Genomic DNA, 565,216 nt, shown 5'->3' on the forward strand with positions numbered 1-565,216 from the left:
TTTTGGTGGAACACGTGAGAATTGCCATTTCATTGAAGTACACATGCCTGTTGCTTTAAGCTTTATTTTCAAATATATAAATTTACTATTGTAAAATCACAGTAAACCTCCAATATGCTCTTCTACAAATGAAACATAGGATTGGGTAGTATTGCCCTAAAAATTCTTATTATTCATGGAAGCGAAATATTTGCAACATTGGGAGATTCATATCTTGTTTTACCATCAGAGGCCAAGTGGCTATTTTATGAGTTGCAGTGGAATTATCATGATTTAAGAAAGATATATGCAAATATTCCTGCCTACTCTCCTCAGATGGAACAGAGTATATTTCTTCTTTTAAATTTGCATTACTTCTCCATTCAAAATATTTCAGAGATATTGTCAGTTCAAAATACCATCTAATGATTTGTTCCCCTCTGTAATATTCTATGTGCTGCTGGTGGTAGATGCTCCTTTGCTTGAATGTTTTAAATGGAGGCTGGATAGATATTTCTTAGGAATGCTATAGTATGGCTTATTGCACTGGGCAAGTGCTTGAAGAGCTTCCAAAGTCCTTTCCAACCCTTTTGCATTCTGTGATTCTGTGACAGAGGATGGTTAAAAGTACAGAGATAGCCAGGAACTGCAGAGATGGTATCGGAAATGCTAATGCTCACAGTGATAAGAGGTTTGTGATGAATTCTAAGAATATTATACGTTCAAATTTAATGGAAGAGAAAGCAATTATTAGTTGCTCAGTGAAGATGACAAAATGTTAAAAGATAATGAAAGTTGGAAGGGCTTATCTCCTATTTTGGCTCAATCTTTTTCATTGATAGGGCGTGTGTTCCATATGTAATCATAAAAACACACAAAGGGGTAAGACTAAGGTGACCAGACGTCCCGCTTTTGGCGGGACAGTCCCGCTTTTGAGCAATTTGTCCCACGTCCCGCGGCGTTTTAAAAAAGTCCCGATTTTTCATTCTGCTCCTGACTCCCGGCTGCCTCCTGAATCCCCGCTGATGGCTAGAGGGAAAAAAAAGTCTTTAAACTCTTGCCGCGGGGCTTCAAAGGGCCGACCTACAGCTGATCAGTGTTTAAAAAAAATGAATAGACCCATGTCTGCAAAAATAGAAAAAACAGCCCCTGTTAACAGCTTCCGCTAGGTTAATTAGCTGCAAAAAGCTGCAAAAAGTTCCTGGAGCAGATTTTTCCCCCCCTAGCTATACTGAAAACAAAGGCGAAAGCGAAACTAAACCTGCAAGGTGACAAAATGAGGCAGAGAGAGATTTCTTTCTTTTTCTTTTTCTTTTTCCTCACCAAAAAAGGTAGGTACAAAACTGCAAACAATGGGAAATTTTGGGCAAAAGAGGAGAGTTCAAGATTTTAAAACACAAAAGAAAAAAAGCTCTATTTAACTAGGGAATTGTAATAATTGAGATACTATTAATAATTGTATATTGTGTTGAAAGCAGAAATGGTTAAGTTGTGGTTTGGAGAAATATATGGGGGAAATTATTTGGTTTATTATTATTGGTAAATATAATTAATTGATTTGTAAGAAATTGGATTGCATGGAAATAATTGGAATATTCATGTTCATATTGATTAATATACAAAAAAGATAGTTATATAACTAATTGATTTATATTAAAATGTTGAATTTGTATTAAACAACTGTATTACATAATTACATAATTAACCAATGTGAGGATGGATATAAAAATAGATGACAATGGGAAGGGGTATAATATAGAATAGAAGGGAAAAATTGAATTTGATTAAGATTAGAGATGAGGATGAAGGGTAATATTGTTTTTTTAAAAAAATAGATGAGGAATAAATATGGCAAAAAGGAAATATAGAAATTGTAAATTTAATTGAAATGACTAAACGCTGTTTAAATTTGTGAACCAGCCAAATATTCTGTTCAAAGAAAATACATTGTATGTTTGTATGTGTGTTTCTAATTATTGCTATTTATTCATATTTGTTCTCTTTTATTCTTTAAAGTTTAACAATTCATTCTTTATCTTAATATCTTTATATTTGCTTGGGGTTGGCTTTCTTCCCTTTCATCTTTTTTATTGTACAGCAATCTTTCTCCTCAAACCTACCACCACTCTCTTTTCTTTCCTTCTTACTTTCTCTTCCCCCCACCCTCTTTTTCTCCTCCCTACTTCCTCTTCCTTTCTCCTTCTCCTCCTCTCTTCCTCCCTCTCTTACCCTCACTCCTACTCTAATTTCCATTCCTTCATCCCTCTCTATTGCTGTATCCTTTAATGCATATGGACTACTCAGAGGGCTGAAAAAGTTATTTTTGACTGGTCCTCACACTTTTGACCAGTCCTTGAACTTATGACTGTCCTCACATTTTACATTTTTGCCCTATCTTGTCACCATGTTGAAGAGAAGCAGTTGTGAAATGAGTGACATGGTTGTTAAGAATGCTGCATGGGCATAAATGTGAGGATGGTCATAAGTGTGAGGACCAGTCAAAAGTGCGAGGACTTGTCAGAAATGACTTTTTTCAGCCCTCTGGTTAATCCTTTTGTGCATATGGACTACTCAGAGGGCTGAAAAAGTTATTTTAACTGGTCCTCACACTTTTGACCAGTCCTCGAACTTACGACTGTCCTCACATTTTACATTTTTGCCCTATCTTATCACCATGGTGAAGAGAAGCAGTTGTGAAATGAGTGACATTGTTGTTAAGAATACTGCACGGGCATAAATGTGAGGATGGTCATAAGTGTGAGGACCAGTCAAAAGTGTGAGGACCTGTCAGAAATGACTTTTCAGCCCTCTGAGTAGTCCCTATACACATAGCCATGGCCACCCGGTCACATGACCAGCCTAGCCACGCCCACCCAGTCACATGGCCTCCAAGCCACACCCACACAATAAGTCACGCCCACAATGGTGTCCTTCTTACCAATGTTAAAATCTGTTCACCTTACCCTATACACATAGCCATGGCCACCCGGTCACATGACCAGATAGCCATGCCCACAAAATGAGCCACGCCCACAATGTCCCTCTTTACCAATGTTAAAATCTGGTCACCTTAGGTAAGACTAAAACTTGTGATTTGTAGAGTCAATGAATGCCTGCTGTATTTGCTTTGAATATGTGCCTTTCCATGCATAAGGCTGGCAATGATTCAATCTTGGGGATATATTTTGAAATTATAATGTGGGATTTCCAATAGTCTTTTGTGCACTGAATTTAATTTCAGCTATTGACTCAGCTACATATCTAGAGAAAATGTACCAAAAACAGATTTGTTACATTCCCAATGTGACTCTGGAGTGAGCAGGAACTGGGTAGTTCATTACTGTAACTCTTCTGCAAGAGTTTTACAGAGTAAAAGATGCTGTGATATGGAAATGTTTTTAGATTTTTTAAAAAACCATACACCTGAATTTAGACAGAAGGAAGTATATCTGATATTCCAAAGCACATGGGAGTAAATTAGAAAAGCAATTTCTACCTCATTGTTTATGTATCATGATAGTAAAACAAAGCCAGCCTAAAACTTTAATAATTTCTTAATGAAATAGTTTGCATATAGATAAGTAATTGAATAGATCTTTAGAAGGATAAAGAATACGCAATCTTGCCTAAACTCTCATTATATCATTCCTTAATTTTCTCATTGCAGTTTCTATTGTGCTTTGAATTTTTCCCAGAAAAATAAAGGATCAGTACAAGCATAGAAAAATATTAAAGAAAAGAAGAAAGGATAGCTGCACTGTGACTATACTTGAGGACACATTTATCAAAAGAAAAAAATCTTATCCTTGGAACAAATATTTTAGTTGCCATAGCATAATAAGCAGATATTTATGAAGGATTGGAATTATACAGAGATCTGAGCCAATTTCATTAAGATGCTGATGAAAGTTTTTCTGCTTACGTCCAGTTACAGTACCTTGGAGCATTCATCCTTTTCAACCTGGGGTGCTAAGTGTATCCATATTAAAGTAATAATGATCAGTATAACTGAGATGTTAATGACATTCATTTTTGTTTACTGCAGATCTGGTTGTAATTATTCATGCCTTTGCAATCTGCATATTAGACTAAATGTGTTATGCAAAATAATCCCTGAGATAGGCCTTAGAATCAAAAGGAGGGGTTAAAACAGAGAAAGGAAGCCTGAAAGAAATCAGGTGGACTCTCACCAATTCTCCTTTTTTGGATCCATCACTCACTACTGACTCCAGCCCCACCACAACTACTACATAGTCAAGAGTTTTCCCCTCAGCAAATCTCAGGACTTTTTGAGAAAAAGATCAGAAACCTTTAGAGGAATCTTCTGCAACTTGTTGTCTCAAACTACCACAATCTCTGTCCAGCAAATTACAATTGCATAAGTAATTATGGAATTTTCTGAAGTCACCCCAAATTATTGCATCAAAATGATCAATTTACTTCAGTGATGATGTAATGAAGAAACTCCTTATGTACAAATGACCTTACAGAAACCACTACAGCAGTGGTTAATCTGAAGAGTTGCCAATTCCCAAATAGTTTTTGATAATCTGTGTAATTTTGTTTTTATTTTGAGCACTCAATTGGAAAACTATTAAACTTATACAAAGTGTATTCACCTACAATAAGGAAACCTGTATACTGGATCACCAAGAAAGATACAAATAGCTCACATGCTAGCAGCTATTGTGTTAAATCCTTATTTATAGAACAAGAAATGAATCCACCATCTCAAGTATTATGACACGGTACATTATCTGAGTAAATGTTGACATTAATGACAATTAAAGTGATGCTTAATTAGTCAACAACAGTGACTAGAAACCATGAGGCGCTCACAGAGTGATAAATATGATTAACTAGGAAAAGTGAAGGAGGAGGAAATGAGAAAATATTGCCCAGGATTGAAATCAATATTATATTAATTAAAACACAATTAATTTAAATAGCTTGCTCAACAAGGTACTATTGGCAAATTTTGCTAATGCTAATCTCTGCAACTATAAAGATCAGCTGTTTTTCAGTTTTCCACTGATGTGTTATTGTTTTTTGTTGTTATAATTTCACATAACAACACAACTTGTATGAAATCTCCATGTATTCTCATACAGAGTAACCTCTGTAGTTGGACTGGGGCAGGGGTGGGTTTTAACCAGCTTTACTACCGGTTCTCTTTGTGCACGCGCTTCATGCGCAATCGCCTCTTCAGAGAAGAGCTGGAGAAGTACTGGGGCCTGAAGGAGAAACTTGAAAGGATATGGAAAATAAAGGTCAAAGTGATCCCAGTGGTGGTATGTGGTATGCAGCAGGGGTGAAATCCAGCAGGTTCTGACAGGTTCTGGAGAATCGGAAATTTTGAGTAGTTCGGAGAACTGGTAAATACCACCTCTGGCTGGCCCCAGAGTGGGGTGGGAATGGAGATTTTGCAATATCCTTCCCCCAGGAGTGGGGAGGGAATGGAGATTTTGTAGTATCCTTCCCCTGCCACACCCACCAAGCCACGCCCACCAAGCCACACCATGCCCACCAAGCCATGCCCACAGAACCAGTAATAAAAAAAATTGGATTTCACCCCTGGTATGCAGTAAAGAAATCATGGTAGATGCAAGATATAAATTTCCACTATGTGCCAATGATCTATTCCAATTAATAAATTAGTCAGAAAATTGCACTCCTTATTTCATTTCACTAATTCATAGGCTTAGTGCCCCATCTGATTACTCTATAAACTGGAGCAAATCCACTGGGTCTAAAGTAGGGATTTTTATAAGTACAGTGGATCAGATTTCAGGCAATATTCTGATTCTTTTGTTTAATTCAATCTAATAATTCCTAAAAAGCTGCTCAAAGGATAAATCTCCATATTTTTACACAAATGAATGTTGACAAATGCTTCACCATTTTTTTGAGCATTTAATGATGAAAATGAATTTACCAATCAGAAGTTGAATTGTATTTTTTTACAAGTTTTCACTGTTTTCTTCATATTCTTCCTTGCCCATGACAAAGACAGACTGAAGTTGTCCTTACCTCTATTAATATTAAAATAGTATTTTCCTCTTTATTCTGATAAAGATTTTCACTGTTTAAACTACAGTTAGCTGTTGGGAAAAGTTAAGATTATGCTACACTTTCAGTTTTATCACTGGACTCTTCATGCCAGAGTAGCTGTTTAGAAATTGGAATGTTAATTCATATTGTCTGGACTTGTCCTACAAGTACCACAGTAAATACATAGTATATAAATACTATGGTAATGAAATCCATAGGATAGTTATTATGGCTTTAATTGATCATGGTTAATTGAAGATGTATAAATTATGCTTAGTTATATCTCCAACATTTGGAATCTATTAAGACATCAGGAACTGAGGATTTTCCATTCATTGGGAATGACTAAAATATTTATTATTATACAACATGGGAAGAATGTATTAACACTTGAATGGCTGCAGAATAGAACAAAATACAATAGAAACTATTGATTTAATCATCTGACCATATCAAAAGTATAAAAGTGATACAAGTATACAAGTAAATATAAAGAAAACAGTACATATTCATAACCTCACGGTTAGATTATTGCAATGCACTCTACATGGGGCTACCCTTGAAAAGTGTTCAGAGACTACAGTTGGTCCAGAATGCAGCTGCACGAGCTGTCGTGGGTGCACCTAGATACACCCACATTACACCAATTCTCCGCGAGCTGCACTGGCTCCCTATTGGTCTCTGGTCACAATTCAAGGTGTTGGTTATTACCTTTAAAGCCCTACATGGCTCAGGGCCAGGTTATCTTCGACCCCGCCTTCTGCCGCATAGCTCCCAGCAACTGGTAAGATCCCACAGAGTTGGTCTCCTCCGGGTCCCGTCAGCTAAATAATGCTGGCTGGTGGGCCTGCGGGGGAAGGCCTTCTCTGTGGCTGCCCCAGCTCTCTGGAACCAGTTACCTCCTGAGGTCCGGACCATCCCCACTCTATTGGCCTTCCGAAAAGCGGTGAAGACCTGGTGTTGATCTCGCTCTTGTGATCTGGTGAGATCTGGCCATGAATGGCGTGAATGAGTTTTTAATGTTTTTAATGTTTTTAATTTTTAAATGTTTTTTTATAATGATTTTTAAAAATGTATTGTGAGCCGCCCTGAGTCTTCGGAGAGGGGCGGCATATAAATTGAATTAATTAAATTAAATTAAATTAATAATTTGTCACTCTTACAGTTAATCCTAATTTGATCTATATAGTCTGCCCTCTTCAAAATGGCCTTTGATAAAAGAGTACTGTCTTACTAGTGATGTGCAGGTTCATTCCCTGCAAAAAGTATGATAATTTCTCCTGGGTGCCCCACATATTTTTTTTTAGGTTTTAAATAAGAAAGGTAAACAGACCTTTTTGCAAAATACAATCTGCAATCAAGGAGGCTATGTGCAATGTGTTCAACAGCTAGTGTATCACAATTATGCAATCTTTCTTCAAATGGAACCCCATGAAACCTCCTATATCTCACCATAGAATCTTTAGCTGTTCAAAACAAGCTCTAGAAAAAGCTCTTCTAAAGAGTTGAGCCATGTAAGTTGTTAAATACTTTTTTTTTTTTTTACTAGGAAGCCTATTTGTGTCCAACCAGCCATTTCCTCTTAAGCAGACACATTAATGATCCTTTGTTGTTTGAAACATCTGTTGGCCTTCAGGTCTGACTGAATTGGATGGAAAAATCCACATTATGAGATGACATTTGAAAGTTGGGCAGCCCAAGCATGAGGAGCATGTTATGCAAGTGCTCTATAGAACAAAACCTGGGTAATCTATCAAGATCCATAAATAAGGTCTTCAGCCAATTAACTTCTTTAATAACTATATGGCTTGGTATATGGAATATTTATTCACACATCCCAATATGCATTTCAACAAAGTGGACTATATCTGTTCCAATAAAGGCGCATCCACAATTCTGCATGATATATATAATCACTATTTGGCTGTTATTTACACTTTGATTGGAATTAGAGAACTTTGGTAGCTATGGTTGGTCAGTTGTCTTATGGTGTTAACATAGGCTGTAGCCCTTTAAAAACTTCTCTTGAAATATGGGAGCCAGGAATCTGTTTCTGCAGAAATAATTTCTAAGTATAGATAGATCTTAACCTGATCAATATGTTCCTTATCCAGGCTGAAATATACCTAGTCCACCTCTTCCCAAAACTACCTTGGCCTTGATCTTATTACACAACATATTGTGTCAAATTCAATTTGTATGCCGTCCTGAGTCTTCAGAGAGGGGCGACATACAAATTGAATTAATAAATAAATAAATAATAAATACATCTGTACAGCAGTCTTCTCACCCCTACCTGGGCGTATGACATCAATTCTGCAGAATTGTATTGCATCATTTGGCAGAAAGCAGAATGTTTCCATGTTCATTTTTATGTCTATCTGTCTGTCTATCTGTCTGTCTGTCTAATCTATCTATCTTGAAAGGACTTTTGCATATCATTAATGCAAACAAAATGAGAGCTAGTATACATCCTTGTCTGACTCCCATTTGCTACTGTGAATTGCTGATATAATTGATATATATATCTCAATAGAGGACTTTTTTCAACAAAAGGCCAAAGAACATTTAAGCAATTTGGTCAATTAGTTTGGATTGCTCAGCCTCTTTGTTTTGTTTGTTTGTTTGTTTGTTTGTTTGTTTGTTTGTTTTGATAAATGTGCCATATTATTTTATTAATTCTATTTATGTAGGTAATCTTTCTTCTTTATTTTAATTAGTCTGACATAATACAAACTTTTTAAAAAAAAGTTTTAAAAAAAATATGACTTAATCTGGGATGCATGCACTGTACACTACCTATCATTGAACAACGGTTTATTCTACAGGAGATAGTAAGTTATTGTTGGATGATTTGTTTAGAACAATTGTTTGAGCAATTACAGAAAGGTCCAACATTTGATTTTGAACAATGATTACTAGATATCTCTAAACAGCTATTAACAAGGCATAAAAGTAATCACAGATTACAATTTTTATTTCTAAGATCCACTACTTGGAGACTGAGAGACCATCTACTGCTCATGTAACTGCTGCTAGCAAATTAGCCTTCATGAAATTTTATTCACTCATTCTTGAGTTAGCAGAACATTATATTGGCATGAAATCTGCTGCTTCCATTGCTGGTCCTTTCTCCACTTCCCAGCCATTATCTGCTTGGATGGTATGAGAATAAAGAAGAAAATACTATTTTAATATTAATAGAGATAAGGACAACTTCAGTCTGTCTTTGTCATGGGCGAGGAAGAAGATGAAGAAAAGAAACATGTTGCCAGAATTTCCACAGTTACCAATTTATTTATTTATTTATTTTTTGAGATATCTGGTTTAAAGAGTAGTTACTTCAAGCAGATACCCATACAAATTCCCGGGCACAAGAATTACGAAAATTGCAAGGATTCTTTATCATATTGAAGAACCCCATAATACTATTATTACCTCTGATGACTTTTTCGTAATGATATTCAGTACTGTTGCTTCTTGGGCTATTTCTGCTTTGCCTGTCTGCTGGCTTTGCTCTGCTGCAGGTAATGCCTTAGGCAGCAAATCTGCCAAAGAAATAAATATACTGTAAGTGTGTGTCAGAGAGAGTGAGTAAAAAGGAAAATCCTCTCCAAAGTTAGTTAGACACCCCCCCCCAAAAAAATAGGGGTTGCTGTTTTAGTATTTCCAACAGTAGATAAGCTAATTCACATGCTGAGACAGAATTGAAATTTCCATAGAACTCTGCTGAACTTTACCATTAACTCTGCTTATGATCTCTTTTCCCCCCAAATAGAAGAAATTTATATAAAGAACAAAGTTATACTTTTTGGTGTGAAAAATATATGGGGGGGGTCAGAAAATTAGGCCCAGTATCATCCCTGTCACTAAATTTCCCTTTTTTATAATTTTTATTGAAAGTTTTGATGACAATAATAATAACTAATACAAACTAAAATAGAACCAAAAAAAAAGAATGAACAGGGGAGGAAAGAAAAAGCTAAAATGCAGAAATAAAAAGTAGAAGAAAAATAGAAAGAAGACAAGATATAAATATATATAATGTGACTTCCAAACTTAACAGCAGTTATAAGTACAATTACATTTTAACCTTTCTCATTACAGCATGACTCTCTTTTTTTCTATATTATACCTCGTCAAATCTTCAGAACCATAATTCATAAGATCATTTTTTTTCTCTTATATACAAAGCCCATGAGGAATTTTCAATCACCAGTAATATAAATATTCTTTTCTTTAATCAAACAGGTCAATTTAGCTATTTCAGCAAATTCTATCATCTTCCTCAACAATTCCTCCATTGTATATTGTGAAATATTTCCATCTTTCTGCAAACAAATAATCTTCTCCACCAGGATAAAATTCTGGTTTCAATTGAACGTTAATCTTTAAAATCTTCTGAATCACTTTATATATTTGAGTCCAAAATTTTCTAGCACTTTACACATTCACCAAGCATGATAAAATGACCCTACTTGTTGTTTACATTTCCAACATAAATTTGAAACACCAAATTCTGACTAATTTTTCGGGTGACATATACCAACAGTACATTATTTACTAAACATGCTCCTTAAGATTAGAACGTAATGTAAATTTCAATGATCTGTCACTAAATTTCCCAAACTGTTTAAACAGAGTAATATTACTGCAGCATGGCACATAAATATTTTACATCAAAGTTACTGAAAAGGAGAAAAGTTACTGAAAAGTTCAGAGAACTTTTGAAAGATAATATCCTGCAATGTTACAACCCTGAGAGAGACTTTTTTGTAATCAAGAATGGATGGAAATATATAGTAATAAATAAACTAAAGCTACTGTCTCCTTTCAATATTAGCTGCTATTTTCAAATTCTCGTAACACCTTTCCTATATGCATTTTTTAATGTAATAAACTATTATTAAAAAAATAATATATTTTCTTGTCTAGCCCTTCAAGGTCCAAAACAATTACAGCTTAATTTATATTTCTTTCAGGGACAAGTACACTTTTTATGTGTCCATGCACTGCTTTCTCATTCATTATAAAGGATATACAGTATCTTACAAAACATAACATGAAGCTTCAGACCCCACACGTGTAAGGTTCAAGCTGACTGTTTTATTTTTCTTTGCCTATTACTCAGGAATCTGCCCAGACTTGCTTTCCCATGAGAACTATTACCGGTAGATAAGGGTCTAAAGCATTCAGAGAAGGTCAGATCTAACCCTCTTGTGTTTACATAGAGAGTATAGGGTAATTCCATGCTTGAGCCCACCCCCACCCCCCAAAAATCAGGATGGTTGCTCTCCAACACAATCAATGGAAAAAGTTCCTCTTTTTGCTGAGCAGATTTCCTGATCTGCTCAGCAAATCTGGAGTAAAACAGTTTTTGTCAGAGTGTCATTAATGACAAACTGCAAACAGCATTGACCTGCATAAAAGTGCTATAAACTACTTTTTTTTCTTTCATAAATAAAATAAGGTTCTTCGTGTCTAACACAATACCACTGAAAAAGAAAAACAAGAAATCCAAGAAGAAACTAGCATGGTTGCACAAAGACCTTTCTGATAAACTGAAAGACAAAAAGAAGAAGTACAAAAAATGGAAAGAGGGACACATAACTAAGGCAGACTATCAGCAGATAAAGAAGTCAGGGAAGCAAAGGTTCAGAATAAATAAAGATTTGCAACAAAAGTCAAAGATTTTTTTTAAAAAGTCTTTAACATATAAATAACAAGAAAAAAGTCAAGGAAACAGTTGGTCCACTAAAGAGTGAAGATGCAGTAGAGAGGAAGTAGAGCTGCTTAATTCATACTTTGCATCAGTCTTCACGCAAAAAGAAACTATGGCCCAACCTACCAAAAAGAACTGTAAAAAACAGATTAGAAATAAAAATTAAAATAAGCAAGAAAATGATATGAGAACACCTGTCTGACTTCAATGAATAAAAATCACTGGGACCTGGTGGATTACATCCCAGAGTTCTGAAGGAGCTGGCAGATGTTATCTCAGAATCATTGTAGCACATCTTTAAAAAATCTTGGAGCACTGGGTAACTACCAGAGGATTGGAAAAGAGCTGATGTGGTTCCCATCTTCAAAAAAAAAAGGGGGGAGGGGGGTGAAACAGACCCAGGAAACTATAGACTAATCAGCCTAACATCAATACATGGGAAGATACTGGGGAGAAGGGGAATAAAAAACCAAACATCTAGAAACAAATAAATTTATAACTGCTGGTAGTAGCCAGCACATATTTGTTAAAAACAGATTATGCCAAACCAATCTTATTTCTTTCTTTGACAAAGTCACTAAATTAGTAGACCAGCAAAATGCTGTGGATATAGTATATTTAGACTTCAGCAAGGCATTTGACAAAGTAGACCACAACCTACTTCTTCTCAAGCTAGAAAAATGTGGGATAAACAGCATCACCACCAGATGGATTTGTACCTGATTGACAAACCATATTCAACGAGTAGTCCTTAACTATACTACATCTACATGGAGCTAAGTAAGCAGTGGGATACCATAAGGTTCCATCGTAGGCCCAGTACTCTTCAATATCTTCAGAAACGACTTAGATGAGGGAATAGAAGAGGAACTCATCAAATTTGTAGATAACACTAAGCTGGCAGGAATAGCCAACACCCTAGAAGATAAGCTCTATCCAAAAAATGGGCCCTATCCAACAAAATGAGATTTAATATGGAGAAAAGCAAGGTTTTGCACCTGTGCAGGAAAAACCAAAGGTATAAGCAGTGGTGGGTTGCTACCAGTTTGCCCCAGATTGAGTGAACCGGTAGCGGGGGTGGCGGGAGGCTCCGCCCACCCTCCTGGATGCTTCTACCCATGCATTGCACGTGCACGAGTGCGTCATGCCCACGAAGCAAAACGATAGCGACAGGTTTTGAAACCCGCCCCTGGGTACAAGTATAGATTAAGCGAAACCTGGCTCAAAAACAATAACTGTGAGAGGGACCTAGTGGAATCCTAGTGGACAATCACTTAAATATGAACTAGCAGGGTGCAGCAGTAGCCAAAAAAGCTAATACAATCCTGGATTATAAACAGAGGCATAGAATCAAAATCACATGAAGTATTAGTACCGCTTTAAAAAGCTTTAGTAAGGCCACATCTGGAATATTGCATCCAGTTTTGTTCACCACATTACAAAAAAGATGTTGAGACTTTGGAAAAAGTGCAAAGAAGAGCAACAAAGATGATTAAAGGCCTAAAGACTAAAACATATGAAGAACGATTGCAGGATTTGGGTTTGGCTAGTCTAGAGAAAAGAAGGACTAGTGGGGACATGATAGCAGTATTTCCTAACTTACCAGCAATTTATGCAAACCTATATAGAAGAATCAGCATCTTATATACTCATGCCAATTGATAAAAAATATCTATAATTCAGATTTAAGTGTTCATCTCCTAGACCTGGCCAGTTCCTTCATTTGTCCAGGTTTCATTCACCTTAGTGATTTTCAAGACTGTACATTGGTTATAATTTCCCTGAAACCGTACCCATTTTTACACAAGATCAATATAAGGGAAAACATTGAAAAGATAGATGCCAAAGCTTTATTATTGCTCTAAGGAAGAGCAGATACACTTGAAAGTGTTTTTCCATTAGATACCAACTATTAAATCATTTTAGTCATTTTATTCATCACAAAAGAGAATACAAATGTAGGGAGAGTGTTTCTGGATGAGACCAAAGGTCTATCTTAACATCCTGCTTTTTAAGCCAGATAGATGACTTTTCATTTAATGTGAAAACCTAGAGTGCTTTTATATAGTTGTTTGGATGACTTAGCTAAGAGACACCTGGTTATGATAAAACTGAAGTTGCTGAAACTTTCAAATGCAAAAACATGGATAGCAAGGTAAATATTTAGTGCTTACGTTGGACATTTTCTGATGGAGGGAGTTCTGAAATGGGATCTGAGCCAAGCGTAGCTGGTACATAAGCTTTGTTAGAAGGCTTCTGGGAGAAAAGCATGGCATGTGAAATGCGCCGTCTAGTCCGGCGCGCAATTTCACGTTCATTATGCATCAGTTGTTCATCTTTTAAAATAGCAAGAACTTGCTTAGCCTTCTCCCTTACATGGAAACCTGTTGAAAACGAAATATTGACAAATTTGTAAAGCTTACTAATGCCTTCTATGGTTACTATATTTGTTAGGACTTTATGGATTTGGAAAATGCCGAAATGCCAGTAATGTAAAGAAATTTATACCTAGGGCAATTATCTTGTTTTTCAAATCATAATCACATCATATACATGCCTCTAATAAAAACTGGGGGGGTTTTTTCTAACAAGCATTTGTTAAACTACCCCAAGGATTATATGATTCCTTAGCTAAAGTAGTGTTATGAGAAACTGCCATTTTTAGAAATAGGGGATGTCATGCAAATAGAGATTGAAATGTTATTCTCTGATATTGTAAGACATATGCTAATGTCTTAAAGATGCTTTCTCAAAAGGCAACTGGACTTTCTTAGTTTTATTTTTCCTTGAAGACTTTTGAAGAAGCTTCATTGGGTCTGGCAAGACGATGTGTGGGGAAGGGGGTGGGGAATGGAAGGGTTCATTCTGACAGGATTGGGAGGTGGAAGGAACATATTTCTTTGCAATCAACTGGTCATTAGCACGCTCTCTGAGAGCCACTGAGGCCACTTGAAGATTTATCTGTACCCACAAGGTCACCTCAGTAAGAGGGCAAATAGGTGTGGAATCTTCTTGGAACTGCCAAAAGGATTGTGTTGTAGACAGGAGATAGGTAGTGTCTTATCCTTTCTATCTATTGCATGGTATCCTAAACATTGTACATGATATTACATGGTATCATAAACACTGTAAAATGCACATGCATCAATTAGTGGATATTCTTCTACTATAGTTTGTAATCCAACCTAAAGCAGAATATCATAGACTTACATAATTAAAATTTGGTAATAAGAAATGAAACTTTTTTATTGAAATAGTTATTAAGTAAGTATCCTGATATAATTATTTATAGATCAGTTCTAATAATCAGAAACTAAAGAGCAACTGCATCTTGCAAGACAATGCAATAATTTATTTAAAAGGCACTGTGCCATTTATGTCAACAGGAAATAAAACAATAATACAGTGCATGGTTTTAGTGTTATAAATAAACAAAGGAGTTGTTCTTTTGTTTTACAATATGGATTTTTTTTCTCTTGTAAATCACATAAATAAAAATAACTGACATATGTAAATCATTAAAATTAAATTACTAAAAACTAAAATTAAGAATACCATGTTTGTTATACGATACAGAGATCTGACTGGTTTTGCTGTTAATTAAGAATTAATAGAGTCTTTCTTTTAATTTTGCATGGTGCCTAATTAGTCTACATGGCTTGTTGCCTGCCAAAAATAACCTTATAAATCCAATCAATGCCATATATGCAGTTTGTAAAGTGATGATGACACCAGCAAAAAACCAGTCTTCACTATCTATAATCTCTTGAATGATGTATGAGATTCGAGGATGCCAGTAGTGAGGAGAAAGATAGGATATTGCACACAAAGACAGATCAGTGGGAAGAGAAAAGAGAAGGATCATAGCATGACAATTATACAGTACTTTTGCACACATTTGAAAAGCCTAGTCATGATTGGTTTCACTTCTCCAAAGAGCTTTTGCTTTTGCATCAAAAATATTTCATCCTTAACTTCATTATTAATGCTTTCAGTGAACTGTCTTGTCTTACTAACTAGCACCAAATGATTTGACCTTCCTGCTATCCTGCTGTATATTCTCAACCATTTTCCCCAACACTATAATTCAAAGACATAATTTTTTCCTCATTTAACCTTTCTGACTGTCTGGGCGAGAGCAGTGCCTTAACAGTACATACTTTTGTTAGCAGTTTATCTACACTTTTAATATTTTGCCTAGATTTATCTTAGATTTTATCTTAGTTAAAACTTTAAATCTTTCTTTCATATTGTAGTCAACATCTGTGTGGAGTTTTAAGTCCAGAAATATAAAATGTGTAATTCCTTCCACTACTTTACCAGTTGGTATTTAGCTGACACAAGCAGTTGACCTAATCTTAGGTTTTCGTTCTTACTATTAGGCATCAGACTTACTTTTGCACTCTCATCTTTTACCTTCAAGGAATACCACTAGATGGTAACAAAAAGATAGAGAACACACTATCTTTTTACTGCCATCTATTGGTTCTCCAGGGGTTTGCAGTTCATATCTGGTATCCCTACCCAATACTAATGACAAACACATCCATTTAATTTTAATGGATATATCCAAGTACTTTTAATCTTACCTTGATCTTTTCCTGCTTCATCTAGATGATGAAAATCTTTTAATATCTGAATGTTAAAGAAACCCTCTTGACAATGTTGTATGACTTTCTTTGATCCATTCTTGAGGAGATAGTCCAAGAGTGTAAGAGATTTGTACACGTGCCTCCAGTTCTTCCCATGGTCATTCATCCTATGCCAGATCATGTTCATAATCTCACAAAGGGAAATTGTGTTGTATGTCAGGTCACTTATCTCTAACATTAGAGAACTAGAAGGGCCCCAAGGGTCATTAGAAGTTGCTTCTCTGACTTTTATCTCAGCTTCAGAATAATTTTTCACAAGGTTTTTTACATGCCTTCTGAGTGCCATGAATGTAGCAAATTGTTGTTTGTGTTATTAAGCAGATGGGAAGCATTAAAGGATTTTTTCTATGATTGCTTTTTCTCTTTCCATTTTCCACTGCAGTAACCACTAGAATTCTGTAGGTAAAATAGCAGAAAATTTATGTCACCAATCAGAACTATACCATACAACAGGAGTCCCCAACCCCAAGCCACAGACATGTACTGGTCTATGGCCTGTTGGGAATCGGGTCGCACAAACAGCGGGTGAGCACGTGAAGCACATGAGAACTAGGTTGCGCAGTGGGCACACAAAACCATTCCCTCCCACCCCCGCCGCCCCCTTGCTGGTGCTGGTCCCTGGAGCCAGAAAAGTTGAGGACTGCTGCCATACAAAATTTTCAAAGAGATTTAATATGAAATACTTATCTTTTTTTTCAACCATTAATCAGAAGTCCAATACAACAGCTATAATTAAGACTGTTCAATTGATGGAAAATAAAAACTGAACGAGTGCATGGTACTGGTTTTTATTCTTTGTTTTAATTATTAAGTCCCCAGGTTAGATATGAGCTAAAAAAATGGAATGTATAATTATGTTTAATCTTAAATTCATGATATGAATCAACATTATACATCTGGTTTGTTTCATAATCCTACAGGTAAAAGGTTATGGAAATGCGCTCAAATGGTGCAAGATACTTCTTCCTCTCTTATTCACAAGTCCCTTATATGCCCAAATCAGGTAAAATATGGATTAGCATTAACCAGTAGTAGTTGTAAAAGGAACAAACCTATGGCATATTCTCAATGGTTTAGTAGATCAGAAATTATGTCTCTGTGTGTATACACACAAACATAGACACAAAAGAGTATCTAAAATTCTAGTGCCTGCTGGGTGACTTATTCATATGCACATTTACTGGTTAAAAAGCAGTATTTAATGCCCCACTAAATAATTACAATTTGAAAAATGCAGTTAGGAACAAAATATTAGAGTATGAATCGAGGAGTTATAATTCTCAAGCAAAGCAATTGAGAAATGCTGAAAATTTTTGGGCCTCTGCAGTAATATTAAATATTCTGAGGGGCTCTAAAGTAAAGAAGAAAAAGAAAGAAGAAAAAGTAGAGCCCATTTGCCTGACGGCCTCTGCAGGACTATGAAAATATTTAATCTACACTGATTAGCTTAATAATTGGAATTCACAGCTAGTGCCAGCAACCAGGAGAGCATTTTTGTGCTACAATGATGCCTTTAAGGACATCGCAGACTCTAAACAGCTTAAATCATTGTGAAATATCTGGTCACATCTTTATGAAAATTTCACTACTTCTTCCTTCCTTCTCTTCATTAATTAGCATCAAGATGTGTAAATCTCTAAAGAGTTCCTAAATCTCTATAGAATATTGCTATAATCATATATCAAATTGATTTCAAGCTCTATCAAGTATCATTCTTGGTCAGAGACAAAATTTATAATCAGATTTTACACACCCAAATGTCAAATATTACAATTCATAATAAAAATGTTCATTTTCTACATCACATATCATAATATTGTTGCCCTGACAGTTAAAGTACTGTTTAAGAATGGTTTATGATCAAAATCTAGAGGTATTTGAAGCAAGAAATCAAAATATTCCTTTTTATATTTTGATCCTTTTTAATCAAAGAATGTATAAAACAGTTCAAAAATATGTAAAATCAACATTGCCAAAGGTAAATCCCCAGCTCCATGAAGCAAGAGAGTCTATGGATTAGCACTATTTTATCATTTGCCAATTCTTCCTTTTATCTGTACTTCACCTACAGTCTGTTTTGCTTTGTATTACTCACATAGAGAAAAATTATTTGATAATGTACTTCAACAAATCTATTAAAACTTTCATCAAAAAATTTGCAATTGCTTTAATGTGCATCAATTTCTCACTGCCGAGAGAATCTCACTTTGGCACTGGTTACATTACACAGCAGCAAATATTGATCAGGGATCTTTCCACAAATTGCATATAACGATTGTGATATAAATAGAAACTTGACCCTTTTGCTTTTTCTATGTGTGTCTGTTTTTGGTCAATCTCAATCCCAACTTGTTTTGATTTTCAACAGAGTGCTTTGATTTCCTTTTATGGAATTGATGCCAAATCTGCTACACCAATCACTATGTAGTATAATACTGTAGAGCTGGATTTCAATCAATTCAAAATTCAAATGATGTAATAAAATCAATTAAAAATAAAACAGCAGCATACTGTATATGATAGTTACAATCTCTAACAGCTGTAGCATCCCATTAAAACATACTTGCCAGAACTTTAGAGACTTAATGCTCCACCAAAAAAAGTTAAAAGATGTACCCAATCTTGGAGGTAAATTAGAAATTATTTGAATTTTAGGTACTCTCAGAGGCACTCTACTAAGATATCAAAATGTCTTAAAATAAGAGATAGCATCTTTTATCCCAGCCTCCCTTCCAAATCTATATACACTTTATGTATTAAGTAATAGTTTTACTAATACAAAACTATTGTACAGTGCTGTTATTATTTATCCATGACATAAGATGAATATTTTTTACATCACAAAAGGAAAATATAAAGCTACATACCCAATATAATTTCAAATAGAGGTCCATAAGGGGAGATTACATCTTGTCTCCAAACTACTAATCACAGTCCTATACAAAGTTTTCTATTCTATTAATCTTATCCTATTGTACCTGAGAAAACAATTCAGCTGTGACAGTTAAGCCATTTACATCTGTTTTTTAAACTGCCGTCAATCATTTGCAGAACCCACCTACGTCACCAATCAGAATGTTCCTACTATAGCCCCACCCCTTTCCTTGTTTCAAAGAGGTTTCCACCTGGACAATTATTGTTCTTAGGCCTATCATTTATCTAAGCCATCTCTACTGGTTACCAACTGTAGCTTTTTTAAAAAAAAACAGTTACTGTTTCTAAATAACTGTTTATTTTTCCTTATGCAAAAAAAAAAGGCCCCTTGCATCTGTGACCTAGATTGTATAATTTGTTAACCATGATTTATCTTTATTTCATATAATGAAACTCATTTATGATTTCTAGAATGCAAATCTAAATGAAATTTGTGGCTCACTTTGTAGAGGAATCAATAAAACGTATTTGTATATGTAACTCTTACTAACAGAAGTTTAACTGTGGTGTTGCTTTTAGATGGGAGACAGATTTGGCAAAGAACGCATAGTACTAGATAGAGATTTGGATTTAATAATTTTGGAAATTAAACCTGTTCTGTTTATCTATCATAGCAGTGATAAGTAGTCAATCTTGCACTGGATTCAATTTCCTTTCTATAAAATATAAATATTCATGTGTTGGCTGGGGACATCTGCTTTCTACTTTGCAGCACAGTATGTACAGGCAAACCTTGGATATTCATTTAAGTCAATAAATAATGTTTTAATTAATCATGTATTTGTGTGCTGTTGAGATCTTCTACTGTATGGAATTCACAGTTTTGTTTATTTGTCTATTCAAGTTTCTATGCCAAAAAAATCAGAAAAATTTGAGTGGCTTACAGTGTCTTCACATAAGCATTAAAGTGAAAATCATTCAAACTGTGAGCAACAGCAAACACTCGTAACATGTTTTTTCTCTAAAGCAGCAATGGCATCAACACTTTGGGAAAAATTAAACATTTCATCTCTTCCTCAAACGTCGTCTGGAAGAGACAAATCTTCAATGGCTTTCAAAAATTTAACCAAGAAGAAGCAGTCCTTACCTCTCAGAGGATTCTATCACTATAAAGGATCCTTTGCATACTTTTTCTTTCTGTTTTCATCAAATGGGCAGGTTCCACTTTAGCAACACATCTCTGAGATCCCCAAGCCAAACATTATGTAGGGTTTTAAAAGTAATAGTCAACATCTCGAATGACACCCAGCATCCAAAGCAGCTCCTATTGTAGAACTGTCACATGGACAAATCTCATAGCAAGCATCCATAACTACCTGGGATACTTCTGAATCAGCTGCAGTTCCAAGTGGTCTTCAAGGGCAATCTCATGTTAGCTGAAGAAGCTTCTTGGATGAGAAGCAAAACATCTTCAAAGAAAAAAAAATAGAAAGTCCAGTTGCCGCTTTAAAAAAAAAACACCTTTGGGAAAATTTAGGAGGAGTTAGGAGCACTAGAGAGCTGTAGGAGAGCATAAAGATTAGTATATAGCAGATTAAAACTATCACAGTACAAAGCATCTAGAAGGATGAGGTAGATGTTCATTAAGACTAGTTTATGGGCCGTTCATCATCTGATGTATTTTAAGTGTTGCTGCATAGAACCTGGCAACATTATATACTTCCTTGGCAAGGGAATATCTTGATCAAGGCAGGACCTCAATTGCATCTCTTATTCAGCCCAGAGTGATGATGTATAACTGGATATCATTAGCATATTGATATCTAGGAGGCTGCAATATCAACCCTGTGGTGAGATTGACTTGGGTGGGGATGAAGCTGTGCAGCGTAGAAGCTAATACATCACTCCCAGCTTGTCTTGTGAGATCAATCTCTCGTCATCACTTTGCATTTGCATTTCTGTAACATTTTCTCTCTAAAATTATACCCTCCTAATTTCCTAGATGTAAATATAAATAATTTCCCCATTATGTAAACCCATGTTTAAATAAATTCATTTTCAAAAGTGGACAGACAAAAAAGAACTTTATTTCCTCCATAACCACTTTAAGTTCAGTCTGACTAAATTTTTGCTACTCAGCACTATTTGGAACATCCCACACTAAATTGCCCAGGAGCTCAACCTTTTCTCCCTCATCAAACCAACTGGAGCTCCCCACACTGCAAAGCAATGCTTCCAACCTTTGCAGATAGCCCAGAAGAATACTATGGTCATTTGCCAAATTCATGACTCCACCAGACGAACTTTCTCAAAATTCAGAACTGGCTCTGTTTTTTTTATTACCTCAGTCTTCCTTTATCATTTCCTAGCCCTTGAGCACCCTTAAGTTCTTTTTGAATGTCTGCTACGGCTTAATTATGTTGGTGAAAAAATATAGGCAACTTTAACTAGGGAGCAGGATATCAATCATTGCAATAACTTCTTAGTTAGTTTCACAATATCCGTTAGAGGCTCGGTTTTGCCATAAGAGGGAAGAAGCAGTATAAAGCCATGGAACTAATGAAATATTTTAGAGTTTCACTATCTATCGTCATTATTTCCCAACTTTATATTTGTTGCTTGCATAAAGCAGTGTGCATGGAATTGTTGCCTCACTCTACCTCTCAGCTGAAATGAGCTTTTCTTCTCTCTCATCCTCTGCTCCATTTGCAGAAAGCTCTCTGCTACAAGCTTCAAGCAAGGTTAGAGCTATTCTTCCAACTAACAGAGAGTTTTAAATAGCAACAGGAGGAATGGTGTGTGATAGGAAGTTGACTTTTTCCTATTACAACTTGACCTGCATTTACTTTTGCAAAAGACATACAATGCATATCAAAACATATACTAGCAGAAGGGTAATAACAATGTATTCATTTTATAATGTCTGTTACTTAGGCAGATAGCACTGCTGTCATAGTTTGGAGGGGTAGGACATTAAATCCAATTTTCTGAGCTTCTTATTGCTTAGCTAGAGAGATCAGTTGCCTATTCTCAGAGCTTTGAGGCCAGCGCTGAAGATGCTGAAATGGTTTATGAATTGTCAGGTAAAAATGCAGTGAAATTCTGAGATCTTGCAATCCCAGAGCATCTTTTGAACTGTCACAGAGTCCTTGTACAAAAGTGGCTACATACATGAATGTAATTAATATCTCTAATTTTAATCAGGTAAATAGCAGCTTTGAGAAGAGTGGAAAAAAGGATTAGGATTACAGAAAGGATTAATCTCTTCTCCATTTACAGTATCCATTCACATAGTTGTTATTAGTTCCACGAAGACCCATTGCCAGTCAGAAATAGAAAAATACAAATGCATACAATAGCATTAAAGAAGCAATACAACCTCAACATAAATAAGCATTGATAAAGCCTGTAAATTATTTCATAAAGAGAATTTAAAAACAACAACAACCATGTCACTTGGAAGTTTTCTTCTTTGCCTCTCATCTATTCCAATCTATCAAGAGTGCCCTTTTTCTAAAGAATAAATAATAGTCTAGGTTAGTTGCCTTCAAGTCCTGCTTATGCACTTTCTAGAAATATAACACTGCTCAAGATTACATAGATACTTGATCTTTTTCATGACCAGCTTCTTCCTTTTAAAATCACTAAGAGAACCTTAGTTCTCTAAGAGAAGGCAGACTGGAGAGCAGACAGGCATTGCTTCCCTTTCAGCATGTATTACCCACAAATTCTTTAACACTGTTTTCCCAAGACAAAACTGTAGAACCGCACTGGAACAAACCAAACTTCTACCTAATCCAGCAATTCTTTTCCAAGCTGATCAACCGTATGTCTACAAATACAACCATCTTATCCTGCTTAGGTTTTGTTTTAGCAGTTAATAGTCAATTCTTAACTATTTGCAAAAATAAATAAATAAAAGGGACTTTATTGCAAACAGTTAATAGCTGAATATCAATTGCTAAAAAGTATTTTAATTTGGATAGAATTGGAACTCTGTGTGTGTGTGTGTGTGTGTGTGTGTGTGTATACACACACACATACATTACAAACTATTCTAAAAATACAAGTTCCAAGTATATTAGTAAAGAAAAAGCAGACATTCTGCGAGCTCTGGAACTTAAAATTTTAAAATATTTTTTTTTTATTTTACTAAGCTTTCGTAAGCCATCTGCTGACATTGTCAGAGTATTAAACTACCATTAAAGAGACCTCTGCATTTATATGCCATTAATCAATTTGGCCATAGCCTGGAAGGGCCTATTATGCGTGCAATGGGTAAATTGATTAATGGCATATAAAGGCAGAGATTTCTGTAATGGTAGTTTAATACTCTGAAGATGTCAGCAGATGGCTGACGAAAGCTTAGTAAAAAAATTTTTTAACTTTTTTTAATTATTTTAAAATTTTAAGTTCCGGAGCTCGTAGAATGTCTGTTTCTTTCTTTACACACATACATATGTATACACATATACACATATGTACATGCATACACACACACACAACATATATAATTTCCTCATACATATGTTGTGATTCTGTGTGATTTAAATGCCCTAATTGGCCATAATAATGAAGCACTGATAATCAAATTCCTTTGCTTATTTGCCAAATTTTGGGCAAGTGGATTGTATAAAAAACAGTCAAAAGATCAAAACTTCAACTATGCAGGCTCTTGTTTAGCTATTCTTTATAATATATTACATTTAATAATCTTAAATGGTACAACAGTCCATGATCATTCTAGTAAATTCACATTTACTTGTGAGTAGAAAGCAACTGTGATAGATTATTGTTTAATACAGGTAGTCCTTAAATTACCTGTATTGGGGAATTGGGAGTGGAATTTCTGTTGCTAAGTGATGTGGTTGTAAAGCATGACTACATCCTTAGCAATGGAAATCTCTGCAATCCCAGCAAGTAAAATAGCTGTTGCCAGATAGAGGAGTGAAGGAGTACATGAGCATGCAAGTTGGGAAGGGTATGCAAGGATGCAAGTGGTGCACATGAGGAGCCACACAGGTCAGGGAGAGTGTGCAAGGAAGGGGCATGATGTGGGTCAGGGAGGATGTACAGGGGTGTATAAGAGTTACCACATGGATTGTGTACAGGGATGTGTGAGATGTGCATTTTTCTTGTCAGAAGCTACATGACTGCGAGATGTTGTGAATGTAATTGTCAGCTGGTTACCAGCCACCCAAATTGCTGTCCGATGGCTGGTGGGTATGCAAAAATTCATTGGCTGAATGAATATTTAACCAAGGACTACCTGTACTAGTAACTTTCAAATATCAAATAGTTATCTTTGGGGAAATGTCTTTCCTGTTGGCAATTCTAAGTACCTCTATAAAAAAAATTTTTTTTTTAATAAGAATGGTTTTCTGGTTGTTTTTTATTGGTGCTTGGTTTTTTCCTTTGTTTTTGTTTCTTTTTTTCTTCAGTTTTTTTTTTCTCTATTTCCTATTTTCTCTGTTTTCTCTATTTCCCTCTAGTCATATTCCCTGTCAACTTTGGAATAAAACAATAATGAAAATGCAAATACTAAAATAAAAGTGTCAGAATCATAAAAACAATCAAAATAGCAAGATGAAAACCTCATCTAAAAAGTTTCAGGAAACTGAAAAAAAATATTTTGCTACAAAGCAGATACCACTTAAATCTCTCTGAAGAAAACATTTTACACTTCAGGCTCAAATTACTTTTGGAGAATCAGAGGCAGGATCCAATTGCCTTGACTGCTAACTGGCAATATACTGTTCCCTTTCTTCTTGGGAATAAGGAGCAGTCCTACTATTTAAATAGGATAGCTGAGATTATTTTGAAATCTTTCTGTCTAAAGGTCTTAATCATACTCATGTCAAAAGCACCGAGATGCTTCTGGATTGAAAGGATTAGCTGGTGATATCACCATTGCCCAGGTGGTGCTCACTTGGGGGCTCCTTTCATGTCCCTGGCAGGAGCTGGAGCGAAGGATAAGAGCTCACCCCACCCCACAGCAGCACTGGAGTTTTGAACACAGACTTGCTAACCTCCATCCCAGCATCCTAACCATGTGAGCTACCATGCTCCTTAAGGTCTTAATTTTATTGTGCATCATTGCCTAAGAGGAAATTCTATATAGGAAACCACAGAACATAATGCAATTCTGGGCATAAAGAAATTTCTCAATCACACAAGCCTGCAAAATGACGTATTATTTGAAAAAGAAAGAAAGAAAACCACAAGTTTTAACTAAGCCTCTACTGAACATTTCAGTTTTCAATGTCTTGTGGTTTGCATCTTAATTGTATGACAGGCGGAAGTTTAAGTTGGAGGGGAATATCAGTGATAAAAGCCTCATGAATGATTCTCAAAGTTCAGTTAGTCAAGAGCAAGAAATTTTCTCATGTGTTATGGAACACAACTCCACCATAATTTGACATCTTGAATCCTGTGCATGTGGGATCTAATAAACAGAAACAAATCATAGATTTTACTTGCCTAGATTCTCCTAAAGGTATGTGATCAATATTTGTGTAAAGTCTTTAAAAATAGAAGTAATAGGATTTAAATGAAATACTGCAGTATGGAGAGTCTCTGTTGTTTAGTCAGACAGCCAGTCCTTCTTTCACAATAAGGTTCTGGAAAATATTATTTCAAGATAGAACTGCAGCTCAATTTTTTGGTGATTCTGTCATGCTTGGGTCACCCTTAACTGCCACTGCTATTTCTCTTCTTCCTTTTACTCATCCTCAGCTTTCATAGAGTTTAAAGAAAAGGAGCAATTTTGATTATATAGACTGGGGAATTCTGGGAATTGAAGTCCACAAGTCTTAAAGTTGCCAACATTGGACATTCCCGATCTAGACATTGACTAATGAGGTTACTCTTAACATTGCTAACTCTTATCCAACTCTCTGAAGCTATTTATGAGGTTTATTTGATGTTCAAACTTTATGTCAATGCACTCCATGAGATTTACAATCTCTTAAAAAATACTGTTAGGACAAACCCTAGAAATTCTTGCTGAATTTTTTTCTAATTCTAAAAAGTCAAAGAAGGAAATGCTTTGGTACCATTCTGATTTATGCATTGGTAGTCTCATTATCATGATTCATTAGTTTTAATGAATTCAAGAACATATCATACTTTTATCCTCCTCTACTTTGTTACACATTAGCGGTGAGAACAATTAATACTGTTTCTTTCTGATATATATTTGAAAATAAGTAATATAACACATTCACAGAATAAATAAATAATTGCTCTAAATTCAAACTGCTAGACAGCATTTTGTATTTTGTACTTATACTATATGTTCTGGTATGCTTGAAAATCAACTGTGCATTCCAGGATTGCATTTTACAAGCCAAGAGATAAACCAGACATATTATTGCATAGGTTTTCTTCCTCTTCTGTGGTTCATTTGAAAAATCAAGACATAATTTCTTTCTGCTACTAGTTTTAATGGCTGATCTTTCTCATTATTTCTGCCATGGAAGCACCCAGGTCCTCTCTTAGAAAGAGAATTTTTGGTTCTGCCTCCATTTATATGATATGTGACAATATTATGCATCTTTATATAATCTGAAATAAAGCATCTTTGGGATAATCTAAAATAAAAACAATAGAATAAATGGTTTATATTAAATGGAACAAAGTCATAGAAAACTGACATCTTAGAAGCATGAGAATAGAAACTTACTTAGGCAATTCAAAATTTAAAGTTCGGCACAAAATCATTGAAAGCAGTGATTTGCAGCACACGTATGTTTGAACCAAGTATCTCTTTCTAAAACAATAGTCATGCCTTTTGCAAGGATTCTCCAGGTGAACAAATTTAGGGGCAGTTTGCAAAGCAACCTTGCAAGCTTTATAAATGGCATGACTTCAAGAAAGGTGATACATCATTCACAAGATAAATTAAGTTAGAATGATGAAGTAAACTCATTCAGATCAAGAATAAGCATATGGGACTATGTTTCCTGCTGGGACTCAAAGACCTAGGTTGCCCAGTTTGATCTGTAACATCATGTTCATGAAGGGGGAAATGAGGTTAAGTAGTTGGTGCTTCAAATTCATTATGGAAACATATTCCTGAGTGGCTTCAGATAATTTGCTTAGAATATATGTGCTTTGGGGAATTAGCCCATACTAAGTCTCCAACATGTTTACTATACATACATTCTAGTGTTTAATTAAAAGCTATTTGTTGCATTCAGGTAGGCTATTTAATTTGTTTTTATGAGGAAAAATCTGTAAGCATGTATTTGCTGAATTACTTCTTCCTCTTCCCCCACCCCATCCCCTTTCTTCTTTAGATGGGAACTTAATGTTTTTCACTAATCCAGTCTATAATACTGAATATTTTCACTGGAAATTTTCTTAGGGACAGCTATTATTGGCCAAGAAATTGTCAATCCAATCCTGTGGATCAGTAGGCTATGCCTTGAGCTAGGGACAACACACTTTGTCAACATTTTGTCTTCGTACAGTACTAAAATGTACTTTACTTTGATATAGATTTATTTTTATTGCTTCATTGTTGTTGGCAATTACTCTGAAATCTATTTTACATCCTGCTTTGAAGTAAACTTAAATTTATGCAAAATACAGCAGGCAAGATGATCATATTGCTTGGCTCAACCTGGCTGAAAAACAGTAACTGTGAGAGGGAGCCAAAAAAGCTAATACAATCCTTGGTTGTATAAACAGAGGCATATAAACAAAATCAAGTGAAGTAATAATACTGCTTTCTAAAACTTTAGTAAGGTCATACCTGGAATACTGAATCCAGTTTTGGTCACCACATTACAAAAAAGATGTTGAGACTTTGGAAAAAGTGCAGAGAAGAGCAACTGAAATGATTAAAGGCCTGGAGACTAAAACATATGAAGAACGGTTGCAGGATTTGGGTATGGCTAGTCTAGAGAAAAGAAGGATTATGGGTGACATGATAGCAATATTACAGTATTTGAGGGGCTGCCACAAAAAAAAGGGGGGTCAATTTATTTTCCAAAGCACCAGAGGGCAGAACAAGAAACAATGAATGGAAACTAACCAAGGAGAGATGCAACCTGGAATTAAGGAGAAACTTCCAAAAAGTGAGAACAATTAACTAGGGGAACAACTTGCCTTCAGAAGTTGTGGGTGCTTCATTGCTGAAGGTTTTTAAGAAGAAACTGGATAGCCACATGTCTGAAATGGTATAGGGTTTCCCTGCTTGAACAGGGGACTGGACTAGAAGACCTCCAAGGTCTCTTCCAGATTCTATTCTGTTCTGTTCTGTTCTGTTCTGTTCTGTTCTGTTCTGTTCTATTCCTTTTGTTCCCTTAACAACTTGGTCCCTTTCCCTGAGGGAGATTTTCCTGGCTTTAGCCACCCTGCTTACATGCCTTCACCACTTTTAGGTATGGTGGTTTTGGCCAAGTCTCACACATTCCTTCCTCTGGCATCGCATTAAACAGGAGATGCCACAAAATGGGGCTCACTCATCACCTGCTCAGAGCATTACATGTTTTTCTATGTATTCTTGCCAATAGGTTTGCTGTCTAGTTGGCTTGGAGGTACAATATTTTAGGAAAACAAATCTAACACAGTGAAAGACTGAGGAGATTAATACAAAGGCAAATATTTTAAACAGAAATTTTTGAACAACTTTCCTTCCCTGGGATACCAAATCAGGTAACCAAGATGTGAGCCAAGATCTCTGGAGAAAGGCTGCATATAAATTGAACTAATAATAATAAATAAATAAATCAGTTCCATCCCTCCAGATCTTGGGAGATGTGAAATGCTAGAGTCTTAAGCTTGGCTCATTTTGCTTCAATGTAATTCTCATTTTGGTTAGGTTAAAACAGCAAAGACCTTTAAAGGATTCACAACCCTGACCTGCCCTTATTAGTAGATGATCAACAGCCACATAATTTTGGCTATTTTGACTGCAGTCCTGATGTCTGTCATTTCCTCTGTCAGAGTGGTGATGAGGGACGATGTGAGGTTGACACTTTTAGGTAGGATTCACACCACTTTTCTTAGATCCATGTAAGCTCTTTGGGCCAGGGCAAAGCCTCCTACTAAGAAAAGGGTTAGAGTCATGACTTCTGTTTTGGAGAAGAATGCCACGTCACTCTCACAACCAGAAGATAGTTCCAGTTTAAATCATATTGATGGACTCACATGCGTGGGGGGGCAGGGCAAATGGAGAAGTCAAGCACCCAATGACACAAGCCCACCCACCCACCCTCGCCCAAACTGTAGGCTGGGACATGAGTATGACACTCCTTCCCACATAATAAAATGAAGCCTTTAGGCAAAAATAAATGGATGGAGGCATAGGAAACATTGTAAACCTTTTCACAAGTAAAAACAGGAGAATTTGAGGGCATTGGGTGTTTATAATTCCCAGATTTGTCTGAAATGGTATATGGTCTCCCGCTTCAGCAGGGGGGTTGACTAGAAGACCTCCAAAGTCTGTTCCAGCTCTATTCTGATTGAATTAAAGGAGATTGAAAATTATTTCTAAATATAAATGAAGTACTGTAATACTTCACATTCATACCACCCACATTTATGACGTGTGTTTTAGTCAATCAGAGGCAGTGTAAAAATGGTTCCCAGGGTTGCTCAAACTCCTCAGCTAAAACAAAGCATGTGTGCTCATATTAAAATAAGAGTTACTGTTTAGAAGATCTGTATTTTTACCTGTGACGTGTCCTCTAAAAAAATACCAATCCCAGATCTCCTTGTTCTTAAATAAAAAAGTAGGTGAAAGAGGCAAAGCACAAGAATAATCAGAGAATCAGATGCTAGTAACAGAAAGTAGTACTGCTGATAAAATGTATAAGGCCAAAAATATGAGACCACAGTTTGTGTTGCGAAACTCTAACACAGTGTTTCTCAATCTTGGAAGCTTGAAGATGGGTGGACTTCAATTTCCAGAATCCCCCAGCCAGCGCTGCTGGCTGGGGGATTCTGGGAGTTGAAGTCCACCCATCTTCAAGCTACCAAGGTTGAGAAACACTGCTCTAACAGATCTTTCTGAAAATTTTTCTTTTGAAGTATTGCCTGTGAACCAAATCTACAAATCTAATTTTCAAAAAGAGTAATGAACGTCTCCACTTAACATTTCTTACCTTACTGTAAAACACATTTACACTATTTTATCTCAGCATTTCATCAAGATAGGATTTCTCTCTTTTTTTCCACTCCAAATAATTTACCATAAAATCTGTGTGCATTAGAGAATACAGCAAGCCAGACATGTTTTTCTGTTAAATTTTTCTTTGTTAGGGAAGATCTCTCTCTCTCTCTCTCTCTCTCTCTCTCTCTCTCTCTCTCTCTCTCTCTGTGTGTGTGTGTGTGTGTGTGTGTGTGTGTGTGTGTGTGTGTTTGTATGTTATAAACCAGCAGCTAATAATTTGTAGTGCTTGGTTAGCCTTCGGATTGTTTACATAAATGTACTAATAAGAAAAGAAGTTTCAGACAATTAGTATTCTCCAAAAACTTCTAAAAGAGAACAAGAATAGTTATAAAATCTATCAATTTTATATTTTGAATGGAACCTAGTAACAAAAAAAAATCAATTATAATTGATAACATTATTCAAATCTTTAACAGTTTAAGTAGTTCTGCAGTGTTGCCAATTATCCAGGTGATGGGATCTAGGGGCATTCTCAGGAAGGTACAGAAAATTGAGATAGCATTTGTAAAAGTTGATGGCCTGCCCCCTTTTTAGGTGAGTTGCACATAAGTAGGCCTTTTATTGGATCATCTTAGATGCCCTTTGTAGGCTATCTTCCGACTGGATATATTCAAGAAGAGTTCAGGCAACCATCTGGCTCAGATGTTTTAATTTGAACTTGTGCACTGAGTAGAATGTTAGGCTTGATGGCCTAAATGGCCACTCCCAATTCTGTGATTCTATGATTCTGGAATGTATAAAACTAGATATACAAAGCTTTTAAATGAATTGATTTGCTAATAAAATAGGTAAAGATGCTCTGGCTTGTTTAAATTAGAATTAAAAAGGAAAACAAAATATTGAAAAAACCTCACTTTTAGTAGCACCAAAAATAAAAGCAGTTGCTATTATCTTTGAGGCCATGGCAGAAATTTGTAATAGCTTAATTTCATAGATTTAGAGAATATAATTTTAGAATTAATATATATAATGCATATAATGTATATATGATATATATATTCAGTGCATGATTCATGATTCATGCATTGTAATACAATGAGTTCAGTTATATATGTAGGAGTGAGTTCCTGTTACAAGTTTATATTGGGAAACTCCAAAATGATGCTTGGAGATCTTCTAGGATAGTTTCTATCTTGTGGCTATCATGTGAAATAGGATACTCTAATTAAAACAGCTGTGGTTCAATTTCTTTTGTAGAAAATCATCATTAACAAAACAGAGTCTTTGAAAAATTGTAACCCTGCAGTACTTTTAAATATTTGTAGAGGTGATTGATGATTGTGGTAGCAATTCAGTCATTTTTGAAAGTGTAATTGAAATCAGATTAGAAGGGTGTTATGAGAACTATTTAAAGACAGCAATAGAAATTGTTAATCTCGCAGGATTGTTGAAAAAAGTGCCTTCCTCTGGTACGAAAATCACAGAGCAGCTGTTCTAAAACTAAGAGAACAGATTAGGAGGCAGCCCAAATCCCATTGCTGAGAAAATATAACAGTCTCTGGATCTCAAACACATGTTGTTTGCAAATAGCCTTTAACATTTTATAAAATGCTGTCTTTTCTACACAGTGCAGGATAAAATTAGAATGGGTATCTTTTCTTGCAGTGCCAGCTGTTTTTTCTTCCATGCTTCTTTCTTGACTACTAATAGAAAATTAGTTTGAATGTCAGCTTCCCATAAAATAAATGTGTGTCCTATCTTTTAATCTGTACAAATTATTTGCATGATAAAGGACTATTCTGTTCATATACAATCTAAATAATCTCCCACAAGCCCCAGGGAATATTGTAAGTGCAGAGTACAATATGAATAACACAATCTTTATTACAAATCGTTTCTTGTTTGGGGGGTTATCTATAGTAATTGTTTAGATTACTTGCTCGAAAAATAACAGTGGAAGTCCACATCAGATGCAGGGCCGGATTTAGATGAAAAGAGGCCCTAGGCTATTCCACTTATGAGGCCCTTTCACCTATAGTGAAAGTGTAATTTTAATTTTGCTAACAATTTGAATGTAAGCCCCTCTTGATCTTGAGGCCCCCTCTTGATCTTGAGGCCCTAGGCTGAAGCCTAGTTAGCCTATAGGAAAATCCGGCCCTGATCAGATGTCATACAACTCGGAAAGTTTGTCCTTTATTAGTTATTTTAAAAATGCAGAAGGAGACAGACTGAAACTATTTACTAGTTTCTACCCTCTAATATACTAGGAAGAGAATTAGGAACTTTCCACATCCTTAAGAGAAGATTTAGGAATATCTCCTCCATAAACCAAGATTACAGTGGTTTTTGTGATCTCTTGGATGCGACGTTTCTCAAGAGTTGACAAGCAGGAGAAAGCATAACAATAGAGTGTAGGGTTTTCTCCTTTCCCCATCTGCCAGAATCTTACACACTGCTGATATAATTAATTTTTCTTGGTCTGTACATACAGTAGGCAAATGGGGACAACCTTGTCCATGGAGCAGGGTCAATTTCTGACAGATTGTTAATCTCCTGGGTTAAATCATTTGTCAAAACCATCAGCATTCATAGCAGATGTGTTTTTTTGCCAGCTGGTGATGTTGAGAATGGGGGAAGCAATCAAACTAAAATGATCCACAAATCTCTTTTCTCAGCACACTCTGAATAGGGAATGAGGATTCTGTCCTCCAGAACATTGGCTATTGGGATTGGCAGTGAGAACAGCAAGATCTATACTGTTTAATTTTCTGCTCACAACAAATAGATGGAGAGCACCTTAACTGAGCTGTGGAGCAAATCCCTGTGTCAATTTATATTTTTAATACTAAACTGATTGTAACCAATTCTACACTCTGCAACTGACTAATTAAGTTCAAGATTATTTAAACTGCTCAGCCATATTTGTGAGATAAGGTTGCTGATGAAATAAATAAAAAGACTTTTATACTTTTTCCAATTTTCCAATATTTCAGCTTGCTAACAGGATGAGACAAAACTGACAGCTTGCTGGCACCATGTCCCCATATCTCTGCTTCCCTAGAGTGCTGGATTTGGAGTGGGGTGACCTATGTTGAGTCTATATGTTCTTCTCATTTAATTGTAATCTTGAGTATCCTTAAAAATCTTATTATCTTTAAAAAAAAAAAACATTCAAAGAAATTCCCATGGAAAGCTTTCTTTACCATTCATTCCAAAATATTACTTTAAGTTTATCTGGAACCTTAGTCTGTAACTTTCTAAAATCAAAGTTGTAATCACCCTTTTGCTCTTTATTATAAAGATTTTTTTTTAAAAAAAAGTTCTTAAACTTAAAACTTTCTTTTACTAAGGATTGAACTGAAAATTTATCCAATGGTGGCAAATTTGTCAATCCAGAAAAGCAGTTAATCAGCAATATCTGAAAGTGAGTTGAAAGGGAAGCATGCAAACTCAGTGTCCTGAGTTTGAAAGTCCTGATCACAGTTTGAGCAAGATGACTATTCCCTTATCTCCCTGAGCTCTAAATGCTATCTCGGCCTCAAAAGGAGCAGCTGCTGGAGCATTAGTGGGCAATCTCAAATCCTCTCCTTGTTTCTACTTACTGGCTCTTCAGTCTGCTATGGTTGTCAGCTCCACTTTTCACAGAGCCGTATTCAGTCAGCCATTTTCTTCCTCCAGAGCAGATTCTTTGCATTTACTACACTTATAATGATGTGTGTATATTTTTACATATGTGGCGTTTATACAATCAGAAATAGATTTTTTCAAAAAGTTTTTCTAAAACAATTTACTAATTAAATTAAAAAGTAAAGTCAACTTCCCAACTATCCCTGTTTATTTACAAGATTGGTTGTAGACATTTTAAGACCTTGGCAAATTCATATTGTTTGGCTTATTTTCCAACTTTGTTAGGAAGCTCAAAAAGGCGCCTCTTTCTTTCTTTTTTTTTTCTTCAAGTTTTTGAACTTATGATTTTCAACCCCCGGACATTTCTTTTTCTTTTCTCAGACATTTTTATGCTGTTTACACTATGAAATTATATTTAACCCACAAGCAGGTGTGCTGCCTCACAGAGTGCACGCAACACTCTGACTGCTTTTTTGCTTTTTTATTATGCTTTTCAGAAATCTTTTTCATTTTTCTGCCCAATAAAATTTGTACCCCTAAACTGGTGCCTACTCAGATTTCGTACAGAGCTGGTCCCGTTTCTTTTTATATTTACAGCATTCAGCATTAATCAAGAATTATTTTTCTCATAGTTGTTAGAACACATATGAAGTCCATATAATAGTCATATAGTATATATAAAGTAATCCTTAAAGTCATTTGTTTAGCAACCATTCAAAGTTACAGTGGCATTGAAAGAACTGACTTACAACCAGTCCTTGCACTTAGAACTCTCACAGTATCCCTGCAGTTGTGTGATTAAAATTTAGGTGCTTAGCAGCCATTGTGTATTTACAATGGTTGCAGCGGCCTGGAGTTATTTGATCACTATTTGTTACCTTCCTGCCCTGCTTCCAACAAGCAAAATCAATGTGAGTAGCCAGATTTGCTTAAAGACTGTGTGATTCACTTAACAACTGCAGTGATTTGCTTAACAACTGTGGCAAAAATAGTTGTAAAGTCAGGCATGACTGACTTAGCAACCACATTGCTTTGAACACATTGCATGAAATAAAAAATATCTGAGAGAATAAAAATACCCAGATGTAGATATAAAAATATTATATATCACAACATTCTATGTTCAAGGGAAACTGCGACAGGCTGAAGCAGCCTAAGGCAAATCTAAATTTAACACAAAAATGGCATTGAAGCTTTTCAGAACTACTGTGTCTTTAATTAAAAGTTTGTTGCCTGAATGTCCTGTCTCTTGTATCTTTTTTCTTCCACATATCAATTAATTATCTATAAACTGCCCTTCAAGGATCTCTTTTCATTGATCCTTAATTTTGTATTAGAGTTGACTGAAAAAGTATGAAATATATTTTGTAATACAGTTCAATCTTAATCAGCTTTAGAGTGTTATATAGGATAATTTAATTTATCTAGTTTTCAAAGACAAAAAATTAGTTGATAAGTGAATATAAGTCATTGGATACAAGATGGGTGGCAAATAAATTTCATAAATAAACAAACAAATAATTCATCCAGATAACATTTATGTTTGATTTTTATGACAGTGTTAAATATGTACTTTACAAGAGAATCTTATGAATGCATGTTCGGGGAAGTGTCCCATAGAGCTTACTACTGGTTTACTACATTTGTCTATAATCCTGTGTACCCTTGCTTCATATTGTACTGAAAGTAATTCTAATCAGCAAAATTGAATTTACTTTTGAACAAGCATGCATAAAATTTATGGTGTAATTTCTCATTATTACCAAATGAGAATGAGATTACCAATACATCTTGGAAGTTTCTTCATGTTTGGCTGAATTGTGATCAGTATTTACAAAGATAACTAGAACAGGTTTTTGTCATCATATTTCTGGCACCATACGTTCAGATAATGTGCAGTCCAGGATTTATACTAAGTCTCTACATAGGCAACTATAAATATACAGTAGATAAAAACAATTATATAGATAAGATCTATGGTGGCGCAGTGGTTAGAATGCAGTATTGCTGGCGAACTCTGTCCTCAGCCAGGAGTTCAATCCTGACTGGCTCAAGATTGATTCAGCCTTCCATCCTTCTGGGGTCGGCAAAATGAGGACTTAGATTGTTGGGGGCAAAATGCTGACATTAGTAAACCATTCAAAGTTATTTAAAGCATTATGGAGTGGTATATAAGGCTAAGTGCTATTGCTATTGCTGTAGACTGGAATTCCTTTTGCTAAATACGTTTTGATAAATGCTTGATTACATGTACTGATTTCAAAAAGAATGGAGTAGAAGCATCCTTTCTAAAATTCTCATTTCAGTTTCTAAAAAGAGAACATGACTATAGTTTATGGCAATTCATGCAAATGAATTGGCATCCATACTGTGTGTTCATTTATTTACACTATAGAACCTGTTCTGCAGTGTAATATTTTCCAACATGACTATCATCATGAATTGAAATTCATGCAGATCTATGAATAAAAATGGTTATAGAATATATAAAATAGAGAATACAATTTTACTTTGTTAGGTTTCATTCATAGAACTATAAGTTAAAAATCAAATGCTACATAAAAGACGAAATACATGGTACAAAATAGCAATAGATCAAAAGCAATGGAAGCAATACCACTATATTAAATGCACTAAACTTTCCAAGTCAGAACTTTCTCATTTCCCAAATTCTGTTAAATCCTGGTAATTTTAAATAATTCAACTAAGCCTGATGAGTTTTTATTTAAGAACAATTCCTGACTCCTTAAATAATTCACAATGTTAACAGAATGGAGCTAGCTGCCTTATTAGTGCATTTGCTGGCCACTATCCCATTAGGGTAAAGTTAGCCAAGAGGAGCACAGTGGTTCACTTGATTAGGATGCTGGGATGGATGTTAGCAATCCCACATTTGAGACCTGAATGCAGCCTGAGGCCGAGTGAGCTCTCCTTCACTCCAGCTTCTGCCACGGACATGAAAGGAGCCCTCAACTGGGTGTTCCCCAGGCAATGGTGATGTTACCAGCTAATCCTTTCAACCTGGAATGCCTTGGTGCTTCTGACATGAATGCAGCAGCAGTTAACCAAGATTAGCAAAAAAGAAAGGTTGAGTGAGAAATGATGGTTATAGCAAAAGAAGAGACTTCCTGACAATTTTTCTTTATATATTTATTTTGAGTCTTACTGCTGATGGCAGGGAATGAATTATCACAATGGCAGGTATAGATAAGTTAGGTAGAGTTGTGCTGGCTGTTGGGGAGGCAGATGCAGTCCATGCAAAAATGGCTATGGAGAATAGTGCTCTGGCTCTGCTTAAAGCAGCCAATAGAACCTTGGCAGTTCCAAATCGCTGACTGTCTCATCAGCTAGTTGATGAAGCCGACTAAATGGTTTCCATGGTGAGAATTATGTCAGGAGAAAAGGGAAACTGCTACTATCAAATCAACCAACTTCATATATCTTCTTCTTACTTTTAACAATCTTGATATTTAATACCTTCAAATAATGTTGTAGGACTTGATTTTATTTCTTTTCTTTGTCCCTTCTCACAAAATCTTTCAAAACTTTACAAGTTTCTTTTGTAAATCCAATGTAGGAAAGTTATCCAGGTCACTCTTTTGGTTTATTATTTGTATATCCGTTTTAATTACCAAGACATCAATTTCATTTGTATACCCAGTATAGCATCTTATTCTATATCATTCTTGTGGTCTATCATTTTAAATCCACTTTCAAATAAATCTCAGTGTTATTCTTCTTCCATAACATCTTTTATGTGCAGTTAAAGTTAATTTCTGGGTCCAGGGTTCACAAATATTCCTCAGTACATCCAATTTTAAATATTTTGCTCCATTCTGTATGAGTAAGTCAAGTTTAAGTGTTCGTCTTGTTTATTTGTAGTCTTTAGTTTGTTCTGGTTACCTCTAATGTCCAACCTTCGAAGTCCCATTCTTTAATTTTTTAAAGAATTCAAAACAGCAGCATTTTTCCACAGAAAGCATTTTTATAATTAATTTTAAAATCTTATTTCAAATCCATCTGGATCCCTAGGCTGTTTGTAACTTTCTAAAATCAATGCCTAATGCCCTTTTGCTGTTTATTCCAAAACAAGATTTTTTGAAGTCTTTAAACTTATATTTAAAACTTATTTTGCTACTTATTGAAGGAAGCTCACCAGGTGCTATAAAACTAGTTCCAAAGTTTCCTAACAGCTAAAACCTAAAAAGCAATTAACAAGAAATTTGCGGAAGTGATTAGGAAATGAGGCTCAGCAGACCTTATATCCATATAGGCTGTTAATTTGACTAAAATCCTTCAATTCCCTGTTGCTCAACTCAGGAACTGAAGGGTACAAGTGGGCAATCTCAGTATCTTTCCTTTTTTCTGGATAGACTTTACCAAACAGAATTCAGTCTCTGGCCATCAATCTCGATTGCAATGCCATCCCTGCTCCTTCAAGGACATCTAGTTTGCTAAGAATCCTCACCAGAACTTTCTGAAAGACAGCGTTTAACATTTGTGTGCTCTTTTCTATCCAGGTGTTCTTTCCAGAATAACCAGTAGAAAGGAGCTCTGGAAAACATTTCCCAAAGAGAACTAACAATACATGCTTCTTTCCATGCAGAATGTGCAGGCATCCCTCATCTTTCTGCTGTACTTCTTTTTGTCCCTTATAAAATTATATTGTATTTGAAAACAGTAAATGTTCGTCTGTAGTTACTGGTTAAGTTTGAGAACAATTGTCATGATAAGCTTTATATAACCAGTTATCTAACTATCAAGTATAAATTAAGTATCAAATATAGCAGTGGTGGGTTGCCCCTGGTTCGGACCCGTTCTATAGAACTGGTAGTAAAACCAGTGGGAGGCTCCACCCACCGACCCCCGACATTATCAGGAAGCTTCTGCGCAAAAGCGCATGTGCACGGCCCCGTTGCGAACCAGTAGTATAGGCAAATAAAACTCAACCCTGAAATATAAGAAGAAAAATTAATAAGAGAGAGAGAGAGAGAGAGAGAGAGAGAGAGAGAGAGAGAGAGAGAGAGAGAATAAATTCCAAGTTAAAATAATGATAATTACAAGATAGTGTTGCAAAATTTTCAGACTGAGGACTAAGGTGTTGAAATTGAATTTGGTAATCGCAAACCAATTTATATTAGAAAAATGAATCAGGCATACATTTGCTGAGTTCCAAACTTTCTCTTAAAATTGACAAAGAGATCTTAATCCTTATTACAGATAGTTCACTGTTTTATTTGCATTGAGCAAGTTATTTCTTGGGTGAAGGAGGGTGGGTACAGCTGGCCATTTCATCTGTGATTTTTGTCTCAACATTATTAATTTGATGATTCAGGATGTCCTATATAGTATTGTATAAACATTAAGCTTTATAACAGTTATCACACAAATGTATGGATTGTTTGTTTTATCTATTGTGTACAAAAAGTCCCTCTTTATCTTTATAATATTTATTTGTTTTTCATTGGTAAAAAAATAAAAGGCAGAGTCCTAATAGTCTTTGTCAGAACTTGGAAAGTTAAGAAGGGTTGGATTCAGTTGGTATTTAAATGGGAGATGTCCAAAATTAACTCCTCCTTGGAGGACATTTTCCCTTGAACTAAGTTTCTTGGCCAGGTTATTAATCTCCAAGCCTTATTAATTTCTCTATAAAATGAGTATTGGGAATGATAAATTGCAGAATCAAAAGAAAATTTAGAGCTCAGACTTCAACTCCACCTTTCAACAACCTTCTTTTCCAACCTTTTATTTTGTGAAACAGTTTCTCAAAATTCCAAATCTACCTGTTTGGAACTACCAGTAGTTCACACCCACTGAATAGTAATAATATACAATAGAGTTTCTTCCTATAGTGTTAAATATGTGAATAGTAAGTTGGGTTTAGAAATAAATGTAGCAGAATTATTTCAGTCAACCTGAAACTGTAAAATGACTCATTCATACACTTTGCACAAAGCTCCAAGTATTGTTAGATGCACTCTTAACAAATAGGTCAGAAGATTTTGTGGCTCCCTGCTGTAGATCCTCAGCAGATAAAATTCTCACAAAAGTGGTCGATTTGTGGTTATTTCTGTAGCATGTGCTTGAGTTACACAATAAAGCTACAACTAGCTGAGCTGGTAGATGACAACCAGACAACCCTTGTCTTCCTGTATGGTCAGGCAATTGCAAACCATTCCATAAATGCTAACCCAAAAAATCTATTGCCCCAAGGTCTTTGCTTTTTCTTCTAGTCCTATGCAGTAGATTTTAAACTATGTTATAGTTTTAAGTTAATTTTAAGTTAACATTATTAAGTCTGTGCAGAGATGTACACTGAAACTAAAACTCATTTTAAAATCTAAGCATATTTTTAATGGAATAAATAAACTAGACACTTGAAAAATAGAACCAAGAACCAAGGGAACAATAAGCCTGAAACAATGACAAAGTAGGGAGAGAATCTGCAATCAACTTCTGTTCTTCAAAATATATGTATGTTAGTAGTAAAGTAAAAAGGGGGGGATAGAGATTAGAGTTCATTCCAAGAGACAACCAAAAACACTTCCAATCCCCTTTCTATATACATCATCAAACAATATTAACTGAAAATATTCTCTGTCCTCTATCAAAACTTTAATGTCATTGTTCAACGTTATTTGAATATTTTTGTATATAAAGGAACCCAACAGTGCCCATATGGTCTGTGTGTGAGTTTTAGCAAACTACATTTTGGACCACACAGAGCTTCCAGTTCATCTTCTAAGACAACCCCAAGTATGGTGCATTACAAGAATCTATATATAAAATGATAAGTGCATGAGTCATTTTGCCATGGTGCCCCAGCTCCAAGATCCACAACTGACACATTAGCCAGAACAGATAAAGGCCCTCTGGCCACAGCCTCTATCTGTGGCTGTAGGAAGAGCAGAAAGTTCAGGAGGATCCCCAGATAGTGGAGCCTTTTCTTAAGTTGTTATGTGACCCCATCCAGAGTCCATATTACAACTGGCCTAAGGCCAGATTGATCACCAACAACAGGAACTGTAATTTTTAGAGATTTAATCTCTAAACTATCAGAGCCAATCTGATCTTGTTTTGATCCATTCAGATCTTCACAGTCCCAAGGCGCCCATTATGTTTGTCTGTTATCTAATTTCAAGGAGAGGGGGAAGGGGAGAAGAAAACTATGCCATAATGACATTAATTAAAGTTGCATGCCTATTAAATTAGCATTCATGTAATAGATAGCAAGTTATGCATTGTGATGTTAGAATCAAGCTCATCGTAGATTAAGCATCTTAAGGTGCTTCATAAACATTCCCATGAAGTGACTCAAATAGATTATCATTATCATTATCATTATCATTAAAACCAACAGAAACAGAAATGGGATTTAGGAAAAATCCTTTTCTGGTGCTTAAAAGACCTCCTGGAATACTATCAAAAGGATAGTGTGCATCCCCAAAATTAATGTATGATTGAATGAGTCTCATTAGAATTTTAGATCAATTGAGTTTTTCTCCCTCTCTCTCTCTTACTAAGGAAATCAACCACCCATGTAGTACATTTTAATGGTATTCTACTGGCAATTTTCTCACTTGCTTAGGTTAGTAGAAGCTAATCAGGGAAAATCATATAAACCATCACAGTCACTATTGAAATACATAGACTTTCACGTTGGTAATAGATATATTCTTTTTTAATGTGTATTACTCTTATTTATGTAAATTTCCTCCTTTCTTTGTCCTGCAAAAATGGTAGTACCAGATTACTCGCTCTTGCTAATGATTCCTCTCCTTTACCGCCTGTCTGCTATAAAAAAAAAAATGGAACTTCAAACACTGAGAGAATATTTGTTTCATTCATACATCATACCTAGCCATAATGTGATGGCTCACTTTGACTTAATATATTGTGTAAATTCAAATATAATAGTTTATTCTACAAACCGGTTAAAATGAGCCATAACTTAATATGATGAGTAAACCATTTTTGATTTTATGTGCGGTGGAAAACTGTATTTAATTCTATAAACAACTAACTCTCAATCATTAGCATAGGGAAACCTAACCAATAAAGCCAAGGCTTTTCTGTAATATAATTTTATTAATAGTGATTATTAAAGCAGTTAGGCAATCCTTGTCAGAGTTCATGGAAGGTTACCTAGTGGGGCTGCTGGGGCTGAGGGAGGTACACCTGCAAGCTCTCATGACAAAAGCAGCATTGCAATATCATGCCACAAGCTGCATCCTTTTGGATTTGTGTGGGATATTATGACGGACATAGAAATGCAGCGGGAGCTTACATTATGATATCATAATTTTGCTTTCCTCATTCCAACCACCTTTGCCTCTTTGAAAATACCGCCGGTCTTGTCCAGAAGCAAAAAAATATTGGAATAAAATTAAAACATGGTTGGAAGAGATGATACAGTTACGTATTGAATTTAAACCAGAGCTGTTCCTATTGGATATTCTTCCAGAAAAGACTAGTAAGGAAAATACTTATTTGATTATACATGTAATAACAGCTGCAAGGATTGTTTATGCTCAAAATTGGAAAGCAGAGAAAATACCTTTGGAAGATGAGGTGATTAAAAAAAATTATGGACTGTGCAGAAATGAATAGATTGACTTTAAGGATTAAAGATAGGGAAAAGATAGATTATTATAGAATATGGAACTGTTTCTATTATTGGCTGGAAAAGAGATATAAAAGATAAAAGCTTTATGGTTATATTTAAAAATTTGATAGGCAGAATTTTGTTTTAGTAAGGAGATATTAAAATGGTTTGTATAAAGATCAAGATAGAAGAAAGTTCCTTTTTTGGAAGAAGAAGAAGAATGACCGAAGATAACACCGAGATGTCACAGGGAGGGGGCGACAGATGTACTAAATGTTTGTTTGTTTTTATAAAAAATAATAAAATAATAAATAATAAAAGCTGCCTGTAATTACTGCAAGTTCAAATCTCACCAGGCTCAAGGTTGACTCAGCCTTCCATCCTTCCGAGGTAGGTAAAATGAGGACCCGGATTGTGGGGGCAATAAGCTGACTTTGTATAAAAAAGAACATCGCTTGGGGGGGGGCGAAAGCCCTACTAAGCAGGTATATACAAAAGTATGAAGGCTATCGCTTAACGCATTGTAAGCTGTCCTGAGTCTCCGGAGAAGGGCGGCATATAAATTGAACCAATAAATAAATTGAACCAATAAAAAAGTTATATATATATATATAAAAAAATCCTCCGGTTGAGGGTTAAAGCAGAACTACTCCTATTTCTGGGATCCCTGCCTTGTCTATTCTAATCCCTTATCCCAGTGCTTGCTGTCATTCATTTTTTTCTTTTCCCCAATCCCCCTGTAAATTTTCCTTTCCTCACCACTTTTTCTGTCTCAGTGCTTATTCTTCTCCCACCACAGTTAAACATTTTTTAAAAAAAATATTTCCAGAGGAATTTTAAGCATGATCAAAGCTGTAGTCACATCCAGCATCTTCCTGTCACCAAGATGCCTCATTTACCAGAGGATATTCTGGGGAAATAATTATGTGACGTGTGACTGAAGTTTAAACCCAGACTATACAGACAGTCTCTTCTGATTTTATTTTAAAAGTGTCAGCATAGTAACTGGATTGGTGAACCACAAGACCACAGAGTTCCAGACTTGCAAGATATGTGCTCAGCCTAATAGGACCACAGAGAACTTGGTCAGCACCTAACAATATACTGTTATTCAGAATATAAAACAAATTATTCTAGAATTTATTCTTGAAATGTTTCAAATTTAAACGATTCTTTTTCAAGTTAGCAAAACTCATTTTGAATTCAAACCAAATATCTTTAAAAGTCAGAGCATTTCAATGCAATGGTCAGAAAACTCTTGTTTCAAGCTCAAAACATTTCATATTTAAACAATGTTTTGCAACCCTTAATAGAGAATGCAAGAAGATTCTCATGCCTGCTCTTAGATTGTATTTAAAATAAAATTGCAAAACAATAAATACTAAAAGCATTTGTTTTTGTCTTAAACATCAAATCTGAAGCAACACATATGTTAATTCCTGGTCAATCATCTTCTTCACATTTTTTAGCCAAGACTTTTTCACTGTTGCCATAGATAACCAGGATTTTCTGACATTTTCTTATTCATAATAACCATTATTCAGGGACAGAAGTAAGTGTTTGTATGTGGTTTGCAAGATACAAAAAATCTCCCTTTCTCTTCCCTAAAATCTATGAAACTGAGTTTGTTATTATTAAAAATTAAAGAAGAGGATTTAATTGGGGGTTACAATGCTGTAGCATTATATCCAGTGGTGAAATCCAATTTTTTTTACTACCAGTTCTGTGGGCGTGGCTTGGTGGGTGTGGTGTGGCTTGGTGGGTATGGCTTGGTGGGCGTGGCAGGGGAAGGATACTGCAAAACCTCCATTCCCTCCCCACTCCAGAGGAAGGATATTGCAAAATCTCCATTCCCACCCCACTCTAGGGCCAGCCAGAGGTGGTATTTGCCAGTTCTCCGAACTGCTCAAAATTTCCGCTACCGATTCTCCAGAACCTGTCAGAACCTGCTGGATTTCATCCCTGATTATATCTAATGTTGTAGCTAAATATACTTCTGCAGTACAATGACTGATACTAATAAATTCATTATATGAATCTGAGCGATATATAGATTTAAGGAAATAACCTGATCAGAGGAACTCAGCAGATCTTGACAAAGATATATTGGTAAGGTTCTGTAAAGAAAGGTACACCTGCCCTATGTTGATGCTTCTCTGCAGAAATAACACCCTATTAATGACTTGCCATTACATATATCTTAAACTACCTGTCTTTTGTCAGACACAAGGAAAAGGATGAATTGCTCTATGTGTAACACATCTGAGACAGAAATAGATGGAAGATTAAGAAAACTGGACAGCTCCCATTCATAACTCTCTCCTTCTTGTGAAGTTATAGTCTCATCCACTGGTTGATTAATTGATGTTCACTACAAAACATGACAACTGAAACTCTCCTCTATGCCAAGGTTACACCTTCTTGTGCACCGTCTCTTCAGTTTTTGACAGCACTGCTTTCTTGAGCCAAACTAATTAAGAAAAGGTTGAACCAGTTTAGGTGTGAAAAAACAACCCAGAGCCAAACCCCAATTAACCTCAAATGCTAACTAAATTGGAGATGAACAAAAGTTCCAAACTTGTTACTCTTCAAATCCACCTACATTTTTATGATTATTTTATACTTCATGACAGAAAACTGAAGGTGTGTAAAGCAACACATGCAAAGTGCTTCTCTCCAGATATTCAGTTTACCAAGAAATCAAGATCCTGGAAACTGCTCTCAAAGAACTGGTGCTATAAAGATATTCTCAGCCCAGTTTTATAGCTATAGATTAACATTTGTCAAAAGAAACTCTAGGTAGTAATGCCATTATTTTCAAATTGGCTTCTCCTAGAATTCCCCACTAGCAGAGCCAAAGGGAATTCTGAAGTTGCAATCCCAAAACAGCTGCTAGATGTAAGAATATGAAAGGCTGACTAACCAAATATAAAGGAATTGTAATTTCAGAGGATGTATCAATGTATCACTGCATAATTTGTATTGCCATTGACTCTGTTATAATTTTGATGGAGATACAAGTCTGTATTATGTAATACAGTCATAAAAATGAAAGTGCTTGGAAATATATTATATTATAAAAAGTAAAAGGTTTGCATCCAGTCTATTAGTTTAATTTACATAATTTGTTGAAGCGAGTTTCACTAAACTGATCAACATCCCATAAGGAGACCTTCATTATTATTTTTTTCCATACTAACTCTCTCTCTCTAATAAATTAAATTGCAGCAAGTTATTATTAAATGTAAAACTGTACATTCAATCAGGGACTGGCACTTTTTAATCATATTAAAGTATATTTATTATTACAACAGTAGTTCAGGGATTAACTAAATAGGATAGCGACAGAACCTTCATCAAAATGGAGACTGATGTCGAATTATTCCATTCCCCTGGTTTTTTTGCCCCTAATTCCTGGACAAAAATGCCCTGCAGGGAAAAAAAATTGATTCAGGAGAGTTGATTTAGGGGGTAAAGTAGCAAAAATGTACCTAATTTGCCACAACATGGGTATGTGATTAACTTGAATAAAAACTTGTTTTATTTTGAAAATAGTGATTATGGATAGTGTTCTCAACCTCAAGTTTGTATTTTTGTTACCCTACCAGCAGTATATATTGTATTTTTTATTAGCTTTCAAATTTATTAGCCTTATAATGGTGTTTTAAATCTATTATACCTGTTTCTTGTATGTAATATGCTATTTTACTGGGTTTCTATATTTCTATAGGTTAGAAGGGGGGGCAAAATTACTGTATTTTATTCAGAATTTAAAATTTTCTATAAGTAGAATCAAAGTCAGGATAAAAAACCAAACTAAAAGTGGGATCAGTTGGGCATCTTTTTGTATATGCAGCAATTCTAATTCTTTCATTATGAGAAAAAGAAAGTGTTAGACTTATTTATAGCTCATTTTTTGCAGTCATGAGCAATTTCCATAGTAGGCAAAGGCCATCCATTCCCCATCTCTCTCTTCCCTCATCAAAACTTACTCATCATCTTTTCCAACTTTTTCTGGGCCTCTCTCCCAGAATCAGATATCATTCCAAGCTCATATCCTGCTTCTAAGTTTCTATCCCTGTCTTAGACTATTTGCAAACTAAAAATACAGTTGTCTAAATCTTGTAAATTTGGAATCAAAATTGCAAGCAGTACTTTATGCAGGGCCGGATTTTCCTATAGGCTAACTAGGCTTCAGCCTAGGGCCTCAAGATCCAGAGGGGCCTACACAGTGGTGGGATTCTGGGGGTTCTAGGTGGCTCGGCCGAACCCTTTGTTAAATTGCTGGCTCCCCCGCCCCTCCGCACCACTATTTATTGCCAATAAATAGTGGTGGGCGAGGGGCGGGGGAGCCAGCAATTTAACAAAGGGTTCGGTGTTTTTTTTGTAATTTTATTGGCCCCCGGAGCTCCAGCATAGGCTAATTGGCCTCCCGGCTCTCAGCTGATCTGTCTCCGCTGTTTTGCTTCCTTCCAAAGAGTGCTGATTTTTTTTCCCCCTAGCTATACTGAGAAACGAAAGTGAAACTGCTTTGCTGTTGCTGCAAGGTTGGAAAATTAGGCAGGCAGAATTCTTTTCTTTTTCCTCACCAAAAAAGGTACGTGCAAACAATGGGAAATTTAGGGGAAAAGAGAAGAGTTCAGGATTTTAAAACACAAAAGAAAAAAAAGCTGTATTTAACTAGGGAATTGTAATAATTGAGATACTATTAATTGTATATTTCTGAAAGCAGAAATGGTTAAGTTGTGGTTTGGAGGAATATATGGGGGAAATTATTTGGTTTATTATTATTGGTAAATATAATTAATGGATTTGTAAGAAATTGGATTGCATGGAAATAATTGGAATATTCATGTTCATATTGATTAATATACAAAAAAGGTAGTTATATAACTAATTGATTTATATTAAAATGTTGAATTTATATTAAATAACTAATATTACATAATTAACCAATGTGAGGATGGATATAAAAATAGATGACAATGGGAAGGGGTATAATATAGAATAGAAGGGAAAAATTGAATTTGATTAAGATTAGAGATGAGGATGAGGGTAATATTGGTTTTTTACAAAAATAGATGAGGAATAAATATGGCAAAAAGGAAATATAGAAATTGTAAATTTAATTGAAATGACTAAACACTGTTTAAATTTGTGAACCGGCCAAATACTCTGTTCAAAGAAAATACATTGTATGTTTGTATGTGTGTTTCTAATTATTGTTATTTATTCATATTTGTTCTCTTTTATTCTTTAAAGTTTAACAATTCATTCTTTATCTTAATATCTTTATATTTGTTTGGGGTTGGCTTTCTTCCCTTTCATCTTTTTTATTGTATAGCAATCTTTCTCCTCAAACCTACCACCTCTCTTTTCTTTCCTTCTTACTTTCTCTTCCTCCCCCCTCTTCTTCTCCTCCCTACTTCCTCTTCCTTTCTCCTTCTCCTCCTCTCTTCCTCCCTCTCTCTCCTACTCTAATTTCCCTTCCCTTCCTTCATCCCTCTCTATTGCTGTATCCTTTTATGCATATGGACTACTCAGAGGGCTGAAAAAGTTATTTCTGACTGGTCCTTGCACTTTTGACCAGTCCTCGAACTTACGACTGTCCTCACATTTTACGTTTTTGCCCTATCTTGTCACCATGGTGAAGAAAAGCAGTTGTGAAATGAGTGACATGGTTGTTAAGAAAGCTGCACGGGCATAAATGTGAGGATGGTCATAAGTGTGAGGACCGGTCAAAAGTGCGAGGCCCAGTCAGAAATGACTTTTTTCAGCCCTCTGGGTAGTCCATTTTGTGCATATGGACTACTCAGAGAGCTGAAAAAGTTATTTCTGACTGGTCCTCGCACTTTTGACCAGTCCTCGAACTTACGACTGTCCTCACATTTTACATTTTTGCCCTTATCTTGTCACCATGGTGAAGAGAAGCAGTTGTGAAATGAGTGACATGGTTGTTAAGAAAGCTGCACGGGCATAAATGTGAGGATGGTCATAAGTGTGAGGACCGGTCAAAAGTGCGAGGCCCAGTCAGAAATGACTTTTTTCAGCCCTCTGAAAAAAGTCTATGCACATAGCCACGCCCACCCGGTCACATGACGAGCTACCCACGCCTACACAGTCACGTGACCAGCTAGCCACGCCCACCCAGTCACATGATTGCCAAGCCACACCCCCAACTAAGCCACGCCCACAGAACCTGTTGTTAAAAAATTGAATCCCACCACTGGTGAAAGGGCCTCATAAGTGGAATAGCCTAGGGCCTCTTTCAATCTAAATCCGGCCCTGACTTTATGCCTCTATTTAGCTTTTGCATTTCAGAATCTTTTCTTTGGGGGGAAGGCCACAGGGAAGAGGAATCCTGGGATGTTTCTGGAGTATCTTAACCATCCAGGGGTAGCAAACTGCCAGCCCACGGGCCAGATGCATCATGCACAGGGCACGCTGACCCCGGTTTCACAAAGGCAAAAAAGTCACGATATGTCATGTGACATCACGTGATGTGATCGAATTTGACACTTGTGTCTTAACGTATCTGGGATATAATGTTTGCTTTTCTTATAGTCTTTACTAAGTCTTCTCCTCCACAGAAAGAAAACAGACTGGTTACCAGTCTTCTCCTCAACCTTGAGATAATTTATATGTGTACAGTACTGTTTCTTAAGAGACACTTTATCAGAAAATCTCAGAGCATCAGGTTAAATTGGAAATATGGGGGGAAAGCATCCAGGAAGAAAACAATTGGCAATGCATATTATTATCAAGAACTACTCGGAAATCACCTTGAGGCAAGCTTGAATTGAAAGAGACTTTTTCTCTTTTAACTTAAGCAGCTGGTGAATTGTAAAAACATCTGTTAGACTCTCATATGGGCATGGCAAAAATGATGTGGTAAGGGCTAGAATAGGAACAGAAAATTCAAAAATATTTATTTCTGAACAATTATAAGATTATCCTTGCTGCTCTTCTTGTTGGACAATGAAGAAAAACCATTACCCATACTTGAATCACAACTGATTGATCAAAATAGATTTTTCTGCATAGATGGAAGACTAATATTGCAAAGACTTAGCATGGATAAATCACGAGGGGAAGGGACTACTATGCAAACAAAGTGATTTGGAAAATGCCACATAAGAATTACTATGTTTTCTTGTTGGAATGTTTATGAAAGGACATGTTCCTGGGAGAGGGCCCATATTGGTGCCATTGTCATATTAGCCCCGGAAGCTTCCACACTGCCACCTTCTCGTGTGTGTGAAAGTAGAAGGGGGGGATTTAGTAGAGGGAATGTATTTAAACAAAATAGCATTCTTCCTTTCGGTCAAGGTCAGGACAATCCTGCATCTGGAAAAGGAGTGGTTGGAGTGATGTCTCGAGATGGGATGGATGGTGATTGGAACATGTGATGCAGGGGTGAAATGCTCCCTGTTCGGACCGGATCGCGCGATCCGGTAGCGATGGAGGCTGGTGGTTTGGAGAACCGGTAGCAAAAATCCCTGCCCCACCCCCCCCACCCCCATGTCCAGCTGAGCCGCACAATCATCAGAGGCTTTTTTTTTTTACTTTTAAAAGCATTTTTTCTACAACCTCTTCGGCCAAAAAATGCTTTTAAAAGTTAAAAAAAAAAAGCCTCTGATAATCGTGCAGCTCAGCTGGGATCGTCAAAAGCTTTTAAAAGACAAAAACTCTTTTTTTCTTTTAAATGCCTCTGACGATCCAAGCTGAGTTGCCTGATCGGTAGACACTTTTTTAAAAACCTCTGCTGATCAGGCAACTCAACTGGGATCATCAGAGCCTTTTGAAAGCTTTTTTTTACAACCTCTTCGCTGAAGAGGTTGTAGAAAAAATGGTTTTAAAAGTAAAAAAAAAATTGGCCACGCCCACCCAGTCACATTACCCCCCCCACCAAACCACGCCCACCGAACCGGTAGTAACAAATTTTAGATTTCACCACTGATGTGATGGACTCAGGGCCGGATTTAGATGAAAAGAGGCCGTAGGCTATTCCATTTATGAGGCCCTTTCACCTATAGTGAAAGTGTAATTTTAATTTTGCTAACAATTTGAATGTAGGGAATGTAGGCCCCTCTTGATCTTGAGGCCCTAGGCTGAAGCCTAGTTAGCCTATAGGAAAATCCGGCCCTGGATGGACTGATGAGTGAGGGATGGTTTTGGAGGTTTTGATTACTGAGGGAAAACCCGGAACTCTCAGATTCAGGTTTTCCCAGATGTGCCAGTATACCTACTCTAATAAATGGAACTTTGAGAAAATGCTTGCCTCTGAGTTTTTAATTAGAGTTGGGTTTTTCTGGAACGCTGACAGCCATGAGAAAATCATTGTCTGGAAAGGCACTTAGGTTAGGAGGAGGACTGATAGGTGCAGTGTGGTATAATGTAACTATAGATGTATCAAAAAGAATTTCTTAAGCGTATCCATTAGTATACCTATACTTCACAAAAATATCTGCATATAATCTAATATTAAAATCTTTACTTTTGCTGTTTTGTATGTAATTTACTCTTGTAAATTATGCTAGTTGTGAAAAATAATAGCAGTTTTTGTACAAAGCTAAACGTAGTATACAATCAATCAGTTATATTTTTGCAGCCCTTCAAAGATGATAGAATTATATCAGCCAACAAAAGGCATAATTTCATTCACAGTTTGAAAGAGGCTTTAATATCCAGAAAGATAAAAAGCTTCTGAAAAATGTAAAATAAATGTAAGGGGGCAATCAGTCTCTAAAAACATCAGGGAATACTGCCACAAATTTAAAGAAGAATGAACCATTATCAGAAAAGCTTTCATGGTGAGCCCAGTGATGACTGGGAAATATAAGAAAATACTTACAAATTGCTTATACTTTATATGATAAAAATATAGGGTGTATCTCAAAAGTAAAGTTCCTAACCAAAAATATTCAACCATGTTCATAAAGGGAAAATTTAATAACAATGTGTCAATCAAACAGTGTCAATCAATCAAATCAAAGATATAAAGAGAGAAATGAATGAGATTTTAAAATTTGACACAGGATGCTTCTATTACTTATACAACCAATCCTTGGCAGCAGGAAAAAAAAGTTAATCCATCATCCGATTCCATCCAATTGTTGAGGATGGTTTGTTTCACAGACTCCAACTGAGGTTGTAAATATTGAAACCAACCTTTTCTAAGCAAAGCTCGCCATTTAATGTTTACCCAAAGCTATTCCTTTTAACAAATCTAATTTCAAGTTTCATATTTTTCAACTTGGAGCATTTAACATTTTAAAAATGTCATTGCTACAGAGATATTTACACAAGAATCTGCCTTCTTTTCAGTCAACCATCTACCTCAGTATTGTTGACATTGACATTGAGATGAAGGAGGTGTTTTCCTCCTTCACACTGCATATCCTAGGTAGTCTGGCAATGCCAAGGATTAAGCTTGAAACTTTCTGTAAATAAAAAAGATAACATAAAAATGTTTAAGATCCAGGGTATACATAGATCCAGGATATACATGGGCAATCTGCAGTTGCTGTACGTACCGTATGGAGACACTCTACTCTCTTTTTGGAATGCTTAGTCCCCTCCAATTATGTTAAGTTCCCTAAGCCACAGTTCATACTGTATAACCACTCAGATATCATAGCACATGGAAGATGGCAGGCTGAAGACAGCTCCATGGAAAAGCGGAATCAATGTTTGCAGTATTAACAAAGTAGGTGATGAGTAGAGTTTTCTATGTTTCTCTCTGGAGAAAAGAGAGAGACATGAGATGGCCCAAGCTGCTTTTTCCTTGTGGTTCCTTTTCCTCATGAAGAGAACATAAAAAGTGATCTCTGGTGAGGCAAGGAGAATCAGGAGATGGGAGAATTTGTCACGTTTGCACCAATTGCAGATGGAGCCTTTTAAAGGGCACTAAGTTCACTGCTAACTACTTCAGGAAATTGCCTATAAACTGCTTCAAAGAAGTTAGACACCTGCAAAGTGACAAGGCTGGAAGTTAACGGGTGAGTGTCTTCAATACTCAATATAAGAATATGAAGGTTTATTTTTATAACTCTTAAGAATTTAAAATAAACAGCAAAAAGCAAGACAAGGTTTTGTCTGCAGAAGATTTTAAAGGATTAAAAAAACTTCAGAGTTTTGGATTCTGAATATTAAGACTTTGAAACTATTTTTAAAGTGAATGTATGTTTATGGGGAAGAATTTTTTTTTTTAAATTGTAGACACGATGACAAATAACTTAAAATGGGATTCAGAGATAAGTTTGACAATCAAATACATCAATTATTAATCTAACAACTTGTTTTTAGAAAAACAAAATGTAAAAACCCTTAAAAATAATAGCAGCCCAATGACATGGTAGCACCTGAGCCCAAACACAAAACAGAAAAACCACCATCTTTGCTATTTTTTTAGAAGCTAACAACCACCCTAGGTTTTGTAGAATTTATAAATCAATTTTAATAATATTTCTACAAGAGACATGGGATATTGAATCCTTACAATTTAGAGATGTCCCATCTCATTCATTACTAACCCATCCATATCTTAAAGGAGGCTGTTTCTGCATCCTACTACCTGATTCCTTGCACATCCAAATAATATCTGTCTTCAGAAGTGACCAACTATTAATAGCAATCTCTAGCCTAATTAATTCCATTAAATTTATTCTGGTAAATGTTTATTTCTACTGCAAAACTAATAGCCCAATTAATGATTCTTGGGGCTATTTTGAAACCTGGCTTAGTGAGCTAATTGTGCAGCATCCTGATTTTCTTCACTATTGGTTGGTGGTTTTAATATCAGAACTGGAAGAAATGATAAAGCTTTATTACAACAGTTTTAATTCCTCATATTCTTCCCTTCCCTGGAGAGCCTTCACAGAAGCCATAAGATACTGGCATTAACATGAGGAGGGTGGAAACTGTATTTACTGACAGTAAAATCTGATGTAAAGCCATTAAAAGGCTATTTACCTGGTAACTCTGAAGAACAGTTCACCTTCTGGGGCTCTCGATGAGTATCTAACCTGAATTATATATTATTATCGAAAAGCAAGCTATTGTTGTGCAAGGATTTCAGAGTGATATTTGGGGTCACCACCTCCTAATATTGGGCCTCATTGCCCTGGCTGATATCAAGCAGAACGGACAACAGGATCCTCCTAAGCCCTTACCTGCTGTTATATCAGATCAAAATGGACAAGCAATCTGTTGCACTCCAGTCCTTTAATGTCCAGCAAACTGTCCTCTATTGACTTCAGGTAGCTATAAAGAAACAGCATCTGTCTTTCACAGTCTTACTATGGTCACCCAAAATTATATCCAACCTACGGCATCATAGTCTATGCATCTATGCATCAACCACTTGGAAAATCTAAACCATGATTTGATAAAGAATATGTTTTAGTTAAAAGCCAGGAATGCAGGCATATAAAAGGACATGTTCAGCTAATAATTCCTATTCCTATGACATCTTTTATAAGAATAAAAGGAAATATAAGAAACTATTAAAGTAAAGGGGGAAAAAAGAACAAAATGCCCAGGAATACTGAACAGAGATTTAGCAGAATGTCACAAACAAAAATCATTTGGGCTTCTAAAATCAAAACCTAAAATTAACACAAAGCCAGAAAATGATATTAATTCAATCCACCTTGAGATCTGGGTACAGACTTTTCCGAAGTACATTTTTACCTATACAGGATTGTATCTCAACATTTTGGATGTAGAGAACTCTATTCTACAGTGTGGTCGTCAGTAACCCATATGGAAATATAAAAAGTATTAAAGCTCCTGGTTCAGAATTAATTCCTCCAGATTTCTTAAAATTAAATCCATCATGATAGGTTTCAGTGTTAACCCCATTTTCTACTGCTATAAAAAAAATGGTAGTTCCCCAAACCTGGCTTACTTTCATCACTCTCCCAATATATAAGAAAAGAGACAGACCTTTTGTTCCAGCCAACTGTCATCCAATTAGTATTCTCTCTGTAATTAGTAAACTTTTTGATAGATTTCCATGCCACAAATTATAGGATTGGCTGTTTTCTGATAACATTATGGTGCCAGAACAGGAAGGATTTGGAGATGGACATTCAATAGTACTGTAAATCAATGCCTAATATTGCATCATTTGGCAGAAAAATACTATAAATTTCCAAACATAGCTCATTTTGCTACCTTTATTAACTTAAAGGCAGTTTTTTATTCTATTCCTTGGAGGAAACTAGCTAACTAATCAATTAATCCTCATCTTCTTAATTTGATTATTCAGCTATATTGCAATATCAGTTTACCTATAGTTTACACCAGGGGTGTCAAACTCAAGGCCCACGGGCCACATCCAGCCCGCAAGGTGCTTAGATCTGGCCCACAGGGCTGACCTGAAAACATCAAATGACTGGCCCGCAATGCCTCTGCCAGCAAAAATGGAGCTAGGGAGGCAGAGGGTTGCAGGAAGCAATCGCAGCTGGAAATGGAGCTTGGGAGCCCATTTTCACTGGTAGAGCGCTTGGGCCGCCACAGGAGCCCCCAACATGAACAAGGTCGAGCTGGCCGTGCCCACCCTGCCCACGCCCACCCCAGCCCCCCAAAGTCCAACACAACCCTGATGTGGCCCTCAATAAAATCGAGTTTGACACCCCTGATTTACACAGTAAACTGTGTAGATAACTTACACAGGTTAAAGGCATTAATTTTGATGATCTGACAAAGCCTATCCTCACTCATGAAGGGGTTAAGCACACATGTATATTATTCCCTTATGTTTTAACATGTATATGAACACAAAATTATCTTGTAGCTTTTGCCACTCCAGACTTCCATTCTCTACCCTTCACCTATCTTCCAATCCCAGTTTTGTATGTATCAATCTATCCTGAGTGATACTGCCTGAATAGCCTCTTCTTCCCCATCTGACTCATTATATAATCTGATAGGAGAATTAGTAAAGCCTCCAAACACTTGAAAAACAAAGCAGTTCAACGTCAAACATATTATAATATCCCGTGGAGGATATAGCTAAACTACACTAGGTAATTAAACTTAATAAGTCTGGGTCGCTCACAACAATCAAAGAAATTACAATGAAATAAAGAAAAGATGGCAAGTGCTGTGAAGTGTGGGGCCTCGTGCTTCTTCGCTAAAGCCCTGGGTGAAGAGTCAGGTCTTCACAGCTCTTTTAAACGGTAGCAGAACGGAGCCCATCTGGATTTTGAGGGAGCCTCTTTGCACAGTTCAGAACACAAGTTTCCTTTTCTTAGTGTCAGGTTTCCTTTTCTTTTTAGATTTGATAATTAAGTAGGCTGGCAGTAGCTCTACCACAATACACAGCTCAGATCTTGAGAAAATTGTATAGCAGGATTACCTTTGTTTCTTGGCTAGTAAACTTGGAATTAAGAGACTATATAGGCATTCAGAATGATGCAAAGATTAATTCTGCATAGGTTAAGTTCCTTTTCCTACTAGAAGCACTTTTGTGATATCTATATTAAGCATCAGTTTGTTTTCCTTCATCCAATACATTACTGACATCAATTATTGTCTTAGTACTGAACAGTTTCATTAGACCAACACTTGTGGATTTTAGTCACAAATGGAAAGCAATTATCTAGATCTGAAGTTTAGCTTCTAAAAAAGAAATGGTTGGCTAAAAGATACTGATTGCTATTGTGGATGACTAGCTGCCCAGAATATTTTCTCACCAGGATTGCAACTAACCTGTTCTTTGATATGTGGACTTTTATCTGCAATTCTATAATATAATATCTATTCTATTCTAACCATACATGCAGGTTATGATTAAAATAATGTAGATATTGCATTACATTAATCAATGAAAAATGTGGCTAATCATCAATTTGAAAATATAAAATAAAACACTAATCAAGTTGACTATTTCTCCTCGTCTCTACTTCAAAAAATAATTTTATATGGACTGCAATGCTTTTCTACAGAATGCTTACAAATATTTCGAAGATGAAAAGTAAGACAAATGTAAGAATAAAGAAGAGTAAGATCCAGTTTAGTGTAGAGGTTTAAGGTGCCGTCCTAGAAAACCGGAGTTCTACTTTGGGCAGGAAAACCAGTTCAATAATTTTGGGCCAGCGACTCATTCTCAAACCAACCCACCTCACAGGAATGTTATGGGGAAAATGGAGGAAGGATATTTATGTATGTTTGCCAACTTGAGTTACTTATAAAGTAATAAAGGCAGAATTTTTTAAAATCTAATAAATAAATACATAAATAAAATTGCATAATTTGCATCAGAAGTCACCAGAGTTACATTCAGACTTTCTGGATAGAAGTTAGAAAGTGGACTTAAGCTAAGGCCAACTACAGATAGTCCTTGACTTATGGCCACAGTTGAACCCAAACTTTCCATTGCTAAGCAAGACAATTAAGTGAATTTTGCCCCATTTTATGACCTTTCTTGCCACAGTTGTTAAGTGAATCACTGCAATTGTTAAGTTAGTCACATAGTTGCTAAGTAAATCTGGCTTCCCCATTGACTTTGCTTAATAGAAGGTCATAAAAGATTATCACATGACCCGGGGACACTGCACTGTAAAGTGCAATCAGACTTACAAACTGCTGTTATTGTAGCCTATCACATTTAAAAATATAGCCCTAATCGTTCTGTGAAATCAGTTTCCTGATCTTGTCTATCTCATGGGGCTGCCACTCATACATTAATCAGATACATCATCGGATATAAATTGGAGAAGTTGATGTAATCGATCAACATTTTACCAAAATCAGTGTGTTAAGCATCTAAGTTGCTACATTCCTCCCAAAAGTGAAGTAGTATATTTCCCAGTTGGAGCATACTGAAAACCTGTACTGTAAACTATTCCTGCATGATTACTGCAAGACCCAATAGAGTTGATTATTTGGATAGCATGGTTATTATTAATATTTTTAAAAAAGAACAAGAGCAAGCTGTAAAAGTAGCCTAATGATATTATATAAAGCAATCAATTAATAAAAAGGATAAAGATATTTTGACAAATAATGAAATGCATTAACAAATAAAGGCTTCTTTTGTCGATTTTTGTGAACTACATTTTCATTGTGTATTTCTTATCTGTTCAAGCTATAGCTTTGCTTTTCATTCTTTAAACTGAGCCACTTCCTGTGTTGTATTTGGGAGCCTCAGTAGGGAGGTGCAGCAGATAAATGTACTTGAAGTTGGCTCTGATCATCCTTTCAGATCTTATCACAGTCATGCTAGCAGGAAATGGTAAGAGTGGCTTATATCTATTTCAGTAATAGAACAAGATTCGCTCAGCCAGTACTACGGTATGATATATGTTGATTGTCTGCATGTTTGATCCATTATTACAAGTTAAAGGGGTAATTGGTAATAAAGCACATATAAATTAATATTGCTGCCTCTTTCTCAGTAGATATATGTGCATAAAACACATTTTATTATGACAATGTAGTGCAAAATGTAAACAAAATTGATGAAGCCAATATCAATATAAATTCTAGTTTTCATATGTATGCAAATTGATACATTTTATACTTAATTATCTTTCTTAAAAACAATTTTGGTAGAAATTTTATTTCTTCTTTTCATAATTTGGTCAGAGCTGCCTTTTTTCTAACTTTCTAACAGTATTCTTCGCTGTGGAAATTGCTGAATGCTATATTTAAATGGATTTAAAGGTTCAGCATTACAGATAGTCCTCGAATTATAACCACCATTGAGCCCCAAATGCCTGTTATTAAGAGAGATGTTTGCTATATGAATTTTGCCCCATTTTACTACCTTTCTTGTAAATGTACCACTGCAGTCATTAGTAATATCTTTGTTAAGTAAATTTGGCTCCCCCATTGACTTTGCTTGTCAGAAGGTCACAAAAGATGATCACATAATCCCAGGACCATCATTAATATCAGTCAGTTGCCAAGTGTCTGAATTTTGATCGTGTGACCATGGGGACAATGCTAGGGTCATAAATGTGAAAAACGGTCATGTCACTTTTTTCAGTGTTGTTGTAACTTTGAACAGTCACTAAATGAACTGTTGTAAGTCAAAGACTACCTGTACTGCAGTGCAGTGTCCATGACAATTCCATGAACATGATTCACCATCATTCAGCACTCTGATGGATGATAGTTGGACATTGTGCATTGCGCGTAGAAGGGAATAATATTAGGATGGATGACAGAATGAAATTGTTCAACCTTGGGTTGATCTGCAGCCAAGACACTGATTAGATTGGTGATAATACTTTTCAGGGAATCTGGAAAAGTACTCTTAATGTTAATGTGCTTAGCTTTTGTTTCTATGATTGTTATACTATTGAATCTGCTGTTAATTACACTTAAGAACGTGCTATGTTAACTGATGCTGGTTGCAGCAAAGCCATCACTTCAGTGAAACCAGATGACTGGAATGTTTCTATGGCTGATGCAATAAATAAGGGGTCCCCAACCTCTGGGTCGGGGCCCACTACCAGGCCTTGAGCTGTTTGGAACTGGGCCACAGAAGTGACGATTGAGCACGCACATGTATCCCCTCTTGCCTGAGCAGCAGGCAAGCCCCTGTTCACATGCTCCATTTGTGCAAGCAGCAGGCGCACATGCCCTCCACTTGTGCAAATGGAGCTGCACCCATGTGCCCTTGCCCTCTCTCACACAGAACCATCCCCTCTTCCCCCCTCCCTCCCTCTGGCCCGTAAAGCTGGAGAGGTTGGGGAACTCTTCCATAAATGGCAAGTTCAACCAAAGATTCCTGAATAGTAGATTAATAAGAAAAGTTATCATTGATCAGACTACAAAGAAATTATAAATAACATTATGTATCTTCTATTTCACTATAACAGGAGATAACATGGAAGCCATTGCAAAATTTGACTTTAATGCATCAGGAGAGGATGAGCTAAGTTTCCAAGCACAAGATGTTCTGAAGGTATGTATCAATCAACACTTCTTCAAAGACATTTCCAGAGCATCACCTTTTTTATTCTCCAAATCCTCAAAAGCAGTTTGAAACTAACTAATAATTATCTTCACTACCAGTGAACTCAAAGTGCTGAAACACTATCATTGTGCACTCCAGATGACTACTAAGATAGCACAAAGAGTGGCATTCAGCTGTCCCTCACCCGTGTTAATAATTAAGTATTAATTGCCTGGTAATTTCCCCAAAACAGTGAGCACAGGCAACAAGGGAAGCCGCAATTCCATTAAGTGACTATCCCTTGGCTACCTTTAAAAAAAAAATCAGCAACAACAACAGCTTGATGCTGAATTCTGTAGGGAAGAGGAAGAAGTTGGTTTGAAATGAAAAGTCAAGCAGCAGGTTTCTGCCAGCAGAGAAGCCGTATGCCCAAAATACTAAACAGCTTCAGCATTTCCAGTGGGAAAGGAGTTTCTGAATACATTGCAATTGAACCAGAAATAAATTGGCTCAGCTGCCAAACAAAGATGGCCTAGGTTACATAGATGCAAAACTGATTTTTGGAGCATTGCAAAAACTACATATGGAAGTGTCTCCTATGAAGAGATAATATATTTGTACCAGTGGTGAAATCCAAATTTTTTTACTACCGGTTCTGTGGGCATGGCTTGGTGGGCATGGTTTGGTGGGCATGTCAGGGGAAGGACACTGCAAAATCCCCATTCCCTCCCCACTCCTGGGGGAAGGATATTGCAAAATCTCTATTCCAACCCCACTCTGGGGCCAGCTCCGAACTACTCAAAATTTCCACTACCGGTTCTTCAGAACCCATCAGAACCTTCTGGATTTCACTTCTAATTTGTACTATTAATAATTAGTAACACAAGCCATAAACTAGAACTCATTCTAAAAACATTATCTCTAGCCAAAAGATTGATGAATACATTTTCCAATAAACTTTTTCCTTCTTTAGTACAAGTTTTTAGTTTGTATTTCAAAGATGAGTTAAAGAATAAAATAACTGGATTTAGCACAAGATATTACTCAATTGCAAATTGAAAGAAATGCAAAGCATTTTATTTCCAGGGGAAAACATTGATATATGAAAAAGGAGGTTCCCTAAATATGAAATATTTTATAAGAATTCATAAGAAATTAGTATGATCATAAATGTGAAACACCTTTTTTACACAGTTTAGGGCAGGTTTTTTCACACTAGGTTCCACAAGACTTTGAGACACTGAAGACTAAAACCCCAAAGTTTATTCACAGCAAATTTTCAGGACTTCAGATGTTTTTTAAACAAAACTAACATTGCCTGAAAAACATTAAATTAAAAAATACTATTTTACAGAGTGCAGAATTGCTTTCAAAAGGCAAAATATAGATATTAACAAAGCAGGAAGGATGAGGCGCGCTGAAAGGAAGAAACCTAAATCTCTACATGAACCTCTTCTCAAAAAGATATTATCTGAAAACTGTCCTCTTTACCTCAGAGCATTTATTTATTTATTTCTCTGGAAATGTAATTCCAATTATACAAGTATTCATATGTTTTAGTATTGCTCATATTTCACAGTTTGTCTACAGGAAGAAGAAAAAAATGTAATCAATTAGATGTAAAGAAATTTTGAGATCAGCAGCTTGTTATGCATTTTGCTGGGACAACACTACTTTTTGGTAATCTGACTTCAGATAAAATTATTAACATTTATAGAAATATTAATTTATGGTTAAATTAGCAGCATTTTTTTCATATTTCTCTGAGATAGAAGTCATTATTATTTTGCTATCTTAACAGACTTCCCACATTTAACCTGTGTATGACACGTAAAATGATATCTAATTAGGAAAGGACATACATTCAGTGAGTTTGAAGAGATAATGCTAAACACAGTTACTACAATTCAGCACAGATATTGGCTTGCTTAAGCATATGTGCTGTCAAAATCCATGAGTAATGAAACGGTGTGTGGACTCACCTCATGAATTTAGAGTTGTCCCTCGTGCAATATAAACATTTATTCTCAATTACACATGAATACATGTCATATGTAAGTTTGCATGTGCATTGTTCTATATACTTTTTCTTCTGTCCTCTACTTAAACTAGAGGATTACTATTATGGTCAACCTTCATTCAATTATTATTATCTTAATATTTATTGATAACACACCTATTACTATTGGTGTTATCTTTCTTGTGTCACAGTTGTTCTAGCTCTATTTCCAGGTCTTTGTATTTTGTGATTTACTCTGGTTCTTTCTCTTTTATTCTGCTGTCTCCAGGTACTGCCATGCACTATCCAGGCGTTTTGTTTTTCTTATCAACAATTGTTAAGTCTGGGATGTTATGTGGCAAGTGTCTATTTGTTTGAATTCTAAAGTCCCAGAGTAATTTAGTTTTTTCATTTTCTATTACTTAGTTTATTTTGTAGCCATCAGTTCTTGCTTGCAGGCAAATGGTATTTCTTGCAGATAGTTCAATGTACCATTGTTGCTACTTTGTCATACCATTGCTTGTACTTAGTCCATGTGATCTTCTTGCAGCAGCTAAGCTTTATTACTATTATGATTCACTGCACAGTCAGCCACATGTGGATTTAGAGTGGATTTGGTATTTCTAACCACCTATCAAGTCCTTTCCAAGGACATGGAATAGACAGATGTTGTTGTTGTTGTTTTAATTTACTTACTAATTTTCTATGTCTCCTGAATTGATGCAGCCAACTCTACTATAAATTCATTACATTGCTTCATAAACATATTTTCAAAATCTCCTTTCACTGTTTTCTAAAATCATTTTAGCAATTCCACAGTCTCAATCCAGGCTGCCATAATCTTCCCAAACTATTTTATTTATTTTTTACTTTATTTCTAAACCACCCACACTTCCATTTGGTTTCCCTGTTTCTTTTTATTTTTGATTATGAAAGGGTTATATCCTCACACAAGCCAAGGAAGAATTATAAATTATATAAATTATAAATTGCAAAATTTACGGGATGAATACACTTCTCGCTATTATTTGCAGCCATTTAGAGAGATAGATTCTTAAGGGACAGCAGAGTCATTTAATTGATCCACTATCTCTCTGTAAGATTGAACATCTTTAAGAGGTGCAATATAGTATCTTAGAAGCCACTGTTATGATGGACACCTATCATGGGCACATTGAAGGAAAAGAGACACTTTGGCTGAAATTCCACCTTTAATATTTTTATAAATAACTCTATGTTGCAAATATAACTAATACTCTTTCCTCCTCCTGTGGAAATGATGGCTCAGTGGTTAAAGATGTTCAGTGGTTAAAGATCCTAAGCTTGTTTGAGACCCAAGCATGGCACAATGTGTGAGCTCCTGTTACCCCAGCTCCTAGCAGTTTGAACCTAGCAGTTCAAAAACATACAAATCTTCGGTGGGAAAGTAAAATAAGTGTTCCATGCTCTTCAGCATATAGTCATGCTGGTCACATGGCCATGGAAATGTCTTCAGACAACGCTGGCTCCCTAAGAACTGGAGAAGAGCACTAGCCCCTAGAGCAGTGAGCAGAATTCGTCTCAGGAATTCTGGGAATTGAAGTCCACAGGTTGTAAAAGGGCCACATTTGCCCACCCCTGCCCTAGAGTTAGATATGACTGGATAGGAGAAAAATTTACCTTTACTTTTACCTTCCTCCTCCTGTTTTTCTTCACAACACCCCCGTGAGATGGGTTAGGCTGAGAAGAGAATGACTGGCTTCTAGCCTGATACCTTAATCACAAGACCAAACCGGCTCTCAAATAAATTTTATATGATATGAGTTATTCTTGATAAACTAATTAACCAAAGCACCAAAGTAGGGGAAGAAATCCAAACCCTCAATACAACTTCTAATTTTTGTTGTTGTTGTTATGCTCACATAGTTGTTTAGGTCCACCCGCCTCCTCCTCCTCTTCTTCTTCTTTTTTGATTTTGATTTTTTATTTTTTGAGGTGCTGAAGCACACTCTGGAACTGAAATTCTGTGCAATTAGAGCTTTTTTTTTCTTAAAGGAAAGTGTTTGCATATATATACACATGTCCATGCCTAATAAGTGAAAGTCAGGTGCTATCAATTTCTCTTAACAGTTGGCTTGGCACACCTGCTATGCTAGTTCATTTCTACTGAGGTAAGAGAACAGAGTTATTTTCAAGAAAAAATGACTGCAGCTTGTTTCAGATCTCTGGAGGAAAACTGATAAGAGTTGATAGCAGGAAGCATAGCAAAGGAGTTAAGGAGGCATAAAATCTTCAAAATGTAGGCTAGCAGAAGGCACACATATACCTTCAAGTAATTATAGTTTTCGTTCTGATTTACAGATCTTAAGCTCTCAGGAAAATTGGTATAGAGCTGAGTTGAAGAATTATGAGGGATATGTCCCAAAGAATTATATTGATTTTCAGGTTCCCGGGTAAGTATACAATTTCTACATTTATGTTCATGTTCTACATGTCATTGACTTCTGTGTACCCATTTAAGAAATAATTTAACAAATGGGTAAAAAAAAAAGGAAGTGAAACATTTCTGGAAAAAAGTTCCTTTTTCCATTTTTAGCTAACTTCCTTTTCCAGAAATATTCAGAACTCTGAATATTTTCCTAGTGACTTTTCAGCAACTTTCACACACATACAAAAAAACATATAAACAAATATTCAGAAAACTAGAAGAGATGAATATTATCCTGCCATACCAAATTACACAATCCTATTTGCCAAAGTAAGCCCAAAAATTTAAACCATTCCAAGCGGATGCTTCAATATCCACTTGGAATATTTTAAGGGTAGCCAAAAAAAGTTGCACATATAATATATAAAACTTGGAATTCCTTCTAAAATACTTATAATTTCTGAATTAATTCCTGATTCATTCAAAATAGTTGTAGTATTTGTAAGTTTATACATAGCAAAAAATTAAAGCAAGTGGATGAATTTCAGTAGAATGTTAATTAATGTTGGGAAACTAAATGAAGAAATTTTGAGACATATAAACTCTAAAAAAAAGGAAATGGGTAATCTGTTGCAAGAAATTACAGCAAAAATGACTATATACAAAAAAGTGCACTTCACTTTTTATATGAAACTGAGATTTGAGTTTGTCAGGAGTAATATAAATTAAATAATATAAAAATAGATTAATTGAGAAGTGTGTGTGGAAAAACAAAAAGAATGCATGGCTATCAAATGAATGAGTACACAAAAGTCAGTGCCCGGTAGAAAAGAAGTATGTTGAAGTGTCTTCATCACAGAGAAAATAAATAAGGATTAAATAGCAAGACAAATACTTGCTATATGGAAACCTTAAATTAATTGAGAGGAAAGGAAAGGGAAGTTTGAAAAAAAAGAAGCAAACTCAAGTTGATGAATCCTCAAAAAGAAAGCAGCTTTGTATTTCTCATGGTTTTTCTGTCCTCCGCATTACATTACTAATCCAGAAAGGAAATAGCACACGGAGCCAGTCATTATAGCATGAAACCATGGGTTTTGTGGGTGTTTTTCCCCCCTCTTCTTGTGAACCAAGCAACAGTGGCTTGTTAACTATTCTAGTGTAGGAAGTTAGCACCCACCCCTCTCCTAGAAGAATCAAATATTATAGAAAATATTAAAAAGGCTCAAGCAGTCATATCTCCCTGTTAATTCCATGGGGGAGAGGCATCCCCCTCAGGCAAGAGATACAGAAAAGAGATCTCCAAAACCCAAGTCCTGACTGTGACTCACAAATGGTGCTGTCCAGTTGCCCAGTAAAGCAGGATATGTTGCACTGGTGGTGTCATGAGTAGGAATCTCAGGGCTCATTATGTGTAATTTTTAAAATAACCTGGATTGCATACTGACTAACCTCAATTTGGACTCACAATTCCTGGATGCACTAAAGTAAGAGCTAAGGCAGGTTCAGTAACCAACCCTTGGAAATGGGCAGCCTGTAGTTATTTAAAGGAAAACCATGGCTGTGAAGAATTTTTGGACTTGTGCTTGCTTGAAACCTGACTGGAAGCTCACAGAAAGTGATATCTGACTTCTGAAAATAATTGGCATTAAAAAAAATTGGATACTATAAATTTCTTTCCAGAACTTTTGCCCTGGCTGCTAGACCTTCATGGTTGAAAGCTCTCCTTTTGGGAGCCACTGAAGGAAACCTTTTCTGCTGTCCTTATCAATTTACACCAGAAAAATTAAAAGCACCCATCTAATCAATTTTTAATCTTTTGCCAATAACCTATGTGTCCCACCCACATATTTAGACAAAAAGGGGGAATTGTAGGAAGTTAGCACCTACCCCTCTCCTAGAAGAATGAAATATTCTAGGAAATATTAAAAAGGCAGAATATTATACCTCCCTGGATGAGAAAAGGAGAAACATGCCCTTGGAAAGCAGCCCCCCCCCTTTTGCTAATAGCCCCAGAAAGACTGGTGCCAACCTGCCTACAAGACAAAAGACCTTCACCCTCAAGCCATGATAGGATTAGCCTTCACTCAAGAGCCAAACCAGGACAAAGCCATTAAGCCATAATAGGAATTGCCCAAAGCCCCTTCATTATATCATCACCCAGCAAGATTCAACCAGCCCTGGGACTCAAGACAACCTATAAAGTTGGGTTGCCTGCATGGCCCCATGGGAGTCTGACAACCAATCAGAGTACATTTCTTACACAGGAACAGGAAGCTCCAAGGTGGGGCCCAAGAGAGGGTATAAATCTCTCTCCCTTTCTCACCCATGTGCTCATTTTGCCCAGGACCTCTAACTATGTGGTTCTGCCCACCATTAAACCATCTTTCCAAATAGCCTCCATGTTTCCAGTGTCTTTCTCCCCACTTGGAACTGAACCCAGATGGACATTTGTTCCAACACTTGTTTTTTTAAAAAAGGTGTTCTATCAATTGGGATGTGGAAGTAGCAGAAACAAGGATGGTTTGCAGTAACAGTGAATAGTGTTGGTATAAATTAGATTTAAGTACAAATGTTTCTTTCCTCTTATGCACTGCTTTTAAAATTTTTGCTTATGGCTTTATAGTCATTTCTGTGTTTTGCATAAAGTTCTTATTCTTTCAAAAATTTGTATGATAGATTTATGACTGCATGTGTGGGTGTGCGAGTGTATCTATATCTATAGATATAGACAATATAGATAATCAAATGTTTTTTTTTTAATTTCATAGGTACAAATGAACATGGACACCATATGTATACTCTTTTCTTTTGACCTTCTACTCTGCAGGCACTCTGGGATTCCTGTCAAAACAAAACAAAATAAAACAAAATAAAATCTACTTCATTTTAAATTAAGTTGATCAGTTTTTCCTCTTAGAAGTGCCTGTCCTTTAGTTTATCGCATTAGGATGATTTATCAATATGAGCCTTGTCAACTGTTATTATTTATTTAGTTCTTTTCATATAGACTTAATTTTCTTCTAATAACGATATATATTCAGAGGGATGGGTATGGCACATTTCCTTTTTTGCATTCTGAATGGCAAAAACACTTTGAATTTTGACAGGAGCTCCCATTATTTTGTGCTGGATTGGTAGAAACAAATTAGAAAGGGATGATAATGATGGTGGTGGTGGTGGCTGATGATTGTGTTGTTTCAGAATGAATTTTAAGGCATTCTTATCCTTGTATATTTTAAAAATCTGGCTTAATCTCTCTCTCAGATTGATTTTCCATTATAGTTACTTATGATGTGTTGCTTTTGACAGCTGGTTCCAAGAGAAAGTATCCCGCCACATGGCTGAGACGATGCTCAGGGATAAAGGAGTTGGTGCTTTCATAGTCCGAGCTAGTCAGAACTCCCCAGGAGATTTCTCTATCTCTGTCAGGTAAGTTTCCTCCTCTCTTTCTCCCATATGGGAAACATGGACATTGGGAAGCAGAGGACTTTATTTTATAGTTATCTTAAAACAAGTGTTATGTTCCATGTGTGCAAAAGCCATTTGTTAATTTCAAGGTATGCTCAGTATCATCATAATGCCTCCGGATGACCTGCAACAGTTGTTTTTTCAATCTAGCTTTTAAAATATATTAATCTTCCAGTTTGGAAAAGGCTGTTTACAAAATTTACTAATAAAATCCAATACATTTTAATTGAGTAGTAAGTATGCGTTACTTATTGAGAAGTAAATCACTCAATGGAGTTTCCCTTAAGTAAAGATATATAGGATTTTACCAAAAATACCAAAAGCAGATACAAAACAGTCCTAAATCAGAAAAACAGTTCAAAACAAACAGGTGGGAAGCTGTTACAAATATTTTAAAACTAAATCTTTCCATGAATTTACCTGCATTAATCTATTGCAGACAATGTAATATAGATTCTATTCAATTTGTTATATTAAATATATATAGTGATTTAACTTTTATTCCTTTATTGCAAGAAACATCCTGTATTGGCAGGATACTCTCTCATTTGCCAGAGGCAGAATGCAATTTTTAGGTGGAGATTAAACACAGACTAGGAAAATGAACATTACATTGCATGTAAAATAATTTACAAGAACCAGTTTGGTGTAGTGGTTAAGGCAACCAGACTAGAAACTGGGAGACTCTGAATTCTAGTGCTGCCTTAGGCATGAAACCATTTTTTTCCAGGAGAATATGGGTGACAGTGGAAAGCCACTTCTGATAAACATTGCCAAGAAAACTGTAAGGACTAGTCCAGGTGGCCTCCAGGAGTTAAAAACTGACTTGAAGGCACAAACCCAGTAGTAATAGTAATAAAAATTCACTAAGACCATTCACAAAGCATGAGTAATTGTATCACAAACATTCTAGGTTGGTACCTGTAGAGGAATAAAAAGCTATTATCTAAACTCACACTTTCGAAAATGCCAGAAAGTAGTTTTTCACTGTCAAAATGACTGAGTAAATAATTTATCAGTGGCAATACTGTAATGTTATTAATTCAGATTTATACATGATCACAGTGCTTACTTCTGGGGCTATCACATCAGGACTACAAAAATCCAAACAACCACCAGATGACTGTGAAAATGTCTTTGTTCCCATTTAGTGAGTGTCCAGATTTTTGCAGTCCAAATTTAGTAGCCTTATTATTTCAAATAGATAGAGCTTGATAAAGTAGATTTACCCCTGTCTTTGTGAAACCAGTGGGGTGGAAATTACCTATACGTATTTCAGACTGGAACAGCTGAAAGGCCCAACAAGGAAAATTTGAGAGAATGGAGATTCTTTACATCAAGCAAATACTGCCCAATAATTCCATATTTAAGTAGGTGCTTGACTGAATTATGTTTATGGATGGTTTGAAGCTGCGGAACTTTATTATTTTTACAAATATCTCAAGGTAGAGAACATATCGAACACACCTTCCTCCTATTTTCTCCACAACATGAGTTGGGCTGAGAGAGTGTGTGACAGGCCCAAAGCCACCCAGCTGACTTTCATGGCTGAGGCAGGTCTTAAAATCACTGTCTCCCACTTTCTGGCCTGGTGCCTTAACCACTAGACTGGCTGATGCCCTGCTATGTTATGCAAGTGTCAGTCAAAAAATATATATAAAGGAACAACAAAAAGGAAGAAGCTATCATCATGGTTTCATAAACTTATGAGATGGAACTTCCAGGATTTCAGACAGAACATTTTTTTCATGAACTAAGTTTTAAAGTCTTTCAAATGTTCCCAAACATGATCAATAATACTGTGAAGCAATTATTTTTCCTTCCATAAAGGACTTTTCTTATATAAAGATAAAATGCACAGAAACAAGGGCATGCTTCCAAGTCTAAAAAGATGATGTGCATTCTATAATGTTATTTATTTCTACTTAATATGATGTTTGAACCTACCCATTCAACCTGTATGAAGCTCAAGCTACTATAACTTTTTAAAATCATAGTTAAAAAACAAAAGCATCTTAGCATCATTACAAAGTCAAATAATTAAATTCTCATGTGGAAGCAGAGGGCTACTGTAACCCAGCTGCAAAAATCAATATGACCACAAAATGGCAACAGAAATTATCATTTTTTCAGAGTCTAATTCTTTTCTGCCATCTAGTGGTCGTCTAGATTTCTGTTGTCCAAATCTTACCCAAATAACTTGCTATAAATTTGTATAAGATTTAATTAAGGAAATGGAATGAATGGTCAAATAATTTTAGGCAACATTTTTGGAAGTGGTTTATCATGGCTGCTTCTTAGGGCTGAGAGTGTGACCTGAGGCCATTCAGCTGCCTTTGTACCTAAGGCACACTAGAATTCAGATCGCCCCAGTCATCGTACAGAGTTTTACTTACTACAGAAAAATGAAGAATAAATGAAGTTCCCACAAAAATAATGAGTATTTCCCTCAAATATAAACAAAAATGAACAAAAATGGTGCATCTGGTAGACTCCCAACTTTCTTTTTTTTAATTATTATTTTTATAACACAATATAACAGTACAAGACATACAACATTTATAAACGCACTCTCTTTTCAGCTATTGCATGGTGATCTTCTTTGTTATTCACAATTTCCCCTTCTTTCTCTTTATATTATTCTGCTTTACTACTTCTCCCCGACATTTTAATTACTATATATATACAATATATTTCTCTCATTCATATCTATTTCCTATTTTTTATACTTTAACCTCTCCTTTCTGTCTTTTTTAACATTCCTATTTTTCCCCCTAATTTTCTTCTTCATTTTCCTTCCCTCCAACCACTTATACCACTTGTGCCAAGTCCTATTGTATTCTGTATCCTCTTTTTCTTTAAGTTCTTTTGTCAGTTTATCCATCTTGGCACATTCCAATATTTTTTTTATTAACTCATCTTCAGATAGTACATTTTCTTTCTTCCAATTCTGGACTCCCAACTTTCATTCCCCACATACTTTCATAGTGGACTAGACTGAACAATCAGATCTTGACTGCTGTCCTAAAGCTTAAGAAGACAGGAGCAGACTGGATCTTCAAGGGAAACAATTCCAAAGAATGGGGGCAGCACTCTAGAATGACTATTTTCAAGACCATGTCAGATAATGATTGGATAAACAACATCCAAACTGTCAGTCTGAGGGAGATAGGTGGTTAAGAAGTGTGGGATATAAATAAATAAAAATTACCTGAGTGGGGAACACAACTTCATTCAAAGTCAAAAATTGTATTTCCTTGGGATTGTTAGGTCTATAAATCCAAAGTTACTCCTTCTTGGAAGGATTCAGTAAAAATGTGTTCTGCTCTGTCTAAACCAATTCAATGCACCTGGCATGAGGGCAAGATGTATAGCTGGGTATCATCACTCATGCTAAATAGCAATAGCACTTAGACTTATATACCACTTCAGTCAAGGGTGGGTTCTACTTACCTCCACTACCGGTTAGCAACAGGAGCACGGTGTACGCTTTTGCGCATGCGCAGAAGCTTCTGTATATGTGCAGATTGTTCATGATGACATCTGGGCAGGTGGGCAGAGCCTCCCGCCACCGTTACTACCAGTTCGCAAGAACCTGACCGAACCGGGAGCAACCCACCACTGACTTCAGTGCTTTACAGCCCTCTTTAAGCGGTTTTAGAGAATCCGCATATTGTCCCCAACAACCTGGGTCCTCATTTTACCCACCTTGGAAAGATGGAAGGCTGAGTCAACCTTGAGCCTAATGAGATTCGAACTGTCGAACTGCTGGCAGCCAGCAGCCAGCAGAAATAGCCTGTAGTACTGCATTCTAACCACTGCGCTACCACAGCTCTAATGGATGATTTCCCCAAGTGGTTTCATATAGATGATAAAGAGGAATGGAGAGAGTAGAGAGCCATGAGGTGCTGAACAAAATAGAGTCTTCTGAGCAGATCTTTCCTCTCTACCCGACATCAATTGAGGAGTTGACTATCACCTTTAAGATCCTAACTAGCTTAGATCTCAGTTACCTGAGAAAATGTCTTTTTTGTATATAACCTCATCTCTCATTAATCCATCTCCGGAATCAGACCCACCAGCTCCTCTAGTGGTGACTTGAGATTGGACCTTCCCAGTCATCATCCCCAGATTGTGGAATATTCGGTGTGAAGATATTAGGCTTCTACAGACCTTTCTTTTCTACTAGGCTTTCAATAATTTAATCATCAATAACTTTAATACATTTAATGAATTTAAAACGTTAAAACATAAACCATCTGGACCCATTTATGAAGAATGATATAGAATAATAATTATATGTATTTTTATATGTATTTTCACAAATAATTCAAATAATGTTTTTCATCTAAAGCATGCCAATTTGTAAAAGTTAATACAGAGTACAAATAGAATAATGCAACTTTAAAATTAGATTGGATTGCCAAATGTTTTGTATTCTCCCTTGGTATTCAGGCATGAAGAGGATGTCCAGCATTTTAAAGTGATGAAGGACACAAACAGCAATTATTTTCTATGGAGTGAAAAGTTTCAGTCACTAAACAAACTTGTGGAGTATTACAAGAATGTCTCCATCTCCAAAAACAAACAGATTTTTCTGAGAGAAGAAACCAAGAAAGGATCACAAGTAAATCTTAGAGAGGTCAGTTTTTATGATAGAGTAGAAGGAAAAAAATGTAATTCAGTAAGGTTTGTAAGCCAGTAAGGTGACTTTTGCCATGAAATTAGCCACCCCATCAACTTTTTCCATTGTTGTTTCTAGTGGTTCTTCCTCTTTTCCTCAATTTTTTATAGAAGCCTTAACACAGGGCTCCCCAGTGGCATTAAATTAAATGACACTTGGACTGTGGCATTCAGTTTTGGACACCACAATACAAAAAAAGATGATGAGACTCTAGAAAGAATTCAGAGAAGAGCAACAAAGATGTTTAGGGGACTGGAGGCTAAAACATATGATGAGCAGTTCTGTCTAGTCTAACAAAGAGAAAAACTAGGCCAGGTATGATACCAATCTTCCAGTACTTGAAGAACTGTCACAGTGAAGAGGGGGTCAGCCTATTCTCCAAAGCACCTGAGGATAGGACAAGAAGTAACAGATGGAAGCTTAAAAAGAGAAATCCAACCTAGAATTAAAGAGAAATTTCCTGAGAGTGAGAACAATTAATCAGTGGAACAGCTTGCCTCCAGAAGTTGTGGGTGCTCCATCATTGGAGGTTTTTAAGAAGAGATTGGACAGTCATTTGTCCAGAACAGTATATGATCTCCTGTTCAAGCAGAGGGTTGGACTAGAAGATCTCCAGGATCCCTTCCAACTCTGGTATTCTGTATACTTATGTGAAGCAATGGATTGTAGGAGGTTCCAAAAATGATGCATTAATACCAATTACAGGAACCATGTGGTTACAGCTATTTGAAAAAAAGGCAAATGATATGTCAGGTTATTTTGTTAACTATTTGAGTGAAACAAACAACAAATTCAGACTCCCTTTGGCAGCAGAATACAGAAACATTCAGTGGCAATAATAAGCAAAACAAAATATCACAAAATCCAAAAGGGAAAATGCTGTTTCATAGACCTATGTGTTGTTATGACCTCTTTGGTCAGCCAGCATTGACTGGGACCTATGACAACCTAGAAATAGAGATCTAAAGAAAACCCACACAGAGAGGCCAATACCTGCTGTGACTCCCACCAATCATATCAGGACATTTCCTCACAGGGCAGAAAACATCCCCACTCCAGGGAGACCCAAAAGAAGGAAAACAGGCACCTAAGGACAGCTCTTAAAACCTGTGGGTATCCAAATTGGGTCTTTATTAAATCAGTGTCTGGATTCAATATAAAATGGCAGACAGAGCTGGTACTCAGAGTCAAAAGAATAATCTGGTCATTCTTTACACAGCTAGTGTATCAGAGATGCTAAAATAGATATTTGGAAAACATCACATAGCAGTGTTTTTCAAGCCTACCAACACATTGAGACAGAAGCTTATCCACCCTAAAGAGTGAACACGAAAACATAAGAAGAGTAATGATATGTATACAATCCAGCACAGTGAGTTCTACATTGGAGAAACCAAGCAGCCTTTACCCAAGAGGATGGCCTGGAACAGGAGAAGCAACACCACAAGATCAGAATCAAAACGGTACACCTTCATTTAGAAGACAAAGGATACTCTTTTGAGGACAATAATGTTCACATTTTGGATAGGGAAGATAGTTGGTTTGAGAGAGAATTGGAGAAATCTTCTTATGCCAAAGTGGAAAATCTTTCCCTCGACAGAGGTGGAGGCCTCAGATACAACCTGTCCCCCATTTTTTATGCTGCACTTTCATCAGTTCCAGGAAGATTAAGACATCTTCGCAGGCTCACCAGATTCACCACACTTAATGACCCACCTAGGGTAAAGGATTTAGGAGTTGGTACATTTACATCCCAATGACTCTTTGCCTATTCACCTATTGAGCCTATCCATATTAGGTGAAAAATGAAATCTCCCTGAAAGACATATATAGGGCCACCCCCAACCAATTTGCTCAGGCTGAAGAAGCTACTTAAATGAGCAGTGAATTGTTTTGAACCAATAAGAAAAGAAATCCAGTTGTCATAACTCAACTTCCAGATTTCCTACTTGCTATTCTTTCCCTCTAAGAAAAAGGGCCTTGACCAGAGGTGGGTTTCAGCAGGTTCTGACCAGTTCTGGAGAACCGGTAGCGGAAATTTTGAGTAGTTCGGAGAATCGGTAGTAAAAATTCTGACTGGCCCCACCCCCATCTATTCTCTGCCTCCCAAGTCCCACCTGATCAGGAGGAAATGTGGATTTTGCAGTAACCTTCCGCTGGATTGGGGATGGAATGGAGATTTTACGATATCCTTCCCCTGGAGTGGGATGGGAATGGAGATTTTACGGTATCCTTCCCCTGCCACGCCCACCAAGCCATGCCACGCCCACCAAGCCACACCCACAGAACCGATAGTAAAAAATGTTGAACCCACCACTGGCCTTGACCATCCAAATTGCATTGCTGGCAATAACGGGGAAATGAAACAATCCTATAATGCAAACTCCTTGTCTTGTAGTATAAAGGCATGTGACTAGAGGTTTTAAGCCTTCCTTTCCCATTTTGGGAGACAGATCATTTTGATAAGAGATGAACTAAACCAGAACTACATTATTTATAAACAATAAGAATCCTTTTTAATTTTAAAAATAAAAAATGCAAACTTTCATTGTTTAACAAGTTGGATCTGGTTTGATGAAATCAACTGTCAGTGTAATGCACTATGTTGATCACAAGATGTCATTCTTCTGTTCTCTGTTTTCTTTTTTTTAATGATGATAATTAATCTCCAAGTTAGACAGAAGTTTGTTTGGATTTGGCATTTTTTCCTAGGATCTGGTTTAGGCATTTGATGTTGTTAAAGCTATTGTCACAAGATGTAAGATGTTCCAAATAAGGCTGACTTTTGCAATTGATTGATGATGATTTTGTCAATGCCAACAGTGTTCAAGTCTTGTCTAGATGTTTTGGGATTTTACTATTGGCATTAACTTTGCTTAATTTTGCCACAGTTGTTTTATATCTATTTGCAGGTCTTTGTATTTTGTGATTTTCTCCCGTTCTTTCTCTTCTATTCTGCTGTTTCCAGGTATTGCCATGTCCACTATCTAGACGTCTTGTCTTTCTTATCAACAATGTTAAAACTGTGATGTTATTTTCTGTTTGAAGTCTAAAGTCCCAGAGCATCTTAACTTCTTCATTTTATATTACTTTGTCTATTTTGTAGTCCCACTAGTTCTTGCTTTCAACCAAACGTTATTTGACACAAGATGGGCAGCAAATAAATTTAATAATAGCACTTAATACTAGCAATAGCACTTAGACTTATATGGCAATTCAACCGTGCTTTAAAGCCCTCTCTAAGTGGTTTACAGAGTCAGTATATTGCTCCCAACAATCTGGGTCCCATTTTACCAACCTCAGAAGGATGGAAGACTGAGTCAACCTTGAGCCGCTGAGAATCAAACTGCCAAACTGCTGGCAGCTGGCAGTCAGCAGAAGTATCCTGAAGTAATGCATTCGAACCACCGTGCTACCACAGCTCTATAAATAATAAATAAATATTTCTTGCAGATATTCCAATGCACAATTGTTGCTATGTCGTCATGCCATCGTTTGTAGTCATTCTGTGTGATCTTGCAACAGCAGACTAGACTTCTTCGGTTTCTTTGAAGATACAGTATTTGCTATCTTTTGCTATCTACTCGAGTCTGGCTTTGTTCTTAAGGCTTGGTCTTGTGCAGCCCCCCTGAATTAGCCCCACTGTCTCTTTCTTCAACTTTCCTGCTCTTAGCCATTGCCAGCTTGTTGCTATCTGCTTTGCATGTGAGTTTTATTTGTGTGTTCCCCCTGTAATACTTTGTCTTTATTATTTGTTCACAACAATGTGAAGTCACAGCTGCCAATTCTTTAGCTGGTGTTGGCCGTCATCTGTACTGAGTCGTTTCCAAGAACTTAGAATGTCATAATAATGTATCACTGTTGTATATGTGCAGATCCAAGCAGTGTAACCTTCTGCAATTGACAGATGAAAATTTTGAAAATGCACAGACTCTATAAGTGTCATCCAAGATTTTTTCGGTGTGCAAGTATGTCAGTAACTGCTGGAATTGCCATGGCCAGTTTATACCATAATCTTTCAGTTTCAATTTCCAGATCTTGAAAAAATATTTTGTGATCTTCTCCAATTGTTTATTTTCCATTCTACTATCTCTTGGAAATTGCTACATCAATTATCCATATTTTCATCTTTCCACCAATTAAATCTGGGGGGGGGGAGAACCCGCAATATTTTAACCTACTCGTTGTCAATTACTTTTTCCACTCTGTGTTCCCATCAATAATTCATTACTGGCACATGATAATTTTTACAGATATTCCAGTGAAACATTCTGTCAACTGTGTTATGTAGCTGTTTATAATCAGTTTGTGCAATCTTCTTGCACAAGCTGAGTTTATGATCTGTTTCTTCTTTGCACACTCTGCACACACTGCACTTTGAATTATTTTCCATTCTGACCTTGATTGCATTGGTACAAATAGCTTGCTCTTGAGCAGTTAAAATCAAGGTTTCAATTTCAGAACATCTATATAAAAGAAAAGCGAGATTTTATTAGCATTTTTTGGTAGCCAAGATTCGTTTTCTTCAAAATCAATAAAAATGGAATCATACCAATGACAAAGAAGGGTGATAATAAATCACTCTGGAAGAGTGTTGATAAACCCATACTTTTTGTTTCCAATAATTCTGTCTTCCACTGCTTCATTATTTTTCCATAAACATCCTTAATGTTTGTACAGATGCCAGTTTCCAAACATTTGATGATTCAACTATGTGAAATGAATCAAATGCCATTTTATAGTCAATACAGAGCAAAAGCCAGTTAAACTGGGTTGGGTTTTTTTTGTTTTTGCCTTTTGTAATTCTCCAATATCATTTTATTAATCAGAAGTTGATCATTTGTACCTCTGCTTTTTCTTTTATTTCTTTTATGTTCCGCCTGAAGTATGTTATTTTCTCCTAAATAATATTGGATGTTGTCTGTTATTATCCCTATGAGTAATTTAAACATTGTAGGCAAGCATGTTATTGACCTATCATTTCCCTTTTGCCGAGTCTTTTTGAATCAAATAAGTTTTGCCAGATAAGTTATTAACCACTTGTTGATGTTTCCTTTATGCAAGGCTTCATTAAGCTATTTAGCTATAATTGAATGTAAGCTACTCAGATGTTTGGGTCAAAAGCAATGCAATTAATCATTTCCAGGATATATCCAGTTTTTAATCAGTTTCACTTAATGTTTAACCATTTCTGCTATTATTGTTAGGTTTTCCATTTGAATTTTACTAAATTTATCTTCACATTTTTTCTCCATCCAGCATTTTTATTATAGTCTTTTTGAGTTTCACGTGGATTTTGGATTGTTTCCTTTTTCTTTGGTTTTCCACTTTCAGAATTTCTTTTGCCATTTATACTTCAGTAGAATCATCTCTGGTTTAATTAAATAGCTGATTTTGCTTAAATTGAATGATCCATGCCTCATCGCATTCAATTTTTCCCTGCTATTGCTGTTATTTGTTGCTTTTGCTTTCCAAAGCTTCTTCAATTTTTCTGATGCTAAGTCAATATTTTATATTAGGCTTGTCTTAATCATTACATTCTTCAATTTTAGTTCTTTTGTGTTCTTTAAATTACTCACATCTGATCTTAATTTCTGTATCTTGGACTCCAGTCTGATCTTCCACTTTGAGATTGAACATGATTTTGGTTTTGGTGTTCTAATTCTGATACCCAGTTCTTCTATAACCACCACAGTTGTACAGCTGGCAAGCTGGTTGGTCTGTTCAATATATGTTTTTTTAATCCTTGCATGCACTTAATTCATATCCTTTATTACTGCTGTCAGTTCTTTTGGGGACACGATTTTCAATGCTGGCAATCTTTGTCTTTCTGCTAGTAATTCTGCATGTGCCATAATTTTCTCTTTTAACTCTTCTCAAGGTATCCATTCAGTTTAGAATAACAGAGTTGGAAAGGGATCTTGGAGGTCAGTGCTGGCCTGTATGGATTGTGTGGTTATTAATTCTCTTAGTTATTGTTTCTGTAGTTCATATAATTTTTTTTTCTTTATATTAGCAATTATTTTTATCTGAGTTTCTTCTGCTGTTGCACTATTTTTGAAGGGAATTCCATTTTCACCATTTTTCTGAATCTCTTCCAGTTCTGCATCCCAGAATATTTTATTCCTGGTGATGAATCACCTTTGATCTGTTTATTAATGTTCAGTGATATTTGAGTCTGGACAAATGTGACTCTTGCTGACCAAGGTGATGACTGATCCAGTATAAGATTCTTTTCTGTTTTCTTGCCATATTAAATGGGCTGATGGATACATTTAGTCTGATTCTTCCATTAAGACTTGTCTGGCATGAATGACCCTTCTAGTAGAATACTGTCAACGTAGCTCTCAATCTTATGACAGCATCACAAGCCCCTCTCTTATTATTGTATTAAAAGAAGAAAATACTAAGATCTTCTGGAACATATCCGATGTATCCTTCCAGGCTGTTATAAAGCATATACTTACTGGATAGAGATGTAAGAATAATGGATTTTTGCCTATACTGCTAACAGTTTAAAATTTAAAGTACATTCAGCCTAAAATATTTACTGATTTCTTAGGAGACAGCCTGGACCCCAAAATAATATTTTCTGCTTCTTTTCCTGAACCTCCCAAACTTTTGGGGGTAATTCCAACCAGAATGGTCGAAGAGATGTTTGTATTTAAACATTTATTTGCAATCATAGGTTTTAGCAAAAATTGAGATGTTGGACACATACAGAGAGAAAGATCTTTCCCAGCTAGGCATAATAATATTTTGCTCCATTTATCTGAAATTCTGCTTCTAATTTTTAAAGAACATCACATGTTCTCTATTACAGTGAGATACTGGGAGAATCTTACCACAGCTGAGCCCAAAATTTATGTTGTTATTGAGAAATTTGTTAAGCAAGTTTTGCCCCCTTTTACAACTTTTCTTGCCACATTTGTTAAGTGAATCACTGCAGTTGTTAAATTAGAAACATGATTATTAATTGAATCTGGTTTTCCCATTGGATTTGCTTGTCAGAAGTTCAGTTCTCAAAAGAGGATCACATGACTCTGGGACACTGCAACTGTCATATATTTGACTCAGTTGTCAAGCATCTGAATGTAAATCACATGACCATGGGCATGCTACAATGGCCATAAGTGTGAAAAATGATTATAAGTCACTTTTTTTCAGTGTGGTTGTAACTTAGAATGGTCACTAAACGAACTGTTGTAAGTCGAGGACTACCTGTAAATGCATATTTATTCAGACTTAGACTCTTGCATTTAGACTGGCTGGGCGGCTGCAGTATTATAATTCAGGCTGACTATTTAAGCCATGATTGGGGCAGAAAAAGTATGTTATGAGAGCTTATATCAAATAGTATCAGATTCAAGTCCATGAAATATTCTTTGAATTTATGTTCAACTACTGTTAGATATGTTTGTCAGAAATACAAACCAACTATTTATACTATTTGAACAGTTTGAAAGAGAGCCTGGGGCTGGTTGTAGGACAGATGCAGGAGTATAATCTAAACTGTCTAGATTATTTGTATGTATTCTTTCCATACAACAGAATGTCTTAAAATAGCTACAGAACGAAGGTGTAAGACAAAGATTAATTGCTCTAGCAGGTCTGTCAAACTGAAGCCCGCAGCCCGGATAAGTCACACACAGGCTACCTCCACCCCAGCTCCACAAAGGCAAAAAACATCACGATACGTCATGATTTGGCCCGTGATGCAATCGAGTTTAATATCCATGCTCTAGAGCTATAGTAAGCAGATTGCGTCAAATCACCATTTCATGCTGATAATTTCTGGTCCAATCCTTCGTACCTCTTGTTAGAAAACTCAGGCAGTTGATGATGGGAAACACATGTGTCTGAGCACTGGAAAACCATTGTCACAGTAAACAATACCAGCCAGATACACAGCTTGACTTCATATATGGGAAGGCAACTTTCTGTGTTCCTGGGGAGTTGCTTTGCCATTCCATTCCACTAGTAAGTAGTTGAAGATCTCAAGTCATTCTCAGGAAGAAGTTTCAGGGACTATACAGATTGACAAAACACAACTTCGATTCTCTGGGTGGAACAAAACTGAATTTTAAAAAAAAATTGTAGGTTAATGTTAGTTCCTTTAATTAGACTGCTTCAAAGGAAAGATGGGATAGATAAAATGAATAAATGAGTGCAATTATTTATTTGTGTTGAGTATGAAAGATTAAAAAAAAAAAACCCCAGGGAAACCAATGTGATGTAGCAGGATTATGCAAGATGGGAACTTTCAGCAAAATAAAAGGGAAGGAAGTCACATATACTATATGACAGAAGAGAGTAAAGGAACATAGTGATTCATAAATACATTAAAAGAATAATGGAATGCTGCAATTGACCTTTAGAAAAAAGGGTTTCTGCTCTTTATCTTAACATACAAAGTATACTTCCACCTGTAAAAAAAATCATAGTGGAAGACATCATTTGTATTTATTCATAAAGCAATCCACCTAAATATACAAAGAAAGATTTGAGGTTTGCAACAAAAGCGTGTGTTTCAGCATACTGATACCTAAAGCATAAAAGGAAAACGAAAATAGGTTATTTTGGAAAGATTCCAGATTATTATTTTAGCTCATGCTAGAAAGACTGGTTCCAGTCATTCAATGAAGTAAATAAGTTTACCCAGGACACAACTCTTTTTTTAAAAAGAAAAAGAAAAAAAAAGAAAGTCCTAGGAGAGAATCCAATATAAATTAGAATGCATATTCTGAATTCTGCTTTAATGCTTTGTTCTCTTTCTTAGTACCTTTTTATTACAAAGAAAAGAAATTATTCAGTGTTTTAGACATAAAATCTCTGTGGTTTTGAATTATTTACCAGCATTATAAAAATCCCTTTTTTAGTAATTAGCCATGAACTTATATTCATATAAATGGATGCCAACAGGTTTAAGCACCAAAGTGAAATCAGGCATAAAACATGACTGAAAGGCTTATAAAGCTAAAGAAATCCAAATGAACAAAAAGTTGGGATCTTCAATTCCATTATTTGCAGAATGGCATAAAGTGTACCCTGTTTCCCCCAAAATAAGACATCCCCTGATAATAAGCCCAATTGGGCTTTTAAGCTCATGGCAATAAGGCCAAGCGCTTATTTCAGAGTTCAAAAAAAATATAAGACAGGGTCTTATTTTCGGGAAAACACGGTAGGAATTTGTAGAGCTCAGTTTGTAAGATTAACAGAGATGTCTAAACATAAAGTGCATGAGCTTAGAAAAAAACAGCTTCTGGGATTGTGCTGGAAAGAGCATGATTTAAAAGAAAATAACGCAACCATTACACAATGTGTTTTGAGACATGTTTCCCTTTTATATGGACATTGCAGCAAGTTGCTACATGAAATAATAAGTAGTTCCTTTTTAATTAAAAAAGCAATTCATAAATATATGTGCTATGAATACACAAATATTTGATTTTAAAGATAAAAGAGTTATGCAACTCTGTAAGCAGATACTTTTTTGTAATATATGCAGTTCAGTTGGAACTGAAGATTTTTATTGCTGCTTTGGTAAACCTCACTGCTTGCTGTCAATTTCAGATGATAGTAATGTAGGGTTACCATATTTGAGTAGCAAAACTCCAGATGGCCTCTAGATGGAAATAAAAATAAACAACCTTTCTGTTGCCAAAACTAATGATCATTTCAATTCTTGCAACCCAGATAAAAAAGTTTTAACAAATGGATTCACAATATTTCACAATACAGCTGTCAAGTGTGGGAAATCACACAGGCAGTTCAAGTTAATATATAGGTTTATTGCAAGCTTAAGCTTTTTACAAGAATCTAAACTACTAACAGTCAAAGCAAATTGGGGGTAGATAAGAGTCAACAGAATTCAAGCTGGGCTGGGTTTAGATCTCTTGTGGGTGCAAAAGGACTCAAGACTGATGATCCATTTGACCCCTCCTCCTTCCATGGGCTCAGCCTGGTCATTTCCTAAAACAGCTTTCCAAATTATTTTAGGGCAGGCTTCAAATGACATGAGTATATTCTGTGTGATGTAATATGTAATATGAATAAAGATTCTAGTCAATTAGTATTTAAGTAACTTTTCATCTTTATGTAAAGCAGAGGTTTAAAAAATGATCCCTCTGTGTGTGTCTGTGTGTGATCCTTGCAAATGAAAATATTATATATAAATATTATATAAATATATTTATTATATTTATTTAAAAGGGCACAAGCTGGTAATTTGAGCACAAAGAAGAATCCAGGAAGGTTTTCTTTTTTTTAGCAAAGTAAAAACAATGTTCTTAAATGAAACAAGAAAGCTACCAATAGTTAAAGAGCAATTCATCAAGCCATAATGTAGAACAGGAAATGGGGTAGAAGAATAACATAAAGAAAGGAGGGGAAAAGATCAGCAGGTAAAGTAGTAGAAGGGAAATCCTTTATGATTTGTCAAATGCTATCCTCCAGACAGGGATATATTCAGTTGCAAGTACTACCATCCAATATTTGCTATAAATATTGAATTTTCTTCAAAGAATCTTATTTATCTTCAGCTTCCTTTTATACTCTGAAGCCAAATTTGCCCATGATTTCCAGATGTTATTTTAATTCCAGCTTTAGCATTCTAGAATTAGTGTGACTATTTATTTAAATACTTGTGGGCAAGGTTCTCATGTCATCACAGAATTAATTTCTATTCCCTTAGCATGTGTAGTTAGAGTATAGACATGGATCACTGTCATTTTGATTTTCTTGCCTTTGACTCAGACTGAGATCTTGCTATCATTTTTTATTGTAACCTAAACAAATATCAATAATAATGACAGCTACTCCAGTGTCACTCTCATTTTTCTTGTTTGCAGTGGATATATTGTTCCTCTGATGAAAAGTGACCCATTCCAGTCCATTTCAATTGACTGATTCCCAGAAAATCAATGTTCAATCTTGACATTTTTACTTGGACACCATCAAGCTGCCTTGATTCATGGTTCTGACATTCCACGTAAAGAATATGTAAGGGTTACATATTTTTGCAGCCTTGAATTTTTCCTTTGGGAAAGTAACATGCTGCAAAGGAGAACACCACTCTCAAATATAATCTTTTATTTCCAAGAATGTTTCTGGATCCCAAAGTCCCAAAAATGTCTTAGAAAGTAAAAAAGTAATGAAGAACTGCAGCTCAGATTTTTGTTTGGAAGGGAAAACACAGAAAGCCTCTTGAAATGCTAGAAATAGCACAGTTACCTCAATGGTTTGCTTACTGATAAATGGGACTAGTCACATTAATACAGCTTTTTAAAAAGCTTTTCGAGTCCACAAAAATTTATGCTATAGCAATCCAGTTTCTTACCTTACTTTTTGTTGCTTTTTGTTGAATCATAGATTCATGTGTTGGTGACTCTGGGAAAACATATCAAAAAAAATATAATTTGAAAAACAAGGGACATTATTTATGGGAAGGACTACTTATGAATAAATATGCAGTGTAACAGGGAAAACTTGTTTCTTTCCAGGAACCATGTGATAAGAACCAATATAAAAAGGAGCAGGAAGCACTCCATCCATCAATAAAAGATGCAAGACCATCAGAGCCCAATAAATATGAGGATCCTTTTGCATCTTGGCATCATAAGCAGGTAATACAATGATCAGTGGTAGGGAAAAAATAGATCTAGTTCTATGTGATATATCAAGAAGGATTTGTTTCTCAGAATTTTTAACAATAATAACAATAAAAATGATTAGCTATCATGAACTTATCTACAGTAGATATGTTTCAATCAGTTTTCAGTTGGGATTTGGCACCGAGATAGCCTTGGTTACCTTTACTGATGACCTCTTGTAGAGCCAGAATAGAGATGATGCATCCATCCTGCTGTTTTTTTTAATCTTTCCGCAGTTTTTAACACCACTAACCATAGTATCCTTATGAACCATCTTGCTGAGCACATTGTAAGCCGCCCTGAGCCTCTGGAGAAGGGCAGCATATAAATCAAATAAATCAAACCATCTGCAAGGACACCATTTTATGATTACTCTCATCCTTCTTTCATGGTTAGCTCCAGTCAGTGTTAGCAAGCAAGAAAAGGTTGTCCCCTAGACCCTATGATGTGAGGTGACCTTAACATTGTCCGTTCTTGTTTAATGTCTGCATGAAGCCATTAGAAGAGGGGTCTGATGTTCAGTATCATCATCCCTATGTTGATGATACCCAGTTATATCTTTTGACTTTAGACTGGCCAAATGAGGCTCTTGACTACTTGGAAACTATACAGGCCTGGTTGGGGAGCTCTGGTGGCACAGTAGACTAAAGCACTGTTATTAACACCAGCTGCCTGCAATTACTGCAAGTTCAAATCTCACCAGGCTCAAGGTTGACTCAGCCTTCCATCCTTTCTAAGGTAGGTAAAATGAGGACCCAGATTGTGTGGGCAATAAGCTGCATTTATTTAAATATACAAAACGTATAAAGGCTATTGCTTAACTCATTGTTAGCTGCCCTAAGTCTCCGGAGAAGGGCAGCATATAAATCAAATAAAAAAAAAAAAACTGAGTGATTCAATCCTACAAAGCCTGAGTAGCTGTGGATTTTAGGGATCCAAGGACTTTCCGTCTATACTCTTGGATGGAGAAGCACTTCCCTGCTCAAGAATGATGCACAATCTGAAGGTCTTTTTGAAATTACAGCTCGAAAAGAAGTGGCAGCTATGGCCAAGGGAGGCTTCCCTCAGCTCCATCTTCTGGATCAGGAGGCCCTTCAGACAGACAGTCATGCCCTAGTCACCTGAAGACTTGACTACTGCAATGTATTTTACAAGAAAACTATTCAGAAGCTTCAGGTGATCCAGAACATAAATGTTTGAGGGTTGATGGGCATGCCTCAGTATGACTATATGACACCTTTGTTCTACAAGCTGTGCTGATGGCTGGTCTGTTTGGCTTCCATTCTGTTGCTGTCCCATAAAAGCCTTGCAGATCTTGTTGTTCTCCCCGGCCTTGCTGTGAAATAGATGGGGCCGCTTGTGTGTGTTTGCTATTTTTGTTTTCTGTTTATATTGTATCCAGATAACCTCATCTGGGGTTTGTACAGGCTTTTTTGTTACTGTTTGTAAACTACCCAGAGTTAGTTGGAGTTGGCAGTGTCCAGTTTGATTTAAATAAATAAAATTAAGTTTAATTAAAGTTTATGATAAATAGAAATGGATTTTTGTGTTTATAAACTATGAGCTCCTTTCAGCTTAGCTAGTTTCTTAGTTCAGAATTATTCTACATGTATTTCTTTGACATTTGGTTCCTGATTTTAAGACTTTAAGTAGATGCCTATTGATCTCTTATGTTCTATAGGAGGATAGACATGATGAACAATGGCCCAAACTGATATACAAACATAATCAGGTTCTCAATCTTTAGGTATTTTATAATTTTTAGGCATAACATTGCCAACGCAGAGCTTTGTTCAAAAATAAAACATTTTTGAACATTTGAACATTTCCTTTTTGAATTTTTTCTATCTTATTTTTGTGATGTTTATAGTAATGATGCATATAAATAAAATTCAGAGTGTCTTGGCTTGTTATCCTGCTGCCATGCTCCTCCTCCAGCTTCTGGATTTTCATATGGGGCATTTTCCTCCTTGCTGAAGCATAAAGAGAACCTTTGGTTTCATCTCCTTCATTTGCCATGGTCTTGGGTTTGGTCGTAGTTTCTCCTCTCTTAGGTGGAACATACTTGGTCATGGCCTCACTTGGGGGTGCAAGTAGTTGGCTGCTCAGTGACCCTTCTACCTCAACAGAAACACTCCACTGGGTGTTCTTTGAAGCTCAACTCTTCCGTACTCACCTTCAGGAGTTCCTTCTTTCTGGTGCTCCACCCGTTCACAGGCTTCAGTTCTGGCTTTGCATTACTGCATTACACTTGACTTTTAATAAAACTATATCTTTCTCAACAGATGGAGCAAAGGATCGTTTCTATTTAGTTTAAACTGTGGCAGGTCTGACATTAAGCCAGAACTGAGAATTGTGTGTCAAAATTCCTAAATTCAACTTTTCCCTTCCTTGACCTCCTCCCATTACTCACCCCCATGTAACCAATCAAGTTCCAGCAGAATATTTTCATGACAGTCAAAGCACAAGTTGGTATGCAGCTGGTATGCCAGGTGACCCTGAAGCAGTATCTTGAAGAGATACAGCACTTACTTTCATTTTCCCCCTTGCCCGCCTCCCTCTCCACAGTTCATAGCATTAACTGTAAGAGAAGACTTGCAAAGCCAGGGGGAGGAGTCAAGAAAGGAATCAATTTATAGTCTCTACGCAGTTACAAGAGAACAAATCCAATCCCCCTTGAATGCTGTTGAACTTTCTCTAGTTTAACCCAGGTGCAAATGTTAGTTTGAAAAAAAATGTGTGCATATACTTGAGCAATAAATCAATAATTTTGAACCTTTTGCATGTGGACTAGGTTCTTTGAGCCTGATATTAACTCATATGACATTTTAAACAATTTGGTTTAAAAAATAAAGTTGGTATCGTTGAGGTTAAATTGTTGTCCTATCCTTGAAATACCTGTCATTCGATATTGTTATTAATAATTCTAACAATAAATAGAATGTAACTAACCCTGTCACTACAATATATAAAAATCACTACGTTTACTGCAATAGCTATTAATATTAATAGGTGTTCATGAAAATTTGAATTCCATGTTGGATCATAGTCATAGCGGTAATGTTATATTTTTTTACTTCATAGAATAGACATGGCAGAAGCTTGGATATTCAAGATCGGCCTAAGGGCCCAAAGGATTGTAAAGAACTAAGTGCAACATCTATGTTCCGGAGACACACTGATCCAGCGCAACAAGTACAGGTACTGTACACTCATCTTTTTTTGAGAGAGAAAATTTAGTTTGACAGGTAATACAGCTCAACTTTTATTTTTTTTAAAAATAGATGAATTTAATTTTTCTATGTATGTCACTGGAAGAGAAAAATGACATTAAGCAAAATGGAAAGCTTAGGGGAAGCTCTCAGGAACTTCCAAAATGGCAAAGAAACAGCAATACTTAATGTGATGGGAGGTATTTAATAATTTCAATATTGAAGTAATTTAAATAATTGATGGGTATGCATTTTAATTATATTATTTTAATTCATTTTAAGTGTAAATAAAGTCAATCTTAGTTATTGTCTTGATCCCACACACTATCTTTTGGTGGAACCCAGTACAGCTCTTAAATAACAAGCACAGCCTTCAACCCAGAAGTAGCTGGGTGCGTGTATCATGACCTTTGGTTTATAACATATTATGGTACCTATGAAAACCAAGAAACCTAAAGACAACTTTGTGGTTTCTGTTAATTAACTTTGTTAATTAGAACAAGTGCTCACATAGAGGTAGCCCTTGACGTACAACAGTTCGTTTAGTGACCATTTGAAGTTACGGCACTGAAAAAAGTGACTTATGACCGTTTTTCACGCTTATGACTGTTGCAGCATCCCCATGGTCATGTGATCAAAATTCGGATGCTTGGCAACTGGTTCATATTTATGATGGTTGCAGTGTTCCAGGGTTATGAGATTACTGGTACCTTTTATGATCTTTTGATAAGCAAAGCCAATGGAGAAGCAAGATTCACTTAAAAACCATGTTACTAACTTAACAACTGCAGTGATTCACTTAACAACTGTGGCAAGAAAGGTTGTAAAATGGGGCAAAACTCACTTAACAAACGTTTCACTTAGCAACAGAAATTTGGTGCTCAATTGTGGTTGATGACTACCTATAGTCATAAGCATCCTGATAACATATCTATCAGTTACTCTCCTTCCCTGTCCAAAAATGATGGAAAACATCATTCTGGCAGCCATGACACTGTGATTGAAGCTCTACCTATTTTTTATGTGTGCTGTGATTTCTTTTACCACAATCTGTGGATCCCTCTGCTGGAATTCTTTGGTAAAGTCTTAGTTTTTATTTTTACAACAAATCTACATATCAGTACATTTTGTATGCTTAAGTGCCAGTCCACCTTGCTAGGAGAAGCCTTGCAACTGACATACTATAAAGCAAAATGCCAATGTTTTATAATCTTTAGAAGGATCAGAGTGTGGGTATGGATAGGCATAAAGCAAGACACATAGAAAGCTAAGAAATTAAATTCTGTACTGTTTATTATTATGACAGTCCAGTGTAAAATATAATTACAATTATTCTAGTGACTAAACATTTATGTACATAGTAACCAAGCATCTATATACTTCCATTAAAACTATACTAATAGAAATTATTGAAACCTCTGCTCTTATACTGTCTTTTCTGAACTGCTGTTTTTTCTTTCTCTACACACTTGTTTAACTACAGCATGGCCCACCTATATTTTCTTAGCCTACTTAGATAGAGTAGACCATAATCCATCCTACTTATGGCATAATCTGTTTTTTTCTCCTTAACCCACTCTTTCCCAGCATCAGAACTATACTGACTTACTCCACCTCAATTTTATCTGCTCTGGATTTTTCTATACTTTTTCCTTCAAAATCTACATGCTAGTGTTCAGGTAATTCTAAAGAGTTTAGACTTTTTTCTTTTTCTGTAACTGCCTGTGTTCTCAAAATTACAAGGGCATCCTGGCACAGTCATCAGAAATTTAAAAAATTAGAAATATGGAACACAAAACAGGCAGCTTGGGTATGAAAATAATCTGAGGTTTTTTTAAGGGAAAACATTGAGGGGGTGGAGAAATGAACAATTTATGAGGTGGATAAGGTACATCTCTACATTACAAGAAGTTAGGTCATTATGATTTGGTGATAGCAAATTTCACTATAAACTCTAAGATTTGTATTTGTGGCTAATGCATTTCTTTCTCTTTATTGCTAGAGGCCAAAATGGGTCCGGGCCTTGTATGATTTTGAGGCGGCAGAGGACGATGAGCTAGGATTCTGTACCGGAGACGTCATAGAAGTTCTCGACAACTCTGATGAACATTGGTGGAAAGGCTGTTTGCATGGAATGTTTGGACTCTTTCCTGCCAACTACGTGCAGCCAATGAAGTAATAAATTGTCACTGTTTCTCATGGGGGATTAATAAGAATGTGCCATTGTATAAATAGAAGATACTCTTAAAATGTCTGCTTAATGTTTGTAGCTCCAAAATCTTAACTATTATTAATTATTATTCAAACATACCACCTCCGTTGCAGTTCACATGTTCAGGAAGCACTGAGCTATGGACAGCTTTGATTTGTTTGAAACATTATAGCAGAAACGTCCTTTTTGGAGCACTGTCTCAACTCTTAAATTCATTCAGTACTTTTAAAATTTTAGAAAGTAGATTAAAATATATAGGTAGTCCTCAATTTACAACCATAACTGAGCCCAAAATTTCTATTGCTAACAAGACCATTGTTAAGTGCATTTTGCCCCATTTTATGACCTTTCTTGCCACAGTCATTAAGTGAATCACTGGAGTTGTTAAGTTAGTAACATGGTTGCTAAGTAAACCTGGTTTCTTCACTGACTTTGCTTGCCAGAAGGTCCCAAAAGGTGATCACACAAGCCTGGCAACCATCATAAATAGAACCAGTTGCCAAGCGACTGAATTTTGATCACGTATCTGTGGGGATGCTGCAACAGTCGTAAATGTGAAAAACAATCATACGTCCCTTTTTTCAGTGCCATTGTAACTTCAAACAGTCACTAAATGAACTGTTGTAAGTAAAAAACTACCTATATTTAATTGTACAAATGTACATGCAGAACTTTAATTTTTTAAAAAAGGAAAACAAAACAAAACAAAATCCAAGAAAATGATTTAAATAGTATTCAATTTGTTGATCTGTACACCTATCATTTGCATTCATTTTTCTGGAGAAATTTGATTCAGCCCAGTTGAGAAAAATACAGTTTTTTTTCTATCTTGGTTTGAGTTTTTTCCGTACTCTGAGTCCCTACTTTTTGTAAGATTATAAATTTCTAGTAAGAAAGCTTGTAAAATTGCTCTGATTGTTCTTCCAAATATTGTAATGTATACATGCTTATTCCACTGAACAAATGCCTGAGAATATTAACATTTTGCCCTGGAACTGGAGCAAATGTTTCATTTTAGAGTAAATTTCTACTTCCTGATACATGGAAAGAACAAGCAACCCGTTGAAGAATTTGAATTGTAGCCACTATGCTAATAGTGCCTCCTACATAACATCACATAGCTCCATAGCTGATTCACAGGGCAAATCCGCAAAGTAAACATGTCTCAGCTTTATACCTGATAGTAATAAATTCCTTCAAAGAGTATTAGAAATTCAATTATAATAAATATTCTATTGTTCATAAACTATTAATCCAAGGTATGTCCTGTCTCCTCCCAAGTGAAATCAAGAAAAATATTTATCAGTAATTATATTTACATAAACTGTTCATGTCATATATTTTTTTACCATCGTACATGTATTATTTTGTTGTAGTTCCTGAACAAGTTCTCCTAGGCTGGTAAGAGATGCTCTAGTGGAAGGTGTGGTTTATAGAAAAACAATATAGAATAAAAAATAAATGTTTTAGCAATCTAGATTCCCAAAATATACCACCCTTGTTCACATTAGCCTTGTTTGGGTATGATGATTTTAAATGGGTAGCATGACAGAACTACATATTCTAATTGTATCATATATCTATGATAGATATCTAAATATATTTACCACTGCTGTAGCAAAATCTAGGTGGAACATTTTCTGGTATTGTTGAAACCTTCCACTACCTCAAAAAGAACTTGGAGTAAACCTTGTAACTCAACTTTACAAAAGCATTTTATACAGTGGTAAGATTCCACCGGTTTGGGCCGGTTTGGGCGAGCTGGTAGTTAAATTGCTGACTGGCCCCTCCCCGCCCCTCCAGTAGGCTGCAGGGAGGCCTACTAGGCCCAAAATGGGGTGCGAGGTGCAGCATGGCCCCCCACAGCCCATTATTGCTCCCAGGAGGCTGCAGGGAGCCCTACTAGGCCCAAAACGGGGCACAGGGGCAGTGCATCCCTTCCGCTGCCCATTTTTGCTCCCCAAGGGGTGCAGGAGGCCGAGTGCTGCCTGTCAAACAACCCTGGCCATGCCCACCTGGCCACGCCCACCCAGCCGGTCATTAGGGCAGAGAACCGGTTGTTAAATTATTTGAATCCCACCACTGATGATATATGGTTACTTTACCGTAATTCTGATGACTGGTTTAACTGACCTTAAAAATAATTCTGTAGAAATAGATAACTAGTAATCTTTTGTGAATGGTAACTGAACGTTCTGAATGACTTATTTCAGCCAAATCATCCTGATTTTTTAAAAAAATCATTTTTAAAAATACAAGTACAATATCATCATGGTAAACAATATTTATCAATGCTGACAAACCACTGCCCATTCCTTTCACCGTCAGAAGAGTCTTTAATGTAAGTAAAAGCTTTTTGAAGTGGCCTCATTTGCATGAAACATAAAAGATTCCATTTACGTTAATAGAAGCAGCAACTGGAAAGAACTGTAAATGTAGATATCAGCTACTATAGGAAGCAGACAAATAGAAGATTCACAATGAATTTAAATGCAAAATATAGAGTCAAAATATTGCATGCATTAAGAAATAATGCCCCAAAATGTTAGAAAGGATAATGTATAAGTTACTGCAAAAGGCAAAAGACAACTTTCCACTCATTAAAACTTCATAAGTAGCCAATTAAAGAAATGTAGAATACCTTGCCTAAGTGTCCCACTATATGATAAGGAACATTAGCTCCAGTTCAGCTTCCTTATAGCTTTTTTGACTGAATAAATATTTCTAATGCATTCTACCTACAGTATGTCTCGTCTTCCCCAAACTATTGCTGAATATCAATAGTCTGTTCTGCAAGTGACTGCAAATCCTCGTACAAAGATGTATTATATCCTACTGCAGTTTACAAATACCTACGGACTGAATGTTAATCCTACCTTAAAGCAGTCTTAGAATATAGAATATATAGAATAACAGAGTTGCAAGAGACTTTGGAGGTCTTCTAGTCCAACCCCCTGCTTAGGCAGGAAACTAGTGCTATCTTCCCCAAACTAGTGGTGTCCTGCTATGTTGGGATTAAGACTTCAAGAATTCCCAACTAAAAAAGCTTTCTGTAATTTTGATTAGGAATTCTGTGACCTGTAAACCCAACATACCTGGGTAACAGTGCTTTATGGCTTTGTTAGGGAGGAAGGCAGGCATTGTTTCAGAAACTTGTCCTTCCCGACCCTTTTATAAAAGGGATGCGGTGGCTCAGTGGCTAAGACGTTGAGCTTGTTGATCGAAAGGTCAGCAGTTCAGCGGTTCGAATCCCTAGTGCTGTGTAACAGGGTGAATTCCCGTTACTTGTCCCAGCTTCTGCCAACCTAGCAGTTCGAAAGCACGTAAAAAATGCAAGTAGAAAAATAGGGACCACCTTTGGTGGGAAGGTAACAGTGTTCTGTGCGCCTTTGGGGTTTAGTCATGCTGGCCACATGACCATGGAGTCGTCTTTGGACAGCGCTGGCTATTTGCCTTTGAAACGGAGATGAACACCGCCCCCTAGAGCCGGGAACGACTTACACATATGTGCGATGGGAACCTTTACCTTTATACCCTTTTATAGAACTTCAGCCCCTAACACAATGCAAATCTTGCATACAGTGCTCCTGAAGGAGGTACTGCCCTCCAGTTTAAGGATCATTCAGCACTGGATACCTACCATTATACATAAATCAAGTTCACTCATTATGTTAACCCATAATTTGTTTAATCATGGCTTACTGAGTACGCCACAAATTATCATCATGTTACCCAATTTGGAAATGAAATAACTGCAAGAAAACAACCAAGCTCAGAGAACACCAAGGATCCCACAGTTCAATTCTGAACTATAGATATTCTCTTCTCTCAGTTTACAAACTGTAATGGCTAAATTAATAGATTACACAAACTAAAACCAAACAAACCACATTATTATTAAGAGTAATACATAGATCGAGGTTTACTGTGCACATGCAGTGATCAGGATAAGTAAAAGTAGAAGAAACTCTGTTAGTCCTCTTTGCTACCCTCTCACAAACTGCAGATTTATGTTATCCCCAACAGAAGACCTTTTCCCTGATTTTGGTTCCAGGCTATGAATACATATATTTGGTCATTTCTTGATAGGCCTTCTCTCCTTATACAGTATACACTAGACCTTAATCAGGGTGCGCTGTTAGGAAATCTCGGGTGGGGGCGGGGGAGACCCTTCTTTACTTCAGTTTTTTCATAATTGTAACTTATTGCTCTTATTTTGAATTGCATCCTTATTTTTAATGTGTGTAAACTTCAGATTGATGCCAATGGATTGTATTTATTTTCTTATTTTATTATCTGTATTTTTTTTACTGTAATCCACCTTGAAAGATAGGTATTTTTAAATAGGATAAATATAATATGTACATATATAAATACTGTTGAGGTAATGTTTAGATATTAAGTTAGTTTGATATATTAAATTATTTAGTGATTCTTTATAACATTTCTAAACTATTCAAATTATAGTTTTATTGTTTTTGCATGGTGTCATTTTTGTTTTTATTGTGATTGGATAAGAAAAAGGGAGGTCAATCTCTAAGACAGGGTTTCCCAACTTTAGTGATTTCCAGTCCCTGCTGAACTTATTCTGTCGTACTCTGAATAAACACAAATTCTAGAGCTGAGCATGTTTTGAAAATGATTAAAAGTTCTTTGGACTTCACACAAGCATGGCTCTTCACTATTCATTAAAGAAGCCCAACTTTCTTAGGTGTTTGTTTGAACCTGGAAAAAATGCTGCCTTTTAAGCAAACACATTGACTTTTAGAAGATTCTTTAAAGCAGCAGATTTGAAGGGGGTGCACACTTATGCAACCACATTATTATAAGTTTTTTATTTTTATTTCCCCCCCCCCAAAAAAAGGTCTGTTTGTTTTTCAATTGAATTGCACAGTTTATATGTTATATTAAAGGTGAAAAAAAATCTGTAGTAGTTTATCTTCGTCTGATATTTTTTTTTACATCTTTTTACAACTGGCATTTAACATGGGTGTATTTATATCCACTGTATTTAAATTCATTCTACTGGTTCCATATCAAGGAGGTTCATGATTTCAAAGAAATTCGTGATATTCTCCTTCTAAATGAGTTCTGAAGACTTTAATGTAGCCTTGTCATATAACCATTAATATCCTGAAAGATGCTCAGCCTCTTCTCAGTAGCACGTTGAATGCCATCAGGCTTGAGGTAATCTGGTACTATATTGTCAATTGCTTTATCTCAGCATTTTTCAAACTTGGCTTCAGACAACTGGGAAATTCTGGGAGTTGAAGTCCACGTGTTAAAGTTGCCAGGTTTGAAAGACACTACTTTATCTTATCTATTGACATTTGGGGGGGAGGGGGATAAAATGGAATAATTTGTCATGACTTTCTCCCATGCAATATCAAATGATGCATTTGCAATTGTCATTAAAATGATCATTTGCTTCTAACATCTTCCTATATAACTATTGCCGAATATAGGTGCCTATTTGCTTTAACTGGCAAATGGGATCAGTCTGGGTGAAATCTGCTGGAGTATATACTATTACTATGCACTCCAGGGTTTTCACTCATCCCTCCTAAGAACACTCCATCATGTTGAGCAGCACAGCAGGATTTGGGGGGACGGACTTACTAATCTTTCATAAATTTTTAAAGGCATAGCTTTTCCAGAGGCTGTATGTATTATAATCTCCTCTCTGTTATTGGATTAGATTTTCTTGCCTTTTTCCCCAATGTGCTGTTAGATATAAGTTTGTCATAGTTGTTAATTCTGATATATAACCTGCCTGGAGTTGAATTTGTGACTGAGGTAACACACACATTAATTATATAAATAAGTTGCCTCTTGGAAATTTGTCATACTTTTTCCTCTCAAAAACAGCAACTAGTTCTATAAATGCAGACCATATGTAATCCATACATATAATCCATGTACAGTTGTAGAGTTAAAAGTAAAGATTGATATATGACAGGGTGTGACAAAAATTCAGATATCTGGACTGGAGGGCCTAAAAATTGGCTTTTTTCCAAATTACAAATCAGGGTCTGATTCAAAGTGTGTAATGATTCTGTCTATACTTGTACTGAGTTTAAAAAAAGAAAAAAGAAAAGAAAAAAAGAAGAGAAGAGAAGAGAAATATAGTGATGAAACTATTCAAGACTAGCCTTTTGAACAGCCATGAAACATCTTTTATTCTGCGTTGTCTTTTCTGAGTTAATGCTTTCTGCATATTTTTACCACTGGGTGAAATTCTACTTTGATTTCATAGTATTCATTTAATTGATAGCACAAATTTTAATGTACAGAAGTGGGTGTACAACAAATGTATATTTTACAGTTTCTCATATGTAAAAAGAGGGATAATTATATTTAATTACTTGTCATATAGCAATATTCTAAGAGTAAATTAATAATTTGAAGATATTGCTTGTTATAAAGCTTAAATATACAGTACTGTATATATTGAGATGTGACGATTGTCTTCTTGTTTTTTTAATGAAAAAAATAAAATAGAAGTTAATTTTATGGTGTGGACACATTAGTTTGTGAAGACATGGACTGAGAAAATCTTATCTGTCTTAATATCTTAATGATAGAAGTTTTATATATAACAGCATAAGGAATAATCTGTCTTATCTGATTGATAATCCTATATCATGCAATATCCTGCAAAGTAGATATATGCCTTGAGCATCTCTATTCATAGTTGCTGATATTTTTATTTCCCATAAAATTACACCTTTCCTTCTTTCTACTGAAGTAGCTTAGTGTAGCCATCATAAGATATGCATTTCTTCTATATAGGTTTCGGAAGACCTATAGAAACTTTTGCCTAATTTCAAAAGACAATTTATATATATAGAGAGAGAATATTGAACTCATCACCCAGAATGAGCAGGTCTTTCTCCTTCCCCTTCCAGATATTTCAGTGCTGCCTGAGAGAGGACTTAAAACAGTTCTGTCTTCTCCTTTACTGGAGAGCCCATAAAACTGTTAACGGGGTAGCAACAAAGGAGCCGACCCCAAAAAATACCTTGTTTCCTTGGATATGACCTAACATCTTTTAATTCTGAAAGAAAAAGGTTAAAACAATTTCATGTCTATATACAATCTGACATGCTTGATGCATAATCATTATGTTATATTAGTGCTACATTCTATTGTTTCATAATAAACTGAGTCATTCAGCTACTGGCAGTTCTCAGCCAATTTTGCTGCATGTTCTAATTCACCGATTGCACAGATGTTTATACCTAATTTGCTCTGGAAGCAATTATGCTTGATTCAAAGTCAGATCCAAGCTATGACCTATTTAACTTTCTTAAAAATGACAAACTTAAAACAAATAGAGAGGAAAGAGCAGGGCAAGACACATATTTGACTTGGGCTGAACCTGCATCAGCATTTCTGGATTTGTTTTGGTGAGCAATGGCACATAAAAAAACCCCACTGTAACAATTCACTTAAAATGACAATATCATAGCTTTTTTTTTTTCCATTTAGAGATTTTTAGGCCCTTCATGCTTCACCCACTGGCAAAGGTTAATATTAGGTTTAATAGACAGGCCACAGAATCTGGCCTGTCTTTTTTATTCTTGGCAGAAGACTAAACATGGAGATGGAACTGTGGAGTCACTCCATCTCTGAAGGCAGTTCAGACATGTTTTTCAACCCCAAAACTGGTCTACCTTGAAAAAAAAAGTGTTTGTGGCATATTGTCATAATGGAAAGTCTCTTTAGTTAGTTAACTATTTTGACAAGGCTGAATCAAATCTCATAGCTGGTGTGTCATGAAGTGGCATATTTTTTGAAAATACACAAGAAAATGATTATATTCTCGCAATGGTTATTTATACTTTTGGTTAAAAAAAATCAAGGAGGTTTGTGAGTAAAATTATTTTTGTTGATACTTTCATTGATGCATGGTAAGGATGTTTTAATTTTTTTTAATATCCAAGTTGAAGGGCCATATATAAAAACAATTTAAGACTTTTCTTACTTTTGTTGTATTATATTCATGGTGTGAATTGCTTTGGTTTTAAGTTTTCATTTAGTATGTAAAAATTAACTTTAACTATTTTTTAAAACTCTTGACTTTTAACCAAAGGTGCATCTGAAATTTGCCATGGAAGTATATAATAGAAATGTGGAAAGTTGTAGGAGTTGACAGTGACAAAAATTCTACTACCTATTTAGAATCAGTATATTTCCATACCATTACCATCTAGGATTACCATATTTCACAAACTACAAAGCTTCTGAAGACTGCAATAACATAGTGCAAGGGTAATAATAAGCTTATTAATTTTTATCCTCATAGGTTCATAGAGAGGATGTTTCAGGGCTCTTGCTCTTATGCTAAAAAAGAAACATTTCCTGTATTGCTGGAATCTGAAAACACCGACTCTGTAATAACTTGGTTAACATCATGCTCAGGATTTGGAGTTGAACCAACGCCATGCTCTACAAACAGTGGCTGGGTTCACATAGCTCACTAATCATAAAATGTTTAATTATAGATTGCTGCAATGTGTGCAATGCTAGTTACTGGCCAGTTCACATTATCAACTATGTATATTTATTTGTCTACTTTTAAAATAATAATTGTTGATTATTCACAACAAATAAATATTTAGCAATCACAAACATGGATGGGACGAAACTGCTTTATGATAGAAGCATGGTGGAGGACAGGTTAAACAGGATCATTTATGGAAAGGCAACCATAGAAAGAACCGGGAAGGAGTTTTTATCCCTTCCAGATAGGCCAGGTCAGGAAACAGACTCTACAAGAATGCTGCAACTCTATTCTATTGAGTTAAGCTATAGTAACAGAATCCTGAAAGCCTGAATGTTTTCCCTTCCCTTCTTCGTATACCCTAATAAATCAATGAGGGATTGATTTCTGAGTCTGAGTTTCTTTCTAATGCTTTCTTCATTTCCCAGGCTTAAAGCGTGAGCTGCACTGGTTACCAGTTGTTCTCCGGGTCTGCTTCAAGGTGCTAGTCCTCACCTATAAGGCCCTGCATGACTTAGGTACGGGATATTTGCATGACCTTCTCCTGCCTGCCTCTCACCGTCCTGTTCGTTCACATAGGGCCGCTCTCCTCAGGGTTCCGACGGCGAGCCAATGTCACCTTGCTGTGCCCAGGGGTAGGGCGTTCTCTGTGGGTGCTCCCACCCTCTGGAATGAATTACCTACTGAGCTCCGGACGGCTCCTGATCTCCGTTCCTTCCGTCGGGACTTGAAGACTTGGCTTTTCAAACAAATAGGCTGAGACTGATTCCGGGTTTTATTATTTACTATTAATTAATTATTTGGATTAAATTATGATTTTATTGTACTTGTTTCTTAACTTGTGTTCGCCGCCCTGAGTCCTTCGGGAGAATGGTGGCATATAAATACATGTAATAAATAAAATAAATAAAGCATGGTTTTGTATCATTACATAGTTTCTCCAAAGTCATCTCTGTGCTTCCCTATAGGAGTTCTACTTCCATCAGCCCAACTGCTGATTGGATTTAAATCCAATCAACTTCTTCACAACTTTTTAATGGATATCATCAGGATCCTCTCAAATAAGAGAAATGTTAATTTATGTATGTATGTATGCAAGAAAGTAATATGGATTAATTATCTGTAGTATGAAATATACTTATTTACCTATATCTTATTTTATGGTTGTTTATTATTTTGTTGGGCCCTATCCAACAAAATGAAATTTAATGTGTAGAAAAGCAATGTTTTACACCTAGGCAGAAAAAACCAAAGGTACAAGTACAAATTAGGCAAAACCTGGGTCAAAAACAGTAACTGTGAGAGGGACCTTGGAGTCCTAGTGGACGATCACTTAAACACAAGTGAGTAGTGTGCGGCAGCAGCCAAAAAAGAAGGATATACTTATTCTGACTTATTCTGGACTAGAGCCGAGGTGGTGCAGTGGTTAGAGTGCAGCACTGCAGGCTACTTCAGCTGACTGCTAGCTGCAGTTCAGCAGTTCAAATCTCACCAGCTCAAGGTTGACTCAGCTATCCATCCTTCCAAGGTTGGTAAAATGAGGAACCAGATTGGTGGGGGCAATATGCTGATTCTATAAACCACTTAGAGAGGGCTGTAAAAGCACTATGAAGCAGTATATAAGTCTAAGTGCTATTGCTAATGCTATTGCTACAATGAATTCTCTACTCTTTTTAACCTTCCCTGTTCATTGGCCTGTGCACAAATGTCATTAGCCAACATAGGAACATATTTTCTATGATTAGTGATAAACTGGTATGAAACAGAAAACCATAAAGTTAAAAATCAGTAAATGAAGATTTTGCATACGCATCTAGGATCTGAAATTGCACCTTTTTATTGCTAAAGGCAGTGGTGGGTTCCTCCCGGTTCGATCCCGTTCGGCCGAGCTGGTAGCGGTGACATGACCTCACCGAACCAGTTCTCCCCCCCCCGCCCTCCCACCCACCCATGTACGTACGTTATTCTTACCTTTTATTTGGTCCCACCCCCAATCTATTGCTGCCTCCTGAGTCCCAGCTGATGACTAGAAGGAAAAAAACTGTTTAAACTCTTGCTGCGGGGCTTCAAAGGGCCGTCCTACAGCTGATCAGTGTTAAAAGCAAACAAATGAGTTGGGTGGTAAGTGTGAGGACTGGTCGTAAGTGCGAGGACCTTCCAGAAATGACTGACAGCTAGCCATGCCCACCTAGTCACATGACCTCCAAGCCGCACCCACAAAATAAGCCATGCCCACAGAACTGGTAGTAAAAAAATTTAAAACCCACCCCTGGCTAAAGGACTAGCCTTTCAACATTGGAAAAATAGAGGTATGATCCAATTATTCAGTGCTAATGCTGTTTGTATGGTTATCCCTTATTGAATTTGTTATGTTCATGTTATACTAATTATATGACATCTTTTATTGTTGTTGTATTGCTTTTTTCTCTTATATACTATATACCATTGTTTTATTTTTTTTCTCTTTACTCTGTCTTATTAAATGAATAAAGATTTATTTAAAAGATAAGTATTTGCAAGAGACACTGCTTTGCAAGGAGCAAAAACATTAGGAAATTTATCTAAAACTATACCACAAGACCATCTATTTGGAGACTAAATTATGGGGCAGAAGTTGGCAAAGGACATGCATTAGAGGCAAACAGAGCTACAATTAAACCTTAAATATAAGTTGTCACATCTTTTATATAGCATATGACCTGCAAAGCCCTAAAAAGTGAAGTAATTAGGGCCCAGGAACCAACATGTATGTGGGAGACATTTCATGAAAGAAAAGTCAAAGATAACATGGGTATAAAGGGAAAATTCCAAACTGAAGCATTTGTTCCTTCTAAATCTACCGTAATAACTTCAAAATATACCTGAAAAAAACCAAAAACATAAAACAAGGTTTGCCTCAGAGAGATCTAGCATAATATACAGGCATTAAGAACCCTTTTAATTTCCTATTTTATTCAATGCAACTCGTCAAAGGCAATAGGATGGAATTTAGAGACTGTATTAAAGAATTAAACCAAATAAAAAATGAGGTAGGTGAATAATATCTCTTTTTAAATGACAGACTAAATTGGTTGGCACTTTTTATTAATTAGCATTTTTCCTTTCTTTTCTATTTTTACATTTGAGCCTTCAATACTCATACTTGAGTATTTCCTCCAATGTCATTCTGGATGTGGATTTGTCAACGTAAGTGAAAGCAAAAGAGATAAATGTATATAATTCTGGTTTCATTCCTGTCAGTGCAGGTTTATATTCAGAATACAAGCTGATTTGGGGGAGGGGAGACCATTTTAGCCCACTGCATTATTGAAAAGCCTTTTAGTGTAAAACTTTTAGTTTGACAGCTTTTGTCCTTCTTTCTTCACTTTGTCTTTCTCATGTTGCAGAGGGTAATTTTGATAGCTCTTGGTAGTCTTTTCTTGCCCCCCCCCTTATCTGTATATTAAAGTAAATGCATTTCTTATGCCTAATTTTTAGAGAATGCTTCTCAGACTTTTCTCCTTTTTTTCCTCCCATATAAACTCTTTAAAATAAATTAATTGTTCAAAATGCAGCCTTTTTTTATCAGGGTGAGACTGCCATGTATGCAGCAGTGCAGAGAGGACTTCTAAGGTTAATAATCCTGAGACTCTGAAAAGGAATAACAATGACAATGAGATAAAGCTGCCATCTTTTGGCCCTCTAGCAGGGTTGCACCACAATAACTACAGTACCGGCATTTCAGTCTCTGTGCAACCAAACATGACTGCTTTTTGTAGGGAGGTTAAGAACCACTGATCATTTAATTATTTGGCTCTCTTCCCCTCTTTGTTATTTACATATTTAAATTGTTTATTCGTTTGAATATACATGTGTTTCTTTCCTCCTTCCCTATTCCTGTTATTTCATTCTAGTTCCCGGATATAAATGCATAAAATGCACATAAATGCATAAATCCCAAACAATTGCTCACTTTCAGGGAACTGAGGTCCTGGAGGATCTGCCTAGAAATTCTCCTTGTACCATGTACTTCTATTTATCACAAGAGCCCCGAATTCTGTTTCTACCTATACTGAGTTATTAGCAAGGAACTGTAATGTAGAAAGGAGAGAGACTTACAACAGTTCATTTAGTATCTGTTCAAAGTTACAACGGCAATGAAAAAAGTGACATGACCATTTTTCAGACTTCCCCATGATCATGTGATCAAAATTCAGACTCTTGGAAACTGATTCATATTTATGATGGTTGCAGTGTTCCAGGGTCCTGTGATCACCTTTTGCAACCTTCTGACAAACAAAATCAATGGGGAAGCCAGATTCATTTAACCACGTTACTAATGTAATGCCTGCAGTGATTCACTTAACAACTGTGGCAAGAAAGGTCATAAAATGGGGCAAAACTCACTTAACAAATGTCTCACTTAACAACAGAAACTTTGGGCTCAATTGTGGTTGTATGTCAAGGACTACCTGTACAATCTTTTAATAAGAGAGATAACTGCAAATCCCATTCTCAACCTGCCCTTAGTGCCCTTAGTGGAAATTCTCACAAAAGCATAGAGGAGTTTTACATGTTAAGGGACTAGAGAGCCAAATGAGGTTTCCCTGATCTAAACTTTAACATAAACTTCTGTTATCAATGTTTCAGTAGAAATCTGGAGTCCAGAGTTTTACATTACAGTGCACCACATAGTGTGCATTAATATTCCAAAGTAAGCTACATTCTCAGTGATATAGGTTTCCTCTTCTGAGTTATTAAAATAGACATACTGAGTTTTTTCCACAAGTACCTGCTATCACAAGAATACAGCATCATGTAAAACTGACAAATAAAATAGTAACTTTACCACAAGAGTTTAAAAGGCATCTCAGTCACTTCTGACACTAATGCCAAATGCTAACTCTAGATTCTAGAATTTGTATTTCATTCGTATCAAAATAACTAATTTGTATTTCAGGGTAAGGAAAATTGAAAGGCATAGAAGTGGGACCTTTATAGAGATGCATTTTTGCTGAATTCCTAAGAAAGCCGTACCTAAATCTGCCATTTTCAAATGTATATTTATTGGATGAAAATAGCAGTGCTATTTCCTTAACAGGAAACAATCATGATCGTAGTTAACAAGAAACAACACGATATATCTGCAGAGCAAAGTTTTAAACATTTCTTAGTTATGAAGGCTGCCAGCCTTACAAATTCATGACTTGCACAGATTTTTAGGCAGAGAATGTTTCTTCGTGCAGTAATGAAAAATTCAGAATTTTTTTTTTTTAATTAGAAGGACATGATCTGATGAAGGTGTGGCACGCCTTCTTATGGAACACCGGGAACAAAACATATAAACATTTCACTAACCATATAATAAGAGACTCATTAATTTGTACATGGCAAGAAATCAAAAACAAACATTACTTGAAAGTCCCCGGATGGTTATCCACAATGAAGGCAACAATGCACCCCAACACACTAGCAACACAAAAAATGATAAGATATAAGGAAATATTGGATTCTCAGGGAATACTGAAAACACAGGAAGAATTTAGAAAGCAAGGAATATCAATAGACTGGTGCCCCTATTTACAGATAAAAATAAGATACAGAAAGGATCAAGAGGAAGGAGGAATAGACCCAAAACCGAATCGACTAGATAAACTATTAGAAATCAAGGAAGAAAAATTAATTTCAAAAATTTATAAATACTTATTAGAATTCGGCCTAGCAGAGGAATTGGTTAAAGGACAAATGATAGCATGGGCAAGAAACAATGGATACAACATACAGTTAGAAGAATGGGAAAGGGTATGGGAAACCAATTATATCATGACAAAATCAGTAGTTTATAAGGAGAATTAGTATAAAATGTGGTATAGATGGTATCTGGCCCCTTCGAGATTAGCGAAGATATATCCGAATTTAAACCCAACTTGTTGGAAATGTAAACAGGCACAGGGTACTTTCTTTCATGTCTGGTGGCTTTGCCCAAAAATTAGGAAATACTGGGAAAAAATAAAAATTTGGTTAACAGAAATAACAGAAGAGGAAATAGAGTTTAATCCAGAAATTTTTTTATTAGGCATGATCAAAGAAAATATTAGGAGAGAAAAATATTTAATATTACATATAATTACGGCAGCAAGATTGGCACTAGCGCAACATTGGAAAACGGATCAATTGCCAACGGATTAACTAGTAATCCAGAAAATTTACAATTGTGCGGAAATGGATAAATTAACACTTAAGTTAAAAGACAAGGTAGACTCAAAATACTATATGGTATGGAATAGATGGTATGAGTGGATAAGTCAAAAAAAAGAGAGAGTAAATGTAAAAGTTCGTATGAAAATAAAATTAACAAACAGGCACCGTCAACAAGATAAATGATGTATTAAGTCTATATATATATATATATATATGTTTTCTCAGGTTTTCGCGGGTGTTTGTATGTAGGTCTTTGGTTATTCGGGTCTTCTCCCATGTAAAATTGGAAGTGTCTTGGCGACGTTTCGACGAAGTCTCATTCATCATCTTCAGGCTGGTGTTCTCGGCTTCGTGCTTCCAGGAGCAATGTGAGATCGCAGCTGTCTCTTCCTTTTAACTGCTAGTGGGGGTGTGAGCTGATTGGGTGGGAACTTGGCTGTGTTCTGATTGGGTGGAGGTGTGTTCTGATTGGTTAGGGGCTTGGCTGTGCTCTGATTGGCTGGGGGTGTTTTCTGTTTGGGTGGGGGCTTGGTTGTGCTCAGCTTAGTCTGAGTTGCAGGGGGATTTGAGCTGGTGAGCTGCGTTGTTGTTGTTTGGCTTTGTGTTTGTGGCCGTGCAAACTCTTCATGGTGGGTGTCAGTCTGCTTCATGTATGGATTGGAGGGGTTTAAAGTGGCTAATGATGCAGCTGCGGTCTGGCTTCTGGTCCTTGGTCGTGGCTCATTATCAGTGTGGGTTTGAGTCTGCTTTCTGCGTGGATGTGTGGTGGTGACATCAGGTGTGGCACTCGTGAGTGTGGGTCTGGTGTCATTTGTCGTGTTAGGGACTCGTTTGTCAATGAGGGCGGGTTTCCAAATGGCTGGTAGGCGGGAGGTATCGTCTCATTTGTTCATGCTGTGTGGGCGTTTTTCTATCTCGATGGCTTCTCTGATTATTCTGTTGTTAAAGTGTTCAGTTTTGGCGATAGTTCTGGTCTTTTTAAAGTCAATATCATGTCCTGTGGCTTTAAGGTGTTGGACCAGGGAAGAAGTTGGTTCCTCTTTTCTGACTGAGTTCTTGTGTTCTTCTATGCGTGCACTTATTCGTCTGTTGGTTTGTCCGATGTATGTGGTGGGGCAGGCGGTGCATGGGATTTCATATACTCCTTGATTTTCTAACTCAATTTTGTCTTTGGGGTTCCTTAGGATGGTGGATATTTTTCGGTTTGTGCAGAATGCTGTCTTGATGTTATGTTTGTGGAGGATTTTGCTTATTCTGTCTGTGGTGCCTTTTATGTATGGGAGGAGGGCCTTGCCGTTTTCTTGTTCTCTGTCTTGGATTTTAGTGGGGGTTTCTTTTTGGATTAGGTTGGTGATCTTATTTCTTTGGAATCCATTGGATGTGAGTACGTTAGTGAGGGTGTGTAGTTCGGTTTTTAGATGTTGTTCGTCAGCTAAGCGTTTTGTTCTAGAAATGAGTGTCTTGGCTACAGAGTTGATCTGGGCAGGGTGGTGGTGTGAGAGTGTGTGCAGATAGCGGTTTGTGTGTGTTTTCTTCTGGTAGATAGTATGTCCTAGGGAGCCATTGGATTTTCTGTAGACTAAGACATCCAGGAAGGGAAGTTGGTTGTTCACTTCTGTTTCCATGGTGAACTGTATTTTGGGGTGTAGGCTGTTGTGTGAGGAAGTTGTCCAGTTTTTCTTTCCCATGTGGCCAGATTATGAAGGTGTCGTCCACATATCTGAGCCAGAGTTTGGGTTTGTGATCGGATTTTTCTAGAGCTTGGGTTTCAAAGTATTCCATATAGAGGTTGGCAATGACAGGTGAGAGGGGTGATCCCATGGGTGCTCCTTCTGTTTGTTTGTATTTCTGTCCATTATAGATGAAGTATGTGTTGGATAGGTAGTGGTTGGTCAGATCTAAGATGTGCTTGGGGGGGTTATATTTGTTTTGGATAACTGTCAAGGCTTCTTTGATTGGTACTTGGGTGAAGAGGGATATGACATCAAAGCTCACGAGTAGGTCACTGGGCTGTAAGTTTTGTTGCTTTATGATGTCTATGAACTGGAATGAGTTTTTTACGTACGAGGTGATGGATTCTGCATAGGGCTGTAGTTGTTTGGCGAGAAATTTGGCTAGGTTTTGTATATATATATATATATGTATGTATGTATGTATGTATGTATGTATGTATGTAGGTCTTTGGTTATTCGGGTTTTCTCCCGCGTAAAATTGGAGGTTTCTTGGCAACGTTTCGACGAAGTCTCATCGTCATCTTCAGGCTGGTGTCTTCGGCTTCGTGCTTCTAGGAGCAATATACATTATGTACAATGCACAATGTACAATGCACATTGCTCCTAGATATATATATATATTGTTTGTCTGGTTGGTTTTGTATTGTTTTTTCTATTTTACTGTTTTGTATATAAATGTATTTTGTATGTATTTGATATGATATTTTATCTTTTTATGTTTAATAAAGTTTGTTTTAATAAAAAGAAAAAAGAAAAATTCAGAATGAGGAAACAGGCAGCAAATTTTATGCTGGCTTGTACTAAAAACTGCATCTTTCCTCAATCAAGGGGTCTTTACGTGTGCTGGGCTACAGCTCTCAGAATGCCAACATACACAATGTGGGAATTGCAGATACAGAGATAAATTGATTATATGTTAAAGAGAACTGGACAGGATCTGAAAGAAAGGGAGACATAGACAGTTATTTTTTCCATTTATTTCAGATATTTCAGACAAAATGTTTAACACACTCTGTTTTTAAAAGGCACAAGTAGTTCATTTTTGTTCTTGTGGCAAATGTCCTTATTTCTACAAACTCAGGGGAACAAGGCAGTTGAAACAAGGTAGGCCACAGAACCCTATATCCTGAAGTCATGGCTAAGCCACACACTGGTTCTCTTTATGTTGTAGCTTCTCTACAAAAAAAAGAGGAAATTATCTCCCAGTATTCTTTCTTATTTCTCTGACAACCAGAGCAACTTTCAACCTAAGGAAGACAAAGGAGAAAATGTTGAGGAATGTGTAGTTGACGAACAGTTTAGAAGAGATAAATCAATATTTCTCAAACTTGATAACTTTAAGATGTGTGGGTTTCTACTCCCAGAATTCCCCAGCCAACCATGCTTACGTTGACACTGACATTTAGATATTCAAGCATCCAAATACTTGGAAATCCATGTAAATACTTTTACAAAAAGTATAAATAGGTGCATTTTTAATTATATTCAATTAATTTATATGAATAATTCTACCAACTACTGAATTAATTAGGTGTGAACATATGAAGCAAATCTTTTAGGGCAGGCACATCAAACACACAGCCGGTGGGCCAGATATGACCCGTGCAGGCCACGCCCACCTCAGTCCCATAAGGGCAAAAACAATCCCAATACATCCTGATATGGCCTGCGATGTGATTGGATTTGACACCCCTGTTTTATAGTGGAGGAATAAAGCCAAAACTTATGTGATTTTCAAACAATAAAATAATTAAATTAATATTATTACTCTACTACAAAGATACAATTTTAATTCATCTCCCTTCTGTTCTTTTTTGTTATTAGAGGCTATTCATATAATTCATTCAAACTTTGTTCTAATAGCTATGTCCAATGCAATTTTGGAAGCAAGAAACCCATAACCTTCAAAAGGAGAAAGAGGGCTCTTTCTCAGTCAAGAAAAGGAAGGAAGATTATTAATACAGAAAATAATACTGCTGGTTTATCAACTGTTTTGTGCAATAGTAGAACATAAGAATGATATTTAAAATTTAACATACTTTCAACTAGAGGTAGGTGTTTAGAATATCCCTATCTGTTCTTGAATGGGAGGAAGAATTAAAAATACAAAAGATACAACTGGTCCATAAACCCTGAAATTCATCCAAAAGGGTATCATGGTAACTGTTGTTGGAAGCCACCAAGAGTTCAAGAAGCACTAGGAGAGTTGCACCACCCCATCCCAGTTTTATTGGAGATTTTTGAATAAAAATAATATTGTTGGGATTTAAAATAATAGTTTAATGCAGTAGATTGCCTGTGCCTAAGACCTGCATCCTAAAACCAGGAGGTAGATAGATTGGGAGATAGATTGGGAGATAGATAGATAGATAGAGATAGATTGGGAGATAGATAGATAGATAGATAGATAGATAGATAGATAGATAGATAGAGACAGAGAGAGAGAGAGAGAGAGACAGAGAGAGACAGAGACAGAGACAGAGACAGATGGATTAAGAATTGGAGGAGATGCAAAAATACCCCAAAATCAAATGTGCTGCACAGAGTAGAATAAGAACAAATCTTCAGCATCCTTCAATCAACAATCTTTCAATCACAGTATCATGGGGAAGAAGGGACCTTGGAGGTCTTCTAGCCCAACCTCCCACTCAAGGCAGGAGTGTCCCACCATCCCAGTCAAATGGTTGTCCAATCTATTTTTGAAAACTTGCAGTTATGAAGCACCTACAACTGCAGAAGGCAATCTTCACACAACTAAATAAATGTTCTCTGCCAATTTTACCTTATTGCTTCCCCTTTCTTGGTTTTAGATCTGATTCCTCAAACTCAGCCCTACAACATCTTTTTCTTTCTGCTTCCCTCAAACTCACTCAGAAAAAAGCAACTCTTAACTTCTTTTCTCCTGAAACTCCCAGCAAATGACTGGTTTTTGAGAAAACTGTCTTAAAAGATCACCAGTAAACTAGTCAGAAATAGGATTCCTTTAAGGAATTTCACAAGAAAAACCCAACTTACTGCAGCAATCCAGTTCATGCAAACATGTCAAATAGATGACAGTCACAAATTGGATATGCTTATTTAAACTATGGTAAAGAAGACTTTTATAACAAAGCTTTCTAGAAAATATTAAAATAATTATAAAAATAAAACTAAAATTTTGTTAAATACTTGTAAGGAAGTGAGACTGAGATACTGTCTTTAATAAATTAAATGCATGATTTCCCTCATTTATAGCCTTAATTCAGCATGGTAAATATTAGCAATTGCACTTGAATTACTACTGACACATTATTTCCCTTTTGGAAGAAATAAATATAGCCTTTCTCAAAACCTAGTGAACCAAAAATCGAAACTAGGAGAGGATCTAAATTACACCAAATGCACATTGCATAATGTGTATTGTATAAATTATATACCAGTCTTTCTGACAAACTGTAAATCAGTGCAATAAACTGCACCCATCAAATTCATTTACTGCCTCATTAATATTTTGACTCATAATTCATCTACTTCGGTATCTTTTATTCCTCAAGCCTGTCAGAACAGCAGGTAAACTGCTAACAGCCTGGCATAACCAAACTCTTCCTAAGTTTTTCTTTTCATCTTCATCTTTTCCAAATTATTAATACCTAAAAATGAATGTAACAAACATGTTTAATCTCATACGATACTATCCCATTATAATATTTTATACTGTTGTTAGAAATGCTTTAACTGTAGAAGACAATTTGTTCAACCTTTAGTGAAATGTTTTGCCATTAGAATTACAAATCCCTTGGGTGTGTAGGGATAGCAAGTGAATATTATGTTAACCACAACACTGTTTTATCAGGCAGATGTGGTTTTAGCGTGGGTGCAAGTTGTTTCCTTAGATGCCAAAATGAATCTTACACAGACTTGCTTCACACGTCACAGTAAACTAGTCTATGTTTGGCATAGTTTACTGAACAAGGCACAGATGTCTGAATTCTCAGCGTAGTTTATAAACCAACATCAGTGGCCTCATTAAAGATAACCTTAGAAATCAAGTGGCATGCATTCTGGTTTATAATGACATTATAGAGCCAGACTACAAAATTCAGTCTTGAATGTTTACAACTTTAAAAGACCAAAAGATTTAAATCTATGTATTAGTATTTAAGTGGCATTAGGTGGTGATGAGAAGATGTATTAGGACTTCTGATACAGCTAATGCTCCTCCACCTATTTGGTTTTTTTCAAATTGAAACAATATAAGTCTTTTAATTAAAAAAAAAAAGATTCATTTTAAAATAAATTATGTGTTCCCTTTCTTGTCGGTTTCCGTACTTTTATTAAATAAGCTGCAACGTTTTATAGCACCGTTTTTCAAAGAACTTTTGTGACTGGGGGATTCTGGGAGATGAAGCTCACAGAGTTTCAAGTTGCTGAGGTTGAGCAATACCGATTTAAGAGTAATCTGCCTGCTCAAGTTTGAAGTTTGTTCTCTCTCTCTTCGCATGAAAGAGGAGAACAGCAGTAAGGTGGCAGCCTTTACTGACTTGGCAGATTCGAGAACAAGTTACGTAGGCCGAGTCAGTCTTCACCTTTCAAGGTATGGGGAGGCGGTTTACGAAAGCTCCTCCCGCCCTGCCCGGATCCCGGTACCGTTGGTAGGCTGCAAGTCCACAGTGAGTGAATCGCGCCGACGTGGAGCATGGCGGAGTCTCAGGTTCTTTGCCTGGAGGATACTCACGTGAACGAACGGATCAGTGAACATAATCCGCGATACTACTACAGCGAGGAGCAACGGCGGGCACTGGAGGTCCTCGCGGCCGACGGGGAGAAAGCGTATAAGTCGCAGCTGAAGACAGAGCAGCTGCCTGACTTCCTTTCCAGCAGAGAGTTGGAGGTCTTGCGGGACGGTTGGCGTGCTTACGATGCCCACTTGGAGACTGGCAAAACGGTCACCGGACCTTCAGGAAAACCCCTTTCGCTGTCTTACTGGCCCGAACGCTCCGATACGGAGATCCCTCCGCTGGACATGGGGTGGACTCATAACTATTTCTACCGGGGAGCCACGCGTCTGGCTCTCTACACGCACCCGCGCAAGGAAGACAAGGCGCCCCACGTCAAGCAAGTGGTGCGTGAAACGATCCAGCAAGCGAAGAAGGTGGGTAGTTCGCCTTTGCGCCTTTCAGATCTAAGGGCAGCTCTCCAGCCAGCCAGCCAGCCAGCCAGCCAGGGCCAGCGAAGTCCTCTGCCTTCTGACCTACCTCGACGTAAGAGCTAACTTGCCCCATAATTCCTCCAACTTGAGCGAGGGATCTCTTCCTTTCCTTCACCGACGCGGACGTTACCTCTCGAAAAGGTAGCGTTTGCACCTCGCCAGGAATCGAAATCTTGTTTAATCAGTTTCAGCGTGTTGTGAAACCTGCCGCTGTAATTTATTCGGTAAATTATATACAGTAGCTGCATATGGTGTACGCGGGTCTGTGCAACAAGCATACTGGGACATTTATAGAAAGTTTTATTTAGATTTACAAAATCAAGTTGAGTGAATGTTGTTCCAGGCTCTAAACATTTCATGTCCACTAAAGTCCCTTTTCTAATAAACCAGCACTTTATCTTTTTTCTGCTTAAAGCTACCAAAGGTTCTGTTTATTTTAAAGAAAGATTGCTTAATTTGCCTCTGGAAGGAGCTTAAGGATATATAGCTTATAGAATCTTACGAAAAACCAACTCTACAGAACAGGCCCTAACATGTTCTTTGAAGCGATCTGTGTTTTTTTAATTTTCAACAGCAAATTTTTCATTATTCCATGCAAATTTCTCTGACTCAATATACACAGATCCTAAATTTACCTTTTAAAAAGTCAGGTGAACTATTTTAATTATTACAAAGTGCAGCCATTTTCCTTATGCATTCAACCAAATTGAAATAAATGGTAATGACATTAAGAATTTATGGATTGTGTCAATATTTTTTTAAATTATTAAACCACACTTTCATCTGTTTCTTCTGAAAGCTCATGTTTTATATATTGCCCATAGTAATTTTACAAGATAGAAAAGATACCTTCCAAGAACATTTGAATGGGATTTATCCTTCCAAGGGAGAGTATCTGGTTGATCTTGTCTGGGCTAAGGAAATAATTAGGGTCAGACATTAGTAAATACTTAAGAGACCTCTGGAAGAAGATAAAAGTTCTCCTTGAATCTAGTACTCCAGTACTTTGCCATTATCACTTTTAGGATTTGAGGGCAAGATCTTGGCAATGTTTTAGTTAGAGCAACAAATCAAAAAGTCACAAAATATTAAAACTGCTTTTAAGTTCATTAGGTTGCTTATTAACAAAGCAGTGTTTATGTAAAAACTGTAAAGTCTTTAATAAATAGAGTTTCTAAAGGGATTACTGGTTAGGCAATACCAGGTGTTATAGAAGTAGCAAGGACTGTGTTTGCATATCACATCCACAAACTAGCCTAATGTATTTTGAGAACCTGGCAGTTAATATACACTCAGTAGTTGGGTTGCTGGTTATCAGTTGTCAGGAAAAGCTACTGGAATTTATATTGAATGGAGTAACACTTAGAAATTTAAATACTCATATCTTGAATATATGTTCAGGAAGGCCTGGGAAACCAGTTACCTTTTACAATTCTCACCTTCCTTTACTATTGGCCATGTGAGCTGGAGCTGCTATGAATATAGTCCAGCAACATTTGAAAGATCAAAATATGCCTAATCTTTATTCTAGAGTCAAACACACATCATCACAGCGGAGTGACGTATCTGGACTTTCTCCCTCCCTTTGCTAAACTGGGTATGGGCGTGGCCAGCGCATGATGCATCCAGCCCATGGGCCAGGAGTTTGACAGCCCTGTTCTAGAGGAAAGGGATGTCTTCTTTAAAAGATAATATGACAACTTTAAGAATATTTTGCAGACTAATCCAGCCCTTGCAGGTTTTTCTGTAAGTAGCTGTTCTAGATAATTTGTTCTTCAGAACTATCTAAAATAATATAATACGTAGATTCTGAAATCTTAAGGTGAGGTTTTTTTTAAGAATTCAATTTTAATTCTTTTTCTACTTGAAAACAGCTTCTGGACTTTGTCCTTAAGGTGGAAAAAAAATGAAACTTTGATTTTGGGTTTTACCAATAGATAGGCTTGTTGTTGTAGAAATGGCTAGTTTATATTATTATGTAAAAATAAAAAGTTGAGGTTTGATGCTATTCTACTACACCAAAGAGAGTCAGAGATCATTGCCTTTTTTTCCCCTTTGCCCTACACTTTTCCCTTCCCTCTCCCCTCTTGTTTTTCTACTATTTTCTGTTGTATTTTTGTATTTTAAATTATAAACTAATAAATAAACAAAATATACAAAAAGAATCTAAATAAGAATTTAGTTTTAATTCTTATGAATTCATTTTAAGTCAGCTGATTGGCATTACAGTGGGGCAAAAAAGTATTTAGTCAGCCACCAATTGTGCAAGTTCTCCCACTTAAAAAGATGAGAGAGGCCTGTAATTGTCATCATAGGTAGACCTCAACTATGAGAGACAAATTGAGAAAACAAATCCAGACAATCACATTGTCTGATTTGGAAAGAATTTATTTGCAAATTATGGTGGAAAATAAGTATTTGGTCACCTACAAACAAGCAAGATTTCTGGCTCTCACAGACCTGTAACTTCTTCTTTAAGAGGCTCCTCTGTCCTCCACTCATTACCTGTATTAATGGCACCTGTTTGAACTTGTTATCAGTATAAAAGACCCCTGTCCACAACCTCAAACAGTCACACTCCAAACTCCACTATGGTAAAGACCAAAGAGCTGTCGAAGGACACCAGAAACAAAATTGTAGACCTGCACCAGGCTGGGAAGACTGAATCTGAAATAGGCAAGCAGCTTGGTGTGAAGAAATCAACTGTGGGAGCAAGAATTAGAAAATGGAAGACATACAAGACCACTGATAATCTCCCTCAATCTGGGCCCCACGCAAGATCTCACCCCATGGGCTCAAAATGAGCACAAGAATGGTGAGCAAAAATTCCAGAACCACACGGGGGGACCTATGAATGACCTGCAGAGAGCTGGGACCAATGTAACAAAGGCAACCATCAGTAACACACTATGCCGCCAGGGACTCAGATCCTGCAGTGCCAGACGTGTCCCCCTGCTTAAGCCAGTACATGTCTGGGCCCATCTGAAGTTTGCTAGAGAGCATTTGGATGATCCAGAAGAGGATTGGGAGAATGTCATATGGTCAGATGAAACCAAAGTAGAACTGTTTGGTAGAAACACAACTCGCCGTGTTTGGAGGAGAGAGAATGCTGAGTTGCATCCAAAGAACACCATATCTACTGTGAAGCATGGGGGTGGCAACATCATGCTTTGGGACTGTTTCTCTGCAAAGGGATCAGGACGACTGATCCGTGTACAGGAAAGAATGAATGGGGGTCATGTATTGTGAGATGTTGAGTGCAAACCTCCTTCCATCAGCAAGGGCGTTGAAGATGAAACGTGGCTGGGTCTTTCAGCATGACAATGATCCCAAACACACCACCCGGGCAACGAAGGAGGGGCTTCGTAAGAAGCATTTCAAGGTCCTGGAGTGGCCTAGCCAGTCTCCAGATCTCAACCCCAAAGAAAACCTTTGGAGGGAGTTGAAAGTCCGTGTTGCCCAGCGACAGCCCCAAAACATCACTGCTGTAGAGGAGATCTGCATGGAGGAATGGGCCAACATACCAGCAACAGTGTGTGCCAACCTTGTGAAGACTTACAGAAAACGTTTGACCTCTGTCATTGCCAACAAAGGATATATAACGAAGTATTGAGATGAACTTTTGATATTGACCAAATACTTATTTTCCACCATAATTTGCAAATAAATTCTTTCCAAATCAGACAATGTGACTGTCTGGATTTATTTTCTCATTTTGTCTCTCATAGTTGAGGTCTACCTATGATGACAATTACAGGCCTCTCTCATCTTTTTAAGTAGGAGAACTTGCACAATTGGTGGCTGACTAAATACTTTTTTGGCCCACTGTATATTAACATGTTATAAGGAGATTAGAAGTACTAGCACTATGTCTGAGATTAGTAATGATAACAAATGGCTGTGGGGCTTGGGTCCTCTGGCTTTTACATTGGAAGTTTTCCATCTTTGATTCTGAGGAGATTGTGCTCCCCACTCAGAGCCAGTGTGCAGTTTGTGCACTCACGTTTTCTGCTTGAAAAACAGATGGCAGTGGTAGCCAGAAGGGCCTATGCACAGCTTCATCTTATGCACAAATCCCTGGTTCAGAAGGCTCTGCTTGCTATCACTTTTACTATCACTTTCCAGTTGCATTACTGTAATGTATTTTACATGGGACTGTCCTAGAGGACAGAAGCCATAATTTCTCCAGAATACATTGCCATACGTAGTTATGTTCACACCCTGGTACAATAGCAATACTGTTTTGTGAGCTATACTGGTTCCCAATGGATTCTCAGGTCAATTCAAAGTGGTGACTAACATTTTCACAATCCATTCCTCCACTGATGGAAGTAGGATCTAATGTACCTGATGGCATTTGTCTATCCCACATGCTGTATTAGAATGGGCGTGTTTCAGTTCTCTTCCCTAAGGCAATATCATGTGGCAGGACCCAGAAGGCATGCCTTTTGTTGCTGTACCTGTCTTCTGGAATGATCGCCCTCTCCTCCTCCCTCCCTCCTCTCTCTCTCATCTTGGTCATTTTCCTAAGCATTGGAGTCAAATTGATTTGAGTTTATACTTGGAGGGGCATAAGTAGAAATGAGGGTTCCAACTGCCTATTAAATTTTGTTAATGTTGTAAACTGCATTTGGGGCAGGGTTCTCTATTAAATGTATATTGCCAAGAGTTGCAAGTTGTATAATGATATAAAGTTACTAAATAAATATTACCTACATTTTGAACCTGCTCTTCAAAATGTAGTCAGGATTTAATTAATTCATTAATTAACAATGTATATACTGTAGCTGTCCACCTCACTGAATGTGACTCTGGGAGGTTTACAACTAACAGTTTAAATAATCTCACAACCATTAAAGCAAAAAAGAATAAAAGCAAGATTGCAGAAAAACATTATGCTGCCCCATATTTTGCTGTCCCCACAGTGCACTTTTACTGCACATTCAGAAGAGATCCATGCTAAATTTTGTCTAGATCGTTTTAGCGTGCAACATTAAAAATGTTGTGATAGGTGATTTCCTCAACTAAAATCTCAGATTTGCCAACCATCCACTATATAGGAAGTTTCCTCTAATTACTATGCACAGTATTCTTACTTCATGCAGTATTTTTTTCTTCTTTCCTATCATACCATTCACTGATCAAACTTTTTTTAAAAAATAGTCTCTGGAATTGTGGGTTGTTGATTGAGTGTTTCCTGTTAACTACCAGGTTGCATCAAAGTGTTGTATGTGTTTTTTTTTCTCTTGCTGGCATGTGGTAGTAATTTGGCTTTGTGCAACCAATGTGCAACTGCTAAATAAGTGTTAATGAAGACCTGAAGTTGGAAAAACAATTGCAAGTACCGATATGATCTGTAAACTTTCTATGAACTTTTAGTTTTATGGTTTATGGTTTCATAGATATTGGATTTCATTGTTGTGAAGTGCCCTATAAATGGAATGTTAGAAATATTGTATTTTTTGGAGTATAAGACGCACCTACCTTTTTTGTTTTGTTTTTATAAAAAGCTTTTTTTTTATTTTTTAGACAAACACACATACAAACATACAATGTAGTTTCTTTGAACAGAGTATTTGGCCGGTTCACAAATTTAAACAGTGTTTAGTCATTTCAATTAAATTTACAATTTCTATATTTCCTTTTTGCCATATTTATTCCTCATCTATTTTTTAAAAAAAAAAACAGTATTACCCTTCATCCTCATCTCTAATCTTAATCAAATTCAATTTTTCCCTTCTATTCTATATTATATCCCTTCCCATTGTCATCTATTTTTATATCCATCCTCACATTGGTTAATTATGTAATATTACAGGTGTTTAATACAAATTCAACATTTTAATATAAATCAATTAGTTATATAACTATCTTTTTTGTATATTAATCAATATTAACATGAATATTCCAATTATTTCCATGCAATTCAATTTCTTACAAATCAATTATATTTACCAATAATAAACCAAATAATTTTCCCCATATATTCTTCCAAACCACAACTTAACCATTTCTGCTTTCAACACAATATACAATTAATAGTATCTCAATTATTACAATTCCCTAGTTAAATAGAGCTTTCCCCTTATGTTACTCATTTTCACATCTTAAACTCTAAATAGTTTTGCCCATATAATCCTCCAAATCACAACTTAATCATTTCTACTTTCATCACAATATATAATTAAAGTATTTCAATCGTTACAATTTCCCGAATTAAATTTAAAAATGTTATAGCTGTTATCCAAGCTACAACTTAATCCTTTTTATTTTCACCACCATATACCATTAAAGGTATTTCAATTGTTACAGTTTATACTTATTCATATTTCTAAAAAATAAAATAAAAAAAATAAAAACTTATAATTGTGTAGATTTCAAAAATACAAAGACAAATATTCCAATTATTATTCATTTCATTTTTACAATCATGATTTCCCATTTATTTCTTACTACTATTCATATTTCAATTCTAAATATGTATAACATCTTTCTCATTTCTTTTTCTTTTTCTCCCTTTCCATTTTTATTTTTGCCTTTTTCTTTCTCCTTTTTTTCTTTTGTGTTTTAAAATCTTGAACTCTCCTCCTTTGCCCTAAATTTCCCATTGTTTGCACCTACCTTTTTTAGTGAGGAAAAAAAAAGAAAAAGAAATCTCCGTCTGCCTCTGCCTAATTTTTCTTTGCAGCAAACTGAGCCTGCTTTACTTTCAGTTTCGTTTTCAGTGTAGCTTGATTAGCACAAGGGGGAAAAAAATCTGCTCTAGCACTCTTTGCAGCAAGCAGCAGAGCCCTGCACAAAACAACTGAGAGCAAATCATCTGAGAGTCAGGAGGCCAATCTAATCAACTTGTGCTAATTAGCCTATGCTGAAGCTGAAAGGACCTGTTTTTTCTTGCTGTTTGCTTGCAAGGAGGTAACTGCTGCGAGGCACAGGCCAAAGGGTGGGGGCCAGTGGGTGGGCAGGGCTACATTCGGTGTATAAGACGCACCTAAATTTTCACCCTCTTTTTGGGGGTAAAAAGGTGTGTCTTATAGTCTGAAAAATATGGTACTTTAGGAGACTGGGAAAAGAGAGATTGCTCAATAAGAGACAGCATAACCTACAGGTAGATAGTGGCCAGGGCAAGAGGCTCAGAAGAGACTCTCCCTAGTTTCTTGGGTGATAAAGGAGATGGGACAGGAGAATCTTGCAAATCTGAAAGTCAATTCTCCTGTCCCATCTCCTTTATCACCCAAGAAACTAGGGAGAGTCTCTTCTCCCTAACAGCTTATCACAACCAGATGTGCTATTTCTACTTTAGTATAATGCTATTCTGATATCTGGTTGTGATAAGCTTATAAGTTGCATGCCATTAAGGCCATCCTGTTCAGAACTAAAGATAAAAGTCTCCATGCATGGGGGGATGGGGAGCAAAATCTACAGCCACTTGGTACTGCCAGAATTGACTTAAACCTATTCTTCTCCATGTATACCAGCGGTGGGTTGCCCCTGGTTCGGACCAGTTCTATAGAACTGGTAGTAAAACTGGCAGGACACTCCGCCCGCTGACCCTGACATCATCAGGGTCAGTGGGCGCATGCGGCCCCGTTGCAAACTGGTAGTAAAGGTAAGTAGAACCCACCCCTGATGTATACCCTCACAGTTCCCAGACAGTAGAAAAGAAATTTGGTGGCATCACTTTCCAGTCAGGAGCAGAGATGTATGGTTGGGTTTTATAAGCATGCTGATGATATTTTACCGTGTATCAACCATACCCAGGACTTCATGTACATGTTAATAGGAAGCAGGGAGAGTATTGAGCTTTGAAGAACCCCACATAGCTGGCATCTTTGACTTGATCTCTCTCCCTCCCCCCCCCCCCATCTACCTAGTTTTGAAGAAGGAAGGAGATTCATTGCAACACTGGGCTTTCCATTCTCAATCCCCTAAACTGGTCTAGTAGATTCCACGTCTGATGGTTTTAAAAGCCAGTGAGAAATTAAGGAGGACACTACTCCTATCTCATAATTACCATCAGTCTAATTGCAAAAGGCAATTTGCAATATCATCATTATCATCACCCAGTGAGGCAATACCTTGACATGGTTGTGGGGCTTTTGTGCTCTGAGGAAAATGAGAGCCATGCCAGAGATTCAACCATACTGGACAGGTCTCATCAGAGGAGTCAGATAAAATTACAGAAATCCATCCTGGCTCAATTGTTGCTGGTGTTAAGAAGGACCACGCTAGAAGAAGATATTTTAAACAAGTTCTGGAAAGAACATCATCTAGAATCAGAAATAACAGAACAGAAGCTAGCAGATCAACACTGATTTATAATATGAAATAAAGTATTCACAGAAACAGAATTGGAAGAACTGCAAAGGTCTACCCAGGGCAGAGAAAACAAAGCCTTGCCAGAGACAAACCAGGGAGAGTTGGCAGTAGAGGAATTCAGCAGATGTATGGAATAGTTTTCATTTGGAAACCAGGCAACCTCTCCTCTGCCTCAAAAATAACAAAGCCCTCTAACTAAAGAAATGAAACAAATGAAACAAAAATTAGCTGAACATATAAAACCACAAAAATTTCAGAATAAGGTTGCCTGTGTTGAAACTTGTTCCAAAGAAATAGCTAGCACAAGCATTAAAAGGTGCCAACGCTACAATATCAAATATAAGGACCAGGAAACAAACCAATTAATGTACAGCACAGCTGCAGTTGTAACTGAATACCTGGGATGCAAAATCAACAAAGAAGAAAAAAAGCCGGACAATCCACCACCAAAATGGAAAATAGGATCAGCAAGCTGAGATGAGATGCAAAAAAGCTAGAACAGATGAAAGAAAAGAAGCTGATCAACAAGACCAAAGAATACCTAATCAAGAAATAACACTTGGAAACAAAGAAGATCAAGGAAGCACTGGAAATAATAAGCAGCAGATGACAGCAAAGAAAATCAGCAGATATGATGCTTGAATTGCAAATTATAGGCAGAACCTCCAATTCTAATCAAATCAGAAGCATTTCTACTAATACATCAATGGAGAAATGGCAGTGAATCAGTTAGTACCTGACAAGGAAGAAACGGTAGAGTTCTGAGCACAGATATGGGATAGCCCAAAAAAATACAACAAGGATGCAGCTTGGTTAAAGGAGGTGGATAAGAATAAAAAAGGGCAGCTGTTCTTCAACATGCATATTAATTTCTGGATGAAAAAGTAGGGAAATGCTTATCACATCTTTGGATGACATAAAACTAGATGTGTTATTTTAGAAGAAAGAAAATTTAAAACAATTTTGATAGATTAATAGGCTGAAAATAACAAAATGAAATTTAATAGTTATATAGCTCAGAGGAAAACTAAATAAAATGTACTGATATAATGTGCCATAAAGTGCTTTTTTATAATATATATGAAAATGTGTGTATAAATATACTAGATAGCAAACTATATGAGGAGCAGTATGGCATAGCTCCTAAAATAGCAAATTTAAGCAGCATTAATAGAATCATAATTACTAAATCATAGGAAATAATAATTTTGCATTATTCCACACTTGTCAAGCCCTACAAGAATCAGAAAGATTGAGAAGCTGGAACTTGTGCAGAGAAAGGAAACAAGAACAATTGTGTCACTGGAAACAAAGCCTAAGGATTGAATGAGGTAACCAAGTTCAGTATATTCTGCTTTGAGAAAAGACTAAGAAAAAAAAATCTACACCTAAAAGTGTGGCAGAGAGAAAAACATCAAAATCTGTTTCCCTATTACCTGAGAATGCAAAACACAGACTAATGAACTACAGAACTAATAAACTACAGAAAGGAATTTGGTTGAACAATAAGAGCAGTTTGACAGTGAAGTTAATTACTGAGGAAAATAATGAGAATCTCTTTGTTGAATATATTGAATTAAAGACTGGATAGCCATCTAACAAGGATGCTTTAATTTGGATTCCTGCACCAAACAGAGAATTGACTTGATTATTACAATTGCCTCTTTCTTCTTCATAATGCTAAGATAATGTTTTTACCTAAACATTTTAATATATTTTTAAGAGGTAGCATAACCATAAACAACAGTTTATATTTCAGTAGTTGAGTTCTTAGTTTATATAATGTGTTAATGTGATTATTGTTTAACTTTGTGCTGACTCAGATAATAGGAAACTCACCCAACAGTGCCTGAAGCAAGTCATCATCAGGTGTCTTAATAATAAAATCCTTAGGTTCTTTATTCCGGGATAAGATAGGAAGGGTTATTTTTCCTCAACCCTGCTACTCTGCGCTAGTAATTTTTTAAAATAAACATAGAAATATGCTATAGACATTTAGCACAATCTGTTGCTTTGTTCTGAGACAGTATTATAAAAAGTGATATCCTTATCTTGATATCCAAGGTAGGTCACTTAGAGGTAGAATTATAACCAAGACTCAAAAGTAAGCCAAATGTCTATTATAGGTATATAATGAAAGTAACAGAAAATGAAGAATGTTACATTCTATGCCTAAAACAAAACATTGCCTTTATTATAATCTAATGGCAAGTGTTTGTTAAAATTCTAAGACAAAAAGAGCCAGTTTTGTGGCTCTAGTATTCATGCTTTCTTAGCTCAACCCATATCAAGAGTTTTTATTGTTGTGAGAAAATGGGAGTTTTTTGTATAAATAATGAAGGCAGGATAAAAATAAGTAATAAATAAAAGCTAATCCTACCATTCAACAGGTCAAGGAAGGAGCTTCCGTAGAAAATTGATCTTAGATAACCATCTAACTTAAAAACTTTTATTAAGTTATTTTTTATTTCATATCTGCTTATATTTCACCTCATGCCTCTATTGAGAAATATTTAACAAACATTAAACCTTTTTAAAATGCAGTTGATTTCTTGCAGGACTGGTGACATTGAAAGAGCCACCTATGATATGAGGAAGATTTCCAGATTTCCTATAGTTTTGTCTAGGCCTGTTTCACAAGGGGAGGGAAACCAATATTGTAGTAATGTATTAATCAGTATTCAGCTAGGAGGGGTGTAATATGTGTACATGTGTGGGGAATTTTCTGTCTTTTTTAATGCATTTTTTCAATATGTTTCAATATGCAAATGTTGGGGCGTGGATAGCCTGGCTGTGGGGGCATTGAGGTAAGTCAGTGTTGGGCTCATGGGGCAGCTCCACTCCTCCGCCTCATGGCCGTGGCAACGGCATGTCGCTCAGCCCTCTGCTCCATTGCAGCTGCGACGGGGCTGCTGGAGCTGCTGCTGCGAGGCAAGGCAGGTGTCAGGATGTGGGTGGCCTGGCTCCGGGGGGCCCTGAGGTAAGCCGGTGTGGGGCGTGTGGGGCAGCTCCATCTCCCCACCTCGCAAGCAAGCAGAAGTGGGCCTCCCATACATGGGGGAAAAAAATAAGACACCCCCCTGAAAATAATGCTACTGCTTATTTTGGGGCCCAAAAGAAAATAAGACCGGGTCTTATTTTTGGGGAAACACAGTAGGCCAGTGCTGGGGGCAGGATCTGGGAACTGAACATTTTTATAACGGCTAAGATTGCGAAATGCAATACTAAAGATTGAACCTGCTGAATACAAAACATGTGCTCTATCATTATTAACTAACCTGTACTGTTTTATCTGAGGCCAAATAAGAGCCAAAATGACTATTTTTTTAATATATGAAGTATATTTTAAAAAATTATAATCATTGTTAGATGAAGAAGTACCCTGTTGATATATTGGTGAATGGAAAAAGGGATCTTCCTAAATATAGTTTAAATTGTTCTAAGTAATGGGATGAGGTGGGGTTGGTGTGCACTGTATTGCAAAGAGATTGAAACATATTATTTTGGTGTTCTTTAGATAGTATTTAACACAGAACAATCCATGCAAGCCCCAGGATGACTGAACAAGAATGAACTGGTTTCTACAGGCAGGAAGACTTATGCTATGAAGTGATGGGTTCTTGAATAAGTTAAAGCACTGGTTTCTCATTCACGGAGTGTGGGTATATATGATATGACATGCCTACATCAGTACCTTTTTTCAACATTACTTTTTAAAATAAATGTGTGTTCTCTTCTTGTGCATGTTCAGATAATTGCAATAGTCATGGATCAGTTCACCGACAGGGACATCTTCCGAGATGTAGTAGATGCAGCATACAAACGTCGGATCCCAGTCTATATGATCCTAGATGAAGAGGGCTCCATACTCTTCCTGGAGATGTGCAAATGCATGGACCTAAATGATTTCCATATCAGGGTAAGGGTATATTTACTGTGCAATAATTAATATAATTCATACCTGATTAATACTGCAACATATTGTTCATGTTTATCTAGGACAGATTAAACAACCGTGGCCTTGACAGAGGGTTTGAATCTTCCATAAAATTTTATAGATGCTGTGATTGCCAAATATGATAGTTTAATACAGAGAAATACAACAGACTACAACTTATTTTTAAAATCACAATTCAACCAGATACTATTATGTAGTACCTATTCTTTTTTTAAAATCTCACTTTGACTTTCAAATTCCCTCCTTTTGCTATCTCTCTTTTCCCTTCATTTTTTTCTAAAAGAAAAAGAAAATTGTGATAGTGACAATGATATGATCTATAATATTTCAGTGTGTAACATATTTATAGGCCAACCACAAGGTGAAGACAAATATACAGGGAAAATATCCTAAAATCATAAAAGTTATTTCATATTTCAGGACAAAGCAAATACACTGTTTTATTGATTTGTGGGAATTGACAGCTGATTACAGTTAATGAAAGATTAGCTGTGATTTTAATTGCAAAAATCATTATCAGTTTTTCTGTTAAGTTAAATAAAAAGAAAATTAAATATATATTTAAAATGTCAGAGTGGGTTTTATAAGCATCCAAATGGTTCTTTCACATCAACATTTGATATGATAACTTTCAATTATCAGTTGTATCAACTTTCATGTTAACAGCATTTCATATATAAATCAAGAAAGTTTCTACAGTTAAGTAATATTTAAACAGTTTGCTTTTTTGTCATATTTCATCAGAGAAAAAAAAATTGCCTGTGGAAAAATCCAAAATAACCTTGATGATAGTCAGAAAGTCTTAAGGCATCTTGTCTAAGGAGAGTTTGAAAGAAATTGCAAAAACTTTCTGAAATAATCTGTTTGATCATAAATCAATCGTTCTAAATTTCTGCTTCATCTTGCCCAGTCTCCAATAATTCATAGAATTTTATGCTGAAAAATCCTATAGTTTGTTAAGAGAGGACACGAGTTTAATTTCTGATATATCAAGTTAAAGATTTTATTCAGAAGGGAAAATTTTGGGTAGAAGTGATGAATAACTGTGGGAACAAACCTATTTGAATTCAGGAAGGGGTGGACGTTGTAAACCATCTTGTAGGTGGTTTTGTAATAAAGGACAATGATTAAATTGAATTTTAATCCTGATGTAACATAGAATTGTTAGAATTCATAGGAATTTGAGGATCTCACAATCCAAGGGTAGGATTATAGCTTGTTTGCACAAAGCAACAAAATAACATGATCTACTAGATTTTTAGAATGGGACAGTATGAGAATATATTTTACTAATTCCCAGCATTTTTCCTACAAGTACAGAAAAACATAGTGCCATCTTAGTTTCAGATAATTATGTACCTGCAATATATTTCATCTACTTTTTATCAAATCAACATGAGACTTAGAGAGAAATAAGAACCTTGGTAGCTCTTTTCTTACCTCAACTGCCTTTCTTAGGCAGAGAATTTTAGGGCAAAATACTTAAGGCTTCCTCTGACCTAAAAGAGGAACAAAATATCTTCTTCCAGGAAGATGGGAGGAAGAAAGCTAGGCTTTAAACCCTAGAGCACAGACACATATATTTGACTGCAGCATATAATGTTTATAATATATGTGTTTTATAATAGTCTGCAATAAAGTAACTAATTTTGCTGAGTCATGTCTACGAACCTTCTGTTGAGAAACCAGTTCCTGAGTAAGTGGTCAGGGTTTAAAATAGTGTTTCTCAATCTTGGCAACTCTAAGAAAGGGTTGAGGAATTCTGGGAACTGAAGTCCACACATTTTTAGAATTTAGAATTTCCAGAGCTGAGAAATGCTCCTTTAGAAAGTCAAGATTTTTAGCCCTGCCTAGATCTGGTTGTTACTGCCATCATTATAGGAGGAGAACTTGCTCTAGTAGACCAAGGATATACTGTAACTATAGCTTCTCTTGCAACCCCTAACATCTCTCCAAATTCTCAAATTGCCAGTAAGCAAACCAATATTGATCCAGATGGATTGGTCAGCTCAGACAATGAATCAATTAGCCAAACAACAAGACACAATCTAGCACATGGGTGTCAAACTCACCACGTCACATTGTCTTCACATGACATTTTCCCCATTCACGGAGCTGGGGTGGGCATGGCCTGCATGTGACCCATCTGGCCCGCAGGCCGCCAGTTTGACACCCCTGATCTAGCACAATTGACAATTCTAGGACCAACCCTGACCTAATAATGGAAATCATTATTGGAACAGCGGCAGCCACTGCTGCCCTTCAGTATTGAGAACCTGCCCCTATGTGATTAGATTTAAAGCAAATTTAATACTTTCCTTGTTCAAAATAAACAATACACCTGTCAGATCTCTATAACAAATGACACAGGAAACAAGTGTAATACATTCAAGGACATAAAGGTGTCCGATAAGTAGATTTGTTGTAGAAAAGCTAATGAAGTCAATATACTTCAATATGAGGAATTCTCAAAGTCTCAAAAATAAGCCCTATTTATAAAGAAAGCAAGGGTTACCTTCTGTGCCTCTTTTCTTTCATCTGTAGTATACCTGGCTTGAAGCCACTTTATTGTAAGAAAGCAAGACAAAACCTGTCTTTTGTTCTAGTAATGGAATAGACTGTTTCCTTATGAGAATTAATCCCACAGATCTTAGACCTGGGGTTTTTCCACTGACTAAGCCAATGGAAATCCCAGATAGAGTTTATAATAAACCTAGTGATGCAGAAAATTCCTGAGAATACTGTAGGCAGTAAAGAAAACAAATGGATCATTGAACAAATCATCATAGAGTTATCACTAGAGCCACAAATGACCAGGCTCAAATGATTCTGCTTTAGGCCCATTAATTTAAAAAATATTCAAATTATACACAGTTGTAATTCTCCAGAGAAACTTCTAATGCTGGGAAAGGTGAAAGGAAAGAAAACAAGATGACCAGCAGCAAGGTGGATGGACTCAATTACAGTAGAAATGAATGTACTGAAAAACCAGGTAAAGGAAGATCATAATGGAAAAAGTCTATTTGATTGCTAAGAATTGGCAACAACTTGATGGCACTTAATCAATCAATAATTGATCCCATCCTCTCAGTTTTAATTGAAATTGGTTTTAATTGGGTTATTTTAATTACTGGGCCGAAATTATTTAATTGTTTTTAAATTGTTTTTTAAATTTTATATGTTATGTTTTATCTCGGCTGTGCACCGCCCTGAGTCCCGCAGGAGAAGGGCGGTATAGAAATATAATAAAATAAATAAATAATGAAAGAAGTTATAAAATGAGCAGCCCCACCTTTTGATGTAGAACACACCAAACCCAAATCACTGGATCTCCCTTGGCAAACCCAAAGACTATCTTTGATTACCCAGTCAAAAAAGTGATTGCCATCCATGAAACCCATTGCTTCTGACAGAATAAGCAATACAAGACTATCCTGCTGATTCCCAACTTTTAGTTCAGGATATGGGCTGACTGAAAATGGTGTCAACTTCAAAACGGATCAGGCCTGCCGCAGCCATCTTTCCGTTTCTCAGCTTCCCTCCCATACTGTGTGGCAAGCTGAGAAATGGAAAGATGGCTGCAGCAGGCCTGATCTGTTTCAAAGTTGACAGTAGGATCCCAGTAGAAAGCGAGAAGCACCTGGAAAACATCAAGCACACACACACACATTAATGAAAGCCAGGGTCCTCTCTATCCCTAGGAAGGTTCTTTGGGATTCTGGGGGTACTTCTCATGAAACTTCCTGATCAATCGATCTGCCTTCATTTTTTTAACAAAAATTTTTATTGAAATTTATTATAATACAATACAATACAATACAATCAGACAGTGTTATTTTTCTACACAAGTTAGATTGATTCTCATTTACATTTCATCGTTCCAAATTCCTATATGCATTTTAAAATTTGTATTAACTTTTATCTATTCTTTATTCGGTTATCAATCCACTTGTACCAATCATCCCACACCATATAATATTCTGAGTCTCTCGTTTAATTCTAATGTTAGTTTGTTCATTTCGGCACATTCTAGAACTTTCTGGATAATATGTTCCTCTGGTGGTGTATCCTTTCCTTTCCAATATTGGGCATAAGCTATTCTTGCTACAGTGAGTATATTTATGATTAAATATCTTCTTTTTTCCCCATATTTCGTCTTTAGTATTCCCAGGAGAAATGTTTCAGGTATCAATTCAATTTTTTCGTTGATTGATTCTTGTAGCCAATTTTGAATTTTTCTCCAATACCTCTTCGCTTCGGGACAGGACCACCACATATCAAAGAAGGTACCTTGGTGACATCCACACTTCCAACATTTGGGGTTTACATTTGGATAAATTTTTGCTAATCTCGCAGGTGCTAGGTGCCACCTGTATAACATTTTATATTGATTTTCTTTGTATGTTGCCGCTTTTGTTAATTTATAGTTTCTATTCCAAATCGTCTCCCATTCATCCAAATTTATATTATGTCCAATATTTTTGGCCCACGCTATCATTGGCTCTTTTACTACCTCTTCCGCCCTGTCGAATTCTAATAAATAGTTATATAATCTGGATAGTACTTTTTTTTCTGGGCCTATCAGTAATTTGTCTAATCTATTTGTTTCCACCTCAATGCCAAATTCTTCCTTATCTTTTTTGTACCTAGATTGAATCTGCAAGTATGGCCACCAGTCAATGTGTATTCCCTGCTCACCAGGGATTGATTACTTTGAGGTTTCCTTGGTTATCTAGAAACGCTTTATAGCTAATCATTTTATTGATCTCTAATGTATTTGGGTATATCATGGCTTCCATCGTCGATAACCAGTTCGGGATTTTCATGTATTGTTTTCTTTTAATTTCCTCCCATACTTGTATTAATACTTCTCTTATCCTGTGTCTATGGAAATACGTTTTGGTCTTTTTCTTTTTGTCCCACAAGAAGGCGTGCCACCCTTTTTGTAGGTCGTGCCCTTCCAAAATTAGGATTCTTTTGTTTCTTAGATTAACCTATTCCGTTATCCATACTAGGGTGGCCGCTTTATAATATACTTCCCACGCTGGGAGTCCAAAACCTCCCCTAATTCTGTTGTCTTGTAGCGATCGCAAATTAATTCTTGGTTTTTTCCCGGCCCAAATGAATTTTCTAATAATTTTATTAATTTCTGTGAAAAAATTTTTGTCTAAGATGACAGGTATCGTTTGGAATAGATATAATAATTTGGGCAGGATATTCCTCTTTATCGATGCTATCCTGCCCAGAAGTGATAGTTGCATTTTCCCTCATTTTTCCAAATCCTGTTTTATTTTTTTAACCAGAGGTGCACCTGGAAAACATCAAGCACACACACACACATTAATGAAAGCCAGGGTCCTCTCTATCCCTAGGAAGGTTCTTTGGGATTCTGGGGGTACTTCTCATGAAACTTCCTGATCAATCGATCTGCCTTCATATCCTGTGCTTTTACCCATCTATCTTCTGATGTGGATATCCCTTCCACTGGACTAGATATTGGACTCTTCCCTTCTACAGCCTGGAATCCAAGATCCTCTTTACCTCATAGTGGTTCTCCCTTCTACTATGATTGGACCTGGAGCTATCCTTGCTACTGGCCTCAGTTCTGACCCTACCACTGACTTACCTAAACTGTAGAGGAATACCGGGTGCAATTTTCCCACTTCCCACACAGTACGGGAGGGGGCAGAGGTCTGGAATGTCAGGCTAGTGCCTCGTGGTGCGTGTCCCCCCCCCCACTTCATTGACAGGGACTAGCAAATGAAATATGAGGTGAATTAATTGATCAGAACACTGTTTGAATTAATCCAGATCTACTCAGTGGTGGGCTGCAACCGATTTAACAACCGGTTCTGTGAGCGCGCAGCGTTCAAAATACAGCAATTTGAAGCTCATCTGCTTACCTTCTAAGGCAGCCCCAGTAAGCAGAATAGCAAAGGCGCGGAAATCAGCTGTTTCGTGTGAATCACTTGAGCCAGAAAGAAGGAAATATAGTACAGGATAGGGCAGGGGCAGGTGGGTGGGGGAGCTAATCATCAGAACTACCAGTTCGCCCGAACCGGCAGCAGCCCACCACTGGATCTACTTGTTATATGATAATTTCTGAAAAAAAATAAGTAGGAAAGACACCACAATTGTATTCTATTTAAGAAAAGTTCTGCACAATTTAGACACTGGACATTTTCAATATAAATGCTTGGCTTAATGCATCCTCAATCTTTTCTCAAAGCAGCTACAAAGTTCATTTTTGGGGGGAAGGGGGATATTTTACAAACAGATTCCCCAAATGTGCTAAATTTGGCTTCTTTAGAAACAAGGCAGTCTTGATCCTGAGATGCTCAGAGAGTGGAGCAAACAGAAATTGAGCTGCTCATCAATGCCAGTCAGTCTTATTACTCTACAGATTCAAACTCGCTCTGAAATGTAATCACAGGTCTTAGTAGAGACTGGCATGGGCAATTAAATAAAAACCTTCATCACATGTAGCTATGGTTTGCTACAGAATGATGCATTCTCTCAAACACACTGGGCAGTTTTGGGGCCCCAAAAATGGGCCCTGTAACACCACTGCTCCGCGAGCTGCATTGGTTACCAGTCTGCTTCAAGATGTAATTGAAGTTATTGGTTGTTTACCTTCATGGCATGGGTCCATGTTGCTTGAGGGACCGTCTCACCCCACTGGGATTGGCTTGTCCCACTCACGCCAGCAGGGGAGGCATGCTGCAGATCCGATGATTTCAGCTGTTGCTCCTGCCCTCGGGAACATCTTGCCCTTGTGAGTTTGGCTCAACCCTCCTATCTTTTCGTAAGGGTCTAAAGACGTGGTTTTGGGTACTAGTGGGGGAACAGCACAGTGGAGGTGGTTGATTGAATAATAACAGCACAATGGAGGTGGTTAATAATAATAACTTCCTCTCACTCAGTCCCCACCCTCCCCATGTGTTCTTGGTTTTAATGTCTGATTTTAACTTTTTTATGTTTTAAAAAAGATGGGCAGCCAATAAATTTTATAAATAAATAAATTTAAGCCATGGACAGTTTGAAGATAGCAGCAACTATTTTTGATTTTGTCCAGAAATGAACAGATAGCCACTGCAATGATTTAAGCACAGGCATAATATGCTCTAGTTGATTTTTTTTTCAAAACTAACTTGACTGCTGAGTTTTCTATCAACTAAACAACTCAGCCCATGTAGAATACATTACCACAGTTAAACCTGGAGAGTAGTAGCGTGCACCACAGGTTTAAGATCATTATCTTCCAGAAAAGGATGCCATTGGCATATAAATTATAATTGTTGAAAGATACTTTGGACCTTTTGCCTCAATCTGGGAAATCAAACATAGGAATTTAGGTCTAGAAATACCTGAAATCATAAACCTGCTCTTTATGAGAGGGTGGCATTTATTCAGAACAAGAAAATTTAGTACTTTTCTGCCTAATTGCTCTTCACATCCTTATTTCATCAGGATTCAGTTACAGATTATTCTCTCATCTAGCCATTTACTGAGTGCTGTAGATATTCAGGGAAGCATTACTGTTTCCTGAAGATATCACAGAGAAAAAGACATAGAGGCAGCAGCATATTGATAGCCCTTGGCTTCAAATCTCCTGATCATCTGGTTCTATGTAGATATTGAAAGACACTGCAAACAGAATGGAGCCCTCAGGGACACCATATAATAGCTCCTGTTTTGACGAAGAATACTTTTTGATACTATCTGAAATGTACCTGAGAGACAGGAAGGGAAACACTTAAAAACTGTGACTCCAGTTATCAAACCTATCCAGTGGAATTATTATAGCTGAAAGATGAATCTGAGCTAAGAGTCACATTCCCCCTGTCAGTTCCCAGCCTATCCATTAGACTGGCATGGACATTCTCCCCCTGTGCCCATCCTTAAGTCAGTTTCAAATAGGTAAAATAACTTACTTTCTTCAGTACTCCCTGCAATTGAGAAGCCACTATTCTCAATCATCTTACCAAATCAGAGTTAGTTAGGTACTGGTCAGAATTGCTTTTCTCTGAGGATGTCCAAAGCAGGTTTCTTAAGAAAAAGTCTAATAATTGCCTCCTTTCAATACAGGTAGTCCTCGACTTACAACAGTTAGTTTAATGACTGTCCAAAGTTATAACAGCACTGAAAAAAGTGATTTATGATTGTTTTTCACCTGCGACAATTGCAGCATTCCAATGTTCATGTGATCAAAATTCAGACGTCTGACAACTGACTCATATTTATGACAGTTGCAGTGATTTGGGGTCATGTGATCACTTTTTATGACCTTCTGACAAGCAAAGTCAGCGGAGAAACCAGATTCCCTTGACAACTGTGGCAAGAAAGCAGGATCATAAAATGGGACAAAACTCATTTAGCAACAGAAATTTTGTGCTCAATTATGCTCGTAAGCCGAGGACTAACTGTAACGAGGAACCCTTCTTCTCTTAGACGTTTTATGATCCTGCTCAAAAAGTTCAAACAGGTGTGGTTGTTTTTTACCTCCACACACCTCTCTTGATGCTTAATCTACCTAAGTCAGTACGATGTAATGATCAAGTGATAAGATTGGGAAAACTAATTCTGATAGATGGGTGCCTGGTGAATAGCCCTGTCTACCACAGCAGTCATTTTGTGAGCATACCTACCATATTCTCCCAAAACTCCAAATGTGCCTTCAACTCAAGATATTTGCCTATCTCTAACATAAGATATCATAACCTCCCTTTGTGCACTGTTTAATGTGTCTTTTCTTTTTATCAGAATATTCGTGTACGTTGTGTGACTGGAGTTGGGTTCTACATGCCAGCAGGGAAGATCCAAGGCAATTTGGCCTCTCGTTTCTTAATGGTAGATGGTGAAAAAGTTCTCACTGGATCTTATAGGTATATATGCCTTGCCTTCAGGAAACCAGAGCTTAAAACTAGATTTATGTTTAAACCTTCGAAACTTGGCATCTTCCATTTTTCCCTAAATATTTAGCATTTAAAATCAGACAATTATCTATTTACTGGGGCTCAAAACAATATTTTGTCAGTACTTTCCCACCCTACTCTCCCTTTCTGAATTTTCCACATAGCTTTGGGCTGCAACTCTTATTTTTATCATTGGTATTCTGGCTGATGCTGATCGGAGTTCAAATCCAATAAAATTGGTAGGATTCCGGATTGTGTACCCTGTGTCCGCAACTTTCCAAGTCCTTCTATCTGAGATCTCTCAAATAGTTTGAGAATGGACTTATAATCTTTTTGTCTGCCTGTTTGTTTTATGATAGAGCTATTGAAGACTAAACAGTAAATTAAGATAATTATATATTGTTCCCATTTTCCAAAGTAGAATTCTTCCAGGAACAGTTTGCACGGTGCTGATCAGTGGTGGGTTGCTACCGGTTCGCCCCAGATTGGGCAAACCGGTAGTGGTGGCGGCGGGAGGCTCTGCCCACCCGCCTGGACACTTCTGCACATGTGCAGAAGTGTTGCATGCATGCACAAGTGCGCCCACGCCCACGAGCAAACCAATAGCGAAGGGTTTTGAAACCCGCCCCTGGTGCAGAAACATATGGGTGTTGCTGTTCTTAAGTCCTGACTGTGGACTTCCCATAGGCTATTAGTGGAAGCAGGGGTGAAATGCTCCCGGTTGGGTCCAGTTCACCCAAATCAGTAGTAAAAAAGGCTACAGGTTCGCCGAACCAGTAATAAAAATGTAAAAAAACAAAAGTTCCAACGATCAGATGAGTGACACGCGATCGTCTGAACTTTTTTTTTTTTTTAACTTTTTAGGCATTTTTTTACTACTGGTTCTCTGGAACCGGTAGTAAAAATGCTTTTAAAAAGTAAAAAAAAAGGCTCTGGCGATCATAGCGTGGCGCACAATCGTCAGAGCCTTTTCTTTTTACTTTTAAAAGCATTTTTTTACAACCTATTCGGCCAAATAGATTGTAAAAAATGCTTTTAAAAGTAAAACAAAATGGCTCTGAAGATCACGCACCACAGCTGACCACACTCCTCCCCTCCACGCGCTGTTCTACTTACCCCATGCCATGGCATGCCTCCTTTTGGTGCATACCTTGTGTTTGGCGCGCAGCGCACATGCACAGCCAACAAACCGGTAGTAAACCGATTCAGATTTCACCATTACTTGGAAGGATGTTATGTTTGCAATATTCTACTGTAATATTTCGGGTGACATTGCTTCTAAAAAACTGAACCCAGTTCAAAAAAACCCCACTGTGTAACAATGCAGGACAACATTAAAAAAACCACAAAATGTTAAAATACCATTTTTTCCTAAATTTGTAGATTTCATTATAAACAATAATAATTAAGCTTTCTTATGAGGAGAAAAGTAAGCAGATATGTTACATTTCTCTATATATGTTAAACTGAGCACAAACTTTTCTACAGAAAATTCTATTATATACAACACATAAAAATCAACTAAAATAATAAAACATATGTACCCCTTCACATAAATGGAAAAGCTAAATAGGTAGCATCTAGAAGAACAGCAATCAATGTTAAACATGCCCCAGTTTAGAAAACATAATTGCAAATTTGCAGCCAAATGTTTATTACAGAAGGCTGAAAAGCATTGATTATCTCAGATTTTTGGATGTTGATATTATTTGATCCCCAAACCAAACTTTAGAGCAGAAAATAAGTTTGTGAATTTAACATCCCTAGATGCTTCACTCACTCTAAAACTACTTGGTTGCACCATCTAGAGACCCTCTACGGAGATTGTCAGTTTAAAAATTTGTTTTAAAATTTGAAAAATCAATAAAAATGTAAACTAAATAAAAGTTGTTAAAGAATTAATAAGTGGTAAAATTTCAAAAGATTTTAATGTTCTCAGTACATTGAAATCTCAAAAAATTTAGCCATGATTTTAAATTTCTAGGTAGCCAAGATCAGCAGGGATGCTGGCTGCCTGAAAAGATTGTCAATCCATGCTGTAAAGCAGTTTCTCAGCCTTGACAACTTTAAGACATGTGGACTTAAATTCCTAGAATTCCACAGCCAGAATGGGGTTGAAGTCCACAGATCTTAAAAGTTGCCAAGATTAAGAAATACTGCTGTAGAGATAAAAACCTTTTATCACACCTAGCATTATACTAAAGCCAATATTGCAAAAGGTTAGGGCAGAGGTCCCCAACCCCTGGGCCACAGCTCATTACTGGGCTGCAGCCTGATCAAAACCAGGCCACAGGAGAGATGGGCAAGCACGCACATGTAAAGCTCCACTTGCGCCAGCAGAGAACACTTGCGCAAGTAGAGCTTTGTGTGTGTGCACAAGTACTCTCTGCTCAAATGCCCTCCGCTTGCGCAAATGGAGCTACGTACGCAAGATCGAGTGCTTGCCGGTAGTGCGAGTGGAGCTTCATACACGAGCACAAGTGTCCGCCGCTCGTGTGCGAAGCTTCATTCGCGCAAGTGGAGAGTGCACATGCCACTCACACAAACAGAGCTGTGTGTGCGCATGCACCTGCCATTCACACACACTCTCCTCTGCACCGGGCTGGCTGCCAAGCTGGAAAGGTTGGGGACCACTGGGTTAGGGCATCACTGGCGATATATACCTTTATTAATCTTACAGCTTAAAGCACAGAAGATGACATACAGTAAAAATCACAAAAATCTAAAATCACTGTTAAATAGCTGTTTAAAAATAACAGAAACTAAAACTCAAGCAGGCATCACAAGAAGATACAAAAATGCAACAAAAATAAATTACTGAAAAATACAGAATAACAGAAATATAAAGACACCATACCTGTGTTCCTGCTATCATATTCAATATCAACTTTCTTCAGTACAGTCCCTTGGAAGGAACAAGGACTTAATAAGTGTCAAAGAAAAAGGGAAGAAGGAAGTAAAGTACACCATAAAGGCATTCTATTTTTGTATTTCCTTCTTATATCGGGGGGAGGGGGGGCTTTTTGGTTCATGGATTATTCCTGGTAGCAAAGTTACATACACTAATTTGAATGCCATACAACTAGTCTTATGAAATATGATTCCCTGTGATTCTTTTGATAAATAAAAAATCAAGTTTTTTCCTAAGTATTTGATTGGGTCAAATCAATTAAAATATGTATTTCTGAATAGCAAGAGGTTAAAGTTTTAGAAAATAGTGATTTCTGATTGCAGTTTTTTTCCCCTGACAGCAAAAGACTGACAGCTTTTTCCTTGTTTTACAGTTTCACATGGACCTCATCCCACATAAACAGAAATATTCTTTTGTGCCTTAGTGGACAGCACGTTGAAATGTTTGACACTGAATTCCGTGAGCTTTATGCCATTTCAGAGGAGGTCAATCTTTACAAGGAGTTGAACATTCCCTGTCCTTTCCGTCATGGTATTGGAAACCTTGGTTTTTCTTCCTCTACTGTAGCCCGGAAAGTTATCAACCCAAAATATGGACTGGTGATAGGTATTCCTCCAGGTGAAATGTTGCGCCGTCAGAGGGACGAGTCACAAGAGAAACTTGAAGGAAGAGAAGAACAAAATGAATCAAATAAACGACTAGATAGTTTTCTTAATGACCTTATAACAGTCAAGCAGGTGCTGCCGGATATAGAACCTCCACTTGAGAACTTGAGCGTAGCAGAACCACAAAAGTTATTTTCCCGATTCCACTTAGACCTGAAATATAAATCCAAATCCAAAGAGTCTGTCTGTGACCGTAGGAAAGATGAATTTGCCGATAGGGAAGTCAATTTCAAACAAAGTAAGAAGTTTGGCAATGGATTTTTCAGAAGGTCCAAGCGACCTCCACCTTTGAATGTTGATGTCAATTCTGCTACTAATGAGACTGCTGAAGACTTGATGGGTGTGAAGATACCAAAGGAATGCAATACCAATTTTCATAGTACTGGAGACAATTCAGGTAAATTTTCCTGGAAAATATTCTCACTTGTTTAGTTTCTCTTAATGAATGCACGTCACACAATCAGGCTTTCATTTTGAAAAGATGTACAATTTCCTTCCTTTCTCCCTCTCTTTTATCCTTTATTTTTCTAAATTTATCTACTGAACAGTAGGAATTAAAAGGGAAGAGAGTGGCTGTATGAAGGTATATTCTGTAAGCCTGGCATTATATGTCTGACCTCATTTAATAACATTGTTTTTAAGTGAGTAGGACAGAAGCTAAATATTAATAACCATCCTTTTGGTTTTAAGAAGGAAATAGATTGTCATCTAGAGCAGGGGTGTCAAACACAAGGCCCGCAGGCTGCATCTGGCCTGCGGGGTGCTTAGATCTGGCCTGTGGGGCCACCCTGGAAAGAGCAAAGGACCAGCCTGTGGTGACCCGAGCGGTCTGCCAGCAAAAACAGAGCTCGGGAGGGCCTTGTGCAGCCCTCCCAAGCTCCGTTTTTTGTGGCAGAGCGCTCAGGCCACCACAGGTGCCCCTGACATGAGTGATGTTGAACTGGCTACGCCTACCCGGCCCCCCAAGGTCAAACACAACCCTGATGCGGCCCTCAATGAAATCGAGTTTGACACCCCTGATCTAGAATTCTGTGAATAAGAATCATATAGTATACAGTATACATCCTTAAACTGCTGTAAAGGACTTCAGTTAGAATTGCTGATGTAGATTTTGGAGTTATTGGCATTCGGGAAGTGCCTTGAGGTACTGCAGCTGAATTTTAAATAGATTCATTTTCTCTTATTTAAGTCTTCTGCTTTCTTACACCCAAAAGTGTGAATAAGATAATTTTGGCTTCTTTATCCATTATTAATGGTAAAAGGTTACATGAGATTAACAAGATAAACAAGATAAATCAGGACAGGTTCACACCTGTGGAGACTGTAACTGTCATCCATGTTATCCTATGATGAATAGACTCAGAAAACAAATCCTCTTTTTGTTGTTCTATTTTGTATAATGGCTTGGGGAAGATAAAAATAATACTGGAAAAAATCCCTTTTGTCTTTTTAGTTTTCCACAATCTAATACAAATGAGATAATTTCCATACTAAGGAATTTGTGCGAGGGATTTGGGAGAAAATAAAAAGCAATGAAGCCACAAATGAGCTACCTATAGTAGCTAGCTAGTAATATATTAGCTTTTGCAAAAATCTTTGAAGTGACCTATGGAACCCCTCACAATATTTAAATTCTAGGGCTACAAAAGAAGCAATATAGCTAATCTCATATCTGTAGCACTCCTTCAGCAAACTATGAGAACGTTCTGCTGCTATATTTTAATTATTAATATTCAGAGACATCTGTCTCCACTATGGAAGGCAATAGTTAAATTATCATGACTAATAGCCATGGATATTTTATCCTTCATTGAATATTTCTTCTTCCTTCTTAACAATTAGATGTTAATTGTTAATTTTACAAGGCTGAACTAAAAATATACATTCACAAGGGCTTGTGACTTCTAGTCCTTTACAGCAGCCACAAAACAATGTATTTTACATAAAAGTTGCCTTAGCCAAAATTTAAATACAAATGTTTGTTTAAGATTCTCAACTCAGTTTAGATATGGTACTGAAGATATGAATGTCTTCAGTCTCATATGAATGAATGTACTTGGTGACATTCTATTTTTTTCATTCTGAAGAGGAATTTTTGCCTATTCAACTTTGTAATAAATGAGAAATTAGATCTGATCACTCTGAAGTGAACATATCTATATAGCCTACTTTGCAAAATATAATTGATGGAAATGTGAAGAACCATTTTCTGATAATAAAAATTACAATGCTATGTATGGGAGGCAGCAGATTCAGATCATTAAAAAAGCAGCCAAGGGGTTAAAGTTCCCTTTACATTTCACAGCTTATTCTTGTATGGAAAATATTATTAAAACTTCAGTGAGTTGCAGAGTTTATGTTTCAGTTGACTGCTGTTAAGGCCCTTTTGGAGATTGACAGTCTATCTTGTTTGACTAGAAATCGTTATAGCACAAACTGCAGGTTTTTAAGTAAATGTGTTTTGTTTAATTGACCAGAGGGCATGTAGCAACCCCTAGTGACAAACTTACAAAATAACAGGGACTATGTCCCTATGTCTGCCAAGCTTTCCTGATAAATTTGTATTTGATATCTATCAGATAAGCTATACTGCTTTCTATTCCATAACATATTCTTATTGTTTTTTATATATATGTAGTCCAATCTTATCTAATTGGTGCTTGGTAAGAAACTTTCAGGAAATACTAGGGCTAAACTAGACTGGGAAGCAGAAAAACATCCTGGAAAAAGTCAGTGCCAAATTATTTCCATATTGTTGCCAGATAAAGTACATGGGTATGGCCACAAAGTAACTAATGGTCAGCTTGAATGAGGAATCCATAAACTGGCATTAGAGTTTTTTTCAATGCTGCTGTCTAGTGGCTAAGTTTGTATAATAGCACTGGTGATTAATAAAATATGTTGATATAAAAGTTAAAGATCAACAGTAGTTGCCCAGAATAGCTGAAAATATTGTAAGAGTCTAACAATTGAATACTAACGTAGAAAGATATTTTTATTCATCTTTGATTACAATACTCAAAGACAGCGGTTTTCTTTTAAAGGTCACATGGTTCTTGACCAGTAATTAAATTGGAATCTTAGATGAAAATATCTTATGCACAGGTGACTTAATTCACCATTGCCAATCTAGTCCCTCCTAGATGTGTTAATTTCAGCTTCTTTAATTTCTTGACCTTTGCAAGGTCAAAGCAGCAAGCAAAAGATTAGTTGGAATAAGGTCCAAGAAAAAGCCTAGAAAATATTGTAGACTAACAATTGAACTAACAATTGAGACTAACACAGCAAGATATTTTTATTCATTTTTATTCACCAAGAGCTGTGGTGGTGCAGTGGTTAGAAAGCTGTACTGCAGGCTACTTCTGCTGACTGCTGGCTGCCAACAGTTTGGCAGTTCAATTCTCACCTACTCAAAGTTGGCTCAGCCTTCCATCCAGATTGTTGGGGGCAACATGCTAACTCTGTGAATCGCTTAGAGAGGGTTGTAAAGCACTATATAAGTCTTAAGTGCTATTGCTAGAAGGTGCAGCAGGTGGTTCAAGATCCAAAGACAGTCAAAGGATTTAAGAATTAGTATCTAACGGCATGCAGTTTGGCTTGGGGTTACTGCTTTACTTATGTTGCTCATTATGGGAGGATGCAGCTCCATTCTTGCAAGGAAATTTGCAGAATACTTTTGCTCTTCTTTGCTTGGTGAGCTCTCGCGCTGGGTGGAAATAGCAGCTCAGACTCCTCAACTTCAGAGACCAATGGCAGCTGTTCCTGTTGATTACCAGACAGTCCCACCTCAGATGCCTGTAGGTCCTAAGGCAGTGGCCCATCTGTTAACTCTAGAGCAGGCTGCTAGCCTGAGCTCACTATGATAGTCCATACTGTCATCAATTGGAAAAAGTTGATCTATCTCGCCTGCTGTTTTTTACAAGAAGTACTATACAGGTACTAAAGTATTTTGTCTACAGGTAGTCCTTGACTTACAATCATTCATTTAATGACTGTTTGAAGTTACAATAGTACCGAAAAGGTGACTTATGACTGTTTTTCACTACTATGATAGCATCCCTATGGTCACATGATCAAAATTCAGATGCTTGGCAATTGGCATGTATTTATGACAGTTGCAGTTCCTAGAGTCATATGATCACCTTCTGCAACCTTCTGACAAGCAACGTCAGTGGGGGAAACCAGATTAACTTAACAATCATGTTACTGAGTTAACAACTCAGGGATTTGCTCTAACAACTGTGATATAAAATGGGGTAAAACTCACTTAACAACTGTCTTGCTTAGCAATGGAAACTTTGGTCTCAATTGTGGTTGTAAGTCGAGGACTGTACTGTTAGTTCAAGATTATGAGGAAAGCTGAAGTTGAAAAGACCTGAATATAATCAGATTGGCAATGTTCTATTGTAACTGATAGATGCTGTGCAAAGCTCTTCAGCTAAGATATTCTCCATTAACAAATCCTTTTAACTGGACATCCCAGGGAAGTGATTTAGCCAGTCTGCTTGTTTAAACATTCATCTATGATCCTTCCCCATCACCGGAGTGCCAATAAGCCAGAAAACTAATTAGCTGGATATACTAGTAGGTAACAATATAAATCACAGATGGGATGCAGAATAATTTAAGATATATTATTTAGAGTGTGAAAATGGCAAAGGAAAAGAGTAAACATGTCTCCTCTCCTCTACTTTTCTTTCTGAAATTAATTTTACAAGATCTTGTTCTTAGCATTTACCTAGTTAGTCCCCAAAGACGACTCTGAAATGTAAAAAAAAAAAAATCTTATTAAAAGAGCTGGCCCAATTTGCTATCTTTAGTGACCAAGAAAATAAAACTCCTCCTTACATGAACAAAAACCTATTGGACTGGCAATTTAATCTTACTTAAGTAGTTATAGCAAACCACCATTCCTATACTGAGAATATAGACTAATTTGAATGTTACATACAGATCTGTTCTCGATTACCTTACAGTATCATGCTACAACTGTAGAGAGGGCCTTCACATAGGTTCACCTGGTGTGACCTTTCCTAGACTGGAAATCTTTTATTGTCACCGTCATCTTGCTTATGGACTACTGCAATGGGCTTTTCATAGGGCTGACCTTGAAGAACACTTGAAAGCTCTAGGTATCTAGAATGTAGCAGCACAAGCAATTGTGTGGACAATTTGATATGGCCATATAACACTTCTGCAAGTTGCACTGGATATCTGGTGCAATTCAAGATGCTAGTTAACACTTATAATGCTCCTTATGACATAGAGCCTGATTATCTGAGTGGCTACCTCACTCACATTTTTGCCTTTCCCATAAAATCTGAGAGGGGCTGTGCATTTCATATCCCATCCATTAAGCTTTGCACTTGATGGGACCCATGAAGCATGCCTTCTCTCAGCACCTGCCCTCTGCATCCCCCATACTGCCCTGACTGGGCTGTTGTTTAAATGACCCGTGCAAGTCTTTAAATAAACCTTGTAAACTTGGCTTTTTCCTCAAGCTCAGGGATAGGTTAGGCTCTGTCCACCCAGATCATATTATGACATTTTTATGGTGCATGTTTGTTCTTCATGTTGTGTTCATATGGTTTGTTTTGGTTGCAGAAATGATGGTTTTGCTTATATAGTTCCCAGAGTCGTTGCTGAGTTAAGCAGCCTTACAAATCTACATTGTAAAGAAATAAACAAATCTGTCTTTAGGCTTTTCAAGGAAGTGCTGCAATGCAGCAGTTGTGGCATTAGTGTCACATGAACAGCTTGCTGAATGTGTGGCTCAGACTTCACCGCCTCTCTTCCTGCTTGCTCAGTTGGGGGCCTTTCCCAGCACTAATGCCTGTGACTGACTTGTAGGGAATAATTAGGCAAAATTGTTGGCAGCAATAAGCAAGCATCACAGTTGCTGGGGCAACAGCTCTAGAGGAAAGGAACAGCCTGGGGGTGATCTTAGGTGGAACTAATGTGGGTGGGCTGCTGCTGTCTTTCCTAGGTTTGTTCAGCTAGCATACCTAGGATGTCCAGCAAGAAACGAAAGGTGTTGAGACGACCTTGTTGAGGGGACATCAGGTTGAAAAAGTTTGGTCTAATGATTTAAAATAACACTTCAGAACCACAGAATTGTACACTCTTATCTATAAAATTCTTATTCATTAAACAGCCTCAAAGATACTTATAGTTCTCATGATATTTTGAAAGTTTTAAAATGTGTATTAATGTACAAATTAGGAATAGCTGCAAGAAAGATGCTCAATAGTGAAAGTTTGTTTCTCTTACAACTAGATCAGGAATACCTGAGCAGAAACAAAAAGTGAGAATCTTGCCTGTATGATTTAGGATAGCAAAATATCAGTGTTTTCTTTTTAAAATATATATATGTCTATTTTTTAAAAAACTTTATTTATATATTTTCTATTTCAGGTAATACAAGTCCAAGTTCTCTCCCAGGGGGGAAAAATAAACAGTCAATCTGTGTGGTCTCATGACTGAAGAAAAACTACTGGAAAATTAGAATTCAAAACGCATCTACTGGAATATACAATAAGTGCATTCTTTCAAACTTTCAGTCTGACATCCTCACAATGCTGCATGTAACCACTGCAGTTTCCAAGACAGAGCTGGTATTGCCAGTTAAAGCACACCTACTGAGTAAAAGTATGTTCTGGAAGATCCTTGCATAATGGTAGCAATGTTAATTTTTTAAAAAAGCATGACAACTGCATTTTGGATTTAACTCTATTGCAATGTAGTTGTTGAAGAGTTGGGTGGCCTTATAAATGTCTAAATAAATAACATGTCAAGGTGCTTTCCTTCTTTTAGTGATGTTTTAGTTTGTCAGGCTTCAGATTTAAAAGAATGTGGTTGCATCATTGCTAACTGTACTGTATTTTATTAACTTTCTGGGATAGAAAATTAAAAATGAAACTAGTTTGAATAAAATATTTTTTAAATGTATAACATTTCTATTTATATTTTCTTAAAATTTTATTAAAACGTCTGTCCTGTTTTTCAATAATATTAACGATGGATAGTCAGCCTTCCCAAGAGTACCATGCTCAAAGTAGCAGAGTAGCAGATGAACCTACATTCATAGGTTTGAGGGCTATTAATCAGGGAGAAATGTAACAATGAAATTACTATACAAATTCCTTTTGTTCTATGTATTAAGCCAACAGGATATAAGAACATAGAATGTAAGAATGGCTATTTAAATGAAGATCAGTACAAGAGATGCCTGCTGAGATGTACAAGACAGCCAAAATTTGACATAGCCTCCATAAATAGAACTGACTGTAATAAGCTGCAAGTAGTATACAATATAAGTATTGGCTATTATAAATAATATTTAATCCTCCTCATCCGTCCTTATTTTTAAATGTATTTATTACATAGCTAAACTTTCCATTTAAATATTCACAAAGATTCCCGCTATTTTATGCCCAATAGATCCAGCATTATATGGACATTGCAACTTCGTACTTTCATACTCTATGAATAGCATGATATATTCCAGACAGGTAGACCAGGGGCTTGTACAACTATATACAGGTATAATACATATATAAGTGGCCCTTAGGAACCAATAGTAATAAATATTACATTGCATTTTCTGCCATATCTCAGTGGTGAATTTTCCTTGAGTGCATCTTCTAACACCTATGCTAATCAAACCACAAGATAGATGGATAGATGATGGATGGATGGAGAGAGTCATTTATTGCTTTCTGCAGTAGTTTGATTTCAACTCATCTTTACTACTCATATGAAGACTTTCTACAACATATTGTAGATATGGGGAGGTATCATAGCTGTTACAGAAGCTACTGTATATGCAAAATATTCCAGTTCTTAAAGGTACTTTTAAAATCATGACCTGGATGATTGAAAATCTCCATAGACATTCCACTTCCTAATATAACTGACTAGAAAGATCTCAGGTTATCTTTTTAAGAAGCTTTTAATTAGAGAACTGTTATTGACAGTTGTGGGCCGAGTATACAAATACTCTGAATAGATATAGTCCCACATATATGAATTTATTATCTACTGTCTCCCTGAGATGTCTCAAGGCATTTATTAATATACTTTTAACACAAATTGTTATAGCAATATACCCTTATCCCTTTTGTATGGAACCTTTCATATAGAAATTCATATAGAAACCTCACCCATTTTTTATATATGCTTTCTTGCAATGTGACATGGGGATCAGCTAAATGGCACCTTATTCTAGTTCTTTCAGATTTGGGAGCCATACTTTATTAAAACATTTTTCACTTGCACTTTGATTCATTGCTACTATGCAAACTTTTGTACTTATGGAAAGTTCCCTCATTTTTTCAATGTATATCTTACACACTTTATGGTATAGTGACTGCCATAATGCTTTATTATTTTGTTGCGGGGGGGGGCGCTTTTCATGTTCTCTTGAATTGTCTTTGAAACCTAATATTTTTTCTGAAACCCTACGTTTTAGTTTCCCATGCCTTACCACCTTACTACATAATGTATCTGATCTTACCAGTAATTTCATGCCTACTATCCCAATCATGCTTCTTTCAGGGTTGAGTGACACCTGGAGACATTGAGCAATGTAGGTTGCTTTTTCTGGACATTAGGCATTAGTAATAATAGCAATAGCACTTAAACTTATATACTCCACAGCACTTTACAGCACTCTGAGCAGTTTATGAATGTCGTCATATTGCCCCCAACAATTTGGACCCTCATTTTACAGACCTAGGAAGGATGGAAAGCTGAGCCAACCTTGGGCTGGTCAGGATCAAACTCCTGGCTGTGGGCAGAGTTAACCTACAATACTGCATTTTAACCGTTGCATCACCATGGCTCCTAGTAGTTGTTGTTTGATAAGGACATCCAAAAAAGGTAGGATTTTATTCTTTTCCCATTGTGCATTTTAATGCTGGCTTGTGTTGATTTCAGTGTTGCAGGACTCTTCTAAATTATCAGCTAAAATTAAAGCAATGTACCTTGGAGGGCTGAGATGTCCAGCTGAATATTTTAAATGTAAAGTCTAAATCCATTTATTAAGTTACTAGACAACTCATGCCCAGTTGGGTCATTGTTTCACAGATATTTCCTTAAACAGTGAAACAGGATGACTACTGGTGGACAAAAAATCAGTACAAGCAGGAGCAACCTCTAACTTCCAACAGGCTTCCCCATTGATTTCCTTGTGGAAAGTGGCAGAGAGCACTGTTATTCTGGATCTTTCCTTGCGATTCTGGAGACATGCAGCCCCTTTATCCTCTGTTTCTTCATTCTCCTTCCTTGTCACATCCTGTACATTGCCATTCTCGTTTCAGAAAAGTTTAATCCTGGTTGGCTTTTCCAATGAATTCTAGGAAGTCGTCAGAGAGGATCACATGACCTCATGAGGGCTAAGATCACCTGATCTCCAGTGGCTGAAGGGGGGGGCAGTCTACATTGTTTCAGAGTAGGAAACAGTTGAAAAGTGAAACAGGATGGATAAGGATTAAGGTATAGTGGCTAATGTATTTGACTGTGTTCTGTCCCGTTCCCACACGCACACACACCAACAGACGTCCAAGAGTTAACCAGCCGACAAAATCCTTTTCCTTATGATAACGGAACTTGGCAGCAACCTAGTGGCTGCCTGCCAAGAGTTTATTACTTACGAAGGGAAGAGATAACTTCTCTCCACTTCTGGTACATCAAAGTAAAATGCTCAATAATTACAGAATAAATCAAGTCCAAATATAATCCAGCAAAGTCTATAGCAAAAGTCCGGCAATGCAGAATGGCGTGGAAGCTTTCAGCTTCGTTTGTCACAAGGCTTGACTGGCCACCACGCTCCCTTTTATACCCTGTGGGGTGTGGTCCAGTGACTCAGCCTAATCTCAGGCACACCTTCTGTTGCACGCGCTTATCTCTGTGACGCTGTCGAGGATCCAGCCAAGACTCATTACTCTCATCACTGTCACCTGTGGCTGCGTGGACGTGCTTGGCCCCGGCCCTATCTCTTGCCTTTCGGCGGACACCGAAGGCATTGCCAAAGAGGAGGGTCCTGGAGAGGGAGGCCTTGCCAACTCCTCTCCTTCACTCTCGGAGTCCTCTCCTGCCAATGACACAGGCTCAGGTAATGGAGCCACAACAGACTGACACCAAAGAGATCCAGTTTCTTTTCTATCTGCGGCCATAGCACTAACTTGGTGGCCAACATATCTCACAGAGTTGCTGTGAAGAAATACAGGCCAATGGAGCACTATGTATGTACCTTGAGGGCCTAACAAAGATGGGATATAGATACAGGTGCATGCTTGTATGTCAGAGAAGAGACATGTAAAACAATAAAAATATCCAGGCCTTCGTGTACCTTAAAGTTGTTCCTTTAAGAGTCACATTAAGAGTCAGTACGTTGGTTCTAGGTGAGGGAAGGAGCAAAGGATTGTGAGAGTGGCAGGGAAACTGTCACAGAACGTTCAAAATGAACATCATGTGACCACAACAGCAGCCCAACCACAGCAGCAGCTTGAAGTAGCTATAACTTTCCCAAATTTCATTTCCTCAGGAGTCATGAGTCCCAGATTTTGGATGCATTCTGTATTCAAAATGCAGAATTCAAAAATCGATTCAAAAATTGTTGCCCTGTGATGCACTATCTTGCCTACTTAATTGTAATGAAGAGAATTTTAGTAGCATATAGAAGATGTAACAGCTGGCCAATTTGTTCTTCAGGCATTGTGAGAGCTATTGTGCTGTTACCTCAGAACATCAGATGACTAGGACTAGGATTGAATAGCATTCAAATCTTCACTCAGATGTCAAGCTCACTTGGTGGCTTTGAGCCAGCCTCTATCTTTCATTTGGATCTATGACTCTATGTGTTGTTATGGCGACAGAAACGCACAAGGGAAATTCACATATTGCCTTAAGCTCCCTGGAAGGAAGGCAGGATTTAAATAAGACAAATAAACTATATAGTGTTGTAAGCTATATGAAAACTATCTGACTAACCGAGATTAACTAAACAGTTTTCTTACGGAGGAAGGTTTATTTCCTCCTTTCACAGTATTATAAAACTTGGATCCCCAGTCTCCTTTACTGGTGATGTTTGCGTAATCTGTTGCTCTCATCTATTTCAAGATAGGCTAAACCACAAATTATTTGAAAATGTAGTAGTTACTATCCTATAGAACAATAGTGACACACAGTGGTTAAAGAAAACCAGCATTTTTCCTTTCCATAAGGAAAAGCAATACAACAAATGCATCAAACTTATCATATTTCAGTGAGATCAATCTTCAAGCTACTGGCAGTATAAAAATTTTAAATTACAAAAAAAACTATTCTCCAAGTATAGGCATATTACAATAGTAATACAAAATAAAAACTATTTTCCCAGTAAGTTTAATTTAACCTGGAAATCAACTTTTACTAAAATGATTTCTTCCAATTATAGGGATCATGACTTCTAGAATTTTCAGCAGCACTGTCAATATGTTAATTGGGAATTGTGGAAAAATGGGTTAAACAATTCTTCACATAGTAGTCCTAATGGAAATCACACCTATTCTGCATATCCATATTTCTTTTAAAAAGTGTCCAATGCATACAATTAATGTAAAATGCAGCTAGGATCTTAGGTTAGCAATATCTCCTATTCTACACAAAATCTCAGACAGTTCAACAAATTATTCTAACTGTATTAAGAAAAATAGGTTCTGTGTTTTGTCAAGGCTCTGATTTATCTTCCGAGTTCCTTCAAATAGGGTCATGTTTATTATTTATCTATTTGCTAACTTGTACTCCGTCTCATTCAATGCACTCCTGGTAGTTTTCATAAGGATCACAAGAAAGCAACCTCTAAAATAATAAAAAAATCAAACTGAATTAAAACAATTTAAATTAACATTAATTTTATTATAGTAAAATATTGTATTTATTTATAATATACAATATATACATTATATTACTATGGTAAATATTAAAAATTACTAAAAGATAATCAGCAAAGGCATGATGATAAAGTACTGTTTTTACCAGGGATTGCTGGACAAACTGTTTTTCAGAACTGGGGAAGCAACAGAGAATTTCTGCCCCTGGATCTGGTCTTTCTCATCTATCAAAGAACGGGGATCCAAAGCATCCTTTCTTAGCTGGTTGCACATAAGACATATTCTGCACAAGAAGACGGTTCAATAGGTAACCTGAATCCAAGCCATAAAAGAGTTTATAGGTCATAGCCAGCACTTTGAATTGCATTTGGAAGCATAGATGCAGCCAATGTAGAACCCACAATACAGGTGTAATGTGATGGTTCTCACCCATAACAAGCTTGCTGCATTCTATACCAATTGAAATTTCAAATCTCCGAGTCACCTTTAAAGATAGCCCCAAAAGAAATGTGTTGTTGTTGTTGCCAAACCTGGAGATAATGACTAATGTTGCCAAAGTCATTGGATAAACTTGCCTCTATTGCTGGACCATGTAATTTAACACCACCTTGTCTTGCTTATTCTGAAGGGACACTATTCACAAGTCATCTCTTATATTAATAAATAACAATCTGAACCTTATTGCCTTCTTTGATAAAGTGATTAAATTAGTGCATCAGAGAAATGCTATGGGCATAGTGTACTTGACTTCAGTAAGACATCTGACATGGCATACGTCTTGGTAAGATAAAAATAATGTGGAATAGACAATATCACCACCAGATGGTTCACAATTGTCTGACCAACTGCATTCAACTTGTAGTCCTGAATGGAACTACATCTACATGGAGAGAAGCACACGGGAGGAGGGTTGGACTAAATCATGGAGTTAAATTATATGATGAACAGTTGAGGGAGCTAGGTATGTCAAGCCTATTGATGAGAAGAATTAGAGAGGACGTGATAACTCTCTTCCAGCACTTGAAGGGATGTCACAGAGAACAGGAAATTGACTTATTCTCCAAAGCACCAGAGAGCAATAAAAGAAGTAATGGGTAGAAGCTTGTTAAAGAGAGATCCAACCTAGAAGTAAGGAGATATTTTCTGACAGTGGGAACAATTAATGGAATAGCTTCAGTGGTGAAATCCGAACCGGTTTGCTACCAGTTCGCTGGCAGCGCATGCGCACTGCACGCCAAACGTGCGCTGTGTGCGCATGCACAATATGCGCCAAAAGGAGGCTTGGGAAGGTAAGTAGAACAGTGGGGGGGGATCATAAACTGTTCAGTGCAGTTTAGCTTTGCTAGAAAGCAGGATTTCTTGCTTTCTAGCAAAGCTAAACCCCGCTGCACAGCTGGTCGTCAAAAATCCCGGTTCACCTGAACCGGTAGCTTTTTTTTACTACCGGTTCGCCCAAATAGGTAGTTTTTATCACTACCGGTTCACCCGAACCGGAGCGAACCGGTAGCATTTAACCCCTGAATAGCTTGCCTCCCAGACTTGTGAGTGCTCCATCACTGGAGGTTTTCAATATTAGACTGGACAACAATTTGACTGAGATGGTATAAGATCTCCTGCCTTGAGCAGAGGGTTGGACTAGAAGACCAAGTTCCCTTTCAGCCCTATGATTCTATGTTCTATATCAGTTAAAATCATGGTTAGAGCAGCTCCTTTTAGGAACAGAATATCTCCATTTTAGGACTGGCAATCATATACTAAATTTTTTACTTCAGCCTATTGCCTTAGAGTCTAGGAATTTTTTGGTTACTTAAGTAAACTAGTATTGTTATTTATTCGACCTGAATTCTCACCTTTCAATTTCTGCACCTATTGTCCTTGCAAATAATTTACCTCTTTTTTATGGTGGAGTTTGAGAAATACAATTTAAACAATGATTGGCTAGAAAAATGGTATATAAATCAAGAAGATCCCATTGCCTGGACTTCAGATCATACAACTTGTGAAGGAAAACAAATATATCACCACCATTTCATTGAGGATTGCTGTTGTAGGCCTTCTTGGTGATATAATGATTAAGGCTCAGGCCTAGGACTTTGAAGATTCAAATTTTGGTTTATCAATCACCTGAGAAGTTCACTGAGTAATCAAGCCGAACACACCTGAACCAAATCAAGAAAGCATGAAGTACAGATTTCAGTAAGCTATCTTTAATGCTAATCTCTGATAAATATAGAATCTTGGAAGCTGTAAAAAGAACTTCCAAGTTCATTGATAGACAGTTCATTTAGGTGGAATCTCTTTGAATGATCTCAAATGCTTCTTTCCACATATATTGCCACCTGGACTGAGTTGCTATTTATGAAATAAGCTGCCAACAGATTTGCCTTATATTACTTTAGTGTTTACTCCCACTTCTGTGCATTCTAAACTTCTCCACAATCTTACTCTCCCAAATCAATCTACTTTATATGTTTGTTCTTAAGGGAAAATATTGCAGGACATCTTCAGCTCCTAAAGGAAAGTTTTAACAAATAAAAGAAATGAAGCAGGAACTGAAGGAAGAAATATAAGAGATGAGCTTACCATGTCTGATTATGGTTTCTGGATGCAATGTCAGACTCTAGTAACGGGAGCTTCAATGACATTTGCTTAATTGCTTGCAAATAGATGAGATTTTAAGCAAATAATATTGTTTTAAATGTTTCACAGTTCAATAATTTAAACGTATCAGCCTCGATTAAGCCATAATAGCAAAATGTAAGAATGTATACATTCAAGCTACAGTAAATAATTAACATTACATTTAAACTGAATGATTGCCATCAATAATGAAAAAATATTTTTGCAAGTAATGAAAATGTTCTTTAACAGACTATGTGAATATTTTGACCTTTAACTACTTGCAAAAATCAAAAAGAGGATTTCAGAAGGAAAAAGCACAATTTCTGAAGGCCTCCGGTAAACTTCACATCTCTTGTTGTCTCTTCTGATGCTTTATAAGCATTATCTTATAGCAATCTTCAAATCTAAATTGCTAATATTTCAAAGTAAAACCAAATGTTATATAAACATAAGATTTATCTATTTTGTTTCATCTTTAAATAAAAGGCAGAAGGATTCTTTTGAGGAGAGGAAAGCTTTTAAGTGTTAGGAAACTATATTCTTAACATTTTGTAATATGTCATGTACATTTTTTGTGCTGGTCCGTGACCATAATAAAGATTAGATATTGAATGAATGCCACGTACACACTTGAAGCTTAACAACAATAAGAAACTTTTAATAATGCTTATCATGCATTATGGAAACCTGTGCTTCATGTTAAATTTGGCCTATTTGGCCAGTGACAAATCAGGAAGTTTAGTTATTAGCTGAAATTGTGCTGATTTCAGTGGGTCTACTACTCTAGACACAACTTTTTGGATCTGAGCTAATGGGCATGAATAAAAACATGCTTTAAAGCTCAATAAAACCCTACCAGATGCATTTACATTGCATATTAAACATTGTTCCTATTTATTTTGTAAGGTTTTTTTTGTGTGTCTGGCTAAACAGCACTTGGGCAACCTTGGCTAACCCAGAAACATTTAAACAAAAAGCAACCTAATGAATGGGAAACTATCAGAAAGCCTAAAATCTATAAACTAGAGTCTGACAAGTTAAAAGCCTTCCTGAAAGAAGGCACTGACAAAAATCACTTCCAGGCTGACACCTATGAGAGTTCTCACATGAAAAATAGACCATAACTGGCAATTACAAAAACAAGGGACACATGGAAAAAAAGAACCACCAACTCAACACTGGGGATTAAGCAATGAAATATTATTGGAAGGGGGTGGATATGCAGTTCTATTTGAACATTGTTTATATATATATATATTCTTTTGGGTATTGGTTTCCTAATTTTTATTTTGCTTAAATTCTTGGATTTCATGTAAAGGTCCTTGAATATATCAGTTCTAGTGCTCTCTCTTTGGGAATAGTCACATCCACCCAAGTCACTAGAAGCAGAGCTCAACTCCAGAGGGATTTTACCTTTATTCTACATAAATGCATCCGCTGGGGGAGCTTATGCAGTGGTGAAATCTTAATTTTTTTAGTAAAAAATTTTTTTTTAATTTTTTTACTACCGGTTCTGTAGGTGTGGCTTGGTGGGCGTGGCGTGGCTTGATGGGCATGGCAGGGGCAGGATATTGCAAAATCTCCATTCCCATCCCACTCTGAGGCCAGCCAGTGGTGGTATTTGCCGGTTCTCTGAACTGCTCAAAATTTCCGCTACCGGTTCTCCAGAACCTGTCAGAACCTGCTGGATTTCACCCCTGAGTTTATGGTTTGGGTTGCTAACTCAGAACACGAAGCACGGGAGACACTAATTGTCCCTTGGCTTTTTTCCAAAGGTAACAAGCCAGCTCTGCTGCAGTTGCGCTCCGTTTGCTCTGCTAACCGGGGCCCCCCTCAACCTCTGCCCTAAAACTTGCCACGACGGCACCAACAGCCGTTCCCGATCTCACGACCTAAATCCAAAAGAGGGGGGTGGGTGGGATGGGGGGGGCGCGCGAGAGGACTCCCGCCAGTCAGGCTTACACCGAAAGCAGCGTCGCCCTGAAGGGCTCCTGCTGTCATAGTCACGCGGAGGCTGCCCGAGGCCACGTGCCGGATCAGCAACAAACGCCCACGTGGTCCCACAGCTGCGCAGAGCACTTGGCACTGCGCTTGCGCGAGGCTGACTGGAAGGCGAAAGTATTGGAAGGCTTTTTTTTTTTTTTTAACAATTTGAGCGAAGAAAACGCGATACGGAATAATTTGCCTGTTGCCTTTTAATGTGGAAACATTACAATTCCCGTTAGGACTCAAGTGATAGCGCTACTGCTTTACTTACGCCTAGAGAACTACGTTTGAACGCAGGAGCATCATGGTGGCATTTCCATTATCTTAACCATTTCATTATGCTAACCGTTTTCAAGTGATTAATGGGTACAAACCACCCGGCTTTGATATTTATGAACGCCACAGGGAATCGACGTTCGAAGCAAAAAGTTCCAAATGCGTAAGCCATAAAAGCACACGGCCTAGGCGCTCTGAATGTCCCTTTTCTGATTTTATAGCGGCTTCCATGAATGCTGTGGATTAGTTGTGGTGACGAAATATAGAACCAATCATTTCGGTTGAGGAATCAAATGGGTGGGACAATATGCAGTTTAACTTGACGGACTGTATTTTTAGCGAATTAGAGAAAAGCCAGGAGAAAAAAAGAAGAAAGGTTCAAGTTTAAAGCAGTATACGTAGTTGGCTTCGCCAATAAGACACCGGATGGTTTACACACCGTCCAATTATCATCACAAGCTTAGAGGGCGGAGTTAAAGTTGATAGACATAAACTTTTAACCATTGTATCGCGGCACAGTTAGGCAGTTAGCCAATGGAAAAGAGGGAGAGGCGGGAGAAAGGGGAAGGTCGTATTAAAGACAGCCAGAAAACGAAACCAATGGACTCGAGCCTTATTGCAGGGCTACCAATAGGCGGCTCGGGAGGCGGGTCTCTATGTGTTTGGGTTCGTGCTTCTCCAGGGAGTGAGACGGCGGCGACGAGGAAAGTTTATTTTTTGGAGGCGGTGTTTCCCTCCTCCCCCTGCCATTTGTTTGGATCTTAAAGATAAGCTGGTAAGGCGGCTATAGCGGCTCCTGCAGAACCGCCGAGGAGGAGGCGGTGGGCTTCGCGGCTGCACCGCGGCGAACGGAGGGGCGACAATCGTGGCTTTTTGTGGGTGAGTGGCGACGCAGGCCTCGGGGATACGGGTCCGTGCTCGGTTTCAGTAGCCCGGGCGTCTTGAGGTAACGCCATGGAGCCTTTCCAGAGCATCCTCGCCATTCCGCCCGGAGCGATTATAAATCCTGAAGGGAAACCCAACGGTTGCCTCGCTTTCATCTCCCCTCCCTTCTACTCGGTCGCCAGTCGTATTTTTCGCTAGGGTCTCTCCCACCCCTTCCCACCCCTAAGAGGGGTGTGTGTGTGTGGATCTGCCTTATTTAGCGTCTGTAAGCCGCAAAAGCTTCCCCGGATCGGAGTTATTTGGCTACTGCGGGTGGGGGGGGAGGGGGGGCTTAGAGGCGTTTCCGCAGCTGCGCCTGCGCACTGACGGTTTATCCGAGGGTATTCGTAGTAGATCGTCGAGTACTTAAAGCAGTGTTTCTCAACCTTGGTAGCTTGAAGATGGGTGGACTTCAACTCCCAGAATCCCCGAGCCAGCGCTGCTGGCTGGGGGATTCTGGGAGTTGAAGTCCAACCATCTTCAAGCTACCAAGGTTGAGAAACACTGACTTAAAGGAACGGTTCCCCTCCCCCGTCAGCGACACCTTTTTTTTTGCGGGCTGAATTGAGTCTCGTCCCCTGAGGAAAAGTTTCCTCCAGAACCCATGAATGCGATTTCCGTAGCATGTTGAATCGCTTCCCCGCTTGGAGGAAAGTCGTCGGCAACCTACCGGCTGCTTTTCGGTCTCATCCGCTTCTGGAGCCCAGCTTTGCACGTATTTGCTCTCGGTGAAGTCCGGGAGTTGCTTCCAAAGCCAACCGGACTATCCTGAACGTTGGTGTAAAGTCTTATTTATAGCAGCGTCGGTTGTAGCAGTTCCCGGTCCTTTAAATACAGCGTGAAAAACGATCCTAAAAGATATAAATAAGTGTCATCGCCTGGCTGGCTTTCTGTTTCCTTCTTCCATCAACGGGACTCTCGCAGCCTCTAGTGTCGCTAGTTTAGAGCATTACCATGTAAATATTTATTTGGTCCGGCTAAGAAATATTGGAACTGAAGGCAGCGTGTTTCTCTCGGTTGTACTAACAAGACACGGAAGAGCTCAAATGAAAGTCATAAAATCATTTAAATATAACATTAGAGTCACGCTGGATCAACATACGTGCATGATGGATGGTAAAAAAAAGAGGTGTAACAAACGTACGATGAGTTCCTTCTCATGGTGTTAAATGTTTGCTGAAGTAAGATTACTACCTGCCATGCAAGAAAAGTGCAGCTTTAGGTGCTCCTTTCCCTTTATGATCCATAGTATGGTGCTGCACCTTATCGATGTAATAATCAACTAGTATGAAGGTGTAATTAGGAAATTAGTGGCTGCATTGACTAGCCTTTAAAAAATTAAGGGGAAGATTCACCTCTGTAGTTGAAGAGTCAGGTTGAGTTTGGAAGAACATTTAATATTAGCACAGTTGCCTGCAAACCAGAATGCAAAACTAGTATTTGCTATGCTAGCAAGGAACAAAGTTGATGTCAACTTTAAGAGATAATAACATCCCTTAATTATTGCTAAATATGGAGTGAAAGATTGTAGAAATAATAACATTAACTAAAATGGATCCTACTCTCCTGTGTTGCTTAGGTAAGAATCTGTTCTGTGCTTGCATTCATGTTATATGTTATAGAATTTGATAATTGTCTTTTAGTCATATAACAATTTGAACCACTATGGCAGAGAATACCTTTTAAACTATTTCTGGAATGCAAAAAAATTGTTTCTTAAAAGATGGAAAGGTTTGGTTAAAATAAGCAACTTATTTATGAATCCAAGTAGAAATTAGGAAAGGTTCCTAAATCTCAAAATACAAATACTCTCCTTTGAAACTGTAGTTATTTCTCTTTATTCGGATCATCTCTGTTCCCCTTGTTTTTAATTGGTTCACATTGCCATTACACAGAATCCCCTTACCGAATTGGAATGTCCCACAGTTTTTCCTATATCAACTTGTTCTGTGCAACACTGCCTATCCAAATCCATTTTTCTTATTCTTTCTGTGTCTGGTTATGTCATGCTGTTTCCTCCTTCTGCATACTTCCCAGCTGTCCCTAGTTGCCCTGATACCATCCCAATTTACCCTTTTTCCCAAGCAGCAACAATAGAGTTTTTCTTTTTGTGGGAGGAAAGTGAGATTTTCACCAAGAATTGCTGATCTCCACAGATACCTGTCATTTTACTTTTTCAGCATCTATATGGCTTTCCTGGATTTTGAGGCATTCTGTGGGATGACAGGTTTCTGCAAAAAACTCTCCGGTTTGAATTGTTCCTAAATTATCTGATGATTAAAAAATAAAATGCTCATAAATATCACAATGGATTTCATGTACAAGGGGAACATTAATTATCCCAGTCATAAATCTTGTCTTATAATGTGTAAATTATAAAATGTTTAGAGTAACCTTCTCTGACTTAGAAAAGCTTATGAGTCTGTAGTATAATATATACAGATATATATTTCATTTTGACTGTAAAGCAAAGAGAAAAATGTGCTATCTAATATTGAATTTATAGTTAAATGCTTTTTTGACTCTTAAACTGATTATATAAAATCTATAGATAATTGAAGCTGCTGTTGATGAGACCATCAGGATTTTAATGCAGGTAAACAATTTAGTTGTTTTATTCAAGTTTGTTTTATAGGAATATGCCAAATTATGAAGTTAATAATTTCTTTTGAAAAATCTTATCAGTTAAATTCCTGTTATACTAATTAAGATACATATACATATTGTTATCCAATATGATTTTGTCAACATCTATAAGTACATGAATTTCCTATGCTATGTTTACATATTCTCAGTTAGGAAAAGCAAATTTTGCAAATGCTTTTGGATAGGTTTTACTTGATAGAAAGCATCTAAGGGAAGTTTTTACTGTGGCATTACTAGGATATAAGGATTTTTCCACAGAATTACTGGCTATGTCTACATATGGTAGCCTCTCGATTTTGCTTAATTCATGCTTGTGTTCCCTTGCTGTGCAAAGGGAGCGTGACAGCATTGGTGACAAAATAGTTGTCTTTTGATTGATTTGCCAGAGATCTCTCATTCTCTATCCTCCATCCCCCACCACCACACACACACATCAAATAGACAGTGGAAATTGTATTGGATTTAAATTAAATTTAAGATTAAATGCATGTGTTTAATGTGAACATTTTACTTGTATTAATAATCCTCCCTTTCATACTAAAAGCCACAATTTGGCAGCAATGTTTAAAGATCCTTAATAGCTGCTTTTGGAAGGCTTTATCTGGCCCTTGGACTGACACTTGTGCAGTAGTAAGCTACTGCAATTATATGATGTGTTTTACATAGATCAGAGATGAAAGTACATAAGATTAAATATCACGTTTGTTAAATCACTGTGTGTACAGCTGTGTTTTAAAAATACTGTTAACTATACAACAATTTATACAACAGGCCTCGGCAAGGTGGACAGCATAGAAATTAATAATAAAAGGTATATCTAACTGAGTGGTCTAAGATGGTTATTTCTGTATTCTGATTTCTGCTGTAATTGCTGAAATGGATCAGCTTTTTCTTTTATTTGTGGTTGATACTTAATTAGTGATTGATTAGATTTTGATTTCATTTAGTTTAGGTTCTGCCCAACTTCAAACAGATTATGAGTAACTCGTAATATTATCAACAATGAAAATGCAACACAAAAGAAGTTGGGGATCTGGTCAAATTCACCCTAACCTGAGATCTGGGAAAACAAGTCTTTAGGGCCTTAGGGAAAGGCAATCAAATGGATTTCAGTGGAGAATCTTGTTTCAAAGCATAAGAACTATGACAGATACAGATACTTCCTAGATGGCAATACTTGATCAAAGGTACTCTGAGCATGCCTTCTTCCACTACTTTTTTTTTTTTTTAGCGTATGGCATGTGTTAACCAGGGATCACCGAGGTGGCTAGCTGCCTCTGTGAAAGGAATTTTTCAGGCGGTGTTATCTCTACCCATGGGATGCCTGAATGCTGGTAGGCAATCGGGGGAGGCTCCTTTCTTGTCCCTACGTGGTTTGTTTGCTCACGGGAATCGAGCCACCGGCCTTAGCAGACTTCAGCAGTGTGCAGGCCCAGCGTCTTACCATGTGAGCCATCGTGGCCCCTCTTCCACTACATGTTAACTAGAGAGAAACTATAGAAATAGACAATCCCTCACATCACCTAGCCATATGATATGTAGGACTTTATAGACCAGCACTTGCACCAGGAAGCATACGGGTAGCCTGTGCAGCTCGCAAAGTGGAGGTGTCTCATGAACATACCCAGACATACATACCCATCAGTGCCTGAGCCACTGTATTCTAGACCAGCTGACGTTCTGAATGGTTTTCAGGGCTGCCTTGAATAGTTCTGATGGCTGGAACAGGAACTTCAATTTGATCCTTCTTAATAATGGCATTTTGCCAACTGCCATTCATAGTTAATATCATGGCTTGCTACTTGGCACCTTTAGATTGTTTTGGTTATTCTTTCTTTTCTACTATGGGATATAACTTAGTTCTCCAACATGTGGAACCTTCTGCTTTTAATAGCCAGTCTATATTTCACCAGACTATTTATTATTATACAAGATAGTCCTCAACCTACGACCAGATGTTTAAAAATTATTCAAAGTTACCACTGACTTGAAAAATGTTAGATGTGACCTGCCTCAAAGTTACGACTGCTGTACCACCCAAGCAGTCACATGATTGCATTTCAGGCACTTGGCAGCTGGCTTGAATTCACAATCGGTTGCAGTGTTCGGCAGTCATGTGGTTGCTTTTTGCACCATTTTTGCAATTTTCTGGAAAAAAATGCCCATTGGATAAGCTGGATTCAAGCATACAGTCACATGATTCACTTAATTACCATCCTGACTCATTTAATAACTATTGTAAAAACAGTTGTAAAATTAAGTCCAATCACATGGCGACTTGACTTGTGACCACAATGCCTTATGACCAAATGTCTGGGTTCAATTACGGTTATAAATCAAGGATTATCTGTATGGCAATTCATACAATAGTAACATAGTGCATAAATGTCTATGCTTATTTTTCCAAATCAAGAATTGTATTACTGTTACCTTTGAGATAAAATGTATAGTATTTGTCAAAATAAAAGTAATATTTAATATGTTGCTTTGTTATTTCTAAGGCTTTTTAGAATTGAAGTGAAATTATTAATGGTGAAGTGTCATTATAATGTAATAATTGTTCCCTTGTTATGAACAATAGAAAAATGCTGGTTTCTTTTTGTTTTTCTTTCTACAGTAATTTGACTTTTGCACTGAATGTAGCCAGGACAGGTGCTAGTGGGCTTCAATAGCCCTAAGAAACTGTCAAGGTAAGTTGGTTAAAATAGAAATACAGTTGCAAGAAAAAGTATGTGAACCCCTTGGGATTACGTGGAGTTTTGCATGAATTGGTCATAAAATGTGCTCTGAACTTCATCTAAGTCACAACAATAGAAAAATACAGTCTGCTTAAAATAATACTACACAAACAGTAGATGTTGTCATGGTTTAATTGAACATAACATGTAAACATTCACAGTGCAGGGAGGAAAAAGTATGTGAGCCCCTAGCCTAATGACTTCTCCAAGAGCTAATTGGAGCCAGGAGTGAGCCAACCTTGACTCCAATCAGTGTGATGATATTGGATGTGTTGCTGACAGCTGTCCTGCCCTTTAAAAAAACACACCTGTTTTGGGTTTACTGGTTTCAAGAAGCACTGTCTGATGTGAACCATGCCTCGTAGAAAAGAGCTCTCAGAAAACCTATGATCAAGAATTGTTGACTTGCATGAAGCTGGAAAGGGTTACAAAAGTATCTCCAAAAGCCTTGATGTTCATGTGTCCACGGTAAGACAGACTGTCTACAAATGGAGACAGTTTAGCACTGTTGCTACTCTCCCTAGGCGTGGTCGTCCTGTAAAAATGACTGCAAGAGCACAGCGCAGAATGAGGTAAAGAAGAATCCTAGAGTGTCAGTTAAAGACCTACAGAAATCTCTGGCACATGCTAACGTTTTTGTTGACACATCTACAATAAGGAAAACATTAAACAAGAATGGAGTACATGGGAGAACACCACAGAGGAAGCCATTGCTGTCCCAAAAAAATATTGCAGCACGTTTGAAGTTTGCAAAAGAGCGCCTGGATGTTCCACAGCACTACTGGCAAAATATACTGTGGACAGATGAAACCAAAATTGAGTTGTTTGGGAAGAATACACAACACTATGTGTGGAGAAAAAAAGGCACAGCACACCAACATCAAAACCTCATCCCCACTATAAAACATGGCGGAGGGAGCATCATGGTTTGGGGCTGCTTTGCTGCCTCAGGGCCTGGACGGATTGTTGTCATTGATGGGAAAATGAATTCCAGAGTTTATCAAGACATTTTGCAGGAAACGTACGACCATCTGTCCGCCAACTGAAGCTCCGCAGAGGATGGGTGATGCAACAGGACAATGACCCAAAGCATACAAGTAATTCAACAAAAAAATGGCTTCAACAGCACAGAATACGCCTTCTGGAATGGCCCAGTCAGAGTCCTGACCTCAACCCGATTGAAATGCTGTGGCATGACCTTAAGAGAGCGATTCACACCAGACATCCCAAGAATATTGCTACACTGAAACAGTTTTGTGAAGAGGAGTGGTCCAAAATTACTCCAGATCGTTGTGCAGGTCTGATCTGCAACACAGGAAACGTTTGGTTGAGGTTATTGCTGCCAAAGGAGGGTCAACCAGTTATTAAGTCCAAAGCTTCACATACTTTTTCCTCCCTGCACTGTGAATGTTTACATGTTATGTTCAATTAAACCATGGCAACATCTAATGTTTGTGTAGTATTATTTTAAGCAGACTGTGTTTTTCTATTGTTGAAAATGAAGTTTAGAGTACATTTTATGACCAATTCATGCAAAACTCCACATAATCCCAAGGGGTTCACATACTTTTTCTTGCAACTGTATATAACTGCATAAAATTGTACATATGGAAAATATGAAGACAACATTGATTTTTGTGGTCATTTCAGATTTGATATTTTATTTTTCCTGAATATATTGATTATAATTTAAAAGAATTCCACAGCAAAATTGTCAGTATAGAAATATTATTCCTTTAAATTTTGGCTATACTGAGTGCATACAAAGGTTTTACTTAAGACAGATCTCCAGATCAGTATCACAATAACACAATCATTCTCCTAGTTATTTTGCTCAACAGCTGAAATGGTGTAGTTAAAGTATGGCACAATATTACATACCTGGCATTAGAGGATCAGGTCCTCCTTTTTCTCAAGTAGTTGTTTTGCAATTTAAATATTTCCATATGTTACAGAATTTAACTCTTTCCAGTTCTAGCCAACACAATAAAAGATAGTGGGGGGGGGGGAACAAAATAGCCATAATGGTGCTTTGGATATAATATTGCTTATAATATGAAGGAAAGGGGAAAAGATGGGATAAGCCTTCTTTATTGTGCTATATTCCATTTTCCTCTGCCTTGTTAAAGTCATTATGGTTGTTCAATTCACCTTACTTGGCCAACTTTTTTTTTAGTAAGAATGCAGGTTTTAAAAAAACAGTGATGATTCATTAAATTTATAGACTGCCTAACTCCCTGGAACTCTGGGCCATTTACAGTTGTAAACATTTAAGAACAAAAATCAATACAAAAAACCTCAAAAATATATTAAGGTATTTATTATATCTGTTCACTAATCCATAGTGGAAGATCTAGATGTACTTCAGAACGAACAAAGTAATTGTGAATAAGCTAGATGTTTGTAGAAAGCCTTGAATGAAGGGACAGGGTGTTTCTTGAATTTTATAATTTAAAATTCTGTACCTTTCAAGTTTCTTGGGCCTGATAACTTCTTTTTTATCTCTAGAAATAGAGTTCAAAGTCCATAATCAGTATGACAAACAATTTAATGTATTTTCCTTCCATTCTTTTTCTTTGGCAGAATTTCATATTTCAGCAGAATTTTGCACATATTCTGTTCCCATGCAAACCGATGAGGGAGAAATTTTGGAAGAAGGCAGTTCCAAGGTCAGTGAAATAGTAGAAAGAGCTTGTGGTAACTTCATTATTTACTGTTCTTATATGAATTTGATTTCCAGATTGCAACTTGTTTCCAAATAATCCGTGCACTGATGCATTTATATAATTGAATCTAACCTAGACTAACCCAGTTACAGAAAGAGTTAGTATCCCATAACATTCTGATTAGATAATTAGTTATTTGTGGGCTGGGTTGTATGCTTGTACATAACTGGCAAATGAACCATCTATCCTCTCTTCCAGTCAATTTTCTCATCTTTAGGTGCCAGCAGTACATGAGTTAAATAGTCATCTGGCTGACAGGTCTTCAGACCTCCCAGTACTACAAAAGAAATGTTACTAAAAAAATCTTGCACTGGCATAGTAAAGACTGGTTTCAGAGGATTACATACATTCCTTATTTTTGCCTGTATTATCCCTCATGTACTGAAGATTGAAAACTGAAACACAGAGGGGGTATGTCTAGAGAAGCTCTGTTGTTGAAAAAAACTTTTCTTAAGACATTGTTCCTTCTGGTGTTTGTGACTGAGACAGTCAACTTTCTGGTAAGCAATATATATCTCAAGGAAGGAATTAGTTTAGATCCAGTAAGTCCTGAGCAGGTAACTCAGTTTTAAATTCACTAGGATTGTTATATCTGTTCTTATCAGATATTTGAAAAGGCAAAAGATTACACAGATCATTGGAAAGGAGGACAAATGGGAGGAAAAGAGGATGCATAAACCTTTTAATGTTGACTGACAAAGGAAAGAAAGGAGCAGATAATTTACAAGGACACAATACATAATTGTTCGACTATTTTTTTTAAAAAAAATTGATTTATATACCGCCCTTCTCCGGAGACTCAGGGCGGCTTACAGTGCGTTAAGCAATAGCCTTCATACTTTTGTATATTTTATACAAAGTCAGCTTATTGCCCCCACAAACTGGGTCCTCAATTTACCTACCTTAGAAAGGATGGAAGGCTGAGTCAACCTTGAGCCTGGCAAGATTCGAACTTACTTTAATTGCAGACAGCTGGTGTTAAATTACAGTGCTATCCAGGCTCTATTGTGATTTTTTAAAAAAAAAAAATAAATTATTTTTAAAATAAGATTTTAAAAGTTGGACAATATTTGACTTTAAGGCTATGTAAAGTTGTCAATGATTCCTCATCACACTGGACCACCGTGGGGCTTCATCCAGATATTCTTCAGTATTCTTCATTGAACAAAGTGATGGAAGAAATATTTATCAATTTTGCAATTTACAGATGAATTTCAAAATGTAATGGCATAGCTCACACTCTAGAAAAAATGTAGTTCAAAATGCTCTTCCTTGCAGGAATAGCTTGAAAATAATGAAATTGTATAAGATAAATTAACATTTGTCATGGGGGGGGGGAACTAATGTATAGATAAAGAATAGGGCATATCTGGCTCAAAGAGTTGTGGGGAAAAGAAATTAGAATTATGGTTGATCACAAGCTGCATTGTGATGTTGCTGTTAAAAAGGCAAATTTAGTTTTAGGACACATTAACAGAAATATATTTTCCAAATACGAAAAGCAATTCTTCCACTCTGTTTTTATTACATATCCGCTTTGAATATTCAAATAGCATAATATGGGGAAAAAATGGGTAAACTGGAATAGAAGCAAAGAAAGGACAATAGGGATGCTCAGAGAACTAGAAACTAAGTCTTGGGAAGAAAGACAAAAGAAATTAGGAATGTTCAATTTTAATAATGAGAGGGATGTACTTATCAAGTATCTTTTATTACACATAACACCTGTCCTGCGCGAGCTGCACTGGCTCCCAGTGGTCTTCCGGGTGCGCTTCAAGATGTTGGTTCTCACCTTTAAAGCGCTCCATGGTATAGGGCCGGGATATCTGCGAGACCGCCTGCTGCTACCGATAACCTCCCACTGGCCAGTACGCTCGCACAGAGAGGGCCTCCTCAGGGTGCCGTCGGCCAAGCAATGTTGGCCGGCGGCCCCCAGGGGGGAGAGCCTTCTCTGTGGGGGCACCCAACTTGTGGAATGAGCTACCTCCTGGAATACGACTGATCCCGGACCTCCGCGCTTTCTGAAAGGCCCTGAAGACTTATTTATTCCAACAAGCTGGCCTAGCTTAAATGGTTTTAATGGGGTTTTTAAATTTTTGATTTTATTGATTCTGTGTTTTAAATTGGGAACTTTTCAATTTTGCAGATCTGGGATTTTAAATTGGAAATGCCGATGATTTAATTTATTTTAGTTTTTTCTTAACTTTTGTACTATATGTGTTTTAAGTTTGGCTGTCCACCGCCCTGAGTCTCCCTGGGGAGAAGGACGATATATAAGTTGAATTAATAAAATAAATAATAATAAAATTTAACATACTATAATAATATAGAATAGTTTTATAGCACTTGAAAGTTAACTAATTTATTACTGAATAATTCGGTACTTTGCAGTTGGAGTCAATGAAAACAAATTCTTTGAGCAAGCAAAGGTGCTCATGTTTTATATATTAGCAATGCCTTAAAACATATGTGCTTTTTCCTAGGATCTCATGGCTAGAGGTAGGTGTTTAGAATATCCCTATCTGTTCTTGAATGGGAGGAAGAATTAAAAATACAAAAGATACAACTGGTCCATAAACCCTGAAATTCATCCAAAAGGGTATTATGGTAACTGTTGTTGGAAGCTACCAAGAGTTCAAGAAGCACTAGGAGAGTTGCACCACCCCATCCCAGTTTTATCAGAGATTTTTGAATAAAAATAATATTGTTGGGATTTAAAATAATAGTTTAATGCAGTAGATTGCCTGTGCCTAAGACCTGCATCCTAAAACCAGCAGTTTGGGGGGAGGGGGGGAGGGAGAGAGAGAGAGAGAGGGAGATGGATTAAGAATTGGAGGAGATACAAAAATACCCAAAAATCAAATGTGCTGCACAGAGTAGAACTAAGAACAAATCTTCAGCATCTTTCAATCAACAATCTTTCAATCACAGTATCATGGGGAGGAAGGGACCTTGGAGGTCTTCTAGCCCAACCTCCTGCTCAAGGCAGGAATGTCCCACCATCCCAGTCAAATGGTTGTCCAATCTATTTTTGAAAACTTCAGTTATGAAGCACCCACAACTGCAGAAGGCAATCTTCACACAACTAAATAAATGTTCTCTGCCAATTTTACCTTATTGCTTCCCCTCTCTTGGTTTTAGATCTGATTCCTCAAACTCAGCCCTACAACATCTTTTCTTTCTGCTTCCCTCAAACTCACTCAGAAAAAAGCAACTTAACTTCTTTTCTCCTGAAACTCCCAGCAAATGACTGGTGTTTGAGAAAACTGTCTTAAAAGATCACCAGTAAACTACTCAGAAATAAGATTCCTTTAAGGAATTTCACAAGAGAAAGCAGCAAAACCCAACTTACTGCAGCAATCCAGTTCATGCAAACATGAAAAGTTGAATTAATAATAATAATAAATCTGAAATTGTGTTACACAGAACATACCTCCACTTACCCACTTACTATCTTTCCAGTAAACTTAAAATTCCTAAAACTAATTATAGGTTGTCCTTGACTTACAACTACAATTGATCCCAAAATTTCTGTTGCTAAGCAAGTTTTGCCCCATTTTACAACCTTTCTTGCCATAATTGTTAAGTTAATCACTGCAGTTGTGTAGTTTGTATCATACTTGTTGAGTAAATGTGGCTTCCCCATTCACTTTGCTTATCAGAAGGTTGCAAAATGTGATCACATGATCCAGGGACACTGCAACCGTCATAAATATGAATCAGTTGCCAAGAATCTGAATATTGATCATGTGGCCATGGATTTTGCAATAGTCATTAAGTTCGAAAAATGTTCATAAACCACTTTTTTCAGAGTCATTGGAACTTCGAACAGCCACTAAATGAACTCTTGTATGTCGAGGACTACCTGATATTCAGTTAATAACTTCTGTGGATTTGTAAGACTGACATAAAAAGTTTAAGCTGCTGTGATAAACAACTTAGAATTATTACCAAATTATTTTGTGTTACTTCTAGAACAGCTTTGATATCACAGTTTATTGCCAATAATTTTTGAGAAGTTGTAGTCTCTAAGACATGCCCTGTTTCCTTGAATTTATGTTCTGATTAAACTTTAAATTTCTAGAGAGTTTTATTCTCTACTATCTGAAATTCACGCATTATGTGATAGTGGTTGTATTAAGCCAAAAAGGATAGACACTGCCACTGTGCAGGAATGCAAACATAACTCTTAGCTTGAAACATCTTAAAATATTCCTTTTTTCCCCCTGGGATAATGAATAACTACTTTAAGATGTTGCAGAAAAGTGCTGTGTTGAGATTCCAAACTTCATTTTAGAGACTGAATAAAAAGGATTGCACTGTTCTTTACGGCATGATTGCCTTGTCCTAAAGTATAGAATGTTATATTTGTGTACTCAATTTTTTGTGGTCAATTGCTAATTTAAAGAATTTTATATTTCAGAACATTAATCCAATTGGGTTGATACTGTCTACTTGCATTAGCACAACATTGAAGTTAGATATTTTCCAATACAGGTAGTCCTCAGTTTATGACCACATTTGATCCCAAAATTTCTGTTGCTAAGCAAGATAGTTGTAAAGTGAATTTATCCCATTTTTTCAGTACCATTATAACTTCAAAAGTCACTAAACAAATGGTTGTAAGTCAAGGACTACCTGTAATGATTTTCTTACTAAAAAGCATTGATCTTTCATAAAGATATTCCTTCCTATCGTCCACCAACTGGAGTAAATTGTATGAGGGACAACCTAGTGTTGGAAATCAGATACTAAAGATCAAGTTTATACCTAAGCCACAGTAGATAGACTTTAAGTTATAACTGTTCATTTCACAATGGTTCAAAGTTATGAAGACCTCAGAAAAGTGACTTATGATCCATCCTCGAAGTTACAACCGCAGCAACACACATACACAATCACAATTTGGGTGCTTGACAGTTGCAGTGTCTTGTGGTCCTATGATCACAATTTGTGACCTTACCAGCTGAAAAGCAAAATCAATTGGGAAAGCTGGATTTGCTTAACAACCTTATGATTCACTTAAGAAGCATGATAAAATGGTTGTAACATAGGGTGCAGTCATGTGATGACTTGATTGCATTGCTTAGCAACCAAAATTCTGGTCCAAATTGTGATTGTAAATGGAGGACTAGCTACACAGTTAATCTCTTAGTAGTGATACAAAATAGTCTTAATGGCAAATTAAAACAGCTTTTGTAGAGTCTAAAAAACTAACCATAGGTATATTTGTCTCAAGGTTTAGAACCTATTTCTTTCTCCTGCCATTTTGTCATAGCAAATTGTTTGCAGCTCTTTTTCAAATTGTCATATAACAGTTTTCTGTTTCGCAAACTCCTTGCTTCTTGAGTTGTCCAGCCATCCCACTAAAGGAGCTGAAAGAAAACATGTACATCAGTACATCAAAATCTTTGCAAGTCTTTGAATATCTAAAAATCAATTTATGTACTGTATTGCTAAGATATAGATTCCTGTAGTGGTTAAAGTGTCAGGCTAGAAACTGGGAGACCCTGAGTTCTAATTACACCTTAGGCACAAAACCAGCTGATGTTGGGCTATTCATTTTCTCTCAGACTCTTGGAAGAAGGCAACAACATACCACTTCAAAAAATGTTGCTAAGAAAGCTGAAGGGAGTTGTCCAGGAAGTTCCCAGAAGTCAACATTGACTAGAAGGTTCAATTCTTCCCCAGCTCCTGATTGGAGAGTTTTACTAGCAACTGTCTGTTAAATAATTGCTATACACTACACTGTATGGCTTGCCGTGCTTTAAAGTTCTTGGCAATTAACTGAATATTATTGTGGAATTAATTTGGTTAACTAAACTCAGGCTTAAGCTATTAAGATGAATGAGGCAAACACTTGGCAGACAGAGTAGTGTTATCTATCCTTTCATAAATCTTGGAACACTTCCACATAGTGAATTTAAAGTGGAATAAAAGTATTTGAAATAAATGTCATTTCTCCCTGACATTATCATTTTTTGTGAGGACTGAATTTTGCAGATCCAAAGCTTATCTGTTCTGTCTTTTGCAATTGGAGAGCCATTTCAGTGCAGTGGTTAAACTGCTGACCTCTAGAAACCAGGAAACCCTGAGTTCTAGGCATGAAAGCCATCTTGATAACTTGGGCCAGCCTCTTCCTCCCAACCCAGCCTATCTCACAGGGCTGTTGTTGGAGGCAAAATGAGAATCAGGTGTATTAGGTATGATTGTTGCCTTATGTTTACCATAGATAGATAGCTGGGGATTAAAAATATAACAGTAATAACAATAACTCTGATGTTGGCGAAGTTACTTATGCAGTTTTCCTTCCACCCTGTACCACTGATGAGAAGAGAATGACCAGAAATGTATCATTTGACATATCTTCTTTCTGATTGTAGGATTGCAGCAGTTTAAAGTATAGAAATACTTTTCAAACTATTTTAGACATTCTTCTGATTTAAATATATATATATATAGATATAGATATATAGATATAGATATATATTGATATATATTTGATATCTTGACCTCCTAGAATTTATTTTCAAACTAGCCAGTTTAGTTTTGGAGCTTAATTTCCTCTTGATATTCTGGAATGATTTTACTTATCTATATCTCTCATCTGTAATGCAAAAATTATTTGTTTCAATTAGCCTGAAAAATAAAAGCAAACTAATTTGCATTGCCTAAATACATATTATAGTGGGAAGAGAAAAAAAAGTTCAAAATCTGTTTTACCAATCAGTTCATTATTTTCTTTAAAAATCTGTACAGAATAACTTGCTTTCTACATACAGCTGTCATCCTTTCTCCAATCTATGAAATGTTGCCCTTCATTGCATATTTTTAATATTTTTGAAATATATTAATGCAGGGGTCCTCAAGCTTTTTAAACAGGGCCAATTCACGGTCCCTCAGACTGTTGGGGGGGCCAGACCAGCTGGGTGGTCATGGCTAGATCATGTGACTAGGTGGGTGCGGCCAATTTAACAGTCCATTAAACTATGTACACAAATTAAACTTTAATTTGTTTTGCTCCTGTGGTTGTTTTATTTGCTTTTGTTTGCATGTTGCTCTTTTGGTTGACTTTTCTTTTTACTAGATCATTTTTTCAGTTTTTTAGGAGTCTAGTGGCCCACTTTAGTATTGTAGCAATTCTTCTCAGCTCTAAGGAGCTGACAATCAAGTTTGTGTGTGTGTGTGTCCTCTCTCTCTCTCTCTTTCTGTCTGCTCTCTCTCTTTATCTTCTGGAGGTGGGGGAGGTGAAAAACAGGCAGTTTTCGCCCATTTTTTGGCCTCCTAGGGCATCTGTGCACCTCATTTTTCACCTCCCCCACCTCCAGCAGTATTCTGCAGGCCAAAAACAGGCAAAAATGGTCCGTTTTCACCCATTTTTTTTTGCCTCCTGGGTTGTCTGTGCACCATATTTTTCACCTCCCCCACCTCCAGCAGCATTCTGCAGGCAAAAATTGTTGGCCTTACCTTTCAGTTCCAGCCTTTAGGGCTCATGAAGGTAAGTCCTGCGTTTGGCTGAAGGGTGAGCAGGGCGATGTGGGTGGGGCAGCTTCGTGGTCCTGCGTGGGCCAGATTAATGGCTTCGGTGGGCCGCATGTGGCCTGCGGGCCGTACTTTGAGGACCTATGTATTAATGGCTTAAAAACAATACCATTTATGTTTGTTGTTGATTTTAGATTACCTTGCTTTAAAAATCTAATACTTGTGCAAAGAACATTGTATTAATTCTGTTTAAGGATTTTCCCCCATTTCCAGTAAAATTGATACAAAAAGTTACCTTCCCTCTTTCCTATAACTCCTACAATGCCTCACATTGGAGTTGACCATTTGTATCTCAGATAAAGAAGGCAGGAAGCTAGTTAATTTTGTCTGAAATCATAGAAAAAAAAAACATCCTCAAAGAAGGCAATAGAATGAATCATGCCAAGAAAAGTGCTTAGATGTATTTATGCAAGTTAACAGGAATCCAACTCAACTGGAGAGAAACCAATAACATTTCCAGTTTGGAAGTCCAGAAAGTGCAAGTTTTATATTTGATCCCAAAACTTTTGATTGCTATAGATCAATGTATGATATAAAAAGTATTTAATAAATAATACTTAGATTCACATTTTATGATACTTAAGGCTATAAAACTTAGAGAAGAATATTGGTTGGACACTGGATACTTGTATACAAATGTTTAAGTTCTGAAGATATAGCTAATTGATAAGAGTTTATTATATTAGCTGAGTACAGTAAAGACTTAAAAGTCATATACAATCAAATTGCAAAGGTGAACTTTTTCATTCTCATAAGATCTTATTAAGGACTAATATATGCAAATATATTTTTATTTCAAAAATAGAACACTAACTTGTTTTGAAATGTAGACATGAGTAGATCATTTCTTAACTTGTGATAGGACAATCTTGGACATTTATACCAAAGAACAACATAAAGAATTTCCTGAAATGGGAGGTGAGAAGATAACTATCAGGCTCATTGAAGCATTTAACTAGCTTTTTAGTATAGGTTTTTTTAATGGCACTGACTAATAAAATTGCAGAGGCTTTATTTTTTGCTTCAGTTCTACTTAAACATATCAAATATGATCATTGTACAGTTTAGCTGGTTTAGTATTTGTGTACTACCGTAGTTCTTTGTGTAAGTATGAGCTTCAGGAATAAAATTATAAATCCTTTAGCACTGGGATGTACATGGGTTTCGAACTTGTTTTTAATACTACATTTCTTACACATCATTGTCAGCATAACAATCCTCCTAAAACAACTTTAAAACATTGATAAACATTTGGGATTTAAAATATAACAAATAGTATTTAAAAGCAAACTAACCTATAGGATACATAACATAGGTCAATTGATATTAATGGCTCTTTGGAGTTGGAAAAGGGAAGCATTTCTGGAATGATCTTCACTGCCTTCCTTCCTCTCCCTTCAGAAAATTGTCTTAAATATGTATATAGTGACTTAGTAGTATACTTTCCTTGCATTTAAGGAGAAAAATATTAAAGATTATGCTCATAAATATTTAGCTTTTAGAGACAGTTGGATGAAATTAAATAATTTGGATTTTGGACCTGTCTAGAATTATACCTTTTTTATTAAAGTATTTGTTAAAATGAAAATACCTCTACATTACTGATTTTGCTCTTTTGTGTCCTGTTTTCTTTCTTTCTCCCTGTTTTCTTTCTTTCTCCCTGAAGCAATTTACTCTGCAGGAGTCAGTCTTCTAATTAAGTTTTTGCCTGTCTGCTCTCTTTCCTTATGCCTCTCCTTCCTTCTCAAATGCTCTTACATATGATAGTCAGGCTGTTCTATTTATATTCAAATATTTAAATGCTGTCTCCCTATTGTAATTTAATTGAATCTTTCCTCTTCTCCTTCCCTTTTAACATTCTTCTTTCTATGTATTGAATATATTATAAACCACAGATGATAAACTGTTGGAATATATTTTGGTATATAATTTATATATAGTGTCTAGCAGTTTTAGCACTTTTATAATACTTGTCATAAATAAGTACCAGACATATTTATCTTTTTCTATGCACTTGCATATATAAGAATTCCTTAAATGTTGGAATTTGCTTTTAAAGTGAATTCAAATAAATTGGGTTTTAATATTTGTAACCTTTTAACAATTTTAACAAGCTGTAAGAGAGGAGTTTAAAATTAGCCATCTTATGTTATACAACCAAATAATGTTTGTCTGCTGGAGATAAGAGCTTATCACTAAGTCCAGTAACAACTTAGACTTCAAAGCATCTCATAGCTCTTTATGAGTCTTGAGAATTCTGTCAATATTTGGAGATGAAGAGGTGAGAGAAGTAGTAGCCCAATTAACTGTGTGAAATTTTTTAAGTAAGTGATAGCTAAGACTGTTTTTAAAGCCATTCATTGTTCAGAAAATGAAGAAGTACTGTAATGTGTATTTGCTTTCTGGTTTCTAGTAATGCTCACACTTAATTACATTTTCTTAAGCAGTCTACAACAGATCTGACTACTCTGACACTTCTTACATGTATTTCTTGATTGTTTTATTTCCATTGGCAAAATTAACTGGGCATTTATTTACATCATTTGACATTCATGAAAATGGATTGATAAAAATTTGTGAATTTTTTTCTATACAGCGAGAGTTCAGGCCAGTTTTGTTCTATACAGCAAGTGTTCATGGGGTTCCATGAATATCTTTTGGACGATCGTATGTCCATGATGCCTACAAATGCTGTATTGTTGATGGGAAGAAGATAGAAATTATTATCATTTTTCCTTTGATGCTGTTCTATCTCTTCAGAAATGTATCAATAAGGACACTACTGCGCTTTATTATGAAACTGTCATAATCCATCTTTAGCATTGCACTTGTGCAATGATTTGTGTCCATATTAGTTTGATTTAGTCAGAAAAGTTCTGTTTCCCTTAAGAACTGCATTTACATTTTGCTAAGATCTAGTTAAATGTGGAGTGGAGTAGATCTTCATTGAGGTCTACAGACAATTCCAGTTTCTTTGAGCAACATCAGCATGGAATGTAAAAATATTTGGGCCTCACTGACAAAATGGTATCAAAAGATATTTCAATTTCTGTTACAAAATTGAGTGTATAAGTATAAGTCCAATGTATAAGTGAGTTGTCCACACTTACCGACCATTTTTTCAGCAACTGTTCAAAGTTATAATAATGCTGAAAATTACATTTATGGTCTGTTTATAATCACTTAAGTTTTCACAATGTCCATTAGTCATGATGGTGGTACTTAGTCAGCCCTGTTGGTGCAGCAGTTAGAATACAGTACTGCAGGCTACCTGCCCACAGCCTGGAGTTCGATCCTGACAGGGCTCAAGATTGTCTTCCTTCCATCCTTCCAAGGTTGGAAAAATAAGTATCCAGATTGTTGGGCAATTTGCTGACATTGTAAATCTTCCAGAGAGTGCTTTAAAGCACTATGGAGTGGTATATCAGTGTAAGTGCTATTACTATTATCTTCATTATAGTCAGTATGTGTTGTCCTGTGCCTGACCTATAGGTTTTTCTTCTTTTTTTAACCCCTTTCAGAGGAGAGAGATTGGAGAGAAAGGAATTACAAGTCAATTGTTTGCTGTTCTATACATTGAAAGCAGCATGATTATACCGGCAGCCAGGGTTTGGAAGCCATGAGTGCGTTATTTCAACAATTTTTCTCTTGAAATCTCTCTGCTCTGGGGGGAAGAGAGGAAACAAGTGATTTCTGTGGGCAATTTCTCTTTTGCCTAACCTTTTCCCTCTGTTGGTATGATCACATTGTTTTCAATATATAAAAGAACAGTTTAGTTTCTTAAAATGTCTTTTTCTCCAATCTCTCCACTTTATTAGGGAGAGGGGAAGAGAAAAAAGTAATTTCTGTCTGCAGTCTCCTCCTTCTGATACCCCTCCCTTTGCAGAGTATTGTGGAATATTAAGAAAACATATTTTCATAGTGGAACATCCATTTGGAAATGACTATAATAAACTGGATAGACTGAATCTCACTCACAAGTATAAGCAGAAAGATCTTTTCTTAGATATTGTCAACTGTTCAAGTAATCCCTAATTGTGGCTAGCAACTCCACCAGTAAGCAAAGCAGCTACTAAGTATAAATGGCCTCAATTTTGCTTTGGGTTGGAAAGAAGACTATTTATTCTCCACTGCTCTTTGGAATACTCAAGTGCCTGCTTGCAAGTAGATCTCAACTTACAACCAGTTGCTAACCAGTTGCTTAGCAACTGTTTAAAGTTCTGAATGCCTCAAAAGGTAATTATGACCCAGTTCCGAAGTTCTGACAGAGGCCCCCCACACTGGCACATGACTGCATTTCAGGCGCTCAGCATCCGGCTCACATTTACAGCCATTTGCAACATCCCACACTTACAAGACTGCAATTTACAATATTCTTGTTAAAAACTGCTATTTACTTCCAGGTTTTTTGACAAAAACACCCCAGAGCAAAACATTGGGTTCATTTAGTGACCATTCCAAAAACAAAAAGTCATTAAAAAATTTTATAATAAGTTTTTATTTTATTTTATAACTTACAAAAATTCCGATTTCAATCAGTGTGTTGTCTGGGTACAGATCATTTTAGGAAATAACATATTTACAACAGTATTCATTACATTAAGTATCAATTATAATAATAACCATAGTCTTTGTTTAACCAATTTAACATACTTATATCACCAATCCTTCCATATATTTCCCTGTTTCTAGCTCCTGTTTTTGTCAGCTAACCATTGATAAAATAAGTCCCAAGTCAAAAAACATTCAGTTTCTTTCTTTTCCTTAATTATAAGTGTTAGTTTATAATCTAAATAAAAAGTCATAAAATTTATGTCGGTCACATAATCTATTTTACAATCAACATGACTTATCACTGTAGTGGGCAGACTCTGTTATGATTGTAAATTGAATCATGTACCTGTACATGTAGGGACATGTAACAACCACATGATTGTAAGGAATATAAATCCTTCCATTACCCAGCATTCAGTTAGAACTGAGGATGCTTCTTGGATGAGAAGCGAAACGTCTTCAAGAAAAAGAAAGAAAGTCCAGTTGCATTTTGAAAAAGCATCTTTGAGACAATCATGACCTGAATGATTGAGAATCTCCATAGATATGTACCTCTACTGTTTTGATACACATTGAAAGCAGTGTAGTCCTGTTGGCAACACAGGGCTGGGAATTGCAGGCACACTGCAAATATCTTACAGTATTCTCTGGAAAACTCTTCTCCAATCTCAGCTTGGGAGGTGGGAGAGAGAACAAAATGCAAGGATTTCAGTAGACAATCTTGCCTTTGCCTGATTATTTCTTTCCTTTGTGGAGCAGAAAGCAATTGCAAGAGAGAAATCTGTTTGCTTTTATACACATCAAAAGCAATATGATTGCATAATATGAATACACTAACTATATATTCACTCCTAATGCATATTAATATCAGAGTAAAAGTTTGGTCGCTTCCTTTACATGATATTCCCTATTCCAAAGAATGTTCTATATAGACAACATTCAGAGTAGTCAATCTTGGATGACAGTGAAGCTTGGTCTACTAGAGTGTGGAACTTGATCACAGTAAACTTCTGTAGTATTTGCAAAGAATTTTTTTTAAAAAAATTTGTGAAGAAAATGATTTTTGTGATTTGTCACTTCTTTCTATAGCCTAACCTATTTCCATTTTTTTTATAAATAGTAGCATCCCATCTTTGTTTTTTTATCTTTTTCTAGAATTCTCCACTTAACTATTGGTTTGCCCATGCTCTTTCTCTGCTGGGTATTGCTAAGGGAGGTTAATAGTTGCTACAACAACAAAAAGAAAACCTCCTTATAATGGAAAAAATAATAATTCTTGTCTTTATCATCTATCAACATAACTAAAACCATGTATGATATTGGTGTAATGACTGTTGGAGTGGATCTTGTTAAACTGAATTAACAGTCTTTGCAATGGGATAACGTATATATACGATAATTGACTGACAAGGAAGAGGGGCACATAGGACAGCATATACTTTGTTTCATCCGTGCTGACCTACAATGCTTGCCTTCGCAGATGGAACATGAGGATTTTGTAATGGAAGGGCATGGCAAGACTCCACCTCCTGGTGAAGAAAACAAACAGTGAGTCATGTTTATTTAAGAAGGGCCTTAATAGAATATGATACAAAGCACTTGTGAGTAAACGTGGATGAACTCTTAACTTCCTTTTTAAGGAATTCATTATTTAGTTATGTTAATGTTAAACTGCTAGTATATCCAATTTTAAACATACTAGGAAGTAAGTATCATTGAACATGGTGGCTTATTTCTGAGTGAGATTTGGAGCAAACCATTAAAAGGTATTTCGATGGATATAGTATGGTGTACAGGTACTGCCAACAGCATTGAAAAGCTGCCACCTTTTTGCAAATAGAATTGCAGTAGTTTACAAACTAAGTTCTCTCTATTAATGTTCTATATTTATCTCAGGTGCATTTGTTATGAAATATGAGTCTTAGCATTTCAGTCCTCAACAAATCCAAGTAAGTACTATTATATGCACCAGGAGCTGTAATTAAACTATAGTGTTACTCTGCAGCAGTATACTATGGTCTAATGAAAGTGCGTAAAGATCATAGTGAATTACTTTTGATAATGCAATTAAATTTAATTGTTATGGGATGTTTTTCTTTTGTCATATTCTGTAATCCAAATGATACTGATTTATTTAAGAGACTCCCAGTACTGCATCTTGAAACAACTGTGTTTTAAGGTAGTTCACAGCAATTCTTCAGTACTTTTATCATCAATATCTAGAAATCGTAAGACTCGACTGAATGATTTTCAGATCACTGTGAGCTGTGTTGACATTCTCTCCTCAGTAGGCTTTTACTTACCTCTCACAATCCAAAATCCACTTTCTTTTATATTCCTTTTCCATCAATTATATTGGTCTCCTAGTTTCCCATAGGATATGGAGTGTTTTGTTAATGAAATATATACTTCTAGGCATCTTTACTACAAACTCTTTTTTTATCAACCCACACTTTTAGCACAGTGTTTCATGTGGACTAACTCACTGAATTAAAAACTGTCGTGTGTTAGTATGTTAAAAATATATTTGGATTACTGATAACATTACTGATGAAAGAATTCTGCTACGTTGTGACAAGATTATTATATAGCATTAACACAAGTATGTAAAGTTATATGTACAACTTTAATAATTGCCTATATGTTTACTTCGATTGCTTTCTATTTGAAACAGAAAAATCATAAAAGTTCTTGCAGTATATCAAATATAAACTTAATTTGTTTGGCTTCTGTAACAAGAATGCAAAGCTTATAAAACCAAGATCTGAAGACCATTATTTGTACTTTAAGAACAAAATTATATTGAAAGAACTGATATATATATATATTATTAATTAATTCAAAATGCATACTTACATTGCAGCCCTCTTACCTCAGGGTAGCAGACTTAAATGAAGTCACGCCCATTTTTTTCTTTGCAACAAACTTGCTAGACAGATGTGGTTAAAAGAGAATAGTAGTCCTAAAGTAATGGTCTGAATGGGGAAGATGAACCTTATTCTTTGATCAAATACTCACATTGTAGACATTACACAAAAATATTTCTCTGTTTTTCAGCCTAAAAGGTCTTCTTTTGCAGCAATGATTCGTTTAAGCATTATAAGATCATCTCTCCTCCAATAATAATATAAATTATACTTTTTCTATACTTCCTACAAATTATTCTAATTACAAACAGAACAGGACAATTTCTGGGTTTTCTTTTTCAATATAATAAGGCTTGTTTTAGAACTTCATTGCTTCAAAGCACATTCTGGAAACATGTATCTTCCAAACAATAATATCTGAAATTCCATCTCTCTTTGTGTTTTACAAAACTTTGTGTAAATATATATGCTACTACTCATACAAGTAATCATTTTTTCCCCAAACATGCTAGTTAAGAAAAGTTGTTTGGATACTAGCACAACCTTTGATTCATGTAATTCCTGGCATATGCAGAAGTTTTTACTGAAGACCATTCTGATTCTCAATATTTATTTTTAGAAAATACTATTTTCTCCTCTTCTCCTTCTTTCAAAATTGCCTTCAGATGAAGTGCAACTCCTGTTAACTGATATATCTATTCATTTTTTAAATGTAACTTACTAGGTTACTATTCCCCTTTCATTGTATACAGCTCAAGGCAGCGTACATAATGTTCCTGTCTATTTTCCTCATAATGACAAACCTATAAAGTGGAAGTGGTTTGCCATTAATTTCCTAAAATAATCTATCATTTAGACTTTCAGATAGTTCACCTCCATATGCTAACCAGATCTGTTTCTGTTTGGGTTTCTAGATCATCTAAAGTCAGTTGAATCCTACCACATGCTGATGCTGGCTTCTGTTAATTAAAAAGCAGTTGGAAGTTTTATTATGATTACATTATGCTTTCCTTGTTTTCTTTTCCTAAATCTACCAAATTCTGCCAATAGATTCCAATTACCTGCTTCAAGAGCAGAGTTTGAGCCCCATAAAATAGACCACCCCATGTGGATCAAGGAGTCAAAATATACCTGTTTGTCTTGTCTGTTTCTCCAGATGAAGGCTGTGTACTGAGTATTTTTTTTTATTGAAAGAAAAATGTGTACACTATCTAGAAACAGGAATGTACTTCTCCTCCATGGCTTGGGAGCAACAGGTATAGCCTTGAGAAAAATGTTTAAGTGATCACTGTAGAAATCAAATTTCGATTACACATAGGAATCATAACCTAGGGCTCCAGTTAAAGTTTTGTAAATCATTTAAGGAAATCAAGATTTTGTCTTAGCTCGTTCTGCTAATTGACTTACATACCTCAATTTGCCAAAGGTCAGACATAGTTCTCAGTCCAAGAAAAATGGCACACCCATGGTTTACTTGAAACAATAATTATGGTCAAATTCAAACATCCTGGTGAAATTGGCTGCATTGAATTGGATGAAGTAATGCAACTTGTCCCTTCTAGATATAGATTGTAAGAGTTACAAATAAGACTAGAGGTCTTCTCAGCTCAAAACTGAAGCATCTGGCAACAATAATATCCCTAGGGATATTTTGTGACTCAGTATAATATAATAAAAAATGAAAAAGGGGAGAAAAACCCAATGCTAGTTTAAAAATAAGAGATTTTATGTTCACCAATTAAAAATTAAATATTCATTCCCTGTAGCTGCTAACCATTTACAATAGTAATATGTGTAGTATATAAATTCCTTGCTGTTTTTCATCAGCTTTTTTGATAGGATGGTGAACTGGATTTTTAGTTCATAATATAGAGAATAGAGAATGAATGAGGATTGAATAACAAACAAATATATAGAGTGGGAAAATGAGATAAGAAAGGGAAAATACAGTAAAGCTACAGTAGGATGGAGTTGATGAGCTCCTTAGAGAGAAATTTAAAGAAGCAAAGACAGTGTATCAAACAGGATGTGGTCATATTAGAAGCCTGGTTAAATAAGTTTGAAGAACAATAGAGTATTGGTGTAAAAACTAGATTGTACATATTTTTCTCTTGTATTTCTTTTGTTTACTATTGTTTTTCTGTTCTTTGTATTATTTTTTCAATTGATGGGATTAGCCTAATGGTATATGTATCTCATGAGGTTTTTTAATATTTTTACTGCGTATGTTAAAAGGATTATACTGATATTTTTAAAGCAAGTTTGATATTACTTCCATATTCAATTGTAGTAGTTTAATCTGACTGCAAAACTGTTGTTTTGTCCTGATTAGCATTATTCAAACATCTATTTTTAGATCGAACAAGCATAAATTGAAATAAATGTTTTATCTGCATTTGTAAGCCTCATTCAAAGCTGCTGTCTTGTGGAAGCAAATGCTGGAAATACAATTTCTTTGGGTTTTGGCTAAGATGAATTATAGCATTTCATTACTGTGTTGCAATTCTAATAGTAAAATATATCTTTTCCTCCTAAAATGCAAGAGCACATGAGAGTAGTTCACAGCACTAAGTCTTCGACGATACATGGTGAAACAGTTTTAATTTTAAAGGTCTGCATACTTTACTGTTTACGCATAAGCAGCTAGCTTGGCCTAGACAGTTATATCTCAAGCCAAAATCCATGGAAACTGGTTCATAGCAAAGCATACTGTTTTCATATGCTGCCCACACCAACCAATAACCATTTATTTGCTTGCTTTCAGCTGCATTAAAACTTCCTTTGTTTTCTTCCCTTTTTGGGGGGCAGGGGAGACCAAAGTGAGTCCATTCTTAAATTTATTTTTCTATAATGGTGTTTAGATTAGATTGCTCAAGCAGAATTGTGCTTACTTTGTTTTATGTAAGATAAAAAGTTATTTTTGAAAGTTTCTCTTGGTTTCTGAAGTTTGCATTTTGTGGAACAAGCATTGTCTGAGAGAGAGGGAGGAGAGAGACATCTATGTAACTTGAGCATCAATATAAGCTACTATAATTGGTAATTGTAGGTGACAATATTCTTCCATTTGCATTCTTCACCTATTGAAGAAATAGATTATGGCGTTTATCACATGAATTTTTACATCTAAAATATGTTTTATAACCTGATCCTTAAGTTATATATTTTTATATTATTCTGACGCATATGCAAGTAAGTATCAAGCTGCAGTAAATTATGTGTTAGAAGCAGATTAAAAATGCTCTTTAAAAAGCATAGTAAAAGGACTCTGGGTCTTTTGAGAATTCCTCTTGCTCTTTAGAAAAAATACAGAAACAAGTTTTCCTTCAAATGTGTGTTCATCATTATTGAGCACTTGCAATATTAGGTGTGATCTACATCAGTATTTTTCACAACTTTACGATGTGTGGATTTCAGTTCTCAAAATTCTCTACCTGTGCACTCACTGGGAAATTGAGTTGTAATCCACACACTTTAAAGTTGATGACCTACACTATGCCTCCAGCTTCTACTCATTTACATTATCACTTTCCCAAACTGTAACTAAACCTTAACAACTAAAGGAAGGAGATACAGGTAGTTTCTCCATAGTGTAGAAATGGGAGGTGCCAGGCTGGGATATTCCTTACTCTAGCTCTATGTCCTGAGCTGAAAACTTCTGAAGATCCGCCTCTCTGGTGACGTCTCTTCAGTTTTTTTCAGCTCAGCCTAGCTCATGGTTGCAATACTCTTGGTGATTAAGTGATGCAGTCATTAAGTGAATCATCACAGGCATTTCTTATTTAAGGGGCACTTGTGATAACTATAAATATAGACACAAGTACTTTGAAAATTAGCTGTAAATGTGAAGTAATTGGGAGGGAGGAAAGGCGTTGGTTAATCTAGCTCAGGCATCCTCAAACTACGGCCCATGGGCTGGATACAGCCCGCCAGCACAATTATCCAGCCCATGCAGTGGTGAGATTCAGCCCCACTCCACCACTCCCACTCACTCCTCGCATGGCTGGATTTTCCTGGCTGACAGGGGCCTGAGAAAGAGGTGCCTCACCTGCTGCGGCTGCCAGAGAGTGTGGGGGACGGCCAGGAACTGCACGGTCCCTGTCTGGCAGCAGGGACTCCGCAGCTGGCCCTCCAAGAAACAGGCATGGTGACGGCAGCACATGCATCAGCTGCAGGCAGGGGCAGGGGCGGGTGAGGCATGTTTTTTTTTTTTTTAATTTGATTTATATGCCGCCCTTCTCCGGAGACTCATGGCGGCTTACAATGCGCTAAACAATGTGATGCGGATCACCTGCTCCATCCCATGTGGCTGGGATAATGCACGTAATCGCCCGACACACCCAGCTGCGGGACTGCATTCCTCTCCCCTGTGCCTCTGCCTTCGGCTACTGCTCCCACTGCAGGCGAAAACAAGGTGAGGAGGGTGTGGAGCGGTGGCTGCCTACTCCCTCCCGTCTCTTTTGGCTTGCAGTTGGAGATCAGGTCACCACTGATCATCTCCTTGGCCCCCTTGCGGGTCTTGCCCTTGGCCTGTGCATGACGCATGTTTCCCTCATGTACCCGACTGCAGCAGTGGGTGCACGAGAGGGGCGCTTTGCCAGCAGGCCCTGCAGGAAATGGGGATAAGAGAGGCATTTCCCCATCTGCTACCAGACCCAACACGCAGCGCCTGGCCGGGTTTCCCTGAAGCATCGTGTGGGGCGGGGTATGAAGCGCCCACCCTAAGGCTGGAGGAAGAGGGCCTTGGAGCCTCAGGCACTGGTTTGGGTAGCGCCCTGCCAACTATCCGCTCGCGTGGAAAGAAGCCTGGCTACTCACGAGCTGCGCCTTTCCGGAATTTGGCTGCAACCCTCCGTCTCCACTCGCTGTCCTCCTTCAAGAGCAGGCAGCTGAGTGGGAGAAGGACAGGCAGCCAAGAGAATCCGAGCGGGAGATTTGGGGGGGGGGAAATCAGCGGCTGTTGCAGCCCCCACTCCCTAGTTCACTCGTGTCTCTCCAGCCCCACTTTGCCAACAGGCGCATGAGCTCAGAACAGAGATGCGCGGGGGGGGGGACTGCAAGGCAGAAGGCTGCCTTCAGTCCAAGGTAGGGACCTCAGGAGGAACTGCATCACTCAGGCAGCGCTCCAAAAGCACTTTTGAGCTCGCGCAGGTCCATTAGGCCAGTGCCATCACCGAGGCAAAGCTGCCAGATAGAAAGGCTGATTAGAAATAAAAACACGCCCATTTCCAGCAGGCAAAAGGCAGCCACCACAAGCGGGGAAAGCTTGATCCCGATCGGTGCTATGGCCGCCGAAGCCCAGCTGGGATTGCATTTCTCCCCCCCCCCCCATCTCTGCTGGGCCTGGGCAGCCAAGGCTCCAATGGGGATCTGGCTTTCCCCACTCACGATGGCCGCAGCCTAATGGACCTGCGCAAGCTGCTGACAGCCTCGGTGGTGCGCAAGGGGAACGTGCCTTTCTGACTGGCCTCTTCACTTCCTTCAGGCTGCGTGGGTCTGCCAAGCAGCAGTGGAGTTGCCATCCAGGAGCTGCCAGGGGTAGAGACCCCAAATGATGTGCCTCCTTCACTGGGGCTGTTCGGCAGGGAGAGCAGAGTCCCGCCCTATCCTGTGAGGCAGCAGCTCCACAGCACTTTTGGGGCGCTGCCTGAGTGACGCAGCTCCTTCAGACGGAGCCCCGAGGCTGCAGTCCCTTCCCTGGACTGAAGGCAGCCTTCTGCCTTGCAGGCCCTGCGCCCTGCCCCGCCACATTTCCCTTCTGAGCTCGTATGCCTGTTGGCAAAGTGGGGCTGGCGAGATGCGAGCGAGCTAGGAAGTGGGCACAGCAGCAGCTGCCGCCTCCCCCCCCACTGGAGAGGGAGGCAGGAAGGGCTGGCCGGCCAGCGGATCAGCGCTGCTGAGCCCCCCGTCTTGGGGGTTTCCTCGCCACATCCACTCCAAGCGATCCCTGCTAAATTAGCAAAATGGACTGCTAAATTGGCCATGCCCACCCAGTCACATGACCACCTGGCCACGCCCACCTAGCCAGTCTGGCCCCCCCAACAGTCTGAGGGACCCTGAAGTGGCCCCCTGTTCAAAAAGTTTGAGGACCCCTGATCTAGCTGCTCAGTAAGTCTTTTTCAAAGTGGGATTTACTGTAGGAAGATAAGAGTATTCCACTGGCTTGGAACATTGAATGTGAAGGGAGCTAAACAGTTAATTTGGTTAAATAAATTATTAGGCTATGCTAGTAATGTTTCATCCTGTTTTATGTATTCAACATGGATTGTGTTTATTTTAGTGCACACTTTATTTTCAAATAGTTATAAGCTATTGTGACTGCCATATACAATATTACAGAAGTGACAGTATTACAGACTATATCTTATTTACTTATTACAGAAATTAAATTCTGTTCACTTAATCAGGAATTAATGTTTCAGTATTTCTGTTAAGGAGTTTGTAATTCTAAATTTGCAAATGTGTACTGCTTTTTCATCTAAATCAGTAGCACAGTATGCTGAAATTGCTTTTCCTTTTAATGGACAGGATGAGTAAGAATATGGATTGCAACAGTAACAAGCTGTAACTTTTCAGCATATAGAGATTTACATTTTGGCATTAAATGACAGGTAAATATTATTGGGCCTTGCCAGACATTTCTTATTTACCTAGATAGCGATAGCCTGTATTTTCCATCCATTTAAATAAAAAATAGAAAAATTTAAGAATAGAAAAAATAGAAAAAGTGTGAGTTGATTATTAATTGTAAGATTAAAATAAAAGGTTTGATTCGAGAGAAAATAATTTCAGCCTACGACTTCGCAACTAACAACATCAAAATTTCAGCCTGTTGCCAATCTGTATTAAAACGTGGCGCTTTGTAGGGTATGTTGCTGAGAAGTAGTAGAAAACGAAGCGTACTAGTTGCACTTTGCACAAAGGAACGAAAGAAAAGTAAACTGCGTTCTCTTTAAGATTATACTTTTCCTACCCTCTTCCTGATTGACAATGTACGCTGGTCACATGATTCGTCTCTATTTGAAGGTCACAAAAAGCTGCTTCTTTACTGGGGGGGGGGCGGCGGCGAAGTGTTCGCGCAATTGCGCGCCTCTGTATGTGCGCGCCGCGGCCGCGCGCGATCGCGATTGTGATCGAGTGAGCGAGTTCAACCCAAAATGGCCGACGGAGCTTGTGCTGGCTTTTGAACGTTTCAATTCGAGAAAATAGAAATATAACAGAATCTTTTTCAGATCTCGTCACTTCCATTTTTACCCCTGTATGCCTCAACTTGCTGGATTTAAGCACTGTTGCACTTTATGAGGTCAGTAGTTTTTTAAATGATTTTTGTGCAGATTAGCGTGACTGCTTCATTTGATTTTGCAGCACGATGTTTGCCTCGCATAAGTGGTTTGATCTTGCTCAAATGCAGTTGCCAGATCTTGGAGAAGATCGCTAAAAGGTATACGTGGCAAATTTTGGAAAGGTTAAATGACTTTTAAAATCCTTTTGAGTATAATTGGCTGAATGTATTTGGCTATATTAGATCTTTCTAAAGAATCTCATCTTTTTCTTTACCTGCAAACATTCGTGTCTTTTGAGGCTTTTAACTCTGGTGCAAAAATTAGCATAAATTAAACGTGCTTATATTCTTTCTTGCTGTTATGATTGGCCAGGGAAGGGGGAGGTGCATATTTTTTATAATGTTTTATATTCACAGAAATAAAATAATGCAGCATTGCAGCTTTTAAGAGGGATTTGAAGTAATTAATGAAACAGCTTGTGGGTTTTTCTGGAAGAAGCTTATGTTTCAGAATCTATCAGCCAAAACGTACCTAAATATCTCTTGTGTCTGTGTGTCTCCACACCCCAAAAACATAATTATTTTACTTCTTTTACATTTTGGATTTCAGTGGGAAGCAGATGCTTGTTCCCTATAAACATGACAGAGTTCAGAGGAAACCGTCTTGTTACTGTAGTTTGTCTCTGCTAGGAAAGGTTAAGTTTAAAAGTATCAGGGTGAAATACTTATGCAATTTAGACTATTTTAAGAAAATATTTTAGACAATGTTATTGCAAATGAAATTTATGTGGGAAGAAAAATGAGGCTTTCCCCCTCCAAACAGGTGTTTTTCTTTAAAAATGAAGCCTCATGTCTATCTCTTATCAAAAGGATCAGAACAGTAGGCACTATAAAATTTACTTTCTATGAAAGAAGCCCTTTCTTTTGCATTGAGAGAATGATGTAATGTATCTCTTTGAGTATAATTGAATAGAACAATATAAATTTTGATTGTCATACATTTCTCCCATTTTTCTGAAGGGCCTTGTATTTAATTTGTATTGTGATACTGTAAGATATAGGTGGGGCCAATTATAATGATTCTACTGCAATTAATTATCAAATACTGCTTGAAATCTCACATTTTATACTAGCTCATGCAATGATATTAAATACCTATTTCTTATGTCACAAAACAAGGATCTTATTAAATTTTGAGCTTATTCCATAATTGCTCGTATGTATGTTGAGTTAGGTTGTATTGTCTTGAGAAAATAAAATCTGGTTTTGAGTATTATGTTGAGAAGTGCTCTACATTATATTGAAAATGGATTTATTCTTTGAGATTAATATATTCTAATGTGCACATGTATGAGCGATTTACTCAAGACAAATAACCTTGGTTTGGTTTTGAGGGTTACCATATTAAGTATGAAATTACAGTTTGTGTGCTGCTAGTACATGTCATACAATTCTTTATCATTAACTCTAGTGATGAAAATGGAATAAACCATCTGAAAAACTATGTATGGAAGCTGAACAAAGATAAAGTACTGTTTGAACTAAACAATTTGTGTCATTTATTTTGGAGAGATGCAAAAAAACTGAAATGAGCACTTCAGAATTTAAAAATGATGTTGTTCTTATATAATGGTAATTTTAAAAAACCATTTTGGTAACCAGGCATTTTGGTTAGTTTAATATTTAAAAATGTCTTACTGCTAAGCAGAATCTTTATACATTTTATAGGTATAATCCAGAATAATTGGTAAAGCAGCTGAGATTGCTACAGAATGGTGTCAAAATACCTGGGACAGTTTGTCTGCGATTGAAAACTACGGCTTCAGTACTGTGAATATCTAGATGTTCAATGAATCTTTTCCAAATTGAAACATGTATTTCTGAGTAAATTTATAGCAAGATCTTTTAAATAGAGTAAGTTGACATTCATAAGACAGAAACAGATATGCATAATATTTAGTTATAATTAAATAAAAACATTCCTAATGAGTGTTGTAAAAAGTGTATAGAATAAAAAGATTGGTGTCTGCTCTAGGGTCCTGATTATCAGTCATTGGGGTCCTCAGAGCTTAAAATAGAAAATAAAAGCAATAGTGCTACTGTAATATTGCTCTACCATAATTAGTTTTCTGTGGCATAGTATCTTTGAACATTGAGGTTCCATTTAATTACTATGGACAAACACAACAATTGTGGCTTCTTTTAAATTTCCTAAAGCCTTCTAACCAAGAGTTTTTCTTGCTTTTTGCTCCCTTTGCCCCAGTTTTCCTTTTAAATTAGAAAAAAAAAGCCACTCAAATTCTTTAGCCTTTCACTCTTTGATCAATTTAGCGATCCTACTCTAGACTTTTTGTATATATAGTTTCAGCTTGCCATATTTGTTCAATAAATCATCTGCTATGCAAAGTGTTACTTCCTAGATTCTAGCATTTATGATGACTTAATACCTGGGTTTGGCAGAATGCCTACAATGGATGTGTGATTTAGTATTTCATTAATGATTGCATTTCATTTATGTTAATTATTGATAACCCTCCATTTCAAACCTACAGTTTTCTCTTTTATAATTCCGTTTTCAACATGGAAAAGTATCCTTGATAGTAATAATTCTTTCTGAACAAGATGTGCTGTAAATCAGCAAAATTATTTAACAACTAGTGTAGACAAACTATCTAGATTCTCTTTTGTTTCATATTGTGGTTTGAGTACATTATTTCTTCTTCATGCATAGAAAATTCAAATTCCAATAAAACTAAGAACCTGTTCATATTTAAAGGGGAATTGAATTTCTACAAAACCCAGAAACATTTCATTCTGGTATGTGAAAGAGCACATCAACAATAGTTCATAAGTAAGAATGCTGGTTATCTGAATCAGTTTCAATCTGGGTACAGGCCTGGTTTTGAGATGAAAACAATAGATTTCGTCCAACCTGTATCAGGGAAAGGACGTGGTAATCTGATCCTTCTACTTCTCCAAATCATCTCAATGCCATTCACTACAATAATCTTTCAAATTGGCTTTGGGTAGCAGGATAGCGCCAATCCTGTCTGATAGCTGAGCCTCAAAAGATAAATGTGGCAAGCTTTCTTTTTATGTCTTTGGATTATGCTTTGAAAAATCCACTTTGTCACTTGCATGGCTCACCATATAGATGATGATGAACCATGCTGAAGAAGGGGTGTGAGGGCGAGATCAGAGATTTGCACTTGTACATGGATTACAAACAGTCATGGATATTTTTCATATAGATTAAAATGATTGACTCTTGTGATGATTTGAACACATCCATGCAGTTTTATTGGCAACAGTGTAGAAATAATTATCCTAGTTACATTTCATCTAGTTACAGCCCTAGTATTCCCTGGGTTTCTCCCACTCAAGCCTAGCCAAGTCCAATTTAAGTAAATTCCATTTCCAAGCATATCTGAATCAGTATTTAATACAGACAAGATAAAAGTACTTTGAGGAAACTTTGCTTAGAGATTTGATGGATACTAGTTGGTATGCTACTGCCCATGAAGAATCAAGCCCAGTTTGTAAGTTCTTCTTTATTCCTTACTATTGAAGTTGAGGTAGTAGCAGTAGCCACAAATGCCTTTTTATTCAATGTTATTTGTGCATCAGTGATAGCTTTATAAAAAAACATGTTTAGCTTTATCTGCTAGAATCCAGTCTTGTCTAGTATAATATGTTTTTGTGTAGAGTTGCTTTTGAAGGTATTTCAGAAATTTCAGAATTGAAATTTCCTTCTGAAATCAAGTAATTTTAAATACAAATTAATGCAATTAAAAGTGCAATTAATCTACCCCAGCAACAGCTAATGTATCAAAATGGTATTTAATTTTACCAGATTCATTTCATAAAAAGGACATATGGAACATTATATATTGTAAATGTGGTTTCATAATACAAACCATTAACTTACTTTTCCAGAATTTTAGAATCTTTGTTGCCTTAGCAAGACCGTACATTACTTCTTAATGTTGCATATCTTGATAGTCTGAGCATTATCAAATTATTGCATGCATTTTGTTAACATTTAAAATCGTATGTACTATACTTTTACATGGGAGGGGGAGTTCCTACAGCATTAGAGAGATCACTGTTAAAGTAGAGCTCATGTTTTTTGGAAATATTTTGCCTTTATCCCAACTAGGCTTCCTCAGCACAATGGTTCCAAAGTAGGCATTCATCATACACATAAAATCTGTGCAGTGTTACTCAATCTCAGCGTTAAGATGTGTGAACTTCAATTTCCAGAATTCTCTAGCCAGCATACCGGCTGGGGAATTCTCAGAATTGAACTTCACACAACGCTGCTGAGGTTGAGTATGTAGAATTTGAATTCTGTGCAAATTGATTGATTGGTTTAATTAAGAGAATTTATAGGCCACCCAACTCACTTTAACTCCATGGTTGGTTGGTGATTGGATGTATCTTGAGAAATACCAATTGATTCACAGGTGGGAATAGAGTTAGTGCTATTCTGATTGGTTCTCTGCTTTATGTATGGCTTGAATCAAGGCTTGACTCAGTCTGTTAATAGTTTTTTTTAATTGAGTGCTTTTGCTTCAAGGAATTCTCTGACTGTTCTGCTATTTCTTTATTTTCCCAGTCAATATATGGTTTATTCTGAGGGAGTGATGGATGTTAGGTACTTCTGGTTTTGGTTCTATCTGGTTTTGGACATCTGATCTTTATCCTCTCCTTTTTTAACTACAATTTTTTCTCTAAATCATTAAGTGAACATGTGACTAAGAGAAAGGAGCCTTGAAAATCACTGGCTACCAAACTCTTTTGGATACAATTCTCTTGTATGACTCAGTGTTGTTTTCACTCCAGCCAGTGCAGTCAGGCATACAAAATTTGGTTATAAATGCACACATTGGAAATGATTTTGATGGTCTCTAAACAAGGTAGCTTCTAAACAAGAAGTAGAAAACTTGAGTATTTTTCTAGTTTACACATGATTCTTTGTAGAGGGTCAGGGAAGCAAGGACTATAGTGATGCCTAGTGGCTGCAGTGATTTTTCAGGTTTAAATTTTGTTTCCCAGTGCATTTAAAACTTTCCATGATTATTTATTGGTATTACTGAATGTCAGTTGTCTGAGGGTGAAAAAGGCTGGGAATACTAGTTTTTCTTTGATTCATCTAAAGGAAAATAAACCAAAGTTAGAAAGATATATGGGAAACTTATTTAACCTTTACCATGAAACAGAAAACTCTTGTTTAAAAGTTTTTTTCTTATGCTTCTAAAGTATAACATTCATATAACATGCACAGAACATCATAATATAGTAAACTTTATTGGAGAAGCAACATCTCTTTATGTCCACTTATATTCATTCGCAATTTTAATAATTGATTTTGTTACCCCTAAGCAAATCCTTCTGCCACTAATTAAATATATTGGCTTGTTTCTTAGGCGCAAATTTTTATATGAGATTCAACCAGGAAATATGCCAGTTTTAAGATTAAGGTAGTCAATAATGAGTGAAAAACTTTGGTTCATATTTCAAGCCTTCTCAGTTCTGCCACTTGTGCATTGGACCTTTGCCTGACTTGGCTAATAAAGAGAGGTGCTGGGCACTACCTATAAAGCTCTGTATAACATAGAGCCTGGATGTATAAGCAGCTAGCTTTCCCCAATAGTTTCTGCTTGTCTTATTTAAACAACTAAAGAGTACTTACTGAGGACCAGATACTATGAAATTTGAACTGAAATCTTAGCCTTCAACTTTTCTGAGGTATATACATCTTCTTAGAAAAGTCTATCAAAATAGAAGTCCTGCCTTTAATTATTACTCATTTGCAGTGCAGCTGATATACTGGAGTTTTCCCCCTTTATTTTAAACATACTGAAAAATACTCTTGTTCTTTTTAGCATTCTTTAGCTATTTTTGTTAGAAAATTTTGTATAGATGACGGGCTTCCTTTTTCTAATGTTCAAGGTTGCTATGGTGCGTTTGTGCTTGTTTAAATAGTCTGTAGAGCTTCTCAGTCATCCAGGTCATAGTTGTCCCAAAGGTGCTTTTTCAGGAGGCAACTGGACTTTCTGGTTTTTTTTTTTTTAATACATTTCCCTTCTCATCCAAGAAGCTTCTTCAGCTCTGACAGGATAGTGGGGAATGGAAGGATTTATATTCCTTACAGACAGCTTGTAATTAGCATCCTTTTAGAGGGTTCTTGAAGCACTTGGGGGTTTATCTGTGTCTTCGGGGTCACCTGAGTGGTGCTCCTAGTTTCTGTGGTCTGCAATTTTTCCTCTGGAAATCCATTCCTACTCCCACACCATTCGAAGGGTGTTCATCCCATATTGCATAGCTAAAAGTCTGTATAGTGTTCAGTTTGCCTAATAGTGTTCTTACACAGCTTCTCTTGTGGGAAATTGGGTTGTTACTTTGATGAAGCACCTGGTTGATGTGGGTGGTTTTATGGTAGATTTCGTTTTTAATTTGCTATCCTTACCTCTGCTGATAAGGATATCCCGGAAAAGAGTAGCATGTTATTGTTTTCTTTCCCTATAGTGAATTTTATTCCTTTGGAGGTGTTGATGGTTCTCTAGTTGGTCCTTTATTATGACAAAAAAGCAACTTCATCAAAAAGTGCCTGACCAACCATTCAACCCTATCTATATAGCACAATCAACACAAGCTGTGTAAGGGTAACACTGCCATAACATCAAAAACATCTCAGAAACCACCAACAGATTATTACAATTATATGGTGTAACTGTAACACAGAAACCAACTAAAACCCTCCAAAACATCCGAAGTAAATCAAAAGACTTGGCAGCTCCAGTAGTAAAAAAAAAAAAAAATTGTCTATCAGGTCAATCCACCATCTACTCACTTAAAAAAAGTTAACAGGTAACCCCAAGTACAGAAGTAGTCTTCAAAGCCCTGTTAACTTGTTATTGTATTTAACATTCAGAATGTCCACAAACAGTTTTTAATCTCATATGAATTTAAACTAATCCATTGTTCTCTAATCAGTGCAGTTAATTAAGCCACCTCTGCCACTTCATTCAATGTTAACATCCGTTCTTCAACAGTTGGCATTCTTTTTTCTTTCCAATACTTGGCATAAACAATCCTTGCAGCAGTCCCTGTATAAAAAAATAAGGTCCCAAACAATCTATCGATTTGTCTATAATACGTAGGAGAAAGGATTCAGGTTTCATTAGTATTTGTATTTTCTGCATTATCATTATGCTTATCCAATATGATACAAGTCAAACACTATTGATACATCATTTTATTTTAAAAAAATCTTTCAAATTGTAATTCAAAATAGTTTTTAAACTATTACTCCATACATTCTCCCATTGATGTAGCAATATATTATAACCAAAGTTTAACATTTCAGAGTTTCTTTTGGTCAGTGATAGATGTTTTCATATTTTAAATTGATAATCTTTTAATAGCATAAAAAACTGAAAACCTGTTTTGAGTCTTTATGGACATTTGATGGGTTATCCTTTATCATGAATCAACACTCTTTTTAACAGCCATCCCTTTCTCCTCTTTCTCACAGGCAAAATGGTGAGACATCTTATCTAAAGTAACTTTCTTTAGTATTTTAAATATTCTGCCATGCACAGATTACAGAATAGCTAGTTAATTGGTAGAAACCCGTAGAAAATTGGTTGCCTGCAATCTAAATGACTGGAATTGCCCAGGTGTTAATTGTCTTGATGATATTTCTTCCACTGAGTTTGGACTTTAAGATATTTGATCTCTTGTATTTACTTCTCACCCTTTTCTTGACTTCATTGTGCTTGATGTTGTTAACTTGAAGGATGCCCAAGTATTTATAGTTAACAACTTCATCCAGACTCTTGATATTATTTCTGTAGGGTATCTTGATTCCTTTAGTTTTCACTTTTTTTGATGATGAGCGTGGCACATTTGTCGTGTCTGAACATCATTGTAATATCTTTTGTATAGATGTATCTATGGACATTGTTGAGCAGAGATTCTATTTCAGATGTTATTTTTTTCATACCACTTCAAATAATCCAAGTAAAAGGTAGAATATCCTAGCAGATGTTTTTGATGTTTGATAGCCATGGACTAGTTATTCAGTATGGTGGAGTCAGTGCAATGACAAATAGTAGTGGTGATAGTGAGTGAAAGATTTCTGTCTTAGTATTAACTTCTCCCAATCTATCCTCATTGACCAGCAACTGGGTCCATTGTACCATTGATCTTTACACAAAGCTTCCGATGTTTCTACTGACTCCTGTTAGTTCCAGACACTTGATTATCCATTCATGTGGCAGGGAGTTGAATGCCTTTTTGTAATCAATCCATGTTGTATTCAAGTTAGTCTTTCTTGTCTTGCAGTATTTTAGAAACATCTTCTCAGTTAGGACTTGATCTGTTGTTCTTCTGTTTGGGCTGTTTACACTTAAGTGGAAAGAGCTTGTTTTCAACTAGATACTTTTGGACTGCATCAGCTACTGCATCAGTTAGCAGTTTGAAAGTTGTTGGTAGGCAGGTAATTGATCTGTAGTTGCTTGGTACTGCCCCTTTTTCTGGATCTTTTATTATCAGGTAGATTTTGCCAAATATTAGCCACTCTTCAGTTTCATTTCCTTGCAGTATGTTGTTAAACTGCTTGGCAATGAGTGGGTGTAGACCCGTCAGATGTTTCAACCAAATAATGTGCAATTCATCTTCACTTGGTGCTGGCAAATTCTTGATCTTCCTTGTTTTTTTCTTCAACATTTCTGCTGCTAGTGGAAGTTTTTTCATTTCAGCTTCTTTTTTCTTCTTATCAACCTCCTTTAACCACATTGCATTCTTGTTGTATTTCTTTGGGTTATCTCATATCTGCGCCTTGAACTGCACTGTTTCTTCTTTGTTGGGTGTTGACTGATTCACTTCAGTCTCTCCATTGATTGATTGGCAGAAATGTTTCTGACGATTAAAATTGGAGATTCTGCCTATAATTTGTAATTCAAGCTTCATATCTGCTGATCTTGGCTATAGCTGTTATTTGCTGTTTTATTATTTCCAGTGCTTGATTGATCTTCCTTGTTTCTAAGTGGTATTTCTTGATTTAGGTATTCTTTGGTCTTCTTGTTCTTCAGCTTCTTTTCTTTAATCTGTTCTAGCTTGCTTGTATCTGATTTTAGCTTACTTATCTTACTTTCCTTTTTTTTTCTTTTTGATTTTGCATCCCAGGTATTCAGTTGTGTTCCAGGGCTGCAGCTGTGCTGTACATTAGTTGGTTACCATATTTTTCAGAGTATAAGACGCACTTTAGTTTTGGGGGAGAAAAATAAGGGGGGGGAATTCTGCCTCTGCCTACCAGCATCCATCGGTATTCATCTGGCTAGCGTCCTGTCAGTGTGTGAGACTGTTTGGAAACTGAAACAGTATTTGCTGTGTGAGCAACAAGCAAGGAGCCTGGGAGTGGCTTAGGTCAATTGTTCTGCTGATAACTGAAACTGAAACTCCTCTACTCTGCTTGTGTTTTGCTTGCTGCTGCAAACTCTGACAGTCCTTGCAGCAAATAGTGAACAGCCAGGTCAGCTTCAGCACATTATTGCAGCCTGATTCAACACAAGCAGCTGATTGGCGGGTGGATCGGCCTTTAGGAATGCCCCCAAGCAGCTGTTCCAGGCTGCAGGGATTGCCATAGACCATCGCCTCCTCCGTGCCTTGCGTTTTTGGCTACATTCAGTGTATAAGACACAGCCAAATTTTCACCCTCTTTGGGGGGGGTGCGTTTTATATGCTGAAAAATACCGTAGTTCTTGCAGTGAGCTTATATTTGATATGGCAGTATTAACATCTTTTAATGCTTGCGCTAGCTGTTTCTTTGGAACAAGCTTCAATGTGGGCAATTTTATTCAGTTTTTGTGCTGTTCTATATGCTCAGTTACACTGTTTCAATTCTTTTACTTTAAATAAAGGGCTTTGTTCTTTCTGAGGCAGAGGAGAGGGTATCTGGTTTCAGAATGAAAACAGTTCAATAGCTGTACTGACCTCCTTTACTGCCAATTCCTTCTGGTTTGCCTCTACAGTCTGATTTACTTCTGGCAAGGATTTGATTTCTTTGCCCTAGATAGACTTTTGTGATTCTTCCAATTCTGCTTCTGTGAATACTTTATTTTATATTATAAATCGGCATTGATCTGCTAGTCTCCTTTCTATTACTTCTGATTCTAGATGTTTTCCAGAACTGGTTCATTTCAAATGTCCTCTTCTTGTTGGACCTGATCTGTAATAACAGATCATTATTTCTTTGTTTTCAGTCTTTGTATATTTGTGACAGATAATTTTCTTCCAGTAGTTCTGCAGCTGCTGGCCCTGGTTGCTCAACCAGCAGTCCTGTGGCCCATTTTTCACCAGCTATCCCAGAACTCCAACCCCTAAGCACAGTCCTTGTTGACCTGAGAGATGACCTGTCCAATATGTTCTGTAAATTACATTTCACCATACTTTTTATAGGAGAAACTCTTCTGAGACTATCCAGTATGGTTGAATCTCTGGTATAGCTCTCATCATCCTCAGAGCATGCATAACCATGTCAAGGCAGTGCTTCACTGGGGGGGGGCGGGGGGGCGGGGGGAGGGATTATGATGATAATGACTAAATGTATTTGCTGCACATCTTGCAACTCTAGTAATGTCCTTACTGAAATTTTTTCTCTCACTCTGATGCTATAATTAAGCTTCTCCATCTCCTTTCAGCAATAATATCAAATTCATTTCTATATATTTTATCTAGTGATATTCATGTATGGAGACATGGCTTTAGTTGTTTGAAGACTGTTAGCTATGAGGAAATCATTGGAATGACTTATTAATTTGATAAGTCAGTCTCCTGCTTTGTTTTCATTTCCTAAGTCATCCAACTATATTTTCCTCTTTCATGTTTCCAACGTTTGTTTTCTTTTTCCAGTCACATTTGGCTTAATGTTTTGTCAATTTCAGATTGAATTTGATCATAACACTTACTAGCCTCCTCTTCTGCTTTCTGTTGATTGATCATCATATTGAGCCGAGGTGGCGCAATGGTTAGAATGTAGTACTGCAGGCTACTTCTGCTGACTGCCCACTGCCAGCAGTTTGGCAGTTCAGTTCTCACCAGCTCAAGATTGATTCAGCTTTCCATCCTTCTAAGGTTGTTAAAATGAGGGCCTAGATAGTTGGGGGCAACATGCTAACTCTGTACATGACTTAGAGAGGGCTGTAAAGCACTGTGGAGCAATATATAATTCTCCATAGTGGTGGAGATAGCATCCAGGAATGGGTTGATCTCATCTGCTTAGCTGATTGGACTGAATCTATCAGAGCTGTTAGGACATGTCTCTGTTGCTAGGGCTCCCCAGCTTTTGACTCCCTCCCTCAGCTAGGACAGATGTGTCAAGAGTTTCTCCCAACTTGACAGGAGCATTCCTGGATCCTTTCTTCACTAAACAAACTTCAAATTTGTGAGTGTTTTACTCATCTGACTCCCGAACATCTGGTTGACTCTCTGGGACCACCACAGCGGCGAAGACTTCGGCTTGAGCCACTGGACAATAGACTTCTTGGCTGTCAGGGTAGCTGGCAGGGGTTTCTCCCACACAGCTAGCCCTGGATTGTATTAACGGATTGCAAGGACCCTTCTAAGGGATAGCATAGCTTCTGCGCTCCCGCCTTAACCACCACATAGTGGAGCTTTTGTGCTCCCAATTTGACAGCCAGGGAGGCTGCTTGGTGGAGCTTTCGTGCTCCCATTATTGATCAAGTTGGGCGGCCATTATAGGAACTTCGTGCTCCAAGGACTACTCTGTGCCATGGCGCCCGCCTCTGAAGCATCTGGAGCTCTTGTAATCGCCCAAACGACGCAAAGAGCGGCAGTGGAGCTTCGCACTCCCATTGAGCCCAGACTAACAGCAAGTTGACTGGAGCAGTAGCTTCCACTCGAACAGCTGCAGAGCGGTTTTACACGGAGCTTTGTGCTTCCATTAAAGGAAGAAAGCTGCTGATCGCTGCTTGAAGGGACTTCAGAGCTCCAATTTGCATAGCCATGCCGCTGAGCCGAGTGGAGCTTCGCTCTCCCATTTAGTCAAATAAGGGCCACTGTCTCACTGGCCAAGAGCTCTCCTATAGACTTAAAGGAGCATTGTGCTCCAGGAGCCCCAGAACTGCCAGAAACCCTAAAAGCCCTTATTCAAAGGGAAGAAAAGGGCACGAAAAAGGGCAGGATTTAAAATGGCGGGTGAGGCGGCAGCTAATAGCAGCGCAGGAACAAAAGCTGCTGAAACAGTAAGACAACTGCCTCGAAAGAAGTGAGGTCTGGACACAGTCCACCCCTTGGAGAAAAGATGGCACACCTTGGAAGTGAGGAGGGCCCTCCGCATCTATGTCAAACAGACTGCTGACCTAAGGAAAACAGAGTCCCTGTTTGTCTCATTCCAGCCGGCCATGTTGGGCAACAGGGTCACCCCTTCCACGGTGGGACGATGGCTTAGGTCGACCATTGCCAAGGCCTATGAACTGCAGGTCTTTCCAAGACCTTCCCGAATTACTGCACATTCCACCCGGAATGTGGCTACAACTGCGGCGTGGGCAACACAGGCATCTATAGAGGAGGTCTGTCATGCAGCAACTTGGTCCTTTCCTTCTCCCTTCATCAAGCACTATAAGTTGGACATCTTCGCCTCGGCGGAGGTGGCATTTGGTCGAAGAGTGCTTCAGCGTGTTCATACGGAGTGGGGGACTTCGGACCCGACTGCAGCCCACCCATAGGACAGTCAGCAGGTATGTCCCATTCCTGGATGCAATCTCCACCACTATGGAGAAGGGGCATTGGTCTTACCTGATACGCTCCTTCTCGTTGGGTGGAGATAGCATCCAGCCCCACCCTGAAGACCATCTGGGACGAAAAGGATCTTTGAGAATGACACATCGAGTCTGTCACTTCATCTTTGCCAAAAGTTGGGGAGCCCTAGCAACAGAGGCGTGTCCTAACAGCTCTGACAGACTCAGTCCAATCAGCTAAGCAGACAAGATCAACCCATTCCTGGATGCTATCTCCACCCAACGAGAAGGAGCGTATCAGGTAAGACCAACGCCCCATCTAAATGCTCTTACTATTGCTATATTAAAGATTGTCCACCAAATTTAATCACTATTATTCATTGATTGCATTGTAGCCAACTACTGTTTCTGCTATAGCTTTCATAACTATAAAAGCAGCATCATTCCTTGCTTGTTTTTCATGTCCTGAATGTGATTGTCTGTCTGAAAACGTCTACTCCCAATCCAATTCTGTTTACTTGTGACCAAGATGTCAATTTTTAATCATTTCATTTCCTTTTTCAGTGGGTTAAGATTTGCCATATTCATACTTCTTAATGTTCCGTGTTCCCTGAGGCTTAGAGTTAGGCTCTTATATTTTGTTTCCTCTCTCTTCCTCCTCTGGCATGTCTGTATGGAAAAGAGAGGAAGCAATCCATTTTTACGTTTAGTTAATTTGTTTTTTTAAAATCTGTTTGCTTTGGATTATTCTTAAAACGTGGGAGATGAATAATGGAGAACACAGTCTTTAAAATGACCTAATTTCTAATCATTTAAGGGTTTTCAGACAATTGAATTTTCTGAATATTCACCTGATAAAACAATTTTTGAAATCAGTTTTATCATCTTGAATAATTTAGTATCCTGCAAACTTCACCAATTCACCCAAAAATCAAGACCATTATTGCTAAATTAAGAGTCTTTGATGAGCAACTTAGTCAAAAGATTAGAATTTGAAAATGTCACCCCCATCCATCAGTTCTACAAATACTAAAAAGGTGTTGAGGCAGGATTTACCTTCGCAGAATTCATGCTGATTTTTTTCAGCAATGTTGTTTCTACGTATCAAGGTTTTTTTTTTTCTTTAATTGCCATTTCTACCATTTGTCTGGAAAGACATTAAGTTGAATGATTAATAACTTGACCTTTCCTGGATTTCTGTTTTAAAAAATGGTATTCACATTTGGTATCTTCCAAACTTTTGATACTGAGCTTGATTTTAGTGACAAATTACTTTTTCTTTCTTTTTTTTTTGCGCTACTAGATCTACAATTTTATGTTTAACTTCTTTCGGAATTCTTGGATGGGTGCCATTAGGCCCAATTATTTATTACAAGTGTAGTTTCCCAAGATGTCTTAAAATATCATATTACCTCAGTTTGCTTTTGTTGTTCAAATTTCCTTAAGAAAATCAATAAGGCTTCAGGTATCTGTTTGTATCTATAGTAAAGATAGATGCAAACAATTACTATAGCCCATTTTCTTTGCAATCTCCATATCATCCTCACTCAAATATACCTTTCATTCAGAAAACCAATCATGGAAGCAGCTTCTCTACGGTATTAAATGAAATATAGGTCTGCCCCTTCACTGGTTGGTTTTCTCATTTAAATATGTTTAGAATTGTTCCTATTCTTCCCTGCCCCCTCTTTTTTGTCATGTATTTATTCTATTTTGTAATTTTTATTTTATACCTTATACTTTCTGCTAGAGTTTATAATACTTTATATTCTCCTTGTTAGTGCAGACTTTGTTTCCTGAAAAAGCTACTTTCTCTTTTAAAACTTCATGGACACTCCTAGAAAGCATATGACTTCTTCCTATCCATTGAAGCACACATATTGAAAGAAATCTAGAGAAAGACATTACTATCCTGTTTCCCCCAAAATAAGACATTCCCTGATAAGCCCAATCGGGCTTTTGAGCTCATGGCAATAAGGCCAAGACTTATTTCAGGATTCAAAAAAAATATAAGACAGGGTCTTATTTTCAGGAAAACATGGTATTTTTTTTTGCCTCCCTATAATTGTTCTAGTCCAAAAATTTAATCAATGAATAAACTAATAAAAAAGAATGTATAATATAGGGGAAAATCCCTCATAAATCTAGCCCTTGTCCTGAAAACAGATGTTCAAAGGATTAAATCTTCTCTATCCATCACCACACTGTTAGATGGGAGAAAGAGCTGTATTAGCATTTTTTTGTGAAGCCATGTACACTGTCAGCCAGTTTAGAACAATAGTAACAGACATTAGTTGATCAATTTTGATCTTCAAAATGCCTGTTACTCTGCACAGAGGTGCAGGCTCTCAGTAATGATTCCACAGCATTTTTTATCCATTTATAGAGCCTTATCAGCCACAAAAGATTTAAGTTTGACCATTAAGCGGACTAAAGTTTTTGAATATGACCAAATATAATTATAGGTTTTTGTTCTTATTTTATAATGTTGTGCAGAAATACTGAAGAAAATTTATTATTGCTTATTTGTCTCATTTAATCCAGAACAGACAAGACCTCTGTATGCCTCTAGAACCCTCTAAAACGTTGGTATTAAATTTTGATGGACCCTGTACTACCTACTCTTATTTCCTTCCCTCTCCTTTTTCCTGTCCTGCCTATCTGTTTTCTTACCTGCCAGCTGTACATCTATCCCCTTAGTACTTCCTGTTCTCATCTCTGCTTTGACCATTAGCCCACACAAAACCTGTTCTCTGTTGCTTGCCTGCTTACTTTTCTCCTCTGTGCAAAGGACAAAGCAGCCACACTACTGCTGATTCAGATAACAGGACAAGACTCATATTGCCCCAGAGGTTAGAAAGGCCAGTGCAATTAGTTAATTAGCAAAACATTAGAATTTGAATTGTTTCTTTTTGTGAAGGGAAGAATTTTTCTGAAAGCAAAATCAGAAATTGGCTGTCAGCTAACCTCCTTAAAATAACTAGTAGATCAATGCACACTTGACAGATGGTCCTTGGTTAATGACAATAATTGGATATGAATTTTTTGCTAAGTAATGCAGTCATAAAGCATGACATTGCATCACTGCATGGCTTAGCAACAGAAATTCTAGTACCTTTTCTTGCTGTTGTTAGGGGTTCACAGGTTATTAAGCAAATCCCAGGTATCTTACAGGTAGGCAATTAAGATGCGCCAGGGCCTGAGGTGGCTGCTGCCAGCAGGGAAGAGTGCATCAGTAGCCACTCTGACAGGACTGGGAGAAGGGTGCGCAGGCAGCCCCAGAGTGTGGTAGAGCTGGTGGTGGCTGCTGCTAGGTGGGGAAGGGTGCAAACGAGATTTCTGATCTCCCCTGACGGTTTCCCCATTGACTTTGCTTGTGGGAAGCTGGCAGCAAAGGTCACAAAAGGTGATCATTTGACTGCAGAAGACTGCAATCATTACAAGTGCAACTGGTTGCCAAGCACCTAGATCACAAATCACATGACCGCAGGCGAGACTGCTGGAACAGCTGGAACTTCAGTGACCAATTGTAAGTACCATTCATTCAATGCCTTTGTAACTTTGGTTGCTGAACGAGTGGTTACTTTGATCAGTGAATGAGTGGTCATTAAACAAAGACTACCTGTTAAATTAATTGAAAGAAATTCTTTGGAATTTTCAACTATTACTATAATAATATACAACAGTAGAAGGAGCAATAAGGTGGTTTGCAGCAATAGATCATCATTTTGTAGAAGTTGAACTTGATGTTCTTGATAAAAGAGAGGAATTATACTTTTAAGTAATCAAATTTTTCAGTGTCTTATTTATAGCTATTTTCTAGATGTTCTGCTTCTCCATTTTTATTATATAAAAGTTAAGGTTGATACAGTTTGTGTATATATACACTTTTTCTGATATACAGCAAATCACATATCACATTTGGAAATGTGGCCATAATATATTTTGAAAACTTTCAGAATTCAAAAAAAGAGGAAAAATATGTTGAAAGAGGTGTGCCTTTAAATCTTTCTCTGGTTTTAAAAGCCAGTTCTCCTATATTAATAACAACAGCATTTTCTTTGAAATGCTAACTTTAATCATATAGACATTTGCATTTATGTTCTGTTGTAAAATCTACATTGAGATAACTATCCTATTAGGGGTTAGCTTTGTCAGTCTTCTGACAAAGGGTTAATCTATTAATTCAGTTTTCATAGACTGTAATTCATGTAATCATTAAAGTTTGCAGCATTCATTCCATAATGGTCACTACCAGCCAGGCAACACTCCTTTAGTCCTAGGTATTTTCTCTAGGCTGAGAAATTCAAAGAACTCCATAGGAATATCACTAGACAACAAAGATTTTGTTTCCTGAACACTTTTAGATGTATCTTACAAATTTTTGGCTACTAACCATGAAAATAACCTGCAATTTAGTCTTGCTTATACCATTTTATAGAAATCTTTCTACACAGCAGCAGTATATATCCTGTATCTGTTGACTGCACACAGGAAAGAAATGTGTGAACACAGAGAACTGTTGTTGAAGTACATCCTGAACAGTGGGGCAAAAAAGTATTTAGTCAGCCACCAATTGTGCAAGTTCTCCCACTTAAAAGATGAGAGAGGCCTGTAACTGACATCATAGGTAGATCTCAACTATGAGAGACAAAATGAGAAAACAAATCCAGACAATCACATTGTCTGATTTGGAAAGAATTTATTTGCAAATTATGGTGGAAAATAAGTATTTGGTCAATATCAAAAGTTCATCTCAATACTTTGTTATATATCCTTCGTTGGCAATGACAGAGGTCAAACGTTTTCTGTAAGACTTTACAAGGTTGGCACACACTGTTGCTGGTATGTTGACCCATTCCTCCATGCAAATCTCCTCTAGAGCAGTGATGTTTTGGGGCTGTCACTGGGCAACACGGACTTTCAACTCCCTCCAAAGGTTTTCTATGGGGTTGAGATCTGGAGACAGCTAGGCCACTCCAGGACCTTGAAATGCTTCTTACGAAGCCACTCCTTCGTTGCCCGGGCGGTGTGTTTGGGATCATTGTCATGCTGAAAGACCCAGCCACGTTTCATCTTCAATGCCCTTGCTGATGGAAGGAGGTTTGCACTCAAAATCTCACAATACATGACCCCATTCATTCTTTCCTGTACACGGATCAGTCGTCCTGGTCCCTTTGCAGAGAAATAGCCCCAAAGCATGATGTTGCCACCCCCATGCTTCACAGTAGGTATGGTGTTCTTTGGATGCAACTCAGCATTATCTCCCCTCCAAACACGACGAGTTGTGTTTCTACCAAACAGTTCTACTTTGGTTTTATCTGCCCATATGACATTCTCCCAATCCTCTTCTGGATCATCCAAATGCTCTCTAGCAAACTTCAGACAGGCCCGGACATGTATTGGCTTAAGCAGGGGGACACGTCTGGCACTGCAGGATCTGAGTCCCTGGCGGCGTAGTGTGTTACTGATGGTAGCCTTTGTTACGTTGGTCCCAGCTCTCTGCAGGTCATTCACTAGGTCCCCCCGTGTGGTTCTGGGATTTTTGCTCACCGTTCTTGTGATCATTTTGATCCCACGGGGTGAGATTTTGCGTGGAGCCCCAGATCGAGGGAGATTATCAGTGGTCTTGTATGTCTTCCATTTTCTAATTATTGCCCCCACAGTTGATTTCTTCACACCAAGCTGCTTGTCTATTGCAGATTCAGTCTTCCCAGCCTGGTGCAGGTCTACAATTTTGTTTCTGGTGTCCTTCGACAGCTCTTTGGTCTTCACCATAGTGGAGTTTGGAGTGTGACTGTTTGAGGTTGTGGACAGGTGTCTTTTATACTGACAGCAAGTTCAAACAGGTGCCATTAATACAGGTAATGAGTGGAGGACAGAGGAGCCTCTTAAAGAAGAAGTTACAGGTCTGTGAAAGCCAGAAATCTTGCTTGTTTGTAGGTGACCAAATACTTATTTTCCACCATAATTTGCAAATAAATTCTTTCCAAATCAGACAATGTGATTGTCTGGATTTGTTTTCTCATTTTGTCTCTCATAGTTGAGGTCTACCTATGATGACAATTACAGGCCTCTCTCATCTTTTTAAGTGGGAGAACTTGCACAATTGGTGGCTGATAAATACTTTTTTGCCCCACTATATCAAATAGAACTTGAAATATCTGTGGAGATCTAAAAGTAGTCGAGGTTCTGGTACTTGGAATGCAGCTTGGATATACCAAGTACTGTTATTACATATGTGAATGGGACAGCCATGCAAGAGAGTCACATTAATAAGAAATGGTCACTTCGAAAAATTTGGTTTTAGAACTGAAAAACGTGGCACATATAACTCTTGTTGACCTGACAAAGATATTTTTGCCTGTGCTTCACATAAACTAGGACTGATGTAAAATTTATGTGATGAACAAGGAAGGTGAAGATTTTCATTATTTGAGATGGATGTTTCCAAGAATAACTAATGCCAAGTTAAGGAAGGCATTTTTGTTGGTCCATCAGAGCAGACACAGCATTCATGACAAGCAGATTAAATATCTGTTAGTGAGGCCAGAAAAAAAGCATCTGGAAAGCATTCAAGGATGTCATTGAATTTTCCTGGCAACTAAAATGTACCAAACTACATTTCAGCTGGTTGACAAACTTCTTAGAGCATTCAAGGCCATGAAGTACAACTTGTCATTAAAGGTTCATTTTCTGCATATACACTTGGACTTCTTTCCCAAAACTCAGTGATGAACATGCTGAAAGGTTTCACAAGAATATTACCAGAGTGGAAAAAATGGTATCAGGGCAACTGGAATCCATCAGTGCTGGCTGACCATCATTGGATACTGCAGTGAGATGCATCAGACACTGATACAAACAAAAATCAGCAGCTAAACACTTTTAGCTTTATTGAACTCTTGCACCATGTTAGAAACATGCAATTAAATACATTATTATAACCATATTTTTCAATATTACTATTGAATTTTGAAATTATATTTGTGTTCTGTTTGAAAGGGGTCTGTTCTGTCATAATGGACTACTGCAATGTGCTAAACATGGGGCTACCTTTAAAGAGTATTCAAGGTGTTACCACTTTTAAGGCTCTTCATGGCATGGATCCAGGCTATCTAAGGAACTGGCTCGCCCCTATGGGACTAGCCCTTAACACCTGTGTTGGCAGAAGGGGCATGCTGCAGACCCCATTGGTAAAGGGATTTTGGTTGGCAAGTCCAGAAAAAAAGTATTTTCTGCCATGGCTTCCACCGTCTGAAGCATTGTGCCTCCTGAAGTGAGATCCACACTCGCCCTTTTGGCCTTCCAGAAGGAGTAAAAGACATGGCTGTGCCAACCGGCTTGGGATCCCAATGGGGGTGTGGCATTTTGGAAGTGGTTAATAGAATAAATAACACACCCCGTCCTCCTTATGTGCACTTTGCGCTCTTCTTTTGCATCCGGGTTAATTTTATTTTAACTGAATTTTAAATTTAAGATCCCTTTTATTATTTTAATGTTTTATATTGCATTTTAATTGAATGATTGTAAGTTGCCTGGAGTATCGTCTGGCGAGATGAGTGGCAGATAAGTTTAATAATAGATAAATGAAAATAAAAAGTTTTTCAGGAAGCAAAACATTTGAAAAAAATATGCAGTGTATTTGGCCCAGTTTATTGAACATGGATCCAAATTGTAAGTTTGATTTAAGTATTATTAACAAAACAACCTACCATATTTCTGATGTTCAGGTTTGGTTGCTGCTGTTTAGGAGTCAAGACAGTATTGACAAATTAGATCTGTGAGAGATCCAAGTTTACATTTAAAGTATTTTAGGGAGAAACCCTAAAATATCTCAGTAAAGATTAAGTAAGCTCAGTGGTTATAGGTGCTGATTGGAAATGGAAGAACAAAAAACTAGATAGAAAACTAAGTAAATGAAATATTATTGGTAACAAATACATATAAAGCTTTGTAGTAATAGAGAGAGAAAAAGGTAAAATAACAATTTTTTGCCTAGATATGCAAAAGTTAAAAAACCATAAAGATTTGAGCTAAATTTACAAACAATGTTGGTACACAATTTTGGTTGGGTTGCTATTAATTATTATCCAATTAAGGTGTGTTTAATAGGCCATGGATAAACAAACTGAATCTAAGTTTCTATTAAAATACAATAAGTTTAGTGTAAGCCGTATATCTCGTGTTAACTTTGAAATATTAAAATGATCTTTAATGCTTATTACCATACTTATTATGAATAAAATTACAATTTTCCAGGGATTGTATTCAGACTACTGTTCAATCTCTATAAAATACCATATCACATTAGTGAGAAATTAGTGTCTCTTTATTTCTGCAGCTGTATTTTTAAAAGTACCTTGTTTCTATCTTCAGAATAGTTGCAAAGATTCAAAAGTGTTTATAGTGTGAAATTTACACATACTACATACATTCCATATTTGGTATAGTGCACTGAGAATGTTTTGCTTTATTCCATTAGCTCAAATAATTTTTTACAGTTTGTAAAGACAAAAGGTTATTTGGTAAAACTATAGCTGTGACTAATTTAAAAATTACACAAATGTTAACTGATTCAGAGAAATGATGAGTCTTCACGGACCTTATTGTGAACTGAGAATAAGTGAAATTCATTGTTGTGAGGAACTTGGGTGGGAACTGAAATATATTTCTATTCAGCTTGCTTTGTTGGAAAGATCTAGGACAGAGACTTATAAGGAAGGATTAAGGAGAATTGAACTCAAGGATTTGAGAATTGAATTCATGACCCCTGCAGAATGAAAAGCTAGATTACAAGTATGGAATGAAGCAAAATACTTTTACATTTAATATTTTAAATAATTGAAGGATATTTTTGAACAGTAGATGAAGAAATTAATTTTAAAAGTGTCTTCCTCTAAAGATAGAACAACTCTACCTGACAAGATTGACATTGATTTGAAAGTGAATTTAAAGAGACAGGCTACAAAACTGACATGGAAAAATATCCTGCACTGGATATAAAAAAACAACAACATCCAGGCAGATGTCTTAATAATTAAAAAAGATATGCAAATAACAAGCCAAGAGAATGATCTGGATAATTTTTCTATATTGGATTTACAAAAGAGGCTTGTTAAAGCTTTGAAGAATTTTGTGAGATGGGACAAAGAAAAATGAAAAATCAAATTCTAGGACATTATTGGAAGAAAGTAAAGATAAAGATTGTTCAATAAAAGGAAGGTACATAAAGTTGGTTTATCTGATCAAGGTTAAAAGATATGTTTTGTTACCTCTAGTAACCCTTAATGGACTTTTTGTTGACATCAGAACTGAAATGTCAAGGCTTTATGAATTTGTTTATAGATAAAAAAATAATTTTCTGCACTTGTTTCTTTTCATTTTTTTTAGTTTGCATTAGTTTTTATTGTAATTGTAATTTTTAATAAATTTATTATTAAAAAAGGAAAGATCTGTGATGGTAGATTTTAAAATACCCTATGAGGAAGATCAGTATAAAGCAATAAGCTGACAAATGTTCATGCATTTCTGTCTCGCTAGTTGCAGCAAGCTTTGTAAATTTTGGCTGTTCCAATATGCTATGACTTCATCAAAGTGGAACCTTCTTCATTTTAAGTAATTTCTCTATAAGTTGTGTTTGTGTGCATTGTCTTTTCAACATGCCAGGGCTATGAAATACTATATTCGTCAAGGATTCAACACTCTATGAATATTGTCTGAAATTTTCCATTATTTCTAGCAGATCTTTAAAGACAGTTTGTCACCTTTGTTAAACCTAGGGAAGAGACTTAAAGACATAATGGCTCTTGATTTTTTTAAAAAAAACATTTCTTTTATCAGCACTTGTTAACTATTGTTAAAGAGGAATAGTTTTAATGCTTCTAAATTGCATTTACAATTAAGTTGTAAAAGAATTGTACTGAAGAATGATAATGTAAATGTGAATATCTACTGGACATGTCTATGGAGATTCTCAATCATCCAGGTCATGGTTGTCCCAAAGATGCTTTTTCAAGAGGCAGTTGGACTTTCTGTTGTTGTTTTTTTTAAGACGTTTCGCTTCTCATCCATTCTTGGAACCAGAAAGTCCAGTTGTCTCTTGAAAAAGCACCTTTGGGACATCCACTGGACATATGGGCATTCATTCAGTGACTGTTTGAAGCTAAAGCAGTGCTGAACAAAGGAACTTACAACCCATGCCCAAAGTTACAACTATTGCCCTGTGGTCATATGATCAAAAGTCAGGCTCACCTGCATGACTAGAGACATTCCAATCCCATTATCTGCCTATCATTCCTCATCTCTGTCATGCACTCTACCACATACCCCTGCTGCCCACCACCACTGCCCCTCATTGACCACATCTAACCTTTGTTGTCTTCTTCCTTCTGCTGGTGGCCTGGGATCCAAGCACTGGGTGAGTGTGCAGTCTTGAGAATAAGGTGAGGGAGGCAGTGCAACGAAGCCTTGTCTGTTGAAGGGAGCTTGCCAGACCTAGCTAGGGAGGAGGCAGTGGCATGGCAAGGTACGGTGCACTCCATCAACGGCCATAGCAGGAGCGTCAGCAGTGGCTGTCTTGGTGAAGGTGAAGGTTTTATGAAAGGCATTGTTTGGGGTGGGCAGAATGTGGGGAAGGGGAGGGGCACAGGCTTCTGGGAGACACTTTGTGCACTTTGCAGCTTGTGTGGCAAGCACTCCTGGAAAACAGGCATAGGGTTGTAAAATCTGCACACCACACAACACCTCCCATGATGGCTCAACCTTCACCTTGGGAACCATTGCCGCCTTGTCTGATGACGGAGGGGGAAGCAGGGATATATGTAGCATTGCGGGCACCCAAAAGGATAAAAATGGGGAAGATAAGCAAGTGGGAGGAGTTGAAGTGAAGACAAATGTGGTAAGATATGAGACACCTGAGGTCCTCGCCTAACAACAGCAGTTTCTTAGCTTATGTAGGGAAGTTCCAGTTCCAATTGTAATCATAAGTCGACCACTGCCCAATTTAAATTGTGTTTAAATTTAAACTTAAAAATGAAAAATGGATATTTATAAACATGTTTAAAAGATAAGTAAAAGAGCCCATCTTTATATCAATTATTTCAAATATACTTTTTTAAAATTGTTTTAATGTGCATTTTCCTTTGTTATACATAATGTTTCCATTTCTGCAACGGCAGTGTACTGTCTGTATCACATCTCTTTTAAATACAGTTTTATACACACCATAATTACAACCATTTTTCTCATAATATGAAAATAATACATACAATGTAATCTTTCCTTCTAATCGCCCGATACAATCTAATCTACACACACTTTTATTGATTGTCCTTAATTATAAATTACTAACTTCTGCTTCTATTCTCTAACCATTTATAAAATAAGTCCCAAGTTAAATAGTACTCTGTTTCATCTTTATCCTTAATTTTCATCGTTAACCTGTCCATTTCAGCACAATCTAATATTTTCCTTATTACATTTTCATCTATAGGTATACTTCCATTTTTCCAATTTTGTGCATGCAGAATTCTCACTGCCGTTATCACATGTAATATTAAATATGTAGTTCTTTTATTATATTTTCCCAGTAATATATCTAGCAAGAACTTTAACTTAATATATTACTTAAAGATGGAGATTAGGAGGCTCCTTTGGATTTCTGCTAGGAAGCAACATTGTATACTTCTTTGGGTTTCCCTTCCTTCTATATACTTTGTTTTTTCTAAAGAAAAAAGTAACTGCCTGAATTTCAGAGGTGGAGCAGAATTCTAGGAAAAGATAGGGAATTTGTAGATAGAGAATAAGTATTGTTGTTACTCTCAGGAGTTTCAGATTCTATACCACTCTCCTGTATAATTCCTTCCTTCTTTCTCTCCTTCTGTTTGAATTAATCATAACATCAACATAGCACAGCACAGCAAGATAAAATAAGTAACAGTAAAAATATTTTTCATGGATGTGTGTGTGTACATGTGTGTACACAGAGGAATCCCCTGAGCTATAGTATAGTACAAAGCTGCAGTTGCCCCAGGAAGCCTCCACCACCCTAACCAGGCCCAGCAGTACAGTGCAAAGCTCAGGAAGCCCCAATCACACAGTGCAAAGTCCCAGCCACACAGTTTCAGGTACCCTCAACTCTGAGATCACTGCCGCCCTGCATTCTACAGCCACAGCTAATCTCTGTCTTCTTGCTCTCACTGCTGACAAGGCATGCCTGCACAGGGCCCTTTGCAAAGCAGCTGCTGGCCAAGTGAAACTGTGTTCTCCAGTTCCAGCAAAGAAACTGCCATGTGTGACCTTTGGAAGAAAGCCTTTTGCAATCAGCAGCTGCCTTGCAAGGGACCAGACTACGCATGCTTGTCAGCAACCAGAGTGAGAAGACAGCAAAGGTTAGCTAGGGTGACTGGGATCTTCGAATGCAGGGAACCAAAAAGGCATAGTTGGAAGGAGATAGGTGGGGGAGAGTTGAATCATCCCTGTAAGTTGTAACTGCAGGTTGACTGTCAAGCATCAAATAGTTGACAATTGATCACATGACCGGAGGGTTTGCAATAGATGTAACTTTGGGGAGTGATCATAAGTCCTTTCATTTAGCACCACCATAACGCAAACAATTGCTGAACAAATGATTGTAAATCAAGGACTACTGTGTCACCCTTTAGTCTCTACAATGTTCAAGGGAGCATCTACTGCTTGAGCAACATATTGCAAAGTCTACATCAGTTTGAATAAGGAAAATTTCTTAAATATAGGATAAACATTCCCTAGCAACCTTTTTTTTTTCTGGTATGCCTCTATAATATTGCCTTCATCTCAATCTCAAGCCATATTGGAGATAGCTTAAACTATCCTTGGGTGTTCCAGGATTAAAATGGTGTTAACTTCCATAAAACAAGAACATTCTTTATCAATTTCATGGTGTGCAGACTCTATTGTGAGTTGCTATTTGTAACAGAACAAAATGATCCTATGCAGTGGGTTCAGTTTTCTTGCATTCTGTTTTAAGAAGAGGGGGAGTTTTCACACTGAGCTCTTCCACTGTACACCCTACCTACTGGACTCTGCAGATTATCAGCCTGTAGTTTCTGGAAGAGTAAGAACAGTAAACCCATACTCAAAGCAAACACACATGGCAGATAATCAATCCTTGGTGTGGAAGATCAGTAAAGGAGGAAAGGGTTTTTTTTCATTACTGGGCAGCTCCAAAGATCATCTGCTGGTTGAGCTTGTGACAGAAGGTTTAGTCTGTACTAAATCAGCATACCCTTGAGAGAAATGTTGCCCAGTAAAATGGGAGAGAACGTTATTCTTCAACCCCACCTCTGTTGGCTGTCTGACGAGAGGGGGTCACAGTGGATTTAGCTTGAAAAGAAGTCTGCCAGGAGCTGATTTTCCAAGAGGCCCACTAAAGTAGTGCTGATATTGGCATACTGTTTCCCACCGTCTAGTCGTATTCAGAAAAGAGGAATGCATGCATCTCACACCTGAAATTAGAACTCAAGTTACTTGCTAATAAACCAGACTAGAGGTAGGATATGAATTGACAGGAAATGTTACGCCTGCCAGCCCAAGGGTGGGTGGGTAGCACTTTAACTGAACCATAGAGAAGTGACAACATGAGGTAAATTTTCTCTGTGGAAATGTATACTTTAAAAAAGAGATTCTCTTTTCTGTGTTATGTCAGACTCTGGGCAGGCCAGTGGTGAAATCTAAAATTGGTTACTACCAGTTCTGTGGGCGTGGCTTGGTGGTGGTGACTGGGTGGGCGTGGCCAATTTTTTTTTTTTTACTTTTAAAACCATTTTTTACATGTAAAACTATGTAAAAAATGCTTTCAAAAAGCTCTGATGATCCCAGCTGAGTTGCCTGATCATCAGAGGGTTTTTAAAAAACCTTCTGCCGATCAGGCAACTCAGCTGGGATAGTCAGAGGCATTTAAAAGAAAAAAAGCTCTGATGATCGTGGGCATGGGGAGCGGGGGCAGGGATTTTTGCTACCGGTTCTCCGAACTGCCCGCCACCATCGCTACCTACTCGCCCGAGCCAGTCTGAACCAGGAGCATTTCACCCCCGGGGCAGGCGTATTTTTGTGGCTTCTCTACCACTGCCTCAGCTGTTGCTATTTTGTTTTACTGGCTTGTTCAGTTGTTTCATATCATTATATATATATTTAAATAGTGTAGAATATAGTAAAATTGAAGCAATATATAAATAATTAAAAATAAATATTTTTAGTGGTACCATTTCAATATTAAAGAGGAGAATCCTGGTGATATTCTGGGACCGAAAGCATGTTAGGAGCATATTTCCTATTGGAGTATATTTGCCTGAAGGTAGTAATATACATTGATGGAGAAACATCTCACAAAAATAAGTACTAATTATGTTTCCAGTTTGAACCTGCCAATTTTAAAAATCAGTTTGAAATTAAGAAAATACAAACTGCATAAGTTATCTTTTCTTCATGCTTCTAATATACATTGAGTGTAGGACAGGATGCTGTAGAAATGAAGGTAATTAAACAATTCTATCAAAGTTTTATCTTAGAACAGCTAACCCTATAATTGATTAAAGCATTTCTATTTACATAATATAGAGTCAATATTGCAGTATATTAGACTCTTTGGGAATAGATCGCACACTTAGGAATAAGTTCTAATTTTAAACTTTGACAGAGAGAAGGAGCAAGAAAAGGAAGAACAGTTAATGGAAGACAAGAAAAGAAAAAAAGAGGATAAGAAAAAGAAGGAATCTACTCAGAAGGTAAGGGTATTTGGCTCTTTGTCATTCAGTATTCATTTTTTATAATCGGCAGTTCACTTAAAATAACTGCCTCTATGCCCTCTACCATGTTCTACTTTGTCCTGCCTTCATTCAGTTTTATGCTCACAATAAAAAGCCTTTGAGTACACAAGATACCTCGTGAATTTTGCATAAAGCCAAGTGATGGTTTGCTATGTATATTTTTCTGCTTGTGTGTTTATCTAAAAACACCTATTAATTATTCTTGTGAGTAGGTAAGTTGAATAGAAAAGGTGAGAATATTGCTTTAAAAAACCCAATCTAGAGAATTGGTTTTGGCCATAGGATATACTTGAAGGGGCAGCCCTTTATATCTGTACATTGTAATATATTTTAATTATTAGTTATGTAATAATTAATAATAAAACATTAGTTATTATTTTTTTACTTTTCTTAACAAAAGGTTGTGAACTAATGCAGGTAGTCCTTGACTTAAAGCAGTTCATTTAGAGACTATTCAAAGTTACGACAGCACTGAAAAGCTACTTAGGATCATTGCAACGTCCCCACAGTCACATGGTCAAAATTCAGATGCTTGACAGCTGACTCATAGTTATGACAGTTGCAGTGTCCCATTCCCAAGGTAATGTGATCCCTTTTGTGACCTTCTGTCTCTGGAAGCCAGAGTCACTTAACAAACACGTTACAAACTTAACTACTGCAGTGATTCACTTAACAACCATGGCAAGAAATATTGTAAAATGGGGCAAAACTCACTGAAGTGTTAGCAGCAGAAATTTTGGGATCAATTGTGGTCATAAGTCGAGGACTACCTGTAATCCATCCTGAAATAACTATAAAAATGATTTATTAGCAGAAATATCCCCTCTTTTTGGTAATATTTCCAGAGCTCCAGAATGGGATTTTTTAAGAGGTAGCCTTATCAGTGTGTGATAACACTGATTTCAAAATATTACTTTAATATGTAATAGTTGTTTCACAGACTGAGAAAGATTCAAGAGTTGCTTTTGTAAACAAACACCTGTAGGCTTCTTTGTTTTTAGTAGAAAGAACCACCTTTTCATTGGCTGATAGCTTTTATAGCTATCAATTACTCTATCTTAGCTACTTTGCATTTATAACAACTACTCATTGCATTCTTCTAATTTTTCAACTGTACCTGCATCAGCATAAAATAGCTCCTACATGCTATCTAACCTGACATCTTCTGAGTCTAACCCGAGTTGTTATTTTCATACATTTTTACTATAACACCTTATGTTATAAACCAGGAGTGTCAAACTCAAGGCCCGCAAGCTGCATCCGGCCACAAGTGCCTAGATTTGGCCCGCGGGGCCGCCCTGGAAACAACAAAGGACCGGCCCACAGTGTCTCTGCCAGCAAAAACTGAGCTTGGGAGGGCCGTGCACAGCAGGCCTGCGCCCCTGCCCCCCCCCCCCCCCGGCTCCATTTCACTGGCAGAGGGCTAGCAAAACAAACTCAAAACAAAACAAATGGAGAAATGTGTCTCCTTTTGTCTTTGAGAATGCAAAAAAGGGACAGGAAAAGAGAAAGGGAAAGAGGAAAGACAAAGAAAAAGATGGAAAGAGAGCAAGGAAGGAAAAAGAAGGAAAGATGGGAAGGAAAAAGAAAGGAGAAGGAAGAGAGAAGGAAAAAGAAGAAAAAGCAGGGAGGAAGGAGATAATGAGAGGGAGGGAGGGTCTGAGGAAAGTCCTGCTGTAGCACTTGGCCACCAGAGGTGGCCCCAACATGAGTGACGTCAAGTTGGCCACGCCCACCCTTGGCGCTCCCCGAGGTACAACACAATGCTGATCCAGCCCTCAATGAAATTGAGTTTGACACCCGTTATAAACAATTGCATAACTATATGCAAAAGCATTTTGAACAGGGAATATGGCCTTCCAAATGCTACTAAGGTAGCTCTCTGCATCCTTTAATACTTGGTAGCTGGACTGTTCAGAACTATAGTTGAATGGTAGCACATTTTCCATCTTTTTGCTTTAAATCATTGTATAGAAGTTGAAAATGATTTAATAATTCGAGTATTTATTTTTTATAGTTTTAGTTTTATCTTAAATTTATGTAGTCCTGGTTCCGAACAGAAAAACTGGATATCAATCAAATCAATTGCACAACCTCTGCCCCCACAGGATGAAAACATACAGCTTAGTTGTGAACAAATGTTGATTTCCTGGCCATTTCTTCAACAGAAACAAGTCAGTAAACTTACAGATAGTCCTTGACTTATGACCACAATTGAGCCCAAAATTTCCCTTGCCAAGTGAGAAATTTGTTAAGTGAGTTTTGCCCCATTTTACGAGTTTTCTCACAACATTTGTTGCATGAATCACTGGGGTTGTTAAGTTAGGAACACAGTTGTTAAGTGAATTTGTCTTCCCCATTGACTTTGCTTGTCAGAAAGTTGCAAAGGGGGATCATGTGACCCCGGGACACTGCTACCATCATAAATACAAGTGTCTGAATTTTGATCACAGGGATGCTGCAAAGGTCATAACTGTGAAAAAGGTCATAAGTCACATTTTTCAATGTCGTCATAACTTTGAACGGTCACCAAATGAACTGTTGTAAGTCAAATACTGCCTGTACAAAATTGAGGGATGGACTCATTGTTTTCTATTGTTTTCTATTAAAAACAAAGTTCCCAAGTCTTTAATTTGTATGATGCATTAAACAAGTCAAACAATCCACTGTAAATTCTCCCTGTACCCACTTATGGGAAGAGTAACATACTAGTTTGTGGTTAAATCATGATATAAATGACACTATTAATGACTCAGTTTCCTGCCTTTTTTTTCCAGTTTACTTTATTGTGCTCTAAATTAAGTAAATTATAGTTACTACTGCTCTCCAACCATGATTGGTAAACATACTATATATCCGTGATGGCGAACCTATGGCACACGTGCCAGAAATGCCAGAATTGGCACACAGACCCTTCTCTGATGGTATGCATGCCGTCGCCCCTGTTCAGCACCGCTGCGCATGTGCGCACACCTCCCGCTAGCCAGCTGGTCTTCATGTCTCTGCTGCGCATGCGTGGGGGGTGTGGCGCATCCATAGGGCCCGTGTGCACATGCGTGGGGGGCAGGGTACATGCGCAGGGCTCGCACACGCATTACATTTTGGGGTTTCAGGTGTGCGTGCTTCAGGCACTCGGTCTGGAAAAGGTTAGCCATCACTGCTATATATCATACTTTTGAGGTTAATGGTAGTTATAATTTTTCAATTGGGATTTCATGGCAAGTTATGGTAATTCAGAAATGAATTAAAGAGCAGTCATCTGAACTGACAGTGTATCCTGACTTTTTTTTTTTTATGGTTTGGGGGAAAAGCAAGCATTAATAGTGTCTGTAAATTGTGGCTTATTGCAGTGAAATCTTTACAACAATTTGTATTAATTTAAAAATCTATGGTAATGGAGTTAGAATTATAATGTTTCTGGTTTAGCAGTTAATTGTTGAAAATTAAGAGACAATCAATTGGCTTGTGGTAAGATATGTACTACACTGGGAGATAGATTGTGATTCAAGATATCATATTGAGGTTAGAGAGAAAGTAGCTAGGGGCATACTGTGCTGGTAAATGTCTAAGTCAGTAGTTCTGATGTAGAACTTGTAGTCTGTGGACTCTGGCGGACCATGATGTCATCATAGGGGGTTCGTGAAGGCTTGAAGAAATATTATGATTTAAATCTTGTTAAGCCTTGGTGGTCCATGTCACAAAAGGTATTTAAAGGAGTGGTCATGCTGAAGAAAAGGTTGAGAACCACTGCTCTAAGTGATTTATATAGCCTGCATATTTAACAATAGCAGTAACTAGATTGCATTTATATCTTCCCCTCCTTTTAAAATGAACAAAGTTTAGGATAAGCGAGATTGGATTTTTATATGGATGGTTTATGAACAGATTTCTCTTTTGGTACTAGTTCTTTAATCCTACATATATATATTTTATCTGCTTCCTGATGAATTGAATAGTTTGGTGAAAAAACAACACCTTCAGGATTTAATCTATATCGCCACACTCCATAGCATAGTTCACTTTTGTGTTTATATGTTTTATATGTGACCTTTTCTTCAGGAGGTCAGATCAGCTTAATTGGGATTGGTATGCATTTTATTACCACAACAACACTCTGTGAGGTGGTTTGAGCTGAGATTGAATGGCCCAAAATAGAATTGAATGTGGGGGTCCCCAGTCCTAGCCCAGCATAATAATAGCTACATCACATTATTAAAAGATGAAAGTTTTTTTAAAAATGCATATATACTACCGGTATCTCTACTGATAGAAATAATGAGTTGCCTGACTGAAATTTTAATATTGGCAGGTACCACTGTATGTTTTAGTATTCCACCTTTAGATAATAATATTTAAAAACTATGATAACTTACGAAAACTGAATGACTTTTGTTTTTATTCTTACTTATAGGTCACAGATCAAAAAACCAAAGGTAAGAAGCTTTAATTTTTCTAAAACTATAGCTTTTCTCTTGCTATTTTAAGAAATCTTACAAAAATTCTTCATATCCCACATTTATTATTTTTATATATATCTCAAAGCAACGAACATACCTAATACAACTTCCGCTTCCTATTTTACCCGCAAAAGCAACTTAGTGAATTAGATTGAAAGAGGGTAACTGGCCCAAAGTCACCCGGCCAGGTTTATCCTTATGATAAAGCCTTTATTCTTATGTAAAGTACTATTGTGTTAACTGAATATAGAACATTTTTTCTACAATATAAAGGAGAAATGTTTTGTTCTTCCAGTCTTTGAAGAGTGCTACTTTATTTTCATTTGTTTTTCCATTCAGCCACGTTCAATTCTTGGAGACCACCTAGAGAAGTCCCTGCAGTTTTCTTGGCAAGCTTTTTCAGAATGGTTTGCTATTGCTTCCTTCCAAATACTGAGACAAAATGACTGGCCCAAGCTCAGCTAGGTAGCTTTGTGTCTAAAGCAAAATTAGGACTTGCAGTCTTCTCAATTTCTGGACCACAGTGCCTAAAAATAATTGTTTTTAATTGAATAATGTAGTTATAACTTAGAAAAAGCAACATTTAATCCTATTTCTTCTCAGGTTTAATAGCTCTTTAATTTATTGAGAATTAAGAATAGTTCTTTAATTTATTGGGAATCATTGCTGAATGGCTTGGAGAAAAATTCTAAATTAACCAAACTGAAAACTAAAATGCTTAGCTGATATAGAGTGAGCATGGCCTACCTTTTAAAACATGAATCCTAGGTCTATGGGAGTCATAGTTCCCATTAATCATAATTCCCACAAATATATTCCCACATGATGTTGGAGTCACTTAAATTAAAAAACTAAAATGTGATAGTCTTATTCAGACAAAACAAGCCCAGAAATAAGACTCTAACCAATGCTGGAAAGAAAATAAATTCTTAAAATTAAGCACAGTTCTATGTTCTAGAACAGTTTTTGATTCTGGATATCTGGACACTTAACCATGATGAAATGCAAATCATTTCACTCTTGATTAAGACATTAACTATGTTTATTTGGTAGGTAGATCTTGAATTTGGTAACACCTGCCTTACTTACAAAATGATTGAACTTCAAAGAGTTTCATGTGGGATTATCTGAAAAATTTCCAGATTGTTCATGGTGTGACAGTTAAGGATTTTACAGAATCAGATAATAGAGGCTGTATAACAAGTCTACACACCCGTGTTAAAATGCCACGTTTTTGAGATGTAAAAAAAAAAATCACTTCAGAATTTTTTCCACCGTCAATATAATATATAAGCTATACAATTTAATTGAAAAATAAGCTAAAATGTTTTAGGGTGGAAATAACAATAGCAAACATATTTGGTTTCATAAGTGTGCACACTCTTAAACTAATACTGTGTTGAAGCACCTTTTGCTTTTATGACAGAATTCTGTCTTTTGGGGTAGGAGTGAATCAGCATCAATAATATTTTATTTGAGAAGTCTTTTTTGATTCATCCATGAGTCAATTTCATAAATATATCATGAAGAACAACCAAATTAGTTATAGAAGCCATCCCTTCAAATATCAAAAGAAGTCCTTTTGTGTTATCTAATATAGACGTTGGCACTTTTTCTTAGTGAAATTCAATTTGTTCTTTGATCGTCTGCTAGGATATTAAACTCAAGAGGTGCTTTTCATAGGAATTTGATGTTTGCTTTCCAACATAATCATTTTAGCTCTCCTGCTTACAATCCATTTTTAACGTTAAACCATTTAGAGCAGAAATAAATGTTTTAAATAATTTATAACATGTAATTTGCATTTATTGTAACTTATTACAGTATAATGATTTATTAAAAATGTAAAGATAGCCTCTAGACAAACTTCATTAACTAAGAGGTGGGTTAGAAACTGTTACCTGCTGAGATGTAATCATACCCAATGTGACTTAAAATGCTTCATACTTATACTGAAAAGAAATATTATCCTGTGTAAAAGCTGTACCTATAAGGTACATCAATTTACCTCTTTAAACTCATTTATCACTTCATTTCTTATTTTACTGAGACTGAAGAGATTCTTTGAGGCTTCTTCATGACTTGTCGAAATAATATGTCATCTCACTATTTATGACCAGATTATTTCTGAACATGTTTTGTACTACCGTGTTTCTCAGAAAATAAGACCGAGTCTTATTTTCTTGTAGACTTGAAAATAAGCACTTGGGCTTATATTTGAGGCGGTCTTACTTTTTTTGAGATGCAGCAGGCCAGACTCAGTGAGCTGGATGCACTCTGGATGCACCATCGCCTCCATTCCGAAACCTCAGCGTTTGGAAGGCTTTTTGCCAAACGGGAGGAAAATGGGGAGGGAATTTTGCTGCCTGTCATCCATTCCTCAAGCTCAGCACAGACTGAGAGAAGGATGGCAAGCAGGAAAATTCCCCTCCCCATTTTCCTTACGTGAGCCTCCCAAAAAAAGGGAAAAAGCAAAGCAGCTGGCCATGGAGCTGCCGGCTTCTGGGAAGTGGCCCAACAAGCAGAAGTGCTGCGCCCAGAAAGAGAAAGGCAAAAGCGGTATTTGCAGTGCCCCAAGGGGCCAGCGGGCTGCAGTTGCAGCCAAACAGTTCCGCCCACGCCGCCACTCATGCTGGCCACGCCCATCCCCCTGGGATTATTTTCGGGATAGGGGTAATATTAGGCCCACCCCCAGAAATTCAGTTTGGGCTTATTATTTTGGTGGGTCATGCTTTCGGAGAGACAGGGTAATAATTCAAGCTGTACAATTCTGTTTTCTCTGAATACTAACCTTCCCATTTTATTAACTTATTACCCTACTTAAGTAGAATACCTTTGAAGATTTTGATAAAAGAATATCAAAGTTATTTCATGTTTATGTATTTTTAAGATTGTGTCAAGATGTGTAAGCTTTTTTTAAAAAAAGTAAGTATTCATGCATTTATTTCTGTCTCTACTTTTTAGTCTGAATTTGTCAAATGTATGTTTTAAACATTTTAAAATCATAAAATGAAAAAGTGTAAGATATTGAACACATAAAAAGGTTTTGTGTATACTTTGCAGAATCCAATCTAATACGAAGACAAAGTTAAAAAATAAGCTATATTTCTAGTTACAAAGTAGTTCTTTCTTACAGTTGTTTACAGTATATTTGCCCCACTTAAATACTATGGTAGAATATAGTCTGGTTTCCCAGGAAGGAGGGCAAAGAGACAGGAGAGCTTGGAAAATTTGATAGGCAATAGGAGGGTTAAAACTGCTACTCCTTATAATATATCTATAGTTATGTAGATGATTGCTTTAGTCTGGCAAGCATCTGTCTCTAGATGAAGAACAATAAATGAAACTATTCAGAAGTAATGCCACATGTCATACTTTGTTCTTGGTCCTGACAAATACTCATAGAATAAACATTTTTTAAATACTTTCTGTAATGAAAAACAATACAAATCAGGACTTCCGGCGGAGACGTCATCGTGAAGGGGGTGAGGAAACGGGGCTGCCGTTTCTGGAACTCCAAAACTCTCTACTAGAAGCTCTTTGAGAGCACTCCCGATCCCGTAGAGATCGGGAAATAAAAGGGGAAGTCTTGAAGCCCCCGGGCGCTGCGCTAGTGTCGGAGGGGATACGGGATGAACCTCTTTAAGCTGGTGGAGAGAAAGTCGGCCTCAGGGTGGATAGGAGCGATGGCAGCCGCCTAGAGTGAAGCCAAGAGTGGATAGCAGTTTCGAGTGGTTGAGCGAAGGAGCCCCAGACGGAATATGGGAACTACACAGAGAAGCGCGGACTGAGGTGGGCGCAAAACTGACGGATTAACTAACAGCGGCGGACTAAAATAGAAGCGCAACAAGACGTAAAGAACAACAGCGTGAGGAAGAAGAAACTCACGGAGTGACTAGGCAATATCGGAGGACTGATAACCCTAGGACTCAGAGACGGTGGTGGAGAAAGAGGGAGCCGGAGAAGGAGATAAATCGTACAACCTAAATAACAGCGAGGGCTAAGAAGAATTTAAAGGGTTTTAGAAGTGCCTCTGGGACTTAAAAACAGAGTGGCGTTAGCAGCAATTGTAGAGAGAAAGACTAAGATTCGGGGGGAAGAATGACACGAATGGACTACAGGAAATAGTTACATTTACAGCCACTGACGAGATCGGAGAAGGTACGTTAAGTACTACTAAGGAAAAAAAAACTTTTCTCTTACTTTTATATTTAATAAATTGCTTTTTTATATGTTAGATAGTCAGTAAGATAATGAAAAACATGGGGGGGAAATTATATTATAACTTTGAAATATATATGTCTGGTGAATTCATAAAATTTGAAAAAGGGGAAGGTGAATGAATTATAACCTAGATTGATTGAAAATACTGTAAAATAAGAAGTGAAAACTTGTAAAATAATAACTAAGTAATGTTAAGTGATTAGTAATTAATGATAGTGTGGTCAAAGTGTGGAAACTCCATAAGGGAAACTAGCGACTGAAAATTATATGTTAGTGTGGGAAAGTTTTACACGAGCATTAAAAATGTCAACAATATCTACCATAAAGAAAACAGAGAAAAAACCAGCTATAAATACAACAACAATGGTGGCATCACCACTACAACAAAAAACATTAGCATGGTAGGAAAAGAAAAGGAGAAAGAAAAACCGGAATTGACACTAAATGTCATGCAAAGCATGTTTTCAGTGATCCAGGAAACACTGTTAAAAACACAAGAAAAAATAGTAGAAAACCATGAAGAAATGAGAACATTCCATGCAGAGATTAAAAATGAAATTGGAGAAGTTTGGGAGGATATTAAAAATATGAATGACAAAATTGGAGATATCCAACAATCAATAACAGAAAACGAACAAAGAATCAGAAAAGCAGAAACAAAAATAGACCAAGTAGAGACAAAAGTAGAGGCAATGGAGCAAAAAGCCTTTCAATTAAATAAGGAACTGTCTGACTCAATAGCAATGCTCGAGATGGAGAAAGCTTCATATTTTCTCCGTTTTCAAAATATAATAGAAGAAAAAGATGAAGACTTGGGAGAAAAAATGGAGGAGATAGTGTCAGAAATAATACAAAAAGACAAACTAGAAATAAAAGGACAATTGGACGAAACATACCGCGTACACACAAACTATATAAGAAGGCACTGCCTGGCGAGAGAAGTACATGTCAGATTCTCAAAACGATCAATTAGAGACGAGGTATATAGGAAATCTAGGGAAGAAATGCTGACATATAAAGGAAAAAAAATCACAGTCGTAAAACAAATACCCCGAAGAATCAGAAACCAACGTCAACAATACCTGTTTCTAACAACCCAACTGAACAGATATAAAATAATGTTTAGATGGTTAACTCCGGAAGGGAACTTGGTCACCTGGGAAGACAAAAAATACAAAACAGACACACCAGAAAAAGTGGGGGAATTTTATAACGTGCACTTTAACCAGGAGGAAGAACAGGAAAGTAAAGAAGAAACAGAAAGTAGAAGCCAGGAAGAAGAGCAAATAGAAGTGGTGCAAGAGAAAGAAGTAAGGAAAAGCCAAGAGAAAGAAAGGGAGGAAAGAGAAGGTGCAAAAACAAAATCACGGATGGAAACAAGACACACCAAAAAACAACTACATTAGGTAATGGAAGAGGCAATGAAACTTTTTTCTGTAAATATAAACGGACTAAACGCACCAAAGAAAAGATCTCAAACATTTACAAAATTACGAAAATTAGGAGCAGATGTGATACGCCTTCAAGAAGTACACATTAAAAAAGGGTACCAAAAAATATTAGAAAATCCAAAATTAGGAAAATTATATACATCCCTGATTCAAAAAAAGAAAAGAGGAGTAGCGATTTACGTAAAAGAAAGAATAGATTCGAAATTATATGCAGACAAGGAAGGCAGAATGGTGATGGTTGAGTTAGTACTAGAAAACAGGAAAATATTATTAGTAGTAATATATGCCCCTAACCAAAGTCAACAGGAATTTTTTAAGGGAATACATAAAAAAATAGTAGAATTAGAATACGAAGATATTTGTCTAATTGGAGATTACAATGCGATAGTAGACGTGAAAAAAGATTATAAAAGTGGCAAAAAGAATAAGAGAAAAAAAGAAATACTCTCAAAAGAATTTTTTCTACCCCATGGAAATAAATTTGAGAGATGTTTGGAGGGAAACACACGAAGATGAAAACCAGTTCACTTTCTGTTCTCACCCTCACCAATCCTTGTCCAGGATTGACATGGCCTGGATGACTGCGAATATTAGAACCGGGGTAAAAAAAATAGAAATAGAAGTAAATCAATGGGCAGATCATAACCCAATTTTGTAAACTGGAAAGGGAAAAAAAGGTTTAGGAGGTGGACAATGAATCAAAGGATATGTAAACAAAAAGAATTCAAACAAATGTTAGAAAAGGAATTAGAACTATTTTTTAAAATAAAAAAGAGGATACTTCTTTACAGAACACTTGAGATACGACAAAAGCATATATAAGGGGCTTGACGCATATATAGGGAAGAAAAACAAAGAGAGGAAACAACAGTTAGATAAACTATATGAAGAATTAAAAAACACAGAACATAAACTACAATAACATCCCTATAACAAAAAAATAAAAGAGGAATGGAAAACAATTAAACATAACTTAAATCTGATAAACCAAAAAGAACTAGCACAGAAAATAAAAATGGCCAAACAGAATTACTTTGAGTTTGTGAACAAAACAGGCAGGTGGCTGGCGTACAGATTGAAAAAAGATAAAGATAAAAGAATGATATACCAACTTAGAGATGAAAAAGGGGAAATTCAATATAGCAGGGAGGCGAAAAAAGAAATTATCCAGACATTTTATGCAAATCTATATAAACAAGAAGAACTAGAGGAAGAAAAGATAAAACAATATATAAAAAGATCGGATATGCCATCATCCGTGGCTTTGGGGTGAGATACCACCAGTACACTGATGACACCCAGCTGTACATCTCCACCCCAGGTCACCCCAACGATGCCCTTGAAGTGATGTCCCAGTGCCTGGAGGCTGTGCAGATCTGGATGGGGAGGAACAGGCTCAAGCTCAACCTTTCCAAGACTGAGTGGCTGTGGCTCCCGGCATCCCGATATAGTCAGTTGACTCCATCACTGACTATTGGGGGCGAGTCGTTGGCCCCCACAGAGAGGGCTCGCAATCTGGGAATCCTCCTGGATATGCAGTTGTCCTTGGAGGAACATCTGACAGCTGTGACCAGGGGGACCTTTTGTCAGGTTTGCCTAATTCGCCAGTTGCGGCCCTTTCTTGATCGGGATTCCCTGTGCACAGTCACTCATGCCCTCGTCACCTCTCGCCTTGACTACTGCAACGCTCTCTATATGGGGCTCCCCTTGAAGAGCACCCGGAGGCTCCAGCTGGTCCAGAACGCAGCAGCGCGGGCGCTCCCATGTAACACCGCTCCTGCGTGAGCTGCACTGGCTCCCGGTGGTCTTCCGGGTGCGCTTCAAGGTGTTGGTTATCACCTTTAAAGTGCTCCATGGCATAGGGCCTAGCTATCTTCGAGACTGCCTGCTGCCACCGACGACCTCCCATCGATCTGTGCGCTCCCACAGAGAGGGCCTCCTCGGGGTGCCATCAGCCAAACAGTGCAGGCTGGTGACCCCCAGGGGGAGGGCCTTCTCTGTGGGGGCACCTACCCTCTGGAATCAATTGCCTCCAGAGATAAGGAGAATCCAAGACCTCAGTGCCTTCTGCCGTGCCCTTAAACCTTCCTTTTCCAGCAAGCCGGGCTGGCCTAATTTTTTAAGTGTTTTTAAGTGTTTTGTTTATCGTTTTTAATTAATGAGGCCAAATTTATATATACTTTTAATTGTATTTTAATATTTGTATTTGATGTTTCACCGCCCTGAGTCCTCAGGGAGAAGGGCAGTATACAAATTCTAAATAAATAAATAAATAAATAAATAATAAATAAATAAATAAATAATAAATAACAGATGAACAAAGAGAAATGCTAAACAGGCCAATAACTAAGATGGAATTGGAGTCTGCACTGAAAAAGCAAAAAAATAACAAAACACCGGGGCCAGATGGGCTACCGGTGGAATTATATAAAACTGTACAGGAAACAATAGGAGAAACTATGTTAGAGGTATATAACGAGGCTCTGGAGAAGACAAAAATCCCGTTAACCTGGACGGAGGCAATAATCACAATCATACCCAAAGTGGACACAGATCATCAATTAATTCAAAATTATAGACCAATATCCTTATTGAACACAGATTATAAAGTATTTGCAATAATTATAGCGGAAAGAATCAAAAAAGTATTGAATAATTATATTCATCTGGACCAAAATGGATTTCTGCCGGGCCGCCAAATTAAGAACAATATGAGAATAATAATAAATGCACTTGAATATTACGAAGCACTTCCGGAGAAACAAGCTTCATTGGTTTTCCTTGATGCCCAAAAAGCATTTGACAACCTAAATTGGAAATTTTTAAAGGGGCAATTAAAGAGTATGCAATTCGGAACAAAATTTGAAAAAAACATAGGAGAAATTTACACAAAACAAATAGCAAGAGTAATTTTGAATGCGACACGACAGACCAATTCGATATAACAAAAGGAGTTAGACAAGGCTGCCCACTGTCTCCATTATTGTACATCTTAACACTGGAGATCTTGTTAAAAAAAATTAGGGAAGACCAAAAAATTAAAGGGTTAAAAATAAGACGAGAAGAATACAAGGTTCAGGCTTTTGCCGATGACCTTGTATTTATAGCAGAGGAACCATTAGAAGTAGCACCAAAATTGTTTAAGAAAATAGAGGAATTTGGAGAGGTGGCTGGACTAAAAATAAATTGAAATTAATTGAAATTAATAGTAAAAAATCTTATGAAGAATCAAGAAAAGGAATTGGAGAATAGTACACAAATTCAAATAACGAAGAAAATAAAATACTTAGGGATCTGGCTGTCACCAAGAAGCTCGTCAATAAAAGAAAACAATTATGACAAATTAATAATACAGATAAAGAAAGATTTGGATAATTGGAGAAACCTACAGATTTCACTAATGGGAGGAATCTCCACTATTAAAATGAACATCTTATCAAAACTATTATATTTATTTCAGGTCTCTCCAATAAAATTAGAGAATTTTTTTTTTTGAAACATTGAATAAGATAATGTCCAAATTCATATGGCAGGGGAAGCAACCACGAATTAAACTTAAGCTACTCCAAGATACAAAAGATAGAGGAGGAACAGCACTCCCGGATTGGGAACTCTATTATCAAGCGGCGGTGTTATGGGTAAAGGATTGGATGGAATTAAAAAACAGCAGGATATTAACTATCGAATGCCACGAACTACAAGCGGGCTGGCACTCCTTTCTATGGGATGAAAGATATAAAACACATATCTATTTTAAAAGACACACAATTAGGAATACAATACTACCAATCTGGCTAAAAATTAAAAAACAACAGTATACAAAAATTCCGATTTGGCTATCACCATCAGAAGCGGTAAGGCACCCAAACTTAACAGAACCTAAAAATATAATTAGATACAAAGACTTAATTGATCATCAAGGGAAACTGAAAACCAAACAACAATTAGAAATAGACCTAAATAGAGAAATCGACTGGTGGACTTTCACACAGATCCAATCTAAACACAAGGAACACATAAAAATATATGAAATTTACAGAGAGAAACAAGAACTAGATAAAATTATATTAGACGCAGAAGAAAAATTAATTAGTAAAATTTATAAATTTCTACTGCGATACAAGATGGAGGAGGAAATAGTGAAGAGTACGATGATCAAATGGATGCAAAATTTTAATCATACAATAGACTTGGAGAAGTGGGAAGAACTATGGCAAATGAATTCAAAATTAACATTAGTGGTGGCATATAAGGAAAACCAGCTGAAGATGTTTTATAGGTGGCATATGTCGCCTACGAGACTGGCAAAAATCCATCCGAAAAACAGTTCATTATGTTGGAAATGTAAAAAATCACAAGGTACCTTTTACCATCTATGGTGGATGTGCCCGGCAACAAAGAAATTTTGGTTTAACATTAAGAAATGGTTGGAACAAATAATAAAGTTACAAATAGAGAAGAAACCAGAAACTTTCCTGCTAGGAATCTTCACAAAAATATATCCTAAAGATATAAAATACCTGATGATACATATCCTAATGGCAGCTCGGATAACGTACGCAAAAAAATGGAAACAGGAAAAAATCCCAACGGACGAAGAGTTAATAGATAAAATTGTGCAGTGCGCTGAAATGGATAGACTAACAAAAGAGATTAAGGAAAAAGAAGAGACAGAGTACTACAGAATATGGGACAAATGGTACCAATGGTATAACGCCACTACTAAAGATACATAGATACAAGAAGGATAGAATAAAGATGTAAATATGTATATAAATAATTTCTTATGGGCAAATAAACATGAACAGGGAAATCCAAAAACAACGGTATAATCCAAATATAAAGATTGCTAAAGGGGGAATCCTAAGGGGGGGGAGAAGGGGGGGTGAAAAACTACTAGGCTCAGAATAAGGGGAATAATCACAACCGTATTAGTTGAAGAACCACTGTGAAATATTGCTTTAAAAGAAAAATTTACTTATATGTTGTATGTTTTGTAAATGTTTTTATATGTGTTTTATATGTGTTTTAATAAAGTTTATAAAAAAATTTGTAAAAAAAACAATTTTTTTTTAAAATTTGATTTATATGCCGCCCTTCTCCGGAGACTCAGGGCGGCTTACAATGCGTTAAGCAATAGCCTTCATACTTTTGTATATTTATACAAAGTCAGCTTATTGGCCCCACAAACTGAGTCCTCAATCTACCCATCTTAGAAAGGATGGAAGGCTGAGTCTACCTTGAGCCTGGGGAGAATTGAACTCGCAGTAATTGCAGGCAGCTGGATGTTAAATGCTGCCTTAGGAGGCATTAGCCTCCTACGCCACTCAGGCTACAAATCGTTTAAGCAATTTTTCTGTTATTTTATTCCCTTATGGTCTAGCAGTTAAAATAATTGCTCATTTGCTTTCATTATTTTTTAAAAGAAATTTGTTCATATTTATAGATTTTGTTTCTTGGTGTGTGGGAATTCTGGATAGATGTTTCAGTGACAGGCTTACTTGGGGAAAGGACATTTAGTCTTTTAATTTTGCATTCTGAGGAAAAAAGTTTCAAATAATTCACAGACACCACTTTAGCATATTAATTCATAAATCATATTTTGCTTATTTAGATTCTGTATCTAATTCTTTATTTTCTAAATTTTCCTTAATCGAGGAATCCCCAATCCCCATACCCAATTAATGGAGTTCCATGTGGATTTGGTTTCCTTGCTTTGCTGCTAAGGCTTTGACACATGGATTTCAGTTTGCGTTCTTGACATTCATATGTGCACACGCACATATTAACATGTAGTCTCCTAACTTTTAACTTACTTACTTTAGCACAAAAACTTACTTATTCATGGATGCTGAATTCTCAAAGTGATATTCCTAAATATTTTTTTTCTTTCAATTTCCCCAATATTGGAATACTGTGAAATAATATTCTAGTACTCAACCAGAAGGTTGAAAGTCTGAGACGGGGAGAGCTCCCATTCTTCCTCTAGCTCCTGCCAATCTAACAATTCCAAAGCATGCAAATGCAACTCGATAAATAGGTAGCACTTTGGTAGGAAGGTAATGGCATTCTGTGCACTTCGGTGTATGTTGGCCACTTGACCACGGAAGCCTTTTTAGACAATGCTCCCTTGGCTAAGAAACTGAGATGAGTACCGCCCTCTAGAGTCAGACATGGCTGGACAGGGGAAACTTTTACTTCCTCCCCCTCTTTTTTTTTTTTTTTGGTGGAGAACACCATCTTGATAACTATAGCTGATTGACTGAAAAGCTTTTAGTGGATTCTTGGCAAACTTCTCTAATTTTGATTTTTTTTTTTTCTTTGTGAATTCATGTCATAGTGATTCCTAATTTTCTTCGTCCTTAAAGTTAGCAATATTTTAATAGCTCTTATTTATTGTGATTTTATGACACTGTTAAACTTGCAAACAATACTGAATACCACCCAATATTTTTCATTATAGTGCCCGAAGCGACAAAAACAAGTTTAAGCCAACCAGTGACCGCCAGCCCAATTGGCAGCTCTCCATCGCCACCTATAAATGGTGGCAATAATGCCAAAAGGGTGGCAGTGCCGAATGGTCAACCGCCAAGCGCTGCCCGCTACATGCCTCGGGAGGTGCCGCCGCGATTTCGTTGCCAGCAGGACCACAAAGTGTTATTGAAACGTGGACAGCCCCCTCCGCCATCTTGTATGCTCCTTGGAAGTGGAGTAGGGCCTACTTCCTCTCCAGCACCTGGAGCAAATCCAAACAACGCACAACCAGTAACAGGAGTGCTACTGCCATGTGACAGTGGGACTGCAACCGGTATGAAACCATTAGCATTCTGCTTAGTATTTTGCTGTCTGCTGTCATATATTTGTGTATTTTGAATTTAGAAATTGATTTTTTATTTACTCATTTATATCCTGAAATCTCTGGCAACCTTTGAAGGAGAATCACAGTCATTGGTAATAAGGCAGATTACAAATCAAATAAATATTGCAATAAATATTTTTTAGAAAGTTTTTACTTTAATTATTCACATAAAACTAGGTAAGTAGTTTTTTTATAAAAACAGATTACATTTTTTTCCAGCATATTTCCTTTGAGGGAAGTGAAAAAAACATTCTAATTTCAAACTATTCTGATTTCAGGTCAGAGATTTGGAATCTTCTGAACCTGAAAATATGAATATTAGTTCATATGAATTCAGAAATAACCTGATACTAGATCAGGTTGTTATCAGAACCAATGAACATATTAAAGTTATCACATGCCCAGAAGTTTGTTTTTAGCAAGAGAAAGAACCATAATGAAATTGAACATTCTATAGTGAAATAAACTTGCATGTTGATACAGCGCAGTCACTAGAATTTGTAATGCTGTCATAGTTTTTAAGTGAAAACACAAGAACATTTTTGTTTCCAGCATGAAACAAAATGTTTCTTTTTCAAGCTGTCTCACAGAGTGCCTGCGGCATTGTATTTAAATTGTTTTGCAACATATGATTGGAAATCAAATAAATAAGATAAATAAATGTGATTGGACATTTTTTTCGTCCAAATCTCTCCTGCCTAGCCAGCACAGCAGTAAGGTCCAGTCTTCACTGCTGATGGCTAGGCCAGATGAGATGATGTGAATATTGAGAAGAAACAAGCACTGAACATATCCAAATGGAATATGAAAGGTTGAAGTTGCATTAGCCTGCCTCCAAAGTTATAGTTGCTTCTTGTTTTTTAATTATTGCTGAGAAGTTAAAATAGGTAAGTTTTATATATGTACCTGCTTCATTTTGCATGTAAGTCTTGTAAAGGAAAGTATATGAATTACTTTGCTTCAGAGTCACATAACTGTATTAACTGTAAATATAAAGACAGTCAGATCCAACATGAGACCTAAAGAACATAATTTTTCTTAAGACTTTCTGCGAGAAACTGCTTTGAATACTTATATATTCCTAGTTGTGCTATCAGTGATAGCATCTAATCACTTTATCTTTTATCAGCCTTTACCATTAATGACCTTTGATTTTTATTTTTATTTTTATTTTTTTAAGCATCAGGATCTTCCCCAATGACTCTTTCTCATGTGTCCAAACTAAATTTTAGCTGCACTATTAGGGCTATTGTGACTTCCAGTTTTACTTCATCTAGCATTGAATTATTTGCTTTTCTTATGGTTCATGGGGCTCAGGTCAATTTTCTTCCAACATTGAAATTCAAAGGCATCAGTTTTCCTTTGTTCAGCCATTCTTATGGTCCCATTTTCATAGCTATATATTACCACTAAGATGTAACTAGTAACATGTGCCTCTATTTTATAGCTTCAGTCATGAATTTTTGAACCTAGGAAAATAATCTACTATATTTATGTGTATTTGTTTAGATTGGCATTGCCTATTGTTTTAACCTTAGTTTCTATTAATATTGAGCAATAGTATACTACTACTGTAATATCTCTTTCACCTTCCACAAGGGATTCCTTAGGTTTTCCTTGATTTCAGCTGTCAAGGTGATGTATTCTGCATATAAATTAACCTTGGCAACTCCTGTCCCAATTTTGAACCATTGAATTGTTCCATATTCTGTTCTAACTGTTGTTTCCTTGGTCATCATACAACAAGTACCTGAGTAACCTGGCATTTCCTTGTTTTGAAAAGGTAGGCCATGCAATAGTTCAAAGGGCAGGCCATAGTCCACATAATCAGTAACTCTAGTATAATCAAGTAAACAAATAATTGCTATCTTTTGAAAGTCAGTGATTTGTGTTATTATTTCTTGCTTTTAAAATTATAAAAACTCCTTCGTCTTTCCCATTATCCATCAGATGTTAGCAATGTAACCTTGGGTACCCGTGCTTCTTCTGGGTCAAATTGTATGTCTGTCAGTTCTTGTTCAATGTATTATTCAGTTTTGGATTTCATGCTTTTACTAGCATGTGAGATACATACAATAAATGTTTCTACATGTAGTAACACTGGAAAGTGATTGTCTTAAACTGGGGAATAACTTCATAACAGCCTGTAAAATGGAATATATTTCCAGTGAAAATTATTTAATTTTATTTAAATTATTTAATTTTCAGTCATTTGACCAGTCCAAAAGATGAATTCCGAAGGGTTATTTTTTTTTTTTTATTTTTTTTTTGGGGGGGGGGGGGCTTTAGAATATAGACTTAAGTCTGTTAGCTGTTTGAGCCAAATAGCCCTGTGTAGTTTGGTTTACTATAAAGGCTTGCAAAGGGGAATGCACTTCTTTAGTTTGGTGACACCACTGATAGCATATGAATATTATAATACCTTAATTTGGTATTAAAATAATAAGTTATTACAGCATGAACATTGGAGAATGTAGTAGGAAGTTTAAATATAAAGCTTTTCAGTTCAGACCATAGTTTTATGACCTGAAATTTCTATCTTGACAGGGTAGGCAGTCACTAATAGCTTGTATGGTGCAATTTATAAAGCAGTCTGTCATAGCTACGTATAGCAAGTTGCTTAAAGGAGCAAAGGCTTCCTGGCATTAAACACAAAGTGGTAGCAACTAATGCATCCAGTACAACTTTGGGTCTACTCCTTTTGGCATCAACATCTTGTACCCAGAGAGTATGAGCTGAAGCCACTGAGTGTTAAATCTTTGGATATCCAGACTTCTTAAAGCATTATAACATCTAGAATGAGTTCTACAAAAGGTTGATTTTACTATATATTGACCATTGAAATGTTAATTTATGTTTTATTAACAGGGTGATGTAGAGGTTCCCAACGGGGTATTTTGAGTGATTGCTGCCACAGAATTAAGAGTACACATCCTACATGCACACTGTTTATTTCCCCACATCAGTTATTTTGATAGTATGCTAAATAGTATGCTAAAAATTATGTTTGGCTATCTGTATTCTTACTGAACAAATGATATAAACATGCTGGATACATCATGCTCTGATTTATATTGATGGATTATATAACAATATTTTTTATATAGTTGTCAGATTTATCTGCTGCCTATCTCGCCATTGGGCTACTCTAGGCAGTTTACAACAGTGGTCCCCAACCTTTCCGGCTTTGCAGTCTGATGGGGGGAGGGAATGGTTCTGTGTGAGCGTTGTGTAAGCCATTAGTACAAATGGAGCTGTGCATGCTGTCCCACCACTTGCGCAGCCCGGGGGTTGGGGACCCCAGCTTACAATAATAAAAATGAAGAAAAATGAAAAGTGTAAACAGAACAGAAGTAAAATAATAAAACAATAAAATAAACAAATGACAAAGCAACACAATGAGAATAATACATCAAAATGGTAACCAGAAAGCTAGGGGGGCTGGAGAGCAGTTAGCAATATAATACAATGATCAAGAACTCGACATTTTTGGTAATCCTTGTATCTAAAAATGTCCTAGAAGAGGATAGTACTTTTATCAATCTCCTGTGTTCTCTTCTGTGCACCAAAACTTTTTTTTTCTCAAAATTTCTCTATTGGTGTTTCATTTTTATAGGTGTGAGATCTGAGTAAATTAACCACAGCTAAACAACCCTGCTTTGCTGCCTTTTTTGCTCATATTGCATTGTCAGGTGTTCATAAGTCAAGTTTATCACAAAAAGATGTTTGTACCTCCAATAATTTCTTTGACAATAGGTCGTTTCTACTTCATATACAGCAGCCCCAAGGAATCCAGAAAGCCATGATGCTGCTGCTCTTGAGTACTCTCTGTGATGATTCTGAAGTCTAATGTGACTGTAAATTTAAAATCCTGTTCAGTATCTTCAACATTTCTAGTATAGAGCTTGAAATCTTAGGATTGTCTGATCAACCACTAGCTGGATACCATGCTTATAAATATGAAAAGTCTTCAAAGCACTTCTGACCAGGTGTGGAGGAGAAGCAGTTCTGAAGTGACACTGGTAACTCACATTGTTAGTTTTATCAGAACTGAAATCAGACTATTTTGCAGTATCAAACCATATCTGCCTCAGTATAAAATATTTATTTACATTCCACACTCCTCCTCTTTGCTCACCAATTTCAACAAACCATAGTGAGTCTTTTTAGCACATGGAAGTACAATTGGGAATCCATTTCTGAAGTAGTTTACCATTCTAATGCCATCCATCTCTTTCCCAGTTATTAGTATCATGACCTTGTCTTAAGAATCTTCCGTGGATGAAGAAGAGAAGCAGGAAGAAGGTTTATCAAAATGCCAACTCTTTGCTGTGGGATCTCAGCAAAGTGTATGTGGTACCAGGATTTAGCAAAGGCATTGAGACAACAGCTTTTATCATTCCCATCCAAAGTAACAGTAGATTGACCAAGATCTTCTTCCTAGTTGTGAAGCATTCAGGCACCTAAGGAAGAAAAAAGTGAATTCTATGCCTGGCAGTAGTAATCTCTGAAAAAAAGCCAAATCGGATCATGGCCATCCATATTACAGCAAATGCAGAAGCTCCCTGGACTCAACAGTAATGCCATTTATGAAGGTCTTATGACAATTTCTACTAAGAGTTTCTTTGCTGCTAGACAGCTTCCTAGACTTGGTTCATATTTGGATTAGCTTTTTTGTTGATTGTTCTTATATGGCATCTGCCAAGTAAGAAAGCCTTAAATATATACAAAATAGTTCAATTTTATTCATAACCTAGGGTTAGACCTAATGTAATCATCATTTTTTAAACTGTTAGAATTAAGATGAAGCCATTTGTAAGGCTTGGGCATTCAGAAACAGGTGCTATTCCGGTTGAGGTATTCTGAAACTGCTATACTATACAAACACCACCCATTGGTATCATTGCCAATAATAAATTGGTATTTATCTATGTAAACAAATAAACAGAATGGCCACAGACAGGCAAAAAAAAAAAAAAACCAACAGTGGGTACAGGAGTGTCTTCTGACTTCCTGCCAACTGTCCCATTGACTTTGCTTGTGGGAAGCTGGCAGGGAACATCAGAAATCACAAACACATAACTGCAGGGACACTGGAGCCACAACTTTGGAAATAAATGTTGTCTGAAGATCTTTGAAATTCCAATTCCACAGGAGTAATGGGTCCCATTACTCCTGTGGAACAGATTTTTCACATGTCTTTAAGTTAGAGGATTTAAGACACCCTGATTCAAAAATCGGTGGGCTCTGATGCACTGTTTGGATTAATTAAAGGTACAGACTGACAATGAGTGTTTTAGTGGTGCATAGATATTATAGTCTTCCATTCACCTGTTCGCTTTCACAGATTTAAGCCAATAAAAATAAAATAGAAATTTTCTTCCTTATGGTAAGTAAGATGCATTGTATTCCAGATTGCTTTTCTCCAATGGAATGTTTGATTTCCTTCTTAGCACTTTGATCATTTCCAGGCTAAGTATTATTTCAGAATCAAACATAAAATATTAGTAGCCAATTCTCATGCTGTAAGTGATCTACTTTCTCAAAAATCCCATAGGCAGTATGGTTCTACCATCAGACTTAGACTTTACAGCTGTTTATAGCTGAAGCTGACAAGGCAAGAGCCAACCATTCTTGGGCCAGTCAGAACTGTTAAATAAGCATTGAACAGATCTTTTTCTAGTTATTTTCAAAACAGGACTTGGGAATTAATCACATTTTAAACACTTCATTTTCATTGCATTCAATTTAGGTTTCTCTTCACATAGTACTGATTTCCAGATAATGAACAGAATCATGTATTTTTAATTCATTTTTATTTTATTTATTTGTGGTCCTGTCTTTTATTATTTTTACAAATAACTCAAGGCAGCGAACATATTCAACACACTTCCCTCATAGCAAAACCCCCTTGTGTTGAGTTGGGCTGAGAAAAATTGATTGGCCCAAAGTCACCCAACCAGCTTTCATGGCTAAGGCAGGATGTGAACTCCTCCCACTTTCTAGCCTGGTACCTTACTTTTTTCTTTTGGTTGTAGGTCCACTGCAAAAGGAGGCCATATGCATATTTCAGAATTTTGAACAGTTAACATCTGCAGCCTTATTATTTTTCAACATTCTCACAAGTGGGATTATTTCCTTTTCATCAATTCGTTCTTGGACACTAATATTTACAGGTAGCTTTCATCTTATAACCATAATGAGGCCTTCCCATTATGGTCATAAGTTTTGATGTCAAAAGTGGATCATCCTTGTTACCGACTTAATTTTATGAGCTTTTTGAAGCTGTAGTTCAACAAATCATCATAGTCCTTAAACATATCCATGATCATTAAGCAAACTCATTGTTTTCTATGGGGCATTTTGCTGGAAACTGGAAGTAAATGCCAAGTTTGGGCAAAAGGGCTGTAAATCACAGTCATGTGACCAGTTATAACTCAAGGACCACCTGTATAGCATTCTTCCATTCCCTCACTTCAGCTTCCTTTCAAATAATTTCATGAGTTTTATTTTTAATTCTGTTCATTTTGTTGGAGGTTATTTATTTTAGATTCATTTTCCAAACAGTTTTTTAAAATTTTTGTAAACATTGCTTGGCATAGTCTCCTGATTTTTCCTCATTCTCTTTATTCCTTGCAACAATCTTTTTCTTTGTCTAAATCTTACACAATTACTTTCTCTCAGGTATTGCAGCAATGATTATCTTTATATTTTCCCTACTAAGCGTCTTTCACCTTCCTCATTCCACTAAGCATTCTTTTTCATTAATCATGTTTAATGCTGCATCTCACTCTTCTGTAGCATTCTGTACTTTACTGTTTTAAGCAGCTTCTACATCCTCTTTCCTTGTATTTCCTTTTCATTCTGATAGAATATTAATTTGTTTTCTAATTCTCATAGAAGATTCATATATTGTTTTTGTGCCTTTTTAAACTTTCATTACTGTTTTTCTCCCACTTTTCCTCCATGTCGATTTTGTTCCCAAATCCATTCTTGACTAGCAAATAATTCTCTCCCATATTCAGAACTTCTCATCGCTATTTTATGCTTCACTAATTCTACAGTTTCAGCATAACAATTTAAATCAGTTGTAATTTTAAATTTATATTCGTAAGTATGTATAGATTTATGGTTAGATTATATACTTAAACTAAGATTTTTTTTTAAACAGACCATTCCCATTCTTAATAGTAACTTTTTCTTTACAATCTTAGCTCATTCCTTCTCATCCATTTAAATTGTCTAGCAGAATTTTTTTTCCTCCTTCGGTCATGTTCATTCAACAATTTGCATAATTTTACCCAAACCTGGTTTACCTGTTTCTTTTGCTATCATAATTCATTGGAATATGACATACAATTACCAACCTATAGATATCTATTTTCATAAATACCTGCAACAACCGATATAGCACTGTTTCATACTTTATGAAAAACACTTTACACTATTTATTTATAATTAATCTGCATCTTTATTTCTCTCCAGGTATTCGTGTCCACACCATTCCAATCCATGTTCACACCATTCCAATCACTGGTTCATTTTCTTTACCATTTTCTTTTTATAATACCATTTGCAATCTTTAATATTTTATTTATGTACATGTCATATTTCTAAACCATCCGTCTCCTTCAGAGTGGGACTCTGTGCTATATACAATATAATATGATCAATAAATAAAACAATCTAATATGCCATGTGAGCCAAAGATATTGTCCTCTACTGCACTCATTGTGGATTTAGTTAATTTGGGCTTTCACATAACACTTTCCAGCGATATAGAGAAGTTTAGACTAGATTACTAGTTGTAGCAGTGCCTATACTAGATGCAGAATACTTTTACAGTACCCAATCATTTTGGCATATTGTGAGCAGTATAATACAAGCACAACCAATACTAATTTTACTCCAGTACTTTCAAACTATTCTATGCAAGTTAGGATCTCTCTTAACTGGAGTGTTTAACTTGCAGGTCCATGTACCATAGTCTGCATCCAACCAACTAGGAAGTATATGCAGTGAAGAATGTCTTTCACAGGATTGTGAAACATTTAACATTTCAGCAAACCTGTATATATTACCTAAGCTCTTACATGGATTTATGAATAATTTGGTCTGTTGCCTTTTTAGATTCAACAACTGGAGGTGCTGCTGCTTCAAATTATGCAAATTCCACTTGGGGTCCTGGAGTGTCCTCCAACAGCACCAATGTCAACCCTACTCATGTCTGGGACAAGGTGATTGTAGACGGGTCTGACATGGAAGAGTGGCCTTGTATTGCTAGCAAAGATACTGAGTCTTCTTCCGAAAACTCCACAGACAACAACAGTGCCTCAAACTCCGGCTCAGAGAAGAGCACTCTGCTGGGAAGCACCAGTAGCAACAAAGGAAAAGGAAACCAGTGCCAGTCTGGAAGCTCTGGTAATGAATGTAATCTTGGGGCTTGGAAATCCGATCCCAAGGCTAAACCTGTTCAATCTTCCAGTCCTTCAGCAGAGAGTAATGGTAGTCTAACAAGCTGGAGAAACTTGAGTGGGCAGGATAGAATTGGCCCCAATCCTGGCTTCAGCAACTTTAACCCAAATAGCAACCCATCTGCTTGGCCAGCACTAATTCAGGAGGGCAATTCAAGGAAAGGGACTTCAGAAACTGATAATGGTGGTTCAAATGCACAGATTAATACAACAGGTCAGACTTCTAGGGAACAGCAGTCAAAGATGGAAAATGCGGGTGTTAATTTTGTCTCTGGCAGAGAACATGCTCAAATCCACAACACTGATGGACCAAAAAATGGAAATGCTATATCCTTGAACTTAAGTTCACCAAACCCAGTAGAGAATAAGGGAATGTCCTTTGAAATGGGTTTTGGGAACCCCTCCAGGAGCACTGATACCCCTTCACAAAGCACTGGAGAGAGAAAAACTGGGAACGTTGGGTCTTGGGGTACAGCTAGGGGGCCTTCTGGAATGGACTGTGCTTCTAATCAAAGTAATTCTGGAAATCATGGGAACAATGGGAAGGATAGGGAAGACTTATGGAAGGGAGCTTCTGTTCAAAAATCAAATGGGTCAAGAAATGAATCTTGGGATAATAATAATAGATCTACGGGTGATGGGTCTTGGACCGTTGGCCCTCAACACTCTGGTGAAAGTAAATGGAATGAAGGGAACAAAATGACATCAGGGATGTCTCAGGGAGAATGGAAACAGCCGTCTGGGTCTGATGAACTGAAGATTGGTGAATGGAATGGTCCAAACCAACCAAATTCTAGCACTGGAGCATGGGACAATCAAAGGGGCCACCCGCTTCCTGAAAACCAAGGTAATTCCCAGGCTCCCTGTTGGGGACGATCTTCTAGTTCTGCAGGAAGTGAGATTGGAGGTCAAAGCACTGGAAGCAACCATAAAGCAGGAAGCAGTGATAGTCACAATTCTGGACGCCGATCATACAGGCCTACCCATCCTGATTGTCAGGCAGTTTTGCAAACTTTATTAAGCAGGACTGATTTAGACCCCCGAGTGCTTTCAAATACCGGTTGGGGTCAAACTCAAATCAAGCAAGATACTGTTTGGGACATAGAAGAGATGCCAAGAGCTGAAGGAAAGTCTGATAAAGGTACTGAGGGGTGGGAGAATTCTGCCATACAGACAAAGAACTCAGGGGGCTGGGGAGATGCACCCAGCCAAAGCAATCCAATCAAGTCTGGATGGGGTGAGCTTTCAACTCCAACAGAATGGAAAGAGCCCAAAAACACTGGAGGATGGAATAATGATTACAAGAGCAATTGTTCTAACTGGGGAGGGGGAAGACCAGAAGAAAAAGTCACAACATCTTGGAATGAGAATTCCAACAAAGACCCAGGATGGAATGGGCGGCCACCTAATCAGGGATGGTCTTCTGGGAAGAATGGCTGGGGAGAAGAAGTTGACCAAACAAAAAATGGCAATTGGGAAACTTCAGGAAACAAATCAATATCAGGTTGGAGTGAAGCTGGCCAGAATGAGATTGGCACTTGGGGTAATAATGCAAATTCAAACTCTTCTTCTAAAGCAGGGTGGGATAATAATAAAAGAACTCCAGCATGGAATGATACTGGTAGACAACCCAGTTCCTGGAATAATCCACAACAGCACCATCAGCAGTCAGAGGCACCCAGTTCCTGGGACCCACCACCACCTCAACCACCACAGCCTCCAGGTAATGGAAGGCTACCCAATTCTAACTGGAACAGTGGGCCACAATCAACTGTCTCAAAGGATGAAGAACCCAGTGGCTGGGAAGAACCATCCCCCCAGTCAATTAGTCGTAAAATGGATATTGATGATGGCACCTCAGCATGGGGAGACCCCAATAGTTACAACTATAAGAATGTGAACCTGTGGGACAAGAACTCACAAAGTGGACAAGCTTCACGAGATCAGAACCACCCTCCTCCAAGGCCAAGCAAAGTAACAACCTCAGGTAATTTTTTTAATGATCTTCATGATGATGCAAACAGTTCATCTTCTTACTAAACTCAGATCTACAATAATTTTCAAATCTGTTCTGTAGTTTGCCATACATCTAATGTGTCCTTGAAATAACAGACTATAAACCTTGAATTCAGTAGTCTTATATAACATATTACGAAATGCTTACTGTTTATAGGCAATTTTATTCTTGTGTCTGATATGTCAGGAAGGAGAATTCTGGACTGTCTTTATCTTTTAAAAAAAGAATAGAATTTTATTTATTTATTTATTTATTTAATTTATATACCGCTCTTCTCCCGAAGGACCCAGACTGTGCCAGAACCTCATTCACATTGGACAAAGAATCAGATTCCTGTGATGTTCCTATCACATAGCATGCTTAATGCATAGTTAATGTAAATAAAATTCATAAAGCATTTATGTCCAGAAACTATGAGCTCCTTGTTACAATTTCTGTCAAGGAGAATAAAGGAGCAGCAGAAGATAGATTCTCCACTAGATCAGGACTGGTTGGATCCTTGGAACCTATTTTCTCCAGGATTGCACACCTTTTTATTGTTAGATGGGTTTTTAAATACAATATTCTACAAATTATTGAATATTTAAGTTTTTCTGAATACTTCTCATTTAGGAGAAGGGAGCATGAACATAAAAGGATAGGTTTCTAATGTTCTATCCAACAGATTGGTCCTTTTAAGGCTAACTGTTATATCAGATTAACACGTACAATTTACCAGTATAATATAGATTGGGTGCTTGTAAATATTCATAACAGTAATAATAATTATTTTGTTATAGAGTCTGATATTAATAACTATTTGAGCAACTTATGTGATTCCAATTCCAACAACTTATGTGATTCCAATTATTTTGCTTTTCCAGACGTCAGGAGTTAAAAAGCATATTACATTTCACTTAGATGTACCCAAGCTCTTAAGTGCTTCTTCGGCTTTATATTGTATTGTTATATGAACAGTTAATGTCAGAAAAACAATGGAGGAAAATATGTTATCTTTTTGCCAATATACAGATTGATACTATCATAATCATATTTTTCTGAGCAAATTGTGGATAACATTGATTATATATGATCATGGTATAATGTATTCCATATATATTATATTAACATTTTTCTGATCTCATTCAGAGAATTCTTATCTGAAGTCCTCCTCCTCTCTCTCTTACACACAGTTTGTGATTATTTTGAATTCTATTGACTGTAAAATCAAATTCTACTGTTAATGTAATACTGTAATGGTGACACTGTTACTTGATTTAACACAGTAATGTAGGGTTTAGAATAGATATTAAAACTGTTGTATGATAAAGTAGAATCAGCTGTGTAGAAAGAGAATGCTTTACAAATAATCCTCAATTTATGACCACAATTGAGCCCCACATTTCCGTTGCTAAGCAAGGTAATTGTTAAGTGAGTTTGCCCCATTTTATGAGCTTTCTTGCCACAATTGTTAAGTGAATAACTGCAGTTTTTAAGTTAGTAACACAGTTGTCAAGTGAATCTGCTTCCTTGGTGAATTTGCTTGACAGAACGTCGCAAAAGGGGATCACATGACCCCAGATGCTGCAACGGTTGCAAGTTTGAAAAGCAGTCGTAAGTCACTTTTTTCACTGCTGTTTTAACTTTGAACAGTCATTAAACGAATGATTGTAAGTCAAGGCCTACCTGAATTTTGAGGTTATGTTGTGAATATTAGAATATTATTTATTCACTAGCCTAGAATTAAAACTCTTTCTGTATTTAGTCTGGAACAAAAGCACACCTCCTGCACCAGATAATGGTACCGCTGCTTGGGGTGAACCAAATGAAGCCAGTCCTGGTTGGGGTGAAGTAGAGGAAGCAGGGACTTCTACCACATGGGGAAATGGATCCTCCAGTACATCAAATGCCATAAAACCTAGTAAGTACTTCCTAGTTTCCTCTTTTAAAACAACAATAATGTATATTTTGAATTTTTTTTTATTAAAACTAATTGTTGAAAACACAAAAAAAAAAACAGTTCCTAGAAAATAATATAGTTTTATAAACAGAAACAGAATTGAATTCAGCAGGAATCCACAAGGGAATATTTGGTAAGTCAATCTCTCACCAGCACTCCAAACTCAGAATCACACCTAGGAGAACTTCTGCAAAACAATATTTCAGTTCCCTAACTGAGCCAAAAGGATTCAATTACTGAACATCACTCAGAGATCAAATACCAACCTTTATCCACATCTTGGCATCCACCAGGGTATCATTGCCATTGCAGCATTAATCCCAGGTATGAACTCTGACTGAAAAGGATCCAGACGAATCATCTTTCTCTAGGGTCTTCTGCAGTTAAATCCACATTCACCTTCTTTAGTTGTCTAAAGAAGCCAAATTCAGGGAAGCATCTTCAATAAGGATAAACTAATACTTCCCTAAAAGCGGGATCTGGTTCAATCCCTCCTCTGAAGAAATATTAATCGGTTCCTAAACCCAGGAATTCACCACTATTGCCTCTCATAGACTACCCAAAAGAACCAAAAGGTGCATGAATCTAAACCATCTCAAGTAACTAGTGCTAGAGAGCACTTTATCCATTCTATCAGAGTCCACAAGCCAAAATGAATTCTAGATGTCAGCACAAGGTGCTGTTTTATCACTTTTCCTGCATATAAGAAACCCATCCTTTGCTCAATTTGAGTGACTGTTATCCAAAAGTGTCATAGCAGCCTGGTGTTAATTGTTCTTGCTCACCTTAGATGATCTTAAATGGGGCTGCAGGAAATAGCTTGTTAATATAGTAGGGAAGGAAAATATGGGTGTTTAACCACTGTAATTGCCATGAAGTAGCAGGCACATGCTTGATCAAGTTTACTTTTCATCTTCCTCTACCAGTGTTCTGAGCCTTGTCCAAACTGGGTTTTCTCTAGATGCATGGACTTCCAACTTTCAGAATTGTCAGCAGCAGTTATTTATTTATTATTTGATTTGATTTGATTTCTATACCGCCCTACTCCCGAAGGACTCAGGGCGGTGCACAGCCAAACAGTAAAACACATACATACAAAATTTAAAAGTAGAATTAAAATCAAATTAAATAATTTTGGCCCAGACAAATTAAAACCCCAAACTATTTAAAAGCAATTTTAAAATTGAATATATAAAATACTAAAAGATATTTAAAAATTAAAAATTATAAAAGAGGGAGAAGATTAGGCCAGGCCCGCCTGGTAAAATAAAAAGGTCTTTAAAGCGCGGCAGAAGGTGCGCAGATCCGGGATCCTCCGTATCTCCAGGGGGAGCTCATTCCAGATAGTAGGTGCCCCCACAGAGAAGGCTCTCCCCCTGGGGGCCGCCAGTCGGCATTGTTTGGCCGACGGCACCCGGAGGAGCCCCTCTCTATGGGACCGTACCGGCCGGTGGGAGGCTATTGGTGGTAGTAGGCGGTCCCGCAAGTACCCAGGTCCTAAGCCATGGAGCACTTTAAAGGTGGTAACTTGACTTAGACGTTCTGGAGGTTGGAATTCATACATTTGAGAGTATGCAAGTTGCAAAAGGCTGGCTGATGGAGCCTCTGTCTTGGAACCATACATATTAATATGAAGTGCTGTGTGGTACTAAATTATACGCTTGAACATACTTATAAAAACTTAAGTGGATGGCAGGTGAAATTCTTGTGAGGTTGACAGGGACACTCCTCTAAATAGAGCAATCTTGAGTGTTTTTATAGGATTTTAATTTTAGAGCAGATTTTAGAGTTACAGTATTTTAGACACTGATTTGAACATGCAGATGAACAAACTGGAAAGAGGGAGCAGGAGGGAGAATGAGCACTCTAACAAGCAAGGACATTGAACTATCAGATACAGCTGGAATCAGTGTTGCTAAATGTATGTGCTAATATTTGCTAATGGTATTCTTAGGCATGTAGTATCCAGAGTAAACACATAGATACAGTATGTTTAAAGGACTTTTTTCATTCAAGAGTATTATGCCACATAAGCTGCTGCTGTTTCTGTAAGAAAAATTAGGAATCTAAAGTCACAAATAAATGAATAGGAAACAAATTAAGTTATCTCACTTTTTCCAGCCAGGGGATGGGAGGAAATCCATTTTGCATAAATAGGGATTTATGGACTCACAATGTGAGAAGAGGTCCTTGGATTACTAGTTTTACTGGATCCAAAGAAGTCCTTGGAGACATTTTTTGAGCCTTTTCCTGAATAAATTGAAAGAATAAACTTGTATAAGACCAGATCTTGGGGGGGGGGGTGTTTTGGGAGGGTGATTTGTTGTTGAATTTTGGCAGTAAAATCCCAGAAGGGACCCTCTAAAGAATGCATAAAAAGGTGGCTTCTTGGGGGACTCAAAGTGTGCTGTTTTGCATTTCAAATGAATGAAAACAATTCTTGCTTATTTCTATGGTATTTTTCTACTGAGACATAGACTGGGACTGATTTTAATCTCAAAACTCATTGCCATGGTTTCTCTGTAACCAAACAATGCTGTGGCAAATGTTTTAAAAATCGTTATTTCTCTTTTTTAATTTGCTATTTTTATGTATGTTAAATAATTAACACTTTATGATCAGTATTATTCTAATGTGTATTGCTTAGTTTGTATTACTAACTGTATCTTTTTTATCATATCTACAAAAAAAAATCACAGTAAACTGTTTGAGGAGTTCTTAAAACAGAAATTTAGCAAAGTTGTAATTAAAATATGTTTTTATATACATAGTCCCCAATGGGACTAGGCCACCCCAGTATGCCAGCAGAAGAGGCCTGCTACAGATCCTGTTTACTAAGGAATTCCCACAGGCAGGGTCAAGAAAAAGAGCCTTTTCCATCATGGCCCCATCTATGTGGAACCCTCTATCATCAGAGGTGGGAACTGCGCCCACCTTTTTTGTCTACTAAAAGCATATTAAACCATTGTTTTGCCAATTGGCTTGAGGTCCTAAGGGGAGTGCTTATCACTGGAGGTGGTTGACAGGATAAGAAGACCTTGTCTCTTAGTTTTGGTTTTTGCAGTTTTAAATTTTAAATTTTTAGAAAAGTAATTAAAACAAATATAAATTTTATAACACACAACCTGCCTGGAATTGCTTTCTAGGGAAAATGTGCAGCATAAAAATGTAATGAATTTTAAAAATAATATCTTTAGCTTAAAATAACAGTTTTGAATGAGTAACCATTTTATTGGCATTAGTAGTTGATTAGAATTATTTAATTCCAGCAGAAAGGATTGGCTGTATTCATACTTAATGCTAAGCCAAACAATATGTCTGGCACATTGCAGTTTGGGGTAATACGTAACCCCCACCCATTTAATCCAGGTTTGTAGTGACCTTTTAGTATGCTAGGATAAGAAGAAGCTGACTACAAGTAGGAACTGAGTATATTGTTTAGATTCCAGGAGAATTTGAATAGTGTTTCAACTTAATTATACACTGCTTTGCTTTTTGCATAATTGATTATGCAGAATTAATGATCAGTTAGCCATTATATCTAATCAGTATAATAAGCAACACAATGTAAATTGTATTATGATTAGCTTCAGAATTGCTATTCAGCTTGTTCTCACATTTGGAAGTAGTGGAATAATTCACCAGAAAAAAAGTTTGGGGTTATTATAAACGAATGGATTGTCTTTAAAATGGAATGATATGTAATACAAACTATAGCAATAGCACTTAGACATATATACCGCTTCACAGTGATTTACAGCCCTTTCTAAGATTATTGCCATATTTCCCCCAACAATCTGGGTCCTCATTTTAGAAGAAGAATGGAGGGCTGAGTCAACCTTGAACTGGTAAAACTCAAACTGGCAAATTGCTGCCAATCGGCAGTCAGCAGAATTAGCCTGCAATACTACATTCTACTCACTGCGCCACCACGGCTCTTATAACAAATTATGGTTACAAAATGAAAGTTACGACATTTCATTCATAACCCATTTTTTAAAAAATATTGAAACACGCAGACAAGCATATATAGAAACAAGGAAGAATTGCAAAGCCAGATATTAATATTATCTTAATATTCCTTCCACATATATTTGACTGTGAAATTTATGACCATTAGTCATAAATTATATGTATCATGTAACATAAACTATAATGATTATAAGTTAAAAGAACTTTCTGGCTTCAACCTGAACAAAGAACAAAAAGCCTTTGCTATGCTAGTTTGCCAGGCATCTAGAATTATACTGTAGTTCTCTTTTTTCCCAATGTTAGCTATGGATATTCTAGCAGTCATAAAATACTGCTAAACCTTTTGACAAAATATATTAATTGATTTCTAGAAATGTATGAATGTAATATCTGAACACAGATATATTCTTTGGTTTATGAGTTACCAATATCTGAAAAAAATTAGGACCAAAAGGAGCCCTAATGACTAAATATCATTTTAGCAGCATAGACAACTTTATTTGTTCATGCATGCTAATTTACCATGCCTATGTCCCATCTATGAAACAATCTAATAAAAATTTCCTCATTGGGCCAAGAAGGATAGCACTGATTTCCATTTTTCTGTTTTATTTCTATCTTGGTCATTGATCTGTTAGAACCCATTTTGTAGAACATTTTAAAACTAATTAAATATATAAATATTTGTTCCATACTAATAATACAAAATGAAGAAATGAGGCCTTTGTATAGTTCTGATATATACTAGTCATTCTAAAATTATTATATACTAGTAATTCAAAATCAGTCAAGAGATCTGTTTGTTTGGGCCTTTATTTCTGGATTAAAGAGGAGGGATCCACAACTGCAAATGATAATCTCCAGGAAAAACTTTAAAAAGTTAACCTGTCAGTTACCAGATCCAAGTTAACAGGTTTAGTGAAGGTTAAAATCGATTTGATCCTGGATTGTAAAATAAAATAATAGACATGGGAAATTTAGGGTGGCTGTTGGGTCTTTTTTCTGACATTTATTTTCCATTAAAGATTCCAAATCACCTCAAGATGGCTGGGGCGATAATGATGGGCCAGTATCAGGAACACGGCATTCCAGCTGGGAAGAGGAAGAGGAGGGAGGAGTCTGGAACACAGCAGGCTCTCAGGGAAGTAATTCCTCCCATAATTCAACCAGCTGGGGACAAGGAGGAAAAAAACCACAAATCAAGGTAGGAAAAATCTTTTGTGATGCAGTCTTTCATAGATAAGTGAATATCATTCTCTAAAATTGCTAGTACAACAGAATGTTAATTATGTAAATTTGTGTTAAAAGGAAGAGTTTAATGTATTGAAGGTGCATAATTAATAGTGATTATGTGAATGGATGGTTAGGATTGAGACGAAAGTAGGAAACCATTGATTGGGCCATTAAGAGGCTAAATGAAAATAGTGAATGGTGGGTATCTCCTTAAATGGATGTTGATTTCAAACTTGGTTTAAACATGTTTGCCTACATATACATGTAGCAAAGGACTGAAAAGAATTTTAAAAAACATGATTGTTTTTATTGCTTATTACTTATTTTCTGTGATTTGTATACAATTAAAACTGCATATCTTTTTTGAAAACTAAAGGCATAAAACCATAAAACCACATCATTAAGATACAATACTGTGAAACAGATGGCAAACAAACTGCAGATATTACTTTCCAAATTTTGCCAGAACAGCCTTTTAATAATTCTGAAGACAATATAGTAAGAAAAGAGTCCTATATGAAACAGTATTAGGAAATCAATTACTTCCCAATAGAATGAAAGTAAAGAAGGTGTAGGAAAAGAAGATACTGAAAATTCCTGAAATAAAGTGACAAGAATTGCGTAATAGAGTGCCATAGAAGTATGTGAATGTATCAAAAAAGATGCTTGGATAGAATGAGGAAATGAAAAGTTGCACATAATGAGAAATGCATGTAAGAGAACCATTGCTGCAGAAAAAGATAAAGAAACATACTGAATATTTTCTGAAATTTATGATATTGAAAAAGATATCAAAAGAAAAAAGACACGGGAAAAATTGTGATTTTAATAAAACTGAAAGATGTTGATTGAAGAGCCTTCAGCAACAAGACTAGAATTAAAAGCAAAAGTGATGAAATTATTTAGTGAGAGAATGCTGCAAGACATATTCTATAGATTTATCGAGAATGACAGTTGAAGAATAGAATGGAAACAAATGCTGTAAATGTTTAGCTTCCAAGGGAAAAAAGTCACAAATTTTCAGTACTGTGGGAATGTTGAAAAATGGTAAGGCTGCATGTGTAAGTGTTGCAACTGAGAAAAATGTTAAAATATGGACGTGGTCTTGTTGATAAAGAGACACTGTGACCTGTCTAATGTGTGAGGTTTGCTTATAGCATCTCTGCATGACCTGCTTTTTATGAGTGAATGCTGCATGTATGCATAACAATTTGAAAAGTGCTGCTGTGGTTCCTCCAAAGCATGAGTGTTAAACTTGTGGTGTCACGTTGCCATCACGTGACATATTACAACTTCTTTCCCTTTATGGAGCTGGGATGGGTGTGGCCTACATGTGATGCATTCAGCCTGGGGGCCACCAGTTTGAGACCCCTACTCTAAAGAGAAAGGGGGCAAGAATGAATGCAAAAACAACAGTTCCTGATTGAAATTCTGATGAAGACGGTATGAGAGGTGCCCGTGAGCAAAATTTAGGAAGTACAATGAAGCTTTATGATGGAGAGGGATGTTCCAACTAGAATTTTACTCTTCAGCAAATAATTCAGAAATAGAATATTTTTTTATTCAGGAGAAAGTATATGACAAAGCATATGAATAGACTTGAGCTATGGAATATTTTTCATGAATAGTGATACCAAATGCAGTAAAACCACTAACTGAAGCATCTTGAGAATAAAGGGAATGTTTAGCAAAAAGCTCAACATTGAAGATGGAATAAAAACAAGGATATATCACATCTTCTTGTTTGTTCAGTATATTTAAGAATAAAGGCGTGTGTCTGGGTTGGAAATATCAAATTATAGGTACGTTTATGTGTAGTTCATATTTTGTTATTCCTGAGAAGCCAAAAGATTTGCAGTGAATCTTAAATAGATTTGATAATATTAACTGTAGTTAGTAATTCTATACAGTAATGTTTTCCCCTAAATAAGTCAGCAAGCAATAAGTCTACATGAATTTAATATTAAACTTGATTGCTTTTTGTTTAACAGTTGAAATTAGGATCGGCCAATCTCAGTTTTGTAATGAATATACAGTATAGTATTATTTAAATTGAATATTTTGCAGCGTAGAATGAAATTTAAACTAATCATCTCTGTTTTCAGTGTTCATTAAAAGGAGGAAGTAGTGATTCATGGATGAATACCTTATCTGATCAGATTTCAAATATGGGATTGTTGGTAAGGCATTCTATCTACTTGTTGCAAAAATTATTTACTAATATTTGATAGGGAAAAAGTAGCTAGCCATCTAGGCACAATTATAAGAGATTGCTTTTTTTTTTAAGACGCTTTATGGTGCAAGACTGATTTATAATTATTTGCAAAATTGTATTAGTTGTTTATATAACATCATATATACATGTTTATGTATACACATGTACACACACACTAGATATGTCCTACTAACTTCACCCCACACATGTATAATACTTCACACATATAAAGTACTTCGCAGATCAATACCTAGGAGGTTTATAATTTAAAAATAGACACAGAAAGCCGCACTAGAAGGGGAGATAGAAGTATAAATGAGAAAGAGAAAGTAGAACTATTGCAATTACACATAAATTAACTTAATTACAATAAAACCAGAGATTATGGCAAATAGGACAATCAACAGAACCAAACGCCAGCTATTTAAAAATATTTGATTTCTGTATTAGGTGAATATTGCTCACTAAGCTTTAAAAAAGTTTAGAATTTTTATTTTTGTAAACAATAGGTATTTGGATTCGTCTCTTGATTGTATGAAGATTAGTTAATCAGAATGCCAGATCGTTTTCTTTAAATGCTGTTTAATTAGCACCAAATAGTTTGTTTTGTTTTGAAAGTAATACTATCCTTTTTGTGTGCGACCATTAAAGTGCAGGTGAAATGAGTTTCTCTTTTACAAGAATAGGCTGTGAGAAACCATGGGAATCTTAAGCACTGTTGACCATAGTGCTGTCTTCATTAATGTGGAAATAGTGCTGCTATTTATGTGCATGTGTAGTTGCTTTCTTGGCAAAGGAACTATTATCATCATATGTTGCATATACATGCTTCTACTTGCTTTCTTCTCTGCATTAGCTTTGGATTGAAAGGCATTCTGCATGCAGTTCCACATCAGAACACTTTTGTCCTTAGGCTTTGTGCTTGTCCCCTTACTGCAGAATAGGAAGCAGGCTTTTATAAGGCCTCTGGGATTGTCCCACTTGCCAAGACATTCTCTCTGCCTATCTGTTCCAATTCTTCTGAAGCCAAATCACTGAATTGAATTAAAGCAGCATATTCAAACAGTATAGAGCACAGCGGTACAAAAATGGAAAATTTGGAATATTTTTATTTTAGTTGTTTTTAAAACAATTTAAATTTTAAATAAATTGTTTTAACTTTAAAAACATCGTGTTGACATGGCACAATGCCCTAATCTATAGTATTTTTTTACAGTAATGCGTCTAAGCCTTGTCAGTTGCCTGGCATAAATCTCAAATGGGAGAATTAGATATAGTGCTTTGTTAAAAAAAAATATTCCTACTCCAGAGACTTTGTCAATCAAAATTAAAGTGTAGGTAGCCTATTGATTCTCCCCATTGGCTGCTTTGAACTCAAATAATAACTACTGCAGCACTATAGCTTTGTGTCTTTTAAAAGTTACAAGAACATTTCGTCCCAAATTGCCAAACAAAGGCTGTACTTAGCAGTACATATTAAATCTAGATTTATCTTTAAAATGACATAACATTCTAACCAACGGGTTAGAAATAAAGGTACATTATTTTTCATAAATGAAGGTAAATATACGTGTCCCAGGATAATGTTGAAGGATCTAGTCTGGATCAATCACCAGGACCAAAGGGTTTTGTCTTCTGAGCTTTTGGACTCATGCTGGAGCCCATCTTCAGGGAACGTCTCTCTAGTATTTTTCAAGTGTGCCAAACTATAGCTTTCTGAGAATTGTTCTTTTCTTTTCCAGAATCAAACTGAAGATACTTCAGGCAATAAGATGGACTTATCAGTAGGTATGTATCTAATAGCACAAGGATGCAGTTTCACTTTATTTACTTAATATTTTTTATTGCAAGCTTTATGCCGATATGCTAGCCTTTTTGAATAACTGTGGATCATTAATGTAGTTTCCACATAATGATGGACAAAAAGAAAAAAGAAAGAGCTGAGTTAAAGTGGTAACACCTATAACTGATGGAGTATGAATAGTAATAATCTATTTTTGTACTGATTTTTGGGGAAGTAATTTTGTTTCATTCTGCTAAAAATTTATAAAGAATTCTTGAAATTTTGTTGGTATTCTAATATAAAACCTCTGTTATTAGCTATAGATAATATATATTTTGCTTACATGTAATGAGAGAGAAATAATTAGTTTATTATCCATGCAAAATCAGGAAAAGTCAGGGGTTTAATGTGCTAGCCAATGCCAAATCCAATTATCTATGCATCCATTTCAACTGTGTATTCTTCTGTGGAAAAAGTATAGGATATTTTTTTATTCATAACAAATTTGTGGACATTTCAGGATATTGTTTCATGGTTTTAGGGAAACTTTGTATAAATGTATAATTTTTAAATCATTTAATTTAGTAGCATTTTAACAACAGTAATGCATAACGGTAATTGGCAAGAATACATGTTTCGTACTTCTTCAGGTGGTCTACAAGATAAGAAGTTTGATGTAGACAAACGAGGCATGAATCTCGGAGACTTTCATGACATAATGAGAAAGAATCGATCTGGTTTTCGTCCTCCTAGCTCCAAAGATATGGGAAACCCAGATAGTGGGCCTTACTTTGAAAAGGTAAGACATATTTTTTTTCATGATAATCTAAAATAAAAACGGTTACTCTGTTTTAATTTTCACAGGTTTATAGTCATGTTTAAATACAAGAATTATAGGGGAAATAATGTTTATAAGGTGTAAATTGAAGATAGTATTTACATTAGTTATTTGGAAAAGGGTTCTTTTTATGAAGACTCAGTATGTTTGTGTGCGTGGTTGTAAATAAGTTCATTTATTATCTTACAATCTTACTGTAGAAACATCTGAGCAAGATAGGATTGCATATAAGTTTAATAAACAGTTTGAAAATATACCCACAGATATATACCAACCAGTTTGTATTTTCTGTCATATATTTCAGCCCTCATTTATTCATGATTAAAACGACATCTTTACTTCTATACATAAATCTACTGTACAAGATCAGATCACCTATGTACAGATCTCTCTATTATTTGTTCTTACATTTCAAATCCATATGCCAGGATTGTCAACTATATTTTCCATTCCATAACTTTTCATATAAAGTTTTATAATAAGAGAAGAATTCGACTAGGTTACCAGTATTAATCATCCCCTTGATATATGCAGCATTTTCCTATAGCAGAGCTAGGAACTCCGCACAGTGGTATTTCTCCCATACACTTGCTCCAGAATCAGAGTTATAAACTTCCTGTGAGCGACATACTTGCATTCTTAGTTATGTCCCCGCCTTTCTGTGGAAAACGTGCATATCTACTAGCCACCTATATGGTAAGATCAGCCAACTATCCAATCTTTTTTTTCTGCATTTGTTTTTTTTTTTCCATGAAGCCTGCTGCAATTAGTACATTCAACAAAATCTCAGACAAGTATTCATTATCCATAGTCACAATCTCTGACATTTGAGCCAAGTGAGAAATCTGGCATCTTATGGCATACCTTTATTCCCTCTTATCTCATAGCCCTACCCATCTGCTCTCGACACATATGATTCTGTTGTTAGGCACCCATTTTTATCCTCTCTTTACTGAGGAGTTGTAGATTTGTTTTTATAAAATTTAATTTTTAATCTGGATTTTATATTTATATTTTTATACTCCTTGTTTTTATATTTAATTGTTGAACACTGCCCAGAATCGCATTTGTATAGGCGGCTATACAAATTTGACTAATAAATAAATAAAGGATTAATTCACTGAGCTGAATTCAATATATTTGCAATATTGAGAAGTGTATTATATCTCATTGGTGATATATTTCTGTAATTGTGGCTGTGTTTTTTTCTATTCTAGTATTGAGAGTAGTTAATAGTTGTATAAGATCAATTGGTTTTGAACTTATGCTACTCTCAAAATTTCAAAATTACTGGACATTCTGGATAGGCCACAAGCTTTTGGGTATTCTAGATCATAGCAGCATGCACCATTTAGATCTTTCTTCTCTACATAGCCTAGAACCGTGATGGCGAACCTGTGGCACGCGTGCCACAGGTGGCACGCGGAGCCATATTAGTGCGCACGCCAGCTCAGCTCTGGGGCGCATGCGCGCACCAGCCAGCTGATTTTCGGGCCTTCTGGGCCTACCAGAAGTAGGGAAACAGGCTGTTTCCTGCCTCTGGAGGGCCTGGGGGTGGGGGGTGGGGAAGGCCCGTTTTTCTTTCTTACCTGGCTCCAGATCCTCTCTATTTATCTGGGAAGGGCGAAAACAGCCTTTCCCACTCCCTCGGAGGCCCTACGGAGGCTGAAAGGGCCCATTTCCCGACTCCCGGTGGGACAAGAAGTGACGTTTTTTCCTGTCCCCCAGCCTCCAGAGACTCCTAGAGACGCTCCTAGAGACTCCTGGAGAGGTTCTGGAGGCTGGGGACAGCAAAAACCGTCACTTCCTGTCCCACCGAGAGTTGGGAAATGGGCCCTTTCAGCCTCCGTAGGGCCTCCAAGGGAGTGGGAAAGGCTGTTTTCGCCCTTCCCAGATGCATAGAAAGGATCTGGAACCAGGTAAGAAAGAAAAATGGGCCTACCAGGCGATTATGTGCCAGGAGCGGGAGTGGGTGAGGTTGCGTGCGCATGGGCACGTGCACATGCACCCCTCCCCCGCGCCCCCCCCTCTCCTGGCACGCGATGGCAAAAAGGTTAGCCATCACTGGCCTAGAATATTGATATGTAAATATTTGACAAGTGGTATCTCTGTTGTCTGAAAGATTGCAAAACCACTATGAGCCTGCAAGTTCTATGGCAGCAGTCCCCAACCTTTTGAGCACCCAAAAACTGGTTCCATGGTTTTTCCACGGACCGGAGGGGACATGGTTTTGCATGCTGACTGCATCCCACAGATGGGGCTTCACTTGTTTGCTCTTGCTCAGTTTCTGGCATGCCACCGATGGGTGTCATTCCACAGACCAGGGATTGGGGACCCCTGTTCTATGGTACAACATGTCGAGTTTCCTCAATATTACCCCAAGTTGTGGAGCTTTTACTTGAAATAGCTTCCTGAAATGCAGTATTTTAATTTTCTCTTTCTTCTACTTGCATTTACATTCCAGAAATTTTTGAAGGACTGGAGTGGGGGCGGGGGATTGCTTACTTGCATGCCTCTTGTGGAGTTTATATGCAATTCTCTCAGTACTGACAAGAAGGCTTTTAGAGGCAAGAGTAATTGCCAAACTGCTTCTTTTAAGTAAAGTTACTTTCCTTCTAGCAAATCTTAGCATTCGATTCTAGCAAACTTGTTGTCCTTCAGTAGATTCTCTACATTTTAAGAAGATGGTATCTTATATGGCTTTCTTTTCAAAAGTTGTTTTTAGATTTTATTTGGGTTAGGATAACATCTTCCTATCTTTGGCTTTATATTATTTATAAGTGTGCCACGTTTTAGCTTTGGATCTGCTCGTTTCTAATAATTAAGATTTCTTTTTGTTGTAGACCAGCTAATGGCTTGCCAGCATAATCGCAGAGTAGTTACTGTATTGTTGTATTGTCTTGTATATAACCTGTTCTTGCCCAGCTATGTGCAAATTCATTCCATGAGAGCCATTGCTACCTTAATAGCAGCATTGCCAGGGAATTCTACTTATTTGCCAAGTTGCTAACTGGTCTTAGCCTTTCACTTTATTAGATGCTGCTATCTGAATATTGGAGCCATATTGGAAACATTTTTGGAAGGATACTTCTCTGTTCTGTACTAAATTAACTTTGTATCTTAAAGTATAGCTGTTCAGAAGTAGGGCACACAGGCACCATATTAAGAAGACCAGATTGCTTATCTCTAATTGTAGCTCTTCAGGTGATCTCACAGTTTACCTTTTCATTTCGCTAGAGGTTCATTATAGTTTTGATAGACCTATATAAGTCTCGAAAATGGAGGTAGGATATTAGGAAAAGGTTGAACACTCCGGGCCCATAAATAATTAGCTTTGATCTACAAAGTAATGAAGAAGTCTAGATAGAGGCAGAAAAATCAAAATGTCTGAATGGCAAAATGTTCACTTGAACAACCAGTTATAGCTAAGCTGTCTTCATACAACTTTTGAGAATAGTTTTGAGACTTTCAGTCTCAAATCATGCAACAGAACTCCCAAGAAAACTAATATTTCCAGCTAAAGATCTTTGACTTATTAACATTTACTCCAAATGCATAATCACTGAGTTCCAAAGTCCAATAAATACTGCTGCCAACGAACTACTAATGTTTTTTTCCCTGATGCCACTAATTGTCTCTTTTAATCGTAAAACCCTCACAGATTTTTAGAAATTCCTGGGTTGATTCACATTCATTTTATACCTAGTTAACTGCAGAATAAAAATGTGGAAAATCTAATGCATGCCTACCATCTTTATTTTTGTTCTCATGCAGTTTTAGGTGATATTGAAATTGACAGAGTTACAGATACTAGCACAGAGGTTAATCTGTATTACCAGATGTTGTTAACATGATTAGGCAGACAAATAGACATACATATTTTTCAGACTATAAAACGCACTCTCCCCCCTCCCCCCCCAAAAAAAAACCTGGGTGGAAATATCTGTGTGTCTCATAGAGCAAATATTGCGGCGGAGTGGTGGTGCAGCGCCGATCAGCTGTTCTAGGCGGTGGGGATCGCCATCGGCGCCCATTTGCTGTAAATGAGCCACAGTGAACGGGCCATGGCAGCAGCGAACAGGCCGCGGAGGCAGAGGCAGATTTTTTTCCCCTTGTTTTCCTCCTTTAAAGCTAATGTGAGTCTTATAGTCCGGACTGTTTTATAGTGTGAAAAATTCAATAATACCCAAGGCCAGAAGGCTACAGTCTAATCTCCACCTAACCTTTTACGTTCTGCGTGGTCCCAACTGTACATTGCAAGTTCATTTTTGGCTGAAGAATGGACAGACTAAAGGGGTAAATGTGGACTAAGTTTTTATATTGGTTCATCTGCTTCTTAGTTTACCTGTTTTGGCATGCATGAAAAAGGGAGTAGGCTCCCTGATGAGGACAGAGCTAAGATCTTTTGAAAAATTCTTCTTAGGGATGTGGTTTCTGAGATGTGGTTCAGATTATCTCCTTCCTGGTATTTTAGTCCAGGCTATATGAACAGACAGTGAGACTGCCTGGGTTTTATGATCTGAAACAGATGGTAGTGATGCTTTTTCTCTTCCATTTTCATTTTGGAGCCTTCTACTCCATTCAGCATAGGGCTTTTTTCTTCAGTTTTTCAGTTCTGTTCTCTCTGATAGTGTTGCAGGTAGTTTTCAAAGATCTCATTTGCGTGCATGCTTAAACCACCTTCCGCCACCTGTGGGAGCCACCCACATACCCTCTCCGACCTGGCAGCAGTCACACTCGCACCACACCTCAACAGCCATACAAGTACCCAGTAACCGCCATGCCATATTCGCACTACTCTGATCACATGTGCACCTGGCAGTGTCCGGCTTCACCGCATCCTGACAGCCACCTATACACATTCCATCACCCAGCAGGAGCCATCCCCAGACCTGCCGCACTTCAGTGGCCAACTGCACTCTCAGCAGCAGCCTCTTATCTGCTTCCTGGCTTATGTGAGACCTGCCTGGGACTTGCAACTTTCTAACGGCTTCCCCATTGACTTGTTAGAAGTAGGCAGGAATTTGCAAGCAGGCCCTTGTGTAACAACCACAATGGGGAGTGCCGGAATTACTGTAGCTAAATATTGCAGTCAACTGACATCGCACTTTATAACTGTATCACTTAGCAACAGAAATTCAGGCCCCAATTAACACAGTAACCCAAGGACTTTCTGTATTTGTCTTGGGTGCTCTAAGTGTTACTTAATTGTATATATGCCGAAAAGGAACACTTATTCTTATAATCTGTATATGGTCCATGGGAATTGAGGCAATGGGTAAATTGTACAAAAATATAAATGGAATTTTCCAGAAATCAGAGATATTTATATCTTTCATTTAATTTTTTTTTTCTGTGACTATGAAAAAAAAGGTTTAAAATAATATGGTTTGTTTTGATTGTCTCCTTTTAGACCACATCTCCAAAATAAGTAGCATAATCTAGTAGAAACTGTCCTTTTAATGCTAAGCAAATACATTATATATATTTTTGATCATTCACTGTCGCTGTTTCTCTTCTTGCATTCTGTTGCTTCACTAACCTTCAACTGCTACTGATTGGCTAACTACTGCTTCAGCTGACTTTGCCTTTCTCCAATCAAGATGGGTGCCTTGGGGATGAGGCTCCCTGCTCTCCCTTCTCCCCTTCTCCCAACTACAAGCTATCTCCCTCTGGTTCCACATTACCAAACGTCTGCCTTGGGGCAATCGGCTCAGGGCTCAACCCCCAAAACTTCACTGCTAGACAAGTAAGAAAATCACATCGTTAGTTATATTACTGCTTGGCTATGTCCTGTATTGATTTTGGAGAGCTGGATTTTTTCCTCCTGACTTATTTTTAATTAAAATGTGGTTTGTTTATGAGAATATACTAAAATAATTCAATATCTATTCAAGAGCCTAATGTTTAATCTTTCTTTTTCTCTCTTTTCACCTTAATCCCATTTTCTAATAATTTTGTATATTGCCTTTGTATCCTTGAATTCTTACTAACACCTTATGGCAAACCTTTATTTAGAGTCAGTAAACAGACTATTGGGAAATACTATGAGAAAAACCTCTTTTCCTCTTGTTCTGAAGATGTAACTTAAAACTAAAAAGTCAGACTAAATTTGTGCAGGGAAGTCTTTTTCTAGATTCCACAACGAAGAGGGCTATTATGTTTTTGTTTCTACTTTTAAAGAAATGAGTGTGATATGAAATCAGCTTCTCGGAAGGGGATAAAGTTGGAAAAAGCTAGTCAGAGCAGAATGAATTTAAGGTAATCAGCATTCATATGCCCTAAATAATGTAGCACATAACTGCACATTGAAATATTCCACGAATAATAATAATTAGTAACTACATGTAAAGTATTTATACAGTTGAACTCATAGTTACTGTTCTTTTTTTAGGGTGGCAATCAAGGTCTGTTTGGAAATAGCACAGCACAATCGAGAGGGATGCACCCACCAGTGCAGCCGCTAAACCCTTCCCCCAATATTCGGGCACAAGTGCCTCCTCAATTTCTTTCCCCCCAGGTAAGCAGCATAAAAACTTAATTGTAAATAGTTTTATAATTGGTCTCTACAGATCAACATAAGAGGTTACAATTAAACAAATGTAAAAATAGAATTTTGTTTGGTCTGCCTTTCCTCTATATGGTTTTATTAAAAACCAGGTAATAGATGCATTCGCTTTCTAGTTAATTCTGAGCAGGAAAGTTGCTTATTGCAGGGGTGTTAAACTCAATTTCATTGAGGGCCACATTAGGGTTGTGTTTGACTTCAGGGGCCGGGTGGGCGTGGCTGGGGTGGGCGTGGTCAGCTCAACATCACTTGTGTCGGCGGCACCTGTGGTATCCCTGGCAGGGCTGGGGGGATCCATTGTCTCCAGTGGCGGAAGCCTTCACTTCCCCTTCCTTCTTTCCTTTTCTTCTTTTTCCTTCTCTCTTCATTCTCCTTTCTTCTTCCTTCCCCTCTTTCCTTCTATTTCCTTCCTTGCTCTCTTTCCTTCTTTTTCTTTGTCTTTCCTCTTTCCCTTCCTCCTTTCCTGTCCCTTCTTGGATGCTCAAATGGAAAAGGGGAAACATTTCTCCTTTCGTTTTGTTTTGCTTCCAGGGCCTGTTTTTGGCCTGGATGGCCTCCTATAGCCCTCTGCCAGTGAAAACCAAGCCGCCGTGGGTCAGTCCTTCGCTGTTTCAAGGGCCAGAGGCCAGGTCTAAGCACCCTGTGAGCCAGATCCCCAGCCCCCAGGCCTTGAGTTTGACACCCCTGCTTTATTGCAACTCTGAACTCACTTCCTTGACACTAAGCGCCTCTTCGGTGCAATAGCTACAGTTACTTCCAGTTGACAGACTGCTAGAGGTCTATTGTGATACTTGAAGTATACTGAGCAGTAAAGTGATGGCCCTGTATTTTAGTTTATACTAACATTTTAAGTTAACTTTGAATAACCTCGACAGTTGAAACAAGTACCATATTTTTTGGAGTATAAGACGCTCAGGACTATAAGATGCACCTACCTTTTTTGGTGAGGAAAACAAGAAAAAGAAATCTGCCTCTGCCTCCCGACAATTCAGCATAGCTTGATTAGCACAAGAAAAAAAATCTGCTCCCAGCAATTTACCTCCTTGCAGCAAGCAACAGAGGCCCGTGCAAAACAGCTGAGAGTCGGGAGGCCAATCCAATCAACTTGTGCTAATTAGGCTGTGCTGAAGCTGAAACGAGCTGTTTCTTCTTGCTGCTTGCTGTAAGGAGGTAAACTGCTGGGAGGCAGAGGCCAAAGGCTGGGGGCCAGTGGGTGGGCGGGGCTACATTCTTTTACAGAGGAAAAAGGTGCGTCTTATACTCCGAAAAATGCTGTATATTTTCTTATTCATAAAAGATTTTTTTTGGTTTAATTATCAATTTATTTGGCTACAATTCAAATTCAAACTTTTATCAACTTGCATTATCAGATGAGCTCTAGCTGCTAATTTATTTCTATCTAGAAATTGCCTTAACAAAGATAGATTTGTCCACCATAATGTTTCAATATGCTGTCAAAAAGTCCTTACTTATCCTTACTAATTATAATTCTGCTTTCTGATTAAAACATTGATTTTAAATACCAAAAATGTTTGTGTATATTTAAATTTTAAAACAAAAAAGTAGGAAATACCAAATGAGGAGGGCATATTTAAACCCTGGAGGCAGGTTAGTCCATAATTGGGATATAACTAGAAAAGCATTATATTGTAGGAGATAACCAGTTATTCTGAGTATCCTCCTTTGGGATGAGCGAACTAAATGGATCAGTTCTACCTGAAGAAGGTCTCTAGGTACCAAGCCTTTAAGGATTCAGTAGGTTAAAATCAGAATATTCCATGTACCAGACAACCAGGTGCTGTCTGGAATCCATCTAGATGCATCAGATGCCTAGAGCGACCCATCGTAGTCTGACTTCCCACCATCTGGAGACTCTTGTAAGCAGTGACTCTCATAATAACCAAAAGTGCTGTCATCATAACGAAGATTTCTGAGAAGTAAACACTAAATTTAACATCTGGACATTGTGTGTATCACACCCAAGATTATGTGTGACATGCCCATGGTAGCTATAGACTCTTCTAAAACCTCCCTGAATCCACCCACCCACAGTAATTGAAGTACCTTATTCTAAAAACAGGGATTCCACCAATAGCCCCAAGAGGAGATCCAAGCGATCAGGAAGAGACTTGTAGCAAATTGTGCAATATAGTCAGACCCCAATTTAACCCAATGGCCCAATGTCACACTTCACAGTCCATCACCTCCAAAACCGAATCCCTGTAATCTGTAGGAATATATTCTAGCAATATACTCCTTGTTTAGTGACTACCTCAGTTATCTAACAGTAATAAAAGGTAATTAGAAAATCATTTTCCAACATTTGCACACATTTACAACCAAATTTTCTGCATTTGATATCAATGTATGCTAGGTGAAAGTAACACTGGCATAGCTGTATGAGGTAACTATCTGAATGAAATGGTGGCATTTCTATTTAAAGACCTGGTCATTGGAACAGTTGCTTAACAAAGGGGTAGGTGTAACCTTGAGAAACAGAAAGAAGATCTGCATCCAAGACGATGATCAGACGAAAGAAATGTAATTTCTTGTAAATGCATTTCAGATTTGACCCTCTCTAGTTCTCTTGAAGATAAAGGAAGAGAGTGTCAAGCCTGAGATGCTTTCTCAAGTTACATTTCTGCTTCAGTCTCAAATTTCTTTTGTCTGATTTGTCTTGGTTGTAACTCTTCTTCCTGCTCTTCAGAGTTATCCCTACATCACATTATAACCCCGACCACTGCCAGAATATCCTCAACAATTATCACTACCTTACATCCCTTGCTTTGAAGATGGAGGCAGGACCAAAAGCTGGAGGGACAAATTTTAGAGAGGCAACATCATCACTTTTTCCTAACCAGGACTGAGTAATACATCCCATGCGTGTTCACTCCAGCAAGTTGTGGACAAACGTGATCCTGATATTTCCCGACAGCTGTGTGATGCTGAGACCACCAGCAATCCAGTTACCTAGGCTCTGGGTTGAAGTTGCTGAGCCAGAAAAGATCTGTATACCTTCCCCTGAAACAATCTTTCCAGTACATCTTATCACTCAAGGGTAGCTCTTCTTCTGAGCCTAGAGCTGATCAGATACAATCCACTGTCCAGCTTTTCTCACCATTTGTCTGAGACACATCCATCATCTGGTCCCCAACTTCTTTCTTCACCTTCACCTAATCTTGTTTTGTCAGTTAAAGTCTTGGTCCACCTTCCATGTTGTCATCCATCTCCATTTAGCTACTTTTCATTCTTTAATTCCATTTACCCAATATTTGCAGATCAAAATTCATGAGTGACTTAGATCCCATAATAAAAAAAAAAGTTCAATTTTATGTTCAGTTTTCAAATTCATTTACCTTAAAATGGTGGATGTGGAATAATTAATCCACAACTTCTCCTCAGCCCAGTTAACTGTTCCTGCTGGCTTTCAAAAATTCAGTGATGAGCTGCCTTCCAGCTATTCCTCCTAGGAAGCAAAAACTTTACAGTAATCTTACATTTTACAAAGTGAAAACAGGTATACCATAATGGATAGTGACTGAGTATTGGGAAACCAACTCCTGGTTTGTTTGCTGGCATAAACCTCAATAACCCCCCAAAATAATACTTAATGGGGGGGAAATGAGCTACCACTTTCGTTTGGCTTAGTTTGGTGTATCTTTTTTAAAAAAAATACTAAAGTAATTTGGATTTAGAAGTGTTTTTATTCATAAACCATTTTGTTGTTCTGTTACTTTTTTCCCCACTCTCTTCATATAGGTTTCTGCATCCATGCTTAAGCAATTTCCTAACAGTGGTCTGAATCCAGGCCTTTTCAATATGGGGCCCCAACTTTCTCCTCAACAGATTGCTATGTTGAGCCAACTTCCACAGTTTCCTCAGTTTCAGCTTGTAAGTAGCTGTTCTCATATGATGGCTGACTGAATTTTCTTATCCCCCATTCCTGTTCCTGTACATGGGATGCACTTGAGATAATTTTATTGTGGTTGTGTTTTAAATATATGTTGTAGGAAATACATACATACACATGGACATATGCATATGCACAAATCCTTAGTAGTAATTTGATAATAATAGTTCAAACATTAAATTTGAAACAAGTATAGATACCATTAAAAAGAACAACTCTATTATGTAAAGCCTTTGATAAATTAGTATTAAACATCAGGCTCTTCTATGATAATGTTTTTAATTGTTTTTTGTTTTCTTTTTGTTATACAAATGTACACTATCCAATTTTAAGTTTGTACAAAGTAAACTAGTTTTTTTCCTTTATTCATTTGCATTGAAGGCCTGTCAACTGCTCCTCCAGCAGCAGCAGCAGCAGCAACAGCAACAACTGTTACAAAATCAGAGAAAGATTTCTCAAGCTGTACGACAACAACAGGAACAACAGGTAATGTGTGACTTGTGAAATCTGGCAAGTTAATCAGGAAAGATAATTATTAAGTTTTATTTTATCTAGTATTTCTTCCATGGAACATAATTGAAAGCCACACTACCTTTTATTTAAATCTTTTTAAATATTGTGAATACTTTTTCAATACTCAGTAAAACCAAGATCTAATATTGAAATAAATTGAACGTTGCACTGGTTTTAAGACTTACTTTAATGAGTTTAGAAGTATATAGTAATGATAATTACTCTCATACTCGAGCTAAGACATTCTATTAAGATTATACAGTAATAGATGTATTACTTGAAAGAGAAAATAAATATTTAATCTTAATACTCTTTCCCTTTCCTCCCTGTTTTTTTAGGTATCCCTCATTTTTTAAACAAAATGGCCTAGAATCTCATGAACTTGGAAAGTTTAAAAACTGTTTTAAACTAAGCTTTGAACCATAATCCTTTGTTTTTATTAAGATAATATACGAATAGGGATTTTTGATAAAAATCACACAAACTTTTGCTTTTAGGTTTGATACAAAATGGTCCAAAATACCTTTGCAACACCAGATTGCCTATGTCTGAAGTCAACCAATTTTTGTTTGTTTCCTTAACCGCAGCTTGCCCGTATGGTAAATGCCCTTCAACAACAGCAAAGGCAGCCAGGCATGAAACATTCTCCATCACATCCAGTTGGACCTAAGCCTCATTTAGACAATATTGTACCTAGTGGTCTAAATGTGGGTCTCTCAGATATGTCAACCAAAGGGCAGATTCCTGTATATAATTCAGGTAAACATTGTAAATATCCGTAATTTATTATTTCTATTCATCGTTACACAATAATTTTATATTGTATAATATTATATTATATATATGCTTGATTTGCTCATGTTGCTTCTTTACTGAAATTTGCCATATCGCATGAAACTCTAGCTTTGGTTTCTTTTTCTACTTAGCATTACCTAGCATTATATTTGCTAATCTTATTTTAAAATATCTTGCTTAATTTAGACTTTTTAATAAATAGTTTATTTGTACAAAGATGCAAACAGGTGATTTAGGAGATGCATCTTTATTTATTTATTTATTATCATATTTATATGCTGCCCTTCTCCCGAGGGACTCAGGGCGGCTCACAGAATAAAACAACCCAACAATAAGTAGAATTAAAATGTTAAAATCCGATTTAAAAACCTCAAATCCCCCAAATTAAAATGCACGGCAGATCAGGGAATTTGCTGAAAGAGCCATGTCTTTAGGTCGGCACGGAAGGTGCGGAGGTCGGGGGCCCAGTGGGTAAACCATTCCAGAGGGTCAGTGCAACCACAGAGAACGCCCTCATCCTGGGGGCCGCCAGCCGACACTGTCTGGCCGATAGGACCTGGAGGAGGGCAGTCCTATGTGAGCGCAGTGGGCGGTGGGAGGCCGGTAGGAGGTAGTCCTGCAAGTACCCCGGGCCCATGCCATGAAGGGCTTTATAGGTGAGCACCAGCACCTTGAAGCGGATCTGGAGGACCACCGGCAACCAGTGCAGCTTGTGCAACAATAGTGTTATATGGGAGTAATGGGAAGCACCTGTAACTACCCGCGCGGCCGCATGCTGATGATACCTCACCCCGAAACTATGATGATCTCACCCAGTGGCTTCATGTAGATGTTAAAGAGCAGGGGGGAGAGAACCGACCCCTGCGGCACCCCACAAGTGAGGGGCCTTGGGGAGGATCTCTGACCCCCCGCCCAGACAAACTGTGTACAGCCCAAGAGGTAGGAGGAGAACCACTGTAAAACATTCATAGAGTTGAAAAACCTAATTAGGAAACACTTTGGAATTAAACTTCAGTTAATTATTGTATCCTGTGCAAGTTCTTAAATATTACAATGGCATTTTATATTGATACATTTATGGATATTGCCTTTTATAAATATTTAATTTTATGTGTTTTCTCATGAAAATAATGGTATATATAAGACAATAGGAACAAAAAAAAAAAGTCAGTAAAGGCCAAGAAAGCATACTCTGATTTCTAGTTAATGGCTGTATACACTATAACTTTCTATACATGATGTACCGTTATGATTTTTCCACAATATAAATACACTGACATATTTTCATTAGATTCTACCTGTTTGTGATACAGGTTATTCTATATATGAGATGTTTTGTATTCAAGCCCTGAGTAAGACAAAAGGTTCTATGGTTTTGGTTCCAAAGAATGTTCAATAAATACATGCTCCTAGTGAGGAATGAAACCTGACCTCTACTTAAGAATCATCTATAAACCATTGTGAGCTCTTCAGATGGAGACTAGAAAAAGATATAGGAACCTAATCTAGTCACAATTCAGAGTTGAAATCCCAAGAAATTCTCAGGATTTGATTCCAGTTTTACTTTTCGCTTCATCTGACTAGGATATAAGTTACATATAGTATGTAGATAGTGATGAAATGTGTTGGGTGGGATCAGAGTTTAAATTATTTCCTGCACTCATTACAGTACATATAAGTTATTCAAATAGCTTTCAGTACTCATGATAAGAATAAATCGTTGCAAGATTGATTAAAAAATTCTACCACACATAATTCTTTTAAAATTTTATTTCATCACTTAAAAATATAAATGATTAATTGGGTCGTTGTGCATGCAAAATGTTGTACGCCCATTTCCTGTCATAATAATGCAAATAATGCAGATAAAGACTTATATCTGAAATTCTGGGAATCCCTGCTATAGCCCTATTGAAAATAGCATAGTAGATGGGACAGTACTCTTTACTATTGATGTAAGAGTGGTCTCTACCCCACTAACATGGGAACACCTGGGTTACGTAGTTGTGTTTGCAGGAACAGGAAAGTCTGGTACTCCATGATTTACAACAGTTCATTTAGTAACCATTCAGTTATAACATCACCGAAAAAACTGACTTATAACCATTTTCACGCTTACAACCATTGCAGCATTCCCATGGTCATATGATCAAACTTTGGGTGCTTCGCAACTGATTCATATTTATGATGGTTGCAGCGTCCCTGAGTCATGTGATCCTTTTGCAAGTTTCTGACAAGCAAAGTCAATGGGGAAGTCAGATTAATTTAGCAACCCCATTACCAACTTAACAACTGCAATGATTCACATAAGAACTGTGGCAAGAAAAACCCGTAAAATGAGGCAAAATTCACTTAACAGCTTAGCAACAGAAATTTTGGGGTTAATTGTGGTTATAAATCAAGGACTACTTGTATTTTTAATGAATATTTGAACATAATTTTACTATTTCATTTTTTGTGTTCTTGAATTTTTTATGTGATCATAAAGTGTGTCCTTTTTTAATGTCAGAATTGCTTACATTACATTAAGGTGCAGCTTAGAGAAGAGAATGAACAACAATTGATTTATTTAAATGAGCAGATGTATCTAGGTTTCCTCATTAGCACTATCGCTATCATAATAGTTGCTCATACATGCATTTAAATACATTGCTGTTTTAAAGGTTTTGGTTCAAGTAGCATGGATTATGGCATGGTAGGAGGGAAAGAAACTGGAACAGAATCTCGTTTTAAACAGTGGACTTCTATGATGGATGGCTTGCCACCTGTAGCTTCCCAAGATGCCAGTATGCACAAAAATGGTGAGAAATTAGATTATCAGAAAGAAACTTCTTTTTGCCAGTGAAATACCTATTAGAATAACCTGAACATTCTATGATAGTGTGCTTGAGTCCAGTAGCTTTTGTTTAAGCTAGATCTGATTTTTAATAGATCAAACTTCCGAAGGATAAATTTATTTATTCATTTATTAAATGTATATTCCACCCATCTCGCCATCAAGCAACTCTAGACAGTAATAAAATATACTTGTAACATTTAATTCTACTTTCTACTTGTATGGCCTGCTTTGAGTGAATTTATTCCAGCTTTCATACGTATCCATGGCACAAGTCAGCTACATTTCAATGTACTGAATTACATAATAGCACTGGTAACAATATGATAACAGCCTCTGCTACCAGCCGGATCATTTTCTATCAGAACATATTTTTCTTCTGTTTTCCAGGGACAATTGTGCCCCCTGGAAAAGCCCGAGGGGGATCTCCCTATAACCAATTTGATATAGTTCCTGGCGACCCACTGGGCAGCCATACAGGTCCTGCTGGTGATAGTTGGCTACCAGCCAAATCCCCACCAACCAGTAAAATTGGAAGCAAATCCAGCAATGCCAGCTGGCCACCAGGTAATTTCAGTGTGCTCTATGAATGAGTAGATGGAAAAGGAATGATATCCTTGTTTATATGTTAACTTATTGTACAGTTTTGACTGTTGAGCAAACACTGTCTTTTGATTCCAAGTCTTCCACTATTTGACCATCTGAGTTTGTATAAATTTGTTTAAAGTTATAAATAAGCTTTTGTATAGTCAAGTTCGGGGAATTGTTTACTACAGTTTACCAAATTATTTAGTATTATCCCATGATACTTAGTTACAAGTTAGCTGAAGCTGCTGATTTGAACACAAAAAATAAGCTGACATAAATCTTGAGGCCAGACAAGTCATCATAAGGGAGAACAAATTTCACTAATCTTAATTGCAAAGGACCCAATTGTTTCTTAATGGGGCTAAAATTGTCTTCCTGTATTCAGAGTTTAGTTTTTTCTTTTCATCTGCATCATCTTTTCTGTGACATACTCCTTGATTCATATCTCTGTTACTGATTTCTTCCCACTAGGTATTTGTGCAGTTTATCAAATATACCATAATATATGTTAACTGCTCTCTTTTGGAGTGAACAATATTATATACAAAACACAGAAAGAAATATGAAACCTAATATATCAAAAATTGAGAGCTTTAAGAGCCAATTTGGTGTAGTTGTGAAGGTGTTGGCCTAGACTATGAGTTTTAGTCTCACCTTGGGCATGAAAGCCGGCTGGGTGACTTTGTACCAGTCACACTTTTTCCGCCAACTCGCCTCACAAAGTGATTATTCTGGGAAAAATAGGAGAAGGAAAGAGTATTGATAGGTTCTCTGTCTTGAGTTGTATATGAAAAAACAGCAGGATAATAATTTTTTTAAAAGGTCCTAGATAAGAAAACAGGGATATGAACTAGTTTATATCTATACCCTACATTTCTGACCTTACAAACCATCCTTGATTCCATCATGTTCATACACAACTGCAGACATTCTCTTTTGATCTTTTAGAGTTTATCAAACTACTCATCCAAAATAGTTTAATAAATCATGTTATCAAGGAGATAAAACATAGATCAGTGTCACTGTCTCTCAGCTCTAGGAAGAAGGAAATATCAAACTATTTCCAAAAATGTTTCCCAAACTACAAGAACGTGTCCTTCCCATCACCAAGAGTCAAAGGTGATTTGATGAATCATAACATAACAATATTGGAGTATCACCCCCAACAGTCAGCTCCATACATTCCTGTGGGGTTAGTTGATTCCAAGGCTATTCAAGTCATAAATGACATGTAATTTTGGAGATACCTGATTGAATTAAATAGTGGTGTTAACTACATCATATTATGCATATACACAAATCCCTCTTAAATAATGTAATATTTCTTTAAGATGTTCAGTAATTCTGGAAGGAGAGGAGAAAATACTTTGGTGAGAGTTTGTGGCATAATTGTGCCATCACATTTGTAATCAATTTTTTAAAATATATATATATATATATATTTTATCTGTACTAATACAGATTTTTTTCAAACTATAGCATTTTGAGATAGATACATAATTCTGCTTATTGCAGAATTCAGAGTATTATTGAAACAGTATCATAAACACATTATTTTAAACAGCAGTATTTATTGTTTTGTTTCAGAATTTCAGCCAGGAGTGCCGTGGAAAGGTATTCCAAACATTGATCCTGAATCTGACCCTTATGTGACCCCAGGAAGTGTGCTGGGAGGTACAGTCACAGCCCCCATTGTAGATACGGATCACCAACTTCTGCGGGATAACAGCACAGGTTTGCAGGATTATAATACCTATTTTATAGTTGCTAGGATGGAGCCATGCACAATACAGGTAGTCCTTGACTTACAACAGTTCATTTAGTGACTATTCAAAGTTAACAACAGTACTGAAAAAGGTGACTTAAGACTGTTTTCACACTTATGGCCTTTGTAGCATCGCCATGATCATGTGATCAAAATTCAGATGCTTGGCAAGTGACTCATAATTATGCCCGTTGCTGCGTCCCAAGGACATGTGATCACCTTTTGCAACCTTTTGACAAGCAAAATTGGGGAAGCCAGATTCACTTAACAACCGTGTTACTAACTTATCAACTGTGATGATTCACTTAACAACTGTGACAAGAAAGGTTGGAAAATGGGGCAAAAAGCACTTAACAAATGTCTTTCTGAATAACAGAAATTTTGGGATCAATTGTGATTGTAAGTCAAGGACAACCTGTACAAGTAATAGCCTATTTGTTGGTTGACTAATTATGGGAAAAAGAGATTTATTTACTGAGAAGAAAGGTTTATTTGATTTATATCCTCCCTTTACTTATCCCAATTCAAGGTGGTATATGTAGTGTTCATTTCTCCTCCTATTTTTCCCACAGTAAGAATCCTATAAGATGGGTTGGTCTGAATGAGTGGCCCAAAGATTTCTGATGCTTTAACTTTTCTCTAAGTGCTGATTCTTCACTGCAGCTTCCCCCCCCCCCCTTATGTGACTAGTTTTAAAATACATTGCAAGGGGGAAAAGAGGGGAGAAAGGCTTGTCTGGGAGTGTGACATGTTGGCATAAGTGAAAAATTGAGCATTGCCATGCAAGATAACAAAATACAAACTGAAAATCTTGTTTTACCTCTTAACTTACAAAATGTAAATTCTGAGAATTGAAAGCATGAAAGCTGCTATAATTCTAATTAGTAAGGCATATACACACATGCAAACAATTTTAATATGTTATATTCAGTATCATAGAAAGTTCTTTTTCAAATTTGAAGATCACTGAGTTTTCCTCTCCTTTTCTTTCCATAGGGTCTAATTCTTCCCTCAACACCTCGCTGCCTTCACCTGGTGCCTGGCCCTACAGTGCCTCTGACAATTCTTTCACAAATGTTCATAGCACTTCAGGTATGTGCCTTTATATTTTCAACTCAAGTAAGAGAATAAAAGAAAAGTGGAATCTATCTATCTATCTATCTATCTATCTATCTATCTATCTATCTATCTAACCAACTCACAATAAAAATACAAAATTACGAGTAAAAGATAGGAGGGGAGGGAGCAAGATGTGCAAGGGGGTAGATGAGATCTACTACCGTGTTTCCCCAAAATAAGACCCTGTCTTATATTTTTTTGAACCCTGAAATAAGCGCTTGGCCTTATTGCCATGTGCTAAAAAGCCCGATTGGGCTTATTAACAGGGGATGTCTTATTTTGGGGGAAACGGTATTAGTCCATCAATTACCTCCAACATGATTTAATGGGCTGTTCCATAAAACAAAAGAATAATTGTTTGCTTACCAGTAATGTAATTAACTGATAGAATGTAATAATGAAGCTGGTAACAAAATAAAGACATTTAAGGAGTACCAACAATGAATACCGTTTACTTAACCGAAGCAAAAACTTCATCGCATCCCTTTAGCAAATTTTGGAAGTTGGAAAGAAATGTAGCCTGGAATAATGTACATGTTGGAGGATTGGTCTTTTTTTTTTTGTGGGAACCTCCATCAAGTAAAAAGAAATACTGTACATATAATGTCTGTTTTCTCCAGATTTTCTACCACTTCCTCCAAAAAGCATGATGTGGTTGTCAGAGAGTCAGGGGCCATCTTGTTATGGAAGAAAATCATGAAGTAGCCAGAGACTTGCCTTTATTTTTTTCTTAGACAAATGTAGAGTGATAAAAATGACCCAGATGTGTTGCATCAGATTTTTTTTTAAGCCAAGCATTTTAAATAGTCTGACAAAAACAGAACTTAGTTTATGATGTATTTATTAATGACTTAATTATCACTTTTTCCTTTTATCCATTTCAGCAAAATTCAATGATTACAAATCAACGTGGTCCCCAGATCCCATAGGACCTAATCCAGCTCATCTCTCTACTAAGTTATGGAAAAACCATATTTCCTCAAGAAACACTACAGGGCTGCCACGCCCACCTCCTGGTCTGAGTAATCTGAAAACATCCTCTCCCTGGAGTAGCACAGCGCCCCGCTCACTCAGGGGGTGGGGTACGCAGGATTCAAGGCTTGCCTCTGGTGAATACTTTTTTTAGGATTATTATAAGCCAAAGAAGGGTGTATTAATAGATCAGATAAGAAATTTTTAAGTTTGTTCAATAAAAAACTACCTAATCTATAAAAATCAATTGAAACTTTATTGAGAAACTAGAATGAGAAAAAATCATGAGAATTCTAGAAATAATATGTAGTTGTAAGGAATAAGTATGTATGTGTATTTTTGAAGTAATCTGTGCAATCACACATACGAGTTTTGAAAACATGCGGAAAAAAATATTTTGAATACACACAGGTGCAAATAAAAATGTTTTGGTGGAAGCTCTCCATCAGCATTTAGTACTTTTATTTTAAAAACTGCTGACAAGAACTTTTCCTTGTCTTCCGAAATAATGGAAGCAAATGGATAATACCCAATGCACAGGAACCCCCCCACCCCATCCTCAGGTCAGAGCCCAGCCCTTGCTTGAGCGAATAGAAATTGTACACTACTTTCTGATATTGGATGTTAATATTTATTTTAATTTAATCTAATTTCAGCCCTACTCTTCTTGTTCTTATTCTTTTGCTGTAAGGTAGAAGTACAGAAAGTAAAGAAAACTTGTTTCCATACCTTTTGTGTAATGCTCGTGTGTCTAACCTTCCACTTTCCTTTCCACTGCAGACATTGTGCATTGCTCTTGGCTTTAGTAGCAATAGCTGCTGCAGTGATTTGTTAAGAACAGATCGGCAAGAAAGGATTGAGGAGCCTTGGTCCTTTAACTATTGGGTATTTGAGGTGGGCTTGCCACCAAAATAAGAAAGAAAGAAAGAAAAATTCTTTCAGCTAGCAGTAAAATGTTGTTAATATTGATCTGATTGCTAAATTCCCTGCATGTGATCACTCAGAACAATTGCAGCTAAACAACCAGTCTTTCTTATTGGCAAGTTAAATAGTTCCTATAAATATTAATATGTATTTTGTTTCCAAATTATAAATTAAGATGAATACAAATGCTTGCTGTTTTAATAATTTTGCAGCCTCTACTTGGAGTGATGGTGGTTCTGTACGTCCCAGCTACTGGCTGGTTCTTCACAATCTCACTCCGCAGGTATTTCTACTTTCATCCTCCTTTTTCTTACTAACTCTTGTACAATATTGTATTGTGTTTTTTAAAAGGCCATAGCCGTGTGCTTCAATATGACAATACTTAAAAACCGAAGAAATTATTAAGTGTCAGATTTATCACTGTTATTTCCAGTTCTGCACTCAGTCATAACTGCCAGTTTCTTCCCTCTTTTTTCCTTAGTGAAATTATAGAATATTTCTAATACAGCTGCCAAAAAGTTTTTGAACTTCTGTTAGAATAACTGCCGGTACATGCCTGATTTTTAACTCTTTATTATAACTTTATCTTAGGTAATTCCAACCAGTCACAATTATGCAGATTCCTTCCTTGTATGCATTTAAGAGTCCATGAACTGCCACTCAGTGTGAAAGACTGCTAAAGACCGGCTTAAATTAGGTCTTGTCACATGATCACAATCCAGGCACTTGATGTCTGATTTGTGGTTGCGATGGCACAGCCAGCCACTTTCACACAATTTCCAACATTCCCTGCCAGCTTTCCCCAAGCAAAGTTAATGGGGAAGCTGGGAGGAAGTCACTCCCTTTCTGCTGCTTTTTTGCCTGCCCACACTATAGTGCCTATCCATGGTACCGACCACCATAGTGCAGTACCCGCCTGCCCACCATAGTATCTGCCTAGAGCACATACTCCCCTGCCCACCTGAAGCTCTTATCCGTTTTCTTACTTGCCTGGCACTCCTGCCTCTGTGCTTAACAGCCCATACAATCCTGGGACTGTGACAGTAACAAGGACTGCCCTTGCTAAGCAATGCAGTCATGTGACATCATGCTTTACAGCCACATTATTTAATGACAGAAATTCAGGTCCTAGTTGCTGTTGTAACTCGAGGACTACATATACAATATGCTGCCTGATTGCTTTTTGTTCTGTATATTACTTTTAGTATGTTTGAAGATGAAAAATCCTCAGTCTCTTTATTTTAATAACCTGTCTTTGCTATTCTTTTTAAGATTGATGGGTCAACTTTAAGGACCATCTGCATGCAGCATGGTCCATTGCTGACATTCCATCTCAACCTGACCCAAGGCACCGCCCTTATCCGGTACAGCACCAAGCAGGAGGCAGCTAAGGCCCAGACTGCACTGCACATGTGAGTTTTACAACAATCTACAAACATTCATTGACTTGTTTTGTCAATATATAACATTCCTGGCTCATTTGTTTCATCTATGCATTCTTCAGATATGACTGACAATTGCAGAAGAGTTTATTTTTGAAAACTATTATTTTATGCATTTCTTGGAATAGAGATGGCCCTGGTATGCTGTGCATACTTGAATAGAACAGTGTTTGTAGACAAGAGAGATGGGTGAAACTAACAAGTTAATATTTGGCTTCCTTCTTGATAAAGTTTATCATTCTACAAATGCATTCATCCTCAAGATCACCAATTTAAAATTTAGAAAATTAGCAACACTGAGATTTTAATTGCCATTCATATAGAAGTTTCACTTGAATTAATTGCAAATCAAAATTAATGTTCTAGGTTTTCTCAGATAGGATAATATATTGCTCTTCTCACCACAATTGCAGTTTTAGAAATGCAATAGAATGTTCAAAAGTCACTTAGAACTATGAATTGGGATTTGTAATACTACTTTTTTCATAAATAGTTAGTATTATAGAATCAAAAGAGCCTTACTTTTTATAGAATAAAAACAGCCTTACTTTTAAACGGTTGTCACAGGGCTGTAAAGAGCAACAAATATCCATGATTTTACTGATCTTCTTAATGCAGAATAGTTGAAACATTTGGAACTTTCTCTATGTTTGAAAATTGTTTATCTAGGAAGTGATAAACTCTTAAGCAATATTATAGTATGGAAAATTGGTTGGAAATTTTCCTTCCTCATTAATATAATGAAACATTGGCAGTAGATTCAAAACTAAATGGGATACATCACACACTTTCTAATTAAGTTATAACTACTATTGCACTATTTAGTGATAGTCACTGGCTTAGATGGTATATGCAAGGAATTATGTAATTTAATGAACAGAAACATCTTCATACTTTTTCTGAATAAGGTACTGCACTTAGTTGAACAAGGAATATTGTATCTTGCTTATGTACTTATCAAAGGAAGCTTACTAGTTACTTTAGAAAAAAAATATTAAACTAGATATAGTTTGGTCTAGTTGAATAAAACTATTTTTATGCAATATTTTGAAAAGAAGTAGGGGACTATTTTGTTCTCTGAGGGAACCACTCTGAACTGTAGACAAAGTCCATTTAATGACCTTCTAGTAGTTGATAATTACTGAACAAGCAAACAAATTGTTCTGTTAATGATGTAAATTTTTTAAAAGGCTGAAATAGCATTCTCTATACTAGTTTTGAAATATTTTAGTTACATTTTAATTATACTAAGATAGTTTGAAATTAACAGAAATCCCCTAAGATTTTCAACTATTTGTGTAACAAATAGTCACTTGCTTATTTCCAATTATATTTCCACAGGTGTTTGTTTGTTGTACCGGTAATATAAATATAAGAAACTGTACTTGTACAGAGCAAAATTAAGAAGCATAATACAGGGGTGCTTGGTGCTCTTTGAGCTTGGTTGTTTTCTTGCTTATTTTCTCCAAACTAGGTAACATCATAAAGAGTAAAGTAAAGAGTGAGGTTTGCTCTCAGTTTATATTCTAGTCACTTGCCCCGTCATTGTTGGTGGGGTGGTCTTGGAGATTCTTTGGTTGGGCTGCTTATTGTCAAGTTATAGAAAAGACTAAATATCAAAACACCTCCCCATCAGCAATCAGCACCCAAATGACCATAGATTAACTCCAAGAGTAACATCAGACCAACAATCAAGTAAACAATACCCCAATCAAAGATCTGCCAAACAAGCCAACAGTAAGCAGCCCAGCCAAAGAACTTCTAAGACCACTCTCACCAACACTGTCATTTCAACCCTGAGTTACAAATAATTCTCCTTTATTGGAGCCGTAATACACATGCGGAGACTGACTATCCCACTTCTTCTTTACTTCCTCTTTTATCATTTCTGATGTCAAGGGAACTATTCCATTGACATCCCAACTAAAATCCCTAGTAGTGTATCACATTCCAGAAGACACCTTTATCTGCTGAAGTATCATTTTCTGGATGTAAAACCTGAAATAAAAAGCAAGGTAGAAGAGCTTTTTTTTTTTTTTTTTACAGAAGCATAATGGTCTGTGTCAGAGGTTCCCCAACCTTCTCACCTCAAAATAGCTTAATGTTTCAGTAAGGTTTTTGCAGCACTTAATGGTTCCCAAATAATGTGCTGGGTTACCTGGGGCACTGCAGTGCAGTTTGAGAACAAAATACTTGACAGAAACACCAAATTAAACTAATAGATACTAGGCTTAGTAGTAGCATGATATCCAACTGATGTTGAGTATTATGTTTTCATTGAATATTTAACATATCCTATTTCCTCTTCTAAGTCAATTTTTATTACAGTCACAGACCAGTATTACAAATAAAAGCATTAAAAACAATAATAATAATAAAATAAAAAACAGACAAAATAATATATTACTATGAGTGGTGGATTATCAGTGGGCAGTTAGAATCTGCCTAATTTTGCAATCAGTAGAACAAAATTTAGCCACATTCAAAGAAGCTACTTCACATTGATGTGATGATAGCAGTTGTACATAAAAGAGATCAGTATTTCCTGGGTATTTTATTAGGTGAGTTCATTGCAGTGTCCCAAGATGCATTGGCATGCAGTTTGGAAACTGCAGGTCTGTATAATTATTTTTCTTCTTTCTTTTTTAAAGTAAGGTTTTGAGAAAGGGATTTAAACAAAAATAAATGATGGAACTCCAGCCATTCATATTGTTTATCACAATTGACTTATATGGGAGTAAGTGTGTTATTTTGTTTTGTTTCAAGCAGTGTTCAACATTTTTAGACATGTGAACTCTTGTTTGTTTGTTACTCTTCACTCTACCATTTTGGCTTTTTTTTTATAGGTGTGTTTTGGGAAACACTACCATCCTGGCTGAATTTGCAACAGACGAGGAAGTTAGTCGCTTTCTGGCACAAGCTCAGCCTCCTACTCCTGCAGCAACCCCCAGTGCACCCACAGCAAGCTGGCAGTCTCTTGAGGCAGGACAGAATCAGACAGATCCAGTTGGACCTGCTTTGAATCTTTTTGGTGGGTCAACAGGGCTTGGGCAGTGGAGCAACAGTGGTGGCGGCAGCAGTGGGGGTGACCTTGCTGGTGCTTCATTATGGGGGCCTCCAAATTATTCTTCAAGTTTATGGGGGGTTCAAAGTGTAGAAGATCCCCACAGAATGGGAAGCCCTGCTCCCTTACTACCTGGAGACCTTCTAGGCGGAGGGTCGGATTCAATCTGAACTTAAAACTTTCAACTCTGACCTCGTGACCTTTTTGGAACAGCAGCAGCACTAACGTGACCTTTTCTTTTTTTTCAACTTGCAATAAATACATTTTAAAAGGAAAAAAGAAAATGGAGAGAGAAAAAAGGTGGGTCATTGACAGGACCGTCTGAGCACATAGTTGCCTCCCTTACAACTTCAGTTTTTTCGTTTGGAATATGAATCCAAAAAGAGAACATATCACTCTTGAAATACTTGAATCATGAACGCCAACTTAGAAAGACAATGTGAAGCAAGTACACATACCATTTAAAACTAAACACAAAAAATTTAAAAAAAATTAGTTTCTAGTTTTTCACTTTTTCATGTTATACGGAAGTTGTTGCTAAGAAACATATATACTGAAAAATAGCTTTTTAACTTTGTTTGCACTGGGTGTGTTTCCGTCCTTAGGTCTACTATGTTGGGGGTGGGGTTCAGAAGAATTGGGGTGGGTTGGGAGGGAAAGACTTGACGGAGCCTCACTTTAAAAAACAAAAAAGGAAAAAAAACACTTTGTGATTGGCTGGTTGATATATACCAGTATGTTCTGGCACATGTAACTGCCTGTGTGTGTGTGTATCTGTGTGAGAGTGTATGTCTGCATGATTGTGTGTGTGTGTGTGTGTGTATGTATGTGTGCGCGCGCACATTTCTGTCTTGAAAAGCTGCATTGTTGTTGGTCAGCAACCTATCTGACTAGATTCTTAAACTGAATAATGATGGTGCCTGTTGCAAAAATCAAATTGATCTGTGTTTCAAATCTTATTAGTTGGTGGTATTTTAGCAGGGTATTAAGTGCACTACAAGTTGTGTTCTGACCCTGTTATAAAGCAAAACACTGCCATATCCTAAGGATTTGGTGAGAGGGATGCCAATGTGTGATTTTAGGGTTTCTGGGAAGGGAGAGGGAAAGAGAGAATGTAGAATTTTGTTTTGCCTAGAAGTATATTTTTCTTTAATAAGAGTTATTGGCAGAACCCAAGGTTATTTCTTACGAAAAGGCTTTTCTTCTTTTGGAAACCTTCCAGAAGAAAGAAAGCATCACATTTGTTTGTGACAAAGACCTATACAATGGTTGAAGCTTCTGCAATCCTAAAGAATTCACTCCTGAAGCCTGTATGAAGATTCTTATCCATTCATGGAAAACCCACTAATAATTCAGGCCAAAGTATATTTTCTTGATCTACTGTTATGACAGAGTTACAATGTCAGTAGTTTGCTGGCCTGTCACCTATTGAAAGCACATGCAGCAACTTTTGTTCTCTTTCCCCCATTGTGTTACCTGTGCCAGGCCTAGGTGTATTACAGCACCAGATCATCACTGACAGAAACGTTTACTTAAGAATGTTCTTAAACCAGTGTGTACTTTGAGCATTTTTTTTCTCTGTATTTTTCCATGTATGTCATGCTTAGGGTTTGCTTAGGCGGACATATAACTGGCAAAGACTTCTTTTGTTTATAAAGTATTGCACCTTTATTATTTTTACTTTTCCCTGTACTGTTGCTTTTTATTGTCGGTATTTAAAGAAAGGTGGTGGTGGTTGTTTCTTTGTTTTAAAAAAACAACCATTATAGTAGTACTCCAGGCATGATAGGGGAGACTTATCATTAATTCAAAAGATAGCCAGTGTCTACACTGGGAACAGAATTGCTTATTGTGAAGACAGCTGTAGCAAACATTGCCTTTATAGCAAAGGAGTTTTCAGGATGGATAGAATGGATAAAAACAAGTAGGGAACTCATTGCAAATATTCTTTAAAGTACTAGAACTTGGCTCTGGCTTTTCACTAGGTTTGCATTATACTGAATAAAAAAAGAAGTGCTGCAATATTCTGTACCAGCAAATACATTCATACTCCAGCACTTGGAAGTAGCAGATAATATTGTACAGTTTAAAAACAGAAGAATCTTTCTCCTTCAACAGTTTCATTGAACTATACAGTGGTGTGTCTGGTATATAAATAGAAGTGTTGATAGCAAGTTTAAAACAAACGTTCTTGCATTTATATCAAAAGGGAGATTTGCGAATTAATTTGGAATGTGAATTCTTTGACACAAAAAAGACGAAGGGAGTGCCCACGTTTATATTTGCCTGTTTCACTATCATAGTAAGTAGGTACACATAAGCAGGTGTTATGCATTTAAACTTTAAAATCTGCATATGTAGATCTTCAGCATTTTCCCTTATTTTGCTTTTATTCTACCTTGTTTGTGTAAGCAAGATCATTTTTTTAATCCTGCCAGTTATGTTTCCATTATAGCCCATAAACATGCCTGTTCCTAAAGCAACAATGCTCATTGCTAGACATTAGCTGTTTAAAATCATGCAGGATAAATTAAAAGAAAAAATTAGAAAAACATCAAGGTGCAGCAACTTATGGCCCCCAAGCATTTTCCATATGTGATATGACACACAAGCTGGTTTACTACTGTGTTGTCATTCTTTCCCAACCTGCCTTTTGATCCCTTTACCTGCACTTTGGATTTGTTGAATTCATTACAATATTATGGTGAAAGCCAGGTGCTAGAGCCCCTCTTGTTTACAAGACATAATGAGGGAACTGAAAAAAAAATTAACAAATGAAAAGCTAAAATGTTCTTCCATCACAAGCTTAAAGGGAAAAAAATTAAACATAAAAAGACCAAAAAGTGTGTGTGTGTGTGTGCATGCGCACATATGTGTCTATCTCATAAATATTCACACACACGCACACATATACACACACACTCATATATGTATGTATGTATATCTCAATGAAGATTAACTCTGGGAGCATTTAACAGTGTTTTGAGTTTAACATTTATTTTCCTGCTTTATCTTTGCAAGCATTCTCAGGAATTCTAGGGTAGGAAGCCAGTTTTTGAAGATGGTTTATTTAATCTTTACTTCTCCTAGATAGATGGCTTTTTCTTAAAATTTTACAAGTTCCTGGTCACACAGAAAATGCAAGGTTTTTTTTTCTTTAAGAAAAGCAAAAAATTGAAAAAGAAAACCTGACAGACAAATTCCACTCTTCAAAACTGTGGATCAATTTTTAAGCTACAACTCAATTCTCACATGTAGCAGCAAAAATTCATTGTATTCTTTAAAGTCCAGTTTGTGAGAAGATTTATACTTGTAGAGCTTAATCTCAAGTGGGACGGTATATGCCATTGAATAGGAGAGAGGATTGTGTATGAATGGATTATAATCATCTAGTTATTTCTCAAAGAACATAATCTTCCTCCAAGCACCTTTTTTTTAAAGAAAAAAGAAAAATTTTAAAATAAAAAAATGAAAATGTTACTTGATTATGTAAGTAAGCCACAGATAACAGGAGATGCTGGGAATAAGGGTTAATGCTTCCTGAAATCTGTTTTCAAATTGACAGAATGCTTCAGAAATGCTGCATCTTTATTATGTCCCAGCAGTGAAGCAATTTTAGCATGTGTGTGTTTTAAAAGAGGAGTGACTTTAAGAGAATCCCGTGAAATGTGCATTGTAAAAGATTTGGCTTGCATGATTTTAATACTAATTTTGAAGTTTGCTTTTTAATTTCTCTGCCAGATTTGTGTAAATTATAAAAAGTTTGGAATTTTGGAAGAGATAAATTAGCTGTTGTTGCCAGATACTGATATTCCCATGTTTTAGAATAAGTCTATTGCTGCCATGCTTAGAATGATTAGATTTTAGCTTCCAGTACCAACAGGAAGGGCTTAATTGGCTCGATGCTTTTATGTGGAATAAAATTACAAACCATTTTAGTGCCTTTGTAAAAACATCCATATATCCTACAAAAGGACAAATGCAGTCTAGTCACTCCCAAGGATATAAGTGATCCATTTTCTAAATTGAAATAATTGTTCTGGGCATGCAGAGAAGAAACCTCAAAGGCCTATCATTTTAAGAGTTATATGCACACACATGTATACACACCTGTGTTCGTGTGTTTTTATTGACTAAGGCAGTTTCATCTTTTAAAACTTCTTGTTTTGCAGTATTCTTCATATTCAAAAAACCTACTAGAATGTGTAATGAGAGTAACTCCCCATTACTATTATTCAGATTTCATATGATTTTTAGAGGCAAGTAATAAACACAATGATGGTTTCTCAATGTAGAGAGATAGTAAGGTGTACAGTAGTGTTTGGTAACATCAGTTGTTTTCTATAGCTATTGACTTGTTTCCCTCAAGTTCATATGTAAATGATATATCAACTGGAAAATAGTATGATGGGGCCTGTTGGGTAGTGTGTATGTATGTGTGTGTGTGTGTGTTAATAAGCTATCTGAATACTTAATCAAGTTTTGATTTATTGTTGACAAATTCTTCAAGGACAATTAGTGAACAAATCTAAATTTTTTAGAATATCTAAAATATTGACTGACCATTGCTCAAATTATAAGAGTATACACACAATTATATTACACAAAATATTTTTACCTCCAAGCTATGCATATGAAAGCTGTCAAAATTTTAAAGGTTGATAAACAATATTAAAGCCTTAGCAGACTTCTACCTTTTAATATATAAAATGTTTCATTTCTGTTGTGGAGGAGTAGGAGGATGACAATAAATTAGGTCTGCTTTGAAAGTTGCATGCTCTGTCTGACCAGTGGAAGTGATCTATTTGGACACCAGAAGCACCTAACCATATTCAAAAGAGATTTTTGTAGGCAAAAAGGAAATAGTGACAGACAGGAAAAGATAGACAGTGAGCAAACAAGATTTTCCATTAATAACTTAATATAAATTTTGCTACTTTCAAGGACTATGGAAACAACAATAATCAGGTAAAGTATTTTAAACTGTTTTGTGGGCCATGTTATTTTCATATCATTTAACAAAAAGGAGTCCAAGAGCTACAAAAGTTTCTGACAGAATTGCTGGTCTGTACTTCACATTTTAAAGCAAAGTATCACTTTATTTTGATTTGCATAAAAATATCCCTTTCACAAAGAAAGGGAAAAAGCTCATGCCACTTCTAATAACTTAATCTACAAAGCTCACTTAAAGCAGATTTTAAATTCTTATCAGTCCTGATATTTTTCCTTACTTTCTTTAAAATGTGCTTTTAAGCGTGAGTTATTTAGAATCTGGTTTTGATGAGTTAGATAGTAGGGGTTTTTTGTCTTGTCCTAATGAGATTTTTTTTAAAATTCAGGATGTTTATTTTAGAATTTTCCTCAATATAGCATCAGAGGAAGATATAACTCAGAAGAAGAAGCAGGCTTTCCCAATGCATCCGTACAGAATTGCTCCTGATTTTATAAAATTGTTGATTCCTTTTGTCAAGGGATATCTGAAAGCAGGTTTCTCCTCTATCACTTATCCTCGATATAGCTACTAATCTTCTTTATAGCACCCTTAACAGGAATTAGTAACCCATTTATTGTTGTATGATTGGACACTTTCTTCAAATTTTATTTTTGAAGATTTTTTTAAAAAAATAGTATAGGTAGATCTGCATATATAACAGAAGTTGATTCCTATTCAAGATGACATTCGTTTTTATTGCTACAGTGAAAGTGAAATAGTGTAATTCTGTCTTGCATATTTTAAACAGTGAACATCCAAATAATTACACACTAGTATATTTTTATAATAAGGGCTGACAGAACCCCAGAGAAGGTTCTATTTAGTTTAGCTATATTACTTATTTATAAATATACAACAAAAACATTTTATTCTTAGTACAAATTTACTCAAAATTAAGTTTAAATGATGCATTCTCAATTTAATGCACACTCTCAGGAGCATGCATTGATTTTAATCATACTTATTAAAGAAATTCCAAAAAGTCTTTGGAAAAGTCTTTGTCAAAAAGTCTAGTTGTTCGTGACATTCTTCATACTAATGTCAGCCATTGTGTGGCTTGATAGTATGCTAAAATCTTACTACGGACCTAATGTACAGAAGGAATTGGATCTGGCTTTAAAGTTGCAAATCTTGTTACATTAGTTTCAGTGTGATTTTATTGTAGGTATGATTAAATTTGTATTCAATTTCATTTTACATCCTAACACTCTTGCATTAATTTATGTATTCCAGAAATATATTGCAGAATTTCCTACTGTACTATTTCATCTCAAAGCTTTAAACCTTTTCAAAATGCAATAGCATTAGTCTGATCCCTCTGCAGAGATCATGATGTATTTAGACATAAACGTAGCATCTGCTAGGAACAATTCAAATCAAGCATGATTTTTCCCTGAATCATGTGCCAGCTATGGAATGGCTCAATGAGCACAGGAAAAGATACTACTGCTTTAAAGTCTTTCTGACTATGTGTGCATCAACATGAGCTCTGTTACATCTGCCCTTCAAATCTGAATCTGCAGCTTTAATAATTTTTTATTTGTTGTGAACATGAATAGTTCTAAAGAAAAAATTCAACATTGCTATAAATGTGGGCTGAAGTGAATTTTATGCTGAAGATGAGAACATTTCTAAAAATTACTGTTAAAATACAGACAAATAGTAACCAAATTAAATTATTTCCGCTCTATGTATTAAAACCAAAACAAATTTTTATCTAGATCTTCTGATTGGCAGGCCTCCTAAAATGCTGGCAGTTACCAGACCAACATAAGTGTCCTTTCAATGTTCTTATTAGGGGTGCTACGTTCAAGGAAGAAGCTCATCTGATTTGCTTGGGTTTACCCAGTACTGTAGATTTACCTATACGTGGTCCCTAGCTACAGCCATATGAAATTCTTAAGTCAAAATAGCTGGAAAATGTTTAATAGGCATCATAACGTAAGTAATCATAAATGCAAAAATGTCAAAATATTGGCATTGAATTTGTGCAGTATAAGAGGTATTTGCAAACCTCAAAATGGGCCATAGAAGGATCAAAGGAATCAACCTCAATTAAGAGCCAATATTGTTTCATATAATTGATAATGATGACTGCGAGGGATAATATACATGTATTGTATTATTTTTAGCCATAGAGTTGGAATGTTTTTACTTGAGTCTGACAGCCATTTATGTTAACATAAACCCATGCACTTCAAGCTATTGAAGATAAAGCATTGTCCTAGGCGACGTGTGAGTGTATGTGTGTGGGTGTGTTTGGTTTTTTTTTTAGATATATGGCTCTTGTGTGGAACAGAAGAAAGTAAAGGATATGGAAAGATGTTCCATGGATATAGAACAGGTGGGCAGTGTTGAGGGAAAGCAGTTTTTAAACGCTTAGTGCCTCATCTTAGGTATTAGTATATCAATCAATGCATTCGAATAACTGAATTGCTTATTTCTTACAATGTTTTGACCATAAAGAATAAATGGATTTTTCTGTATTTAAAGAAAAATACAATTTTTAGCTGAGTTCTCCTTATAGATTGCTTAGCTTGCCGAATGCTTTTTTTTTTTTTTTTGTAATGTGGTTGTGAATATCAAGTGCTTTTCTTATCCCATCCAGATTTACTCACCCTCCCTTTTTATAAACATGCAGAGTGTTCTGTGGTTTGGACCAGAGGGGGCAGGGGAGAGAAAGGTAATAAAAAAGGAGACAAGATAGAGCAGCCTTACTTTAGGGACTAGCCTTACAACAGAGCTTTATAGTGAGAGTGTGCTGTATTCCAAATTGTGTAAGCCAAAAAAAATTTTTTTTAATTATGCAAAAAGAGGTGTTAACTTCTTAAAGAAATATGAACCTTCTGAAGGTAGAATAGACTTTCACAAAATGATATATTGTGATGCTTCTTGCTGGGTCAGTAGGTTTGGGATCTGGGATATAAGCGCTTAACATTCCCTTGTGGGTTCTTCGGTTGTTGTTTTTTTGTTTTTGTGTTTTTGTTTTTTGTTTTTTTTATTTTAAAAAAGCAGTAAGTTAAATGTGGTATCATTGAATGTGCCTTTTTGAAGATGTGACTGTCAGCTCAAGATGAACTCTTGAGCCTGACAGGGAGTGGTGGTCAGTTTGTTCTCTTTAAAGGTCAAATGAAAGATTCCAACCTGCGGGTACCTTTTAATGAAAAGTGTCTTTTGTTGCTGCATCATCCGCAGTCGAATATTGCAGATGTTTCCAGGTGCAGATGGGTTGTAATTCACATAAATTGACATTATTTAGGCTAGCTCTCAGTTGGTGGTTGCATTTGTATTTGTATTATGTATCATTACATTTGTGTATGTGGCTTGCTTTAATTTTCCTTTTAAAGCACTGGAATATTGAAACGCAGTGAAGTTTGAGATACATTTATGCATGTAGAGAAGAAGGTATTTTGTAGCTTTTGCCAGTTATGTTGTAGGCACATTTTTGCCCTCTCTGTCAGTGTCTTGATGATGGAAAATAAAATCTACCCTATAATTTCTAGCACACTTAATGTTGCCATTTAAAGGAACAGGGTATTACACAAGAAAAGATGTTTTTAAAATGGTGAGAAAGAAGTGTTGTGTATTTTCTTTTTTAAAATAATTGTTTTCCTTGAAGCTGTTCTTAGTTAAACATGGGAATCTGCAGTGTCTCTTTTCATTTCATATATATTCCACCTCTTCTCTCCAGCTTAAAAGCATGGTGTAAAAATCAAGAGCTGCTGTAGCCCCACTGGCTCCGTTCCCCAATGAAAGCTCCAGCAGGCTCTCTTCAGCTTCATTCAGGAAGACAAAGGGAGGAGAGATGCTGCAGCTTCCTTTGCTTCGCTCTCATTCCTCTCTAATGGCCTTGAAATGTATTATTATGCAAATGTGAATTTTGATACTAAACTTTAAGAAGAGGTTTTTTCTTTTTCAAACAAAAAGGTCCCATATGTGGTCAGCATTGCTTCTTTATCTTGTAAGTGAATTGTAAACTATGCATTCAATAAGAGATGGTTTGGGGGAGAAAGAGAGCCCTGCTAAACTGTTGAAACAGTTTCTGTGTCCATGGAATTCCCATTTACATATAGGAGAAAAAAGGCTGAGTTCACGGGAAGACTACTTTGATTGACAGGCAAATATTTTTAGTGTATTTAAAAATTATTCAGAAATAAATGATTTATGCCTATTACACAGGACTATGCATTCTTGCCATGCAGTGTTACACCAGAGACAACAGCATGACATGAAAAGTCCCCTAACTTTCTTCCCACCCACCCACCCCCTCCACAATTTATGACCATCTTCTTCCTCATCTTCCTTTCAACCTCAGGAAATCACAAATCAAGCACTATCTTTAGGGGTTTGTTGTTTGCTTTCCTTTAAAAAATGTCTTGGTTTTGAAGTTGCAATATACTTTTTTTTCTTTATGGGTTTCCATAACTTTTGCCCTTAAATTTTCCACCAGTTCCCATCACAGATGCAATTTTGAGTAGCAATACCCACCAGGAATTGCTGTAGTGTAGTATATATACTGTACTGGCATTATTTAATGGCTTGTAGTGATCTTTAAAATTGGGCTAATGGCCATCTGTAGATTAATACCACTGATAAATGGAAGACAATAATTGTAGTGATAAGTGGGAAATTTATATAGAAGTCATTTTATATTTAACTATTACTTTTACTGTCAAGTTACTTTAGAAGACAAGCATTTCACATGTTTACCTCCAAAATACAGAGGCTGCTTCCTGTGTTAATCGAGGTATGTTGTCTTGGGTTTGTGAACTTTGGTCTGCCTTGGTTCACTTGGCATTATCTTGGATGCAGTATCATAGCCAAGAGATTCTCCTAAAATTCAGTGTTTTTTCATGCAGTTTCTTTTTGTTGGATTTCATAGTACTGTATTGAATAATAGACTTGATCACACATTTTCTTGTGCATATTTGCCTTGCAGATGTCATCTGATCAGGATTTTACTCTGATAGATGCCTTTTTTTTTAAGAAAAAAGGAGAAAAGGTTTCAGCTCTTTGTTGCAAAATACCTCGTGGTGCTTATTCTCCTTTAGTGTAACCAGCCTTTTGAAAAATCTTATATTATCTTTAATACTGAGGTTATATCTTCCTGTAGTGATTTGAAGACCGGATTGAAAGAATAAAAGCCCTAATCCTGGCCTGTATTCTTCATTCTTTTTGCCTTATGCAAAAGTCACTTAAGTTTGCCTCTGTTTCCTCATCTGTAAAATGAGGATAGTAATACTTCTGTCATATAGATTTTGTGAGGATTGGGTTTTTATGAAGTGCTTTAAAGAGAAAGTACTTTTTATAAGTATTATTATATGGAGGTGTAATTAACAAGTTATCTTTTTTCCCATACTGTTCCTGAGAAAATGGGAAAAGACACTCTGATCCTTTACATTTTAAATTGTCACACATTCTGAATTATTTTTTACAGTTAAGGCAAAATTAAAATGCTGAACTTTTCATATTGCTTTATTATCTCTTTCTTATGTTAGAGCCTCCCTTTTGTGACTTGTGTGTGTGTGTGTGTGTGTATGTATATATATATATACATATACACACACACACACACACACACACACACACACACATATATATATATAGAACATATACAAATGCCAATCTTTAATAGGTACATTTTTAAAAAATACATTCTTTCTTGAGTTTAACTATGTATAATTTGCCATCTTTTATGTATTCTATTTACTATTGCTTTTATTATATATGGGCTTTTTGCTATATTGACCATTCAATGGAATAGCGTTTGTCCTTTCTGTTGGGAGAAGAAACATCACTTGCAGTTTGCAAGAGGGTCACAAAATGACAATACTTGTTTGAATAATCTTCTTAAGGATGGGGATGCTATCTGACTTTCTTCCCTGTTTGTGTGGCTAAACATAATGCCGCCTCATTTCCAACACACACAAGCCATTGTATTCCATAGAACATGGAAACACGGTAAATTTCATTAATAGAAGCTGCTTGTGAAATGCCTTACAGCCTTCTCAAAATCTTTGGGACAGAAAGGGAAGAGGTCTGGGGTAAATTCTGTAATTGTCAGGGAGCTTTTGCTTCTTTTTTTCTCTTCTGATCATATTATTCAACTGTAGGCATGCATCTCAGGAATGTGCATATTGATCCCAGATGTTTGGATTTGAATTTGGTCCTCTTTGGTTCCATTATATATTTGTTCCATTGTATATTCTTCTAATTGTACGAATTCTTCTAATTATTCAGTCATCTGAATTTTTCCATCCTTTACTCTTCAAGAAGGAGCTCTGGCCGAAGCTGTTGTGATCAACAAATCTATAAAATCAGACTCCACATGATGTGGATGTAATTAAATGTGGAGGTATCCCCCCCCAAAAACCCAATTGCTTCTCTGTTCAGTGTAGATTCCAATTTCCTAGTGCAAACTCCTAGCTTAACGTAGCAGCTTTGTTTTATTAATAACTATGTACTGGGTTGGGGGGGGGAGTGGGACATGTAATATTTAAAATAAAAAAGCAACATTGGGTGAGACAGGACAAAGAAGTAGGATAAAGAAGATAAAAGAAAAAACTATTACAGCTTCCACTATTTAGAGAGAGTTGACATGCTGCTTTAATTTTAGCCCTCTAGTGGGGCTGTGTTTACAGAAATGATTAGGAAACTATTGATGTCCAATTTAGTAAATTTTGCTTCGTTTCCATTGAACATACCCTCTAGTGGAAAATATTTTATCAGAAAATGGAAGAAGTTAACTCCATCTAGCCTTATTTGTAAAGCAAATTACCTTTATGTCCAAACTATCTGGAATAAAATGGCAGCTTTTCTGCTTTGCACATAAATATCTAACTTGAAGGTACAGTTGAAATGCTATTGCCTAAAACACTGTCCCTTCGTGAAGCAGGCATAATAGTGGATACATGTATTGAGGCTCTTTGCAAAGATACCTATTAGTATTTTTCCTTATACTTGAAATAATGTACTCATCTTCTTTTGTCTGTTGGCCATTTAAACAGTGTAGGAAATGGGAATTAGGAAAAGGCACACTATATTATCGTACTAGGGTTTATTCTTAATTTCCTCCAGTTTCACCTTCATTTCAGTTTACTTTTTATCCCTGGGATTCATGTGGACACAGAAACTTGGCACTTTGTGCTGTTGCATGGCATGCTGCCCTCCCCTTCTCCCTCTCTTCTTTATTTTTAGTATAGTGGTACTTAAAATCACTGGTTCACTTAAAGACAATAAAATGTTTAAACTCTACTAATGTACAAATAAGCTGAAATGTTGCATTTATATGTATTTTGCCATAGCAGGGTACTGTATTTCTCATGCTGGATTTCAAACCAACAAAGGGTGGTTTTATTGGAGTGTAACAAGTTGAGGGTAATAAGGAATCGAGTCGTCGTCATTTCATTGAAATTGAGAGATGGTAATAAAACATATATTATGTTTTCTGAAGGTTGTTTTGCTTTTAAACAGCTTTTGTTTTTATTTTGTTTTATTTTATTTTTTAAAAGATATGATTGTATTATGTGCAACTCAGTTGCTTACATTATAACTACAAAATATTTTTGGGTTCCTGGAAAAAGAAAGACTAATAAATGTGTTTGGCTGCTAAGCATTTAAACTGGTGATTCCCTGTCTGTCTTTATTACATTATTAATTAGAGCTACATAATACTGTCTTACAGAATATACCTCTTCTGGGTTTTGTATCACTTCTACAAGACATCACACCTTTAATTTTTTATTTATTAATTGCAACATCCTGTTAATTACTGGCTTTACCTTCTATCTCAATCATGCAGATAAGATAAATTTCCAGTACAGCATCATGCAGGTAATGTTCTATAATGAATCATTTGAAGAATAAGAAGAAACGTATTCTTATAGTGGTGTTTTAAAGTTTGAGAATCCTTTGAATTTTCAATACTTTTGCATAAATATAACTTCAAACATGATTCAAAGAGTTTCACAAATTTTTATGTATGTTTTATTGCTCTGTTTTTTATATATTCCTTGCCTTTCTACTCAAGCAAATACACAACTCTTCAACAGTAATTAAAAATACAAAATGATTTTTAAAAATCAATTAAAATCACAATTAAAGTTAATCAACAATTAAACATCTGGAAAAGGATAATGCATCTTTGCAGATTTTCTAAATTGGGGATGGGAACAAATATAACCTTTAGTAGTTCTTTAGAAGTGCCTGGATAGCGAGATTTCCCACACATCAGGTAAATGAGCCTCTCACAAAGAGTATTTTCAGAATCTGTTAAATACTTGAACTCTGAGCCAATAAACTTTTAAATATTAGCACAGCTATTGTATATAGTGATACCTGAGGATCAACAGGTACTCCCTGACAAAGGACTGTCCTTTCAGAGGAAAGAATTCTGCAATTAGTGCTTGCTTCAAAAGCTGCTTTATTGAGTTTTGAGCAATTGTTATTTTATGAAATACATTTCAGTGTCAAAGCTCTTCTAAATTCTACAAATAGATAGAAATGTCCTGAATGTGGTACTCGGGATCACCAAATCTACTTCACATCTTTGCCAGCCCTCGGTGAAAATTGTAAACTTTCAAAGCAGCATTTGGTGTAAAGTTAGTTGTCCCTATATAAGAGAGAAGGGAATTTTATTCCCATGTTAAAGCAAGTGGACTTAAATTTCCAGTCAAACTAACACAAAATTTCTTTGCTTTGTATGATTTATTCAGTGCCCTTAGAAATGACCACATTAATTTAGTAGTGTCAGTCCTTCAAGGTAGAGCAAACTAGAAAATACCATTTTGTTTAGATAGAGGCTCTTCTTCCTATCATTAAGTTCATTCTCTTTTTCCTCAATGGAAAGTGACCACATTTTATTTTTTGTGTCATATACACTGAACTACATGTGGATTTTATATAAGTAATAGTATACTGAAATATTAGTATAAAATCCTGTTCTACAAGAACATGAATAGGAGTATTCAATTTCCAGAATCCATTATTGGCTACATGATTTGGAATAGTTAACAACCATACAACATCTAAAGAGCCAAATTTCCCCATTATATACTTTAATTGAAAGAGGAAAGACTATATAACCTACAGGTGCGGATAAAAACAAGCATGTTATAATGAAGTTCATTAGGTGTTCTTGGACTGCTACTGCTATTTTCAACTTGATAGGGTAAAGCTAAAATTGGTCCAGGCTGCTTGGTGAAGAGAGTTGTGACTATTTCATGATTTTGCTGCCTGTCATCTCCTGATCATACATCAATTCCTTGGCTTATTGCATTGCTGCTGACTCGATGAAAGATAAGCTGAGCGTGACCTGTGAAGATCTCTTACCAGAATGAAAAAGCTCCTGTATCGCTTAGGACTAACGGTTCTAAGATAGGAAAGAAATTTCTGCATCTTCTTGAAGTTCCAGCCGAAAAATATCACTTCAAGAATCTCAACTATCTATTGTGCAAGAAAGAAATGAAGCAAGAGAGGAAACGGCAGCTAAACTTAATCCAGAACTCCTGAGAAGTAGAACCTGCCATCTGCTGAACAGAATCCTAAAATAACCTCTATGCTAACAAAACGCTGTAAGATTGCTTTATCAATTGGGAAACCACTTTCTGATCTACCCGTACTTCCCTGGCTGCTGAAAACTCACCACTTTGGTTCCAAGATGGCTTGATTATTTTTTCATCCTGTGTTCCAGGCATGGCCCTAGAATTCAACCAAATAGATCCTTAAAAAACCTATAGTAAATGTCCCAATTACGGGCACCAATCAGTATTTTCTCAATTATTATATAACTGCAATTTTTTTAAAAAAATATATAAAAACAAAATTCACAATGTTGTAACCCTATAAATGCGATACTATAAGGAAATCTTAATGCTAATTAAAAGCAACATAATTTATCTTGGGAATAAACTAAAAGCCTTACATTTTATTTATTTAATTAATTATGGCTTCCCACTCCAGCAAATTCTTGGCAGCTTACAATATATAGGTTGTCCTGGCTTTACAACCACAATTGAGCCCAGAATTTATGTTGCTAAGTGAAAAATTTGTTAAGTGAGTTTTGCCCCATTATACAACTTTTCTTGTTCCATTTATTAAGCGAATCACTGCAATTGTTAAATTTGTAACATGATTGTTAAGTGAATCTGGCTTCCCCATTGACTTTGCTTGTCAGAATGTCACAAAAGACCCAGGGACACTGGAACTGCCATAAATGTGAGTCAGTTGTCAAGCATCCAAATGTAAATCACATGACCATGGGGTTGCTGCCACGATCGTAAGTATGAAAAATGGTCAGTCACTTTTTTCAGTACTGTTGTAACTTCGAAGGGTCACTAAATGGACAGTTGTAAGTCAAGGACTACCTGTATAATATTAAACAAACAATGTGAGAATGGGTCAGTGACTAGTAATACAACAGGACTAATACATAAAATAACAAAAGACATTTCAGAAGAGGGAAAATGAAATCTATTAGTAGGGTTCTGTAAGGCAAAATAGTTTCCTATGTAAGGCAGTGGTAGCTGAAAGAAATGTTGCAACTCTCCAAGAGACATTAGTGCTCTTGTCTACCCATAAGAAGCAAACGAAATTGTTCTCAAAACAAGTGAAACTACAGAATTAAAAGAGTAGGACACAAGATGCTCTAGAAACTGTTTCTAAAAAATATATGGGCTAGGAAATTTGGTTTTTCCAAGTCACATAGACAGGTTTGCATTGCAAAAAGTTTATTAGACAACTTCTCCAAAACTGCAAAGGGCAAGACATTAAAGCTGGCTAAGGAAAAGGTTCTGCAGTGGATTGGGAAGATAATGATGAATAGTTAAATTGCTGGTGTGAAAGGTTTCAGATTTATATATTGCCAGTGTCTGTCTTAATTTATCCTGCTTTACCTGGAGTGTTAAGCCAAACATCCACAGACAGACAGTGACTCTAGTTCTCAATAACCCTATACTGGGGGGCTGAATTTAAGAAGACAAACACTGGCATAAATTATTCTGATTTTTGCTTTCTAGGAGGAGGAAAAAATATCCAGAATGATCATGGCAATCAGGGAGTCCCTAGAAAAGTGGAGCTTCAGCCAAATATTAAACTGGCATATGCAAGCCTTTGATTTTAGCAGAATTGTCTCAGTTTCTATTTGAAGTGGTGCATTTGTGGCTCAGGAAGGTATGTAGAATAACACCCCTAGAAATCTGGATTCAATGATATCTAAAGGCTTTTACGTTATTGTGCACACGTATCTGACATAAGTTTAATAGTAAATAATTGTATGGCCACAGTTATGTTTTTAGCTCTTTAGGTGTACAGAAGAATGAATTCTAGTCTATTACATCACCTCCCATCATCAGAAGAACCTCACTAATCTTCCTCCACTAAATTTCATGCACTTATTCTAGGTCTTGAGTACAATATTTTTGAGTTCTATGAGTAGTACAAGTACTATAAGTGATATTCAGAAGTGGTCAAGACATATATACACTTACCATTTTGGATAATCCTGCACTGCACTCATACCAAGTGACTTCTAGACAACTTAAGAAAACCCTAGACTTGCAAATTGTTAAATCTCAACTGCAGGATATATATCCTCTAATTCCCTGCTGCTATGACCTCCACATTTGTATTCTAGAAAAGCAGTGGCCAATCACTTTCTTTCCTATGCAGTTCTTTTTGGACTTGGCTTTTCTTCAACACACACACATACACAAAATTGCTAAGTGTATGTTTACAAAATTAAAACATCAAAATGCAGAAACACATGACCACAGGGGTGCTGCAGTGGTTGTAAGTGTGAAAAATGGTCATAAGACAAGTCGTTTTTTTCAGTGCCGTTGTAACTTTGAACGGTCACTAAATGAACTTGTACAGGATTGCCTGTATTTCTAATGGGTTAAAGATGAGAGGAAGGAAACTTCAAGGAGAGGCAACAGTTGCCCGGGTATTTTCATATGGTGTTCAAAGACAAGAGAGGAAAAAGAAACCTCACTTAAATGAAAACATATTCCCCAAAGACACAATTTTATCATCGGCCTTAAGTGATAGTTGATATTTGAAGACAAGGAGAAGCATCTCTCTTCAGCAAACAGGGATAGAAATTCAGCGGATTCTGAATTTACCCTTATTTCAGGGGAAATTTGGCAACTTTAAGATGTGTGGACTTCAAAACCCAGAATGCTGGCTGCGGAATTCTGAGAACTGAACTCCACACATCTTAAGAGTTGCCTAATTTATGACAACCACCGCTTTATTCGTTTCCTCGCATCCCAAAGCGTCCGGGAGCAGCAATACCGATCGCGGCGGCGCCCAAGCACCAGAGGTCGCTGCGGCGGTCGCTCATTCCGGGCCAATCTGTCGCCATGAGGAAGGGGTGGAAAAGGTAGGAGGCTGGGCCAAACGGAGGCCGGACTTTGCTGCACTTCTTATTCCGACCTTCGGCGGGCTTCAGTCTTCCCGCTGAGCTTGCGATCGACGAATCTTCTCAGCTGCAGCCCGTTCCGATGGCTTCTCTGAATCCCGCCGGCGAGGAAGACGCCTTCAACCGCTACCGCTCCCCTCTCGTCTCCCGCTATGCCAGCCCCGACATGGCCTATAACTTCAGCGAGAGGAAGAAGTTCAGCACCTGGCGGAGGCTCTGGCTTTACCTAGCCCAGGCTGAGAAGGTGCGGGGCCCGCATGGTTGGCAGATTAGGAGAATCTAGACTGGTGCTTGGAGGTTTCAGGGTCATCCGGATCATGGCAGTTCAGGAGAAATAGCCCTAATGCTGTACGTCAGTGTTTAAATGGAGAGGCAGACAATCGCTTGGGTGGCGGGAAACGTAGGCTTTGGACTGGCGTCGCTGGGCCGATCCGCGTTGCTTCTTCCGCCCCTTTTTGCTCCATTCATGCCTATTTGCTGCTTGAAACCCTCGGAAGCTAATACCACAGTCTAATTTTTTACAATCCGGTAACTCCTAAGCCTGATGTTGGGCTTCGGGCCAGAATCCCCTGCCAGCGGGGTAGAGGCTACAGAACTTCAGGTCAGCACTTTTTGCTGGGGATTGTAGAAGTTGGCCTGGAAAGCAACCAGGTGTGGGAGAAAGCAGCTTTATTTTAGACACAGGAAACTCCATAATTTTTGTACATCATCTCCTTAATTTCGTTCTCTTCCCCCCCACCTCCCAAGTATATAAGTATAACTTTTTACTGATTACTCTCTTGACCATATCAAAACAATGGGCATCAGACACAATAAGACATGATTAAATGAGTTAAGGTAAAGATACAATAAAAAAAGAAAAAATAAGGTAAGATAAAAAAAATAAAGGTTTGAGATGAAATATTGTACAATTGAATAGAATACAAAGACATACAATGAGTACTAAAATATAAAACAGTATGTGCTTAAATGAATTAATCAGCTTTACGTGCAATTCCAATGTGGTATATAAAACATATTCTCAGTTGGACAATCATAACTACAAATTTAACAATTCTAATGACTACGTATGATGGTGTCATAAAGGAAATAAGACAATCTTTTGTAACGGTCCCGATAAATAGTTTTGTGAAGCGGAGTCTTTCAGTCCTGAGCTCTTGCTGGAGCATCCTGCTTAGTAAATAGTTACAACTCTGCTTTTAGGTTCTTTTGCTCTTGAACAAAGTATCATTCTTTGCTTTTCTTCTTATCTGTCTGTTGCTTCTTAAATTATATATTATGTTCCTAAATGTGAATTGTTTCGTTTTTGTAATCTTTTGATACTAAATACCATCTGCACTGAATTTCATTTATGTTCATGACTGTCCCTTTAGTGTGTATGTAATATTGTAAAAAATGACAATTTGGATTGGAATTGCTGTTACTAAGCAACAGGGTAAAGGGTGATATCATGTTATTATGCCACTTAGCCATGGTAATTCTGACAATCAAAAATGCCATGATTAAATTACCATATGGTTCATTAAGCGAGGACCCCACATGATTCCAACTTCAGACTTCCTGGTGGATTCCCCATTGACTTTGCTTGTGGGAAGCCGGCACAAAAGCTCACAAACCACAATCATATGACCATGGGATGCTGCATTATAATCATGAGCTGGGTGCTGGCTTCCCAGATCACAAATCATATGACTGTGGGGACACTGACAGCCAGAATTCTGAGGATCAGTCATAGCCTTGTCATAAGCTTGAACAGTTGTTGAATGAATAGTTGTTAAAAAGAACCACTTGTATAAAACAACCTTTATTGGAATAAGAGAATATATCTCTGACAAGATCATATTATTTAAGCAATACTCCTTATGTAGCCCAAAAATCCCTGAGCTGAGAAGGCTTGTAGGAATTCAAAGACATATAGTTAGGAAATACTGATTTTATTTGTTGGTTCTCATTCTTCATTTTCATTCTAGTAACTCTTTGGGTAAGTACTGTATATTGTCCTTTATTTTATTTTATTTATTTTATTTAATTTGTATACTGCCCTTCTCCAACTGGACTCAGGGCAGTGAACAGCCATGGTAAAACATAACATATAAAATTTAAAAGCAATTTAAAAACATTAAATAATTTGGCTATCCATTTAAAACAACCCGGGTTGTTTTAATTACAAATTAAAAAGCCAGCCCGGCTAGGTGAAAAAGATGTGTTTTCAAGGCCCGACGAAAAGTCCGGAGGTCTGGTATCATGCGTATCTCTGGGGGCAGGTCGTTCCAGAGGGCAGGTGCCGCCACAGAGAAGGCTCTTCCCCTGGGGGTCGCCAGCCGACATTGTCTGGCTGACGGCACCCTGAGGAGTCCCTCTCTGTGGGAGCGTACTGGCCGGTGGGAGGCTATTGGCGGCAGAAGGCGGTCTTGTAAATACCCTGGCCCTAAGCCATGGAGCGTTTTAAAAGTGGTCACCAACACCTTGAAGCGCACCCTGAAGACCACAGGAAGCCAGTGCAGCTCGCGCAGGAGAGGTGTCACATGGGAGCGCCCCGTCGCTCCCATAATCCCCCATGCGGCCGCATTCTGGACCAACTGGAGCCTCCGGGTGCACCCCAAGGGGAGCCCCATGAAGAGAGCATTGCAGTAGTCCAGACGGGAAGTGACAAGTGCTTGAGTGACCGTGCGTAGGGAGTCCCGATCTAGAAAGGGACGCAACTGGCGTATCAGGCGAACTTGATAAAAAGCCCTCCTGGCCACGGCTGTCATATGCTCTTCTAAAGACAGCCGTGTATGCAGGAGGACGCCCAAATTGCGAACCCTTTCAGTGAGGGCCAATGATTCACCCCCAATAACCAGCGATGGCACCAGCTGGCTATATCGGGACGCCAGAAGCCACAGCCACTCGGTCTTGGAAGGGTTGAGTCGGAGCCTGTTTCTCCCCATCCAGGCCCGCACGGCTTCCAGGCACCGGGACATCACTTCAAGGGCATCATTGGGGTGGCCTGGGGTGGAGATGTACATGTCCTTAAAGAAACATTTTTTCTACCCTCTTTCTGAAACTCCTAAACAAGTTTTAAAATCTCAATTATGTTCTTTACCGTCATTACTGTAGCTGGAGAACAGTTTTGACGTAGCTACACTTTCTAAATACATAAAAACTGATATAAGCAAACAGATTTCACATGCATCTGTGAGATAACTTGACAATGATAAGTCAACCCTGAAAGTTGCAGTTTGTGAATTGCATCACCTGCAGCAGTTTCTGTTTTCCCAGCCTGCATTCAGATTAATCATTACATTGTCATATTGTACATGTGGTATGAAGCAAATGTATTTCAAAATAGTTCACTTTTTTGCCAAGAGGATAGTAGCAAAAATCTGAACATAATTTCTCAACTGTTTATAATACTAGGATGTTTCTTTTTTGTGTATCACATATTACATGCTCTATTTTTTTATTCAACGTAGAAGGAATTATAATTTTTACTAAGCTGTAATAATGTTTTAATATATACTTCATTTCAGGCACAATTTTTGTAAGACAGGAGTTAACAAAGGTGACTTTATCTTCTCTTCCAAATGTTAAATCTGCTGAGCCACTATTAAGTTCCTTTGCCTGAAATCTTCATGAATGGTATATTATTCTTAATTTGTTGGAGATGAGCAAGTTTGGGGGAGTCTTGGCATCCTTTGCAACCTAAATTTCCCCTCCCTCCTTTAGGATGATCTGCATTAAACTTTCAGATTGATCCATTGTTTACTTTCTGCCCAAGTCTCACCCCAGAAATGTCCTAAAGTTACAATAAGAATGTAATGCTGGAAACGTAAAGGATTCTGCAAAACAAAGAACTCTACCAGCAGTTTTAGGGAAAGGACTATACAGTTTAACAAAGCAAATGAGAGTTCATTCAGCCAGACAAATGCCTCTCATGCTACTCTAGCCTTCCATAATACAGGTTTTTTGCTTGTTGTATTATAGTGAGTCAACAAGTGAGTTGTAAATCGAGACATTCAGTGGGCACCAGGTTGGAGAAGATTATACCAGACTCCTACAGTTTCTGTTTAGCAAATATCGAATGCACTAGAATGTAAGAAATCTTTATTTCTTCCACACCCCAAGCAAGAAATCCTTAGAGAGCCTGTTTCATTTCAGTTTTATGTTGCCTATTTTATTCGTCCTAAAGAGCCACTGCTATGTGTAACCATGCAAATGGTATAAATGAAGTGTATGTATGTGGATGGTAAATTTCTGCAGTATATAATTTTAACTCTGTGATAGTAGGTTGCTGAACATTGTGATAGAGGAGCCAGGCAAGTCAAAGTAAGAGGGCTAAATAAACATTTATTGAAAGTCCACAGCTGTGTTAGTTCTTCATACCGAGAGTATCTTTTAATTTATAATATTATTTGAAGCTTTGGAGTTTTTTAAAAAATAGTTATGGAACAAAAAAGCAGATGTAGTTAGGCAGAGGTATCCAATACATCTTAGATCTTATACAGTATTCATTATAGAGTTGGCTGTTTTATCAGATTAATGCTTGGTATCAAATCAAGCTTTAAGAAAACAAATTGTATTCTAATATACTTATACATACAATATATATTGTAGCCTAATTTGAAAAGATAATCTGTTATTTTTAACTATCTGCATTCCCAAGAAGTCACAACTCTTATTTTGATCTTCAGATTCAAACTGAGAGAAAACACCATGTGCACCTGTTTGTTCCATCAAGGCTCTGCCAAATTGTTAGTAAAAGATGCCCCCTTCAGTTGTCATGGGAGAATGTGATTTCAGTTATGGTGGGGGAGTTGGTTTCTTGTTATTCAGTTTACTGCCAGGAAAATGTACCCTATAGTTGGAATATACAGTAAACACCAGACAGAAACTAAACTAAACTAAACTAAACTAAAATTCTTATCCAGGAACGAAGTATTTATGTTGGTAGGTCAGAAATTGACTTCTGACTTTAAATGCAGCACAACAGAATTTGGCCACTGCTAAGGATATACAATTCTATTGATCAGTCAGCAGTACTTGAATATAAAAGCAATTTGTGCATCCTAGAATGTCAAATAAAAAGTGCCAATAATTTCTACTCTTTATAAAAGAGGCAATATAATAAAATATGATTAGGATTAAACTGCATTGTAGATACATTGTCATTTTATGGGACCGAGGAAAACTACCTTCTCTGTCATTGCTCTGCTCTCCAAAACAACTTCCTCCACCCCTAAGAAATATATATGGCATCCTCTTAAGATCTGATTCTATTCCCAGGCATGGAATTGGTGTGTCTGGAACCCCTGTCATGTTTTAATTGCTTTTTAGTCCAGGTGGTCATATTTTGTCTTATGGTTTTTGCTGTTTTAATTGTGTATTTGGCTATTATAGGCTACCCAGAATCTTCTGGACTATGTGGCCATAATATATTTAATAAATAAATACGACCTGCAAGGACATAGTCACTTGTTACAAGGTAGTCTTTCCTTCCCGGATAGCAGGAGGCAAGGTGTCAACAGCAAGCCACAATGAGTTATGGTGAATTAAATATAAAAGAAAAATGTTATCTTGTTATCAAGACATCAAGGAATACCGTGTTTACTTTTACATATGAGAAACATTCCGATTTATGTAAAGACATTTTGGGTGCATCAAGTCTGAATGATAGCAACAACTATTTTAAGAGAAAATGCTAAATTACTAAAATTATTTATACTTGTGACGGTAAAAGGAAATAATTTATTTATTCATTTCCTTTTCTTTATTATTTTCTTTGTTCTTTTCTCTTTTTATTTTCTGCACTTTCTATTTTTTCTTTTTATTATTTTACTTTTACTGTTGTAATTGCAATCTTTAATAAAATTACTATATAAAAAAATCCTGGGACATTTATATGGTAACAGGTCATATTGATTTTAGATAGATAGAGCCTTTTCTGCCATGTCTCCTGCCCGCTGGAACATCATTCCGCCCCCTCCCCCAAGGTGAGATCCATGCCTATCCTTTTGGCCTTCCAAAAGGGCTTGAAGATCTGGCTCTGTCAACTGGCCAATGAGAGCATATCATTCTTTCAAATCCACCATCCATTAATCAGTTTCAATAGAATTTTAGTTCTTTGCCATTTAATTTGTCTTAAGGATCTTCAAAAAGCTCACTAAGTATTTCCAAACATCCAAAAGGCCTTCTGGAATGGAGTCAGGGTCAAGCCGCCTTCCAGATATTGCTTAGTCTCTCTCATTCCTTTATGCCTATTAAACAATTCTCACTTTCACTAGTTTCCCACGCTGTAGTACTCTTCTTCTTCCAGTAGATGGCTCCCCTGCTCCAAATTCCCACCTTAAACAGTGTTCATCAAACAGCTGATTGTCAGATAAATCCAGGGGGGTTAAAAATAAAAATAAGAAAGACAGTTTTTCCCAATAATCACCTTTCCAATTATTTTTAGCTCTTTTCCAGGCTTTCTATATTTTAAAGCTTCCATTGAGCATTTCTTTCGTCTCTTAATCTTTAGTCTTTAGTCTTTCTCCATGTATCTAATCGCCACTTTCTTAATTGTTGGAGATCATTTTTGAAATTCTTTTACCTGGGTTAAGTCTCTAGAATAAAAGTTGGAAGTTATCTCACCCAATTTCAATGCTCTGTCCACAAACCGCTCCAGCACAAATCTTAATGTCCCAGTTGTCCCAGCTTGTGACTTGTCAAAAATGGCCGTTGTCCCTGCTGCCGTTCAGGAGAACTTTCTTCAGACCTAATGAAGAAATTGCGAATTCCTTGTGGTCGATGAAGCACCTCCCCTTTCTTTACGACCCCTCCAAGGCGGTTTTGACCCCGTAGAGTCTCCCAGTCAGCAGATACCGCTGTTTTTCATGGAGCTCAGCAGAGCTCCGCTATTTTCAGCCATTCTTGTCACGAATTTTAGTAACTAAGCAATGCAGTCATTAAATTAATCATCATATGGCCAGATTTGATGACCATTTTACCACAATTGTTAAACAAATCACCACATTCATTAAGTGAATCATATAGTTATTAAGTGAACCATGCATCTTTAAGTGCATCTGGCTTCTTCAATTGACTTTGCTTGTCGGAAGCCGGCTGGGAAGGTCATAAAATGCGATCGTGTGTCCTTAAGACACTGCAACTGTTGTAAATATGAGACCTTTGCCAAACATCTGAATTGTGATCATGTGGCCAAGGAGGTGGTTTGATGGTCATACTGTAACTTCAAGAATGGGTTGTAATTCACTTTTTCTGAAGCCATCGTAACCTTGAACCATAGTTAAATGAATGGTCATTAGAGGGTTACCGGTATTAGATTAAATTGTACAAGTAGAAATAATTCTCAAATTGTAAAGTAGGAGGGCTGTTTTCTGCTACTTGGAAATGTGCAGCTTAACTATGCTTTCTTAGTTAATTGTGAAAGTTACAAGAGTTATTTCTGCCAAAAATTAAAACTCCAAAGTAATTACTTTTGCTCTGTTGGCTGCCTTAAATTGAGGATCATACATCTTCTAATTTAAGAAACTTTTTTTCCCCTTAGTCATTGGGCCTGCCCATCACAGATGAACAAATAAAGGAAATGGAAGCAAATCTGGACAACATAGACTTCAAAATGGCAGCAGAGGAAGAAAAACGATTGCGTCATGATGTAATGGCTCATGTACATACATTTGCCCATTATTGTCCAAAAGCTGCAGGAATCATTCACCTTGGAGCAACTTCTTGTTATGTAGGAGATAATACGGTAAAATAACACCCAAAACAAATTTATTTATTGAATCAATCTGTTTGCTGATGTTCCAGGCGTTCCTTAAGACTTGGTTATGACACCATTCCTGGGGGTTCCATGGAACCAAAGACTTATTTAGATGGCTTCACTTTTCAGATGGATGTACTTATCTGCTTGGGGCTGTATTTATTTTAGTTTCAATTCTGATTTTTTAATGTTGATTTTTATTTTTAAATGCCTATTCTTATATATGTATCAATAGCCTATAGAATTCTCGGGTTACAACCATAGTTGGGACCCAAACTTCCATTGCTAAGTAAGGTGGTGTTAAGTGAGTCACACCCAATTTTATGACCTCTTTACTGCAGTCATTAAACAAATTGCAGTAATTGTTAACTGAATCCTATGGTTATTAAACAAATCTGACTTTCCCCATTGACTTTGTTTGTTGAAAGCCAGTTAGGAAAATCTTATATGGGATCACATGACTTCAGGATGCTACAATCATCATAAATACATGCTAATTGTCAAATGACTGGATTTTGATTATGTGACCAAAAGGAGAGAAGGTAGAAGAAATCTGATTTGGTTTTATATAATTCAACTTTGGGGCCGTCTAATATACACAGTTTAATGTTCTGAGGGTGCCGAAGGACCCTCACTTGGGGTACCCTGGCCAGAGAGAGAAGCAAAACAGTGAAGCTAAAATGGACAGCTAAGCCAGCTAGCCAGCTAGAAGGGTGGGGGATCCAATTCCTGTTTTACGTCAAGCTAGTTTCATCAGCCTGATGTTACTTTCTGCCTGTGCTTTTTATTAGATGACTTCACATATCTTCAGGCAGAGTATTCATTTTTTGATAGTTTGTCCATTCTTTTGCCTTTATTTGTCTCAGTTCATCTGCTCCTACTCCTGAAGAAGCCAGCTCAGATAGAGGCATCTGTCTACATCCTCAGAAATGAAATGATTAAGTTCTTTGGGGCTCCCGTTTTCTCTTTTAGAACAATTTTATCACTTGTTTAGAAAATCCCATTAATTCTAATTTAGCTTTAGTCACTTGGCAATTTGTTAGGTATTTATACTGCAATCTTACTCACACTGAACTTATCAATATTCATCTGAGCATTTAGGTTCATTTAACTTTTAGACTTTGTAAAGATATTTATTGCTAGAGTAATTATACAGTTGCAACCCACCTGAAAAATAAATTTCAGCAAACACATTGAATAGAATTGCATCTGTTATGTATGTATGTTATGTATGTGTATGGGTAGATATATAATTTCTTTTGAGAAATTATAGGAAACAGAATTTCACTTTTAATGTATGCCAGTGTGCTCAGCAGTAAACCATGATAATAACAGTTATCTTATCTGACTTTTTAAAATTTTTCTTTCTATTAGGACTTGATAGTTCTTCGAGATGGATTCAACCTGCTTCTTCCCAAGGTAACATGCATTTTTTCATAAGGCAGGGGCTTTATTGATTGACAAATGGCTGTTTCCTGAAGTTAACTATAGAAATAGAAATGGAAACAGATTCATTCAGGAGAAAAGAGCAGATTCAAAGTATTTCTTGATTTTCTGTGAAGTACATATGGGGAATAGAACCCTACTTTCTGACTTGGACCTTTACTAATTAGTACTAATAATTCTAAGAGTAGACTTGGTTAAATATATTATGCTCTTCTGTATTTGTTACACCTTTTTCCTCAAGAGTTTAATGCATTTGATACCTACCTGTGCAGCAGCCACCCCCAGTTGGGGCCCCTGCAGATTTATGTTCTGCCTCATGGAGTTGTAAGAGAAAATATAAATAGTTGAAGTTGTGAGCCAATAAATTCGTCCTGAAGGCACACTAGCTCTAAAGAGTTATTCAAGCCAATCTGTGCATCCAAAACCACAATATTATACCAGATGCAAGAGGGATCAGCCCTCTTATTATTTTATTTGTTAAATTTATTTGCCGCCTCGCACTCTAGGCAGCTTACAACAATAAAAAGGAAGCAATGAAAAGAGTGTGAACAGAAGATAATAGAGTAATAAAATAAACAATGAAAAAGAACACAACAGGAAATACAACTAAATGATTACTAAAAAAGAATGATGGATGGGTAGAGAGCAGAGAACAAGGAGGTGGGGAGGTAGAGTCTGTCATCAATCCAGCTACTACCTCCAGCATAGCCATTTGCACCCCAGGACAACTGGCAGACCCGTGTCTTTACACTTTTGTTGAAGGATAGGAAGGTGGTGGGCAGATTTTACCTTAGAGGGTAAGATCTATAAGAGGGTTTGATCCATGCTGGCATTGCGATTTCCAGAAAAACAAATGACAGTTGAAATTCCAAAATGGGATAAAAGTCCAATTAAATTCAGTGTCTCCAGCAACCTTTTAAACTTCTGACAAAGGTTCTAGTAACCATGCCTGTCCAAGGTCAACCAGTATTCATTATAATTTTGATTCTGTAGAATGCTTTTTCTCTCAGGAAGTCTGACTTGCAGCTGGTAACCCTCTACCATTCAGTCTTCCACTCAGCAGTGGTAGTGCTGTTTAGGGCTCAAAAAATGGAGCTATACAAAGTTGTTGTAGAGACTGTTGTACATCAGCCTCTACTCTCTGATCTGAGTGCTTGATCAAAACATTCTTATTCTCATGCTCTGACATCACTTCTTCTTCCAAGCAAAAACTTTGTTGAGCATGACAATGTTGGATTATTCTTTTCATTTGCAGCCAGCGAACAAGGCTTAAAGTTGGGGAAAACTGTTGTGCAAAATTATTTAAATGGTTTTTCCTCATTGTCCATATACATAATGAAGATGAACCATGTAGGCTGCCACAAATGAAATGATGATGATGCTTCTCTTATTTTCATGTATGTTATTCTTCTTCCCTTTCATTATAGCTTGCCACAATAATCAGTCGTCTGGCAGATTTTGCTAAAAAGTATGCCAACTTGCCCACCTTGGGCTTCACTCACTACCAGTAAGTAATTACTTAGATGTTATTATTCAGTAACATGGCTGCTACCTTTTCTGTTTCATCTATTTTATGTGTCAGTAGCTTTTCTACGGGGCATGATTAAGGACAATAAAGTTTATGAGTACATGCTCTAATTTATTGAATTCCAAGCATCAAGATTCAATTTCATCTTGGCAAAAGCATGCTGAGGAGGGAAGGCCTTTCAACATACAGATTTTATCTGTTTGCAAAAATGTTATAAATCATAGTAAGTCCTGTTAAAATATTTGTACCAAGAACATAACTCATGGGAACACTATAAAATCAATCATGGTTTTATTTCCTTCATTAAATGTCAGTTCAGAAATCTGTTATGAATTGCCAGGTTTCCTATAACAGTCTTTTGCTGCACATATTCTATAATTCTGTCCTGTGTTTTTCCCCCCAACATGTTTAAACCAATGGCATATAAAATATGCTACTATCTGATTAGCAATCATGTAAAATATTCAATATCCTTTCCCCAAACCTTCAAATCTAGAGGTTATTTAATTTAAGAGATAGCTATTATTAAGCTTAAGAGTCATGGTTTATTTTTATCAGTTCTATAACTAAGATGGAACTGCTCTAGAAAAAGCAAATATAGTCATTTTGTAATATCATTAACTTTCATGCACTTGTTCTTAAAAAACAGTCTTTGTGATTTTTTAGGCCTGCCCAGCTAACCACTGTAGGTAAACGTTGTTGCTTATGGATTCAAGATCTCTGCACAGACCTTCACAATCTTGAAAGAGAACGAGATGAATTAAGATTTCGTGGGGTGAAAGGCACAACTGGCACCCAGGCCAGCTTCTTGCAGCTTTTTGAAGGGGATCATAGTAAAGTAAGGACTTTCACTTAAATGTGTTCTAGTTAAGTATTTATTTTGTTAAGATATACTGCCTTATAAATATTGAGAAAGGCAATATATAAACTCGCTTACACGCATGGAAAAAAACATTAAAAAACAATGTCAGAAATAGCAAAATGAATACTGTCAAGATTACCATATTTTTCGGAATATAAGACGCACCAGAATATAAAATGCACCTTAGTTTTTGGAGAGGAAAATAAGAAAAAAAACTGATTGGTGGGTGGATCCGCCTCCCGGAATACCCCCAATCAGCTGTTCCCAGAGGTGAATTTTAGCAACAGGTTCGTTGGTTGTGAGCCTTGCTTTTTTTTCTGCCTCTGAAAGCCTCCGAAACAGAGCTTCAGAAAAAAAGGCTTTTTTTCTGAAGCTTCTTTCAGAGGCTTTTTTTCTGAAGGACTATCTGTACTCTGTTCAATCTCCTTTCTTTGGTATTGGTATGTAGATTAACCTCTTCCGATCTGTGGGTTATTGTGTCATTCTCCATATTATTAGCATAGTTTGGTTAGAATCTTTACTGATTCTTCTTTTGTTGCTTGCCATATTATTTTAAAGCCTTTCAGAGGCTTTTTTTCTGAAGCTTCTTTCAGTGGCTTCTTTCAGCCTCTGAAATCTCCATTTACAAGGCTGGGCTACATTTGGAGTATAAGACGCACCCAGATTTTCACCCTCTTTTTGGGAGGAAAAAGGTGCGTCTTATATTCCAAAAAATATGGTGTATATATATATATATATATATATATATATATATATATATATATATATATATATATATATAAAAGATCAGAATGTATTCACAGAAGAGTACCGAGCCATTGGGCTGGTTAGTGCCCCAAAAGCCTCCTCCCCATGTTTTAATTTTTAATGTTGAATTTTAACTATTTTTGCCTCCTCCATATTTTTACATACAATTCTATTTTTAATACTTTGTATACCTACGAGAGTCTCTATGAGGGAGATGAACAGTTTCTAAATTTGATAAATAAAAAGTAAATAAATAAAAACTGGATTCATTCTGGCCACGTCCCAGAAATTTATGCTAGGATAACTTTTCCTGGGCCTGGAAATGCTATGTTAATTAGAAGTGCAGGCGGTAAAGGAGTTGCCTACAAGATAGAACAGAAAGTCCTCGACCTCAATTGATCCCCAAATTTCTGTTGCTAAGTAAGACATTTGTTAAGTAAGTTTTGCCCATTTCACGACTTTTGTTGCCACCTTTGTTACATGAATCACTGGATTGTTAAAGTTAATAAGAGTCTTGTTAAGTGAAACTGGCTTCTTCATTGATTTTCCTTGTCAGAAGGTCACAACAGGACCACATGACTCTGGGATACTGCAACGGTCATAAATATGAGTCAGTTGACAAGCATCTGAATTTTGATCACAGGACCATGGGGATGCTGCAATGGTTGTAAAGGGAAAAATCTGTCATAACTCACTTTTTCACTGCTCTTGTAATTTCAAACAATCATTAAACAAAGTGTTATAAGTCAAGGACTACCTGTACTGTTACCCATAAAATATGCTGAGTTTAGAATGGTGTTAAAAGGGAAACTATCTAGGTAACACAATCATGATCTTCTTTTCAGTCACTGCATTCTGAGGTTCCTGTCTGTTTTTTTCCCTAAGGTGGAGGAGCTGGACAGACTTGTGACAGCAATGGCAGGATTTAAGCGGTATATTAAAAAAAAAAAAACCCTCCCTTTAATACTAAGGAAATGCTTAAGCATAACCTTCTAAGGTGCATAGGAAGCTTTCTTAACTAGAAACAAAGCAGTACATCCCCTAGAGGCTTTTTGCTAGAGGCTTTTTGAAATTTCAGAAAAGATATTTTCCTTTTTAAGAGATACTAAGACCTACATCTGGGATTTTTCATATATATTCTATTACTTAGCCAGGACTTTTGCTTTCTAAAAATTAGCAACCCTGTAATATTATCATGTTGTACAGCTAATAATTCCTACTAATTTTAGGGCTTGTTTTGAAGTATACTTACAAATACCGGTAGTTGTTGCTCAAAGCATTCTCATGTTATGTTTAGCTGCTGCCTTACCGCATGCAAATTTGAGTTGTCCAACCACACAATTTTTCTATGTCGTTTCATGCTTATTCAAGGCTAATACCATTTAAGAATCAAATAACCAATGGATCTGGCATGATATTCATGCATTTTTGCATGTTCATTCCTCCACAGGCATAGGTCTCTTTGAACTTCATATTATTTTGTTTTTGATTTTAGGGCTTATATCATCACAGGACAGACATATAGCCGCAAAGTAGATATTGAAGTTCTCTCTGTTCTAGCAAGTCTTGGGGCAACTGTACATAAGGTAAGAACTGGTTTACATGTACAAGTATTGTTGTAGAGAGAAGCTCTAATGTATGGATAGCAAATGAGTAGCTTTCTGATTTTGCTGAATTACAATTCACAGCCAGGGTGACCAGTAGTGAAAGACATTGGAACCAATTACCGATTAAGTAGCTACATTTGACAACAAAATACTAAACGTTGGTTGCATGATTTTGTTTGCTTGTTTACAAGCCTCCAGAAGAGTTTGTTGAGTTTTGGAGATGCTTGCACCAATTTTAGTGGACCTCCCCCATCCTCCCCAAAACTGGACTAATTCTTGCTCATTGCAGATATCACTGGGTCACCTTCAGGGGTGGGTTCTACTTACCTTTACTACAGGTTTGCAACGGGAGCGCACATGCGCGCACTTCTGCGCATGATTGAGGGTTTTGGTTTTTACAGCATTTTATGACGTCCGGGTGAGTGGGTGGAGCCTTCCTCCGCTTTTACTACCTGTTCTAAAGAACCGGACAGAACCGGGAGCAACCCATCACTAGTCACCTCTACTTTTGCCATGGCCTCTGAAGACGATGATAAAGAACAAACTCTGAGCTTTAAATAGTTTAAATCTTATAAGTCCAATAAATAAATAAGCTACAGTTTAAGATCATTTGCTTGACTCTTGCCTCTAAAAATGCAAATGTCAGTCAGTGGAAATGCTATTCCTTTCAAGATTACTATTGTGGTAATTCTATTGGAGATTTTATTTACATGTGAATTTATATTAATTATTATTCACTAGATATGTACTGATATCCGCCTTCTGGCCAACCTCAAAGAAATAGAAGAACCTTTTGAGAAAGAACAAATTGGTAAGCACTGAGTAAAAATAGGATTTCATTCTACTTATTTTATTTACTGTAACTTGCTCAGCACTTTTTAAATTGGTCTATCTGTAACATCTTTATTTAACATAATCAAAAGTTAAAAATAAATTATTATAGCCCTTAGCAAATATTAGCAATGATTTCCTGACAAATTAATTTTATAATTTTTATGTAAAAATATTGCAGGAAATACAAATATGATTTCTACTGAAATGTAATGGAATTTACATTGCCATTTCATACATATCTAAAGTTACTGCTTTATTGGCAAGTTGTCAAAGGAGAAATCTGAAGCTTATTGAGCCATAAGTATCCATCTTTAAAGAATCTTGTACAGGTAGTCCTCAACTTGAGCCCAGAATTTATGTTGCTATGTGAGAAATTTGTTAAGTGAGTTTTGTCCCATTTTACGACTTTTCTTGCCACAGTTGTTAGGTGAATCACTGTAGTTGTTAAATTAGTATCATGGTTGTTAAGTGAATCTGGTTTCCCCATTGATTTTACTTGCCAGAAAGTCACAAAGGGGGATCACATGAGTCCGGACACTGCAACCATCATAAGTATGAGTTAGTTGTCAAGCATCTGAATGTAAATCACGTGACCATGGTTTTAAGTGTGAAAAATGGTCATAAGTCACTTTTTTCAGGGCTGTTGTAAAATTTCAAACTTTCACTTGTTGTAAATCAAGGACTACCTGTATGCTCCTTCCATCCTTTGAACACAATGATTCCAGGGGTGGGTTCTACTTACCTTTACTACCGGTTTGCAACATGCGCAGAAGCATTTTGATGAAGTCGAGATCAGTGGGCGGAGCCTCCCGCCGGTTTTACTACCGATTCTATAGAAACGGTGCGAACCGGGGACAACCCACCACTGAATGATTCCTTACATTCTTTCCTCAGTTAAAGCAAAGTTTGTTCTATATTTGCACTGCAAGCTAGGACAGATTTCAGTCAATTGAGGCTTTTGGTTTTTACAGCATTTTACATTTTCACTATTCTGTCTTAAGATGAGCAATTATTTAAAACTGTTTTAAAGGTTCAAGTGCCATGGCTTATAAACGGAATCCCATGCGTTCAGAACGTTGTTGCAGTCTAGCTCGCCATCTTATGATTCTTGTCCTGGATCCCCTTCAGACAGCCGCTGTGCAATGGTTTGAGCGCACATTGGATGACAGTGCAAACAGGTATATACTTACATGATGCGGAGATGCTCTTGATGTATTTGGAAGTTATAGGAGGAAATTAATTACAAGAAAAATATGGTTGACTGTAACATGCTCTGTGCCATCCAGGCCTCAAGTAAACTTCTAGTTTCAGTGAAGCAACCTTCCAAATAACTACTTTTTCTATAGCACTAACTACCTATTAATATATTATAGTAATCAATAACGCAATAGCATTTAGCATTTTCTGCCCCATAGCCCTTTATACTACCCTCTGAGCAGTTTATAAGTAAAAGCATTATTTGCATATTGTTCCCAACAAAATCCGTCTCCTCATTTTCCTGACCTTGGAAGGATGGAAGGCTGAGTCAACCTTGAGCCCTGCCAGGATCAAATTCCAGGCTGTGGATAGAGTTTGCCTGCAATACCACCATTTAACAACTGCACCACCAGGGCTCCTACAATATGCAGGGAGTTAGGCAAATTAATACAGACTCTTGACTTACAACCATGATTGGTACCAGAATTTTGGTTGCAAGTCAAGGCACCCACATGACCGGAAACAATTATATAACTGTTTTTATAGTGGTCGTTAAGCATATAAATCATGCAGTCATAAGTCCAAATGACATAGCCACAAATCATGAGCCAAGGTGGCGCAGTGGTTAGACTGCAGTACTGCAGCTACTTCAGCTGACTGCTAGTTCATCAGATCAGCGGATCAAATCTCACCGGCTCAAGGTTGACTCAGCCTTCCATCCTTCCGAGGTGGGCAAAATGAGGACCCAGATTGTTGGGGGCAATATGTTATCTAGTATACTGTCTTTGATGTAAGCCGCCCAGAGTCCTCGGAGAGTGGGCGGCATAGAAATATGTATAATAAAATAAAATAAAATAAAATAAATCATAGACTCATGAATGTAAACTCATTCTCCTAATGGCTGGAGTTTTTTTTTACCAGAAATCAGCAAAAACATCACAAATTGCAGACATTTGATCGCAGAATGCTACAGTCATAAATGTGAGCCAATTGCCAAGTGCCTGAAATACAGTCATGTAACTGCATGGGAAAGGAGCCAGTACAACATTTTATGATAATCAGAAGTGCTTACAAAAGGGCCATAAAGCACCTTTTATATTTTATTTATTAGCTCACTATTGAAGCACTGGTTCTGAAAAACTAACACGGGTAAAATATTCTTTACATCTCTGCAACCTGAAGAATATATGAATAACAATCAGATTAACACACACTGAGCAATTAAAACAGTTGCTTTTCTTTATCTTTGTACTGTTTTTTTCTACAGGCGTGTATGTTTAGCTGAAGCTTTCCTTACTGCTGATATTATACTCAGTACCCTGCAAAATATCTCTGAAGGTCTTGTAGTATACCCCAAGGTAAGAAGTAAAAGCAGAGAGACAGTGAACACTCATTTTTCCACTGAATGAAATATAGGTATGTGTATAATTTAATCCTCCATGCCAGATGCAATTTGTGGTGTTAGTTGTAATCCAGCTACAAAACAGGCCTATCCATCAAGAACACTACAAACCAGAGGTGGGTTTCAGCAGGTTCTGACCAATTCTGGAGAACCGGTAGTGGAAAATTTGAGTAGTTCAGAGAACCGGTAGGAAAAATTCTGACTGGCCACGCCCCCATCTATTCTCTGCCTCCCAAGTCCCAGCTGATGGGGAGGAAATGGGGATTTTGCAGTATCCTTTCCCTGGAGTGGGGTGGAAATGGAGATTTTACAGTATCTTTCCCCTGCCACGCCCACCAAGCCACACCCACAGAACTGGTAGTAAAAAAATTTGAAACCCACCACTACTATAAACCATTTCTCTTTTGGAAGACTGATTTCCAGAACTCCCCTGAAACACCAAGATGAGTAAGCTCCAGAGGAAGAACTGATATGGAAAGAATTTCCTAAAATAAAGTTGTACACCATCATCCCATTTACAGCATTGGGCTATAAGAGATCTTTAAAAGCAATCCTACCGAATTCTTTTATTGTTTTATTTGACAACCTTAATTAGAGTTGCAGCAATTATATTGTGTGGTACAAAGTAAGACTATGGTTAATATTAGGCAGATTCCAGATAGGATATCTCACCAAATCTTCCAAATAATCACATTTACTAAATTGATATTTTTTTTAATTTAAATGTGTAAAATAAATACAAGTATATGATTTCATGAATTTTAAAAGGTCATACAATTCAGTTCTAAGAATGAAAGTGTAGCTCCCTAGGACAAGAATAACAACTGTAGCAGTATCTGATTTATTAATTACTGTGTTTATCATGTACATTTCAAATGGAGCGAAAGCTGGCTTGTTGCATAAAAACAATAGGTTATAATTTTTTGCTTTGAAGAAACTATCTGCACCAATTCTGTGGTTTATTTTCTAAGCGTGTATTGAATAACATATCTAGAAATATAATCATTATCTAAGATTCTACAGTTGAGTGGCATGGTGGCCTAGAGATGAAGGCGCTCTCCTCCCACTCCGAAAGTTGAAAGTTCAATCCTAGACAACGGCAGATTTTTCTCTTATCAGGGCGCAAAGACCTCTGCTATGAACTCCACATGGGTGTCAGGAAGGGCATCTGGCGAGTAAACACTCAGCTCCACTCAGTTGCAGGACTCAACTCTGAAACAAAGAGATTAAAGGATCGTAAAAAGAAAAAAAAAATCTAAGATTCTACAGCTTCTTTCATACCCACTGAGATCCTCTGCATAACAAAAAGAATGTATTTTATCATGGGGATATGTTCCATCTGCTGAATAAATAAATAAGAATAAGAAACCATATTAACAATCCAGTCTATAAAAATTTATATCATAATTTTTTAGGTAATTGCAAGGCATATAGAACAAGAGTTGCCTTTCATGTCCACAGAAAATATCATCATGGCTATGGTGAAAGCTGGGGGAAATCGCCAGGTAAGTAATTAATTACATATACTTAGTTATCAGCTCCTAAGAAACATACATGCAAGAAACACAGGAGTTATAAAAAATTTATGGAAATCCAGGGTGGATAAAAATCAATGATTTTTTAAAAAAAATAAAAAATGGACTTTTTTAATTTAAATCAGATTTTTTAAAATCAATTTTATTTTAATAAAATGCTTTTGGAGTAAAAATCTATCTAAAGATAGTTTTCTATTTAAGATACATTAATAATTTAGTTTATTTAGCATGAAATGGAGCTTAGTTATGTGGCATGAGGCAATATATTCTGCAATATTTACATTTTTGATAAACTCATTCAATGAGTCCAAGCTCTGCAAGCTGAATAGGAAACCTTCATTTTGTTTGCGAATAATAATATTAAAGATTCCAGCTACCAGCAAGAATAAGTCCTTACATTTAAAGAGCACCTGTCATTTCAGATCCATCATGGCAGCGCCTGTTAGCGGGCATCCACTCATCTGCTGCCTGCCACGTCCCTCACGCTGTGGCACTGCCGCATCACCAGCCGTCCCATTCAAGTGAATGGGACTGTCAGTGAGTCAACAGCAGCTCAGGAGGAGCCTCTGCAGGACAGAGATGACAGTTGCTCTTTAAAAATTATTTAAAAATTTAAATCAAGTTGATTTAAATCAAGCCTTTTTACTAGTGATTTAAATCATGATTTAAATTGATTTAAATCAAATCCACCCTGTGGAAATCTATTCTGGTGTTTTGTTTTGTTTTTGTAATATTTGTCTACTGATGAGGTCTGGAAAAAACCTTGCACACTGTTAAGCTTTTGACTGGTTTTTAACTTAAATACTTCTATAAAGCAATGAAGAGTTTTAGAAGTATCTTTATTGTCTTATTGCAGATTGTAAATTAAAAAGAAAAATATATTAAATCTGATAATCATTTGGGATACCACTGGAGAGAGAGTATTGCAATAGCTTTCTCATACGCTCAAATCCTTTTTACAAGATGGGCTATCTAGGATGAACTTCCTAAACTCTGTATTCATCATTAATGGTGGGATGTAGCATTTTCCTGGTTTAAGAGTAACACTTTGTCCATTTTTTAACCTTCTAGGAATGTCATGAGAAGATAAGGGTTCTGTCCCAGCAGGCAGCTGCTGTTGTGAAGCAAGAAGGAGGTGATAATGACCTCATTGCACGAATTCGTGCTGATCCTTATTTTAGCCCTATCCATGGGCAATTGGAAACTCTCTTGGAGCCTATATCCTTCACTGGCCGTGCTTCCCAACAGGTAGGGAAAAGCAGAAAAAGCTAGTGTCCTTATTAGATTGCTCTTAATTTTAGCTTTCCTGAAGAAAGCTTTTTTTTAAATCTGCAACTGTTATGTCCCAATTCATATTTACTCTTATTAAAATTGATATGCTGGGTTTTTTTAAAACCAATCTCCTCCTCCATTCTCTTAAATTCTTGGTAATCCATTGGTATTTCATTTTATCCTAATGTATTATGGACTTTTTATTCTAAATTACTTGTTATACTGGTTTAGTATAGATTGATAGACCAAAAACTGCCCCTACTTTCTATATAAAGTATTATTTAATAACAATGAACAAAATTATTGGCATTTTTTTATTTATACAATTTTATATATTGGAATCATTTCTCAATTTTCAACAAAAATAGCAGATAAGGGACTAAGAATAACAAATAATTAAGTTGAAAAAGTGTTACTTTCAAAAACAATTAAACTATAATTAGAACTCATCAGTTAAGTGGAAGCAGACACTGGTCCAACCAGTTAAAATCCAAATCAGCAGCCAGAGCAGTTTATCATAGGAGATCTATCTGAATAAAATTGTCTTTGTCTATGATAGAAAAACAATACAAGTTAATTTTCCAAATTTTGAAGCAGCTCCAAGTAGTTGCAATTTGTATTTCTCCATATATGTCTTCAATGATACTCAAATTCAAGAGAAGGATCTTTCACAAATATCTTAAATCTTAAGGTATCTTTGTATCTTTCAAATAGCTTGCTTCCAAGTACTATTGAAGCTTAGTTCTATAGAGGTTTATTTTATAACCAGGAGTTTGAATTGTATCTGTATAAATAAGCCAGCAGCCAGTGAAGTTGCTCTATCAGAGTTGCTCAGCTGTTGTGTGACTGCAAAATTCTGGACCACCTGAACTTCCAGGACTCTTTAAAACACGGGTGTCAAACTTGCCACATCACATTGCTGTCACGTGATGTTTTGCTATGTTTTTCCCATTCGCAGAGCTGGGGTCGGGTGACATCATTTAAAACATGCTTATATAGAATATATAAAACAAAATCATATGTTAGGGTGGTCACGGCTAGGTAGTTTTTATATGGTGATAAAAAATGGCAAATTGTAAAGGATTATAATTCATTGGATCTCAAACTAGATTGTTGTTTCTTCACAACAGGTGGCAAGATTCCTGACTGAAGAAGTCAAACCAGTACTGATCCCTTATCAGAGCAAAATGGGTGTGAAAATAGAACTGTCTCTTTGAATCAGTGTTTTATGGTGGCCTTGTGTTGAAAGAGTAATAAAATACTTTTAAGAATTAAATCAATTTAACCTGAATTTTTTGATGGTTCTGCTATAGGAAAATTGAAAATTATGATGTTGCAGACTTGTGGAGACATTTGAAGATGAATTAATGCTCACATTTAATTATTAACTTTCAGATGTTTACAAACTGGTCAGGCCAAAATAATTCAGCTATTTCTGCATTTGCAGTTATCAGGCAAAGTTAAGAAGCCTGTCAAGTGTTTCTTGATACATAATCTATTCAGTCTGTCAGCCACAAAATGGGAATGGCTGATGTATATAATAAGACAGTTCCACCAAGGAAATAGAAAGGTAAAATTACAATTCTTGGTCTTTGGAAAAGCATAGATTCAACTCTTCAATTTCTTCTATTTGCTGGTGGAGAAGCTTCCGACTGCTTTGGAAGATTGATAGTTGATCAGCACACTTCAGGTAGACTTTGCATCTCCTGTAACAGAACCCTCCAAATTTTTCAAGACATCTTCAGAACTATGGAAAAACTATGGTAGCCTGGAACTTTGCATTTCCGCTTCAGCTGCCATGTTGGTGTGCAAATACACCCTTCTGTTTGTTGAAATGAGCCTGAATGTCTGAACGTATACTTCACCCTTTGTTAAATTTTAGGTTATAAAAACTCTGTCAGAGATCTGATCTCATGTATTCTAAAAAACATTGAATGTGAAAGTTGGTAAATAGTACACTGGAATTTGGTGAGGGAGAATGAATGAGGATCAAATCACAAAGCAAATACATAAAAGAAAAGCAAATACAGGAAGAGGAAGAGCAAAAAAAGTTATAGCTAAAGATCTTAAAAATATAGATCTAAACAATAAAAGGCAATGGTTAAAGTGGGAAATGGATGGAACTAAAATGGTTTGCAAGAAGACAAGCAAAGGAAAATAGTACTGAATGGTGTTGATAACACCTAGGTTTAGCTATTTTATCTATCTATTTAGCATTCTATCAGAGATGAGGTGGTGCAGTGGTTAAAGTGCAGTACTGCAGGCTACTTCAGCTGACTGCTAGCTGCAGTTCAGCAGTTCAAATCTCGCCGGCTCAAGGTTGACTCAGCCTTCCATCCTTCCGAGGTGGGTAAAATGAGGACCCAGACTGTTGGGGGCAATATGCTGACTCTGTAAAAACTGCTTAGAGAGGGCTGTAAAAGCACTATGAAGTGGTATATAAGTCTTAAGTGCTATTGCTATCTACCTATTTATTTATTTATCTAATCTATCATCTATTTCCTATTTTCCGTACCCTGTAATGTTTCTCACCCAGAAAGACATAGTTTGATGGGTATGTCTATGTATCAAATGATTCAACAGTGAGGCAGAAAAGCCTGCTCCAGGTTCCAGAGAGGTAAAAATAAGAACATAACGAGAGCTGGGAAATGTGTTAGTTAGACTTGGTCTTCATAAGATGTTTAGAAGTAGAGAGATGATAATAAAGTTGAAAGTGAAATCGGGTTAATTCCAAGATTTTTATAGGGAATCACAAAAAAGCACTGCGTGCAGTGATGGGATTCAGCCAGTTCGCACCACTTCGGGAGAACCGGTTGTTAACTTTCTGAGCAGTTCGGTGAACTGGTTGTTGGAAGAAATCATTAGGGCAGAGAACCGGTTGTTAAATTATTTGAATCCCACCATTGACTGCGTGTATACACTGAAATCTATTGTCATTTATTCCCCGTTATACAATGCAGGAATATCGGATTTTTTTTTTTTGCAGGCTAGTGTAAAAAAGTATTCACAGTGGGCTATTTGTGCCAGGTTGTCTTAAGCGCTGCCAGATATAGAGTGCCTTGTCGGGACTTGGTCGCCCTAATAAATCATAATTACCCGTAGCCCCTATCCTCCCTAAATCGCAGGATTTGAGATCGATTAGAATTATCTCCCACATTTCCCAACAAACACTACCACTGTGGCAATGGAAATCAGGCATTCTGATGAGCATCGACCACTTTAATCTCCGACAGAAAAGAGAAAAATGACGTCAAAAGAGAAGCCCTGAAACGCTCTCTTATCATCATTATTATCATTATTATTATTATTATTATTATTATTATTATTATTATTATTATTATTATTATTATTATTATTATTATTATGGCGTAGCTGTCCGCGGTAGCGCCTACCTGCCTACGCTTCCCGTCATGCTCTCTGCTGGCCGCTCCTTCCTCCAGCCTCCGATTCCGCGCATGCGTTGTGCTTTAGCTAGTGCTGACGAGACGGACGGGGGGTGGGTGGGCTGCCATGTCCGCCCGGGCGTCCTGAGGTAAGGGTCCGTTGGGAGCGGGGCGAGTGCGTGGGGATGTTCTTTAGCGGCACCGTTCACCACCACCAGCAGCAGCAGCAACAGCAGCAGCAACACCGAGGGAGCGAGGGCAGGGAAATGGAGCCCATGGAGCCAGAGCCACGGGGCAGGTTGGTGGGCAGCATAGCCGAGGGCCACATCTTCTCCCTCCTTGTGACAGGCGGAGGAGGAGGAGAAATCGAAGAATCGCCCAACCAGATCGTTGGGGGGGGGGGGAGAAACTACGGGGAATCCTACGGCGGACAGGTTTTGGCCAAGCAAATAGGGGTTGGGAAGTCCGTCGGGCTGGTCCCAAGATTTCATGAATGAGCTGATCCGTCCATTTCTCCTTCTGTCTCTCTCTCTCCATCAGCGTTAAGATGATGCTGGCAGGGAAACGGGAAGGGAGCAGCGTTTGACAAGGGTCGGGAGGGAGGGATGCTCTTCCCTGAAGTAAAACTAATATAGGAGGCATCTGCTCTTGCTTACAAACTGTCCTGGGTGGGGGGGGACCCTTCACCCACCTTAGAGAGCAGGGATCTCCAACCTTGGCAACTTTAAGCCTGGCGGACTTCAACTCCCAGAATTCCCCAGCCAGCAAAGCTGGCTGGGGAATTCTGGGAGTTGAAGTCCGCCAGGCTTAAAGTTGCCAAGGTTGGAGACCCCTGTTATAGACATTAGAATAACAAGAATTGGAAGAGACCTTGCAGCAGTGGTGAAATCCAGTTTTTTTTTTTACTACCGGTTCTGCAGGCGTGGCTTGGTGGGCATGGTGTGGCTTGGTAGGCGTGGCAGGGGAAGGATACTTCAAAATCTCCATTCCCACCCCACTCCAGGGGAAGGATGCTGCAAAATCCCCATTCCCTCTCCAGTCCTGGGGGAAGGATATTGCAAAATCTCCATTCCCACTCCACTCCAGGGGAAGGATGCTGCAAAATCCCCATTCCCTCTCCAGTCCTGGGGGAAGGATATTGCAAAATCTCCATTCCCACCCCACTCCAGGGGAAGGATGCTGCAAAATCCCCATTCCCTCCCCACTCCTGGGGGAAGGATATTGCAAAATGTCCATTTCCACCCTACTCGGGGGCCAGCCAGAGGTGGTATTTGCTGGTTCTCCGAACTACTCAAAAGTTGCGGTTCTCCAGAACCTGTCAGAACCTGCAGGATTTCACCCCTGCTTTGCAGGTCTTCTGGTCCAGCAAACGGGAGACCCTATGCCATTTCAGATACATGGTTGTCCAGTCTCTTCTTAAATACTTCCAAGTGATGGAGCACCCACAACTTTTGAAGGCAACCATTCCAGCTGATGAATTGTTGTATCAGGAAATGTCTCCTTTATTTCTAGGTTGGTTCTTTCCTTGATTAGTTCCCAATCCTTTGCTTCTTGATCTGCTTTCAGGTGCTCTGGAGAATAAGTTGACCCCCCCCTCTTTTTTTTGCGGGAGCCCCTTAGATATTGGAACACTGCTATCATGTCACCCCTAGTCCTTCTTTTCATTAAATTAAATTAGACATAACCAATTCCTCCAACCATTCTTTATATGTTTTAGGCTCCGGTTCCCTAATCATTTTTGTTGCTGTTTTCTACACTCTATCTAGAGTCTCAACAACTTTTTAATATCGGGGTGGCCAAAACTGGATGCAATATTCCAAGTGTGCTGTTACCAAGTGGTTTATAAAGTGGTTTAACACTTCACATGGTCTTGATTTTACTCCTCTGTTAATGCAGGCTGTTTGGGCTTTTTATAGTTACTTTATTAAACAAAATTAGAAACAGCTAAATCTTTTACTTTTTAAGGTTTGTATGTCTGGTAATGCCATATGCAATCCAATAAAATATTAGAAAGTTGTAAGCAGGTTTTTGAGTTCTTTGTTACTCATTCTGGCTCTGGATGCTAAGCTAAGCCATAGGGAGAGAAAGAGAGGTAACCAGTTTCTGTTTGTAGCCAATGAAATGTTGGTCATGCTATCCAACGTTAATTACTTACATTTCCCCCCAACAGCCATAATTCGATCAAATTAACTCTTAGCAATATTACTTACTTAGTACTTCTGAGTGTTTTCTAATTTCAATCCTGCTATTTAATAGTTTTGAACACATTGTACATAGAAACGGGTTAGACAGATGTGCATCTTTTTATTATTGCCAGTTTTCTTTTGCAAAATTCAAGTCTGTATTACATTAGGAATTAGGTGGATATATTGTCTGAGAAAAATTCCTATGAAAGCAAATAATCGAGGCTTTTAGGACAGGGATAAGGAAGTAGCAGTTGCAAAATCCCCTCGCCACCATAATGTAGAACCAATATTATTGTGCAGACAGTCATAGTTCATGTAATGATACTATTCTCAAATGCAATATTCTCTGCAGAGTTGTTCCCCTCTCCTTATTGCTTGAGGTTCAGAATGTGTCAGAATTACACCTGCTTAGTAGGAATCCCAATTTTATTTCTTTTTTTAAAAATCAAAACTATTATTTCACCCAAGACACATTCTGCTAAAATAATCTGTTTATTGCAGAGAAAAACTGAGAAAAGGCAAAGTAGCACCAGGTTACAATATATTAGCAGTGGCATTTTTATTTTGTGAAAAATATTGGTTTTAATCAAATAGGAATTTACGTTTACAGAAAAAATTTACTTTTTGTTCCATTTAGTGACTCATAGATCTCACTGCAATTTTCTGACTCACTTATTTAAAACATTCAGTGCTGGTTGCATACAGGTAGTCCTCCACTTACAAGCATTTGTTTAATGACTGTTCAAAGTTACGATATTGAAAAAAGTGACTTATGACTGTTTTTCACATTTACGATCGTGGCAGCAGCATCATGATCACGTGACCAAAATTCAGATGCCTGGCAACTGGCTCATATTTATGACAGTTGCAGTGTCCTGGACTGACGTGATCCCGTTTTGCAACCTTCTGACAAAGTCAATGGGGAAACTAGATTCACTTAACAGTCATGTTACTAACTTAACAACTGCAATGATTCACTTAACAATTGTGGCAAGAAAGATCATAAAACAAGGCACAATTCATTTAACAACTGTCTCACTTATCAACACAGTTTTTGGGTTCAATTGTGGTCGTAAGTTGACGAGTACCTATACTGTTTGTTTTTAGTTTTGGTAATTGGCTGTATCCCTCCCATCCTTCTTCGCTTTCTTTCTATTTCACATTTTCCACTCGCACTTCCTAAAAGACCATCTGTTTTTCATTTTGAAGTTGTTGGTGACTTCTCACTTTTATTTCTAAAGTTATATTTTTGGTGTGTTACTAATATGGAAAAATATAGATTAGCGAATGCATTCAGATAAAATCTTTTTGAATAACATGAAAACATTTGTGTGGCCTAATACTGCCACAGATATTTTTTAAATGATGTAAAGAAGATTCTCAATGTGTGCTACCTGTGTCTCACTAGCAACAACCCCCTCCCCTTTTTTTTGAACTTTTGATGATAACTGCTTTCAATTATATTTGTAATAATTTCCCCTATTGCGCATTAAAATGTACAATTTGGAAATGAGTTTCAGAGATTTCCTAGAATTATATCCTTAACTTTGGAAGTTGCATATTGCATACTCCAAACTATATAGAATCTTTGTTTGTTGCTGTAATTAACATATCCTTTTTAAGCTGCAGATGGCATTTTTATTTACGAAGTCAAGTGTCAGCATATATTTTCCTGATCCTTACTTTTGCGTCTCCCATTGTTTTTTGGATTGGGATATTGTATATTATTTTTTCATAAATGTCATTAATTCCTCAAGTTAATATTTGCTCAAGAGTGGTTCTCTTCCTGACTTTTATAGATGGGTTAAATATAGATACCAGGCATGACCTTAACACTTCCTTCATTTAACAAAATTCAACTAGGTACAATCCTACCTTTTCCAATTTCATATATAAATTTCAGATATCAGATTACATTGTTTTTGCTGGCCTCAAATTTTTTCTTGTACCAGTATCAGCTGCTTTAATTCTCTAATGTAAAGGTTTCCCCTGTCCAGTTGTTTCCAACTCTGTGTGTGTGTGCTAATCTCCATTTCTTAGCGCAGGAAGCCAGCGTTGTCCAAAGGCATTTCTGTGGTCATATGGCCAGCATGACTATATGCCAAGATGCACGGAACACTATTACCTTCCCACTGAAGTGGTACCTAATTATCTACTTTCATTTGCATTCTTTCAAACTGCTTGTTGGGCAGACGTTTCTAATGTACATATGTTTAATTAGATTTATTTTTTAAAAAATAGATTAGAATTACTCTAATGACAATAAGATTGAAGTTCTGTGGTGTTGGGGCAAAAAAAAGTTTTAAATACCGGTAACTTCTTTGCTGTTTAGGGTTTTTTTTAATGTAAGCTTCCTGGAACCTATTGAATTAGGCAGGACATAAGCGATTTAAAGAACTTCAAAATTTGTATGAGCTTATACTTTTAATAATGATCAAACAAGGTTTACAAGTCTAATTTTACTGTATATTGTGCTTATTTAACTGGTTAATATTGCGTTGCATAAATAAGGATATTTTAAAGAAATATATTACTAGGTTAATCTGATTCTCCTTATAATTTTTTACAACTTCTCTTCAATCATGTCCAATTCTTGGAGAGTGCCTGGACAAATCCCTGCAGTTTTCATGAAAAGATTTTTCAGAAGCGGTATGACATTGCCTCTTTTCTAGGGCTGAGAGAAAGTGACTAGCAATAGTCACACAACTGGCCTTGTGTTTGAGGTGGGACTAGAACTCACAGTTTCCGGGTATCTATCTTGATGCCTTAATCACTACATCAAAGTAGCTCCAATTGTTTTTTAAAATATATTAATTTGACTATAACTAGAATTACTTGGGTTATATTCGCAAGATTCAGATACGAATCAGGATATGAATTCAATGTTTGCCAGATAAAAATAATATTTGGTCTTACAGCATATGGACAAAGTATGTGTTGGAGTTAGAAATTTAATGTAATTTTAGTAGTACCTCTAGAAGGTAACTGAGTGTTATGATTGCTTGGCTCTAGGAATTAATTTGCTCTTTCCATATTATCTCTCTATTTTGCAACAGAGGAATGATTTTCGGCAGAGTCTAAGAACCCTCATTGACTATATTCCTCCATAATAATGTCAGGTAAGCTCTTTATGAACATAAAGCATTACTGATTATTTAAATCAAAGCATTGAGACTATTATAAAAAGTTTTACATTCAAGCACTGCCTTTTAATATACTCCTTCCTAATATTTGTTCCATCAGAGTAATTTTTGCTATCTTTGCTATTATATTTTGCTTATAACATTGGATACATATGGTTGAAATGAACCACGGATCTTTTTTTCACTTGTCTTCACTTTACTCTGAAGCATAACATTCAACAAGCTAAATAATTAATAAATAATTAATTATTTAAAAAATATTTTCAGCTTGAAAGCTTGGTAAGAATTGTGTTGGCATGATCTTTATTGGAGTAATTTTCTATATCTCTTTCCTAAACCACTTGCTGGAATAATAACTATCATGTTCCAGGTTAAACAACTTCACATGTTATTTCAGCTATTTTTTATAAATCAGTTGATATCCCTGTAATATTTTGTGTTTCCATTCTCAAACTACAATTGCTGAAACTGTCCATTGGCTCTAGCAATGGACAGTAAATAATAGCAAATAATAACTTGCAAAATTAAATTCTCAATAATGGAGAACACCATGTCATCCTTTTAGTTTTTAATTTTGGATTTATTTTTATAATTTGTAATTCATGTCAACTTGAAAGGAGTTGTGGTGCTTGATTTAATGTGTTTTCACTGCTGCTTTTACCTTGTTTGGGTTCAGAAGCTAAACAGCCTCAGGCCTGGTTAGTGCTTGGATGAGAGACTTCCAAGGAATACCAAGGTTGCAGGCTGGACTAGAAATTCATAAAAACATCCTGGGATAGGATAGAAATAAATCATTTTCATACTATTTCTAAGAGAACTGTGTGGATATGTCCATGAAATCATCAGAGGTAAAGCTTGGGTTGAATAGTCTTTACTATTATCTACCCTGCCAATACAGTAGTATGTTAACTACAATTTGATTCTAGTACATATACAATATTTCTTATATTTAAGAGCAGCAGGCCGAGAATTAGTCTTTTTCAAGTGCTTTTTTCATGTTTCCTCTATCTTTCCAATACTTTTTTTCTTTTCCGAAATGTATTTCAGATATGGATGTGGGGAAAAAAATGTTCATGTCTTCTTCCAGAATATTTTTTGATGTCTCAGTTTAGTTGCAGTGCTGGTTCATTCATGTTTTTCATCCAAGTAGTAACTAGGTCCAAATCTATTTAATTTCCAAGCCCAGACAAGGTCATTAAACCACAAGGAATCAGTTTAACTCAAAGAGGACTACTTTTTTATTTAGTAAAGTTCATATAGAAATTAATTGTACAAATGGCTGAAGTTCTCAAGCTTTTTTATTATATTTTTCCAATGTAAATATTTAATACAGACATCTAACTATTTCTTTTGCTGAAGTACCTGTAGAAGATGATTTTGACATACACAATATACAGAAACAGTACTGGATAGAAAATTGCCCCCCACAATATCAAAGCTTGCCTTGCATCTCAAGATAACCACCTGGATTTGACCAATGTCATGCGATATGGCCAACACTGAACTGATTTCACACTGGCCATGGTAGATGTGCTGACGCTCTATATAAGTGGGGCAAAATACCAATTGTGGCTGCATGGCCCAAAAATAAACTATCCAACATTTAATGACAGAGTGCTAAAATAGAGCCTATAATGGAGACTTTGCTGATTTCCTGGCTGTGACAAATAGAGCAAAACATTGTATCTGTTATCTAGATATATGTTTAAAATATTTATATTTTATATTTCATATTTTATTTCTTGTGCTTTTTAATCAAAATGTGATGTGAATGTGCCAACGTAATCATATAATAATAATAATGTGATAATTACATATATAAACTGAATTACAAAGTCAATATGTAAAATACTGGCATATAGAAAGTAAATCACTCATGGAGGTTTCCTTTGGCATTATAATTATGTTGGATATGATTTCCGTATCTTAGCTTTCTACAGTGGTTTTTATACTGATTCCTAGTACAAAAAAAGACCAAAAAATCAGAGAAATTAAGAATATTATTTGCATAATCAGATGTGATTTAGAATTATCATGACACAGCAAGCAGTAGCACTTAGCTTATCTTGTCTGGGCTTGGAGATTTAGCTGAATTAGGTCTGATTAGTAGTTGGATAGAAAGGCAAGAATAATTCCATTGTTGTAGGTTGGACAAACCATTAGTTAAACTTTTTTTAAAAAATCCCAGAGAAAGGCAGTGAGCCCTATTTCCATACTGCTTTGAAGAAATGGGTAGATCCATATACTCATCAGGAATTGAACTTGAATTGAAATATCTTTTATCTTAATATTGGCTCTTATAATGTTTGTGGTCATTTCTGTAATATTCCTGCGTATGCTTACTCTTTTTGCATATAGGAAGCTATACTCCCTCCACTGGTGGGCCCTTCTCTGCTCTTACTCCCAGCATATGGCCTCAAGAGATTTTGGCAAAATATGCTCAGGTACATAGATTGCAAAGTAAAAAAAATCTGTTTTGTCCTTATTTTTCTTTTGCAAGAATAATTAATATCAAGTAATGATTACGAAGGAGTACAAGACTGGTATAAGAATGCTTAGTAGACTTGCAAATCAACTCACACTGTTACTAACCTTTTTGCAGTAAATGAAGAACTCTTTTGCTCCCACAGCACCATTCTGCCTTCCTATGCTGAATGCCAATGCTCAGTCTGACTCTCCTCTTTATCATCTGGTTTTCCACCCTTGGCAGAGAGAAGACACCATTCTGTTCATTATCCTGTATAGAGTTCAGTGCAGCTGTCTACATACAAATTCCTTGTTTATAGCTATCAGGAAAGTGCTTACATACAAGGCTGGTTTAAAGCACGTGCACATTTAATTACTGGCATAGTCATATTATTATGAATTCATACTTGTACAAAAAGATTTCTAAACAGACAACGGGTAAATTATAATGGAGGAAAAAATCGCATACATCTTACTTAAAGCTAAGAAAAGAAAAAAGTAAAAGTTCAGTAACTCGTTAATTGCCTTTTAAAATTATGTCTTACGTATGACTACATAGAAAGTATAAAATACAGACTTCCCTTATATTTAAAATGTGCATAGATTCTTTTAAAAATACTTTGTGGGGGTGGGTGACAATGATAATCTATTCCAATTGACTTATACAAAGCTATGGAGCCTGAATCTGCGAAGGAGGACAAGCCGAAGCTAGAGCCTACGGAGATCGTGGGGACAGCTTTATTGGCTTCAGAGGAATGTGGGGAAGAGCAGACCGAGGCATCCCAGGGCCCCTCAGGATTGGATGCTTGTTAGCAGGGAGGAACGGGGGCAGGATGACCGATAAAGGGCAAGCAGTAGACATGAGGAGCGACAGAGCTCAGGCAATGAGCAAGGACCACCGCTCCTGATCCACGAGCAAGGAGAGTGGAGAGAAGGGGGAAACAGCACAGGCCGACCCAACCACTCGGGAGGAAAGCACCCCGACCCTCTTCACAAGCCACACCTGGGGACTGAGATTTAAGGAGACACTATGGGGAGGGGCATTTGTCAGGAACAAACACTGAATTGGTAGAGTTTGGTGTGCCGATACAGACATTTGGAGTTTGCAGGACTGCTTGCTTCTTCCTTACTTGTGGACTCCATTGTTTGTTCCTTGTTCATGGACTCATTTCCCTGTTCCTTTGTTTTGTTGGACCAGAGGCTGCCGTGTGTGTGCGCGCGTGCTTTGCTCTGGGACTTGCCAAGAACATGGGAGCGTTTGAGGGGACATTTGGAGCATTAAAGGGGAGTTTGAACTCTCAGCTGGCTCTGTGACCTTCATGCCTTGTCCTGGGTCATCACAGCTATGCATACGAATATCTAAAGGATGTCATGGGTCCATTTGTATTAAGTCAGGAAATTAATCTATTTTACATTAGATACGATTTGACAGTAATTTTTCCCCCTCTTAATGAAATTGGGATGATTGTAATATAATACAATAGTAGTAACTCCCACTGCGGCCTCACTGCTTTCATGAAATAATTAGTATATAAATCAAATAAATGATGATTGCTAGGTTAGAAGAACGGTTGTGATGAACAACCATAAAGATAAACAGCCATAAAAACACTAACATTTTTGGTATGCAATATGTGCTCGTAGAATTGATGTCTATAGAAGTTGGGCAAGGAAAAGATGCTAGATTTGGAGCAGTGGAAGAACAATGGTAATAGAAATTTCCTTCAAATTCTTGATTTATCTATCTTAGAGAAAAAGATGGAATGTGGCGGAATACCCTTTGTACTTTTTGTACTTGCATTTTGACTGGTGAATAAGAATGAGGAAACCAGGATGGAGAAGACATCTGAGAGCAGTCACTGTTCATTTTGGATATCAGCAATGTGTAAAAATATTGCATTTGATCATTGCATTGAGTGGTAAGTAGCATTGCTGTTCTTTTATTTTACAGAAAGAAGAATCTGTTGAACAGCCAGAGATCCAGTATGATGAATTTGGTTTCCGAGTTGGCAAAGAAGGCAAGTTCTTCATTTCTGAAAGGCTTGACTTGTGATCAGATCCCTCTCAGTGTCTCATTTAGAAGTTTTTAATTCCCATTAACAGTATTGCATTTCTTTAATTTTATTCATTTTATTTAATATTTTGAAAGAATATCAATGAAAAGCATATCTCAGACATAGATATAAAATAGATAAGACTTATGTCTTTTCTTGTTTAGGACTATATTTTAAAATGACTGAGTTTGAATGAGAAAAATGCCATCTTTATGAAAATTATGAATTTGGGATCTTGTTAGTTATGAGAGCATGCATATGTGTGCATGAATTTTATTTGAAATGCACACAAGTGACAGCTAAAAAAGTATCAGAGATGCAACTTCTTCAAGCATATATCAGGATTTCTCCTACAAATGGTTGTTTTTTTGGGGGGGGGATGTCAAATTAATCTGATTCAGTATCTACATTTTCAAGAATTTTTTTCCTTTTCCTTCTTTCATTTGAATTCATGGATGTACATAAGCTTTATTAGAGACAGTTCATTCCTTTTTGTTTTTGAATTCCTACATCCTTGCTTCATACGGTTGTGAATTAGGAATTATCTCCACGCCAAAGTTCAGTAACTTGTTCTCCAGTTATCTTTTGGAATACCCAAAGATTTAGAGACATGTTTATTTTTCTAGTGTTATTTCCCCCGCCCTCCCCCACTGTTTGGGTATACTACAGATATTGCAGAGCCACCCAGCAAACTTTTGGGGATCTCGCTGATTGAAGAGCCACAGCAGAGACTGAAATGGCAAGCCCATCTGGAGTTCACACACAATCATGATGTGGGAGACCTCACGTGGGATAAAATTGAAGTCACACTTCCACATTCAGACAAGCTACGTTCTCTGGTTTTGGCTGGCATTCCTCACAGTATGAGGCCCCAGGTAAGACTACTCAAGAAAGAAAGCTTGCCTGTAAGAATCTTTGACTACATTTAACTCTTTTTCCACAATTTTCCCCCCAGTTGTGGATGAGACTATCGGGTGCTCTACTGAAAAAGAGAAATTCAGAAATGTCTTACCGAGAAATTGTGAAAAACAGCTCCAATGATGAAACAATTGCTGCTAAACAGGTACTTTTCAGTGTTACTGCTCTGGGAAATTAAATCAGTAACAACTCTGTTCTTGCAACAGAGCAAGAGCTTAAACCATGTCGACCCCGAGCTTCCTTTGCGCAGTTCTCTGAGCTTTTCTGACCATGATTGCTGAAAATTGCCAGTATAGTTTAAACAGGCGTACGATTAAAAATACGATTAAAACCAAATCAAAGAAACTTCTCCAAACTACTCTCCCTTCCAATACCCCACCATATTTATGCTTTATCTAATTCACAGTCCTCAGCGCTAAAAATGTTAAATATGTTACTGATTTCAGCCTTCAAGAGGTAGGCTCAATCACCTTTCCAGGAATGAGTGAAAAGCATTTGCCAACAGATACCTTTATAAAGAATAGCTCAACTGTCACTGACTAAGTACTTATCTTTGATTCTTGATATTTCTCAGATTGAAAAGGATTTACTCCGCACCATGCCCAGCAATGCCTGTTTCTCCAACATGAATAGCATTGGAGTACCACGATTACGTAGAATATTACGTGGATTGGCTTGGTTATATCCTGAAATTGGGTACTGTCAAGGCACTGGCATGGTAAAATATTCTTTTTCATTATGAAATGTATTTTCTTTATGGTCATTTTCTTGTAAGGATCTGTTCACAGAAAGGTGAGAAACAAATTCACTCTCAATACAGCTCTTGAACTAATTGTAGAAAATAGAATAGGTTAGAATGGAATAGAATTCTTTATTGGCCAAGTGTGATTGGACACACAGGGAATTTGTCTCCAGTGCATAAGCTCACAGTGAACATATAAATAGCAAATAATAGGTCATAGATCATAAATTATAGTTATAATCATTAATTAATTATAAGTTACAAACAACAATGGATAAATCATAAGAAACCAATAGGAGAAGATAGTAGGGAAGATGAGGAAAGATGAGAAATGAGACAGTGCTGTGGGAATTAAGTGTTCAACAGAGTGATGGCCCAGGGAAAAAACTACCTTTATGTCTAGTTTTTTGGCATGCAGTGCTCTATAGTGATGTCCTGAAGGGAGAAGTTGAAATAGATTATGTCCAGGATATAAAAAATCACAGGAAATCAAACTTTTAATCAATTTAATCACTCTATATTTAATTAGATTTTGAACTTGCTATTTAGATAATATGTGGGCTTCTATTTAGTGACACCTGTCAACTTAATCACATTGAGATTGTGGTGCAGAGTTGTGGGACCATACTTATGAGAATAAATCTCTCCCTCTCCCTCTCCGTCCATATCCCAGGTTTGGGAATCCCAACCTAATGCCACAACTAAGCTGTTCAAGCCTCCAAGATACAGGAGGCAAAATTATTAGAATTCTAATTTCCAAATGCTTCCTTTCTATTCTGTCATTGAACATATACTGTAGTTAAGCAGAAAGAATTCTTTTTTGTGATAACAAGTGCTTTAATGCTTACTTTTAGATCTTCTCTTCCTTCATGCTAGGTGGTGGCTTCCTTGCTTCTCTTCTTAGAAGAGGAAGATGCCTTCTGGATGATGTGTGCTATAATTGAAGATATGGTGCCAGCCTCCTACTTCAGTACCACCTTGATGGGGGTCCAGACTGATCAACGGGTCTTGCGTCATCTCATTGTGCAATACCTGCCACAACTGGACAAACTTCTTCAGGAACATGACATTGGTAAGGACCTTTTGTCTGATAATATTTTTTAGTTTGATAGGATGGGTACATGCTGAATAAAACTGGATTTTGAGAGTTTAAAGTGGGGCAGTTATAATAAACTCAATGGCAGTTTAATTGAGGAATAATCAATTGTTAATGGAAGAGCATCCAAATTCGACCTTTAGCATGACACATTGTCAGTTTTTAAAAACATACCTGGAAAAATTCTGCCCAAGATCATCAGTCAAAGCAGAAATACCTGATTTGTTTTAAACCAATTCCTAAATACTGTTTCTTGTGTATATAGAGTTTATTTGCTATTTTATATTCTTCCTATAAGCAGGTAAATTCGTTTTTAAAGAAGCCTTCAGTTCAATTTAAGACTTAAATGTTCACTTCTGTGGATAACAGCATACTGAATATTGATAACAGTACTAATAATATAGGCCAGAAATTATTTCCATACAACTCACTTCTGTAAATATGGGTCTGTGAATTCAAGAATGTTTCTGATTTTGAATATTCATCTATGGAAAAAATAATGTGTTTAGTTGCTGCCAATGATATAAGATGAATTAAGAACAGTGCATTTTCTTCTGCATTGCTTAAGGCAGTAATGTTAATGCTCTTGTTTATGTTGGAAATGAAAAGAGCAAGCATGCAGCTGACAGATAAACTGATGTTATATGTTTATTTCTATTCACAGAGCTCTCCCTCATTACCCTACATTGGTTTCTTACATCATTTGCTAGTGTGGTGCATATCAAGTTGTTGCTGCGTATCTGGGACTATTTCTTCTACCAAGGCTCCATTGTTCTCTTTCAGGTTACATTGGGTATGCTCAGTTTGAAGGTAACTAATGTTTTATAAAATTTCTTAACTTCTGCTTTTTCTTTCTCTCATGGATGGAATGGGCATACTATGTGGGGCGGCTAGAATTCAAGACTTCTTAGCACACCAAAGATCTTGGGAAAAAGTTTCAGGAAAGAATAAAAAGAATTAAAATTATCGTATTTTGCTCACTTAAAACTTAGGTAAGTTTTGTATTCCCAACATCTCCATAGCCTTAATATTTCTCTTCTCAGCCTTCTGTAATAATGCTACTAGCCTAGTTTACAAATAAGACATTAAATACTACCGTATTTACATTTAAAATATGTGTCTTTCTGGATAGAGCTAGAAAAACTGGTAAATGCGCATTTCTAACACCAGAATTACAGAAGTATGTTGTTATCTTGGTTTATCTTGAATGCATTGATGGTGCAGACAGGTAGACACATGCCTATTCAACATTAATGGATTAGTGAAACCCATCATATTTATGTGTTATTTTGTAACCTTGAGTTATTCTGGTAAAGATATTACCCAAATTAAGTTTTGAACTATTATTCTCTTGATCAACACAACTACTTTTGCTTTTTTGTGCATTCATGAGAATCTGTTGACTGCAACAGGGCTTATTCCAAGTTAGGTGCAGGCAGACTGCAGACAGAAAGAGCCTGTGTTTTGTTCTGGAAAAACGATTCATTTTTGAGGTAGTCCTTGAATTACAACCATTTGTTTAATGACCATTCAAAGTTACATAATACTGAAAAAGTGACTTGCAACCAGTTTTCACGCTTAGGACTGTTGCAGCCATCCCCATGGTCATGTGATTAAAATTCATGTGCTTGGCAACTGGCATGTATTTATGACAGTTTCACTGTCCTGGGGTCATGTGATCACAATTTGTAACCTTCCCAGCTGGCTTCCAACAAGCAAAGTCAATGGGGGAAGCTGGGTTCACCATGTGATTTACTTAACTCTGGCAAAAAGGTTGCAAAACAGGGCAAAACTCATTTAGCAACTGCTTTGCTTAGCAATGGAAATTTTGGGCTCAATTGTGATCGTATATCAAGGACTACCTGTAACGGAGTGGCTGTTGTATATCACTTGTACAGAAGTGGTTGAAAATCTGGGTATTAGTGAGAAATTACTTTCCATCAACTTTCATATAAAATCAGTTGCCTGGAAATACGAGCTCTTAAAATCTACGTAAAACAATAGTTTATTTGTTCATGAAGATAAGCTTAGCCAGAGTTTACTAGAAGTAGTTCCCAAATTCCTGAGAGTAATAGCATAACTACTTCCAGAATTTGAATGTTTGCCACCCAGACTAATATATCTTTATCAAGAATCTGCTCTAGGCATCATTGGTTAGCCAATATGAAATGAGCAAGGGAAGCCGGGACTAATTTTACCTTGCTTTGAACTACCTAACCCAGAGATGGCGAATCTTTTCGGCACCAAGTGCTGAAACTGGAATGTGTGCATGCATGCAAGCGCTGGAGCACTGGAAACCCGAAGACCAGCTAGCCGGCACACGCATGTGCACCAGCCAGCTGGTCTTTGGGTTTCCGGCACACGCACGCATTCCAATTTCAACACTTGGTGCTGAAAAGGTTCACCATCACTGACATAGGTTATATTGCAATATACCTGGTCTTTGGGTTTCCGGTGCGCGCATGCGTGCTGACCAGCTGGTTTTCGGATTTCCGGTGCTTGCAAAGTGCCCCAGAAACCATAAGAGCAGCTGGCGACTGTGCACGTGCCCACAGAGAGGGCTCTGCATGCCATAGGTTTGCCGTCACTGACCTAACCGTTCCCCACTGGATTAGGATTAAGTACAACAAATGGGAGCAAAACTATTCTACAGGATGATTCATCTGTTTCATACAGAATAACTTGTCCATATTAACACAGGAAGATGAACTCACCCAGTCTGAGAACTCTGCATCTATCTTCAACACCCTCTCGGATATCCCGTCTCAGATTGAAGATCCAGATGTGCTCTTACAGGAAGCCATGCGTGTGGCTGGCTCACTGACAGATATAGTAGTAGAAACTCAACGTTGCAAGCACCTCGCTTACCTCATTGCAGACCAAGGACAGCTACTCAGCCCTGGTGCTACAGTAAACTTATCAAAGGTATGTTTTTAAAGCCTTATGTGTTTCTTAAGTTCAAAATATTCTTGACCTTGGCTTCCATTGTCTTTGATAGTAATGATGGTGGGTTTTATATACTCTGTGAAGAAATGCTGCCAGGGGGTTGAAATACCCCCTATTTCAACTCTGTATCTCTTTCGTCACTTGCATTTCCTCCCCCACATCCATTTCTTGAACATAATTTTCAAATTATACCTTACAATTCTAAACAAAGTGCAATTGCTCACTAAAGGCTTTTTAAAATACTTTTCTCCCTTTTTATGCATTGCTTTTCCATTTCATTTAGATTGTGCGACGCAGAACACAGCGTAGGAAGTCTGGAATCACATCACTCCTTTTTGGTAATAAAAAATTACATAATAAAATATTTAATTCCCTGGAAAGAATAGTTGAAAGTTGCTGGTGTCTTTGTACATTTTTTGCCAAACCATGTATTTGCTTTTAGCTAGGTTAAGCAGAATACGGCTTGTCTGTGAGTCCGTCCTTAAAGGCAGCTCAGAAGTTGCATCTAATGCAGTACATGGTAACTTTTAGAGTCTCAATAATACGTTTGAGGTCCTAAATTATTAGGATTAGGACCTTCATACTTGAAGAAACGCCTCCCCCAATAGGTACCTTCTCAAATACGAAGCTCTGCAGATAGATCTCTTTTCGGCATCCCAGAATTGAAGAGATCATCTACAAGGAATGAACTCTTTCCTGTTGTGACATCTCAGCTTCGGAATTGCAGATAGTTATTAGAATTGTTTCTTTTCAGTGCAAGATAAAGACCTGAAGTTTTTACTCCTGCATTTGACATTTAACAGCTGCAGCAGCCTGGCCATACATATTTTCCCTTATAAAAATCTATGCCTCTGTTGTTGTGTTGTTGCTATGACTTGTTCAATTAATCTTAAATTTTGCTTATTTTTGCCTCATTTTATTGTTTTATCATACATTTATCATACATATTGGATGGATGGTAACTCACCTTAGGATTGTTAGAATGTTGGGGGACCTATATATATATTTAACATATAAAAACATGAATCAATCTAACATTACTGACTGTACAACCTAGCAGCTGTTCCTGATTTACAGTAAATGAAATGATGTACATTTGAAATTTTGTCAGTACCTGCAGTAAACCAAGTTTGCAGCTTCAGAGAAATTGTTTCTTACTTCTAGGAGAAGATGACGTGGAGGCACTGAAAGCCAAAAATATTAAGCAAACAGAGCTAGTTGAAGACTTGCGTGAGGCCATCTTACAAGTGGCTCAGCATTTCCAGTGTGTGGATCCCAAGAGTTGCACCATAGTGAGTGTGGAGTTATCCTCATAAACACACCTATATATTCTGTTGATAACATATATACATTTATGTTTCCATTTTAAGGAGAAGAATAGATTATTATTGTCATAGAGAAAATTTATCCTATGCAGTCACTAAGAGATGACACCAACTTGATAGCACATCAATACAAATAGATTTGTATAGTATTAGAATGGAAGAATATTGCTTACTGCTGTCCACCCTGCTTTCCAGGACTTGACTCCAGATTATACCATGGAAAGCCACCAGCGAGACCATGAAAGCTATGTTGCGTGTTCCCGTAACCAGCGGCGACGTGCCAAGGCGTTGTTGGACTTTGAGCGTCATGATGATGATGAACTAGGCTTCCGCAAGAATGATATCATCACGGTATGGTTGTCAGGACCAACACAATATGACCTTAGACAGAGGGGAATTGAGAGGAACTATTACTATAACATTGTATGTATAAGGAACAACAAATGTACTGAATTTATTTGTTTTATTTGTTCTAGACAAAACAATAACTGAAGAAAAGCCCAAAATCATAATTACATATTTACATAAATGGGGTCCTTGGTAGCTCTCTGATCTTGGTTATTTTCTTGCAGACATTTCATTATCTAACTGGGTATCAGTGCTAGTAATGAGTGGGGTTTGCTCTCAGTTTATATTCTAGTAGTTTGCCCTGTCAGTGTTGGGGGTGGGGGGGTGGTCTCAGAGGTTCTTTGGTTGGACTGTTTATGATTAGCTTTTTTGGCAGTTCCATGATTGGGCTATTGTTTACTTCTTGATCATTTGTCTGATATTAATCTATGCTCATCTGGGCATTGATTGCTGGTGGGGAGGTATTTTGATCTTTTTGCTCCCTTTTTGGCTTGTTGATTGTCTCTTTTGCACAGTATTTAGATATTGTTTACCGTATTTTTTGGAGTATAAGACGCTCCGGAGTATAAGATGCATCTTATTTTTGGGGAAGGAAAATAAGAAAAAAAAAATTCTGCTTGAGAAGCTCTCTGTTTGGGAGGCTGCATTTGCAGCCTCCAAAAGGGTAGGGGGGGCGGGGTTACATTCAGTCTATAAGACGCACCCAAATTTTCACCCTCTTTTAGGGGGGGGGAAAGTGTGTCTTATACTCCAAAAAATACAATATGTTTATGTGTCTATTGATGACTAATTTGTCAGAGTGACAGCTTCTAGAAATTCTCCTCTTTATTGTCTTTTACAATTAAATAGCAAAGTTGTGCCCAATTCATGACAGATACACTTGAATTCTCTTCACGTCTCATTTCCTGTTCTTATTTGCCATTTTTTCTGTCTTTTTCTCTGTATAATTATTATTTTTCCTTTCCATTTCTATAGATTATATCCCAGAAAGATGAACATTGTTGGGTGGGTGAGCTGAATGGCTTGAGAGGTGAGTGAAAATGGGACTTGCAAAGTTTTTTTAAAAAAATGTACAGGTTTTTAACTAGCTAAAGTTTTATCTTTTTACTGTTTTTTTTTAAAAAAAACAGGTTGGTTTCCTGCAAAATTTGTAGAGATCCTGGATGAACGGAGCAAAGAGGTAATGTTATTTACATACCTTATGGCTGAATCTTGGTCAGTCTCTAGGGTCAACACATTCTATTATATTTTGGCCCAAATGCATTTGATGAAAATCAAAAGTATTCAAAAAGTAAGAAAACCAGAGAATTAATTAAAAAAAATATATAAGAGCTAATTCAAAATTGGTAAGAAATATTTTAAGAATAGCAAGTGAAAAGGCAAATAGTAGGAAATTATTTAGAAATACTGTAGCAGCCTCACTCATACACTTAAGAGAATAACAGAGTTCAAAGGGACCTTGGAGATCTTCTAGTCCAGGGTTCACCAACTTTTCGGACTTCAGGGACCACTAAATTCATAATTTTAAATCCCGCGGCCCACTAATATGAATTTTTTAAAAAGATAAATAGTATTTAGTACAATATAAAAAATGCAAATAATTTTTCTGCGGACCACCAAAATTTTCTCACCGGACCACTGTCCAGTCTCTTCTTAAAAGCCTCCAGTAATGGAATACCCAGAACATCTGAAGGCAAGCTTAGCCAGGTGATAGAACTTGCTGACAATGTATTTGATCTCACTGCATTGTCACATCTAGATTTAATATCCTGCAGTGACGCAGTGGTTAGAGTGTAGTACTGCAGGCTACTTCTGCTGCCTGCCGGCTGCATGCAATTTGGCAGATCGAATCTCACCAGGCCCAATGTTGACTCAGCTTTCCATCCTTCTGAGGTGGGTAAAATGAGGACCCAGATTGTTGGGGGTAATAGGCTAACTCTGTAAACAACTTAGAGAAGACTTTAAAGCACTGTGAAGTAGTATATAAGTTTAAGTGCTATTGCTATTGCTAATGCACGGGAACCCATCCCAATACATCAGAACAGAAATGGCATATTGATTGATTGATTATTTGCCATGAAGTTGTTTCCGACTCCCAAGTGACCACATAGATAGATTTCTTCATGACAACCTAGGCCTAACTTGGCCTTTCAGGTTTTCCAATGAAACAGTCATCACTGTCACTTTGCTGCTTGTCTTCTGTTTCCTTCCACGTTTCTGAACATTAGAGGCTTTTTCAGAGAGCTAGGTCATATCCCAAAAACGATAATTTGGGCTTCATTATTTTTGCCTTGAATGAGAACTAAACAAATCTTTATCATGAATATCACTTTCTTGGCTGGGCTACCTTCAGGTGATTCAGAGGCTAAACTCTCATTCCTTTCAGTACTCTATTGCTGGAGACGATTCAGTTACAGAAGCCATCACCGACTTGGTTCGAGGGACCCTCTGCCCAGCCCTCAAGGCTATATTTGAACAGGGACTGAAGAAACCGTCTCTGCTGGGTGGTGCTTGTCACCCCTGGCTCTTCATTGAAGAGGTAAGGAAAGCAATTACTATTTGCCGGACCTTTGAAAATACTGCTAGTTATTGTTTAGTGACCACCTCATACAGTGACCATTTGCAAGTGCAACATTGAGGGGAAATAACTTTGCGACCAATCCTCACATTTATGACCGCAGGTTTGTAAAGAAAAGGAAAACTGAAGTAAGATCATAAGCACAGTTGTGGTTTCATTTAACAACCGCTTTGCTTAACAACCAAGTTGCCATTCCCAATTGTGGTCACTAAACAATGTCTTCCTGTAAGCTGGCAAGTACATAAGAGAGTATTGTGTACTAGAGACATCAACTTTGTATATCTGGACTTCAAGGAGTCATTTGAATAAACTTGGGGGCCAGTTGTAGCTAATTTTGTGGGGTGGATAGAGATATAAATTATTGGTCACCTGTAAGAGAAATAAAACCAACAAGACTTAAAATAAAGTTAACATGTGTGTCGGGGTTCTCATCTCTAGGCTGCTGCGCGTGAGGTAGAGCGAGATTTTGACTCTGTGTATTCTCGTCTTGTACTCTGCAAAACCTACAGGTAAAGTTTCTCCTCTATATTTATCCAGGTTTTTCTTGTAATATTTTCATAAGACTCTGGCCTAATAAATGGGGGAACAGAATATTGCAGCATAAATTCTTAAACAGACAATTCTCTTAATTATCTACTTTAGGGCAATACGGTCAAGTTTCAGGGGAAAGAAAATAGTATCTCCACTATCATCACCATCTTTGACAACATAAAGGCTATATAGCCCTGTTGTATTATCTGCTATAAGCCAAACTCAGAAGCAGAATTAAAAGAACACTGGTCCTTATATTAGCAAAGACAGAAAGTAATTTTAGATGTATCACTAGGTAAAAATTTAATTCAATAAACCACCACCATCTTGTCTTTTAAACATACCTAAGATATAGATATAGATATAGATATAGATATTGAAATTGCACTATAAAATTTTGGGTTTTTTAGCATCTTGTATTTTGTTAATGCTATTTTAGAGTGTTGGACATTGCCTATAAATTGCCAGTGAATGAGACTGTCCTTGATTTATGAAATCCCTTTTTAGATTGTAGAAAATCATCTTCAATATTGGATATCTAAATATGTTATTTTTAAAAAAGTAAAAAATCATCATGGTCCGAGTTATGGATTTCAGGTTATTTTGTGGAACAAAATGGCTATGCTTTTTAATTCTCTATTTTATCTCCTACCCGCATCAAAATATAACAATTTCTAGAAGTGTCTGGAGCAGAATCAAGTATGATGGAAATTACAAGGACTATTGAGATTATTGAAGAAAAAGTACTATTATTTAAAGATAGAAATGGCACTGGGCCTCTTGCTTTGGCATAACTAATACATAAAACAAATTGCTTTACTGTTTTAGGTTAGATGAAGATGGAAAAGTGCTTACTCCAGAAGAACTTCTTTATCGAGTGAGTGTACAGTTTGATTCCTAAAATAGACGTGGAGAAAATCACAAATAGGCCTGAGTGGCTGTGGCTCCTGGCATCCCGATATAGTCAGTTGGTGCCATCACTGACTATTGGGGGTGAGTCATTGGCCCCCACGGAGAGGGCTTGCAACTTGGGTGTCCTCCTGGACGCACGGCTGTCTTTAGAAGAACATGTGACGGCCGTGGCCAGGAGGGCTTTTTATCAGGTTCGCCTGATCTGCCAGTTGCGTCCCTTTCTGGATCGGGACTCCCTACGCACGGTAACTCATGCCCTCGTCACTTCCCGCCTAGACTATTGTAATGCTCTCTACATGGAGCTCCCCTTGAAGAGCACCTGGAGGCTCCAACTGGTCCAGAATGTGGCCATGCGGGTGGTTATGGGAGCGTCACGGCACTCCCATGTAACACCTCTCCTGTGCGAGCTGCACTGGCTCCCGGTGGTCCTCCGGGTGCAATTCAAGGTATTGGTTACCACCTTTAGAGCGCTCCATGGCTTAGGACCTGGGTATTTACAAGACCGCCTGCTGCTACCAATAGCCTTCCACCGGCCAATTCGCTCCCACAGATAGGGGCTCCTCCAAGTGCTGTCGGCCAAGCAATGTCGGCTGGCGACCCCCAGGGGGAGAGCCTTCTGTGTGGGGGCTCCTGGCCTTTGGAACGAATTGCCCCCCGAGATACGGAGGATTCCCGACTTGCGCACCTTCCGCTGGGCTCTCAAAACGCTTTTATTTCATTGAGCCGGGCTGGCCTAATTTTTTAAAATTTTTAAAATTTTTAATTTTAATTGTTAATTCGTAATTTTAAATGTTTTAATGGGGTAGTTTCATTTTAATCTGATGTGGGCCAAAATTGCTTTTAAATTTTATATTTGTGTGTTTTCAGTTGGCTGTACACCGCCCTGAGTCCCTCTGGGAGAAGGGCGGTATATAAATTAATTAATTAAATAAATAAATAAAATATGAGTGACAAAACCCTGTTTTCCTATAAGACTGTGAAAAGCCATCAGTATTGTCAGTGTCCATGGATGTCATTTTGAGATTTAATCATCTCAGTTGCCTCCAGAGGCCCAAAATTGAGAATGTGAATTTTTGATATTTTCTGTTAGCAAAGGGAGGAGGGTTATCCACATATCTTCATTTTTTCTTTCTTTCTGGAAGGCAGTACAGTCTGTGAATATGTCACATGATGCCGCACATGCTCAGATGGATGTAAAACTTCGGTCTCTCATCTGTATTGGATTGAAGTGAGTCATACAATTCTATTTCAAGCTTTATTGAAAAAGCCATGGAACTTCAGGGTATAATTGTCAACCCTTCAAGGCAGATAAGACTTGGAAACCAATGTCATCATGTAGATGAGTGCCACTTTTATTATAAAGCTATAAGATAGTCTTGCAGGTCTGAATGTGCTTCCAAGGGAGTGTGTGAACCAAGGAAGGGCTTGCCTGAAACATTTTCGTCATGTCACACTCTTGTCCCAGATACAGGCTGCTCTTATCTGACTATTACCCTTGTAGCAATTCCTCCACCTCCTATCTTTCAAAGTAATTCTTTCTGCCCTCTACAATAATTTAGTGGTTTATGTCTCTAAGCATGCCAAATGAACTCAGGCTGCTTCTGCAGAATGCTATTCTGTTTGGCCTGGTCCTCCATAAAGTGATAGAGGAATGAGAAAGCAGACCCACAATCTATCATCAAGACATGGCTAGGTGAGGTTGGGAGGTTGCTTACATCTGAAATCTGTCTTGCTGGATTTTGTATGGCATACAGTCATAATTTCAAGATGGAGAAGGAAGTGCTACTGATATGCCCAAGACCCTTGTAATAGCTAGATGCCCTGTTCCACATGGCCAGGTTTGAAGTTCTTTACAAGAAGATGGGTACCACTGATAGGCTGAGAGTTTTTGTGGTCTCCCCTACCACTTAGCTCCTTCCTGGGCTCCTGAATCTCATAGCTGGGCTGGTGATGGATATTCCCAAACTCTGTGCGCTGAAAGATTTCAAGATTTCAGTTTCAAGTAGGGCCAGGGGAAACTAGAAGTTCATGGATACCATGTGCCAAAGCACCTTCTCAAGGGGACGAGGGACTGCACTGTATCTGGGTTTCACCTCAAAAACAATATGTAACTTGACAGTGGGGGAGATTCACATCAGTCTGTTTTCATGGTCAAGGATGCTACTCAGAGTAAATTCTTTAGTTTAGAATTCACAAACTCTTAACAGTAGGCTGTAGTGGATGGAGTGAGTTAAAATAGATTCCATACACTGAAGTTATATGAATGACTAATTTAAACATCTGGAACTTGGTTCTAATCTTTTCGGGACTCCATTATTTTAAGTTGCATAGAGTTTCAAAAAAATAAACTAATTAAAGGAACAAGATTTCTTTTCCATGTTATTTACCTGGGTTGCCTAATATGATGAAACAAATCCCATAGGTTTGTAACTCAATTTATAACTTGATTTTCAGTGAGCAGGTGCTGCACCTGTGGCTTGAGGTACTTTGCTCAAGTCTGCAGACAGTGGAGAAATGGTTCCATCCCTGGTCATTTCTGCGAAGTCCTGGCTGGGTACAGATCAAGTGTGAGCTCAGGTAAGTGGCATGTTTTTTTCTGCCTTCCATATTACTGTACTACCAGATTGTGTTTTCTGGAAACTACACTCTTACCTAAATAAATTCATACCAATTTGATGCAATGGAGGTACGTATATTGTTTAAATATCTCACACTCCAGTGTCCTTGAGATTCTCTTATGTTGCCCCTCTCTGTAAGGATGCTAAACCTATTTGAACAGTACAGTCCCAGGGACTGATGACCTGAATGGGATCCAGAGGGAACCAGGGGATATCCGGAGGGCTTTGCTGCACAGGAATGCTGAAACTTTGGTTACATCTGGAACCAAATGGGCACCTGAAGCATTGGCTTGGACTATGCCTGTGCAGCCTCTCTTGACCCGTCACTCCTAACACTCCCCATGGCTCACGGAGAAGCCGCATGTTCCAAAAAGAGCTAAGAGACACCTAGAGGAAAATGTGAGATCAATCCTATTGGACATGACTTATTGCTGCTATTAAGGTCTACCTTGTGGCTAGAGTGGTTTCTGTTCTCATTGCGTATGTAGAGTGTCACCCAATGACCCCATCCAAGAGGGGTCCTGGGACAGGAGGGCTCATGTGATTATCTTCAGGGCCATACAGAGGAATTTGTACAACACTTGACAAAGTCGCTTGGATTCCTTCCCAATTGGAATCCATGCATGGTGACGGTCCATTAGAGATGTCTAGGTAAAGGTTTTGCCCAGTTATCTGGAAACAGTTCCATCCTGTTGGATCTGATAAAGTGGACAGGGTCTCAATGCTATCAGTGCAAACACCTGTCAATTAGTTCCTTGTCCCTGCTGGCTGGTGAAAGCATCCAAGATGGTGACAGGCAGGTGGGTTCAAGCAGAGATCGATTCCTCACTGCAGGAGGGGATGTTTCCCGGACCTTTCAAGGAGGCCCTGGTTCACCTCCTCCTCAAAAAAACTCTCTTGATCCTATCTAGACAATTTCTGTCCAGTCTCCCACCTTCCCTGTTTAGGGAAGATGGTGGAGAATGTGGTTGCATGGCAGCTTCAAAGGGTCATAGATGAAATATACGGTGTGAACTCCTTCAAGTCAGGATTCAGGCCCAGTTATGGGAGAGAAGAAACATTAGTAGCACTTGTCAATGATTTCTGACAAGAGTGAGATGGATGAGGTGCATCCATCAACTCAATGTTGGTTGTTGGTTATTACCTATAAAGCCCTCCATAGCATGGCTCCAGGTTATCTGAGGGACCAGCTCATCTCAGTGGGATAAGCCTACCCCATCCATACCAGCAGAGGAGGCATGCTGCAGACCCTGTCAGTCAAGGAATCTCAGCTGGGAGGGTTCAGAAGAGCTTTTTCTGCTCTTGAAACATCTCCCCCTCCCCAAGTAAGATCTTATCTTCTGAAAGGACTTGAAGACTTGGCTTTGCCAGCTGGCCTGGGGTCCCAATGGGGGAATGGCATTTTGGAAGTGGTTAATGGATTAGTCAGACCCCACTCCTCCCCATTGCACTTTTCTCCCTTCCTTTCCATTGTCATTAATTGAACCTGATCTAAATTTTAACTTATGTTTTTTGTTTAAACATTTTAATGTTTTATATGGTATTTTATTTGTATGATTGCAAGTCACCTAGAATTGTCTCAGCAAGACGGGATGTAATGTGGGGCACTGTTATGTCACCAAGACCACTTTCCCAACAGACTAGGGTTCACTGTACTTCTGGCCACCAAACATCAAGTGAGGAAATGGAACTAACCCATTATCATTCTGTACATAAGGTTTGTCAGTCAAATTAGTCAATAGAAAGCCAAAGTTAAAAGGGCACTGCTGAGCATTTGCCATGAATGACAGAGGTTGATTGATAGGTAATTTTGTTTAGAGGCTCAAGGCTACATATTGACTATAGATATAGGAAATCTGGCAAGAAACTCACTGTACACGTATAGGAAAATTAGAATAAAATACATTGACTTTCAGATGCTGAGTGTTCCAGTTTACCTTTTCCTTTGTTCTTTTCACAATAAAAGCCATTTATATAAATATCTCCAGAGCAGAAGCTTATTGTGAACTGGGCTTTTTTGTTCTGTGGTGGTGCAGTGGTTAGAATGCAGTATTGCAGGCTAACTCTCCCCACTGCCAAGAGTTTGATCCTGACCAGATCAAGGTTGACTCAACCTTCCATCCTTCCGAGACCCAGATTTTTGGTGGCAATATGCTGACTCTGTAAACCACTTAAGAGACGGCTGTAAAGCACTATGAACCGGTATATAAATCTCAAGTGTTATTTCTATTGCTGTCTTTGATTGTCCTGATTTAATAAAACACAAATATTACTGACCCAAATATATTTTCTTTTGCATAAATCAGGTATTTCTTCCCTGTATAATACTTAGTTGCTTATATTTGTGCAGATTGCCTGTTTTTTCCAGTCTTGAGCAGGGATGGATAACCTAAACCTGGATTTTCTGTAGATATCTGTTATTTGCAGCAGACCAAACAATTGTTTAATAACCATAAATAAAACACGCTTGCTTGGTTTGCGCAACATAGTAGTATGGAAAATTATGTTAGCTGATTTGTGGGCCAGTAGGTCACATTAAAACAAATTGAATTTAAATTTCTGTTTATATAACAATTCCTGTATTGTATTGCTATGCAGTCTGAATTCGTAGCGGAACTATTTGAGATTGGGGCTTATAGCAGTTACCCAATTCCATTGTCTATGTTGTCTATAGACGAATCTTAAATCCTAACTGCTGGGTATATTCTATCACAGGGTCCTCAGTAAATTTGCATTCAGCCTTTCTCAGGACTGGGAACTCCCAACAAAAAGAGAGGTGAGTATGTGACCCTGCAACTGTACCTGGATTTCTTAGCCCAACTCAGAAATGTCTTACTATCCTTTGCCTTGCATGGGAGTGGGAGGCGCACGTGACCGTGCCTTCCTGTCCTAGCCCTCAAACCCTTTCTTTCTTAGGGACCATCCGTCTGAAGGCCCTGAATCATACATTAACAAGAATTTGACTTAAGATTGTACACTGTTCATAATCTCTTTGCTTGCTTTCTATAGGAGAAGGAGAAGAAACCTCTGAAGGAAGGTGTTCAGGACATGCTTGTGAAACATCATCTCTTCAGCTGGGACATAGATGGGTGATTCCTTTATGAATCCGTGCTTGGACTTCTTGAATGGCAAATGAATGTTTGGCATATATCCTCTCTTCTCCCAGGCAGTCTGCTGGCCCTTTGCGTTTTATATGTCTTTCTGTAACCTGCCTCCCTCCAGTAAACTTCTACTAATTACGATTAACATTTGGCCGCAATTTGCTATAGAGCAGGATTGAGGACCTGTTGTTCCTGCATAGTGCCGACTATAATCCAAGCAGCCCACCTAATGGTGTTGGCTGGCCTTCCAAAGGGCCCAGATTTCCCACTCAATAGCAAATAAGAGGAGCATTTCAAGTGGTTGTACAGTAGTGTTACTTTCCTTCATGACCTATGGTTACAAAGAAATATATTATATTACTTGGGCCCTGTGCTTGTGGAAGACAAACATTTACTGACTCGTAAGTATATTTAAAAACAATGGCATAACTAGAAAGTGAAGGATCCCCTAAGGTAACCATCTAGCCGTTACATTTCTTGTGTCCAGGAAAGCAGAGTGATTGGAAAAGTTCTGTTGAAATTTGCCTCCTTTGTGGAAAAGGCTTTATTTTGCAATGCAGAGAATGCAAGCTCGCTTTACTAAGAGTCTGATAGTGTGGAACTGGTATTTTTTTTCTTGGTGCTAAGATGCACAAGTGGCTTTGGTACTGCCATAAAGTGCCTAAAAAGACTGTCAGGTGACTGAGGCTGCCATGGGTATTATAAAAAACGATTGCAATAGCAGTCTGTCCTTTTCATTCTGTTCAGCTGTGATCCAGGCTTAATTATTTTACCTAGATCAATTTTTTTAATTATTACAAGAGAACTATATTATATTCAGAAATTTATGTATATTTTGACATATCTCTAGTACGGGAAATGGATTCAGGCTTTGAGCTGGCTCAGGGGATAACTGCGGCTTCTATCTGAGGGTGTGAGCAGGGAGTGCAGGGCAGAAGCACTCTCTCTGCTTCATGGTATCTGTATTAGTCCAAATACAAGAAATGAAGAGCACTAGTGGAGAGCACAATCAAACCATTAAATGAAGATTAATCAAGATTGTATCATTTTTGGCTTATAAATTAATGGCTCATCTTGTAACTGTCTAAGACAGGCTAAATGGGAGTGAATTTTTATATATATTAGCCTGTTGTTCTTGTTCTTCATATGAACTACAGAGTATTAGTCTTACTGAGTGGGTCTGACACTTTTGTACCAATATCTCGAGACACTGTATTTCATGTAAGGGATGAATTATATATCTAGATGCAGTGTTTCTAATTCCATAAATAGTACTCTTACAATCATAGCTTTTCCCACCCTTTCTCTTCCTACTTGTGGGAACAGAGGCAAAATATCAAAAAGATAAAACACAGGTATAATTAATGCTGGTAGTGGAGAAAAACTTGCCACTTAAATTTTGTGTCAATAGCAATACCGTGAAGTAGTTCTGTGTTATTCATGTGCTAAATGCCTTTGTCTGTATTTTCACCATGGCAAATACATGTTATTGATAATGCCATGACCAAAGATAAGATGTACAAAAATGATAGAACACAATTTTTTTAATAAAATGGATTTTTCAAATATCTGTAAATGAAAAAATAATTTGATTTATCCATTCTTTACCCTTCCCCAATTTCTCATTACATATTCTTTTCCAGTTGCATGTTCATTCTATGTCAAATCCATAAGCCCTACTTAAGACTCCTCCCTGTGTTGCTAATTACTTTTGTTGATGGGTACAGGAAGAAAATGTGCATGCTGATCTAATACATGTTATACAACTATGATTATCAGCAGAAAAATGCATATATTCAAATTAGAGGCAGATTCTTATTTACTGTATGGGGTAAAAGGAGAATTTAGACAAGATAAATGAGATACTACTTTATACACTGGAGAAAAATGGACTCTGATGTAAATCCCAATTCCCCCTTCCATGACAAGTAATATCTCAAAAGCCTTTTAAGTATTAGTAGTGTTCTGTCAAAGCTTTTCATTTTGTTTTTCTAATTTGTTTATGGAGAATAGTTTCTTCTTTCAGAAACAGACAGTTGCTGTCATAGCACCTTTTGAGATAAAGTCCTCTTGTTTGATAGCTTGTTTACTGTTCTCAGACTGAGGGGAGATGCAAAATGCTCATACTGATCTAACTGCTCCCACCCACTGATATGGTCCTAATGTAGGTTATACAGTTTTATTATCCAAACTATCCAAAAACTATCTATCTTTGCAAACTAGCCACTAATTTATCTGATTGGTTGCATGTCCTGCAGAATATAAAAGATGAATACATTCAGCAATTCTAACAATCGGATTTCTGCAGAATGATTTTTAGAGAAATCAGCTTCACTTGCAGTTATCTACTCTAGGACTCTGGCTAGTCACATAACTGCAACTGACTTTTCAAGATGAGGCTCTTCATCATGAAGGGGGGGGGTATCAGGATGATATAAACTCGGAAGTAAAGGAGTTTTTGGAATTCCATGAAACTAGAGTAGTGGGGAAGAAGCTTATGCCAACAGATCCATGAGTTCTTCTCTACGGAAAGGGAGATTGACTAATAATATTTAATGGCATATGCAAAAAAGTTAAACTGGTAATCCAAGGGCAAAGTATGTGTTCCAACCCCGGTTTTACAAAAAGGAGAAGCTAAAGGGAAGCATCACCTTATAATGAATGGATTAATTTGATTAGCTTTCTAGAACAGTTTTATAGAGATATGTACAAGTTTACTAAGTAAAAAATAAAGCCAAGTTTCAAGAGGAAAGACTGGGATTTACAACCACATTTCACAGTAGCAGGGGTTATGGCTACGTAAATTTCCTCTGCATAATAGCACATGCATCTCCATACCAAATGATCTCCTTTTTGGAAGAAAGTTGATGTGTATGTTCCTTGAGGTTCTTATTTTGATTGAAAAGTGTAAAGTGTTGACATCAGCCAAGGTATCCAAGGAGAGGTACAACCACAACTGCTTTAAATGCAGCGATGTAATGCAGAGATTATTTTCCTATGAACCCAGTTGCCAATACAGAGGAAGCTATATTATCTGTGCAAAAACAGGGAGGACAGCTAAATCTCTCTAGAAAGAGCAGAGCATTGCAGCTCAAATGCTGCAGATGTTAAGACTGCTAATCAGTCAGTTCAGAACTCCATTTCTTTAAAACAGCACTATGTTCCATAGCTGGAACCATTAGAATAATTTCTAAAGGAATTGCAGAAAGCTGAAAATACTGTACTTTGTACAACTGTCTTGACTCATGGCAAATCCTGCCTGGTAAGATACCAGAAACAGAATAATTGTCCCTCTGTTTATTTTACATTGGGGCAATCCAGAACAACGTTAAAGAGCAAGAATTGTTCTCTAAGTTATAATATAATGTGGATTTAACTTTCTTAATAGACAGGAAGCGCATATAATACAGCATTATCAAGAAAAAGTTTTTTTTAACTAGACTGTAACCCTCCAAACTGATTGTAAACTTCATCAGTATGAATTCATCCTAATCTCCCACTTCCTTTCCCAGATGAGTCATATTCGAAGTGAAAATCTTTACAGTGTGGACAAATTAACTTTTTCCAATGTTTTTAATGCTTTCTAACTAGGTAGATTCAACTCCAGGAAGGAGAACTGTATTTGCCAATGATTTTTTCTGGATCCTTTGCCTAGAACTGTTCCAACTTCTGCCAAGCTGCTTATGTTGAAATATTTGCAGTTACTCATACAACTCTGATGCAATTGCTAAATGTTTGAGGAAAGAGCCACATTTCAACAAACCACTGGAAAAAGTGGAAGCTTTCCTGAGATTGAATTTTCATTCAGAAAACATCATGGGTACTTGCCCTTGGCTCTAGCTTTACAAAAACTGGTCAAAACTGGGAGGGGGAGGAGAGGAAAGAAGGTTCATTAGATGCAATTTTTACTTAAATTCTTGCTCATCTCCTACACCCACCTGTACTCCCTTCAGTTTACTTGGTCAAAAAGTTATAAGCAAGAATCCCAGTGCAGCTGCAAATCATGTCCATCAAGGAAATCTGTGGAGAAGAGGCTAGGAGTTGCAGTACTGAGGGGTGTAAGGCTCATCACTGGCCCTCCTGACAGCTCCAACCAATCCATGCTGTCCAAATTGGGTTCTGCCAAGTCCAAACCTGATCCCCCAACAGACTCGGGGGCAAAGTGCAATTCTGATGTGTCCATAGGTGATGATGGATGGTCCAGGATAGCTGAACTGCTTAGCATCTCACTGTAGAGATCAATTAGGGGCTCAGTTCCATCAGGGACTGCTGTCAACAAAGAGAGACCAGTGGTACTCTCTAAGAAGTCTTCCAGTCTGCCTGGTGGATTAACAGAGTTTGGGTGACTCACAGGCCCCTGCAGACAAAGCTCTGAGGAATGATGATTGCTAGATGGAGAAGGGCATCTTGGGGTAACAGTGGGATCTTTCTTTGCTGGGGAAGACTGCTCTTTGAATTGAGCTGAAATCTCTATTGGAAAAAAGACATGTAAATTAGGTATTACGTACCCTCTAACATTAATGATACAGCCATTAACGCCTTACTACTATTGCAGCACTTCAGAAATTATACACATCCTTGCCACCTTCAGAAGACTCTTGATTTCATACCAGTGACAGGTGAGGCTTTCTCTCATGCATCAACAATCATTTCCTCATTCCATTCACTCACCCTTTCATCTTGTTATGCTTGTTTAAGGCACCATGACTTACCTCAAAAGTTCAGCTTTTCACTTTTTGGGGAAAATGTAAGCTTCTATTAATTGCCTCTAATCATCAGCTATCCATTTCCCCCAGTTCCCACACATGATTTGGAAACCAAAGCTCAAAATGTGACCCAGTATGATCTAACAGCTTCTGCAGACTCTATATACACTGTGTTATGTTACCTTACAACCTTTCTTCCCTGGCAGGCCTTTTTCTTCCATTAGCATCAGTATTGTGTGGGAAGCCTAAATTTCATAAGAACTGGAGCACTTGCAGTCTGCTTCATTCTGCCCCAGCACACTTCTTCCTCCAGCAGACTCATGGTAATGAGGGAGGAATGGAATACTTGGGGGGGAAGGGGGGACGCACACAAAGGGACTTTAAGGATTATTTATGGCCTTTTCCCTGGTGCTATAAGGAAAAATGGCCCTTCCCTTGTGAATTGATACATAAAGCTGACAGGCACACTCTTTTAAACGATTGGGCTAAATGCAGTAGAAGCCATACAATCCATCAGAATGACAGACCGGAAGTTCCTCTCTTCATACCTCCATGTTCAATTAAAATATCAAACAAATCATCCATTTGCTGACTTGAGCAGCCATTCTCCTAAAAAAGAAAGAAGAGAGTACGTTTGTTAATGTATTACATTCAATAGCAATGCAGCAATTTATACATTATAAATGTATAAATGACCACCCTGTGGTCAAATAATCAATATAATATAGAACAGGATATGCTAACCAAGAGTTTTACCCACATCTTCTTTTCTGCTATGAAGACTATATATGAAAAATGGCAGAAGATAACCTTCAATGGTGTAAAGTGGATCGATCCAATATATGAATTCCAAAAATATTAAGATAATTTGCAAAAAGGATAGATCCACACCAAGTGGCTTCCTAATTTGTCCCAGCAAAACAGTTATTCTCACCTCAGAGGACTTTGGTTGCTGTTTCACAGCCTCCTCGTAGCCTGGTGGTTCTTTCATTACCACTGAGGTGGCCGGGAGAAGCAGTGGTGACAAAGCGCCGAAGAAGGACGGGCTCTGCTTCTGCTGCTCAAGGTCCATATGGGGTGGAGAAGGAGGAGCTGGAGAGTTTGGCTGCGAGAGAAGCTGTGAGGGAAAAACAAGTAATAGGCGGTTGCAATTCTTTGAAACCAACTACAAAGCAAATGTTCAACAAAGTGTTTGATGATGTTGTCTGGCTGCTCCAGTTTTTACTTTTTTCCTCTTCCAGACAGGATGGCCCATTGTATCACTCACTACCCTTGGTAATATCATTTAGATAATGCAATCTATGCCTCATCCAATTCATGATGGATTTCTTTACCCAGAAAGCTCTGTATTCTCTTATATATTAAAATAATTTTCTCTTAACTCAATAAAGTTTATATGATAAACTTCCTATTAAAAGGCTAGGTAGAATTTCTAAGAAAACTCTTAATAGGACTGTTATATCTACATCATGAGGGACCATAATAGTTACATCTATTTGTTTCACAATATGCACAATCCATCAGAAATATATAAGATTAAACCAGTGATGGGATTCAAAAATTTTTACTACTGGTTCTGTGGACATGGCTTGGTGGGCATGGCATGACTTGGTGGCCATGGCAGGGGAAGGACACTGCAAAATCTCCATTCCCACCCCATTCCAGGGGTGCAAAATCCCATTTCCTCCCAATCAGCTGGGACTCGGTTCCGAGAATAGATGGGAGTGGGACCAGTCAGAGGTGATATTTATCAGTTGTCCAGAACTGGTCAGAACCTGCTGAATACCACCTCTGGATTAAACCTATTCCTCAAGTAGATGATATTCCTAATAGCACACCTGAATACGCCCACCTTCAAGACAGCAGGCCTGTTTCTGCATACTTAATGTGATGCCTATTCAAAAAGGTCAAATAAAGAAGAACAAAGGAATCAAAAGAATACTGCCGTATGCCCGTATTTGTATCTGAAAACTAAAAGCTCGTAGGCCAAAGTGGGTAAATGAATGCCTTAAAAATAGTCCTTGAATTTGTATGTTGTATGTATGCCAATGGAGAAAGCTAGGGAGTTCCAGAAAAACATCTACTTCTACTTCACTGACTATGCTAAAGCCTTTGATTGTGTGGATCACAACAAATTGTGGCAAGTTCTTAAAGAGATGGGAGTACTAGACCATCTTATTTGTCTCTTGAGAAACCTATATGCGGGTCAAGAAGTAACAGTGAGAACTGGACACGAGACCACTGATTGGTTCAAAACTGGGAAAGGAGTTCAGCAAGGCTATATATTGTTGCCCTGCTTATTTAACTTATATGCAGAGCACATCATGAGAAAGGCAGGGCTAGAAGAATCACAAGCTGGAATTAAGATTGCCGGGAGAAATATCAACAACTTCAGATATGCAGATGATAACATTCTAATGGCAGAGAGTGAAGAGGAACTAAAGAGCCTCTTGATGCGGGTGAAGGAGGAGAGTAAAAAAGTTGGCTTGAAATTCAACCTTAAGAAAACTAAGATCATGGCCTCCGACCCTCTCAATTCTTGGCAAATAGATGGGGAAGAAATGGAGGTAGTGACAGATTTTATTTTCCTGGGCTTCAAGATCACCGCAGATGGGGACTGCAGCCAAGAAATTAAAAGACACTCCTGGGGAGGAAAGCTATGGCAAATCTAGACAGCATACTAAAAAGCAGAGACATCACCCTGCCAACAAAAGTGTGTATAGTCAAGGCTATGGTTTTCCCAGTTGCAAGGTAAGGCTGTGAAATTTGGACCATAAGAAAGGCTGAGCGCCAAAGAATTGAGGCCTTTGAACTATGGTGCTGGAGAAGACTCCTGCGAGTCCCTTGGACTGCAAGGCGATCAGTCCTAGAGATCAACCCTGACTTTTCTTTAGAAGGCCAGATCCTGAAGATGAAACTCAAATACTTTGGCCTCCTAATGAGAAGGAAGGACTCACTGGAGAAGAGCCTAATGCTGGGAAAGATTGAGGGCAAAAGAAGAAAGGGACGACAGAGAATGAGGTGGCTGGAGGGAGTCACTGAAGCAGTTGGCGTGAGCTTGAATGGACTCCGGAGGATGGTAGAGGACAGGAAGGCTTAGAGGAATGTTGTCCATGGGGTCGCGATGGGTTGGACACGACTTCGCAACTAACAACAACAAGTCCTTGAATTACAACTGCAATTGGACCAGAAACTGCCATTGCTAAACAATGCGCTCTGCAATCGTAAAGCGTAACACCGCATGACCGCGTAGTCTAACAACAGTAATCCAGGCAGTCCTGGTTGTCCTAATTCCACATGTGCGGGTCATTAAGCAGGAAGTGGAGGAAGTCCCAGAAAAAAAATGCAGGGGTGCTGCAAAGTTGTGGGAGAGGCCCTGGGTGGCTCAGCATAGGCTACGTGCAAGTTGGGGAAAGGGGGTGTAGCAGTGTGGTGCAAGCTCAGGAAGGCTGGGGAAAGAGAGCATGGAGTGGGTCCATGTAGGGAGGTCATGGTGGGTGCAAGCAGAGGGGGGAAGAAGGGCATCATGTGTGCAAGCAAAGAAAGATTAGGCCGAGGGGAGACTTGCCTGAGTTACTTGCAACCTTCCCTGCTGGCTTCTCCATTGACTTTGCTTGTGGAAAGCTGGCTGGAAAGGATGCAAATGGTGATCGTGTGACCACAGGGCATTACAACTGGTTGTAAATGTCAGATGGTTGTCAAGTGCCTACATTTTGATCAGATGAGCCTGAGAGCATAGCAACAGTGAGAACCTGGCAAAATAGTTGAAATTGCTTCATTCAGCACAGTCATAACTTCAAATGATTGCTGAACAAATAGTCATAACTCGAGGACTACCTGCACAGATATAGGCATAACTAAAACCTGGTGAACTAGGGTAAATCGGGAGACATAGTTATTATTAGTTACAACCCTATAGGAAAGTTAGGGATAGGTGGGGTGGAGAATGTGTTACCTTGCATTTAAAAAAGACTATTGAATCAAATTAACTTGACACGCCTAATAAGAGCAATCATTTGATGACTAAAAGCATCAGGTCATAAAGGAAAATTAATATCCCCTAATCAAAATGCTCAAAGAGATCTGAAAATTAAAAGAGATATTAAAAAACAACCTGAAAAGTTAAGCCATGTATTTATGGACGATTTCAACTAATCTCAATTTCAATCAATACACTGACTGGAAATTTTGTGTTTGAACCATGGCAGAGAGATAACATTCTTTGATTCAATGAGTAACTGTAAACTGGAAAAGCTGGTTTTGGAACTAATGGGGGGAGGGGATACTAGACCTACTCTTAAGTGATGCTTAGGCTCTTGAGAAATAGATGTAATTGAACCAATTGGGAACAATTCAACATTCAAAGAAGCAATAACATATAGTACATAGCAATTCCAACACACTCATAGCTGACTTCAAAAAGGGAACATCTCAAAATTGAGAAAATGGGTGAAAAAGAAAATCAGGCATGGCTGAAAGTGCAAGCTTCCTCTAGAAATATTTAAGAATATACAAAAACAAAATACAGATATTCTGTTAAATACATTCTACTAATCCAGATGGAATTTCAACCAGGAAAGTTAATCTTTTTTCCTAGAAATGCATCCCTTAGCTTAATGATGCTTAACAGAAACAACTAAATTTCATTTCAGTATGAAACTACACCTGTTTCTTGAGAACTGACCTATAGTCTCTATTTGATCCTGGTCCACACTATTATTTATGCACCCAGCCAACCACCCACCCACGTGCTCATTTGACTTTGGCTCTCCCTCCCATTCTTCACAGATTCTGAGCAGCTTACAATGTAAGCAACCCCTCTCCCCCCAAAAAACAAGTTAAAAATGCAATAGGCACAATAAGCAAGATGGAACATCTGACCATCTGTCATGGAAAACATATACAAAAACCTCCCAAACATATCCAGCAAGCAAGTCCATTCAACCTAAAAACTAAGACATGGGAAAACAGCAAGATCTTTAGCCTTCATGAATGCCATCAGGGTGGAAGCCCCTATAGTTGAGGAGCACCCCTTTCCAGAGAACAGACATTTTGACATAGAAGATATGCTTCCCAGATCCCAACAGATGGTATTATTTAATCAAGGGGATCAAGAGTGTGCCCACTGTTGGCCCTTGCCAGCTGAACAGAAATCATGGGCAATAAGACAGTTCTTCAAATAAGTAGCTTCATGCCATATAGTGCTTTACAGGTGATAACCAACACATCAAATCACACCCAGAAGAATATTGGCAACTCATGCAGCTTGCAAAGCAGGGGTGTTGTGTGGACACACTGATGCAAGCCCATCACTGCCCATTCTGCTGCATTCAGGCCCAGTTGAAGTTTTTGAGAGGTCTTCAGGGGAGGCCTCAAGTAGAATGCCTCACAGTAAGAGATGGTTAGGCATGAGTGACTGTCTGAAGCCCCTTGAGCCACAAAGAGGCACGACTAGCATCACCAGATAGAACTGTGTAAAGATCTTCTTGGTAACCTGACACCCGTTCTTCAAATAGGAAGTCTGAATTCAAAAAGATCCTCATAAGCACAGCTCTTGAATGGGAAAGTGCAACTCCACCAAAAGCAAAGACAGAAGATCCTAAGAACTAAATGTCTATGAAGAGTCTCAGTCATCAAGGTTATGGCTGTCCCAAAGGTGCTTTTTCAAAAGGCAACTGGACTTTGTTTTTCCCTGAAGCAGTTTCACTTCTCATCCAAGAAGCTTCTTTGGTTCAGAACAGAAGAAGCTTCTTGGATGAGAAGTGAAATGTCTTCAAGGAAAAACAAAGTCTAGTTGCCTTTTGAAAAAGCACCTTTGGGACATCCTAAGAGCTAGGTGGTCCTAGCAGCCGCAGCCACTCAGTCTTGGTAGGAATGAATCAGAGAGAGTTCCTCCCATCCAGCCTACAGGCATCAGGACTAGACCTAGTAGCCTCACTTGGAGAGCCTGGGGTCAAAAGGTATAATTAAGTATCATTAGTGTACTGATGATGCAGGACCCCCAAACTGGTTAGATGACCTAATCCAGTGTTTTCATGTAGATATTGAACAAGAGGCTCATCTTATGGTATTGGGACCCACTGAGAATACCTTTTTTGTCTCACTGGACTGGCCAGTTTTATCAGGAACTCTGGCGTTCGGTGGTCCTTTGTGGAAGCCGTTCAGGAAGAACGGCTGCAAGTTGGGAGATGCAGAAAAAGATAAGATTGTTTGTGGCAGCTGTCCAGTGACCATTTGCAGACCTGACTTCTGACACTATATAAGAGATAAGAAAAAGAATTAAACGTCAGATTCTGATTGGTCCATTGATTTTAAAAAGGAAGAACACCCTTCAGTATGCAAATCAGGGCTACAGTTAGGGCTACAGGTGGTTAGCTACCTTCTGGGTGGACTCCTTTGGTGATGGTTCAGGAGATGATGGAGAGTTCTGTATAGGTGGCTTGTTGGGTGCTATTGCGGATGGAGATGACATTCTCTGAAAAAATAATACAGGATTGAATGTTGTTTCAGATGCCTGGGCAAAAGTTAAAGTAGTAATGCAGCAGAGGGAATTTACTGCGCAGGGAAAACAAAAATTGGGCTTGCAAAACCAATGAATTATCTAGAAAATGTAGATGAGGAGGAGCAGATCTAGTTTAATAAGAACGGACAATTTATGGTTGCTATTACAACAACATGATTTCATTCTGGTAAACTGCTTTCAGGAAGACACATATGAAGTTTTGTTCAAAAGGTTGTGTGTGTTAAACTAAATTATTAAACAAACACTGTTGCTCCAACATTACCTTTACATTAGTTTCTTCAATTAATTTTGTGCCTGTGTGTGTTTGATTGTGTGTGTTTGTGTGTGCATGTGTGTATGAGGGAGAGGGAGAGAATGCACAAGAGTTTGCACATTTACTTACTTTCAGCGGCAATGAACTGCTTCCCACTTTCTCCTGAGGTGAGAGGGTCTGCCTTTCAGCATTCTGATTGGTCACAGTGAGGACTATGTGAGTGCCTGTGGAATCTGTGATGAGGGTAGGGGGGGAAGCTCCCTTGATGAAATCATTGAAGCCCCCACCTTGCTGTCCAATGAAAAAACATGAGGTCTGACATGGTGGCTCAGTTTCAGCAGCTAGCACCTCCTGCTTCACCATCACTGCTTTCTTTGGCACTAAATTTGTATCTGATGTCTCCATTTGGCTGGTGGTCTGTGTGGGTCTTAGTTGGTCAATTTGGCAGTTCAGCTGCTCCACAGATTGGCAACTCAGAAAACCCTTTTCGTTCTTGATAGAGGTACCAAAAATGGAGGGCTCACAGACTGTAGCTCTTTCTTCTCCGACAACTGTAGCTGACAGTGGTTGTTGAGATCTCTTTTCTTTCTCCAGCTGCAGCTTTAGCATCTCCACCAACTGCTGTTTCTGTTTTAACATCCGGGTGAGTTCCTCAATCTGCTTATCTTTCTCCTGCAGCATCTGGTCTTTATCCTGGACCTCCATGTCTTTGCTGTTGTTGCTACTGATTATGCTAGACTCCACTCTTGACATTGCATTTATGCTACTACAAGTGTTACCTTTGGAACTCTCTTCTTTTACCAAAAATTGGACTGGTGATGCTTGTAGAGTAAGCTGAGTCAGAGGAGAAGTCACCATCTCCCCAAAAGCATCACCACTGGTTGAATTGTCATCTCCAGCACTTATGAGAGACCGTTCGGAAGGAGTGGGTGACACAGGAGGAGTTGAGCCTGTGCTCCCAAACTTCATGACTCCATTGCCCGTGACAGTGGCTACAACAACCTCTGCTGAAGTAAGACCCGTACTGACCAGTGCAGGACCTGTACTCAGCCGAGCAGCTGGGAAAGCTACCACCACTTCAGTAGTCTTCGGGAGAATTGCTGTGTTAGGCTTTGGAGCAGCAAGTACTCGGCTGGTTACACCATTCTGCTCTTGATAAGTTTTGAGCCGCTCAATTAAATCTGTCTTAGTACCCGACACAGGCAATGCCCTTAGCTTCAACTCTTGCTTTAGCTCTGCCACCTATCAAAGAGTTAGAATTCTATCAGAAATTATATTAGCTAAGACACCCTTACTTACTAGGGCTACATCAAATCACAGTTGGAAGGTAAACCTGGTTGATACCTCCTTTCAATTCTAATTTTTTTTTAAAGAAAGGTTGCCAAATATTATAAGGCATAAAACAATGAGCACAAAAGTTTCACTTTCAAAGGACAATCCCATCACCACCAATAAATAAAATGTATGGTCAGCATCAAACTCACCAATTTCAGTGATAGCATCACCATCCACTAACCATGCAATAAATAACTTATACCACATTTTTATTAGTGTGGTTAACAAATATTAAAGGCAAAGACAATATACTATTTAAATGAAATGAAGTAAAGATCCTGTACTACAATTTATAATATTGAATGAACAACTAGCCAAGTAATTACATTCTATATTTAGGTAAAAGAAAGCTGATGTAAACATGCAATTTAGGAATTATATTATCTTAAATCTGATCCAAAATTACCAGAATATAGTAGTGCTATATGCAAGTAATTATAGCCTAAATGATGCTTCTGATATTGCCATAATAATGAAAAACCACCCAACAATAATACAAATATAAGATGACTCCTAGATGTTTAAACTGGAGATCTTAGTGCTATAGTGCCTCAACCTTAAGGAGAGCATTAGGCATTATACACTTACAATATTTATCTATTTTCTAATATTTTAACCAGTGCTGTGGAGTCGGAGTCGGAGTCGAGGAGTCGGACTCGGAGGAAATTTTGGGTACTTGGAATCGGAGTCGGAGTCGGAAGTACAAAAAACTGAGGAGTCGGAGTCGGAGTCGAAACATTTATCTCCCGACTCCACAGCCCTGATTTTAACCTTGTTTTATAGCTGCTATATTAGTTACCACATCAAAAGATGGAATCTGAAATACATTCCCTTACATTTTAAATATCTGCTTTGCTGCATATTCACAATAATGTTTATTTTACTTGCATTTTATATCTAATATTTCTTCTCAAAGCAGCTTACAAATGCTTGGTTACCTTCATGTCATCAAGGTTAGCAGGGAGAGCCCCAGGTTTGCCTACTGGAGAATTGCTATTTTGTCGCAAGAGCCCATTGGAACCAGAAGACAGAGAAGAGGCGTTGCTGGCAGCGGTGGAAAGACTGCGCACGGCTGGGCTGCTGTTGCCATTCTGTTCTCCTAGAGGCCTGAAGGGGAAAGGAAGAGTGAATTGAGTAGCCAGCTGCAAGAAACTAGCAACAGAAACTCCAGGCTTTGCTTCCGCACTTCCCAGAGGAGGCTGAATATTCATTGGGGGGCAAAACCCTTGATGTGATCTAACAATCCAATGCTTACAAAATGTATTGGCAAGGTGCCAAGCCCTTAGGTAAAGCACAATGCAAATAATTGCTCCTGGCTCAGTGTTTGCTTTCAGCCGTACTTTGTGATAAATCATTAAAACTTTAGATATTTTCTTCCTTACTTACGTTTAAATGCAGTAGAAACAGAAAAATAAATTGTAAAATGAAGAGATTGTTATAAGGACTTCATATTCCATCATGCTTTTCACCATGATGGAAAGCAGCCATCTAGGGAATTTCTATTAAACATTATCTTTTGATAATGTTAATTATCAATGATAATCACTCTATTCTGATTATTTATTTATTAAATTTTTATCCCACCATTATTACTTATAAGTCAGTCAAGGTGGCAAACATACATAACGCTCCTTCCTCCTCCTATTTTCCCCACAATAAGAACCCTTTGAGGTGGACTGAGTATGCCTGACTGGCCCAAAGTCCCCCAGCCAACTTTCATGCCTAAGGCAGGTCTAGGTTCCTGGTTTCTACCCTGATACCTTAACCACTAAACTAAACTGACTATTGTTATTCTGTTATATGCGGGATATATGGGGGTAGTTTACGAAAAACAAGTTTGTTGAGTTTACTGAGAAACAAGTAAACAAACAAATATCCAATTAAATATATGCATTGCTGATTGGGGCACTTTGAAAACCTCTCTCAAAATTACATTGCCAAAGCTTTTCGTTACACTTATAAACTCCTTTCACTAAAATCTTAGACAGCTTGACTATTACAAGTACATCCATAATTTTCACTTACTTCTAACGTTTGTAAACTGCACTCCAGACCAAGTAAACGTTAGAAAGTGAATAAATATGGCTCCTATGATTGAGTGGATTATGAGTTGATTTTATAAATCCCATACCTAGATGGGAATGCACAGATAGAGAAATAGGCTTCAGTTCTGTTTATACTAAGCTCTTGAGAAGAGGAGGAGGTGGGGGGGGAGGGGGAAAGAAGGAAGAAGGGAGGAGGAGGAGGAGGAGGAGGAGGAGGAGGAGGAGGAGGAGGAGGAGGAGGAGGAGGAGGAGAAGGAGAAGGAGAAGAAGAAGAAGAAGAAGAAGAAGAAGAAGAAGAAGAAGAAGAAGAAGAAGAAGAAGAAGAAGAAGAAGAAGAAGAAGAAGAAGAAGCAGCTCTTACTTTGGTGGAGCTGGGAGGATGGTTTGATAGTTGTAGTGCTGTTGGTGCTGTTGATTAAGGATCTGGAGCTGCAAAAAGAGCTGTTGTTGCTGCAGGATTTTGGCATAAGACGAATCCATGGGGGGAGCTCCTTTATCCTGTTTTTGGTCCGGTGGAATATATTGGTGATATTTCAGCTTCTTAACTTTTGGTTTCGGCTCCTTGGATTTTTTGCTACGCTGGGATTTCTCACATGAAGATTTTGGCTGGCTTTGCTATTTGAAAAAAAAAAAATAGGTGGTTCAGGATAGGATGGTGGCATAATAAATATAAAGAGTGACATTTTGAGAAATGATTACCTGGTTTAATATCTTCCATACAATTTCTTCATTCTACTGATCTGCTCTAATAAATGTAAATCTATTAAACAAGTATAAAGCTGTTAGCTTTTAACTAGTCCAGGAGTTGCCAAACTTGGCAGCTTGAAGGCTTGTGAACTTCTGGGAGTTGAAGTCCACAAGTCTTAAAGTTGCCAAGTTTGGGGACTCCTGGACTAGTATAATGCTAATCTTAATACATACCAATTATATTATCTACATCAATGCAGTGAACCTGCATGAACAATCCTTAGACCAATTAATAGAACATCATTCCTCCAGAAATTAGACTGGCCCCCACTCTAACACTCTTTAGGGAAGGTCCTGCCAGCAGGCCTGGGGAACCCAATAAATGGCTGGTATGAATGTATGTTGTCGCCAGGGTAGGGGTGGGGTTATTATTTTAATTTTTTATTGTTTTTATTTCTTTTATATTACTTGTATGTCCTGTAAGTTGTCTTGAGTTACCGTGTGCAGGTGGGAGGCAATAAATAAATGTCTATTGCAATTTCATATTAATTAAATTTCTGTTTATTTAATATATGTATTAAAATCCAGGGCATTTATCTGTCAATATTCCATAGATGTCATCATATTCCAAACTGACAGAAAAAAAAAGAGAATGATACAGCAAAGGAAACACATGTCATCAACTCTGATACGTTAAGTGAAAAAAAATCCAGGCTGTTACAAAACTATATCATTTAATGATTCTCATGATACTAATCTACTAGCAAGAAAAGGATCCTAATGTATCACTATCTTAACTATTCACTTAATAAGGAATTGAAAATGTCGTTGAAAGGTTGATTCATGATCCTGATCAAGTCCAAGTTACTCAGTATCTCACCTAATCGTTAAAAGGAAATCCTTGGCATCACAGACTTCTTGGCTGATCGTAATACATAGCCCTAACACAAAAGGTACCTTTATAAGAGCTGGAAGAGGTTTGGCAGCAGGAGGAGCAATTCCATTAGTGAGATTCAGAGGCACTGGAGGTGGTGGCTGTGGCAAGGGGGTTGGAGGCTGTTCAGACACGTAAGTTGTCTCAGTGCAGTCTGTGCTGATTTTTAACTGGCACACAATCTGCAAAGTAGATGAATATGAATATGCCCAGATGAATTTTCAGAAGACAGAATAAGCAGTTAGCAGGTGACTTCTGCAGTATCATAAAAAGGCAGACAACTGCTCGGTTACATTTGTGTACTGCAAAATACAGATAAGTGGAAAGCCAGTTTCCAGAATCAATCCCACCCATACACCAAGAGAGTTAACTTCTTCCCACGGTCAAATCTGAAGAAAATAGGATTTTATTTTTCCACAAAGTAAAACAGCATAAAGGATGTTATTAATATTATTTCAAGCTTCAGTTTGAGAACCACTTTGGTGTAGTGGTGAACGTGCTGGCCTAGAAACCAGGAGACTGGGAGTTCTAGTCCCTCCTTAGGTATAAAAGCCAGCTGGGTGACTTTGGGCCAGTCACTCTCTTTCAGCCCAACCCACCTCACAGGGTTATTGTTGTGGGGAAAACAGAAGGAAGAAGGAATATTGTGTATGTTCGCCATCTAATAAAGGCAGGGAAAAAAAATCTTTAAAAAGATTCAGGTATCAAGTGTAACCTTTTCTTCCAAGGAAAATACCTTTTTTGCCCAAGCGCCTACAATCAAAAAGTGCAACAAGAAGCAACCCCTAAGGTGTCCTCACCTGAGTAGGGGATGCCACTGTGGGAGTAGGAACTAAATCACTCATCAGAGCTTCCATTGGGGATGGCACAGATGCCTGGGATTCATGGCTAGCCGGTTGTTCTGGAGAAAGGGCATCACTGCTGTCCTCATCGAAGGAGGAATTATCTGCTATATTAGGATAGTTCACTTGACCTACTAAAAACAACAAATGCAACGTTAATTAATTAAAAGCAGACGGTATGGATCACGGATAACCAGCAGGACATTTCTGGGCCACTATAAAATTCCAAGATGGTGAAAAGCAGAGGAACTTTAGACAACTGTGTGTTGTACATATATTATTAGCTTCACCAATTTGCCAAGTATATTATGCTTTCCTTTGTTTAAAAAAGGCATAAAAAAAGAAGCTGCTGTTTTATCCACTCCCCTTATCAGCAGGCTTACCAATGAGAGCTTCCTTCAAGCTCGATTCCACAGGCAGAATGTTTTTCTCTACCAATTCCATGGGGCCCGGTCTCTGGGCAATCTTCTCATTGAGATCATCAGCCAATCTAGCCCGCTTCAACTTCAACTGCTTGGCCTGAAGAGAAGGTTCAGCAGAGGTCTCTGTTCAGCAGAAACAACAAAAACATGATTATTTCTTAACTATAAAACCCATTACAGAAATCAATTCTGTAGTTTCTTTTTGGAGACTCTCAAGCAGTACATAAAAAACCAGCCCTAACTATACTAGTCCTCTAAATAATTTTTAAGAATAACAGAATTGTCCTTCTGACTTGTGCCAAAGGTTAGGTACTGGTTACTCCAGTACCTAACCTGAATCTTGCAAGAAGCCCCAAAGCAGGACACATACAAACAATTCTATTTGTAATAACAGCAACTGGTAGATGGGAATATAGAATATTGTCATTATCAGTTTAGTCTGATGTCATCTATCAGGACCCCCAAACTATGCTTCTCTGCAATAAGGCCAGCCCTCTGGAACAGGTCCAGTTCTAAACCACTCTGCTGTGGTTTAGAAGAACTGTAAAGACCTGACTCTTCAACCAAGTCTTTTAGTGAGGAAGAGGAAGACCCCCTGCTTCATCACACTTGCCATCTTTTACTATAATTTGTTTGTTAGCCGCCCAGAGTTCTTGAGAATTGAGTGGCATATAATATCAACACATTATTATTATTATTATTATTATTATTATTATTATTACTACTACTACTACTACTACTATTACTATTATTATGAAATATGAAATGTGAAAATATGAAATACGTATGAAATCACAACTGCCAGTTCTTTAGATGGTGTTGGCCTTAACATTGAGTACTTCCCAAGAACCTAGGATGTTATAATGAATTGAAATAGCATAGGTTCTGATCCGAAGTGCCCCCAATATTTTTGGGTATTGCACCCAATGTGTCAATAACCACCACAGCTGGTTATGCCATAATCTTTCATCTTTGATTTTCAGATCTTGATACTTTGTGATCTCCAATTCTTTGTCTTCTATTCTACTATCCCCTGGTATTGCCACAATTATCCATGATTCATTCTCCTTTTCCTCCTCCTTCACTGATAATCTTATTTTAATATCATTAATCTCCATTTAATACTATCAAAATTGGAGCTATCACTAATTGTGGAAACAAATTCAAAAGTTTTAACTCTTCCTTTTTTATCCTGAAAATCCCACTATTTTAATTTATTAGATATCCCAGGATTTCACAAATACTAGAAAGGAAAACGTTTTTATGATAAAACATACATAATTTTATACAATTAACCTGTTTCCTTGCTCAATATTTTCTAAATTAAAGCCTTCCACCCACTAGCAGTAAGATTTAATTTTCTATGCAGGTAACCATTTTTATTTATTTATTTATTTTTCTGTCAATCTACTTGGAACTGATGTTAAGATAACTAGTCTGGAATTTCCTGTAATTCTTATAGTTAGTTACAGTATCACAGAATACAAAGGTTGCAAAGAATGCTGGTGATTACCTAATCCAACTTCCTGCCAATTCAAACCCACAAGTGTATATATATCATCCTTGACAGATTTGACTCCTCTAAGCACCACCACCAAAGAAAAGTCTTTTTCTTTCCCAGGCAATCTTTTCCACAGTTGAACAGCTCTAAGACAAGTTTTCATAATATCAAACCAAAATCTACATCCTTGTAATTTTTTTTCCTTGTCCTATTTTCCGGAATAACTTTAACAATGTTGCACTTGCTCCTAATTAACAAACTTTCAGGTCCTTGAAAACAACCATCATGTCGCCTCAGAAATCTTCTCTGGGTTATGCCAGAGAAGATCCCAATGCCTCCAGCCATTTCTCATGTTTTTCCTTCGAGGCCCCTCATCCTCTTGGTTGTTCTACTCTGGATGCTAGCAATAGCACTTAGACTCCATAGCACTTTGCACCACTGTGGGCATATTGCCCCCACCAATCTGGATCTTCATTTTCCCAACCCTGGAAGGATGGAAGGCTGAGTCAACCTTGAACTGATCAGGATCGAACTCCTGGCCGTGGGCCGAGTTTGCCTGCAATACTGCATGCTAGCCACTGCACCATCAAGGCTCTTTCTACACTCGTTATTAAATATCCCTCCTAAAAGCAGTGTGAACTGCACTGGCTCCCGGTGGTCTTCCGAGTGTGCTTCAAAGTGTTGGTTCTTACCTTTAAAGTGCTCCATGGCTTAGGACCTGGGTACCTACGAGACCACCTTCTGCAACCGATAACCTCCCACCAACCAGTATGCTCCCACAGAGTGGGCCTCCTCAGGGTGCCATCAGTAAAGCAATGTCGGCTGGTGATTCCCAGGAGGAGAGCCTTCTCTGTGGGGGCACCTGCCCTATGGAACAGGATACCCCCAGGGATACAAATGATCCCAGATCTCCGTACTTTCCGTCGTGCCTTGAAGACCTTTCTATTTCACCAAGCCGGACTGGCATAAATTTTCAGTTTATCTAAATTCTACGCTGAGGATCTTAATTGATGAGCCAAATCGGTTTAATTATTTTAAATTATTTTTATTTCACATTATATGTATGTTATTCTGACTGTTCACTGCCCTGATTCCTTCCTGCATTTGCTTTCCTTTTTTTTTTTTTGCAACTGTTATTGGCTCCCATATTGCTTATGATTAATCAAGCGAATATTACCCACCACATCCTATATTTATCATATGTCTCTGAATTTTTTTCCCAGCAAAAATATATGAATTTGTATTTGTCCTTATTGAATTGTTTTGGGCCTTTCTTATAGATTAATTAACTCCTCCTTAAATCTTTATATTGTCCCTTAAGGTGTTTGTTATCTCCCCTGTCTTTGTGTGATCTGCTAAATTGATAACCATATATTCTAACCTTTTACCTAAGTCATTTACAAATATATCGTTAATACATTTATATTAATACAGCACAGGGACTAGGACAGATACTTGCAATATATCACCTGACATCTCTTTCCAGCTTGATGAAGAGGCACCAATGTACATTTGGTGGATAAAATTATCCAACCAACTCACTATTCATTTAATGCTTTACTACCTGTATACTATATTTCTTTACCAAAATCTCATGACTCTGTTGACGATAAGTTCAATAAGTCCCTCTCATTTCCACAGTCAACTATCAAAAAAGGAAATCAAGTTGCTTCAGTATGACCGTCTCTTGATAAACATATGCTGGATTCTGCCACGCAATATATTCTTTTCTAAATTCCAAGAAAACTGTTTAATAATCAGCTGAGCTGTGATGGGATGTGCACCTGTAGGAGCAGTGGGAGAAAGGTTTTGGCAACACAGAGCTTTCCAAAAAAGAGTCCATCTTAAGAGACTAAACAGTCCTGAGCTGGATGGGGGTGGAGAAATTCATGGTAGCCACATCCTCACCTCATTTCATTTTACTTTTCATCAACATTTTCCCTGTTAATTAACATCAGATCTCATTGTCCCTTCTTCTTGGAAAACAAAAGTCAACGAGATCACTGAGGAATTTGAGACAATGTGAGGTCTTTCTCAATTTTTTTTAAAACAGATATCAAAATACTCCCATTATTATATCTCTCCTCCCTGATAGCTCTATAAAAATTAGTAAGAGCATTATGCAGATCTTCTGCCTGTCTTGGGAATCTACACAATAACCTTTGCATTCTTACTCGAATGCTACTGACTTATTCAAATGTTCTTCACTCCATGGTCAAATTCCTTATGTGTCCACTTTACATATAATGACCTTCTTTTTTTATTCCTTTTGGGTAAGTGATACCTTCCAATTCTGGCATTGCACTCATAACTTTTGTCCTGCTAGGTTTCAGTAAGTGCTAAAAAATCATATTTGCCTTCCTGAATTAGGAATTCAGAAGAATTACTACTTCTCATTTTTTGTAAAAAAAACTATGGCAACCTTTGTTCAAATATCTTGACTTGTTTTCCCTGTATTTACATTCTCAGTTGTTGCTTTCACATCCTGAATACCCCTTCAATCTGGTTCCCAGTACTTCACATAATATTGTTTCCTGGATCTCTTTTCCCTTCCACACAGAATTCATTGGAGAGCCTGCTAGATCAAACTTACAAGACACTTTTCAGTCTTATTTGGGGGAGAAGCTGAACATCTTAGTAATCTTCCACTTTTCAAAGAATCCAATTGGCACCACTGCTCAACTATCACTTCCAGTATTTTCTCTTTTCCTGGGTCAAACAGAAAGGTGTGAAGAAATCACTACCTGTGACCCTCCAGTTCCTTCACTCTCCTGCCCAGGTCACTGCCTTGCAATGTGTCCATAGTTGCATTTTTGGTGCCATTTGTTCTCATGAACACTAGCAGACAGAGTAGGATTAAAGAACCTTGAATATCTTTTAGTTTTATTCCAAATTCATCCCCCAGGGAAGCAACACAGCTTCTTTTGATAAATGTCCCAGCCAAGATTGCTGCTTCAGTCCCTCTCAGTAGAGAGTACCTGATCACCACTGTTCATTACGTTATGCATAAGCAGACATTACTCCCATTGCAAAGTCTGTACAGTCGCTTTTGCTGCTCTGAGGCTTGGCAGGTGCTTTTCATCCAAGGGTTCATATTAATGAGCATCAATAATAAAATTCTGGAAATTATTCTGAAGCTCTAAATATAAAATCTCATTTGACAGACTTGGGCTTTTCTCTCAGATTCCTCTAATTCTCCACAGTTTGGCATGTTTTAATCTGGGATGCTTTCTAGTGTTTATAACTGTCTGCAAGCACTCCTTGTATCCAATTCCAAAAGTTGAGAACTGGATTTTGTCTTTAGCTCTTTCAGCTTCTCCTGCAGCGAACATTCAGATTATACTTGTAGCATGCATAGTTTTCGTCGTCTTTCAGAAGAAAAACAAACAAAGCATATTCCCTGCAGCACTGGAGAGCAGTACTACCCACTATTTCCATGTCTTCCTGACGAATGAAAACAATTGTTTGAAAAGGGCCTTCTCCCTGGACTTTCTTAAAACTTCTGTTGGTTTTTATTTGCTTGATCATTGAGCTACTTCTTAGATCTATTTAAAAGCTGTGTTACATTGGCCATTTTATACTCTGTTCAAAAAAAAAATCTTATGAAATACATGATATAATTTTTGCTACATCGAATAATTTTGTAGGTCCTATATTTTTCGAGTATAAGACACACCTTTTCTCTCCTAAAAGGGGGTGAAAATTTAGGTGTGTCTTATACACCGAATGTAGCCCCGCCCAGTGGTGAAATGTAAAATTTGTTACTACCGGTTCTGTAGGCGTGGTTTGGTGGGGGGGGTAATGTGACTGGGTGGGGGTGGCCAACTTTTTTTTTTTTTTTACTTTTAAAAGCATTTTTTCTACAACCATAAGAGGTTACAGAAAAATTGCTTTTAAAAGCCTCTGACGATCAGGCAACTCAGCTGGGATAGTCAGAGGCTTTTAAAGGCATTTTTTTTTCTACAACCTCTTCGGCTGAAGAGATTGCAGAAAAAAATGCTTTTAAAAGCCTCTGACGATCCCAGCTGAGCCACACGATCATCAGAGGCTTTTTTTTTTTTTTTTTACTTTTAAAAGCATTTTTTTGGCCGAAAAGGTTGTAGAAAAAATGCTTTTAAAAGTAAAAAAAACAGCCTTTGATGATCCCGCGGCTCAGCTGGGCATGGGGGGGGCAGGGATTTTTGCTACCGGTTCTCCGAACCACCAGCCACCATCGCTACCAGATCAGGTGATCTGGTCCGAACCAGGAGCATTTCACCCCTGGCCCCGCCCACCCAGTAGCCCCCACCCTTTGGCCTCTGCCTTCCAGCAGTTACCTCCTTGAAGCAAACAGCAAGAAGAAACAGCTCCTTTCAGCTTCAGCACAGCCCAATTAGCACAAGTTGATTGGATCAGCCCCCCGACTCTCAGCAGTTTTGCGCGGGCCTCTGCTGCTTGCTGCAAGGAGGTAAATTGCTGGAGCAGATTTTTTTTTCCCCTGTGCTAATCAAGCTATGTTGAAAACGAAAATAAAGCAGGCTGTTTGCTGTTTGCTGCAATGAGGCAAAATGGCTGGGTGGCAGAGGCAGATTTCTTTTTCTTGTTTTCCTCACCGAAAAAGGTAGGTGCATCTTATAGTCCGGTGCATCTTATACTCCGAAAAATACGGTAATCATTTTAGAAATCAGTGTACAAAATGATTTAGTTTCTCATTCACATTCTTTTCACCATTCCCTTAAATCTCTTTTCATCAGCAATAACAATCCAACCTCCATACCAATTCCATCTCTTGTTAGCATACTATTATTGGCAATGAGTACTTCGAAATCCTTTTTGCATCTCTTGAGCACCTCTTAACAGAAAACAGTGTGCGTTTTGTTCTCATTTGGCCATAGTCCAAATTCTAGAGGAAGCCATTTTTCTAATAGCTTCCTTGACATTGTTAATCATGCAGATGACCTCTTGTATTTGATAGTCCATTTCCTGGTCTGCTTATATTTTAGTTGAACCTATATTAGTTTCTTTTTCAACTTCCTTTTTCTGAAAATTTTGAGACACTTCTTCTTTTAAAGAAAAAGATGCTTCTTCTTTTGAAGTCAAATATAAAAGCTAGGCTGTGGTAGAATCTCCAACTAGAATGGGGGAGGTGTTAAGACTAGCTTAGAGTTCTTGCACTGCAGAAAGTGGCATGGGCCTGCCTTTCCCCAGAATTCCTGAAGCCTTATCTGACCATTCTCATAGTAAGATTCTTGTAACATAGATGACTAACAATAAAGCTTCTGCTTGTGTTTATTTACAACTGGTTCTTGTTGCTTGCACCTGACAGCCTTTCTGAACAATTTTCAGATTTGCTAATGTTGTAAAACAAAATGCTTTAAAGCTTCACAAAAAGTTCTAAAAACTCTTTAATACAGAATAAATTGCTAATTCAAACTAACAGTTAAGAAACTATTTAGAGATGTATAACAAAGTAAGAGTTATGCTAGAGTTTTAACCTAAATTTCTGTTCTATGACCAACCACATGCTGATGGAAAGCCCACCAGTGGCATATAAGCCCAGCATCTTCCCCTTCATATAAGTCAGCAATATTTATAATTATTATTATCACAGGCAGAATCTGGTAGCATATTACAACTGGCTGTATATTACATATATTACAATAATGGGGATTTTTCTCTACTATAAAGATAGAACTAATGCTTTTATTCTTTAACAATAATTACATTCTTCAGTCTTCACACATGACCAACAGCAATGTATTTAGAAAACTACAACTGACAACTACCTTAAAAACATTATCCCTTAAGTTGCATTACTGATATTGCAAGAGTTATTTAGGCAAGAAGTACTTAGCCCTCACTTTATTAGCCTATCCATTTCTAAAAGAACAGATGTGATACATGAGAACAATGAATGTCTAGTTTGTATCTTTTCAAAAACTTACTAGACAACCATACACCAGAGAATGTACCTTCTAGAATGTGCATCCTCACCAACTCTGATCTCTCTGGTCTGGACCGGATTTTCCGTTTCAAGTAATCCTCTGTCTGCAAAACACAGAAAAATACATTCTAAATCTCAATGAAGTCACAAGACTAAATATGGAATGTGCAAGATTTTTCTGTTAAAATTCAACATGAGATTCCTAAGTAGAAGAAATAACCCTGCCTCAGATATCAGTAGCTATGCTGCTAACGTATGGAGGAAGCAAAAGGTCCATCATATCACTTCTCTTACATGAGCGCACAGCATTTAATCAGAGACTGAAAACCATGAGGGAAATGAAACACAGAGTTTCCAACACTCTTCTGTTTGAAATGTATAGGATGCATTAATTGTCTATGTTTACATTCTACTGACAGGGACACTTAAATTAGCCTTAATCCCAGACTACCTGCATGTCACTATATAACAAATGTAAAGGTTTTGATTGAAATTATAATTCCCCACACATTTTAGTTTTAAAACAAGACAAGCCAACAGTCACTGCATTAACTCCTCCCCAAACTCATTGAGGACATTTATGATGGTAGCCCAAGATGTAGTGTTTTTATTGAGTTTATTTCTCAGGAACCAGTTGTTCCATTTAAATTTATATTAGCAGACAGTTAATAACACAGAAGCAGACAGTGGGATCAACCAAATAAATTGCAGGATTTCCGAAGGGGGAAGTTCTATCTCTCTGCCACAGGCATCCTAGGTTCTAATTCTAATAATAATGCTACCATTTCAATCATATTACATATAATGCATAAAATAAAATACTCCAAAAGAATGGAAAATTCATTTGGAAAAATCAAAAATCAAATCTGAAAAAAGATGCTATAGATGCTAAGCATTAAAAGTTAAGTTGTGCTTACCCTGGCCCGTTCCAAACTTCTTCTTTGTTCATGAAATGCAGCTGGACTTTTCAGAGCTGTTAAAAGACAACAACTCAATTACACAGCTTAATTTCTCACATATATAAACATTTATTGTTAACAATCATCAAATCATTTGGACAACATACTGAAGGAAGCTATTTTGACATATGCTTAACTGTATCCTGCACTGATTTAATCTACATTGCTGTATTTTGCCAATTTAAACCAGGGTTCGGCAATCTTAAACATTCAAAGAGCCACAAAGGTCCTAATCGGAAGCTGCCCATTCAATTCTGGAGCCAACTGGAAGTCCAGTTCCCCCACCATAGAGTCTCCTCTTAGCGTGGTGTTCTTTTTCCTCTACCTGTCCTAACCAAAAGCTCTATCAATTGTGGAGCCAACCAGCAACAGGGAGCCGCAGCAGAGGGATGAAAGAGCCACATACGGCTCCAGACCGCAGGTTGCTGACCCCTGACTTAAATGATGAAGTTTACTGTCTGATCACTAAAATACTGGACCTAAATGTAGGCAGATTAGCAAAGTATACATCAAGAGAAGGAGCTAATAAAGTATTTCAGCAATAAAACATTTGTTTACCTGAAAAATTTATATATAATCATATATAAAGATATATAGTCTTCTAAAAATATCTGATGACAATACAATCCTATGTATTTAGATTTAATCATTTACAGAAAGAAAATACAAATAAGTGAGGAATACACTTTAAGCATGTTTAACTAGCAAGATAAAGGTGACAGAAAATTTAAGAATTAAGTTCAACAATGAATAAGTTTTTCCACAATGGACAATTGCCAAAGTAACTCCTATTTTAAGCCACTGAGCCCCCCTACTTAGCGGTATGCAAGTTTTGGAAGAATCCTCTGGCAGGGCTTTCTCTGCCAGACTTTAATAAGTTCACATTGGTTGAAAAAAAATTGGTTGGCAACAATTTTTTCTCAGTACATTATCATCAGAGGCAGAATACAATTCAGCTCTCTGCTTTTACCGCTCCAAGGAGAAAAGAACATAGAAGAATACACCATACAGTTGTTTATTTTGTTGAATGAGCCGGTCAGGGTGATTTTTACATCAGTAAACTGAGCAGGTGATATTGTTTCGTTATACATAGTGAAAAAAAATCTGACATATCTTAGTAGATTGATAGGCACTTATTCATTAACCATTTTGGGGGGAAAATCTGACTTGATCTAGCCTGAGTAAAAGGCAAAAAGAAAGAGAAAACTATAGATTAATATCCATTTAGAACAGAGATATTCTCATATAATGTTCTGAAACAATAATATAAACTAATTAATTAGTCCTTTTATTTAAGTGAAATCAATTTCTGGTTTAGAAAGGCTTGCCGATGAACGTAGTTGATGTACTATGAATGAACCAACAGCTAAGATAAAATTAAGTATCCTATTGGAACCAATGGGGAAAATGTTTATAGTGTTTTATATAGTATTCTATATAAAAATATAGAATGAGTATTTGAGGAGGGAAATATTCTAGGGGAGGGAATCTTCACTGAATGAGCTCATAAAAATACCTTCTATTGCAAGTATGCATTCCAAAATGCTTCCATTGTAGAAGGAAGATGTTAATTGTATGTGAGAATGAACTTGGGAGACAAAGTGAAGATCTGCACCCAGGCCAATAGTCAGATAAGAGGCAGCTTAGCCAACAGAAGAAATATGAGTGTGACAAATTAGTTTCTTGTGCTGCAAAGGTGACAGAGAAGAAATGTACTTTTCAGACATGGATGATTCTGTTAATAAAACTTTACAATAAAATATAGTTGGTTCACCTGAGTCTGCTTCTTGTATGGAGTATCGCCCAAGACTAATAGAGCAAATCAAGTGGCTTGTACGATTGTGTTGATTGCTGAGGCTTCTGAGTTTTATATAGAGGTAGTCCTCGACTTACGACCACATTTGAGCCCAAAATTTCCATTGCTAAGCAAGTTAAGTGAGTTTTGCCCCATTTTATGACTTTTCTTGTCACAATTGTTAAGTAAATTACTGCAGTTGCTAGAAACACAATTGCTCAATAAATCTGGCTTCCCCATTGACTTTGCTTGTGGGAAGTTGCAAAAGGTAGTCACATGACCTTAGGATACTGCAACCATCATAAATACATACTAGTTGCCAAACGTCCAAATTTTGATCATGTGTCCATGACTTATGACCATAATGGTCGTAAGTATCACTTTTTTCGGTGTCGTAGTAACTTTGGTCACTAAACAAATGGCTGTAAGTCAAAGACTACCTGTAGTTGATTTGTAATGCTGCATATTGCTTGGACTCACTCTATGCCATATAAATCTATTTAGTAAATAAATAGACAGACATATTCTGAAGTAAGAGATGAGAAATGATGGATATTGATACTGGAGATGGCTTCCTTGCTACTGAAGGCCCAATATTCACCAAGGCATGTAGTTTCTCAAATACGTGAGCATAGCCAATTTGACTCCACCACAGAATACATTTCCTACCTACTGGGAAACCTTTTGCTGTTATTCAAATTGTATTCAATTTGTGGGGTTATGGTCAAAGCAAGGTAAGGAATGATGCAATAGGCGCAGAATCATATAATAAAACCGGCAGTCAGGATGTCCCCATTTTTTCCTGGTTTGTTTTTTTTGGGAGGAAAGGGTGGGATAGAAAAAGACTTCTATCATAGTTTTGCTATGATTCTCATCCCAACACTTCCAATTTTCAATAAAAGCACCACTGAATTTTGGCAACATGTTCTGACATGATTCCAGAGGATACAGAAAAAAAGGAGATTCAAAGGCCATATGTAGTCATGAGGCTGTGGTCCCATATTTTATAAACAAATGGATCTGAGCAATGTGGCCTATTCACTTTTCCAAACCATTCAGAAGATAACTAACTAGCAAACTACCATTTAGCAAACATCCCAAAGAGAAATGCTTTCATATCCTCATGAGAATTTCTTTGGAAAAACACTCTGGTTTATAATTCTTTCTAGTGCTGGCACTGCGACAAAGAAAATTTCATACTTGACTTTTGAAAATGCCAAAAATGAACAAGTTTCTCTCTATTTCTCCCATAACATTTTCACAAACGAAGACAGAATCTGAAAAGAATCAGTGAATATGTATTATCAGTTTCCATCTATTTTTCTTGGTTGCGTAAAATGGACATAATAAATGCCCCATAAATGTCAAACAACTTTACCATGTCAGCTATAAAGCTGAAAGGCTTTTGAAAAGCACGGCTTTAATATACTTTTTAGTTATAAGTAGGAAGTTATGAACTGCAGTAACCCATGTCTGGCTATTCTAGGAGGATTATTTAACTTTTTCAAGTTTAGTTTTTTAAGAATGCTTATTTAAGATTTAGAATAAGATTAAAGCAAATTATTGAGTGTTGCTAAACAACAAAGAAAAGAAGCTAAGTATAGATTTTACTGGCTAATAAGCAGATAGTCTTACGTTCTACTCAATTGTGATTTCATGCCATGTTTTCTAGGGAATTAGAGAAAAATACAGCACATATAAATGTTTTAATTTAAAAACTGAAATGTAATTTAAAAATAAGACCCAGCAGCATAATCATTCCAAATCAAGGGAATGAGTCCTGTGGTATATGTGATGCAGCTCAATTAACATCTCCCAACATTTCTCACTACAGATAGTCCTTGAATTACAACAGTTCATTTAATGATCATTCAAAGTTACAACAGCGCTGAAAAAAGTGATTTATGATTGTTTTTCACACTTACAACCGTTGCAGCAACCCCGTGGTCATGTGATCAGAATTTAGACACTTGGTAATATTTAGGATGGTTGCAGTGTCCCAGGGTCATATGACCATCTTTTGTGACTTTTTCACAAGCGAAGTCAACAGGGAAGCCAGATACTTAAAAACTATGAGAAATGCAGTGATTCATTGAATAAGTGCGGCAAGAAAGGTCATAAAATGGGGCAAAACTCACTTTTGGGCTCAATTGTGGTCGTAAATTGAGGACTACTTGTATTGTCCAAACTAACTGAAATACTGAAGTCCCCTAGAATGGCACAAGGTCTGGAAGGAGAACAATGTATTCTTTAGTTCCCCCAAAATGTCCCATTCTTGATTCACTGAATTTTGCATAATCTTTCACATCACCATTAAAGGAAAGATGTAGACCTCCCACAAAATATTGCAGCATGAACTATTTTTCTTTTGGTTCTTAGGCAGCAATATCCAACTGTGTTTCTTTGTTATATAAATAAGAAAAATATAATTTTTAAATATCAATCTTTCAAACATTAAAGTTCTTTGATTTCCCAACCTAGCTTTATCATAAAAGACATGATAAAATATAAAAGGTTTATTTATAGATTTGATCATTAACCAAAAGGTTCGTTATTCTAACTTTAACAAGTTAAAAGTGTTATCACAATTAATATTTAAAATTCCCAAGGCCTCTTTCACTGGGATTTTGAAGGAGGGTCTTTAAATATATTATTGCTTTTTTGCCATTATGTATAAATTTATTAATCATTTTTCTCCTTTTTTCAAAAAAAATTGATTACACATGTAAATATAAACTGCAAACAGAAAAATACAAAAAAGGGGGGCACTGTGGGCTGAATGTGGATGTGTGAAAAAGGAAAAGAAAAGAAAAAGGAAAAGAGAAAGAAAAAAGATGTAACTTTCTCCTTCATTCCAGCAGGTAAAAACAATTTTAATAGCTTATCATCATCTTAAAATTAAATATAATCTCTCTTCTCCCTGCAGCTCATTTCTCAAATAAGGAAACCAAAGTCCAAATACTCCGCCAATCAATCTTTGTCAACAAAAGTCCAGTATGGGCCATCAGATATAACTGTTTTCTTCTTTTAACTCTGATTGAACAAGCCAATATTATAAACCTTCCCTGATTTTTTAAAAATATATTTTACACCGTCAAACAAAGTCTCAGAGGTAATTTGCTGCTCGTCTGTTTCAAAGCAAAAAAAAATGTTCAAACTTCAATAGATTTATCTTGTATGCATAAGTAAAATTTATCATTTTGTTTGTCAACTTTTTAAAAAGTCCTTTCAAATCTTAGCAGAATTCATTTGCATATCAAGAAGAAAAAAATGATCCAAATCAGTTTCCTGATTTAATATCTATTCTTATTCCTTTAGGGAATAAATCATCTACCAGATCCATTTGTATTACATTTACATCATCTTTCAAATTAATTTTCATTGCATCCATTGCAGCTCATTTTTTTACAACTTTATTAGAATATGCTCTGTCAATTTTATCAAGCATCTGATCCATAATGCCCAAATGTTTAGCTGAAAGGAATTCAAAAGTTTGCACTAAGGAAGGGGTAATACCTTCTCTCTACCTCTTCTCCTAAAGAAGTAGTCTTTACACCCAATGATTTTAGATAACTATTGTCATGTCTTCAAACTTCTCTTTTTAGGCTGAAGTGTTATAAAAAAGATGATGGTCAGTCTACAGTTAAGAACATGGAAGTAGTGAATTATCTAAACCTCTTTCAGTCAAGTTTAGGGACAGAGTTTCATGTTTGTAATTGAGCTGTGTTGGAATTGGAATGGAGGTGACACATCCAGCCTTGTGAACCTTGAACTCTAAGTAGCTTTTGATACTATTGACCACACTATACTTCTGCAAATCAGAGCCTCTAAGAGCCCTCAGTGATGCATGATTGACAATAACCACACACCCTCCCAAAGTCTTGGCTAGTGTCAAACCTGAAACCCAAGTGGTCATATTTCCGAGCGGGGGAATCTCTCTCCCAGGGCATGCATTAAGCATGCCTGACTGGTACCCTTATCCACAATTACATTTGGATAAGGGAAAATTATTTACACACCAACCTTGCATTCAAAAGCAGCAGCTGGAGCCTACTTTGCTTCAAGCAATTTAACCATAATATGATTCCTCAGAGGTTTATGAAAGCCTATTATTAAAAAGGAGACAAAGTCCCTGCACACAATCAATATGTAATTTATCCCTTCAAATTCTGATGAAGTGGAAAGCATATATCAATGCAATTTACAATTACAGCACAGAACCATAAAACAATATTTTAAAATGTGACAATTGTTATACTGTACATAAGTACATTCTTTAAAAAAATATGTGCCTATACAGAAGAGAAAGTAAACCTAGATAAAGTAATGCATCATTAGTCTAAACTTATTATTAATTATTTATTAATATCAAATTTATATGCCACCCATCTCAATATCCAAGCAACTCAGGGTGGCTTACAATACATTAAAAGCAAAGATATAAAACATTAACAGGGATGAATAAACTTTAAATTCCCCTTTTTATTTTTTAATATTCACAGATCCGAGAGCTATTTTTAAGTACATTTTTGTAACAAATAGATAAAAAAAATATACATATTTACACAATAGCTAGACCTTACAAAACAAAAATGGGTGCAGTTTAATCTGAAAGGAAATCCTTTCTGAACTGCAAATGAGAAGTGTGTAGCTCATTCTATAAATGCAACAAAGTATGGATGTGTTGAGCACCTGATTGCTCAACAACCTTTAACACCCTTTCTGCAGGCTTCACACCAAATATCAAAACAAGAAATGTCTGCTTTCCTACTTGCTAAAACATTATTACTGCATCTAATACCTAAAATTCTCGCTTTAGCATTCTGTAGTATTTTTTCACGTGTGACAGTAATTTTAAAAACGTTAGTTAATCCTGCGTGTATTCATTTCATCAATCTCTTTGTATCTGTCTCTGATGAACTGCTGTAACACCTCTCTTTGCAAAATCTGTTATCTAGTGGCTCTGATGTACAGTAGTTCTTCAGCATGACAGTGTTGCAAATGCAGAAAAGTTAACCTTGTAATTTTCCTATAAACATACTACTAAGCAAGTGTGCAGCCATGTTCGAAGTTCAAGCAAGATAGTAGTGTATTAAACAGGAAACCTGCTAAGGAAATGATAACATGCATGCAATATTTAAAATGTTTTCAGGATGGCAACATCTTTGCATAAGATGTTTTTGTATAGTACTACTTTTTACATTATGCAAATGTTCAGAAAACAGTTGCTAGCGTGTTGAGTATCAAAAATTAAAAATGGCCTTTTTCGCCCAAGCTCAGAGAAGCTTCACAGAGAATAAACTCTTTCTCTCATCTGAGTAGAAATGTCTCAAAGAGGAATAACGAATTTTAAGTTGTACTTACGAGGCATGATCCCTTGACTAACCAGCTCTTCACGTGTCCGTCGCTGCTGGAGCTTCAACTGTAGCACTGCATAAGGCAGACAAGAAGTGAGGAGCAAGTTACTGTAAAATATACTGTTCAGAGCACATTTTCCTGTTCATTTTTATTTTCTTCTATCTCAAGAACATTAGCAAGGAGCACAGAAGCTGTAATCCCCACCCAACACTTGCAAATTGCAGAAGTGGCCTCAGCAACAAGGTTTCCGTATTCTGCAGCGGACGCCGGGAGAGGAAGTTACAAAGCATTTTAGTAAGTTGATTTAAAAAATCCACAAAGTATGAAAATTACTCAAGAATTCCTATAGCGACAAATAGGGTTGCAAATCATGAAACTAGAAAACAAGATGAGACTACACAAACTGATACTGTACCAGTAGGATGTTATCAAAACAATGGTTGCTGAAGTATCACTTTATATACACCTAGTTCAGAAATCCCCTGGAACATGCCAATTTGGGATAATTCACACAATCCTCCCATCTTGGCACCTGGATAAAGATGATCGATGATGAAACTTAAGTCTGGAAGTTAACAAGGTTACCTACTTCTGACATACACTAACACTTATCATGAGCCGATATCCATGAGGCTTATTTCATCCACATCTATGAATCACACTACTGTTGCTCCTGCCTGCCTTCCTTCCTTCCTTCCTTCCTTCCTTCCTTCCTTCCTTCCTTCCTTCCTTCCTTCCTTCCTTCTGTATTTGCACGCATGCATGTTCATTCCAGAAATCTCTTTGTTGTTGTTGTTTTTATTTCAAGAGTTGAGAAACATTTTAGGTCTTCCTGAGTAGGAACAAATAGCACAGAAAACATTTTTTGAACTTAAAGTATTGATTCAATCCTACCATTCAACTTCTTGGTCAAAGGCATTTATTCTTCATTGTCAAAGAACAGAAAAAGCACAATCTAAAATATTCCATATATATTCATAGATGGGCTTATCTAACAGATGAAATTTTAACCAAAATGCAATGAAAAATATGCCACCTGTAGATAAGCTAACTCAAAATTTTCATGATTTAATTTTCACAATTGGCTTATCAATGGTGATACATTTTTTTCATGCTATTTTGGTTTAAACTTTGAGGGTTGGTTTACCCACGGATGAATTTATCTGCAAATATTCATGGGCACTTTTAAAAACTATTACCATATAAAGGTCCATGAGTATACTGATAGTCTTTGCTTATTGACTGCCTGTTCAGTGATCATTCAAAGTTACAACTATGCCGAAAAGGGAGATTTATGATCAGTCCTCAAAGTTACAGCCATTGCAGTGTTCTGCAGTTACATGCTCGCTGTTTGTGAGCTTCACTGCTGACTTCCAACAAGCAAATTCAATGGAAGCGAGAAAGAAGTGACAGCGTAATTGACATCATAAGTCAGCATAGTCATTTCACATTTCACTTTACAATCACACTGCTTAGCAACAGAGTTGCTGGCCCCAACTGTGGTTGGTAATTGAGAACTACCTGTATACTCACAGATAAGCCTATCTATGGATAAGCCTATTTGTTTGGTATATTTTGAGATCTAAAATTCTCATCTTATCCATGAGTACTGTATATATGGTACCAGTATTCCTAAGAAAAAAACTAGAAAACCATTTTCCTACATAGTTTCATAGACATTAAAACTGTAATATTTCAGTTGTGAAGTTGTGACATTTGCAACGTAAGAACTGCAAGGAAGTCAGAATTTTTGACTGATCTGGTTTAATAGCCCCTCTCCTAGCATGAACAAACAAAACAAAGCAGAAGTGTGTCTATCTTGATAAGCAGACCATAATATTTTTTTCCTTATGAGTTTAACTTATTCAGGAGCAGTAAGCCTTGATTTGGACATCATAATAGGGAACACACAACATTTACCAAGTCAGGGATCATCCTCCAGGGGTGAAATCCAGCAGGTTCTGGAGAACCGGTAGTGGAAATTTTGAGCAGTTCGGAGAACCGGCAAATACCACCTCTGGCTGGCTCCAGAGTGGGGTGGGAATGGAGATTTTGCAATATCCTTCCCCCAAAAGTGGGGAGGAAATGGAGATTTTGCAGTATCTTTCCCCTGCCACGCCCACCAAGCCACGCCCACAGAACCAGTAGTAAAAAAATTTGGATTTCACCACTGTCATCCTCGTATATAAAGGAAGGACCAGGTCAATTAAAACATTGGGATTGGATAAGGAAATTAAATCTAATAATTAAATTATTGAAATACATGTAATAATTATACCTGTGTATTTCTCTTCTGAGACATTAAAAAATACAAACTAGCAATTTCTGCAGAGATGCTTGCGGAGATACGCTCTAAAAATTGTGACTAACACTGTACTATTAATATTTATTATGCGGCTATTCCCAAGTTGTAAAATTTACAAAATTCGTTCTCAGATACATTTACACTCTAGGCATATTCTGATTAACTGAATAGATTTAGAAAAATCTTTAGAGATGGATAGGTATGATACTTTATTTCAGCAAAAATAGAAACATAGCAGTGCAAACATTTAAATCTACTAAAGCATATTGTTTCTTTATATTTACTCTGAAATGATTTTTAAAAGCACATTAATTCTATATCTGAAATTGTGAAATTACTGATAGTGGCTTCACTTGATTGGTACATTATACTGAGAGGGTGGTTGAAAACTGTAATAACAGTTTGCATAGGAAGTGAAAATACGCATTCAAACTAGATGAAAACATTGAAGACCTACAGATATGCTAAAAGTAATGTTAACTATAGATACAAATTAAAATGATAGTGCTTTTATAACTGCCACAAGGCGGCTGCTTTTCCCACATTCTTATTTTAGAGTACAAAATTCTGTTACATGTTGTAATGTCTGCAAAAGCGGTTTCTTGGTTTAAGCCAGGGTGGATAAAAATCAATGATTTTTTTAAAAAAATCAAAAAATCAGATTTTTTTGATTTAAATCGGATTTTATTTATTTTTATTTAATTTATTTTAATAAAAAACTTTTGGGGTAAAAATCTATCGTAAGATAGTTTTCTATTTAAGATACATAAATAATTTAGTTTATTCAGCATGAAATGGAGCTTAGTTATGTAGCATGAGGCTGTATATTCGGCAACACTGGGACTATCGGTGAGTCAACAGTGGGTCAAAGGAGTAGTAGAGATGACAGTTGCTCTTTAAAAATTATGATTTAAATCGAGTTGATTTAAATCAAGCTTTTTTACTAGTGATTTAAATCATGATTTAAATTGTGATTTAAATCAACTCGATTTAAATCAAATCCACCCTGGTTTAAACTAATCCAATATTGGCTGCTATTGGTATTATTTTTTGTTTTCACTCTCTGGACAAACCAACATCCTGCCTGAGATTCCATACCCTAGTATTTTAATCAACAGATTGATCACACACACTGGCATTAGATGGTATGAAGTATTTTTTCACTGAATGATTATGAACAGTCACTAGCCTTTCAGTTTTTGCACCAGTCAATTGCAACAATCCAAAATGTATTAAAGCACCTTATTTGGGATGTTCTGTATAGGATTTGTTCAAGCAGGCAAGAGTATTTCAGGTTTTTAGAACCTCTCAGTGTGAATTTTCAGAATAGTGGGCAATGCCTGTTCCTATTCCTATCTTCCTATTTTTGGCAGAATGCAAATAGGATGGATCTCTTTCCACAACAATCAGCAAGTCCTGTACAAGAAGATGGCATCATAAAGCAAGATAGGATGGAATAGACATAGATGTAGGGAACAGAGAGTGTTTTCAAAGTTACATTTAACTTTAACTGGTTCTTTGATAGGTGATCTCTAAATTCAACACAGACTCTGTGCAGTAACCATATTGGATTTTGCCTAAGCTTAAATACTTTTTGGCAACATAAAAGATAAGGCTCTTATCAGGCTTGGTTTTAATGACTGCTACAGTGGATTTAAAATTAAGTACTACCTTAGTAAGGAAGATGGCCTGATTGTGTGAATTCACATGATATTCCAAGAACCTCAATTAGAGATAGGTTTGTGTGGTCCCTTTAGAAATATAATCACATGTCTAAAATCTGCATACATAACAAAAAGGTGCAAATTTTTTAAAAAAGCAGTATCTGATATAAAATGCAATAATTCTCTCGATAAGGGCATGTCATATCTAAAAGCGTTGAAGACTCCAGGAAGGAAATTGGAAGAATCAGCTCCTAGTATAAATGGAAGTTCAAGACCACCATATGAGAAAATACATTTTTATTACAGGTCCAGCTTTTCCTTAGATAGCTCATTAGCACAGAAAACATGGAGTCCACTCATTCAAAAGGCAGTTGTGACTACCATCAAAGTATTTCCCTTCCAAGTGAGAGTTTGGACAATATGGCTTACCAATTGTTCAAAAGATCCTGTTAAGGTGCTAAGGAGAGAACAAGGGGTACTATGAAATGTCAAAACAAAGAAAGATAAATATATTGCCTTTCAAAATTGATTTAACCAAACTGTGTGAGATGAAATAAAGCTCCTGAAGATATAAGTAAGGTTAAAACTTTAATGACAAGCTCCTTCATTTTTTAAAAATAGTTTTTATTGAACATTTTCCAACCTTAAAAACCACAAGTGAAAAAACAAAGGAAAAAAAGAAAAAAAATAAGACAAATACAAATAGGAAAAACGAACAGCACAACAGTATTACAATTTTACAGCTTTCCATATCAGCATACATATTCTGCTTTTGTAATTCACTATTCAATATTTGCCTTCTCGTAGATTTTAACAATTCTAGTAATAATATAATTATATTATAATAATATAATACTGATTATAACTGTTCTGCTTATACATATTTAGATTTATCTTTATATTATAGTCAATGGTTTTAGAACTTTTATTTCTTGTTTTGACTTCTATTCTCTTTCCACTTGTACAGTCTACTCTAGGTTTTATAATAGTCTGATTCTTCTCTTTCTTTTAACTCCATGATCATCCTATCCATTTCAGCACACTCAAGTAGCTTTCTAATTACCATTTCATCTGAGAGGGTATTTATTTGTTTCCAGTTTTGTGCGAAAGCGATCCTAGCAGCGGTTAGTATGTGTAATATTATATATTGATAATTCTTACCCATTTTTGGACCTATTAAACTGCGTGAGATGAAATAAAGCTACTGAAGATATAAGGAAGGTTAAATCTTTAATGACAAGCTCCTTCATTTTCAATTGCGATAGGAATTTCATAAATATTAGAGACAGAACAATTAAAAGGAAGAATCCCTCCTCCTGCACAAAGGATATGATATAGTTTACTTAACTGTCTGTACTTTTCATGAAAATGTTATCAATATTGAGAATCTGAAATGTACATTATTCCAGAAGCTTGAGAGTAAATTAGTCAAGACACAAAATTGTAGTGTTGTTATACAGTCCAAAGTTCCTACCTGATTAGAAGCTGAAGAACTGAGAGAAGGGGCAAACCTACATCTGACACAATCACTACAGAACTAATAGGGTGCAGTCTATGCAGTTGTGAAAAATCTTGCATAATAAAGGTGTGGAACCTACAATTTCAGCTAAATAGAAAGTATCTCCCAATAATCTGGAACTGAGCTTGCCGCTACTGATGCAATTGTGCTGGCAGGAGGTATTAGAATGAGTGACTGAAGTATTCATATCTAGACTCTCTCTTTCAAATACTTTCAACACTATTATTCTGTATCTGACTTCCACTTAAGGCTTCATTTGAATTGAATTGATATCTGATTGAATGCATCTGCCTTTCTATACATCTTGGATGACTCCCACAGAAGAGACAGAAACGATAGCCAAAGGTTATTGGGGGAAAAAAACCTCAACAACTATTATTAAAGTATCCCATTTGAGGAGGAACTGTTTATCCAAGAATGTGTCAAAATTAAAGCTGCATCTGCAACCCTGGGCTAATCAACAAGGGATGATCCAATGGAATCTTATAGCCAGTGGAAAGACTAGATGGTATGCTAAAGCAAGATGAGTCTGAAATATTTTTGTCCTACTGCAGGAAATTGTTGCTGGCTCTGCTGTTTCTGAATAACACCTAATTCTTTCCTTCAATTCTATACGAAATCCAAATGTGCTCTTCATGAATGAAATATGTGTGAGTGCATGCATGTGTACGGTTGACGTCTGTCTGTCTGTCCTGATAAGACCAACCATATATTGGAGAGAGAGAGAGATCATTCCAAGGGCAGGTGCTACAACAAAAAAGACAAACTTTCTAAGTTTCATCAAATGATATTGCTTCAGATAATGGAGCTGAAGCATGCTCACCCTATTAGACCATGTGGGACAAGCAGATGTACATGAGAAATGTCACCTTAGGCTTTTTTAGAAAAAAAATGAAAGTGAGGTCAGACTGGTGGACATATGGTCAAATAATATACTTTAATCAAAGTGAACCTACCCTCAAGTACAAAAAAGAGTTAAAGGAGGACACACCTATCATTGGTTTACATATTTACACTGAGAGGTTTAAATTAAGTCAAAAGTGTTACATGTTTGACTTTGTAAAAAATGAATTTGAAACTATACTGTGTATAGGAATGAGGAACATGTTATTGCCAAGATTTATAAATTGTTACTGAAACTGAATTTAGAAAATGAATTATGTGGGATCTTTGAGCTTGGTGGTTTTCTTGGAGAGTTTCATTACCAAACTAGGTAACATCATCAGAGATCCCCCAGTTCAACCCTGAGCTGCAATGGTCATGTGAAAAATGGTCATAAGTCACATTTTTCAGTGCCACTATAAATGAATAGTTGTTAAGTCAAGGACTACCTGTACTTTCATTTTCAATTGTATTTTATACTTTGCTAAACTGAATAAAATTATCATTTTATTCTTAAAGAAAGAAACGGTACACTGCAATTATCAATCAACTAATTTTTATTTCTTTTTAAATACATGGGTTGATTGAAAAATGTCTCCACTCCCATAATTTTAAAGAGATATATTTTAATAAACAAATCAAAAAATCTTTGAAATAAGCTCTTGTTATCTCTATTTACTTCCCAAATAATCATTATCATTTGCCATACTCTTCTGCCAATGATGGATAATGGATAAAAGAACCATGCACTTTTTCTTTTCAACTACGTCCTCACAGTTCTTTCCAATTTTTCATTTGAGTCCATGTAGGCACAATGTTCCTTCAATTTGGGGAAAAGGGAAAATAGCATGGGCTGTTTGCCAGATGAGCTAAAACATTTTGAAATCTTACTTTGCAATTGCTTCTTGAGCAGCTCGTGAAGTTGCATCATAGTAAAAGGCTTGTTTTTATCACACAGACACACACAGACACACACACATGACCAGGTGAAGTTTTGTGGTTATATTCTATAGACTGATGTCTCAGCATTCTTTTGTCAGCAAATTCATGACGCTGTGAAGAAACTCTCCATCTTCATTCTCACAGTATGGCAGGAATTGCTGGCAAATTTTTAACTCTTGAAGCTTTCATTGTTGCCATCTGCATCTGAGGAACCCATATTGCACAAATCTTCCAATACTGAAGAACATCAATAATACGATTTGCATATTCCTATGAAATGTCAAGCTTGATTGCAATTTTTCTCTGTGTTGTCTGCACTTGTCCTTAGTCAGATCACCAAACTTTCTCATACGAAATTCACTGGTCACAGGACAGCCATTCATTCCTGAGTGCCTAATCCAGGGGTCGGCAACCTTAAACACGCAAAAGCCACTTGGACCCATTTCCTACAGAAAAAAAACACACCGGGAGCCACAAAACCTAGGTAGGTGTGGCCAACTCGATGTCACTCACTCCCACCCAGTCACATGACCACCCCTGCCACGCCTACCCAGCCACAAAACTATGTGTCTCTCCCCCCCCTCTATGTATCACTTTGTATGTGTCTATGTCTCTCTCACTCCCCTTCTTAGTGTAACACTCTGTGTGTGTCTCTGTCTCTCTCTCTCTCTCTCTCTATGTGTGTGTGTGTGTTTGTCTCTCCCCCCTCACTTCGGGTGACCGTCCTCCTCCTCCCCCCTCTTGTAACTCCCTGGCCGGCTGTGGTTGAGCTGGGAGCGTGCGCACACTGTGGGGAGACCCTCCTCAAGCGAGCACGAAAGCGCAGCAAAGGCGCGCGCAGGGTGGGCAGCCGCTTGCTTAGGAGGGTCTTAACAGGACGCAGCTTCTCTCCTGCATTAATGCTTCGGCCATCGCCTTGCCATGTCATTGCCCACTCCCAGCAGCTCTTCGGCCGAGCACGGAGGTAGAGAGAGAGCATGTGTCTTTCCTGAGGGTGTAACTTTAACTCTCTTGAGGCAATTGAAAAGTTCACGTGAATATATAATAGTTGCATATTAGGAAGTCATGTGAATTGCCAAAGCAATATGTTACTCTCTCTCTTATACAACATAAATAGTAATTACCTTGGGGATTTGTATTGCCATTTCAAAGTGAGGCGTTTCCATTCCTGTCCCATCACTGGTTGGCCCTGCCCCTCTTATTTCTTTTTTGGACTCCAGCCTGCAGTGGCAGGAAGCGAAGGCTGTCTTACGTGCAAATTATTATTATTATTATTATTATTATTATTATTATTATTATTATTATTATTATTATTATTTATTGAATTTCTATACCGCCCTACTCCCGAAGGACTCAGGGCGGTGTACAGCCATGAAATAAAACACATAAATATACAAAATTTAAAATCGAATAAAATGAATTAAATAAATTTGGCTGAATTAATACCCATAATTTAAAATACCCATAATTTTAAAATACATTAAAAATTTAAAATTTACACTTAAAAGGGAGAAGATTTAGGCGAGGCCCGCTTGATGAAATAAAAGCGTCTTCAACTCGCGGCGGAAGGTGCGCAGATCCGGGATCCTCCGTATCTCTGGGGGGAGCTCATTCCAGATCGTCGGTGCCCCCACAGAGAAGGCTCTCCCCCTAGGGGCCGACAGCCGACATTGTTTGGCCGATGGCACCTGGAGGAGCCCTTCTCTGTGGGAGCGTACTGGTCGGTGGGAGGCTGTTGGTGGTAGTAGGCGGTCCCGTAGATAACCAGGTCCTAAGCCATGGAGCGCTTTAAAGGTGGTAACCAGAACCTTGAAGCGCACCCGGAAGACCACCGGGAGCCAGTACAGCTCGCGCAGGAGAGGTGTTACATGGGAGCTCCATGTTGCTCCCATAACCACCCGCGCGGCCGCACTCTGCGCCAGTTGGAGCCTCCGGGTGCACCTCAAGGGGAGCCCCATGTAGAGAGCATTACAATAGTCCAGACGAGAGGTGACGAGGGCATGAGTGACTGTGCGTAACGAGTCCCGATCTAGAAAGGGACGTAACTGGAGAATCAGGCGAACCTGATGAAAAATCCTCCGGGTGACGGCCGTCAAGTGCTCTTCTAAAGACAGCCGTGAATCCAGGAGGACGCCCAAGTTACGAGCCCTTTCCGTGGGGGCCAATGATTCGCCCCCAATAGCCAGCGATGGCGCCAGCTGACTATATCGGGACGTCGGAAACCACAGCCACTCGGTCTTGGATAGGTTGAGCCTGAGCCCGTTTCTCCCCATCCAGATCCGTACGGCCTCCAGGCACTGGGACATCACTTCAAGGGCATCGTTGGGGTGATCCGGGGTGGAGATGTACAGCTGAGTGTCGTCAGCGTACAGATGGTACTTCACCCCGAAACCACGGATGATCTCGCCCAGCGGCTTTACATAAATGTTGAACAGGAGGGGCGAGAGAACCGATCCCTGCGGCACCCCACATATAAGGGGCCTCAGGATCGATCGCTGTCCCCCTGTCAACACAGACTGCGACCGGTCAGAGAGAAAGGAGGAGAACCACCGTAAAACGGTGCCTCCCACCCCCAAATGTGGCGCGAAGGCAGGTACAGGGCTGCTTCACTCCTGCACTCTCCGGCGACCCTCTTCCCCCTCCTCCTCTCAGGATGCCCCGGCTGGCTGTGGCTGAGCCGGGAGCGTGCGCACATACAGGGAGACCCTCCTCAAGCTAGCGCCAAAGCTCAGGAAAGGTGTTCGTGGGGCGGGCGGTGTCTCGCGTAAGGAGGTTCTTCCTGCATGTGCGCACGCTCTCGGCTCAGCCACAGCTGGCCAGGGGGTTACGAGAGGGGGGGAGGAGAGTGCAGGAGTGAAGCTGCCCTGTACCTGCCTTCATGCCACATTTGCACATAAGGAAGCCTTCGCTTCCTGCCGCTTCAGGCTGGAGTCCAAAAAAGAAATAAGAGGGGCGGGGCCAACCAGTGATGGGACAGGGAGCCACGGCAGAGGGCCCAAAGAGCCGCTTCTGGCTCCGGAGCCACAGGTTGCCAACCCCTGGCCTAATCAGATCTTTCCAGTTCACCATTTTTACATTTTTTGACCCAATGTACAAGTATTCCCATTGCCATGGCTATTAACACAATCTGTATTCAAGGGTAATACTTTTAATTGGAGGAACTCTTATGCAGGGGTGAAATCCAACAGGTTCTTACATGTTCTGGAGAACCAGTAGCGGAAATTTTGAACAGTTCGGAGAACTGGTAGCGGAAATTTTAAGTATTCGGAGAACCGGCAAATACCACCTCTGTCTGGTCCCAGAGTGGGGTGGAAATGGGGATTTTGCAATATCCTCCCCCCATGAGTGGGGATGGAATGGGGATTTTGCAGTATCCTTCTCCTGGAGTGGGGTGGGAATGGAGATTTTGCAGTATCCTTCCCCTGCCACGCCCACAGAACCAATAGTAAAAAAAACTGGATTTCACCACTGCTCCCATGGCAGTCAAAAATTCAATCATGGTGTATTGCTTAAAGCACACTGAGTACGTAGGTTTCCACTTCATGAACAATAGTAATATAATCTTTTCACTCAGCAACTTTGTGCCAATTGAAGTGAAAGAACAACTGCTAAAGAATACAGCAAAACCTCTATCATGTCAGTACTGCAATCTGTTGCCAATTTATAACATTGGGAGTATTACTTTTCATTCAACCTTTGCAATTTGTTTACAAACCATATTAATTACTAATAGTATTTCTGAACTACAGATACTGGAGATAAAAAAAACGTTAAATTAAGGGGATCGTAACAAAATCCCTTAACTGTTTATCACCTACTACTTTTCAAGAAATGCCAGTACTCTTTTATAATAAAACATGATGCCATTTTAAAACAAGAGATCATTATGGCTGAGACAGTTTATTATTTATTTTATTTAGTCAAGAATAATTATTTCTATAACACGGTATTGCTTTAGTATGAGAGAGAGAACTAGATTTTACTTCCCACTATATTTCAAACCTAGAAGGCAAAATCACAAAACTGCATCTCACTTACTTTGGTCACGTTATGTGGGGGAATTCATTGGAAAAAGGATTTATGTTTCGAAGAGTTCGTGGTAAAAGGAAACCAAGCCATCAAAGAACACAGTTGCTCGACACTATCAAAGCTGACACTAGCCAGAACATAGAAAAAGTCAAATAGTGCAAGATAGGAAGATGTGAAGAGACCTGGCCCATAGAATCGCCAAGAGTTGGACTTTGACTGAACGGGTAACATCATTATCATATTTCAAATTGTTTTGTGTTGTATATGAATCGAAGATTCATTAGGCTTATATTTACAACAAAAAGTTGCATTTTTTTTCAGAAAGTAATTGGCTCTGCTATAACAAGTTACCACTTACATTCCATTCTTACTTTAATTTAATATAGAAACAGCTTAGTACTACAAAATGAAAAATTATGTTTAGCTTCCTTAAAATTTGTTCTGGTTTTCATAAAGAGGAGATTTGGTTAAATTCAAGGGTAGGCATCTACTGTTATCCAGTTATTTTAACTTTATTCATCAACTTTAACCTCCATAAGCCCTGTTCATAGTGATAAATAGCAAATCGAGTTACAAAACATAATATTTCCTATTACAGAATGTTGGGACAACACAAAATGGATTATTTTCCATTTGAACCAAACACAAAATGCAAATATAAAATAAAATAACAGGTATTACCTTCTGTAATCACAACCATGACAATCAGCTCATGCCAAGATTTATATACCAACCATTGTGTGTTCAACGTTTTTCCAGAAAATGACTTAAAATAACACTGGGGACCTCCTTTGGCAAGGCTTGCTAATTTTTGCTAATTTCATTCTATTAGTATGAAATTGCCATCACTCTATGCTTGAACCAACTTCCAAATACTTGCCTTGGCCTGAATGCAATGCAGGATTACAAAATAACTTCAGCTAAGAATTCTGTACTTTGCAAGTCAGTTCTTCACAATGATTTTGACATGATGTTTACTCCTGTTGTGTGTGGCATTTTGCTTTTTTCTAACTAATTCCCATAAATTATATTATATTAATCCCTCTGCTTTAAAGAAAATCCCTCTGTTTTAAATCTGGAAATATATGAACACTCACATATATCAGATCAATTTTCCAACAGCGTCTTCGTTTTGAAATGTTGTTCTTCCATTTTTGCTGACTGTATAAAACAACTGATCAAGACTCAACAAAGCTGTAGTTCCCCCTACAAAGGACAGCAATGCTGCTTTGAGGAATAAAGTTTAAACAGGATTTTCTTAGCAGCAGCTCACAGATGATAGTTCCCATTTGGAATTTTGCTTTATAACTAAGAGTCAATAAACCACCCTTTCTCAACTTGGTTCCGGCAGAGCACTTCAGCTCTGCAAGGAGTTCTGTGAGAAACTGTAACTGAAGAAGTTTGTACCTGTTTTCTGATTTTTATGCTGGGGTACTCGAAGACCTGAAAATTATCTTACAAGTTCCTCCAGGGTAAAAAAAGTTAGGAAAAACTAATTTCAGTTAACAGTTAATTTGTGGATACCCAATTTTCTTATATTTATTTATTTTAAACTTTCTAAAACAATATTTAAAAGGTACTTGTGAATAAGACATAAATGGCACATTTATTGAAATAATTCATTCTTTTCTTCTTTCCTTTTATCTGTAAAGAAGTAAGTGATGTAAAGTTATTTTATATTGAATAAGTTGCTGATTCCTTGATTAAAAACCAGTATCAGTATAAACTGATTCCAGGGAAATATAGTGCCATCAATTTTCTTTAAGATATATAAGTCCACAACAAAGTCATATGCGGAGACTATGATTTACTGAGTTGTAGATACATTTGGCAATAGCCAAATTAAAAGAAGGATATGGATATAATCTGGTTATAATCTGCTATTTTATCCATAACACATACAATGAGGATTGCATAGCAATTTGAATTTTTGGATAACACTGAAACACAATCAAATATATCATCATGCACCATATTTCTTAAATGACAAACTTCCAGGCATAATATTGTGGATAACTTGTTCCAAATTAAGCTGACTTCAAAAATATGGTTGTTGCCCCTAATAACATAATGTTTTCAATAAGCAATTGCTACTATTTAAATCTCCTATCCAATGGAGAAATGGGCACTTTTTGAAAAAGTTGGGCAATATTTGCATTTTTATAGGGGACATATACCTTATAGCAATAAAATCTGCTTGAAACATTAACCTATTTTTACCTAGTAACACTTAATAATGACAAGCTGGTTAATCTTTTAAAAAGAACATATGTATTTATTTGAATCATGAATATTTAAGCATCAAGTTACTATTTGATTCCACCCTGCCTGAATCCGAACCAGAGTATTTAGTTAGATTTGGTGAAGCTCTCCCTCGGGTCTGGGACTGCTTCAAAGCCCTGCCTAGGGTATTTTTATTCCATCAAATTCCCCATGTCATTCCAATGGATTTATTTTTAGCTAACACATATGACAGCAGTCTGGATTTCTTATATAGCTATTCCAACTATTTTTCCCAATGTAGGCTTTTGGGTTGCTATCATGAAGTTCTATCATCCATTCCCTTATTCATAACTGCCATGAATCATCCACTGCAATATCCTCCATTAGATTAGATTAATGTTCATTATCTTTTACTATAATTATTTTTGTTTCTTCCTCTTATCAATATCCAAACATCTTGTATCACTTCTGTCCCTTACTACTGAAACAGAAAGCCTTGTAAAGACTAAAGTTTAAAACCTAATTTAGATTCTCATATACCTGCTCATAAGAGATCTTTATAAAATTGAACAAACAGCATCTTCTAACAGAAATTAAAAGACATCTAAGTACTATCAATATGAATGAATTCACTGTACAGTATTATAACAAACATACAAGACAACCTTCAATAGATATGAATGGTAAGTTTTAAGAGTCCTCTTAATATAAGACAGAGCTCACTGACCTTCCCTCAAACAGTGGTAGGAGTCCTGACTCAAACCTGCATTCTTTACATCCTTTAATACAATCTCTTCAAATGGCACAATTCCACCATAAGTAGATTGGAGAGTTTTTATTTTGTCCAACATGTTTGAAGAAAATCCCAGGCTCAGAATATTCCCTCAGGGTTGTGCAGGGTTGTTAAACTGAAGTAAAGGCCAATATATATGGCTCTAAATGTCCCGTTGAACCTTCACTCTTGAATGCCACTTTATAGCTTGAAGCTGAGCTCACACTGGGGTTAAGCAGATACAAGAGACAGATACATCTAAAAAGCAGACATCTAAAGATCAGAATCAGTAAGCTTCTGGCCAAACTCTTGTCAGCAGCAAGTTCAGGCACAGAAATGTCTTTCTTTCATTATGGAATGTATATCCATGCATGCAGTAATGAGACTGAGCCTCAATCTTCACAATCAACACAATGACTGACAGAACGTTTCATGAAGCTATATGTACTAACAGCTAACCTCATTCACCCAAAATAGTATGCAGTTGGTTTCTCTACTCAGAGCTCAAACATTTGCCAAGCCAGCAACACTACGTGGTACAGTTCCTGCCCTCTTTGTTTCCAAATCTAAAACTTCAATGTCCACAAAGATGATATGGAAACTTTGCATCAACAAATATCAAAACTCCTATCTTAACCAAACTTAACTAATATTAAATTATAGCATCTGGAGTAAAGCAACTAAACTAAATTAAATTAAATATAACTTATTAAATTCTTTGCACAACTGTTGTGCAAAGAGTAGTTTATTCTTGAATATTACAATACAACTGAAGCATTGTATCACTAATACATTTATCTACAACTGTGTTTCTTAATGTGTGGTGCTAGGACCCTGGGGGGGAGAAACTCTCTCGGGGGTCACAAAATCAAAATTATTTGCCAGCCTATGTTGAAAACAGTATTAAAATATCATCAAACGATTATGAGAAGTAGCAGCAGCAGCAAATATATCTATTTCAACTTTTAATATGATAAATATCCATAAACAAAAGCTCTTCTGCAGTCCTCTATAATGTTTAAAAGTGGGAATGATATTGTGAGAAAAAAATTAAAGAAACTCTCATCTTAAATTACAGAAGGTGTTCTAAATTTTATTTCAGACTTATTAAGATCTACTGATTGAGTGATTCAGGACATGAGAAACAGAATTGCAAGCATCTTTATATCTTTCAAGAGTTCACCTTTAATAATTCCATGAAAAAAATACTATACTCCTCTCCTTCAAGTCAATCTGTAAAATAAAATAAAGAAATAAAAGCTCTATATTATTATTTAGCCCAAAAGAAAATAATCATATATCCAGAGTACTTTTAAATATTCCTTACAACATTTTTTTAAAATTTCCAAAAAACTATCTGGTACAGTCTACTTTGGCAAAGGCTGTCATTAAATCTTTGTACATATATATATATATATATATATATATATATATATATATATATATATATATATATATATATATATATATATATATATTTCGGTTTGCTAGGTTTGGGTTACAACATTTAGTAGCATTTCACTTAGAAAGAAAGAAATAATTACTACAAATATAATGCTGTAGCAAAATAATTTCCTTCATAACTGCTTCTATAAAGAATGGAGCAATTTCATCCTTGGGAAACTTCCAGTCTGTCTCTAGGGACAAAAAGATGTTATTGCTGAACAGAAGCAAAGTATTCACCCTTTTTAATTTTCAGATTGAAAACCCCAAATATATAAGGCTTCTCCAAATAATTGCACTCTGACTGATGTAAAAACAATCACAATTGGGACAGGCAACTCAATCATTAAATGGTAATTAAGTGAAACCGGGACTGTGCTTACGAGCTTACTTCAGCATTCCTTTCCTTTACAAACCTATGAAGACCGTAAATTTTAGCAGTGATTGTAAAGTTTTTCATCTCTGTTGTAACTCTGGTCACTGAAAGAGAGAACTGTTAAGCAAGGGCTATCTATACAAGTTTAAAGGCTTTCAATCTATCTTCATAGGAATTATTTAAGCTATCAGAAATAATTTCAACTTGGAGTTTTCTCACAAGTCATTTGACTTTTAAAATATTTTTTTAATATAACATTAACTGTACATGCCTGCAGAGAGTATGCAGTTTATCCTTCCAGACAAATGGCTGCAGCTGCTCAAGCAGCTCAGGAGTTTCCTAGCAATGGTGGACAGGTGGCTAAAAAGAAATTTCTCTCAAAGCAGAAAAGGCAATCTAGCTTAGGAATCTGCATTTCTGCCTAAATCTGCTGCTCTGCAGCAGTTCCTGCTCTCCTAACAGACCTGCATGTACATAGGATATATTTTTGGCATGTCTGTTTCTTCTGCATAACCTTTGCTTTAAATACCATGAAGTAAAAATGCAGGAATAGCAAATAAAAGCTGGATAAGCTATCAGAGTTAACCATAATAATTATTTCTATAAGCATGGGGGGGGAGGGGAGGGGAGGGAAGGGGAGGGGAGGGGAGAAGAGAAGAGAAGAGAAGAGAAGAGAAGAGAAGAGAAGAGAAGAGAAGAGAAGAGAAGAGAAGAGAAGAGAAGAGAAGAGAAGAGGATTACGCTCTGGAGACAAATGGCATCCCTATCTCATCCCAAACACTGTACTTGTGATTTACTAAAAATACATCTAATAATTAATAAGTTGTTTGAGCAATTTAATAAATTGTCAAAAATATAATTCAATGTTCAAGTACATTATGTCCAATGAAGATGACAATCAATTAAGAAGTCACTCTGTATTACTGTTCCTGATTCTGCCAAGAACATTTGGATATATAAATGCTTATTAAGTCTCATAGATACACACAATAATATGTGAAAGGGCAGTTAAGATCAACCGGCGTGAATCCAAGAAGCTATATTTGAGGACATATCTCCCCCTCTCTTGAGAATTTAACAGAGTTTTGCTTTCAGAATGTACAATGTTTTTCCTACACGATAATAGATAGCTTAAAAACAAGCAGTCAAAACCACATTATTAAAACATTAAACATGGTATTAACTATTCTTAACCAATCTATTCCCTTTATTTTTCCCCCTACTCTTCTGAGTCACCTAAATAGGAAAAAAAATAGCATTTTCTACCTTCACATGCTACCTGGAAGAATGACCAAACATGCATCCCTTGTGCTTCTTCTCTGGCATGATACTTTATCCAAGGAGGCCACGAGTGAAGCTTAGCTTGCCAGCATTAAAATCCTATGGTGGGGAGGGGGTTGAATGTCAGTCAGAGGCTCTTGATTTCTAAGTCAGCACCTTCACTACTACACAAAACTGATAGGAAAAGACACATTTCATTAACGAAGCTGCAAACAGACCTGTGTTTGTACCTCTGGGCACTTCAAAATCTCTTTTTGTCTTCAAACTCAAACAATACACTACACTAATTTCTTATATACAGGCCTCCATAACCTACAGAGTAAATAAATCTGTTTTCTGTATGCTGTAAGCACACATTCAAAAAAAATACATATGTACAAATTAATTATTTGGGATCCATTCCCTACACTGCCCTATTATCAGACTATTAATGTAATTTCCCCTAAAGATTTCTGTTATAAGTCAATTCTATTAAGAGGCTTCAGGAATATTTTCCAAGGATGGCTTATATTCTATTTTTTTATTCTTCTTTTTTACTTCCTTTTTTTACCATTTTGGGTGTTTAGGGAGATACAAAGTTCTTGCTCTTCTGGTGGTCTCAATCATTGTTAATTGAAGCTGTTGTAGTAGGTCTTTGATGTTGTTCTCCATCTTCTTCTGAGTCTGCCTCTTGTTCTTTGACTTCGTCCTCTTTTTGTATATGCCTTGTATGATATGAAATCCCACAACATCCTCTCCAAGTGAGCAAACCACTTTATTCGCTGTTTTTGTATGTAATTTAAGATTGGTTCTATGCCAATTCTTTCTCTTACGGTCTCATTTCTGATTTTATCTCTTCTGGTCACTCCAGCAAATTTCCTCAAGCGTCTCAGTTCTGTGGTGACTAACTTTCATGTTTTGTTGCAAGTGTCCATGTTTGGTACTGGTAACATAGGGGGGGATGAATATTTGTATGAAATGCTTCTTATATTGACATATATTGTATGAGTGGAGCAAGGTGTCCTAATACTTGATTTGCCTTACTGCATTATTGTGTTAATCTCTTCATCCATTTTACCATCTTTGGTGAACATTGTTCCTAGATATTTGAACTTTGATACTTATTTTATGGTTATTCCTTCTAATTACTCTGTTTAGCGTATGCTTTTTTCTTCCAATTGCCATTACTTCCATTTTCTCTTTGTCAATTCTCATATCATACTCTGACATTCTTGGTTCATGGCCAAAAGATGATGTTGTAGTTTCTTAACAGTACTTGCTATCAATGCCTGGTCATCTGCAAAGAGTAGTTCATTGACATTATTTCCATTCTTGGGTTTGGCTTATTTGCTTATGCTGCCAATATAGGTAATAAACAATAATGATGATGTACCCATCCCTGTTTTACTCCACATGTTACTGTGAAAGGTTCTAATGTTCCTTGGTTTATTCTGACTATAGTTCTGCAATCACTATATAAGCTTTTGCATACTCTAATAAGATGTTCACTTATTCCATATTGGGTCAATGTTTACCATAACAATTCCCAGTCAACTCTATCAAATGCTTTCTCTTGGTCTACAAATGCGACAAAGACATTCTTATTGTATTCCATATTATTTTCTACTAGTTGTCCCTCAGGGCTTGGTACACCTCCCTTGCTTAACATCTACCTGAAGCTGTTGGGTGAGATCATCCATCACCCTGGGTTGAGATATCGTCAATATGCTGATGATATTCAGCTCTACATCTCTACACATGGTGACCCGAGTAATGATGTCTCTGCCTCTCATGATGCCTGGCGGCTGTAGGGAGCTGGATAGGGAACAATAGACTTTGACTGAATCCTGACGAGACTGAGTGGCTTTCGGTGCATGGAGCCCCAGGATATGAGCTTTTGTCATCTTTAATTTTGGATGGGGTCGCACTACCCTGTGCACACCCAGTTTGCAAAATGGGGCTTCCCTGGTCTTACATCTCCTGGGCGTGAATAGGACAGTTTTTGCACATCTCAAATTTGGCACCAACTATGACCTTTCGTGAATCATAACTCTGCACTCAGTTTCTCAAGCCCTACTCATTTCTTGTCTGGATTTCTGCAATGTGCTCTATATGGGATTACCCTTGAAATACATTCAGAAGCTTCAGCTAGTGCATAATGTGGCTGAACAAGCAGTCTTTGTGGCCCCTAGGATGGCCCATATTACCCCTATGCTCTGCAAACTTCACTGGCTACCAGTCTGCTTCCGAGTGCAGTTCAAGATACTGGTTATGATCTTTAAAACTCTTAATGGCATAAGTCCAGGCTATCTGATGAATCATCTCATTCCACTAGGACAAGCCCATTGTACTTATGCCAGTAGAGGGTCTACTACAGATCCCATTGATCAAAGGACTCTAACTACTGGGATCCAGAAGAGCCTCTGTTAAGATCTGCCCCCACTCTCCTATCCTTCCACAGGAGCATGAAGACATGACTCTGCCGGGGGGATCAAATGGGGGACTTCCACACTGAAGGTAGCTGCTGGACTATGGCAGACTCCTCCTCCCCATCTTTTTCTCTGCACCCGATCCACCCATTTTTTGTTATATTGATATATTTTGTTTTTCTTTTCATTGTTTATTTTTTTGTTCTATTATTTTACCTTTGTTTTGTTTACAGCTTTTTCATTTCTTCCTTTTTACTGTTGTAAACCATCCAGAGTAGCCCCTCAGTGCGATAGGCAGCAAATAAATTTAACAATAACAATATATTATCATTAATCAAAATACATCCTTACTCCTGAGTCATCTGAAACTATGCAACAGGAGCAAGAGAGAGAAAAAATAGAAGGACCACTTTCTTCATAACTGAATTTCAAAATTAAATATTGACTATCTTCACGCTTACAAGCATTTGATACTGTTGTTCACATTATAATTATTATAATAAATCTTCTGCCATTGACCAACTGGCATCATCAGAATTTCCTGTTCTAGCAAAATCATTCTTTTCAATATGGATTTAACTAGACAATGAGAGTAGACTGCAGATATTCAAGGTTTGCTTTTTAAACATATTTCCTTAACTCTATGAACTTTCCTGCTCAAATTAGCTACTTTATAGGTACATTCCAAAATCAAGCTACAATCAAGCTATAATTCCAACAGATTTGAGCCAATTAGCTATACAAAAAAAAAATCCTTTAATTTATTTTTTGCTAAAAAAAGTCTCTCTTTCCTCTTAAATCTTTCCTACTTGGGAATAGGAAAAAGAGGCTGCATGTGGACCCTTGAATTCCCTAGATAGCTATATTGATGGCAGCTGTCTTCCAGGAATTAGACACTACATGCCGTTGAAAATGTTAGTGTTCAATCCCCAAAGAACAAAAATTCTGACCATGTTAGAAATAATTACAATTCAGAAGACCAGGCTAAAAATTTTACTAGAGTAATTCACTCCCATTTCATTTGGCATTGGTTTTCAGGGAGCAAAAATATGTTGATTCACATATCAATTTAATAAAAATATCAAGAGATTCCTGTCATGCAAATCTTTCTTTGGCAGAACATGATATGATCTGACTAAGTTACAACACTAAGTTTATTACATACAGAAAGACTCAGTATACTCTGATGTAACTATGTCTGGTTTCCTTGAGGAAGATGTTCTGTTTCATAAATTAAATGAATAAATTGGGAGAATAAAACTACAAAAGTATTTTGACAATAGACTGAAATCTCTCTGCTAAATTTGTCTAAAGGTATTCTAAATAACACAGTTTTTAAAAATAACATAGGTCCATTTTACCCATTTTTTCCAGTCCATGTCTTCAGATCAATTAGAACTTGTTCTCCTTGCTAAAGATATTGAAATAATTACATGTCTGTCTATCTGTCTGTCTGTCTGTCTGCCTGTCCACCTATCAATCAAATTTATATGGCCTCTTATCTCACAAGAAGTAGGCCTCAATTCAAATACTTGAGTGATTCTGGATCATGGCTATCATCTAACATGGTAATATTCTTTGATTTCAATGACTGGCACTACAACTTACAATTGCATTTCTAATTTGCCATATGTTCTATAAATTTCATGTTTACCTAAATAAGAACCAATATTACACCAATTTTAAAGATAATGAACTGAAGCTAAATTCTTGCTGTTGGATCAAAAATGTGCAATGAGTCTATATGCAGTTATGCAATGTGAGTTCAAATTTTTTAGATATGGCAGAATTGTCTTGGATCACCCTGAGAACTATCAGTACTTCCTTTTACCATGTGTGAAAATCAAATATGTATTTTTTATTCGTTACGTCTATTCAAAAGATCCTAAAATACCACATTATATGTTATTATAATTTAAGAAACTGTGATTAAAAACAATGATTATAACTTTCAGCTAAACTCAACACTTAATAACTTAATGTATATATTCATGATTCTTTTCATGGGATCAAAATAAAAATGTCACTGCTTTTGAATACAATTATTTTAATTTACCAATCTAAACTATTATTGCCAAGTAATGTGACATTCTACTAATAACTAGGCCCAACCTTGCTTAGCTTCCAGGCCTAAAAGATCAACTGATTACTGACAAGTAGTACAGTGAGGCAACTAGTAGTATTTGAAATAATGAAGCTTTTGACATTTCATAGGTAATCAATGAGTATCCAGCAGTTAGCTTCCTTTTATGTGGTTACATGCAAAATGAAACTGAACAAATGCAAAGCAAGCAAGGTGACAAGGGAAGGAGGAAATGGGTCAGGCACAGGAGACATTGCCTATAGAAATGGCTTGGGTTTTTTTATCACTTGCTCACTTGTAATCCCTTCCTCTCTAATCTCTCTGCTCTACAAGGGTGGGGAGAAGAATAAATGGCCAGGGACATGACAACATGCACTGGCTGTAATCTCAATCAAGTGACTGAGACACTGCAAAATTTGTAAATGCAGGCATTGGTTGCAAGTGCAGTTATTTTTTTCAGAACCATTGTAACTCTGAATGGGTGCTGAATGAGGTAGTTGGTAAGTGAGGACCATCTCAAGAACATATCCAGAATTTCTCTGCCACGTTTGATAAGAGTGCTATACATAAATAGTTGAGAGGAAACTCATTATCCTCTAACATTAAGTTCATCTGCCCCAAGACTAAAATTCCACACATTTCTTTAAACTGAGTTTCTCCCAAATGTATTTTTCTTCACAATAAAAACTGCTTAGTTGGTATGTCCACACAGATTAACAAGCTACTACAAGTTCCAGCCAACCTGATTTGATGTGTGACCCAGAGAGCCAAATTGCCAGGAATGTGAAATAATCAAAATCAGACCAAAACTGATAATAATCAGAGCTTTGGAGGCCTTGGGGTAGAGGAAAGATTATTGCTTCAGTTAACTAAAGATGTGCTAGGGACAAAAAGTAAAAACATGATATGATGATTGATTGTAAATGACAGCAAAGGTTGTGAGTAAAAAAGTGAGGTTTTTTAAAAGTATTAATAAGAAATCTAGCTCACAGTATTAGAAACCCCTCGCTGCCAGCTACTCACTAATATATAAAATACCGTATATGTAAGTATGCCAAATTAAACTATCAAAATTAACTGAATTATGTTATCAATGAAATTATAAACACAGGAAAGTTTTAAACTACACAAGCGAATTATATAATTCAGGAAAAATTGTAAGGCTTTACACATTCATAAACATAAATACATACATATATGTGTGTATGTATATATGTATGTACATGTATATCAATATGTATATGTATATCTATATGTATATATGAATAGCCCATATATTTGTAATATTTTTGTTTTTTTCTTTTTTCTATTCCATTAACTAAATAAAAAAGTAAATAGTTGGAAAACTATGTTAATCTTGCTAATCTGCATAAAACAGCAGCAATCATCATAAAAAAGTAATCTCACATTAATAAACAAGGTGTATTGATAGCAAAACATTTGGAGTTTAATCAAGCTTCAAGGTAAATTTAAGGGTAACAGCTAATATTACTGGAAGACACCTATTAAAGAATAATTAAAAATCTTCAATTTTCAGATAAAATTATTTGGATTAAATTAGATAATTTCAGGGTTTGATAGTTTTTCATATATTTTGGATAGCTTAGGTGATTGATACTAGGTATTATCTTTTTTTTACAGTAGGTCAAAGTGGTTGAAATTTACATGAAAAACCAAGCTATCAATTAAGTGCACACAATTATTATGAAATTCTAGACTTCATATATACACGTCTTAGATTTGATTTATGTAGTATTCTAAACTACTTCTAAAATGTACACATTTATAGTCCACCAAGAAATAATCTGTTCTGAGCCACTCAGGACATACAATGAACTCAGTTGTAACTCAGCAGTCTGTGCCTTAAGCTGGAAACAGAACAAAACCTCAGTAGCAACAAAAATCAGACAATATTTTAATGACTCCTTCCTATTGTTCCAAGTACATTTTCTTCATTTCCCAATGTAAAAAAATAGGTGTGGTCTATTCCATTATATCATTTATTTGTATTTTAAAATCAACACTGACTCATTTTCTGGTTTAACAAAAGGGCTCTTTCTTCCATTAACATTTTTAATTGAGTTCTAAGATAAAATAAGATACAAAATACAAAAGAAAATAAGAAAACAATGGGGATAAAATGGGGAGGGAAGTGAGGAAGGATTAAGAAAAAGAAAAACCATTGACTTCTGACTCTCTCTGTTGCAATAAAATAAGGCATTAACATCAAATCACAGCTTTTTGTTTTTTCATAATATAAAATAGCCATTTCTTTAAGGATCTATCAGTTTAATTGGTAAAACCCAAAATCAAAGTTTCATTCTTTTCCACTTCAAGCACAAATTTCAGAAGTGGTCTCCATGTGAAAACAAAAGCATTTACCAGTATATAGCTTTCTTTTATCAAAATAGTCAATCTTTCCATTTCAGCCAACTCCATAACAAAAGGGCTCTTTCAAATACACTAAAATTTAAAATAATGTTATGATTTAATTAAATATCCTACAGAACAAAATTTTAAACAGAAAAAACAATATTTTAGAAAAAAAAACAGAACAAAACTTTAAACAGAAAAAACAATATTTTAGAAAAAAAAAGAACAAAATTTTAAACAGAAAAAACAATATTTTAGAAAAAAGCTATTCTATTTTTTTAACTAAAGGTTTATTAAAGTTAAAGGCCCTGGGGGGGCCTTTCTATTGCATTACTATAGTTGTTTTTGTTGAGAATTAAAAATCCCTTCTCAAGTCCGTAAATAGTATGTGTATGGGTGTAATATATACAAAACAATAAATAGATATAAGACTCTATTATTTCAAACAACAGTAATATAAGAATTTATAATATATTATAGTTGAAGTATATTTTAAATTATTAGTAATATATATATATATATATATATATATATATATATATATATATATACTGTATATACATATATACATACATACATATATATAAAATACATATATACATATATATATATATATATATATATATAAATCAGAAATAAGATTCTTTCCTTTCATTTAAACTGAGGCATATATACCGTAGTTGAGTAAAAGTATTCAGCAGGTAAATCATAACTTTTAAAATAAAATAGAGTAATTGAGATAGAATAACAATATTACAAATGTGTCTGAATTTACATCTGTGAAAGAAGAACAGCCATGCAACCGCAATAGAAATATATTTAATTAAAAGAAAAAAGAATTTCAATTGTGGGGCAACATAAAAAAGTGAGACTGTTCCTTTACCTATTCTGAATACCAATATACAAATGTGCAAAATAGTTTTGTGCAGCTTAATTTATAACATTTTTTGTAAATATTAAACATTCAATAAATTCTGGAGGGCCTTTAAGTTAGCATTGATTCTTAGTTTCCCAGTTTCTAGCTTAGTGCGCCTTAACTACAATACCAAATTGACTCTCTCAGTTACATTATTGCCCATAAAATTACTTGGTAACTGTCATCTAGGGAGATACGTACAGGCAAGACACTTTATTTTCTTTAGTAATTGTTAAAAGCTTCCAAGTGCGGTACATAAAGCTAACTACACTCAAGAGCTAACATCAGACCTTATCTTCACCGTACTTAATTTTGCAGAATAAATTATATTGATACAGTAAGATACAATTACAACAAAAATCACATACAAAAGGATCTCATTATTTTCTCCATAAAATATGGTTATTAAAATACTCAATTGCTATAGATATAGGTTAGATAAAGACAAAGAAGAAACCCACAAAAGGAAAGGCACATAATTATTTTGATAGAAGTTTTACTTCCTTGAAAATTTGAAGAGAGAGTAACAGAATAATACAGTTGGAAGGAACCTCGAGGGTCTTCTAGTTCAACTCTCTTCTGAAGCAGGAGACTTTATACTTTTTCAGACACATGACTATCCAATCTCTTCTTAAAAACTTCCAGCGATGGAGCACCCAAAGATTCTGAAGGTAAGGTGTTCCACTGATTAATTATTCTGTCAGGAAATTTTTCTTTAATTCTCAGTTGAATCTCTCCTTGATAAGTTTCCATCCGTTACTTCTTGTCCTGCCCTCAGGTGCTTTAAGATTGACCCCCTCTTCTCTGTGATAGCCCCTAAACCATGATGGCGAAGTGCCACATGGAGCCATGTTGTCTGGCACACACGGCATCACCCATTCCTTTTCCAGGTTTCCGGTGCGCATGTGCACGATCAGCTGGCCTTTTTGCGTACGGCAGTGCCGGAAACTGGAAGAGCTGGTCTTCCATTTTCCTGTGTGAGCATGCACGCCGGCCAGCTAATTGTCGCACGCGCATGTGCGCCAGAAACCTGGAAACTAGCTGGCCAAACCTGAAGTTCATTTTTGGGCATGCGTATGCGGCCTGGGCAGCTCCTCTTCCGGGTTGTGGCCCAGACGAGCATGCACGTACTCACTTTTTGGCACTCGGTGCCGAAAAAGTTCACCATCACTTCCCTAAAATATTGGAAGACTGCTATCATGTCACCTCTAGTCCTTCTCTTCATTAGACTAAACATATCCAGTTCCTGCAACCATTTTTCATATGTTTTAGCTTCCAATCTCCTAATCCTCTTTGTTGCTCTTCTCTGTATTCTTTCCAAAATCTCAGTAACTTACTTGTATCATGGTACCAAAACTGGACACATCCAAATGTGGTTTTGTCAAAGCAATATAAAGCGGCACTAACACTTCATGTGTCTTGATACTAGTTCTCTGTTGATGCAGTCTAAGACTGTACTAGCTTTCTTGGCAGCTGCAGAACATTGCTGGCTCATATTTAAGTGGTTGTCCACTAGGACTCCTTGGTTCCTCTCATAGTTACTGCTATTGAGTCAGGAACCATGTACTCTCTACCTGTGCATTTGGTTTTTCTTGCCTAAGTGTAGAACCTTTTATCACCACTGAATTGCATTTTGTTGGATAGATCCCAATGTTCAAGTCTGTCAAGATCCTTCTGGAGTGTTGTCTATTCCCTTGGGGTCATATGCACAGCTAGTGTCACACATTTGCAAATTTGATGAGTTCCCCTTTTAGCCCCTCATCCAAATTGTTTATGAAGATATTGAAGTTTACTGGGCCTAATACAGAATCTTGATGTACTCCATTGCATGCTTTTCTTTGCTAGTCCTCTAGCTACCCCAGTGCTCTAGGATCTTTGAAAGATATGGTTCAGTAGTTCTAAGATCACATCTGCCAGCTCCTTCAGAACTCTGAGATGTAATCCATCCGATCCTCGTGATCTGAATTCATCTGGAGTAGATAAATGTTGTCTTACCATTTTCTTGCCTATTTTGACTTGATTAATATGTCTTTTACAACACTGCTTTGATAGGTTAGACTGTTTTTCCTTTTGCGTAAAGAGAGTTACAAAGAATGACTTAAGCAGTTGCACTTTCTCTGTGCTACCCATTGTCATCCATTAGTGGATCAATTATTTCCTTTACATTTTTCTTGTTTCACACAAGTTGAATATATTTTTTTAAATTATTTTTGACATTTGTTGCAAGTCTTTGTCCATTCTCAGCCTCAGATTTCCTAATCATATATAAAATCTTTGTGCATAGTACTAATTTGTGCAGCAGTTTCTTATTTCTTTTGAGAAAAGAGATTTGTATTTTAGTAACATCTTGAGGGCTACTTTGCTGTGAACCACAGCTTACATACTAGAAGTTTTAAGTTCACACAGGACATGAAGCCCATCCAAAGAAACCACATAGTACTCTATGGTTAGTTAAACATAAATAAAATCATAAATGCAACTATTTCTAGCTAATGGTCTGCTACTCAGTTTGTCTATGTAATCAATAACATAAATGAGTGTAAACATTCTACAAGATACAGGATCATGTCCCTATGTAAAAGCTTTATTCAGTTTTGATCTCCTAACACCAATTAACATAATCTTTCTTAATTTAAAACAGAAGCAGACACTACATTAGGATAGGTTACACTACACCTGCTAAGATGGAGATGTCCATATGTCTACTAAGAAATTCAGGCCTTATTGTTTCACTTACCATTCTTCCTCTCACTAAGAGGAGGAAGATTGGGGTTCCGGCCAGGATGGAAGCCTACAGTCAGCTCAGGCTGCAAGGAAAGTTCCTGTAGTTCATTGGCAACAGCTTCACTCTGTGGGCTTGGTGCAGCCGAAAGAGACATCGAGAGTGTTTCATCTTCATTCTCGCCAACCCCTCCTCCGTCCCGCCCATTTCCAGCAATGACGGAAGGGGGCAGGCACAGGACACCAGAGAAATCCACTTTGGCTTTTGTGATGACAGCCTGAAGAGGGAATAAAAAGTTAGAAACTAAAAGTTAGAAACAAACACATATATATGAATTATTTGACTTTCTTAGATTTAATTTGTTCTCTATCTGCAGGTCTTTTTTTTCAACTTACGTTCAAAATAAAATTAGCTGTTCAAACAGTGTTTAATTTTTTTAATGCACGAATTAGTTATCTGCTGCAGGTCAAAACAGTTAAGAGTTATTTTCCTTCTTCTAAATCCCCTTTCAGTGAAGAAGTTACATTCACAATTCAAATCTAGTTACTACTCCAACTGAATGTAACTGCATGCTTAGTTAAAAATGTAAGAACCACACTATTAATGCTACTATTAGGATAAGATGTAAATATTGAATTTGACTGAGATTTTAAAACTGGCAAACTTTGGTCTGTCCCAATTCTAAAGCAGAAGAGTTGCAAAGTCTTTTCAATAGTTGATCTTCAGGAGGCAGCCCGAGACCCTATTTGACAACATTTGTTTCTTTTTGCTAGTATTACAGGCTCCAGCAGAGCAGAAACACAATGAGGATGTAGGCAGATCAAAGCAGTAAAGCCCTCTAAACCTACCAGAGGAGACTAGTACCAGCTGATGGATTTCATCAGGCTGAGTTGGCCTTTATTTCTTGAGTTATTTCCAGGTGCCAAGTACAGTCCACAGTTGCGTTTTCCAATTGGAACTCCAGATAGGGTGCATTTTTCATAAACTGACCATCTTTATACTTATTGTCAAATATTTTACCTACAAGAGTTTTATTTCCATTTTGTAGATGAGAAAACTTTCTCCCTATTTTCTCCCATTTGAAAAACACCAACCCTAATAGTGACTACTAAACTCAAAGGCACTACGATTTAGATTAATATCCTAGTATTCAGCATAAACAGCAACTAAAATAGTGTATCTTCTAAATTTCTCCCAGTATAACTGTGAGAGAAAAAGGACAGCAAGTTGTTAATTAGGATTAATAAAAAGTTATAAAGCTTTTCTTGAAAGAATGTAAGTGAGCCTTTTTATTAAAAAGCTTTCTTCCTGAAGCAGTCTCCTTCCTGAAGAAAGACATATGAGGGGGTGTGTGGGTGTGGGTGTGTACACACACATACACATACGTACATACAAACACACACAATGGAGGAAGAATTCAGACCAAGAAACAGCACTGTAAAAAACAAGGGCAAGAAAAATCCTCTGATTTTCTCTTCGCCTCATAATTACGTTATTCCCAAATTTCTTCTTTTTTCAGCAGAAAACAATGCAATGTAGGAAACATCTTCCAAAAATGAAAATTACCTTAACATGTATTAATTATTAGATAAAAACGTGTATCTGATGCATACTTTTTCAATCAATTCAACAGTACACTTTACAGTCTCATTAGTAGAAAATTACTAGATGACATTTTGGGATACATTGACCCAACAGTCACTTCTTTGTTGACAAAAAGTATGTGAATCTTCAGATTTAGAAATTAGTGGCAACTTCTTTAGCAATAGTGACATCAACCTTTATCTATTATTAATCCTACACATCAATTCAAAAGTATTTTGCCTATTACTCTTACACAATTGCTTGAACTCATTAATTCAGGCTCCCTTTCATAAGTCACTTGCTTGAAGTGACCCATGCCTCAATTAAAATCAGGGCTTACATTTCTTCCGTTTCAGTAATTCTGTTGTATATTTACTTGTGTGCTTAGGGCTGCAGTCATGCTCAATGACTCACATAAATTTAAGCTTCAACTTCTATGAACGGTATTCTTGTTCAGTGTTTTCTTAATAGTGTAATCATGAACCCTGATATCAGAATACTGTATGCAGGAGTGGCTGAAAAACCCTTTGCCACTATTCCATTAGTGGTTTTGTGAATGAGAAAAGTAACAATGGGGTTGTATTTTCCTCATTTGTACAATACCTAACTGATGGTGAACTCAGGCCAAAGGTTTTGATAATGGGCTTGGCAGCCTTTTCCAGCCTCATATATCCATTGCCAGCTTTAAAGAATATCCAATAACTGCAATTGATCTAGCTTGACTGCAATACTATTTCCAACATTGCACTGGCTCCCACTAAGATCCAACAGCATGGACATTCTCAAGGTCTTCTATTAAACAATGTCATCTAGCAGGACCTAAGAAGCATGCCTTCTCTTATGCAATGCCTGCCCTATGGAGTAGCAACCCCCTGAAATCTGAATGGCTCTGGCTTTGGTTAGCCTTCCAGAAAGCCTCGCTTTTTCCACAGGATGTTAATTGAGCCAGGCTCATTTGGGATTATGATCATATGATAACTTTCAGAGATTTTGATTAGACTGTAATTGTGCTTTTATTTTTTTATATTAACAGATTAACAGAGTTGGAAGGGATCTTGTAGGTCATCTAGTCCAACACTGCCCACCCACCCAAGTAGGAGACCCTGCCTATACCATTTCTGACAGATGGTCATCCTGTCTCTTTTTGAAAGCTTCCAGTGATGAAGCTCCCACAACTTCTGAAGGCAAGCTGTATATATCTTATCTTTTGTTTTGTGTTTTTATCTTCTTATATTTTTTGTGAGCCTCTTAAGAATTTTTAATTGGGATTGATGTCTGTATAAAAATCAACCTGTCTCTGAGTTCTACAAATGTATCTTTTGATCAATACATGATTCACTTTTACAAATTTGTGACATGAACAGCAAACTCCAGTGATAACAATCAAAATGTATGCTCTTTTTTATGTTGATGAACCATCAAACTCACATCTAATTGTGATCTCACTTATTAGAACATTTGACTCAATTTACTCTTAAGAGGGCTGATTAATCTAGTTCTTTACATACTTTTTCTAAATAAGATGGTGAATAGGATGTCTTCATTAAAGTCATGCCACAGTAAAGGTTTCCCAAATATTGAATCTATAATGGAGATATTTGTAGCTTAGGGTTGAAATGAGGACTCCTTGATGCTCTCTGAGCTTGGTTGTTTTCTTGCAGACATTTCATTACCCAAACTAGGTAACATTATCATTGCTAGGAAGGAGTGGGTTTTGCTCTCAGTTTATATATTTATACAGTGGTTCAGTGGTTAAAGATGCCAAGCTTTTCAGCTGATAGCCCGGGTTCAAGACCCGAGGGCCATGTAACAGGGTGAGCTCCAGCTACTTGCCCCAGCTCCTGCCCATCTAGCAGTTTGAAAAGATGCAAATTTGAGTAGATAAATAGGTACCACTTCAGTGAGAAGGTAACAGTGTTCCGTGTGCCTCAGCATATAGGCGTGCTGGTCATGACCACAGAAGTGTCTTCAGACAATGCTGGCTCCCTTGGCTAAGAAACAGAGATGAGAAGCGCCCACCAGTGTTGGAAAGGACTGAACAGGGGAAACCTTTACCTTTCTAGTAATTCTACATCTTTTAATTGAACTGATTTTGTTGTACTTTATTATTATTTTGCAATTATTTGTTGGGGGAAATATGCTGACTCTGTAAACCACTTAGAGAGGGCTGTAAAGCATTGTGAAGCGGTATATAAGTCTAAGTGCTATTGCTATTGTAAGGCATCTTGAGCATTTATACAAATGCAAAATAGAGTACAGATTAATTAATATAATTATTACATATATAGCTCCATTGATAGTTGGATTAAGGAAGGGAATTTTAAACTGAAGGGGATTTCCAAGAGTTATAATATTCATCATGCCTATTTGATGAAAGCTGCTAACCTGCCAGTAAATTCAAAATGGAAATTTTAATTTGCCAAACAGGAACAATGATAGAATGCAGATTGCCTATCAATATTATGGTTGTACATAAGATAATTTAAATCTCCAACAGGCAAAATTATTTATAAAATGTCCAACGTTAGGCATTAAATAAAGATGTGTAATTCTTTTTCTATCAGATGTGTTAACAACTTTTTGCTTAAATGAAATCAAGAAGAACATTTCCTTACTTTCCATTTTCCATTCATGCTTGTTTTGTGTGTAAATGTGTACATCCTTAATTTTCATTCAATTCATTTTCAAAATGGACAAACATAATTTCTGAGGGACAAAAAATTCTGGCTACTTTTAAATCATTCTGATTACTTTTAATCCATAACTTTTAAGCCAGACACAAAATAGCCTAATAAAGCTAAACTGTTGCATTTCAGCATTAGTAATCTACAACAAGAATAGAGAAGAATAATTATCCTGCCGGTATTTCAGCCTTCATATTATTCCTAAAAGGTCCACAGAGCAACATACTTTAGAAATTTCCAATTATGTAATATGTTTACAGGTATTCCTTGACTCAATGGCTAAGATACTGAGCCTGTCAATCAGAAAGGTTGGCGGTTCAAATCCCTAGTATAGGTCTCCTGCGTGAGCAGGGGGTTGGACTAGATGACCTCCAAGATCCCTTCCAACTCTGTTACCTAACTTTCAACCATTCATTTAGTGACCATTTGAAGTTACAATGGCACTGAAAAAAAGGATTTATAACTGTTTTTCACACAACCGTTGCGGTCATGTGACCATCTCCATGATCATGTGATCAAAATGCCATTGACAACTAGCATGTATTTATGAGAGTTGCACTGTCCCAGGGTCACGTAACCAGCATTTGTAACCTTCTCAGCTGGCTTCAAACAAATAAAGTCAATGGGGAAAGCTAGATTTGTTTAACAACTGCATGGTTTGTTGGGGGCAATCACTGCCATGATTCACTTAACAACTGTGGCAAAAAAGGTGGTAAAATTGGGCATAACTCATTTAACAACTGCCTTGCTTAGCAATGGAAATTTGGTAGTAAATCTGTACTTCTTTCCCAAATTTTAAAAACTGCAGAGGAAATCAATCTGAAAAAACGCTCCGAGATTATTATAAATCAGGAGTTCTCATACTGTAGGTTACAACACCTCCTTCCCCTCCTCCCAAGCAACTTATCAGGTTGTGCAGGCAAGGCAGGTACACTTTCAAACTTGCTTTAGGCTCTGCTTCCCACTTTGTTTGCATAAACTAACATTTTAAAGTTTTAATAGTGTTTGTACTATTCCCTGCACAACCTGATATCAAACAACTATTCTTAAGGTTTAATGACAGTACTATTCCATAATGCCTATTAGTTTAATTTGAATCACACTGTGGTTTCACTGATCACTCATGTTTACTTACTAAATAGTACAAATTCTGCAAGGGAAATATAAACTTAAAACCACAACTATATTGGGGGGGGTTGCTAATATCTTTTAAGGTTTTGTAAATGAAATCATACACTATTACAACAAGATTTTTAAAGGAAAATATCCCTTTGTGCTGTTATGAAAGGTCTGGAAGCCTTCTGCTAACAAGTCATTCATTTTTGTTCAAATGCTGACTGCACACTGAAAGTAAGTGGGACAAAGTATTGGATGGTTATCTGAGATTTAATTGTAATTAAATGCAATTTACCAGACATTGCTTGCTATAAAGCCTCATTAGAAGACCAATACCTATTAGAAGCTCTTCAGATCCTATTGGAAAGACAGTCCCAAAAATACCAAAAGTTTTAGTAACACAAAAAACAGAACCTAATGTGCAACTGCAATTCCTTATGGGCATGGATGAAATTCACTTACCTTCCCTACCGGTTTGCCAATGTGTGCGCGCCTTGATATCCACGTGGGTGGGCGGAGCCTCCCACAGCTGCCGCTACCGGTTTGCCCGAGCCGGATAGAACCGGTTGAATTTTACCCCTGCTTACGGTACTTGAAACTATAGGAGCAACTCTACATATGACACAGGACATATGATAGCCAGAAGAATCTGGCTGACAGGACCCACAGCATGCTTCCTCTGCCGGCATGAGTGGTATTGGTCAATCCTAGCGGACTAAGACAGTTCCTCAGATAACCTAGGCCCATGCCATGAAGGGCTTTAAAGGTGATCACCAACACCTGAATTGCACTCGGAAGCAGACTAGTAACCAATGCAGCTCACAGAGAAGTGGTGTTACAGGGGCCATCCTTGGGGCCCCAAAATCCACCCGCGCTGCCCCACTTTGCACCAGCTGTAGTTTCTGAATGTTCTTCAAGGGTAGCCCCAAGTAGTCCATTACAATAGTCCAACCGTAAAATGATTAGGGACTGAATGACTGAGCACAAGGAATCCTGATCCAGGAAAGGCCACAACTGACGCACACCAAATTGTGCCAAGGCCCTCTTAGCCCCAACTGCCACCTGCTCTTTGAACAGGAGTCGTGAGTCTAGGAGAACCCCCAAGTTGCGGACTGGGTCTTTCTGGAGCAGTGGCACCCCATCAAGAGTCAAAGATGACAAAGTCCAGGATCCTGGAGCCCCATGTATCCAAAGTCATTCAGTCTTACCAGGATACAGTCAAAACCTGTTGTCCCCCCATCCAGGTCCCCACAGCCTCCAAGGCACCACAAAAGGGTGACCACAGCATCATTTGGGTCATCAAGAGTGGAAATATAGAGTTAATATATTATGCCTAATATTATCTTGATAGGGATGTGATTTTTACTCAAAAGTAAAGGAAAACTTACATTAGGCATGGGCTGCAAAATATATCAGAGTAGAGGTAAATGTAAAATGATTTCCCAGGGGTGGAGCTGATTACAGTGAAACTCCTTATGAACTGCCAACTCTAAAGTGTGAGAAATGAATTTACTATATGTATATGCCACCCAACTCCCAGATACTCTGGGTGGTTCTCATTTAGTATTACTGATATGTAGTAGATAATACTGATTGTACTGTTATGCCACAAAATTTTACAACCATCAATCATATTGCACAGATGTGTGGTAAAATGGCAACTAGCTGTAGCAGTAAGAAAAATAATGAACGTAGAGAATCATCTAAAAAAGAATAATAGCAACAAGCTATTTCAATTACCGTCCCACACTCTAGAAAACTATTGATACTGGCATAATAAAGATACCAACTTTCTAGATATTCTAAAATACTGTGCTGGAAGAGTCAAGAAACCAATACTACACTGGGTGTTAAAATGTTGCAATATCCAGAATCTCACTAAAGATCTAAAAATATTTGAACTGGGAATAGTGATCATGATGTTACACCTTTTAATGTTTATGGAAGCACTGCGGAGAAAGTCTAATATGCTCTATGAAGAATCTTAGTCATCCAGGTAGAGTTGTCTAGAAGTTGAGACACAGCTTCTTCAGACTGAAGAAGCTACTTGGATAAGTAGAGGAATGTTTCAAACCAAAAAAGAAAAGAAGTCCAGTTGTCATGACGCAACTTCCAGTCCAATTTGATTTGACTTTGAAAAGGTAATAACAGAATCTCAGCTAGAATATATATTTAAAATGAGGAAACGTTTATGAAGTCCAAAAGGACACTAGAGTGGTTAACAAGCAGGGTCACAATTAAAGGCAAGTAAGCCTTCTTAAAAAAAAAAAAAAAACCAACCCTAAAGTTCTATGCAAGTGAGGTGAAAATACAAAATGCCATAAACTTTGGCAAAACTGCAATATTTTATCAATAAAAGATGCAACATCTGCCCCCCACTGTCTCAATGCTCTTTGCTGTGTGTTCTTTAAACAACAAATGTATCTGAAATAGCAACCCAATTGAAAGGTCACTGAAGAGCAACAGTAATTAAAAAATGCTAGATGAGGAGGGAAAGATACTGAACACTTCTGCTTTTACCATTGAAACATAAGACAAATATCCAAATATCCAACTTTCCCAAGAGGAAAATTAGAAGAACTGAGATAAAAGTAATAGGAAGTTATGTTATATGCCAAATTGAGAAATTCAAAAAAAAAAAAAAAATCACCTAATTTAATATATATTCAAACACTGCATTGATATGCTCATGTCAGCTGTGAGTTTTGGATTTTGTAATATGGTTTTTTATATGCTTTTATCTTGTTTTTATTGTTTGGAATTGTATTATTTTGGTATTTTGTAATGTTTTTATTTGTGAACTGCTGAGTCACATATTGAGAAGGATAGCTATATAAATGGGGGAGGCTAAATTGTGAATTTTAACTGTGGACTTTTAATGTGTGCGTTGTCTGGAGTCACTATGTGTGAGTTGGGCAGTTATATAAATTTGTTTAATAAATATATTCAATTTAATAAACTGACAAACTACTTAAATATGAAATTGCTAACCTTTTTACCAAAAATAAGTTTCTCTTTAACACTGACATCTGTTCCCCGCCACTGAAAAATAACCAACATGACTCCAATTAATATCTAACTATTCAGAACAATAAAATTAAAAATGGATTGTGAAGTGTCCAAATTGGGTGAATGGACTTCAAATGCAGGTACATTTCAATATGAATTTGCACAACATAATGCATGCTGGCAGAAAATAATCCAAATTTGTTCATGGAATTATAGTGGACTCTTCAATAATATGTCAACCCATGCGTTCTATTGCTGTAAAAAAGGCAATATTCATTGTTAGGATCATTAGAAAGGAAACTGAAGCTAGAACTACCACCCAAATAATGCTATGTAAGTTTGTGGTAAAACCACAATTGGACTTTTGTTACACTAGTCATTGCACTTCAAGATGAATATTAATGAGCTTGCAATGGTTCCAAAAACTGTAAATAGGATAGGCCTATGGCATGGTCCAGCAAGACTCTTCCAGTGTTCTTAAAGACAATGTAAACAACTAAAGACAGCCAAGACAAATACTTCAGCCTATTTTTTATTTGCTACTTTTATCCAGAATCATAGGTTTATGCAGATTTACATCTGAAAAATTCTACTATAAGTCCCCGATATACTTTTATTCCCCTATCCATGCAAGGATGCTGTTTTTCATTATATGGATTCCATTATCAAATATTAAAATTTCAAATTGCATAAATTTCTCATTACTTGGCTAAGAGTTGATAACAGAATAGATATTCTGTTTCCCATCTATACAGGATAAGATGATGAGAGGATAAGAGGGGAAGGGAATTTTTTCTTCTTAGAACATAACATCATCTTGAAAAGATGTAGAAGTCTTGTCTTACTAATAAATTTCTCAATTCAGTGGAAATGTTTATATATCTCTGTTTACATGTCCAGGCCAAACTGTTGCTATTTCAACAATTATAATGTGTTATCTGCCTTCCACTACTTGTGAGTCAGAGCTTCAGAGTAGCTGAGCAACATGGAAAATCTCCAGCTGGCGCTCAAGAAATCTCTGATCTCCATGCAGGAACTTGGATTTTATTCGTCTTCTCCCCACTCATAAAACAAAGAAAAGTGACAAATGGTTCAAGGAAATTCTCTTCAGTTAACTCCCTAATTAAAAGTTGGGAGTTCCTGTCTCAAAGATTCTGTACTCTGCCCTTAAAACCAGCATTATTGTAATCTGTATGATTTTTTGTTTCCTTGATAGCCAAACAGCCAAAACACATAATCCAATACAAACAACAAAAAATCAATAGCTGATGGTATAGAAATGTAATATATAATTAATATCAATCATTTGCGCTAAGCAATTTCAGCACATCTTCAGAAATTAATATACTATATCCTACTAAAATATGTTATATTTCTAGAAAATATAGGAAATATTTTTAATTTTATCAGATCAATCAAACTACCTATAGATGAGTTATTAGTCAATTCTATTAATGGTTAAATTTTAGAAGGATTAACATCTGAACTATTGAGATTTAAAACTAATTCATGCAATTTTCTTTAAAAAGTGCATTTCAAATGAGACACTATCATCTTTATAAAGTGGAACATCCTGCTGAGAATAGTAAATGTGCAAAGGAATGAGTTTCACTTTCAGATGTTTTTGAATTAGTTTATAATGTCTGATAGTTTTCAACTGAAAAATAATGGCTACATTCAGACATCATACTATGTCATTGGCTTAATGTGATAGAAATCATGTTTCTAGAAATCAGACATTCCTTTTCTTTATCACTCAGAGTTCATAATGACAATAACTGTCATGCTATTAAACAGAAAACAGATAAAATTGTCTGACTAGAACTAATAATCTGAAGCACACCATCTTAAAAATCCAAAAGCAAAACATACAAAAGATGCTAATATACTTCAAATTAAAGAATAGTGCATAGTATTTTCAGCACAATAGGGAATGCCTAGTACACTCTTAAGTAACTATTCCAAAATTTCCCTCTTTAGTAGTTTTTTAATCTAAAATTCCCCAAAGATCATCTTCTTGCTTCACTAATTTTGAATCAACTTGGCTTCAACAGCAGCTTGCTTTCTACATAAAGTAATGTCGCATTTAGTTTTCTTAATCACAAAACTTCATAAATCTCCAGGTTTTTCTAAAATGAGTTTCATCAGTGTCATTAAACTGTGAACAGTTGCTGTCTGAGGCAGTCACTAAACAAGGACTACCTGTATATACATGCAACAGAAAACTATATAAGCTTATTCAGAAGTAAATTCTACTGAGTTCAAACTTATTTCCACATAAATTGCTGCAATATACAATTTAAAATATATGCGTATAGTTTTTAAAATATATTAAAACAGAAGAGGAAGAGAATAAAGAGAATAGGTTGACTCCAATAGATAAAATATTGGATTGATATAAAGAAAAATAAAGTCTATGCAACAGAGAACAGAAAATAAATAATCTAAATAAATTAAGGAATGCATGTTGTGTTTAGTTTCTGAATTCCACAGCCATGAAGAATGCTGCATACTGAATCCAGTAATACCAAACTGTGTACTTTTCTGTAATTTTGCACAAACATTGAAAACTATAGACAACTAAATAATTGCAGAATAGTAGTTACTATTAGTTTTACCAACTTCCTACAGCGAATGGTTAAAAACTGCTAGCATACATGGTTGCATTCACCATTAATTCACAACTCATTTTTCTGAAAACTTCAAAGGTTATGTTATGAACTATATTCATTATTTCTGTAGATCTTACGGAATCTTCCCAAAATGCTAAAAAATTGAAGATGTACAGTTACATGACTGAGCACATAAACAACTGTTAACATGGATTTTAATATTCTGTGAAACCATGATATTTTCCTTTTTTCACAAATATATAGGTAGCTCATACCATATACGGTATATTTCAAAATATTAGCTTGTACCTAATTTAATAATTAAAATTCAGGAAAGTATACTTTTTATAAGCACTTTGGAAGTACTTTCATTCCAAAATTTCCTTTATTTAAATTACTTTAGGATTTCAAAACAGTAATATATGCTGGAGTATTCATGTACGTTACAGCTATTATTGTGTATAATCAGTTGCTGCTGATGTTCACATGAATGCATAGTCAAGGTTTAAAAAAACAATATTATGTCCAAACCAAAGAGGGATGTTGAGAAGATATATAAATCATTTTCAAAATAAAATATATCTTTTGCAGAAGTTGCAGAACACAACAAAGAAAACATTATGCAGTCAAAATCATTGTTTTACTTTTTATCCATTATAACCAACAGATAATTCTCATATATTTAGTTCCAAAATATATTATGTAGTTATCCATTTTTGCATATAAATCAACGTTTTAATCAGAAATATGCAGATTATGTTTTCAGGTACCTTTCATATTTAGGTGATCACACTATCATACGATGTATAAAAGGAACAAGTATGGCTGAAGAACACTGTTTAGATGAGGAAAACTAAATTATTGAGTTGGAACAGAGAATGGCAATCTAGATCTTGTTTTCTCAACTCGCTAATATCAAAATCTTTTAACATTTTATTTAATACCTAATCCAAAGCAACAATTATTAATGTACCATTTTCTACTGCTGTGCTCATTAAAGCAAATGAGCTGCACTTTAGGAGAGTTTTCATGGAAACAAAGAACTACAGTCAATACGCAGTTAAGTTGCTTGATAAATGGAACCTTAGTCATATACTTTTAAATAAAAGAAATGTTCTGAGAAACCATTCCATCAGCAGAAGCAGGTAGAAATATGCACTTTTAAGAAAAGCATGTGTGGTATTGCAAAGGGAAGAAATCATATCAGAAAAGCTAACAAATCTAGTGGCTTAACAGTCCACTTTAGAATATGTACATAGTATGAATAATGTGAAAGTACAAAGTACAATAAATGCATTCATATGAAAGCAGCATATGACCTGTTTTTACAGAAACAGCTACTCTTTGAAAAAAAGAGTGATGCTGAAGTGGATTCAAAATGGGAAACTTAAGAAAACTGTCATGTCTTCTGTCTGTAACGCAGAACATAATTTTATTAGGGATTATTCAAAACATATTCTTATGGTTATCAAGATATGCAGCTACAATGTGAACAATGTTAGGCAAACAATGCCTAATAGTCTGTAGCCCATTAAACCAATCATAGGTCATTTTTGCCTACTATATTCCAATATTCAGGAAAACAACCTTCTTCTCAATATATTTTTGAAACTGAAGCCTGCATGTGGTGATGTTGCACAGTCACATACTGTATGTATCACATACTATATACCTCACCTGCAAAACTCCATATATACCTCACCTGCAAAACTCCATATATACCTCACCTGCAAAACTCCAGAGGATCACTATATGGCAGCAAAAGCTTTTTTTTTTTTTTTTGGTATCTCTTCATTGCAATCTATCGGTGTTGTGAATTTCAGCATGCAGATAGGGTAGTCCCAAACAGATTCAGAATACTTCAATGCCTATATAATTAAAAGGTTAGGGGTAGGGGTGGGGGGCGTTAAAAGAGACCCCCCCCAAGGAAACCTTCCTTGCAAGCCAAAGTTTGTTCAGAATTCTTTTTCCCAGTCGACCAGCCTAACATTTACTAACAAAAAAAAACCCTTCCCTTCCAACGGCAGAAGGGAACGAGGAAGCGGGGCGTTGAAGCAAAACGCCAAAGCATGAGGTGACACGATTGCAGGAGGCGCCACGGCGGAGAGCAGAAGCCTCGTAGCTCACCTAGGAAAGGAGGAGAGGAGCAGGGTGTTCACCGAGGGGGATCCATGGGGAAAGAGAGGAATCTACACTCTTTGATTGGGAGGTCCTGCAGGAGACGGAAGAGGGCGAAGGGACATCCCGAAGTCAGGCCGATTAAAAGAACTGGCGAAGAAGGCCGCCGCCGCCCCCGTCTGACTCACTGGAGGGAAAAAATTAAGAGTGTCCGCCGGCAGCGGCTGTTCATTCGGGAGCTTCCCAGGATGAAGGGCGGCGGCTCAGCACGGTCCTCACATCGCGAGAAACGGAAGGAGCGCGGCGACCCCAGCCAAACCTCCAGCAGCCCCGGTTTGTGTTTTTTCAGAGGGGCGGTTCCCTGCCCCATACATGGAAGAGTCCAAGGGTGGGTGGGTGGGAGGGAGGGAGGGGGGAGCAGCCGGTCCGTCCTTTTCGTGCAAAACCGCAGCCTCTTTTCACTCACCTGATCATGAATGCATCCTAACCGTCGTCCTTGCCTTCCAAAGTCGACGCCTCCCCCGACCAAAAAGTTGTCCGCGAGACGCAAAGAGACCGCTCTCGCCAGCACCTCCGTTGCCGCCGGCTCCGAGCCTCTCTCACCCGCCGCGGAAGCTCCCGCCCATCAATTGCCGGAGTCCAAAATTGACAGGCTGCGTAGCCAATGAAAAGGAGGAGCGGCGATGAATGACGCCGGTTCCCGTCAACGGTTGTTGGAGTAACTAGGAATGTTAACGGCCTCTGGGCGGCGAATGGGGGGAAAGGGATGGGCGGGAAGGTGAAAAAAGTGACTGAACGAGAAAGCAGCCAATTAGAAGATAGGAATTACGTCATCGCCCCTAGGTGAAGATAGAGTACTCAAATGCTGTCATGGCCCTGGGAGGAAGGAGATGGAGGAATTCTTAAAGGGATAGTGTACCAACATGTGTAGCAGAGGCATGTAACTTCCTTGGAAATGCTTTGGGATGGTTTGCTTTTGATCCTCCAGAAAGTCTCTTCTTAGACTTCTTTGACAAATGGAAAACAGTTGACCTCACCTTCACTCATGTTACCGGGAAGATTTTGCCAATTTAACTGAAATTCTCTTTATTATAATTTCAACCCCTTAATAAGGTTCAGGATTTACTGTTTGCACACTCCTCTTGGTCCTAATACTTTTCATATGAATTGGACTCCAGCTCCCATATTTCTCACTCAGCAATACCAAATGCAATATAAAACATATTTTAACAGATAGTTTGTTTAGTGACCGTAGAATATTAGTAGAAAAATGGATAAAGTAGTTAGGAAGAGGGCTGCCAAAATGTCCTTGGAAGAGGATTTTAAATAGTAAGGTCAAGAAAGTGAATAATGGTTCATACTGACATCCTGGCTTTTTTTCAATAACATTTAAGTAATTTAAGGAATAGGGAAGCCATGCATAAACCCTTTAGTTTTTGCTCATCTCTTTGCCAATATTTTGGCATCCTTCCAAGACAGCAGTATGCAGATTGTATTGCAGATAGAGTATTGATGCCATAATCTGTTGATGTATTAGATTGCTTTAGTTTAGTCTTTTCAGTTGTCTTACGCTGCAGACCCATGCTAACTTCTGGTCTCCTATAAAATTATTTCTATAAATACTCTTATGTCATGTTAAAAATATGGCTTTTTTACCTATTTTTACTTATTATTTGTATCTTTACACTTTAGTTTTGAAATTCAGTTTTAACCTCAGCATCAGCATGATTTGATTAATCCTTCAATGGATTGTTCAATAATTTGTTTCAATAATGCTACATAAACACAAAAAAAATCACATCCTCAATTACCGTCTATCTAAAGTATATATACAATCCAAATATTCATTCACCTGTGCAGTAATAATCCATAGTATGGGGGAAACATGTCAGCTAATCAAATTTAAATTTCTGTATTTATTAGAACTGTGAAAGTTAAACAATGTTAAACAACTAAACATCATTAATTTATTAAAGGTAAGGCATATTGTAAGTAGTTTCTTAAGGTTTTTGTTTATTATTTTCTGGATTCTACTGTTTTTTGATGGCATTTTTTTAGAGTTACCAACAGGAGCCTGGTACAAAAAAACCTTATTTAAATAATTCTGAGGGGAAAAAATATGTTTTGAATACCAGAAATGAACATAACTTACATTCCTTTGAAACAAAAACCAAGTGGCCAACAGAACTGGTTTTCATTTTAGAACTACAAATTATACTATGTAGGATGAGATGGAATCATTTTGTTGTCACTTTGGTTAAGTAATTAGGAAAGAGAATTATTTGCTGAGGTAGTGCAGATCACCCAGAGACCTGTCAGTAAAGATCTACAAATGTCTGTTTCTGCTATACAGTAATGCAGAGCATAGTTTATTTTCCTAACAGCCTGTGACCTCTAGTGGCTGTACTATGTAACTTGTTCTTTATTATTTAGCAAATGGATATAAATACTGCATATGCTGGTAGCTAAAAGCCATCATAGTAACGGCTATATGAGCTTCTCTCCACCAATCTAGTATGTTGAACTAACTCTTTTTTTTATTTTTCATTTAAAGATTGATCTCTTGCAAAGCAACTATCATGCATGTTCTTGCTGAAGTTCAGTGTTAGAAGCCTTAAGCCAGTTTTCAATTAATAAAAAATGTCCAAAAAAGAAAGACACAGAAATACATGTGTAGTAAAAAAAAAATACAGAATTTGCTTAAAAGTGAGTAAAAAGAAATGCAACAGAAAATATATACAGTATATAAAGTATGATATGTCATTGCAATAAACAGCTATAATTTATATATTATCTAATATAAACATTATATATACACACACTTTTAATGCAATTATATAACTATCACAGGTTTTTTTGTACCCTACTGTATGTTGTATAAACGAGTCCCATATTTCATTATATTTATCCAAACAAAGTTTACATCTGTATGCAGTCTGCTCATACATAGCAAATTTAATCAAATCTTCAATCCATGAAGTAAACGAGATACATTTATCTTTCCAATATTGCAGTACGAGTCTTTTAAACATAATTAAGAGCTCAGAGAAAACACTTATATTGTTCAGTTCAAGTTCCATATACTGTACTAGGTATGTAATTCAAGAGAATATTATCCTCTGAAAACTTTAGTTTTTGTCACAGTCATGTTTATATAGTCCACTATTTCTCCCAAAACCTACCGTACTAACAATGTTGTACAAAGATATATTTTAAGGAAGCATTGTCCCTCTTACATCTCCAACAAAATTCTGTCTTTTAGACAATCCTTTCCTATACAAACACAATGGAGTCCAATACATTCTAAATATTATTTTATTTCATAAAGCAATTGACACTCTTGTCATAAAATTCAGTCTCTCATTGTCTAAGCAATACAAGCTCTAATTCTTTATTCCACTCATCTTTTTACTTCTGCATAACAGATTTATTGATAACAAATGCCTATAAAAGCTAATGGTAGGAATACTTTTGTTTCAAAAGATTTATCCAGTTGTTCTAGTATCTCAGGTGTCTCAGAAGCTAAAATTGCTGCTAGACTGAGCGTTAAGTAACGTTGTAGCTGTAAATATTGCCATTGAGTTACATCTAATAGGTATTTATCTCTCAGCACAGCATATTAAAAATTACCATCATCATCTATCAACTGATCCCCTCTTTTATCCAATTCTCCATAGCACAATTTAAGACTTCCATGTTGGTTAATATATAAAATCAATTATCTTGTGCATTTTTCTACCATTTGAAGAATACTGAAAGCAAGACAAGCCCTTTTTAGTATATTGACATTCCATTCCATTCTTTTGATAAAGTCACACAAGTAGTACAAGGAGTTATACTGGCCTAGTTTGTTTTCATAATTTCAGTTCTTCCTTAAAATATACAAATGGTTTCATTTCTATTTTGCTTTTTCTTGATTCATCCTCACTTTCAATTACTAGATGCATGTAGTTGTTAATTGGAGAACTATTATTTCAATAATCAGTAACCAACAGTCCTTGAGGCTTTTATCTTGCCACATCTTCAACTCCAAAGTAATCTGTGGAAACTTGATATTCTTCCCATGTTATTACATGAGTGTCTTCCAACCTAAGACTTCTCATCAGCTCCACCCAAATTTATTTAAACATAAAAGCTATGTCTATACAGTTTCATTGACAATGATACAGATGTTTGCTTTCATATCCTTTTGGGTTTGATTTAAGAGTTCCTTCTAGATGGATGACTTTCCTCTCATGCCTTCTTCATCCCACTGTGGATTATGCTTAGCTTTTCTCCTCTCAAGTTTATTAGTTCCTTCCTATCCTGCATCTGCATTCCTCTTAGGGTCCACTGAGACTGCTTGGCCTTCCCACCATGTCAATAATAACAGATTAAAAGTTACTGTGACCTAATATTTGGCAAAACAAAAATAAGAAACAGTCCAAACAATGTTTCTGTTTTGAAAAACAGAATAACTTAATAAATTTCAAAACAGGTTTATTCTTTATTAATCAATTATGGATCTGGAGTAATAATAAATATTCTTGAATAATTCTTAGTCTTTCACTTATTACAGTTACAATATGAAATGTTTATTATTTGCTGTGGATTGGTTCTTTTTTTTCAAAATTTAATTACAGTTTTAATAATAGGGCATATGTGCATTTATTTAATATACAGATAGTACAATACTATGGTTTATCACAATAAGAATGAATCATAAACTTGCACATTCTATCTTTATTCTCTTCTTTCAGCATGGCTGTAGTAACTAATTTTGTTTATTAACCATATATAAATATTGCTTAAAATACTGTTTAAAGGAGCATAGTTAAATCTTAACTATAATTTTTTGAAAATAATAAACCATTTTTATGCCTATGTTTTGAAGTTGGATTAGAACAAAAGGAAAAATGCAATTTAAAAAACTGAAGTTTTCAACTGCCCTATAATTAAATCAGAGAGGTAACATATAAACCCAAGATTCATAGTTACCTACTTTTATATAATAAATCATCACAATGTTTGAATAATCTCACATGGTAATTACATTTTTTTAAAAGATGGGGCTTTACTAGTATAAAAAGATAATTCCCAATTCTACAATTTATGTTAAAATGGTTCATATGATAGAAGAATGAAAAAAGTATGTATGGAATGATTTTAATTTCTTAAATGTCAGAAATCTGACATGATTAACATGCTATATTTATGTATATTATTCAATTTTATCATACTAGGGAAGTTTGGCACAATATTTAATTAAGCATTAAAACGGTAATAAAATTGATGCTTAGAACAATTTCAAATCCATTCTTCAAAATGTTTAGGTTGGTATAAGGTACAGGAAGGTATAAGAGAATACAACTCAGTTCTTCCAAGACAATTAAAACATTCTTAGCCAATTAAAGCTTATCTTCTAAGGACATTTTTTAATAAAATCTTTATTGGACTCATTATTAAGATGATCATATAACACCAAATATTTGAAATATCATCTGATATGGAGAAATTAATGGAGAATTAGTGCTTAAAGGATATTTTAAAATATATGGAAAATCAAAGAATGTCCCAATCTTTACATAAAACTGAATAAAGGCGAAGCCTTCTAGATACTGGAATGATACATTCAACAGTTTTGATTGAAAACACAAGAACAGTAAAATAAAATTTTGGCCTTGGGATAAAATTGTTTATGGCACCCAATCATTTGTCAGGTATTCTGATTTTTTCTCTCTTAGTTTTATATGCTTTTATAGCCAAATATTTTAGTTCTTTAATGGATGCTTTAACCCCATGACTGTGAAAGTAATAGCAGTAAGTTTTTCGTAGACAAGAAACATGAGTGCAGCAGTGAGGACTGTCTGGAGCAGCTTTGCTTCTAGTCCTTTATAGAGTCCTACTAATCCGAAGCGCCTATAAAAAAACATATTAAACATTATATTTATTAAAAAACAAACAGCAGATAATTCTTCCTTCTATAGCAAACATACATCAATTCTGCTCTCTTCTACTCTTTGAATGCAATTGTTAAGAATGACTAAGGATTTAAGGATATGATGCACTCTTTGACCAGATGCCAACAAAACCAGTGCCCTATTGACTTTATCTAATTGAGTAGAATGAACTGCAGATTCTGTCTTCCACTGGGCTTCTAGATGTAGCTATGTCTGGGAAAAGAGACTGGCATTTCCAATTGATTGGTTTTAATTAATTATCTCAGAATCATTAGGAATTGTGTGGAATACACAATGTAATAATAATTTTTATCAGATTTATAACCCATCTTTCTAATCAAATTGAGCACTCAGGCAGCTAAAAATAAACATACTACCATAATTAATAAAATACAAAAAAAAAGAGATGGCTTAATCATGCCTTCTGCTGGCTAGTGGCAAGAAATATTATAAATTCTTCTTTTCCTGCATGCTGCCAGATCATAATAAATTGAGCTGATACGTTTTAATAAACAGGGACAACGAGAGATCCAGGGAAAAAAACATAATGTACAAGCTTTAATGAAACTTGGTAGAAACTTGTCCAGGATCATCAGATAGTTTCTTCTGAGACAACAGGCCCAGTTTCTTCTAAAACAACAGGCCCAATGAAAAGATGGGGATGGTGCACTGTATATAAATAAAACATATACTTGCACAAAAATTTATGAACTAGAGTATGGAAATCCTGCAGAAAGTATTTGGATAGGAATAAACAGTGAGAAAGAAAAATGGGAATTGTGGGGATTTATTATAGACCACTTGAATAGGCAAGATATGAATGAGGCCTTTATGTATCAGAAAACCAGTCTTTCAAACAGGCATGCAACAGACATAACGGATTTCCCTTATCCTGACATCTGCTGGAAATTCAATTCTCCAAGAATCAGAGATTCAATAAATTCTTTTACTCTCTTGCTGACAACTTCATTTATAACAATATGGGAAATAGTGGGTCTGCTATCCTGGATCTAATCCCAAACAAAAGGGAGACATTGGTTGAAGAACTGAAGGTGATTGGCACCTAGGAGAAAACTGATTGTCATCTTGATATCTGTGATATGCAGAAGAAGAACTATGTGAGCTGTCAATCAATGGAACATGCTTCCATATAAGGTAGTGACAACTCCTTCATTAGAGATCTTCAGTCAGAGGCTGGGTGGTCATCTCGAGAGATGCTATAACGGATTGTGCACTAAGCAATACTAGATGATCTCTTTTTTTCCCTTCTAATTTTAAGACAATATGACAACTTTTATCATAGGATAATTCCAGGGCTTTTATTCTATTATTAAAATTTAATATTTTGTTGTTATGTATGTGTGTATATGTCTAATAAATATATCTCTATGTAACTATCCATTTATAAAGTGCCCAATTTACAGTAAACTAGTAAGACATTAAATTGGGTTAAGTAGAAGCCAATTAAAAATGCAAAGCTTACTTTATTCTTTGCTGAAGAAGGTAGAGGACATTTTTAAGACTACCTAATCTCCTGTTTTCAGGGTTCAGTCGATGATGTCCAAACTGAAAAGGAGACAAAATGAATAAATGAACATTTTTCCTCTTCATTTCTGCTTACAGAAGTATGCAAAATTATGGAATATTTTGGTTGTTAATAGAAAGTATTGTGATCAAGCTATAATCCTGTATATAAACTTAAACATAAGCAAATTAAACTTGCCTTTGGGCCAGAGAGCACAATAATGAAACATGTAAACCTGTAACTGTTATTAAAACTGTTTTTTAAAAGACATACAATGCATTAAATTACATTAAATTCAGTATAATGACTTTAACACAGATAGCAGTAGCAATCAACAAAATTTGTGCAACCTGGAAATATATGTCAGGGTCCCAATTAAATAAGAGCAGTGACAGATAGAAAATGTGCTGTCTACCAGAGTAGTTCTTTAAAATGGGATAGATATATGGCATTTTCAAACTCTAATGGACAGAGACTTTCCAAAGAGAGTCCTAAAGACTAGAATTTGCTATTAATTTTTATTATTCAGGTTGATAGCAGAATTCTCTTTTAAGGCTATCTACCCTTTGTAAAGTATCATCTTGCTTGACCATGGGCAAAGCTCCAAAAGTGTTGATAAGTACAGCTTCTTCTGTATCAAACTTCACCTCATTCTGCATATCTGCCTGCTTAACCAAGGACAAACGGGGAGAGGAGATACTGCTTTAACAACAGGTTATTAATTAAAATACTATGTAGATCACAAGTAGCAGAGCTGAACAAAGGGACTGCCCCTCCAACATGTACCCTTTGATTGGAACAATCCAAAAGGTAGCAATAAATTGTTTCTTTTTAAGTGACATGTGGGGTATAATAAATTGCTAAAAAGTCAATAAGATTCATTTACTGCAAGGCAAACGTGGGAGCCACTCAAATAAGCACAAATCTATTAGGCAACAAAGAAGCTATCCCAGAGAAGTTACAATTGCTCTTTTGGACCCACTGACTAGAATTAAGGCTGTGCAACTAAGAACAACCTGATTTAATTTATTTATTTATTTATTTTTAAATTTGTATACCGCCCTTCTCCCTGAGGACTCAGGGCGGTGAACAGCCAAGTAAAAACATAAACTACAAACATTAAAATACAATTAAATATATATATATAAATTTGGCCCCATGATTAAAAACAATAACAAACAATTAAAAACATTTAAAAAAGTGTTAAACCAGCCCGGCTTGCTGGAAAAAGAAGATTTTAAGGGCACGGCGGAAGGCACTGAGGTCTTGGATTCTCCTTATCTCTGGGGGCAGCTGATTCCAGAGGGTAGGTGCCCCCACAGAGAAGGCCCTCCCCCTGGGGGTCACCAGCCTACATTGTTTGGCTGATGGCACCCCAAGGAGGCCCTCTCTGTGGGAGCGCACAGGTCAATGGGAGGCCGTCGGTTGCAAAGAGTAAGCTTTGATGAGGTAACTTCTTTAACTGCTTGCACACCAGAGTCAGCACACTGACACCTTTATTGGCTTATGAATTATTATTACTTGGTCCTAAGGGTTATTGTTTAACTAAGTTGTCTGCTTGGGCATGGGTTTCAATAAAGGTGGAGTGTCTTTCTGTATGCTTTTGTGCAAAACTTCAAAGTCACTTTTCCACAGATCCAGATTATTTTTAATGAAGGCTAATTGCTTGAACATTAAAATGTCAGTCTTTGCTGTGAGCAAACACTGTTTTGCCATGAATTCAACTGAGCCATTCTATGACAGGATTTTCTCCCAGTGTTGAGGTGGTCTTATTTCTATTAGAAGAAGCTGGAGAGCTAGTGAAATGGGCTGAAGAATGAAGAGTAAGGGATGGTGTAGAATCGGACCAGTCAATTAACTCGTCTCTAAGAAAAGCAAGAAAGCTCAAATAATTGCTGTTTTTCTAGTTCTGTTTTAAAGTCCCATTCAATAATCTCAATTTATTTTAGAAATGGAAAATGAAGTTAGTTTACTGTTTCTTATTATAGAAAAACTTAATCAATGTTTAGCTGTTGCTTATCTTAGAAGAGTGCTGTCAGCCACTCTTTTACTTCTTTTTCCCCAGTCTTCTGAATGAGAAATAAGTAATCATTATTTTAAAGTTTGGCATATAACTTGAGCTGTGGTGTTAATAGAAAGGATTTACAAAGAGAGTATGAAGCAACCAGGCTTATCTCACTATTACATAATGTAATGCAACAAGAGAAATCCTGCCTAAGAGTAATAAATGCAGCCTAGCATGCTAATGTACTTTTGGAAAAGCAGCATCCATTATGGAAGCCATATGCTACTATTCATTCACAACATTCTAATTGTTAATGTTGAGTCTGAGAAACAGACTCAGACTGTTAGTCTGAAAAACAGTTTTGAAGAGCTTTGTTAGCCTAACTTAAAAGTTGTGCTTATCTAATAACAAATTAAGAACTATTAAATGGAACAAAGGTTTACAAATTAAGGTGTGAATGAAAGTGATTTGGCATTATTCATACATACCCGTAAAATTGACTGTACTGTCTGCATAGGGTAAGTGAGGGTAGTGGCAATTGCTTTGGCTATTGCTCCAATAGCGAAGGCGTCCAGTGAAGACAACTAAAACATGAAAAAAAATTATTATCTGGATGCAAAAACAAAATTAAGAACCTTCAAGTCCATCATAACCCTAAACCAAAATGGTAACGATTTAGTTGAATGGAACAATTTCTGAGATCAAAGTTAAACATCATCTTTCTTGTAAGCCTTGGAATCTCACCTGCAGTTGTCTTTTTAAAATTTTCCTCTTAAGCCCTTCATAAAACATGAATTGAATGGCAGGGTTAAATACTAACAGCAGTGAGGGGAAAGTACCATTCCACAAAGCCAAGATTCCTTCCTCTCGTATTATCTGATGAAAGGCATCTGATTAGAAAAATAAATAAGGGAAATAAGAATCTTACAGCAGATGCAGAATTATACATTTGATCAGTCTGCCAGTTTAGCATTATTCATAGAGTTCTACATTTATTTTGCAATTTAGATCAGAATTCAAAGCATTTTGTATGGACTCATTGTAGCAGATTTTACTCTATTGCTCAGTATTGATCATGCACAATTGTTAGCAAGCTGGAATGATCAAATTCAAGGTGACAGGGAAGATGAGGGAGTTCTTAAAACTGGACAGACAGAATTACAGCACACAAAAGTTGTCTTATGCATCAATTCAATTTTTTCCTGTAATTGTGACATAATTCAAAGATTTATTTATAATGTTTCTATGCCACACTACTCCAAGCAGTGTTGATTTTTCTTTCAGCAATGCAAGACTGATCAAATAAGTAGCATTTAGTTAAGGCTTAGTCTGCCCTTCTGCCGCTCAAATTAAGTTTAAAGAGGTTTGGCATGCAGAAAATTACTTTTTGATTTGCTTGCTTCTATCATTGATTGATTAATTAGCTGATTGCAAAGTAACACTTCTGATACCATGTCATGTGTGTTTAATATAAATTAAATTTGCGTATAGTTACTCCTAAATCTCCCCAGAGTTTTAATTATCTTATCCAGCAATTGTCTAATAGAAATACTGATCTTTTTCTTGATTTTACCATTCATTTCAATTCCTTCTACTATTCAGCATATATTGTTTCCATTATCCCAAGGAGAAGCAATGGAAAGTTTAGAGATTCAGTGATTGACAGGTAACATGTTTCTGTTGAAAATATTTTACTCTAATCCTTAGTTTAAGATGAGACAAATACAATAATGTCTTCTTATGTTCACAAGACCTTATCAATTAAGAAATCAGTTTTAAGAATGGATTGTTATCTATGCCATTTGAAATTTTAAAAAACCCTTTTCAATATTATATGGAACTCATAAATCAACTAAAATAGGTCTCCTGAAAGCCATGTGCATGTGAAAAATCTGTGATAAATAATGCCCCCTAAAGCATCTGCTTAGTTCATTGCCTGCTGAAAGATCTGAATAGACATAATTCATTTTGTTTGTCCTAAAAGCTTCTTTAATGCAATCGTTTTTATTCAATGACACAACTGGATTAAACCAGACACTGCCTTTATTATTCACTCATCAAATCATTAGGAAGACTGATTCTCAACAGTTAAATACTTTTCTGGCTGGACCCATGAGAATGATGGGTCTTTCCTAGATGATGCATCTTTTATTTTCAAAAATGTCTCCTGGCATTCCTTACACCACTATATTTTCAAAGGTTCTGTTTTTCTCATTAGGTCTGTTAGAGGAATAAACCTTTGATAATATCCCCCCAAAACCAGAAAAGAGCAAACATCTTTGTTTTGGGGGCTACTACCTGTTTCAGGGTTGCCATCTTTCTCTGTTCAGATTTTATCTCCCCCTTACCTGCCATAAACCCCAAGTATCAAGTTTACAGATATTTCAGATGGCACTTTTTCTCAGTTTATGGTTAAACCAGCTTTTCCTAAACAATAATTTGTCTTGGGTGTTGAAGGTGTTCTTCCCAGGTCATGCTGTAGATGAGGATATCATCTAAACAGACAACACACCATTTCCCTTGACCTGATAAGATTTTCTTCATTAACTTCATGAAGGTAGCAGGTGCCCCATGTAGATCAAATAGCATTTTTTAAAACCAAAAGAGTCCTTGGCACACACTCTGTTTTCTCTTTGGAGTGGTGTTCCAGTGGAATTTACCAATATTCTTTAGTTAAATCCAAAGACAATAAATACTTGACTCCACCTAGACCAGTGGTCGGCAAACCACGGCTCGTGAGCCACATGCGGCTCTTTGGCCCCTTGAGTGTGGCTCTTCTACACTCGTGATGCCCTGGCCGGCTGTGGCTGAGCTGGGAGCGTGCGCATGCGCAAGGAGACCCTCCTCAAGCGAGCACCGAAGCTCAGGAAAGGTGCGAGCAGGGTGAGCAGCAGCTTGCTTAAGGAGGGTTAAGTGTGCACATGCTCCCGACTCAGCCACAGCCGGCCAGGGCATCATGAGAGTGGGAGGAGGAGGAGAGTGCAGGAGAGAAGCTGCCCTGTACCTACCTTCGTGCCACATTTGCACGTAAGGCAGCCTTTGCTTCCTGCCGCTTCAGGCTGGAATTCGCACCCTCCGCACTCAGCCGAAGAGCTGTTGGTGGTGAGGGATGAAAGAGCAAGGCGATGGCCAGAGGAGGGGGAGGAGGACGGTCACCCAAAGGGAGGGGGAGAGACACAGAGAGAGAGAGAGATGGGGGGAGAGAGAGAGAGACATAGAGACACATACAGAGTGATACATAGAGAGGGGTGAGAGGGGAAGAGAGGGAGAGATACAGAGGGAGAGAGACATGGGGGGGGAGAGAGGAGGAGATAGGAAGAGGGGGAGAGAGACAGAATAGTTTTGTGGCTGGGTAGGCGTAGCTGGGGGAGTCATGTGACTGGGTGAGTGAGTGACATCGAGTTGGCCACGCCCGCCCAGGTTTTGTGGCTCCGGTGTGTTTTTTTCTTTGGGAAATGGGTCCAAGTTTGAGTGTTTAAGTTTGCCGACCCCTGACCTAGACCATCCAAGAGCTCATCCACTCTAGGCATTGGGTACCCATCAAACTTTGCTTATTTGCCTGAGGTCTGCACAAAACCATAATCCCCATTTGGCTTTGAGACCAATACAACTGGAGAATACCAATCACTTACAGATGGTTCTATTATGTCTATCTTTTCTACTTCATTTTGTTAACACGTCTTTCAACCGCTCAAGAATTCTATAGGGAGGTCTAATTGATCAGGTTTCGCTCTTTTCTATTTTGTGTTCAACTAAGTAAGATATTACACTCAACTGTATGGTAAACATATGTTTCCAGTCCCCTAATATTTTTTTATCTTAGTTTTGACTATCCCCTAGGTCTGAATTGATAAGTATTTTTCCATAGTATAGTTGAGGTATTGCACCCCAAGATTGATCCAATAATTCTGGATGCCTTTCCTTTAGTACCAGCAAAACCATCCCAGGTTCAACTCTATTGTGCTATTTCCTTAGCAGATTGGCACTTCCTTTTCTTGTCTCCCAATTCAGTTTCATAATTTATTGGTTCAGTTCACCTCTTCATTATGCAAGGGCCCTGCCACTTAGCCTGTAGTTTGTTTTCTTTACTAGGCAACAGTAACTGGACTTGATCCGCTGTGTTAAATTGCTTCACCTTTAAACCTCTATTATCATGCCTTTTCTGGCTTTCTCTGGTTTCTAAATATTCTTTAGCAATGTGTCCTAGGGATTTTAAGTTGTTCCTCTAGAATAAGATATATTCAATTAGGTTTAAAAGCCTTCTAGATTTTTGCACCAATTTTCCTTAATGATGTCTAGAACCCCAAAAGTTGACTCCTATACTATAACTCAAAAGGGCTAAATCCTGTAAATGGCTAGCGAATTTCAGATAGAAAAAGCATCTATGTATCCCAGTGTTTTGGGTCTTGGCCTGCTTATTTTTTGAGAATAGATTTTAGGGTCTGTTTCACCCTTTCCGTAAGACTGTCGTAAGTACTGGAACACATCTCTTTTATTCCTAGATCTATGTATAAATATTTCAGCAGTGCTGTTTAGAAATTAGTTCTTTGATCTGTAAGGATCTCCTCTGGTATGCCTAGTTACTGAAGATTTCAACCAGCTCCTCTGCTATTCTTTTGGTGGTCACATTCCTTAATGGAACCGCTTTGGGATACCAAATGGCATAGTCACAGACAACTAGGATACACTCGTTGCCTTTACTAGATCATGGCAAAGGACCTACAACATCTGCCGTTATTTTAGAAAAGGGAATAAGAATTAAAGGTACTCTTTCCATAGAACTTTGTGTTCCCCTTTTGGTTTTACCAACTGACACACGGGGCAAGATATACAGTATTGGGCCATCTCTCCACAGATCCCTGGCCAATAGAATCTATCTAAAATACTGTAAGTGGTCTTACCCCCATATATCCAGACCATGGAGTTTCTTAAGATAACTCCAATATTACTTTGCGATATCCCTGAGGAACTACAATCTGTTCAATTTGTTCCTTTGTTAGGGATGAAGCCTTATTCGGTACAGCAACCCATTTTTTTTCTTGAAATCTGATTGTTGATTCCTTATTTCCCTCCTTTTCTGCTGCTAATCAACTTTTAAACTTGGGTTTTTCTTCCTAGGGAGCTGAGATTGCTTGGTAGAAGTGAATCTCAGCTGAGAGAGAATCTCAGCTCCGTGTTTAAGAATTTTGGTTTTTTAGTGAACCTTAGTATTTTGCTTATATTTTACATTTTTGTCAAATTAAATAAAAAGAAAAAATAGAAATTAATCTGGAACTTTCTTCTCCATATAACTGATATGAGTTACAGCTATACGCTTTAATTCACTTTGTAAAAATAACACTGAAAGTTAAAGATAACTGGTAGTTTGTTTTTTACAAAATGACTAGACAGAGTAGTTGTTAAATAATCCACCTCATATTTCAGATTATAAAGACCTGAAAACAAGTCTGTTGCATGGTTGCTAGACTAAAAAGGAAGTATATAAATGGTATACTGTACATTAATAAAATCAACAACAAAGTTGAAATTTCTGGAGAATATAGCTCATGTGCAGAAGAACATGAAATACATTACATTCTCGTATCAGTTCTTTTTTCATGCAATTGGTAGGATATTGAGAGCATAGCACCTTTTTCAAGTCTACAAAAAGCACGGGGTATTTGATGAGCAAGGAAAACTATGCCAAAATGCTGCCTCAAGAGTGGTGGAGCTATGTGTTGGTATACTAAAGTTGAAAAAGCATAATTTAATTACATTACAATAGATCAAGGCAACCACACACACAGAGACCCCAACAACCTACCTACAATGCCTTTGTAATTGGTTGGTATAATATCTTCATTTCTAAATTTTGCCCCCTGGAGTTTAAGACGGGTGTTTACTACCCAGAGTGGAGTAGTCAACAGTACATTCACTACACCTAAGGAAACAGAAGCAAAATTCAGTAAAAAAAGGCCTTAGAAAATTAAAATCAAAAGTAAATTTAACTTTAATGTATAAAGTAGAAGAGGTACCATTTGAAATACTTCATAAAATCTAGACTGAAATTATCCTGGAGGAAAAAATATTTAAAATGGAAAGTCAAGGGAATTTGTCCCAAAGGTACTTTTTCAAAAGGGAAACTGGATTTTCTTGATTTTTTCCTTGAAAATGTTTTGCTTCTCATCCAAGAAGCTTCTTTAGTTCATAAACATCCATAGAGCTTGCTTTATTTTGGTTCTTTATCAATTATTACACATTTCATTGAGCAAGGCAAGAAAAGCCAGTTTGTTTTTCACAACAGGTGCATACCTAAATATTTCCAAATATTTTTCCTAACATGATGCAAACTTCCCACATTATTCTTCATCATGAAATCATGCATTGAGAAAATCAGACGTGCTAAACTGTTAAATAAAATTAAGGATTCAAAAGGCGTATCTCCAATAACCTTAAATGGCACATAACATCAGAGAGTAACACAAGTTAGAATAAACAATTAACCAAAATAAATAATAAAGAGCAAGAAATATGCAGCAGTGCTGGCAGCCAGAGAAAGATATACATTATATCTCTGCTCTACGAGCTGTATTGATTGCTGGTTTATTTCCAGGTTCAATTCCAGATGTTGGTTTTAACATGAGACCAGGTTATTTGAGGAACTATCTTTCCCCAGTTACATCTACCTGTCCTATCAGGTTTGGCAGGAAGGGTGTGTTACAGGTTCCTTCTGCTAAAAATTTCCATTTGACAAGGAACCCAGAGGCAGGCTTTTTCTACCATGACACCCACCCTTGGTGACATCATTCCTGCTACTTGAGAGGAAATAAAAACAAGTTCCTCCAGCAGGCTGGGAATCCTATGAAAATAATAAGCTTGTGAGATTGTTACACTGTGTGTAGGATGCTGATCCATTCTACTGCTTTCTTATTTATATTTGTGTTTAACTGTTTTCAATTGTTGCTTTAGATGGTTTTGACTGTTTGCTTCATTGTACACTCCTCAGAATCATATTTGTGAAATGGGTGGCTATATAAATGTGATAGGTAAACACAAATACACAAACATATAAATTTGGAAATATAATATAAGCTTTGGAAAACATTTGACATTAAATTCATAACATATATTTTCAGGTTCTGTTATATACATAGTTATATTTACCACTCACACTATATTAAAATATTTCATAAAAATTATGAGATTTCATTGCTAATATCAAATGAATGACTTTCCAAAGATATGAGTATACACATCAACTCAGCACATGCTCATGTTCAAAAATAAGATAATGAAATGAACATTCAATTATACAAAAGTGAAAAATCTAAGACGAGTAAAACTAGAAAAGAGGAAATGAGACAAATCCTTTCATGTTAAAAATACATTTTCTGCTTCATTATTTTAAATTGCCTTCATGGATAAATTAATCCACATCCCAAAATCAATAAATTTCTGATAGGATTTTATTACCTGCAACCACCCCAAGAATCAAGTCCTTTCCTGTAGTTGAATGATGACCTTTAGCCCAAAGAGTTTTTAAACTATTAAATGTATAGAAATAGACAAAGTTGGAACAACAAAGGCTGGAGATAACAGGAAACCACCCTCGATATGGTGCAATGCTAAGGAACAAAATAACAAAAGCAAAAAATGAAAATAATGCAATCATCATAGCAAAAAAGCATATCTGCACCCCATTCCAAACATAATCAATTAAATATATTTAACTAAAGGGTTTTGGGTTAAGAGTTCAAGAAACCAAGTGACAAAATAAAACATATTTAAATACTTATTAACTGTATTTAACAGAATACAATTCTGTATGCAGGATTAAATTTAACTGAACTTTAATTTTATTTCTGAATAACTATGAAAATAACCCAAGAGGATATATTATTGGAAAAATCAAAAGGAATACAATTCCGATCTGAAGGCAAGAATCATCCAATTCAAACACACTGTTTCTTGTTTTCAAGCATTTCCTTTCAGATATAGCAGTATTTTATGAAGGCACATTTTAAAAATTAACATACTGTACATATATAATTAACAATATTCTGTTCATACTAAAGACATCACAAATGTTTTTATGTGACAGAAGCTAACTATATATAGGCCAATTTATTCAGGCAAGATTTCAGCCAATGTAATTCCTGCCTAGAAATTCTTCTTGAAGAAACAATATTGCAGCAAGTCCCTTAGTATGGAAGATTAAACCCGACTTTTAATTTTTTTAATAGTGTTTTGAATTACAAAGAAAAATTTGTTCATCAATTCCTTTTTTATTATTTTTTTGTGCTTTCTAAAAGATGGTTTAGTTTCTAATGGCTCTGTTTAAATTATTATTCAAATTACTTAATTGAAATTTAGGAAGATGTACTCTACACATTGTTCTCCACAGAAGTTCTAAGAAAACTAATTCTCCTAACAAAATAGCCCTGTACTTACATGCCTTCTTCTTTAATTATCTCCAAAAGAACTGCGTGTGTGGTTTTTGATTTGCGTTTTTCATCAACTGGAAAACAAGAAATATTTTTTAAAAGTTATTTAATATATTTCAATACTGCTTTGAGATCATCTTCTAATATGATGGGGAAGCTAGGGCAGAAGTAAAAGTGCATTATGTATTTAATCTTCAGGTTCACTAATTCAATCTAAAACAGAACAGTTGTTTCTTCCTTCATGGATAGGCCTACAACTGACCACAAATTAAGAAATACGGTTAGAAAAGTTTGCATGTAAACAAATTATAATAAAAAAATGCGTAGATTTTTTGCTTTTCCTCATTGGAAAGTTTAAGATTACATCAAAAGATTATTTTATATCTGCTCTAAGAATAACTATATTGGTTGCCTGTTTTCAGTTTTAAATATCTGTCTTCTAAACTTAATCAACAAATCCTAAAATTATTTTTTTTAAAGGATTTCTCCATCACCTCTTTGTATTTCTCAAACTGAGGTTACTGTATTTTGCTAAAATGTACATTTGCCATGTGAATATAACCTTCTTTCATTACTGGATGTACAGTATTGAGAATAAAGAATAATAAATATGGTAATCTTTTAGAACATCCAGGTTATATCTTCATGCAGTTTAGAAACACAAAATAATATAGTTGTTAATGAGTCTTTTCTCTAATCACTCTAACAATATCATACTAAGGAGATTCATCAGCTTAGTTAGGAATCTGAAAGGTTTCCAAGGTAGCAAAGATTTTGCAAGTTCCATTTTCTGAAGATTATCACAACAGAGACATGCTGTAATCAATATACTTTGCAAAATTGTTACATATCTGTGACTAGTTATTGCTGAGTACACAGTGTCTTAAAAAAACCCCAGGGGGGTAATTTGAAATCAATAAAAAGCCCTGGTCAGCCACAAAATGCATTAGTTGCCACTTACACGTCAATAGCAAGGGTGGGTTCTACTTACCTTTACTACCAGTTCGCAACAGGAGCGCACGCACTTCTGCATATACGCAGAAGCTTTTGCACATGTGCAGATAGTCAATTATGACGTCTGGGCGGAGCCTCCCACCGCTTTTACTACCAGTTCTAAAGAACCGGACAGAACTGGGAGCAACCCACCACTGGTCAATAGGTACCGTAGTAGCCTAGCACCTCTCCACAAATTATTGGATAAAACAGATCAATCACTTAATAACATGTATTTGATCAATGACCAACAAAACTTAAAAGAACAAAACAAAAATAGAGTGAACTAAATAAATACAAAAATATACTAACTAGCTAGCAAAATAAAGAAGATCAGCTATTACCCTGAACAAATTTTAAGATATAAATGCAAAAACAAGTTGGTAAATCATATATAATATTCTCAAAGGTTAAATGTAAAAAATGGGTTGCTCACCTTGAAGTCTTAGTCTAGCTGTATCCAGAGGAAAAAACACTGTCATTGCTGTCACACTACCCTAAAACATTTAGCACAAAAAAATTAACTATGTAGAGCATGCAGATTTTTTTCCAAATCTACAATGACCTATATTAAATCAGATAAGTTTATTGCAGCCGTTTGAGCAGGTAAAGTAAAATATCCAATAGTAGAACTATTACCGGTACATACATCTGTGCAGTGGTGGGATTCAAATAATTTAACAACCAGTTCTCTGCCCTAATGATTTCTTCCAACAACCATGGAACCAAAATGTTCAGAAAGTTAACAACCGGTTCTCCCAAAGTGGTGTGAACTGACTGAATCCCACCACTGCATCTGTTTATGTAGCAGGAAAACAATGACTAGAATAGGATCTAAAATAAGAACATATATAATAAAATAAAGATATTGCTATAAAGGAAATAAATAAGTAACCAGACTAAATTAACGGTACAGCATGTTGTGCAGGAAATAGCACAAAACTGGGCAACTCAGGAGGATATTTTTAAAACCTTGCCTGAAAGAAAACAACATCAAACATTATGAAATATGGCAGTGAAAAAGCTTCCTGTACATGAATTAGCTTTCAACTTAAACAGAACTTTGTGGTTCTGACCGTTGCTATGAAAATATTTATTTTAAAAAAATCTTCATACAACTGCCCATTAAAAATGTGGTTCACAATAAATTAAAGTTCAGTTTGATACTGTATGCATTTGAAACAGCGATTTTGTGCATATTCCAGGCACACTGAAATAACTTAATATTTATATTTTATTTACAACTTGCCATAATACAGTTTTGATAAGATATTTGGGTGAAGCATAATATTGATATATTATACACATCTATCCCTGTAGCATTCTATCTAAAGTTTTAACATTAATCTTTATTATACTTATCAAAGAAGGAAAGGAGGAATTAATACAAATACGCACTGCATTCTTAATATATAGAACAACTATATAGTTTTTGACTCATTTGTTTAATCAAATCTATTTAGTTTTAGAATTGTGTGGCAAGCAGATCACATTTTAGATAATATTTCAAAACTATTAGGTCATAGTTATGCAAAAATATTAAAAATAAAAAAGATTCACTAACTTTTAAACATCGCTGTATAACATGTCCACACAAGCAACTAGATATGATCTAATTTCTTACTTGATTATCAAAATTATTCAGACACATTAAGAAATGTGAAACTTATTTAGCAACCTGTTAATGTTTAAATCCATGAGCCAGAAGACAATGAGCACATGAAATTCTCATTCTTGTTCCACCTATGCAGGTCTAAACAAGTTAGAATAGAATGGGTAGATAAAGACTGTTCACATTTCTCATGAAATCAGTCTTGAACTATTACTCTTTAACTGCTTTCCTGAACTGCGCAACTACCTCACATATAAACAGATATAAAATGCAAGACAATATATTTGTAAAATTGTGTAATCTAATTTCTGTGTATGGAAGAAGAGTCTTACAACAGTCAATACAAGCCTTTTCTTTCCTTCTTTTTATCCAGTAAAACCCTCCCACACCTTTAAGACAGCATGAGTAGCTGGGCCACACCTGTGCTCCAAGAGAAAATGTCTTCAGTATTTAGATATGGGTGTATACTGTATTTTGAGATGGGCAATTGGAATTATTTGGGACAGCAGAAGAAATTAAGGTTGCAAGTGAAAGAGGAGGAAATGCCAGACAAAGAGGGGTATATGTCGGTGTGGGAGAGGGGTATGTGGAATTCAGTCTCAAAAGTAAAAACACTGACAAGTAACAGCCATCCAACAGCTGATAAGGAACTTTTCCCTTCTTAGCAAAAAATTATAAGATGCTTAAGAGGATGGCAACAATTGGTACTTGGCTGAAAATATTGAATCATAAGCCAGCAACAAAGCCAGTTAATAGAATAGAATAGAATAGAATTCTTTATTGGCCAACTGTGATTGGACACACAAGGAATTTGTCTTCGTGCATATGTTCTCAGTGTACATAAAAGAAAAGATACGTACGTCAAGAATCATAAGGTACAACACTTAATGATAGTCATAAAGTACAAATAAACAATCAAATCATATTAAGGAACAGTCAATATAAATTGTAAGGTTACAAGCAAGAAAGTTACAATCATAAGTGGAAGGAGATGGGTGGTGGGAACGATGAGAAGATTAATAGTAGTGCAGACTTAGTAAATATTTGACAGTGTTGAGGGAATTATTTGTTTAGCAGAGTGATGGCATTCGGGAAAAAACTGTTCTTGTATCTAGTTGTTCTGGTGTGCAGTGCTCTATAGCATCGTTTTGAGGGTAGGAGATGAAACAGTTTATGTCCAGAATGTGACGGGTCTGTAAATATTTTCACAGCCCTCTTTTTGACTCATGCAGTATACAGGTTTTCAATAGAAGGCAGGTTGGTAGCAATTGTTTTTTCTGCAGTTCTAATTATCCTCTGAAGTCTGTGTCTGTCTTATTGGGTTGCACAACCAAACCAGACAGGTATTTTAATGTACCTAAAGATTGGTTAACAGGTGGCTTTAATTGCAACTAAGGAATTTGCCCAGCAGTCTGTACAGCTGAGAGAGCAGCCCAAAATATAGCTAACCACTGCAATATCTTTTCACAGATATAAATAATTCAAATCTGTCTGTAAAGGAAAAGGGGAGGAGAGAACAAGGATTTTATGAATATTCATAGAACCCATACGTAAAAATCCTTAGAAGTAACACAGAATATGTAAAAATAGGGTCACAGGTAAGAAATAAGGAAGTATCATACTTCCTGTTTAAGGATCACTGTATTTTGGTATAATTAAAAAATCCCTTGTAACAAAGGGAAGAAAAATTATACCCCTTTTTTTGGATGTAGCATTTACCAAAAAGAACTCATCATAGTGGATGACATATGGAAATGACAGCATGCTTTATTTAGAGTTCTGAACTTACTCTAGTAGAAGAGATATAATACGGTGAATATTGTACCGAATTATGTTTTTAATCTGGACCACTGATAATAAAGAGATGTACCATCTATGTTGATTCTTGGATTGTACACTACATGTTTTATTACAATGATCCAGATATTAAAACAGTCATAAATAACAATAATCCATTTGATCTGCAAACTGTTTGCAGAGACAAAAATTAGGAGGACAACTTTCAAATAACAGCAGTTTATTTTTCTAGCCCAATGCACCGAAGGCAGGGGGGACAAGCCCCTCCATCTCCGTGCCTTCCTATAATCCAGCCAAATCCTGTCCCCTCACTTCCGGGTCTTCCTCACAACCGCTTCCTCCGCAACCAACTCACCACAGCTCCAGCCACGGCATGGACCAAGCTCTCGTAGGAGAAGACGCCGACCATAGCTGCACCTTTGGCAGAGCCCGATTGCCGCTGCTGCGACCTCCCCGGGCTGCATGAAAGAGAGCACAGAAATGGAGAGGCTAGAGAGGAAAGCAACGTATCGCCGGCACCACCCCCGGCCAGGCCGCTGCCGTACTACGTGACGTTTCCTGCACTCCGCCAATCACAGAGCGGCCTTTGCACGGCTCGGGAAAGATGTCCGTGAGGAAGAAAGGATGTGCGAGCTCGCGCCCCGCTTATCCCGCTCACCCCCATTTCCCCCCTCCCCAGCAATTTAAGTCCAGCGATCTCAAGTTGTTCTCTTAGCGACGGTTTAGCCGTGTTTTCGTTGGTCAAACTTTGCTTTTTGAGAGTTCTGCCAAACTGGCAGATGCGCGAAGCAAAATAAAGAGCTTCCTCAGAAGCTGTGGGTGCGTCATCTTTGGAAGTTTTCAAGAAGATTGGACAGACATCTGTCAGAAATGGTGTAGGGTCTCTTCCTTGAGCAGGGGGTTGGACTAGATCAGGGGTCTCGAACCTTGGCAACTTTAAGCCTGGAGGACTTAATTCTGGGAGTTGGAAGTCCTCTAGGCATAAAGTTGCCAAGGTTCGAGACCCCTGGACTAGATGACCTAGTTGCAAGGTCCCTCCCAACTATTATTCTAATCTATTCCTCTCATGGCCTTGCTATTTGAGGGAAAGGTACACATCTGACAATTGAAAATGAGTGGTCATTAGCAAGGCAGGTCAAAATTGTGCCCAAGGATATATGTCATGTGGAATTTAAAGCCAAAAAAGGAAGCATTGAAAAGGCTATTTTAAAATCAAACATGTTGTGAACAAAATAAGTGAGGAGGGCGAAACCTGGCTCAAAATCTGTAACTGTGAGAGGAAACTTGGAGTCCTAGTGGATGATCACTTCAACACGAGTCAGCAGTGTGCAACAGCAGCCAAAAAAGTGAATGCAATCCTTGGTTGTATAAACAGGCATAGAATCAAAATCACATGAAGTATTAATACCGCTTTATAAAGCCTTAGTAAGGCTACACCTGGAATACTACATCCAGTTTTAGTCACCACATTACAAAAAATATGTTGAGACTTTGGAAAAAGTGTGAAGAAGAGCATCTAAGATTATTAAAGGCCTGGAGACTAAAACATGAAGAATGCTTGCAGGATTTGGGTTTGGCTAGACTAGAGAAAAGGACTAGGGGAGACATCATAGCAATATTCTAGTATTTGAGAGGCTGCCACAAAGAGGAGGGGATCAATTTATTTTCTAAAGCACCAGAGGGCAGGACAAGAAACAATGGATGGAAACTAATCAAGGACAGAAGCAACCTGGAATTAAGGAAACTTCCTAACAGTGAGAACAATTAACCAGTGGAACAGCTTGCTTTCAAAAGTTGTGGGTGCTTCATTTCTGGGTTCTTAAGGAGACTGGACAGTCACTTGTCTGAAATGGTATAGGCAGGGTCTCCTGCTCAAGCAGGGAGCTGGACCAGAATACCTCCAAGGTCCCTCCCAGCTCTATTCTGATTGAGGGGAATATCTTTGGAATGTCATTCAATAGTAGTACTAGCTTTATATCAAATCCAATATGAAGTGCTGGTAGACATTCTTTAAGCCAATATTCCTTAAAGCGTAGTTCAAGAGTTACTGGGAGTCCTAAGAGTCCTGAAGACTCTCTCAGATCCAAAAATCAAAATTATTTGCCAGATACAGAAGAGCTGAGGTGGCACAGCGGTTAGAGTGCAGTACTGCAGCTACTTCAGCTGACTGCTAGTTCAGCAGATCAGCGGATCAAATCTCATCGGCTCAAGGTTGACTCAGCCTTCCATCCTTCCAAGGTGGATAAAATGAGGACCCAGATTGTTGGGGCGGCATAGAAATACGAATAATAAAAAAATAAAATAAAATATTTATAAAAAATTTAGATGTTGCTCTTAGCTTCATTTTTTTTAACTATAGAGGATTTTTCATGAAAATTTTGTATTAGATTTTAATGGGTTTAATATTTATTGTTACATGATTCAAATATTCCACAAATGTGCAGATTTAAGAATCATTGCTGTAAGCAAAGTTCTGGTAGCATCCTTTGTTATAATGTTTACCACTAATTTCATATTTTGCCTATTATGGGACTGCACAAGGGCAACAGATAAAATTAGGCAGAGATTCAATATGCTCATTTGAAATTTCACACAATAAAATGGCTAATCCTGACAGATTTATGAAATCAATCATTTATTATAGCAATAAATCTAGTGCTCAATACAAATAAAACATGGATGGAAGGATGGATTAATGGATGGATAGATATCAATACAATCCTTGGTTAAGGAACAAGGATAGAAACGAGGAGACAATAAATTCTAGTTTTGCCATAGTACTGAAAGCCAGCTAGGTGATTTTGGGCCAAATTTTCTCTCTCCCCTCCAACTCCTCCTCATGGTTGTTATTTGGGGAAAATGAGAGGAAGAAGGAGTATTAGGAATTTTCACTGCCTTGAGTTATTTATAAATAATAAAGGGCGATTTAAAAAAATCAAAAATCAACACAAAAAAGTATGGCATATATGGAAGTATAAAACTGAGCAACCCTGGAAGTGATGAGAAAGACGAAATGACAAATAGAAATCAATTCTCTTCCAGGGAATTTCTTTAGTATAGGAAGTATGAAAATAATCTGGGATTTCCTGAACAGATGGGAAAAAGCATATGGCTCAGATACTACTGAGTCATCCCCACAGGGTTTTATGCGTTGCTGAAAAGAGATACTTTTCTAGTACTCCAATGGAATGGCAAAGGACAATAATCCAGTTTGATCAAAGTGAAACCCGACTTAAAATAATTTAAAATTTATATCCCAGATCCTCTGTTTAAGAACACTTCTGGCATTTTCAGAATCTAGTGGGCAGAAGCTGTACAATGCAAATCCTAGAGATGGAGCTCGCCAATAACTTTTCTTTTAGTCAGGTTGACTTAAAAGGTTCTCTAAGAAGCCTTTTCTGGGGAACAAAAATTAAAGGTTGCCAAAAGTTTTAAAGGTTGTGAAGCATTCAGAGACCAAGCCTTTTTCAAAACTTAAGCGTTCTTAATACATGTTGGCATTATTCTAATAAACTTAAGACCAAACAGCTTAAATAATATCAAATTTGTAGATGTACAGACTTGAAGATGAGAAATGATATTGGCTACAGTATAAAGGCTTTGCAATTTGCAAGGATGAAGAGAGCACCCTTCAAACAATTCTGACTGCATCTAAAAGCCCTGGGACCATTCAACCTAATACATGAGTGGGGAGATATGTAGAAAGCAAGAGTTTCCTGAAATACTGTGTAAATATACAAATTAAAAAGTAGGGAGGCTAAAATACAACTGTGAACGTTCCGACTAACAAACCCAACAGAAGTAGACACTTTCTGGAATTTCAAAATCCCAAAAGCAAAACTTTATTGAATACATCATTTTGGCACTGAAGGTTCAAAATCAGCTCTAACTTTTCCAGCGCAAGCTTGCATACTTAAAGAATAGCATTCTCCCTTCCTCCCATGGAACAGGTCAGTGTCCAATTATGAATCAGTCTTTTGCTTTTACTCCATGTTTTGATCAACACCTGCAGAAGCGTGCTTGGTGGATACTTGGCTTTCATGGTTGATGTCTGGAGCATCTGCATTCCATCTCACCCTCTCCTTCCCATTTCTTTGACAAGTTGAAAAGTGGTAAGATTCAAAAAAGCATAAGCACCTTCAATCTTGACAACAATCCTGCCTTATCCTTGAGGCATAATAGATGGAGGATGCAGTGACAGTGCCAGAGATGTTTCAGGAAAAATAATCACAAACTGTTCACTTTTTGAAGTGATTTTTTTTTTTTTGAGTTTTAGAATAAAGAAAGAGAAACAGCAACCTTTTGTGTATTGAGGATCCCTTTCATTTATCCCACAGCCTCTCCCTTGGGATTAAAAGGAAGTCTGATTTGGAATCAATGAGGACTGTGAAAATATAAAGTCTGGGCTAGGAAGCATATTCTTTGGCTCAACAGGACCAGAAAGTAGTCCAGAATTTAGTCACTTCTAAAATATGCCTGTGCTCAGCAAAAATGTTTTCACTTTTGATCCAACTGGATCAATAGAATTCAACTATGTATACAGCAAGCTGATGCATCTATATCCCAAAGATGCTTTTTTTTTCAGGAGGCAACTGGACTTTGTTTTTTCTTTGAAGACATTTCGTTTCTCATCCAAGAAGCTTCTTCAGCTCTAACAGGATAGTGGAGAATGGAAGGATTTATATTTCTTGCAGACAGCTGGTCATTTGCATCTTTTTAGAGCAGGGGTATCAAACTCAAGGCTCGGGGGCTGGATTCGGCTCACAGGGTGCTTAAATCTGGCCTCCGGTGTCGCCCTGGAAAAAACAAAGGACTGGCCCACAGTGCCTCTGCCACTGAAAATGGCTTAAGGGCATAATAAAGATTTTGACTGATAGCACCCTCACAGACCACGGGTTAAGAACCATTGCTCCAGGAAACTAAACAGAAGCAGTAGTCATATAAGAAGCTGCTGTGCTTCAATGTAGAACAGGGGTGTCAAACTCAAGGCCTGGGGGCTGGATCCGGCCCGCAGGGTGCTCAGATCTGGCCTGTGGGGCCACCATGGAAACAACAAAGGACCGGCCCGCGATGCCTCTGCCAGTGAAAATGGAACTCTGGAGGGCTGCGGGCGGTCTTCCCGAGCTCCGTTTTCGCTTGTAGAGGCTTGCAGGACGCCATTGCAACTGAAAAAAAGCGTTTGGGAGCCCATTTTCGCTGGCAGAGCACTTGGGCCACCAGATGCACCCTGAGTGATGTCAAGCTGGCCACGCCCACCCTAGCCCCCCAAAGTCAAACTGACACGCCTACCTTGGCCCCCAAAGTCAAACACAATCCTGATGCGGCCCTCAATGAAATTGAGTTTGACATCCCTGTTTTAGAGGGTCATTGAAGCACTTGGAGGTTTACCTGTGTCCTCAGGGTCACCTGAGTAGTGCTCCTGGTTCCTGTAGTCTGCAATTCCCCACGCACCCTGGAAATCCAGTGAAAATCCAGAATGGATTTCCAGAGGAAAAAAATTGCAGACTACAGGAACCAAGTGTTACACCATCAGACTGTAGTGAAAAAATGCTGAATTGTTACTGGTAATAGGGGCAAGCAAGATAGCCAGACTATTTTATTTATCTATCCTAGGTACACTCTCGATATGCTCATTCATTTTAATAATTAGTAATTTATAAAATCCTTGTTTTTCCCTATTTTCTTTAATATAACTTTAGTAACTACATTTTTTTTTGCTGTGCAGGATTTATATAATATTATGCTAGTGTTTGTGTTCTTAAATATATTTCTAAGCCTGTGTACAAATATAAGATCTGGGGTAGATTTTGTAAAACAGTTAATCTCTAACACATATGTTTTTGGGTTGCCTAAACCTCAAACCAGTTTTTCAGGTATTACCTGATTCTAATAATATAGGTACAAGCCAAGGGCTGCAACAGTGGAGTTTTCACAAGCAATAGCAGGTAAGACCTACAATGTAAGTGACATCAACTAAGTTACATCTATTTCTTATACAGGTAGTTTTTGACTTACAAGCATTCATTTAATGACCTAAGTTACAATGGCCCTGAAAAAAGTGACTTATGTCCAATTCCCATACTCATGACCGTTATAGGATCTCTATAGTGAACATAATCAAACCTTGGATACTTGGCAACTGGCATGTATTTACAATGGTTATAGTGTCCCAGGGTCCCAAGATTGTCATCTGCAACCTTCTGAGCGTCTGACAAGCAAAGTCAATGAGGGAAAGCCAGATTCGCTGAATGACTACATTATTCACTTAACTGTAGTGATTTGCTTTACATGGCAAAAAGGTCATAAAATGGGGCAACTCACAACTGCCTTGCTTAGCAACAGAAATTTTGGTTTAATTGGGGTTGTAAGTCAAGGTCTACCTGTACTTTTTACTAAGATGATGAGGTAAATAAAACTATTCATATATTTTTGCAAGTTAAAAAAAAAACTTTTGCACTATATACTGTTCCAATATATCAAAAATAACTTTATTTTAATTTAACTAGTAAAAAGGGTAAAGAATTAAATTCCTATCTTGTAATCAAGCTCCAAATTACATCTGAGCATTTAACAATACTGTTAGTTGCTATTGCTCTAGTTCTTATGAATCACCAACTCACCTTGAAAATAGAGAACTGAAATATCCTGAAAATATTATTTTTTAGAAAATTATGTAGCTGCAATATGCAAGTAATCATCAACTTACAACCAACTATTTAATAACCGTTCAGTTATGACAGCCTTATAAAAGGTAAAGCACTTGTGGCCTTCATAAAATGGTACACTGCCTCCTTAACCGCATTACAACTAGTTAGTATCCCATGGTCACATGACTGATTTGCAATGTTTTTTGCCAGTTTCAGACAAAAAACCCATTTGGGAGAGTGGATTTGGACTTAATTCATTTAATGACTACTATGAAAAACAGTCTAAAAATCAGGCCCAGTAATGTGGTGCCCTTGACTTATGATTGCAACGATCTATGACCAAAATTCTGATCCTAATTGCAAGTCATAAGTCAAGGACTGCCTATATTCATTCAACAATCCAATTACATTTTCCTTAATCAAAAGGAAGATTTCTCCTGATCCATAGAATACAGAGGAGATTGTGAATATTACCTCTCATTAATTAAATGTTGACAGATAAACCAAGATTCTTCAAAACCAGTCTTTATTATTTTAAAGGCAACTAGAAGTACTCTCATAACTATTTCTTAAGCAAAAATGAATTCATATTTCCTTTAATTTGACAAGATAATTACTATATGGGTTTTATTTTAAGAATATATTGAATTTCTGAACCAGTTGAGATTTAATTAAAAACAGAAAACATACATCACTTGTGGATTCAGACAAAATTACAAGAGCACAGAACTGGAAACATTCAAAAGCCTTAGAAAAAACCAAAACCTAATTATAACAGGCCCTCCAACACTGAGCAGATAATTAAAAAGGTAGAGACCGAAACAAGATTTGTGTTAGCCGTAAGTAAATATTTCATAGCAAGGATTTCAATGAATAGTTTTTGTTCTTCCTTTTGCCCCATATGTATTTATGACATGACATTAGAGATAGATGGTGTATATACCTTTCTAACGTACTGTCTAGGTCATTACCATTTATCACAGTTATATTTTATCTATATTCTGAATTGTATGATGGATATTACATGGTAATGGGAACCGCTTTGCTTCCCTCCCTCAAACTAAGAAATTAGTCATATTCAATAGCAAAATCAGTACAAATAACTAAAGGGCTCCCAATCATTCAAGTAATCAGCTTACTGGTGTTGATAAAATATTTGCTCACTGTGACATAGATGAGTAGTGTGTTAATCTGCTCAACACTGATTGTAGAGTTTCCAGCCTCAGTATCATTTGTACCAATATAGTTAAAGCCAAAGCATGCAACATTTAGGGTGCTTCTTTCCAGTGCAAGGATATGATCCAAGAAGAGTTGATTTCAACAGTTTAAGTAATTCTTGTGAACTTAAGAATTGAAAATGAATACTTCCAATTAAAATAAAAACAGTGAGCCTAATTTGTGTTAGAAATTAAACAGTCCAGTTATCCCAAACCATCATAAACAGAACCATCATTCCTCCACTCCAAACTTCATCCCCAATCACTCTATATTTTTAGATCTATTAAGAAATAACAATTATACAATTTAAAAACAAACTGTTTTCAGTAAGAAAATTAAGGGCATGGTAGAAATATGAGGTGGTTTTATGCGAACCTTTGCATACAGTTGTGAACTAATATTCATTTTTGAAACAAAGAGGAAAATGGATTCTATCCAGAGCACCCTAGTTCTCATTTGAGAATTAGCAGTACAACGGCTTGTGTTATTGCGAGATATAATAAGCGATCAATACTTCCATGTCTTGCAATGAAAAGAAATTTTATGGTTGACTTCCAAATTTGGATGAAAGTTTGCCGATGAGACTCATGACTTTAGGGTTATTCTGGTATTTTGACATATTTGCTGGATTCTGGGCAACATCTTGGAAAGCTGCCATTACTTCTGGATCCTGTAAAATAAGAAAGGATTGAAATGTATCACTAGGATAGTATGATGTGAGTTTTTATGTACAGTTTATGCTTCAATCCATCATAAAATGTAGTATAAAGTAGAAAAAGTACAGTAAAATTAATATACTAAGTACTTTGTTAGATTATATCTAAATCATTTCATAAACCTGAAAAGCAAAAATCAGTACAAGAAACTACAATTAAACTAAATACAACATGCTGTTTTGGACCACCTGTCCAAATTCAACAAAGACCTAACAAATCCACCCTCCAATTGATCTGGACACCGATGTTTTGTATGATCAGAGGGATTCCCAAAGAAACTACCACACAACATGAAAGACTAAGAGGAGACAAGGTGTCTAAAACCAGGAATAACAAAAGCTAGGAAGGGATTTATCAAAGAGAAAGGACTGAAATTGGGAGTTTCTCAGTGGCTACTAATATAAGGCAGTGGTGAAATCCAAAAATTTTCCCTACTGGTTCTGTAGGCGTGGCTTGGTGGGCATAGCTTGGTGGTCATGTGATCGGGTGGGTGTGGCCAACTTGTAAAATGTGGTGAAACTCACTTAACAACCAAAATTTTGGACTCAATTGCGGACGTAAGTTTTCTTTCTTTCTTTCTTTCTTTCTTTCTTTCTTTCTTTCTTTCTTTCTTTCTTTCTTTCTTTCTTTCTTTCTTTCTTTCTTTCTTTCTTTCTTTCTTTCTTTCTTCCTTCCTTCCTTCCTTCCTTCCTTCTTTTCTTTCTTTCCTCTCTCTCCTCCTCTTTCTCTCTCTTTCTCTTTCTGTCTGTATTCTTTTCTCTCTCTCTCATTCCCTTCCTTCCTCTTTCTTTCTTTCTTTCAGCGGCGGAGAAGGAAGAAAGTGCTCCAGGAGGACAGGTGGCCCGGCCTGGAACTGGTGCTTCCCGCATCATGGGCTGGATGCGGGCAGCACGGGACCCAAGGCAGAGGGAAAGGCAAGTGGGTGGCAGTCGACCAATGGCCCCGCGGAAGCTGAGCACGCCAGGCCCAAAAAGCAAGCGAGCCTCACCATGTCCCTACAAGGAGCCAAAGGTAGCAGGTCTCCCTTCCCCCACCGCCAGCATCAGCCTTAACTTCTAGATCCTCCGCCGGTGTATTCAGCATGCCCATCATCCCAACGGAGCCAGCGCTTTGGTAAGGCTGACGGCGGGTGGCCCTTGGTGGAGATGCAGCTGCTACTCAGGGGCTGAGAGGGCCACCGCCGCCACAGCAGTGCTCTAGGAGGGCAAGCTGATGTCCCAGAGGGTGCTGCACATGCGGTGCCCCCCCCCAAACCACGCCACCACTGTTTGCTTTCGTTTTGCAGTGGGAAAAGAAAGAAAGTGAATGGCGCCGCCACAGTGGTGCTCCGAGAGGGCAGGCGGATGTCCCAGGGCAGGGCAGCGGTGGCATCTCCACCAAGGGCCGTCCACCCACTCACTGGCCGGGCTGGACGCCGACCTCGGAAGGCAAGCAGGTGTGGGGGACTGCCGGGAAGACAGCATGGAAGCATGGCAAGGCTGCAGGGAAGGGAGTAGGCTGCTAGCTCCCTTCCCTGCAGCCCTGCCATGCTTGCCTCCTTCCACGTGGCCTTCTGCTTGCCTGCCTTTGCAAGTTGGCCACGTGGAAGGCACGGAAGCATGGCAGGACTGCGGGCCGCAGACCAGTTCGGGGATACGGCCAGCCAGCGGTCGCTACCAGTTTGGTGAACCAGCCCCAATGTCCGCTACCGGTTCGCTCGAACCGGTCCGAACCAATAGCATTTCACCCCTGATATAAGGATGAAAGTACCAATAAAATAAAAAGGTTATAGGAAGAGCTGGCATGGAAAATTGTCAAACTGGCAAATATGTAAAACTAAAGATGTGCCAAGTTGTTATTTTATAATTCGGTATAGAAGCAGGAAGAAAATATACCATATCTCAGTAAAAAAGAATAGTGAATATTGCTCCAATATTAGTCTGTCCCTCAGAAATATATGCAATTTATTATTCTAATATGGGTATTGTAAAGTTTTAAATTGGAGACAACTGTCACAGCCAAAGTCTATTCTACTTATAAATCATTCATTTGCATCCAATGTTTGGAGTCATTGCTTTTTATTGAAGATAGGTATGCAATCTTGTGACATGTTTCTAATATAAGGTTCAGAGATAATGTTGGTATCCATTAAACCAGACTGGTATGTATTTGCTGTTTACTCCAAGATACCTCAATTATGGGATACATTTTTAAATTGCATTAAAGTGGGAAATTATTGCTGCTTTGTAAAAAAAAAAAAAAGTGACTGTATAAATTAATAACAACCGTATCAGGTATTTAAAGCTGATTAATTATTCTAAACCATACTAAAATTTCTGGAAGTCACCATAAGTTAATTGCGAAAGGCAGCTTTACTTGGAATAGCTTACATCCTGCAATGATACCCTTAACACCATCAAACAAGAACATCTGCCTAATCCAGGTCTTTGGGAGACTCAACAAGTGGGTAAAAATGCCAAATCAAGCCTAAACATCTGCTGACTGTGTGACAAACTATAACAATTTGTAAGAAGGGTGCACCTTTTCTTTCCAGTTAACTTTTGTTTTCAAGATCCTACATATATTAACCTAGTGCCCTGTTTCCCCCAAAATAAGACATCCCCTGATAATAAGCCCAATTGGGCTTTTGAGCACATGGCAATAAGGCCAAGCACTTATTTCAGGGTTCAAAAAAATATAAGACAGGGTCTTATTTTCGGGGAAACACGGTAGAATGAATGAATGAAAAACCAAAATAAAACTCTGGAAATAACAAATACAGTAGTGCAAGAATCTATAGTAATTCTGGCAGGAGTTCTTAAAAAACAATCAGAATTCTTATTCTGTAGCAGCATTCCTTTCTCAACTGTTCCTCACCTGCATGGCTGCAAGAACTTCAGGGTCACTAAGAATTTCATTGAGACCAGGCATGCTTCCCATTCCAGGCATGCCTCCAGGAAAACCACCTGAAAATATAAGGAATATCATTATAGAAAAAGTATTACAGGGGACTACATCTTACATCTTTATCATATACCTGTTTTATTTAAATTTCCAGAGAACGCAAATAGCTAAATAATTTAAGATAAATTTTATTTCTCTAAAACCAGCAAAATTTTGCTACATTATGGTTGCTAATAGTTATTGTTAGAGAATGGTACTGGGTTATTCATTTTATTTATTGTATTTTTATTGGTCAATGACTGAAATAAAATTATGTCTATTTTCCTATGTTTTGCGTGCTGAAATCTATGTTACATTGTTTAATATCACATCCTAGGATAATTGCTAGTATTAGAATATTTTATATTCAAACATCAGAAGTACAGCACTTCCATATTTGTTTGATGAAACCAAGTACAAAATATAAATTTTCTTTTTTTCCCCCAGAAGTAAAACAAAATATTATGATCCCAATTCATATGAAGCTCAAGCTTTTCTATAAATGCTTTGAGATGAATACACACCTGGGAATCCACCAAACTGAGGTCCTCCTGTCTGCCGGCGAGCCTCTTCTTCCTGCAAAAATGAAAATATTTACTTGGTCTCCAATAAGAATATGCAAAATCCACCATTTCAGAGATGGACCCTCCTATTTTTCCTTCAAACCTATGTCAACCCAGCCCTTCAGGAGTGGTTCCGGAGTTCACTGGAAATAAATCTTTTTTCAATTTGTCCACATTCAAACAAACTAGCATATATTAAATGATAAACTGTTTTACAGGTAATCTTTGACTTACAACCAGTTATTTAATGAATAAAGTTACAACAGCCTCAGAAAGGATAAAATATGGTTGAGTTTCCTCATTATGTTAATTTACAACTGAACAAAAAAACCTTGTGATATTGTGTGAAGTGGAAATTTGACTACTGACTACAAAGAGCCTTGGTGGCGCAGCAGACTAAAGTGCTGTTAAGTAGCGCCAGCTGCCTGCAGTTACTGCAAGCTCAAATCTCACCAGGCTCAAGGTTAACTCAGCCTTCCATCCTTTCGAGGTAGGTAAAATGAGGACCCTGATTGTGGGGGCAATAAGCTGACTTTGTATAAAAAAGAACACCGTTTGGGGGGGCCGAAAGCCCTACTAAGCAGGTATATACAAAAGTCTGAAGGCTATTGCTTAACGCATTGTAAGCCGCCCTGAGTCTCCGGAGAAGGGCGGCACATAAATTGAACCAATCAATCAATCAAGTTGAGTAATCAGCAGTGGTGAAATTCAGCCGGTTCTATCCGGATTGCGCAATCAGGTAGCGCAGGCAGCGGGAGGCTCTGTCTACCCGCCTGGACATCATTACGTCCCATTTTTTACCCTCTGTGCGTGCACAAAAGGCTCTGCGCATGCGTGGAGGCGCAAACGTGCTCACATTTGTGAACTGGTAGCAAAGATAAGTGAATACCACCCCTGGTAAGCAGCCATTATTATGATGTTTGGGGAAACAAGAGACTTTTAAAATATGAAATTAAGTTTTCCTAATATGTTATTCCTGTAGCTGGCACAAGCTACCAGCTTAGACCTAAATACAGATAGTATTCAACTTATGACTGGTTACTTAACAATTGTTCAAAGTTATGATGGACCTCCCCAGAGCTACTTACAATTCATTTTCAAAGTTACAACAGCTGCACCCTTCACAATCAGATAATTACAATTTGTGTACTTAGCAATTGGCTCACCTTTATGGCCATTTGCAGTATCCTGCAGTCAAACAAAAGTAATTTGCAATGTTTTTTGCTGGTGTTTGGTATTTATTTCTGGCTTCCAGGAAAAAATATGCATTGGGAAAAATGTATTTGTTTAACGAATGTAGCATTTGCTTAATGACCACTGCAAAAAATGTTGACAAATCAGGCCCTGTCAGTCACATGATATAACCACAACGACTTATGACTGCAATTCCAAGCTCAATTACAAACATAAATTGAGGATTATGTGTATGCATTTTTCAGCAGATTGCAGATATTATTAATCCACACCAATCTCTATAGGGAAAGAAAAACTTGTCACGAACAAAACAGGAGGTGGTTATGGAGGAAGAACAATTGGGTACCATAGTTAAGAAATGAGAACATGCATTGCACAGGTCTCCTGAATTTTTGGACGAATCTACAAGGATTAGGAAAAGTACAGTATTGCAGAAACTGCATTAGAATTTTTGATTTTTATTTGTCTGCAAGGTACTAAATGTTCTTGTTTCTTGTGTTTATAAAGCAGGAAACTTTGCTCAGCCTTTTTTTATTCCAACCTCAGGCTGTATCGAAGAATTTTTTTTTCTAGATATAATTTAAAAACACTTTTTTTCTGAGGTCACTAATCACAGAAGAGTAGCAGTATCCTGTGGTCTGCCTTGAACACCAAATATTTTTAAATATAAACTCTTTTTCTATTTTTTTAAAAAATAAAGTTTGCTCTTGTTTAAATCTATTTCCCAAATGGAGGGAGCAAAGCTGACATCCCTAATCACATACCTCTATACCCGTGATGGTGAACCTATGGCACGCATGCCCAAAGTGGCACGCGAAGCCATGTCACCCGGCACACGTGGCCTTGCCTATTTGTCTTCCGGGTTTCTGGCGCACATGTGTGTACGACAATCAGCTGTCCTTCGCACGCATGGCAGTGCCGAAAACTGGTGTGCACGTGCACGCCAGCCAGCTGACTGTCAGGTGTGCATGCACTACCAGAACCTGGAAGTTTGGTTTTTCTGGAGCGTGATTCCCTTTGTGTGCGCGGCAGTGCCCAAAACCAGCCTGTGCAGGTGTGCCGGCCAGCTGATCATCAGGTGTGCATGCGTGCTAGAACCCAGAAGTTCAACTTTTCCAGAGCTCTATGATCTCGTGTGGCTGCAATGTTTCTGCACAACCTTTTTGGCACTTGGTGCCGAAAAGGTTTGCCATCACTGCTCTATAGTATAAGACCAGAAGAATATATTATAGAACCTTTTTCATTTTCCTGCCTTGAATTTTACCTATTAATTATCAGAAAAGACAGCACAGCCCTCTCATACATTAGGATTAAGGAGAAGATGCCATGTGAGGGTCTCTTGGAAGACTAGTGGTGGCTATATAAATTACCAAGTTCCTAGACAGATGATCTGTCAGGGTATGAACTTGTTTGACATCTCTAGTCTTTCCGTCTAAGGGCTAAACTATGCCATTATGTTTTTCAAGCTCTTACCCTTTGAGCTCTCTCATGTTCCTCTCGGGCTTTTTTTACTCTTTCCATTCTTTCTCTAATTTCTTTTTCTTCACGCTTTCGTTCGTATTTTCTCCTGTGTTCTGCAATCCTCTGAGCCTGAGGTAGATGAAGAATAAAATTATTTGTCACATGTACAGTATTATTTATACGAATGAAAGAAAAGCAACCCCGAACAAATATAAAAATATTAAGATAAAGAATGAATTGTTTAAAGAATAAAAGATAACAAATATGAATAAATAGCAATAATTAGAATTTAAGAGCAAATGAAGATGTTGTTTATGTAAGCAAGCATAGAAATATTGAGACATGATAAAAGAAAAGGGGAAAAAAGATTTTGGCAAAAATTATAATTGAGTAAAATGTGCTTGAATTTGATTAAGTGTATAAGATAAGATATGGCCAATACTCTGTTCAAAAAAGATGTGGTAAATGTATTTATACGATATAATTCTAGCATTCTACGACGACTATTTTTAGTTTGTATTATGTTAATTCTCTCAAGAATTGTGGGGCTATAATCAACACTAATTCTTCCCTTCAACACTTTTACAGCTCCAAAGTATCCAACAGAATTGTCTAAATTTGGCAATACACTACAGTCTTTTAGATGAAAATCAATTTCAGTAGAAAAATAGAGCTTAACTCTCCTTAAGAGTTAAATAAAAAGAATGAGAAACAATCTGCAAGCTTATTTGCAGAATGAACACAGTAAAACGCTTCAAAATGAAAAACTTCTGGGACTCTATTAACTCTTTGTTTTCTTTCATACACAACATATAGACAAGTAGCAAAGTATTAGCACCACCAATGCCTTGAGATCTATGACAGTTAAAACAAAAATTCAGTGAAGAGAAAGTTTTTATTTAATTCAAGAAATGCATGGCATTATATATATATAACTGATATAAAATATTACAAGTTTACAAGCTTAAACTGAAGTAGTTTAACCAGTATGTGATTTGAAGCGAACAACCACATATAAGGCAATCATTCTTATTTGAATAATTTCAATTTTGTGCTTTCAAAACATAAACCAGGGCAAAATCCAATATCTACCTATTTTGAGAATCAGCTGACAATTCACAACAGGACAAGAATTAGCCTTAAGATTATAATTATGCAGGCCAATATGAACATCCATCTCCCTCAAGGAATTATGCTATAATTGCTACATAAAAATATTCAGAAAATTGCTTCTAAAGTTCCAGCCAGAGCTTAAGATACAGATTTCACATTTGTATGGATCCTGAAAAATCGCACTGAAACATTATAGAGTAGATGCCTCAAAGTAAGTCACTGGAATTATGCTTTCAATTATCAGTTTCTAGTGCAAAAAATGCTTAGCAAAAATGGTACATCTGTCTGAAGAAATCATCAGTATATAAGATTTTTTTCACAGTAATTCATTTTGTAGATGTTCCTCAGACGATTTTGTTGCATTATCTATAAATACAAGGTAAAAACCTGCCCAGATTATTTTCACTTGTCTCAGAAATTGATAATTTAGGTTCAGAGATATAAGGGAAAGGGGATATATCTCAAGCAACCTTAATGACAACAGATTAGCAAGAACAGAAATTTCCTTGGTACTGTTCTTTTCTTAATAGGAAAAGCAAGAAAGCAAAAAACATGGAAGTCAGCAATGCTGCACTGGGATTTCTCACTTCCATAAGTTTTTTTCCCCCTTTGGCTGATAAGAATCAAGTAAGATGAAGCTAGAGAAAAAGCTATATTCCATCCCATAATCATTTTCAATGATTATAGACAGAAACATAAATGGTTCAGAGTTACTTGGTCCACCTACCCTGGGATAAACTGACACAGGAGAAAGCATCATAATATACACAAAAACAAATAAGGAGAGGGGCTGTTATCAATTCAATGTTACAGAAATAATTCAACTATATGCATTCTTATTGTATATAAAAATTAGTGAACATTTCTTTTGTATAATATTAAAATAGAGATCAGTACTAGCTTTTAATGTTAGACCAGAAGTAACAACACAATTGTTGTCAAAGCTAGTATGTAATCATCCAGTTTATGATGTAACTAAAAAGAGGACAGTAATTTTTGAATTATGTTATTCATAGTACTCCCTTGTGGCAGATCAGCAAAACATTCAAGCAACATTTTATTGCACACAATGTGCAGCTTTCAGAACCAATTCATACTTTACTTATTTACAGCTTGTCCCCTGGTAATAGGGAGAAAAATGATTTAATCTTCAAGTGCTAAATTTTTTTAAAAAGCCTTACAATAACTTAGTGTCAAGCTTGCAGACTAGGAATTACAATACTTTATGGCAATAATTGTTAGAATTACAGAACCACAATATCCTTACAAAACTGGGGTTAAAAAAAAATCACATAAAATCAGGATAGCGTTTTAGCACAAGTTCCATAAAATATCATAGAAGTGAAATCATGAGCTAAGCAAGAAGTCGTCCACATTTTCATTCATTACTTACACGTGGCTGTACTTCCTTAAGCATGGCACTAGCTTCTTCATCATAATCCAGTTTACAGGCCAAAGCTAGATCGTGTGCAGCTTCTTCCCAATGACCCAGCAGCCTGGCATGAAAATTATTAATTCCAGTCAGCATCATTTAAGACAATGTTAAAATCAATTTTAAGTCATGGGTATAAATAAGAACGCTTTTAATAATGTCCAAATATCCTTTAGTTTCAAGTTCTGCATTTTTAAAAATTGAAGAAAATTAAAAGTTACTGTGTAACATGTAGTGGAGATAAAAGCAACACATGTTAAAAGCTTTCTGTTTAACCTAGAAAGTTTTTAGTTTCTTCAATAAGATGATTAAGATATAAAGAAGACAGGAGGGCTGCTTCCATTTGTTTTTTACCTGTGAGCTTTTCCTCGCCATTTGTAGGTCTGTGCCGAATCGGGATTTATCTGAATGGCTCTATCACAATCCCTAATGGCAGCATTTGGCTTCTGCATTTTCACAAAAACACTGTCAACATGAAAAGTATACATTCTTAACTAAAAACAAATAGAATACCATATGCTTTGCAGCCTAGTACTTTTAGCAACTGAATTAAAATACTATTCAGCTCAATACACTTACCATTTGCCATAAAATTATAAGTACTTTCAAAACATTTTGCATTTACTCTATTTAGATATATCTGAATATCAAATGTTCTTGTAGAGTACCATTATACAATTCTTGCTTAATGTTCATTAAAATTTTCTGATTCCAGGATTACTAACAATAGGTGTTTTTAATGGCATTAATCATTATGTTCAGTCTTAACTTAAGCTGCTGCAAAGATATGCCATATGTGGTTCATTCCCATTTTTAGTAAGCCCTGGATGCTATTGTAACTCCATATAACAATAACCATTACTTGGAGGTATACAGGCTCCCAAACTGCAGATAATATATACCCACAGTGATTAGAAACCATAAACAGTTATTGTAAAGACTTATAGAGGAAACAGACAAAAAGCAAAGATAGCAAAATGTTCCTTAAGTCCTGACAAACAAGATAGTATTTGGAGAAGATTTTGGCTGGCTCTTCCCTCATTCACCAGAATATAAGAAAGAGGGTAGATAAAGCACAATCAGTATTGTAAAGTTTTCTTATTATAGGCTAGCTACAGTTCCAGTCTTCCCATGGAAATCAAGGTATACAAATGCACCAGTATTAAAGAACAGAAAAAGTGGTAACCAAGATAAAACACAAACTTGTATATGGCTATCAAGAGAAAAACGGAAGATTAGCAGAAAGCTTTCATATTGCTAAAAATGCCAAAAATGATAAGAACTATAAAAATATGCTCGTTATTTCAGAATGTCAGTATAACATGAGTTTTTAAATAATTTATTCAGTAAGAAACTTTTAAAAGTCTATAAAATAATTCATAAACACAGTCCAGATTATGCTATCTTTATATTAGCTATCTTTTATAGTAGAAATATTCAAATGCAAAGTCTCACCTGGCTCTTTTGGCATACAGAATAGCCAAATGAGGATTCAATTTGATGGCTTCTGTGAACAAATCAATTGCTTTCGCAAGTTCACCTGAAAATATAAAATTTTAGTGAAAAAGAAATCCATTTTAAACATGGAGGCCTAGAAATGTGGAAAGAAGAGAACTGATTGGACATGATGTATAAAAATGACTCAGAAAAACAGAGACTCAAGTGGTGACCTTCCTTGGTGGCTTTATCACTAACTTCTTGCGGGAAGCTGGTAGAAGCCACAAATGGTAATCACACGACTGCAAGATGCTGCAACTGTCATAAGTACCAGCCAGAACTTTAAGGATCAGTCTTAGGTATCATCGTATCTCTATCTCTATGGGTGTATCTAGTAAATACAATAGAAATTTGGTATAGTATATATAAAACTGACCTTCACTTAATGCATGTATAGCTTCCATCTTCTTTTCGTTGGCCTGGTCCATCATTTCTTCCGTAACCTAAAGAAAACAAAGGCAAAGAAACTAGAATGCAGATCAAAGCTGTCATACTTTCAGGAAACAGTTATCTGGATTTAAAATCAGATGGAGCATTCACATATTACATTTAACCAAGAGTTGATTAGTACACAAGTGTCTGTTTTTGGGCTGCAAACCAACTGCAAATGATGTTACAGTTAAACATGTCATCTGAACACAGGATAAAAGATATTGCTGCCCAAAACTGACCAGATAGCATTGCTTCAGATAAAAAAAAGTCATAGTTATATCTTTTGGTTATTTCCAGTTAGACATATTCTTCATCCTGTCAATAGCAAACCTAGCTATATATATATGCTTAGATGACACAATTGGCAAAAACCATTAAAAGGTTCATTGCTAGCTGAACCAAAAACAAGAAGGAACTAACAGTTACACACAGGCATGTTTACACTAATTGCTTTATTGATTGTGACACATAGATTCAGAGTTCCAAGCACTATTACCTCAACATTTTCATCTCCCATTGCCTGAGGTTCATCACTGTCTGGTTCAATCACTCCTTCATTATCAATTTCTGCAAAAAAAAAATAAAATTACAAACATATATTTCAAATAAGAAGAATTCAACTAAGTTCAGAATAAAAAGTTTATTCTATTCAGAATAAAAAATTAAATTACATCAAAGAGACTGCAATACTGGTCACTAACCTAAATCACTTTCTTCACTTTCAGGCTCAGGTGGTGGTTTTGGTGGTTCTTCTGCCTTTTCTTCTGCTTTTGGCTAAAAAAAAAAGGTCACTAATTAATAACATCCTCTTTTTCTCATAGAACGTTATGTCTATTTAAATATAAAATAATCAGGGTAAATTTGATAACTATTGACGCAGTGACATTCCTTGCGGGAGATTTTAAAATAACCATAGGTGAACTCATCCAAACTGTGATATAAAGTTATAAAACATCTGCTTGGCACAGGATAATGAAAAAAACTCTAAAATTCAATTAATTTAAAATCTGTGTGGATTTGGAAACATATATAAACACAGAATGAGAGGGAGCATTGAAAAGTACCTCTGACCAACAATATATTTAAATTAGTTAATGGAAGAACAATTCACTGGAGGTTACTCTCTCAGAATCTCCTTTTGCCAGTGGCCGAGACTAAAATAATTCAATTAATAAATCTAAAGAATGGCAGGTATTATTACTTCCAATGATTTTTGCAGGGAAGATGACTTTCCATAAGCACACAAATATGGTTAACAGGGAGCGGGGGGGGGGGGGGATAAAAAACAAACTAGGAAACAAAGTGTTGCTGTGGAATACCCTCTATCAGGAACAGAAGAATCTGCTTGAGCAGCAATGTATTTACCTGGAGGGTTTTTCCACAGTACTATTTTATATAGTGCTGTGACTATAGAAAGAATAAAAGACACAAAATCTAATTGTCAGTATTATTTGCCTATTTTCCAATATGGGAAAGATAAAGGATCATGATATACAATAAGATGTAGGCCCACAGGAAACAGAGAGTTTCATTAACTACACCAAATTCTGAAGGCAAAATAAGATTGCAGGAAAAAAAAGGAGAATTCTTATAATGTTTTCTGCTGGGTAAAGTTACATCCAAGAGAAAATAAAACCTGGCTCAGGGCCAGGTTATCTTCGAGACCGCCTTCTACCACATAGCTCCCAGCGACCAGTAATGTCCCACAGAGTTAGTCTCCTCCGGGTCCCGTCAGCTAAACAATGCCGCTGGCGGGCCCGCAGGGGAGGGCCTTTTCTGTGGCTGCCCCAGCTCTCTGGAATCAGTTACCTCCTGAGGTCCGGACCACCCCCACCCTATTGGCCTTCCGAAAAGCGGTGAAGACCTGGCTTTTCCGGCAGGCCTGGGGCAGTTGATCTTGTTGTTGCAATCTTGTGAGATCCGGCCATGAATGGTGTGAATGGGTTTTAATGTTTTAATTTTTAAATGTTTTTATAATGGTTTTTTTAAAAAAATGCATTGTAAGCCGCCCTGAGTCTCCGGAGAAAGGCGGCATATAAATTGAACTAATAAATAAATAAATAAATAAATGGGAAATGTAGTCAAAGCCATCTAGAGCAGGGGTATCAAACTCAAGGCCTGGGGGCCAGATCCAGCCCACAGGGTGCTTAGATCTGGCCCACAGTGCCTCTGCCAGCAAAAATGGCACTTGGGAAGGCTGCAAGTGGCCCTCCCAAGCTCCAGTTTCACTGGCAGAGGGTTGCAGGAGACAGTCACAGCCGAAAATGGAGCTCGCAAGTCCATTTTTGCTGGCAGAGCACTTAGCCACCACAGGCACCGATACGGGTGACGTTGAGCTGGCCACGCCCACCAGCCACACCCACCCCAGCCCCCCAAGGTCAAACACAACTCTGATGCGGCCCTCTCAATGAAATTGATTTTGACACCCCTGAATTAGAGGATATTGTATTAATTATTATAAATATCCTACATGTGGGAAATTGCTAAGAAGTCTTTGTAAATATTGTGATCTGCTTCTGTCTCTTTAACAGTTTCCATAATGTTATCTTTTTATAATGATAGATGGATGGATGGATATATATATATATATATACCTGTTTTGTTTGTATTTTATCTCTGGTTTTATGACTGTAATAAACTTTGATAGACTTAAGACTTTCCATTACCCTTATATAAAGATTTATTTATATATCTCACATTTGGAGTAATAGGAAATCTGAGTTACAAGAGTTCAGGGCAAGACATGGGGAATGAAAATAAGGTGAGGTTACCTATCAAACCTGTCGGAACATGTGAAAAAAACCCCTTCCTTTGCAGAGAAAATTAAAAAGGGCAATATCCCCTTTTTGAAGTATTGTACATTGTAGCCAAGCTTCTTTCTTACCTCATCAGTTGTTTCTGTTGGAGTTTTGCAAGGAGCCGGTGGTATTGTACCTCCCATGCTTTATAATCAAAAGGAAAAACACCAATTAAAGACACCATTAAATATAAATATAAACACTTTGGTTTAAGTTAAATAAAGCAATATATGGAATCCATAATAACTTGTAGCAAAACCTGTTTATGAGCTCAAGAATTAGCAGGGCAAAATTTTTTTTTTTGCTTTGGAAATATTGGATCTAGTTAGTTTTCTAAACTATTTTTCAGGAATGCTTTAAACTTCAATATTAAATTTTTAGGACAGAGATCTTCCCACTTTGAGAATAAATTACACTATCATTTGCAGCCTTCTGATCTAAGAAATATGAAACAAATATTTAGGGATGTTTAAGAGGATCCTATTCTAAGCCTAACTTTCATAATATAGGGATAATTATTGTGAGCACAGAAAGTTATTCTCTTTAAAAGTGTTTAATTCTGAACTATAGAGTACATAATAGGGGGAAATACTATTAAAGAAAAATAAAATGCACATCAATCCAAAGTACTTTTCTAAAGCAAAGGGTGCTGATGCTCAAATACACATTTAGATCATCATCATCTAGAACAGGGGCATCAAACTGGCGGCCAAATAAATCTGTTGGCCAGATAAATCATGTGCAGGCCACACCTACCCCAGCTCCGTGAAGGGGAGAAACGTCACGATACATCACATGACAGCAACGTTGTGCCAAGTTTGACACCGGTGATCTAGAATCACTGTTTATATTTTATGAATATTTTCTAAAATGAAAAGATTTGCTGTACTGCATTTTCCTTTCCCTTTAAAAATATTGTATCTTAAAAATGGTGTTCAATTCAAATATAGCAACTTTTGTTTCAAGACAATTTTAGGAAAATTATTACAAGTGCAAATATGTAGTATAAATCTTTAAGTGATAAAGATAAACTTTCATAAATATATTCATATTTATGGCTTATTTATATGCTAAATGAGGCATATTTAAGACTGATCACTGGAAACTGGAATCTACAAAGGGCTAATTGATAATCCACTAATTCAGAATTATCTCACAATCTGCCCCAAAATCTTAAATCATGGTTGTCCAACCTTTTGGCTTGCATTGAGTGAAGAGGAATTGTCTTGGGCCACATATAAAATATATAATATAATTAAGTTATATAAACAAAATTTTTATTTTTATTATCTTGTAGGGCCATATTACTAGCTGTCCAGGGGTACAGGTTGGATCCACCTATGTTCAACGATTTAGATTTGTTTTCTACTATTCAGCACCTTTCGGAATGTTGCTCCAGTCATGATGGTTAGAGATTACACCACTAAAACCCAATAAATCTAGAAGATCCTAGATGGGAAAGGCTGAACTAGCTTCATCACTTTATCTACAGCCATAAATATAATGGAAAGCCTCATCTACAGCATGGCTCCTCAATGCCACTTTGAAATCAATGTTTTGCAATGTCGTGGGGCCATTAAAGTACAGATCGGCTGCTCCATTTTTTTTGTAGAACCAACATTACTTTATGAGGTTTGTTACTAGAATATGAAAATGTCCTTGAGAGAGTCTGACTGCTCTCAAGCTACATATGAGACAACTAAGAGATAAGAATCCTGCTGCAGCAGGCTGTAAATCCAATATTCTATGTCGTACAGAAGTGAACTGCAAAGTTCATAAATCTAAACTGAAGTGATGGCATTCTCTGACAGTCACGACTGACTTCCAGCAATCGGTATATAAGCCATGTAGACTACGATTCAGGAGATAGAACAACCGGCAGTGTTAATGGCCACTAATAGCATGATCCTCCATGAATTCATCCAGTGTTCTATTAAAACTATGCAAATTGTCATTACCATAAATACCAGCACTGAATTCTACAGTCTTTCCTCACAGAGGAGCTATTCTAACCCCTTAGTTACTGTCAAAGAACAAATTGGCATTTTGAAAAAGTGGCTGCATAAAGTAAAATGGGTAAACCAGCAAGGGCTTTAAGCAGAGCACCTTTATAGCTGTGAGGAAGCTCATTTCCAAAGCATTATAGATAGCTTTTGACTTACGGCCATTTGTTTAATGAACAAAATTAAAATGGCATTGAAAAAGTAGCTTATGACCCACTCAGCATTCCCATGCTCATGCAATCAAAATTCAGGTGAATGGCAACTGGCATGTCCATGGTTGCAGAGTCCCAAGGTATCTGGGATTGCCATCTGCAACTTTCCCAGCATATTTCTAACAAGCAAAATGAATGGGGAAAGCCAGATTCCCTTAACCACATGATTTGCTTCATGACCATGGCTTTAAAAGGTTATAATATTGGCCACAACTCAACCTCATTGCTTAGTGACAGAAGTTATGGGCTCAATTTTGATCATAAATTGGGAATTATAGAGCATTTGACCCCTAAATTCTTTACTAGGCTTTAGTAAAGGTTTTATTGCTTATTATGGAGTACATAATTTGAGAAAACCACTTTCTTTTCACATAAAAAAAATAAGTCTTCTAAACTTAAGCAACTTTAAAGTCGTCTTCATCACAGAGAAAGGATTTAAGAACAGGATTTAAGAAAAAACAAAGAAATGTACTTGTCACTTATGATACCAGTTTGTTGTGTGAACATATTCCGTAATAATCACATCTATAGCTCCAGCAACTGATTCGCAAGACCGATATAATTTTGCATATAGATACGATACAGAAAGCTTTTAAAATATCCTTTCCTTCATATGAAGTATTATTTATCAGGCAAACAATTTCAGTTCTAAAACTAGGCAAGTTAAATAACACGGAAGATAACTGCGAATCTTAAACCTTCCTAGATTTTTTTGGGGGGTGTGGTGTGGTGTGGTGTGAGAGTTGAGTAACCGATCAGAGAGGCCAGGTTTCAATGATACGACTAGGCCTTGCCACGAAAAGCTCAGTACTCCATTCCCCATGTCGCCTCTGATTTGCTTCGGAGGCAAATTAAAGGCGTCAAATCAATAAAACCCTTCAACCTCTAAAATGTACAAGTACTTAACAAGTATTAGTAAACTGTCTGTAATCCAGCCGCCCTTGTTTCTCAAGTTCTACAGGCGATCCCACGAGAGGCAAAAATTCACGCCGCCCCTTTAAAGGGAGATCAAAGCAATTTAGCCCCCAGAGATTCACCCTCTCGGGACCGGCTCCAACAACTTTAACTACGGGGCTGGAGTGGGGGGGGGGCAGGAAGGGAGGAGGGAGCCGAAAGGGCAGCAGTCAAAGAAGCGGGAGTAAGTCCCGGAGCTCCACCTGCTTTTCGCTCGGGCTCCCCCGGTAGAGCAGCTCCATGCTTACCTCTCTATCCAGTCGCGGAAGAAGGTCAGATCTTCGGAGTGCAAGATGGCAGAATTCTGCTTGCAGAGTTGCACGAAGGTCCGCAGCTCAGTTAACTTCTGCGGGTCCATGGCCAGCCCTCCTCTTGCCCCGCCGCGCTCGCTGCTCCCACCGCTACGGCTTCTCTCCGGGAGGAACAACCGGAACTCCCAACCTGCTCCCCCCTCAAGCAGGCCTTGCCCGTCACGTGCCGCACAGTGCAACGGCTCCCCCACGCCCTCTGGCAACCTTCCCGTGGGGGGGGGGAGAGCTACTCCCGTTCTTGCCGCTCTACTCTCCCCGCGCCGCCGAAGCTCCTCCCCTCCTACCCCGCCTTCTCACGAACCGCCCCTATTACCCCAGTTTTGGCAGCGGGGTCCAGAATCTTCTAGAAATGAAAGTGGAGTTGCCCTCGGGATTGCCTCTTTCCGTTGCCTTTGGATTCACGCTTTTCTCCTTCGATTCAGTCCATGAGAGGATGCCAGTTAAAGTCATAGCAATGCATTCACCGGCTCTGGTGCTTTCTTAACCTCGACGGTGGGAAGAAGGCGCCAATGAAGCACTTTTAAGAAGTAGGCATTTCTGCAGTCGCCTAAAATATAATGACTAGTCACTCGCCGAAACTCAATCGGCGAAATACGAAGTAGCTGGTTACGATTGATGGTGACGTCATTATGTGCCGACCCGGGGGAAGCAAGGTCCTTCAAACGTGCGAACTCAAATCGAGCTTTAGTGTAGCTGGCCATGCTTCAGGGCTGGGGATCAGGAAAGAGAACTTTAGAGCGAAGTGGAGGAAGATCAGGACTTGGGGCGCTGCGATTTCTTCCGAGATCGCCCCGTAGTGTTGATTACTCTTCTTACAGGCAGGGAGCTCAGCTATGGTGTGGTTGCCAGCTCAGAGACTTATCCAACCTGTAAGGGTCAAATGCAACTTTTCAGGTCAGAGACTTAATTTGATTATACATAAGAGAACAATTCTAAAACTGTGGGCGAAAGCTAGTTATTTTAGGTACCCCCTCCGCTTTGTATATATTTTTTTAAAAATATACAATAAAAGAAGTTTTTACTGTCTCAGTTTCACACTATGATACTTGTAGCTGATTTCGTGCTAATGTAAAAAAATAATACTCTGAAGACCACGATAGTAGTATGGAAATATCTTATTAAAGAAACGTTTCTTCTGTTTAAAATAGAAGTTTCAAAAACTGGTCAATTTAGATTTCAAAATTGCTAACAAAATATTACCAGATCCTTAATTAAGATGTTTCAATCTCAATAAAGAGGAGAGAAAAAAGATGGTTGTACATTTCCCACTGGGAATCAATGGGATTGGTTCAGCTGAAATACACCTTCACATACCTTGTGAAGTGTATTATGAAATAAGATATAACAATCCCTAAGTTTATTTATTTTTTTAAGGTTTAATCTTGGAGTTGGGTTTTATTTTTGGAATTTTAGATATGGTTTGAGCCTATGTATGTTTACAGTGGAGCAAAACTCAAGGCCTAATTAACATGTAAAAATGTTTAAGTGCAACTTAAGCTAATATAACTTGTTCTTCAAAAAAAAAAGTCTTGTTCAAGGATATTTGTGAATTGGGCTACTGAGTTGAATCCTAAACATACTTCCAAGTAAGTATGTAGAGGATTGTAGTCTAAAACAAATCAATTATTTTTCTCTTGGATGACTATTGGCCTTATACTGCAATCCTTACCTAGCTGTAGATCCTTTACATTCTGTGGGATTTCTTTGGATTAACATATCTAAAAACAGAATGCACAACCGCAAATTATTTATATTTATAGTTCAAGCATTCTGTGTTACTAAGTGGATTTTTTTTACATTCAATCATGTCCTATTCTTGGAGACTACCTCGATAAGTCCCTGCAGTTTTCTTGGCAAGCTTTTGCAGAAATAGTTTGCCATGACTTCCTTCTCAGGGCTGAAAAAAAATGATTGGCCCAAGGTCACCCAGTTGGCTTTGTGCATAAGGGGTACCTAGAACTAATGATTTCCTGCTTTCTAGCCTGATACATTAACCATTACACCAAACTGAGTCTCAAATTTATTTATTTATTTAAGGAGTTTTTATTGATATCTATTCGCACATGGCAACTCAAGGTGGCTTACAGAATATAAAACCCCATATAAAAACAATAAAACTAATAAAAGAAGAGTCATATACTAAAAAATGGATTTAATAAACCTATATTCTGATCAGCCATATTAAATAATACTAATTTGCTTCTTTCCACTGAAACAAAACCTGTAGCACTCTTTGGCTCCAGAGTAGAAAGATCCTATTTTGTTTTGGATATTTTTTAAGAGTGCATAATGGCTGCTTTAAGCTTTTTAGAGATTTAAGATGCTCTGCTTGTCAACTCTTATAATTTTTAGACTCTGGAATATGAATAAAGGTTGCGCTTTGAAAATTGGATTGAAAAAAGTTTTAGTGTCAAGTAGCAATCCTGTTCTGTACTAAAGAACAGAAACATTGCCATTCTTTAATACTTTGATTGTTTAACAGTAATTATGAAAAATAGGATAAAGTTGCTATAACTAAAGTTATTAATATCACTGTTTTCTTATATAAGATCCCATTATTGTTATCCCTGTTGAATGGCATTGGATGGAACAGAAATGATTAATTATTAGAAACATAATTTCAATATGTAATCTTTGCATTCTTTGGAATATCTCAGTGGTTTATCATAAATGTTTTAGCAATATTAAAACTGGAGATTGGGTGATTTATTGTATAAATGAAAATACAATCAGTACCATAATTATAGCATTTGCGACCATAGTAAAGGAAATAAATGCCAAGGCCAGAAATATTTTTATTTTTAAATTTAAGCTTTTAACAGTCATCTAGAACGTTAAATATACAAAACAAGAACAACTATTGATACACCATGAGTAAAAGAAATTATAGAAATACTTTATAATGACACTTTCTCCCCTTTCTCCAATTTGTTTTTTTAACCGCTAACCTAAATATTAGTACTTTGCATTGAACATTAAACATTGAATATTATTGTTAGTAGCTAAGTAGTTTTGTTATGTTATTTTTGCTTAGTTCAATAACTTTTCTTAGAAAGCATAGTGTAATTCCAAATATTTAAATTTGCCTTGCTGTGTGATTTGTAGTGTACAAGAGAAACATTCCTGGAAATATTTTTTAATTTTTGATTCTGAGCTTTTTGCAAAACTGTTCTGTCTTGACTATCATATTTATAAATATGTGTATTTATTACTGAACGTATACCTCGCTTTTTAGCCTATTCCATCAGTGAAGATTACTTACATCAATAAAATGCAAAGTATTAGACAAACAGTTAGAATCAGCCAATGAAATATATTAAAATCTTATTCTAGAACATTCATGGCTTTTCCAAGTATTCATATTCATATTATTAGCTTTAAAGCAAAAAGAGATGAGTAGTTGTTTGAGAATGGCAAACTTCACTTTGACACTATCATAGATTCAAATGGGAAAACAATTCAGTTTGATGCTATTCTGCTGTTTCATTTTAGCCTGCAAATTTTGTTTCTTTCGGAAATTATCCATTCAACCAGTTCAACAAAAGAAGATTCCAAATAGATATCTAGGCCAGCCTAGCCCTTTCACACATCCACATCTTCTTAAGCCAGGTAAGGATGCAACTCTAAGCACATTTACTGTAGTGAGAAATAAGTGTTCAGAGATATTTAATCCTAGACAAGTTTGCATAACACTACATTACTGACACTATCCTTTAACATCTCACTTTTTAATAGTTTTCTTAAAGAACAACCGGGGGGGGGGGGGAGAATTTTATATCCTTCAAGGAATTCCTATTTAGAATGTTTTATGTTCCAGATAGAAAATACTTCCTAAAATTCTACTCATGTTCTCTTGGATGTATGTATTTGTGAGACAAAAGTATCAGATAAATCACGGGCTTCCCAACTCCCAGTCTACGGCTCACGAAGCCCCATCTGCTCATGTATGGGATCCACTGCATGAAACCACACACCCCAGGTCTGCGGAAAAATCATCCTCCATGGCACCAGTCCCTGGCACCCAAAAGATTGGGGGCTACTGATATAAATTACCCAATTGCAAGTAATGCTAGCAAAAATTTCTGTATTTGCAACAGTTGGAAAAAGTTACAGTGATTGTTTTCCATCAGAAGAATTGTTTCCTGTCAAAAGAACTATTCCCAAAGTTACAAAATCTTATTGAGAGGCTTTTTGGTCTGTCATCAGATTTACAGAAGGTGGACACAAGAGACAGAAACAGATGTGCTGCTTAGGCGTAGAAATATTGAGAAACTCTAGACATTCTTTACTGATCTTCAGAGGGTCTGCGAATATAATTTTTCTTCCATGAAGGTTTTATTCTTTTTATGAATATATTTTATTTTAGCTAAGCATTTTGAGTGGTATTTTCTTTTTTAACACTCATTTCTTATCGTTTGACAAAATAGCAGATCAAAATCAGTTAGAAATAACTAACTGTAGTTGCTTGATTCAAATTTGTAAATAAGACCCAGGATTGATTCCTATTAGAAAACAGAAAGCATTCATCAGTGCCTGAATTTTGCATTTTTCTGAACTCAACCTTTTGCTGCATATATAGTGTATTTTATGACATTATTTGTCAATAGTTTTGTCTCTCTCCAAACATGTAGCTTGATTTTATGCATTATTGGTAAGGTATCCTTTCAGTCAAATTCATTATTAAATTTCTTTAATAAGTTTATGCAGAATGCCGTGTTTTTGTTGATGTGCACTATTGAATTATCTTTTCAACTGTTAATTTAATTAGATTTATGCTTCAGTAAAAGTCTGTGTGAGTACTGCTAAGTAGCTTTCCTCATTTCAACTGTTTAGAAAACTCTTAGATTTAGTTGTCCTTTGTCAAGTGCAGGGAACCAGGACAATTCTGTGGTTAGGCCAAAGCAGTTTATTATATTTCCTCTATTACCAGTCTTTTGCCAGAGTAATTGCATTCTCTTGGAAACTGGCAGATAAAGGCTTCAAGAGTCTTGCCTCTGTCGCTTCCTACCACTGAGAGACTCTAAGCTAAAATGCCTCTTTACTCTAATCTAGCCAGAGATTCCACCACATCTTTAATATTTGAAATGTGTGATTCTCTATGAATATTGATTAGGTAATTGTAATGGTATATCAATGCCACTCACATTTTATTTGTATTACAGAAAATTTCACTAGCTGGCATCTGAGTAGATAATGTGCCCAGCATTTGTCCTTCTGCACAGTGGAAAATGTCTTATTTTCATCTTGTCTAGTGATGCTGCTGCCCAGCAACTAGCTTAGGTCAGCAAATTGCTTATTGCAAGTAGATTAATGTTTTTAAATTAAAGTGTGTACTGTGATATAATTTATGGAAGAAAAAAACTAAACAAAATTTTAATCTAAAAGTATATCCTATATTTTTAAATTTTCGCTTCCTTTTGAAAAGCATTGGATAATTTTAAAAAAATGGATAGTTATCAGGTAGCATTATGTTGCTATTAAAGATGGGAAAGAGCCTGTTGTTTAGTTGAACCAATGTCTCTCCCTAAAGAACACAAGAAGTCCTACAACATCAATCCAAAGTCCCTCATTGTGTTTCCACAGTAACAAGCAAAATGCTTTTAGGGAGATCCATATTTAAGGCATAAAGGCAGCAACCTGTCCCTGCCAGTTCCCTGCTGTCAGAATTGACTATCATATTCTCTCTGTATGAACTTGTAACATGTGTGACAAATTTACAGATACCCTCTCTATCAACCAGCTACTTGTATTACTGCCCACTGTTTTAGAAGTCCCACAATCCTCTGCAATTGTTTGGAGGACCATAGTCTAGAACATGGGTCCCCAACCTCCGGGCCGTGGCCCACTACCAGGCCTTCAGCCTTTTGGAACCAGGCCTTGGAAGTGGGGGGCGAGCGCGCACATGCATGCATGCATCCCCACTCGTGTGAGCAGCAGGTGAGTGTGAGCAGCATGCACATGTGCGCACTATCCCCCCTGCCCTCCAGAACCAAAAAAGTTAGGGAACTCTGGTCTAGAAAATACTGCCTCTCTTTTTTTCCCCTCTCCTTTCAATTTTAAAGAGGTATTTTTCTCATGGGGAGAATATGACTCAGGGGCATTTTAGCCAGAAAAATATTATTTATTATTTATTTATTTGTTTGTTTTAATTTGTATACCGCCCTTCTCCAGCAGGACTCAGGGCGGTGAACAGCCAAAATAAAACAGAACATACAAAATTTAAAAACAGTTTAAAAATAATTAAATATTTTGGCCGCAATTTAAAACAACCCAATTAAAATCAATTAAATTTAACCAAAAACAGTGGGATCAAGCCAGCCCGGCTAGGTGAAATAAATAAGTTTTCAGGGCCCGCCGAAAAGTCCAGAGGTCTGGTATTGTACGTATCTCTGGGGGGAGGTTGTTCCAGAGGGCGGGCGCCACCACAAAGAAGGCTCTCCCCCTGGGGGTTGCCAGCCGACATTGTCTGGCGGACGGCACCCTGAGGAGGCCCTCTCTGTCCGAGCGTACTGGCCAGTGGGAGGCTATTGGTGGCAGAAGGCGGTCTTGTAAATACCCCGGCCCTAAGCCATGGAGTGCTTTAAAGGTGGTCACCAACACCTTGAAGTGCACCCGGAAGACCACCGGGAGCCAGTGCAGTTCGCGCAGGAGAGGTGTCACATGAGAGCACCCCGTCGCTCCCATAATCCCCCGCGCGGCCGCGTTCTGGACCAGCTGGAGCCTCCAGGTGCACCCCAGGGGGAGCCCCATGTAGAGAGCATTGCTATAAAGAAAAACATTTAAAAATACAGGCTAACAACCTTAAGTACATAATATGTCCAGGTTTTAGGCAGATATTTACATTTTTAAAAGGTATCTTCAAATGATAGGGCGTATAATAAACCACCTAGAGTAGCTTCATGGTGTGATGGGCAGCAGATAAATGTATTAATAAAAATATTCATTATTGTTGAATATTCATTCATTATTATAAAATATTGTGGAACTAAGTCCTTTTGATTCCACTAGAACCTTTTGTTAGATTTAATTAAGATTCAGAAAGTATAATTCTCACATTTTTCAAGTGTTAGCTCTGTTCAATTTAATGGATTGGCTTTAATGGCTTTAATAGATACAAATCTGGTTATAGACTATTTAAAAAAGCATTCCATTTACAGTCAATTTTTTTGTCTTTAGTTCAGTTTTGTTAAAATATTTTTGTTTTCTGGACATTGTATTTATTATAAATAGGTTAGATTATAGATAAAATTAGATTGAATAATTAAATCTGAAGTTCTGAGAAAATACTGTTGTACTTCTAATCTAATTCTTAGATACGCAGCTTATTAAAGATCCTTTTTTAAATTCAGCATTATGAACTCTGCATTTCATGGAGATGTTATTCCTAGGTAATGAAATATCCATACTGCTATCAAAATGCAGAGTGCAACAAGCTCTGCCATCCTCTGTTCAATGTGCAAATGGTATAAAAAGGTATCAAGTTTACTTTTCTTTGTTCCTCTCTCCCAGTAATCATTTTTGGTTATAATCCTTATGTTAGTATTAACTGTAGCTTTTGAAATGTCTTGTGAACTCAAGTTTCTGCAAACAATTTTTTTTAATAATAAGAGAAAAAATAGTTTAGAGTCGAACTAGGAATGTGGAGACATGAGTGCAGAGAAAATGAATAGAAAGGAGATGAACTGGAAAATGTAAGACTAGTCTCAAAAAATTGTAAGGGTCCAGCAGCATGAAAAAAATTTGTTTCTAAAATAGAAATTGTATTTTGAATTCTATTCACAGGAGAGGTAACACCAGGATTATCACAAGTGGAATATGCTCTCCGTAGACACAAGTTGATGGCTCAGATACAGCAAGAGGTGCAAGGGACAAATCACACAATAATTCTGCTTTCAAATCCTACCTATTACATGAGCAATGATATTCCATATACCTTTCACCAGGACACTAATTTCCTATATTTGTGTGGCTTCCAAGAACCGGATAGTATCTTAGTGTTGCAAAGTGTGCCTGGTAGATCTTTGCCATATCACAAAGCTTTACTGTTTGTTCCAAAACGAGATCCAAGCCGAGAGTTGTGGGATGGGCCACGATCTGGCACAGATGGAGCAGTGGCTCTCACTGGTGTAGATGAAGCATATACCATGGAAGAGTTTAGACATCTGGTATCTAAATTAAAAGGTATGAAAATAAAATAGATTTTGCACTGTATGAAATAGAATGATATTGAATCATTTCAGCAATTTGCTGTCAAGTAAAGGGCATAATAGAGACAAGATAGAAAGCTGGATTCATACACTGCATTATAGGTAGTCCTCAATTTATGACCATCACTAAACCTGCAATTACAGTTATAAGTTACGACAGTTATTAAGCAGGTCATCATGTGCCTGTGCCCAATTTTACAGTCTTTTTGCAGCCATCATTAAGTGAATGCAGTCGTTAAACAAATCCATTGTTTGTTTTTTGCTGCAAACCAGAAGTAAATGCTGATTTCTGGCAAAAGTGTAAGTCACATGACCGTGGGACACGGCAAATGACTAAATGTGGGCCAGTTGCTGAATGCCCAAAATGCAGTCATATGATGGGTGGGGTGGGTGTCAGAATTTCAAATCCAAGTCGTAAGTACATTTTTTCAGATGTCATAACTTTGGTCATAACTTTGAACAGTTAACTGGTCATAAGTTGAGGACTACCTATAAGCCTTAGAATGGGTTGGATTTGCCTTAATGTTTGAACCCAACAATTGTGGTTCATAAAAGGTGGTTCATGGTAGGCATGTTATATAAATTGTACATCAATTATTCAGTGACCTATAACTAAGGAAATAATAACTTTATGTGAAAAGTTTAACCCAATTAAAATCCTGAATGCCTAGCTCCGTATATGCCTTTATAGAAAGAAACCTAGAATATCATAATTTCAATAGAGAGGAGGGCAAATTTGTTTTTGGATTTTAGTGCAAATATTAACATGCAAAGTTCATATTTTCTGAAACTGAAAACAACCTGAAAAACAATATTAAGTGCCCAATTAAATCATTTTTTACTGAAGTTTTCAGAAATACGTACAAATGTTTAGTTAATGTTATTCTAGGTTGCCCCAATCCCAAATGTCTTTTGTTCCAAAGAGAACATTTAAGTTCTACTTTCACAATTCCTTTCTTTAAGAACTGTTGTAGTAGAGTCATGTATATGTGCAACATATTGAAGGTGATAAGTAATAGGGCTTAGAAACAGTTGTTTGCAACTTATAGTACTGTAGCCTCTTCTGATTAGTACACAAAAGAAAATCGCTGTCCATGCACAAGGCAGAAAAAATAATTGAGAATAGCTTCCTAATTAGCTACTCAATTTGGTAACTATTACTTTAAGAGTGCAAAAGTATATGCTTCCAACTCTTTCAAATGATTTGCACAGTCCTACTAGGTACTCTTTTTAGACTGCATTTTTAACACACTTAAGAGTGTTAAAAACATTACTTCTGCGTCCACATGGATGAGAATGTATTCTGAAAAGAAGAAGCTTTGTTAAAATTATAATATAGAGATTCATAATCTATAGCTCCAGAGCCACATGCGGTCTCCCATAGCCATGGAAGTGGCTCCAGTGTTCTATTAAAAGATATTATTGATAATCTGAAATCGTTAATGCAATAGAAGTGGACAATATTAAATAGTATAGGAATAACTAATAGTTTTATTAAGTTCATTGAGAATAACTAATAATTTAATCAATTTATATTAACTCTAGTTTAAATTACTTTTTATATATTTAATCTCCGTTTTTGCAATGTGATTCTTAGCACTCTGTTCAAAGACCAAGTACAGTTCTTGATCCAAAAGAATTGTATATTCCTATTCAGATGCACTTGAAATCTACTTTTTTATATAAAGGATGATGCGTTGGGAAAACACATGCCCTCTTTACTCAGTGAATTTAGATTCATATGTTTGTTTCTAAGGAGGTTATCTGTTAGTTGGTTATTCTTCATCAATATTTCTTATTACCAATTCCTTTCAGGCAGGTTTAAAAATCCAAATTTGACTGCAATCTGATATTAACCAAAAATATGCAAACATCTCTCCAAAGAAGTATAGTTAATTAAACTTAAAATGTAATTACATTCTGTTTCACAGATGACTCTAGCACAGTTTGGTATGATTTTGCTAAACCTGTGCATCCACAGCTCCATTCTGATTATCTGCTGCATCTGGCTGAGGTCAGAGCTAAATGCAACAACCAGGTTCGAGCTGTCCGGCATCTAGTACAAAACCTACGGCTAATGAAATCTGCCACAGAGATTGAGAGGATGAAATTTTCTGCAAAAATCACTTCACAGGTATTGATCAAAGCATTTATGTTGCACAAAGTGTTAAGAGAAAAAAAAAGGCATGATATTGGAATTCATGCCAAAAGGGAAATGACATATTCCACCCAAAATTAAAACCCACCCCAAAAATATGCCCTAGTCGGGTTTTTTTGGGTGGGCCTAATATGAACCCTAGGGAACGTGGTGGCTCAGTGGCTAAGACGCTGAGCTTGTCAATCAAAAGGTCGGCAGTTCAGCGGTTCGAATCCCTAATGCCGCGTAATGAGGTGAGCTCCTTGTTACTTGTCCCAGCTTCTGCCAACCTAGCAGTTCGAAAACACGTAAAAAATGCAAGTAGAAAAATAGGGACCACCTTTGGTAGGAAGGTAACAACGTTCCGTGAGCCTTTGGCGTTTAGTCATGCCAGCCACATGACCATGGAGACGTCTTCGGACAGCGCTGAAACAGAGATGAGCACCGCCCCCTAGAGTCGGGAACGACTAGCACATATGTGCAAGGGGAACTTTTACCTTTTAATATAAACCCTACCCCCAAAATAAGCCTGGGGGATGGGCATGGCCAGCATGAGAGGCAGTGAGCTCGTGGGGGCCAATGGTTTCTGGCAGCAGCCGAAGCCCACTGGCCCCTTGGCGCAGCGCAAATATCAATAAGTCCGAACGTGGAGGCAGAGGCAGGGGGGAGAAAGGTGATCTGTGCTGCGGGGTGGCACTGGCAGGAGCCAGACGCATGGGGGATAGGGGAGGCAGGCGATCCCGAAGCGTGGGTGTGGATGGTTGTTCAACGTGGCCACAGGCAAACCAAGAGATGGGACAGAGTGGGCTGTGTGTTGGGATCGCCTCTGCCTCTGCCTGGCTCTGCTGTGCACTTTTTGCCCAGAGGAAGACAAAGCTTTGTCTGCTTGCAAAGGGGACAGAGAGGGTGGGACCGACAGTAACTTCCCAAATACTTTTCGCCCAGAGGAAGCTTTGTTTGCTTGCAAAGGGGACGCTTTGAAACAGAGCTAATCACTCTGTTTCAAACTGTCTCCTTGTAAGCACATTATGTTTTGAGTCTCCATTATTTTTCTGTTTGGGGTGCTTGGGAATGGACGACCAAACACTTTTTGCCCAGAGGGAGAAATAAAGCTTCGTGTGCTTGCAAAGGGAACAGTTTGAAATGGAGCTAATAGCTCCGTTTCGAAGTGTCCCCTTTGCAAGTAAATAAAGCTTCCTCTGGGTGAAAAGTGTTTGGGCTGCTACCATCGGCCCCACCCTCCCCATCCCACTGTCTGCTTGCCTGCAGCCTCAATCGGGGCCAAGCTCTTGGCACATTCCAGCCTCCACCCGCCCTGCCAGGAGGGCAAAGAGCCTCCCACGAGGCCAGCAGCAGCATGGGCAGCCACCTGGCAGCCAGCATGGTGCCCACCGTGGCCAAGAAGTGTACCAGCAGACCTGGGCCAGCAGGCAAAGCGGGTGGAGGCTGGGACATGCCGAGAGCTTGGCCCGTTGCAGCCGCGAACAAGCAGACAGTGAGATAGAGAGGGCAGGTAGCTGCACTCCCACTCCTCTCAGCCACCACGCTCACCGTCTCCTGCACTTAAAAAAAATAAGCCCAAATACTTATTTTCAAGCCCCCCCCAAAATAAAACCAGGTCTTACTTTCAGGGAAACACGGTAGATAATAGCTGGCATCTTTCTGCTTGCCTGCAGTCTGAATCAGGGCCAAGGTCTCGGCCTGTCCCGGCCTCCACCCACCCTGCCAGGAGGGCGAAGAGCCTTCAGCAAGGCCAGCAGCAGCATGGGCAGCTGCTTGGCGGCCAGCACTGTGCCCACTGCAGCCAAGAAGTGTACCAGCAGACCTGGGCCAGCTGGCAAAGCGGATGGAGGCTGGGATATGCCGAGAGCTTGGCCTGTTGCAGCCGTGGGCAAGCAGACAGTGGGACAGAGAGGGCGGGTAGCTGCACTCCCACTCCCGTCAGCTCACCGCCTCCTGCACTTAAAAAAAATAAGCCCAAGTACTTATTTTCAAGCCCAAAAGAAAATAAGACCGGGTCTTATTTTCAAGGAAACACGGTAGATATAGCTGGCATCTTTCTACTAGAATGTTTCTGGATCTGATGCTGATGATTTATTCCAGAAATAAAATATGGGATCCTTGTGTTTGTGGAAAGCCTTCTGTCAACAAGTACCACTGTAGTCCCCTATGTTTCACATAATAAGATTATCATCATACGAGTTAGTGTGAAAAATACCAGTGAAGAAGAAATCAAACATAACTGATTGCTTTCTATAATACATCATAATCCAAAGTGTACATTTACAGCTATGATCCAATTTCTCATTTGATGGTATAATGAATCGCAATATGGTCCTATTCAGCTCCTCAACCAGCTCTTCCTCACTGGTTAGAATCAGATCTAGGAGAGCTGATCCTCTTGTCTCATCTTTTGGAAAATATAATCATATTTTGGAAACAAACATCTTCATTAATAGTTTTTATTACTGCATTTCAACAGGCATTCATAGAGACTATGTTTACAAGTAAAGCACCAGTGGATGAAGCATTCCTATATGCTAAGGTATGTGCTTTTTTGCATTATGGAAAATAGTCCTTCACTGTAACATGACAACCAGTGTTTAGGTTGAATTCACATGTAATGCATATGCTCATATAACATATGATAGGTTTCTATTAATCCTCATGTCAACACTTAATTTAGAACTTGCAGGATGGATACCAAAGAAGGAGAACATTAAGAGAGAGACCTGGATTTTAATAAAACTTAGAAAAGATAGTAAATCCCATTAAACTTGATAAGATAGGCTTTTGAATAGATGTGTGTGTAGGACTATTGATAGCCTTTCATCTGAACAATGAGAGGATTTTGCTCTTCAGCACTAATTACATTTCACTTCCTGAACATTATCTTTCCTTAAGAATACCTGTTATGAAAATGAAATTTCAAGAAAAAATAGTGCAAATGCAAAGTGTTACTTAATGTGTTTGGGCATTTTAATTTAGAAGTATTTTTCCCTACAAACATTCTCCTACACGTATATAGTATCCAAAAAATATGTTTTGGTTCTAATTAACAGTTGAGAGTGCCAACAGCCACCCACTCAAACGTAATGAAAATGTGAGAATAACTACAGACTAAAGTCTCTTCCTTTTCAAAGGAACAAAATTGAGTAGGAAATACAGCCTACCACAAACCCAAAAGAATTAATGAGTTAATACCTCCTGGTGTTTCATGTTACTTTCATCTGATGAAAGACATCCTTGGCTGGTTTGCTACTCCTATGGCTATGCATCCAGATCAGGATAAATATAGATAGGGGGAAAAATTGGGCATAGATAGAAGCACATAAGAACAACTACCTTTGATTTTGCTGTTTTAAAACAATCACCAAGTTCTTTGTAGTTTTTTTCTGAAAAAAATTAGACAAGTTGTATACTTTTGCTTCCCACAGCATATTAGGTTTCTTTAGTTGACATACTGTAGGAAGGAAGAGAAATGTATGGCTTTTCAGATGGTGCTGAACAACAGAACTCCTCTCCACTGATTGCAATATCTGAGGCTGTTAGGTATTAGTAGCTTACTCTATGGCAGTATTGGTGCAATGGGAATGTGCGCGTGTGCGAGGGAGCACCAGAAACCGGAAGAGCAGCTCCCTTGTGCACGCACAAGAGCACCAACAACCGGAAGAGCAGTTCCCTGGCACGAATGCGCATGCCAGGAAGCTGAGCTTCCAACATGCGCATGCGCGCCAGTCACCTGGTCTTCTGACTTCTGGCACGCATGCTGGCCAGTGAGCATGTGTGCACCAGAAACCGGAAGCTCAGCTTCCTGGTGTGCGCCTGCGCTCTCACGCACACGAAGACTAGCTGGCCAGTATGCATGTGTGCGCTGGAACCCGGAAGAGCAATGGGCAATGGCAGGCATGCCCAGAGAGATAGCTCTGCCATCATGGCTCTATGGGTTGGTATATTTTCTTCAAGGAGCTAAGAATATGGCTCCATGGCTTAGGGCCAGGGTATTTCCAAGACCGCCTTCTGCTACCAATAACCTCCCACCAGCCAATACGCTCTCACAGAGAGGGCCTCCTCAGGGTGCTGTCGGTCAAGCAATGTCAGCTGGCGGCCCCCACGGGGAGAGCCTTCTCTGTGGGAGCACCCGCCTTCTGGAACGAGCTACTTCCCGGAATACGACTGATCCCGGATCTCCGCACTTTCCATAAGGCCCTGAAGACTTTTTTATTTCAGCAAGCCGGCCTGGCCTGAATAGGTTTTATGGGTTAGTTTTTAAGTGTATAGCTTGGGGTTTTAAATTGGGAGGCCGATTAATTTAATTTATTTTTAGTTATCTTAACTTTTATATTGTATGTTATTTTAATTTTCGGCTGTTCACCGCCCTGAGTCCCTTCGGGGAGAAGGGCGGTATATAAATTCAATAAATAAATAAATAAATAACTTTTATATCAGGGGTGTCAAACTTACGTTGTCATGGCAGCATCACATGACTTATCAGGACTTTTTCCTTCACTAAACCGGGTGTAGGCAACACGTAAAAAAAAAATAATCTCGCGAGTCCAATCAAACTTCTCGAACTTGCGAGTTTTCTTTTAAAACATGTTTCCCTGGACACAACGGTGAGGAACGCGACAGAGCTGGAAAGGTATGACCCGTGTCCCGCTTCTCACCCGCCTCACTTGCCACCCCTAAATTGCATCCCTAAAGGGGGCGGGTGTCTAAGCAAGGGGCAGGAGCCCTGCCATACCCAGCGAGGGGGTGGGAGAAGAGACGGCAAGGTGAGCCACGTTTCTCGCTTCTCCCCTGACCCATCTGTCAGAAATGAGTCTTTGTGAGATTCATCGCAGCGGCGCCACCTTGTGGAGTAGGACTCTGCAAGGCTTGTGCCCTTACACGCAAAAACGGCAGCACTGCCACAAGGTTTGACATACTGGTGCAGCCACAAGCGGAAAGACACCAGCTGTGCCGGTATGATGAAGCTCGTGGCGGTGCTGCAATTCATGCGTGCAATGGCACAACAAGCCTTGCAGAGTCCTGCTCCACGCGGCAATAGCAGCCAACTGCTCAGCTGGCGTGAAGAACAGGGAAGGGAGGGCATCTTTCCCCCCCTTTCCCCCTCCCCTCTGGCCTCAACTCATTTTGGTTGCACGACAAGCAACCAGAGAAAATGGCAGGACCAGATGCGCATGCGTGTAAGTAGTTGGTGTGGGGGCTTATTTTAACGCATGCCCTGAAAAGCCCGATTGGGCTTATTATCCGGAGAGGTCTTAGTTTCAGGGAAATGCAGTAAGTGATACAGTCATAAAACATAACGACCCATGACTGTGCTGCTAAGCAATGGAAATCATAGCATTTTCCATTGATGATAAGTGAATCATTGCAAGTTGTTAAGCAAGGATGCCATGTAGTCCCCTTTTGTGAACTCCTGCCAGCTTTCCCATTGACTTTGTTTGTAGGAAGTTGGCAAAGAAGGATGCAAATGGTGATTATGTGATTGCGGTGATACTGCAAATGTTGTAAGTACAGTTATAAGTACCATTCATTCATGCACTGTTAAGCGAGGACCACCTGACTTGAGAAAGCTGAATTAAGTCTTCCTATTCAAACATACAGTGTATCCCATATACTTTGCTAGTTTGCTAGCCCAAGTATGGGCATTGGCAGAGGCTTTCTGAGAAAAGGCTTTTCTGTGCATTCATTTCAACAATTAATGGATTATTTTACTTCCAGTTTGAATTTGAGTGCCGGGCTCGTGGTGCTGATATTTTAGCTTATCCCCCTGTGGTTGCTGGCGGCAACAGGTCCAATACCTTGCATTATGTGAAAAACAATCAATTTATCAAGGTAACTGAATGAATTCTGCAACATAATAGTATTATTATCTACTGAACCCCTCCAAAAGAAATAAATGAAGATGTACTGCGGTAATAGCAATAGCACTTAGACTTATATACAGCTTTACAGTGCTTTACAGCCCTCTCTAAGCTGTTTACAGAGTCAGCATATTGCCCCCAACAATTTGGGTCTTCATTTTACCCACCTCGGAAAGATGGAAGGTAATATATTAACCAAGCCATTTAAAAAGATTGGAATGCAACTATAGTTTTAAAAGAGGATATAATCCTGTTTCCGAGTACCTTCTTAAACTGAGTAGACCATAACCAGTTCTACTGCATTCTAGTGTGTTTCTGACTGTCCTATATTTCTAGGGCTAAAAATCTACTTCCTCATTCTATGGAGTAGAACGAAGAAATTTAGGAATAATCTTACAGCTGTACTGCATATGAATATTTTAATGAGGAAATATAGGGATTTGTATAAAAAATATAAAAATATATCTCCGAACAGGTCTTGCAGCATGGCCCCCAATAATATCTGCCCCTATTCATGCGATTTGGTTGATTTAGATACTTGTTTCATGAGAAAAATGAATTTTTCAGGAGGCCTTCTCTTTGCCTCCTTCCCCACCAATGTGCTTGATGAATATGACCGCTATTGGCCAATAAAAGTGGGTGTGATTAAAAGTACTTAAATGAAAGTAAATGAAATTAACATAGCAACAGCTTTTAAGTTAGATCAGACTTCCTCATTTTAGCACTTTTCTTTGTGCTGGACTGCAGTTCCCATAATCCAACTGTCAGTTATGGGACTACAGAAGTCAATAATAATAATTACAATAATAAGGATGATAAGTGTTAAAATAAGCTGAACATCAAAGCTTGCAAAGAAGGACAGTTTATTATAACTATAAAAAGCTACACTCTGCTGAACTATTAGATGAAAAAGCAAATGTAATTTATCTCACTAAAGATAAATTCCAGGTTTGTTTGTTTGTTTGTTTTTTTAAAAAACTATTTTATAGCACTATTTAAATGAAATTCTTAAATGCCAAGTAATTGCTTTTTCTTGTGGTCCAGGATGGAGAAATGGTTTTATTGGACGGAGGGTGTGAATACTCTTGTTATGTGAGTGACATTACCCGCACTTGGCCCATCAATGGCAGGTAGGTCCTGTTCCCAGCAAAGGAACATCAAGTTGGTTGCAATTCCAGGTTTTTCTGAAATGTTTCATTATTGTGATTTCTTCATTTCATTATACTTCAGAAATCATCCTTGCCAATATTGTAAGGATGATTGCAATTTTTAGTGCAATGTACTACAGTCATCCTGCTTCCCCTGCCCTAGAGTTGAGATATGCTTTAGTTTGTAGTAATGCAAAACCAGATAATTTAGAAAAGTTTGTATGTCATTATTTCATTTCAAAATGTTAATGGGAAATATTATTTATCAATTTCACTGATACTTTCCAAGTAAAATTACAGAAAGGTTTGAAACAAGAGGTGTTCAGGTTTGCAATCTTCCACCAACATTTTGGAGTAGAACAAATCCAAAGAACTGTGCTGCATAATTATTTTGTACATGCATTTTAGCATTTAATTTTTGCTTTTCTTTCTGCTTAAATCTCACTTGAGGTGATTTGTGTTTTTCTCTTATTATCAGGTTCACTAGTCCCCAAGCAGAGCTGTACCAGGCTATACTGGAGGTCCAGAAGTCATGCCTAAGACTTTGTTCTCCAGGTGTGAGCCTAGAAAACATCTACAATTTAATGCTAACTCTCATTGGACAGAAGCTGAAAGAGTTGGGAATCGTAAAGGATAGCACTAGTGAGGGTCAGGTCTTCAAGGTACTTGGTTTCTTTGCATAACTGTTTAGCCTGTTATTTTTCCTGGCTAAAAAAACAACAATAGTGAACAGTAAAAAAGGTGAACAATCCTTTAAATCATCCCATTTTAAGTTTTGAAGTTGTAGCTTCCTGCAGATATGCAGCTCTAAAAGAAATACAGGTAGTCATAGATTTATAACCTGTCCCTTAAGAATCATTTAGAGTTATGATGGACATCCCGAGAGTTACTTACAATTTATTTTTGGAGTTAGAACAACCCCCCCACCCCCACCCCGGTCACATAATCCCATTTTGGGCTCTTGGCAACTGAATCACCTTTATTTCCAGCTTTTGGCAAAAAAACAGCTGTTGTGGGAAATGAATTTGCTTCATAACCACAGCATTCACTTATCCACTGTTGTAAATACAATTGTAAGTTCAAATACGGTCATATTATGCCTCAATTTATGACTATAATTCCAGGCTCAATTTCTGTCATGAATCGAGAAGTACCTACCATATATTGGTGACAAGTCGAAGGTTATCAGTGGTACAGTATCTTTTTCATCCAGCAGATGGCAGACTATTTAGATTTACACACACACACACACACACACAAACACACACACAAACCAGTTGTTTTAATTCCTGAGAACAATTAATTCAAGAGACAGAGATCAGTGGTGGGATTTTTCTAACTTCTCAGTAAGGTTATTAAATTTGATTGTTAAATTGAGGAGAAAAGTGCTTCATTTTAAGATTTTGGTAATAGTTATGGAAGATATTTTCCTATAATTTTTTTGACATGTACATGGGAAAGCGCCTGCTCTAGAAATCTGATAATGACTCACTTTGATTCAACTTACCTGTGTAATAATTCCCTGATCTTCCATAGATAGATACAAGGACTGATAATATTTCAGTACAAGTTCTTTCTACCCATCAATCTCAGAAATTGTGGGACAAATAAAAAATGCATCACTATAGCAGTATTTTGAAATTTGGCACAAATTGTGGGATCCAACAAAATAAACCTTAAATAGGTATTTAGTCCAGCAATCAAATACTTGCCTGCCCAGTATCTCTAATGGGCCAAGGACAAATTTGCAGATCTCTAAGAGCTGCAACCTGTTGGCATAAACAATATTAGATGGCCAGAGTATGGTTTTACATAGTACAACTTCCAATAAAATTACCTTAAATCAATGGATATTTTGAAGTAATATCGACTTCTGTTTCAACTGGCAAATGTAGGAAAATATTTCATACTAAGTTAAACAGAGTGTTATGAGATGTGCTACTCTTGCAAGTTATGTATTGAGAACATTTTAAAATGGAAAGTGGTCCTGGGCTCTTTCTTTGTTATACTCTTTAAGAATATTTCTGTGTACAATAATGGCCTTAATAATGGCTACTATGTGCACTTGAACAACATAGACCAACTGCTTAGCAGAGTGAGGCGTACTGCTGTTTTTTGAGATCCTTGCCTACTCTGATTTGTAAAATTCACAGGAACTGAAAAGTTTCAGAACCCCAGTAAGAACAACCTACTTGAAAAATAGTGAAGTTCATCCTGGTCTGCTGGAAAAAGTGATGAGGTTTTGAACAAGAAACCAAGCTTAGGTCAAATGGTTTTGAATAAACATTGCATAAAATTTAGGCAAGGTACTGAAATAAGTGAGGGCCTCACAATTCCACGTAATATTAATTTTTTACCCACAGAGGAAATCTGCCAGCTAAAAGATCAAAGGTACCTTGGAGCTCAAAACAGACACTATTTGCCTTTAATACCAAACTGATTGTCATTTATATATTTTGCTTAAAGACCAGAATCTGTTGCCCTTACAGCAAACAGCAAATTTGATAGATATAAGACAGAAGATGGTGCCTACACAAAACATAATAGTTGTATTTATAAGTAAAAACAACCAATTAATGTTATATTTCCTTTTCACTGTATGTTTCTAGCAGATTTTGTGCTGAAGAATATCCATCCAATATTACTCCAATTTTTGCTTGTTTTAGAAATTTATTATTTTTTGCCTCATAGGCTGTTCGGAAATACTGTCCACATCATGTAGGACATTATCTGGGAATGGATGTTCATGATACACCTGATGTATCCCGATCAACTCTCCTCCAGCCAAGCATGGTGATCACCATTGAGCCAGGTAAAATAGTGCACTGATGAAATCAATATAAAAAGATGTGTGTCTATGTGTGGCATCTTGAAAAGAAGAATGCCCAGTTATTTATGCAATGATTGCTACAATCATTTCTCAAAAATTTATTCTCAAAAAAATGCTCAAAAATAACAGTGCAATTGTCTTTCTATTTTGTTTTTAAATAGCTTCAAATTCTTAATATATCTGTCTCTGTTTCTATTATTCACCCCCATAACTGTGAGAAGGTAGTCATCTTAGAGGCGTTGAGAACTATCCAAAAAACACTGCCATTTGCTTCATAGATTTAACTATGAACAAACAACCTTCATGAAAATAATTTTTAAAAGGGTGCTTAATTGCATTTATATCAGCGTAGAGTAGCTTGTAAAAACTATTCTGGTCTTGTAAGTTTAGCCCAGTGTTTCCACTACTGGTACAAAATGAATTTGTGTGTATTGCATTATATCAGTTGGATCAAAGTGGAGATACTCTAGCTATCGATTCTTGACCTGTGGAGATAAAACCTGTCGTTTGTGCTATGCCTTCTAAACCCTGAAGGAATATACTGTATAATTTGCAAACGGAATCTACTAGATTTTGATCAGTACTTTTATTTCCAGGCATTTACATACCTGAAGATGATACAAGTGCCCCTGAACGATTCCGTGGCATAGGAATACGCATTGAGGATGATGTGGTAGTGACCGAGAATGTACCATTGATCTTGTCTGCAGATTGCCCAAAGGAGATCTATGATATTGAACAGGTTTGCAGTTGTAGCCTTTGATTGTTCTTCACTGCCTTTTTTATATTTTGCTCGGGTTTAGATTGGAAAATACACACTCATATATAACACAGTTTTTCATAACTTGTAGGATTGTTTGACTAGATAGAATCACTACTAGAAAAATATTACTTGCAAGGAACTGTGTGTAAATATTTTGCAAGACACAATTACACTATTTAAATGGGAAAATGTACATTACCGTTCAACATGTATTTTAAAGCTATGCTAATACTAAAACAAAGCTCATGAAACAGAATTCTGCATCCCATCATTTGGTCTATTTCTTTCTGTGCTTATACTGTGATGATGTTATTTACAGAGATGTACTGAATATCAGCTGTAGTGACCTTTCTCAGACTGCATATGTATGTCTATAACAATTACATTTTTAATTTTAGTTTTTTAATTGTAAGAGCTGAAAAGAAAAAAAAAGGAGCATTTTTCTGGATACAGTAATTTGCAGTGTATAAAAGAAAAGCAAAAAAAAAAGAACGCCAAACTTGAAATTAGAGGAGCTTTTCCCCTTTTCAGAAGATACAAGAAGGGCTAACGTTGGGAAATCCATTAATGTGAAAATGAGGGTATTACATATAAAGGACAGCTAAAGACAAATCCCTGTGTAGAATTAGATGTGGCAAAGCTATTGATCACAATGTGTTTAAGCACACCCAGTCCTGCATATATTGATGGCTTGGCTTTAGTGATTAAAAATGTCAGTTTTAGGTGAAAATAATATGAGCTCATTTGATAAACTCACAGTGAATCAGACTAGATTCAAAATGCTTATCAATGAAGTTGTGATTACTGTATTTTTCTTTATATATTCAGCCTCTCATAGGAAATGTGAACACAGAAGCACTTTGGGATCCAACTATGAAAAGTACTGCATTTATATTAAATTGCTCTTTTCCTTGACTAAATACATAGAAACGGTAACCCAAAAAGTGGTAACACTCCAATTCTTTATATTGTGGTAAAATCTAGCAATTGATATAAGACTATTTCTGAAGTGATGCAAAGCATCAGGATTTTTTAAATTTGAAATTCTTACAGAATACTCTGTTTTAAGGTTGAGGTCTTAATACCACATATTATCAGAAGATCAAAACAAAAGTTAAATTGAGAAATCAACAACTTTCTTACAAGTAGAAACATAAAAATAAGTACACTAATTAAGTTCACAAATATGATTAAAGCTTGGTACTATTCTAGTTGGGTCAAATTGTTTTCCAAGGAATTTTTATAAAAGATGAAATGTTACATAATTATCTGGCGAATATTTTTTGTGAAGTGCTTTTTGCATTTTTGAAAGAAAGATGCTGTCTGTGTACAATGTAATTATTACAGATGTGTAATATACAAAAGTGTTTTATTCTTCTAAAAAGAAAAAAAATCTGTATTGGTGAAAATATAATTTCAACAATTATATTTGAAACTTGGCTTACAGAAACTACCCCCCCCCTTGTCAGGTAACCTATTTTCTTCAATATCCTAAAATGAGAAGTTTCTAGCCTTTTATCAGTGATAGCCACTGAAGATATGAATCTGGTTTTAGCATATATTAAATAACCCATGACTTATTGGATCATTGTTTCAGAGATATTTTCTTATCTAAACAGAATAATAGAATGACGGCTGGTGGCCAAACAAGCAATGGGAGTAGAAGCAATTTCCAACTACCAGCTGGCTTTCCCATTGACTTTCTTCGTAGGAAACTAACCGGGAGTGTCAGAAAGGATGATCATCTAACCACAACTGACTACAGTAACATACCAACACAGCTGCACTGAAGCAGCCACAATACTAAAATTCAATCTCATAATTTGGCTCCCAGATTTTAGACACATTCTGAAAGTTAACCCATTTGATGTGCATTGATTCAAAAATTGTTGCCATATGATAGACCAGCAGCCCCCAATCTTTTAGAAATCAGGGACCAATTTCATGGAGAGTAGTTTTTCTGTAGACCAGGGGGAACATGGGTTTGTGTGCTGTCTGCATCCTGCACATGCATAGATGGGCCTTATCTTCCTTGCATGGACCAGTTCCTAGCAGGCCGTGGACCAGTGCTGGTCCATGCCTTGGGGGTTGGGACCCCTGTGATACACCATTTCACCAGTGGTGGGTTCCTCCCGGTTCCGCCGAGCCGGTAGCGGCGACAATATGAGATCTACCTCCCGCGTTATTCTTACCTTTTATTTGGCCCCACCCCCAATCTATTGCTGCCTCCTGAGTCCCAGCTGATGGCTAAAGGGAAAAAAACTGTTTAAACTTTTGCCGGGGCTTCAAAGGGCCGCCCTACAGCTGATCAGTGTTAAAAGAAAACAAATGAGTAGACCGGTGCCTGCAAAAATAAATGGGAAGACCAGTGCCTTCAAAAATACATGAGTAGATCAGTGCCTGCAAAAATAAATGGGTAGACCAGTGCCTGCAAAAATAAATGGGTAGATCGGTACAGCTCTGCAAGCAGTTAAAAGCCTGGTAGACCAGTACCTCTGCTAAATCCTAAATAATTGTCACATGACCATCAAACCACGCCCACAAAAGCCACGCCCACAGAACCTGTAGTAAAAAAATTTAGAACCCAACCCTGCATTTCACCCAATTGAAGGTTACAAACAGCCACAAGAGTTTTAGTAGTACAAATAGTCCTTGATTATGACTGTTTATAGATGGTTCAAAGTTATGATGACCTTGGAAAAAGTGACTTAAGACAGATAAGATAAACTTGTCATTTTTACTGTAAGCACACTGACCCACATTAAAAATGAAATTCTGTTGGCTGCTCTCAAAAGAAGGTATATATCTACCCATACCCATACATGACACACATATACACAATGTATATACATACACACACACACACACACACACACACACATACATACATATATACACACATACACACACACACCCCTACCTACATCCATCCATATATATATACATATAAATCACTGTCCATTTTGAATCCATAGCAGAAAGGAAACTTGAGAGTTCACAAGGTTGATGCTACATGGAATGCTACTCTTGACTGTATCTAGATGTTCTGCTTTGGATACCATGAAGCCTTCTCCCAGAAGATAACAAGGAAAAGAGGTCATCGACAGGATGTGTAGCATCCCAGGCAATACTGTGAACCCTGCTCAAGCATCGCTTATGTGCTATGTTGTGGATAGAAGAAAGTGAACTACCAATAATATTTTCTGCTGTCCTCATTACTCTCTGCACCGCCTTCCTGTCCAAAGCTGGAATGCTTCCAAACCAGACTATAATGCAGTATGACAGAATGCTCTTGATTGTCCTTCTATAGAAAGTGGTAAGGACAGGGGAAGGAAGATGTATTTTTCTCATGTGACATAGAAAATGCAGGCGTTGCTGTGCCGCTTCACCAGTGTCTCACTGTTGAGCGAACAAGCAAGCTAGCTTACTCATTAGCTACACCACCACAAACTTGACCCATCCTCAATGTTAAGACTATTGCACCTCCCCTATGGTCACAATTGCAATTCAGATGATTTGACAACTGGCTTGCATTTACAACAGCTGCAACACCTTGTGGTCACGTGATTGCAATTTGCAACCTTCCCAGCCGGCTTCTAACAAGCAAAATCAATTGGGGAATCAGGATTTGCTGAGTGACCGCATGATTCACTTAACAGCCACATGAGTCACATAACTGCAGTGATGGGCTTGACAACCAAAGTAAAAATGATTGTAAAATCAACTTCAGTCACATAACTCACTTTAACTACTGCATAGCTTAGGAACCAAAATTACAGTCCCAAGTGGAATCATAGGTCAAGAACCACCTATATATAGATAAAATATTGCATAGTTTTAAGAAAGCATGGGCAATTAAATTTAAGCATTCACCTTTTGAAAAAAGTTTGCTTTCATACCGGTAGATAGAGGCAGTTCATGTTCTTTCTGCTATGAAACCTTGACACATGCAGATTTCCCTTCAATCCATTTTTAATTATTGTCAATGACTAGCGAGGGGAAAGGAGAATTGCATCTTTTTAATAACTAACCTGATTACGATAGTACCATATATAAGTAGTCATCAGATTACTTTTGTTGGATCCTTTTGGAAGAAGGTTAGTATTTTATCCCATTATAGGGGTGTCAAACCAGGGGTGAAATGTTCCCGGTTCAGACCGGATCGCTCCATCCGGTAGCGGCGGCGGCGGGTGGTTTGGAGAACCGGTAGCAAAAATCCCTGCACCCCCCCTCCCCATGCCCAGCTGAGCCTTGCAATCATCAGAGGCTTTTTTTTTTACTTTTAAAAGCACTTTTTCTACAACCTCTTCGGCTGAAAAAATGCTTTTAAAAGTAAAAAAAAAAAGCCTCTGATGATCGTGCTGCTCAGCTGGGATCGTCAGAGGCTTTTAAAAGCATTTTTTCTGCAACCTCTTTGGCCAAAGAGGTTGTAGAAAAAAAAATGCCTTTAAAAGCCTCTGGTGATCCCAGCTGAGTTGCCTGATCGTCAGAGGCTTCCAAAAGCATTTTTTTCTGTAACCTCTTAAAGTTGTAGAAAAAATGCTTTTAAAAGTTTTTTTTTTTAAAAAAGTTGACCATGCCCACCCAGTCACATTCCCCCCCCCCACTAAGCCACGCCCACAGAACCGGTAGTAACAAATTTTAGATTTCACTCCTGTGTCAAACTATTTCATTGAAGGCTGTGTCAGGGTTGTTTGATCTCAGGGGGCCAGGTGGGCGTGGCCAGTTCAACATCACTTGGGTTGGCACCTGTGGTGGCCCAGACGGGGCTGGGGGATCTATTGTCTCCAGTGGAGGAAGGTGAGACCAGGGAGAGTGCCAAACTCTTGTCCTCCATAGGAGCCTTACCGTCTGCTGGAGACCAAGTGCTAAGGCAGGACTTCCTTCGTTCCTTCCTTCCTTCCTATCTTTTTCTTTTCTCTTCCTCTCTCTCTCTCTCCTTTCCTGTCCCTTCTTGGATGCTCAAGTGCAAAAGGGGAAACATTTCTCCTTTTGTTTTGTTTTGCTTGCCTGTGAAAACGGAGCCCAGGGAGGTTGCCCATGGGCCCCGTTTTCAGCCTGGATGGCCTCCTGCAGCACTCTGCCAGCAAAAATGGAGCCCGAGGGTCCACACGCAGCCCCCCCCAAGCTCCGTTTTCAGGGGTAGAGGGCTGTAGGAGGCCATCCAGGCCAAAAACGGGCCTGGGAAGGTCGCACGTGGCCCTCATGAGCTCCATTTTCACTGGCAGAGGCATTGCGAGCTGGTCCTTCGCTGTTTCCAGGGCGGCCCTGTGGGCCAAATCTAAGCACCCATGGGCTGAATCCGACCCGCGGGCCTTGAGTTTGACCCCCCTGCCATAGAACATTTGGGTTTTGAGAAAAAATATGGGGCTAATATAATGGAAACCCTTTATCCAAAAGCCAATCTTGTTGAGATATATGAAGATTTTACCCAGTTATAATAAAATAATTTTAAAGAGAAGGATTGGAAAACCTTTTCTTTCTTTAGCATCTTGCAAAAAAATTAATAAAGTTTCTGATATGCTGGAGAACCACATAATCTATGCTGCTGATAAAGCTAAACTATTTAATTTTATTGAACAGTTTGTATAAAGCTTTGATCAGAAGTTTAAGGATACTCTGTTGAAAAAAGCTTTTTCCAGGCAACAAAGAAAGGAGCCCTACAAACTTCTTTCAAGGAGCTTTGCCTTCTTTTTCAGGCCATTTTCATGGCATTCCCATTATTTTAAAAGCAGGAAAGAATGAAATGCTTAAGAGTACTTTTATTTTCTATTTAATACACATTTTCATGGATCTAAAATAATGTTACTTCAAGTATTATTTCTTGATACACCTTTAAAGTCTAAAAGAACCCTTGAGCTGTGAGTAACTAGGTTCTATAATTCTATAATAATATGACACTTCTGAAATCTGAAGTGACTACTGTATGGCTATAGTCTTAAATTTGTTTCACACTTTATTAGGCATAGGCATTTTTTAAAAAAAATTAGGGCCACAGTAAGTAGTAGACAGCAGCAGAAGAAAAGAGGATAGAAACCCCCTTCTTTGACAGTTTTTATTTCTTTCTGATACTACTTGCTCATCCTCTGACATCTTTTTCTCTGTTCCAACTTTTAAACTTTAGAGGAAAAACACTTTCATCATTGAGATCCAAATTAACCTCTTATAGAGGACTATTAAAATTAGGCCATGAGCCATATTCAGCCTTAGAGCTGTAGGTTACTAATTTTTGTTCTATACTAATTGATATGTGTTAGTATAGAACAGGCCAGGTAACATTTCTGTGCATGTTTACTTCAACATTTATTGATTATTCACAGTAAGGCTTATATAAAGGATTGCATACCAATTTGGGGTAACTTTTTTTTTTTTTTGCTGGCTTCCACTCTCCCTCCTCAAACTTTTTAGCTGGGAAAGCTAAAATTGTGTGCGTATTTACTAATCTGGAATGTGAGTTTGGCTTGATTTAATCTACAATTTATAGGCCATTTTTCAGATTAAGATCTCAGGACAATTACCTTAGGCACTGAAAAATGTTGTGGATACTGCTGAAATATATTCAAGAGTTTCTATGAAGAGTATTGCACTCTAGTAAGTTTAATTTTACAGGAAAAGCTGCCTACCTACCTAATGCGTATCTATTTTATTTAGTAAGTACATATTTAGTAAATACATATTTAGGTAAGGGTGTTATTCCAAGCCTAAAGTATGTAGATATTAAACCAAAGAAGCAGTTACTTAAGAGGAAAGAGTGAGTATATGAAAAACTAAGCTTCAAAAAATACTTTTGAATAGGTTCAGGATAGGTGGGTATCAATGATTCAGGGTATGTGGAAGTTGGTAAAACGTAAAAACATTTTCAGTTTCCTCAGCTTACTCGTTTTTTAAAGGAAAAGGAAGTAAGTGTGAAGGAAATGCTGAAGTTTTTCTATATTATGTAAAAGCTACAATTCAGTCTTTTTGCATTTGAAACAGGCCCCTCTATACACCTTAACAATTTAGGAGACATTATCTTGGGCTTGGGATATAACTGCATGAAGTCAGCCATGCAGGCTGTTGATAAGAGGGGGAAGCAACTGAGTATAGTATTCAAAGTGGCATTTTAATAATTTTTATTATGGGTATAGGATTTTAATATTTGGTTTATTAATGACTGTGGTTATGAATTTAAGTCCCCTCTTTTTTTGGCTCCGTTTTATTTCGTTTGCTTGGTAATCAGAATCAGCAACAACCTCAAACTGTTACATCAAAGTCAAAAACTGAGAGAACAGACAAGCTTTTATGGATATGCCAAGATGCCATCTCTACAGGGTCGGTATGACGCAGAGCACAAACACGGGAGTTCAGCGAGACTTATTTGCGAGTTAACACGCTGAGAAAATGGACGGCTATATATCGATTGTCGTCCTAATATTTCGTTCGTTAAGAAGTACTGTTCAAATTAATGGGGCTTTTCGAGCAAGGCAACGTGATTCTGCTGGCTGGGGCTGCAAGTGCATTTTGCACGCGATCGATTGTAACCGGATCTGGCACACAACATCTGCAAAAATCTATTGCAGGACGAAACAAAGCGTCCGGGGAGACGGCGGCGAAGTGCCGCGTGCAATGTTTTCAAAACGAAAAAGAAAAATCGTTCTGCAAACCCTGGTTAAATCAAGAGTTGCTAATCGGGGCCAGAGCAGGCAGGATGCACGTAAAAGGTTCAGGCAATAAGAAGAGGCTTCCGACGCGGGCTGGTCTTAGCCCAATACATGGGGGGGATTTTGCAGGGATCAGATGAACTGCCAACGCTGTGACTCGCTCGAAATTTGTAGGGCCGACCCTTAGCAGTTGTTTCTGAAGCTGCGAGTGGCGTGACTAAGATTTGGGCTACTGCACCTTCTATTTTACCAGCCCACCCACCCGCCTTTACTCCCCCCCCTTTAATTATTCCCATGTTGTGTTTATTTCGGGCCGCGCAAATCCAGAGAACCACCAGTTGGCAACAAGGAAATAAAGAAAAGGTAGGGCCACCAGATTTGGTAACCCTGCCTTTTCTGCGGCTGATCAACTGACGTTGAGTAATTCCGGAATATCTCTTTAAAGGAGCGTCTACGAGGCTCTACCCCTTTTCCTCCACCCTCCCTGCCAGGGTCGGGCAACTGGCGAGGAGCGGCAAGGAAGACGACGCAAGGGCTGCGCGTAACGGGCCCCGCCTTGGCCAGCGCCTTTAAGAGAGAAGGGGCACGTGATCAGGTCCCGTCCCCCCCCCGCTCGCTCCCCCTTTTCGTTCACACCTGCTTGTAGGAAGGGGAGGGCGTCAGCCACCGAACACAATATTAAGTGGGGGGGGGGAGAGAAAGGGAGGGGAACCAAAAGGAAACTATCGCGTGGCTTTTATTTAGTCGCGCGCATGCGAGTTGAAGGCAGACCGCTGCAGGGATTTCCTCATCCAAAATGGCTGCCGCGATGGATGTTGACACTCCGAGTGGCACCAACAGCGGTGCCGGTAAAAAGCGCTTTGAAGTAAAGAAGGTGAGAAAAGGGGAAGCGGTTTGACCCGTAATGGTAATGAAGCCGAACGGACTAGAGAGGGTGTCGATTCTTCTGGAGGGGCTTCTTTAGTATATGTGAACGGGCAGATGCTTAGACTGGGCAGCATCCTTCTGGACCGAGTTTGAGAAGGGGCTGCGGGAGTGAGCCGCCAAGTGCTTGGGTGTTGCGCGGCTCCGTTCGAAAGGCGATGGGAGGAAGAGGGAGGTGAGAGGAAAGTGAGGGAGAACTTTACCGGTGGATTTAAGTACTCACTAGGCTTTTTAAAGACGGCATTTCGGTCACCAGTTCTCGGTAGTTCTTTGACTTGGGATGCTTTGGGGGGGTGGGGCGCGACGGGAAAATAAGATCTCTGACCAAGAAAATATTGGCTAAATGATACGTCAGGAAATTGGCTCTTCTGGCTCCTGTTCTAACGTCATACCAGTTGGTCTTCCTAATCTACATGTGACAGTGCTTGTAAATATGAACATGCAGGTAGTCCTCGACTTACAACAGTTCGCTTAGTGACCGTTTGAAGTTACAACAGCACTGAAAAGAGAGTCTTATGGCCATTTTTCACACTTATGACCATTGTAGCATCCTGAGGGTCACATGATTTATATTTGGATGCTTGGCAACTGACTCACATTTATGACAGTTGGCATGTCCTGGGATCATGTGATCCCCTTTTGTGACCACCTGACAAGCAAAGTCAATGGGGAAGCCAGATTCATTTAACCGTGTGACTAATTTAACAACTCCAGTGATTCACATAACTGTTGTAAAATGGGACAAAACTTGCTTAACAAATTTCTCACTCAGCAACATAAATTTTGGGCTCAATTGTGGTCATAAGTTGAGGACTACCTGAATTAATTTTCAATCAGTATGTGTCCTTATGACATAGACCCACAATTTAGTCCACTAGATAAGAAAGTGTTACGTCTGTGAGACTGTGTAGATGATTTCTAAGGATACTTGTAGCTGTCACTGTGGTTGGCTAATTGGAGTGAAAGCTAAGAAAGACAAAAGTGCATGTAGGACCATCTCCATGGAACAATAATTTTTCTGACTTCATAATAAAAGAAAATGAAATGCTTAAAAATAAATCATAGCTAACAGAGACTGAAAGCAACTTCAGCAACATTTAGTTATATTTACTTGAAATAACAGAATTTTTCTGAATTAGTACATACTTTTGAGTTACAAAACAATCTATTTTCTAATTGGATGGCTCATTGAAGGAAAAAAATCAAATTTAATTGCTATTAAAATAATGGATGTAACTGCATTAAATTATTAAATTAAATATTACTGGTTGTAGTAATTTTAATATATGTATTGAGTGAGGTTAAGAAAAAGGTATCGGCTCAGCATTAATGATTCACTGATTATTGAGAATGGTTTTTTGTTTTTCTTATATTTCTTATATGGGTTCAAATACTCACATCTTATTTGATTTGGATTAACACTTTATATGTGTTAATATGGTAATTTGGAAACAATAGTTTGAAATTTTTGCATGTAATCCACAGTTAAATCATACGGCTTAATAGCAATAGCATTTAGACTTATATACCGCTTTACAGCGCTTTACAGCCTTCTCTAAGCGGTTTACAGACTCAGCATATTGCCCCCCAACAATTTGGATCTTCATTTTACCCACCTTGGAAGGATGGAAGGTTAAATCAACCTTGAGCCTGGTGAGATTTGAACTGCCAAATTACAGGCAGCCGACAGGCAGCAGAAGTAGCCTGCAGTACTGCACTCTAATCACTGTGCCACTGTGGCTAATATGAAATGAAAAGGCTTTTGATTTATTTTTGTTAATTAGAACAATAAAATATATCTACAATAACACTAGTGGTTGGGGAAAATCATTGGGACTGAATGAAAAGTGTTTATAACTAGATATGATTGGGTCTGTGATTTATATTGCTGTTCAGTAAACCATATTCAATAAAAAAGCTGAATTGGGTCAAGGATGACTAGGAGGAAATGGGCAAAATTGAGTTTTTTGTAGATACTTGTATACACTTAAATGTGTCTTCTTTTTGTAGTGGAATGCAGTTGCCCTTTGGGCTTGGGACATCGTTGTTGACAACTGTGCAATATGCAGAAATCATATTATGGATCTCTGTGAGTACTTGAAGAGAGAATATATGTGTTTGTGTATTGCAGGTCCTATAATTACAGATGTGCAAAGACTAATAGAAAAGTCCAGTGACATGATGAAAAAACAACTTCAAATGGAAAGTAGGGCAATAATTGCTTGCCACCATTTGTGTTAGATTCCCCATCCTACTCCCACTTGAAGTTGTATTCGTAGTTCTGGGTCTGGGTTACCAACTTTCAAATTTTCACTGAATTGCAGTTCCTTTGTAGGCTGGAGATTATGAATGTCATGACTATAAACTGGTTTTTGGCTTTTAAAGAGAAAACCTTTGAGACAAACTAGAATTTAGGCCTTTGAAGTTTGCTCTCATTATGGAATGATGAGGCAAATTAAGCCATTGTCATAATTGCTTCTGAATCTGTTTTCTGACACTAAAAACATTTGTGTAGTTTTATGCTTCTCTCCCAGGAGTGAAACAAGGGTTAATAACAGCTGGAGTGTATCTGTTGTGGGCCTTGTTATGAGGATAATCAGCCATATGCTAGAGCATGGGTGTCAAATTCGTAGCATCATGTGATGTATCACGACGTTTTTCCCCTTCATGGAGCTGGGGTGGGCATGGCCTATGTGTGCCCCCATTTTACACGTGTATACTGGAGTATTCAGTCAGGGGAAACAGCAAAGAAAATCACTGTTGAATCTGTTGCGTTAGGTAACTATTTAGAAGAGCTTTGTGGAGTGACATAAAGCCTTCTCTTAATTTACTGAAAATACTGCTATAATGAATTTCCTAAATTCTGTCAAGATAGCAATTTAATGCAGATTCTATTCAAGCATGTCTTGCTGTATGTTTTCCATCTCTGTGTGATCAATGTTTCCTTCCCTGCTTCAGAATATTGACAAGATTCTTGAAAAAATATACCCAAATACCTATGTTTTCAATTGTTGCAGGTAATATGACATGAAAAAGCTAGCTGAAAGAATGGCTGGATGCATTGAGGATTTGTTATTGTATCATCAGTCCAGACATTTATCTATTTTAAATGGTCATATATTGTATTTTCACTGCAGGAATACATACCTTATCTGGCAATGCTTGTAGATTTACTGAAGGAGCATATCTTGGGGTCCAACACCATTCTTTGGGCTGATACATCATCTACGTTTTCCTTAGGGACAGCCCTAGTACACTCGTGCTAATCTCAGATTTGTAATACTGCTATATATTCTGTACATCTTCCTTAAAGAGTAATCCAGAGGCGAAAGTTAGTGCAAGATACCACAAATATATTACAACTAAGCTAAATGCATTATACTGTCTGCCATTTGGCTGCTGCGCCATTTTTAAAATAGTGGTGTTAAATGTTAATGCAAAACTGTCTATATCCATATAGCCATCATTTTTATACTTAGGAAGAGATATCCAGCTTACCAGGGTTGCAGATCAGAACTCACCAGTGATGCATATAAAGATGTGAATGTTCCAGAATTTTGAAATAAGAATAGAAAACAAGCTGTTCTTCTAGGTGAAAGACAGAAATTTAGGAGAAAATGGAAAGATAGATAATTTTTAAGGGTTTGACAGATTATATCAATTTGGTTTGCTTATGAAACTATGAACAGAAAAATGAAAAAGTTTATTCAGTCAGTAATTATAAATATATTGATGTTTACTTAAAACGCTTAATTTCTGTCAAACCAAAGAATAAGCTTCTAAAATCTAACAAATATAGCATCTCTTCATTTTCACTTTTGACTATAGCTGCTTCTAATGTTGAAAACAGAAGAAACCATCTGCAGTACAGTATATTGTTCTGAACCGCCCTGAGTCTACGGAGATAGGGCAGCATACAAATCACATTAAATAAATAAATAAATAAATAAATAAATAAATAAATAAATAAATAAATAAATAAATAATAGTAAAATAAAATTTGAAATTGACACAGAAAACAGAAAAAATGAGAAAGGGGAAAAACATGATCCTGAATATACATATTGCCACATGAAGCAGTATTGTGAGGATATTTTTGTGCGTCTAACTGTATTAATATAGATATACAGTGAAAACTATAGCTGTGTATGTTTGTTTCAAATCTATCCTTTGGTGTTAAAATGACCATCCATCCATATATTAAGTATATTCAACCAAATAACAAATGAAATTAAACCATTCTGCAACCGTATTGCAAATGTACATTTGTATATATTCATTCTAGAAAGAAAGAGGGACACATGATAAATCCTACCTTTGCTGGTATGACCCTGATCACTTCCTTTGAGAAAGGATAGATTAAAAAGGTTCTTCATTTTAGGTTAGAAAAATCCTGGTGCATTATATTTAGGTATCTAAAATCTGATTTTATAGTTTTTAGGAAATAGCTAGTTGAAAGTTATACATATACTCATGCATACATGAAGCCCCGGGTATGGCACATTACAGCCATCTTAACTTTTTGATATAATCTACTGTGTCATTGTTCTGAAACACCTACATACAACTGGGTAGTGGAAATGGTATGAATAACATGGTTTATTATACTGTATAACTGGACTCTAGAATTTGGTTGCGAAATTTTCATCTTCCTAAAATATTGCTACAAGATGCTATAAGTTTCTATTGCTTTAAAATTTACAATAATTGCTGAGAAAAATCATATAGTAATTTGGAATTAAATTGCTTCTAATGAAATCTAGCTCTCTTCCTCTTTTTCAGCTTAACTAGTTCCCTAAATTGATGGTTGCTTGATAAAGGCTAGGAAATTGAAGCTACATGTGTAAAATAAAATTCACATTCAATGCAGCTATTGTATTATAAATATTGTAGCCTGTTTTTAATAGCATTTGATTGTCCATCAGAATCATGGATTCAGAATGTAGTTAAATTGAACTCTGCTTCTGAAAACCCATATGCAATCCTTAATTTTCTGCCAAAAGCAGTTCATATACTTCCTATTTTGGTGAACAGAATTTGCCAAAAATAAACTGATAATCCCAATTTGCCTTAAGCACCATTTCTTAATTTTGAGATTTGGAATAAATCAAATTCAAAATTCAAATGAATAATAAATTTCCTTTGCCATTTGAAAGAAAAAAATCCCATGGAGTCTGAACTATTGTTGTTATTCCTCTTGATTTGTTTTCTTTTTACTTGTTATTTTAGCTGTTTTTAATGTCTTGATGTTAAATTTATTGTAAACTCTTCAAAGAGATTTCAGTAGCAAGTATACCTCATTAAATAAATAAATTGAATTCATTTAAGTTACTTTAGCTAAATGTAGATTGAGACATAATGATGCCAGTATTTTTACTAATTTTCCTTTTCTGTTACATTGCAAATTATTATTTGAATACAGTGTTTGAAGGCTTTTAGGGCTGCACTCAGGTTTTGGAGAGCTATCAGTTACACATCCATGAAGTATATTCTAGTAGAAGGCATATTTTTATGCCCAACCCCTCTTTTTTTCTCTCTCTCTCTTTTTTTATTTGGCTTTAAGACTCATTCCAGTCATGGATGAACAAATTTGTCCATGTCAGTATGATTATGAGAATTGGTGTTGCTTGCTATGCTTGGTCTGTTGGCTTCTATAGCTTCTTATGATGTAATGAAAATAAAAAATGGAGAAATAGTTGATTATGTCATATTGAGCCTTCTTCGTTATTCATACAATATAGGTGTCTCGTTTCTCCAGTCCCACTTTTAGCAGAGAACATACTTGTCATCACAGGTTCTTGTTTCATCTACTCAAATAAGTAGTTATGAATCATAACATTAATGTTGTTCTTGTTCTTGCAGGTATAGAATGCCAAGCTAACCAAGCATCAGCTACCTCGGAAGAATGCACTGTTGCATGGGGTGTTTGTAATGTAAGGAATCTATTTTATGCCGTTTAAATATATTTTTTATTCCAGTAGCAATAAGAATTACTAATAATTTCCAGTAATAAATAAGCTAGAAGTCTTAAGAAGCAAAATATTTAGAACCTGCTTCCAAATTTGGGGGAATGCAGTGAACCTAATAGCATTCTCATTTCTAAAACTGAAATTTGTTTATGCTATTGTATTTGGTTGAAACTGTTTTATTTATTAATTATTTTTTTATGCTGCCCATCTCACTGATACAGCAACTCTGGGCAACTTACAATATAATAAAAAGATAAAAAAGATAATATAAAGCAATTAAAATTAAAAGGCTTAAATAGAAAGCTAAAAACTGAAAGGATGGGTAACATAGAGAGTGGAGACCTTCTCTATACATCAGGCTTTGCCTTGCAATTCCTGGTGATAATTTTTACCCAGAATATGCTGCTGATCTCATCATCCTCTGAAGTAATTCTACAAAGTAAAAATAGAAATAAAACAGTTTACAACATGCTGTTTTCATAACTTTCCCTCCTTTTTTTTTTTAGCACGCTTTCCATTTTCATTGCATTTCCCGCTGGCTTAAGACTCGGCAGGTATGCCCATTAGATAATCGAGAATGGGAGTTTCAGAAGTAAGTATCATATACTTGCCTAAATAAGGGAAATTCAGTTAACCATAGCATATGCATAATTTCATCTAGGTGTTTTGATTATAGGTAGAGTTTACATTAAGAGTGTTTTGGCAAGCTGAAATTGGCACTTCCATCTGCTTTAAAGGGATGTAGATGAAGTACAACATTACTACATCTGCTTAAAGGAAAGTACATGAGCATGTATGAATTAACCCTTTAGGCAGCAGAGAAAAGTGTCATTGATAAAAGTATAGTATATACTTGTATACAGTATGCAGACTTATATTCAAGATTGCACATATATTTCATTATATAAGTAGAATGATTGTGTACAAGTCCCCAGGGCATTAAGAATCCCCTGATGTAAAAATAATCCACAGTTATGAACGGAGCCTATTGCAGCAAAATTTGAGTTAAATATACATTGATTCAAGTTGAATACATAATGGTTCAAGTTCATTATTCAATATTACTTGTACAATTATATTGTTCCAGTTTACATAAAAATTTGACTTAAAGGTAGACCTTGGGAAGAGTAGACCTTAAAATGGGGACTATGTACTCAGGACTAAATGTCTTTGGAAATAAAGGTAGTTAATCTGATATCTGTTAAAATACCAATAACAGTATAAAATATATTTGTAAACTTGATTTGATAGATACAGATTTGCAACAGAAGAATGGAGCAGATTTGCAATTACATTAATAATAGTTTATGGCCAAATAACTGTTAAATCTAATAATTTATCTGTTTTTTTATTGTAATAAGCAGCGATAAAATCTCTATATCATGGAGAGATTTCTGTTGACCTTAATTAATATATAAGAATCAATAAGATTGCAGCATCATAAACAAAAGCCTCAATAATAGAATTTCAGAGCAAAGAAATAATATTGCTTAAGATTCACAGAAATTTTCAACATTCTATGTCATGTAATGTAAAGTGTGCAACACATTTCAGATCAAGTGTGCCCAACAGTTACATATGGTATAAGCATGATGTAATGTTTCATTCATTTTTAAATGGCAGAATTGCCAGCTTGTGCAAACCAGCAGTTAACAAGCAGTGCACTGATGTAGGAGTTATTTAGTATGATTTCCTAATTTGCAGGTGCTATCCCTTAAATCAGGAAAATGCAACCTAGTTTGCTCTAGATCAGCGATGGTGAAGCTTTTTTTCCTCAGGTGCCGAAAGTGCATATGCGTCCAGACACCCATAATGCAATGCCCCCCCGCAGACCCTGTCCCCGTGCATGCACGCGCTCCCCCCACCCCCCCTCAGGCATGCGCACACAGCCCCTGTTTTGGTGCTAGCAGGCCTCCATGAAGCCCCCTGGAACCAAAAACGGGAGCCCCCCTCCCTCATTTTGGTGCTAGCAGGCCGCCCTGAAGCCTCTTGGAACCAAAAATGGGGTCCGGGGGGGAACATCTCACCCACCCCCACACATGCACAAATCTCCCAGCAGAGGCCTGAAAATCAGCTGGCTGACAGGAGGTGCGCGGGCATGCACAGTGGAGCTGACCTGGGCAGCGGCTCGCATGCTCACAGAGATGGCTCCGTATGCCACCTGTGGCACACATGCCATTGGTTTGCCATCACAGCTCTAGATATTTTCAACTCCCTCATATCTGTCTCTTTAAACATGACCAAGAACAAACTTTTGTGATTTTGGCATTCAAAACTTCTGTAGGATACCAGATTTTCTGCAAGTCAGGACTCTTTCAAATTAAGATCAGCTTCTGGTGATTTCATGGAAATATTTATGTAGTTTTTTTACCAAACAGAAGTGATTTACTAACACTTTCTTCCAGTATGTTTTTTAAAACCAATTTAGCTAACTTTCCTGTATTTCCTATTAGTCTCCCATCCAAGTACTAATCATGTATATAGCACAGGCCAAGTTATTTGCAGGACCATCTCTCCCTGAGAATATGTATCTGCTCATCCCACTTTGTTAGAGTGGGTGCACTCCAGGTTCTCTTCGCTTAAATGTTGTCATCTGATGGGACTTCAGAAGCATGATTTTTTCATAGCTGCCCCAGCCCTTTAGAATAGTCTCCCACCTGAGATCTGAGGGATCCTTATCCTTTTAACCTTCTGGTAGTCCATGAGGTTTTCCCTCACGCTAGGATGGGAGTTTTGTTGGGAAGCTGTTTAGCCTGGTGCCCGAGAGAAGGGTATTTTGTAGATTAGAAAAATGATTGTATTCTGACATAATTGCTACTTTGTCCTAAAAGGAAAATCCTTTTTATTTTCTAGGTATGGACATTAGCAGGAGAGCCAAGATCCCCAAGTTTATTCTGTCTTAACTTAAGCCTTCCACAGTGCAAGTGGGCTGACTCTGTTATACCATTTTTGTTTTTTCTTAATGCAGTCATTGTGAGTAATAAATCTTTTTGGTCTCCTGTTTGAGTTGCTTCTTGAATTCTCATAACTTTAATTATTTTAAAGTAGACCTGAATTCCTTGCAATTACATATTCTGAATAATTATTTACACATAATCCATAATTGTGCATACAATTGACTAATGCAACCTATAAAAAGCATATGGTCAGAAATGTCCCTTGAGTAAACAAATGCAGCTGTCATCAAATCATAACATTTAAAACTTTTAGAGATCAGCAATAAGAAGCCATTTCTTCTCAATTTTTCACAAAAGGTAAGAATGTTAGAACATCTTTCATAGTCTACAGCAGCAAAATCTATGCTAAATTATGTACATCATTCCTATGTAGAATTAGAGAAGTCCAGTAATGTTTCTAAATTATGATAAAGTGCTTGTGTAAGAAGCAAAGAAAACCTGGTAATTTCAATAAGCCATGAGCAATTCATCTTGAATCTGATTGTGTGTTTTTCTGATTTCAGAAATAAATCCAGATTTATAACAGTAATATTCATACTACCAAAAGGATATTAAACTGATTAGAAGTTCATATTTTTCACAAATTCTTAATACCTGTACAAATGCATATATTTCAACTATAGCCTGACTATAGGAATTTCTAAATCGGCTGAATAAGTAAGTAGTATAGTGACATCTCACAGAATGGTGAATATAAAATATTTTAATTATTCTGATCCATAGGATTATCCAGATTGTGGTGCAGAGCAAAATGTTTGCAGGGCAGAAATTTTAGTAACATTATTTCCACTTATCTCATATAGATAGTCCTCATCTTATGACCATAATTGAGCCCAAAATTTCTGTTGTTAAATGAAATATTTGTTAAGTGAGTTTTACCACATTTTGAGACCTTTCTTGCCACGATTGTTAAATGAATGACTGCAGTTGATGAGTTAGTAACCCGGTTGTTAAGTGAATCTGGCTTCCCTACTGACTTTGCTTGTGAGAAGGTCACATGATCATGGCACACACAAACCATCATAAATATAAACCAGTTGCCAAGCATCTGAATTTTGATTACGCAATACTGGGAATGCTGCAAAGGTCATAACTCTGAAAAACAGTATAAATCACATTTTTCAGTGTCTTTATAACTTTGAATAGTCACTAAACTAGCTGTTGTAAGTAGAGGACTACCTGTATATGAAGAGAGTAAGAGGGCATTCAAAAGCTTCTAAATACGTTTTAAAGGCATATTTTATACAAATTGGTATAATTGAATCTTAAATGTTTATGCGTCCCTAATAAAAATAGTTTCATTCCACAATTGAGGGTTTTTTTGGGGGGGAGGGGTGAATCCAAAAGGAACAAAATCCAGTCCTTATACTTTTGGTTCTTCCAGTATCAGTCTTATGCACAACATCTTTTCTCCGGGTCTTCCTTAGTCTTTGATTAAGCTGTTGTTTTATTGGTTGTTCCTGCTAACACCAAATGACCTATGAATTATCCAGTAAGTAGTGATTTAGAATGCCTCAATCTTTTCTGTTATTTATCTGAAACTCAGATCACATAATATTTTGTCATAGTATCAAGTAATGCTAAGCATAAATTAACAGGAAGTATGCAGTATAACTTTTTCTAGGAAAAATTCAGAAAATATAGACAAAGGGTCTAGATCACAGGTGTCAAACTCACGGCATCAGGTTGCCATCACATGACGTATCGATGTTTTTCCCCTTTGCGGAGCTGGGGTGGATGTGGCATGTGCGTGACGCATCCAGCCCGCAGGCCACCAGTTTGATAGCCCTGGTTTACATAGTTCTTTTTAAAAGGACACATTCTGTAGCTGGTGCCACATTAAAAATACCCTCTTGTTAATATTCATGCAAATGAACTGGATATCTAAAATTGTGAGGCTTGAATGGGTAGCTATGGTAGAGGAAGACCTGTGAGGTAAGCTGATCCCAGGTTTTAAATACAAGTAGAAGCATTTTAAATTGAGTCTACAAATAGATTGGAGTCCTATAAATTAGTGAAATACTACAATAATGTTCAAGCTTTGTTTTTAACAAGCTGCAATTTATGAACTATTTTTAAAGACAATTCAGAGCACATCTTGTAATAGTTTAAATGGGAGATTATTAGAGTCACAAATATATTAGGCTCTAATTATGTTACATTCAAAAGGATGTGAAATCCTTAGTGCTTCCTGAGCTTGCTTGTAGATGTTTCATTACCCAAATAAGTAACTATTGATTTATTTATTTGATTTGATTTGATTTGATTTTTATACCACCCTTCTCCAGCAGGACTCAAGGTGGTGAAGATAAAACATAGCATACAAAATTTAAAACAATTTAAAAAGATATTAAATAATTTCGGCCCACAATTTAAAAACACCCCAATAAAATCAATTACAAATTAAAACCGAAAGATGGGATCAAACCAGCCCGGCTAGATTAAGTAAGTGAGTTTTAAGGGCCTGACGAAAAGTCCGGAGGTCCGGGATCATACGTATCTTTGGGGTTAGGTTGTTCCAGAGGGCGGGTGCCGCCACAGAAGGGTCTCCCTCTGGGGGTCGCCAGCCGACATTGTCTGGCCGACGGCACCCTGAGGAGCCCCTCTCTGTGCGAGCGTACTGGCCGGTGGGAGGCTATTGGCGGCAGAAGGCGGTCTCGTAGATACCCAGGCCCTAAGCCATGGAGCGCTTTAAAGGTAGTCACCAACACCTTGAAACACACCCGGAAGACCACTGGAAGCCAGTGCAGCTCACGCAGGAGGGGTGTCACATGGGAGCGCCCTATTGCTCCCATAATCCCCCGCGCGGCTGCATTCTGGACCAGTTGGAGCCTCCGGGTGCACCTCAAGGGGAGCCCCATGTAGAGAGCATTGCAGTAGTCCAGGTGGGACATCACCAGTGCTAGTGAGTGTGGGATTTACTCCCTGTTCATATACGGTATCTTACCCTGCCAGTGTTGGTTAGGGTGATGATGTTTTTTCTTAGTGGCGCCTATCTCAGTTTTGGCTGCTGGAGGGGGTTTTCTAGTTTTCTTTTTAGCTTTTTATTGTCTTTTGAATGGTGTATAAATGTGGTTTATTACTCTGTGTCAGTGGTGAAATCTAAAATTTGTTACTACCGGTTCTGTGGGCGTGGCTTGGTGGAGGGGGTAATGTGACTGGGTAGGCGTGGCCTTTTTTAAAAAAACTTTTAAAACCATTTTTTCTACAACCTCTTCGGCGAAGAGGTTGTAAAAAAATGCTTTCAAAAGGCTCTGACAATCCCAGCTGAGTTGCCTGATCATCAGAGGCTTTTTTTTTCTTTTAAATGCCTTTGCCGATCAGGCAACTCAGCTTGGATCGTCAGAGGTTTTTAAAAGAAAAAAAGCCTCTGACGATTAGGCAACTCAGCTTGGATCGTCAAGCACCATCTTGGACCGTCAGCTTGGATTGTCAAACTCAGCTTGACGATCCAAGCTGAGTTGCCTGATTGGCAGAGGCTTTTTTAAAAAGCCTCTGCTGATCAGGCAACCCAGCTTGGATTGTCAGAGGCATTTAAAAGAAAAAAAGCCTCTGATGATTGCGCGGCTCAGCTGGGCATTGGGGGGGGGCAGGGATTTTTGCTACCGGTTCTCCGAACCACCTGCCTCCATCGCTACCAGATCAGGCGATCCGGTCCGAACCGGGAGCATTTCACCCCTGCTCTGTGTCTGCTGAGGGCTGATTAATCTGAATGTCAAGTTTCTAGCCTTTTTGGATTTGGCGTGGTATAGGATGCTTTCAGTTTATTAGCTGAAATTGTTGTTGAGTCTATATGTTATGAGATTAAGAAGATTTCATTGTTTCTTCTTACTGTTGGTTGGTATTCATGGATGTGCTTTGCTAATCTTCTGCCTATTTGTCCTACCGGGCAGCTGTTACGGTCCTTACACTGCACAGTATCTTGTAGATAACTCCCGTTTTTTGTTCTTGGGCTTCTGAGTCTTGGTTTATTTAAGATGTTTTGGAGATCTTTAATTGGTTTGTGCACTATGGTGAAGCTGCATGGTTGTAGTAGTCTGCTGATTGTTTCTGAGATGTTTTTGATGTATCCCAGTGGTGCCATTTTCATAGCTTTTGCTGGTTGTACTTGTAGTGAGTTGTGATTAGGCACTTTTTGATCAAGTTAAACCTGTCTTTCTCATACTGTACTAACTTTCAGGTATGGGACAGAATTCTTGAGGGTTTTTTAAAAAATTAAGTTGTAAATGGCAACAACCAATCACATTAAGACACTGGCTAAGCTTGACTCATCACTTTAAAATTTTTCATTCACAAAACTGTTTCCTGTGTCCTAATATAATCAATAACTGATCATTTTCCATAAAATTAAATCAATTTTATGAATACATTATTCGCCTGCACAGTCTAACATTTGCAGTACATAATAGAAGGTGCATTTGTGGGGTTAGGGTGGGGTGGAATTATTGCAATCGAAGATCCCTTCATAGGATCTCCACCCTCTTAATCTCTATACTTCATTCCTGGGGTGTTTAAGTTCAGTAATACCTAAGTGATAAAGCTCCACCTAGCCAGGTAGTTTTTGTTTAGAAATGAAATATGCCTCATCTGGAATTTGGATGGAGTGCAACAGCAGATTCCCCAGTTTGATGAAGCATAAACATAACTGGCTTAGACTTTTTTGGAGTGTTTGATTATTGCTAAAGCAAATGTAACAATGGGGTAACAAAAATGAAATGTTTTTATTTTATTAAAAAATAAACTACGTAAGGCATAGATATGTAGACCAAAACTAATAAACAAGCAGTTGTAAACAGATATAAAAGTAAAAATACCTACAGCTGAGCAAAATAGCATCAAAAAGAAATAAAATAACCCTGACATTTTTTCTGTCCCCTTTATCTTATCGGTTCCATTTCTGTCATGGCTTTTAAAAGCCTGTATCTTAGGTCCAATAAGGAAAAATGTGTTTACACATCCTTTGAGACATGCCACATACTTTGAATTGCTTTCAATAATTTAATAAAACACCTGTTAAAAATACTATAAAACATAAAGTGCAGTAAAGAAACAATACCAACCATCTTTTCAATAATATTTGTTTGTACTTCTATTTACTATTGATATTATTACTTGTGTCTCACTTTGAAATATGGTTATCATAAAAAGTGAGGGAAATAATTGTAATAAAAGAATAGATTTTAAAACTGTTTGCTAAAAAACCCCATCTGTTTTGTGTAGAATTAAATGGTTAACTAATCCAACAAAAACATTAAATATAAATGGATTGAATAATATCACTGTTTCCCATTTTTAATCCCAAACTGATTATCAATTTTGGAGTTGCTGGCCTTGGATGGTTGCCAGATTATGGCCATTCTTCCTCATGGGCTGGGAACCTTCTATTCAGGTAACAGTCTCTCAGCAGATAATGGGCCTTTCCTTCAGTACCTCTGTGCTTCTAATGATCTTTCTGTTCTTTCTCTTCTACACATGCAAAGGAATGAAGAAATTGGCCTTCAACAGAAGAGAATGTTTGTAGCTCAGGTTTGAACTGTGGGGTCTTTGGTGCTGTCTTAGCATGATTGTTTTCTTGAGATGCTTCATTACCAAACCAGATAAATTGTTACCTAGTTTGGTAATGAAACATCTGCAAGAAAACAACCTCAGAGAGTATCAAGGACCCCACTGATTGGTCTTTCTTCAGCAGTCATCTTTGAAGACCTTGTATGGATGTGTTCACATGGTACACTTTACCTAGTTAATTATCTTTTACTAATAATTTTCTGAATTAGCATGATACACTGAACCATATTATTTAGCACAGTGACTTAAAAAAAGGCTAGTTTTTGCTAGTTCAGTGTGCTACATAAATAGCATACCTACATAATTCACCAAGCCGAAAGTGGTGTTTCCTTCTACCTCTCATTACCCAAATGTTTAGATCAAATTTTTAGACTGTCGTCCAACTACAAAATGTCATCATCTTCCATTTACAGAAGTAGAATTAGTACCGTATATTAAATCTTGATTTCAAATTGATTTTCCAAAGAAATAACTATTTCCGATTTTGTGAAAGTAGTAAACCTAATGATTTTCTGCATTTATTGGGGGAAATAAGATGGCGGGAGGTACATATTCCTTAGCCAGACTATTTGAATTGACATGTCATGCACCCACAGCAGATATGTTCAAACAACATACTGAGCCACATTTCAGCCAAACATGTTGCATGAGCACAGGCAGTACCGTATTGCTTCTGCATGGTTCAGTGTGCCAAGCAAACCCAGACAATTGGAATAACCAATCAAGCTAAATTTATATTAACCAGAGGTAAGCATTCCATGAGAATTAATCATATAGAAATTCCTATTTAGCATTAACTTAATCATCCATCTGTCTTTTAGTAAGGGTTATTTTTTAAGCAGCATTCACACAACTTGCAATATGATCAATCACTGTTAACAAACAATCTGTTCTAGGATATAGTGAGAATGGGGTTATCAAGCTAAAGCATAATATATATTTTTAACATAGCTATTACAAAAATTAAATGTGATTTTGGTTTTTGGCACTTGAATAAGCTTTATAGGTAAAGCCTTGATTAGCCAAATTCAAAAGGAGGGAGTCATCAGTTAGATAAATGCACACAACTTTCAGAAATCTTGATTTTACATTTACATTAAAGTGCAACAATACTGACATCAGTAGATGATTTTGTAACATTCCATGATTGTTACTGCTCTAACTCTTGCAACTAATTTGCTCTGTTGCTATGGAGTAAAGGATATTTATTCAGTCTATCCCTGTCTGCATTGCTGCAACATTTTATTACTTGCTGGTTCTTTCTTTACAAAAGTAGATGGTTTATTCCGTCTCCACAGGCTTAAAAATTAACTCATGCTGATAAATATATATTGGCTTCCATACACATATGGGTGTACACATTTAACATTTCACTTTTCTATTTTTTATATATAAAATAAAATATAATGGGACAAAGGAGGGGGAAAAATTACGATCCAAATTAAATTACAGTTTTTAAAGAAAATAACTATATGTATGATAACATAAATGAAAATTACAAACATTAAATAAAATTCCTCACACAATTTCAAATTGTGAAATATGGAAACAATGTGGGAAAAAGCTAGGTTAACCTTTTTAAAAGGGGATTTGACCAGAAAATTCTAAAGCTTGAGAAGTGTCCACCTGCCCAGACAAGGGACATACTTTACACTGTGACATGGTTTGCTTACCTATGGTTTATTGAACAAGTTGATTTGGCTGTGTATTAGCCAAAGAAAGGAATAGATCATGCCCTGACACATAAGGCCATACCAAATAATATAAAGTAGTGTGTAAACCTATATCAGTACATTTGAAACCAACACTAGCATAACTTTCTATTTCCTGTTTCAGCAAATTAGAGAGGTAGCAGCTTGCGTGTACACAATAAGGGAGGTTTCATGTAAGATTTGAGCCTTAATTAACAAGTTATATGACATAGAATAAGATTTACACTTCTTTATTCTAATTACTGTAACCCTTTTCTTTGGTTTTGAGTATTGTGTGAATACAGCCAAATAGTAAAAGCCCTGGTTAAACATACTTTGTTCCAGTTATGGTGTTTTATCATTTGTAGCATATTCTGAGTCCTATTGTATTCAGTGGAGTTTATTGCCAGGTAAATAAACCTCAACTGAATTGGGGAAAAGGGACAAAATTGAAACTACACAAGAGTTTTTTTCTTAAATCAGGATTCTGTCAACTAAACAATCCCTTGTCAATTGATAACATAGTTCATATTGATAATATATTTCAAAATAGGAAAAGCTGTGTGTTTATAAAAATATGAATATGAAATATGAATAGAATAAGAACATTTTTGGAGACAAATCTATACTTAACCAACATATTGGAATATGTAGTGCTCTTTTTAAATATTACATCATTTATTCTGGATACATACCCACTGATGGATATTTGATGCTTCTCTATGTACAGTATATGAATTTTGTATATTTTAGTGTGCTTCAAAACCAAAAATAATACAGAACAAATAACCCAAGAGTTCTTATTAAATGTATTCAGTTTTTGGGGTTCTGTTTCCAGGGATTTTGTTATTTTTGTTGTTTTATGTGGTGAGAAATAAATAAAACATTATAGTCAGCACTCATTTCAGAAAGTAATATGGCTAGATAACCAGAGAAAATGTTCTCGGCATGAAGTACCACATTGTTTTGACAACTACTAACACAGTGTTCCTCAAACATGGCAACTGGGATTTGAAGTCCCCACATCTTAAAGATGCCAAATTTGAGAAACATTGTACTAGCCATTAACAAGGTTTCCTATGAGAGTTGGTATTGCAGAACTTAATCTGATTGGCTCAGATAGCCCTTGTCAGCATTTAGTCCATCTGGCTAAAATGTGACAGTAGCTTGATTGGCTACTGTCAGAAATTGAAAATTGCATCATTTCTTTCTTCAGAAAAAAAGTCACTACTAACTGAATGGTAATCATATCTGATTCCCTATTGTAGCCTGTAAAAGCTAAAGAAAGATAGGGATATAACAATATGTTTCACTTTCTGACCTTACCCCACCCTTTAATTATTACATACTGTGCTATAACTTTTTTTTTATTTAGTAAAAAGCATTAGGAGCCGTGGTGGTGCAGTGGTGCAGTATTACAGGCTACTTCTGCTGATCACTGGCTGTCAGCAGTTTGGCAGATCGAATCTTACCAGGCTCAAGGTTGACTCAGCCTTCCATCCTTCCGAGGTTGGTAAAATGAGGACCCAGATTGTTGGGGGCAATATGCTGATTCTGTAAAACCGCTTAGAGAAGGCTGTAAAGCACTATGAAGCGATATACAAGTCTTAGTGCTATTGCTATTGCTATTGCTATTGCTATTGCTATTGCTATTGCTATTGCTATTGCTATTGCTATTACAGTGGTACCTCGGTACTCAATGTTACTTGGTTCTGGGAGAGACAATGAGGACCAAAAATGATGAGTACCAAACAAAATTTTCCCATAAGGAATAATCTAGTGAGTCACAAGGCAGCTGACTCTGCCAAACAAAGGATAAGTACCGGGACAAAATTTTCACATCAAAATGTGTTGAGTACCAAATTTGATGCTTTCCAAAGCAGTTGAGTGCCATGGTACCACTATGCCCACTATTCAAAATACACACACTGAACACAAAAAGTAGTTTTCCTGCTTTAAAATAGTCTGCACAAAGATCAAGAGATTTAAGTTTTATTGTCTGTGTGCTGAAACAAGTAACAGAACAACTGATGGGAAAATGTTTAGAAAATGAAGCTGCATACAAAATGGATAACTATAAAATATATCCATATTCTCCATTCTCCATAACCCATATCCATATTCTCTGTTCTAAATAAAACCAGATTATTAAGAAATGCAGCTATTTTTTAATATCTAAAAAATAAGGGTTAGAAGGCAACCCATGCTGGATTTATTATTTGCCCTGCCTTAAACCAGGAGGCTTGATGGGTTGGTGGTAGTTTGCTCAAAAGCGAGAAAATGCATTTTGTATATGCTTATGCTTGTAGAAGCATATGCTTATAAAATCTGCTTGCATGCTTATAAACTATACGCTTATAAAATGATCCATTATTACTTCACTTGTCTCCTGGTTGTGATTTGCTAATGAATAGGCTTAAAGACTCAACCTACTAAACTTTGGCCCATGTTCTTCCACAACATGGAGCCCTTGAAATAAGTTGGACTACAACTCTTAGAATTCTCTTCTAAGAATTGTCCAACACATCTTGAAGGCATCATTACAATAAAAAGTATGTGGTGCTGGTGAGAACAGTAGTATAATTGCAAAACAATACAAAAAGCATTAGATTTAGGATGCAGGTTTTGGAGGATTTTTTCCTACCTCTTGGGTATTCGCTATCTATTTTCTTTTGTAAAAAAAACAAAACTAGATAATTTTGCTGCTTGGCCTGTATGGTTGTACCATGCTGTGTACTGCTACAGTTAGGATGCAAATCACAAATTTAGGAATAAACATCATTTAATTGAAGGAGAAGATAGTACAATTAAAAATATTAATAAAATTAGTATCAATAAATATTGATATGGCATTGTATATTTTAAAAAGCTATAGCTCAGGTATTAATACTAGCCATGTTTGATGCTGCTGCATTTTTGCTGTTCTCTAATTATTTGATAATTTTTAGACCCTGGCCCTTTGTTTTAGCTCTAGCTAGACCAGGGGTCTGCAACCTTAAACACTCAAAGAGCCATTTGGATCTGTTTCCCACAGAAAAGAAAACACCGGGAGCCACAAAACCCTTCCCACGCCTGACTATTTCCTGAGCAGCCATAAAACTAGCATATGTAGTTGAATTAAACATTTTGTTTTCGTCTGAAACTTTTCTTTTCTTGGATTTATCCATGGTTGGCTTATTGGGGGTTGAAAAGCTCAATAATTCTCATGCCGCACATTGGCAGTTGTGACACATATTTTGAGTGACAGGGAGCCACAGCAGAGGGGTGAAAGAGCCACATGCAGCTCCAGAGCCACAGGTTGCTGACCTCTGAGCTAGACATTAAGTACCTTGCCATGTTTAATTTTTTTAAGAACTCCAGTGTCTCCTGGACAGCATTTAGAAACTTTAGCTTATACCCAAATGGGCAAAAGGGCCAATGCACTGTTTATTTATTTTTTCTTCCATTTAATCATGTCCAATTATTGGCGATTGCATGGACAAGTCCTTGCAATTTTCTTGGCAAGGTTTTTCAGAACTAGGTTGACATTACCTCCTTCCTAGAGCTGAGAAAAAGTGACTGGCCTAAAATCTCACAGCTGGCTTTATTCCAGGATTTAGGATCTTTAATTATAGCCAAATTGGTTAAAGGACCAATGTACTGCTTATACAGCACACTAATAATACCTCGTGTGATTTAAGGTTGGCTTTGTTATAACCCTGGTGACCAGCTATCATATTCATATTTATTCAGTCATAAATCCTACTATGTTCTCTAGCACTTATTCCTAAGTAAATAAATATAAGATTGTTGACTAAGTGGTGCCCATCAACTGTATCTCTGATACAGTAACGCTGTATCAAATAACACTGTCATGGCTTGTTTAACTATGATTTATTCATAATTCATAATGACAAGATATACAAAACAGCCAATTGTGGCTTATTCATAGACCACAGTTGGCAAGGTTGGCTTCATGTTATAAACCTCAACAGCAGTATTCATGCATCATGCTAAATCAAAATCAAATAAGTAGAGAACATATAATAGCTGATCACAGAATATCCGGTGCTAATGTGCTATAGAACGAAGTATTTTAATCTCCCTTGCTCATCAGGACAACATTCTTGTTCATCAGAATATAAACAAGAATTGGTTTCAAATTCTGGTTTCTTCATGTCTAAAATATGATTTGGACAATATGCTAAAACAATCAAATTTGTAAATGCTGTATGCACAAAAGGGTAAGATAACTTATATTTTCTAGTGCCTGCAGCTTCAGCCATTCTGCATCAGTGCTGTTTCTCTCTAGTTTCTCCCTACTTTATTCATCCTAAAACAGTGACAGAGAACTCATGACATCTGCCAAAGATAACATACCACAATATTTTGGATGGCAAGCCAGTATTCACCAAAAACCAAAAACCAGGCTCAAGGTTGACTCAGCCTTCCATCCTTCCGAGGTAGGTAAAATGAGGACCCAGATTGTGGGGGCAATAAGCTGACTTTGTATAAAAAAGAACACCGCTTGGGGGGGGGGCGAAAGCCCTACTAAGCAGGTATATACAAAAGTATGAAGGCTATTGCTTAAAAGCATTGTAAACCGCCCTGAGTCTCCGGAGAAGGGCGGCATATAAATCGAACGAATAAAAGCATGCCCTATTCTTGCACAATTTTTGAAGGCTACAAAGGCCACATGGTATGCTCTTGCAAAGTCTTCCAAAGTCTCTGGAGCATTCGAAATTATGCAAGAATGGGATGTGCTTTTCCATGTTTTGGGGAGAATGCAGAGGCCACAGAAAAGTATTCTCCAAAGCAGTTTCAAGAATTAAGGCTTTATGTGACCCGGAGCTCCCTCAAGTAGACCACAGGGGCCTGGCAAAGAGATGTCATAGCCTGAAGGTAAGCAGTGAGTGGTAGATTCTGAGGATCATGCATATGATTGCACTATTTTTTCTAAAATAAATGAATATGTAAAGAATTGCTTCTCTTTTGTTTGGTAAAGGGTGATGACAGCAAAGTCAGGTTAGGCATTTTCCAAATTTTTGACACACAAGCCCAAAAGCTTCACCACTACTACCCTAAAATCAGGGAGAAATGAAGACTCTTCCTAAGGTCTGGTCTTCATGCAGGGCAAAATTAAAGAAGAAACTCATCTGGATAATACTGATTATTAGGGCCCATATTAATTTGCTTTCCAGTAGCATATCATAATTGCTTGATTATCTTGACGATTTTCATGCCAGAAATTAGAAGTAGGGAGTATGGCTCCCCTCATTCTCCTGAACCTCTCAGGAGGTTCTGTACCCTTGACAACAGCATAATTCTCATTTAACTAGCAAGGCTGGGCTTTGAAGCTATGGTTCTTGTTCTGGGATTATATCTAAAAGGTGGTACTGTTTAATATCTACATTAAATTGCAAAGGGAGGTGATTGTGACTTGGAAGTGGATACCATCACTAAATTGATGACATCTAGCTCTACTGCTCCTTCCCATTTAATTTTAAAAAAATAATAATTACCTTAAATGTTGCCTATTAATTAACTTTGTGTTCTCTGGTTCTCTAGAATATCTGCATGAAGCAATGGCGGAGGTGATAGCTGGATAGCTGAGTTGGATATCCAATTATGAGGCCACTGCCATACCATACCCCCATAGAAATTTTACTTACAGTACAATCACTTGGATTGTGCATACATGTTTACTTCTCTTCTGTCAAGTTCTCATCATATGCTCAATAATAATAATTATCTTTAAATTACTAATGATTCTTAAAATTAATTAACTTATTTTTTTAATTATTTTTGTACTCTACATTTAGTCATTATTAGCCACCCTGAATACATGTTAAATGGAAAGGCTGGTTATAGATCAAACAATTATGTTAAAAGAGAAGGCAGCTTCAAAATTTGTATGATTTTCTTCCTTGTGCTTAAGCATAATCTATGCTTCACGTGGATATGCTCACTTTATGCTAATTATGCTAATTCACTATTATGCAAATGATAGTTTTAATCCAAGAATTTGTTTCATGCAAAAAAAAGAAGTGACTATTGTTCTAACTGTGCCAGCATAGTTAATTTGGGCCAACAATCTAAGCACATGACAAAACTTCCTCCTACCAAAACACATTTCTGCACTCACTCGTGCATTTACAGTAGTATAATATTGAGCAGTTGTTTTAGTTACATTTTTACAGTACATCAAGTGCAACTTCCGGGTACTTTTCAAGGGTAGGGTAGCCCTATCCAGAATGCATCGCAAGAATCAAGTTGGATGTCAGCAAGGGGTTACACTATATCTGAATGGTTAAGGAAGTGACACAGCTGATGTAAATATAATTGTATAAAGACAATTCTCATAGTAGCTGCCATTTGCAAATCAAAGTACAACTGAGGACTAAAAAGCTGTGCCAGAGTGAAAAATTACTTTTCCAGGAGGAGCCAAACAGGCTGAACTTCAATCTCCAAGTCCAGTTTCCTATTTATTTATAACACTTTCATCTTGTCTGGATGTTATTTCAGCATTTTCTGTCATCCAGCCCATTATTAAATTAAATTGAGGTACCATGCTCAAGGTTTACAAGTGAGTTTTGTAAAGAAAGAATAAATGAGAGTGTCTAACTAAGTGAATAAGTGCACCATGCATGAAGCATTCCTCTCTATGTGCATTATTTATATCCTGTATATAGTATTCAAAACATGGCTGAAATGTCATATCATTAGGGCAAAGTGGATGTTGCTGAGACTATGGATCGTACAGAAATTTCTTTCCTTGCTCCTTCAGAGAGGAAAACATACATTTGTCCCCATTTAGGGCTCTCCCCAGGTAACATGTCCACTGGGACGCTGATCTATTTAATTCCTTTTCTTCAGCTGCTGGTACTCAGAATTACAGTATGATGAAATTTATCACCAGTCCTTTAGAAAGGAATTGGGAATCATGCTTCACATTTACATGGTAATGCAGTAAATCTCACTGAATGTATTCACTTTTCCATAGATACAACATAGCTGTCTTGCTCCAGCCAGATTCACGGTTTAAACTGATGATTACCCAAACACTCCAATTTCAGTTTTGGACAGACTGCTGTTCATGGCTGCAAATTCAGACAATGCAGTTCTCTTTTCTGCAGCGAGAAAACTCCCCACTAGGCTGGCTTGCTTTCCCTCTGACTTTGTCATATATACTTAGCAATGCTGTTTGATGCTATTTCTTCATTGCATCACTTTGGAAGTCTGGTTGCTACGGCAACTGAGCACAGCCTTAATAATCTGTAGCCCCCCTTTTACATGTAGATGTTATTCTGGATAACTCATATGTCCATTGTGATATTCATTTCATTAATTAGCATAAAATATTTATTAAAAAATATTGATTTGGAGTGGCCATCTAAGTCAGGAAAGTATCTGGTAGTACTAGCTTAACATAAAAGGGCTCATAATTAGTTATTAAATTAGAAATGAATGGAAACAGTTTAACATTGGTCTAGCCCTGGGTCCAGCCCTGGATCTATTTAGCAGATCATGGTTAAGCAAACCATGTACATGTGTACATATATATGCAATTGTGTTGTATGTTTGGATTTACACATATTACTTTAAATAATATTCCTGTCCACTGCAGGAATCCAAGTTAAAATAATCCTGGTAGATGGCTACAATAGTGTATGCTTGAAAAAGAGTCTATGATCCACCAATGAATCATTCTTTCTGTGAGGATTTTTCACAGCATTCACACTGCATTTCATGCATTGCATTCAGTTTAAATTTGCTGCCCTATAAGTTAGGTTCACAATTCCATAAAATGCACTCTTGAACGCAGGGGGTGGTGGGGGTGGAAATCTTAACCTTTTTTTGTCTATCATCATTTCAGATATTTGAAATGTACTATTATAATCTCTTTTTTTCTGCCTGATCACACCTGTTGTTCTTCAGCAAATCTGTTTCACAGTTTAAGAAAGATTGGTTCTTAAAATGTGTTTCCCAAAAGTGAATGTTACACTTAAGGTGAGATATAATCAATTCAAAATAATCGGATTATATTATTTCCCATTCTTTAAAACAGTATTTCTGTTGATGCAAGCTAGAACTATTATTTTCTGTTTCTACTATTACATCACCACTGCTGATTGATACTCATTTTGAAATAAATTACTGTATTTATTATCAAGCCAGGGCTTTCCTATCCTACACCTGTGCATTTAATTAACATTTTTAAAATATCTGTACATTTAGCTGTTATTTTCAGCCCATAACATAATTCAATAAGATTATTTTGCATTTTATTTCTCTTTTAAGTATTAACCATCTCACCCAATCTGTGGCATCTATATATTTGATTAACATTCCTTCTTCATTCAATTCATTATCTAAAGTGTTGACTAGTACAGGACCCAGAACTGAACTTTGTGGCACCCTACAAATAATTCAGCCCAGTTTAATGAGTTCTACTAATGAGCATTAGCTATGATTTTTGAGCCGAATGTTTACCTATCCTGCCACCCCTTAACCAGTTTGCTTAAGTAGATGTGTCAAATGTTATGCTGAAATCAAACTATATTATGTCTGCTAAAGAAGTTACTACATTAAAAATCAGGTTAGTCTGACAAAACTTTTTGACAAATCCATGCCATGCCAATCTGTGATCATTACTGCATTGTAATTAAAATGCTTATAGATCAATCTCTCATTCTTCTTGTCTGGTACTTAACCGATGTATTTTCAAAGATAATTCATAAGTTTTTCTTTGATCTTTTTATTTTAAATGCTCTTGACAGTATTGTCAAATTTATTCTCTTATTCTCTTGGCTTTCTCAGCATTATGGGGATACTTTCAACATATTTCTCCCCCCCTTATGGTTTTTGTTAATGTTGAGCAAACTCAGGGGTGAAATGCTGCCAGTTCAGACTGGTTCAGGTGAACCGGTAGTAATAAAAGCTACTGGTTCAGGTGAACCAATAGTAAAAAAAATGCTACGGTTCAGACGAACCAGTATTTCTGACGATCAGCTGTGCCGTGCAATTGATATTCGCTAGAAAACAGGAAATCCTGCTTTCTAGTGAATCTAAATTGCGCGGCACAGCTGTTTCCCCCCGCCCCTCGCTGTTCTACTTACCTTAGAAAAGGCTTCTTAATCCTCCTTTTTCAGCACTGCACGGTAGCGCCTGCGGTGTGCATGTGTGTGAAGCGCACGTTTTGCACGCACTGCACATGTGCGCACGCAGCAAACCGGTAGCAAAGCGAACTGATAGCAGACTTCAGAGCATTTCACCGCTGAGCAAACTATATACTGTAGTTCTAGTGTAGTTCAAGTAGTTCAAGTACCAATACTTTCTCTTTCTCCTACAATGTACGAGATTTCATTTTAGGTCCTTATTTCCTTTTTTTGCTCTAGATCTTACAGGATTTTGTTTAAAACGTTCCTAATCAATATCTTGCTTCAGCCAAACATATTTTTAACCAGTCCTTTTGAGGTGCAACCTATTTTCTTCCTGTGACCTATCATCCAGATAATTCACAACATAGTCCCTTGAATGAAATCCCTGTCATTCTGCCCATTTGTATAGCCAGTCATTCAGAGGGAGTAGATTTAAGGGTCCAGTTGCCATACATTTATCTCAGATCCTTGTAGCAGGAAGTCACTAATTAATTATCAAGCCCTTTTTCTCTTGTAGGGTCCAGCACCATGTCCTTTACCATTCTGGAATCAGTTTGCCAATTTTTTGTTTCCAGTACCTTCCCTTCCTAGAAGGCACTGGGCTTGTTTCTATGAGGGCCAGAATATTCTTGTGTTCCTTCTAGAGGCTGTTTTTGTTCATTGTGTTAGCACCTTTCTTTGAGTGTCTTCCTTAAATAGACTAACTTCCTCTAGTCTTCTCACTGTTGAGTTAAACTGCTACCACCATCTTTTGATCACTAGAAAAGTATTCTGGCCTAAAATAGCAAATCCCCATTCTGCCTCTATTGTGTATGTTCTTATTCCCTGCCAAATGGTGTCCTGATTTTGCATGTGCAATGTGTGACAAATACAATGCTTTGTTTTGCTGTCTTACACTTTCCTATGTCACCAGCCAACAGGAGAAGCCTTCACCCAAGCAGTGCAGTACAGAGGTGGGTTTCAACAGGCTCTGACCAGTTCTGGAGAACCAGTAGTGGAAATTTTGAATACTGCGGAGAACCGGTAAATACCACCTCTGACTGGCCCCATCCCCATCTATTCTATGCCTCCCAAGTCCCAGCTGATTGGGAGGAAATGGGGATTTTGCAGTAACCTTCCCCTGGAGTGGGGGGGGGGAAATGGAGATTTTACAGCATCCTTCCCCTGCCATGCCCACCAAGCCACACCCACAGAACCGTTAGTAAAAAAAATTGAAACCCACCACTGGTGCAGTAGGAATGGGGAGGGTTCAGCTGAGAGATTCCACTTTCACTTTTAGGCTGTTATTTGTACTCCTCCTCCTTTGCTCCATTCGGTTACAACCTACACTGAATTTAAAAAAAAAAATCCAAGTCACAAAAGGAGCTAAGTCACAAAAAGCACTTTTAGAATTTCTTTCCCATTCTTTTCCTTTCTTCATACAACAAATGCTGGCTACTAGAGTCCTCTATGTTCTGTTTGAGAGGCAATGTGCTAGTTAGCCCTGTCATTTCACTATTTTGCTATTTTAGCTTTGTGCTAATCTGGTAAGGACCGAAGCATTAAAGTACCTGGAGTAGTGTTGGCAGACCAGTCTGTTATTATTGTGCAATTTTACTGTGTCTCCTTTTGTACGGAGGAAAAAAACAACAAAATTTTAGCAGGTGAAAAGACTGACCAGGGATCAGAAGACGGGAAATGTGCCTATAACAGCCTCTAACAGTCAGTAGGTACTGCTCTGATTCCACTGGCTGCCTGACTTTTCCTAAAATGTTATGGCCAGGGAAGTATGACTAAGTTTACCAGTCACTGGACAAAGGCATCTTAAGGGGGATACAAATACTTTAACATTGATATACCTAAGGACAGCTTAAGGCTGACACAGTCATCAGCTGCTGGGGACAAAGATAAAGCCAGTATCTTGCATAGCCATCAGAAAGAAAAACTTGCCAGATATGTTTATACTATGGTTAGATATGGGTGGAGAAAAACCCAGAGCTCCTCCTGTAGTGCCTTGTTTAATCTGTTAAACCTGCACCTTTTCTCATCAGTTGAAGCATGCCATTCACTGTTCCAGTCCTTTAGCTTTTTGTTTAAGAACCACACGTTGGCACTTCCTGCAAATATATCTGAGTTTGTTCTCATGCAAAAACACAAATCTGCATAAACATTGCAAGTCACAATTGTAGAGTCCATTCTTTATGTTCAATGCCCCAGCAGTAAAAATACTTTTAGTGGTTATTCCAATCGTCCCAGTTTTCTGAATTCATAAAGTGCTCTAGCTGCATTTAAAGAACACATGTAAGCTTTTCTTTATTCATTTATTGTACTTATTTACATTTCACATTTCTGAACCGCCCATCTCCCTCAAAGAGGGCTCTTTTACTGAATCAACCCATCTCTTAGGTTTGTACATAGCACATTGAATTCAAGTGAGCTTTTTAGAACTATTATTCTAGTTTTATATATAACTCATCTCGCCATTTACAACCAGATATACTGACTTTCACAAAATACACTAAAGTAGAAAAAAAAAATCTGAGATGAAAACTCAGTATGATATGCAAATGCAGTTGATAGTTTAGTTTAGTATATGGGGTTTTTATATGTGATTCCAAAAGTATTTTCATATATGTTTTTAATCATGAATTCCCCTGTCATAGCATTTTATAGAGAATCCAAATATAGCTTTTCCTTCCTGTGTTGTGCCATTGGTTCTGATTTATTTTTCATAGTGGGAAAAATGGCTAAGGGGCATTTCTACACTGCTTATTTAAAACAAACCTCTCCCCTCTTTGTGTCCCACAAAAACTTGCCATCACGAATTTGTTCGGCTCATCCATTCAGGTTCAATACTTTCTGTAGAGGATCAGTGTGGAAATGTGTTGTCCTCACTGGTGGCTGTGTTGGTATCATTACTACCCCATTCTTGCCTATTTCTGGTGTTGTCAGCCTTCTCATTTGTCAGTTTAACTTCCTGGCATGCACAAATCAAGGATATGTAACAAGAAAGAGAAGGGCTGCTGTCTTTATCCTAAAATCATTTCAGTTTTATTTTTGGTGCATCTAGTACCGGTTGTTTATGAGCAACCAGAAAATTTGAACATCTGTCTGGAAGGTAAAAGTGATTAGAGCTTGTTAACAATAATCATTCTAGTGGACAGGAATCTTTAGGCATTTAAAAATATTTCACTTCCCGAACACTATTGCTCCTCATTCTGTAAAACCATTTCTTTTCTGAGGTGTGTTTCAATACAATGATGGGTTTGAGAAAGAAAAGTGTTTCTGCAGAAAGAAAGGGGTTTATGTACTCCAAATCTGATTTAAAAGGAAACAGAATTCTACTTGAGAAGGAAAAAGAGAAATGCATTGAAGGAATGGATGATGACTAGATATATGGATCATGAGAGTGGGCAAATTCTGCTTTGGGGAGATCCCTCTTGTGGACTGGCTGGTATAGGATCCTGTTCCTCTGGTGGAGTCCAGCATGGAGCTGGAAATGACAACGAGAAGCAACAGAAAACTTTTGTGAGTGTGATCAGAGTTGTCCTGACCTTGAAGGCATGCTGGACTTGGTGGACTGGCATAGGCATAAAATTTTTCCATACTTGGCTGGGGCCTTGGGACTTGGGCCTCCTTTGCAGACTATATTGGCCATGAGCTTAGCGTACCAGAAACATATCAACAGGATCAGGGAGCTACTGTATTTTTCAGAGTATAAGACGCACCTCCCCCCCCTAAAAGGGGGTTAAAATTTAGGTGCGTCTTATACATTGAATGTAGCCCCACCCACCCACTGGCCTCTGCCTCGCAGCAGTTACTTCCTTGCAAGCAAACAGCAAGAAAAAACAGCTCCTTTCAGCTTCAGCACAGCCTAATTAGCACAAGTTGATTAGATCGGCCTCCTGACTCTCAGCTGATTTGCTCTCAGCTGTTTTGCGCAGGGCTCTGCTGCTTGCTGCAAAGAGGTAAATTGCTGGAGCAGATTTTTTTTTCCCTTGTAGTAATCAAGCTATGCCGAAAACAAAAATGAAAGTAAAGCAGGCTGTTTACTGTTTGCTGCAACAAGGCAAAATTGCTCAGAGGCAGAGACAGAGGCAGATTTCTTTTTCTTCTTTTCCTCACCAAAAAAGGTAGGTGCGTCTTATACTCTGGTGCGTCTTATACTCCGAAAAATACGGTATTTTAGCACAGCCCAGGCTCTGCCATTACATTATTATTCAGCATCTGGCTTGATCTCAGTTTGGATGTGATTTTCCTGCTGGCCTTTTTAAGCTAATGTAGATGAATTCCTGGCTGGTCAGTTGGCCTGATATTGAACTGGCTGTACCCAGACTACAGGTATTCCTCGATTTATAGCAGTTCATACATATACAGAAGCACTTATGACAGTTTTTCACTTACAACTGTTGTGGCATCCCCATGGTCATGTGATCAAAATTCAGATGCTTGCATCTGACTCATATTTATGACGGTTGCAGTGTCCTGGGGTCATGTCTTGTGAGAAGGTCGTTTGTGACCTTCTGACAAGCAAAATCAATGCAGAAGCCAGATTCACTTAAACACTATGTTACTAACTTAACAACTGCAGTGATTCGCTTAACAAAGGTGGCAAGAAAGGTTATAAAATGGGGAAAAATTCACTTAACAAATGTCTCACTTAGGAACAGAAATGTTGGGCTCAATCGTGGTTATAAGTTGAGAATTACCTGTATATAAAGGCCTGGGAGACTACCAGCAGGGTGAAATGATTGAGATCTTCTTCACCTGGTATCATAGTTGCTACTGGCAAGGACAGTAACAGTTGAGGATCTTGTGGATTTGAAGAGAATCACAGAAGTATAGGTAGGATTGGCTATCTTCTAGCATCCTAAAAATGTTTCTAGCATTTTTTGCAGACCTTGGATTAGATAGATGAATGGATTCCAGGAGTTGTGAAGAATTGGACAGGGAGTTTCCTTCCCTGAATGGATGGTGTTTTTATCATTGGAATCATTTTATATTTATTACTGTTTTAATTTTATAAACCCACCCAGAGTCACCTGAACTGAGGCAGCTTACAAATTGAATAAGCAAGTAAACAAATACCTGTGGCAACACTCTAAGACTATTCACCCAGTTTGGTTAACCTGAAAAAAGGCTGCATATATTTTACACAACAGTGCAATCCTGATGATTTAATCAAGAAAGCTGACTTTTAGCCTGAGATGCAAAATCTAGTTAAATTCTATCCGAAAACCAGACAGAAATATTGAGGGGGACTATTGGAGTCACAAATACATCTAGTACTGATATTTATGTTGCAATATAAATTGTTTATTATATTAAAGATATAACAAATATATAATACATTAATTACAACATAATGGCCAGAGTTGTTCAGTGAGGGAGATGAGCCTCTAAATATTTATATGTATGGCTAGGAGGGATGTAAGGAGTATACCTAATGAGGCACCGTTGAGGCAGCATCCTAGATCCTAATTGGGTGCTGCCCAGAGTTGGTTGCAGCTCTGCTACATAAATGCTTTAATAAATGAACAAACAAATGCTTGATTCCTGGGATAGAGAAAATTATTTTGTAACCGAAGTTAAATTTCTCCCAATATCATCAAGAGAAAAGCCAAGCATTTATGAAAAGGCGAAAGAGAAACACTAGAATGTAAATTCTGGAGCACAGATTTATATAAATCTGGGCTTGTTTGCATTGCAGAGGGAAAATTGTCTATTTTGTTTAGGGCTTCATTGTTTGCAATAAAGACTCTAATATACCATTTCTGATAATCTTCTGCCATACTAAACCAATTGCTGAATAGGGCTTAAATGTTTGGAGAGCTGATATTTACTTCTATGTCCCCATGTGAAACTTGATAATGCATCTTCAAAGGTCTTCTCTTGCTGGCTAAATATTGCATGTTCATTATGGGAAAAACCAGTCCCTTAGAAAATCTGGACATAAACCACGTAGATCAGCACCAAAACATTAAAACTATTCTTAGCAGACAAGCGGCAACAGTGCAGATCTTTCAATACAATAATCATGTAATTTCTGTTCCTTGTAAACTACCTATCTTACTTATTGCAAGTTCTAGACATTTTTCAAGCATAGCTCCATATGATAAAGATCTGAGTAGTCAAGACAGAATGCTACAAGGAGTTAAACAGGTGGTGCTGTGTCTATTCCTAGGCTTAGGAAAGATCATAGCTGCCACACTAGTAGCAACTGTGCCAAATTTTACATTTCTTATGTCATGTTTGTATTTTAACTCTTTTACTGTAAGAAGGGAATGTAACTTGCTAAGAGTCCTATTGAACTGGAATGACATATGCATGGAAGGAAGGAAGGGGAAGGCAGGAAAGCAGGAAGGAAGGAAGGAAGGAGGGAGGGAGGGAGGGAGGGAGGAAGGAAGGGAGGGAGGGAGGGAGGGATCATCGTCACTACTACCTGTCAATCAACTTATAGCTGAAGTCCATTCCTCTTTTGTAGACCTGCTCTTTCATGATGGGTGCAGTCTTACCAAAACCAACTTTCTCATTGACTTCCCATATTTAGCCCATTATTGGAGTTAAATGGTAAAGAGCAGTAGAGTTGTATGTTATCAGTGCACAGGTGGCACCCAGGATCTCGCTTAGTAGCATGTAAACCTAAGAATAAAGAAAGTCTTCACTGTGAGATTTCATAGGTCACTGGTGTAAGTGCTGAACAGTATTCTCTTAGTACTAAATTGTGATTGCAGCTCAGCAATGAAGATGAGACCTACTGCAAAATGCTGCCCCCAAAATCCAAACCCATCAGACAGCTCAGGAGGGCCCTATGGTCAATGGTATTGAAAGCTGTCAGAGTTTTGCAGAGTGACTAGTATTATTAGATAAACCCAGGAGCAAAACACAGCACACAGCACACAGAGACTTTAGATAATTAACAGTGGTTTTATATATAACTAAATATATACAGATATATACGTGGTAGATACCTTATCTTACAGTTAAAGCCACAAAGAGAGCAATGAGATACACGATGAGAGAGGGATACGCCCTTTATTGGTCACCTATATAAAGACACCTCTTAAAGGGTAGCAGCCTTGTGTGGACCCCACCAGAGTCTTAACCCATTGATGACAGATGCTGAATCATTCCCATTGCATCAGCTTTCAGTTTCCTCTACTTACAACCTTCTATCAGCTTACAGCAGTGATGGGTTGCCCCCGGTTCGCACCGGTTCTATAGAACCAGCAGTAATACCGGTGGGAGGCTCCGCCCACTGACCCTGATGTCATCAAAATGCTTTTGCACACGTGCAAGCAAAGTGTGTGCATGCGCATGCGTGGCCCCGTTGCAAACCAGTAGTAAAGGTAAGTAGAACCCACCCCTGGCTTACACCTATTAAATCTACATTCCCTGAAAAAAGCCAGTCGGATATGTTGTAGATTTAGCAGGATTACATTCCTTTAGCTTAATTTCCAGCAAAAATTATCTATCAAGGCAATGAAAGCAATTACATTAGAATAATCCATCCCTGACCAAAATAGGTCCAGAAAATCTGTTTCACCTCAGAACCTCTGGAACTGTTTCTTTTACAACTGCAGGGATGATGTTATCTCCTGGAGAGTGGCTTCATAGATCCAGGAGAAATTTAGGCAGTCTGCAAAAAGGCTATGTTACCCAAGCAGCAGTTGGTAAAGAGACTCTCAGGTAGTTATATTATAAAACCTCTTCGTTCTGTCTCATGATGCCTGCCTAGCATTTTCTCCCATAGCTTCTTTTACAGTGAACACTGTAAATCCCAGAAGACTATTATGCTTTAAGGCAGTGTTTCTCAACCTTAGCAACTCTAAAATGTGTGGACATTCTCCCAGAATTCCCCGGGCAATATTTTGAGAATTCTGAGAGTTAAAATCCACATATTTTAGCATTGCTAAGGTTGATAGAAATATTGCTTTAAGAGATAAACTTAGCTGGCTTTATTTTTTAAAAAAACTACATATAAGAAACACAATACTTTTAATTCTTTTGCTTACTTCTTTGTCTTTTTTGTTTCATATGTGACAAACACTTGCCCTTCATTTCTACAAAGCTATTTACAACATCTAGAAAAAAGGCAATACAAATGATATAATTAAAAACAAAATAAAACTGAAAAATTAATATTGACTCATTTCCTATATGTAGCTCAGTGGTCCCAACTCTTCTGACACTAGGGACCGGTTTCGGAAGAAAAATTGTCTTCCGTAGACGGGGGGGGAATGGTTTCGTACACAACCTAGATCCCATATATGTGCAGTTGAAGCTTCGCTCACTTGCCCGCCACTTACAAGGTCATGTTCCAGAAGTTGGGGATTCCTGCTGTAGTTAGATGTAAGTTTTGCTATAAGTAACTGAATAACATCTCCTACTGATTCCACAGTTTTTGAAATGTAGGAAATTGCTTTGGTTAAAAAATGCAAAAATAAAATTTTTAAAAACTTACAACAAAGGATACAGTACATTCATTTAAATCTGGTCATTATTCTTTAGCTTTATTAACAAAAAAATTTCCTATAGTATTACTCTTGGCTGAACTTGTTATTTTGAACATAATTATTAAATGTAGATTTTAATGCTCCTATTTTTTTAAGAACACCTATTTATTTATGTATTTGAGTTCTATAGCCGCCCATCTCAACAAGTGATTCTGGACAGCGTACATTGCAAAATTTAAAAACAATTAAAATAACATGTATTTAAATGAAAATATACTGTTAATTTTAATTCTCTTTTTCCATTGCCATTGATTCATTTCCTTTAATTCTCAGATTTCTTTTCCCTTCTGTTTTGTTTTTCTTCTTCAATAATATTAATATAATGTAATGTAATATGAAATAATGTAGTATAAAATAACACAATAAAATATAATGTATAATATAAAGAAGAAGAATAGAAGGAATAATAGAAGGATAATTTCTTATTTGAAATGCTGTTATAACTTACTCTAATTTGCTCAACATTGTTCAGATTATACTGAATCCAATCTATTACATAATAAAGTAAATCTTGTAGGAAGAAAATCTACAAGAAGGTCAATGACTTCCTTCCTTTTTTAAAATTAAAATGGTATTACATGTATATCACTTTGTGTATGTATTTGTAGACATTCCAATTTGTAGAGAAAACTGATGCAATGTTTATTTATCAAAAAGAACACATCCATCACTTAAGCGTACTGCTTTCTGCTAACTGAAGAACATAATTGCTTGAATATAAACACAAAGGACAAGGATGACATGTGGAAAAAATAAGCACCTCTAATACTGACGGAGTGGTAAAGGCTTAGATGAGAAGAACTAGCCGAATAAAGAAAAGTAATTAGTATGGAAAATCAACTGTTAATGCTATTACTTGTTCAAAATACCCTGTTCAAATTACTTGTTACCCTGTTCAAAAACACTGGGCTTTGGGAATAGGTTAATTATTGACTTTTGTTTGTGCAAATACTAAGCAGTTATGAAGGCATGTGATTCTCTTCTTAACAAGGTAAAGAGATGAAACAAGCATGAGCAACTTCAGATAGCTGGAAAAGCAGAAGGGCAGGCCAGCCTATAGAGAATTTTCTTTTGCTTTGAGTGAATCACAGCCTGCTATACAACACCTTTGCTTTGCTTTACTTTACTGCTGTGTTGCCCCATATATAGGAGGATCGATTTGTTTTTTCAGATAAATAATTGTCAGGCACCAGACTATGTAAACACTGTGAATTATTTTCTTGGGAAGTGGCAGCATGCAAGCTATGTGGTATTAGGTATGAGCAATTAACAACTGTTAACTGGTTTGCTTAAATGGTGATTAAAAATATTGATTAGGAGTATAATTGCTATTACAGGCTTAAAGATTGAGTTAACATAGTTTAGGGACAAAACTTTACTTGAGGTCATGTTTGTAATGGAATACAAAACAACTGCTGTACTAGTGTAAGTTTGTAGAAACAGAGTTTGAAACCTGTAAGTGATTTGAAATGCTTATTTCTGAAAATCTACAGTAATAAAATTCATACATTTAGGCAATGCATTCATTTCTGTAAGCTTAACATGTTGTTATTGAGTTTATTAAGCAGAATTTTCTATGGGGAGGAAAAGGGGAGACAAATCATAAACATAGCATTGTGTCCTCATGACACCAGTTTGCCCCTTTTGTGCACACACACACACACACACACACACACACACACACACACACATACTGTATGCACACACATATACATATACACATGCATTCAGTGCATACAGACAACAGGATCGAGCTAGCATTGTAATGGCACAATACTGCTTTCCCCATTCTGACAAAAGCTTGCAAACTTGGAAACATTTTTTTTAAAAAATTTGATTTATATGCCACCCTTCTCCGGAGACTCAGGGCGGCTTACAATGCGTTAAGCAATAGCCTTCATACTTTTGTATATTTATACAAAGTCAGCTTATTGCCTCCACAAACTGGGTCCTCATTTAACCTACCTTAGAAAGGATGGAAGGCTGAGTCAACCTTGAGCCTGGTGAGATTCGAACTTACAGTAATTGCAGACAACTGGTATTAATCACAATGCTTTTTTAGTCTGCTGAGCCACCATGCCACCAGGCCTTTTGTTCTCAAAAGCCACCAGGCCTTTTGTTCTCAATAATAATTTAGTTGTGGCTATTTCTACTTCCATACTCTAATGCAGGGGTGTCAAACTCTATTTCATTGAGGGACGCATCAGGGTTGTGTTTGACCTTGGGTGACTGGGCTGGGTGCGGCCAGGATGGGCATGGCTAGCTCGATGTCACTTGTGTTAGGGGGCGCCTATAGTGGCCTGAGGGCTCTATGAGCAAAAATGGGCTCCCGAGCTCCATTTTCGGCTGCGATGTCCTCCTGCAACCCTCTGCCAGTGAAAATAGAGCTTGGGAGGGCCGTGCAGGCCAATCCTATGCTGTTTCCAGGTCGGCCCCATGGACCAGTTCTAAGCACCCTGTGGGCCGGATCCACCCCCCGGGCCTTGAGTTTGACATCCCTGCTCTAATGTCTATGGCTCACATTTATTCTGAATTGCTATTGGATTGTATGCGATTCAGCCAAATCAGTGGTGTATCTTCAGTAGGCCAGATAGTGTGTTAATGGAAGAGCTACATATTTTGTTATGATTTACTTTTAAAGTTAGCATTATTAATATGTAGGGTGAATTTACAAGGAAACAGTTATCCCACCTCTTCTAATAAGTTATCAATCAATTTTTAGAGACAGTCCTACTAATATGAATTGTGGTGTCAAAAACGCACCTACAAAACCAGTCAGTTTTCATCCAGCCATCAAATCTACTTCTTGATTTTTGAGGAGATAGTTCAGTATAAGTTCCAAAGGATCCTGGAGTCATTGGAAATAGGCAGCATGCAAATTTTAACAAAAATAACAACAATTATAAATCACGTTGACCTCTCCTAGGTAGCTTTCAGACCAAGATAGATTTGCTTTTGCTTGAAAAGGACCTGTTGCAGGCACAGTGCATCTAACCTGATCTTCCTTGATCTTTCAGAAGCATTTGGTATTGATCACAATATCCTTTTGGGAGGTTTAAGAGTGGAAGGCATTGTTTTGCATTTTTCCCTTCCTCTAGGGTCAATTCCAATTAGAGATGATGATGGGTGAGCGGTCTAGTCCTAGACCCCTGCTTTACAGAGTACCTTAGTGTTCTTCACTCTTTCCTTTCTTTTTTACATCTAAATTGTTTTTATTCAATGTTTGCATACTTAAATCTTAGTTACACTTTTACAGCTTTCCAATACTGGCATTTTTAGTAATATCCAATTTATCGTTCAACCAACTATATACATATACATTTTGTTTGTTACATACTTAATTCATATAATCAATACATTTTATATACATACTTACTACACATTAAATATAACATTCCATTATAATATCTTCTCTTTTGCTATACACTATCCATTAATTTTAGATTCCTTTTCCAGCCAATTATACCATCTGTTTCATGTTTCATAATTCGTTTCCTCTCTGTCCTTAAGTTCCATCATTAACTTATCTGATTCTGCACACTCCAGCACCTTTTTTATAATCATTGTGTTTGTTGGAGCATGTTGTTGTTTCCAGTTTTGGGCAAATGAGATTCTGGCAACTATAATTATGTGGGGCATGAGGTATTGAATTTCTTTACTCAGTTTTTCTTTTATAATCCCTAACAAAAATAGTTCAGATTTCATATCAATTTTTTTCCCAGTCATTTCCTCCAACCATTTTTTAATTTTTAACCAGTAGTCTCTTGCTTTGGGACATGTCCACCACATATAGTAGTATGTCCCTTGTGAATGATTACATTTCCAACAGTGTGATGGATTGTTTGGAGACATCTTGGCCAATCTCACCGGGGATAAATGCCACCTATAAAACATTTTATAAATATTTTCTTTATAGGCGGCCAACAACGTCATTTTATAATTTATTCCCCATATTTTTTCCCAATACTCCAATTCTATGTTGTATCCAAAATTTTTCATCCAAATTATCATTGTTTCCTTCACCATTTCCTCTTCCATTTTAAATTTGAGGAGACAAATTTATACGTTCTGGTAATTATCTTTTCATCTGTCCCTGTTAATATTTTATCCATTTTTTGTTGTCCATTTTGAAATCCATATAATTCTAAGTCTTTTTTGTATTTTGTTTAGATCTGTAAATAAGGCCACCAATCTATTTTAATTCCTTCTTCTTCTTCTTTTTTAATTTTTTTATTAAACATTTTTTTAAAACAAAAAGAAAGCTTTAACACTTTTTCTGTTTCAACAGTTTCGCATCAATCAAAAATTTCATATTTATACATTTTTTCCTCCCTTATTTCTACTATATCTTTTATACATATACTTCTAATATTTATTTATTTATTTACATATATACATAAAAATACCCTTACACACTTTCATTTCTACAATTTTTGTTTCCTCATATTTACAATTATACTTCTACTTTATTTCGACCATTATTTAATTTTTCCTTGCCTTTTATCTCTCTCCTCCAACCATTCATACCATTTCTCCCCCACTAAGTAATATTCTGTTTCCTCTTTTTCTTGTATCTCCTTTGTTAATTTGTCCATCTCCGCATATTCTAAAACTTTTCTAATCAGATTATCTTCGGATGGTATATTATCATTTTTCCAATTCTGAGCATAGATTATTCTTGCTGCTGTGGTAATTAAATAAATGGATAATTAAATATTGTATTTCTTTTTCGTATGACCCTGGGAGTATTCCTAATAAAAATGTTTCTGGCCTCATCTGTATCTGTTGTTTGGTTATTTCTTCTAATTGTGATTTGATTCTACTCCAATATTGTTTCGTTTTGTGGCAGGACCACCACATGTGGTAATACGTTCCCTTTTGCAGTTTGCATTTCCAACACGTTGGTGAAGCATTGGGAAACATCTTTGCCAATCTGGCTGGTGCCACCTGTAAAACATTTTATACAGATTTTCTTTAAAGGATACAGACATTATCAGTTTATAATTTTTGTTCCATAATTTCTCCCATTTATCTAATTCAATGTTGTATCAGAACTTTTTCACCCAAATTATCATATTTTCTTTAACTACTTCCTCTTCCAATTTGCATCTTAATAAATAATTGTAAATTCTTTTGATCAATTTATCTTCTGTACCTTGGAGGATTTTGTCTAATTCATAAACTTCTCTTTGGAATCCATATTGTGTCAAATCTGTCTTATATCTAGATTTTATTTGCATGTAAGGCCACAAATCAATGTCTGTACCCTGTTCTTTTAATTCCTGCCTTGTTTTCAATTTCCCCTTGATTATTTAAGAAATCTTTATATCTTTTCATTTTGTCAATGTCTAATGCATTTGGGTAGATTTGGCCTCCATTGAGGATAACGATTCTGGAATTTTATCATAATGATTCTTTTTTATCCCTTGTCATGTTTGTAGTAGTGCATCTCTGATTAACTGTCGTTGAAAATAGTTATGTTGTCTATTTTTTCCTTCCCATAAAAAGGCGTGCCACCCTCTCTGCAAATCCTCTAATGTTAAAATTCTTTTATTTCATAATTCCATCCAGTCTTTGATCCATATAAGTGATGTTGCTTTATAGTATGTTTCCCAATCTTGGAGTCCAAAATCTTTCTCTTGCAATGATTGTATTTTAATTCTTGATCTTTTTCCCTGCCAGATATAGTTTGCTATTAATTTATTTAGATCTTTAAAAAAGTTTTTTCCTAATTTTATGGGAATTACTTGAAATAAAAATAGTAATTGTGGTAGCACGTTCATTTAAATTGAAGCAATTTTTCCTAAAAGGGATAATTGTAATTTGCTCCAAATCTCCAAGTCTTTCTTTATCTGTAATATTAATTTACTATAATTGTCTTCTTTGATCGATGAACCTTTATTTGTTAACCATATTCCTAATTTTTGTTTGTCATTTGGATACCCATTTTGTCTTCTAATTATTTATCCTACTGCTTGGTAAGGTTTTTTGTTAGTGCCTTTGTTTTGAGTTTATTAATTTTAAGTCCTGCTACTTTTCCATATTCCTCTATTTGCGTTATTAATTTGGGTCCTGACAGTATTGGTTGTTCTAAGATGAAGACCAGGTCATCAGCAAAGGCTTGGACTTTACATTCCTCTTTTTTTATTTTCAATCCTTTTATTTCATTTTCACTTCTAATTTTGTTTAATAGTCTCTCTAGTGTTAAGAAAAATAGTAATGGGGATAGAGGACAACCCTGTCTCACTTCTTTTGCTATTGTGAATTGTTCAGTAATGTCTCCATTTATTGCTATCCTTGCTGTTTGAGTTGAATATATTTTTTCTACCATCTTTACAAATTTATCTCCGAATTTCATATTTTCTAATTGTAAATTAGGAATCTCCAATTTAAGTTATCGAAGGCTTTTTGTGCATCCAAAAATATTAATGCCAATTGTTTATCTGGATTTGTTTCATAATATTCTAATATATCAATTATAATTCTCATATTGTTTTTTATTTGCCTTTTTGGCATAAAGCTGTTTTGATCAGGATGGATGTATTTAAATCTTTCCAAAATTATTAATGTAAATAGTTTGTAGTCTGTGTTTAACAATGAAATGGGTCTATAGTTTTTGATTTGTTGTTTGTCTGTATCTTCTTTTGGGATAAGCGTTATGGTGGCTTCCATCCATGAGTTAGGTATTCTAGCCTTCAGGAACACTTCATTAAAAGTTTCTATCAGTATTTCATCTAATGGTTGTTGACATGTCTTACATAATTCTGCTGGAAGTCCGTCTACATCTGGTGTTTTGTTGTTCTTCTATTTTTTTCTTGCCTCCATTAATTCTGTCATATTAATTGTCCCGTTTAATATCTCCCTTTGTGTCTCCTCCAATTTGACTAAATTCATCTTTTCTAAATATTGTTTAATATCTTCTTCAAAAATATTCTCTTGTGTATAAAGGTTTTGAAAATAGTTTTTCGCTATAATTTCCCCCCCTCTTTTTTGAAGTGTATCTCCCCTTTCTCATCCTGTAACTGGTGTATCGTTTTTTCTCTTTCTCTTTTTTCAATTTGTATGCAAGCCATCGTCCTGTTTTATTAGCATGTTTAAAGTAATTTTGTTTTGCTGATTTAATTTTCCGTGTCATCGCTGCTTGTGTAGTCAAATTAATCTTATGTTTTATCAAATCTATTTTTCTTTAGTTCTTTTGTTCTGGGGTTCCTTCTGTAAATCTAGCTCCCATTTTTTAAGTTCTTTTAACAAATTATCTCATTCTTGTTTTTTGTTTTTGTTTTTCTTCGCTGTATAGGCAATTGTTAGGCCTCTTATATATGCTTTTGCGGCATCCCACAGGTTTTGAAGAGATGTTTCTTCTTTTGTATTTATCCTAAAAAATATGTTCATTTGTTTTTCAATCATTTGAATATATTCTTTATCTTTTAATATTTCTTTGTTCAACATCCATCTTTTTCTTTTCTTCTGGCCTTTCCATATTACTCTTACTGGATTATGATCCGCCCACGTATTGGTCATTATTTCCACTTCTTCTATTTCCTTTCTAAATTCTGTCATCATCCATACCATATCTATCCTAGACCACAATTGATGTGGACTAGAATAGAATGCATATTGTTTTTTTTTCTTTATTTATTTCCCTCCAAGTGTCTTGTGGACATAGTTTGTGCGTCATCTCGTGAAATGTGTCCGGTAATGTCTTTTTCTTTGTTTTATTTTTCTTATTGCTTCAATAATCTTTTTTCACATCTATAATCGCATTAAAGTCTCCAATTAGGCAAATATGTTCATATTCTAATTCTTTTACTTTATTGTGTATCTTTCTATAGTATTCATTTTGGTTGTTATTTGGTGCATAGTTTGAAATCAATAATATTATTTTTTGTTCTGTTTTTATTTCAATCATTAAAATTCTTCCCTCCTCATCTGTGTATATTTGATTTTATTCTAATTGTTTTTTAATGTACATTGCTACTCCTTGTTTTTTTTTTTTTTTGTTCTGCTAATGATGTTTATAGTTCGTCTAATCTTGGATATTCTAGTAGGTTTCTGTGCTTTTTCTTAATATGTACTTCCTGCAAATTTATAATATCCATATCTAATCTTTGTAGCTTCGTGAATATCTGCATTCTTTTAGCTGGTAAGTTTAGACCATTTATATTTATTGAGATCATTTTTATTTCTTCCTCCATATCCATTCTTATTTATTCGTTGTTCTTAATCTTCTTGTATTTCTTGTTTCTCTTTGTGTTTTTTCCCTTGCTCCTTCTCTCTCTGTTTGTTCCCTTTCCAATCTTCTTTTTTCTTCTTGGTCTCCTTCGTTTTCTTCCGTTAGATATTCTTTCTGACTTTTACTCTCAGCTTCCTCCCTACTTTCTTGATCTTCCTCTAGGGCAAAATGGTGTTCAAAAAACTCCTGCGCCTTATCCAGTGTGTCTATCTTAAATTTTTTCTCTTGCCAGGAGATTAAGATGCCTTCTGGTATCAACCATCAGAACATGACTTTGTATTTATTTAATTGCGATGTAAGGAAGTTATAATTTCTTCTCTGGCCTCTTACTCGTCTTGGGATTTGTTTGAGGGTTATTATTTCCTTTCCTTTATATAGTATTGATCAGGGGTAAAATCTAAATTTTTTTGCTACCGGTTCTGTGGGTGTGGTTGGGTGTGGCATGGCGTGGTGATCATGTGACTGGGTGGCCTTGGCCAGTTTGACGTCATTCACGTCACTCTGCTATGCATGGGGCGCTTGGAGAGAGAGCGAGCAAGACAGCTTTCCAACCTCTGTTTGTGTGTGTGTGTGTGTGTGTGTGTGTGTGTGTGTGAGGGAGAGAGAGAGGGAGGGAGCGATCTGAAGCTGAGGCACCCAAACTTCTGGCAGCGGCAGGGCAGTTTCTGAGCAGCCAGCTCCACCTGACCTACTCCCTGAGTCTCGCCGTTCTCCTGCCCCACCCCAGCTCAAGCAGCAGCTTCCCTGCTCAGCCCCAACAAGCTATGCATCCATGGTGCCCGCACCAGCATCCCGAGAGAAGCAGAGAAAATCATTGCTTGCAAGCAGACAAGCAGAGGTAGCAAGCATACGCCGTGCTGTGTGGAAAATGAGAGGTCCTGTTGTCCTGCAGAGCCTGCCACTGATTGAGCTGGGGGGGGGGTTTCAGGAGAACGGCGAGACTCAGGGAGTAGGTCAGGTGGAGCTGGCTGCTCAGAAGCTGCCCTGCCGCTGCCAGAAGTTTGGGTGCCTCAGCTTCAGATCGCTCCCTCCCTCACACACACACAAAAACAGAGGTTGGAGAGTTCTCTTGCTCGCTTGCTCACTCTCCGAGTGCCCCATGCACAGCCCATTTGAGGAAAGGGCACGGACGGCTAGGCGTGTTTGGCTGCAGAAGGAGGCACAGCGCAATGGGATTGTTTTGTTCACCGAGGTGGTACTTTGGGAGGGCAGGCGGATGTCTGCAGCTGACAACTATAATGAATATGTCCACCTGCTCTCCCGAAGCACCACTGCGGCGAACAAAACAACCCCATTGCTATGGATGCATAGCTTGTCGGGGCTAAGCAGGGAAGCCACTGCTTGAGTGGGGGGGGGCAGTAAGCTGCTAGCTCCTTCCCCGCAGCCCTACCATGCTTGCCTGCCTTCCACGTGGACTTCTGCTTGCCTGCCTTTGCAAGCTGGCCACCGGGACGCCAGGAAGACAGCATGGAAGGCAGGCAAGCATGGCAGGACTATGGGCTGTGGATCGGTTCAGGGACGTGGCCAGCTAGCCATTGCTCCCGGTTCAGCGAATTAGCCTCAATCTCCGCTACCTACTCACCCGAGCCAGTCCGAACCGAGACCATTTCACCCCTGGTATTGATTCATCTCTCATCTTTTTATAGATTTCATCCTTTATCATTTTTTTGGTGAATCTAACATGAACTTCCTTTGGCAATTAGTGCCTGAGGGCATAGTTCATGTGAACTCTGTAGACCTCATCCATGTCTCTTTGTATATCATCTTTATCTCTTTATCTCTTTATTTATTTATTGGTTCGATTTATAAGCCACCCTTCTCTGGAGACTCAGGGCGGCTTACAATGCGTTAAGCAATAGCCTTCATACTTTTGTATATATCTGCTTAGTAAGGCTTTCGGCCCCCCCTAAGTGGTGTTCTTTTTTTATACAGTCAGTTTATTGCCCCCACAATCCAGATCCTCATTTTACCTACCTCGAAAGGATGGAAGGCTGAGTCAACCTTGAGCCTGGTGAGATTTGAACTCGCAGTAATTGCAGGCAGCTGGTGCTATTTAACAGCACTTTAGTCTGCTACGCCATCAAGGCTTTTGGTTTGCCTCTGCTAAAATTTCCACCTTTAGATAAGGACCATTAGATAAGGTCCTAGGTCTTCATCTTTATTTTCTATGATATTCTGGAACCTAAGATAGAATGATGCTTTTTCCATTTCCAAATACACAATTGATTCTTCTAATTTCCTATTGATTTACACCTTTTTTGTTCCATTGTCTCTATTTTCTTATCTGTTTATTCCATTTTTGATTCCACTGTTTGGATCCTTTGTTCGTTTTTGGAAATATTCTGTTGGATTTTTTCTATTTTATCATCCATTTTTTAAATATTTTCCTTCATTTCTCCCATATCAGATTTGAAATCATCATGGTTTCTTTTTGTTTCCTCGTGATTGTTTGCAACGGCTTCTTGTGTCTTAGTCATTGCCTCCTGAATAATTAACAACGTTGATTGAATACTTTGTATATTGGACATAGAACCTGCTTTATCTGCTTCCCGCAAAAACATACAATAAATAGAAAACAATAGAAAACATACTTTCTATTGATCACTGCTGTGCTGATGAAGATGTAAGGGATGCAGGGTTTGAAGCTGTTTACTTACTTATTTTAGTTATCATTGTTGTACCTGTACTTGTCATTTTTCCTATCTGCTGTAGAGTCTTCCAAATTTTCATATAATAGATTAATTCTAGTGATCTTAAACATGTTAACTATAAGAGTGGTCTATTCTCTTCCCTTATATAGTTTCTAAATTTGTTCTAAACAATCTAGTTCCTTAGATATAGATATAAATATATAAAACTATCACTACAATTATATTAATAAGTTTAGAGGTACAAATATATATATTTTACTATATTTCTCAAATCCTTATTTTCTGTATTCTATATACTTCTATATACTTATTTAAGACTATGTAAATTTTTACTTATATATGGAATTATAAGAAAAAATATAAATTTTAACATTTATTAATAATAAAGCTACATATATATATACATTTATAAAGATAAGCAGATATAAATATAGATTACTCAAAATTAATTGAGTAATTCTATCTAATAAAATTAACATATCAATAATTAATTAACAATTATTAATAATTAATTTTCTAATAACAATAATCAGGTGTTTATCAATAATCACTTAATATTCCAAAGGGTGGTAGTCTCTTTTGTGTGTGTGTGTGTGTGTGTGTGTGTGTGTGTGTGTGTGTATTCCTTAATTCCATATGGTCTTCTCCCAGTCTTGCACCATTCTCTGTCCAGTCCCTTTTTTTCCTTGTCTGTCCTTTATCCTCCACCTGAGTTCTCTTCAATTGTAAAGTTTATTGTCAATCTCTAAAAGTGTCCAAAATATCCAATTTCAACAATCTTAATTAGAAATCCCTGACCATATTGTTTTCCAGATCTATTCCATCCAAGCCTCTATTAAATCCACAATGTCTCAAAATGCCACTCCAGTTCCGCCTTTAATTAAGTCTTTTTCGTTCTTTAAAGCCTTCCATAGATTTCACAGTCCTAATAACATGCACAATATTGGAATAAATATATTTAGTTTATAATCACCACCTCACTCAATCCTCAAGATAAATCCAGCCAGTTTTCTTTCCTCTTATCACCTGATGTCTCGCCTTTTGCGTAGTCAATGCTTGTCAAATTATTTCTTCTGCTCCTCTTCCTCTTAGTTGCCGCGTTTATTTGGCAGTATTTTTGCCTCACATTTTGGCGTCTCGGTATTCTGTTCTCCCATTCAACAATATAATTGTACCTCCTTTTTGGGATCTTTTCTCCTACCAATGCGTTTCTGTTGATTTCGATCTTTGCTTCCTACTCCTCGGCTGTCAGGAGTTAACTATATGTTACCATCAGGAGTTGATGGTAACATATAGTTGAAAAAGTAATAAAAATTAGAAGGTTAAAGTATTATGGAGTTTCAGAATACAAACTGATAAAATCTTGGCACATAAACACCAGTTTTAACTGTTGTTCAAAAAAAGAAAGTGTGGATAATTTAGGGGGCAATACCAGGACTTAGTAGAATAGGGTAGTCCTTGACCACAACTAGGGCTGGAATTTCGGTTTGCTAAGCAATGTCATAAAATGAGACTTTGTGTAACCATGTTGCTTAGTGAGAGCAATACCACAATCCCTGTTGCCATTGTTAAGCAAATTTAAAAGTTGTTAGCCATGAACCCACCCTAATCCAAGCCATTCTGGGGTTGTTTTCTCCCATCCTCAAGTCTCAGTAAGGAAAGGGACTGTCTCCAAATCACCCGATCCACCTATTGTTATGTATTGAATACATATAGTTGCATTAAGCCCTGCTAAAGTGAAACTAACCTTTAGATGACTCTAACTGTTAACATCAACTGTTTTGGAGGGAAACTTAGAACATTCATATTTGGGTGGGCTTTTTCAAGTATTATGATTGGTTGGGGCCCATAGTATAAATTATAGGAATTTGCCTGTTGTCAGCAGTAGTTCTAGTTGAATCAATAAATGCTGTTGTATCTACGCTGTCTGTTTTTGCCTACCGCAGTCCACAACATAATAGTGGCGACGAAGATGGGCTGCAGAGGAGAGAGCTGCTGCTAACCAAGAGACTGAACAGACCGGGTAAACAGCCCTGGTGGGACTACGCTCCCCACCCTCCCTGCCAGTAAGACACACTGGAGGCAGAGACGTACCTGAGAGATCCATCTCCAGGACTCCTAAGTGCAGCTCGTTCCAACTGCAGTAGTATAGGCCCATGATGGCGAACCTATGGCACACATGCCACAGGTGGCACATGGAGCCACCCGCGGTTCCCCCGCTTTTGGCACATGATGGCTAAAAGGTTAGCCATCACTGGTATAGGCATTACCAGAACCACAGGGGACTTCTCAAAATGGCTAAACTGGGAAGACTCAATGAGTTTGATATTACTCACCTGGAACAGTGGAGCTCATATGTCTCCCGAGTAGACAACTATCTCAGGGCTAACCAGGTCACGGACGATGGCCTGAAGGCGGTAACCCTACTATGTGTCTGTGGACAAGCCACGTTTGATATAGCTAAAAATGTGATAGCATGGGCAAGTGTAGAGACAGTGGCCTATGCAGATCTCAAGAAAAAATTAAGTGAACATTTTGAGCCTAAACTCTCGGTCATCGCCTGGCGCCATTCATTCGAGCAACATGAACAGAGATCTAGAGAATCTGCAGAAGAGTTTGTGCCATCCCTTCGCCAAGCGTCATGCCAATGTGAGTTTCCTGATCTGGAAGACCGTCTCAGAAACAGGCTTGTTTGTGCCTGCATAATAGTGAATTACAGCACGCCTATTCACTAAGGAGAAACTGACCTTCCAAGACACAAAGTGATGGCGAATGAGGCTGCTGGAGGGGCCATGAAGACTTTCCGGCCACAAAAGACGCACACCTGCCCCCCCAGCAATCGACCAAGAGACCACCAAAGGCTCAGAAAAGGTCAGTGAGATCAAAGAAATTGATAGATTGCGGAGAGAGCCACCCAGAAGGCCACGCTCCACAGAACAAGCAATTCCCCCACAGAGTTGCACAAGCTGCGGGGGACAGCATGAAAGAGCAGAGTGCAGATTCTGCACAGCAGTATGCTGTGCCTGTAAAAAGCAAGGGCACATTGCTAGAGTTTGCAGAGGTCATCAGTGGGAAACGAAACTGTGACACAGCAGCACAATGGGAAAAAGCCCACAGGACAGAACAGCTTTGAATACTGTTCGCATCCAACGCACAGGGGCCCAACGCCCCATCAAAGAAAAGATAAGACTCCAACTAAAACTTCAAGGGGTCCCATGCTCCATGGAGCTAGATACTGGATCGTTCCTGTCCATTATCTCCTCCACGACTTTCAACCACATTTGTAAACATAGCCGACAGCAGATCCCGCTCAAATCATTGATCTTAGTGCTAACAGATTTCCGGAATCATCGTGTTCTCGTAAGGGGCAAAGCTATCATTAGGATACAATTCAGAGAGCCTGAGGGTTCCCTCAGCACAGTGGTTGTAGAGGGGCCATGCACCAGCCTCATAGGAATGGAGTGGTTCGAGGCCCTGGGCATCAGGGTAACGGGTGTCATGGTCCGCCAGCAGCCTGCGGAGCTAGCAGCAGACAGTGATGAGGCTGAGGAAGAACATGGACCAGTTCTGGAGGCTGGGGAAGGCCTGGATTAGGGCTCTGCATCAGAGGCAGAGATGGGGCCAGGGCCATCAGGGAGTGATGTGCGGACAGAGGCTGACAGTAGAGAGGCAGAGGAACAGGAGGAGCCTATTCCTAGAGCACATATGAGAAGAGCTGCTAGAAGGCAGGAGCAGCTAAAGCAGAGAGGACGACTCAGGAGTAGGGTCAAGAGATGATTGGCCCCTCCCATAACACTTAAAATTGCTTAGCGCATTGTAAGCCGCCCTGAGTCTCCGGAGAAGGGCGGCATATAAATCAAATTAAAAAAAAAAAGACCAGCAACGGCTCTTGGCCTCTTTGCTGGAAAACAACCATTGAGAGGATTGCTTCTTGTTTGGCTGTAGTTATTTCTTCAGTTCCTGAACTGTTGCCAAGAAAAGCCTTTGGTAGTTTGCCTAATTATCCCAAGGTCAAAGATAAACTAAAGACTGGTGTTTTGAGGACTTTGCTTTCATTTAATTTAGAATATGCTGAGAATGAGTTAATTCTCAGCTGTTTTAATAAAATCTGGTTTTTTTGGAACTGTCTTGCATTTAATATCAACTACATGGGCCTGGGTCACTACAACGGGCATCCATCGAGCCCAAATAGCCAATCTAGAAGCGGCATGCCAACAATATGCTGATGTATTCAGCACTGAACTGGGGCAAATACAATGGGGCACCCGTTGCACTCAACCTTGATCCAGCAGTAATCCCAATCCGATTAAAACTGTGCAGGGTTCCCTTTGCATTGAAGACTAAAATTGATGCGGAACTGGACAAGCTAGTACAGCAGGGAGTACTCCAACCCATGGACTGTAGCCATTGGGAGACTACCATAGTGACCCTAGTTAAGCCTAACGGGGACATTCACATTTGCACAGACTACAAGTGTGCCATAAATAAGGCACTACAGCAGCATGCTTACCCTGTACCAGTGATAAGCCTTCCTCGCCTCACTCCAGGGAGGCAGAATTTTCACTAAGCTAGACCTCACCCAGGCCTATCAGCAGCTACCAGTAGATGATGCTACCACAGAAGCACAAACAATAGTCACACACAGAGGTTCATTCCAAGTGCGCCGATTGCAGTTTGGGTAAGTGTAGCACCAGGGTTGTTCCAAAGTATTATGGAATGAACACTGAAGAACATTCCCGGTGTCTTCCCCTACTTTGATGACATCCTGATCGTGGGGAAATCAGCGGCAGTCCTGGTAGAACATCTCCGCACAGCACTCCAATGCTTCCACGAGGCAGGCCTAAAACTCAAGAGGGAAAAGTGCCAGATCAGTGTGGAATGCACAGAATTCCTGGGTTTCCGCATCGACACTGCCAGAATCCACCCATGTGAAGCAAAGCTAAAGGCAATTCAGCAAGCCCCCACTCCAAAATCCAAGGGGGAGCTCCAAGCATTCCTGGGCTTGCTCAATTTTTACCACTCCTTCTTACCGCATAAGGCTCCCTTGGCAGAACCGCTATACCACCTTCTGGACAAACAAGCACTCTGGGTCTGGTCAAACACTCAAGACAAAGTGTTCAAGGCAGTAAAATCATTGCTACCCTCGGACTCTGTCCTAGCTCATTTCAACGAGACCCACCAGTAACACTAGCCTGTGAGGCTTCGCCATACGGCATTGGGGCAGTACTAAGCCACAGGATGCCAGATTGTAGAGAGGCTCCCATCGCATACTATTCTAGAATGTTATCACCAGCTGAAAGGAACTATGCCCAAATAGACAAGGAAGCTGTTGCCATAGCGGCTGGCATTAAGAAGTTCCACAACTTTTTATATGGACGAACCTTCACCATCTTTACAGACCATAAACCTCTGATTGCTCTCTTCACAGCTGAGAAACAGACACTGCAGATCCTGTTGCCACGAATGCTACAACGGTCCATTTTCAGGGCCACATACTCGTACTGACTAGTCCACAAGCTGGGCAAGGAAATGGGCCACAGCTGAATGCCTCTACCACAGACTAAGCTGGATCTGGCCCCAGCTTGTTATATTCTGGCAATCCAGGACCTGCCTGATGCACTCCGACAACAGGGGACTTCATACAGCAGGAACCACCATGGACAGAACAGTTAGCTGCGTTCTCAACTGGGTATTAAGGGGATGGCCAGAAGTTCTGCCAGGTTCTGAGTTCCAACACTATGCTTCTCGAAAAAATGGACTGTCAGCTCATCATTCCACCCAGTCTTCGCTCCAAGGTGCTGGATTCCCTACATGAGGAGCATTCATATGAATGCTCTAGCCAGGAGCTACTTGTAGTGGCCAGGCCTGGACAAAGACATAGAGAAGCAAGTAAGGAGTTGCCAGGTCTGCCAAGAAACCTGACCGGAGATGCCACAAGCACCAGTGCACCGCTGGGAAACCACGCACACCCTATGGTCTCATGTGCACACTGACTTCGTGGGCCCCTTCCAGGGGCAGGTGTTCCTGATAGTAGTGGACAGTTATTCCAAGTGGTTGGAAGTGGTACCGGTCTCATCGATGACAACGACCAGGGTCATCCGAGAGTTGCGCCAGCTGTTTGCCACAGTCTGCTAGAGGTAATCATATCTGACAATGGGGCAGAATTCACAGCAGCAGAGTTTCAGTCATTCCTCAATGCCAACATGATTCGGCACGTAACATCCGTTCCATTCCACCCCGCAACTAACTGTCAGGCCAAACAAATTATCAGGACCACAAAGGAGGCACTCAAGTGGATGACGAATGGAGTCACTGGCTGGCAAACTTCCTCCTATGTCAACACACAACACCCAGTACAGCAACAGGTTACAGCCAGCGGAACTGAGGTGGGGCCTCCACCTCACAACAAAGCTCAAGCGACTTCACCCAGACTGAATAGCGGCAGAGATGGCTCAGCCAACACCCCCCCCAGGAACTTACAGCCAGGTGAATTGGTCTGAGCAAGGAACTATGGAAGTGGGGCACCTTAGGTGGCAGCCAGGATAACTAAGGTAACAGGCCCATTATCATACAAGGGTACTCTGGGGGATGATTGTACAATCAGATGTCACATTGATAAGTTACAGTGTTGGCAGTCCGGGCCAGTGCCAGTTGAGGATACCAAGGCTTTATCAGACCCACTAGAGAACTGTTTTCCTCCGTGTTTGCCTACACCACCTGTGGCCACCTCAGGAGAAACAGAGGTACCAAGGGCCGTAGGGCCACCGCCATTCAAAGGTGACCAAAATGGCCATCAAGACTCTGTCCAAATGAAGATGGACAATATTCCACTTAAACAGGCTCTTCAGTAACCTTACGTCAGTCCACAGAATCCGTAGGCCCCTAGCCTATCTTAAACATTATGAATATTGAACAGACTGAGGGTAAGAACTATCATAGGGGGAGGGGTGTTATGTATTGAATACATATAGTTGCGTTAAGCCCTGCTAAAGTGAGACTAACCTTTAGATGACCCTAACTGTTAACGTCAATTGTTTTGGAGGAAAACTTAGAACATTCATATCTGGGCGGGCTTTTTCAAGTATTGTGATTGGTTGAGACCCTGTGGGCCCAGAGTATAAATTACAGGAATTTGCCTGTTGTTCAGCAGTAGTTCTAGTTGAGTCAATAAATGCTGATGTATATATGCTGTCTGTTCTTGCCTACTGCAGCCCAAAGCATTCCTATCTCTCCCTATCTTTGGCCTTTTGGCCTCCCAGGACCCTGCCTTGTGGGTGCAGCCCCAAAACCATGCAGCTCTGGGACTGTTTGCCATATCTCAGAAGTTGAAACTACCCAGCCCAGTCCCAGTCACCCTCGCCCCTCAGAAACTCACCACTGCCCCAAAGTGTCATTTGCCACCATCTTCTTGCTCCAGCTATTGACAAGGTAAGGTATCTGTTAAGGAATTTACAGAGCAACCCTTAAGTAGCAAGAGTGTACACATGAAAAGCGATTGAGAGTAGTTAGAAAATAACACAGCCAACACACAGATACACTGAGTTGTGTTTACTTTCAAGAAATAGTAATAAGGCACAGTCCAAATAACAGTCCAGGTCATACACATATAAAGCAGTAGATGGTTAAACAATAGTCCAGGGATAATCCAATAACAAAGTCTTCTTACCAGTTGTTGTAACAGTTCTTCTGGATTGGCAAACAGTAGCAAACAGAGATATCAGAGAGCACAAAAAGCAAAGATATCAGCAAAAAGAAGCAAAGAGATCAAACCAGGTTTCTAGCTCCCGTTTAAGGACATTGGCTACAGAGCTAACCAATTAGGACACAGTATGATGCAATACAGCAGTCTTAAAGCTATATTTATGGTTTATATATTGCCAACCCAACAAGTTAGGTAAAATAATTTCCTAACAGTATCAGCAAAAAAAGGGGGAAAAGCATGCAGTTTAAAGAGGATGGCATGCACTACAACATCACTTTACACTTTGCTCCTAGGGCATTGGTAATTGATTTGCACTACAAAAAAGGAGGAAAAGTGCAAAGCAGCCTATCTCTGAGTCAAGGTATGCCAAAACACCCCTTTTTGTCATACCTGTGGGTCAGATAGGCTGTCTATGTGCTGTAAAAAAATGGGAGGGGTAGCCAAAAGCAACCCTTCCCTGAGCCAGACTGTGCCCAAACACCTTTTTCTCATTGTGTTCCTGGGCCATAGAAGGCTGGCTTTGTGCTGTGAAAAATGGGGGGGAAAGCAAAAAGCAGTCTTTCTTCTCTTTTTCACAGAGCAAAGCCAGAGCTGTTCCTGTTCAGGAGCTCTTTGCAAACTTTGGCCATGACTTGCAGGCTCTCAAGACCTTTTTATCCCATCAGGCTGGCCTGGCCTAACTGTTTCCCTTTCCCCCCTTTTTAAAACGTAAATTTTAATTTGTTTTTAATTTATTGGGGTGTTTTAAATCTGTCTTTGGCCAAATTGTTTAATTCGATTTTATTCAGTTTTAAATTTTGTATTTATGTTTTTTATCCTGTGACTGTTCACCGCCCTGAGTCCTTCGGGAGTAAGGCGGTATACAAATCAAATAAAACTAAACTAAACTAAACTTTACAACAGTGGTTAAACTTGTCATTTTCCCTGGACATTTATAAATAGTTATAATATCATTTAGTCTTGGTTGTCATTTAATTGTTTTAGTTTGCTTTAGTAGTGTATGTCATTCTTCTTGTGTATTTTTGTTTAATGATTTTTGTACACTGCCCAATGCAGCGTAGTTTGAGTTGGATGGCCAAATAAATGTTCTAAATAAATAAATGAAGAAATAACTATTTCTGCCGGGAAATGTTTCTCTTTTATAAGGTCAACAAGACCTTTCAAACTTTTTCTATTTCTCCTGTAATTACAAAACCATGTGTGTATTTGTTGGTGCAATGCTTCAAGCCATTTTGTAAAGAATTATTAAGCATGCATATGCTGCCATCTTACTCTTTCTGTCATACATGCTAAGAAGGGGCAAATCAGGTATATTAGGCAACTCAGATCATATGCAGAGATTGCTTTAGAAATGGACAAACGTCTTTTGCCCAGGGTCCCATACCGGATAGTGCCTCCAATTTTGGCACACTATCAGCAAATGAAAAAAGACAGTTGAAGGATCCTCTTCCCCTTAGCTAGGCAGCCAGCTGCACCAATGTATTTGCATGATAACAGTATGTACAGCCTATTTTTAGTAAGTAAATTTTCAATCAGTAGACTAGTGATGACCTCAATTGATAATAAAATTGAAAAAGACCAACATTATGATGGTTTTATTGAGGACTTTTCATCCAAAAGGTTTAACTTCAATAAATTCTAGCTATGTCATGAAGTCACCAATTTGTATTTCTGATATCAGAGGAAGGTATATGAAGATAGAATGAATTCATCATATATACATACAGGTAATCCTTGACTTACAACTATTCGTTAAGTGACCATGTGAAGTTATGACAGCATTGAAAAGAGTGTTCTCCGCATAGGAGGGAACCGGCAGTCAGATTGGGGAATGACACCTCTATGCAGCATAGGACCGAGTCTGCTAAATTTGCCTGGCTCCGCCCTCTTGGCCCAGTGTTTCGACTCGGTCTATGCTGGACAGACATGTCTTCCTTCTGCGCATGCCTCAAGATGGCTGCGAAACGCCAGTGAGCTTACCTTGAGGGGAGGCTTCTGGCTTCCCTGGAGGGGATTCGGGGGTCCTGGCGTCTGTTTGAGGGCCCGCCTGGCTGTCGGAACATCTAGGGGCTTGGACTCGATGATTTGCGGGCTTAGTGAGGATGTCGGGGAGCGCCACCAGCACTACCAGCGTCGGAGGGAAACAGCGACAGCGTGGAATTTGGAGATAATCAGCTGAGAGGCTGCAGCTGCGGTCGGCGCAATTGGGCAGCCGGGAGAACGCTGGGAGAGCCAGCACTTGGGATGCGCCGAGGAGGCCGTGGCCTCGGTGGCCGAATGGGAGGGTTGCCCCAGGCTTTTGCAGTGTTGCTGGGCGCCCCCTGAGGCGGCCGAGGTTGCTACGGCGGCTATTACATCTTTGCGTCGCTGCGGAGGCCGCTGGACTCGCTAGATTCCCGCTGGACTCCGTCCCGAGTGCCCCTGGCTTTCTTCTCGCCCTTGGACCGTGCCATACCATCAATGCTGTGTATGGTCCTCTGGTGGTCGGAGGAGTTGGGGCCGCCAGACAGTGGGTCAACATGGCAGATGGGGGTCTCCCCAAGTTTCCTCCCACCGCCCCTCCCCAGGTTTTACTTTGGGGATGCGGTTGGTGGGGGTGTGAAAGGCCGGTCTTTGTCATTTGCTCCATCTGGACATGTCTTTGACATGGAACTGTCTGTCTTGCCTTTGGGTGTTCTGCTCTGCCCCCCCCCTCCAGGAGATACCAGGGATGATGTACCAGACTGATGGAACTTGCCTGCTGGCAACAGGACTGGGGTTTTAGTTCTCCCAACATGACCGGTGTGAGAGAGCGGTCCATGCGGTCCTTGACTTGTCGGATTCCCCCATTGCAGTGAGAGGGCAATGGGGAGGGCTTTTGTTCCATCGCTTGTTACGCCTCTCCCTGGACTTTGTCATCAGCCAATTAAGTTTCCTCTTTTGAGGTTCCCGGACTATGTCAGCCTATTTATCATCATTACAGTCCCTCAGATGTATTCTAGGACTGAACTTCTTGGTCTGCGAGATTCCCCCCTCTCGCAGATTTGGCCCTCTACGCTATCGAGGGCCCACCTCGATGAAGGGTCTTGGAGTCCAGAGAGGTGGCATGCAGAGAGGAGGAGGTTGTGGGGTTTTTTAGTCAAATTTTTATCTTATATTTTAAAAGGGTCTGGGAGGGGGGAGGGGTTTTTAAGGGGACCTGGGAAGGGGGGAGGGGGTTGTAGAGATGGACCGGGGGGGTTCCATATAGCTACTGTGCGGGGTGGTGGTTTGGTTGGGCGCAGCAGAGGAGGCGAGAAGGGTAATCTAACCGGGGCGCCGGGTGGCGAAAAAAAGGGCAGTTCCATCAATGTGATAAGTGGGAGGGGCAGGTATGGCGGACGCAGGGGGCCACATCAAGTGTCGGGGGTGCGCATGCGCTATCTCCGAGCGATTGCGCACTCCGGCCCCCAATGCGCAACTCATGTCCTGGGTTGCGCAGAGTTTCAGGCCCAGGGTCCGCGGCTGATGTTGTGTAATGCCAGGTCGGTGGTTAATAAAGCCCCCCTCATTTGTGATCTTATATCGGAGGGGGGTGCGGACCTGGCAGGTATTACGGAGACCTGGTTGGGCCAAGAGGGGGGGGTCCCCCTCGTTGAAATGTGCCCGCCAGGTTTCCATGCATTTCATCAGCCAAGGGCCCAGGGGAGGGGTGGGGGAGTGGCGGTGGTTATTAGGGAAAGTCTTTGTCCGAGGGAGACCACTGTTCCTCAGATAGCCGGATGTGAGTCCCTTTGTGTGAAGTGGGGCCGTGGGGTGCAGATGGGTTTGCTGACCACCTACCTGGCTCCCTGCCACGTGGCAGCGACCCTGCCCCAGCTACTCAATGTCATTGCCGGGGTGGCGGTTGATACCCCCAGACTTATTGTCATGGGGGATTTCAACCTTCCATCTGCGGGTGAGGTGTCAGAGGTGGCTCGGGAGTTCATGGCTTCCATGACGGCCTTGGACCTGACCCAGGTAGTTCAAGGCCCCACTCACACTCTGGACTTGATTTTTATCTCTGGTCAGTGGTTGAATGATCTTGGTAGAGGGGATCTAGACATCAAACCCTTGTCATGGACAGATCATTCGCTCCTCCACCTGGACTTTCCTACCGCTTTCCCCCACCGCAGGGAGACGGAACTGACCAGATGGTTCCGTCCCAGGCGCCTGATGGACCCCGAAAGGTTCCTGATGGAGCTTGGGCCGTTTTCTGAGACTCTGACACACGACTCTACTGAAGAGCTGGTGGCCGCCTGGAAAAGGGAGGCCGCTGGAGCTTTGGACTGCGTCGTGCCTTTGCGGCCTCTGACCCAATGCCGATCTCAATTGGCTCCTTGGTTCTCTGAGGAGCTGAGAGAGATGAAGCGTCGGAAAAGACGCCTAGAGAGCATTTGGAGGACTAGTCAATCCGATTCCGACCAGACATAGGTGAGGTCTTATATCAAGACCTACCTAATGGCGATAAAAGCGGCAAAATTTAACCATTTTCCCGCTCTTATCGCATCTGCAGAGAACCACCCAGCCGCCCTGTTTAGGGTGACCCACTCCCTTCTTCGGGGGGGAGTGCGGGAAGATCCCTTGCAGGGTCGTGCTGAGGATTTTGTGCAATTTCTGCACGATAAAGTCGCTCGGATTCGGGATGGCTTGGACTCCGATTGGATGAGTTCACGGGAGGAGACAAAGGCAGGTCTTGAGAATGTTATCTGTGAGGAGTTTGATCCTGTGGCTCCCGAGGATGTGGACAGGGTTCTGGGTAAGATTAGTGCCGCCACGTGTTTATTGGACCCGTGTCCCTCCTGGTTGGTACTGGCCTCCCGGGAGGTTACACGAGGCTGGCTCCAGGGGATTATAACTGCTTCTCTGAGCGAGGGTGCCTTTCCTGCCGCCTTGAAAGAGGCGGTAGTGAGGCCCCTCCTCAAGAAGCCTTCCCTGGACCCGGCTGAATTAGCCAACTACCGTCCGGTCTCCAACCTTCGTTTTGCGGTGAAGGTTGTTGAGAGCGTGGTGGAACGACAGCTTCCCCGACACCTGGATGAAGCTATCTATCTGGACCCGTGCCAGTCGGGCTTCAGGCAGGGGTACAGCACAGAAACGGCACTCGTCGCATTGGTGGATGATCTCTGGAGGGCTCGGGACAGGGGTTCTTCCTCTGTCCTAGTCCTATTAGATCTCTCAGCGGCTTTTGATACCATCGACCATGGTATCATGCTGCAGCGGTTGAGGGGGTTAGGAATAGGGGGCACCGTTTTGCGGTGGTTCTCCTCCTTCCTCTCCGACCGCTTGCAGTTTGTGTTGGCAGGGGGACAGAGGTCGACCTCGAGGCATCTCGCATGGGGAGTGCCGCAAGGGTCGGTCCTCTCGCCCCTCCTGTTCAACATTTATGTGAAGCCGCTGGGTGAGATCATCCGTGGTTTTGGGGTGAAGTGTCATCTGTACGCTGACGACACTCAGCTGTACATCTCCACCCCAGACCACCCCAACGATGCCCTTGATGTGATGTCTTGCTGCCTGGAGGCCGTGCGGGTCTGGATGGGGAGGAACAGGCTCAGACTCAACCCTTCCAAGACCGAGTGGTTGTGGCTTCCGGCGTCCCGATATAGTCAGCAGGTGCCATCACTGACTATTGGGGGTGAATCTTTGCCCCCCACAGAGAGGGCTCTCAATCTGGGTGTCCTCCTGGACGCATGGCTGTCTTTAGAAGAACATATGACGGCCGTGGCCAGGGGGGCCTTTTATCAGGTCCGCCTGATTCGCCAGTTGCAGCCCTTTCTGGACCGGGACGCCCTGCGCACAGTCACTCATGCCCTTGTTACCTCCCGGTTGGACTACTGTAATGCTCTCTACATGGGGCTCCCCTTGAAGAGCACTCGGAGGTTCCAACTGGTCCAGAATGCGGCCGCACGGGTGGTTATGGGTGCAACCTGTTGCGCCCACGTGACACCCCTCCTGCGTGAGCTGCACTGGCTCCCAGGGGTCTTCCGGGTGCGATTCAAGGTGTTGGTCACCACCTTTAAAGCGCTCCATGGCATAGGACCCGGGTACCTTCGAGACTGTCTTCTGCCACCAATAGCCTCCCACCGGCCAGTCCGCTCCCACAGAGAGGGTCTCCTCAGGGTGCCATCGGCCAAGTCATGTCGGCTGGCGACACCCAGGGGGAGGGCCTTCTCTGTGGGAGCCCCAGCCCTGTGGAATGAACTGCCCCTGGAAATTCGTAAGATTTCTGACCTCCGGGTATTTCGCTGCGCACTCAAGACCCTATTGTTCCGCCAGGCTGGGTTAGCAACATAATTTTAAATTGGATGTTTTAAACTTTTGGGGTTTTAAATTAAGCCAAATTTATTTAATACTTTTAAATTATTTTAAATTGATGTCTATTCTGTTTTTAAATAGGCTGTACACCACCCTGAGTCCTTCAGGAGAAGGGCGGTATAGAAATAAAATTATTATTATTATTATTATTCCCAGTTTAGCCGTGTCAATCTCGGAATTTTCTGGCTTAACTAGAAAGTTCTCTGCTCTTAGGAGTTTTTTTGCTTTGAATCTATTTTTGCTGACAGCTGAATTTTATGAGCTGCGAGCTCTGCCATCTGCGCTCCCTGACCATCGGGGGAGCCAAGCTGCGTTTTGACGGCCTTGTCCTAGAAGCTTTACAGACCTGCAGTCAGATTGCCAGGTCCCAGTGATCGCATTCACAGCTGACGGCTGGCGATCCAGCGCCTTTGCGGACAGGACCGGTGGCATATTTTTCTGCAGTCCTTGTTGCCGCAGTAACAGCTGGACGGCTGGCGGCTTGATTCTTCGCTTGGGAGGTGCCTCAGCTGTTAACGGCTCTCCCATCAACGGCGATCGCAGTAATAGCCCCTTGGCTAGCGATCTGAGCTCCCCTGCACTCGCCCGTCATCATAATCCTTGGAGCGGCGCCTTCTGGGCGATTTTTTCTGGCTGCAGCAATCCTGTGAAGTGAGCCTCCTCCGATCCCTTTTGCGCCCTTTTTCAAACCTTGCCTGCTCCTGAGGGGCTCTGTCCCTGGGCAAGGGTTAGGGCCATTGGCTGCCGGTACATCAGGAGAGAGCTCCCTAACTGAGCTGCCAGCCTGGGATTGAACAGGAGACCTGGCCCTGGGAAGAACATCCTGAGGTGTGGATGGAATGACAGGAGCCGCTTGGGATTGGGCCCTGCTAAAGGCCTTCTCTAAAGCCTTATGGCGTCGCTGATCCATCTTGGAGGAAAAAGCTAACGAGGATGAGGAGGCCTTAGTAGTCTTGGTGCGTTTAGGTCATGGTTGAAGGCCAGAGGAACCCTCCATTGGATCATCCTGTGCTTACCGCTTCCCAGAGGAGCCAGTGCTGGATGAGGTCTTGGGCCGCCTGGCGTCTGCCATTTTGGATAGGTTCGTTGGAGCATAAAATGGCCGCCCGGAGTGCGAAAAAGGGCGCAAAAGGGATCAGAGGAGGCTCACTTCACAGGATTGCTGCAGCCAGAAAATATCGCCCAGAAGGCGCCGCTCCAAGGATTATGATGACGGGCGAGTGCAGGGGAGCTCAGATCGCTAGCCAAGGGGCTATTACTGCGATCGCTGTTGATGGGAGAGCCATTAACAGCTGAGGCACCTCCCAAGCGAAGAATCACGGAGTACAGGGGGAGGCCCTGGCTCCTGCACCTGCTCCACCTGTTCCTCCACCTCAGCTACCTGAGGCCTTTGAGATTATCCTGGCTAGGGCCATCAGACTAAACCTGGCCCAATGCATGCAGCAGGGCAATTTGCTGACTGACTCAACAGCTGTCTCTCATACACAGCAACCTGCACAAATGGAGGATTCCATATCTGAGCAGGACCTTGCGGATTCCCCAGTTTCTGCTGATCAGGCCTCTGTTTCCAAGGCCGATGATGTGCCAGACTCTGCTCTCTCTGACGATCTGGTCCCTGACCAACCTCCATTTATTGGCCTTTTTCGGCCTCAAATCTTTTGTTCCTTACTGCATAAAGCTATAGCTACTATTCGTTTAGGAACTGTTGCCACTGATCCTGCATTGACTACCTCTTCAGATCCTGCTTCTGCCATGTTTGCAGAGCCCACTGTTGACTCAGAGACCATTCCTGCTCCAAAGCTATTTCTGGATGTGCTTCACCGTCAGTGGGCTGTCCCGGGGGCAGGTCCCAGCCCCAACGGGCTTGACAAACGCCTTTACAATTCTGCACCCGCTCTTTCAGACATCCTCCAACCTCCATCTGTGGATCCTCCCATTGTGGCCCTTTGCAATGCTTCCCATCCTACTGGTCCTCCGGAGGACTCTCTCTGCCTGGAGGGTAGACGAGCTGAGAAAGTGTTGCTCAAGGGTCATCAAGCGGCTGGGTGGGCCATCAGGTCATTGACTTCGGCCTCCTTCTTCAATAGGGCCACTCTCCTCTGGATCAAATAACTTCAGGACTGTATCTCTCCTTCTGATTCTCGATCTTGTCAGGACTTGAACAAAATTTCTGCAGCCCTTGAATACTCGGCGGACGCGACATTGAATGCCACTAGGTTTGCGGCTAAGGCCCTTGGATCCAGTGTGACCTCTTGCCACCTCCTCTGGCTCAGGAACTGGAATGCTGATCTGCGCAGCAAATGGCAACTGGCATCTACTCCTTATACCTCTGGATGTCTCTTTGGTCCTTCCCTGGAACCTCTACTCGTCGAGACGAGAGACCGTCACAAGGTTCTTCCCTCCGTCACCAGGCAATCCAATTCCCGCTTTCCCGCTCTTCCTCGGTTCCAGTCCTTTCGAGCTCCCGAGTCTGGTACTTACCAGCCACGATACCAACGTCCCTTTCCATCCAGGCCCCAGCAACTGGATTCCCAGGTCAGACAGGGGGGCAAGACGCTCCTTCTGGGGAGGGAGGGGTCATTTCCCAAGGAGATCCTGCTAGTCCCCACGTGGACCCTCCCATTGGGGGCCACCTTTCCCTCTTCTTCCACCAGTGGGAGGCATCTACTTCTGATGCCTGGGTTTTGTCCACCATCAAATCAGGGCTTTACTTAGAATTCCACTCCCTCCCCCCACCCATTTTCCTCGCTTGTCCGGTTTCCCAGGACAGGGTCAAGAGGGAACTGATAGTTTCGGCCATCTCTCACCTGTTGGATATCAGGGCAATCCAACGGGTGCCTCAGGGGCAACGGGGCCTGGGGTTCTATTCCTGTCTATTCGTTGTCAGGAAAGCCTCAGGGGGATGGCGGGCCATTCTTGACTTAAAAGCCTTGAACCGTTACATAACATATCGACGGTTCAAGATGCACACTTTGTTCACCATCCTCGAGTGTGTCCGTCCGGGGGATTTTCTATCCTCCATAGATCTAACAGAGGCTTATCTCCACATTCCCATAGCCCGCCCCCACTGCCAGTACCTCCGATTTAGTTTCCTAGGCGAGCATTACCAATACCAGGCTTTGCCCTTCGGCCTTTCCTCAGCCCCTAGGGTATTTACCAAGGTTATGGCCACCCTAATTGGACGTATCCGGACTTTTCCCGTCCGTCTACAATTCTATTTAGATGATATTTTGGTCCTCTCGCCTTCCCTCCCGGATGCTCACCGGGACTTGTCTACAGTTCTCTCCCTTTTGCAGAGTCGTGGTTTTTCTATAAATTGGGCTAAGAGCCATCTTCCCTGGCTCCCTGCATTGTGCATTTGGGAGCAGCCATTGACACTATCTCTTCGATGGTATCACTCTCTCTTGATCGTCAGGATAGCATTAGGGTTCTGGCCTCTCAGTATAGGTCAGAAGGTTCAGTCTCTACCCTGAAATTATCCCGTCTGTTGGGGAAGATGGTGTCCACTTTTGGCATAGTACTTTGGTGTTGCTTGCATAGCAGGCAGCTCCAGTGGTTTCTGCTCCTGCATCAGCAGGCCGGTCAGGGTTCATTGCTGGTTCACCTTCAGCTGACGCCCCAAGTCCTTTCGTCTCTCCGGTGGTGGACATCGCATGCCATAACTCAGGGCACCTGTTTTTGGCAGCCTCCCCGCCTGTCCCTGGCCACAGATGCCAGCCTGTCCGGCTGGGGGGCACATCTCAACCATCATATGGCTCAGGGCCTGTGGTCGACTCAGGAACATCAAAACAACATCAATTTCCTGGAGCTGCAAGCCGTCAGGTTGGCCCTCCTTCAGTTCCAGGCTCTGGTGGAGGGGAAGGATTTCCTTGTCCTCACGGACGTGTCCATAAAGGCCCACATCAACAAATTTGGGGGCACCCACTCGCGGCTGCTTCTCTCGGAGTCGCTGCGTCTGGGCCTATGAGCCAAGCAACATCTGCACTCCATCAAAGCGGACTACATTTCCGGGGCCTCGAACATCCAGGCGGATGCCCTCAGCCGTCACTGGGTGCACCAAGGCGAATGGAGCATCCACCAGCCTCTCTTTCAGGCAATTGCGGAACGCTTCGGGACTCCCTTGGTCGACTTATTCACCTCTTCGTCCAATCACCGTGTACCCTGGTACTTCTCCAGGTACCCGGATCCCAGGGCAGAAGCCACGAACGCCTTGCGCAGCCCCTGGCCCCTGGCCTCCGCTACGCCTTCCCTCCCCTTCCTCTGATCGCCAAATGCATTCGGAAGATGCTGGACGAGAGGGCAGAACTAATTCTTCTGGCCCCTCACTGGCCCCGGCAGCCATGGTATGCGGACCTGAAGATCCTGTCAGTGGCAGCCCATTGGCACATTCCACTCTCCAACCTGGTTCTTACTCAGGGCATCCTTCGCCATCCAGACCCCTCGAGCCTCCAATTAACCACTTGGAGGCTGAGCAGAGCCTCCTAACAGCGGCCTGTATCCCAGCCCGGGTCCTTTCAACTATGCAAGCGGCTCACCGTCCCTCGACTCGACGGATCTACAAGGCCACTTGGGCTTCCTTCTCGGCCTGGTGCAGCCGGGCCAATATTGATCTGGTCGCTGCTTCGGTAGCTAATGTACTTACCTTCCTTCAGGAGAGTTTTGATGCGGGCCTGGCCCCTAACACTCTGCATCACCAGTTGGCGGCTATCTCGATGGTCTTGTCCTGCGGCTCCATGGACTCGCTCACCCGACATCCCTTCCTCTGCAATTTCCTGCGAGGAGTGACAAATCTGAGACCGCTGGTTGTACACCGGTTTCCAACTTGGAACTTGAACAAAGTCCTATGGGCCCTTACAGCGGCACCTTTCGAACCTCTTCGCCAGGTTTCCCTGTGCTTCATGTCCTTCAAGATGTCTTTCCTAATCGCAATCACCTCGGCTCGTCGTATATCGGAGTTGGCGGCTCTCTCCATCCGCCAGGATCTGTGTATCTTCCATACTGACAAGGTCGTCCTCTGCCTCAATCTGGCCTTTTTACCTAAGGTGGACTCAAGCTGGTTCTTCCGAATTTTTGCCCCCACCCCGTTTATAGACTGGAGCGCTCCTGGCACACTCTCAATGTACATAGAGCCATTAGGATTTACATCTCCAGGACAAGTCCCTTCCGTAAAATGGAAGCTCTCTTTGTATCTTTCCAAGTGGATTCTATCGGCACACGGGTCACAGGCCCTACCCTGGGACGCTGGCTTAGGGCCACCATTGCTACAGCATACCAACAACTTTGTCTCCCGGTGCCTCCACAAATAATGGTGCACTTAACTCGGAGTACAGCCACGTCTGCGGCCTGGGCCACTCGGGCTCCCTTGGAAGAGGTCTGCCGGGCGGCCACTTGGACGACCCTCACTCCCTTCATCTGCCACTACCGGGTGGACTCATTCGCATCGGCGGATGCGGCCTTCAGCCATCAAGTTTTGCAGGCGGTACACCAACCTTGACTATTCCGGGCCGGAGCTCTCCCGCCCTGGTATGTCCCCAATCTGACTGCCGTTTCCCTCCTATGCGGAGAATGGACGTTGGTCTTACCTGATACATCCGTTCTCGCTATGGAGGAAATGGCAGTCAGCCCCACCCTTCTGGGTCCGGCCCGGATGGGTCGACGGGGTGGGTGGCTCTCTCTCGTTACAGGAAGACACGTCGGTCTGCAACAGCGCCCTTGCCAAAACACTGGGCCAGGAGGGCGGAACCAGGCAAATTTAGCAGATTCAGTCCTATGCTGCATAGAAGTGTCATTCCCCAATCTGATTGCCGTTTCTTCCATAGCGAGAATGGACGTATCAGGTAAGACCAATGTCCAATTTAAGATTATTTTTCACATTTATGACCATCGCAGCATGGTCAAATGATCAAAATTTGGACACTTGGCAACTGGCATGTATTTATGATGACTACAATGTCCCAGGATCCTTTTGTGACCTTCTAACAAGCAAAGTCAATGGGGAAGCCAGATACACTTAACAATCGTGTTAGTAATTTAACAACTGCAGTGATTCACAGTTGTTACTGTGGCAAGAAAGGTCATAAAATGGAACAGAATTCACTTAGCATTTGTCTTGCTTAGCAGTGGAAATTTTGGGCTCAATTGTATTCATAAGTCAAGGACTACCTGTAATAAAGAACATAATTTAGGTGGTTTGGTTAATTTATGAATCTGTTTGGTTAATTTATGAATTAAAATAACTATGTTTTTACAGTTTCATCAAAGTTGATAAAACAACACTGATAAGCTGTTGAAGTGTTATAGAAACCATTGGGGAGTTGGAAGGAGTTACATTCTCAGCTAGAATTCCAGAAATTCAATGGCCATCACTGAGTACGTACAGTTTTGAATTGGTGGAAATAAAACTTAAATTGTATTTGGCATAGCACAATTTGTAGAAATATATGTGATATAGAAATCTTAGAGAAATCTTAGAGAAACTTGTTTTGAAAGTAAAAATAGAAATTGTGCTAATAGTAAATACTAAAAGAAAAGATAATGTTAATCTATATGTCAACAAACATACAAATGAAATTCAAGAAAGCACAGGCAGTAGATAGTTCCATTTTCTTTGGCTTGAGAGCAAATCTCTTATATCTCTTATATTTAGTATTAGACATATTGGCCTTGTCAATTGCTTTCATGTCATATAAGCAGTTGGAAGCTGAACACAAATTGCAATTAATATAGCTACCTTATTGATAAATTATGAACATTTACACAAAAATCTGTATTGTATTATCAATACAAAAGTTTAATAAATTGTCAGCTTATTCAACTAACTGTGGTAAACTTCATAGGCTTCTTATAGGCTCTAATGTTTCTTTGGATATCTGTAAAATGTAAGACTTGGTGTTTGAATTCTTTTGGCTTGGAAAAATGATCCCAAGAATAACTTCTTTATTTTTAAGTGTAAATATTTTAAATTATTTACCTCAGATTAATATTGCTATAAATATATGATGATTAACATGTCTAGGAAAACAAAATTTTTGAAAAATGAATATTACTTCATGTCTGTGTATACATAGATGAAGGACAGACCGACCGACCGACAGACAGACAGACAATTTATGGGAGGGATTCCTATGCTAATGCCTTTAAGGCATTTTTTAAATTATTAAAATCAATGGGAATAGTTCAGTGGTGAAATCTAAAATTTGTTACTACCGGTTCTGTGGGCGTGGCTTGGTGGGGAGGGATAATGTGACTGGGTGGGCATGGCCATTTTTTTTTTTACTTTTAAAACCATTTTTTCTACAACTTCTTCGGTGAAGAGGTTGTAAAAAAAATGCTTTCAAAAGGCTCTGACGATCCCAGCTGAGTTGCCTGATCATCAGAGGCTTTTTAAAAAACCTCTGACGATCGGGCAACTCAGCTTTGATTGTCAGAGGCATTTAAAAGAAAAAAAGTTTTTTTTTCTTTTAAAAGCCTTTGACGATCCCAGCTGAGCCACGCAATCATCAGAGGCTTTTTTTTTTTACTTTTAAAAGCATACTTTGGCTGAAGAAGTTGTAGAAAAAATGCTTTTAAAAGTAAAAAAAAAAGCCTCTGATGATTGTGCGGCTCAGCTGGGCATGGTGGGGGGGCAGGGATTTTTGCTACTGGTTCTCCGAACCACCAGCCTCCATCGCTACCGGATTGGGTGATTCGGTCCGAACCGAGAGCATTTCACCCCTGGAATAGTTACCATACACTCACAGGATTTTAAATCTTTCCTGACTTACCTGCATGTAGACTTTATTTCTACAGTATATAAATCTAAATAATCAAACTCTATTATGCATACAGTTCACAATTATTATGTAATCTCTCTGTTATCATGGCAGGGGCATAGTTGTTTTTTCAGACATAATTTCACATATTTCTAGAATTAAAGGTTGCAAGATATATTTGAAAGATTTAAAAAGGAAATGAAATTTTAATCCTTATTTATATGATAAATTTAGACCTTATTTCAATTTGAAAATAATATGTAAAACATTTGGTTTTTTTTTTAATTTGGGGCTAATAGGATATTAATATTTTAAATCAACTTATTGCCAATCAAATTTTTGAAACATATTGGGATTTTGGATTGTCTAAAACTGTGGAATGGCAGTATTATACATCCAAGTAAAACATATTTTCATTTTAGAATCTGGCCTAGACCCATCTAAATTAAAGAAAGGCCTGTTGGGTTTTAGAATCCCACTTAAAGGGAATCACAATGTAACCAATGCAATTAAATTAGGAATATATGACACAGCTTCCAAACCTTTGGGAGTAGTATCGGGACTTCCAGGTCAGTTTATAGTCCACTTTAGCTGGATCCATCTGAAATTCTTTTAAGGAAATATGATACCTAAATAGTCCAACCCAAGTAGGTCAAAATCACCATTTTCTAGCCTATCTTGATGAAGAATTGATTGAATCTAATAATCATGAAGAACAGGATCACTACAAGAAATCAGTATCAAGAAATCATCTTTCAGGTATCAAAAACCTGTTCAGAACATTATGAAAATATTATTCAAAATCTTTTGAAAAGTCACGGGGCTGTTCTCGATCTTGTGTCATGTTTTTAGCTATCATTTTAGTCTTTTTTGGATTCAGTCTAAAACCTGAAACTTTACCATAGTGGTGTGGTTATTTATGTAAATAAAAAGTTAACAGCTAAAGTTATAGAAGCAGATGAAGATGGTAGGTTTGTAGCAATTGAATTGCTTACAGCAAATGGCCAAATTCTTCTGATTGGAATTTATGCTCCCAATCAACAACAGGACCATTTCTATAAGATGTTACATACTAAAATACTGCAATGGGACTACAGATCTATTTTAATTATGGGAGACTGGAATGGAGTAATTGATTCTAAATTAGATAAAAAGAGTTTGGCAAAGTCTAGGATCAGATTACCACAGACCTTTTTTGACATGAAAGAAGATATGGAACTAAAAGATGTTTGGAGAATACATAATCCAAAAGAATTGGACTACACTTTTTTTTCTGACAGACACAGATCCTTCTCTAGGATTGACTTCATTTTGTTGTCAGATGACTTACTTGTCAAGACAAAAAGAACAAAGATTTTTCCAAGAACTTTGACTGACCATAGCCCAGTATGGATAGAAATTGAGATGGATAAGGTTGAGAGACGTTCTTGGAGATTAAATGAGAACTTGTTTAGATACGAAAAAAATACAACAGAACTTAAAAAGCATTTGAAAGAATTTTTTGAAATAAATTTGAATAAAGGTACCCCAATTGAAATTGTGTGGGACGCAAGTAAAGCTTATATGAGAGGGGTACTTATCTACATGAACTCTAAACATAGACTGTTTCGACAAAAGAAAAGATCTGAATTGGAAATAGAAATAAAGAATAAAGAACAGTTACTTATTAAAAATCCAACAGATGAAAGAATATGCAGTGCTATAAAACTTTTGAAAGACCAATTTCAAATGCTTATGGCGGAACAAGTTGCAACAAACTTACAATATGCGAAGCATAATACATTTTGTAACGCTAATAAATCGGGCAGATGGTTGGCTTACACACTGAGGAAAAAACAAAGTATACGGACTATTGATAGTATTGATATTGGAGGGAAAGAAATCTTTCAACAAAAATTAATTAAAGAAGCTTTTGTGGACTATTATACCAAACTATATGCCAAAGAGGAGGTGCAGAATGGACTTATAGAAAAATATTTAAACGATAAAAGAGTTACAAAAATTACTGATCAACAAAAGGAAAGAATGAATTATCCTATAACAGAGGAGGAGATAATAGTAGCAATTAAACAGTTAAAAACAGCCAAAGCTCCTGGCACGGATGGTTTGACCGCAGTGTATTACAAAACTTTGCAAGCTGAAATGGTGGAACAACTCAGAGATTTATTTTGCAATATTCAACAAGGGGGTAAAATACCCCCATCATGGACAACTGCTTATATATCTTTGATACCAAAAGAACAAGTCGGTCCTAAAAAACCAGAGAACTATAGACCAATATCTCTTTTGAATACAGATTATAAAATCTATGCGAAAGTATTAGCCAACAGGTTGATGCCAGTAATCCAAAAGGTGATTCATGATGATCAAGCGGGATTTATCGAGGGCAGACACATGAAGGATAATGTAAGGCAAGTAATAGATTTATTGGAATATCTTGAGAAGAATAAACAGATTCCTGCAGTGCTGGTCTTTTTGGATGCAGAGAAGGCCTTTGATAGAGTGGATTGGAATTTTCTACTAAAGACTTTAAAAAAGATGGATTTTGGGGATCAATTTATACAGGCGATTTCAGCAATTTATCAAGAGCAAAAGGCACAGATCATTATTAATGGAAGTTTGACAACAGAGTTTAAAATTGAAAAAGGAACAAGACAGGGATGTCCGTTGTCCCCACTTTTATTTATTCTAACACTAGAAGTCTTGCTAAATACAATACGGGACTCTAATATCTTGAAAGGTATAATGATTAGGCAAGAGGATTACAGAATAAAGGCATTTGCAGATGATCTGGTTGTTACCCTATCACAACCAATGGAATCAATAATCTTGATGAAGGACATTATACAAGACTATGGTAAAGTTACGGGGCTGTTCTCAAATACAAGTAGTATCAGACTTTCCATAGAGAGAATCAAAGCAGTTAAACATTCATGTCCTTCTGTCCATCAGTGTTCTTACCAAGCATAGCAATAAACTCAGCCCTCCAGATATTTAACTTTGTATTTAAGAACTTGCTTACAAAAGAAGCTTACAGACTTTACATGGCTAGATTAGTTATTTTTTGCAGATGAGAATGAAGCGATAGACTTTTTCATAGTTTTGATATTGGAAGACGCACCTGATCATTGTTTATACCCTGTTTCTGTTTTGTCTGGGAAATTTAACATCTAGCTGCCTGCAATTACTGCGAGTTCAATTCTCACCAGGCTCAAGGTCCACTCAGCCTTCCATCCTTTCTAAGGTGGGTAAATTGAGGACCCAGTTTGTGGAAGCAATAAGCTGATGTTGTATAAATATACAAAAGTATGAAGGCTATTGCTTAACGCATTGTAAGCCGCCCTGAGTCTCCGGAGAAGGGCAGCATATAAATCAAAATTTTTTAAAAAAATGCTAGTTACTGTATTAATTCCTTAAATGGTACCTCTAGTCAGGGATGGGATTCTGCCGGTTTGGACTGGTTCGGGCGTACCAGTAGTTCCGACGATCAGCTGAGAGACGATCAGCTGAGCTCGCCTGCCCACCCCTGCGCTATACCTATCTTTATTTCCTTTGTTTGAAGCCCAGCTGATTGGTGTGGCAGCGCGGATTGCCGCGCCTCAGCTGTTTTATTCACCGGAGCTGCAGTAGAAGGTGCTGTTTTCAAATTGTACTGCGTGCGCACAGATTGCTCGTTTAGCATACATGAACCACACGCAAAGCGAACCGGTTGTTACACTGGTTGAATCCCACCACTGCCTCTAGCAGATATCATGTTCCTCCATTTTAAACCTTCAACATTAGTTACCACTTGCTTTCCAAGTCCAATTCAAAATATTCACTTTGGTATATAAAACTTTACATGGCTTAGGTACAATTTACGGTACTTGAATCCAGCAGAGTCTGTCTCACATTGTTAGGTCCTGAATGGGGTATCTTTTGTAGGTTCATTGATAGAATCATTGGCTTAGGAAGCATACCAATGTATAAATAAATAAACAAGTGGAAAGAAAGGAAAACAGGTAAGTTGCATATCTCTGTTATTCAGAGAAAAGGGAAGAATCTAATAGAACTGAATTAAGGTTGTGT

General features: G+C 37.5%; 11 protein-coding genes and 2 long non-coding RNA genes across 47 annotated transcripts in view; 7 read left to right on the plus strand and 6 right to left on the minus strand.

Annotated features, from left to right (window-relative positions):
• ENTHD1 (ENTH domain containing 1) overlaps positions 1 to 19,571 on the minus strand; it is a 40,828-nt gene extending 21,257 nt beyond the window's left edge. Inside the window, exons 1-4 of one of the 2 annotated variants that reach the window (XM_034403378.2) lie at positions 19,272 to 19,571; positions 16,342 to 16,800; positions 13,927 to 14,136; positions 9,469 to 9,578 (exon numbers count right to left, since the gene is read on the minus strand). In XM_034403378.2, coding sequence (XP_034259269.2) covers positions 9,469 to 9,578; positions 13,927 to 14,136; positions 16,342 to 16,690 — 669 coding nt within the window. In that variant the 5' untranslated portion in view covers positions 16,691 to 16,800; positions 19,272 to 19,571. The remainder of the gene's footprint in view (positions 1 to 9,468; positions 9,579 to 13,926; positions 14,137 to 16,341; positions 16,801 to 19,271) is intronic. The other variant, XM_034403379.3, reaches the window with a different exon arrangement.
• Positions 19,572 to 25,685: 6,114 nt separating this feature from the next.
• On the plus strand, positions 25,686 to 91,818 carry GRAP2 (GRB2 related adaptor protein 2). The gene is made up of 8 exons (XM_034403151.3): positions 25,686 to 25,774; positions 59,471 to 59,556; positions 63,887 to 63,978; positions 67,263 to 67,382; positions 71,877 to 72,063; positions 83,607 to 83,729; positions 86,841 to 86,957; positions 88,971 to 91,818. The coding sequence occupies exons 2-8, from the start codon at positions 59,479 to 59,481 to the stop codon at positions 89,145 to 89,147; spliced, it is 894 nt and encodes a 297-aa protein (XP_034259042.1). The 5' UTR covers positions 25,686 to 25,774; positions 59,471 to 59,478; the 3' UTR covers positions 89,148 to 91,818.
• An 18,260-nt stretch (positions 91,819 to 110,078) lies between these two features.
• SACK1F (scaffolding CK1 anchoring protein F) lies at positions 110,079 to 142,503 on the plus strand. Its single transcript, XM_034403197.3, has 5 exons — positions 110,079 to 110,730; positions 122,858 to 123,025; positions 131,828 to 131,949; positions 135,264 to 135,952; positions 141,970 to 142,503. The coding sequence occupies exons 1-5, from the start codon at positions 110,275 to 110,277 to the stop codon at positions 142,032 to 142,034; spliced, it is 1,500 nt and encodes a 499-aa protein (XP_034259088.1). The 5' UTR covers positions 110,079 to 110,274; the 3' UTR covers positions 142,035 to 142,503.
• Positions 142,504 to 152,100: 9,597 nt separating this feature from the next.
• On the plus strand, positions 152,101 to 275,404 carry TNRC6B (trinucleotide repeat containing adaptor 6B). Of its 22 annotated transcripts, none has more exons than XM_060694575.2 (27): positions 152,101 to 152,475; positions 155,788 to 155,832; positions 158,500 to 158,572; positions 161,204 to 161,289; positions 174,923 to 174,990; positions 211,033 to 211,120; positions 215,574 to 215,595; positions 227,758 to 228,102; positions 236,284 to 238,614; positions 240,389 to 240,544; positions 245,581 to 245,759; positions 247,894 to 247,968; positions 249,746 to 249,791; positions 250,437 to 250,585; positions 256,203 to 256,373; positions 257,019 to 257,144; positions 260,952 to 261,083; positions 261,484 to 261,588; positions 262,203 to 262,374; positions 265,074 to 265,211; positions 265,637 to 265,813; positions 267,422 to 267,568; positions 268,596 to 268,691; positions 269,603 to 269,827; positions 270,827 to 270,897; positions 271,887 to 272,026; positions 274,903 to 275,404. In XM_060694575.2, exons 4-27 carry the CDS (start codon positions 161,245 to 161,247, stop codon positions 275,288 to 275,290), a joined length of 5,592 nt encoding a protein of 1,863 aa, XP_060550558.2. In that variant the 5' UTR covers positions 152,101 to 152,475; positions 155,788 to 155,832; positions 158,500 to 158,572; positions 161,204 to 161,244; the 3' UTR covers positions 275,291 to 275,404. The 22 variants fall into 22 exon arrangements, with proteins under 22 accessions (XP_060550558.2, XP_087730023.1, XP_034259087.2 ...); XM_060694578.2 differs by having other exon boundaries at positions 152,121 to 154,815; XM_060694576.2 differs by having other exon boundaries at positions 152,180 to 153,191.
• Positions 275,405 to 288,076: 12,672 nt separating this feature from the next.
• LOC148112798 (uncharacterized) lies at positions 288,077 to 292,896 on the minus strand. Its single transcript, XR_015728901.1, has 2 exons — positions 291,600 to 292,896; positions 288,077 to 290,477 (listed from the first exon to the last, which is right to left on the minus strand). It is a non-coding gene; the product is annotated as an uncharacterized LOC148112798 (long non-coding RNA).
• ADSL (adenylosuccinate lyase) lies at positions 292,132 to 313,981 on the plus strand. Of its 2 annotated transcripts, none has more exons than XM_034403402.3 (13): positions 292,132 to 292,775; positions 300,060 to 300,263; positions 301,650 to 301,694; positions 303,149 to 303,228; positions 303,916 to 304,087; positions 305,744 to 305,790; positions 306,354 to 306,444; positions 307,207 to 307,276; positions 308,330 to 308,477; positions 309,764 to 309,854; positions 311,314 to 311,403; positions 312,505 to 312,681; positions 313,836 to 313,981. In XM_034403402.3, exons 1-13 carry the CDS (start codon positions 292,614 to 292,616, stop codon positions 313,920 to 313,922), a joined length of 1,464 nt encoding a protein of 487 aa, XP_034259293.2. In that variant the 5' UTR covers positions 292,132 to 292,613; the 3' UTR covers positions 313,923 to 313,981. The 2 variants fall into 2 exon arrangements, with proteins under 2 accessions (XP_034259293.2, XP_034259294.2); XM_034403403.3 differs by lacking the exon at positions 292,132 to 292,775 and adding an exon at positions 296,496 to 296,606.
• On the minus strand, positions 310,447 to 316,223 carry LOC117655729 (uncharacterized). The gene is made up of 2 exons (XR_004588775.2): positions 316,098 to 316,223; positions 310,447 to 311,110 (listed from the first exon to the last, which is right to left on the minus strand). It is a non-coding gene; the product is annotated as an uncharacterized LOC117655729 (long non-coding RNA).
• Positions 316,147 to 344,088, plus strand: SGSM3 (small G protein signaling modulator 3). 3 transcript variants are annotated; one of them, XM_034403399.3, is made up of 22 exons: positions 316,147 to 316,237; positions 321,331 to 321,393; positions 323,776 to 323,861; positions 325,835 to 325,901; positions 326,607 to 326,812; positions 326,893 to 327,000; positions 327,430 to 327,573; positions 328,474 to 328,669; positions 329,358 to 329,503; positions 331,394 to 331,618; positions 331,923 to 331,977; positions 332,804 to 332,931; positions 333,160 to 333,315; positions 334,288 to 334,342; positions 334,443 to 334,492; positions 335,699 to 335,851; positions 336,329 to 336,399; positions 337,250 to 337,298; positions 338,476 to 338,561; positions 339,788 to 339,910; positions 342,667 to 342,727; positions 342,961 to 344,088. In XM_034403399.3, the coding sequence occupies exons 2-22, from the start codon at positions 321,387 to 321,389 to the stop codon at positions 343,042 to 343,044; spliced, it is 2,256 nt and encodes a 751-aa protein (XP_034259290.1). In that variant the 5' UTR covers positions 316,147 to 316,237; positions 321,331 to 321,386; the 3' UTR covers positions 343,045 to 344,088. The 3 variants fall into 3 exon arrangements, with proteins under 3 accessions (XP_034259290.1, XP_034259291.1, XP_087730035.1); XM_034403400.3 differs by having other exon boundaries at positions 316,158 to 316,386; XM_087873909.1 differs by lacking the exon at positions 316,147 to 316,237 and adding an exon at positions 317,338 to 317,600.
• Positions 344,089 to 344,581: 493 nt separating this feature from the next.
• MRTFA (myocardin related transcription factor A) lies at positions 344,582 to 418,120 on the minus strand. 5 transcript variants are annotated; one of them, XM_087873906.1, is made up of 18 exons: positions 417,863 to 417,983; positions 404,289 to 404,550; positions 393,757 to 393,870; positions 391,855 to 391,904; positions 376,342 to 376,407; positions 369,141 to 369,196; positions 368,252 to 368,327; positions 360,761 to 360,922; positions 360,336 to 360,511; positions 359,559 to 359,717; positions 358,276 to 358,529; positions 356,808 to 356,976; positions 354,664 to 355,776; positions 354,138 to 354,233; positions 353,849 to 354,013; positions 348,693 to 348,875; positions 348,307 to 348,367; positions 344,582 to 347,522 (listed from the first exon to the last, which is right to left on the minus strand). In XM_087873906.1, exons 5-18 carry the CDS (start codon positions 376,346 to 376,348, stop codon positions 347,023 to 347,025), a joined length of 3,177 nt encoding a protein of 1,058 aa, XP_087730032.1. In that variant the 5' UTR covers positions 376,349 to 376,407; positions 391,855 to 391,904; positions 393,757 to 393,870; positions 404,289 to 404,550; positions 417,863 to 417,983; the 3' UTR covers positions 344,582 to 347,022. The 5 variants fall into 5 exon arrangements, with proteins under 5 accessions (XP_087730032.1, XP_034259288.2, XP_034259286.2 ...); XM_034403397.2 differs by lacking the exons at positions 391,855 to 391,904; positions 393,757 to 393,870 and having other exon boundaries at positions 417,863 to 418,120; XM_034403395.3 differs by lacking the exons at positions 391,855 to 391,904; positions 393,757 to 393,870 and having other exon boundaries at positions 417,406 to 417,997.
• Positions 418,121 to 420,693: 2,573 nt separating this feature from the next.
• SLC25A17 (solute carrier family 25 member 17) lies at positions 420,694 to 440,539 on the minus strand. The gene is made up of 9 exons (XM_034403706.3): positions 440,046 to 440,539; positions 436,718 to 436,778; positions 435,296 to 435,362; positions 434,318 to 434,469; positions 432,669 to 432,785; positions 427,610 to 427,755; positions 427,354 to 427,449; positions 424,819 to 424,901; positions 420,694 to 423,294 (listed from the first exon to the last, which is right to left on the minus strand). Exons 1-9 carry the CDS (start codon positions 440,097 to 440,099, stop codon positions 423,147 to 423,149), a joined length of 924 nt encoding a protein of 307 aa, XP_034259597.1. The 5' UTR covers positions 440,100 to 440,539; the 3' UTR covers positions 420,694 to 423,146.
• A 6,307-nt stretch (positions 440,540 to 446,846) lies between these two features.
• Positions 446,847 to 465,297, minus strand: ST13 (ST13 Hsp70 interacting protein). Its single transcript, XM_034403202.3, has 12 exons — positions 465,101 to 465,297; positions 461,770 to 461,827; positions 459,587 to 459,659; positions 459,382 to 459,452; positions 458,830 to 458,896; positions 458,412 to 458,496; positions 457,311 to 457,421; positions 456,918 to 457,020; positions 454,424 to 454,540; positions 451,718 to 451,769; positions 451,128 to 451,216; positions 446,847 to 448,225 (listed from the first exon to the last, which is right to left on the minus strand). The coding sequence occupies exons 1-12, from the start codon at positions 465,208 to 465,210 to the stop codon at positions 448,097 to 448,099; spliced, it is 1,065 nt and encodes a 354-aa protein (XP_034259093.1). The 5' UTR covers positions 465,211 to 465,297; the 3' UTR covers positions 446,847 to 448,096.
• Positions 465,298 to 465,771: 474 nt separating this feature from the next.
• Positions 465,772 to 493,454, plus strand: XPNPEP3 (X-prolyl aminopeptidase 3). Of its 6 annotated transcripts, XM_060694582.2 has the most exons (12): positions 465,828 to 466,057; positions 468,656 to 468,772; positions 470,326 to 470,443; positions 472,552 to 472,636; positions 472,946 to 473,344; positions 475,302 to 475,504; positions 477,990 to 478,052; positions 481,235 to 481,348; positions 482,422 to 482,507; positions 483,004 to 483,187; positions 485,217 to 485,337; positions 485,952 to 486,374. In XM_060694582.2, exons 5-12 carry the CDS (start codon positions 473,002 to 473,004, stop codon positions 486,116 to 486,118), a joined length of 1,281 nt encoding a protein of 426 aa, XP_060550565.1. In that variant the 5' UTR covers positions 465,828 to 466,057; positions 468,656 to 468,772; positions 470,326 to 470,443; positions 472,552 to 472,636; positions 472,946 to 473,001; the 3' UTR covers positions 486,119 to 486,374. The 6 variants fall into 6 exon arrangements, with proteins under 6 accessions (XP_087730038.1, XP_034259089.1, XP_087730040.1 ...); XM_087873912.1 differs by lacking the exon at positions 472,552 to 472,636 and having other exon boundaries at positions 465,772 to 466,057; XM_087873914.1 differs by lacking the exons at positions 470,326 to 470,443; positions 472,552 to 472,636 and adding an exon at positions 493,338 to 493,454 and having other exon boundaries at positions 465,800 to 466,057; positions 485,952 to 486,097.
• On the plus strand, positions 493,454 to 503,654 carry RBX1 (ring-box 1). The gene is made up of 5 exons (XM_034402876.3): positions 493,454 to 494,632; positions 496,693 to 496,771; positions 500,545 to 500,615; positions 501,158 to 501,243; positions 503,505 to 503,654. The coding sequence occupies exons 1-5, from the start codon at positions 494,555 to 494,557 to the stop codon at positions 503,515 to 503,517; spliced, it is 327 nt and encodes a 108-aa protein (XP_034258767.1). The 5' UTR covers positions 493,454 to 494,554; the 3' UTR covers positions 503,518 to 503,654.
• Positions 503,655 to 565,216: the final 61,562 nt, after the last annotated feature.

This window comes from Pantherophis guttatus, chromosome 7, assembly GCF_059756535.1.
Source record: "Pantherophis guttatus breed Tessera chromosome 7, ASM5975653v1, whole genome shotgun sequence".
NCBI lineage: Eukaryota > Metazoa > Chordata > Lepidosauria > Squamata > Colubridae > Pantherophis > Pantherophis guttatus.

Bases quoted from the DNA above. Each gene is read 5' to 3' on its own strand.
- GRAP2 (XM_034403151.3), top strand. From the start codon at position 59,479: ATGGAAGCCATTGCAAAATTTGACTTTAATGCATCAGGAGAGGATGAG. The intron at 83,730-86,840 runs GTAATACAATGA...TTTACTTCATAG, and splicing joins CATCTTGGCATCATAAGCAG to AATAGACATGGCAGAAGCTT. The intron at 86,958-88,970 runs GTACTGTACACT...CTTTATTGCTAG, and splicing joins ATCCAGCGCAACAAGTACAG to AGGCCAAAATGGGTCCGGGC.
- SACK1F (XM_034403197.3), top strand. From the start codon at position 110,275: ATGGCGGAGTCTCAGGTTCTTTGCCTGGAGGATACTCACGTGAACGAA. The intron at 131,950-135,263 runs GTATATATGCCT...CTTGTTTTACAG, and splicing joins GTTCTCACTGGATCTTATAG to TTTCACATGGACCTCATCCC. The intron at 135,953-141,969 runs GTAAATTTTCCT...TTTCTATTTCAG, and splicing joins TAGTACTGGAGACAATTCAG to GTAATACAAGTCCAAGTTCT.
- TNRC6B (XM_060694574.2), top strand. From the start codon at position 183,626: ATGATTTTTGTGCAGATTAGCGTGACTGCTTCATTTGATTTTGCAGCA. The intron at 249,792-250,436 runs GTATGTATCTAA...GTACTTCTTCAG, and splicing joins TAAGATGGACTTATCAGTAG to GTGGTCTACAAGATAAGAAG. The intron at 268,692-269,602 runs GTATGTGCCTTT...TATCCATTTCAG, and splicing joins AAATGTTCATAGCACTTCAG to CAAAATTCAATGATTACAAA.
- ADSL (XM_034403402.3), top strand. From the start codon at position 292,614: ATGGCTTCTCTGAATCCCGCCGGCGAGGAAGACGCCTTCAACCGCTAC. The intron at 305,791-306,353 runs GTATATTAAAAA...TTTTGATTTTAG, and splicing joins GCAATGGCAGGATTTAAGCG to GGCTTATATCATCACAGGAC. The intron at 307,277-308,329 runs GTAAGCACTGAG...ACTGTTTTAAAG, and splicing joins TTTTGAGAAAGAACAAATTG to GTTCAAGTGCCATGGCTTAT.
- SGSM3 (XM_034403399.3), top strand. The intron at 325,902-326,606 runs GCAAGTTCTTCA...GGTATACTACAG, and splicing joins TTTCCGAGTTGGCAAAGAAG to ATATTGCAGAGCCACCCAGC. The intron at 336,400-337,249 runs GTAAAGTTTCTC...TTACTGTTTTAG, and splicing joins GTACTCTGCAAAACCTACAG to GTTAGATGAAGATGGAAAAG.
- MRTFA (XM_034403397.2), bottom strand. From the start codon at position 404,430: ATGTCTCTTTCGGCTGCACCAAGCCCACAGAGTGAAGCTGTTGCCAAT. The intron at 356,977-358,275 runs GTAAGAGCTGCT...TTTCCCCTTCAG, and splicing joins ATCCTCCCAGCTCCACCAAA to GCCTCTAGGAGAACAGAATG. The intron at 354,014-354,137 runs GTAGCTAACCAC...TCTCTTATATAG, and splicing joins CAAAGGAGTCCACCCAGAAG to TGTCAGAAGTCAGGTCTGCA.
- SLC25A17 (XM_034403706.3), bottom strand. From the start codon at position 440,099: ATGGTCGGCGTCTTCTCCTACGAGAGCTTGGTCCATGCCGTGGCTGGA. The intron at 436,779-440,045 runs GTGAGTTGGTTG...TAAATGTTTTAG, and splicing joins ATGCCGTGGCTGGAGCTGTG to GGTAGTGTGACAGCAATGAC. The intron at 427,450-427,609 runs GTGAGATTCCAA...TTCATGTTTTAG, and splicing joins TTTTAAAAAGACAACTGCAG to TTGTCTTCACTGGACGCCTT.
- ST13 (XM_034403202.3), bottom strand. From the start codon at position 465,210: ATGGACCCGCAGAAGTTAACTGAGCTGCGGACCTTCGTGCAACTCTGC. The intron at 458,497-458,829 runs GTCAGTTTTATA...TTATATTTTCAG, and splicing joins TATACATGCATTAAGTGAAG to GTGAACTTGCGAAAGCAATT. The intron at 457,422-458,411 runs GTGAGACTTTGC...TCATGTTGACAG, and splicing joins CTGTATGCCAAAAGAGCCAG to TGTTTTTGTGAAAATGCAGA.
- XPNPEP3 (XM_087873914.1), top strand. From the start codon at position 465,997: ATGGTGTGGTTGCCAGCTCAGAGACTTATCCAACCTGTAAGGGTCAAA. The intron at 482,508-483,003 runs GTAGGTCCTGTT...TCTTATTATCAG, and splicing joins ACTTGGCCCATCAATGGCAG to GTTCACTAGTCCCCAAGCAG. The intron at 486,098-493,337 runs GTTTGCAGTTGT...CTTGGTAATCAG, and splicing joins AGATCTATGATATTGAACAG to AATCAGCAACAACCTCAAAC.
- RBX1 (XM_034402876.3), top strand. From the start codon at position 494,555: ATGGCTGCCGCGATGGATGTTGACACTCCGAGTGGCACCAACAGCGGT. The intron at 496,772-500,544 runs GTGAGTACTTGA...TTGTTCTTGCAG, and splicing joins AAATCATATTATGGATCTCT to GTATAGAATGCCAAGCTAAC. The intron at 500,616-501,157 runs GTAAGGAATCTA...TTTTTTTTTTAG, and splicing joins TTGCATGGGGTGTTTGTAAT to CACGCTTTCCATTTTCATTG.